The sequence below is a fragment of the Ptychodera flava genome, unplaced genomic scaffold (assembly GCF_041260155.1).
Source record: "Ptychodera flava strain L36383 unplaced genomic scaffold, AS_Pfla_20210202 Scaffold_29__1_contigs__length_4469600_pilon, whole genome shotgun sequence".
In the NCBI taxonomy this organism is placed as follows: Eukaryota; Metazoa; Hemichordata; class Enteropneusta; family Ptychoderidae; genus Ptychodera; species Ptychodera flava.
In genome coordinates, this window is record NW_027248351.1 from 1,662,350 (window position 1) to 2,239,065 (window position 576,716).

The 576,716-nt window shown below is 37.4% G+C and overlaps 16 protein-coding genes, 5 long non-coding RNA genes and 1 pseudogene across 34 annotated transcripts; 9 read left to right on the forward strand and 13 right to left on the reverse strand.

Annotated features, from left to right (window-relative positions):
• Nucleotides 1–20,922: 20,922 nt before the first annotated feature.
• On the reverse strand, nucleotides 20,923–23,098 carry LOC139127125 (zinc finger protein 862-like). Its single transcript, XM_070693045.1, has 3 exons — nucleotides 22,962–23,098; nucleotides 22,275–22,446; nucleotides 20,923–21,915 (listed from the first exon to the last, which is right to left on the reverse strand). The coding sequence occupies exons 1-3, from the start codon at nucleotides 23,096–23,098 to the stop codon at nucleotides 20,923–20,925; spliced, it is 1,302 nt and encodes a 433-aa protein (XP_070549146.1).
• A 1,832-nt stretch (nucleotides 23,099–24,930) lies between these two features.
• On the forward strand, nucleotides 24,931–30,789 carry LOC139127188 (uncharacterized). The gene is made up of 4 exons (XM_070693110.1): nucleotides 24,931–25,236; nucleotides 26,993–27,169; nucleotides 28,164–29,852; nucleotides 30,227–30,789. Exons 3-4 carry the CDS (start codon nucleotides 29,570–29,572, stop codon nucleotides 30,787–30,789), a joined length of 846 nt encoding a protein of 281 aa, XP_070549211.1. The 5' UTR covers nucleotides 24,931–25,236; nucleotides 26,993–27,169; nucleotides 28,164–29,569.
• Nucleotides 30,790–31,371: 582 nt separating this feature from the next.
• On the forward strand, nucleotides 31,372–42,104 carry LOC139127126 (calponin homology domain-containing protein DDB_G0272472-like). The gene is made up of 10 exons (XM_070693046.1): nucleotides 31,372–31,494; nucleotides 33,337–33,804; nucleotides 34,709–34,785; nucleotides 35,019–35,097; nucleotides 36,056–36,346; nucleotides 38,053–38,132; nucleotides 38,334–38,406; nucleotides 39,673–39,830; nucleotides 40,487–40,616; nucleotides 41,812–42,104. Exons 1-10 carry the CDS (start codon nucleotides 31,413–31,415, stop codon nucleotides 42,102–42,104), a joined length of 1,731 nt encoding a protein of 576 aa, XP_070549147.1. The 5' UTR covers nucleotides 31,372–31,412.
• A 415-nt stretch (nucleotides 42,105–42,519) lies between these two features.
• LOC139127180 (tripartite motif-containing protein 2-like) lies at nucleotides 42,520–187,399 on the forward strand. 2 transcript variants are annotated; one of them, XM_070693105.1, is made up of 4 exons: nucleotides 42,520–42,667; nucleotides 44,011–44,237; nucleotides 44,761–44,881; nucleotides 92,464–93,627. In XM_070693105.1, exons 1-4 carry the CDS (start codon nucleotides 42,568–42,570, stop codon nucleotides 93,348–93,350), a joined length of 1,335 nt encoding a protein of 444 aa, XP_070549206.1. In that variant the 5' UTR covers nucleotides 42,520–42,567; the 3' UTR covers nucleotides 93,351–93,627. The 2 variants fall into 2 exon arrangements, with proteins under 2 accessions (XP_070549206.1, XP_070549205.1); XM_070693104.1 differs by lacking the exon at nucleotides 92,464–93,627 and adding an exon at nucleotides 185,919–187,399 and having other exon boundaries at nucleotides 42,531–42,667.
• LOC139127168 (uncharacterized) lies at nucleotides 52,342–53,360 on the reverse strand. The gene is made up of 2 exons (XR_011550938.1): nucleotides 52,944–53,360; nucleotides 52,342–52,534 (listed from the first exon to the last, which is right to left on the reverse strand). It is a non-coding gene; the product is annotated as an uncharacterized lncRNA (long non-coding RNA).
• LOC139127198 (uncharacterized) lies at nucleotides 88,217–94,265 on the reverse strand. Its single transcript, XR_011550948.1, has 2 exons — nucleotides 93,974–94,265; nucleotides 88,217–88,844 (listed from the first exon to the last, which is right to left on the reverse strand). It is a non-coding gene; the product is annotated as an uncharacterized lncRNA (long non-coding RNA).
• On the forward strand, nucleotides 95,462–151,084 carry LOC139127183 (uncharacterized). The gene is made up of 7 exons (XM_070693108.1): nucleotides 95,462–96,213; nucleotides 102,576–102,709; nucleotides 107,961–108,160; nucleotides 111,873–112,040; nucleotides 144,792–144,917; nucleotides 147,156–148,842; nucleotides 150,977–151,084. The coding sequence occupies exon 6, from the start codon at nucleotides 147,160–147,162 to the stop codon at nucleotides 148,207–148,209; it is 1,050 nt and encodes a 349-aa protein (XP_070549209.1). The 5' UTR covers nucleotides 95,462–96,213; nucleotides 102,576–102,709; nucleotides 107,961–108,160; nucleotides 111,873–112,040; nucleotides 144,792–144,917; nucleotides 147,156–147,159; the 3' UTR covers nucleotides 148,210–148,842; nucleotides 150,977–151,084.
• LOC139127170 (uncharacterized) lies at nucleotides 104,708–105,762 on the reverse strand. The gene is made up of 2 exons (XR_011550940.1): nucleotides 105,449–105,762; nucleotides 104,708–104,887 (listed from the first exon to the last, which is right to left on the reverse strand). It is a non-coding gene; the product is annotated as an uncharacterized lncRNA (long non-coding RNA).
• On the reverse strand, nucleotides 181,196–187,732 carry LOC139127192 (uncharacterized). Of its 4 annotated transcripts, none has more exons than XR_011550943.1 (3): nucleotides 187,437–187,730; nucleotides 186,231–186,320; nucleotides 181,305–181,936 (listed from the first exon to the last, which is right to left on the reverse strand). XR_011550943.1 is itself a non-coding variant. In XM_070693116.1 (2 exons), the coding sequence occupies exons 1-2, from the start codon at nucleotides 187,440–187,442 to the stop codon at nucleotides 181,538–181,540; spliced, it is 405 nt and encodes a 134-aa protein (XP_070549217.1). In that variant the 5' UTR covers nucleotides 187,443–187,726; the 3' UTR covers nucleotides 181,312–181,537. The 4 variants fall into 4 exon arrangements, 1 of the variants encoding a protein (XP_070549217.1); XR_011550944.1 differs by having other exon boundaries at nucleotides 181,315–181,936; nucleotides 186,231–186,355; nucleotides 187,437–187,732; XR_011550942.1 differs by lacking the exon at nucleotides 187,437–187,730 and having other exon boundaries at nucleotides 181,196–181,936.
• Nucleotides 187,733–192,032: 4,300 nt separating this feature from the next.
• On the forward strand, nucleotides 192,033–222,266 carry LOC139127207 (bifunctional purine biosynthesis protein ATIC-like). Its single transcript, XM_070693120.1, is given in 19 exon segments — nucleotides 192,033–192,168; nucleotides 194,552–194,678; nucleotides 195,020–195,096; nucleotides 195,923–195,989; nucleotides 196,761–196,849; nucleotides 197,250–197,328; nucleotides 197,723–197,795; nucleotides 198,056–198,212; nucleotides 198,620–198,745; nucleotides 199,130–199,237; nucleotides 199,926–200,011; nucleotides 200,258–200,347; nucleotides 217,960–218,088; nucleotides 218,636–218,802; nucleotides 219,442–219,550; nucleotides 219,786–219,845; nucleotides 220,399–220,494; nucleotides 221,983–222,034; nucleotides 222,037–222,266. Coding segments are annotated over 19 exon segments (1,776 nt in total). The 5' UTR covers nucleotides 192,033–192,149; the 3' UTR covers nucleotides 222,102–222,266.
• Nucleotides 222,267–231,995: 9,729 nt separating this feature from the next.
• On the reverse strand, nucleotides 231,996–251,207 carry LOC139127223 (fas apoptotic inhibitory molecule 1-like). Its single transcript, XM_070693135.1, has 5 exons — nucleotides 251,091–251,207; nucleotides 237,253–237,509; nucleotides 235,451–235,679; nucleotides 234,372–234,421; nucleotides 231,996–233,643 (listed from the first exon to the last, which is right to left on the reverse strand). The coding sequence occupies exons 2-5, from the start codon at nucleotides 237,361–237,363 to the stop codon at nucleotides 233,485–233,487; spliced, it is 549 nt and encodes a 182-aa protein (XP_070549236.1). The 5' UTR covers nucleotides 237,364–237,509; nucleotides 251,091–251,207; the 3' UTR covers nucleotides 231,996–233,484.
• On the forward strand, nucleotides 240,352–241,389 carry LOC139127100 (uncharacterized). Its single transcript, XR_011550926.1, has 2 exons — nucleotides 240,352–240,500; nucleotides 241,227–241,389. It is a non-coding gene; the product is annotated as an uncharacterized lncRNA (long non-coding RNA).
• Nucleotides 251,208–251,260: 53 nt separating the features above from the next.
• LOC139127220 (centrosomal protein of 70 kDa-like) lies at nucleotides 251,261–346,902 on the forward strand. 7 transcript variants are annotated; one of them, XM_070693130.1, is made up of 21 exons: nucleotides 251,353–251,388; nucleotides 252,779–252,818; nucleotides 254,380–254,456; nucleotides 257,467–257,820; nucleotides 263,765–263,864; nucleotides 264,384–264,507; nucleotides 266,905–267,001; nucleotides 328,069–328,242; nucleotides 328,770–328,855; nucleotides 329,639–329,707; nucleotides 330,428–330,608; nucleotides 331,395–331,483; nucleotides 331,883–331,960; nucleotides 332,544–332,637; nucleotides 333,758–333,856; nucleotides 336,095–336,256; nucleotides 337,018–337,173; nucleotides 340,851–341,022; nucleotides 341,557–341,671; nucleotides 342,201–342,280; nucleotides 345,347–346,902. In XM_070693130.1, exons 4-21 carry the CDS (start codon nucleotides 257,770–257,772, stop codon nucleotides 345,406–345,408), a joined length of 1,989 nt encoding a protein of 662 aa, XP_070549231.1. In that variant the 5' UTR covers nucleotides 251,353–251,388; nucleotides 252,779–252,818; nucleotides 254,380–254,456; nucleotides 257,467–257,769; the 3' UTR covers nucleotides 345,409–346,902. The 7 variants fall into 7 exon arrangements, with proteins under 7 accessions (XP_070549228.1, XP_070549231.1, XP_070549232.1 ...); XM_070693127.1 differs by lacking the exon at nucleotides 257,467–257,820 and having other exon boundaries at nucleotides 251,261–251,388; nucleotides 345,347–345,478; XM_070693126.1 differs by lacking the exons at nucleotides 251,353–251,388; nucleotides 252,779–252,818; nucleotides 254,380–254,456; ... (2 more) ...; nucleotides 264,384–264,507; nucleotides 266,905–267,001 and adding exons at nucleotides 301,429–301,532; nucleotides 302,340–302,379; nucleotides 302,854–302,930; ... (1 more) ...; nucleotides 326,363–326,486; nucleotides 327,227–327,323 and having other exon boundaries at nucleotides 345,347–345,478.
• LOC139127222 (fas apoptotic inhibitory molecule 1-like) lies at nucleotides 283,495–289,015 on the reverse strand (annotated as a pseudogene).
• LOC139127221 (uncharacterized) lies at nucleotides 306,886–310,420 on the forward strand. Its single transcript, XM_070693134.1, has 4 exons — nucleotides 306,886–307,448; nucleotides 308,133–308,210; nucleotides 308,626–308,685; nucleotides 309,129–310,420. Exons 1-4 carry the CDS (start codon nucleotides 307,166–307,168, stop codon nucleotides 309,731–309,733), a joined length of 1,026 nt encoding a protein of 341 aa, XP_070549235.1. The 5' UTR covers nucleotides 306,886–307,165; the 3' UTR covers nucleotides 309,734–310,420.
• Nucleotides 346,903–381,606: 34,704 nt separating the features above from the next.
• Nucleotides 381,607–390,276, reverse strand: LOC139127162 (visual pigment-like receptor peropsin). Its single transcript, XM_070693081.1, has 4 exons — nucleotides 390,174–390,276; nucleotides 389,105–389,284; nucleotides 385,462–385,841; nucleotides 381,607–383,199 (listed from the first exon to the last, which is right to left on the reverse strand). Exons 1-4 carry the CDS (start codon nucleotides 390,271–390,273, stop codon nucleotides 382,888–382,890), a joined length of 972 nt encoding a protein of 323 aa, XP_070549182.1. The 5' UTR covers nucleotides 390,274–390,276; the 3' UTR covers nucleotides 381,607–382,887.
• A 77,165-nt stretch (nucleotides 390,277–467,441) lies between these two features.
• On the reverse strand, nucleotides 467,442–469,692 carry LOC139127206 (uncharacterized). Its single transcript, XM_070693119.1, has 2 exons — nucleotides 468,127–469,692; nucleotides 467,442–467,552 (listed from the first exon to the last, which is right to left on the reverse strand). The coding sequence occupies exon 1, from the start codon at nucleotides 469,174–469,176 to the stop codon at nucleotides 468,691–468,693; it is 486 nt and encodes a 161-aa protein (XP_070549220.1). The 5' UTR covers nucleotides 469,177–469,692; the 3' UTR covers nucleotides 467,442–467,552; nucleotides 468,127–468,690.
• Nucleotides 469,466–471,622, reverse strand: LOC139127128 (uncharacterized). The gene is made up of 2 exons (XM_070693047.1): nucleotides 471,618–471,622; nucleotides 469,466–471,317 (listed from the first exon to the last, which is right to left on the reverse strand). The coding sequence occupies exons 1-2, from the start codon at nucleotides 471,620–471,622 to the stop codon at nucleotides 469,466–469,468; spliced, it is 1,857 nt and encodes a 618-aa protein (XP_070549148.1).
• Nucleotides 471,623–474,880: 3,258 nt separating this feature from the next.
• Nucleotides 474,881–475,712, reverse strand: LOC139127169 (uncharacterized). Its single transcript, XR_011550939.1, has 2 exons — nucleotides 475,567–475,712; nucleotides 474,881–474,991 (listed from the first exon to the last, which is right to left on the reverse strand). It is a non-coding gene; the product is annotated as an uncharacterized lncRNA (long non-coding RNA).
• Nucleotides 475,713–479,223: 3,511 nt separating this feature from the next.
• Nucleotides 479,224–528,874, forward strand: LOC139127226 (transient receptor potential cation channel subfamily M member-like 2). 3 transcript variants are annotated; one of them, XM_070693136.1, is made up of 18 exons: nucleotides 479,224–479,410; nucleotides 479,758–479,994; nucleotides 481,122–481,260; nucleotides 511,326–511,386; nucleotides 512,853–512,968; nucleotides 513,715–513,852; nucleotides 514,183–514,247; nucleotides 514,333–514,535; nucleotides 520,073–520,172; nucleotides 520,306–520,537; nucleotides 520,882–521,034; nucleotides 522,092–522,235; nucleotides 522,535–522,789; nucleotides 524,161–524,335; nucleotides 524,603–524,756; nucleotides 525,370–525,521; nucleotides 527,874–528,051; nucleotides 528,478–528,874. In XM_070693136.1, the coding sequence occupies exons 2-18, from the start codon at nucleotides 479,873–479,875 to the stop codon at nucleotides 528,611–528,613; spliced, it is 2,523 nt and encodes an 840-aa protein (XP_070549237.1). In that variant the 5' UTR covers nucleotides 479,224–479,410; nucleotides 479,758–479,872; the 3' UTR covers nucleotides 528,614–528,874. The 3 variants fall into 3 exon arrangements, with proteins under 3 accessions (XP_070549237.1, XP_070549238.1, XP_070549239.1); XM_070693137.1 differs by lacking the exon at nucleotides 513,715–513,852; XM_070693138.1 differs by lacking the exons at nucleotides 479,224–479,410; nucleotides 479,758–479,994 and having other exon boundaries at nucleotides 481,196–481,260; nucleotides 511,551–512,968.
• Nucleotides 528,875–539,646: 10,772 nt separating this feature from the next.
• On the reverse strand, nucleotides 539,647–557,693 carry LOC139127129 (stomatin-like). The gene is made up of 8 exons (XM_070693048.1): nucleotides 557,638–557,693; nucleotides 556,926–556,993; nucleotides 556,175–556,254; nucleotides 555,054–555,257; nucleotides 549,606–549,661; nucleotides 542,543–542,621; nucleotides 541,715–541,883; nucleotides 539,647–541,559 (listed from the first exon to the last, which is right to left on the reverse strand). Exons 1-8 carry the CDS (start codon nucleotides 557,691–557,693, stop codon nucleotides 541,552–541,554), a joined length of 720 nt encoding a protein of 239 aa, XP_070549149.1. The 3' UTR covers nucleotides 539,647–541,551.
• Nucleotides 557,694–561,860: 4,167 nt separating this feature from the next.
• Nucleotides 561,861–568,592, reverse strand: LOC139127227 (uncharacterized). Of its 2 annotated transcripts, XM_070693141.1 has the most exons (4): nucleotides 567,929–568,592; nucleotides 563,693–567,177; nucleotides 563,070–563,157; nucleotides 561,861–562,863 (listed from the first exon to the last, which is right to left on the reverse strand). In XM_070693141.1, the coding sequence occupies exons 2-4, from the start codon at nucleotides 565,102–565,104 to the stop codon at nucleotides 562,627–562,629; spliced, it is 1,737 nt and encodes a 578-aa protein (XP_070549242.1). In that variant the 5' UTR covers nucleotides 565,105–567,177; nucleotides 567,929–568,592; the 3' UTR covers nucleotides 561,861–562,626. The 2 variants fall into 2 exon arrangements, with proteins under 2 accessions (XP_070549242.1, XP_070549241.1); XM_070693140.1 differs by having other exon boundaries at nucleotides 563,693–568,592.
• Nucleotides 568,593–576,716: the final 8,124 nt, after the last annotated feature.

The following is a 576,716-nucleotide window of genomic DNA, read 5'->3' on the forward strand; positions in this document are numbered from 1 at the left end:
CTGCTGCAACTTGTTGTATTGTTGCACAGTTCCTGCACAAAGCTACTGCACAGTTACTGTTTTCATTGCTTCTTGCACCTGTGCGGCAGCAACTAATTTGCATGAGAAAAAATCGCCTTACAGCAGAGCTGCCGCAACCTGCTGTATATTGCTGCACAGTTCCTGCACAAAGCTGCCGCACAGTTACTGTTTTTATCATTTCTTGCGCCTGTGCGGCAGCAGCTAATTTGCATGCGAAAAAGTCGCCTTACAGTTGAGTTACAGTAATTGTCTGTTGCACTAGTGCCGCACCTGTGCAGGAACACTGTGCAGCAGGCTAAAAATTTTCATAAGGGAAGCTAATAATAGCTTATCTATCATTTGACTGTTTTATTTTGCTAAAATTGATATCAGATTAGAGCAAATAAAATGTAAAATTTGAGGTTGTGGAATTGTACATATCGATGAATGCGACCCCTCGAACTTTAATCTCTCCAGTGAATATTATACCTGTATATTTATTGTGATTGCAAAACTATTGTAAGGACAGCATGTTGACAGTTTTCTAAATTAATTGTATTAAAGATCAAATTATTCTAATTATCCTTTCCTTTTTCCATATTGAAAACAAAACATTATGTTTCTGTTACGTGCAGAGAAAACGAACAAAAGGGTGAACTCAGCAGTTAACGTTTAAACAAAATTATTACGAAAATAAAACTAATTGTTAAGTTAGGGATAGAATACAAGCTTTAAAGTGTACAGACTACTTATCTCAGCTGGGACGGCAAAGCTCCAGTCTCAGAGTTGTAACAGTCAGTCGGATGAATGAACAGTCCTTTGGTTTGCAGGCTTGAAGCTACACAAAGTCCACAGTATAAATCCAGCGTTGACAGTGAAGGTCTTGAAAAGTCTTGAGAATGACTACTGCTGGAGTTTATAGTAACACACAAGAGACACGATCCCAAAAGTCTGACTGGAAGCTGAGCACGTCCCTTTTATAAAGGCATATAAGAACAATCTAGAACTTTTATTGACATGCTAATTACTGTTCTAAAATTATCTCCCTTACACAACTAATCAACTTTCCAGAACATTCCAAACATGACTAATTGAATTCAAGGTTGTGAGGTCATTGAGGGTAGTGACCTTGAGAATGTTCTAGACTAATTGAACTCAGGTCATGATGAGTGTGGGGGGAAATGACCTACATAACACACCCCTCTTCAAAAAAAGAAAATTTTTCAAAGAAAAATCTTTCTTTTACAATGTAATCTTGAAAAGGATTTAAGTACTCAAATTTGTTGTACTCTAAAGTAAAATTTCTTGAAAGTGAACAACAATAAACTCTAAATACGAGAGAGACAGTCTGCAATTAAATTGTCTCTGCCTTTGATATGTCTAATGTCAAGATTAAACTCCTGTAACATTAAACTCCATCTTAGCAATCTCTGATTTTTGCCTTTAAATTTCTGCAGAAAAACAAGAGGGTTGTGATCAATATAAACCACTATTGGCTGATTGAAGAAGTAACATAAACTTCAAAATGCTGTAAAGCTAATATCAAAAATAAACACTCTTTTCAATGTAGAGTAGTTTCTCTGAGATTTGTTAAATTTGTGTGAAAAGTAGCAAACAGGATGTCCCATGACTATCTTCTTGCAATTTGTTGTTGGAAAACTTGAAATGGCACTGAATTTGGCATAAAGTATGCACGGCAAAGTCCGGTTATTTTACTGAGTTCGATAAAGTCATTGTTCGGCAAATACTTGGCTTCCTCCTGGAGATATTCCGCTTTCGCAGGATTCAGTCCGTCTGGATGTTGTTCCACTGGATTACTGTCGCAGACATCTTCGTTGTGGTAGATGATGTTTGTCCTCGTTGGAACATCTTGGAACAAATGTTCATGGATTGGTTCTTTCAGCTGTGTTGGTGTTCTGGCTGGAGGTGTGCCAACTTTGTAGACTCCAGCTTCTCCAGGATTTCTGAGTTCTGAAGCTTGACCGAGCCCAGCTTTGAGTTTAGAGTATTTTCACTCAAGTCAGTTTCAGTATCACTATCTTCATAATGGCCAGAACTGACTGTACTGACAGGCTTTGTTTTAGTAGGATTATCCCTATCCAAATATGGCTTAAGCATATTTATGTGACATAGCTGTTTTGTTTTCGCCTGTCAGGTGTTATTATGATGTAATTTAAATCACTCAATTTCTTATCAATTAGGTATGGCCCAAAGTAACGAGCATGGAGTGGTTTGCCAGGAATTGGAAGTAGAACAAGAACCTTTTGACCTGGTTCAAACTTCCGTTTTGAGGTGCTTTTATCATATTTGATTTTCATTGACTGCTGAGATGACTCAAGATTTTCTCTGGCTAATTCACATGCTTTAGAGAGTTTTGTACGAAAATCTGACACATATTGCAAAATATTCAGACAATCATCGTCGTCAGACAGGAATTTCTCTTTAACGAGCTTAAGTGGGCCACGGACTGTATGTCCAAATACAAGCTCAAATGGGCTAAAACCAAGAGACTCCTGAATTGACTCTCTAACAGCAAAGAGCAGAAAATGAATTCCTTCATCCCACTGCTTCTCTGTGTCAAAACAGTAGGTCCTAATCATGTTTTTCAAAGTTTGATGAAATCGCTCAAGAGCACCCTGACTTTCTGGATGATAGGCGGATGACCTATACTGTTTAATGCCTAGCTGATCCATTACTTGTTGAAAAATTCCAGACATAAAGTTGGAGCCTTGATCGGACTGGACACATTTAGGGAGGCCAAATAAAGTGAAAAATTTGACTAAAGCTTTCACTATAGTCTTTGTCTTTATATTTCTCAGTGGTATGGCTTCTGGGAACCGAGTTGATGTACACATTATTGTCAGCATGTACTCATTTCCTGATCTTGTTTTTGGTAGGGGCCCAACACAGTCTATTAGTATCCTACTAAATGGTTCTTGAAATGCAGGAATTGGCTGTAAAGGGGCCTTTGGAATGGTCTGATTTGGCTTTCCTACCTTGACATGTGTGACAAGTTTACAGAAATGTGCTACATCCTGCCTGAGATTAGGCCAATAAAGTGACTGAGAATTTATGATAAGTTTTCCTGACTCCTAAGTGACCAGCCCAGGGGTTTCATGGGCCAGGCGCAATATTTCAGCATGGTAGGGCTTTGGAACCACAATTTGATGTTTTATAGCCCAATCGTCATCAACCAAAACATCTGGAGGTCTCCATTTACGCATGAGAATACCAGATTTTGTATAATAGGAAACAGAGCTATCTGAAGTTTTACCTTCATCATCTACCCTGTCAAACAAAGACAAAATATCTGGGTCTTTGTGTTGTTCTGCAATGAGATTTGATCTAGAAAATGTCTGACTTTGGTCAGCAGAAGTTTTACTGGAAGTTTCAAATCCACGAGGGATAACGGAATGATCAGTGTCAAACACCTGACTGAGAAAGGTGTCATTTAAGTCAACATCTGTGACATTATTTTTGAGAGTATTTTGATTCTCAGAAGTTTTCTTTGACATGGCTCGAGTAATTGCACACGAAGGGAAAAGGCCGGGAATGTCTTCCTCTATTGGCTCTGGATTTTGATCTAAACTAGGATTATCAGTCACAAGTGGATTAGTAATGACCTTGTCCCCAGCAAGGTCGTTTCCGAGAAGAAGGTGAATCCCTTCAAAAGGCAAAAAAGGCCTAATACCTAAAGTCACAGGTCCAGAAACAAAGTCCGAAGACAAATAGACATTATGGAGAGGAACAGGAATGTAGTCATTGCAATCTACCCCCTTAATAAGAACTTTAGAACCTGAAAATGACTTTTCAGAAAACGGCAGGGTATCTGCCAACAAAAGAGACTGGGAAGCCCGGTATCTCTTAAAATTTTGACAGGGGTAGCGGAAGACAAATCACTAGAAAGTGATATAAAACCATTGTGAATAAATGGCTCGAAAATACCCATAATGCTATCTTGAGAAGAATTGACCTTGACCTCATTAATTGGGGATAAGAGGGGTTTAACCTCAGAAAATGTGTTGCACACATTATTAGACTCTAATTGAGTTGATGAAGAAATAAAGCCGGTGGGCTTAGATCCACTTTGACCACTTTGACCTTCACGTTTTCTTTTCAATTGAAACACTCTGACATTAAATGGCCGTCTTTCTTACAATAATTACAAGAAAGTGTACCGAACTGTTTGTCAGAAGGAGATTGAGACTTGGGATCTGATGATGTGGGAGTGTTACTTGAACTCTGTGAACTGTTGTCATTTGATTTTCTACTGTCCTTTGAAAAATTCTTGGACGAAAAGGAGGAGTTAAATTTACCTGCATTGTTTCTGTAGGAAAAGGACTGGGATGGTTTGCTGAGAAATGAAGATTTGTGGGTCAATGAATAATCATCGGCCAAACGTGCAGCAACCTCTAATGTATCTGCCTTTGTTCATTGATAAACGTCTTGATGTCACTCCGGATGCACCTTTTAAATTCCTCAATCAAAACAAGTTGTCGTAATTTGTCATAATTCTGACTGACCTTTTCCGAAGAACACCAACGATCAAACAGTTGTTCTTTTGTTCGAGCAAATTCAACATAAGTTTGATCCTTCACCTTCTCACAATCCCTAAATTTCTGACGGTAAGCTTCAGGCACCAACTCATAGCCCTTGAGAATTAATTCCTTCACAGAATCATAATCTGAAGCCTGCTCTACTGACAACTGAATGTAAATTTCTCTGGCTTTACCCACCAAAGCACTCTGCAAAAGCATAGACCAGGACTCCTTAGGCCAATTCAGGCTCTGAGCAATTTTCTCAAAATGGAGGAAATATTTATCAACATCCTTTTCTTGGAAAGGGGGAACTAACCTGAAATGCTTAGTGATGTCAAACTTGTCTGAAGGGAAGAATTTTCCTGACTGTCCAAGCTCTAAACGTTTTATTTCTACCTGTAATCGCTGTTCTTCCAATAGCAATTCTTTTTCTTTCTGTCTTTCTTCCATTTCTAACTGCATTTGTATTTTTTCTTTTCTAATGCCTGTCTCTCTTTTTCCATTTGTAATTCTTTTTCTTTCATTTGTAATTCTTTTTCTTTCTGTCTTTCTTCCATTGCTAACTTTTCACGTGCCAAATCTGCCTGTATTTCTAACTCTAATTTTCTGAGTTCAAAGGAAGACTCAGGTTCATAATCTTTTAAGGCAGACTCCTCAAAATGGCCTGCATTAACTAAATGTTTTGCAATCTTGAACTGTATTTCTCGCTTGCGCATAGATCTTTTGACATCTACTTTAAGGAAATTTGCCAGTGCTATGAGGTTGTCTTTTCTGAGGGAATTAAATGTGTCCTGATCAAGGTCATCCATAAATTCGTCTGGTTTAAATTCCGCCATGATTGAATTTCGCTGAGTTCACAGTATACAGTAGTTTTGAAAAGGCTGTCAAAATGTTGTCGAACGGCTCAAAATATTCGTCTCCCGGACGAGCCCCCAATTTTGTTACGTGCAGAGAAAACGAACAAAAGGGTGAACTCAGCAGTTAACGTTTAAACAAAATTTATTACGAAAATAAAACTAATTGTTAAGTTAGGGATAGAATACAAGCTTTAAAGTGTACAGACTACTTATCTCAGCTGGGACGGCAAAGCTCCAGTCTCAGAGTTGTAACAGTCAGTCGGATGAATGAACAGTCCTTTGGTTTGCAGGCTTGAAGCTACACAAAGTCCACAGTATAAATCCAGCGTTGACAGTGAAGGTCTTGAAAAGTCTTGAGAATGACTACTGCTGGAGTTTATAGTAACACACAAGAGACACGATCCCAAAAGTCTGACTGGAAGCTGAGCACGTCCCTTTTATAAAGGCATATAAGAACAATCTAGAACTTTATTGACATGCTAATTACTGTTCTAAAATTATCTCCCTTACACAACTAATCAACTTTCCAGAACATTCCAAACATGACTAATTGAATTCAAGGTTGTGAGGTCATTGAGGGTAGTGACCTTGAGAATGTTCTAGACTAATTGAACTCAGGTCATGATGAGTGTGGGGGAAATGACCTACATAACACACCCCCTCTTCAAAAAAGAAAATTTTTCAAAGAAAAATCTTTCTTTTACAAATGTAATCTTGAAAAGGATTTAAGTACTCAAATTTTGTTGTACTCTAAAGTAAAATTTCTTGAAAGTGAACAACAATAAACTCTAAATACGAGAGAGACAGTCTGCAATTAAATTGTCTCTGCCTTTGATATGTCTAATGTCAAGATTAAACTCCTGTAACATTAAACTCCATCTTAGCAATCTCTGATTTTTGCCTTTAAATTTCTGCAGAAAACAAGAGGGTTGTGATCAATATAAACCACTATTGGCTGATTTGAAGAAGTAACATAAACTTCAAAATGCTGTAAAGCTAATATCAAAAATAAACACTCTTTTTCAATTGTAGAGTAGTTTCTCTGAGATTTGTTAAATTTGTGTGAAAAGTAGCAAACAGGATGTCCCATGACTATCTTCTTGCAATTTGTTGTTGGAAAACTTGAAATGGCACTGAATTTGGCATAAAGTATGCACGGCAAAGTCCGGTTATTTTTACTGAGTTCGATAAAGTCATTGTTCGGCAAATACTTGGCTTCTCCTGGAGATATTCCGCTTTCGCAGGATTCAGTCCGTCTGGATGTTGTTCCACTGGATTACTGTCGCAGACATCTTCGTTGTGGTAGATGATGTTTGTCCTCGTTGGAACATCTTGGAACAAATGTTCATGGATTGGTTCTTTCAGCTGTTGTTGGTGTTCTGGCTGGAGGTGTGCCAACTTTGTAGACTCCAGCTTCTCCAGGATTCTGAGTTCTGAAGCTTGACCGAGCCCAGCTTTGAGTTTAGAGTATTTTCACTCAAGTCAGTTTCAGTATCACTATCTTCATAATGGCCAGAACTGACTGTACTGACAGGCTTTGTTTTAGTAGGATTATCCCTATCCAAATATGGCTTAAGCATATTTATGTGACATAGCTGTTTTTGTTTTCGCCTGTCAGGTGTTATTATGATGTAATTTAAATCACTCAATTTCTTATCAATTAGGTATGGCCCAAAGTAACGAGCATGGAGTGGTTTGCCAGGAATTGGAAGTAGAACAAGAACCTTTTGACCTGGTTCAAACTTCCGTTTTGAGGTGCTTTTATCATATTTGATTTTCATTGACTGCTGAGATGACTCAAGATTTTCTCTGGCTAATTCACATGCTTTAGAGAGTTTTGTACGAAAATCTGACACATATTGCAAAATATTCAGACAATCATCGTCGTCAGACAGGAATTTCTCTTTAACGAGCTTAAGTGGGCCACGGACTGTATGTCCAAATACAAGCTCAAATGGGCTAAAACCAAGAGACTCCTGAATTGACTCTCTAACAGCAAAGAGCAGAAAATGAATTCCTTCATCCCACTGCTTCTCTGTGTCAAAACAGTAGGTCCTAATCATGTTTTTCAAAGTTTGATGAAATCGCTCAAGAGCACCCTGACTTTCTGGATGATAGGCGGATGACCTATACTGTTTAATGCCTAGCTGATCCATTACTTGTTGAAAAATTCCAGACATAAAGTTGGAGCCTTGATCGGACTGGACACATTTAGGGAGGCCAAATAAAGTGAAAAATTTGACTAAAGCTTTCACTATAGTCTTTGTCTTTATATTTCTCAGTGGTATGGCTTCTGGGAACCGAGTTGATGTACACATTATTGTCAGCATGTACTCATTTCCTGATCTTGTTTTTGGTAGGGGCCCAACACAGTCTATTAGTATCCTACTAAATGGTTCTTGAAATGCAGGAATTGGCTGTAAAGGGGCCTTGGAATGGTCTGATTTGGCTTTCCTACCATTTGACATGGTGACAAGTTTTACAGAAATGTGCTACATCCTGCCTGAGATTAGGCCAATAAAAGTGACTGAGAATTTTATGATAAGTTTTCCTGACTCCTAAGTGACCAGCCCAGGGGGTTTCATGGGCCAGGCGCAATATTTCAGCATGGTAGGGCTTTGGAACCACAATTTGATGTTTTATAGCCAATCGTCATCAACCAAAACATCTGGAGGTCTCCATTTACGCATGAGAATACCAGATTTTGTATAATAGGAAACAGAGCTATCTGAAGTTTTACCTTCATCATCTACCCTGTCAAACAAAGACAAAATATCTGGGTCTTTGTGTTGTTCTGCAATGAGATTTGATCTAGAAAATGTCTGACTTTGGTCAGCAGAAGTTTTACTGGAAGTTTCAAATCCACGAGGGATAACGGAATGATCAGTGTCAAACACCTGACTGAGAAAGGTGTCATTTAAGTCAACATCTGTGACATTATTTTTGAGAGTATTTTGATTCTCAGAAGTTTTCTTTGACATGGCTCGAGTAATTGCACAGGAAGGGAAAAGGCCGGGAATGTCTTCCTCTATTGGCTCTGGATTTTGATCTAAACTAGGATTATCAGTCACAAGTGGATTAGTAATGACCTTGTCCCAGCAAGGTCGTTTCCGAGAAGAAGGTGAATCCCTTCAAAAGGCAAAAAAGGCCTAATACCTAAAGTCACAGGTCCAGAAACAAAGTCCGAAGACAAATAGACATTATGGAGAGGAACAGGAATGTAGTCATTGCAATCTACCCCTTAATAAGAACTTTAGAACCTGAAAATGACTTTTCAGAAAACGGCAGGGTATCTGCCAACAAAAGAGACTGGGAAGCCCCGGTATCTCTTAAAATTTTGACAGGGGTAGCGGAAGAAAAATCACTAGAAAGTGATATAAAACCATTGTGAATAAATGGCTCGAAAATACCCATAATGCTATCTTGAGAAGAATTGACCTTGACCTCATAATTGGGGATAAGAGGGGTTTAACCTCAGAAAATGTGTTGCACACATTATTAGACTCTAATTGAGTTGATGAAGAAATAAAGCCGGTGGGCTTAGATCCACTTTGACCACTTTGACCTTCACGTTTCTTTTCAATTTGAAACACTCTGACATTAAATGGCCGTCTTTCTTACAATAATTACAAGAAAGTGTACCGAACTGTTTGTCAGAAGGAGATTGAGACTTGGGATCTGATGATGTGGGAGTGTTACTTGAACTCTGTGAACTGTTGTCATTTGATTTTCTACTGTCCTTTGAAAAATTCTTGGACGAAAAGGAGGAGTTAAATTTACCTGCATTGTTTCTGTAGGAAAAGGACTGGGATGGTTTGCTGAGAAATGAAGATTTGTGGGTCAATGAATAATCATCGGCCAAACGTGCAGCAACCTCTAATGTATCTGCCTTTTGTTCATTGATAAACGTCTTGATGTCACTCCGGATGCACCTTTTAAATTCCTCAATCAAAACAAGTTGTCGTAATTTGTCATAATTCTGACTGACCTTTTCCGAAGAACACCAACGATCAAACAGTTGTTCTTTTGTTCGAGCAAATTCAACATAAGTTTGATCCTTCACCTTCTCACAATCCCTAAATTTCTGACGGTAAGCTTCAGGCACCAACTCATAGCCTTGAGAATTAATTCCTTCACAGAATCATAATCTGAAGCCTGCTCTACTGACAACTGAATGTAAATTTCTCTGGCTTTACCCACCAAAGCACTCTGCAAAAGCATAGACCAGGACTCCTTAGGCCAATTCAGGCTCTGAGCAATTTTCTCAAAATGGAGGAAATATTTATCAACATCCTTTTCTTGGAAAGGGGGAACTAACCTGAAATGCTTAGTGATGTCAAACTTGTCTGAAGGGAAGAATTTTCCTGACTGTCCAAGCTCTAAACGTTTTATTTCTACCTGCAATCGCTGTTCTTCTAATCGCAATTCTTTTTCTTTCTGTCTTTCTTCCATTTCTAACTGCATTGTATTTTTTCCTTTCTAATGCCTGTCTCTCTTTTTCCATTTGTAATTCTTTTTCTTTCATTTGTAATTCTTTTTCTTTCTGTCTTTCTTCCATTGCTAACTTTTCACGTGCCAAATCTGCCTGTATTTCTAACTCTAATTTTCTGAGTTCAAAGGAAGACTCAGGTTCATAATCTTTAAGGCAGACTCCTCAAAATGGCCTGCATTAACTAAATGTTTTGCAATCTTGAACTGTATTTCTCGCTTGCGCATAGATCTTTTGACATCTACTTTAAGGAAATTTGCCAGTGCTATGAGGTTGTCTTTTCTGAGGGAATTGAATGTGTCCTGATCAAGGTCATCCATAAATTCGTCTGGTTTAATTCCGCCATGATTGAATTTCGCTGAGTTCAGAGTATACAGTAGTTTTGAAAAGGCTGTCAAAATGTTGTCGAACGGCTCAAAATATTCGTCTCCCGGACGAGCCCCCAATTTTGTTACGTGCAGAGAAAACGAACAAAAGGGTGAACTCAGCAGTTAACGTTTAAACACAAATTTATTACGAAAATAAAACTAATTGTTAAGTTAGGGATAGAATACAAGCTTTAAAGTGTACAGACTACTTATCTCAGCTGGGACGGCAAAGCTCCAGTCTCAGAGTTGTAACAGTCAGTCGGATGAATGAACAGTCCTTTGGTTTGCAGGCTTGAAGCTACACAAAGTCCACAGTATAAATCCAGCGTTGACAGTGAAGGTCTTGAAAAGTCTTGAGAATGACTACTGCTGGAGTTTATAGTAACACACAAGAGACACGATCCCAAAAGTCTGACTGGAAGCTGAGCACGTCCCTTTTATAAAGGCATATAAGAACAATCTAGAACTTTTATTGACATGCTAATTACTGTTCTAAAATTATCTCCCTTACACAACTAATCAACTTTCCAGAACATTCCAAACATGACTAATTGAATTCAAGGTTGTGAGGTCATTGAGGGTAGTGACCTTGAGAATGTTCTAGACTAATTGAACTCAGGTCATGATGAGTGTGGGGGGGAAATGACCTACATAACATTTCCAAGCACCAGAACACAATAGCTTCCCAAAGTCGAAGGCCTACATTTTCTAGCAGATTTTCTAATATCATGTAGTACCATACATTTATGATAAATAAGCCATATACACAACATTTATCTTTGCAACAATATCACTACCCACCCACACCCGCGAAGTTGGAAGCTAAGGAAGTTGAAAATAGCATGGTTTTGAACCAATGACCTTGGAATGGATTTACACAGAGAAATGTCTTTGAATGGTGTTTTTGACCTTTGCCCTGTACTCCCAGTCACTTTTTAATGAATTGATGACCTCTGTTTGCTTTTACTGTTCTGTCTTCCCATCAGCTGACAAACACTTTCCTAGAAAATATACTTCTCATTTATGACTTTATTGTGTAATGAATGATGCATGACATTCATGATACAATATTGAAATAATACCGGTATATACAAATCAAAATGAGGCAGAAATTATGTCCATTTTCAAATGTCTTTGATAGGTAAGTTTCATAAGAATTGTAAAAGTTCATTAATTACTCTGATTTCACTAACACAGATGAATTTCAACAAATAAAACAGATACCGGTAGTAACAGATGACAACTAGTAGTCTTTCTGTCACTCCTACTACATTCAATTACATGATGCAGTAGTCTTTCTGTCACTCCTACTACATTCAATTACATGATGTAGTAGTCTTTCAGTCACTCCTACTACATTCAATTACATGATGCAGTAGTCTTTCTGTCACTCCTACTACATTCAATTACATGATGCAGTAGTCTTTCAGTCACTCCTACTACATTCAATTACATGATGCAGTAGTCTTTCAGTCACTCCTACTGCATTCAAGTACATAATGCAGTAGTCTTTCAGTCACTCCTACTACATTCAATTACATGATGCAGTAGTCTTTCTGTCACTCCTACTACATTCAATTACATGATGCAGTAGTCTTTCTGTCACTCCTACTACATTCAATTACATGATGCAGTAGTCTTTCAGTCACTCTACTACATTCAATTACATGATGCAGTAGTCTTTCAGTCACTCCTACTGCATTCAAGTACATAATGCAGTAGTCTTTCAGTCACTCCTACTACATTCAATTACATGATGCAGTAGTCTTTCAGTCACTCCTACTACATTCAATTACATGATGCAGTAGTCTTTCTGTCACTCCTACTATACATTCAATTACATGATGCAGTAGTCTTTCAGTCACTCCTACTGCATTCAATTACATGATGCAGTAGTCTTTCAGTCACTCCTACTGCATTCAATTACATGATGCAGTAGTCTTTCAATCACTCCTACTACATTCAATTACATGATGTAGTAGTCTTTCTGTCACTCCTACTACATTCAATTACATGATGTAGTAGTCTTTCTGTCACTCCTACTACATTCAATTACATGATGCAGTAGTCTTTCAGTCACTCCTACTACATTCAATTACATGATGCAGTAGTCTTTCAGTCAGTCCTACTGCATTCAAGTACATAATGCAGTAGTCTTTCAGTCACTCCTACTACATTCAATTACATGATGCAGTAGTCTCTCAGTCACTCCTACTGCATTCAATTACATGATGCAGTAGTCTTTCAGTCACTCCTACTGCATTCAATTACATGATGCAGTAGTCTTTCCGTCACTCCTACTGCATTCAAGTACATAATGCAGTAGTCTTTCAGTCACTCCTACTACATTCAATTACATGATGCAGTAGTCTCTCAGTCACTCCTACTACATTCAATTACATGATGCAGTAGTCTTTCTGACACTCCTACTACATTCAATTACATAATGCAGTAGTCTTTCTGTCACTCCTACTACATTCAATTACATGTTGCAGTAGTCTTTCAGTCACTCCTACTACATTCAATTACATGATGTAGTAGTCTTTCTGTCACTCCTATACATTCAATTACATGATGCAGTAGTCTTTCAGTCACTCCTACTACATTCAATTACATGATGCAGTAGTCTTTCAGTCACTCTACTACATTCAATTACATGATGCAGTAGTCTCTCAGTCACTCCTACTGCATTCAATTACATGATGCAGTAGTCTTTCAGTCACTCCTACTGCATTCAATTACATGATGCAGTAGTCTTTCCGTCACTCCTACTGCATTCAAGTACATAATGCAGTAGTCTTTCAGTCACTCCTACTACATTCAATTACATAATGCAGTAGTCTTTCTGTCACTCCTACTACATTCAATTACATGATGCAGTAGTCTCTCAGTCACTCCTACTACATTCAATTACATGATGCAGTAGTCTTTCTGACACTCCTACTACATTCAATTACATAATGCAGTAGTCTTTCTGTCACTCCTACTACATTCAATTACATGTTGCAGTAGTCTTTCTGTCACTCCTACTAAATTCAATTACATGATGCAGTAGTCTCTCAGTCACTCCTACTACATTCACATACATGATGCAGTAGTCTTTCAGTCACTCCTACTACATTCAATTACATAATGCTGTAGTCTTTCTGTCACTCCTACTACATTCAATTACATGTTGCAGTAGTTTTTCTGTCACTCCTACTTAATTCAATTACATGATGCAGTAGTCTCTCAGTCACTCGTACTACATTCACATACATGATGCAGTAGTCTTTCTGTCACTCCTACTACATTCAATTACATGATTCAGTAGTTTTCTGTCGCTCCTACTACATTCAATTACATGATGCAGTAGTCTTTCTACCACTCCTACTACATTCAATTACATGATGCAGTAGTCTCTCAGTCACTCCTACTGCATTCAATTACATGATGCAGTAGTCTTTCAGTCACTCCTACTACATTCAATTACATGATTCAGTAGTCTTTCTGTCGCTCCTACTACATTCAATACATGATGCAGTAGTCTTTCTACCACTCCTACTACATTCAATTACATGATGCAGTAGTCTCTCAGTCACTCCTACTTCATTCAATTACATGATGCAGTAGTCTTTCTGACACTCCTACTACATTCAATTACATAATGCAGTAGTCTTTCTGTCACTCCTACTACATTCAATTACATAATGCAGTAGTCTTTCTGTCACTCCTACTACATTCAATTACATGTTGCAGTAGTCTTTCTGTCACTCCTACTAAATTCAATTACATGATGCAGTAGTCTCTCAGTCACTCCTACTACATTCACTACATGATGCAGTAGTCTTTCAGTCACTCCTACTACATTCAATTACATAATGCAGTAGTCTTTCTGTCACTCCTACTACATTCAATTACATGTTGCAGTAGTCTTTCTGTCACTCCTACTAAATTCAATTACATGATGCAGTAGTCTCTCAGTCACTCCTACTACATTCACATACATGATGCAGTAGTCTTTCTGTCACTCCTACTACATTCAATTACATGATTCAGTAGTCTTTCTGTCGCTCTTACTACATTCAATTACATGATGTAGTAGTCTTTCTACCACTCCTACTACATTCAATTACATGATGCAGTAGTCTTTCTGTCACTCCTACTACATTCAATTACATGATGCAGTAGTCTTTCTGCCACTCCTACTACATTCAATTACATAATGCAGTAGTCTTTCTGTCACTCCTACTACATTCAATTACATGATGCAGTAGTCTTTCTACCACTCCTACTACAGTCAATTACATGATGCAGTAGTCTCTCAGTCACTCCTACTACATTCAATTACATGATGCAGTAGTCTCTCAGTCACTCCTACTACATTCAATTACACGATGCAGTAGTCTTTCTGTCACTCCTACTACATTCAATTACATAATGCAGTAGTCTTTCAGTCACTCCTACTACATTCAATTACATGTTGCAGTAGTCTTTCTACCACTCCTACTACATTCATTTACATGATGCAGTAGTCTTTCTGTCACTCCTACTACATTCAATTACATAATGCAGTAGTCTTTCTGTCACTCCTACTACATTCAATTACATGATGCAGTAGTCTTTCTACCACTCCTACTACATTCATTTACATGATGCAGTAGTCTTTTTGTCACTCCTACTACATTCAATTACATGATGCAGTAGTCTTTCTGTCACTCCTACTACATTCAATAACATGATGCAGTAGTCTCTCAGTCACTCCTACTACATTCACATACATGATGCAGTAGTCTTTCAGTCACTCCTACTACATTCAATTACATGATGCAGTAGTCTTTCTGTCACTCCTACTACATTCAATTACATGATGCAGTAGTCTTTCAGTCACTCCTACTACATTCAATAACATGATGTAGTAGTCTTTCTGTCACTCCTACTACATTCAATTACATGATGCAGTAGTCTTTCAGTCACTCCTACTACATTCAATTACATGATGCAGTAGTCTTTCTGTCACTCCTACTACATTCAATTACATGATGCAGTAGTCTTTCTGTCACTCCTACTACATTCAATTACATGATGGTGTATTTCTCTGATGTGTAATTTATTTTGCTCTCTTACTTTATTATACCACTAGGGGCAAGTGATATCTGTTCAAGATGTGAACCAATTCTGGTTCAGGCAGCTGTGACATTCCATTCAATTAAACACCAATCATCAACTCTTAAGAAGCAGATAAAGTGTCATCCAGACCCCAACAAGTGAGAAATCAAGCAGTGGAGAAATGTCAGAAATGAGAAAACTTGGATTCAAGCAAATATGTTTGATCCTGCAGGTAACCTGTTGTTTTGTCAGTGGTGTATTCTCTCTGCTTTGGAAATACATTGGTATAGATTGCAGCATCAAAGAGAAATTCAGAGACAGGAGTTTTTGAATCCAAAAATGACTCTCACAAAGAACGAAGTAGAAATGTACGTCATGATGCTCCATGATGAGGATGATGACAATTTTTCAAGTTGGTGGTTAACAGTTGACGAGACTGATAAAGGTTATGTCTGACAGTTTGTTTCAAGACATTGTCTAATCAGTATTGATAGTAACACCTTCACTGGCCAATGATAGTCACTGAATTAAATTGTATTTTTACAGACATCAAACCCTGCAATATATCAGGGTTTGTTTCATGGTTGTGGCCCACCACCATACCAAGTCACTGCCTGAGTCCTGGTCTTTACATCCATAGCCTCATCAATGAAGAAAACACATATCTTTACAGTAGAAGAATTATCTGACTTTGCATCAGTCTTCAGTCAGTCCAATGTAAGTAGACATCCATTTCGAAGTCTCCTCAGTGGTTTCTAAGTTAAACAAAAAATGATGATAAAATAGTAAAGATAACTTGTGTATTTTAAGCACGTACAGCTGTCAACAGAATAATTGTTGTTTGTCTGTTCTCACTTTCCTCCACACAATATTGATATTTGATGACTTACTTTCAAATTGTTTCTGATACTCATTGATATGAAGTCAAAATTCTGTCTGAAACATTAGCTCATACCTGACCCTATTTTCGTAAGCAGCGCAGCCAACATTAGGAATTGGTCAGGGAACAAAATTAGACTTGGAACTTAGACATTGAGTTTTAAGTTTAGGTAGAAGTTTCACCTCAGAGTCCATACAAAATTTTGAACTAAGCCCCTTACCACTCTATACTTTCAAGTCTAATCCATATGCAAAATTTGACCCACATGTATGAAAAACAAGTCATGACTGTTTTCTTTCACATTTACCACACAGACAACTCATCATGACGTATCACAGAGAACTTACAGATTATCTTTAAATTAATTTCTTTATATATACTGGTATTCAAACTCTGGCACCAAAAGATAGAGAGGATGAAAACAGTTTTATGTGTGAATTCAGAACCTTGGTAAGTTTATTTGTCATAAAATACTTTACCACTTTGAAAACATAGCTTCATGACACTTGGCTCACATTTGGTTAGATATGATAGATTTGAGTGGGTGTACTTAACCAAGTTTACCCTGGGAACATGCATACTAAGTTTACAAGCAATCAGACAAGAATTTTAAGAGAAAATTGTTTGACCAAAATGTGGGAAAAATTGCCCTAAAATATCAAAATTTCATCCAAATTTTAACTCTTAACTAATGTTGTTTCTAGGTGTATATATATATACAAAGTTTTAAATCAATCTGAATACTTCATTCAGATAAATGATTTGTTGACCAAAAATTGCCCCCCCCAAAAAAAAAATATGAAAGTTTCACCGCAATTTGGACAAATTCAAAGGCCAACCTACAATCATGCATATCAAGTTAAAAGAAAATGGGAGGAGCGCTTTCAGAGAATATTTTTGACCAAAACAGAAAAATTTGCCCCCAAAATACAACTATCAAAATTTCACCACCATTTGAAAAAATTAAAATTACCATAAAAAACCTATGTACCAAGTTTCAATGAAATCTGTCCTGTGGTAGCAGAGTTTTAGCAGATTGCTAGAGTTCCCCTTTTTTAAACTCATTCGCATACTTTTGACACTGACATGTTCATGTGAACAAATTCACATCTCCACCCCTTGGTGCAACTATACATCAAATACTAAGATGGTAGCTGTTGCAGTATTCGGGTTGTGGAAGGGCATACATGCGCACATACTAACATACATACAAACATACAGGCATTATACCCGTTATGTCCACATACACATATACAGTGTTGGCGCTAGGATTTTTTTAGCTCCCATAGCCATATGTATATATGGCAATGGAAGCTATTCTTATAGGCTAGGGAAATGTCTGTATGTATGTATGTATGTCTGTATGTCTGTATGTCTGTATGTCTGTATGTCTGTCCGTCAACATCAAAAACTCCAAAACCGCTGTACATTTCATCTTGATATTTGGTGTGTATATGGATGATGGGCTGTAGATGAGATTTTGTTCAAATGAAGTTGTCATTGCCAAAAATATGCAAATTAAGTGAAAAAATGTAAAAACAGTCAAAATTGAAAAAACTCAATAACCACTGAGCAGATTACATGAAAAATTAGCATGTAAGTACTTTGGGCTGACATGAAATGATTGTGCACATCTTGGGTCAGTATCTTGGACTTGCTATTTTTCATGAATTTTTTTGTAATTTTCTCCCATTTTTGGTCAAAAAATCTCCTGCTCTGAAACCACAAGTCCGATTGATTTGAAACTTGGTATGGAAGTGCATAGGAGTGACCTTTCCCAAATTTGGGCAAATCGTGGTGAAATTTGCATATTTTAGTTTACACGTCCATAGACTCCCATGTATAAGGTAGATCGCCATACACGTCCATGTATAAGGCCACGAAAAATAAAATTTAGTTTCTCATCGTATTCATATTGCAAAAAGGATGCAGTGACACAATTTTAGTCCCCACGGATGAAGTCCAGTGAGCTTATAGATTGGGTCATGTCCGTCTGTTCGTCCATCCGTGAGTCCATCGTTCACGCAGATATCTCGGATATTTTGACAAAATGTCATGTGACCTTGATGACCTTTGACCTCAAATATACATATTTGTCCATAACTCAGTAACCACAAGTGCTACCATACTTCATATATGGTATGATGGGACAGCTTATGACGCCACATATTGTACCTCATTAATTATGCACATATCTAATTTTGAGCGAGCCAATAGAGCTAGAGGTCTGATTTTTGGTATATAGGGATAACTTAGCAAAACAATTTTTTTGACAAAATGTCACGTGACCTCGGTGACCTTTGACCTCAAATATACATATTTGTCCAAAACTCAGTAACCACAAGTGCTACAGCCTTCATGTATGGTATGATGGGACAGCTTATGACGCCACATATTGTACCTCATTAATTATGCGCATATCTAATTTTGAGCGAGCCAATAGAGCTAGAGGTCTGATTTTTGGTATATAGGGATAACTTAGCAAAACAATTTTTTGACAAAATCTCACATGACCTCGGTGACCTTTGACCTCAATATACGTATTTGTCCATAACTCAGTAACCACAAGTGCAACACCCTTCATGTATGGTATCATGGGACAGCTTATGACGCCACTTATTGTACCTCATTAATTATGCACATATCTAATTTTGAGCGAGCCAATAGAGCTAGAGGTCTGATTTTTGGTATATAGGGATAACTTAGCAAAACAATTTTTTTGACAAAATGTCACGTGACCTCGGTGACCTTTGACCTCAAATATACATATTTTTCCATAACTCGGTAACCACAAGTGCTACACCCTTCATGTTTGGTATGTTTGGACACCTTATGACGCCACATACTGTACCTCAATAATTATGCGCATATCTCATTCTGAGCGAGCCAATAGAGCTGGATGTCTGATTTTTGGTATATAGGGATAACTATAGGAGAGGAATTTTTGACCAAATTTCATGTGACCTCGATGACCTTTTACCTAAAATATATGTTTATGTCAATAAATAAGTAACCACAAGTGCTATGTCCTTTGTATTTAGTAGGATGGGAGACCTTATGACAACACACGCTTTACCTCATTAATTATGTACACATCTAATTCTGGGCAAGCGAATAGAGCTAGAGATCTGATTTTTTGGCATATAGGGATTAATTAGCAATATAATTTTTTTTTTCAAAATGTCATGTGACCTCGATGACCTTTGACCTTGATTATACATATATATGCATATTTCAGTAACCACAAGTTCTATACCCTCCAATTTTGATAGGATATTAGACCGTAAGATGTCACATCTTGTACCTCATTTATAATGCGCATATGTATTTCTTGGCTGGCCAATACTGCTAGAGGTCTGATCTTTTTTCCCGATTTAGGACCATAATTTAGACATGCCTCATGTGTCTCAAATTGGGAACAACGACATAGACCTATGTGCCCATAGATCTCAACATATACACTCCAGTGTACTTCTTAATGACCACATTTTCCTGCCCCATCAAGACTAATACTCCTATTACAAGTGGGGACTATGTCATTGTAAATGACTTGTTGAGTTAATGGTTGTATCACAGCATTCGATATATCTAATTCTGTATTTTTTCCATTTTATATTCTGAATAATTACATTAAACATATTTCACTGTCTCCAGTACATTTCATTTAAGTATTTTCACTTCATGCACTTATCCCTTTCACACATGTTCAAATATCTGACCAGAGAACAAACACTAAATAGTCCAGGATGGGAGCTACAGTGTCATTGACGCTATTTTTCATTGTAGCCACAGTCTGTTAGTGTGGCTAAAGTGATCTTTTTTTTTTTAGCCACAAGCAACTTTTATTAGCCACACCCAACAAACCAATTTCACATACAAATTGCACAAAACTTATTTTCAGTAACATTTGTATACTTTATTATGCACGTTTTTGGTCCAGAGCAATTGTACATACACTTTCATTCATCAGAATCACTGCTGGGCATATTTTCAGCCAGTTTTATAGCTGCAGATAATGAACTCATACCCTCTTTAAGTAATGACAACTCATCAGCAGCGGTAGATTCTATCTGCTTTCTTTCATTTACCAGCAACTTACTCAAATTTCTTCTATCCCTCTGAGCAGTCCACTTTTTGAATGATTCTGAGAAATTGAAATCATCCATGTTTGGCCCTTCAATGTTGATTTTCAACAGTCTGCTTACAGACTCTGTTCTTAACAAATTTCTGGCATCAGTTTTAACTAGGTTATACTGACTAAACCCTCTCTCACAATCTACTGATGTTGAAGGAGTTGTCAGACCCAGTGTGACTAATTTGAAAATGTTGGGGTAAATTTCAGAATCACTCAGTAAAACTTGCCTGTAAAATTCCTCTAGTGTCAACTTTCTATGTTCACTCATCAATGCTTTCACAATCAGCCACTCTAAATTAGTTGCACCTGGATCTATCAATGGATCATACACTGTGCCCTCATTATCCAACTTTGACATGCCAAAATGACTAGTTAACTTTGCCAATGCTGCAACTCCATAATCATCATACTCAGAGTTACCACTGTCTGGCAAATTTAGAGGCTCAAAGATCCCAAATGACACCATGATGTTAGAATCTGGAAATCTATCCATGATATTCTCTACAACTTTATCAATAAAGCTATTCCTCATGATTTCAAACTGATTTCTATCACTGTGTGTGTCTTTTATGTCATGAGAGAGAAATTTTGATTGGGTACTTTGGTCATGAACTCACTAAAGGCACTTCCATACCCTGACTTGAGTCCCTTCAGTGCTTCAATGTAGGCTGTCAGTTTACGATGAACAGTTGCATAGATCAGATTTGCTTTTTGGAGACTCTCACACAATTTACTAAGGATCTGTAGGGCATCTTTCAAGAAATATGTTGTGGCAAGAAATTTGTAACTGCCAATTTGTTTCAGAAATCCTGTAGCTCTGATATCATTTGGTTGACTGGCAAAACATGTAAGCAGGCTATCAATGCATGCAATCAATGCAGCTACACATCTGTAAAATGACAGCCACCTGGTATGAAAGGCCTGTTTTAGAGTTCTGGCAGACTCTTCCTCTAACACAACCTGAATACTCTTTAGATTTCTCAAGTTTTTTGGAGAAAAGTGAAAGTATTTGAAAATTGAATTTACAATTTCTTGGTATTTAACCAAGTACTTAACAGAGTCAGCTGCATTCCCACTGGCTAATGCAAGTCTATGAGCCAGACAATGGTTACTCAGCATGAATGGATTAACAGATTTCTTAAAACGAGTTGCGACACCAGACTTTGTGCCTGTCATTACAGTAGCCCCATCAGTAGCTAAAGCAACAAGATTGTTCAAATCAAGTCCCTTAGAGTTAACAGTGGAAACAACAGCGTCATAAATGGATTCAGCATCACAGCCTGATAGTTTTTCAACTGAAAGAAAATTGGATTTAATATGTCCAACTGAGTCCACGTATCTGATGTAAATCATTAAAGTCGAAGTTACAGACACATCTGTGCTTTCATCTATCATCAAGGAATACATTTTTAGAGGTGATGTCTTTATATTGCCTATAATGGCATCATCAATGACTGATTCAATAGCAGCCTGAAAGTTGTCAACACATTCATGGTGGGTGTACATTGCTCTGGATCCGGAATCCTCACTCCTCTTCAATTTCTTTAACGGTTCACAACCCTAGGCAAAGGAAAGGAAATGTTTATGTTAAATTAATAAATATTTTGAATTTAAAGGAAATGATTTTTTTCCAAAACAATATGACCACTCCTGTTTAGACAATCACTTCAAAAATTCAGAAGCATGTTATGATACGGGATGCACAACAATGATTTCATTACCAACGTTCTCAGCATGTGCTGGATAAAAAAGAAAAATCGCACGGCAAACCTTTTTGCAAACTTTTTGTATGGGAACGTTTGACGATTTTTTGTTTTCATATACTTTGTTCAAAGTGCCACTTAACCTGAACGTATCTTTGATAACGATAGTGAAGGGAACAACAGATAACATAATGTACTGGCGGCTAGCTTACCTACGTTCAGTATTTGAAGCTCAACAAGGCCATGCAGTTTTCTATTGGCAATGTTCTCCTTGGCCATATAGTACACACTCCGCATTTGGGCCACTACTGCGTCTTCAACACGCTCGTACGCCGTTGCTACAGCTGCTTTCATGTCGTTTTTGGACGATTCTGCTTGACTGGCAAATCTGGCAAGGAGATTGAACACAGTTATTTACTAATTCATTAGCGATGTACAAACATTAAATCTTTGAAAGTGATTTTGGTCGAGAATAATTTGCATAGCGCTACGTTTCACGACGTACGCAAGATTATTGCAAGGCGAAGAGAAATTACTTTTTGAACTCATGTGTACACAGAAATGTGTAATTACTGCTGACAAATTAACACGGCATCGTTCAGCTTCCACTACGATTGCCGAATACAATATTTATACTGAATTTGGTTTACGAAGTACACAATCAGAACTTCTGAAACTTTGATGATGCCGCCAAAATACTATCTGGCATGAAATCCGCTGATGCTTCATCGATGGGAAAGATTTGATTTCTTACCGGTGATCTCTCGATCTTTCGTGCTTAACAAAGTCATCCTTCTTTGGTCGCTCACAACTTTTTCCTTTCGTAAATGCGTTTTCTCGTTTGGTTTTTTGGCAAAGATGACAGTACACACATATTGACTGGCCATGAGGGCAACAGCATACGTGTGTACTCCAAGGGACTGTGAGTCACCCCCTAAAAACAGACTGTTTCCCGAGGCGGAAGGCTGCAGGAAACAGTCTGTTTTTTGGGGGTGACTCACAGGCCCGAGGGGTTTAAAGACGTATGCTGTTGCCCTCATGGCCAATCCATATGTGTTTTGTAACACATGTCATCTGTAGCCATGCATAAGAACGTACTATACACACAACTTGTGTCATGTAGGCTTATAATGTAATATGTTGGAGTGGTTCAGTATGAAAACGTTTTTCCCAACAGGATCACAATACTTCTGCAAAACGTTCAATGCACCTTTGATTATAGTTTTCGTCCGTTTCGAGTCCTTGTTGGAAACCAAAGCATTCAATTCTTCTTCAGAAAGTAGGATAAACCCAAAAATTCTCGACTATCGTTTCGATCGGCCGCAGACGACATCTTTGTTTACATTCCGGTCCGCGCATGCGTCAATGTCGTTTTTGACGTCAGCGGGCATCATTTTTCGGAACTGATGCCTGGCAGGCAACAGTTCCAACAAATGATGCCTGATGACGTCGTTTACGTGGATCAGCACAAAAAGAATGCATCCCACGTGACTATCAACTGGCGAATTAGAATACAGACTGCGGATGAGGTGTGTTACAATACAACTTGTCGTCACTTTGAACCAACCAGGGAAACAAACGCTTATGTTCATCTTTCAAAACACGATGTAGATCTCGGCAGTATTTTTTTCGCTTTCCATCTGAACCGTTTGATGATGTTGCCGGAGCTGCATCTCCACCAAAGTGGGCGTGTAGGGTTGTTTGCCGCTTTTCACCTCGTTTAACCCCGGCCATTGATAGGATTAGCTATGGAGTCACGCAGCTCCAAAGTTCCATGCATGACGTTTATTTGAAAAGCACATGGCACTATGCGTGGTCGATTGCAATGCTTATACCCCCCTATACGACGAATTGAGGTTAGTCACTGTTAAAGGTCACCTGACATTTCACAGACAATGCTGGTCGTGAATGTTCGAAGTCATCGTCTTGGGTCAATGATCCTTCGTCGGGATATGGCGAAGGTGTAGCAATTTTTTTTCGCCACATCGGATATTTATTCGCAATTTGCGACTGTGGCGAACGTTAGCGCGAACCCTGCATATATAGACAGACATACAGATTAAAAGATGCTGCAACTGGCCTACCATATAAGCTATCTTTGGTATGTATACATTACACCAAATGTGAGCTAAAAAGGATATAACCTGTAATTAAACTAAGCCTTGCTATGGAACACAGCCATGAATTTATTACCCTACTACAATCTATAAATTGTTATGTACCATTTTAGATGGCCTTCTCTTCTTGATCTGGGCAGTTTGACACTCTTGAAGACTATCCTATTATTTTCAAAGCGGATAATTCATACTTTAATATTTTAACAGCCACACACTTAAATTTAATATCTTGGTAAATTTGCACCACCTAAAAGTTTAGAAAGCCAGAATAAATTTTTCTGTATGGAAATTTACATAAAGTTGTTAAGTTGAGGTAATCTTACACCCCTAGCAAAAATTTGGAATGATCCATTGGAAAAGTGCCAGGCATTGTCTTGCTTAGAGGAAGAATCAAATGAGTTAACCATTGCATACAGTCTGCTGTGGTTAAATTTCATATTAAACTTGTATCATCATATAAAACTTGTGGTATGCACATACAGATAAGCACTGTTATTTTCAGAATGGGACCATAAGTATGCATGAGAATATAGTTCATCGCTCTCTGCTGTGAGTGTGGTGGTATGCCAATGTGCTTGTGTCAACCTACTTTGTGAAATTATTTTTTGTGTGATATCTACTGTTATATAAAGATAATCAATATAAGATTAAACTGTCACACTACTCTGCTGGTTGAAATTTATTATTCATCAGGACACTGTAGATAATGTCTCTGTCAATGATTTACCTGAGGTGTGTCTGTAAACAATCGCCATGTCATACACAGGTTGACCTAACCCAGTACTTTACCCTTTAAACATAGTAACACAATAATTTTGTTATAAATCATGTGACAGATAAGACTTCCCAGCTACATGTACAGAACAAATACACACCCTAAATTCCAGCCACCTCAGCAGTCAAACACTGCTAAACTCAAGGATATTTCAAAATAGTCAAACTCTACCAAACTCAGGAATATTTCAAAACTTTCTATTCACAATCTGGTACTCCAAGTTTCAACAGAGTGATCTGCATCTGTAACTTCTGTTTATAGAATCCATCAAGCCAAATTAAGCAAGGTATGTTATATTCTCTCTAACACAGCAACACAAGTATTTGGTTATAAATCATGTGACAGATAAGGACTTGGTAGCTACTTGTACTGAGTAAAGACAGAAAATTCCCTGACACCTTTGGAAGTAAACTATCAAACTCAGGAATACTTTAAAACTTTGCAGTCACATTGAATGCAAATTGAGTACCGGACTGGTACTGCCAATTTAACTCCTTCTGTTGATAGAATCCATCAAGCCATATCAACCAAGGTATGTTATATTATCTCTACCAATTGTCACATTGTATGTTGGTGTTTTTATCAAAATGGCAGCCTGGTCACAGATTTCTCAAGGTTTTCGTGTTGAATTTTAAAGAACATTAATGATCACAAATATCCGTCAATATTCGAAGTGTAAAATTATTTTTTCTACATAATGACATTTTCTCTAAATAGATGATTAACAAGGTACCGGTATATGAATTTGAAATATAAAGTCCTAGTCAAGTAAGCTTTTCTTAATCCACTACATAAAGTTAACTGTAACCTTTTGCAATCAATGGTGACAAGTTTTTTTACAGGAAATGGGGTGAACTGATTAAATTAAACACCAACTTCTGCTCTATAATATTTTGTGTCAACATAAATGTCATGTTTGTTAAAACACTGATTCTGAACTTTTAAATGGCTTGTTTACTACAGTTAGCTGATCAAATATGATGTTTTTCAATATTTTGAAATCATTGCTATAAATTTTGATTTGATTTCTATAGTGATAAAAGCAGTCAGAGGGGGGTAATAACAAATACATGAATAGGGATACATGTATTTGTGACATGAAAAGTGTACTTAGGAACTGATACTAAAAATGTGATCAACACAGCTGGGAAATTGCCAAGATCATGACTCAGAAAACTTTGCACATCAAATGTATTCATAGGGGCAGTAAGCATGCAGGCAGTAATAGCAAAGAATTGACAGCACAAAATTACATTTTATAAAAAGTGTATTTACATTTTTGGTGTTGAAATATTATTTGACTGTGCGTAAGCAGTGGTTTGTAAACATCAAAATGTAGACTTAGATTACTAGTCTCAAAATTCCAATGTGTAGGAATTTTTAAAAACATTTATAGAGCCGGAATTTTCTCTCAAGAAATAAACATATCATTCATTGTGTTGCATTGGTACCAGGGACTGTCATTTCTCTTGAAACCTGTTTTCAATGCAAACATACTGAATTGAAATTATGTGACAGTTAACTGCTATACATGACCTCAGATAACTTTTTGACTTTGACTTTGCCTGTCAATTAATGTCTTAACATTTTAATTTGATTTGACTTCTTGTCAGGCTGATTTCTGTCAAACTACCTATAAGATCTATGTTCAGGGAATATCATATTTTAGTATTTTGAATGCCATGATATATACTTCAATTGTAACCAGATTTTCTCTCGATTCAAATGAATGTAGGTGTATTTATTATTTACATACTTTCAATAAACATCCTATAAGACTGGATTTAAAGTATCCTAACTTGTTGGATATAGGAACTAAGATTATTGAAAATCAGATTAAGTAGTAAGGTAGCATTTACTGAATGTATCAGCGTAAAAGAAATTGAGATGACAAATTCCACTGACTACACTGTGACAACTTGGTGGAGTACAAGATTTCACAGAATTCATGTGAAATCGGATTGTTTTTGAATGAAGTTTTTCTCACTGTAAGAGACTTATCCAAAGCATAAGCTCATTGTCTCTTTTCTTTATTGTAGTAGCTCACCATATACCAGATTTGACAGCGACCAAACCTGCAGAGAATGGGTTCACCATCCATGTGCAAGTCAGGTCATCCAAACATGTATGATGGCAGACGACAACGAACAAGTTCAATTCAGATGATAGAGCTAAAGTGACTGAACATCTTCTATTCTATGATGTCATATAGAAACTTGGTGAGTTTAATCTTATTTTCAAAAGAGCTAATAATGACCAAAGCTGACATGAAACTTATGGCTATCCGATAGTATTCTGAAGATTAAACTGAAAAACATTTTAACTTGGACAATTTATATAGGATTTCAGAAGCTACACAGACAGAAAGTACTGAACTACATTCCAGATGTTAATAGTTTCACTTGACATACTAACAAGGCAGAAAAATTACTGACAAGGTAGAAACTAGATGAAAAGTTAACATTATTAAAGGAAAATCTGTTGCGTTTGATTTCTGACATGGTTCATATTTGACAACTTGGAAAAAAATTCACAGAAGTCATGTGAGATCAGGCTGATATTGTTGTGTAAAGATTTTCTCATAATAACCAGATTATCACAACTATCTTATCTAGTTTTTTTACATTATAATAAAGTCTTATTCTATGTAAACCTAATTATCTAATTATTATTTTTACAACTTTGACAAAAATGTCCATCTGGATTTTTTCAATAAACGTGATAATTGCTTCAGACAACTATTGTTAGCATTAATGAAGTAAAATGAACAATGCTGTTATAATTAATACTAAGTATGCCAATTGGCTAACCCAAAAATTAAAAAGCTAAAGTAATTTCATAATTATTTCTTTGTGTGTAAAGGATATTAAATGCACAGAAATTTCTAATAATTATGCTTGTATGCAACCTCAATCATAACACATACTACCCAGGATACATAAAATATATTGCCAATAAAAAAGTATGCGAATTAGCATATTTTTACTCTAATATTAATCAATTTGAGATTTACAAACAAACAAACTTATACCACCCAGACTCCCCTGGAAATGTGTTTTTGAAACATATTTAATACTCATTACAATAACTGTTAAACTAAATATGCACTTTGATTTGAAACATATATGAATTTAATCCTATCTTTCACTTCAAATCTGAAGCAAAGATCAAGTACTTCCTTTGATAGACCTTGATTACATTTTATTTCTCCAGACCAAATGGCAGACACACTCTCTGAAGCACTGCTTGTATTGACATCATGGAATACAGCATCAGATGACCTGACATCACAACCAACTAAAATACTGGTCAAAGATTTCTGTGAAACACACTGAAGTCTGATAAAGTTTCTACACTCTACTGTACTGTCCTTGATGTTGAAGTCAGTGAAGATAATATGAAAGATGCAGAGAGTGTTGGAGTTACTCTGATTCCAGCTACAAGATTTAAATGGTCAGATCTGAAGGAGACCACCTGCACCAACCTGGTTACTCAATCATCACACATACTACCCAGGGCTAAAGGAGTTGAAGCATATAAAACACGTTGTAAGTTTTTCACCCAAGACAAAGAATGCAGCAGCTTCTATCCATGAGAGTCTTTTCCCTCAAGCTAAGTTCCATCAACTGTCTCTCCCTGAGCCAAATGGTGTGTTGTTCACTTTTGATGTCTGGAGTAAAGATGCATGTGGACTGGCTGGATATCACAGATCTATAATCCATGATTTCTGTGTAAGAAAGGGGATAACTGGTGAACTACTTAAAGCATACTCCACTGTGCTTGATGTAAAGCTTACTGAAGACCAGAAGAAAGATGCTGAGAAATGTGGCGTTACCTTGATTCCTGCAAAGGAGAAGATCGGGACCAAGAAAAAAGATTTTCCAAATGTCGACTGGTTACTGAAACATGAAAGTCACTATCCAGACCTAGGAAAACTCCCAAACATCAAGTATGTGGTTGGCTATGCTCCGAAGACTGGATGGGCTGCCGCAGATATCAGAGAGACACTATTCCCTCATGCTAAGCTTGTCTTGATTAACCATGCTTGTCCAGAGAAAAACTGTCTCTTGGAAAATGGTGATGAGGACAATCCTGATTTTGAAGAGGAAATGTTGAAAATGGCCAGTGCATCTGATGTGTTGTTCTCCATTGGTACTAAATCCATGAGTATTTTCAAAATGCATACAGGGCAAATGTTGGTGGAAGACAACTTTCAGGTATCCTCATGAAGAGATTCTCCCAAAACTCGGACAAGTTTACTTTGATAGTAAACCTGTACTTGTCAAAGATATGCAAGCACATGGTATACTGACATATGGACAGCTTGACTTACTGGAAGCTGTGAAAGATGCACATCAATTGCAGCCGCTGTCGGAAATGTAGTTAACAAATGTGAAGAATTTGGTCGAAAAATCCCAGAATGGAAGATATGTGGGGTTTCTACAGAGGATAGCAAGGAGGCACAAACTATCCTCAATGAGAAACTGCAAAGTAACAAAGTCTTGCCAAAATTCTACACAGTACATTCAGCACCAACATTATTACGATCCATCCAACAGTCTCACCTCTGCCTTCCTCCATCATGCTACACTGACTACAGTTTTGAAGGCTTGGAAGCAATGGCAGCTGGTCTACCAACAACAGTCCAGGATGATTCACACATTGCTGCTATGATTGAAAGACACTTTGAAGATCACAAGGATTACTGTGTTGTTACAGGGTCATCCAAAAGTTTAGCAGCCAAGATCTTAAATAACCTGATCAATAACATTGAAGCTTTCCAGCAAGCAAAGAAACTGAAAGAAGACTTAACAGAAAGTGAAGCTGTGACAGAAAGTTTGGCAAAATTTGCTTCTATATTCAAAGAGGAAGGTGCTGAAACACAAGATTTTAACAAACAAGGTAGAAACAAAGAAACTTTATATAATTAGATGGTAAAGCGTTGACAAATTAACACATATGTCAGTAATGCAAAGAGCAACTAACACAGTTGATGCTTTTTTGTAATCATTTTGGTTGATACATTTGTCTACGTTTAAATCCTTATATCATCACTTTCAGTGTTAAACAACATAGTTTGGATGACATTGTAATTTACAATGACAGAGATGTGTGCCACAGTGTACAGTATTGAAATGTATGGAAATCAATCAAACTGTGCAGTACAAATAATTACAAACCATCACAATTTGTGAACTCAATTTGAAAGATAAAGGAAAACAAATTTAAATGTTTTAAAAACAAGCTGATCATTTCACTGTTGTGTGATTCCACAGGAGATGAAGTGAAGCCAGCTGCAGAGGACAAAGTTAGTGAAGAAAGGACAGTAATCCAGGTAAAGATGACGAATGCAGGAAATAAACAGACTTCACACACCACAGTCATGCAATCTGAGATACTGGATACTGATGACAGCCGGCACAGAGACAATGCATCACTGTCATCTGTGATACCAGTCACTGAAGGTATGGAGTTTGATGAATCTTTAACAATGCAATCTGAAGTGTTAGTTACAAAAGGTGTTGAATCTAAAGAAAGCACAGCAATGCACACTGGGATATCAATTACAGAAACTATGGACATAGCAACAACCACTGTGCCAGCAGTTAAACATAGGCTGTCAGTTACATCAGATATAGAGACTGAAGAAATCAAAGCAGTGCCTGCTGGGATCTCAGCCACAGAAGTTAAGAAGATTACAGGTACAACAGCAGAGACTAAAGACTCTAAAGAAAGCACAGCTGCAGTCATCCTGGGATGCCAAGTAAAGAAGATATGGAGACTACAGAAAGTACAGTGCAGTCTAGGATATCAGCCAAAGATGACAGGGGGACTATAAAAACTGCAGCAGTGCACTGTGGGATGTCAGTCACAGAAGTTTTGAAGACTACAGATACAACAGCAGAGACTAAAAGTGCAGTGCACCCTGAGATGTCAAGCATACAAGATATGGACACTACAGAAATCAAAGCAGGGCAGCGTGAGACATCAGTCAACAAAGGTACAGAGGCTAAAAACACCCCAGCAAGCTTGTCACATGAGATATCCATCACAGAGGGCATGAACATTATTCAAACACAGCAACACAACCTGGAATGTCGATCACCAATATTTTGGAGACTAATGGAGCACAAGCAATGCTTTCTGGGATGTCAATGACAGGAGATAGAGAGATACTAGATACGAATATTGTGCAGCTTGAGATTGATAAACAAGTAGAAACAATTTTCTCAAAGAACATTCAACAAGTTCAGACATTCGGAAAGAAAGAAACTGTCAAAGTGAAACAAATGCAAACAAAACATAGACCCCAACGGAAAAGAGAGATGCATGAAAGTGAGATTACAGAAATCCTAAGATGGCAAAGAAAGAAGAACTCAGCGTTAAAGATAGCACACAATCCAACATGGAAGGACTGAAGGAAATGAAAGTGCAGGTCTCACAAAACAGACAAAACAACAGATGGAGGGAATGAAGAGAATGATCAGTACAAATCCACACAATCCACCACCAGTTGATTCCATGACAGCTAGAGAAAACACATGTAAGCAATTAACTAATTAAAGATTTTGATGTTGAAAATATTCACATTGTGATTTAATAAATTTCCTCTAATGTATAAGGAATTGAACAGAAGTTGACCTAAGACACAATTTCAGTTTTAGACCAACCGGTGTGTTTTGTGTTGATAAATTTAAACTAACTGAGGGAAAAGGGTGAAAGGTCCATGTAGAGCCCTATGCTGTTTGACAGAGGTCAATGATACCCATATCAGGGCCTAGGTCAATGATACCCATATCTGGGCCCTAGGTCAATGATACCCATATCAGGGCCCTAGGTCAATGATACCCATATCAGGACCCTAGGTCAATGATACCCATATCAGGGCCCTAAATGTTTTATCATACACATCATTGGTTCTAAAGGTAGTGGAAAAATTATGACTTTTTTGATTCATTTAGAAAACTTAATGATCCAATGTGATGTCATTACAAATGGCAAAGCCAATTTACTGTGAGTGTGATGGTTCATACACGCATTATGACATTATTTGTTAAGCTCTTACTACACAAATTCTCTGTTTTAATTATTCACTGCTTCAAAATATGCATTGACATGCACATCTCAAAATGAAAAGGAGAGCATTGTACATCTGAACATTTGATAACTCACACCGGTTTGAAGTGACAGTGATGCACATATCATGAAACTCAGAAAATGGAATGTCAAATGATGGATGACGCCAAACTGACCAAAATGGGGCCAAATTGGTCCAAACTTGAATATTCATATCATCCCAACAGACCTAAACCACCCTTAGAAGTATATAATATGTGGGACCTATACAGACCCACCAAAACCCAACATAATAATTACAGAGCAAAACTGACTGCCCAGCCATCACAGATGTGCCGCCAGCACTTCTTTTTTTCAAAATCATTACTGATGTCAACAAACAACAGACAGTAATATATTATATCCAAAACATGGGACTATGTGTCCAAAGGGCAGGTAACCATTGCCAGATGTCAAGAGGGCAAATTGTCTCAGTGGCAATAAGGGTAAATTATTCCCTTGTTTTGTTAGTCAAAATGTTTGGATTGATTTTTGAGTGACACTTTATTTCCCTGACAGATGAAAATCAGTCAAAAGATCAAATGAGTTTCATCATCAAATGGCACAAATTGTTACATTTAAATTACTGTTATGTGGTCGACGGAATTTTTAGTGCATAATTTTCTAAAAATGTAATTTCCTAAATGTAAATTATGTAAATAGATCATTGTTAAGTCCTAAGGTTGTCAAGTTGAAAATAGTTTCGGATAACTGTAATTAAGAATTGACTATGCGGTTCATCATGTCATCAACAAGTTACCAATTCATCCTATGGGCACACTGTGTTCATTATATGAGGCCTGTAACCCTTAGAATCCCTGTAACAATTTCTGCAGACAGGTATTATTTCACCAGATTTGACTAGACTCATAAAATGGTGTTTTAATTTCCTACTGGTTATTTACAAGTTTAGATTATATCAATAGCAAATGCACAAAACAACCAGAATAATTGTAATGATTGAAATAGTAAATCATTACACAAATATAAGAGTGTACCCGGGTATATTCCCCCCAGTGTTACCCAGTAGGTTTGTTTAGGTTATTATAATGCATTGTACACGTCTTTAGGATTGGGGTCATGGACAAGTTGTTTTTGGCAAACCATGTCAAGATGCTAGCATGTCTTCAAAATGATTTGTAAACATAATTGTATGCATAATTAGAAGTAATAAAGTGTTTATATTATATGTCAACTGAATGTCTGAATTGAAATGGAAAGGTAATTCTTTTACCAAATTAAGTGTTTATGTCTGGTTTCTATACACCAGCGTCTAGTCCTTTCACAGTGAATGTTAGTTTAGATGAAGCATCCTACCAGCAACAAACGAGAGATCTTGACAGACAGGTCCAAACAAGGAGTGTCAGGGAGAAAAAGGAGCAATTGAAAGCAGCATGGGAGAAGATCAAAGCAGAAATGGACAAAACTGAACATGAGGCAATTGTGAATGAAACCTCTATCCAAGCAGTTGACCAACATTGTAGAAACAGTTTTGGTAAAGTTAGAGTTACCAGTAAGAAAAGACACTCGTTGGCAATCTCACTGCACCTACCAACATTGTATAATCTATACAGATTAAAACAAACATGTCTATCTGGTAGTTTTCCTGACTCATTTGAACCACTATTGATAACTGATAAGATGAGAGAGGAGGCTGACAAAGTTGGATTACAACTCAAGTTGAAAGCAACATATGACCAAGCCAGATTTGATGAACTGGAACTGTTCTTCATAAATAGTAAGTGTACCAAAGCTGAGCTGCACAATGCACCTTAAGTTAAAAAAGTTCCTTGGCAATCCCACTTGACCTACCCACTGTGTATAACCTGTACAGATTAGAACCACACGTCTATCTGGTAGTTTTCCTGACTCATTTGAACCACTATTGATAACAGATAAGATGAGAGAGGAGGCTGACAAAGCTGGATTACAACTCAAGCTGACAAAACCAGACTTGATGAACTGAAATCATTTTTCTCAAACAGTAAAATTGCAGTGTCCAATATTTGTTAATGTTAATCATAGTTGGTAAATCTGTCTGACTTGTTGGCACAGCTAGTGTTTCTTAAGTTTTAAACTATAACCATATTTTTAATTATAATTAATACATGTGATATTATTCTCAGCTAGTTTATTAACATTGTCAAGTATACCATGTATTTCTTGAATATTTTTATTTCGGATGACAGGAACCTATTGAATGCATGATTTGGATTCAAGCCTTTGATCTGTATGCCAAGTTGTGTGCATCTAATCTATTTCTCTTTTTCTTATAACATTTGATTTCTGAATTATTTGAGTGACCACAGGAATTTTGTGCAATTTATTAACACCAGTAGACCAAACATATCAAAAGAGAGCATCTTTTGAGTTGGTCATCTGACGATGTAGATCAGAGGATGTTGTATGTCTAACACATATCTTTGTTCCTGTCAGATATAGTACATGTATAATGGCATTTGGATACAAGTCAATGCATTTCAACACACCTCAATTTAAAATTGTGTAAAGATCACTTTTGCTTAGATTATCTACATTTCTCACCAACTGTCAGTGTTTCGATTGAAGAACACTTATAAAAACATCAACAACAGTAATTTTACTAAAGTTAGCTAGCTTACCAGTATGTTTTGTCCTTTCAGGAGATGGTGGTGGACTAAAACCAGTCAAAGTGTATGATGTCATTGAAGGAAAGGATGCTGAAGAGATACACATTGATGTAAGTTTACAATCATTGAATAGTAAAAAGAAAAGGTACATTCATTGTCACCTTGGCAATTACAGTAAAAAAGCAAACCTAAGGGAGACATTTTCCTTGCATCTGCAGGAAATTTGCAATATCGGAACATAATGTGAAATTTAACTATGTTATTGAAAGGCATGTAGGGTGATTAAGTTAATACCACCAAACATTTCACAAATGCTGATTAAAGTTGACATGATCAATTTCAGGATGAAGACACTGGTCAGAAATCTGACACAACAGTCACAGAAGGAGGTGCTGATAGAACTGCAACTGAACACAGACAGTGTAAGTACAGATTCATCTCAGTTTGTATTTCTCACTGAGAATACGATGGTTTCAACCGGGCTCGAACCCACAACGCACGGCACCCAATCACCTAGCGCAGAGGCCAACAGACAAAACCGCTCGGCTAAATCCCCAATCTCAAAAAGATTGGTTCAATAACCGAGCTAAGGATGTTACAATTCTGACTGCGCCCTCTCCACTCGCCGTAGAGTTCGTGAAGCACTCACGCTAGTACACACGCTATCATACATCTCACACAAACTTTATCGAAGCGAAGCAATGAATACAACGCTTAAACTGGGCGGAAGACAGCCTCGGGGACAATTCTGTCCACCAGCAGAACTATTACCAAGGATAGAGAATACGATGGTTTCAACCGAGCTTGAACCCACAACACACAGCACCCAATCACCTAGCGCAGAGGCCAGCAGACAAAATCGCTCGGCTAAATCCCCAATCTCAAAAAAGATTGGTTCAATAACCGAGCTAAGGATGTTACAATTCTGACTGCGCCCTCTCCACTCGCCGTAGAGTTCGTGAAGCACTCACGCTAGTACTCACGCTATCATACATCTCACACAAACTTTATTGAAGCGAAGCAATGAATACAACACTCACTGAGAACACTTGATATTCAAACTCAAAAATATTCCACACTTGGAGTCCCAATGGTATAAATAATCATCTACCAATGGCTTTTTTGTTAGTGGCACAACAGTCTGTTTGTATCCCACTATTATGATGAGAATCTTGTGTCATTGTTCATGGTTTTGTGCCATAATATTTGTGCAAGAATTTATTCAAGTCAATCATTATTGCATCCATTGACATGTCTAACTGCAATCATAGTACAAAGATGAGTGTGTATATAGACACTAGCCATCTCTTAGAGCATATACTGTGAAGTGTTATACACTATTATGGGATATTAAAATATGTCAGTTTTTGTTGATGTCAGCCCTAGAAGACATCCAAACTAAACTGGAGATGGAAAGGAAAACTCTTGATTCTCAACTGAAGGAGGCAAAGGAAGAGAAGGCTACTTTGGAAGAGAGATGTAAGGAACTGACACAGAAGTTAGAGAGCACTGAGCAGTCATTGGTCAGTCAACGTATGGACACCAGTGTAAAGCAGAAGACATTACAGTCTGAACTTGAAGAGAAGAAGAAGCTGATCACACAACTTGAGGATAAAGTAGAACAATCTGAACTAAAGAAAATCAGGAGAGAAAGGTACAGTGTATTTGGCTGTATGTCATACATTAATTAGGATATCTTTGAATGCATCACTTGCTGAAGTAAATTGTTGACTCAATGTGAGTCAATGTGTGTCTTGTAATTTGTTGGTCCTTATTTGTTGAGATTTAATTGGCATGGCAAAACTTTTAAAATGACAATCAGGCACCAATCATTGCTGGAATGTATAACTGCAAGTTTCCAATAATTTTACTTTCATTTTGCATCTGATCAATCAAACAACATCCTAAATAATTTTGCAAATCTGAAAATGCTAGTATTGTTGAATATCATTTCAATCTTTGATAATTTAAAATGGTCTATACTTGATATGTCTTTTGCTGGTAACACTAAAGATTGACCTACTGTGAAAGCAATAATTATTCATTTGGATTTTAATTTTACTACCGGTACTTTGGCTACAAAATGTCACCACTATTATATGATACCATTACATTGATGGCACAAATACAGTGATCTGAATGGTCAAGAGGTCAAAAAAACCATGGTATATTGCCAATATACCATGGTTGGCACACGCGTTAGCTCTCAGCGAGAGCAAAAATCCTGTTTTGATGTTCTATGCCAGAATTTCAATATACTGTATATAGTCACATAAATCATACACCCAGCAATGGTATACAAGTTGATTTTGACCAGTCCACTTCATGCACTCGCTATCACATGTTCATACCGTATATTGTCATGAACTTGTCAAAATGTGATGTATACCATTGCTGTGTGTACTTTATTGCTTAAACATATAATGGCTTAATGACAGTATAGAGAATTTAAATCCCGATGAAAATGTCTCCTACATCAAAACAGTGACATTAAATTACTGTGAAAATGAATGTTTTTACAACAATCTTGCTTATATCGGTATTTATAAATCCCTTGAACTCTGACCTCATTGTAACCGATTATATTATGTTTAGATTTACAGCCTTCGTGCAAAAGTGATACAGAATTAAATTCATCACATCAGGCAATCTATTTTCTGATTATATAAGAAAAAGTAATATGACAGGACTCCATGACTTTGCCTTGATGTTTGTGTGGTACGGAAGTTATTTTCATGAGTGATGCGGTGTATCCTGCGGCTTTTCACGAGCGAAGCGAGTGAAAATACAGCAAGGATACACCGCATCACGACCATGACATATGCACTTGTTATTGCCCTTGCATATATGTTGTGAATTGGTCAAAATCTCATGGTACACCATCACTGGTTGTGATTTATTGCAGCAGTTGTATCATAACAGTATTGAAATGCTGGCTTGAACATAAAAAAACTGATATTTGCTCTCATTGCCAAAGCTTGCATGTGTGCCAACCGTGATATGATGAAAGTACTACCATTCTGTCTATGTGACAACCAATCAGATCACTGCATTTGTGCCATCAACACACTGGTACGATATATTTCAAATTATAGCATAATGATTGAATGCAAATATTAGCACATAGTTAATTCAATGTGTTTCGATTTCATTGGCCATCTAGTCATGAACACTTTGGATACAGTTCACTTTATTTCTATCTCCTCAGCTTGTATTCCAATTATAACTGACAATCCTACTTTTATGTACCGGTATGTTTCATGTTTGTTTTCAATTAATCATAAATATACTGTTGTACCTCCCAAGTTAAAGTTATATAGTGGTAATATATTCAAACAGTGGGGTGTCTGAATAGCTTGTAATTTTTTGTCATTCAGGTGATGGTGGTGGACTTGAACCAGTCAAAGTCTTTGATGATGTCATTGAGGGAAAGGATGCTGAAGAGATACACATTTATGTAAGTTTCTTAGCATTCAATATGACCTTGGCAATGGCAGAAAAAGTGAACACAATTCAAAAAATGTTACCTTCATTGCAGCTGCAAAGAATTTTACATTATTGTACATTACATGTGTTGTAGAAAGGCATATGATATCATAAAACCAATGAATCAACAAACACATAAAATTTTGTTGTACTTTGACATTAACAATTTCAGGATGAAGACACGTCTGATCAGAAATCTGACTCAATGATCACAGAAGGAGTTGATAGTATTTCTCAAGGAGAAAGTAAGTAACTGGCATTTAGGAACACCTGATATTCAAATGTAAATGTACATAAAATTTTCATTCTGATTAGTGTTTATAATAATAATAGCGCCACCAACGGCAGAATTTTAGTCAAAACGTTTGGTTTTCGTCACGACTTTCCCGAAGCGACTACCTAGACCCTGGGTCAAAACTACTGCGTGCATAGTCATGGCACCTCTTTCACTGTCAAAACTACAATTTCTTAGGCACTCCTGATATTTGTATACAAGGTGTCTAGGGGTTATCTCAATGTGATATACTGAAATTATGATGAAATTTTGGGTAATTTTGCAATTTTGGTCAAAAATTAAGTCTCCCAAAAACTTCCTATGTGATAGCTTTAATATTATGTATATGTGTATGTATGGACCCAGGGTTGAGATGTGACATTGTTCAAATGCACATGTCAGTGTCAAAAATATGCAAATGAGGTAAGAAAAAGGGACAATCCTGCAAATGTGTGGGAGTGGTGGCATTAACTGACACAGACAACACATCTGAGTAGGAGATTCTGTAATCTCTCAACATATTTGTATGCAGTGTACCTATTATGTGTCGGAGTGGTGGCAGTGACTGAAACAGGCTACTCCACTGTCATTTCCTGTCATTGTTCATGAACTGATACATATTGGCAGACCTACTGAAACCATGAAGGACTGTGTTGAAACATTCTTCTGCAAAGCCTGTTCCTAAAGTTCGCCTCCAGTACCTAAAGTTTCAGACCTTATTCACTTTTGTCCTTGTTTTTCTGGTTTAAATATTTCTTGATGGACCAATTCAAACCAAATATGAGCACACTGTCCCTGACGGTATATTTGTTATAAAGATTTTGACCTTCTTTATCAACAAATGTGTTGCAAAAAGTTATTCTGTACATTACACAGTGGACCTCTATTGTCTACTTAGTCGCTTGTGCATGATTTATAATGAAAAAATAATCTGGCACACAAATACTTGACATGACGCTGACAGAATGATCACATTGTATCTGCATGACCTTTATTCTATTCATCAATACCCTGTATTGGCCATCTATGTGTACAAAAAACAAACAAAGACAGATTACATTGCAATCCTGGTTTATTTTCAATAGAAAAACTCAGGTTTTTTTTTGGTTTTAATGTGATAAATAGTTATTCTTGCTCTACATTACACAGCTGAGCTGCTTCAGCCGCTGGGTTGCATGCTTGTAGTTGGGAATCATTTGGTGTGAATTACAAACACTCCTTGGCTTGATTCTTGCAGCTCCCACTTTAATGCCTCAGCAACCACCACAACATCACCGTGAGATGTCTGCAGGTCACATGATGCAAGCGTCTGCAGCTACAGGTCCACCCACTTCACCTGTTGTGTACTCCAAGCTCAGCAGATGCCATACCAAACTGATCAGCCACATTCCCAGGGTACCATAACGGATCAGATGATACCACAGCATGTGCAGAATCAGTCCAAAATACAGAATACACAAAGGTCAGTAGCATTTGTTGTGTGCTGGATTGGACTTTCAACAATCCTATGTACAACCTTCACTGAGTATCTGCACTATTTACAAATCAAATTATTTGTCCCTTGATAAAAGCTATTCCGTGAGAGACAAATTAGCCAAGATCCTTCTGAGTGTAAAAGTCCAGTACTCAATAAGTCCTGGCTATTGAATGATTTGCAAGAAATGTATTCTGCCACATTTTGCTGCACTGATAACATCCCTGATATATGAAAATGTTGAGTTAGACCAACGAAAGAATTGCGATATTGATACGGAAATTTGACATTGATTCCCTTTGATTGGCTGCAAAGACACTCAGTTACTACTTTCTTCAATGTTCTCATTATGAGTAGCCAACTTCCAGTGTACCATGATATTTTAATGGTATTTTACTTCGTGTTCAATATCAAGCTATTGCAGAACATTCTATTTCTTTTAAAATCGGTATCCTATCACCAGCAGACAAATTTGCTGTCTCTGAAGCTGTCATTTTTCATTCATTTTGTAATCATAATTGTTCTTAAACAATGTCTGATTATAATCTTTATTTGTTTGTTGCCTGTGCATCTGCAGCCCCAAATGTACAGATCACCTCCACAAGGACATTTACCATCACCGTTACAAGAATATTTGACATCACCTCATCTCCAAGGGCAAATCCCTATCCCTCAAGAAATCCAGACCTCAACCACTCAAGTCTACGGTACGAAAGTTTTTAGCTGTCAGCAACAGCTTATCTAATGTGTGGATGTATGTGTCGTCTGGCATCCGTTAACTTTTTACATTAAACTTCTTTTTTCAAAATGGCCAGTCTACATTCCTTTAATGTTTGGCTTATTCAAATTGTGATGAAATATGCAAAGGTATGTTTTTGAGGCTAATTTTTTCTATTTTGTTGGGGAAAATATCTTCTACTAAATGGCTTTTCCAACAGGATTTATATTTTGTATGCATGTCCTTAGGGATGAGATTTTATTCAGATTTGTTGAAATTGTGATGACATATGCAAATTTTTATTTTAAGGCAATTTTTGATCATTTTTTTCCCACCAAGACGGCTTGACTGATAATTTTGGTACTTGATATACAGGTTTATAGGGAGGATCAAAATATGATATATTGAAATTATGATGAAATCTGCAGTTTGTAATTTTATAGCAGTTTTTACCATATTTGGTCAAAATCTGTTTCTCAAAACTACTTGTCTGACAGTTTTGATACTTGGTAGACATGTTCTAAGGGATGATTTTAATGTGTTTGTTCAAATTATGATGAAATCTACAATTCTTAATTTTTGCTGCTATTTTTGTCATATTTGGTCAGGCCATCCTGGAATTAGCTATCAAAGATTCCCACCTTCCTTAACATATGTGTCACAAATAGTTACTCTGTACACAGTGAAGCTCTTTTGGCCACTAGGTTGCCTTGACAAAATTTGTAATGAAAAATAGTCCAGTACATAAATACTTGAAGTGGTGCTCAGTATGAGCACAACTTTTTATCTGATCTTGAGGGTAAACATCAATGCCCTGTTCTGGTCATCTATGTGTACAGTATAAATGAAACAACAAACAGAGATTATGCCGCATCTCTGGTTTGTTTTCAATGGAAACTCACGTTTTTTATTTTAATGGAGTGGTTGCCGCATGAAGATTTCCATCTTCATTAACACATGTCACAAAGAGTTATTCTCTACATAACACAGCAGAACTGTATCTGAGCTGCTTGGTCGTTTGTTTGTAGTTGGGAATCATTTGGAATGAATTACAAAACTCCTTAGCTTAGTTCTTGCAGCGCCCACTTTAAAACTCAGCTGCATCACCTGTTAAGTCGCTTGTTAGTAGTTTGAAATCATTTTGTATGAATTACAAAAACTACTGAGCTTGGTGATTCTTGCAGATCCCACTATAATGCCTCAGCGACCTCCACAACATCACCATGAGATGTCTGCAGGTCACATGATGCAAGCGTCTGCAGGTACAGGTCCACCCACTTCACCTGTTGTGTACTCCAAAACTCAGCGTATGCCATACCCAACTGTTCAGCCACATACCCAGGAGACCATAATGGGTCAGATGAGACCTCAGCATGTACAATATCAGCCTGACATACAGTCTACACCAAGGTTTGTAGCAGTTGCTGTGTTGGATAGGACTAATAATCAATTAATAGCACTCAGTTCTGGCCATTGAATTATTTGTAGTGGACGTTTCCGCCACACGTTGCTGCACTGGTAACAGCCCTCATTATGAAAATATTGAGTTCGACCAACAAAAGAATTGTGATATTGTTCCTGTACAGGAAATTTGATATTGATGCCCTTTGATTGGCTGCAAAGATATTCAGATACTTACCACATTCATCAGTGTTCTCATTATAAACAACCAACTTCCAGTGCACCTCTGTGTTTCTCTTTGTTTTGATAAAAACAATCCATGATATTTTAATGGTGTTTTTACTCTGTATTCAGTGTCTAGCCATGACAGAACACTCTTGAAAAAAAGAAGAAATTGGTGTCAACACCTTATCACCAGCAGACACATTTGCTATATCTTGAGCTGTCATTTTTCATTTATTTGTATTTATTGTTCTTAAACAATGTCTGTTTATCTGCTCTGTTTGTTTGTTGTCTGTATATTTCATCTGCAGCCCCAAATGTACAGATCACCACAACAAGGACATTTGACTTCACCTCAACACCAATGGCAAAACCCTCTCCCTCAAGAAATCCAGACCTCAGCCACTCAAGTCTATGGTACGTAACTTTTTAGCTTGATTGTCAGCAACACAGAGCTTAATCTAGTAGTTGGATGTAGGGTGTTGTCTGGCATCCATCAACTTTTTACATTCAAAGCTTCTTCTTCCAAATGGCGTAATTCCTTGAATATTTCAATTACAGATCCCCAGAAATGACCTAAATCAGATTTTATCAAAATTATGTGATGAAATATGCAAATGTGTATATTTTGAGGCTATAAGTTTACTATTTTGTTGGTCATGTTTGTCTTAAATAGCTTCTCCTACAGCTTTAATGTATAGCATACACATCCTTAGGGATGAGATTTTAATATTCAGATTTGTTCAAATTGTGATGAAATATGCAAATTTGTACTCTTAAGGCAATTTTGGTCATTTTTGGCAAAAAAATGTTTGAAAATTTAATCTTCAAACTGCTGATCAAACAGCTTTTATATTGAGATATACCGTAGGTCAGTAGGGATAACGTATTTCTGATTTGTTCAAATTGTGGCAATTTTTGTAAATTTGAAACAAAAATTTCACCAAGACCGCGTGTCTGATACCTTTGATATTTGGTGTATAGGTTTATAGGGAGAATCAATAAGTGATATTCATATTGAAATTATGATGAAATCTTATTTTATGGGACAATTTTCGTCATTTGGTCAAAAAATGTGTTCCTTAAAAAGTACTTGTCTGATAGCTTTGATATGTTGTATACCGGCTCCTAGGGATAATCTCAGTGTGATATATTGAAATACTGATGAAATCTACAATGTTTTATTTTTGCAGCATTTTTTGCCATTTTTGGTCAAGGCATCCTGAATTGACCGATTAAAGATTTTGACCCTCTTTATCAACAAATCACAAATGGTTAATTCTATTCATGACACAGTGGAGCTCTTTCGGCCACTAGCATAGTGCACCTTCTTATAATTTGTAATGAAAAATAGTCCAGTACATAATTACTTGAAGTGGTGCTCAGTATGGGCACAACATTGTATCTGATCTTGAGTCTAAACAACAACACACCCACTGGCCATCTATGTGTAAAAAAAATAACAAACAGAGATTACGTTGCAACTTCTTTTTTATTTTCAATGATAGCTTTGAAATTTGGTATAGAGGTTCTATAGATGAACTAAATCATATTTATTGAATTATGATGAAATCTGCAATTTTGAATTTTTGGGTCAATTTTTTTGTTTTATTTGAGTGTTTGCCCCATGAAAATTTCCATCTTTATCTTCATGTCATAAATAGTTATTCTGTACATAACACAGCTGAGCTGTTGGGTCACTTATTAGACAGGCATCATTTGGTATAAACTACAAAAACTCCTTGGCTTGATACTTGCAGATCCCACTTTAATGCCTCAGCAACCTCCACAACATCGCCATGAGATGTCTACTGGTCACATAATGCAAGCGTCTGCAGCTACAGGTCCACCCACCACACCTGGTGGGTACTACCAAGCCCAGCAGATGCCATACCCAACTGCTCAGCCACGTTCCCAGGGGACCATAATGGGTCAGATGATACCTCATCATATGCAATATCAGCCTGACATACAGTATACACAAAAGGTTGGTAGCAGTTGTTGTGTGCTAGATTGGACTTTCAATAATCATATGTACAGGCTTCACTGACCAACTGCACTATTTGCAAATCAAAATGAGTGTTCTTTGATGAAAACTATTAAGAGCAGAGACAAATCAAGCCAATACAAGATGTTGCTAAGTGTAAAAATACAGCACTCAGTCATGGCTATAGGTTTATTCGTTGAATTATTTGTTGCAGACAATGTCCGCCATATTTTGCTGCACAAATAACAGCCCTCATAACAAAATTTTTTTTGAGAAATATTAATAATCGGATGTACAAGTGTTTTGAAAAATAAACATAAAGTCAAATGAATTGTTGCAGTCATCTGAGGAATAGCAGAGAGTATTTGAAATAAAAAAAACGCTGTCAACACATACCCTATCACTAACAGATGGAGTTGCTATCTGTACAGCTGTCATTTTTCATTTATTTTGTATTTATTGTTCTAAAACCATGTCTGTTTATTTTCTCTCTTTGTTTGTTGTCCGTGCATTTCATCTACAGCCTCCAATGTACAGACAGATTGCTCCCCCACAAGGACATTTGACATCACCTCAACACCAATGGCAAAACCCTTTCCCTCAAGAAATTGAGAAAACTGAGACCTCAGCCACTCAAGTCTATGGTACGTAAAGTTTTAGCTTTACTGTCAGTGACATAGACCTTATCTGATTGGTAGGATATATGTGTGGTGATGTCTGGCATCTGTCAACTCTTTCATTCAAAACTTTTTCGGCAAGAATGTGGAAGTGGTATAGCCACAAAGTGATGATGTCAAAATCACTTTACACAAAACACAGATCTCTTGTAATTATGGAACTAACTAACAAATAATGTTAAAATAAAAAGAATTTCAACTCTCTTCCAATTTTCTTGATAACTTAATTTCGATGCTGAGTTCTGCGTCAGGAGAAGCTCAGTGGGGACCAAGATTTGGGGTTAGCCGACCCATTGTCTGAACTTTGCTAGCTTATGCTTGCTCTGTTCAAACAATTAGGCACAAGACCACTAATTATTTCCCAATAGGCCACCACAGTAGCGTTGAGCTCATTTCTCTATTTTAAAACATTCAGCGGCACAAATCCTCTTACAGGTGGCAGGTCAATGTCAGTTTGACTATGATGAACTTTTCATGTGGGCAAGTTCATTGTTATGATTTCTATGGGCCTTATAACTCCTCATATTACCACAGAATGCTTCAGCCATTATTCACATTAGTATGCATTTTGATTCAGGCAGAAAAATGTCTTTACAGAGTTCAAACCAAACAGGCATCCATGTAGGTATCAAAACTTCAAGGTCCCACTATTTTTCACCTGAACAACTATTTTTGTGGGTAACAAACCCAGAAGTGAATAAGTGGTTTTGTGCCAATACAATGAACCTTAGGTGGAGCTGCATGTTGCCAACACAGTTTTTTCAAAGCAATATTTTTTATCAAAGATGACAAGGAAAACCCCTTATACTATATAAATTTCCAAAAAGCAGAGACTCTAACGTTTAGCATGGTAGTAGTAATTTACTCGAAAGATGAAGTCGGTGTATATTTGGGGTTAAAAACCTCAATTTTGGAATTAATGACAAAAAATAATTAAGGTCAAAACTTGAGAATATTTTCTGAAATGTTATATTTCACTTGAAAAACATGTATTATGTAGAAAAAACGACTATATCAGGGAAAGACACTTATTTTTTTATCCACTTGCCCTTTGGGCAAGTTGGGGGTTAAATTCACTTACCCGAATAGGAAAACCACTTGCTCAGTAAAATTATATGGTTTGAATAAAGCAAAAGCAGTGATTTTTTATTTCACACACTTTATTTCAAAAACTTTATCATGTTATTCATCAAACTTCATGATGTAGTGAAAAATGCATGTTTGCATATTTGTATTTGGGAGCATTTTTTTGCTGTTTTGTTGTAAAAAAATCTTCTCTGAATCTGCTTGTCCGATTGCTCTGAAATTCGATTTGCAGTTTACTTAGGATGACTTCAATTAGATTTATTCCAATTGTGGTGAAATTTGCATATTTGTATTTTTAAGGTAACTTTGTCGTTTTTGGTAAAAAAAAATTTAAAATCTTCTTCTTCAAAACTACCTGTCACATAGCTTTGACATTTGCTACATATGTCCCTAATTATGATCTATTTCAGAATTTTCTAATTGTGCAGAAATATGCAAATTTGCATTTTTAAGGCAATTTTTGCCATTTTTGGTGAAAAATGTATTTCTCAAAAAGAACTGGTCTGATAATTTTGAATTTGGTATACAGGTTTCTATTGATGAACTAAGTAATATATTGAATTTGTGATGAAATCTGTTATTTTGTATTTTGGGGCAATTTTTACCATTTTTGGTCAAAAATGTGTATTTCCAAAACTACTCATGATAGCTTTGAAATTTGGTATACGGGTTTTGTCGATGAACGAAATGATATTGATTGAAATTATGATGAAATCTGCAATTTTGAATTTTTGGACAATTTTTTCCATTTTTGGTCAAAAAATGTGTTTTCTCAAAAAGTACTGGTCTAACAGCTTTGAATTTTGTATACAGGTTTCTATAGATGAACTAACTTTTATCTTTGGAAATTATGATGAAATCTGCAATTTATGTTTTTGGGGGTAATTGTTGCCATTTTTGGTCAGAAAATTTTATTCTCTAACAAGTCATTGACAATGACATAGTCCCCACTTGTAATAGGAGTATTAGTCTTGAGGGGGCAGGGAAATGAGGTCATTAAGAAGTATCACTAAAGTGTATATGTTCAGATCTATGGACACATAGGTCTATGTCATTGTTCCCAATTTGAAACAAGAGGCATGTCTAAGTTATGGTTCTAAATCAGGAAAAAAGATCAAACCTCTAGCTGTATTGGCCAGCCAAGAAATACATATGTGCATAGTAAATGAGGTACAAGATGTGACATCTTAAGGTCTATTATCCTATCAAAATTGAAGCGTAAAGAACTTGTGGTTACTGAGTTATGCATATATATGCATATTCAAGGTCATAGGTCATCAAGGTCACGTGACATTTAAAAAAAAACATTGTATTGCTAATTAATCCATATATGTCAAAATTCAGACGTCTAGCTCTATTGGCTTGCCCACAATTATATATGGGCATAATTAACAAGGTAAAGCATGTGTTGTCATAAGGTCTCCCATCCTACTAAATATAAAGGACATAGCACTTGTGGTTACTTATTTATTGACATAATCATGTATTTTAGGTAAAGGTTATCGAGGTCACATGACATTTTGTCAAAAAATTTCTATCCTATAGTCTATCCCTATATACTAAAAATCATACATTTACCTCTATTGGCTTGCTCAAAATTAGATATGCACATAATTAATGAGGTACAATATGTGGCGTCATAAGGTGTCCAATCATGCCATATATGAAGGGTGTAGCACTTGTGGTTACTGAGTTATGGACAAATATGTATATTTGAGGTCAAAGGTCACCAAGGTCACGTGACATTTTGTCAAAAAATTGTATTGCTAAGTTATTCCTATATACCAAAATCAGACCTCTAGCTCTATTCGCTCACTCAAAATTAGATATGCACATAATTAATGAGGTACAATATGTGGCATCATAAGGTGTCCCATCATACCAAATATGAAGGGTGTAGCACTTGTAGTTACTGAGTTATGGACAAATATGTATATTTGAGGTCAAAGGTCATTGAGGTCACATTAAATTTTTTCAAAGTAATTGTATTGCTAAGTTATCCCTATATACCAAAAATCAGACCTCCAGCTCTATTGGCTCGCTCAAACTTAGATATGCGCATAATTAATTAGGTACAATATGTGGCGTCATAAGGTGTCCCATCATACCAAATATGAAGAGTGTAGCACTTGTGGTTACTGAGTTATGCACAAATATGTATATTTGAGGTCACAGGTCATTGAGATCACTTGACATTTTGTCAAAAAATTGTATTGCTAAGTTATCCCTACATACCAAAATCAGACCTCTGGCTCTGTTGGCTCGCTCAAAATTAGATATGCACATAATTAATGAGGTACAATATGTGGTGTCATAGGGTGTCCCATCATACCAAATATGAAGGGTGTAGCATTAGTGATTACTGAGTTATGGACAAATGTGTATATTTGAGGTTAAAGGTCACCAAGGTCACGTGACATTTTGTCAAAACAATTGTATTGTTAAGTTATTCCTATATACCAAAAATCAGCCTCCAGCTCTCTTGGCTCGCTCAAAATTAGATATGCACATAATTAATGAGGTACAATATATGGCGTCATAGGGTGTCCCATCATACCATATATGAAAGGTTTACCACTTGTGGTTACTGAGTTATGGACAAATATGTATATTCGAGGTCTAAGGTCACCGAGGTCACATGACATTTTTTCAAAGTGTCTGAGATATCTGCGTGAACGGATGGACTCACGTGGATTGACTCACGGACTGACATGACCCAATCTATGAGCCCCCTGGACTTTATCTGTGGGGACTAAAAACTGTGTCACTGCATCCTTTTTGCAATATGAATACGATGAGAAAGTAAATTTTTATTTTTCTTGGCCTTATACATGGGAGTCTATGTACTGCCTTATACATGGGAGTCTATGGACTTCCTTGGGAGTCTATGGACTGCCTTATACATGGGAGTCTATGGACTGCCTTATACATGGGAGTCTATGGTCTGCCTTATACATGGGAGTCTATGGTCTGCCTTATACATGGGAGTCTATGGTCTGCCTTATACATGGGAGTCTATGGAGGTGAAAACTAAAAAGTCCTCTACCACGGCCAAATTTGATCGCATTGTGAAACAAATCGACGTGCATCTGTATGAGGTATGGTACTATCCTTGTACCAAGTTTGAACGAAATCGCTCCAGGCGTCTCTGAGATATCTGCGTGAACGGACGGACGCACGGACGGACGCACGGACGCACGCACGCACGCACGCACGGACATGACCAAACCTATAAGTCCCCCCGGACGGTGTCCGTGGGGACTAAAACTACTCATCAGATAGCTTTGGTTGACATGTTCTTAGAGATGATCCGATGTGATATATTCAAAGTATGATGAAATCTTCAATTGTGTATTTTTAGTCCCCACGGACACCGTCCGGGGGGACTTATAGGTTTGGTCATGTCCGTGCGTCCGTCCGTGTGTGCGTGCGTGCGTGCGTCCGTTCACCCAGATATCTCAGAGACGCCTGGAGCGATTTTTTTCAAACTTGGTTCAAGGATAGTACCCTACCTCATACAGATGCACTTCGATTTGTTTTACAATGCGATCAAATTTGGCCGTGTTAGAGAACTTTTTAGTTTTCACCTCCATAGACCCCCATGTATAAGGCAGTCCATAGACTCCCATGTACCGTATAAGCACAGGCAACCCATAAAGTATTACTGAGATTTTCACACTGGCACAGGCAACCCATAAAGTATTACTGAGATTTTCACACTGTTTTCTCTATCATTTTTAGTCCCCACGGACACCGTCCGGGGGGACTTATAGGTTTGGTCATGTCCGTGCGTCCGTCCGTCCGTCCGTCCGTGCGTCCGTCCGTTCACGCAGATATCTCAGAGACGCCTAGAGCGATTTCGTTCAAACTTGGTACAAGGATAGTACCATACCTCATACAGATGCACGTCGATTTGTTTCACAATGCGATCAAATTTGGCCGTGGTAGAGGACTTTTTAGTTTTCACCTCCATAGACTCCCATGTATAAGGCAGACCATAGACTCCCATGTATAAGGCAGACCATAGACTCCCATGTATAAGGCAGACCATAGACTCCCATGTATAAGGCAGACCATAGACTCCCATGTATAAGGCAGTCCATAGACTCCCATGTATAAGGCAGTCCATAGACTCCCATGTATAAGGCAGTCCATAGACTCCCATGTATAAGGAAGTCCATAGACTCCCATGTATAAGGCAGTCCATAGACTCCCATGTATAAGGCAGTACATAGGCTCCCAAGATAAATAAAAATTTAGTTTCTCATCGTATTCATATTGCAAAAAGGATGCAGTGACACAGTTTTTAGTCCCCACAGATAAAGTCCAGGGGGCTCATAGATTGGGTCATGTCAGTCCGTGAGTCCATCCGTTCACGCAGATATCTCAGACACTTTGACAAAATGTCATGTGACCTTGGCGACCTTTGACCTCGAATATACATATTTGTCCATAACTCAGTAACCACAAGTGGTAAACCTTTCATATATGGTATGATGGGACACCCTATGACGCCACATATTGTACCTCATTAATTATGTGCATATCTAATTTTGAGCGAGCCAATAGAGCTAGAGGTCAGATTTTTGGTATATATGGATAACTTAGCAATACAATTTTTTTGACAAAATGTCACGTGACCTTGGTGACCTTTAACCTCAAATATACATATTTGTCCATAACTCAGTAATCACTAATGCTACACCCTTCATATTTGGTATGATGGGACACCTTATGACGCCACATATTGTACCTCATTAATTATGTGCATATCTAATTTTGAGCGAGCCAATAGAGCTAGAGGTCTGATTTTTGGTATATAGGGATAACTTAGCAATACAATTTTTTGACAAAATGTCAAGTGATGTCAATGACCTTTGACCTCAAATATACATATTTGTGCATAACTCAGGAACCACAAGTGCTACACCCTTCATATTCGGTATGATGGGACACCTTATGACGCCACCCTTGCCAAAGATATCATCTTGTAACAAACTTTAGACAAGTTATGTTTCAACTTTGTGACAAGTGTACAGACCATATGACTCTCCACCTTGTCACATCCGTGTTAACAAGCTTGTCAACACGCTTGACATGAAACTTACACAAGCGTGGGACAAGTTTGAATCTTACAAGCTTGTAACAATTCAAAAGGTTCAGGAAAGTGGAAGGTTGAGAATTACAAGCTTTTAACAAGGTTGTGGAACACTATGTGTGTCTGCTGTATATTCATCTATCAAAGGTTGTATCAAGGTTGTATATTACCCATAAGCCTTTGCTTCATTGCCAGCATTATTGCTGCCCGTTGCCATAGGCAACTATATTGAGCCCAGTTGGGGTCATCATGCCACAGGCACTCAGTGCCACATTTGCGGGATATTAACCAGATTTGACTGATTTGATAACACAGTGACTTGATTATTTATTAAAAGAACCAATATTGTATGTGTTACGAGTGTAGGTTGGCAATCAAGAATGAGACAACAACATGCTAGAGAGTATGTGTACACAAAGTATGTCCTCAATTATGGCTGGAATATGGCTCTCATCACCAAACCTCTATTTGAACTACCCTACCCAAAATCCAAAGTACATCGTTGGACTTAAAACTTACCTCTTACATCAACAGATCTCAATTTCAATTACCTTACCAAAATTTTAGGCCTCTCGCAAACTATTACTTCAAATTTGCCGCAAGCTTTGCAGTAAATTTGCAGCAAACTTTTTTCTGCAAATAAGCCGGCGATTCATTTTTCAGATGCAAATTAGGTTTCTTGTGAACTTGCTGCAAATATGCAGCAAACTCCCTGCTGCAATGTTGCTGCAAACTCTTTGCAGCAAATTTGCGGCACAATCCTTGCAGCAACTTCCGCCAAATTAATTTCAATGTTACTGAAAATTTCCCGCAAACTCCATACAGCACATTATTTTCCATGTTACTGCAAATTTGCTGCAAATTACACATGCAAAATTGCCTTCAAAAGTGGTATAATTCCACAACAGTCAGCTCTGGATCAGTAATAGTAAGAAAACTGAATACATATTGAAAACCAAAGAAGCGACACAATTAAGAGGCAGCAAAATTTCTTGTATTGTACCACAAGTTTCAAAATTTTTATCTTCTCCAAAAATATAATAAGTTCAGCTCAGATGTGTACACACAGTTGTAAAATCACTTGTAGACATGGCCAATGAAAACCTGACAAATCTTAAGACAGACTGTGGACAGCACAAGATGTGTTTTATCCAACTAAGCTCTGAAATACCAGTTTCACGAGAAACAATGGTCAGCGCAAATAGTTATTATTTAGTAAAAAGACAACAGAGAAATAAAAAGGTTAAATTCAAATTGTGGTACAATTTATTTTATATGCCATGTTCATTTCATGCCACATAAGTGTCTTCAAGATATTTTCTTTTGCTTGAGAAGTTTCATTATATTTACATTACTGTCAAAGGCTGCGATTTGGCTTTCTGTTTTCTGAATTTCTTGTCCCTTTTAGGCTTTAATTAGAGAACCAGCAATGCATTCTGAAAAATAAAAATCGTTCAGGGAAGAGTGTAAGTCTTTTACCGTTTGACCAAACATTGTAAATTTCATGAAAGAAATCAATAATTATTTGAAAATGAGACAGAGTCAAGTTGAAAAATTGATGCAGAAAAATGCATAAATATTCACGATCGTTTAATGATTTAATGTTGGACAACCGACAACTCGCCGTATGTTGTTTACATACACGACGGCGACAATCTGCAAAAATCTCAGCACTTAGTTACTGCATGGAGGTAGTACCACCTCCATGGTTACTGTAACTGTTGTGAAACGAAAGTGAATTCAGTATGAATCAGTTCTCAGCGAAATTTATCTGTAGGTAAACATAGGAATACAAGGATTACAGAACATAATAGCGATGTACAGACGGACGGTACATTGACTTACATTTGTGAATGGCTCGCAGACGCTGGAAGATTTTCGGTTGCAGGTCTCCCGTCTCCGTGCTGTACCACGGTCCCTCCACGACGACCGTGGCTGTACGTACATACAAATATAGTCAGCAACTTTACTGCTTTTCGCGTTCACAAAATTAGAACCCTGTCTGTCCCTGGTACTGTATACACGTTTTTCCAACACTGTGATGTCATTTGGCTGGCGATTCCATAGAAAGATCACGAAATTGTCCACTAGGTAACTCCCTAATCACAAGTACACAGCCGATGGTACCAAAATCTAACTTCGCGCCGATCAAGCCTGATGACGTTAACGGAAGTGATATCTATATATCATTACGCGATTGATAATGTAGTTCCGATTTTAAACGCTGGAATTGAATCTAAATCTGCACCAATCCGTTATATATCATACTTAAAATAGCATTTAATTTATTAGTTTAATGAAAATGGTTATTTTTACCACAGAAAGACTAAAAAGAGAGTACAAATTCTTTCAGCACGAAGAATCAATATCAATACGCGAACTGAACTTGATGAACCGTGACCTCAGAGTGTAAACATGTCGACTGGGCTCCTCGTCGCTGGATACACAGGACGTGTTTGACGTTGCGCGTTGCAAGTAGCGCATTTGATTTGCGTACAGCGGCTCGGGATGGAGTGTAATCCTAAACCTCAAATTTGTGCTCGGCAATATAATTCTAACGCTGAACACATGGACAAAAGCCTTTTACCTCAATTCATGTCATCAGAAGGCGAGATTTTGTTAGCGAAATCGATGGGACACACACTGTGGATAGAGCCTAAAGCCTAGAGGGACTGAATGTACGTACCATGGCATAGGCCTACTATGATGTGATATTTAGCTAGCTTCGAGCACAGCCACTACTCTGCTTGGAGGGAGTAGCGGGTCCTTGCTTATACCAAACATTGAATGCATTGACATTTACTTGTCTGTTTCTACAATGAAAAGTTCTCATCAGTCGATATTTTAAAGGTACAGATATGATGTGATATTTAGCTAGCTTCGAGCACAGCCACTACTCTGCTTGGAGGGAGTAGCGGCTCCTTGCTTATACCAAACATTGAATGCATTGACATTTACTTGTCTGTTTCTACAATGAAAAGTTCTCATCAGTCGATATTTTAAAGGTACAGATTTGCAGTATACAAAAGTTTTACGACGTGTCCGTACAGACCATAACAGACGCACATTTCGTTCGAAACTGCTTGCATTTTGGTATCATTCATAGAACATACAAGGTGTAACTTGCAAGACAGACAAGTCCCTGTTTTAAAAATTTGTTTTCCAAAAAATTCAGTTGTCGATCCAACCATGATTTACCCAATCGGATTGTCAAAGGTTACTATTATTAATGTCACTACGGTATACTATAGATGCGCTCTTATATCCATGCAATGTTGCCGAGTTATGCCAGCTTAACTGAAGTGTCAATTATATACCAGTTATTATTATTTTAACAAGAGGATTGTCTGTTACGAAAATAAATGAATATAAAATACAAATGAAAGATCAATTTTGTGTTGCTTGCATATGACAGGTCACGAAGTGCAATGGTACACACTATACTCCCTGGTAATGAAATAGTGGGCAATCTGTCAATCATGTGTTGCTGCATATTTGCAGCAATAACCTGGCTTGACTGAAGTGCTTGTGAAGTGCTTGTGACAAACTTGAAGTTACAAACCTTGCAATTTAATTATCACAAGCATGGTACAAGATTGTAAGTTTTCACTGTGATGTCTTACAACCTTGTCAAACCTTGAAACAAGTTAAGGTATTGCCTTTAAAACTTGTGTGAAGGTTGTCGCAAAGTTGTACAAGCATGGCACAAGATGATATCTTTGGCAAGGGTACATATTGTACTCATTAATTATGCACATATCTAATTTTGAGTGAGCGAATAGAGCTAGAGGTCTGATTTTTGGTATATAGGGATACCTTAGCAATACAATTTTTTGACAAAATGTCACGTGACCTTGGCTCGTTAATTATGCCCATATATAATTGTGGGCAAGCCATAGAGCTAGAGGTCTGAATTTTGGCATATATGGATTAATTAGCAATACAATGTTTTTTTTCAAAATGTCACGTGACCTTGATGACCTTTGACCTTGAATATGCATATATATGCATAACTCAGTAATCACAAGTTCTTTACGCTTCAATTTTGATAGGATAATAGACCTTAAGATGTCACATCTTGTACCTCATTTATTATGCACATATGTATTTCTTGGCTGGCCAATACAGCTAGAGGTTTGATCTTTTTTCCCGATTTAGAACCATAACTTAGACATGCCTCTTGTTTCAAATTGGGAACAATGACATAGACCTATGTGTCCATAGATCTGAACATATACACTTTAGTGATACTTCTTAATGACCTCATTTCCCTGCCCCCTCAAGACTAATACTCCTATTACAAGTGGGGACTATGTCATTGTCAATGACTTGTTGCAGCTATTTTTGCCACTTTTTTTCTGGCCACTGCATTAAGCTATCAAAGATTTCCACCTCCATCAACATGTGTCAAAAATAGTTATTCTCTGTAAAACACAGCGGAGCTATATCGGCCGTTAGGTCGCTTGTTAAGTTTTTTAACCGGCGTGATGCCATTGCAGTTATTCCTTTAAATAATCAACTTTTCATCCAGGTTCCACTATTATTTCTGATAAATGGATGCTTTATTTTTCGTTGGCCAAGTCACATCAGTTCTCTCATTTTACTATCATCATTTTCTTTATTCTGTTGATCCTCAAACTTTCGCCCACACCCAACACCATGGAACTCATGTTGATGCATGCCAAAGTAATCTTGGATTTATTGGCAAGTTATCTTTATATCTTTATGTGGCGGAAGCATTTTGACGATGTTATGTAGGTCATTTTCCATGACATTGAACTTAATAAGTGTACTTTAGAATGTTAAGGTCATGTTTACTGCAAGTGAAGGTATTTTAGAATAGTATTTATCATATCACTAGAAACTTTAGAACTTAGTTAAGAATCTATTCCCTGGATGATATTTTCAATATTAACACAGGATGGTACATATTTTTTGTCAGACTATTTGATCACATCAGTCTTTACCTCAAGACTTTTTTGATTTTTCAAGACTTTCACACCTACGCTGGATTTGCTCTTATTTCTTGAATTTCTTATCAGTCTTTAAGACAATAATACATACTTGTTTAAGTAAACGCAAAGCCACACCGCAAACTGCTAAGCTATTAGTTGTTGGGTAATTACATAATTTGGTGTACCAATTACACACATACGTAATTCATATCTATTTGATATCCTGATATCATGACTTTTTCTTCTTCTGTGTTTTATGGTAAATAAAACACTATGACACATACTTACTTGAAGTGAAACAGAAACTGCAAGTACTTCCATGTCGGGTAAGCCTAATTCAAGTGCCACGTGCCATGCATGATTCACGATTCACCAGCCACAATTCACGCTCTGTAGTTTAAGATAGAAACATGTATTTTCACTCAAATTAACTTTATCCAATTCATGTACACTGATAAATCACCATGAGGACTTCATCGGCGCCTTTTATATGCATGAAGTGGTCGCCCACAATATGTGTGTAGTACGAATTCTGCATCTAGGGACCGGGGTTACTACAGCAAGAAACGGGACAGAAATTATGGGGAGGGAGGGCCAGTGTTTTTCAAAATAGTGGCCCTTCAAAAACGTTTTCAAGGAAAAAGTGACCTCCCAATTTTCATGAGCAACAAACAGTGACCCTCCCACTATGTGTCACAATCCACATCTGTATTTAGATACTTTCTCTTGCAGCCATCCTGGATTTTAACTTTAAAATTGACGTCATTCACACCAAAATTGATCAATCAAATTTATTTACAAATTCTTTGTAGACCATAGAGCTATGTTCCTATCAAAGTCACAGGCGCTGTCAATTTTGAGAAGAAGATTTTTTATAGTACTATTTTTAAGAATTTTCTATGACCTTTGACCTGCCATACACCTCTGCAGCTATTGCTATGGCTTTATCTTATCCTACATAAGAGTCCAAGATGGCTAGTGTCTATTGACGAATGACAGGTATGAAACCAAATTCCACATCCACATTTTGGGTTCGTCCTCGACCTTGGATCCTTACATCATCCTGTACCTCATTAGTTATTCACATCTAATTCTAGGTTAGCCAATGGAGCTAGAAATCTGATTTTTGGTATTGAGGAAAAGTTTTTTGACAAGATGTCATGGGACCAGAGTGACCTTTGACCTCGAATTTACTACTGGGCCTATAAATCAGTAACCAGTTTCAGTTGCACATGAAAATTGGTGGTGATCATTTTTTTCTTGAAAACACTCTTGAAGGGCCACTATTTTACACACCGTGTATCGCAGGCCACCACTTCATGCACATAGAGGGCGCCATTGAAATGCTAATGGTGATTTATCAGTGTACATGAATCGATTTAGTAAATCTGAGTGAAAATGCATCTGTTTCTAGCTTAAACTGCAGAACGTGAATTGTGAATTAATTAGGGAATGTGAATCGTGGCACGTGGCCCTACGAAGAAAGGCTTAGGACATCAAGTAGGTATTGACATGAAGTTTGCATCAGATTGTTGACTACAGTTCACATTAAGGTCACTGATGTAATGTTATGCCTGCATTCATGCTAGGAACAGTAACTTATGAAGAAAGCAGCTTTGATGTGCTAGTGAACAACACAGGACATCTTCAGGACAAGACGATTTTGTGAATTGTGAGCAGTTATAACTACTTAAAAACTGAAATTGATGATAATATCTGTGAACTTAACAGAAATAGGTTCAGGGTTAATGCTGAGGGAATTGTCATATTTGTATCATGTGTTCTGTTACACTTCAAACACAAACTGCTGCAATTAACTCTGTTATAGACCTTGTCTTGAAGCATATGAACACTCAATTGCTGGCCCACTTCCCAAGCTGGACCCTGTGTTGAAGACAAACACTAGGGCGGTGTCTGTCACCCACTCACCTCTGAAGTTTGACCTCACTGCATGTACTGCCGTGATCACTCTTTGACATCTTGTAAACTTTCACCATTTCATTTAATTATTGCTGGTAGAATAAAAGAAAACAACATGTTAACATTTAAGAATCTATCATTATATACTGCAAAACTTAGATATGGCTTAACCTTTCCACATGATGTGAATCCATATTAATTTGTAAAATAATGAAAATAGGAAAATTCTACTGCTTTCACTGTCTGTACTCAATTCACAGGTGTAGGTAGAGAGTGGCTTGCGTTGTTTTGTTTACTTTCCGATTGCAAATGTAGCTCAGAAACACTCCAAAACTGATTACATTTATCATGCATATGGTAATCGACCTTTATCATAAAATATCATGATTATATTTATCATGCATGATGTCGATCGACTTTTACCATAAAATGTCATGGCTAATACCGGTATTTTATGGTAAATGTCACCGGGAGGGAGATATAGGCACTTGTATATGCACAGGTGGCCCAGACACTATTAATAAGCTTATTATTGAGTTTTCTCAGAGTTTTCTCTATCAGTTCATCTCCTTTTCTTCATCACAGTCCCTTTGTGGACAGAGAGACTGTGTCTTCATGCTAATCCACAGGGGCTCACAAGTGGCTATATAAGTCAATATTACAGCGTTTTTCTTTCTTTTTCAATGTTACAAATAAACTAGCTGAGCCTGAAGAGCACAACACTTGTGTAGCTGTCTTTTGTGTAGCTTGTATTGACATGTATAGTGCGCCCTCAATAGGGAGTGTGATCATATGTAAATGCGACCTTTAGTTCCGTGACCTCTAGCCATGCCTACTTCCCTGTCCATATGGCCATGCGTACAGACGTCGCTGTGTTTACTGACGTCGCTGTGTTTACTGTACTAATTTCCCAAGGGAGGCAGATCCGGCCATATCCGCAGTATGATTGTTATGGTGAATCTCCGAAAACATGAAATCTTGGTAATTTTTTTTGACAGACACGGCCATTGTTTTGGCACAAGGATCTGACAATGTCATTAAAGTCTAAAAATGAACCTCCGTGAATGTAGAATGTGAGAAATTGGACGCTGTCAGCACCATGTCCGAAGCGACCCATGTGCGCCGTAAAGTACATGTGTGGGCAACTTGATTATACTTTATAATGAGGATGTAATCTGGTGAGTGACGGCTCGTTCAAGAGTGGTGGGCGTGCCTTATGCAAGAAATAAACAGGAAATTAACATATTTACAAACACGATGTATTGCACATGGCCCGTACGCGACACAGCCGACAGATCACCTCAGTGGTACAGCAACAGGTATTAAAGTTTGTATGCCTATTTTGTTCCCATTTTATCGCTGGGAGGTTAAAAAGCCAGTCGAGATTGCGTTATCACCTAACACCATACCGATTGGGCACAGAGCAGAGTAGATCGAAACGCAAACGGGGTGTTATTATAGGAAAGGCGGGGACTTATTTTAAAGCTGAATAAAATGCTGTCTCTGGTTGTGTAAGTCTGTCGATCGAAATATATATTTTGTTCTCAGTTGATTAATCATGGGGGATGGCAGTCTCGATCTCCCCTTTATGGATTGATATTTACTGACTCGTTCCTTCTCATTTTTGTCAATCGATGAAAGCATTTTCGTCTTCCTTATTCATCTTACATTGACCAATGTTATATCCTGACCTATAGTGTCATTAGTTTTGACCAACGTATAAAGACGTGGCCCATGCGCCCGGTTGACGAGATATTTTGCAAAACGGTGAAGAAAATAATATTATTATTTATTAGCCGTGTTCACAATAATGACACTGGCTCAAAAAGAAAGAGAAGGACAAGAAAATGTATAACACTGAAATATTTAAACTCGTACGGCCATACTGTATGCATGGGGGCCCGGGAGACATCGATGTCAGTCTTTCCGGACTGTTTACATGTAAGTAGTATAGTAAACGTGGACAACTGGGATGAAGTAAGAATTTACACCCCATTTTATTCATTTATCTACATGAAGCGAAGGAAAAATTAACCATCCATGTAACTAAAGTATAACCATGACCTATATATGAACTCACCGCACGCGCAACAGTGCATTGTCCTGTACTAAGCGGGAAATTCCCTTCTGAGCATGTTTATACACGTTCCGAAGGTGGGAAGGTGGGAAATTCCGTGTGAGTCAACCGGGTCATCAAACTAGCCTATATAAAGGACCCCGTTGTCAGTCCGGCCGGCCGGTTGCGGAGTCTAGCTGATGTTGAACTCGGAGTTCCTATCGGTACGAACTAAATTTCATATCCATTTAATCCATAATGTCTTAGGTATCTTTCCAGAGGTGGACTAAATCCTTCTTGTTTTTGAATTTCTAGCGCCTGATGAAATATGTTCTGAATAAGTTCTGACCCCGGAGCCTCCTCGTTCCGAAGGGTTGCAGCTTTTTCTTGTATTTGTGTAAGCAGCTGTTTATATTGAACATAATAATGTTTATATTTCTCTCGTCTCTTTGCTACACCAGTTTTCCCTTGTATCACATCAATAACAACACCTGGTATAGGAGTTAAGGCTAACAGTACCGGAACTGTTGGAATTGCTGCTATTACAGCAGAACTTACAAGAATTCCCTTAGTAATATTAAGAGCCATATCAATTCGACCCATCAATTTGTAACTTCGTCGATATGCAGCACTTGTTCTTTCTATGTAATCGGCCAATTGTTCAACGCTTTCAACAACTGAGATGTGCATTTTTACTGTATATGTAAGGGGGGATAAAAAATAATTGTAGTAATATAGAAAGACAATATGGCAGAAGGAGGAGAAGATATACCACTCCAGGATTTCAATGATGCAAATTTGAATGATGATGATGATGCTGAAACATCTTTTATTGACAATAATACCCCTGCAGAAGACGATACTTTCCAGGCTAGCTTAAGCGACAGACCCGCAGGTGAGTTGTTGATTGGACAGAGAGGACAAATTACAAATATAATGGCTAACCAATACTTAGATAGTAATAGTATTACTGATGAGCATAAACGAGAATTAATGCAAACGAATGCTAGTATTAGGGATGGAGAGCTGTATTATCGAGACGCCAGGCTGACATATAATAAAGGCAAGAAGTATTTAATGTTCTCCTCAGTAAAAGGTAAGGGAGCTGCAGAATTTAAAAGAGATATATTAGAATATCCACCAGAATTAGTAACACAATTGACTGATAATGAAGCGAAAACGTTAATGAACAGGCAGGCTGATAGACTGAAACCCTACGACATTGGACGACTCAGAGATAGAATAACAGATTTACGAGTAAATTTTAGCGATAATGCCGATGAAATACATACTATAGAAAATAAAATCGATGAATGGAATAATCTAAACCCTGACTACAGAGCTTTTGTTGATGAATTAAAGATGGCAAATATGCGTCTTAATGAGCTTTACAATGAAAGAGATAAAATTACGTCAGAGCAGACAGAACTTACACCTGAACTCAGAACAAGACTAGCTAAAATTAATGATCGAATTGAAGTACAACATGATATGATCAGTGGGGCACGTGAAAGACTGGCGTCGACTAGGTCTCTTCGTGATGTAATTTCCGATCCAGAATTGTCACTCAGGCTGAAGCTAACAGAGTTATTTAAACGAAATGGTATTACAATAGCTGCAATACTGACTGCCCTTGGAATGACAATATCAACAATTGCCCTGGCTGTAACTAAAGTAGGAGGAGGAGCGGGAGCAGGAACTGGCGGTCTGGTTCAGGTCCACCCAAAGTATATACAAAAGCGAAAGAAATTGTAAAGCAATTTGGCGAATGGTTAAAAACATTGGCCGCAAAAAGTGCTGCTGCAATACCAGGTTTAATCGGCTCCCTCGTCAGTTTTCTATTAAAAACAGCAGGATCGGTTGTCGGATTTGTCGGAGAACAGCTATGGATATTTTTAACTGGTTTAACATTAGTCATTATAAATAAAATTATGTATTAATATGGCATCAACATGTTTGGTGAAAAGAATATTGCAAAGTTTCTTTCCAAAAATAAAGACCTGTTTGGTTTCTCTGTCGAATTGGAATGGTGCAAACTCCGGCGGGTAAATCGACATATCCTTCGAGCAAATCCAGGTGTCCGACTCAAAGATGATAATCTATATCATAACATTTTAGCTTTCGTGAAGGAATGTCAGAAGACTAACTTCTTTAAGCGACTAGAATTCATAGCTGTATTCCAGGATACTGAGGATGACCAAGAGGCTCATCATCTCCAAGAATATTGGGTTCTTCGATTGATTCGCGACACAGGTAATCGATTTATCTTTCAAGCAGACGGAAATATTTATGTAAAGATGTGATTTGAATTTTTTCTTCTAAGTCATTATATACACGAAGTGAAACTTAATTTTCTTTTTTTCTTCTACTATATACATTACACGAAAAATGGGGTACGATAGAACATTATCACCGAATTTCACCAACCGAATACCGAATGGAACGAAGTCAGAAAGAACTCATCATGTGATTGCTCATAATCCAAGTGAGGCAGATCCAGGCCAGACACTTATCATACGATGTCCAAAGTTAGAAAGCGGAGTACTCTTAGTTCCAGATACTTTCAACCTGGTTTTTGATCTTGAAGTAATGGGAGATGAAAATAACCGAGTAGTACAAAATGTTGCAAAAAATTTGGTGGAGCGTATGAAACTCACATTTGAGGGTCAGACACTTTTCGATTTGAATAAATATAACCTTATTGAATGTTATCGCGATCTCTTCAAACATAAAAAGGAGAGAACGAACATGACACTGTACGGAATTCAGAACGAAAATCTAAGAAAATTAAGAAGCGGTTCGACCGATGCAGATGCCACCGTCGTGGGCGATAAGTTACTTTTCGACACATATAAAACAAAATATGCTATTCGTCTCACTCACCCCCTCATAACAGGCCATGGAGTTGCATATCCATCAGCGTTAGGGAGTCATATTGAATGGGAAATTACGCTTGCACCATCTTACAATTACTTATCGCTTATAATAATATTTTTACAGCCAATTATAAATTAAAAAACATTCAAATGGAATACGAGACAATTTCTGACCTCGAATCTCGCGAGGTCACTGCTGGTTATTACAACGGTGGAAAAGTTACTTTACGAGCATATACATTATTTTAGAACAATCCCATTCAAAGAATCGGACACGGTTATCAATGAAAATATAAATGTACCACGACGTAGCATTAGAGGTATCGCAATACTCTTCACTAAAAATCAGTATCATGCAGAACTGAACAGTGAATTTTTCTTTAACCCCTACATTGAATCTGTGTCTGTATCAATCGAAGGCATTGCAAACAAAGTGTACGCTCAGAAGATGATACCAAGACAATTTTGGCGAGAGGTGCGACGGTATTTTGCTGAAGATAAAGATTGGTGTGAAATTGATATAGATGAGGTCGATTATTTGAAGAATAAATTTTGTCTGTTTATCGATCTGCGTAGTTTTAAAGATATTGAGTTTCATGGAAATGGTTTAAAAGTAATGAACACAAAGGACGGAATTCAACTTGAAATTCTGAAGAAAGACACCTCAATTAAGGTTGGCGATGACGCTCACGATGTCAATATATTTGCTCACATTTATGTTATCAGTGATGCCCTGGTCTCTATTGAAAATAGTACATTAAAGTCTTTACAATTTTAACCATGACCCGTCGTCAGTCCTATCGGCCATGTTTCTGCCAACCATTCGCCCGTGTCTGGATTATATAACTGCACACGTTTGATATCATTTGGCGCCATCATGATTTTACTGCGCTTTTCACTACGGATTTCTCCAGGTTTTTTCCGTACAAACTGTACAATTGTGCCGCTCGGGCTCCTTCCCAGTTTCAAATAGATCTTTATAATCTTCAAAGTTCAAATGTTTTCTAACACAAACATCTTTAACCCCTTTATTTTTTTTCGTCTCGGAAACGGGAGTTCGAAAAGCATACACTTTCGAGCGTATGCCGACAAAATCAAGAATAGGTTCACCATTCAACTCATCTTTAAATTTACCTATCACTTTTTTATTAATCTTCGGAAAGTTGGGGGCTATTGAGGAGCTCATCCCACTAGTATCATAATAGACTTCTCACCATTCTTTTCAACATCTTCTCGGACTATATCATTGAAAGTGCTGACGCGTGAGCCGTCCGGGTTCGGGATCGGCACACTGTAAACAAAACTGTCAGTATCCATGTAGGCTAATCGTATTCCAGGGAACTGTTTTCGAAAGTAATTGTAATGCGTCTCATACATAAGCAGCTTAGAAAGTTCCAGTACTGCGGCGCCGATGAAAACTGGTTTTACATATCTATGCTCATCCGTTTTCAGTTCCAGTAGGGCACTGTCGCAGGAATCGCCATCCTCTTCGGAAGTTATGAAAGTTATATGTTTCATCTTTGGATTATACTTCTGAATCTTTTTACGTCCACTATCCGTGCCGTTCCAGTCCGAAACAATTTAAAGTCTCTGTACTTTCGAACATCTTCTATTGTCTTACCGAACATTGCATTATTCATCAGCTTATAGAAATTCTTTTCAAAATCTGTCCTCCCCTTTGCCCTCATTTTAGTGTTAAAGTCAATATATTTCGCGAGACATGGAGCTTCATCGAAAGCAAGCACCCGATAAATCTTTTTCAATCTCATTCCCATCCGAAGATAGAATTCCAGCAACTTGTAGTGTAAGACATAGGACTCTCTATCCATCACACTTGTAATCAGTCGATCGCCCTGCCTCGGAAATTCATAGTGATGCGGTGCTAATGGCAAATCGCTGTGTTCTTCATGTAATTCGGCTGGGTATTCTAAGTCTACTTCTAGAAAACTTGGTGGAAAGGTGGAACCAGGTCCCCACGCTCCGGCTCCGCCCCCCGTTCCGCCCCCCGCTCCCCCCTCGGCTCGGCCCCCTTCTTCCCATTCCTCCCACTCTTCCATCGTCATCCAATGAAGTCCGCCCGTAGGCATTGCCTGACTCATTGCCCAGCCGTAGAGATTGTTTGCATCGAGATATTTTATTTCGGTCACCGGCTTCTCTGGATCGTAACTAACGTAAGTATTCCCGCCGGCGGGGCCAGCATAAGCGGATGATTTGTCTGTAAATAATGAATATTACACTGGCTGATACCGCCTCGAATCCCCGTTGTACGAAAGTCATCTGCTCAGCATCTTGAATGAGCCCAAACTTATTACCCGTGTAAAGTAACATAGCATCCCATGTCAAGCCGGGCGCTGACATATAGTGGGCTGGATCTAACTTATATGCTTCTAAACATGTGTCACGAAAATTTCAAATATATTTGCAAGAAGTAGAACGTCAGTCTCACAATAGAATTCCATATAATCACGAATCGTCTTACATCCAACTTCGTCCCATACTCTTAATGCATGTTCGTAATCAGACTCAGAAATCCCCTCTTCCGTCAATTCGCTATAAAATTCCCCCTCTCCGGAGCTGGTTCTCTCCCAGTCTGTCAACCGAGTCTAAATATTCGTAGGGGAAGAAACCTTTCGCCCTTTGAATGTCCGGGTACGTAAGTGGTACTGTCGTCCATCCGTGGTCCGGCACAGTCGTTGCCAACTTCGCCAATGACCCCATCATCAGCTGAGCACTGTCCATAAACTTTATAGAAAAGAAACGTCTCTTTATCTCCCTCTTCCCTCCGGCAACAACAATTGAGGCGTGAAAAATAAATGTTTTCGAGAGACCCATAATTCCTCCATTGCTCGTCTTAGCTATGATTTTAGGCTCTGGTCCCCCTCCGGCGTCGATTTCATGTAACTTTTTCAAAATAAAAGAACCATCGTATCCCTTGAGGTTGTGAAAGTAGATAGGAATGGTTCTTGACGGCCGGCATCCTTCGCAATAGAAGGTCGCCTCCTCCTTCACTACTCGGTATCCTGCCGGCTCTCCACATGCAATACAGACTGGATCACATCCGTCGCGCCGGTAATTAGAAGGATCCCTCATCGGTATTATTTTCCAATAATACGATTTAGAATAATACTCGGCCCGTTCTTTCATATCCTTTAGAAAGTCTGTAACACAGGAGAGACCTGTGAATGTTCTTTTACCATAAACAGTGGGTCGGCCTCGTCCGAAGGGGTCCGCGATCCTCCCCACCCCCGTTCCACCATAACATACGAAAGACAAATTGGAATGTGTCGGCCGGTCCCCTTCTCAATAATTGCCTCAGTATCTGCATAGACGACGTAGGGAGAAGGAACCTTCTTCCGATGTCCTTCAAATTGACACACTTCCTTAGGAAAATCTGGCTGGGCAGTGTCTGTTCCACAGTATACCTGATGTTTTTCTAATTCTTCTGTTGACTTAAAACCTCTTTTACAAACCATACAAATACACTTCCGTCTGCGCTCATTCTTTCGATTAGTACGAGAATTACGAAGGCGATTTTCCGCAGTAATTGGTACGAAGTGAGAACGGCCGCCGTCTTCGCCAACTATCAGTAAGATATTTGCTATTTGATTCCTATCACCTTCGGAACGGGCTTCACCTTCCCTATCGGAACGGTTCCGTCAGGGGCTCCGCCAGGGGCACTATATAACACAGTTATGTCGGACGGGGGAGCGGGATCATTTTCGTAGATCTGAAATACTTGAAGTTTGATGCCTGGATTTTGCTGCTCGAAGCGCTTGAATATAGTCAGATCGGCGGGCGTAGGAAAGGGAATACCTTCCCAACAGTAGTCAGCATAAATGGGGCGTACGTATTCCATTTTCTCCTTACCTGACCACATTTCTTTTCACGAAACTCGGGGTCGGCCAACTTTAAACTTGCTACGATGGCGTATTGAAAACAGTTCTCGCTGCCCGAAGGTAGCACCAGATCGCTCACACAATGCTTATTTTTTAACCATCTGGGAAGTTGGACTCGTTCCGTTCCCGTAGGAGCCCCAGCCCCGAGTAAAACTTCTACTAGAATTACTTCAAATTAAGTATCTCCTCGAGAACGAGACCAGAACCCTCAACTTTTCAATTGTATCAAGCATAAGGTCGTAGCGATCTATTAATTGTTGCCCCACATCCGATCCTGATCCTCTTACATCTTTTGTGTATGTATCATTTAATTTAACATACAATGAACGCGGTTGTGTATTACCAGTTTTCGGATCCGATAATTTGACTTCCATTTCGGTATAAACAGAGTACATCTTTCGTTCCGCCCCTTTGGCCCCTTTGACCATACCTTCAATATCCACCAGCTCCCCGATATCCTTGACTAGCTTGACTTCAGGAAATTTTTTTTGTAAAACTGCTCCCTTGAATGCTGTATGTAATCGACGGGCCATCTTTATGATATATACTATCCTAAAATTTTTAAAATGAAAAATAATTATTCTATGATAGGTCATCAAAATCCACTATAATATTTTTGTCAGCATTTATTTGTTTATATATCTCACCTAATCTTTCTAAGTCGACTAGTTCTTCCACATCTTGAATTTCTGGTTTATTAGGCGCAGCACAAAATATTAATCTCTCAACAGTGAAAGAAAGAGCACGCTTACTTAAGCGCGGTTTAAATGCTAAGAATTCTATCTTACTACCTTTTCGGATATTACGAGGTACAATAGCAGGATTTTCTCGGACTGGTAGTAACGGACTCACTGTTTTAAAACCGCAGTCAATTTCTTGAACCATATCAATACATGTAGCGCTTTTAAACTGAAATTTAAAATACGCAACTGGCTGCGCCCCGCTCCCTCGCTTCTGATACACTTTAGATGGATTGTAAATCCGCAGGAATTATTCTTGGAGTGAGCGGCCAGGCTTAGAGCATAACTTTTAGCATAGATGCATCGAAACTTTCACCTAGGGTACGGAATATTATTAAATCAGTAAACTTTTGAAGACTCAGTTGCCAACTGACACACACCCCATCACATGTAGCTGGATCACCTCCCGAACCATATTTAGGTCCGATGTTGAAAACTACTTCTAGCTCACTGTCTACGTATATGAAAGGATCTACATATTCACCAAATACTAATTTGCCTCCATCATCAATTTTGATGTTTTCTCCGGTTTCAAGTATTTTTATTGCATCTGAAATAGAAAGGATTGTCATTGTCTTATAGTATATATCTTAATAAAAAAAAATTTAAAAAAATTTCTATGATATAGTATCCAAAATGTCATACATATTCATAAATGGACCAACTGGAAGTGGTAAGAGTTACGATGCAGTAAATTTGGCGGAGGGACCGGAGGTGTATCACGTACCAGAATTTGACACTAGTTTTTCCAGCAACATTGCCGACTTTTATAATGGGCGTGTCACCCCCGTTTCGATTGCCGATTTTCAGAACCAGTTTATAGAACATACGCTTAGTTTACAATGTCAGGCTGGGAGGGCCTCTCCTTCGGAACGCTACATTATTTGTGACTCTTCCATAATTCAACATCTAACTTTTTCTAGAATCCGGGGTGTTTCCACGGAGTCGGAAGAAAAAAGATTGTTTCTAGAGCATTTGACCATTTACCCAGTTTCATTATCATATTCAAAGATATGCCTTGGGATTATTGCAGGCGGAATGTGTTGACTCGAGCCAGGTCGTACGAAATCACCGGTACCGCCTTAGAAGAACTAGAAGAGATTCACAATAAGTTCAAACAGACTTTCTTAGAAATTTGCCACGACTACAGACTTCCATGTTTGGTAATTCGGAACACTCTTACCCCCCTCGTTCTCAAGAATATACTTAATCCAACAATTGATACCGAGACAGTCGGACCAGTAGAATATCCATGAGCTTTTGACTTTGGAATTGCATGGGGCAGCCCTTCGGCACGCGATAGCGGCAGCCAGGGATTTTTAATAGACGGTTTTTCCGAAGGTGAACTTGAAAAAGCGTACTTCCCACCTGGTCAAGAACAACTAGAACAACCTCGAGTCTCACTAAAGAACCTACACAAACTTCTTAACGCTTGTGAATCTGTGTGTGCTTATAATGCTTCGTTTGACCTACGAGCACTTGATATGATGCCGAAGGAACCCTACGGTTCTGTAACACCGGACTTTGAAGTTACTTGTCTATGGCTTATGTCAGTTGTGTACATTATACTTCAACCAGAACTTATAGATAAAGCTGAAAAAGGGGACTCGAAAGAACGGACTGTGGTAACATGAGAAGTCGTTTTGAAGATCTTGCAAACTTAATATGTGCCTCCGGAGGAACTGAGGGGCCCCCACCTCATCCACATACTGCCGAAAAAGATGCAATAAGTGAACATTACTTACGACAGTACATGATAAATACTTGGCCAGGTGGGGGGTGGAAGCGGGGTGGTAAACTGACACTTTCGGCTTTCAAGAAATTAAGACTTTTTCCATGGTACTTATTGAATAACTTTCGTAAATACTTACGTTAGTACTTACGTAGTACTTGACAAGTACCATGGACAGGAACTTACGAAGTTCTAATAACATTTTCCTCTGGCTCCCAACTATTGAAACTTTCTGGATAACCTTTCCATTTTATCAGATAATATTTCTTTCCTCTAATTTTTTTCGTCTTCAAATTCGTTCTACTCTGTACAGCTCGTCGCGTTCTGAAGGTGCGCTCTGAAGTTCATCGGAGTAGAAAGTGCCGAGTATTTCCTCTCCATTCAGATCTTTTATTTTGTAAACTGGTGGTGTTCCCAAGCCAGCTGCGTACACAACTTTTGAAACTACGAAAATCTCCTCTGTCCAATTTGGCAAATATCCTTTCTTAAAAGTGGTCTTGTATTTTGTAATTCGAACCCGTTCTCCCGGCTTGAATTCAGGGTTGGCTCCCCCGGCTGCCAACTCAGGACCGAATAGTGTATAAAATGCCTGCCAATCGTTCTCCTCTGTTACGTCCCTGGGTTTCATTTTGATACTTCCGTGTACGGTGTTATTGTAATTCTCAAGAAGGTGGGGTAGAATAGAAAGCCATTCACGTGTCTGTCTGTATGTAAAGTATTTCCACATCATCGTCTTGAGGGTCCGATTAAAACGTTCAACGACGCTAGCTTTTTTGTCACTGTAGGTGTGAAACCAATGAATGCCTGACTCCTCCAACCACCCCTGCATTTTCTGATTAGTAAATTCCCGCCCCTCATCTGTCTGAAGTTTGTCGGGCCTTCTCCCAGATTTCTTAATCACATCTTGTAGTGCCTTCAGAGTGTCATCGGCCGTTTTTGACTGTATTGGCCTAGCCCAGGCATATTTACTGAGTACATCGATTACTGTTAGCATGTATCGAATGTTATGATTCTCTTTTGCGAATGCTGCAGGGAATTCCACAAGGTCTGCTTGCCACTGTGAGTCTATCGATGTTACAAAAACGCGTCGGCCGCCCCGGAAGGCACCCCCATGAGAACGAGGTACCGGTTTATGTAGATTATAAGTTAGCTGAGTTTTTAACCAGTCCTTCACCTCTTTCTTAGTGACGTGGAGTCCGCTGGCCCGTGCTGCGTCATACAATTTTTGTACACCTCCAAAACCAGTTTTCGGGTTGTAATATAATTCTCTAAGAGTTCCTTCGGCTTCCATAATTGCTATATTATACGAAAAATTTTATGTCGTACGGATTCCGTAAACGAAATACTAGTTTACTGAATGGCCTACTTTTCAATTGCTTGATTAGGCCCACGGCTTCCCGTTCTGACACCTCCATTCCATATTCTTTTATAATACTTTTGTTGTCTATCTTGTTCGGTGTGTAAAATAGTACTAACATCTGTATGTTTTCCCTGAATGGTTTACTAATACTAGTATATTGTTGAGTCAGAACCCAGACAGATAATCCATCGTGTCTTGCGCTGAAACCAAGTTGGACTAAAACGTTACTGCGCTTCTTCATATCTTTGGACGAGGCGCAGTCATCGAGGATTATTAAAGTGTTCGTTCCAGCCCATTCTTTATGCACGTAGGTTAATGTATCATCCACTGCATCGAGTCCGACTGGAAATATAAACACATTATCATCGGTGAAAATGAATCTTCTATTATACGCTTTATTATTCATGAATGTTGGGCAAATGAATATCACATATTCGAATTTCCTTAAGTACGGACCGGTGAGGAGGTCCAACATAAATTCTGTTTTGCCAGAATATGTCGGTCCAGTTATAATCATGTTGAATGGTGGGGTTACGTATATTGACATTTCCTCTGGATCTATATACTGTAAATTAATGAATCTCTTCTAGTTCTTTTAAGTTACTGGTTCGAGTTAGATGAAACCCAGTCACATCGACAGCATCTGAATGAACTATATAGTTAGTGACTTTATTCCAGTACCTACAATAGTAATGAATATTGCTAAAGATAACAAACCAATTTTACCATATTCGTGAATAGGGTCTACGCTGGTCGTAGATGCTGCCCGTTCTGGGGAGGGGAGGGGAGGGGACCGAATCCGAGTCGTGTCATTGTGAGGTGACTCTCCGGGCTCGTCCTGCCACTTCACAGGATCCTCCCCCCCTTCCATCTCATGTATAGCACTTTCTCGAACTTCCGTGTTTATATCACCATTTACCCCGAAGACCATAGATTCTGTTGCGTATTGCAATTCATTATTATAACCCGAGATTGCTGGGCCTGAAAGAATAACCATCTTAGACGGTAAGAGAAGTAAATTGGGCGAAACTGCCATATCAAGTTTGACACCAGTATTCATTATTGTGTCTTGATATCGCCTATAACTAATTACTTTGTCGGTATTGCGAATTTCATCTTCGAGGAGAACACCGAATTCTTTTCGGACTTGCTGTGCACTGCCAGTATCACCCACTATGGTACTACGAATATTTGCTTGTGCGCCAAGTATGCAATATACGTAGGCTTCAAGGCTTTCATTGAGGCGGGCGAGACCGGCCTTTGTTAGTCCCGAGTCTCCTGTCAGAGGAATGAAACTATTATATTGTCCCTCCGATCCATCATTTCGGAAGAAATAGTAGTGCGGTCGGTCTTTGTCGGACAGTACGTGTTTTTTCTTTCCAAAAATTGTATGTGTATAGAAAACGCCTCCGTCGGAGGAGAGGAAAAAGTCATGACCGTTGTATATCGCTTTTGGCTGTCGAACGGGACCACGATTAGTGTAATATTCATAACCATAACCAAGACCTTTATTTTGACCTTTTCGATAACGAAAGTCGGACTTCGTTGGACTTATATTTCCAAATTCTGTACATAGAAGTTCATATTGGACGAGATTGTATGGATTGTCGCCCGCTTTGAAGGTGGGGGTATCGTCTGGAAGTGCAACGCCCATTTCGTGAAGGATCCGACGTATTGTAAAGTATACATGGAAACGGCAGAATGATCGTATTTGCGGAGGAAAATCCCCCCTTCGGAACCAAAGAGATGGGCGAATGATATACCGCAACCAGTAGTGCTGCACCATACGGCGAAATTTAATTGCTGGTCCCAGTATTTCATCTTTGGGCCGCCCAGCCAGACATTACTTTCTTTCGCTGATCGATGAGTGATTACATTATCTTTAAATATATCCCGAGGATGAAAAGTAAATTTATCTGTCGGCGTTACATATATTTCTAAGTCCATGAGAATAGGTTTTATTCCCCCGTCCGGTTTGGGAGGAATATCAGCATGCTGTACTGTCGGTACGCTCGTCTTATTCAATTGAAAAGCAACTGGGAATGCGTCTGTACTCATTATTCGTGTTTCTATATACAGATAGATTTAAATGGAGGAGAATTTTCCATACTTCGGAATCCCTGTCGGAATCATTCTAACATTCCAGACCATGTTAATATTATATTTCGGATTCAGGTTTAAACGAATTTTTTATTTTTTACTAAGAATAGATAACATACTGCAAACAATGGAGAATTTAATAAAGTCATCGGCAGCGGCAAATATGGCAGCGCCCTACCGGAACGGTTCCGAAGGGGCTTCGGCGCCTTCGGCGCCTTCGGACGCTCAATCCATAATAGAGACAAAACGTGAAAAAATACTCTGTGTCATCGCAAGTGGTCAAAGTAAGTTATTTTTTGGTAAGGAGATTTCAGTTGCTGACGTAGAAAAATGGAAAGATGAAACGGTGGTTAAAGCCTTCAAAATGTACGAAGCGAAATACAGTTCTCTTATAAGTGATACCATCACTCAAAGTTTCATAGATCTAGGAGCCCGCGCAATTAGTCAGGTAGTTCCAATCGATGATCGAGATAACTATGCCACTGATCTTAAAAAGGATTTTATTCTAAACAGTGAAATAAAACGATTATCAGGATGGATAGGGTACACATGGGGTCCCCTGATTGCTCTAATTTCCACCGGTTTAATTACGGGTAAACATTTAAATTTTAAAAAATCGGGTTTAATATAGTACCTGAAATAAATGGATTCAACTTCACAAACGGTTCCGACTCAGCAAACGGAAATGACCTCCACACCGCAAACGACTCCGTCAGGGACGACCTTCCCGACTCCGTCACAGCGCAACATAGAGAAAGTTACAATGCCGCCGAAGCATCCAGGGAGAGTTGCTGCGGGCAAGCGACTAGCGGAATGGAACAGGCAAAACAAGGAGAAGAAACGCCAAGCAATGAAGGGGGAGGGAGGGGAGGGGAGTGATGCGGTAGCGACAAACTGTATAAGCCTACCGCCTACAATGAAAGAACAGTGTGATAATAATTCACGCTGGTATAATAAATGTTATCTTGTTTTAGGAATTGTGGGAGTTTCATTGACTGCATTAGGGCTATATTGGGGGCGTGCTCGGCATACCCCCTGTCCTCCCCGGAAACCGCGGGAACCGCTTCAGAAAGCGAAAAAAACAGAGCCCGTAGCGGCTCCCTCCAGAACAGTTCCGACAGGGGTTCCGAGGGGAGGGGAGGGGGAGGGGGAGGGGGAGGGGGAGGGAGGACCCAGCTCCTCTACATTGTATGAGATGGATTAACTCCCCCATATTTTATTTTTATTTTTTATTTTATATACTAGTCAGCAATCATGGATACTAAAACAGTTGTAAACACAATGTACGATGGTATTGTAATCGCAGGACTTGCGATGGGATATCTTATGATCTCCAGCAAATTTCTGAAAATAGAGGTTGGCGATCCAAGTCGACCAAATTTAACTCGATTGGCAAAATTAGGCGGTGCGACTGCTGCCGCGGTTGCGACCAAAGATCTCCTTGAACAGAAAAATATTATTCCTGCAGAACCTTATACTTCGTAATGGGCACCTTCGGAATAATAATAATAATATTCATCGAACACTTATACTTAGTAATATATACAACGTACAACGATGATCATTTGGATTGAAAGCAAAACAGGTGAACCTGTTACTGTTAATTTTTACCCTTGTATTGACACGACACAGTTTACGAAGATAAGACTGCTAGAGTGCGGACTATATAATTCATGGCATAACATAACATCGACGAATAATGTAATAAAATATCAAGAAGGTGACCAACCGAAGAAGACTAAATCAATACGTCCAGGTAACTACAATATCGATACGTTAAACAAAGCAATCGGGTTGAAGCAAAAATTAATTTTGAAAAACATCTGCCGACAAACCACGTTCTTCTAACTTTGGCTAAAGATGTTAAAGTTTATTTCAATGCTACAGGTAGCTTTGCCAACGTAGTTGGTTTTTCAGATAAACCTGAGGACAACCCAGTTATAAAAAGTACTATTAGTCCGAAGAAAGTGGATTTCTTAACAGTCACTAAATATATAGTTCATTCAGATGTAGTCGATGTTACTGGAAATTATGTTTCATTTGGTTCGGGTGCCTCCGGAGGATACATACAGGGGAAAGTATCGAACTGTTTACAAATACTTCCCATCCGGGATACGAGAGAAATAAGTGAAAAGGTTACTTACGATTTTAAAAACGGAGCAATTTCTATGCCATTGAGAAAAGGGGGAGATTACATGAATTCAATGCGTATCTGGATAACAGATCAGGATGGGAACATGATCGATTTCAATAACTGGCCAATTAGCTTTTGTATTGAATTGCTGTAGTAGTTCCGAAGCGGGCCCCTACCGGTGTAACCCTATCGGAAGATAAACCATCCCACGACCAATCCTCCAGCAATATATATCATTTCATATTTCTTTTGCTCAGGACTGGGTTGATAATAATCTGAGAATTGCGCTAACGCTTGCGCTGGACTTGACGTAGAGTTGCTTTGCACCGCTTCTGCTTCTTCCAGGATTTCTGCATCTGTATCTCTTAATTCTGCCGCAGCATGTGCATCCTTTGCCTGATTTTCTCTTTCCCAGTCAGCCTGGAGTAATCTTTTTTCTGACCAGACGTTGCGATCATGTTCAAATTTTTCTAATGCTTTATCATGTCGAATTTTCTCTTCAATAAGAGCCTCACCATTCCCAGAAAGCTTTTGACCGATAATATTTCCTCCTGTGAATGCCGTTGCATTTAATACAGCACCGAGAACTGTCATTCCTATAGCTGAAGCCATGACTGTGTATTGTATATTACAAGGTATTATTTTAATTTTCACTGTATATAGGTCCCTACGGAGTATGTCTGATCCAAGTGGCTTCGGTCTAGGTACAATTCGTATGCAAAATCTTGAGCTTGAAGATCTGAGTGATGTTAAAGTTAACAATAATACTAAGATGGCTGCTAATCATAATAAGGATTACGTCCTTCGTTATAAAGACCGCGAAAAATATTTCGTTTTAGCCAATGCCGCGGCGCCACCCCACGAACATGCTGTAGAATTTTCCGAACTTAAAGACATTGATGAAACTGTAATTGACGCCACAAAGGCTTCGAATGATTCTACTCCTTTTGCTCTGACATGGGATTCGGCTAGTCAGAAATTCATGCCTTATAATGTGCCGCGTAACATCTTAGATATATTGGGTAGTGAAATTGCAGGAGGTGTTGCTGAACCACCGGGAACTCCAAATGTTATTTATTTCGATAGCAATGTTAACAAATATAAATTGTTAGATTTTCGTAGTTGGCTTACTCCTACGAATCCATACATTGCACTTCTTGGTATACCGATTCATCTTAAAATTAGTCCTCTTAATACAATAATGAAGGCAGATAATACACTAAGAAGGTGGATAAACGAGGGGGAGAATTATTGCTCGTATACAGCTAGCGGAGTTCCAGTTAGATTATTTTGGGACACAACTTTAAAGAAACTGGGTCTTAAAAGTGTCGGTGATGAGGCAGCTGAATTAACTTTACAGACTGTAATCAACAGATGACTGATAATATGAAAATACTTCAACATGGTACAGTTCTCATTAGATGTGTAAAGTTAGCTACTGGAGATGAATTTGACGATTTGGTTGGATATTATGCTATGAAAACAGATAACAGAACAACTTGTGATATTATCATAAGTATTGATAAAGATCGGGGAGGGGAAATGAGTATTGAATGTTTTGTTGGTGGGAATAGAATAGAGAACGACTTAGGAACTACATTTGTACGTAAAGATAAAAGAGTGAACACTTTAGATATCAGTACCATTCATCTGAAACGACTCATTTTGTTTGAAGTAATGGTCTTCCGTCACATTTTAAGTTCAGAGGAAATTACTAAAATTTTATCTATCAGGTGAACAAGTTCGCCCCGATAGGAACTCCGAGTTCAACATCAGCTAGACTCCGCAACCGGCCGGCCGGACTGACAACGGGGTCCTTTATATAGGCTAGTTTGATGACCCGGTTGACTCACACGGAATTTCCCACCTTCCCACCTTCGGAACGTGTATAAACATGCTCAGAAGGGAATTTCCCCGCTTAGTACAGGACAATGCACTGTTGCGCGTGCGTGAGTTCATATATAGGTCATGGTTATACTTTAGTTACATGGATGGTTAATTTTTCCTTCGCTTCATGTAGATAAATGAATAAAATGGGGTGTAAAATTCTTACTTCATCCCAGTTGTCACGTTTACTATACTACTCATGTAACTTAGGGGATATCAAAGGAGATGAATCAGTTGGTTGAATAAAACAAAAGTTTTCGGAGATGAATCAGTTGGTTGAATAAAACAAAAGTTTTCGGACATATTTTATGTCAGTGTTGTCAATGTCGGACTTTTGATTCATTTCGATTGAGAAACCAGAATCACCTACAGAGATGTCTGTATTAAACACGGACGCATAATTCGGAATAGTTTGTTGTGCCGCTACTGTCGGTCTCAGTCGTGGTGTGTCTCCCATAAAATTTCGAAGCTATAGGCCTACACTTTTACTTGTGATAGGTATACAATATCGGTTCGATGTGCGAAGATATACAGATTACAAGTTATTTTAGAAGTTCTCAAAACCAGTAAAAATAACGTAGACGTACATCGCATGCTTTCTTACACCGAACGAGCCGTCGTTTCCATAGCTATTACGTGAAATCCGGCCTCACCGATGTCCCTGTCCCGATTCGGAGAACAACTTTCAAGCTGCGAGTTGAGGTTCAGATGTCTGATTTTTTTCATATTCAAAAGACTTATTGATTCACAGAGAACGCCCGTCTTGTTTTTAGCACATGAGGGCAATTGAAAATCCAAGCCGAATAGCCAGTGGGAAAAAATTCGACCGGACGACTCGCTCTCACCAGCGATCGCAATGAAAATAAAATCGAAGTCTCTGAAGTCGGTATCATTGCTCGCCATGTTTACTGTTGGTTGTACGGCCAGTTTAAAGTCACAGATTTTCTTCACGGTAAAATTCATATAATTGCCATACCGCGAAGTTCCCTGTGCAATATGTCTTATGTCAATATGTCTATTTGGCAGAAAAAGCGTCACGGACATTCGATCGATGGTGATGAGCTTTCTCCAGGCCGCGACATGTCACCAGTTACGAACTTTACCGGTTTTCGATACGAAATATGCAATATATTATCAGCATTGTTCACGTTTTGTTTTGAGTCTGATATCGAATATAACATCAAACGCCATTAGACTATCTCATCTGCCTGTCAGGGAGTTACAATATATTTCCACTGCAGGGCTGGCACACGATGGCAACTTACGCGTCGTCCGTTGAGCGGCCGGTGGCAGTGTCACAGATCGCTCCGTCTGTAATCGCGGCCACTTTGATTTTGATGTGAAACCCAGGTGCGTTTGAGGTTTTTTGTTACCTAATTTGTCGACCTCACAAAATTTCACAGTTCATGCTTTGAAGCAGTCTCAACATGGCAAACATGTCTCGCGTAAATTTCATCCTTGTCGTTCCAATTAATTCGACCACTAAATTATTTCGGCAGCTTTAATTTCCTAATAAATCGACGATTTTGAAATCGTAATTATTTTTTTCTGGTCGAATTGATGGGGTTTTTACGGTACTTCTCAAACTCTGCTTAAAACAGCAGCAACAGTCAAACACTAGGAAAAGTGCACGGGATTTGATTGAGTCGTGTTGCCCGTTGTGTATGCATAGTATATGCATGGAGGTAGTCCGCTACTGCCTCCATGGTACATTATAATCTTTACGGCCCTGATACGGGTTTTGCGGACCGAGGTTGTACGGCGGAAGGGCCCGAGCGTGCGAGGGCCCGTACGCCGTACGACCGAGGTCCGCAAAACCCGTATCTGGGCCGTAAAGGTTTTATCATATACCTTATTGAACGGTTGTGATATGTTTCAGTATTTATCAATAAAATTTTGTTAAAGTTATGGGCGTAAATTAAAAAAAAAAAAACATGAGCCACGCAACTTTGCGGATTAATATGTACGATTTTGTCATTTGTTCTGTTGTGGAACGCGTCACGAGCTTGTTCTATGCGAACGCTAATGTCACTACAGAATGAGCAAAGATGAGTAGTTGACCCTGCTCGTTAAATACACTTTCTCAGCAAAACATTGAGAGGAGACTATCAAGCACTTGTTTTAAACCAATTTTGATCGGAATAAGATTCGAACTGTCTACAATTTGCTTCAAAACTACGAGCGAAGCGCATAGAAACGGGTTCGAATCTCGCGCTGACGTGCTTTCGAATGGAATGTACGTGGATAGCAACGCGCGTAGCGACGACAATGAAAAAGTTCGAAAAAGCGCGCACACTACCTTATTTGGGCAAAGTGTGCCTGGGCCTGATACGGCAACTTATTACACACCTGTAAGAGCGCCTTTTCCCATAGGTTTACATGGGTACGTGAATCTAGGTATATGATAATTAACTGAACGGTTTACCCAGTGACAGTCCTTCCACATACTGTGACCCATTCAACCTCTTATCCAATAATGCATATATATGCAGGGCTCAAAGTTAATATTTTCAGCTAGGAGCAATTTGCTCCCAAGTCCAAAATTTTAGGAGCAAACCCAAAAAAACTAGGAGCATTTTTGAAACTGTTCAAACAATGTGGTACATATCAAATAAAGGTGAACAGTTGCCATTCATTATTCATCTCGTAGTACTTTTTTCTAAATCTGCGTTTATACATACAATTTGGTAACAGTAACAGTAGTTCAAGTCCGTTTCTTTGTCGTGCCGAAACCAATCTCAAAATTCTCGACTTGTCACGTATTTTGCAAGGGATTTTTTTACTTTTTCATCCCATACTTTTGTTTGGCATGTTTTTCCTGTATTTTGTGGCTGCTATCGACTTTCCGACTCGGTTTCTTGCTGTGCTGCGGATCCATTTGTCATGTGTACACGTCACAGACGGAACATCGTCATCGAATGATTGACCTGGTACACTGTCCGTGAACGGTATGATCGCTGGTGCTATCAATATCCCTAGTGTTCTGCTGGGATTTCGTTTTTTGTTGTTGCGTCTCCTTCACTGGCAGACCCAGTTCCAACATGATCGACCTTGAGTTTCCCTTGCTTTCCAAAATAACGATCTAGTGGGCCCGACATCTTGGACTGAAATAGGCCTATAGGTAGTGTGCACGTGGGGAAAGTCTTTGCTTGTGATTTATTTCGTTAGTTACTGCTAATTCCTGTGATGGTTATTGGTCCAATTAAATTGATTATGACAGCATTGACATGATACTGATATTTGATTGGGTCGTGATTTAATTTGTGATTAAATTCATCGCATGTCTTGACAGCTGTTTGGCAACATGTAACCTCTCATATCAAAACAAAGTAGCGGTAGAGACGCGCTCGCCTCTGTGTGGCTGGGCGACGTCAAATGTTTATTAAAATCTATTTTTGGCACGTCTGATTTCAGGGTCACGACCCTTGCAAACTCTGTGAAATACGGTGGGAATTATTCCTTGCGTAGAATTAGTCGCAAAATGCGAGTAACTTACTCTGTGAAATACGGTGGGAATTATTCCTTGCGTAGAATTAGTCGCAAAATGCGAGTAACCTACATTTTTTAGGCCCAACTTTTTCAATTTGGTCGCAGCGACTAAAATGGTCGCAACTTTGAGCCCTGATATGTTGTTCAGATTAAGTTGCATACTAAATAAAAGTACTTGTAACTGTTATGGTTTTATACATAGAGTGGTTACAATGTAGTGTTGCGTTCACAAATGGTCGGTGCTGGTATCGTTGGGTGGAGATCTGACCGGGCCATCCCCTTTTCATGTAGCTGTGATATCGCAGCGGCACTTGTGGCGTGTATCGAACGCGCTCAGGTCATTGAGGTCATCGCCATAGTCCCGCTGCGAGCCAACGCATAGGCTTCGTTGGCAGTTAACTACGAGACCGACCGGTATCGTAGATTTAGCTTGCAAAATAATGAACTACTTTGACTATCTGAGACCATGTCTCTGCATGGATGTAAAAATAGAAGGATACAGGACAGCCCTATAATCCCTTTCACACCTATTGTTATTTCTTTGTCTACGCTGGTCTTTGAAGTTGTGGCATGGTTGCCGCGATCAGGACGGCTCGGACACACCCACTTCACTCACAATATCGTGTACATCAAATTATTGTTGCCAAATTCATAAAAAAACTTTCAAACTTGTGAAATTGCTTGTGTTAAATGTCCAGACTGAACAGAGCTCAAACAAACCAAAGACTGAGAAAATCGACGCATATTTGACCAAGTTATGACTATTCTTTGGAACCGACTTGGATAAAGTCCCCTGATCGTAAAATTACTCTAACTTACAAAGTATCTAACCGCGGAGTCTGATTTTTTCTTAATTAGAAGGTTCAAGGTATGAACGCTTAGAAAATGTTTGTCCTAAGTGCTAGTTCGCCTGGCCGTTGAAGTTATCGTATTCTAAAGTTGGGCTATATTTGCGGTACGCCGATAGTTCGTCCCCATAGGATTGCGTGCAAATGCGTTCGTCGTTCAGGCCATGGTTCACCCGTTTGAAGTCACGTTTCCAGACGTTCAAAGACACTGCTGAAAGAACTGTTACGCCAAAACTAAAGTCATATATATAGACTTTCCGGTCTGGTCATGTTTATCGATCAGAGTACCTGGCCGAAAATTCCCTGGTGATTTTTTTTGACGAAGTTCATTGCGTCGCGTCACCATTCTGCACGGGTTGACGCATTGTTCAAGAAGGGGAAAGGTTATTACACATGCGCAGTTCTTGTTATACCGTGTTACAGGAGACAGAAAGTGAGCCAGGAGCTATGTAGTCGATTGTTTTCCTCCTCGATGAGCTGCATATCATCGTAGATGCATATCATCGTTAAGATAGAAAAGGTCGTAGTATTGCTACAACAACATTACTGGCACAAAAGACGCTATTTTTACGCTGTCTGTTGCAATGCACGGAAAGACTCGACGTTTACCGATGACAACCCGAAGGCACGCTATGAATAAAATAACACGCTAATCCCGTTACGGGATTACGAGATAACGAATCGGCGGCAACTATCCCTTGAACAAAGGATCAAAGGAGTGTCCTGTATCCTTCTATTTTTTACATCCATGTTCTCTGCTACCTCCATGCTGAGACTCATTCTGTTCTGTACGCTAACTTTCTTGAAGATAAGAAGAACACGTATTTTCGACCATTTTCCCGTGAGCCGTCGACGGCTTCTACGATGTTTGCTCGATCGCGCGTACAACGCACTGAATACTTTGCCGGACTTTCTTTGCTCTGCGTTTTTGCCAAAAACAACAGTCGCCAGAGCTGCAGAGCCGTAACAAACATGTTGCTCCATGCTTGAGGTTGCCGGTAGCCCTGCCCGGTGCTTTTTGACGCTCATTAATGCAGACTCGCCCACATAAATATATGAATATTTATGATGCATTTTAAATAACCAGGTACTTAGCGGCGCTGATGGTCTTGGCTTGGCGAAGAGCTGCTCCCCTTGGGAAATTACAGTGGAATTTGATTGAGTGTCCGGTTTGCCTTGCAGAGCTCGACGAGTCTACATGTTGCTTATCATTAGAAAAGTAAACATTTGCAACAAATTGAGTCTTCGTCTTTGGTTGGTGTTAGATTACAGCGCGCGGCAAACGTTTCCCATACACTGTCTCGTCACGATCACTGCAGTCGTTTCAGCATGTCACTGACAACAAGCATAACACTGCACTACATGCACACCATCAGTTTTCTTTTAGGTGTTTACTTTAAATTGGGAACTTTATGAAGAAACAAGTAAATTCTTTAAAAAAACCTTTCTTCTCCTCTCGATGTCAGCAATCACGACAACAGTTCCTTCAGCATGCAGTCTGTAGCATTGCGAGTGCAATCTACTCTATCAACAAGTTTGACACGATACAACACTGAAAATTGTCAACCAGAAAATGCTAAACACTCCTAAATGAAACTTTAATCCCGCTTTCTCTTTTGTCTCAGCTAAATGAAACTTTCTCAATTGACACTTCTCTCTGAATTGACACTTCTCTGAGCTACAAAATAGACTTGAAGAAAAGTGTTGATTTTGCACAGGCAAGTGCAATTCAATCAACACGGTACATATTGTGCCATTGAATAACACACCAAGTGTTTCTGAAATAATTCACCGTATTTTGGCACTTAATTTCCCGGACGGCATCATACACGGCAACGGGTTAGCATGGAGGGGACGATGATATCTCTCTGCCTTCAAAATATTCTTTACCTTGCTGAAAAAATACAATGTTTCACTGTAATAAAACGCCGAGAGTCAGTCCGGTTGATGTTGAGGACTTTCCTCGAGATAAGATCCGACACTCGAAAAATATGCCAGTGAGTTTTGTCTGAGTTATATTTCCCAAATCAAAGTACACAAAGCTGTAGCTGAAAGAAAACTTTGATGATGTGCCATAGCTATAGTGCGGTGTCAAGCTTGTTGTGCATGAGTGGTATGCTGAAACGACTGTCATTATTGTAGACGAGACAGTGTCTGGGAAACGTTCGCCGCGTGCGCTGTAATCTAACACCAAATACTCAATTTGTTGCAAATGTTTACTTTTCTAATGATAAGCAACATGTAGACTTGTCGAGCTCTGCAAGGCAAAACGGACACTCGATCAAATTCCACTGTAGTACAGTAAGCATAGCGAGGACAGGAAGTAGGAATAGCTAGAGGTCACGGAACTAAAGGTCACATTTACATATGCTCACACTCCCTATTGAGGGCGCACTATACATGCCAATACAAGCTACACAAAAGACAGCTACACAAGTGTTGTGCTCTTCAGGCTCAGCTAGTTTATTTGTAACATTGAAAAAGAAAGAAAAACGCTGTAATATTGACTTATATAGCCACTTATGAGCCCCTGTGGCTAATCCATGGAATTATCAAGTGTTGGTCAACACTGCAAAGATAGAGATGTAATTTAAAAAGGTTTGAGTAACTTTCCTATCTTTCGCAACGTTGACCAACCCATAAAATCCCTGATAAGTCCAAGGATTAGCATCATTATTTGTGCTGACTAATTAATTACAAGATGTGTGTATATGAGAGATTAACGTCCTTGTAATGGGGTGTAAAATAAACAAAGAGTCAAGAGGCTAGGTTAGGCTATATAGTCATTTATTAGTCCCCACGGACACCGTCCGGGGGGACTTATAGGTTTGGTCATGTCCGTCCGTCCGTCCGTCCGTCCGTTCACGCAGATATCTCAGAGATGCCTGGAGCGATTTCATTCAAACTTGGTACAAGGATTACTTCATATGTCATACAGATGCACGTCAATTTGTTTTTTGATACGATCCAATATGGCTGCCAGGCGGCCATTTTATTATGATTTTTTCATGTACAGAGCCATAACTCAGACATGTTTCAACCGATTTTATTCAAAGCTGGTACAAGGACATTGACCAATGTCATAGATATGCACATCAATTTGTTTTGTGATACGATCCAATATGGCCGCCAGGCGGCCATTTTGTTACGATTTTTTCATGTACAGAGCCATAATTCAGGCATATCTCAACGGATTTTATTCAAACTTTGTACAAGGACATTGACCTATGTCATACATATTCACGTTGATTTATATTGTGATACGATTCAATATGGCTGCCAGGCGGCCATTTTATTACGATTTTTCATGTACAAAGCCATTACTCAGGCATGTTTCAACTGATTTTATTCAAAGTTGGTACAAGGACATTGACCAATGTCATATATGTGCACGTCAATTTTTCATGTGATACGATCTAATATGGCCGCTGTGCGGCCATTTTGTTACGATTTTTTCATGTACAATGCCATAACTCAGGCATATCTCAACCGATTTTATTCAAACTTAGTACAAGGACATTGACCTATGTCATACATATGCACATCGATTTGTTTTGTGATACGATTCAATATGGCCGCTAGGCGGCCATTTTATGACGATTTTTTCATGTACAGAGCCATTACTCAGGCATGTTTCAACTGATTTTATTCAAAGTTGGTACAAGGACATTGACCAATGTCATAGATATGCACGTCAATTTTTCATGTGATACGATCCAATATGGCTGCCGTGCGGCCATTTTGTTACGATTTTTTCATGTACAGAGCCATAACTCAGGCATATCTCAACGGATTTTATTCAAACTTGGTACAAGGACATTGACCTATGTCATACATATGCACATCGATTTGTTTTGTGATACGATCCAATATGGCCGACATGTGGCCATTTTATTACGATTTTTTCATGTCCTGAACTACAACTCAGACATGTATCAAACGAATTTATTCAAAAGTATTTTTATCACAGACCTAATGAAGAGGACTCTATCCTCTCTGAGGACCTGTAATCAAAGTACCCATTAACAAGTGGGGACTGTGTCATCAACGATGACTTGTTTTATTTACTACAGTCAGTCAGAGAATGAAGACAAGGAGAGAAACTGATAGAGAAAACTGAGAAAAACTCAATAATAAACTTATTAATAGTGTCTGGGCCGCCTGTGCTATATGGTAAAAGGTGTTAATATTGAAAGACCTGACAAGTGGTTAATGTTAGATGTGACATTGCAGTGGTGCTGTGGTGTATCAATTGTGTTCAGGTCAAGGGTCATCACCACAGAACCGCCGCAAGCCACCCAATAATTACTTTTTTGCTAGTTTACTATGACACCGCTTAGTGTCAGTGATTTAACTCACAAAATAATGAAATGTAATACTCTTTGAATAAATCAACTTGTATCTGCTTTATCATTGACTATTTATGACTCATTCTATACTCCTACTAGCTTAGTACCTCGAAAATATGACCATGTATTTTCAACCATTTTCCAGTGAGCCATCAACAGACTCTGCGATGTTTGCCCTCTCGTGTAAAACGTACAGTGAATATGATGGAGGTCAAAAGTTCAAAATCAAGCAGAAACTGATGACAGCAATAAGTTGTTGAAAATACATGTCGTCACTGTGGGCTAGCAGGAGTAGGAGATGAGTTGTAGATAGTCAGTGATAATAGGTACAGGTTGATCTATTCAAAGATTAACCTATATCATTATTTTGCGAGCTAAATCAGCAACACCGTGCTATTGCAATCAGTGTTGTCATAAATTACCAAAAAAGTCTATGGGGTGGTTTGCAGTGGTTTGGTGGCAATGACCTTTGACCTGAGCACAGTCTATACACCACAACACTGCTTTCATATCACAGCTAGGCTAGGTTAAATATTGCAAATCAGCAATGGACTTTTTAGAGAAACAGTTACTTATCAAGAGACTGTCTTCACAACATACTTAAACGGTATCTAAAAGTGTGACACCATGCCAGACAGATATCCTGGAAAATTTCACAGTTGAAATCTGTATAACTAAAATGGACAAAAACCACATTATCACATGCACAAGCCAAGTTGGTCGTCTTCGAACAAAAAATACCCGGATTTATTCTCTGGTCGTTCTACGTCACGACAACCTGCGTCTATGTCATCAATTTGGTGCGTCGAACCTTTTTTTTGTTGATCTTCGGTGTGCTCGTAAATATGTAAACAAACAACATGGCGGCCGATGTTTCTCCAACGATCAAAAGTCATGTAATGAAATCGATATTTTCACAGACTACGACATTAATAATCCGAACAATGTAAACACAAGAGTGTACCGCCTGAATATTCCGGGTTTGGCCTATTACTTGAATAATTTGCGGAGACAACGAACTCGAAGCTGGTCGCGTATACCGTGGGTTCCGTACGCATTGCAAACAGGGTCAGGCGCGACGTTTACAGTGTTCGCGCCGTCGAGATTCAGTCGATGTTTGTTCCCGAAAAATAGCGTATCTTCGTCTGTGATAAATTTCTAGGACTATGCTATCTTTGAAATGCAGTATAACTTTGTGGAAAGTAGCCTACGTGTAGATCGAGAGCTGTCACTTGCTCCACACACTAACGAACGTGAGCGCTAACGCACACGACGGACGACTGGAAATGATTGACAACTTGTGCGCGGCGTACTGATATTATTCCTAAATTAGTTCAAAAGTATAAACGCGAATCGTCATGGAAAACTTATTTTATTTTGCAAAAAATAACGAATTCTTGGCTTGTGCATGTGATAAGTATATTATTCCCTAATATTCGTTCAGCTCGGAAATACTCGTGTCACCACTCGTCTTCGACTCGTGGTGACACGGTCATTACGTCACTCGTATTTTCCTTGGCTGAACGAAGAAAAATATTAGGGAATAATATCTAATTATGGAACAGAGTCAATGCAATATTTCATGTTTATACAAAGGGAGTGTTTGGTTATTACAGGGATTGGCTGGCAAAATCCATGGGGGGGGGGAATCATGTATTGTGCATTGCACAGAGTGGGGTGGAGTCAAGTAATTTTCAAACAGCACAGAGTTTGGGGTCGCTTGATTTTCATAAGTAGCCATCAAATCAAAAGTTCAAAAATATTTTTGGAAATAAAAATGACTCTCTGCATGATTTCATTCTCACATTCCTGGCCACCAGGAGTGTGGGATCGATGGTGGGGGAAAAATCAAATCCCCACTCTCAGAAATCATCCCACACTCTGTAGTATATATTACACGAGCCCTGATTTGATTATAAACAGCCTTTTGTTCCACTCGCAAAATATACACGGACCGGAACTACAATGTAAGCAGGTCAGAGTATGGGGGCAGACGACAGCATTGTCATGATTTTGGAAAACGTTGTACGTTGTTGGTGACCCAGGGTTGGTGCAAGACTAAAAAACTGCCAAATCTTCCAAATAACTGGTGAACATAGACCACTTTTTTCTGTTAGACATCTCATCTATATCAGACGTTGAAGTACCGGCAGAGGAACTCATCATAGAGTTTGCGTTAGTGATACAGGATACTAGACGGCCATAAAGTAGGATAGTCATACAGTTAAACCTATTTAACTGTACTGTAGCCTGAACAGTTAAACATTCAATGTTTGTGGTGTAAATTTAACGCATTTTGTGGTCATGTGAGAAAAAGAATCTCACACACCAAGGACCTGGAAAGATTTCTCACACTCGTTGGGGATATTTGTCTTACACTCGCCTGCGACTCGTGTGAGACAAAATATACCAACTTGTGTGAGAAATCAGATCCCAGGTCCTTGTAGGTGTGAGAATCTATAATTCTCTAAAGTCGTTTCACTGTTAATCTGAATTACTTCAGTATATATACATGTACTATCTGTCGCATGAATATCTTTCCAAGACAACTCTATACAGACTTGTCTTCTTGTAAATTGAGCTTGATGAGAACAATGAACAATTCCTATCAGCCTTTGGCTGAGGTATTAAAAGCAATTGTCCCACTGACCAATAAAAAAGTGGGACAACATACAATTTTTATGAGACACTATACATATGTTAAAAAAAGTCAAACTGCAAATGTGAACCTAATTCTACCGGTATGCATGTGAAAAATAAAGGACACAACAAATCATCCATCTTAACAACTGTTTTATTAACACTCAGAACACATACACTCAGTACACATCTACTGATAGAGCATATCAGTGTCTTTTAGTGAAAATTTTATGAGAATTTTTTCTTTCCAGTGTGAAAGTGCACTGTTAAAGTTGAACTTTTTCATTTCAGGGCGCTCTACCGTAATAGTTGCTAGTGTGTCCTGCCATTCAGCACCAAGTCTGTTTCTGTCATATGTTATTATGTTGTTTTGCACACTGAATCCCCGTTCACAGTCAGCAGAATGGACTGGCAAAGTCAGTGCTAGGGTGGCTATCTCAGTCAGGCTAGGAATTATCTCTATGATGTGTGTAAATAAGAGACCACAATTTGTCAAAACTGTCCCTGGTATACTGCTGACACAACACAAGCTGCTTAATCTGGTTCCATTCTGATCTAGTGTTCCTTGCATCCACAATGTTGACACTCTCCTTGCACTGGTCTCCACAGTCACCACCACCAGGGTCATTGTGTTTGGTGCATCCATAGTGGTCCACTAGCTGATCAATCTGCTCATTGCCCCAACAGTGAAGTTCCTCTGAGTTGAGAAAAGACAGTGGCCTCATGCCAAGTACACTGAAAGCAGACACCAGGTCTTTACTTTCCTGCAATGTATAAGGATAAGGATAAATTACACAGATAGTGACAGTGACATATTGGACTCAGAGTTTTTTTGCCGAGGAAGAGGGTGATGATGTTGTAATCCATGACATTAACAGAACCATAAGTGATGAAGAACTTTTTGAACCTTCCGAGACACAGAATACAGTGTATACAAGTTTTGGAAGAAGAGCAGAATGTTGGAAAAAGTCTCTTTTCCACTGATGTTACATTGTATCTTGGCACCAGTAATGGCCAGTGTTACAATTTAAAATTGGGTCTACTTACTCTAAAGCAATTCAGGGGGTGGGGTGGTTGCTGGGTGGTGTCATGAATTTTTTGTCATCTCAAAAAGGAAGGGTTCATCAAGTTTTTATTTGGAGGGGGGGGGGGGCAAATTGAAAGGGGCCGGGGGTTCACTTATTATTTTGACTGATGCACAGGAAGGATTTGCCGGCCCAACCCGGCAGTAATAAATTAAGGCTCCCTAAGGTTATAGAAATATGTATGTAATCTAGGAACTTAATCTAGGAATGGATGTCTAGTTGTCAAACTATTTTAATTCACGGTCAACATGACCAGAAAATTCCAAGAACATTAACTTCAAAATCACAGCATCTATTGGAACAGCAAAAGTTATGACAAGAAAATAGAAATTTTTGAGTTACAATAATGAAACTGTTGGCATGGAAACAGTCAGACATTGCATGACTGTATCATTCATTAAATTATCATTTGAACTTTGACAACGGTATGAGGACTATTGATACCAGAGAATTTTCAGTTTATTTTAAATGAGACAAAATGCTATGCGGAAATTTTAAAAGTAAAGATCTGTGATGATACAGATCTAGTTTGTGGGTTCAAAGAGCCAGCACCCCCTCCCCCCCCCCCATGATGCAGCAGTCCTTGTGCCACATACTCAGGGTCTGAAAAATATGACTTTTATCCACTTTTCCCAGGACAATTAGCCACTATTTTCCTACTTGTCTGCAGCAGAAACTCACTTGCCCTGAAAATTTTATTTAAAAAAATAATTAAAAAATGCATTACCATAATGAAATTAATATGCTTTTGTGTTTTATGGGGATTCTTGCAAATGAGCACATTACATGTGTTTAACAGAAATAAATACGATATTTCATGACATGTATGACTCCTTAATTAGAAGTGATTGAAGACAATTGTCTAATGCACACATGTAACAGGGTTTTTTTTTATTTCTGTACTGCTGTAAAGTTCAGTTTAATATTATATTGCCCCAATGATTGATACTTTTCCATTAAATTTGCAAAAAAAGAATAGGTTGAAAACATTATATCTTAGAGGAACTCCTTTCTCTTCATAATAGTAACTTGCCATACCACTGTTTTGACAAGCTGGTTGCTTTTGTTTAAGATCAGTTACAACCAAGATAGGGGGTCTTGACCATATAAGGAATTCAGCATGGCGACTCTTTCAAGCTAGCTGTGGATGATCAAAGAGTTCATGAGACTCCTTCTGGAGAAATTTACGGCAAAATACTACTTTGAAAGACACAGATATAGCACTTCAACAAAATTTTGAGCTTCCAGCACACCAAATATAAGTGCAATGTTGTTTGATGCTCTGTGCAGTGTGGCTCGAGATTTGATTCTCCGTACTACACTAGCAGATTTCATTTTGAAGTGTGCTTTTAAGTTTCACTGTCCATATTGTTTGGTGAAAAGTTAGTTGTTCTTTTAATATGATCAATGCTTTCACTCCAATCATTATTGTGTATTTATTACATCTCATTACATTAAAATTACATGAAAAATGAGTGGGTAAGTTATTATATGTGGCCCGGCATTTGATTTTTGTCCCAGGGCCCAGTATGATGGTTGACACGTTGCCTTGCTCATACCATTAATTGCTCACTGTAACAGAGAACCTGATTTTCCTTTAGTGTTTGGTTGTGAAAAAAATATAAATTTTAGATGTTTGACTGTCTCACAAAGATGTAATAACCTGTACGTGCTACCGAGTGTGTAATTTTGTAGTTAAAAAATGTTGTCTGTCTGAGGTCCCTCTGGCCTTGATTTTAGTGACCCATGTACAGCACTTTTGGGGGACATTGTTTCTTATTATTTACGTCAAACGACACAAGAACGCAATATGGGCAAAGCACTGAGTTGGCTCTGAACTTCCTGACTGTGGGCTGGTTTTGTGCTTGTCTGCATTAGAAATCAGTCTGTCCAGGGCATCGGACAAACGTATTTTTCAGGCCCTGATACTAAATGCTGACATAGATGTCTTGCTATGTGATATGTAGTTACCCCTTTAATTATTGCACATGACACTTAACATCACCAAGCCTTTGATTCAGGTGCCGTGTTCAGTTTATTCATTGTAAGCCATGCTCTTGGACTCATTGTCTTACTAAGAATAAAAACTGTTACTATGGTTACCGGTAATGCTTTAAGTGTATTAATGTATTGATACATGATTACAAAGTTTACTTCAGTCTTTAAACTTTTGTAAAAGAATCTTTGTGATATTTTAACCCTTGAAGGAGTTATGAAGAAAAGCATATTTTGAATATTTATGTTGCCATGGTTACTTGTTTGCACTTCTGTAAAAATGTATTTATGTACAGAAGAAAATCTTGGTCGAAATGACAAGAACATTCAAAGAAAAATTTACTGAAACTTAACATTTAACATTTACCGTATATTAACACTCACAAATCTCCTGTGCAACAATACAGAATTTTCACTTTGTGATAAAATTTAAAAGTTTTTGACAAAATAAGGATTTTTTAACAATAATAATAACACATTGTCATGGATACCAGCCTTACAATTTATAGGTCTTTAAAGGATCATTAGAAAGTGAGCTACAGTGTGTCAATATTTTCTGAAGAATAGGTATTTCAACTGTAAAATGTCATAAGGAAAATGTTATATTCCAGTTTTAGCAATCCGTTGCTATGGTTACCAATAATACTACAAAGGTAGTAATGCATTGCTATACAATGACCGAGCTAACTTCAGTCTCACAACTTTTGTGAAAGAATTTCCATTCTACTTCAACAAGAAAAGAGCTCTGTGAAAATAGCAATTTTTTAATATTTGTGTTGCCATAGTTACTTATTATTTATTACCGTACTCATGCATTAATACATAATAAACAAGCTAATGTCCAATTGTTATCTTTTGCAAAAAAAATTTTGGATTTACTGCATAAAATAGAAAAGTTAGAGAAAAATAAATATTTTGAGCCATTGTCATCAAAAAATGTTGCCATGGTTACGGTAATAAGTGAATGAATTCATGTTATTGTAACTATTAGGTATATTGCTAAAATTGTAGAAATATGCTAAAGTGGAAGAATTTGAAATTTAGTTTCAGAAATTAAAAATATATGACAAAAATACTTATTTTGCCTATTTCTGCTAAAAATGTTGCTATGGCAACTTTGCGAAATGACCAATAATTGAGAGAGAATTTGCTAAAAAAACAATCTTAAAATTATTTGAGTTTTCAAAAAAATGAGGCAATGAAAACATGAATAAAAATATGTTTCTTTTCACTGCAGAACAAGAAATAAGCTGTGCAACAATGAGTTCAATAATTTTGACAGATTTAACCTTTGACCTTTCAGATGACTGGTCAGTGACATTGGTCAATGGTCAACATCAAGGCCGAGGACAAAAGTTCAAGTTGCCAAGAGGTTTAGCCTTCCACCGTGATAAACTTGTGGTGTGTGACAGTGGTAACAATATTGTACAGATATTGAACAAAGATTATACCTGTGACAAAGTCATAGGAAGCTTTGATGGTCAGTTTGCAAAGCCATTCCGGCCAAAGAGTGTAGCCATCTCACGTTTCAACCACTATTTCATACTTGATTATGAAAATAAACAAATTGTTGTTTGTGATGAAAATGGTAAAATTATCCAAATAATTACTCTACGTAAAAAAATCAAATATGTCTTGGACATAGCTCTGATGGATGACTTTGTTTTGGTCACTTTGAGTTTGACCTCTACGGACATCACAAGCCGTGAGGACAGAGATGATAGACTGGTCAAGTACACTCAAAGTGGAGAGTATGTCACAGATGTCGGTGGTCAAACTAGTGTCCAAACAAAATTCTTCTGGCCAGTGTCTGTGGCTGTAAACAGCAAAAATGTCATCATGGTTTATGACTATGGCAATGAGTGCATCAAGTGTTTTGACAGTGACCTGAATTTTTTACATCAATTCGGACAAAGTCAGCTACAGATACCAAGGATAGGATTACAGAGGATTGGAAGTGGATGCATTGCTGTGGATGAAGATGATAATGTTTATGTTTGTAGTTTCGTCAGAGTTAAGTCTACTGGTGACGTCATCAGAGAATGGATCGTAAAATATGGATGTGATGGAAAGTGGATCTGTAATCTTTTCAAAGGTCATGTGAGTTTACCCTTGCGCATTGCAGTCATGGGTGATAAAATTGGTGTTAAAGAGTATCTCAGAGACCAAATCAAAGTATTTTCCAAGTAGATAAAATACACCAACATGAAGTGTATGTCTACATGACATCAAAATGTCAGAATTTGGAGGAATTTTTTGAAAGGAATAATTTTGTGAGCGTTGAAGTTTGAACGCATTGCATTGACTTGACTGCATTGTTGACAAGGATGTCATGGCAACAAGTTGATTGCAAGGTTATTTTTACAAATTTAGAAATATGGTTGTTGACAAAAATTGTGATTTTTGTCAGTCGATCCATCTCAGGGATGTTAGAAATCCAAAACGGAGATGTTTTGTGGATTTATTATCAACAATTTTGACCAATTTTGTCATGGAGGTATTTGACTGCCGTTGTACACGGCATACCCCAATGACAACATTGGTCAAAAATGTTTGTTGATATTTAAATATTGGCGTTATTTTTCATTTTAAAATTGAAATTTTGGACCGGACAATCTTAGAGATGTAGTCGCTCACTTCTTTGTATGCCGATGGAACAATCTTTCAAATTTTGTGAAATTTTCTCTGATAATTTGGTCAACTTCTACAAGGGGTTGTCTTCAGGCAACAGAACAGATACACCTTCCATCACATCGCCATAAATATCGGGCGGAATATCAATTGTGTGTGCAAAATAAGATGAGATAAAATACCTGCATATCTGATGATGTTAATTTTGTTGAAATCTGTCGATATTTCCATCCGATGGAGGAAGATTACTCCGATTTATGGTTTATAAACAACGACTTCAACCTTGGCGATCAACGCCATTCTAAGTTCTAAGTTCAAGAATTACGTTGAGGGCGTTGTATCCAGGTCGATCTCACTATGTCGAGAGAGGGGTCGACTCAGGGCATTTCTTCGTGTACTGTACAGACTTTTATAGGGTAGTTTTGATACATTCACAGTGCTTTCTTCACAAGTGTGTCGCTTTTTACTTGTATTTTTAATAGTTTCTAGACAGTTTAATAGTGTTCTTTAGGGAGAGAATAATCGGTCTCCTTCCTGAGAAAAGTGGTTGCTGCCGTATGAAATTACAATAGTGTCGAGAAACATTGTATCAAAGTTAGAGCAGTAACTAAGGACGCTTACATCCCAGACGTGTGTAAGATGTAAACAAACATGAAATGTGACACCAGCGTAGATCACGATTTATAACGTTGTCGTTTATTTCTTGTGAAGTTCATGATACCAAATCTTTATGTTTTAGATTTCAACCCAACTTTTACCAACATGTACAGGAATAGGTGAGCGTCACCTCGTGATTTTGATATCTACAACAGCCATGTGATGATATTGTACTTTTATCTATACTGACTGTAGCATCAAGTTTTGATCCATCCAATCCAACTTCACCATCCAATTATTCCAATTAGTTCCAATCGTGTTAAGCCTTTCTTTTCGAACCAGGATGGCTGTACTACGCGAAATGCCCGACCTACATTAATCATGATAAAGGACAAAAATAATTACAGCGTTTGTTCATTAATTTATTTGATGTGCTGCCGCTAGTGTTTGTTTAGTTTAAGAAAGGAAAAGGTTAATTTGATCACTATTACTGGACTCATAGTCTACCAGTCTGCGATTTTATATCGGCGGAGGGATTATTCATAAGTCATTCATGGCTACAGGCTACATGCTACAGCTTGGCAATAAGACGTACAACAACGTACCCTGTATTTTCGGGAGAAAGGATGTTTTTCCTCAATTTTTTTCGATACAAACACGGCCAGATTCTCCCCCTGTAACTAAATTTGCCAGAAAACAATAGGTCGGAGTGGGGAGCGAGTGTCGCCTGACGAACAGAATTATGCATTATGCTCCCATTGCAGACACAGCTATCGTGGAGGTCAAAGAGGGAGTGTAAAAGGGCGCCCTCGAGAGTCATAAAATTCAAAATGCTTTCGTTTTACATTGAACTTTCACGACGCGCCGGGGCAATCCCCGATATTGTTTTTATTAGAAACGGTACATCCCGTTTTACATCAAATCTGACCAAATTTCTTATTTTACATTCAGAAAGGAAATTAATTAGTCTTATATAACAAACGACATTTATGAGAAGTTGAGATCAATATTGCCTCAAATTGATTTGTGACGCAAATCTAGAAACAACATAGACTCCAAAAATGTCAGAGTAGGCACTAATTTAATTGTTCTCGGATTGACAATGTTTTAAAGTTACCTGTTCGGATTGCTGATTGTTGATTTCAATGATTTACCTGAACTAGTTACCGTCGTATCATCTTTTTTATCGATTCAGTGGTAAAATTTTCATTGTCGCAGTAACATGCTAGTATAAACATTTCAAAGTGACCATCTCGTCGTAGATAAAACACCTGTTCATGGCAATGCATATACGCGTTACGGCAATGTCTTCATCGAAATCAAATATTGAGGGAAGAGAAAGCTATCTTGTTCTTTGTCTTTACATTTGCTGATTCGTTCAGAGGCGACAGAATGCGTAGAGGTAGGCCTATAGAGACGGAGTCAAACTTTAAAGTTGATTGTAATAAGATGGCATCGAGAAAACCATCACGGACGAACTGCAAGCAAGGTTCTGTGACTGGCGGGAATGTCGATGTAGTTTTCAAGTGGTCCATATAAGCCAGGATTGTTAGGTGTTGAAGAATTCGAAGGACAGTGACAAGTTTTCAATTCACAGGAAACTTGGTGAGTGAAAAGCTTGTAATTAATTTCCGAATCGAGAACCGAAGTCATTCGGAACACTTCGGGTGTAAACAAGACATACCAAGATGGCGGCCTCCGTGTGTGTCCACGCTGCATGGATATTCTCGCCGAGCACCAGTTTTTATTGGCGGTTGCAGCTGAAGACCAACACTTACGTTCATACAGGACTTGTAGCAGACTCGTTAGAAGTGATCCGTGAAAGGTTAGTACAATCCGTCTACTTTTATCGACACAATGCAGCGTATACTCTACACAGTAAAAATACAACAGTATTTTTATGGAAAACAAGGGTAATACCAATGTAATTTGGAAAACTATCAAGCAAGTCCTCGGAAGTCATGAGGAAAAGTAGCAATGCCAACCAATTATTATGCTAATGAGATACCTGAAAAAAGTCAGTTAAATTTGGGTCACTTACACCTGAAAAGTGAAATATGACAGCTATCAAACATTGATTATGCACGACTTATTTTTTCACTGTATTTTGGGTCCACATGCAATGTTTACAAATTGCACCATTACACCCAAAAATGACATATTTGTTTTTCATGTGTAAAAGAAGCTATTTCATTGCATTTGTAGCATTTCTATGTCTAATCCCATTTTGAGTATGAATCCACTTGGATTATACGCAAATTACGCTATAAAAATATGATAAAGGTCAAAGGTCAAAATTAGCCAATCACATCCTGTTTTTAAAAAGTCCTTTCATTGAATTTCACAATTAATTATGCATGCCGCTGTGCATAACTTTCACAACTAATTATAATTTGTTAGTACAACAGACGCAACCATAGAGGATGTATGTCGCAATGGCACCACTATGACAGGTTTGCACCCACATGACATGCTCCGTGTGCGCGCGTACTTGCAATGTTATTTTCCAGGCTATGTATATGTTGTACACGGTACTTTCTACGCGGCAACTATAAGTTATTCAATAATTCATACAAATTTATCACTTATTGAATGTTTCACTGCAACTTTGGCAGGTAGCCTTTTTTCATGAATTTTACGGAATGACACGGTGGAATTTGGGATCGGAAATTAGGTTCAGCCTGTTCGAGTAATGGTGATGCCACGTGTAATTTCAAAACACGCGTACTCATGGCGTGTGAACTATAATAACATTATGAACATTTCAACTGCTAATCTCATTGGAAGAACTTTCCTTACCTAGTCAATATACAATTGGTACATGAAATTGATAATCAAAGCTAGCACTTGAGTCGCCAACGATGGCAGTACACCTTCTCAGTTTCGCACTAACAGCCGTTCTGGTAATCTGATAAGAGAGGTCAGTTTTATGTCAGCTTTAATACCTCAACCCTGCAGCGCCCCCAACGTCAGTTAGCATTACTAGGAAAAGGCTAAAAATACCTTGCCAGACAGCCTACGAGTACTGACAAATGGAGTGCATAATACATTGTCAGCAAAACCTGACATAGTAAATGCATTCAATAATTATTTCGTCAACGTTGGACCTGACCTTGCCAACAACATCAATTCTCCTCATAAAAACTTTAATAGTTACCTCACTGAACCCACAACACATTCCTTTTTTATGTCCTCCACTACACAATCTGAAGTTCATAACATCATTTGCACCCTGAATCCAAAAAAGGCATGTGGCCATGACAAAATGCCAGCCAGACTTATAATTGATGGGGCAGCTATAATATCAAACCCTTGGCATATATATTCAATCTTTCATTTCAGACTGGAATTTTCCCCCAATCTCTAAAAATAGCCAAAGTCACACCAATCTTTAAAAAGGCACAAAAGATGATCCAGGAAATTATAGACCTATATCAGTATTGCCCCTGTTAAGTAAGATTCTAGGAAAAATTGTCAATGCACGCTTAATTCAGTACATAGAAAAAAACAATATTTTATGTGAGCATCAATATGGATTTCGTCATAAATACAGCACAAAACTTTCAATTGTAAATGTAATCAATTATCTTATCAAACAACTTGATAATTGCAAAGTAACACTTGGTATTTTCCTTGACTTCTCTAAAGCTTTTGATACAATCAATCATGAAATTCTTCTTTCTAAACTTTCTCACTATGGTATTCGAGGTCTTCCTTTACTTTGGTTCAGAAATTACTTACACAATAGATCCCAACTAGTCTCTGTCAATAATAATGCCTCATCATTCCTTAATGTTACATGTGGAGTACCACAAGGATCTGTCCTTGGACCTACCCTATTCTTACTATTTATCAATGACATTGCCCGTTCCTCCACATACTTCAATTTTAGATTGTTTGCTGACGATACCAATCTATTTCATACGTTCCCTGCTAACCAAGTAATATAAATTTAAATACTGTCGACATTCACCTCAATACTGTAGTGGACTGGTGCAGGGCTAACAAACTTACTGTAAACTACCTCAAAACAAATTACATTGTCTTCAGAAATCATAACAAACATATTTTCTTGAATGGTACTCTACACATCAATAATACAGTTATCAATGAGGTTGAAGTGACATCATTTGTAGCATTCACATGGACAGACATCTTAAATGGTCAAAGCACATTAAAATGATTAATTCTACTATCAGAAAAAAGGTTGGCATCCTTTTCAAATTGAGACAGTTTTTACCACGCAATATCCTTATTCTTTTATACAAAACTTTCATCCTACCACACATCACTTATGGTCTTGAAGTTTGGGGTTCAACATATCCCTCACATCTCAATAGTATCTTTCTTTCGCAAAAAATGGCAGTCAGAGCTATAACTTTCAGTGACTTCACAGCAAACTCAGCTACTCTGTTCAAACAACTTAATATTCTCGATATATACAAATTACATAAATTACATATCAGTACATTCATGTATGATCTTATAAATAATAACTTGCCACACAGTCTTACAACATACTGTCAGTTGCCTTCTCATTGCTACAGTACACGTCATAAAATTAATGGTAACCTTTATGTCCCAAGTGTCAACACTTCCTAGGGTAAATTCTCGATATCATATACAGGCTGCATCTATTGGAATACATTACCTAAACAAATTAAAACAAAAACCACTAGAAGTTCGTTCAGACACTCCCTTTCAAGTCTCCTCATACACGGTTAGTGTTTTACATGACGAAGAGTTATATTCAACTTTACAAATATGTATATCATAGATATATAAATATATATATTTCACTATACATTTTGTTTTTTTTTTTATTTTATTTTATTTTACATATTTTCTACTTACTCGTAATGTATTTATTTAGTTATATATTTATTTATTTATTTATGTAGTTGTTCTTATTCACTTAGTTACTTAGCACTTTCAAGTCTACTTTTACACAATTGGTTTTTTTTTAAGTGATTAAGAGTTATATTCAACTTTACATATATGTATATCATATTTAAATATATATATATTTTATATACGTTTTTTTTTTTTCTCTTATCGTTTTCTTTTTTACGCATTTCTACTTACTCGTAATGTATCTATTTAGTTATATATTTATTTATGTAGTTGTTCTTTTATTCACTTAGTTACTTTGTTACAATTAGGTTACTTTGCAATCCCACTACTTTCATGTACACTACCCTTGATATACTTCAGTTTTCTTTTTCTTCTTCTTTTTCTTGCTTTAACATCAAATGGCTTTGGGAACGGACTAGACTAGCATTTGCTATTTTCCGTTTCCGTTTACCCTTTATCACAGCACAACTCAGATGTACATTCATTACTGAATTGTAATATTAATATGATTAAGGGTAATAAAGATTATTATTATTATTATTATTATTATTATTACAGTGGCAATGTATTACATGCAGCTGAGAGCTTAGCTGCAGTACAGTTCAGTAGCTCGAGGTTTTGCCTGGGTATTTGGGTCGGACGGCACGGCAAAACCTTGAGCTACTGTACTGCAGCTACTAAGAGCTTTGTTTGAGGGTTTGCCTGCAAATTGAGGTCAAACGGCAAACGGTTGTGCCGTCCGACCCAAATACCCAGGCAAAACCTCGAGCTACTGAACTGCAGCTACAGTACTCATGGAGGTAGGAAGGGAGGTTTTGCCTGGGTATTGGCAGATTGGGTCTGACGGCAAAACTGGTTTTGCCGTCCTTGAGTTACTATACTGCAGGCGGCAGTTAAGGTCACACATACATGTAGTCCAGCAGCATCGTACGTAGGGCTAAGGTAACACAACATAAGTCAAGGAGGCCATATAACGCGGGTAACACACAGCCCTGCCATGCAGAACTAAGGTGCAATAGACAACATGAATAATTGGTACATTAATGTACCACTACAATTACATTTTAAATAAATATGATCAGAGGGGACTTCTTGCTCTCTTTGTAAACTATTATATATTAAATTATTATTTTAATTAAGAGAGAGAGAGAGAGAGCTAACGAGAAGAAAGAGGACGACAATGGCCAATAGCAATTCATACATTACACCAGTAATGACCATGTTAACAAAAACCTATTGTTTCTCAACTTCAGCTGTATATTTTGTGTGATGTCACACCACACTTTTCGAATAATATTTCTCTGTCTTCATCAAATTTCTTACATAGAGATTGTAAAGGCTTGTGTACAATACTACAACAATGGTTTCCAATGCTACATTGGGTTGCTTTACGTCTCCATTCCAAAGAAGATCTGTTGTCGAGGATCCTGAGCAGATAAGATCATTGACCTTGCATTCAAAGGCTGATCTCAGTCAGTCAGTTTTTACTCCACAAGGTATTCCCTGTTTTTATTGTCTGTATATCATCATTTTCACATTCTTACACTTTCCTCAATGTTTATTTCTGTTCTCAAGAATTGGAGTCATGAACCCTTAGGTATTAAATTGTGAACTGTGTAAGATATTTGTAGATATTTTGTATGTTGTTTTTCCATGTATAATGGGCTGTCCCAGAATGGGAATCATATGTTTTCATCTAGCTTATCTATTCTCAATGTGACAGTGAGTTGTCATAGTAACAACATATTAGACTATATAAAGAAAGTATATTTCAATATATAATATATTATAGCCCAAACATGGGACTATGTGCCCGAGGGTAGGTGACCATTTGCCCGACATCAGGGGGGCAAATGGTCTCCTGCCCCGAGGGTACATAGTCCCATGTTTGGGCTATAATGTTTATATTACATGCCTCTCTTACACAATTTTCACTCAAAATATTTAGGTTTATTGGCAAATAATAATCAAATACTTTATTTCCACCTTTGACAAAAATCTATTACAAATGGATGATTTTCATCATCGAATGGCGCAATGATAATTTAAACTACTGTTATGCGGTTTTCAATTTTTTTCTGCAAAATTTTCTGAGAACAGGATTTCCTTTGGAAAACTTGAAATTTCAACATTTTTACATCAAAAAGTTGTCAAGTTGAAAATAGTTCTAGTTCACTTTCAGTCCAATGATGACTATGCGGCCCGCGACGTCATCAACGAGTTACCATTGAATCCTATGGAGCGTGTGACGTTTGATATACGAGGTATGTAATAAATGATAAATTTACTCATAGCCTTATTCCTAAATCTTGACACACAAATCAAGGAGAATTGTACACACCCCAATATATCATAGTTGTTCATAAAAAATTATCAAGATACTGCCAAGTCATAACAATGTTGCATTTTTCATAGCCATCAAAAAGTTGTAACTTTAGAAACCCTCTTTTTATTTTTGTGTGGTGTGGCCCATCAAAAGGAGAAAAATCTTGCAAAATCAAATATGGTTTTCGAAAATGAGCAAAACATTTTGGAGTCATAGAGTAGCTTCAAATTCAATGAGTTACCACAAACTAATGCTACTGATATTGTGTCCATGTATTATAGTGTCACTGTAGTTAGGAATAATTCATGTCATAAAATCTGTAATGTAGGGATAGATGTTAGAGTAGGTTTTGTGAGTAAGTGTTGTAATGTTGTGATGTAATTAATTTATTCAGTTTATTCTGTTCCTATTCACAGGGTCTCAGCTATTGCAAGAATGGTTGGAAACAATGAAAATTGTGTTGACATGTGAGTATAGGAAGAAACCAGTGAATGGGAAATATTGACAGAAATCATAAACATGGTATGAAAATGTCAAATATCTACCAGTGTTCAAGATGACACAGAATGTGGTAAGTGTTGTAATGTTGTGATGTAATTAATTGAGTGAACACCTCTGTTGTTTGTGTTATCCAAGTACTTCATGTGTCTGTACAAACAAGGTGAGTGTATCAGACAGTGAAATGGTGAACTCAAGTGAAAGGACTCTACCACAACTTTAGCAGCCATAGCTTTCTGCTGAAATCAGTTTTATCCATGGTGAGATTTATTCTGATGATGTCAGTCATGACATCTTTTTATCTGCTATAAAACTGATCATTTAGGTTTTTAAGTCTATAGTTACAACATGTATACAACATAGCAGGTTGGTTATTTATCCAAGATAAAAACAGAAAGGGACTAGATTAATCAGATCTTCATCCCTGATATTTCATAGTTAATCTGCTTTGAATATTTTTGTTTTGTATACTGAGTAAAGTTGTGTATTTACAATTTTCTACTTTTTAGGAGATTTCATCAAAATGGTAGCACTCCAGCAGTAAACTAAGGTGCACATTGGTGTTAGAGGACGCTGTTGACTACACTCACCAAAGGCATACAGAGGACTTGTCCACTCTTGTTTCTGTGAAACAACAATACAGGTACAGCTACACTCTGTGAAAGTATCTCTAGAGAATATAAATTGCTTGTTATAATATTTCAGTTGTATGGACATTTGTTGTAATATTCAGTTACAAAACTCAGAACAAAATTATTTCACCAATGAATAAATGCTGTGTTGTAAAGAATCTGACCTTTTAGAATTGTATCAAGTCAGAATATTCCAAGTTACATCACTTTGAAATCTGAATATGCCCTTCATTTGAATCAGAGTTCAACAAGTTCTTACTATTAATCTGTCTGATATTTTTATTTCAAGAAAGGATAGCGTACAGTGTGTCCTGTTTATAACAAACATGTATTTCAGGAAACTTTGCGTCATTTTGAGGAATTGTGGAATTCATTTGTATCAGCCCTGTATCTTTAAATGTAAAACATTTGCTTCTGTCACCAGCAATTTGTTTGCATCAGTGCGTGTCATAGTCTTAGAAAACACACTGATAGCTTATCAATGAAATCAGTTTGCCCTGAAATAAATATCTGGCTAAGCATGCATTTCAATGTTTTTCAAACCAGTTTATAATTTTGAATTGAATCAAACTAGGCCTTTGATCTATCCGTGTAATTTACTGCCAGCCCTAATCCTAATGACTGCCAAGGCCCATCAGCTATGTATTTTACTTCCTGTACCTTTACTTCAGTCTTGCTAATAAATGTTTTGTAGGAACTCAGAATGAGCTGTAGAAATGTGCCATCCCTTACCAAATCTGCTGACCGGAAAGTGCCCGGTATGTGGCCGGTATCTGCCCGGTTTGTGCCTGGTATTATTGCCCGGTTTGCGGCCGGTTATGGCCAAAAACGGTCTAAACCGGGCGCCCGTTCAGTGCCCGTGTAAAAAAATAAAGTTTATAATGGTGACTGGAAGATGACCGGTTGTGGCAAAAAAAACGGTCATAAAACGGTCATCCATTTGTTTCTGTGACCAGAAAGTGCCCGGTTATGGCCAAAAACGGTCAGAAAACAGGCGCACGGCTTATGCCCGGTTTTGCGTTGGTGACCGGAAAGTGCCTGGTATTGGAAAACAAAAATGGCGCCCGTTTTATGCCCGTTTTTTTTTTTATATGACCGGAAAGTGCCCGGTTATGGCCAAAAACGGTCAGAAAACGGGCGCACGGCTTATGTCCGGTTTTGCGTTGGTGACCGGAAAGTGCCTGGTATTGAAAAACAAAAATGGCGCCTGTTTTATGCCCGTTTTTATGACCGGAAAGTGCCTGGTTATGGCCAAAAACGGTCAGAAAACGGGCGCACGGCTTATGCCCGGTTTTGCGTTGGTGACCGGAAAGTGCCTGGTATTGGAAAACGAAAATGGCGCCCGTTTTATGCCCGTTTTTATGACTGGAAAGTGCCTGGTTATGGCCAAAAACGGTCATAAAACGGGTGCACGGCTTATGCCCGTTTTTTTGTTGGTGACCGGAAAGTGCCTGGTAATGGAAAAGAAAACTGGTGCCCGTTTTATGCCCGTTTTTTTCCTATGACTGGAAAGTGCCCGGCAAATTATTTTGCATGTTACTGCACCTTTGCTGAAACTACACACGCAAAATTTCCTTCATAAGATTAAGTTGGCATGATTCCACAGTAGTCAGCTCCGGAATAAACTTTTACTAATTTCAGCAACAGAAAGAAAACTAAATACATTATTAAATAGATGAGAGATACTGAAAACAAAAGAAGCAACAAAATTAAGCGACAGCAAAATTTCTTGTATTGTACAAGTTTCATCATTTTTATCTTCTGCAACAATATAATAAGTTCAGATCAGTGACAGATATGTACACAGATGTTGTAAAATCACATGTGTAGACATGGCTAATGTCAGTGACACAGTTAAGAATGAAAACCTGACAAATCTTAAGGCCGATTGTGGACAGCACAAGATGTGTTTTATCCAACTAAGCTCTGAAATACCAGCTTCACAAGAAACAATGGTCAGCGCAAATAAAGTTATTGTTTCATATAAAAAAGACAACAGAGAAAAAAAGTTTAAATTTAAATTGTGGTATGATTTATTTTATATGCCACGTTCATTTCATGCCACATAAGTGTCTTCAAGAGATTTTCTTTTGACCCAAGAAGTTTCATGTAACATTTACATTACTGTCAAAGGCTGCAATTTGGCTTTCTGTTCTCTGAATTTCTTGTCCCAGCACCGGCAATGCATTCTGAAAAATACAAATCGTTCAGGGAAGAGTGTAAGTCTTTACCATTTGACCAAACATTGTAAACATCGCAATTTGATGAAATAAATCAATTGTTATTTGAAAATGAGACAAAAAATGTTGAAAAATTGAAGTAGAAAAATGCAAAATATAAATGATTGTTATTAAATTAATAATGATCAAAATGTCCAACAGCTGACTGCTCTCGTATGTTGTTTATTGCATACACGATGGTGACAATCTGCAAAAATCTCAGCACTATACTGTAATAGCTGTGGAAACGAAGCTTACTGTTGGTGGGATGGGGTAGCGTGCGTCGCTATGCGGGTCATCAAAGGTCAACACCCCCCCCCCCGCCGGGTTGACGTTTTGATTACCCGCATAGCGACACATGCTACCCACCAACAGATAGCTGCATTTCCACAGCTATCACTGTAAGTCTATCAGTTGTGAAACGAAAGTGAATTCAGCATGAATCAATACTCAACGAAAATTTATCTGTAGGTAAACATAGCAATACAAGGATAATAGCGACGTATATAGACGGACGGTACATTGACTTACATTTGTGAACGGCTCGCAGACGATTCCCGGTAATTGCAGGTCTCTCCGGGCCGTGTGTACATAGAAAATATAGTCGGCATCTTTACTGCTGTTCGCGTTCACAAATTTACAACTTTGTCTGTCCCTGGTACTGTATACACGTTTTTGCAACAATATGACATCATTTGACTGGCGATTCCATAGAAAGATCACGAAATTGTCCACTAGATAACTCCCTGATCACAAGTACACAGCCGACGGTACTAAAATCTAACTTCGCGCCGATCAAGCCTCATGACGTTCACGCAAGTGCGATCTATAAATTATTACGCGATTGATAATGTAGTCCCGTTTTGAAACGCTGGAGTTGACTCTACATCTGCACCAATCCGTTATGTTTCATACTTGATATAGAATTTAATTTTTAAGTTTAATGAAAATGGATACTTTAACCATAGAAAGACTCAAAAGAGAGTAAAATTTCTGTCAGCACAAAGAATCAATATCAATGCGCGAACTGATCTTGATGAACCGTGACCTCCACGCATGCGTGACCTCGTGTGTAAACATGTCGGGAGCTGCTCACGCTCGCTGCTCATAGCTGGCTTTATTTATAGGACGCGTTGAAAGTTAGCGAGGTAGCATATTGGATTTTCGTACAGCGGCTCGGGATGGAGTGTAATCCTAAACCTCAAATTTGTGCTCGGCAATCTAACTCTATCGCTGAAAACATGGACAAAAGCCTTCACATCAATGTCATCAGAAGGCGAGATTTTGTTCACGATGACAGGACACAGACTGTACATAGGGCACTGTATGCACGTCGGGACGCACGTACCGTATTCTGCTTGAAGCACGGCCCTGCTCTGAGGTAGTAGTAGCCCTGCGTACAGGTCTGTGTGTTCCCGGCGTTACAGGCCGTGTAACGCCGGGAACACACAGACCTGTACGCAGGGCTAAGGTAGTATCGGGTCCTTGCTTAGCTATACCATGGAGGTATGCTATACCAACATTGACATTTACTTGGGGCATGTTTCTACATTGAAAAGTTCTCCTCTCTCGTTACTTTTATGGTACAGATTTGCAGTAACAAAAGTCTACGCGTCCTTACAGATCATCAGCATGATCAGATGCACATTTCGTTCGAAACTGCTTGCATTTTGGTATCATTCACAGAAAATACAGGGTTTAACTTGCAAGACAGACAAGTCCCTGATTTAAAAATGTGTTTTCCTAAAAGTTCAGTTGTCGATCCAACCATAATTTACCCGACCAGATTGTTGCTTTCACCAGCTGAACTGTGCTTTAAAAGCTGTACATTATCTACCAGTTATTATAATTTATATGTGCATTGTCTGTTATAAAAATACATAAATATAAAATATAAATGAAACGTCAGTTTTGTTTTCTTGAGTATGAACTGTCACAAACTGCAATGGTTCACTGTACTCCCTTGGAATGCAATAGTTGGCAATATGTCCAGCATGTGTTGCTGCATATTTGCAGCAATAATCTTGTTTGCAGCAAATTTGCAGCAACTTAGCCGTTTACTGCAAATTGGCTGCAAATTGATCTAAGGGTTTGCGGGAGGGTCATAGCTAGCTGTAAACTTCTGCAACTCCTTCTTGCAAGCTATGCTTGCTGCGTATTTGCTGCAAACTTGCTGTAGAAATAATCTTCAGTAAGGGAAAATATTCAAATTTTATTTTATTTGAAAACCAGGTGCAAAGCAGTCACCTATTAAAAGTCAAATTCCATTTCATTTGCACCAGCCATTCCCAGGCACCCCGAAATGATCAAATTCTATTTCATTCACAAACCAGGCACAAACTGGTCATAAAAAATACTCAAATTCTGTTTCATTTGCAATCCAGGCATAAACCGGGCATTCCCAAACGGTCAAAATCAATTTCATTCACAAACCAGGCACAAACCGGTCACTTAAAGAGTAAAATTCTGTTTCATTTGCAATCCGGGCATAAATCGGGCATTCCCAAATGGTCAAATTCAATTTCATTCACAAACCAGGCACAAACCGGTCACTTAAAGAGTAAAATTCTGTTTCATTTGCAATCCGGGCATAAATCGGGCATTCCCAAATGGTCAAATTCAATTTCATTTACAAACCAGGCGCAAACCGGTCATAAAAAATAAAGAAATTCTATTTCATTTGCAATCCAGGCATAAACCGGGCATAAATGTTGGTTAAAAATAACTAAGTCATAATGCCGGTCGCTTTCCAGTCATAAAAGTTGGTTAAAAAAAAACTAAGTCCTAATGCCGGTCGCATTCCGGTCAAAAACGTTCAGTTTACGGTCACTTGTGTTTGCTAAAAATCAAAGTAAACACTAAAACGGGCACTTCCAGGCAGTGAAAAGGGGCACCAGGCACAAACCGGGCACATACCAGGCACAAACCGGGCACATACCGGGCACTTTCCGGTCAACAGATTTGGTAAGGGATGTTTGTCTGACTCTGTTATAAATATCTGTCAATGATATTCTTACCTTTGTATCTACCTTTTGCATTTTAGGGAAGAAGCTGAGAAGTGTTGAAGTGTTGCTGGGATTTTAGGAGTTTCTTGTGTGAAAACAAAACAAGACAACCAGACTGATCTCATCAAGTGGAAGAAATTCAGACACCACTGTGTTCATCTCAGCTGAAGAAACACAACCAAGACAGAAATAGGAAATCTAGAGGAACTCTGTATGTTGAATAAAGGATTCACATGATGTAAGTTTAACAACAAACATATGGGTCACCCTAGTAGAAATTGTGAATAATTGCAACAATATAGAATGAAGAAAATGAAGGAAATATGAAACAATGTTGCAGCTTGAACAATGTGAATTCACATTGAAGTACATGTTGTCAGCAAGGCACTCATGATTGTGATCACAATAATCATATACATCAGCCTATTTGATTGTCTGTGACCAAATTTTCTGTCAAGTTGTTCTTTGACTTGAGAAGAAACTAATAAATAGCATATCCACCATTTGACTGTTTTATTTTGCTAAAATTGATATCAGGTTAGAACAAATAAAATGTAAAATTTGAGGTTGTGGAATTGCACACATCGATGAATGCGACCCCTTGAACTTTAATCTCTCTAGTGAAAATTATACCGGTATATATATTGTGATTGCAAAACTATTGTAAGGACAGCATGTTGACAGTTTTCTAAATTAATTGTATTAAAGATCAAATTATTCTAATTATCCTTTCCTTTTGCCATATTGAAAAGAAAACATTATGTTTCCAAGCACCAGAACACAATACCTTCCCAAAGTCAAAGGCCTACATTTTCTAGCAGATTTTCTAATATCATGTAGTACCATACATTTATGATAAATAAGCCATATACACAACATTTATCTTTGTAACAATATCACTACCCACCCACACCCGCGAAGTTGGAAGCTAAGGAAGTTGAAAATAGCATGGTTTTGAACCAATGACCTTGGAATGTATTTACACAGAGAAATGTTTTTGAATGCTGTTTTTGACATTTGCCCTGTACTCCCAGTCACTTTTTAATGAATTGATGACCTCTGTTTTCACTGTTCTGTCTTCCCATCAGCTGACAAACACTTTCCTAGAAAATATACTTCTCATTTATGACTTTATTGTGTATTATATCATACCAGTATATTGATGGTGCAAATACAGCGATCTGATTGGTCGAGACGCAAAAAGAACACTGGTATATTTGGGCGATATACCACGGTGGGCATGCGCGCTAGTTCTTGGCTTGAGGAAAAATTCCTTTTATGACATTCCCCGCCAGAATTTCAATATGCTGTGTATGAATAATAGCAATAAATCACTCTATTTTGACCATTTCACTTCATATATGCACTCGCTATCGCTCGTGCATATATGTCGTGAACTGGTCAAAATCTCGTGGTATACCATCGCTGGGTGTACTTTATTGCTTAAATGAATGATGCATGACATTCATGATACAATATTGAAATAATACCGGTATATACAAATCAAAATGAATGATGCATGACATTCATGTGGAGAATATTGAAATAATACTTTGGAGAAATGTCAGAAATGGATTGTTTGATCCTGCAGGTAACCTGTTGTTTTGTCAGTGGTGTATTCTCTCTACTTTGGAAATACATTGGTGATAGATTGCAGCATCAAAGAGAAATTAAGAGACAGGAGTTTCTTAATCCAATCATGACTCTCACAAAGAAAGAAGTAGAAAAGATGTCATGATGCTCCATGAAGATGATGACAGTTTTTAAGTTGGTGGTCAGAAAGTTGATGAGAGTGATGAAGTTGACGTCAGAGAGACAATACAATGTTTCCCCATCATGGTCTTGAGGGCAAATCTTCAAACCACAACTGCAGAAGTAGTTTCTTTCGGCTTTGGTGACCCAGATAAACACCAATCTAGTTTCTCAATGTTTGAACATTTTACTGGCTACTTTCAGCATTTCTCCATGAAACCCAGTATACTGTACATCATTCATCTAATCAGTATTGGCTACTTTCAGCATTTCTCCATGAAACCAGTATGCTGTACATCATTCATCTAATCAGTACTGGCTACTTTCAGCATTTCTCCATGAAACCCAGTATGCTGTACATCATTCATCTAATCAGTACTGGCTACTTTCAGCATTTCTCCATGAACCCAGTATGCTGTACATCATTCATCTAATCAGTACTGGCTACTTTCAGCATTTCTCCATGAAACCCAGTATGCTGTACATCATTCATCTAATCAGTACTGGCTACTTTCAGCATTTCTCCATCAAACCCAGTATGCTGTACATCATTCATCTAATCAGTACTGGCTACTTTCAGCATTTCTCCATGAAACCCAGTATGCTGTACATCATTCATCTAATCAGTACTGGCTACTTTCAGCATTTCTCCATGAAACCCAGTATGCTGTACATCATTCATCTAATCAGTACTGGCTACTTTCAGCATTTCTCCATCAAACCCAGTATGCTGTACATCATTCATCTAATCAGTACTGGCTACTTTCAGCATTTCTCCATCAAACCCAGTATGCTGTACATCATTCATCTAATCAGTACTGGCTACTTTCAGCATTTCTCCATCAAACCCAGTATGCTGTTCATCATTCATCTAATCAGTACTGCTACTTTCAGCATTTCTCCATCAAACCCAGTATGCTGTACATCATTCATCTAATCAGTACTGGCTACTTTCAGCATTTCTCCATCAAACCCAGTATGCTGTACATCATTCATCTAATCAGTACTGGCTACTTTCAGCATTTCTCCATGAAACCCAGTATGCTGTACATCATTCATCTAATCAGTACTGGCTACTTTCAGCATTTCTCCATCAAACCCAGTATGCTGTAATCATTCATCTAATCAGTACTGGCTACTTTCAGCATTTCTCCATCGAAACCCAGTATGCTGTACACCATTCATCTAATCAGTACTGGCTACTTTCAGCATTTCTCCATGAAACCAAGTATGCTGTACATCATTCATCTAATCAGTACTGGCTACTTTCAGCATTTCTCCATGAAACCCAGTATGCTGTACATCATTCATCTAATCAGTACTGGCTACTTTCAGCATTTCTCCATGAAACCCAGTATGCTGTACATCATTCATCTAATCAGTACTGGCTACTTTCAGCATTTCTCCATGAAACCCAGTATGCTGTACATCATTCATCTAATCAGTACTGGCTACTTTCAGCATTTCTCCATCAAACCCAGTATGCTGTACATCATTCATCTAATCAGTACTGGCTACTTTCAGCATTTCTCCATCAAACCCAGTATGATGTACATCATTCATCTAATCAGTACTGGCTACTTTCAGCATTTCTCCATCAAACCCAGTATGCTGTACATCATTCATCTAATCAGTACTGGCTACTTTCAGCATTTCTCCATCAAACCCAGTATGCTGTACATCATTCATCTTATCAGTACTGGCTACTTTCAGCATTTTTCCATCAAACCCAGTATGCTGTACATCATTCATCTAATCAGTACTGGCTACTTTCAGCATTTCTCCATCAAACCCAGTATGCTGTACATCATTCATCTAATCAGTACTGGCTACTTTCAGCATTTCTCCATCAAACCCAGTATGCTGTACATCATTCATCTAATCAGTACTGGCTACTTTCAGCATTTCTCCATGAAACCCAGTATGCTGTACATCATTCATCTAATCAGTACTGGCTACTTTCAGCATTTCTCCATCAAACCCAGTATGCTGTACATCATTCATCTAATCAGTACTGGCTACTTTCAGCATTTCTCCATGAAACCCAGTATGCTGTACATCATTCATCTAATCAGTACTGGCTACTTTCAGCATTTCTCCATGAAACCCAGTATGCTGTACATCATTCATCTAATCAGTATTGATAGTAACACCTTATTGGCCAATGATAATCACTGGATTAAATTATATTTTTACAGACATCAAACCCTGCAATATATCAGGGTTTGTTTCATGGTTGTGGCCCACCATACCAAGTCACTGCCTGAGTCTTGGTCTTTACATCCATAGCTTCATCAATGAAGAAAACACATGTCTTTACAGTGGAAGAACTATCTGACTTTGCATCAGTCTTCAGTCAGTCCAATGTAAGTAGACATCTGCTTTGAAGTCTTCACAGTGGTTTCTAAGTTAAACAAAAATGATGATAAAAAGTAAAGATAACTTGTGTATTTTAAACACGTACAGCTGTCAACAGAATAAATGTTGTTTGTCTGTTCCCACTTTCCTCCACACAATATTGATATTTTGATGACTTACTTTCAGTTTATTTCTGATACTCATTGATATGAAGTCAAAATTCTGACTTGAAACATTAGCCCATACCTGATCCTATTTTTGTAAGCAGCGCAGCCAGCGGTAGAAATGGTCAGGGAACCAGACTAGACTTGTTTTTCAAACACCCTGGTCAAATTTTGCATATGAATTAGAATTGAAAGTAGAGAGTGGAAAGGGAAAGGGGCTTGGTCAGGCCTGGCAACATTGTGTATGGACTCTGAGGTGAAAATTCTATCTAAACTTCAAACCTAAAACCTAAAATGTCTTTCCATAGTTTTACTTCCAACTGGATAATACTATGCCTCAACTTGGTGGCTTTTCAAATGATTAACATTTGAAAAGATGTTGTGATACAGTAGTGTTTGACACTTGAATAGCCACCAAGTAAAACCTAGGCACAGTGCCAACAAAATGACCTCAAATGAACTTTGTATACACACCTACAGACCCACAGTACTTCTTAACAAGGTTAGATGAATCAAAGACAATGACTTTTATGTCTACAAAGGCATTGTATTTTGAGAAGCAGTCCACTTTATATCAGCACAATAAGTCTGTGTTTCAGTTCATAACATATTCTTATAGTTCTCACAGACTCATTTTACTCAGATATACTACCTTGTTCTCACATGACTCCCCCAGAATGAAATGGTTGCCACTCGTTTGACCTTTGACCTTGCCTGATAACAAGTTACTACTGTTGGTCTAGACTTCCTTTTGACGACTTGTAATTTTTTTAAGAAATTCACAGCTACACGGATATGGACTACATGGATGTCTGTCGACGCATATTGACTAAACACTGTCATCTATCGACATGATCAGCCTACTCAGGGAAATATAAATTAAGTATGTTGAATTACTTTTCATTTTCTACGATATAATTTTGTTTTGGTTTTGCAACACTGAATGTAACTTCCCTAAGCAAATCACAATATGGCTTTAAAACTCAGATATCTGGACAAAAACCATCAAAAATGCAATTTAATGGCAATTTTATTCTAAGCCCATTGAATGTTCATCAAATGTGAAACACTTACAGTCAACCATAATATATACAAAGAGTTTCTGACGCTGTAGTAAGAAATGACTTCCTTATTTGACCTTTTATACAACCTGAGATCCGTATAAAAGTGTATCTGGTGGTCATGCATGAAAAGATCACCAATTTTCTCATATTATCCATCAGTTTCACTTTTGGTGGTCCATCGTGACCAACCAAGTTTTTAGCAGTCAGGTGGTACACTAAGTGCTGTAAATATAGGACATTGTCTGAAAGATTTCAACATTTGACAACCAAAGTATGTTACAGCTGTCTCTATCTGTATATCATGAGTTTTGTAATTTGTCCATGTCTTAGACAAAAGGCAGTGAGTTCACAGAGACATTCCTGAGGGATTCCTTGTTGATTGTTATACGTCTGGGTCTAAGCTTACCACATCCGTTGCCTGATATGTTCATGGGTCCCACAAGGAGACACAAAATCCCACAAAGGGTTGTTGAGCTCCTCTAGGGTGCTGAAATGGCTTGTGAACCAACTTTGGCAGCCGTGTCCTTACACTGCCCTGTGTTTGAGGTTATTCAAATCTGTGAGTGTCATGGTAAAGGCCATGGTGGCCATGGTGATGCATTTATATGCCCTCACCCCAAGATATTGGCCAAACCCCTTGTTCTTAAATTTTTTAGCTCATATTTGGTTTTATATATAAATACCAAAAAGAGCTTATATGATGAGTCTGAGTGGCATCTGTATGTCTTTATATTTATGGGTATGTATGTGCGGATGTATGTCCGTCACACACAAAGGCTCCCATACCGCCAAAGCTACCGTCTCAGTATTTGTGTACCGGTACAGGTAGATGTAGGGATTGAGATGTGAATTTGTTCAAATGAACACATCAGTGTCAAAAATGTGCAAATGAGGTAAGAAAAAGGGAAATACTGCAAGTGTGCAGGAGTGGTGGCAGTGAACTGGATCAGCCCACACATCTGAATAAGAGGATTTTGACCTTTAACCTATTTGGTATGCAGGGTACCTATTATGTTTGGGAGTGGTAGCAGTAACTGAAACAGCTAATTGATCATTTCCTGTCATTGTTTATGAACTATGACATATTAATAGATCTGCTGAAACCATGGATGTCTATTTTTGTACATCCATGGTTGAAAGATTCTCTGCTATGCATGTTGCTAAAGTTGACCTTCAGTACCTAAAGTTTCAGACCTTATTTACTTTTGTCATTCTTAATTTTCTGGTTTAATTAAATATTTCTGTTGTTTTTCTGGTTGTGCTGTGCGGAAATTGTCATGACATCAACGTATAATTTTCCTGCACTGAACAGATAGAAATAACACTTTGTTGATCTTTGGTATGTACAAATTCTGATCAAATTTTAGCGACACCGTATTGTTTTCCATTTTGACTTAAATGGTGCACCTGTATCTAATTCAAATACCACACACACAACAAATGTCGTTAATAGTAAATCACATACTAAAGATCGATGTACCTGTATTAAAATATATCATTAAACATTCTCATATAAGGCAGTTCCTCAGTGATTTCAAAGTATTGGCTCACAGCACCACTCCAGCTCCAGAGATGCCTTAAACACAATCTACCATTCTAGTTGATTAATGCATTCCAACATTTTTCTGATAGCATTGTTGATGAAGTAAGTAAGAAAAGTAGTTTTTCGTCTTTTAATTTGAATACTTGTATTCAAATTATGGCAGCCGCACCCAAACTGTGTACCTATCAAGTTAGCATGCTCTTCTAGAACTGTGCAGTTTGGTACTCTTGAAGATTATCCTATTATTTTCAAAGGAGAATAATTTAATATTCAATATTTTAACTCTGTAAATCAACAAGTGATTGTCAATGACCCAGTCCCCACTTGCTAATGAGTACTTTGACGTCCTTGAAGAGAGCAGAGTCCTGTTCATTAATTGCAATGTAGACGGGACTTAATGGCTGAGAATGAGTTTGTAGTACAGTTATGGTTCAACTGTTGAATTGAACAAGTCATACCGTGTGTATAGACAGTATTGATGGCAAATAGCAAGTAATGGCAGTGATAGCCATACAAAACTAAATTTGGTGGTTCAACGTGCCATATGCAATCATGTATGAAAGTCGTTTTTAAAATAATGACCACAGTACAAGCAGCATCCAATCATTGCTGTTAATACACACAGAAAACGTTGCCACCTATAAGCTTGGCGTCACTGACAGAGGAGCCAAACAAAAAGTAGCCATGGATTTAATATGGGACAATAAATTTGCATGAAGTTTTGTGCAAGGAACCTATGTACCAAATATCAAGGCTATCTCTGGTTTGAGTTGTAGCATTTTGACCGAGTTGGCCTGTACTTCATTTGAATGTTTTTGATACAAATATGTTTGTTTGAGCAAGTTCTCATATCCGGCCTGTGATGCATCAACACATCAAATATTGACACGTAGCAAGCATGAGGGGTTACTCTGAGTGAAAACAGGTACATCTTTGATGGTCATTGGTGGACATATTGGATCACAGCATGAAACAAATTAATGTCGACATTAATGTTCTTGTATCAACTTTGTCGATACATGTCTGAAGTTATGCCTCAGGACATGAAAAAATCATTTACAAAATGGCCGTCATGGCGGCATATTGATCGTATCGTGAAACGAATCAAATGTGTATGCATAACATAGGTCGATGCCCTTGTAGCAATTTTGAATAGTGGTGAAAACATGTCTAATAAGTTATGTCCAGACATGAAAAAAATTGTAACAAAATGGCCGTCATGGCGCCTTATTGGCCTGTATCATGAAACAAACGACATGCATATGATGACATAGGTCAATGTTCTTGTAACAACTTCACAGTAAATCAGTTCACACATGTCTGAGAAATGCTTGGTGATGGACTTATGCTGGTATGAACGGACGTACGGACATGACCAAAACCACTAGTCCCCCAGGACTACTAATAACCATATACGAAGCCAAACTATTCATAATATATCTCATCGGGTCTAGATAAGTTAAATGTTCAATAAACAAGAAGACATTATTTTAACATTAAATTTTAAGTTGTTAAGATGTATTTATTTTATTACACCCTTAAACAAAATTTGGAATGGTCCCTTGGAAGATTGTCAAGTATTGTCTTACTAACAGTTAAAATCAAATGAGTTTATTGTTGTACACAGTCTACTTTTGCATTCTTAAATGATTAGATTTCTAAATTTTGTAATATAAAACTAATGTACCATATGCAAAGATGATCATAATTATTTTCACAACAGATCATAAATTATGCATTCAGAATGTAGCATATTTCTCTCTGTTGTTAGTGGAAACATTGTGGCAATGTCTTTGTGCATACCTCTTTGTAAAGTTTTTTGTGATTTCTACTAATTATATACAACAAAGACAAAAAATATCAGATTAATCCTGTCACTGCAGTAGTGTTGACATTATATCATTCATCAGGACACTGTAGATAATGTCTCTATCAATGATTTACCAGATGTGTGTCTGTAAACATTTACCATGTCATGCACAGTTTGACCTACACTGAACTTTAAACCCATTCACTACCATTACTGCTTAAAACACAGCAACACAAGTATTTGATTATAAATCTTGATGACAGATGAGGACTTGGTAGCTATAGTATACATGTAGTGAGCAAAGACAGAAAATTCCCTGACACCTTTAGAGTTAAAGTATCAAACTCAGGAATATTTCAAAACTTTGTCAGTGACATTTAATGCAAATTTAGTACAGACCGGGACTGCCTGCTTTTATTAAGTGATCTGCTTTAGTAACTCCTTCTGTTGATATGAATCTATCAAGCCATATCAACAAAGGATATTATATTCTCTCTACCAAGTGCCAAGTGAGTTGTAGAATGAAGTGATTTATTGCAAACACTCTAGATTTGCATTCAAAATTGTTTGACATTTTAAAACCACACAGTACCATTTAATATGGATTAAGATAATTTTTTGCTTGAGTTGAATGGTATGCCATCTGTTCTTGCATTCCTCCTTTGGAAATGTTTAATTTTGATATTTACTGACTATGTATCATCAAAGACAAACAATGTCAGGCTAAACTGTCACACTACCGTTCTTGTTTCATAGGATGTTCTATCAGTAATGATTTACATGCTTGTCAGCAAACAACCGCCATGATATACCATTTGATGCGTGCGACTGACTTTTAAACCCACTGTACTATTTCAGCAGAGTAACATAACAATTTTATCGTAAATCATGTGACAGGTAATGACGACATAGCTATGTGGAAGTAGCAAACACAGCAACTTTCTGGACACCCTTGGAGTCTAATTCTATCAAACTCAAGAAAATCTCAAAACATCTTTGTTGAATTCTGTTACTCCAAGCTTCTCCAGAGTCATCTGCATTAGAAGTGAAACATCTGTAGCAGTCTCTACTTCATGGTGATAGAATCCACAACCATGGTATGTTGATGATCTCAATCTAGTTTCGTACATGTCACACTTTTTCCAAATTTTCATGAAAAGACAAGGTACTAAGAGACATTTCTCTGGCCTTCCTTGTTGAATATTACGTGATGTGTGGAATATTCCTCATATTTTGAGCCTAGTCTGCAGGCCCTTTTGAAATAATTTTTTTTTAAACTCATATTTGAAATCATTCTTAAAGCAAAACTTTAGCTCAGAATCGATCGTAGCAGCACAATATCTTCAGCGTGATTAAAACCCACTACAGATTGTCAGGAAGGGAACTTTTGTACAAAAACTGTAGCATTACAGATTGCTGATAATCAAAGTGTCTCTGAAATTCTGAATCTGGTTCACGTTTCACACAATATGAGAATATTTGAAGTGATCAGAACAATAGAAGTACATTCAAATTAGCTAATGTGATATGAAGTGAAAGCTGGCATTAAGGAGAGTAAATTTATCTGACAGCATAAAACAGTTAGTGTGATATTTACAATTTCACAATTGTAATACCAACTTAATTATATACACATGAGTACATTACTATATTTTCTCATACATAATGAACATAATCATGTTATGTATTTTAATTCTCCTGTTTTGATTTAACCAAACTGGACTGAAATATTATATAAGCAGCACAACATAACAACCATTACACCAGTAATGGTTTTGGTTGTACCGGTACAACACTACCTCAGATAAACCTTTCACTGTAATATTGAGTGCAGATTTACCTGATGATTTGTCCCTATAACTTTCTCCTTTTTTGCACATGTTACTTGGACACTTCATCAAGCAAATAGAATAAATTTAAGACCATATCATACCTGAGTTGTTACTTGGCTGATTGAATCAGCCAAGTAACAACTAAGGTATGATACAGTCTTGGTATTCTTTTTGCTTGAATCTAATTGAACTATGTATTGTCTTCTTTTCACCACAAAAGAGGAAAAAAAATTGATCACAAAGTTGTTATAATAAACAAGTTAGTTCAAGTTTTTAGCTCCGCTGTCAGCGACGTGGATCTTATCAAATAGGTTGATTTTCCGTCGTCCATCATCATTCTGTAGTTGCCGTCAACAATTGCCTTCTCCTCTGAAACGCAAGTAACTTACTTAGGGTGACCTCACCTAAGATTGTTTAAATCATGGTGAAATTTGCATGTTTGTATTTTCGGGCATTTTTGCTGTTTTCAGTAAAAAAATCTTCCTCTCTGAAACCACTTGTCCGATTGCTTTGAAATTTGATATGCAGTTTACTTAGGGTGACTTCAGTCAGATTTGTTTAAATTGAGGTGAAATTTGCATATTTGTATTTTTAAGGCAATTCTTGTCAATTTTGGTCAAAATATCTTTAAAAGTCTTCTTCTTCGAAACTACTGGTCAGATAGCTTTGATATTTGGTACGTAGGTCACTAGAGATGATCTATTTCAGATTTGTTCAAATTTTGCAGATATATGCAAATTTGTATTGTTAGTTAATTTTGTCATTTTTGGTCAAAACATTTGTTTTCATGAAAATCGCTTGTCTGACGGCTTTGATATTTGGGTAACAGATTTAAAAGGATGAGCAAAATGATATATATGGAAATTATGATGAAATCTGAAATTTTGTATTTTTTAAGCAATTTTTGCCATTTTTGTCAAAAAGTTTGTTTTTCCAAAACTACTCATCTGATAGCTTTGAAATTTGGTATACGGTTGCTACAGATGAACCAATGATATATAGTGAAATTATGATAAAATCTGCAATTTTTAGCTCCGCTGTCAGCGACGCGGAGCTTATCAAATAGGTTGATTTTCCGTTGTCATCCGCGTCGTCCGTCGTCATCCATCATTGTCCGTCGTCCGTCAACAATTGCCTTCTCCTCTAAAACAGTAAGTCCATTGCTTTGAAATTTTATATGCAGTTCACTAGGGGTGACCTCACTTAAGTTTGTTCAAATCGTGGTGAAATTTGCATATTTGTATTTTTGGGGCATTTTTTTGTGTTTTTGGTAAAAAAATCTTCTTCTCTGAAACCACTTGTTCGATTGCTTTGAAATTTGATATGCAGTTTAATTAGGGTGACTTCAGTCAGATTTGGTCAATTATGTGGTGAAATTTGCATATTTGTATTTTAACCCTTAAAACGCCATGCCAGTATATATCCGTACACGCCCAACTCACGCTCAGCGCCATGCACGGATATATCCGTACACGGCCTGAGGTTCGCTCAGGCAAAGTTTGGAACTTGATTTCCCGTGTTTAACAGGTCACCTGACAAATAAATCCATTCCTTACCCTTTGAACCCACTTCAGGTCGATATAAGGACTAAAATAATGACATCATCGGTTGTAGCTACTGGCAATTTCCAGTAATTTGAGCGACCTTTCGAGGAAATCGGGTCGACTATTTTTACCGTGAATATCTAATCAGATTCTGGTCGCTGACTTCGCCGAAGTGAGAGACATTCTGAACACTTTTTCCTGCTGTACATCCTAAAGACGATCGTTTTGTTACAAGTTATTGGCCATTTCTTTATAGAAATGACATATTTTGGTATTTTTTGAGGATAATCTCTGAGAAAATGAAGACTTTTTTTGATCTGGCCGAATGTGATTTTGAAGTGGAACAGCGGCTTGAATGGCGTCACCACGGAACATCGCATTGACTCTGAAAGCTCAAGCTTGAGTATGTCAGTTCGGTTTTCTAGGCCGAAAACACTAATGATGAAGAAATTTGAAAGGATTTTCACGAAATCTTAATTTAATATGTGATTTTGGAGCGATCAGGTCTGTTTATGTCAAGTAAACTTTGGTATCGCGGCATTCTTCACCGTGTATCGAGACGGCCAAGATGGCCGTTGATCACGGGTTTGTGTGTACAAAACGTACAACACGGCACGTTCCTAACTGTTGATCTCGCGTCATATTCCTACGTCTATAACATATTCTTTTGTCGAAATATACCCGATATGTAATTATTTATATCATATCTATTGGTTTCTGTTCATTTACTGGCGAATTATGTTGCGTGCTCGTCAAAATACGTGATCAAACTTTCGTATGTGTTCACATTGACTGTCATGATTTACGGAGACGTCGCGATCAAACGTCAGGGCCAGTACGGTTATCGAAAGCGTTCAGAGGCGAATGTCGTTCTTATTGTACCTCAAACTTATTTTATTTAGTTCTTGAATCGAATTTATTTCTCAGAAGTTCAGGTAGTGCGTTTTTGTGGTGAAATTTTTCGTCGTTTGCCAATCACAGGGTAGCTAATAAAGTAGCTGAATACAGGCTCTGATTTGAATTGCCTTGTAAGATGGCAGCTTGTTCATGATATCAATCAAATTAGTTGTTTGTGTTTACTTGCAATGCCAAAATCTTTCAAACATATCCTCTCTAACTTTAATGGCAACATTCATTCCAAAACAACAACAATTGAATTATATCTGATAGCAATCAGAATCCAAATAAAAAAATAAAAAAGATTTTTCCTGGTTACATGGTTTCACCTTTCGATGCAGAAAGAAATACACAAACAAACAAACAAACAAACAAACAAATAAATAAACGACAATGAATAAAAGATGTTGTTTACGAAATTCAATCATGTTGCTGATTAAAATTGTGTCTTGAGCTATATTTCACTTGTGTTATATGCTTTTGTGTAGCTGTGTTGAAGGGTATGTGGTATTTGTATTATTGACAAATATCAACAATTGTTTGTTTGTTTATTATTTACATTTGATAAGTTCCGCTGCTGAAAATTTTCACCAAAATATGTGTCTTTTCATGACATTTAAAATGTGTAAAAGTTTGCAGGTTTTTGGACTATAAGATCTATTTTTAGAGTCTTTTATTCATTTTCAATACATTTTGAACCAAAAATGTGCATTTTAAGCCCATTTTCCCACCCCCCATTTGATAAACCAAACATGGAAGGACTTCTCGAAGCTTCTCCATTTCCTGATCTTTGAAATTCATAGTGGTTTGGCTGGGCTTCCAATCACAGGAAACACACTGTACCTTTCTAAAAGAAGTGTAACATGTCAAGTTTATTGGTTCAAAAAGTTCTTGGCATGGGAGGCTATATTGCATGAAAGTCTATGGCATCTTAAGGGTTAAAGGCAATTTTTGCCATTTTTAGTCAAAAAATGTATTTCTCAAAAAGTACTGATCTGATAGCTTTGAAATTTGGTATACAGATTTACTAGGAATGAATATATTTAGATTTGTTAAATTGTGAGAAATCTGCAAATTTGTATTTTTGAGGCAATTCTTGCCAATTTTTGGTCAAAAAATGTATTTCTCTAAAAGTACTCGGTCTGATAGTTTGATATTTAGTATACAGGTTTCTATAGATCACCTAAGTAATATATATTGAAATTTCTGATGAAATCTGTAATTTTGTATTTTTGGGGCAATTTTTGCCATTTTGGGTCAAAAAATGTGTTTCTCCAAAAATACTGATCTGATAGCTTTGAAATTTGGTATACAGGTTCCTACAGATGAACTAAAAAATATTTATTGAATTCTGATGAAATCTGCATTTTTTTATTATTTGGGCTATGTTTGCCAATTTTGGTCAAAGATTTCTCTCCAAAACTACTTGTCTGATAGCTTTGAAATTTTGTATAGAGGTTCCTTCAGTTGAACTTAATGATAGTCATTGAAATTATGATGAAATATGCAATTTTGTAATTTTGGGGCAATTTTTGCCATTTTTGGTCAAAAAATGTTTTTCTCAAAAGTACTAGTCTATAGCTTTGAAATTTGGTATACAGGTTTCTACAGATGACTAATAATATGTATTGAATTTTGATGAAATCTGCAATTTTGTATTTTGGGGGCAATTTTTTCCATTTTGGTCAAAAACTGTGTTTTCCAAAACTACTCATCTGATAGCTTTGAAATTTGGTATGCAAGGTTTTATATAGGTGAACTAAATAATATTATTGAAATTATGATGAATCTGCATGAAATTTTTGGTAATTTTTAGCTCACATTTGGTATACCAATGTGAGGTTATCGTATAAGCTGAATCAGTTCATTTGCATACCATTTGCATGTCTGTATGTATGTATGTATGTACGTATGTATCATGTATGTATGTATGTATGTATGTATGTATGTATGTATGTATGTCCGTCCACATCAAAAACTCCTAAACCGCAGCACCTACTGTCTTAGTATTTGGTGTACAGGTGCACCTATGGGTGGAGATATGAATTTGTTCAAATGAACTTGTCAGTGTCAAAAATATGCAAATGAGGGGGAAAAAAGGAAAAACCCTGAATTGCTAAAACTCTGTACCATTGGTCAGATAGGGTTGAAACTTGGTGTGCAGGTTTCCTTTAGGTATTTTAAAGCAGGTGTGTAAAATTTAGGATGAAATTTGCATGTTCCTATTTTTCAGGTAATTTTTTCAGTTTTTAGTAAAAAAATGTTTAACTCTGAAACCATTCATCTGATTGCTCTGAAAGTTGGTATACATGTTCCTCAGGATGACATCAGTCAAGTGTATACAAATTGAATTGAAATTTTTATATTTGTAATTTTGGGGCAATTTTCCGAATTTTTGGTCAAAATTTTTTTATTCAAGAATAACTAATCTGATAGCTTTGATATTTGGTATACAGGTTACTAAGGTTGATCCAAATCAGTTTGATGAATATCGTGAAGATATCTTGAATTTTATATTTTTGCTGAATTTTTTGGTTATTTTTCTCATTTTAAGTAAAATTTCTTCTTCTCTGAAACCGCTTGCCCAATTGCTCTCAAATTTGGATTGGATGTTTGCAAGGGTGTTACCCTTCTAATTGTTGAAATTACGACAAAATTGGAAATATAACTGTTTTGGGGCAATTTTGTTATTTTTGGTCAAAAAATCGTAAAAAATATTTTCATTTTAAAGCCCCTGGACAGACGGCTTTTACATCTGGTGTACAGATGTCCAGGGATGACAATAGTTAGATATGTGGAAATTGTCGTGAAATATACAAATTTGTATTTTTAAGACAATTTGTCATATGGTCAAGAAAACTTGTTCTCAAAATTACTTGTCTGATAGCTTTGTAATTTGGTACAAAAGTCCCGAGGGATGTTATTAGATAAATTTTCTGCTCAAAGTGTTGTGAAACCCCCAAATATTTATATTTTAGGTAATTTTCTTTTGTGACCTTAAATGACCTACACCAACCAAGGATTTGTTGTGAGACAGTTTCGAAGGCTGTGAACATAATTTTGTCTTGTTTAATATCAATTTGTAGTAAAATTTGATCCTGAAAACAGAGCTGAGGTAATTTTTTCATTGCGAATCAATTTTTGCAACTTTCGCATGTAAGACACACAAGAACTGATGAGAAATTTGGATCCAGGATAATTCCAGATGTCATAATTCCCCCCACAGTGGAAGGAATTTCACTATCTGTAACTGATTTAAGTGCTGTTTACATTGAATGATAGCAATCATAGTATTAATTAAAACATCTGCAAAGTTGTAAATATACTGCCAGCTGGTCTTATGTAAACATGATCAAGGGGTGGAACATTTGATATTCAGGAGGGGGTAGGGGATAGAAGATTGATGAGGAAGCATTCCTTTTTAGCTACTATAGACTATAGTCTATAGAAGCTATTGGGATGGGTATCCGTCCGGCGTCCGTCGTCAGTCTGTATGTATGTATGTATGTATGTATGTATGTATGTCCGTTTGTGAGGCGTCCGTCCACTCAAATATCTTGAGAACCGCAGTACTTACTGATTTGATATTTGTTGTGTAGATGAAATATATGATTTTGAGAAACTGTTTTTTTTAATTTTTTGATATTGTTGAAAATATGCAAATTAATGCCAAAAAAGGCGTTTTTGGTAAAAAATCTTCTTCTTCATAACCGCTGGTCAGACAGCTTTGTTATTTGGTATACAGGTCCCTAGGGATAACCCAACTTAGATTTGTTCAAATTGTGATGAAATATGCAAATGTGTATTTTTATGGAATTTTTGTCATTTTTGGTCAAAATTTGACTTACATTGTATGTAATTCTTGTACTGTATAAACCCTATCAATTCACCCAGAAAAAATAATTAATATGATTTTAAATAATTGAATTAATTAGGAAATCATCAATGCCAAAATAATTTTAGTGTGGAATTATCAGAAAGTTCAACTTTTTTTGACAGTTCATAGTGAAATGCTTACCATCTTGGAGGATTAAAATATGTAAAGGCAACTTTCCTGAATCCCAACTTGATATATTCTGAACGCATTTATTTCATGTTATCTAAAAGAAATTGCTCGAAATAGTTGTCATGATAGGGTGGTCAAATAAATAGAGATAGAGAAAGTTCTAATTTCCATTTATGGTTGACTTGGTAAGGATAAATAAAATTACTTTTGAGGAAAAAAATAGAGTGGTCAATTAAAAGAGTGGTCAAAGTGATAGGGTTTTTATGGTAAAGCTGGGCTGTAAGATTCCTCAGTGCTATTTATAGCAATTATGCAATTAAACAGGCAATGAAAGTGTAACATGATTCCTTATAATGCTTTTGATGACCTTGAACTTCTTAAGTTTCAAACATTGTTGTCTCTTCAGTGTGCTTTCTCTGAGTACGTACAGTCTCAACTTATTCAACAGAACTTACTTACAATGTTAATTTGAAAGTTAAAATGTGCTTGGTTAATAGGATGAAAATACTGATATAAAAGATAACCAGCTCAGATTCTTTATAACCTGACAGATATGCTGTTTTTTATGACGTAAATCTTGATTTAAGCAAGTCTTGTTTACTAATAGAATGTAATTAACTCTCGTTTTTTATTTGCTATTATAGACTAATATAGTCTGATGAAATATGCAGATCTGTATTTTTACGGAATTTTTTTCCATTTTTGGTCAGGCCATCCTGAAATGAGCTATCAAAGATATCAACTTTCTTCATCAGAGTAATTCTAGGACGCGCCATTGCGCAATTGTGCAAAAAAATCTCGAAATGCCCTCATTTCTACCTTTGATGCGCCACTAAGGGCGCAACATTTTATGAATGGGTCGGTCGATCACGCAGAGTTCACTTAGTTCACAGATTTACGTAGCTCCCCGAAGGTCATTACCTCAGTCATAGTGTGCCATGTAAAACGATTCAGTTACCCTTCGACCTTTGCCCACTATGGCACATATGGTGGTGCATAGGAAGCTGGGTAGAAAGGACTGATGTAAAGGGTAATGGTGTATTGGAGCCGTGCGCATGTGGTACGATCGATGAATGTAAACAATGGCTCCGGCCGCCGCGTTATCGTGAAAAGCTAGTCGCTGCTCAGATTTTTAACGCCAGTACTACGGTATATAATGGTTGATGAACCCAGGATGATCGGGCAGTCCCTTAAATTGAAGCGTTTGCACGTCTATCGTCCATACCAGCGAAACGTTGAACACTGCAAGGAAAGCATTCATGCTTGGCCGGCCAGATGATCGTTTTGAAGAGCAACACAGTTTAGGTCGGACATACCTCGTTTTCCAGAGTAGCCAGGTCTATGCATAGAACAACACCGCTGTGTAAAACCCTTTGGTCAGAACCAATGATCGTAAATTTGCTAATACATACAAGTTATGTTTAAAAGTTGATGTATCGATCACTTTATGTAGGTCGTACGGGTTACACTCTCGTGTTGTATCAGTGTGATAATTGTCGACCAGTGCAAATCGGGGGCCACTCGGAGAAATCCTACCGGTGCGCTAAGCTTTGATCATGATCGTTTCCACAGTCAAAATCACAGTCCGTAGTAATTTGTACAGTTGTTAAAGTCCGACATCAATAATTCATCACATAAGTTACGTAAACAATTGAATCAAACCAAACGGTTAGTTTGCTGCTGCCATTGTTGGGCCTGTTGCGTACGTACGGGGCACAACTTTGCTGTAGGCTTCGTTGGTTACGGGTGGCCCGATCTCTAGTATTCTCCTTTTCTTGACTTGATAGACTATAGTATTTTCAGCAGAAAATTCAAGGGTTTTACATGTGTGATCATGACGGCCCCCGATTTTCTAAAATGGCCCCCTTGGGACAGGAGTAGGGGCCCACAGTGGCCCCTTGCTTTTACGTCCTAGAATGAACACTGCTTCATCAATACATGTGTCACAAAAGGTTATTCTCTACATAACACAGCAGAGCTCTGTCAACTGTTGAATCGCTTGTTTTTTCAAAACCGCTGGTCGCACAGCTTTAATATTTGGTTTACAAGACCCCAGGATGACCTTAGTGAGATAATTTCATACAGTAGAAAATACTTAATTTTGTATCCATGTCTATTGTAGCTTCAGGAACTTTGGCCCTATGTTTAAAAGATCTCTTTTATATTTTTTTTCTACATGTACTCTTTTTTCCCCACTCTCCCACCTTTTCTTTTGTCGTCAAGCTTCTCTGGCTATTTTTGTGTTGACATTTGCTTATGTATGTAGGATCTGCTTGTCCCATTGCTATAGAAGTTGATATGCATGTTCCTAAAGATGACCTCCAGTACCTAAGTTGCAGACCTTATTGCTTTTGTCATTCTTGTTTTTCTGGTTGATCTTTGGTACCCATACTGGTATATGTACCAGTTCTGATAAAATGTTAGCAACACCATATAATTGCGTATTTTTATTTTGCTCCACGTCAGCGACGCGAGCTTATCAAATAGGTTGATTGTCCGTCGTCGTCCGTCCGTCCGTCCGTCCATCACAATGGCTTCTCCTCTAAAACCGCAAGTCAGATTGCTTTGAAATGTGGTATGGAGGTTTATAGGAGTGACCTCACTCAAGTTTGTTCAAATCGTGGTGAAATTTGCGTATTTGAATTTTTGGGGCATTTTTTGGTGTTTTTGGTAAAAAAATCTTCTTCATCTCTGAAACCGCTTATCCAATTGCTTTGAAATTTGATATGCAGTTTACTTTTGGTGACTTCAGTCGGATTTGTTCAAATTGTGGTGATATTTGCATATTTGTATTTTTAAGGCAATTTTTGCCATTTTTGGTAAAAAAATCTTAAAAAATCTTCTTCTTCAAAACTACCAGTCAGATAGCTTTGATATTTAGTACATATGTCCCTAGGGATGATCTATTTGAGATTTGTTCAAATTGTGCAGATATATGTAAATTTGCATTTTTAAGGCAATTTTTGCCATTTTTGGTCAAAAAATGTATTTCTCAGAAAGTGTCTGATAGTTTTGAAATTTGGTATACAGGTTTCTATAGATGAACTAAGTAATATATATTGAATTTCTGATGAAATCTGTAATTTTGTATTTTTTGGGGCAATTTTTGCCATTTTGGGTCAAAAAATGTGTATTTTCAAATTACTCATCTGAAAGCTTTGAAATTTGGTATACAGGTTCCTACAGATGAACTTTCTAATACTTATTGAAATATGATGAAATCCGCAATTTTGTATTTTTGGGGCAATTTTTGCCATTTTTGGTCAAAAAATGTGTATTTCCAAAACTACTTATCTGATAGCTTTGAAATTTAGTATACTGGTTCCTACAGATCACCTTAATGATATTTATTGAAATTATGATGAAATCTGCAGTTTTGTAGTTTTGGGGCAATTTTTGCCATTTTTGGTCAAAAAATGTGTTTCTCAAAAAGTACTGGTCTAACAGCTTTGAAATTTGGTATACAGGTTTCTATTGATGAACTAAATTCGATCTTCTGAAATTATGATGAAATCTGCAATTTTGTTTTTGGGGGCAATTGTTGCCATTTTTGGTCAGGAATTTTATTCTCAAAAACTACTCATCAGATAGCTTTGGTTGACATGGTCTTAGGGATGATCCGATGTGATATATTCAAAGTATGATGACATCTGCAATTGTGTATTTTTGCAGCTATTTTAGCCACTTTTTTCTGGCCACTGCATTGAGCTATCAAAATTTCCACCTTCTTCATCAACATGTGTCAAAAATAGTTATTCTCTACATAAACACAGCAGAACTATATCGGCGCCGCTAGGTCGCTTGTTGTTAAAAATTGTGTTTCTCAAAATGTACTGGTCTAACAGCTTTGAATTTGGTATACAGGTTTCTATAGATGAACTAAATTTGATCTTTTGAAATTATGATGAAATCTGCAAATTTTATTTTTTGGGGCAATTGTTGCCATTTTTGGTCAGAAAATTTTATTCTCCAAAAAACTACTCATCAGATAGCTTTGGTTGACATGTTCTTAGGGATGATCCGATGTGATATATTCAAAGTATGATGAAATCTTCGATTGTGTATTTTTGCAGCTATTTTAGCTACTTTTTTCTGGCCACTGCATTGAGCTATCAAAGATTTCAACCTTCTTCATCAACATGTGTCAAAAATAGTTATTGTCTACATAAACACAGCGGAGCTATATCGGCCGCTAGGTCGCTTGTGTAATTTTGGGGCAATTTTTACCATTTTTGGTCAAACATGTGTTTCTCCAAACTAATTGTTTGATAGCTTTGAAATTTGGTATGCAGGTTCCTACAGATGAACTAAATGATATATTGAAATTATGATGAATTTTACAATTTGGTATTTTGAGGGCAATTTTTGCCATCTTTGGTCAAAACATTTTTCTCGAACACTGCATGTCTGATAGCTTTGATATTTGGTGTACAGGTGTCAAGGGATTAATTTAATATGATATATTGAAATTATGATGAAACCTGTAATTTTTATTTTTGGGTAATTTTTGCCATTATTGGTCAGAAAATTTGATTCTCAAAAACTGCTCGTCAGATAGCTTTGGTTGACATGTTCTTAGGGAATTTCCAATGTGATATTTTCTAATTGTGATGTATTTTTGCAGCTATTTTTGCTACTATTTTCTGGCCACTGAAATGAGCTATCAAAGATTTCTACTTTCTTCATCAATAGTGTCACAAATAGCTATACTCTACATAAACACAGCGGAGCTACCGGTATATCGGCCATTCGGTCGCTTGTTTGGATATTCAGAGCTACATCTCTGGATCTGAATCCAAAATTACCCTTTCGTTTATGGCATTCAGATTCTACTGTCTGAATCCGAATCTGAATTCGTGCCATGCATGCATCTGTCACCAGCGATTTCTCAGTCATTTGTAAAGTAACTTTTAAAAACTTGGCATAAGTATAATAACCTATGGTGTCTTAATGTGTGCCTTTCAATTTCACAAAAAATCAAATTTGGCCCCAAGGATTCACTTTTTAGTCCCCACGGACACCGTCCGGGGGGACTTATAGGTTTGGTCATGTCCGTGCGTGCGTGCGTGCGTCTGCGTGCGTGCGTGCGTCCGTCCGTCCGTTCACGCAGATATCTCAGACATGTCCAGGTCAATTTCTTTCAAACTTTGCACAAGGATAGTACCCTACCCCATACAGATGCACGTCGATTTGTTTCACAATGCGATCAAATTTGGCTGTGTTAGAGGACTTTTTAGTTTTCACCTCCATAGACTCCCATGTATAAGGCAGTCTCCATAGACTCCCATGTATAAGGCAGTCCATAGACTCCCATGTATAAGGCAGTCCATAGACTCCCATGTATAAGGCCAAGAAAAATAAAAATTTAGTTTCTCATCGTATTCATATTGCAAAAAGGATGCAGTGACACAGTTTTTTGTCCCCACGGATGAAGTCCAGGGGGCTTATAGATTGGGTCATGTCCGTCCATGAGTCCATCCGTGAGTCCATCCGTTCACGCAGATATCTCAGATATTTTGACAAAATGTCACGTGACCTTGGTGACCTTTGACCTCAAATATATATATATGTCCATAACTCGGTAACCACAAGTGCTACACCCTTCATATATGGTATGATGGGACAGCTTATGACGCCACATATTGTACCTCATTAATTATGCGCATATCTAATTTTGAGCGAGCCAATAGAGCTAGAGGTCTGATTTTTGGTATATAGGGATAACTTAGCAATACAATTTTTTTGACAAAATGTTATGTGACCTCGGTGACCTTTGACCTCAAATATACATATTTGTCCATAGCTCAGTAACCACAAGTGGTACACCCTTCATATATGGTATGATGGGAGACCTTATGATGCTTCATACTGTACCTCATTAATTATGCATATATCTAATTCTGAGCAAATCCATAGAGCTGGATGTCTGTCATACATATGCACATAGATTTGTTCTGTGATACGATCCAATAAGGCCGCCATGTGGCCATTTTATTACGATTTTTTCATGTCCTGAACTAACAGCTCAGACATGTATCAAGCGAATTTATTCAAAAGTATTTTTATCACAGACCTAATGAAGAGGACTCTATCCTCTCTGAGGACCTGTAATCAAAGTACCCATTAACAAGTGGGGACTGTGTCATCAACGATGACTTTTTTTGGATGTTCATCATCTGAATCCAAAATTGCCTTTGGTGTCTGGTATTCAGACTCCTATTCTCTGATTTTTATCCTAAATTACCTTTGTATTTTCCCCTGGTGTGAATGTGTAAAGACACTAGAATCATTCTTGATATCTCAAGAAATCCTGACTTAAATCTCATGAAACTTGGTACAGATGCTGATATATCAGAGCTGTAATAATGTGCAAGATGCCCTGTCAAACAATTGCTTATTTGCACATTTGATGAAATTTGATGGTACATATGTTGAACTCTCAGTACAGTAACAGTGTACAAGACATTGAGCAATATCATGTCAACTAATGCTAATTTGAATATTTGATAACCTTTTCAAATTAGTATGATATGTCTAGAAATACTCCATCAAATTTGAAAAAACTTTGTACAGACGTAGAGCTTACAGTGTTGTAATGGCATACAAGACATTTAACCATTTCATGTCAATTATTGGTGATTTGCATATTTAATGAGTTTTCATAATCAAGGCCACCAATGGCCATAAAGAAGCAGTGTTCTCCCTGAACAAGGTAACAGGGGCGTGGCGCCCTCTTGTAAATTCCGAGCGCCCCCTTGCCAGAAATGAAAAAGATTTATTTTTTTTGAAAAATAAAACAATAAAATGTACGGGAAAAAAGTTGACAGTGATTTACAAGCAAAATGCAAGTGTGATCGTCGATCCTGCAGGCTGCAAACGTAATTCTCATCGATCTTGCAAATCTCGCGAGTTTGTGATGTCATCCGAGATCATAAGCCCATGTGCAACTCATATCGATGGCAGCCATGTTTGCATGGCTCAGGCCGTAACGTATCGTTAGCCACGGTCCCTCCATAGGGACCGTGCATTAGGTAACTGACTTAGCTGAGTAAACATGCCAAGGAGCTTGAGCCGAACCAAGGACAGCAGAGTACACTGAAGTATTTATAGGAGGTTAGAATTTCGCTTGTGTATTCCTTCCCAAAGCAAAACGACCTTTTTTAGGCTCCGCCGGAGGTTGAGAACACGTGAGTGCTATGGTGCACGGTGATAATTTTGACATCGATGAATAAATGTATGTCTGTCGCTAACCTTATGTTTTCATTTTCAAAAAATGTAATCTTCATTGAAATCACTGAACTGGAATAAAAGTTGTGGAACACCGTCTCAGATTTCTTTTCCTTTGAGTGTTTTATACGAAAAAAATCTGAAAAAAGTACTCCCCAAGTGCCACCAAATAACACCATTTAATCTCTGTTTTTCATAAGCTCCACGGCAGGAGGGGGGACATCCCCCTCCTGACCTCCCCCCCCGCGACCGCTTACGCGGTCGCTTGTTGTGCTTCGCACCACGTCTTCGCCCTCTTGTAAAAAAATCCTGGGGAGAACACTGAAGAAGCACATATTTTCCACCCATTCACCCCACAGGAGTTTGCTAGGTTTCAATATTTGACTTGTTGATGCATTTCTTATTCAAATAAACATTTGTATCAAAAACATTTAAACATTCAAAAGGCCAACTCTATCAAAATACTACAACTCAAACCTCAAATCAGATTGCATTGATATTTGGTACACAAGAACCTTGCACAAACTCTATGCAAATTCATTGTCCAACAAATGCATTGTTACTTTTTTGTTTAGCTCCACTGTCAGCCTATGGGTGGCTTATGGGTGGCAATGTTTTCTTTGTATATTGATGTCAAGTTAATGAGACGCTGCTTGTACTGTGGTCATAATTTTAAAACAACTTTCATACATGATTGCATATTGCAGGTTGAACCACCAAATTCCACTGAGGTATTAGTTCTGTATGGCAGTCACTGCCATTATTATTGCATGATTTGCCATCAATACTGTCTTCACATATACTACTACACACTCATTTTTGGTCATTAAATCCAATCTGTATAACAATTACGAAAATGACTCTGTCTTCTTTGATAACCAGTGGTCAAAGTACCCATAAACAAATGGGAACTGTGTCATCGACAATAAATATCTTCTACACAATCAACAACATCAGTAATAACAGAATACTACCCGATGAAAGAGGGTTTGTTTCACTCTGGGTTGATATTGTAACCGGTGAGTAGATATGAAATTCAAATACTCATCTGTATGCATAGGTTTGCTGTAGATTTTAAGATTTATGGAGCTGTCTTCTTGGACGACCGGTATCCAAGGAAGTGAGCTATCCATTCCCTTCACCTCACCTTCAGTTGTGAATGTGGATGATTATAGCTCTGCTATAATCATGGTTAACGCTGAGTAAGGGCACGGAGACCTTGACCACATCTTCTAATCTGTGCAAGCTAATTAAGTCACAGTGGACTCATATCACCTTTGTACTAAAGTAACACGTCAACACTTCACTGATAAAAGCCAGATCCATCTCATACTCGTTATCATAATCTCATAAGCATGCCATGCATACTTGCATGACACCCAATCTTGTACCTAATTGGATCATTCCCCATCAGACACCAGTGCTAACATCCGCCTGCTCATTGCCACATTGCAGCCATTTCAACTTACTCCACACTGACGTTCAAATCACAAATTGTGTAAATTTTATGAATAACCAAAAGTCCATGACCCAATTTTGATGTCATATGTCCGAAAGGTCACAACATTGAGATCGGGTTGTTCAGCTGGAAGATTGTAGTGCTGCAACCGAAAATTTCAGATGATTATGGCTTGCTATAATCATGGTTACTGCTGGGAAGGGCACGGAGACGCAGGCCATTCTATCTTTACCTCACAACCACGCCTCGCACTTCGCTGAACACACAATAAACCCTTGCCTCTTGAATCACAGCTGCTTCTTGTCCACTCTCACTATCAAATATGAATGCCATGCATGCCTTGCATGACATCCAACCCGTTATCTGCTCGCATCACTGACCATCAGCTATCCATACCCCTATTGGCCAAAGCCATTTGCCGCCACTTCAGCTCCTGCAACGATAACATACACATCACAAATCCTTCACGCATTCCCACCATGGGTAAAACAAAGAAAAAGACCGGGCAAGCTGCCCGTCAGTCTTCATCGCGGCCGAAGAGGACTCCGAAGCACCTTGATCCCTACTTGCTACGGAGACAACAGGCTCAACCCGATGACCCGTGCCATGCCACTTCGAACCCCGATACAGTGTCAATGCAAGGAGCGACAGACCACATCTCCGAACTCATTGAGGCCGGAATCGCCACAGCCGTCGAATCGATCTGACGTGACCTGCAAGTCCAAACGACCGGTGCTGTTGGCCTGACAGCACATCACCCACCAAGCCACCCTATCACTTCCGCTCACACAGATACTGGACCTCTATCGCCTGTTTCGATCATCGAGACCAGTGTGGAGCGGGCAGCCCGACCGGCCCACTCGCAGACTCACCAACAGCACGCGTACTCTGTAACACAACAACAACCATCCATTACAGCGACCCACACACCTGACCTGGTCACCGCTGATGGCGTACATCACTTCCTGGATCAACCCAATGTAGGAGGCGCGCCTCATAACTACACAACAGCCAACATGGTTGCGTCCATGTTGCAGCGGACCCAGCTTCCCGTTTCCACAGAAACAACGTGGCGTCCACCCCCTCGTTCGGGAACACTGGCTAACGCACCAGCAGCTACGCCGCCAGCCATCCTCCTTCTACCATACGTTGAGCTAAGACTCTGAAGAATCTGGCGAACATTGATAAGTTCATCGACCTCAGTGAGCTACACCCGATTCCCTTGCCCCAAGGCATCAAGGGCCACAAAAACACAAATAGCCTTTGATCCCGACAACCCGGGTATAGCTACGTTCACCACCGAAGTCAAACGAAAGAACATTGACAACTTTGAGATCTGGTCTCAGTGTTACAGTACCTTCTTGATGTATAGATCATTCTACCATCCGCACCTAGCTATCCCCCTGGCTAACTACCACCGTTTCATAGCAGCACAGGCAGCTGCCTATAAACCTGAGGCCTGGCTAAACTACGACAAAGCCTTCCGTCTGAATGCGGCACGCTACCCTGACCAGGTGAACTGGGCAAGCCGGATCCAGAGCTGCACTTCTTCCACTTCCAACAACACCCACACCTACTGATCCCCACATGCTTCGAATGTGGGCAACGAGGTCACGTCAAGACCGAGGCAACAGATGTCCGAACAGCACCACGAACCCTTACTACTGGGAAAATACCAATGCCAAGAAACAGCCTGAATCCACTCAACAACAACAGCAACAGGTATGTCTTTCTTCAACCGTGGGATTTGCAAGACCCCCTGTCCCTATGGGAGAATACACAAATGCACAGTGTGCGCCTCACCTGACCACAACGCTCAACAACACCACCTGGTCACAGGTCAGCAGCCACCCCAGCCCTTTCGAGGGAATGATCGCCAGTCCGGCGATACTCGAAACGTTACAGCCAACTACACCAATCAACCTCGCTAAACTAGCCACAGCCCTTGAAGGCCACCCGAACTCTGCCACCCTACTCCATGACCTCACCTATGGCGCCAACATTGGCTTCACAGGGACCAATGGACCCCGCTACACCCGCAACGCGAACTCGCATATGAGAGATCCTGATGTTGTTACCAAAGCCATACGAAAGGAAATTCAATCAGGCCACACAATTGGCCCATTCCGCACACCACCACTACTGAACTTTGTCATCAACTCACTCGGGTTGCGCCCAACAAAGTCTGGGGGCCATCGAATCATCATGGACCTATCACGGCCGAGAAATGACTCTGTCAACCACAGCATAAACAAGGATGACTACACCCTCACCTACTCCTGTGTCAACGACGCAGTCCCCATGGTGCACAGACATGGCAAGGGCACTTTGCTTACCAAGGTGGACATTAAAAATGCATTCCGCCTATGCCCCGTTCGAAAGGTAGACTGGCACCTCCTTGGTTTCAAATGGCTAGGACTAGGACTATACTTCTTTGATCGCGTGTTACGTACCTTCGACTTACGCTCTGCTCCATTCCTCTTCAACCGCTTTGCCGAAGCCCTGCTTTGGATCATCCAATCTAGGGCAGGGACGAAGGACTTAAATTGTTGACTACCTTGATGACTACCTTTGGGCCGGCCCACCACACTTCGGACAATGTCAGCATCTACTGGACACAATGCTCAATACCTGTGATGACCTAGCCATCCCCATCGCACCAGAGAAGATTGAAGGGCCATCCCCGGTAATAACGTTCCTCGGTATCATCATTGACACCATCCCCATGACATTGCTGCTTCCTGATGACAAATTACAAGACCTACTCGATATTCTCCCTGCCTGGCTACTGCGGCAAACATGCACAAAACAAGAACTACTCTCCCTCATTGGCACCCTCAGCTTCGTGTGCAAATGCATTCCAGCTGGCCGCATATTCCTCCGTCGTATGTTTAGACCTCAGTGTGACAGTTCAAGCACTCAATTCCACCATCACCCTGTCCAGTGAATTCCGTCTCGACGCGAAGTGAGTGGTGGTGCGACTTCTTGCCAACGTGGAATGGTACTGCCTCATTCCTGGAGCCAAACTGGACCTTATCCCGCGACCTGGATCTATTCACGACGCCTCCGGTACCATTGGCATGTGGTGGCTACCATAAGGGCCACTGGTTTACCGTCACCTGGCCCGCCTCACTCACTGCCTCAATCGCCTGGAAAGAGATGTACCCAATACTAATGGCCTGTTCAATTTGGGGCATTCGTGGCACGGCCGCCGTATCCTCTTTCACTGTGACAACCAAACGGTAGTGCATATCTGGAAAAAAGGCTCAGCCAGATGCCCGAAAATCATGCACCTGGTCAGAGGCATCTTTTATTAGGCGGCCAAAGGTAATTTCCATGTCTTGATAGCCCACATTAACGGAACTGATAACTCAATTGCTGACTCACTTTCTCGTTCACAGATGCCGAGATTCAGAACGCTGGCACCCGAGGCACAAGCACAACCCACGCCAGTACCGCAGCACCTGCGACCATCGCACCTGATATGCGGCAACTGATGACGCTGGCCATAGCCTACATTCAAAGTGTTGCTGAAAACACGCGCGCACATACCAGGTAGGCCAGACATGCTACGCCAACTTCTGCTCATCATACGACTAGGCGGCAATCCTATTTCGTCCCAATCTTGCAGTTAGGGCTCGCATATAAGACTATCAAGGTGTACCTTGCGGGGGCAATGCACAAGCACGTCGAGCTAGGCTATGAAGATGATGTCACCACCCATGCATTGCTGCAACGCACGCTACAAGGGATTCGGAGGAGTATCGGTGATGTGCGCCGGCCACGTCTGCCAATCACAATCAACGTACTTCGCCACCTAAAGGAGAGTCTACGATTGTGGGAAGGCCTGTGTGATCACGACAAGGTCATGATATGGGCAAGCTTCACCCTCGCCTTCTTCGGATTCTTGAGAGAGAGTGAATTCACTGCGGCTGGGACACTGCAGTTCGACCCAGCCACAACGCTGCTTGTGCAAGACATAGTGTCGAGCAGTGTGCTAGAAGTGAGACTGAAATCCTCTAAGACTGACCTGTATCGACTTGGGTACATACTCCGCATTGCACCAACCGGGACATCTGTTTGTGCGGTCAACGCCATTGCAAAATATCGCTGGCACATTGCCTTATGAATACAGCAGTGCCGGTCTTCCAATTTGCTGATGGCACGTGACTCACGCGTCAAAGGCTGACGTACTACCTGAGAAAGCTGCTCGTGCCTTCAGGGATTAAAGTGCGGAGCTATATACCACACATAGCTTTACAAGTGGTGCTGCCACAACCGCCGCCGAGGCTGGCCTACCAGATTGGCTAATAAAGACCCTAGGACATGGCGGAGTGACGCGTACCAGGTCTACATAAAGACAGCGAAAGAGACTCTGGACTCTGTGCCTCACATGCTTGCTACAAGGAAGTAGTCTCTAGGTGTTAGAAACACCTACTAGTTATTGGGACTTAAACGACGCTTGATCTACAGTACAAAATCTGCATGACTGTACGCGTGACTTGATTAAACATCGAACTGTGGACTATGAACTATGAACTATTCACAATTAAACGGTGGTTTATTCTGTGGTACTTGTAGTGGCAGTCGCCTAAGGATGTTCCTTAATCAGTTGTACAACTGCCAGGTCTGAGGGCTGGCACGGATCCGGAGGGAACACAGTACCATGTTGCCCGATGCATGGCATGATCCCGCGAGGGGTCCGTGTCATCTTCCAGGCCGCCACGACGCCATGCATCCCTGCCGTGGCAGTAGGTGCATCCTGGGTAACACGTTGCCCTCTCTTGAGGTCATTCAAATCTGCGACTGGCTTCACGGGAAAGGTCGCCATGACGCCCGGATGTTCCATCGCCCCTGGATTTCGGCCAAGCCCTGTCTCCGTGTCGTTTCTTTGCATTAATGGATGATAATGGCTTGCTATAATCATGATTACCGCTGGGAAGGGCACGGAGACGCAGGCCATTCTACCTTTGCCTCACAACCACGCCTCGCACTTCGCTGAACACACAATAAACCTTGCCTCTCGAATCACAGCTGCTTCTTGTCCACCCTCACTATCAAATATGAATACCATGCATGCCTTGCATGACGTCCAACCCGTTATCTGCTCGCATCACTGACCATCAGCTATCCATGCATACCCCCCTTGGCCAAAGCCATTTGCCGCCACTTCAGCTCCTGCAACGATAACGTACACATTACAAATCCCCTCCCACCCATCACAAAAAAAATAAAAGCAAGCTGCGGCATTAGCAACCCACATACAGACATACTATAGTTTGTCACATTTCTATCTTGATGTTATTTGGATGATTAAATTTCAATAAAGTTCCATGGGGCTGCTGTCGCGGATCCGGAGGGACCATGGTACCTGTTGCCCGATGCATGGCATGATCCCGCAAGGGTCCGTGTCATCTTCCAGGCCACCACGACACCATGCATCCCCGCCGTGGCAGTAGGTGCATCCTGGGTAACACGTTGCCCTCCCTTGAGATCATTCAAATCTGCGACTGGTTCATGGGAAAGGCTGCCACGACGCCTGGATGTTCCATAGCCTTCGGCCAAGCCCTGTCTCCGTGTCGTTTCTTTGCGTTAACAGTGACTAAAATCTAATGTTTTGATATCAAAGTTTAATTGACAGTAATCAGCTATCAACACATAGATTTCCATGAGTTGTTTGAACGTCAATCTACCCTGCCTAAATAAGATAACAAAAGTTAAAATAATGTGACATTAACGTAATTTAAGGTAGCTTTCCGCCTTTGCGACGACCTCTTTTCGAACGTGAATTTTGCCATCAAGTTGTGTATTTCTACCCAAGTATTATATATCACCTGAAAGCTCTTTCTATGAATTTTTTCGTTTGATCAAGAAAATTAATGAGCGATTAATTTTAATGAAGATTTTAGTGAAAGTGTAAAGAAATTGGGTAAACTGACGTAAAGAAGTTTAAGTCAGAGTGGAAGGGGGCCATTGTCTAGGTGTCAACGAGTAATTGCACTTCAGAATACTGGCTACAAAACCGTTGTCTCAGATTTTTGGAAAAGGCCTTATATTTTAAACAGTGTTGAATCAAACAATATCAACTGATTAGTCTCACAATGCCGTCTAATTAAGCAGCGATAACTCGACTCTAAAGACCTACATTAAAAAACTGAGACACGATTTTAGAGACAACCTATTCGACAAACATCTGTGAAAATCTGGTGGACTTCCGTTCACGCGTTCTCGAGTTAAACTCTTTTGAGCGTGCTGCAAAGTGACAAAATGCCAAACTGAGAAAAGGGCGATTTAGTAAATTGCTTCGGTTTTTCCTTTATGAATGGCCATAAACAATTTACTCGGCAAATAAAACACCAAAACACGATAGTGCTATCAACTTGTTAGCCAGAACAGTATTTTCACTCATTGAAATCAGTGTTAGCGGTTGAAATGAGGCTAAAAAGGGCAATTTTTGGGAGCGATGTTTCCTCTCAGAGCACAATGTACACAGTGGAAGATGACTAAATAAACTTGAGGAGTGCCCAGGAAGGGATTATGCATAATTATGACGGATTAGCTGTAAGATGTAGACAGAGTATTAACTGTTCGACCTAACTGTCGGGACTGCTACGGCATCTCGATGCCGTCGACACAAGCGTAAATGTAATGTAATTTTATGTCAGCATTCGATCTCGAAAAGGTTTCATAGCCGCGGAAGGTTCTGATTGAGCGATCCCGATTAAGGTAAAGTATGACGAATTCGGACACGCACGCGCTTTAGAACGTTTCTGTGCAGATTTCACTCCAGCCTGCTGCAAATAGGTTATTTTGTAGCGAATGTATTTAACATCACCTGTCATTGTTGAAATTGTGCTTATACCTAATTTTTTGACTCAGTCTCTTAGAAATACATGTGACCTATAACCTTGTCATATTTTGACCCTTAGGAAGCTGGTTTTTATTATTCAATATGAGCGACAAATTAACATTTCTCTCCCATTTACATGGTGCATATTACCCATTCACCTGGAGATATTGTAAAAAGTAGCATGGTGAAACCCTTTTATTAAAAGTGTAAACTAAATGGTATTATGTCAGGTTTTTATTCACCAAGTTTGGTCAAAATGACACCATTCAAAGCGACAGGAAGAAAGTTCGAAAATTATGTTGTGATATAATTTCGATATCGTCATTTTGTAATCGATACTTATGTTAAAATTTCTTGACAAACTCATGAAAACTATACATTCGATAGATATGGATCTTAAGTCTTGGTATTTATTCAAAATTAACTCATTTGCTAAGCGTTTTATAATTGCTTTCTTTAGTTTAAGTGAATTATATCATTTTTAGCTCACATTTGGTTATACCAATGTGAGTTTATCGTATAGGCTGAAGTCGATGGCGTCTGTATGTATGTGTGTATGTATGTATGTATGTATGTATGTATGTATGTATGTATGTACAGTATGTCCGTCAACATCAAAAACACGCAAACCGCTGCACATTTCAGCTTGGTATTTGGTGTGTTGATGCATCCTGGGCTATAGATGGGATTTTGTTCAAATGAAGTCTGCATTGCTAAAATTATGCAAATGAGCTTACAAAATGTGAAAATGGTTAAGAATTAATAACTTAAGAACCGCTTTTTTCGATTGCTTTGAAAATTTGTGTGCAAGTACCTTAGGTGAACCTTATACAGTTTTATGAATATTGTGAAGATATCCTTAATTTGTATTTTTGCTGAATTTTTTGGTGATTTTTCTCATTTTCAGTAAAAATTCTTCTTCTCTGAAAACACCAGCCCAATCGCTCTCAAAGTTTGGTTGTCTTTTTGCAAGGATGTTACTCTTCTAATTTGTTGAAATTATGACAAAATTGGGAAAATTACTATTTTGAGCAATTTTGTCATTTTTGGTCAAAAAATCTTAAGCAGTATTTCCTTTTTAAAACCCCTGGACAGACAGCTTTCATATTTGGTACACAGACGTACAGAGATGACAATAGTTAAATATGTTGAAATTGTCCTGAAATATAAAAATTGTATTTTTAAGACAATATTGTCATTTTTGGTCAAGAAAACTTTATCTCAAAATTACTTGTTTGATAGCTTTGTAATTTGGTATAAAGTCCGAAAGATGTTATTATAATAAATTTTCTGCTCAAAGTGTTGGTAACCCCAAAATTTGTATATTTTAGGTAATTTTCTCAGTTTGTGACCGTAAATGACCTACACCAACCAAGGATATATTGTGAGACAATTTTGAAGGCTGTGAACATAATTATGTCATGTTTGGTATCGTTTAGTAGGAAAATTTGATCCAGAAAACAAAGCTAAGGTGATTTTTTCATTTTGGACCAATTTTTGCAACTTTTCTACGTAAGACATACAAGAACTGATGAGAAATTTGGATCCAGGATAATTCCAGATGTTGTAATCACCGCCCACAGTGGAAGGCATTTCACTATCTGTTACTACCTTTAGTGCTTAAGTTTACACTAGAATGATAACACTCATGGCATAATTAAAAAATCTCCAAGGTTGTAAATGTACTTCCTGTCATTTGGTCTTATGTAATACCAAGGGGTGGAACATTTGATATTCAGGAGGGGGTAGGGTCTAGAAGATTGATGATGTAGCATTACTTTTTTACCAGATCCCTTGTGCATTTTTTGCCCACTCCCACCTTTTCTTTTTATCAAGCCTTCTCTGTTTTTTGTTGTTGACATTTGCTTATGTATTTAGGATCTGCTTCTCCATTGCTATAGAAGTTGATATGCATGTTCCTAAAGATGACCTCCAGTACCTAAGTTGGAGACCTTATTTGCTTTTGTCATTCTTGTTTTTCCTGGTTTAAATATTTCTCGAATGGACCAATTCAAACCGAATGTGAGCACATAGTGTCCTTGACGGTATTTTTATTTATTTCTAACGACGCCATTTTAACGTCCGTTTCCATGGAAACGAGCATGGTGACCCCCATTTTTTATTTCATTTTTGCACTTGCACAACTTCCAAGAATATTTGTGCAAAGTTTCAAGAAAATGACACCACAACTTAATTTTGACGTAATTCGTAGTACTTCACCTTAATGAGTGACATAGCGAATGGAATATCGGTTGACACCACAACTAATTCACCTGCATTTATATGTAGATATAGATTGGCAATGTCTGTGATCATGAGGGTAAAAAAGACCTCCATGCTGTGATTCAGTCAGCTGCTATTTTTTCGAACTTCACGCACCTTGAAAACAGATTAACACTACTCAACTCCGAGCCTTTCTAAGACAATAGCTTGCCTTCGCTCTGTACGACATTTCTGAAGTGAAGACCGTTTCTCGAGTCATTTTGGCTGACATAGCCAAATGCCAGTCAGCGGCAACAAAGTCAAGGGAGAGAGTTCGAGAAAACCTGAAGATTAAGACAAGAACGTCAATCTGAGCCGCTGTTCCCGTCGAGGGCTGTCCAAAAACCGTGTCATCGGTATCGTTACAGATGCTCTTATCGTACGACAAACTATCGGCCATCGGCGTTAAAGTTTGGCTGTAGTTAATCCTTTGTCTGACATTCTCGGGCTATCTTTTACACTCGCGGACATCGGTGTGGTTGTTTTGGACTTTCGATAACCCCTTTTTCGTTTTCTTCCTTTCACGATGCTGTTTTTGTCTCTGCCTTGCATGCAGAACGTGAACGTGTACGTCACGGTATTCCATGTATTCGCCATCGTTATGCGGCCTCCAGTGGAACGTACCATTTAGGTATACGGGACGGCCGGAGCTTCTCCAAGAAATGTTGAACGTTGAGAAATGTATCCACTGCTCCGGCTGCTTTTTCAAACGCGAAAAAGTGTCTCAAATAAAACATTCAGTATGTGGCAAAGTAACTACAAATACACGGCTCGCCGACACGAGTCGTCTGACTCGGATTACGCTGCCAAATGTAGTCTTAGGACTCTGATCGATCAAAACTACTGTCTGCCCCGATGATCATTGAAACACGGTCCCTCCACAAAAACGTCAATACGCGGGCGATCTCTGACAAGTGAACTTGACCGTGACTTTTTTATCAATTTTATTTAATAATGACTTCAGGTCCTGCCATTACTCATGCTGTAGATTGTAACACTCGATATATGCTGCTATTTGTGATCCGTACTAACCTGAAATTTAATCGTCAAAAATTTCACGTCTGGCCTCGTTGTGTCGCTAATACTCAGAAGTTGCCAGCTTTTGGGAGCGGCCACCCCTATGAGAAAAACGTACGATCCACCGTTCTGCGCCTGATAGCTACGCATACACACGATGGTCTTAGATACACGCAGTTACGGTAGGTGTCGAGGGGATTTTCACAGCGGATGTTGTCCAAGTGCATGCGACAATACAGTGGCGCTGCCGCTTAGCTTAATCCCTTGCCAATCAAGACTTAGTGGTAGTCTCAAAAAGCAAAAACATGCATCTGTTCCTCTTGTAAATTTTTATCGCAAAATTTCAGCCAGAAACAGAAGCTTTCAGACCAAGATACTCTTCACACATGAAGATCAATATTTTAGGAATACTTTTCAGGGATAAAAAAATCTTGTTTTGACATAAAATACCAAAACAAAGGCGGAAAGCTACCTTAATGTACAATTTCTATGAGCCTCTTAAGACCATCCTAATGCTATTATTTTAACCGTCCTCAAGTCTGATGCTCTATTGCATTCTAAAATATATCTGATGTATAGGCAACTTATGTATTTTTAATAGTTTTAGCTCCATTTCTACTACAGTGTAACACCTCTTATTGTGTGTTGTGTATTTTTTAATGTCTATTGGATAGTGTACACTGTACTTTTTGTTATGATATCCTGAAATGAAGTTAATTATTATTAGTAATACAGAATATAGTTATAATTCTCAACCATATTAAAGCTTTGTCTCTTAATCATTGTGTTGTTGAACTCTTGTACTTTCAGCCTCAATAGTGCAACCGAGATGTGTACTTTATGAATGATTTGATGTCACATCTTAAATCAGCCAGGCTGCTATCAATGTCAGATAGAATTTATACATGTATTTATGTACAAATAGCCATAGGCAATTGCTCAAGTAAAAGTCAGTTAATTCACTTTATTATTAGAGCCCATCAGATCTTATTAAATGACTATAGATTTTACACCCAAGAGGTGTAAACTATTTTTCTGGTAAGTTGTTTTCAATAAATAACTTGCCTTCTCAACTTTATTACAGTTAACCCAACACTGGTGAGTAGATCTGCAGCTCACATCATCTGTTGACTTAAAAAACAAGAAATGACTGAGAACTCAAGATTACAAATCTTCATCGCGAGGAAATATGTAATGAAAGTTTAATCAGGTAATCAGACTATTGAATGCAAAAGTACATTCAACATAATATTGAAACGGTTGATCATTAGATACAGTAGCTGTTAAACATATCAAATAATTTATAAATGGAAACTAAAATTTGATTGAATTATAACAAGTGGAATCATAGGATTACTGATCAAGCCGTGCAGTACCCTACATACCAGCATGTTCAGAAACAGTGTAAATGTGATAGAGAGTGACTGGCCTAAGGGAAGGAAATATTAAATTTTCACTACGGCCCAAAAGTATGCCTCAGTGTACGGTATTCCGCGAAGCATAATTTCTATCGAACAGCGCTCTCAGCCGGTCGCTATTGACAACGGCGAACATTGTATCAATTTATTTTCAATAGATTATCGATAAAAAATCTGTTTGGGCGCCGTTTGTGCCGGGCGCTCGTGTGTTGAGGTCACGTCATAAACATTTCCACAATAACCCATATATTGACTTATACACTTTAACATCAAGGTATCCGTTGGTTTCCTGTACTGAAATTAAATCGACGACAATTTTTTCAGTTTTGGTGATACTTTTACGTACGTTTCAGCACATTTTGGCGCACCTCGGCGTAGTTGGCGCCATTGTGAATGGGGGACTACACGCGAGTGAGCGAGACAACAATGTATCAATTTCGGACAAAAGGATATCGATCGATAACGTTCACTGCACGATTACAGTGGAGACTCTACGCCCGTTCACCTCTGTTCTGTGTTATTTTTGCAGTTTACTGGAATTTTCATAGTTGATATTCGCCAAAATTTGGTATAAATTACAACAACCTGACTGGTATTTGGTCTGTTCAATTTAAGAGACGCTAACCGATTAAAATGGGTCAATATTAGACCCTGATTCTGCATATGCAAACGCCGTAAGATCGCCATTTTATTGAGGGCAAGAGCAAAAATTCAGCGATCGGAAAAATAAAATGCAACTAAAACAAGTTTCGTCGAGAAATTCAAAAAACTAAAACGACAGCAATTTTGTATATATATCAAGGAAACACCGTACCACTTTTCACTATAATTGGTTCAGAATTGAGAAATTTGAACGAGCGATAGTTGTACGGCCTGTTCAGTACATGAAACACCATTGTTTTCTATGGGAAATCGAGCAGATTAGAGACATCGTAAAATGAAAAATACTCTGAAAAAAACCGTTGGTTTAACTTTTCATTTCGCTGTTATTTTTTATAATATTTGGTATGACACATATCATGAAGGGTAACTAAAACTCTATGGTTTGATTTTTTTAGTTTCCCTCTTATTTTTATGAAATGACGAGTTGAAGATCGTTTTGCTGTTGACTGTGTTTTTACTTGATTTTGCATATGTCTCTTATCGCTTACGTATTTTTGGAATTCCCTTGTGAAATTCTTCCCAAAATATTATAATTGTAAGGGCAGCATATACGGGAAATAGGACATGTTGCTCTTTCATTAATATTTAGATGTGCAGCAAGGAAATACGGCGAAATTTTCAACATGACGCGGGAGGCGAAATTGACTCTCTGAACGCGCACTCCACGTATGTGTGGCGAAAGATCGAAACGCTATTACCGTACAAATGGGGCGCCTTTGGGCCGTAGTGTTTACAGACAAGAAAGTTATTATAATTCACATTCCAATTCTATTCCACCATTCATTTGTATACTCCTACAGCATACATTCCAGCGTATTCAGAGAGATATGTCACATTCATTATTTAAATGCTTGTTTGAAAATTTGTACATGTGGATACTATAGAACGCAGCAACAGGTTTTTTCAAATATACACACCAAATGATGACTAAGTGAAACATTAAACGATGGCTAGCCAAAGGCCTGTGGATTTATGTGAATTAATTCTGATGATTAATTATGGAAGTAAAAGATATTCATGTACACTGCACTGTACAGGTTGAAGTTTTGTCTGTCAATTTAACAGGATTGTACTGAACAAGCAATCATGTGACACAGTGTATGGCGATAAACATTCTGAAAAACACTACTGTATGCTTTGGACTGTTCTTGTAAAATTTGGCCAAATAAGTAAAAATGAGGTTAAAATCTTGGGAGTTATATTCTTGTACATCTTACACTTTGGTATGGGCTGCAGAGCCTTCATGTTTCCCAGTATCCCTAGTGTTTTGTAAATACACTTATATTGCTATTATTCAAACCCACCATCATGATACAAAATTCAACTATTGTTGCTTGTGTACTTCAGTATACTTTTTATTCATGCAGCAAAATGGCAAACCCATCTTCTGAAGCACTGCTTGTATCGACATCATGGAATACAGCATCAGATGACCTGACATCACAACCAACTACAACACTGATCAAACATATCCGTGATGAAACACTAAAATCTGATCAAGTGTCTAAACTCTACTGTACTATCCTTGACGTTGAAGTCAGTGAAGATCAGAAGACAGATGCAGAGAGTGTTGGAGTTACTCTGATTCCAGCTACAAGATTTAAATGGTCAGATTCTGAAGGAGACCCACCTGCACCAAACTGGTTACTCCACCATGACACATACTACCCAGGGCTGAAGGAGTTGAAGCATATTAAACATGTAGTCAGCTTTTCTCCCAAGACAAAGAATGCAGCAGCTGCAATCCATGAAAGTCTTTTCCCTCAAGCTCAGCTCCACCAACTCTCTCTACCAGCTCCTTGTGGGGTATTATTTACATTTGATACTTGGGACAAACAAGCCTGTGGTCTGACTGGATGTCACAGATCTACAATTAAGAATTTCCTGACAAGGAAGGCAGAATCAGGAGAATATCTCAAAGCATATTCCACTGTGGTTGATGTAGATCTCACTACAGATCAGATACAAGATGCTGAGAAGTGTGGTGTTACCTTGATAAAAGCAGAAAGACAGACAGGTGTTGATGAGATGCCAAACATTAGTTGGTTGAGGCACCATTACAGCCACTTTCCTGACCTACAAAAATTAGAAAATGTCAAGTATGTGGTTGGTTATGCTCCAAAGACTGGATGGGCTGCTGTAGACATACGGGAAAAACTGTTCCCTGCTGCAAAGCTTGTTTTGATCAACCATGTTAGTCAGGAACAAAACTGTGTCTTGGTGAAGGATGAATTTTCAGATTTGGAAGGGTCGATGGTACAGATGGCAAGTCATGCTAATATACTGTTTTCAATTGGTCCTCATATATATGACAACTTCCAAACTGCATACAGCGCTGAAATCAATGGGAAGAAGCTGTCTGATATCCCTCACAGAGAAATCCTTCCTAAACCAAAAAGGCATATTTTCAAAATAAATTAACACATGCAAATAAAGTAACTACTGGCCACCGTAACATAGTATCATATGGTCAACTCAATACAGAGAAAGCCTTGAAAATATGTGACTCAATTGCAGCTTGCATTGGATCTGCCGCAAACAAACATAAGGATCTTAACAAAAAACCTCCTAAATGGAAGGTACACGGAGTTTCTGAACAGGCATACAAAGCAACAAAGAACTCCCTTGACAAATATTTCCGAAGTAACCATGATATACTAAAACTTTACAAACAATATTCAGCAGATACATTATTACAATCTCTCCAACAGTCTGACCTTTGCCTTCCTCCATCATGCTACACTGACTACAGTTTTGAAGGCTTGGAAGCAATGGCAGCTGGTCTACCAACAACAGTCAAGGATGATTCACACATTGCTGCTATGATTGAAAGCCACTTCGAACAACACAAGGATTACTGTGTCGTCAGGAATGAAACAGATGAGCTGACTTCTAAGATAATTACAAATCTGACAAAAAACAATGTAGCTGTCAAGCAAGCAAAGATGCTCAAAGAAGACTTAGCTAAGAGTGAGGCTGTGACAGAAAGCTTGGCTAACTTTGCAGCTTTATTTGCTGAGGAAGGTGTAAAAACAGAAAACGTGAATAAACATGGTAGGTGTTCCCTTAAAGAATTTGAACTCCACTGACTAGTGCAGCATTTTGACAAAGAAGATATGATAGTTAAAACAAAAGGAAAAGAAAACAAGAGTAATGTCATTAATAATTTGCTAATCATTCTTATGTAAAGAGAGTTGCAACCTTTCCTACCAGTTAGGAAAAAATAATTGTAATGTCACTGATGGTTTTAAAGGTATACAGGCACCTGTAATCTAAATATACCCATATATGGTCAAAGGGGCGTTCCTTGTATTCAAAATGCCCATGTGAGGCGCTGTTTTTAAAAAGCGGCCACCCGTTTAAAATCTGTGATTGGTTAGATTTTCTCTTTCCATAGTAACTGTGGCAAAATTGGAACAGGTGACAGTATATCTTTAATCAGTCCACAGTGTGATGATCGAGAATTGGACTTTTCTCTGAATCACAAATGGGATCAAACATACAGGTGTACCTATCCAGCTAAACATAAATTTATACAATTATTCCTAATTTTGACATTACTTTGACTCAAATGTCTTCTCATAGTCAATCGATCCAACAACTTTCCTATTTGACTACAACTTAATGGGATAAGACTTTATTCAGTACATTCTATTAGGTTCCTAATTTGTGTAATTGAATATACTCACAGTGTCATCAAACAAAACCCTTTATAATTACTGTCAAACTTTGTGAAAATTCTCAATAGCTCAATTGATTCAAACTTGTTCATGTCTCAGTAAGCTAATCAGAAGTGTGGCTAAAAAAGTTCCTAAGACAAATATTCTATACTTGGATTGCAACCAAGATGTTCTGGGTGTGCATGACAAACTCATACCCAAGCAATGTTCTGGTGCACAATACATGTGCCTGTTCAGCTTTACACATACAGTAACATTTCCAGCCTTAATTGCCTAGATTCGTACACTCTAATTGTTGCTAGGATATACCCTATAAATCACTTAGATTCCATTTTTTATTGAAATAGATAATTGTCCTAGCAATATGGTAGAAGTATTCTGGCTTAGATGCAAATTCAAATGCTGATTCCAGGTACTGATAAAGTGAATAATGAAAGAACTTGTAAATCCATGCATTTTTGAACAAGTTTTTTTAACTTTCCAAAAACAACATAAGTAGATCACTTTTCTGTAATGTTCTATGGCCAATACTGATCTACTGTGGATAGTCTGCATATCAGAAAGTCAGAACATAGTATAACTCTACAATAAAACTACCCAGCAGTTCACATAATGCCTGTGCACTAGTTCCTGTCTAGACATGATCGCAAATGAAAAACATATGCCGGTAATTTTAGATCTATGTGACCTCTGATCTTTTAAAGTTCAAAGTGGTGGGCTTGGATGTGTCACAATGTTTGCTCTGTTCATGCTTATGCTGTTTATGCATGGGCTAATATGACTGCCACTGACGACTTTAGCCATCCAAAAAGTCTTCAGTATTTATTTACTGATCATATGGGCCAGAATCAGATACACTGATCGTGAAAAAATAATAAGTTCTTGGCATTTAATGATGTTGTCAAAATATGTGCATCGATCTCTCATTTGCACTATGAATTGGGTGAATGTTTTTATTTGCAGAGCTAAACTTGGTGGGAAAATGTTGTACTGATTGTACATGGATGATAATTAAGTGTGGATTGTAAACTTTCAGCTAATGTAAACCTGATGATCAAACCATAGGCTTAGACCCTAGAAGGGTATTCCGGTATGTATATGACAATATGCAAACTAATCAATCATCTGAGACCAGGCCTGTTAATGTGTCACTAGACTAAATTTCATGGGGCCAACTCTGATTTTAACTTTGCTCTCAGTATATCAGATTCCTTCCCGATCAGGATAAAATTGGACTAATGCTGGGCCAATGCCAAGTGTTCAGACTGCTTCTCAAACACAGACATACAACTTATGTCAGTGTAGGGCTGCATAATATTGTTCGTCTTAACAAAGTAAATCTAGGTATGATAATGGAATCTGTAAAATTAAAAAGGAACACGTAAATGTTAAAATACAGATCCAAAGGTTTCAAAAGCTGCAGTGAATTAAAGATCACGAGAATAAAAAGACACAGCTGAAACTACACCGACAAAAGCTAATATTACAATCTTGGTTGTCTGTTACAGAAGCTGTAGACAGTACAAAAACCACCCATGTGTACCCTTTGATCTATGACACTGAAAGTATGGAAACATCACAAACCCCAAGCGTGCAACATGGTACCTCAGTCAAAGCAGAGCTCAGAGACATTAGAAAGCAGAGCAGAGCAATCTGGGATGTCCGTCAAATATCTAGAAACTAAAGAAACCACAACAGTGCATCCTGGGACATCAGTTACACAAATTACAGAGGTAACAGATAACGGAGCAAGGCAGAAAAAGACAAGCAAATGGTCTTTTTTCCAATGCCTTCAACAGACATGTTCTTTTCGGACAAAGAAGAATAATGGAAGCAAAAAGAAATCCAATGCCAAAAATTTGAAAAAAGCAGAAATCGGGAGTGAAAAAGGAAAATCATCACAACATGGAAAGGTTGTTAGAACAGACTCCGATGAAACTGGTCTGGTCAAAGATACAGTTAGAAGAACAGAAACACTGTGTACCAATTCAGATAAACCACCACTACCACCATCTGATGTAGCCATAGGTGATTTCAATGGTATGTTATACTGCCACATCTAATATTTGCATACACACAGAGGGAGTTTACCTTTTAGTTGTTTGTTCAAATAGTGGCTAACCAAGACTTGATATTTTACATACCGGTTCATGTGGTCATAGTATTTCCACATTTTCCTAACACAAACAGCAAAGAACCAACTAGTTGAGTATGAGTGACCTGCTCCTCATGATTCCACAATAGGACCATCATATACAAGTCTGAATGTGAAGATCTACCCACCCTATTTCCTTGTAATCAGTATTTTCTGTGTGTAAATCAATTGTTTTCTTTACTGTGACGCTATCCATGCTTTTTATTCATTACACTATTTCCTAAACAAGAAACTGGTAATTATGACGTGCGTGTTGAAGTGGATGAGGAATTCTGTGAACGGAAAAAGAAATATCTCTGCAAAGACAACCAAACGGAAATTGTCAAGGAGGAAAAGGAGATATTGGAAGCTGCATTGAAAAGGTGCAATAAAAATGAGGTGATTGTTAATAACAAGATCTACGGTAATGTCAAAGTAAATTATACAAAAAAGTTCATTGGCAATCAACCTTAACATACGTAAATCCATGATATAAGTCAAACTCAAACATTTCTTTTCATTTGTTTTAGATTTCACTGGTCTTGTGGTCAATGTTGAATTAAATGAAGAACCCTTTCAACAAAAGATGAGAGATCTTGATAAACAGGAGCAATCAAGTAGAGTCAGGGCGGCAAAAGAGACACTCAACGCCAAATGGAAGGAGTGCAAAGGAGACTTTGAGTCAAATGCAAATGAGGTGATCAACGATGAAGAAAGCAAACAGATAGTAGACAACAATTGTAAGACGCACTTAGGTAACGTCAAAGTAAATGACGCCCAAAATGGTTCATTAGCAATCCAGTTGGACCTACCCACTCTGTATAACCTGTACAGATTAAAACACACATGTCTATCTGGTAGTTTTCCGGACTCATTTGAACCACTATTGATAACTGATAAGATGAGAGAGAAGGCTGACAAAGTTGGATTACAACTCAAGTTGAAAGCAACATATGACCAAGTCAGATATGATGAACGTAAACTGTTCTTCATAGACAGTAAGTTTGTTGAGTTTATTTTATTAGTTCCAGAGACCAGCTCTGGAACTGTTATTTTTTGCTTACCTTCTTTCTTTCTTTCTTTCTTTTTTTTTTCTTTCTTTCTTTCTCTATTTCTCGTATTACTACCACAGAACATGCTATATACAATTTTACCTCCATTACCAGAATGTATTGTGGTACGCTTATGATGTCATCGCTCAGCTCGATGGGTTTCACGGGCATTTCTTGTTCACGGGCATTTCTTGTTTGTTTATTTTTTAGCTACTATAGACTATAGTCTATAGAAGCTATTGGGATGGGTATCCGTCCGGCGTCAGTCTGTATGTATGTATGTATGTATGTATGTATGTATGTATGTCCGTTTGTGAGGCGTCCGTCCACTATAGACTATAGTCTATAGAAGCTATTGGGATGGGTATCCGTCCGGCGTCAGTCTGTATGTATGTATGTATGTATGTATGTATGTATGTATGTATGTATGTCCGTTTGTGAGGCGTCCGTCCACTCAAATATCTTGAGAACCGCAGTACTTACTGATTTGATATTTGTTGTGTGGATGAAAAATATGATTTTGAGAAACTATTTTTTTTAATTTTTGATATTGTTGAAAATAGGCAAATTAATGCCAAAAAAGGTGTTTTTGGTAAAAAATCTTCTCCTTCATAACCGCTGGTCATACAGCTTTGTTATTTGGTATACAGGTCCCTAGGGGTAACCCAACTTAGATTTGTTCAAATTGTGATGAAATATGCAAATGTGTATTTTTAAGGAATTTTTTGTCATTTTTGGTCAAAATTTGACTTACATTGTATGTAATTCTTGTACTGTATAAACCCTATCAATTCACCCAGAAAAAAATAATTAATATGATTTTAAATAATTGAATTAATTAGGAAATCATCAAAGCCAAAATAATTTTAGTGTAGAATTATCAGAAAGTTCAACTTTTTTGACAGTTCATAGTGAAATGCCTACCATCTTGGAGGATTAAAACATGTAAAGGCAACTTTCCTGAATCCCAACTTTGACATATTCTGAACCGTCATTTATTGTGCCCTGTATGTTATCTAAAAGAAATTGCTCAAAATAGTCAATAGAGATAGAGATAGAGAAAGTTCTAATTTCCATTTATGGTTGACTTGGTAAGGATAAAATAAAATTGCTTTTTGAGGAAAAAAATAGAGTGGTCAATTAAAAGAGTTGTAAAAGTGATAGGGTTTTTATGGTAAAGCTGGCTGTAAGATTCCTCATGTGCTATTTATAGCAATTATGCAATCTGTGTAAACAGTGCACTGAAAGTTACATGATTCCTTATAATGCTTTTGATGACCTTGAACTTCTTAAGTTTCAAACATTTGTCTCTTCAGTGTGCTTTTTCTGAGTATGTAGAGTCTCAACTTATTCAGCACAACTCACTTACAATGTTAATCAAAGATATCCACCTTCTTCATCAATACATGTGTCACAAAAGGTTATTCTCTACATAACACAGCAGAGCTCTGTCAACTTTTGAGTTGCTTGTTCTTTCAAAACCGCTTGTCAGACAGCTTTACTATTTGGTTTACAAGTCCCTAGGATGACCTAAGTGAGATAATTTCATACAGTCAGGAAATACTTAATTTTGTATCCATGTCTATAGTAGCTTCAGGGACTGTGGCCCTATGTTTTCTTTGCATTGCACAAATATCAAATTGCGTTCAGCTATTAATAATTCTAGCTTCTTTCGCTTTGTTTTTTGTTGCTTTTTGATTTTTATTTTTCTCTAAATACCCGCCGTATATAGCTATACATCATACACCTCTGATTTAGACTGGTTGAATTTTTATTTTGCAATGATCAGTGTTGGCTTTTTTTCATTGTAGCCACAGTCTGTCAGTGTGGCTAAAATGATCAAATTTTTTAGCCACAAACAATTTTTATTAGCCACACCCAACAAATCAATTTCACAAACAAATTGCACTAACCCTATTTTCAATAATGTTTGTACTTTATTATCAAAATGCTGGGCCAGGGCCAGGCCAGGGCTGTTGTACATAAACTTTAATTCCTCGACAGATAAACTGCTTAGCACATTTTCTGCCAATTTTATAGCTGCAGATAATAATGACCAGGAGTACAGTAAAACTCCAGGTCCTTTGTGAAAGTTGTCTGTCCTTCAATTAAAAAAATATGTATTAAACAAAAATTGGTCTTAACTTCTTTCAGATCTATATTTTATGAATACTGGTGAATAAATTGACCCTTCTCTTTGTAGACAGGGACAAACAAACTTTTGTTTATTCTTAACTTTTGTTATGACACAAACAACAAATAGGTCTACTAGCGTTCTTGGAACAAAACTTGCACGATATGTCATGAAAATTTTTTTATATGATTGAAAAACTGCTGTATATACCGTTATCTTGTGATCTGCATAAAATTACAGTGATTGCCTGACTATGCAAAGCATTGTCCTTAAAGTATCAAAGAAAACTATTGGTATGAAAAATTGCTTAGGTTTAAGACTTAAGGTTTTGAAAATTAATGAAATTCGCAAACTCAGTGAAAAATCAAAAGAGCAGTTTGACAATATGACAAATCTATGATCAATCGACTCATCTGTGTAGTAGTCACACATTTATACTTCCATGCACATGCAAAAACCTTGTTGTAATTTGTTCGACCATGGTCTGTCTGTCTTTGTTCTATTCTCGGTGGTTTTCTTATTTCCTTATTATTTGTAAATTAGAAGCTATTTTAAACCTAGTTTCTTTCCCAGCTGAGAACAATCAATAAACTCTTTGTAGTTTGCAATCTTAGCTGCGCGCAAGCCGCATCGCATCGTACCGTGCATTCGTAAAACATTTGCATTGTTTGGGTGTCTCGAAACTACCCAAACCGTACACGGACGGAGTATACAAACTGGGGATCTTGAAACTTTTTCGCGCATGCTCATTTTCGCCCTGGGCAAAGTCCAACACTATCACTTCAGTCTCATGCTCGGGAACTCTGCCGTCCGTCATTAGTCGACGTACAACAGAGCAACGAATTATTTTGTTCAAAGGCTAGATATTTGAATGACTAAATATTTCGATAATCTGACTGATCTAAGTAAAATATCGCAATCATACCAATTATAAGTGTTATTTTGATTCGTTAAAAGTGACAGAACCGGCGTGATTAACGATGGTGCACGCTGTTTGGAATACACGTTGTGCTGCTATGCTGGCGTGAACTCAAATTACCGTTCATGCTTGCACCCTAACACGACGTACGTAGTCAAATGTTTCGTACGATGCTTGCAGCGTTTATGCTGAAAATTTGGATAGCGGAAAATAACGTACACTTATTTGTAAAAACGACTAGTTTTTAGTATAGTAGGCTACATAAATAATCCAGTACATATTTTGGATCGATCACAATGAACGCCGCACGTCGAAATTCTTGGTCCTTCGGAAAACAGTCGGTCTGGGATCGCAGGACTGACGTGACTTTCGAAGGCACGTCTTGGATCAATGATCCCAACACGGCCACCGTTCATGAGCTTTCGCCACGCGTGGCGAAGGCGTAGCAATTTTTTTTCGCCACAACAGACATTTATTCGCAATTTGCGACTGTGGCGAACGTTAGCGCGAACCCTGATGATTCAAGCATAGTGACCTGCGTGATCGTTCAAGAGCTTAGATATTGTGACAAGAGTGATCGCATTTTGAAGATGGATTTTATAACTTTATTGTAAGTTTTGCCGAAGATATTTGTATACATATACGAGGCTTTCTTTGTTGATTGTGCGGAGCTGAGTGGGTAGCCATGTGGCCTCAATTTTCAAGTTCTACGGCCTAGGTCCGATGTCTCCCCTTGTCGATATACATTTCCATGTGGTGTCGCCCCTGCAGTATCTGTTGTGTTTTTACCGTACATGTAGGCATTTGTAATCTGTGTTCTGTAATTCCCTTGACTGCCTTGCTTTTAGTTGTATTTTGTTGTTACCGCTATGTATCATTGTGTACTTAGCTGCAATTATTGTAGCGAGAGGTCGCTCGCTGAATTTTCGTTGAACGCAAACCCTACAAAAGTTACAGACGATCGCACTGTTGATCCCTGGTTTGTGGCGAAACAAAATGGTTTCGGGAAAATTGATTGACAAATCGCCCATGACATAAGGCCTTGTAGCAGCGTAGGGTTTGCGTTCAACGTAAAATTCAGCGAGCGACCTCTCGCTACACAATCATTGCAGTTATGTTGTACTGTATTGAGAATTGAGACGCTAGATTGCCTAATTTCTTACAGGCCTTTAGAATGGCTTATGATGAACAACGAAATAGACACTTTGCGAAATCGCGAAATCACGAAATGACAACATTGCCACAAGCCCCCAAATTTTTTTTCAATAAAATCTAATATTTAATAATGTCCGTGACCACAGCAGTTGGTTTACTGGGTTTAATGAACGGATTAGGTACGTAACGGAATATTTTGAAGTGACTTCAATCACGTCGAACTACAAAGTGATACATGGTGAAATCGTGGGCCGGATGAAAATATCAGTATGAACACGTACTCCCACAGTCACTACAGTACCTGTTTAGTTAAGGGAGGTCGTGAAGCTTCACAAATCTCTCTTGAAATAAAGCCATAACATTTCAGAATTGAGGTTACTCTTCAAACACTAGCTGTGGAAACGCAGCTATCTGTTGGCGGGGCAGCGTGCTTACTTAGCTATGCGGATCAAAGGTCAACCCCGCCACCGCATAGCTATGCACGCTATCCCGCCAACAGATAGCTGTGTTTTCGCAGCTAGTGTTTGAAGATTAAAAATCTCAATTCCAAAATGTTATGGCTTATTTCGAGAGAGATTTGTGAAGCTTCACAACTCCCTGACTAAACAGGTACTGTTGTGACTGTGGGAGTACGTGTTCATACTGATATTTTCATGGCGGCCCATGATTTTGCGGCTGACTTGCAGCGTGTTTGCAAGGTTATATCTGATTGGTCGATTGTCATTATTCACAGCAACTTAGGGAATTTATTTTCATTATTCAATTATAATGGTGAGATTCTGCCAACCAATTGGATAAAAGCTTTCAAATCACTGCAAGTCGCCCCTGATTTTGCCATGTATCACTTTGTAGTTCGACCGTGATTGAAGTCACTTCAAAATATTCTGTTACATACCTAATCCGTTCATTAAACCCAGTAATCCAACTGCTGTGGTCACGGACATTATTTTAAAAAATTGGGGTTGTGGAAATGTTGTCATTTCGTGATTTCGCGATTACGCAAAGTATCTATTTCGTTGTTCATCATAAGCCCTTTAGAACTGTTCATATTATCGCTGTTTAACATGTTGTCGTCTCGTATCAGTTCCGCGACTGATGCAAGCATTGCTTATTTTTTCCCCTGCTAACATGCTGTCGCTGTGTCGAAGTGTCAGTACCGCGACTTGGGTATATTGTCTCGCTCTCATAGGCAATTGTAACTTTGGTTTAGGGAAATTAAATTTATAAATTTATTTGAGTCTCACACTGTATCCATCTTTGACTTCAGCCCTCACTATAGGTACGTGCTTGCATATTAAAATCCCAAGCACTCTTTCATTCTGCACCAATCTTCATTACACATTCTCTTTTCTTCCGCTGCTCTGGTCTCTGGAACTTCGCTTTTGCTTGCAAATGCTTTCTAGTGCAAGATATTTAATATCTTTATCATACAAAAGTGGCCAGTTTAGTCTCTAATGTTTGAGGTATCTTAATGTTAATCATGTAGTTATGGATAGACATAATTCTCCGTTTGCTTCCCTACTCTTTGGAAATCATTGCAGCCTGAAATTATGTTGCCAGTTCTAATAGATACCATTTTCATTTAGAATAAATGTATAATTGTGTTGGAAGGTATCTGTTGGTTTGGAACTCTTGCTGCATAATTCTTACTTTGGCTCTTTTTTTTTTACATGTAAATATATTTTTTAAAGTATTTTACATCTCATCAATTTTGCATTTAGTCTGAGATATACAAATATGTCCAACAAATAATATATATATATATGTTCACCAGATTTCATCATGCAGCATAAACTTCTGTCATCTCAAATTATATCAAAGTGATAAAATGCAAATATCAATTTAGAGTTTAATCACTATAATACTAGTACAATTCACTTTTAATATTACTATACTTTTACATTATATGTTAAATTCCATTCCAATAACTGCCAATCTTACCAGTGTGTATGTTTCATGTAAGGTTTAAATTAATTATAAAACTTAAATGTTACTGCCTAGTAAATTTACCCAGATGCTAATACGTATATCCAAAGTGAAAGATGTCTGAATAGCTTGTTAAATTTTATCCATTCAGGAGATGGTGGTGGACTTAAACCAGTGAAAGTCTTTGATGATGTCATTGTTGGAAAGGATGCTGAAGAGATATACATTGATGTAAGTATTGTACAATTCAGTATGACCTTGACAATGACAGAAAAGTAAATAGTCACACAAGTCAAAAAAGATACTTTCATTGTAACTGCAGAGAATTTTGCAATGTTCTACAATTACATGTTTTATAGAAAGGCATATATGATGTCATAAACCAATGAACACAAACACATTTATCTTGTTATACCGACAATTCATGATTTCAGGATGAAGACACTGATCAGAAATCTGACAATGATCACAGAAGAGGTGATGGCAGTTCTAGATGCAAGGACAGGTAAGTAACTGACATTTAGGTTTGTGCATTTCTCACAGAGAACATCTGATATTCAAATGTAAATTTACATAGACTATACATTCTGATTAGTGTTAATACTTGTCTACTGAGAAGTGTATTGTGAATGGCATATGAATCCTTAGATATCCCACAATGCCCATCGTGATATTTTGCCACTCTGCCACACACCTAGAGGCATCCACAGCATTATTTTGGATAACAATGAATGCATCAATGACATTGATCACAGCAAAACACTGATATTGTAGTATATCTTAGTCACTGAATTACCATTTCTATACATTCAAATGAAACACAGAGATGCCATGGAAATTTAACATTTATTATTGGTAATAAACTTGTACTGTTTTGATGCTGTCAGCCTCCGAAGATATCACATCTAAATATGAGATGGAAAGGCAACTCTGGAATCTCAACTGAAGGAGGCAAAGGAAGAGAAGGCTACTTTGGAAGAGAGATGTGAGGAACTGACACAGAAGTTAGAGAGTACTGAGCAGTCATTGGTCAGTCAACGTATGGAGAAGAGAGTGGAGAGAGAGAAATTACAGTCTGAACTTGAACTGAAGGACAAGCTGGTCAAGGAACTTCAGGATAAAGTAGATGAATTACAACAAAGCAAGGAACAGTCTTACACGCACAAACAGGGAGAGAAAGGTACAGTGTCTTAGACTGTGTGTGTTAGATTATTTTAAAATTACAATCACTCAACCATCATTGAAATAACTTCAATTTTCGAATTATTTTTCTCTCATTTTGCACTACTTGAGCAAACACCAACATACTGTGTTGTTTTAAAATCCAAACTTGCACATTATTGATGTATGCCAAACATCAGGTGGGATTTAATTCAAATGAAGCTATCGTTACCTAAAATATCTAAATATACAGGTTGACAGGATGATCACAAGTAATATATCAAAATTATAACGAAATCTTCAATTTTGTAATTTTAGGGCAATTTTTGCTATTTTTTGTCTACAAATTTGCTTCTCCATAATTATACTTGATAGCTTTGATATTTTGTATACATGTATAGACTAGACGATATCTGAATGTGATATAATGAAATGATGAATTCTAGCGCAATGTTTGCCATTTTTGGTCGAAAGTTTATCTATTGATATGTTTGATATTTGTATCCTAATATATGAAAATTATGATGAAATCTTCATTTTTTATTTTTTCAGCAATTTTTGCTATTTTTGATCAAACGTTTTGTTTCTTAAAAGTACTCCTCTGATAGCTTTTATATTTGGTATACAGGCTCTGTAGGGGTTATCTAAATGTGATATATTGAAATTATGATTAAAATCTACAATTCTTTATTTTTTCAGCTATTTTAATTTTGCCATTGTTGGTAAGGCCATCCTGAAATGATCTATTAAAGATTTCCATCATCTTCATCAACACATGTGTCACAATTAGTTATTCTCTACATAAAACAGTAGAGCTGTATCAGCTGCTTAGTTGCATGTTTGTTGTTGGAATCATTTTGTGTGAATTATAAAACTATCCTTATCTTGGTTATTCTTACAGCTCCCACTTTCATGCCTCAGCGACCACCACGGCATCACCATGAGATGTCTACTGGTCACATGACGCAAGCGTCTGCAGCTACAGGTCCACCTACCACACCTGTTGGGTACTCCAAAGCTCAGCAGATGTCATACCCAACTGCTCAGTCACATACCAAGGGGACCATAACGAGTCAGATGATATCTCAGAAAGTAGAGAATCAGTCCAAAATACAGTCTGCACAAAAGGTTGGTAATAGTTGTTGAGTGCTGATTGGAACTTTCCACATATTTACAGGGTATCCTCCATATATGTAAATGTCTGCACTAATCAATAGGAATATCTGGACTACTATTACAATCAAATTAGTGTCCCTTGATGAAAGCTATTCTATGAGCAGAGAGCCAAGATCTTGCCAAGTGTACAAGTACAGCACTCTGCCCCCCTGGCTATTGAATTATTTGTAGCACACATATTTGGCCACATTTTGCTGCACTGGTAACAGCCCTCACATTATGAAAATATTGAGTTAGACCAACAAAAGAATTGCAATATTGTTCCTCTACAGGAAATTTGATATTGATGCCCTTTGATTGGCTGCAAAGATATTCAGATACTTACCACTTTCTTCAATGTTCTCATTATGAGCAACCAACTTCCAGTGCACCTCTGTGTTCCTGATTTGTTTTGATAAAAACAATCCATGATATTTTAATGCTGTTTTACTCTGTGTTCAATGTCTAGTCATGACAGAACACTCTATTTGAAAAATAAGAAAAAAAATCAGTGTCAACACCCTATCACCAGCAGACACTTTTGCTGTCTCTGGAGCTGTCATTTTTCATTTATTTTGTATTTATTGTTCTTAAACAATGTCTTTTTATCTGCTCTGTTTTTTTGTTTGTTGTCTGTGCATTTCACCTGCAGCCCAAAAAGTACAGATCATCCCCACAAGGACATTTGACTTCACCTCATCATCAAGGGAAAAACCCTATCCCTCAAGAAATCCAGACCTAAGCCACTCAAATCTCTGGTATGTAAATTTTTAGCTCAGCTGTCAGCAACACAGAGCTTATCTAATAGGTAGATGTGTGGTGATGTCCAGCGTCTGTCAACTCTATCATTCAAACTTTATTAGAGACAAAGTGATGACGTCAAAATCACTTTACGCAAAACACAGACGCCTTGTAATTAAGGCACTGACTAATCAATAACATTAAAATGAAAAGAATTTCAACTTTCTTCCAACTTATTTGACAATTTTTGATTGCTGAGTCTTTTGTCAGGTGAAGCACAGCGGGGGGCCAGGAATTGGAGTTAGCTGACCAAATGTTTTAAATTTTGCTCACTTATGCTTGCTCTGTTCTGACCGTTTGGTCAACAAACCCAAATTTTTGGTGACACAGTGCTTCACCTGATACAAAATCAAGCAAATGAATACCAACACAAATTTTAGGTTATAGGGTTAGTTCAATATTTACAGCAATTATTCCTTTTTATTCCAGGTACAATATCATATATCTCACATTTTATTCACTTAATTTGTTGTCATGTACCGGTACAAACTAACCCAACAGCAATGGCCATATTTACCCCTTTTCAATATAGCCGTTGCCAAAGACTGCACACTGTTTTACCTAAAATGTTGTTGTTCAAAACGATCATCACGGATGCTTTCCTTTCAGTGTTCAACAGTTGCGTGGATGGTAGATGTCACAGACGCTTCAGTTTAAGTGTCTGCTCCATCATCTTTGTCTGAACCAGGTTCACAACTTCTGGCGTTAATGATCCGAGCAGCATCTCTAAGCCCTTCGCCATTACGCAGTGACTGCTGCCATTGTTTACATTCATCAGCCGTACCACATGCACATGGCTCTAATGCACCTTTGCCCCTACATCAGTCCAGCTGCCTATGCACCACCCTATATGCTGTACTGGGTATTGAAATTAGGCTGCATTCACAAAAAAAAAACAGCTAGGGGGAGGGGATGGAGGAATTCAGGGGGAATTCAACAATTTGGGGGTTAGTAGCAGGGGGACTTGAAAGTTTTGCTCTGCCTAGGGGGACCTGAAAATTTTTTGTTCCCCCTTTTTTACAATTCCATGGTTTCATGGGTAATTCAATTAAAATTTAATAATAACAATTTTTTATGTCATTCAATTGTTCTAATGTTAGTAATAATTAAACCAGATCTAGAATCATTTCATCGTATTTCATTACTTTTGACTCGAAAAAATCTAAAAATGTATGAATTTTCGTAGGCCTAGTTTTTCAACATTTCTGTGCAGTACATCACATAGAGTTTCTTGCAGTCTCATGACACATGCTACAGCATGCTGAAATACACAATATTCATTTTGTCGACTAAAGGCTGCATATATGAATATTGGGTGATAATTGAATTAGAGTGCAAACTGAAAGTCATTTGTCAATGATATAAATGCGTGGTACATATTCACAAACTGTGTTGGCAAGCTGAATACTGAACAGTTCAACACACTGTAGGAAGTAAAAGAAGAATGCAGTTGTATAAACTGAACAAAAATGTTGTCAAACTTATCTAAGTTGATAGAGCTACTGCCCTAGCTGCCTATGGGCAGTGTCACTGTCACTGCATACCGGCAGTGACAGTGTGATAGCTCTGACTATGAAGTACTGAGCCGAAGAAGAGTTCATGACAGCAAAGCATACTTGCATACAAGATCAGGCCAGAACACAACACATGGAAGACAAGGAGACTTGAAAGTTATCAAGAATTTTTGAATTCTGACATATGAGAATAATCAAATATTAAAGAAAAAGATGGGGTCACCATGCTTGATTTTCTAAATTTTCACATTCTCATCATAAAGTAATAACACAAAAGTTAAACTTTGAACAGTAAAAGCTCTAATTTAAATTTTAAAAAATGTTTGACTAAATTATTATTTTAATTTCACCAAATTTACCGTTATTACATAAAAAATTTCATACTATGTTTATTTGATGGAATATTCGTACTTCCAGTATAATTTTGTAAAACTTATGCGTACCATCCACTGTAGCCAGGAATTCACAATTTACATACTCTCTCATGATTGTCATTTTGTGTGCTCTTCAGCAGGTGCCATAGACCAATTCAGAGTTGATTAACTCAAGTCGGCTTTGACTGACAAATGAATAAGTCCACCAATGTGTATAAAAATGAGTCAATTTTAAATTTGCCTTAGGAATATGGCTCCACAAATGCTAATAACAGGTAGTGTTGAACATCTGTGAGCAGAACTGCCCAATACATGTTTATTTTTTCTTTGGAGGGGGATTTGAAAATTTTATGATCATATACGGTAGACCGGGGGCACTTACAAATTTTTGAGGGTATTGAGGGAGCAGGGTTCTGAAAAAATATTTCAATCGCGATTCCTTCAGGTCCCCCCCCACCGCCCCAAACCCCCCTCCCCCATTGTTATTTGTGAATTCAGCCTTACAAAGGTTGAAGGGTAACTGAATCATTTTATATGTCAAACTATGACTGAAGTGATGACCTTCAGGGAGCCCAACTTCACTGCGTGAATGTATTGTATAAACTACATGAATGCTGCATGACTGACCATTCAGAGAATGTTGCACCCTCAGTGGTGCATCAAACTGTGAAATGAGGGCCATTTGAGATTTTATTACATGAATTGTGCAATGGCACCATGGAATTAACACTGCTTTCAGGTAGGTTTGTTACGTCATCAATTACAGAGCTGATTGTACCCTTAATCTGCCTCCACGAACATTACTTGCCATGAAGACCTTTGGGGCGCATCAGCGTATGGTGGTAGAAGATACAAATAGTGAAACAGGGCTGTGAGAGAGTAGTTTATGTTATAGCAAATTGTCAATTAAGTTTGGAAGCTTATTGTCACATACATTACTGATATTGCTAAAATCGTCTCCTTGATCCAGTAAATATGATACAAGTGCATACTGGGAGCAACGTAAATTCCTACAATTTCGTCCTTGGACCAGTTCAACTTTGTTATAATGAGACTCTAGGAAAGTCACCCTCTCTACAATGTCCAGAGTTTTAGCTCACATTTGGTATACAATGTGAGGTTATCATATAAGCTGAATAAGTTCATTTGCATCCGATTTACATGTCTGTATGTATGTATGTATGTATGTATGTATGTATGTATGTATGTATGTATGTATGTATGTATGTATGTATGTATGTATGTATGTCCGTCCACGTCAAAAACACCTAAACCGCAGCACCTACTGTCTTAGTATTTAGTGTACAGTTGCACCTAGGGGTGGAGATGTGAATTTGTTCAAATGAACTTGTCAGTGCCAAAAATATGCAAATGAGGGGAAAAAAGAAAAACCATGCAAATTGCTAAAACTCTGCAATCGTTGGTCAGATTGGGTTGAAACTTGGTGTGCAGGTTCCTTTAGGTTTTCTAAATTAGGTGTTTAAAATTTGGGATGAAATTTGCATGTTTCTATTTTTTGGGTAATTTTTTTCAGTTTTTAGTCAAAAAATGTTTTTCTCTGAAACCACTCATCTGATTGCTTTGAAAGTTGGTATACATGTTCCTCAGGATGACCTCAGTCAAGTTTATACAAATTGAATTGAAATTTTCATATTTGTAATTTTGGGGCAATTTTCCGAATTTTTGGTCAAAATTTTTTTATTCAAAAACTACTAATCTGATAGCTTTGATATTTGGTATACAGGTTTCTCAGGTTGATCAAAATCAGTTTTATGAATATCATGAAGATATCTCGAATTTTGTATTTTTGCTGAATTTTTGGTTATTTTTCTCATTTTAAGTAAAATTTCTTCTTCTCTGAAATTGCTAGCCCAATTGCTCTCAAATTTGGATTGGATGTTTGCAAGGGTGTTACCTTTCTAATTGTTGAAATTACAGCAAAATTGGAAATATTAATGTTTTGGGACAATTTTGTCATTTTTGGTCAAAAACTCTTAAAAAAATATTTTCTTTTTTAAGCCCCTGGACAGACAGCTTTTATATTTGTTACACAGATGTCAAGGGATGACAATAGTTAGATATGTGGAAATTGTCCTGAAATATACCGTACAATTTTGTATTTTTAAGACAATTTTGTCATTTTTGGTCAAGAAAAGTTGTTCTCAAAATTAGTTGTCTGATAGCTTTGTAATTTGGTACAAAAGTCCCGAGGGATGTTGTTAGATAAATTTTCTGCTCAAAGTGTTGGGAAACCCCAAATTTTTATATTTTAGTAATCTTCTCAGTTTGTGACCTTAAAGTGGCACTCACACTTGTAACATTTTTGAAAGCACATTTTTTTAATGCCAACGGTCGATGTTTGACTGGCGACTGCGAGCGGATCGCGAGATATCGATAAAAACATGTCATTTCCCGAGCGTATTTTTCACATCCCGAAGTTTACGATCGTTCTAATTTTGACTCGAAATCCCCCGAAGGTTTGTTGTTGTGCTGATTGGCGATATTCTAGGGAGTCTACAATAAGTTCGAACGACGCAATTAATTTACTTCCCACTGCAAAGACTTTATATACAGCATTATGCCTTTACCTCAGGTAAGTTTTTAAAAACTTCTCGTTAGTTTTTGTCGTTTTCATTATTCTAAATCGGTTGTATTATATTTTTAACCAATACCACATAAACATCAGTTTTTACATGTCAAATATTAGCCGCCTCCGATGACTACATTTTGTCGTCTGCCACACAGTACGCCGCGCGCGTGGTATGCGCGCGTGGCATGCGTCTATGCATATCACGCGGCGGCCGCTATGTATCAACCGCACGTATCTGTGCTAGTCACCTTTGCCAATTCTGGTGGAATCAGAAAAATTGTTTTTCGTTTATACGCCAAGTCAGTAAGACTCAGCTTTCTCCCACAGGGCATGAACCTATCACCGACGCCAGTGGTACTGTGGCGTACAGCAGCGTCATCGTAGACTCGTACTCCATAGCTTAGTTGACAATGGCCCCAGTGCCGAACGTTCGATGTTCGGAAGCTGAATTTAGGTGGGCCACCGGAATTCAAACTTTAACTCTTTTGAGGACATGTTTTTTATCAATATCTCGCGATCCGCGCGCAGTTGCTTCGTCAAATATCGACCGTTGGCATTAAAAAAATGTGCTTTAAAAATGTTACCAAGTGTGAGTGCCACTTTAATGACCTACACCAACCCAGGATATTGTTGTGAGAGAGTTTTGAAGGCTGTGAACATATTTTGTCATATTTGGTATCAATTTGTTGTAAAATTTGAACCAGAAAACAAAGCTGAGATAAATTTTTTCATTGCGAACCAATTTTTGGAACTTTTGCATGTAAGAATCACAAGAACTGATGAGAAATTTGGATCCAGGATAAATCCAGATGTCGTAATCCCCCCTACAGTGGAAGGCATTTCACTATCTGTAACTGATTTATATGCTGTTTACATATGAATGATAGCACTCATAGCATTAATTAAAACATCCCCAAGGTTGTAATATATTTCCTGCCAGCTGGTCTTATGTAAGGGATGGAACATTGATATTCAAGAGGGGGTAGGGGCTAGAAGATTGATGAGGTAGCATTACTTTTTACCAGATCCCTTGTACCGGTACTTTTTCCCACTCTTGATTTTTTTTCCTACTCTCTTGGAACCTTTTTTTTTTGTCAAGCTTCTCTGGCTAATTTTTTTGTTGACATTTGCTTATGTATGTAGTATCTGCTTGTCCCATTGCTATAGAAGTTGATATGCATGTTCCTAAAGATGACCTCCAGTACCTAAGTTGGAGACCCTATTTGCTTTTGTCATTCTTGTTTTTCTGGTTTAAATATTTCCTGAATGGACCAATTCAAACCGAATGTGAGCACACTGTCCTTGACGGTGTTTTTAAAATTCCTACCAGTCCTTGTTTCACATTGCCACCATTTAACTTTCAAATTTATCACAGAATGTTAAATTTAAATCTTTCAACCAGTTTAAAATTATTGCATCCTGCAACAATACCAGGATATATTCTTACAATTCCACCCTGAACCGTTTTAGTGATAGGACAAAATGTCTCAGATAATGGACTCAAATTTGCTGTCATAGATTGCTTTTCATGTTGTACCTTACAAATGTATTCCATATTCCATGTTGCACGTGAAAAACTAAGTCCATATTTTTACAAGCTGATATGCAAATTAGCCAAAAACAAAATTAATTCCTGTGTCTTTATAAACACATGCAGGTCATCTCTGTCATTTGTTTCCCAATTAATGATATTGCTAAAATTGTCTTCATCGCCCTGTAAGATCTGTTCAAAGTGCATGCCAGGACCACTTAAAATTCCTACAATTTCATCCTTGGTTTGGGTCAACTTTGCTAAAATTTGACTCTGGTTTCAAATTACTTAAAGTCCCAATATCTACAATTTGTAGATTTTCAAAATTCTACCCTGGGACTTGTTTCACATTGCCATCTATTAACTTTCAAATAGTCCTGTTTCATTAAGTCAGGTCCATGACATATATGTACCAACATCAGTGATTGGTTCATCTGGTAATTTAAGGTCCATTTGCGTTACGCTGATTGGTGGGACCTAGCTTCTTCTAGTAATGTATGGCAAGAAAAAGTCAAATAACAGGAAAAATAGACAAAGTGAGTGTGTTTTTGAGGCATTTGGCGGGAAAATCTCATGGCTACGCATAGGGACATACTGGGAGATCCTGTGAACAGTCATGGCAGAGATCCAATATGGCTTAATGTATAGGCCTACGGGTGGTGCTACGCAAACTTCGTTGTTGTACCTCCTGATTGCCGGCAAGGTGTGAGTTCAAATGAGATAATCCCACAAAAAGACCTATGAAAGGTCCTTCGCTTGACTTGATACCTGTATTTGGAATATTGGTTCACAACACCAAGGGGCAAGCTTGTAGTGGAGTCGGATTATCCAAAGCCAAACAGAGTGCTATATACCCGGTTCTCTCGACACCAATACGTTCATACAGACCACGGAACAGATTCTCCTTGTTCAGCTGCTGCAGCGGGCATTGCTTTGCGAGCTCTATAGATTTCTGTGGCTTGATTTCTTGCCGATTGGACTCCTGTTGGGCCTCTTGAAATGAAGCTCGTCGATTCCAGTGATGTCTTCGTAGACCCGGTCATTTCATAGTGTGTTGGGGTTAATGTAACACACGTACAGGTATTAAAGTGTTCTCAAGTACGTTTGAGCGATAACAATAGCCAAACGCAATTCAGGAAAATGATAATCAAATGTGATCTCGATACAGCGTGTAATTCCTGTTAAATATTCAGCAGTTATTTAACTCAGATTAACTGACCTGTTATTGCATGTGAACTTTGGTAAGTGGGAATGTTTGTGACAGACCAGCGGCACATTTTAACAAGTGGCAATATCGCAACTATTGTAATCAACCCGTTACTTAGTGTGGCGGCCTTGGATATGTTTACAACAGGGGGAACCCTCACAAGCATACGCAGCACGACAACCACTGCCCTTTAAGCTGCAGAACATAAATCATGAATCGTGGCACGTGAATTGTGGCACATGCATGGCGCTTGAATTTTACCCTCTCTTGTCCTAAAACAAAGGCAAGAACATCAAGTAGGTATACAAGAATTTTGCCTCAGATTGTTGACTACAGTTCACATTAAGGTCACTGATGTCATGCCATGCCTGCTTTCGTGCTAGGAACAGTAACTTATGAAGAAAGCAGATTTGATGTGCTCACAACAACACAGGACATCTTCAGGACAAGAGGAATGTGTGAATTCTGGGCCTATAAATCAGTAACCAGTGTCAGTATAGTGACTCACCATTTAAAAAAACAACTTAAATTCATGATGATATCTGTGAATTTAACAGAGATAGGTCAAGAGTTGAATCTGAGGGAATTACATGTTTGTATCATGTGTTCTGTTGTCACTTCAAAACACAAGCTGCCAGAATTTACTCTGCTATCAACCCTGTGTTGAAGCATATGAACACTTAATGACTGTCCCACTTGCAACTTGATCTTGTGTCGAAGACAAACACTTTATTGGGAAAAGTGACCAAAAGTGAACAGTGTTCAATTGTCACCCACTCACCTCTGAACTTTGACCTCATTGCATGTACTGCAGTGATCACTCTTGTAAAATTTCACCATTTCATTCAATTGCTGGTAGAATAACAGAAAACAACATGTTAAAATTCTACTGCTTACACTGTCCTTACTCAATTCACAGATCTGCAGGCAGAGAGTGGCTCGCATTGTGTTTTGTTTACTTTCGATTTGCAAATGTAGTTCAGAAACACTCCAAAACTGATTATATTTATCATGCATGATGTCGATCGACCTTTATCATAAAATATCATGGCTGATACTTTATGGTAAATGTCACCAGGATGGACAGATATAGGCATTAGTATATGGTAAAGGTGTTAATATTGAAAGACCTGACAAATGGTACGCTAGCTCCGGGCTTAGCTTTGACATCACAGTGGTGCTGTGGTGTATCAATTGCACTTGGGTCAAGGGTCATCACCACAGAAACGCTGCAAGCCACCCCATAGACTTTTTTGCTACTTAACTGTGACATCGATTAGTGTTGCTGAGTTAATAGCTCTAAATAATGAAATATATTTGTCTTTGAATAAATCAACTTTTACGCACTTTGTAATAGACTATTTATAACTCTTTCTCTACTCCTACTAACTCTACCTGGACAATAAAAACATGTATTTTCAACCATTTTCCTGTAAGCCGTCAACGATTTATGCGATGTTTGCCCTCTCATGTAAAACGTACGGAATACGTATTGGAGGTCACAAGTTCAAATTCAAGCTGAAACTGATGACAGCTCACCAATAAAATTGTTGAAAATACATGTCATCACAGTCAGTAAGGAGTAGGAGAACATAAAGTGATAAAGTAGGTACAGGTTGATCTATTGAAAGATTAACCTATTTGATTATTTTGTGAGCTAAACAGTGCTATTGCAATCAGTGTTGAAGTAACTACCAAACAAATCTACGGGATGGCTCGCAGCAGTTCTGTAGCAATGACCCTTGACCTGAAAACAGTCTATACACCACAGCACAGCTGCCATATCACAGCTAGGCTAAGGCTAATTATTGCAAATCACCAATGGACTTTTCAAAGAAACAGTTACCAACAGACTGTCTTCACAACATACTTAAGGGGTGTCTGCACCAAACACAGCATATTTTGCTCAAAAATAACGTTTTTGCAAATATTTATTCAATTTTAATTAATTTGTTAAAGGAAGATTAAATATTGGTTTGGTTCACCTTGTAGCTTGTTAAGCAATCTGAAGGTTGCGTGATAAAGAAGTGTTAATTTATGTAAATGTATGCCATCACCCGATTTCCTAGCTTCTTTTTTTCCTCCCAATTTTGAAATTTCCAAGAATTTAACTCCACTCTGGCTAGATCAAATTGGTCTGAAATTTTTACATTATGTCTCTTTAAATGCTATTTAACCCCTTTTCCTGCCAAGTCCATATTTCACACCAGGTCAAGATGGTTTAAAATTAATGAAACAACATATTCAATATGATGTATTTTAACATAATACTGTACATTTGAAGGCTGTTGAAACATAATACTGTAAAGTGGATTTTTTTTGGACAAAAGATGCTATAACATACCAAGCCAATGGGTGATAATACGTCATGTTTTGGCTCAATACCGCTTTTTACTGACTTGGCTGATGGGGAAGTGATACAGTTATTACTGTCTGGCAGGAAAAGGTTAACAAAATGACTATATCGTTTGGCAATAAAGTACTTACATTTGAATAAGAGGCATTTTAATTTTGCTTATCATGAGTTTTAATCATTTTTTTGAGTGTTAGTCTTGAAACCCCTGCTATTTTAGAAAGGAAAGATAATGCCAAAAAAATATTTTTTTTTCCTACATATACTCTCCTTAAATTGCAATATTACATTGCAGAAAATAATGTCGTTTTTGACTTAAATTAATATTTATCATTAATACCAAAATTAAGGTTTTTACCCCAAATATACACCCACTTCCTCCTTTGAGTTAACTATTGCTACCATACTAAAATTTAGATCTGCTTTTTGAAAATATATAGTATGAGGGGGTTTTCTTGTCATCTTTGATGAGAAATATTGCTTTTGAAAAAATCTGTGTTGGCAACATGCAGCTCTACCTTTATTGATCTCTAAAGTGTGACACCATGCCAGACTGATATCTTGAAAAATTTCAGTTGAAATCTGTATGACTAAAATGGACGAAAATCACATTATGGAATAGAGTCAATGCAATAATTGTGTGTTTTCTACTAAGGGAGTGTTCACTTATTACAGGGGTGGGCTGGCGAAATTCATGGGATGTAATCTTAAATTTGAAAATTGCAGAGGGTAGGGGGTCATGTATTTTCAAACAGCACAGGGGGGGGGGGGGGGTTGCTTGATTTTCATAAGTATCCATCGGTCAAAAGTATTCAAAACTATTTGGGGAAATGAAAATGATTCTCTGCATGATTTCATTCTCTGTCACTCTAAATGTGAGTAACTTATGTATTATCTGTCACATGAATATCTTGCCAAGGCAACTCTATACAGGCTTGTCTTCTTGTAAATTTAGCTTGATGAGGAAATGAACAATTCCTACCAGCCTTTGGCTGAGGTATTAAAAGCAATGATAAGGTGGAAACTGTATGTTAAACTGAAACCTGGCATACATTGAAATTTTCCCTTGTGCTGTTGCATGGCACTACTGTCAATATCTGACCAGTTTTCAGGAAAGAGAAGTACAAAAACTTATCTGGATAATAAACACAAGGGCTGCAATATAAATGACAAGTTTCATGACTTTGGTTTTTATGTCAACTAGCAATGAGGAAGAAATACATACTTTTTACCTTCTCGTGTCTATTTATAGACAGAGAAGGTATTAGAGTTGAAAACCAATATGCTGCTGTCAAGAACTTCCGTCTGTCAAGACTTCCGTCTGTCAAGATCCGTTGACGTCATGCCATTGTGATGGTCATATCATAAACTGATGGGGGTGTTCATGGCTCAGGTTGAGGTGTGGGAGAACGATTTTGAGCTATGACAAAAATCAAAAGGGACTTAGCGGCATAGCCACAGTGTTAAGCCTTTCTCCAAGGTTTCTTAGTTGACTACAATCTATTACAGACTACTGAGCTGACGTTAGGGGTACTCACTTTGTGTTTGCTCACTCTGTGAGCGCTAGTGTTTGGTACTGAGTTGCGTGGATATCCCTCATGGCCTCACGTGATCTGGGCGTGTTGCATAATCTGCAGATGATCAAATGCCTCCGAGTCTGAAAACTGTCATTGTGTAAGCCTGTCGGCATTTTCCTTGCATTTTTTCTCATTTAATTTTGCAAAATATCGGCGAGTACCTCAATATTTCAAGATAACCCTTTCTTCCCAATCGTTTCCTGGAGTTCAGAGTCATATGAACGAAAATGAGTGAAAGTTTTAGACAGGAAAATCGGACGTCGGTCATGTTCAATGTTTACAGTACAATCAGAAGTTTACGTGGAGGAATTAACCAACAAACACAGGAGTGTTCATGATGCCCGCCCTCTAGAGGCAGACCCTCCTATATGAAGTACCACATTTGATGCTTGTGGAAAGCTTGACGACCACACAATGGAGCATTTAAACTTTTAGAAAATGACAAACTGAATAAGAAGGTATTCAGAAAATGTCAAATACTGAGGAAAAATGCGCAAATATTCAAAATAAACAGGTTAACTGATTGGTCAGCTATAAAAAACAATGAAAATGTTTATGATCAAAAGTTTTTGAGATGCGCACATTTTAACAAATACAGAAATTATTAACATTATAAATATAAGACCAAACTATTTTTTCAGGGATGGGACAGGTGGAAATGAGGGGTGAGAGACAAAGGCACTCCTATTGCTGCATGTGGATGCAGCCACACCATTTCATTTACAGCATACTTATTCACTGTGTTGTGTTCAAGTTCCATATTGTACTGACTGTCATACAAGGATAACATAAGCAAATCAAATCAAATTAGAAAAGGATCATGCTGTTGTGTGGATTTTGCTGAACATGGCTGATATTTCGCCCTATATATTTGGTATCCAGCAAAGGCATATTTTGATGTAAAGTCAAAATAACACTACATTGCTGACAATATATTTTACCGTTTCTGCATGAATTTTTCTTTTTTAAATTATAGTATATTAGTACTTCAAACAGATTAACAGTTATCGTGATGTCAACCCATAATTTTACATCACAAAGACTGCTGTAATTCTGCCAATTTTTTTTTGTTTTTCAGTCATTTTATAAATTTTGCACTGCACAAGATGATTGAACAAATTGCAATGTTTGAATTTGTAAACTCAAAGAATAAAAATCCTTTGGTCACAAATTAAATTATTTTTTGAAAAGAAATTTCCTTTAACCCCTTGACTACCTATGGCGCCGGATATTTCCGGCGCCATATTGAATTACCATATACCTTGAGTGCCGGAAATATCCGGCACAGTTAAATAGGCGTATTTGCTTCGTTTTTGTCGCTAAAAATCCCGTAATTTCGGCGCCTGCACGCAGCGCAACTAAGATTGATGTATCCCGATCTGGCCTGAATGTGATTGCGCCCCCGTACGTCCGAATATGGCCAAAATCCGGAAGCAAATGTCGTGACCCATGACCTCGACCCTGAAAGGTCAGGCTGATCACTGAAGCGTCGCGCTGATTGTGTACAGTTTTCAGAAGTACGGACGATCGCGAAGATGTTTATGGGTTTTTATTTTAATGAAATGAAATGTTTATTTATTGAAAACAAATGATTTATATGTAAATATGTTCTATTAACAGCAATATTCGTGAATGAAACTAGGGGAAATACAGTGTTTTACTATAAGCCAGTGAAATTTTATAGCAGCCATATTATCAATATGATAGGTCACATGACTGGTCATGTGTTTCGTCATGTGATATGTTGTTCCCTAAAATGTATTTTTAAATATTGTGAAATATTTTTTGATAAATCATAACCATTTTAGATGCATGTTTCTGCAAGGAAGACTTAAAGCAGGTGTGTACAAATATAAAATGTGTTGATTTTCAAATACAGAATCATGTCAGATGCTGATGTTTATGGTTCATTTACTCTGCCTTTTATGAGAAAAATCTTAAATAGGTACATCTATAAATAAAGTAAAGGGTAGTTATTATTACATATATGTAAAGACAATGCCATGAAAATTGCAACTGTATTCAAATTTGCATCATTTTATGGATTCAAAACACGTCCAGATGATTCAAATATTCATATTCTTTGCCTACTCTGGTCACATGACGTGTCATGTGATCAGTCACGTGACCTGGAAATACAAAATTTATGTATGAAAAAGTGGGAAATTTCATGCTGATTCAGAAAATATAAGTTTATTGGTACTTACTTATTTTTAGCTCCCATAGCCATATGTATATATGGCAATGGAAGCTATTCTTATAGGCTAGGGAAATGTCTGTATGTCTGTATGTCTGTATGTCTGTATGTCTGTATGTCTGTCCGTCAACATCAAAAACTCCAAAACCGCTGTACATTTCATCTTGATATTTGGTGTGTACATGGATGATGGGCTGTAGATGAGATTTTGTTCAAATGAAGTTGTCATTGCCAAAAATATGCAAATTAAGTGAAAAAATGTAAAAACAGTCAAAATTGAAAAAACTCAATAACCACTGAGCAGATTACATGAAAAATTAGCATGTAAGTACTTTGGGCTGACATGAAATGATTGTGCACATCTTGGGTCAGTATCTTGGACTTGCTATTTTTCATGAATTTTTTTGTAATTTTCTCCCATTTTTGGTCAAAAATCTCCTGCTCTGAAACCACAAGTCCGATTGATTTGAAACTTGGTATGGAAGTGCATAGGAGTGACCTTTCCCAAATTTGGGCAAATCGTGGTGAAATTTGCATATTTTTAGTTTACACGTCCATAGACTCCCATGTATAAGGCAGATCTCCATAGACTCCCATGTATAAGGCACGAAAAATAAAAAATTTAGTTTCTCATCGTATTCATATTGCAAAAAGGATGCAGTGACACAATTTTTAGTCCCCACGGATGAAGTCCAGTGAGCTTATAGATTGGGTCATGTCCGTCTGTTCGTCCATCCGTGAGTCCATCCGTTCACGCATATATCTCGGATTTGTACCTCATTAATTATGCACATATCTAATTTTGAGCGAGCCAATAGAGCTAGAGGTCTGATTTTTGGTATATAGGGATAACTTAGCAAAACAATTTTTTTGACAAAATGTCACGTGACCTCGGTGACCTTTGACCTCAAATATACATATTTGTCCATAACTCAGTAACCACAAGTGCTACAGCCTTCATGTATGGTATGATGGGACAGCTTATGACGCCACATATTGTACTCATTAATTATGCGCATATCTAATTTTGAGCGAGCCAATAGAGCTAGAGGTCTGATTTTGGTATATAGGGATAACTTAGCAAAACAATTTTTTTGACAAAATGTCACGTGACCTCGGTGACCTTTGACCTCAAATATACATATTTGTCCATAACTCAGTAACCACAAGTGCTACAGCCTTCATGTATGGTACGATGGGACACCTTATGACGCCACATATTGTACCTCATTAATTATGCGCATATCTAATTTTGAGCGAGCCAATAGAGCTAGAGGTCTGATTTTTGGTATATAGGGATAACTTAGCAAAACAATTTTTTTGACAAAATGTCACGTGACCTCGGTGACCTTTGACCTCAAATATACATATTTGTCCATAACTCAGTAACCACAAGTGCTACAGCCTTCATGTATGGTATGATGGGACACCTTATGACGCCACATATTGTACCTCATTAATTATGCGCATATCTAATTTTGAGCGAGCCAATAGAGCTAGAGGTCTGATTTTTGGTATATAGGGATAACTTAGCAAAACATTTTTTTGACAAAATGTCACGTGACCTCGGTGACCTTTGACCTCAAATATACATATTTGTCCATAACTCAGTAACCACAAGTGCTACAGCCTTCATGTATGGTATGATGGGACACCTTATGACGCCACATATTGTACCTCATTAATTATGCGCATATCTAATTTTGAGCGAGCCAATAGAGCTAGAGGTCTGATTTTTGGTATATAGGGATAACTTAGCAAAACAATTTTTTTGACAAAATGTCACGCGACCTCGGTGACCTTTGACCTCAAATATACATATTTGTCCATAACTCAGTAACCACAAGTGCTACAGCCTTCATGTATGGTATGATGGGACACCTTATGAAGCCACATATTGTACCTCATTAATTATGCACATATCTAATTTTGAGCGAGCCAATAGAGCTAGAGGTCTGATTTTTGGTATATAGGGATAACTTAGCAAAACAATTTTTTTGACAAAATGTCACGTGACCTCGGTGACCTTTGACCTCAAATATACATATTTTTCCATAACTCTGTAACCACAAGTGCTACACCCTTCATGTTTCTTATGATTGGACACCTTATGACGCCACATACTGTACCTCAATAATTATGCGCATATCTCATTCTGAGAGAGCCAATAGAGCTGGATGTCTGATTTTTGGTATATAGGGATAACTATAGAGAGAGATTTTTTGACCAAATGTCATGTGACCTCGATGACCTTTTACCTAAAAATATGCTTATGTCAATAAATAAGTAACCACAAGTGCTATGTCCTTTGTATTTAGTAGGATGGGAGACCTTATGACAACACACGCTTTACCTCATTAATTATGTACACATCTAATTCTGGGCAAGCGAATAGAGCTAGAGATCTGATTTTTTTGGCATATAGGGATTAATTAGCAATATAATTTTTTTTTTCAAAATGTCATGTGACCTCGATGACCTTTGACTTTGATTATACATATATATGCATATTTCAGTAACCACAAGTTCTATACCCTCCAATTTTGATAGGATATTAGACCTTAAGATGTCACATCTTGTACCTCATTTATAATGCGCATATGTATTTCTTGGCTGGCCGATACTGCTAGAGGTCTGATCTTTTTTCCCGATTTAGAACCATAACTTAGACATGCCTCATGTGTTTCAAATTGGGAACAACGACATAGACGTATGTGCCCATAGATCCCAACATATACACTCCAGTGATACTTCTTAATGACCACATTTTCCTGCCCCATCAAGACTAATACTCCTATTACAAGTGGGGACTATGTCATTGTAAATGACTTGTTGAGTTAATGGTTGTATCACAGTATTCGATATATCTAATTCTGTATCTTTTCCATTTTACATTCTGAATAATTACATTAAACATATTTCACTGTCTCCAGCACATTTCATTTAAGTATTTTCACTTCATGCACTTTATCCTTTCACACATGTTCAAATATCTGACCAGAGAACAAACACTAAATAGTCCAGGATGGGAGCTACAGTGTCATTGACGCTATTTTTAATGTAAGCAGTGTTCATGCAATGACCACACCCCAGATTTTATCAATATTTACATAAGGGCCTGGTATATAGGAATACATTTGCCTTGGTAGTCAGGGGTTAAACACTTTTAGCATATATCCTTTTCACGGTCATGTATTTCAAGGAAAATATGCCTATTAAACAGTAATTTCTTCACTTTCAATTTTTTTCAATACTATGACAATTATCAGCCATGAGGTTATACAAACACAAGACCAGATAGGCGTTTTTCATCATTTCCACAGGACTCTTTGGAAATCCATTAAAAACAGTTAAAAGTGACTGGAAATGATCACTTGGTATACATTAATTTACAGATGCCAGGTTGTGTATTTCACATGCACTCAGGTCAGTAAGGAAGTGCGTCATTACTATTTTGGACTGTTAATTCTTATTTCTGAATTGTTTAACTTTTTTTCCACATTGAACTATCTTTAGGCAGTTTATACTGTAGCTTAGAATTTTTTTGATTGATGTATTTAATCATCTTTTGGGTTCTTTGGGTCCATATCCCACCTCATGCCCCTACATCATCAACTACTGTATTTACCAACAACTCCATGCCAACAACCAATTCCTGACCTGGCCACACATTAGAGAAGGTACAGCGTCATTGACGGTATTTTTTTATATACCTTTGAAAGGGGAAGTTCACTTCAGCTGCTTTTTACATTTTAAAGCCATAGTTTTGAAACACACGGCCAGAAGTTGGCTGTTTTGTCACTGCAGACTATTAAATATTGAATGCAGAATACTGAATGCAGACTATTGAATATTGAATGCAGAATACTGAATGTAGACTATTGAATATTGAATACAGAATACTGAATGTAGACTATTGAATATTGAATACAGAATACTGAATGTAGACTATTGAATATTGAATGCAGAATACTGAATGCAGACTATTGAATATTGAATGCAGAATACTGAATGCAGACTATTGAATATTGAATGCAGAATACTGAATGCAGACTATTGAATATTGAATACAGAATACTGAATGCAGACTATTGAATATTGAATGCAGAATACTGAATGCAGACTATTGAATATTGAATGCAGAATACTGAATGCAGACTATTGAATATTGAATGCAGAATACTGAATGCAGACTATTGAATATTGAATGCAGAATACTGAATGCAGACTATTGAATATTGAATGCAGAATACTGAATGCAGACTATTGAATATTGAATGCAGAATACTGAATGCAGACTATTGAATATTGAATGCAGAATACTGAATGCAGACTATTGAATATTGAATGCAGAATACTGAATGCAGACTATTGAATATTGAATACAGAATACTGAATGCAGACTATTGAATATTGAATGCAGAATACTGAATGCAGACTATTGAATATTGAATGCAGAATACTGAATGCAGACTATTGAATATTGAATGCAGAATACTGAATGCAGACTATTGAATATTGAATGCAGAATACTGAATGCAGACTATTGAATATTGAATGCAGAATACTGAATGCAGACTATTGAATATTGAATGCAGAATACTGAATGCAGACTATTGAATATTGAATGCAGAATACTGAATGCAGACTATTGAATATTGAATGCAGAATACTGAATGCAGACTATTGAATATTGAATGCAGAATACTGAATGCAGACTATTGAATATTGAATGCAGAATACTGAATGCAGACTATTGAATATTGAATGCAGAATACTGAATGCAGACTATTGAATATTGAATGCAGAATACTGAATGCAGACTATTGAATATTGAATGCAGAATACTGAATGCAGACTATTGAATATTGAATGCAGAATACTGAATGCAGACTATTGAATATTGAATGCAGAATAATGAATGCAGACTATTGAATATTGAATGCAGAATACTGAATGCAGACTATTGAATATTGAATGCAGAATACTGAATGCAGACTATTGAATATTGATGCAGAATACTGAATGCAGACTATTGAATATTGAATGCAGAATACTGAATGCAGACTATTGAATATTGAATGCAGAATACTGAATGCAGACTATTGAATATTGAATGCAGAATACTGAATGCAGACTATTGAATATTGAATGCAGAATACTGAATGCAGACTATTGAATATTGAATGCAGAATACTGAATGCAGACTATTGAATTTATTGCAGAATACTGAATGCAGACTATTGAATATTGATGAAGTAGTAAACTCAGTTTATTTGGCGAAGACTAATCCTAATCCTAATACTCCAAAGAAATCCCTCGAGTTCAACAAAACTGTGCTTTTTACGGAGCCTCTTTCATGTTGTTTGACCTCTGCCATTCAATTTATATATGCACCCCGTGAAGGATCCCTTAATATCTCGGCCAGCCTTTAAAGGGGAAGTTCACTACGGCTGGTTTTTTACATATATACACGCTTTGGGTCGCTTATTCTGGAAAAGCTATTTTTATCATATATAACTTGCACAATTGTTTGCAAAAACAGACAAAAATGGTGGCGGAAGTTGCTGTTTGAGACAAAATATTTTGAATCATGGGAAAAAGTGTCAAGCTTGGTCCTTTCATCACGTGATATGGCACAGACCATCTTCCGACAGGTATAGCATTGTCATTCATGTTCACACCAGGCTGTGCGTATTTGCAAACCTATTGTTTATGTTATGTAGATACGCACAGCCTGATGTGAGTGTGAGTGAGTGGACAATGCCATACCCAGTGAGTGGACAATGCCATACCCAGTGAGTGGACAATGCCATACCCATCAGAAGATGGTCACTGCAATATCACACAGTGTTCTTACCAGAAAAAATGTTGTGGGACAGATTGTCCTTCTGGACCCCCCCCCCCCCCCCCCCCCCCCCCAAAAAAAAAAAAAAAAAAAAAAAAGCGGGACAAGAGACAATTTTTGTGAGACAAGATAAATATGTTAAAAGTCAAACTTCAAATGTGAACCTAATTCTATGCATGTAAAAAATAAAGGACTCAAATCATCCATCTCAACTGTTTTATTAACACTCAGAACACATACACTCAGTACACATCTACTGATAGAGCATATCAGTGCCTTTTAGTGAAAATTTTATGAGATTTTTTCTTTCCAGTGTGAAAGTGCACTGTTAAAGTTGAACTTTTTCATTTCAGTGCCCTCTACCATAATAGCGGTAGTTGCTAGTAGTGTGTCCTGCCGTTCAGTACCAAGTCTGTTTCTGTCATAAGTTATTATGTTGTTTCACACACTGAATCCCCTTTCACAGTCAGCAGAATGGACTGGCAAAGTCAGTGCTATGGTGGCTATCTTAATCAGGTTACTAGGAAACATATCCCTATGATGTGTGTAAATAAGAGACCACAATTTGTCAAAACTATCCCTGGTATACTGCTGACACAACACAAGCTGCTTAATCTGGTTCCATTCTGATCTAGTGTTCCTTGCATCCACAATGTTGACACTCTCCTTGCACTGGTCTCCACAGTCACCACCACCAGGGTCATTGTGTTTGGTGCATCCATAGTGGTCCACTAGCTGATCAATCTGCTCATTGCCCCAACAGTGAAGTTCCTCTGAGTTGAGAAAAGACAGTGGCCTCATGCCAAGTACACTGAAAGCAGACACCAGGTCTTTACTTTCCTGCAATGTATAAGGATAAGGATAAATTACACAGATAGTGACTGTGACATATTGGACTCAGAGCTTTTTTTGCCGAGGAAGAGGATGATGATGTTGTAATCCATGAAATTGGCAGCACCACAAGTGATGAAGAACTTTTTGAACCTTCCACGACACAGTATACAGTGTTTACAAGTTTTGGAAGAAGAGCAGAATGTTGGAAAAAGTCTCTTTTCCACTGATGTTACATTGTATCTAAACACCAGTAATGGCCAGTGTTACAATTTAAAATTGGGTCTACTTACTCTAAAGCAATGGAGGTGGTATCATGAATTTTTTGTCATCTTAAAAAGGAAAGGTTAATCAAGTTTTTATTTGGAGGAGGAGGGGGGGGGGGGGGGGCAAATGGAAAGGGGCCGGGGTTCACTTATTATTTTGACTGATGCACAGGAAGGACTTGCCGGCCCAACCCCGGCAATAATAAATTAAGGCTCCCTAAGGTTATAGAAAAATGTATGTAATCTAGGAACTTTGATTATATTACGGATGTCTACTTGTCAAACTATTTTAATTCACAGTCAACATGACCAGAAAATTCCAAGAACATTGACTTCAAAATCACAGCATCTATTGGAACAGCAAAAGTTATGACAAGAAAATAGAAATTTTTGAGTTACAATAATGAAACTGTTGCCATGGAAAACAGTCAGACATTGCATGACTGTATCAATTCATTAAATTATCATTTGAAATTTGACAACGGTATGAGGACTATTGATACCAGAGAATTTTCAGTTTATTTTAAATGAGACAAAATGCTATGCGGAAATTTTAAAAGTAAAGATCTGTGATGATACAGATCTAGTTTGTGAGTTCAAAGAGCCAGCACCCCCCCCCCCCCCCCCCCGTGATGCAGCAGTCCTTAAGCCACATACTCAGGGTCTGAAAAATATGACTTTTATCCACCTTTTCCCAGACAATTAGCCACAGTGACTATTTTCCTACTTGTCTGCAGCAGAAACTCACTTGCCCTGAAAATTTTATTGTAAAAAATAATTAAAAAATGCATTACCATGATGAAATTAATCTGCTTTTGTGTTTTATGGGGATTCTTGCAAATGAGCACATTACATGTGTTTAAGAGAAATAAATACGATATTTCATGACATGTATGACTCCTTGATTAGAAGTGATTGAAGACAATTGTCTAATGTACACATGTAACAGGGTTTTTTTTATTTCTCTACTGCTGTAAAGTTCAGTTTAATTTTATATTGCCCCAACGATTGATACTTTTCCATTAAATTTGCAAAAAAAGAATAGGTTGAAAACATATCTTTTGAGGAACTCCTTTCTCTTCATAATAGTAACTTGCCATACCACTGTTTTGACAAGCTGGTTGCTTTTGTTTAAGATCAGTTACAACCAAGATAGGGGGTCTTGACCATATAAGGAATTCAGCATGGCGACTCTTTCAAGCTTGCTGCGGATGATCAAAGGGTTTCATGAGACTCCTTCTGGAGAAATTTACGGCAAAATACTACTTTGAAAGACAGGGACATTGTGCTTCAACAAATTTTGAGCTTCCAGCACAACAAATATGGGTGCAGTCAATTCTGTTTGATGCTCTGTGCAGTGTGGCTCGAGATTTGATTCTCCGTACTACACTAGCAGATTTCATTTTGAAGTGTGCTTTTAAGTTTCACTGTCCATATTGTTTGGTGAAAAGTTAGTTGTTCTTTTAATATGATCAATGCTTTCACTCCAATCATTATTGTGTAGTTATTACATCTCATTACACTTTAAAATTACATGCAAAATGAGTGGGGAAGTTATTATATGTGGCCTGGCATTTGATTTTTGTCCCAGGGCCCAGTATGATGGTTGACACACGTTGCCTTGCTCATACCATTAATTGCTCACTGTAACAGAGAACCTGATTTTCCTTTAGTGTTTGGTTGTGAAAAAAATATAAATTTTAGATGTTGCCTGTCTCACAAAGATGTAATAACCTGTACGTGCTACCGAGTGTGTAATTTTGTAGTTAAAAAATGTTGTCTGTCTGAGGTCCCTCTGGCCTTGATTTTAGTGACCCATGTACAGCACTTTTGGGGGACATTGTTTCTTATTATTTACGTCAAACGACACAAGAACGCAATATGGGCAAAGCACTGAGTTGGCTCTGAACTTCCTGACTGTGGGCTGGTTTTGTGCTTGTCTGCATTAGAAATCAGTCTGTCCAGGGCATCGGACAAACGTATTTTTCAGGCCCTGATACTAAATGCTGACATAGATGTCTTGCTATGTGATATGTAGTTACCCCTTTAATTATTTCACATGACACTCAGCATCACCAAGCCTTTGATTCAGGCGCCTTGTCCAGTTTCATTCATTGTAAGCCATTCTCTCGGACTCATTGTCTTACTAAGAATAAAAACTGTTACTATGGTTACCGGTAATGCTTTAAGGTAGAACGCACCTCGGGGACAGACATTCGGACTCTCAAACTTTTACAATTCTCTTTCTGATATACCACATGTGGGGGTTTATTGTAAAGCTCTTGGTGAAAGAAAACTTTTCACCGGCTTAGTTTTTCGAAATTCGAAAATTTTTATTTTTTCTCCATAGAGTTAACACAGGGATGGCGGCCATTTTGAATTTCCGAAATCGGTAAATCTTGGGTAATTTGTTTCTCTAGTACCTATATTTGCATGGTGACCCCCTATTTTTATTCTTGATTTTGAAAGAGAATGATTGAAAGATTCTTTGAGGAAAGTTAGAGCAAAAGTTTAAGTCTTTCACTTTCGAGGTGCATATTACCTTAAATGTATTAATGTATTGATATATGATTACAAAGTTTACTTCAGTCTTTAAACTTTTGTAAAAGAATCTTTGTGATATTTTAACCCTTGAAGGGGAGTTATGAAGAAAAGCATATTTTGAATATTTATGTTGCCATGGTTACTTGTTTGCACTTCAGTAAAAATGTATTTATGTACAGAAGAAAATTTTGGTCGAAATGACAAGAACATTCAAAGAAAAATTTACTGAAACTTAACATTTAACATTTACCGTATATTAACACTCACAAATCTCCTGTGCAACAATACAGAATTTTCACTTTGTGATAAAATTTAAAAGTTTTTGACAAAATAAGGATTTTTTAACAATAATAATAATAACACATTGCCATGGATACCAGCCTTATAATTTATAGGTCTTTAAAGGATCATTAGAAAGTGAGCTACAGTGTGTCAATATTTTCTGAAGAATAGTTATTTCAACTGTAAAATGTCATAAGGAAAATGTTATATTCCAGTTTTAGCAAATAGAATAAAATCCGTTGCTATGGTTACTAATAATACTACAAAGGTAGTAATGCATTGCTAAACAATGACCGAGCTAACTTCAGTCTTACAACTTTTGTGAAAGAATTTCCATTCTACTTCAATAAGAAAAGAGCTCTGTGAAAATAGCAATTTTTTAATATTTGTGTTGCCATGGTTACTTATTATTTATTACCGTACTCATGCATTAATACATAATAAACAAGCTAATGTCCAATTGTTATCTTTTGCAAAAAAATTTTGGATTTACTGCATAAAATAGAAAAGTTAGAGAAAAATAAATATTTTGAGCCATTGTCATCAAAAATGTTGCCATGGTTACGGTAATAAGTGAATGAATTCATGTTATTGTAACTATTAGGTATATTGCTAAAATTGTAGAGAATTTGAAATTTAGTTTCAGAAATTAAAAATATCTGACAAAAATACTTATTTTGCCTATTTCTGCTAAAAATGTTGCTATGGCAACTTTGCGAAATGACCAATAATTGAGAGGGAATTTGCTAAAAAAACAATCTTAAAATTATTTGAGTTTTCAAAAAAATGAGGCAATGAAAACATGAATAAAAAGATGTTTCTTTTCACTGCAGAACAAGAAATAAGCTGTGCAACAATGAGTTCAATAATCTTGACAGATTTAACCTTTGACCTTTCAGGTGACTGGTCAGTGACATTGGTCAGTGGTCAACATCAAGGCCGAGGACAAAAGTTCAAGGTGCCATGTGGTTTAGCCTTCCACCGTGATAAACTTGTGGTGTGTGACACTGGTAACAATATTGTACAGATATTGAACAAAGATTATACCTGTGACAAAGTCATAGGAAGCTTTGATGGTCAGTTTGCAAAGCCATTCCGGCCACTGAGTGTAGCCATCTCACGTTTCAACCATTATTTCATACTTGATGATGAAAATAAACAAATTGTTGTTTGTGATGAAAATGGTAAAATTATCCAAATAATTACTCTACCTGAAAACATCAAAGTAGTCTGGGACATAGCTCTGATGGATGACTTTGTTTTGGTCACTTTGAGTTTGACCTCTATGGACATCACAAGACCTGAGGACAGAGATGATAGACTGGTCAAGTACACTCTAAGTGGAGAGTATGTCAAAGATGTCGGTGGTCAAACTAGTGTCCAAACAAAATTCTTCTGTCCATACTCTGTGGCTGTAAACAGCAAAAATGTCATCATGGTTTATGACTTTGGCAATGAGTGCATCAAGTGTTTTGACAGCGACCTGAATTTTTTACATCAATTCGGACAAAGTCAGCTACAGACACCAAGGACAGGATCAGTGATTGATGGATGCGGATGCATTGCTGTGGATGAAGATGATAATGTTTATGTTTGTGGTTCCGTCAGAGTTAAGTCTACTGGTGACGTCATCAGAGAATTCATCGTAAAATATGGATGTGATGGAAAGTTTATCTGTGATCTTTTCAAAGGTCGTGTGAGTTTACCCTTGCGCATTGCAGTCATGGGTGATAAAATTGGTGTTGTAGAGTTACGCAGTGACCAAATCAAAGTATTTTCCAAGTAGATAAAATACACCAACATGAAGTGTATGTCTACATGACATCAAAATGTCAGAATTTGGAGGAATATTTTGAAAGGAATAATTTTGTGAGCGTTGAAGTTTGAACGCATTGCATTGACTTGACTGCATTGTTGACAAGGATGTCATGGCAACAAGTTGATTGCAAGGTTATTTTTACAAATTTAGAAATATGGTTGTTGACAAAAACTGTGATTTTTGTCAGTCGATCCATCTCAGGGATGTTAGAAATCCAAAACGGAGATGTTTTGTGGATTTATCATCAACAATTTTGACCAATTTTGTCATGGAGGTATTTGACTGCCGTTGTACACGGCATACCCCAATGACAACATTGGTCAAAAATGTTTGTTGATATTTAAATATTGGCGTTATTTTTCATTTTGAAATTGAAATTTTGGATCGGACAAGTTTATAGATATAGTCACTCACTTTTTCTGTATGCCAATGGAACAATCTTTCAAATTTTGTGAAATTTTCGCCGAAAATTTGGTCAACTTCTACAAGGGGTTGTCCACAGGCAGTAGTACAGATACACCTTCCATCACATCGCCATATTAAAATATCGGCGGAATATTCATTGTGTGTGCAAAATAAATAAGATGAGATAAAATACCTCCATATCTGATGATGTTAATTTTGTTGAAATCTGTCGATATTTCCATCCGATGGAGGAAGATTACTCCGATTTATGGTTTATAAACAACGACTTCAACCTTAGCGATCAACGCCATTCTAAGTTCTAAGTTCAAGAACTACGTTGAGGGCGTTGTATCCAGGTCGATCTCACTATGTCGAGAGAGGGGTCGACTCAGGGCACTTCTTCGTGTACTGTACAGACTTTTATAGGGTAGTTTTGATACATTCACAGTGCTTTTTTCACATATGTGTGGCATTTTACTTGTGTTTTCAATAGTTTTTAGACAGTTTAATAGTGTTCTTTAGGGAAAGAATAATCGGTCTCCTTCCTGAGAAAAGTGGTTGCTGCCGTATGAAATTACAATAGTATCGAGAAACATTGTATCAAAGTTAGAGCAGTAACTAAGGACGCTTACATCCCAGACGTGTGTAAGATGTAAACAAACATGAAATGTGACACCAGCGTAGATCACGATTTATAACGTTGTCGTTTATTTCTTGTGAAGTTCATGATACCAATTTTTTTTTTTTTTAGATTTCAACCCAACTTTTGCCAACATGTACAGGAATAGGTGAGCGTCACCTCGTGATTTTGATATCTACAACAGCTATGTGATGATATTGTTCTTTTATCTATACTGACTGTAGCATCAACTTTTGATCCGAAAATTAAATATTTTGTACTCTCCTACGTAAGAATTTTGTTCCGAGAAACATCGCTGCTGTGTCAAGTAATGACGAATTTCACAATATATATATTTTTATGACGAAATGTGTTCCTGCAATTTTATTTCATATATTTTGTTCGTGAGTTACGAAAACATTACAAATTTATTTTCAATACGTTGTTGTGTTGCTTATCGATGGAAATCAAGATATCAAAGTTCAATCTAAAGACGCAAGTCGTTTGAAAATCATTGCACAGATCGACTGTTCAGAAGATTCATTTGTCAGCCAGTACAATTTGAAATAAAAATAAAAAAGTTTTATTCCATCGTTAATTTTGAGAATCGGCATGTTTTATTGATCTATTTTTTTTTCTGAAAAGAATAACCCAATATTGCTATGTTTGCCATGGTGAAAAACGCAGTTCCTTGTGATTAGTGATAATGATGCGATCACTGTTTGAACAGGGGTCATCTCAGGTCACGTCTGTTTTCCACAAACTGCACACACTTGACATTATCTGCCGCATTCTTGCAGCAAAACGTTTATCATTGGCATCAAGTTGATTAAACACTGGATGATGTGTTGTTGATATACAGGGACAGGTAGGTTTTATTCAATTCCCAGAATTCTCTGCAATTTGTTTTATCTCCTGACAGACGACACGGATCGGTGTCATACTCATGGATCTGTTGAAAATTAGAACGAGGCTTTCTTGCATTTTGTGGCCACTGGCACATGTTATATGCTTACATCCATAGACAGTAGAAGCGAGATCGAGTGTATATAGATATGTTGTAGGATGTGGCTAGATTTGAACTGTAAGATTTATTATGACTTTATAGATAATTTAGATACTGCACATGATACAGACACTGGTACGTTGGCTGCAGAGTACACACCGTGGTAATAGGTTGGTAATGGCAGTGTCATTGTTCGCGTGTACACAGCTGAACTCTTGCCGATATCGCCTGCAATACGAACGTACATGTAACTCTGACTTTTTATTTAACACCAATTTGTCAATGTATCAGAGACAATCAGCATTTTTCACATTATTTAGAAATATTGCAAATCAAATCTACCTCTCCTGGTGCAAATCAAGCATAAACACAGGTTTGAGGTTTGCACATTTACACAGCGTTGATCTGGTCGATCATACTATATTTTGACTGTTAACACTAACTTGTCACTGAATCAGACACAGTTATCTTCATTTGATAAAGAAATCTTACAGTTCCAATCTGATTACCATCCTAGAAATGTAAAATGTGTGGTGACTGTGGCAGACATGACCAGACGTAACACTCTAACAGATCGCACTGTTCACCGCTGTAGGAGTGTGGTGTATGTCGAGTGTTCGGTGCCGTAGTTATGTTGTGTTGTTGGCTGTCGCACGGTCCGTGGGCTACAATCAGCTAGTCGAGTGTCAATCAAATACTGAATGCTTTTTACGTGACACGTCGTTCTACAAAGATAGTTGGTGTTGTATTGTCATGAAATTCTCCTGAAATACATTAAACTGAAACTAAAAGCGTTACTTTCGAACCAGAAGGATGGCTATATTACGCGAAATGTCCAACCAACCTTAGGGACCGTCTCAGATTGTCGCAGAAGTTCAAAAAGCGAAATTTATTCGTTTAGGGGGGGGGGGGGGGTTTGACCTCCATTCAATTAGTGAACTTCACTTTCGCACTTTTATTTTGTGATCACAAGTTTTCGTGTGTTTATTTTAAATTAAAGATACACTGCACACTCGTGCCAACAAATTTGTAACTGTTTCCATCTCGTTTGTGCCCCAAACACAATTTACCGATAGGAACGTTGTATCCTAAACATTTCATTCAGCAAATTATACAAAGACAAAAAGTATCTTTTTTTTTTTAAATGTGCTATTTATAAGCGTCTGCTCTAACCACTAGATGTCTTTATTCTCACTTGTTTTGCACCTGGTCATAGTCGTTTTAATATGATTGAACATGCCTGGGCCCCCTTGTCAAAGTTTCTCGCTTATTTACCACCCCTACCAAATACAAATTGCGTGTTCACAAAGACAAAGAACAGTACAAGAGATGCAAAAAGGGAAAGTAAAATAAAATGAAACTTTTATGCGGTAAAATGCCCTGTTAGTACTCAAATCTGATCGATTACTTTAATTGTAATGTGGCAAGGGGAATACGTCTTTAGTAGCTATAGCAAAATGCAACATTGTACTCTCAGGCAGACATGAACATTTTCGCACTTTTGAAGTTTCGTTTAGGGGGAGGGGGGAGGGGGTTTTGATCTAAACGAAGAAATTTCGTTTCTTGAACTTCTGCGACAATCTGAGACGGTCCCTTATCATGATCATTTTACGTTTTGCTGTATTGATTGAAGCAATGATTGACAGATGTAAACTTAAAATGTATCAAAATTAAACAGTCCACGTGACTGAGTCTGTTGTAATGACTTGGGGGCGATGTCAAAAGTTCAATGTAGGATTAAAACTTTAATCCCTAAGTTTCCTGCAACCCCCATCCCCATAGAAACTTAATTGTCTAATATTGAACGAATTGCGGGGCTCTTTCTGTGTAAAGCGAAGCAAAGGAGCTTTCGATTTAGCGGGTGAAATGTGATTAAATATAATCATCGTCAACACTTGGGAACACACTTAAATTTGTGTATTATCCAATGATATGCGCATACAGGGATAGGCTTTGATATAGCTGAAGAAAATACTTATATTTTTAACACCAAATAAATCAAATAAATCCAACAAACAGATAAAACATCCTCGGACTTGGATTGTTGGTGACTGGAAGTATTTATTTTTGAAAAACTACGGGTGACGTCATCGCTATTTTGTCACCACGTAACTTTAATCTGTTATAGGTTACGGTTTAGAAATACGGTATTACTAGAATAAAGGAATTGTCCTTTCAGCACTGATAAAACGTACTGGTTCTGGTAAATCTATGTTTGCGCGGGCCCTTTCTACTTTGTTGATTGTTGATTGTTGTTGTTGTGGTTGTTGTTGTTGTTGTTGTTGTTTGTTGTTGTTGTTTCTGTTTTTGCATTTTGAAATACTGTGACGTGACTTTCCTTCCAAATGATTTAATTGTATCAGCATTAGAGAGCAAAGCGATAAAATATAAAATGTCCCTGGAGAGAATACGTAACGATACTGAACAGGTAAGTCAGTAACATAGGAACGCACACTCCTTTTTAACAGAAGGGGTATCGTTCTAAATTCCTTTTTACAATTCCCCCTCCCCCCCCCCCCACACACGAATTTCTTTTTCGCGCATAGATTGACAAAAACGATAGCTGGGAGTAGTGGTGCGTCTCTCTACGGAATGTATAATCATGGATGAGCTATGAGTTTAGAAGGGCGCCCTCAAAATCTAATAGTTTCTACTACTTTTGTTTTACACGGAATCTTGCACAGCTATCTGGCGCCATATAATTTACGAAGCTATTTTTTATTAGAAACTGTACGTCTCCCTTAAAAACAACTCTAACAAACATGTTATGGTCGAGTCGAAAAGGGAACTGTATGATTTTACATTCAAATATCATGTTAATTGGATATTGACTTCAATGTTGCCTCAAAATGAAAATAAAAATGTTCATCGTAGACAATGAACATAGCTAAGAGATGATGGTTTGCTTGGAAAAAAATGATTGTGAAGCGATTAAATATGGTCATTCCCTCCTCCCTCGAAATAGACAAAGGAGAAAGAAAATGATTCGCTGAGAACAGCCATAACTTTAAATATCCGAGTCAAACAGTATGAAGACATACATGTTGTCACCGTCCAGGTCAGTGCTCACTACAGTCTCGGTTACCCAGACTGCACTTCGGGGTTGTCATCCGATCGACCGTCCCTTTGTATATATACATCTTTTCATTGATTTGGTCATTTTATTTCATGATGGAACAACAGAAAGAGAGCTTGGGCAAGCCAAGTCACATCACGCTCGAAACTCCCGCGGAAATACTTTCCAATGAAAACACGTGTCAAAGGTCATAACTTAAACAACAATGGCGGCAAATCAGCTAGGTAAGTCACGTCTGTGTCGGTGGCGAAATTTCTCAGGTCAGTCGCTGACTTTTGTCGTGTCCTGTCAGAATTTTAGTGCATTTAAGTTCGAGAATGCTAATGTTGGCAATTTAGCTCATTTTTAATGTTCTCAAGCGAGATATTAGTTGTTTCATGGACGCTATGCATTGGCCCGCTAGTGTACGAGGCATGACTCCGTATTTCCCAAGCGTGTTACCCACGTGGTGAGTTCGCTGAATGAAGCTGTCACCGACTATCCAAATGCCAAGGATACCGTCGATGATCACCCGTAAATTTGCCGATCTTGTACTTATGTAGAATTAGATTTCCTATCTGAAATGTGAAAAAAATCAGTCAAGCTTTTTGTCGTTCTGTTCGCCATTTGTGAAACAAAAGCCACTTCATTCATTCATGGTCAAATCGATTCACAATCCTTCATACATATCCGGTGTGTTTCCAACATGTATGGACAAAATATTTTCCGTCCATTGATTTTGTCGATCAGGAAAACAAAAACTACTTATATAATTCACATATAGACTCATTCATTGAGCGAGCCTTATCACAAAATGTGTCCAAATAATTACCCAAAAATTTTAACTTGTTTTCAATTCAAGGACGATCTGAGTTCACTGCAGTCCAGGACTGCAGACCTCTGATGTACACGATATTGAATATTGTCTTTCCAGAGAACTACCCAACTGTCTTTGTAAATTTTATCGGAAGTATATGAATGATTATTTTGGAAATGAGCCTTCTTGACAGCAATTTAATTACAATTCACTTTCATCTAAAATTCTAACCTCTTCCCAAAACGATTTCAGTAATGTGATTACCAAGAATAGAATAGCATAGAAAAGCATAGAATAGAACTAATTTCTTTTACAATTTGATTTATAGCTAGTTATGTTAAGTTATATTCATATAAATGAAACAAAATTTTATTTGTTTTAATAATATTGAGACATACAGCAAAACAAAATATCAAGAAGAATGAATCATTTGTTGAATTTTAATACGTTGTGTCACTTTACAATAACAGCGTTACACCATAATTTCAATACACTGGTATTACAGTGTTGCAGCCAGGATGCACCTTTGTGAAAATGTCCCAAAACGGCGGGCACCTATTGTCCACATTCTCTGCTACCGCCTGTCAACTTGGGTACATTCATGAGTCAACTGTGTTGGGTGTAGTCTGCAAGTAATATCTGTTACTGACAATGACCTTTGTTTTTCATTATTATTTTGAGGCTGATACTTATATACTTTCAGAGATATGATTAAAAGCAATCAGTACGCTGCACTTGATATCATAACTTGCTTGTTGTCCGACCGAGTTCTGATTGGTGGCAGACCCAAATTCAAGCATAGTGACCAAGTTCCAGTAGCATGAATTTTGTTCTGTTAAACTAATTTGTTACAAAATAACTATACAAAACTTGATTGACAACTGATGTTTGTTGTCCCCAAAATTTACAAAATGTCTCCAAAAAGAAATGGTACGTGTCCAGGTTTAAAATTCCTGGCTGGTATTGAATGGATGACAAAACTTACAAGTTTATTGAATATTTGGCAAACTTTATTCATTCAATAAAAATCAACATAACCATTGTGAAATGCATTTCATGGGATATATAGTGAGAAAGTTCATTGTAAAATAGGAAAGTTTTCAGTTTTTTAAGTTTATTTTTTTATGTTGTATAAGGTTTTACTTAGCACTTGATTCAAATACAAGAGCTGACTCCATGAATACATGTAAAAAACCTGACCTCATTGGTTATACTGCTGTATGTTACATAACAAGAAGTCCATTCAGGAATATAGTATTTAGAAGAATGAATCAAATTGTTCTTTCACACTCTTGTTTCAACATGTCCTGTTAGAACTTTGCTCAAATTCATTATAACAGCTGAAATAATTTTAGTTGTGTATATTTTAGTGTAACTTCAAGTGTCATTTATGTCAAGACTGAAGAGTGACTCATTTATACATTATTTTTTAAAATATGTTGGATAAACGTAAAGCACACTAGCAGGCCAGAAATGGAGATTGAAGGTGTGACATTAAATATTTTCAGTACAGATTAAATGACATCCTAAAACACAATAATGACATTGGCACATATTAACTTTAGTCTTGAAATAAATGACTTTGAACAAACAAAAAAGAGTGACATTAGATATTGTATTTTTGTCTCATACTCCATGACACAAGGATATAATGTTTGTTGTCACCTATCACAAAGTTTGGACAAATATAATTATTTTAATTAAATCTAATATCTCTACAGGAAATCTGATTTAATACAAAGGATGTATTGCTTGGTACAATGAAATCTGGTTTTTATTCAACAAAAGATTATTATTTTCTTACATTACAGCATTATTGAGTGTCTCAGACAAACAAGGCTTGGTACCGTTTGCTGAAAAACTTCATAAACTTGGATTAAAACTGATTGCATCTGGTGGTACTGCTAAGGCAATACGGGATGCAGGGATTCCTGTCAGGTTGGTTTTATTCCAATACAATCTCATTTCTTTCTGTCAATCTAGGAAGAAAACCTCAAAATTTAACAATTTAAAACTTGTGTTCAAACTGTTACTTTCATTCAAATCTTAAAAAAATCACAGACTGCACAAAATTTTTATGTGAGAGAAACAAAGCCAATACTGATGCTTGAAATTCAAGATGGCTGCCATTGTGCTAACTATAATAAAATATAAAAAAATTCAACTGACAGAAAAATAAGCTGGTGAAAATATTTTATCCACTCAATGAACTTAAAAAGTAACCTCAAATGCAGTAATGTCAGATGTCAGTAAATTATTGTGTATTTTTATGATTTCAGTGATGTATCAGATGTGACTGGTGCCCCAGAGATGTTGGGAGGTCGTGTCAAAACACTGCATCCAGCTGTTCATGGAGGTAACAATTATCAATTTCAGAAAATTCACTTGAATCCCACAATATGTCATCAACATCTCTGTTTATTTTATTATTATCTTCATTTAGATGTGGTAGTTTATTTAAAATATTGGAACTGTGTGTAAAGGAAGATTTTCTAAATTTGTCACAATCTTTTTGCTATAGCTTCATTATGACTTTAAAAAAAGATACATCTTAAAAGGGAAGTTACAGGACCGTGGGCACACAATAGGGGTATTACTGATGATGCATCCATTTGCATACACTGGGCGGGAGGTTTTGAATTCTGATGGCATCAAATTGACGATATGATGAATTTGAATAATCATGATGGACACTTTCACAACATATGCAAGGAGGGGTCAAATGGTCGTACAGGGAACACGTTTTGAAACATATGCGTTCTCTTACAATAAATGGAACATTTTTTCAGTTTATTTTTTTACTCAAGTTTTATATATTTACAGACATATGCAAGATTCAATGTCAATGAATGCCTGAAACATGGCAAATTTATGGGATTATGGGACCAAACACGGCACATCCAATCATCAGTGTGGCTTATTTACATTTGCATAGATTTACGATAATCCGGCTTTTACTAGGGGAAGTTCCTGTTTAAGTAAAGTAAGCCTTTAGGAAATCGTATTCCTTAATGATCTTGATGTATAAGTACAAAAATGGTTTAACAACTGCGACAAAACAAACTGACACCAGCAAAAAATTAAATGTGAGAATTTGCACAACTTATTTGATTATTTGATAGTGAGAGCTGAACTGGGATTTCATTTCTACATTTTCACTCTGTGATTGTGTCTGTCTGCAGGTATCTTGGCAAGAGACATGGAATCTGACCGTGGAGATATGGATAAACAAGGATTCCAATATGTCAAGTAGGTTTCTGTCATTTTTTACTACAAAAACACCAGGAAACCTGTCAGTGAGGGTATTTCTCTGATTTGGACACCTATCAGTGACTTGTTAGACAAATGTAGAAATATTTTTACTTACAAGTTGAATGCATATTTATATGGCTTCTGAGAACATCTCTCAACTGAAAGCATCAACATTTTTTGCATTTTCAATGGTGCCCTTGTTGAAAGGTTTGACTGTATAGTGAAATCCATGTAGTTTGGAATAAGAAAAGAACCAGTTTTAAGGAGATGTCTTTAACCCTTTTCCTGCCAGACAGTATCACTTCCCCATCAGCCAAGTCAGTAAAAAGCGGTATTGAGCCAAAACATGACGTATTTTCACCCACTTGGCTTGGTCTGTTATAGCATGTTTAGTCCAAAAAAATCAAGTTTACAGTATTTATGTTTTCAACAGCTTTCAAATGTACAGTATTATGTTAAAATACACCATATGGAATATGTTGTGTTTCATTAATTTTAACCATCTTGAGCTGATGGTGAAATATGGACTTGGCAGGAAAAGGTTAATGCAGAAAATTCTATTCTACTTGTAAACAAGCTTTTAGAATGTATTGTCAATATGGACAAAGGTGTCTTGATTACAAAGATGTTTTTAAAAATATTTATCAATATTTTTGCTTTTATGTCCTGAAAGAAGTCAAATGAAGAATTAAAGCCCTTTTGCAGTATATGGTTAATTTTTGTCATGCAAAAATAAGTCAATTTTAACAAACTGTCCTTTGTTGACAGGTTGGTAGCTTGTAATTTGTATCCATTTGTAAAGACCATATCCAAGGAAAGTGTAACTGTCTCTGATGCAGTGGAACAGATTGATATCGGTATGTCATCATTATCTGTCATATTTCACATTACTCTAATACCGTGATTTGTGTAGCTAACTTATGTTACCAATGACATCAATCAATGCTAATGTGTGTGTGTGTCATTTGTGCTGATGACCTTACATGACCTCTACATGACCTGTACATCGTGGTATTTTCATTGTTGTAAACGGGACATTTAACTCAATATCAGCAAGCAAAATACTCTAAATTGCCATATTTTTTTTCTTTTTAGCAAAATAATTGTAGTGTTTCAAAATGTGATGTTGAATACCATTTCGCACTGAGAGTCCATCCATTTAGCTGAAAAAACAGCGATATTAAGGATTGGATCATACCAACATGGCACTTTAAAGGGGTGTTGGACTTATTTGATGTGTTGCTATTCACTTGACAGGTGGTGTTACTCTACTTAGAGCTGCAGCTAAGAATCACGCCAGGGTCACTGTTGTATGTGATCCCAGTGATTATGACAAGTAAGTTGACCAGTCATAATGGTAGTTTGCCTAGTAAGCTAAGGGGCCCCATTGAGAACACTTTTCTTTGGTCAGAATCACTGTACCGGGGTAGTGTGTGATATCCAAGTGATTATGACAAGTAAGTTGAGCAGTCATAATGATAATAATATCTGAGGAGCTAAGCAGTCCAATTCAGGGTGCTCTTCTATGGCCAGGATTATTGCGGTATATTATCCTAGTGAAATGACAACTAAGTTAAAGGCTCCTCATGATAATATTATCCAAGGAGCTATATGACAGTCGTCTGACCAGTAGCCATGTAAATCCAGCAATAAGACAGTCCTGTACTACCCTGGATGTGTATTCTGTGATGAAATCAGCAGATATAGTCTTGTCATTTGATCTGTTTCAGGATTGCTGATGAAATGTCCAAATCAGAAAACAATGATACAACTCTGGATATGCGTAAAACATTGGCTGTCAAGGTCAGTATTGCAATCAAAATTAGGACACTACATTTCACAGATGGCATGTACTTTAAGATTTCAGAAAAGTGGCAGAATTCCTGTTGAATTTTGACATATTTCAATTTTCTTTAGGTTTTACAGCTTTTTACTATTTGACATATTCAGTGCATGTTATTAAAGGCCTGTTTTTCAATCCCTGAGATGGATTTCAAGGTTTAGATAGATCACAAAGTTCTTGGTCTTCTTATAGCCTTTCATCGTTATGTTTTGTGTTGCAGGCATTCAACCACACAGCTGAGTATGATGCTGCTATCTCTAATTACTTCAGAAAAGAGTACAGCCAGGGTGTATCACAACTACCACTGAGATACGGTATGAACCCACACCAAGCCCCTGCACAGCTGTATACAACACTGCCTGAACTGCCAGTCAAAGGTGAGACGTGAAATCTAGTACTGATGAGATCTGAACTTTCATCAATAATCTTTCTGTAATTTGTGAAAGTACATTTCCTGTGATCTTGCGATAACAAAATTTGTTTAGAAGACGGGTAGCTAATAAATTGGAGTATTATGTTATGTTTATTAATCAAACAGTTATCTATTCATTTCAATTGTGATTATTATGATGTTCAACAATGTGTGAACAAATCCCAAAAATCGAAAATTTGATACAATTTAGTAAGATTTAGATTAACCTCCGTGGAGTGAGTAAGTACGATTCTGAAAAAGTGTCTTTGTAATACGAATGCTTGCATTGATGTTGTGTCAGTTGAGTACCAACTATCAATATGATGGACCATGGTTTTCTGACCATTGTTGTTATTTTCTCTCCCATGACAGTTTTAAATGGAGCACCTGGATTTATCAATCTCTGTGATGCATTCAATTCATGGCAGCTAGTGAAAGAGTTGAAGGCTGCCCTCAATCTGCCGGCTGCTGCATCATTCAAACATGTCAGTCCTGCCGGTAAGCTATTCAGTACAGCTTAAAGTTTACTTGCTGTTGAAACAGTCATATCACATCAGAAGCAGTTGTATCTCATAGTTTTCCATAAGAACAGTACGACCTAACCATTCAGTCAATCAATTAATATTTGTTATTATATTTACCAAAGTTCTCTAAAGTGAGGTTTGAATAAAATAGATTTGTAATGCTCAAAGTAAACTTTGATTTTATTGACATAAGTAGAAAATGTGGGTTATCAAATTGATAGTTCTGTGGATAGGAAGTTGGAAAATTTAAGTGTTACAGATTGTGTGAGAGGGAATATGGGTGAAAGGGCCATTGAATCATTTTGTACAATATGTTGTATCTGATATTCTTGATGTATTGTGTAATTTAATTTGACAGGAGCTGGAGTTGGTACAGAGTTGTCTGCAGAGCAAGCTAAGTTGTGTATGGTTGATGATATGATGTCATCATTGACACCGCTTGCTACGGCCTATGCTAGAGCCAGAGGTAACAATAGTGGTTTTGAAGTCTGCCCTCACAGCATTGTCCAGCCAATTACTTTGTTTGTGGCACACTGGAAAAATTTCATGTCAGTCTGTCTATCATGAAATGTTACAAACCAATCAGTTAATATAATTTTCTCCCAGAAAATTGTACACTAAGAGATTTCCATTAATTTGTAAATTGGATCAAAGATTTTAAATATCTTTGAACATCAAGAGATGCATGTTGAATTTCTGTAAAATACTGATTAAACTCGTACAGAAAGGCAATGGAAAGAATGTGTGTGCGAGAGAGAGAGAGAGAGAGAGAGAGAGAGAGAGAGAGGGGACAGCAAGAGTGTTGTCTTGTTAAAGAGATACAGTGGTCAGAACTACACTCAAAGGTCATATGGGACCCATGCCACCAATGTAAACACTGTATCTAAGGTACGATGGTGATTGATGAAAGTTAAAACATGTCTGTCAGTGTCATAATCTACATCGTATAATTTAAACGTTGCAGCTATGATGATGAGATGCATCTAGATATTGTGCACAAAATACATTGTTTGTGAACAAGAAACTCGCACATGCACAGTTCTGATAACTGTTTCCCTTTAATAACACAAGCCATAAATACCCGGTATTGTAATTTGATCATTTTTAATCATATCTGTAACGTTGGATATGTTGCTTTGATTTAACATTGACAGGTGCAGACCGTATGTCATCGTTTGGTGATTTCATAGCATTGTCTGATATCTGTGATGTACCCACTGCCAAGATCATCTCAAGGGAGGTAAGAAGGTCAAAGGTCAATTTTTCTTATGTTAGATCATTTATAAATGCAAATGGTTAGCGTGCCGCCCTTCTTCTCTCTACTATAACCACATCATTTGTTTCTTATTCTAAAAACACAATACAATATCACAGCATTCTACAGAAGAAATTTGCATGTTTGTTCGTCAGTCTGTATGAGACTTCTAAAACTCTTTGTTAAAGATACTCTGTTGTCAGTTATCTTCTGTGTTTTTACCCTGTGAAGGTGTCAGACGGAATCATTGCTCCAGGATATGAAGATGAAGCCTTACAGATCTTATCCAAGAAGAAAGGAGGAAAATATTGTGTTCTTAAGGTGTGGTTTGGATTTGATTGAAAATAGTGTGTGATTTGGTTACAGATTAGAGGGTGTAGGGCCATATTTACTAGTGTTGGGCTATATCCACTGGTATAAAACTATATCTACAGGTTTATGGCAATATCCACTTGTGTAGGGCCCATTGGTTTATGGCTATATCTACTGGTTTATGGCTATATCCACTGGTGTAGGGTTATATCTAATGGTTTATGGCAATATCCACTGGTGTAGGGCTATATCCACTGGTGTAGGGCTGTATCTAATGGTGTAGGGCTATATCCACTGGTGTAGGGCTATATCCACTGGCGTAGGGCTATATCCACTGGTGTGGGCTATATCCACTGGTATAAAACTATATCTACAGGTTTATGGCAATATCCACTTGTGTAGGGCCCATTGGTTTATGGCTATATCTACTGGTTTATGGCTATATCCACTGGTGTAGGGTTATATCTAATGGTTTATGGCAATATCCACTGGTGTAGGGCTACCCTACCGGACAGATGTAAGTTGACCACTTCCGCAGTATTTCGACGGTATTTTATCGTAATTAATTCAGGTAAACATCGTTATCGGACATTATGTACCGCGGGTGGGTTATAATCTTCACGCGAACAATGAACGTGTACTTCGAGCAAACACGACATTGCGTGTACTTCAACACAGTGCGTTGCTTGTGAACAGTAAGTGTGAGCGCCACCTACGGTTCATCATCGTAGACGAGAATTTCTCAGAACCACCTTGCACCTCCCCGATCAAACGATGGCCGTGTGTTGAATAGTGCAGGTTTGAAACGCCAGTGCCTTTGTTGTATTGCAAAGTGTCTTGATTGGCCGATGTAGAACTTAAAAAATACTAGCCCTGCGTACGATGCTGTGTGTTCCGCTACAGCTAATCGCCCCACTCACCCCTCGGTGAGCGGGGCGATTAGCTGTAGCGGAACACACAGCACCGTACGCAGGGCTAAAAAAACATGAACTTTTCATACAGGCCTACGTACGTAACATAGACTAATTATTTTGTTTTGTCTATAGTGCATGTCATGCAATGTCCATTGTCATGTTTTATTGTATTTCTAACAATAGTAACATTGTTTATTTCTTTCAAATAAACTTCAGACTTTTCAAGAAAATCAACCTCGTTTAGTTCTATTGGACGGGTAACAGATTTTCGTTCCATCGGCAACTGATGACGCCGACTGTAGCATGTAGACAGTATAGGCTGTGTGTGTGAGGTTATTCGTTTCTGAAACGGTATATTGCGTGATATAAATTGCCGAGAAATTCACTCTTTAGACCACCCTTCCTTATAAAAAGCCTCTCATCATAATGATGGAGGAAACGAGGCAAGTTCAAGAAAACGCAACACAGGAAACAACCTATTATTTTCATGGGCCCTGTTTTCCAACCTCATCGTCACGTTACGTAGATAGCCCTGGGTACGATGCTGTGTTTTCCTACCACACAGCATCGTACGCAGGGCTAGCGAGAGAGTTGCCGACATCGACGGTTATTAAGAGAAGTAAATAAAAGACTGGCATTTTTGGAAGCGATCGAGTAGCTGAGGTAGGCAGGGATACGACTTGGGCCCAAGAACGCTGAATTTCGGCAGTAATTTGGCTTTTTACGTCAAGTCCCAAAATGGATTTGAAGTCACCGACCCTACGTATGGGTCTTTGCAGGGCTGTGGTGAGCGGGGCGATTAGCTGTAGCGGAACAAACAGCATCGTACGCAGGGCTAGTTACGTAGATTGACCAAGGTTTCTAACCATGTGTAGACAACCAACGCACATCGGAAATATCGTCGATAAGATTGTTAACATTCCCCGTGTGCCGTCTTTGTTTGCCTGGGCTAAACTGGTAACGCACCCAACGTAAATTCAGTGTTTTGCCGCATGCCCATAATCCATGATAGCTGAGGGCTATAGAATCAATTGACGGATGTTACGTTTCCTCCGACGTCCGCATTGCATGACCTTTCAACTCTCTATTGACGTACTCATTAACATTTCAGGGTCAGTCACTCCACATAGAACAGTGCCGAGATGTTTTGAAAGTAGAATTTTATCAACCTACAAACGCGCCCGATTTTATGTTTCCTGGCTGTAAAAACATAGGCACAATAAGAAATTTGAACTTCAAATTGTATCTCTATCGACAAACTATGTAAAATAGTTTTATGAACGGACCCGATTTTAAGTTTTTCGGCCGTAAAAGAAGTGTCGAAACGAAGAAACGATATCAAATTTGAACTTCAGATTACCTACAAACAATGCGAATGGTCTCAGCATGGACCCAATTTAACCACGGTCCCTTAGTTATCGGTTGTAGGCCTAATATCGCCGGAACATGAACAGTTTTGAACATCGGATTTTACTACTGTAGGGTCATTGTACATTTCTGTCAGTAACGGATCCAATTTTCATTTTAACACGATCGTCCTTGAAACGTCTGAACAGGAACAGTTTTGAAAATCGAAACCTGGGATTTTATCTGAACCGACAATCATAAATAGTGTCAGGAACGAACCGAATTGTAACTTGTTTTGAGCCATTAAAACGTAAGAACGGGAAGAAAAGTTTTCAACATCCATAGCTGGGGGCCGAAGGGGGTAATTTCCTAATAATCGCTGGATGTTAGTACGTTTTCTCCGACATCCGCATTACGTAATCTTTAAACTCTAGTGACCTACTTAAATTATTGTTCACGGTCAGTCACTCCACACAGAACAGTTACGAGATGATCTGAAAGTACAATGTAGGACTTTATTGATGACCTACAACGCGTCCGATTGATATTTTTTATTTCTGTCGTAAAAACATAGGAACAGTATGAAATTTGAACTTCCCAATTTTATCTGTACCGACAAACTATGTAAAATAGTTTTATAAACGGACCCGATTTTAAGTTTTCTAGCCTTAAAATAAACGTCGGAACGATATCAAATTTGAACTTCAGATTAACTGCAAACAATATCAATGGTGTCAGATACGGACCCAATTTAACTTAGTTTTTCGGTTGTAATAACGAATAGTTTTGAACATCGGATTTTATCTTTACCGATAAACATTGTGAAATAGCATCGGGAACGAAACGAATTTTAAGGTTTATTTTAGCCATAGCGTGAAGGGAAATGTTTTCAACATCGGATTTTATCTGAATCGGTAGACGTAGACAAACATTTGTGTCAGAAATGGGCCGTGATTTAGGGAACAGTAGACAACCTCCCTGAGGTCGACGAATGTCCTGAAGGGTAAATAGCTCAAACACAGCGATGAAACTTGCTTGATTGACCCCGCGATGTGACAGTCTTCTGATGATTGTTACTAGGCTACGGATTGCTGCAGATAAACAAGCTTGCGTAAATAAATTAATAAATTAATGCTTGCTTTCCCCAGGGACAACACAAAACGCGTTGGAAATCACATGTATATATTTGGTATCATCAGTGAGGCTATTTTATTTTGAATTTCTTTAATTGCAACAATGTTACACAATAAAGGTTTAAATCACTTGTCCCCTTTACGATACGTGTGTTTTATACCTTTTCACTATCGAGTCTATACCATTTGAAAGTGATCCTTTTTGGTACGCTGCGTACGGGTTTCGTTTCACGTAATTACGTCCAATCATTAAGTTGCTTGTAGGCTTACAAGTTCGCCTGAGACCTGTTAAGATACAGTGCTGCAATAAAACTCCCGGCCGAATATTGGTAACATTTCTGAAATCCTACCAAGCTGCAATATTAGAAGTTCATGATTCAAGGCCATAATGTCGAAAAAAGGTCGAAGTCATCAGTGGGTAGGTGGGCGGAATTTCAAGCAGACGTCGGGTTTTATTTGCTTTTAATACCGCGGTAAACACATGACTCTTCCCGAGAGTAAAGAACTACTGTATTTTTAATGTAGCTTGAGACTTGATTTTCATTTTAATGAACCCCCGTATACGGTAACTTTGAGGTTCAGTCAGTAACAACACGGGTAAACAACGTGAGAGAGTGGTACACAATTGCACACCGGGTAAAAAGGGGTCTTACCAATATTTAGCACAAGAAGGCAAACAGCAAACATACCCATCTTGCATATAAGTCGTACAGAAAACAAAAAATCTTCGTAAAAAACCTCAACACTGAACGAAAAAAGACATGTTTACCGGTAGGCCTATGCGTGACATAAGTAAAAACCTCTTTTCATTACATTCCCGCGTAACCCCGCGCACTTTCATTTCAAGTGCACGGTGAGAAACATTTTAAGATCGGAGCAATTTAAAGTGTGGTTTGGGTTAACATATTTTTATGTAGGCGTAAACAAGATTGACTCTCATGAATTTAAAAGTATTGATCCATCTCCGTATAAGACTTACTGGATATATTTCACAAACGGCCCATGGCCCATACGGATGTGACCCGGACCTAAAACTGATTACCGCGGAAGTTCACGTTTAGAGAACCATTGAATCTCCCGTCGCCTATGGACATTTTTCACTATTGAACAACATAATACGTCTTCAACATAGTCTAAACTTGTTTTTCATTATATCATTTATTGAAACCTATTGGAATAAAAGCAAGTCAGGGGATAACAATATGCAGAAACTGCCACAACAAGTTAAAAGGTCAATGCACTTTCTCGCCGCATTTACAGTAACACGCTCGAGAGAAGATTTACTCTTACGTTACTAATAAATGACGCTGGACGTGCCCTCGGTATAAGCCAACTCTTTAATAGCTGTATTATTTCCACTAATTTTAGGGGGGTATATAAGGCCCCACGTAAATATGGCAGCTATTGAACAAATCTTCCGCGGAAATTCACATCAGTAAGCACTACCGTATAGGTGGGTGCCAGTTTATCTCCCGATAAGCTTTAACCCACTCGACGATTTTTTATGAATCTCTACTGTCTTTCATGGATACTAACGATTTATCCCCTTTTCAATAAAATCATATGAAATTGATGACTGCATAGCCCACGTGTCATTTTCTCAGACAACATCAATTAGGCTAACATACCAAAGTGTCACGGTGTTTTGTGATCACACAGAAATGAGGTACTGTATTAGGTCGGTCGGACATGTGTGACAGTAGTCATCACAGTCGCGCCGGACTGCTCCTATGACATAGCGAAGTGGCCTTTTCTACCATGTCATAGGCAGTCCTGTGTGCCGTGAAACAACCCTCAAGTCAATATAGCAATCATTTATAGTAACATGGGATTGCGTGACACAATTGAAATCATCCTAAGTTACATTACTTCCGCTTTCAGCAGAGAAAACAAAGTTTAGTGCCGGGAGATTGAATTACCGTACATTGAGGCATATTTTCATTTTCTAAGGTTTACTCACGGGTATGATTTATCACCGTCTGACCGGTACCAGTGTAATCTGAAACTGATTACCGCGGTACACGCGTTCGGGGCAGCATTTACATTTTTCTAATCTCCCGGCATCTATCAACATTTTGCACTTTTGGACAACATAACGTCTTTCAATCTAGTCTAAAGTGTTTGGCTTGGTATCACTCGTTACTTGAACTGCTCCCCCCTTCGGTTGACATATTTTTATGTAGGCGTAAACAAGATTGACTATCATGACTTTAAAAAGTATGATCCATCTCGGTATAGGACTTACTATATTTCACAAACAGCCAAGGCCCATAACGGGTGTGACTCTGACCTAAAACTGATTACCGCGGAAGTTCACTTTTAAAGAACCAATGAATCTCCCATCGCCCATGGACATTTTTCACTATTGAACAACATAATACGTCTTCAACGTAGTCTAAACTTGTCTCTCATTATGTCGTTTATTGAAAACCTTATGGAATAAATAAAAGCAAGTCGGCAGATACCATGCTGAAATTACCGCAGCAAGTTAAAAGTTCAATGCACTTTCTCTCTCGCCACACTTACAGTAACACGCTCGAGAGAAGGTTTACTATTACGTTAAGAAATACAGCTGGACGTTCCTCGGTATCGGTATGAGCCATCTCTCTATTATAGCCGTATAATTTCCACTAAAATTTGTTTTTGGTATATAAGGCCCGGCGTAAATATGGCAGCTATTGAACATCTTCCGCTGAAATTCACTTCACACTACCGTAGCTGGGTGCCAGTTTATTTCCGGATGCCGTAAGCTTTAACCACCTATTTTTTTGAATCTTTACTGTCTTCCATTTATACAAACGATTTTCGCCCTATTGCAATACAATCATAATTATGAATCGACATCTACATAGCGCAAGTGCCATTTTCTAAGACAACATAAATTAAGCGAATATAACAAAGTCTGTTTTGTGATCACACAGAAATGAGGTACTGTATTAGGTCGGTCGGACATGTGTGACAGTCGTCATCACAGTCGCGCCGGACTGCTCCTATGACATAGCGAAGTGGCCTTTTCTACCATGTCATAGGCAGTCCTGTATGCCGTGAAACAACCCTCAATTTAATCATAGTAACATCGCATTGCGTGACACAATTGAAATCACCCTCAGTTACATCATTACTGACGCTTTCAGCAGAGAAAACAAAGTTTAGTGCTGGGAGATTGAATTATTGGAATCGTATTTTCATTTCATTTCTAAGGTTTACTTACAGGTATGATTTATCACGGTCTGACCGGTACCAGTGTGATCTGAAACTAATTACCGCGGTACACGCGTTCGAGCAGCATTTACGGTACATTTCTAATCTCCTGGCGTGTATCAAAATTTTGCACGTTTGGACAAATAAAGTCTTTTCAATCTAATTCAAAGTGTTTGGCTTTGTATCACTCGTTGCTTCAACTGCTTCCCCCTTGGATTGACATATTTTATGTAGGCGTAAACAAGATTGACTCTCATGAATTTAAAAGTATTGATCTATCTCGGTATAAGACTTACTTGATATATTTTACAAACGGCCCATGGCCCATAACGGGTGTGACTCTGACCTAAAACTGATTACCGCGGAAGTTCACATTTAGAGAACCATTGAATCTCCCATCGCCCATGGACATTTTTCAATATTGAACAACATATACACGTCTTCAACATAGTCTTAACTTGTTTCTCATTATATATCGTTTATTGAAAACCTATTGGAATGAAAGCAAGTCGGCAGATAACAATATGCAGAAATTACCGCAGCAAGTTAAAAGGTCAATGCACTAATTTCTCCCTGGCCGCATTTACAGTAACATGCTCGAAAGAAGGTTTACTCTTATGTTAGAAAAAACAGCTGGACGTGCCCTCGGTATGAGCCAACTCTCTAATAGCCGTATAATTTCCACTAATTTTGGGGGGTATATAAGGCCACAGCTATTGAACGAATCTTCCGCGGAAATTCACATCACACTACCGTGGCTGGGTGCCAGTTTATTTCCCGATACCGTAAGCTTTAACGCACTCGACGATTTTTATGAATCTTTACTGTCTTTCATTGATACAAACGATTTTCGCCCTATTGCAATACAAATCATATGAAATCGGTATCTGCAAAGCGCAAGTGCCGTTTTCTCAGACAACATCAATTAGGCGAATAACAAAGTGTGTTTTGTGATCACACAGAAATGAGGTACTGAATTAGGTAGGTCGGACATGTGTGACAGTCGTCATCACAGTCGCGCCGGACTGCTCCTATGACATAGCGAATGGGCCTTTTCTTTGTCACAGGCGGTCCTGTATGCCGTGAAACAACCCTCAGGAACACGATTGGAACTAATTTGGGATAATTGGACGGTGAACTAATGCCGATTTAAGCTACAAATGTAATCTAATCTGTCTTTCTTTTACATTACACACTTGTTTTTACGAGTAATTTGCAATATTGCAACATTCAGTTATACGGTACCTAACACTTTTGAGAAATTTGAAAAATATTAAAATCCAATTATCCCAAATTAGTTCCAATCGTGTTAATTGCGTGACACAATTGAAATCATCCTTAGTTACATTACTTCCGCTTTCAGCAGAGAAAACAAAGTTTAGTGCTGTGAGATTGAATTACGGTACATTGAGGCATAGTTATTGGAAAAAAATATTTTCATTTCATTTTCTAAGGTTTACTCACAGGTATGATTTATCACGGTCTGACCGGTACCAGTGTGATCTGAAACTGATTACCGCGGTACACGCGTTCGGGACAGCATTTATATTTTTCTAATCTCCCGGCATCTATCAACATTTTGCACTTTTGGACAACATAACGTCTTTTCAATCTAGTCTAAAGTGTTTGGCTTGGTATCACTCGTTACTTGAACACCTTCCCCCTTAGAAGTATAACTGAAGAAAAGTGTGGCAATAGCAGGTCAAGTCATACGACGAAACTTCTGTCGTTTCCGTATCACCTTCACACTGTAACGTCAGCTGTTGTTTTTGTAGTTGACTTTTTTCTTCACGCTGATGTGATATAACATGGCAAATGAAAGCAAAACGAAAAACCGATATCATGCTCTCAACACTGAAAGACATCCACTTTTACGTTCGGAACATTTTTTTGGTGTTTGTAACTACCGGTATTTCACAACCAACAAATGTTACAGAAAGCAGTATGATTATACTACTTTTATCATTATATCGTGTAAAAATGTGTTAAAACTTTATTTCTCTGTTTACTTTGCTGTTATGTTTCAATGAGAAATGATTCTTTTACGATTCACAGGCTCAAACCCCATTTATTATTGTCGCAGTTTGACCCATGCGTCATGTCAATGCGTGACGTAATGATCCTGATACGAGTCCGACCACATAACCTGACCGTTGCTGCAACCGTTAATACATTTCTGAAATAATATGAAGCTGCAACCTTAAAAGTTAAGGCCATGATTTCGAATAAAATAGGCCTTTAGGGTCTCTTGATTTTCATCGAGGCGTCGGGTTACCAGAGTTACGTTTTCATTTGTTTTACGCCGTTGACTAAAGTGACGGTATTTCTCCTGTAAAATTATGCGAGATGTCCCGGTCACCATCAAATTCTAACTTGATATGCCTTATGTCAAGACTTGAAGTACAGAATTACTGACGAGTTTTCAGTTACTTGTAGTTTCCAGCGTTGAAGATTGCCAATTTTCTTTTGACGTTGAACACATTGAAAATACGGCATGTGGGTTCAACGCACTTTCGCTTTGATATATTCACGTACACTGATTTAGTCATTGTTACTAAGCAACTATCAGACATGTGTAAGAGAAGTTCAGTTTTCTTTACACTTGGTTTCCAGGTTTTAACCACAAAACTAAAAGACAGTGAACGGATTGCTGGATGGCTAGTGTTGACGTCCAACATTGTATATTAACCTAACAGGCCTGCCATTCACCCAACTTATTTTTTCATAAGATAATTTATCGGATGTTTTGTTATAGGTCAAAAAGACGTGACCTGCTCACAATGTTGAGAATAAATTCTTTTGTACGGGACACCTTTCGTAAAGGTTTTCTGTACGACACAGATAAATGTTAAAAATGTTTTTACCTCACCAGGACTGAAAATAAACACGTGAAGGTCATTTTTTTCCAAACAGGAACAGTTTAGGACAAGTGAATATTTTGGAGACGTCAAAAGAATCTTATTCTAATTAGTCATTGTCAATGTCAGAAATCAGAAAGGAAAAAATCGCGAGTTACTTCTCTGGCACTTGTATTTTCCAATAACATTAACCATCCAGGACTATGTGCACTTGTATCATGTAAACCTCCCTGTGACAGAGATCGAAATCATCCGTTGAGATGGGTCCCGTGTACCGGTAACACTGTTTTAAAAATCATACAAAGCCAAACTGTTCGGCAAATCCCCGAAAGTGTGTGGTGATTTACTGTAAACCTTTAAAAACTGTCCGTAAGCTTTGAAAGTTGCTCATGACGTTTTGCAAAAAAAAGTTTATAATCAAGGCAGAGAAATTGCTCCCATGTCTCCGCTGATTATGGCGAGTACGGTAGAGTCATATTGTCCCCTTTTGAGCTTTACATATGTAAAATAACAAGAAATCATGATATAAAACAGCACAGGGCTTTAAATTACGCCGGCTCAAATACCACCAAATGTGGGCACGACCAAATGTATTCCCTAAAGAGGACTACTTTACACCGTCCCTGGTTTTAGTGGGATTTGGCAAGTATCAACAACACTTGATGCCCTTGATATGCTGGTGGTATGGCATTCTCAGCTGCATTCTGTTTGCTTTCTTTGGTAATCACAGTAATAACTTTCAGTACTGCAACTTGTAACATGATTTTCTTTAGAGTGAACCAACAGTCAAGTGAATGCCTTTGCCCCTTTGCCCGCATTCCCTGGAAGTTTATTGACCCCTTCTGACAACACTTCAACGCCGTTGGCATGACAACCGCCCTTGATCTTCATGGTTGGAGCATGGAGGTTCATGAGTGGTTGGGGTATTTCTGAACTTTCACCATCGCTGCCAAACTCCTCTGCGCGGTAATGCTTGTTATTAATTTTTTGATCTTCATTTTTAGAGACATTACAATTACTCCTCATTTAGAACTTGAGATTCCCTCAATGGAATTTCTTCCGAGGCAATTCACGGAACTTACGTCAGACCGCCACAAAGCAACTGTGTACAAAATGGCACAACGCACTGTGATCGTTTTGTAGGTTGAGAGGTGAAGTTGGAAATATAAACCAGACTTTAATCTGCAAACAAACTGTCAACTGCTGATTAACTACTTCAGAATTTGACAAACAGATTATACCTGGAAGTGTCTTTCAGTGTTTATTGAGCAAATATTACCGTCCCCACACTTTGTGACAGGCAGTGGCCGCTGTGATGTAATGATGTAAATTTCTCCAGAGACAAACTAGAAGTGTTACTAATCTGCCACTGAATAATTGTACGGCACAAGAAATTATCCTGAAGGCCTGAGAATTATTCCTTCTCTTAGCATTATGGGACGAAACAACTGGTCCTTCGCCACATGCATTTTTGTTGTTGGCATCAGTGATTGTTTTGACCGGTTTTATGATTTTAATACGACGAACCGAACGTAGAATCTGCTATACTGATTTTTGTATGCACGATCATTTGTACCCGTTTTCGTGACGTTCAAGAAATCTAAAAAGATGTTAACGGCATTATTTTATCAAGGTATGATTTCATCCGGGTCATTGCATTATTGCCGTACACCAAAATTCACAGTTTTGTGTTTCGTTAGTTTTTAAAAAATAATATTGCAGCCATAAAATTGAACACAAAATAGAAACTGGTCTAGACAATCACACAGACACACGCCATTCTGAACGAGTCTCGACTGTCCGCGATTCGTCCTTGAAAGAACGCAAAACTACCGTTGTTCAGGGATAGAGTTTACCAAAAGTTACAGGGGCGTTTCACGTACGCGTCCGTCCTTCCACTCAATCAGTCACATCGCTTCATTGCCAGCTCATAACAGGTCAAACAAAATGCTAATAGACGTGGTTTCGTACATATTTCCATGGTTTTACAGGAGTTATGTATTAAAGACAATATTTTATCAGACATAAGGCTTTAAAGTTGCAATATGAAACAAATTGTCATTTTTTTCTCGTAAAACTAAAGCAAATAACCCATACTACGTGGAAGTACTCTTTCTAGGAATTTAAGTAAGCCTCTCACCAATCCCGGCACACAAACACGTTCATTTTGATACTTTGCGGCTGCCTAGAAAAGCTGTTTGTAAACAAACTTTCAAAACAAAACATTGGCGTTTTCTGCTATGCACGTGACAAGTACGGTATTATCAAGACTGATGACGTCTCCATAGAGTGCACGTTGTAAGGGCGATGTCCACACAATAACAGACTTGACATATAGAATGAATAAATTAATAAAAAAATTGCGTTTGCCTAACTCTGGTAGCGTCACAATGTTTCGGAAATATACATATATCGATATGATAAAGTACAGCTCTACAAAAGATCGTGTGATTGGTTTTTATCACCCATCATCGCCGTATGCACCCACTGCATGTACTGTGTACGTTCGATCGAGCGTCCAGACCAAGTACATCGTTCTGGTTTTGTTCACTGCGTGCCTGACAGCGTTTCTGCAATCCTCCCCCCGTTTTATATTGTTACATTTTTCATATTGAAAGGCGAGGTATCTGCACGCTATATATTTTGACAGTTTTGCCCACTTCTGTATCATCCTCCACTGCAGAAGATCGGCAACTGACTGTCTTGCCCCTCAGTCTGGTCTTGCATGGCCATTCCATCGCGTCGACGCGTCGTAAATGAGACCATGACCATTAATGATGGAGACTGCAGTTTTTCTTTGTTTCCGAAAAATACCTATTTGACCTGAAGGATTCTAGATTATCAACGAATGCTAACGGATCTCAGTGATTTGTTACCTCCATTGAATAATGGAAGAACTACGGCCCGGTTCACATTACAAATCATTGGGTCCGCACGGTGTTGGTAGGTCAACGTTTCATTATATGGATGTTCCGAGGGACTTGCCCGGGTCCTTGCCCGAGGAAACACCGCTGGCTATAGCGAAGTTGATCATCACACGGAACTGCCGTTATATACGCCACTTTGAATTACACTAGTTCGTCTCCTATAAACTCCGATCAGAAATGGATTTAAACTTTTGATTGAGTAGTCATCAAAATCATATTTAACGCCCGAAATGCTTGCTCAGGATTTCAATAAGACTTCACTGAGACGAGGTGAAATGGCTGGGGTAGCAAACAAGCCATGCTTGCATAAGTGACACTGCACTGGCATATTCAACAGACCTTCGTTTTCTCGAGGGTCAATGATTCAACTTCATGCCAATACCACTCGATTAAAAACCTCGCTGGGACCTATATCGACGCAGACTGCCCGTAGCCGCTTCAGCTGTTTGTCAGTGCATCTAAAAATTTAACCCGTGCTTTCGCACTCGCCCTCGAGCATTTGGCCAGTGGGTGGCTCGGTGGGGGGAAGCATATTTACACAGTGGCGACCGTATCGACCGTACCGTGACGGTGGTTCGCGAGAAACTGTAGACACAGTCTGCCTCCTCGACGTGGTGCAGTAGTCACTTGTCACTCTTTTTATGGTTCCATCTTTCGATCTGACCAAACAATGTTTTACTTGGCTGAATCAGTCAGCAGAGACCCCGGGCGTGGGCCCCGGGCGTGGGCAGAGACCTTCCTGACCGCTTGTGGGAAAGCCAGGCTATGTCAACACGTACACGGTGATGTTGCAACCGGTATGAATCAAATACGCATGCGTATATCAAACAGTAGAAATGACGTTTCAAATTCTGTGCTTTACTCTCGCAAACAGTACGTACCGAAACAGCAATTAATTCGATAATTAAATCAGTTTACTCAAGTTACAGTCATCCCCGTTGTCGAATCTGCAAATGAAATCGTTAAGGATTTTTCTATAAAGTCAAATCTTCGAAATATGAAGGTCAATTCTGATCCATATTGCACAGACATGGGTGAAATCGAGAGAGCCAGAACTTGGACATCTCGGGAAAGCAGGAACTTTGAAGATGACCGTAGTAAGAAAAGCAAGCATTTTAATAAAAAAGTTCTACAAGACTGCATTCCTGATGGGATCATGAACTAATAAAGTGTTCTGATGCGTTCATGTACCATGTATCTTGTCCGGTCCGAGTCATCATCGGCCGGTTGGCTGAGCCTAACCTTTGTATGCGTTGACAATTACGTGTTGTTCAGTTTTGCAACCATTGGTCTGTTTGCATGTGAAAACTTGGTAATTTATCGTATATTATATCTAATATTATGTGCGAATTTTTATCAAATACCTCACGAAAAAAATTTATTCGATTATTAGTTCGGTTACCCATTACATGTCATCTCCATTATCCCTACGAAAGTAGATGAACTCTTGTACAGTTTCGTTAATTCCTCGAAATGTCAAGTCGGAAAAGATTTCAGGTTCAGAATAATATATGGCACGACATCGGAACATTCGTTTTGATACTGAAAATGTACAAAGCACCGTGTTTTTAGAAAGAAATGCAGTGATGGCAATGTCGGAAGGAAATTTCGACTCAGAAAAGTGATTACAATGTCGGTACATTTGTCCCGGCTGGATATCGGGAAAAGGCCTATGGATGTGTAAATAAAATACGTCAACAACAAAGTTGGATGCGATTTTTCTTCCAAAAAATTAATGCGACATAGGTTAATTGATACCAAAATTGCAAACATGAAGGCCCATGGGCTTGTAAATTAAATACATTGATAAAGTCAGAAGAGATAATTCGACATTTGAAAACGTGTCCCGATATCAAATGAAAAAGGCCCATAAAGCTGTAAATGAAATAAATCGATGTCAAAGTCGGCAGAGGCTTTTTTGGTTCAGAAAAGATAATGCGACACTATGATTGGTTAATTCACCCCACTTGAAAGTAAGTAAAGGCATGGGTTTGTACATTTACTACATTGATAACAATGTTGGAAGAGATTGTCTGTTGAAAAAATGACAAGCTTTTTGCGACGTAAGTAAATTTTTCCGAACTGTGCCACTTTAATAATATTCGATAACTAAGGTCGGAAAATCATCCATGTTAAAATAACACGTTACTTAACACTCAACCGTCAAAATCCAAAGACAGTCGTTCCCTCTGCGTGAAATAATACAGACAATAAGAAAACAAGCTTGTTACGTTCATGTATTTTATTTCTTTGATCACACGTACCCTGCCAAAACTGCTCAAGATGTGCACTCTTCGCAATTGATGACATGTCGTAAACTTTAGCTGCGATGATCGTAGAGGTAAATTCATCTGAACAAAGATATTATCGGAGACAGACGCAGATATACTTTGAGACAGTCGCTGATTGGGACTTGCGACAAAAGACTCGCGAGTTCAGACGTACCAGTCGAAGATAGAATTCTTAGGCACTCTTATCTGACATAAATGCAACACGCGTGCAACGTGATCAAGTGCGGTACATGGCCTACCGCACCACCACGTACGCAGGGTAAAAATGGTCCCACGTAGCCTAATGGGTGAAACTATCGCCCATGGCATGGACGGATCTTACATTTAAGAAGTACAGAATACCAACAAACTTCATAACATTAAAAACACTTCAATAACAAAATGAAAAGGAGCGAAATGTGTTCGTAAAAATGCAGGGCCATATCTTCCGGGTAGATTTAGAATGACAACGGTATGAACGTTGAGGGCGTGTTCCACCAAACCTATACACGATTTTATCACGCAGGTAATTGTTCCGCGGTATCTTGTAATCTCTCGTGTTTACATATTTGTTCACGCGGACGTTACCGCTAATTGATCTATATAAACATGGGGTATTTCCGCGTGAAGTGGTCAACTTACATCTGTCCGGTAGGGTATATCCACTGGTGTAGGGCTGTATCTAATGGTGTAGGGCTATATCCACTGGTGTAGGGCTATATCCACTGGCGTAGGGCTATATCCACTGGTGTAGGGCTATATCCACTGGTGTAGGGCTATATCCACTGGTGTAGTGCTATATCTAACGGTGTAGGGCTATATCCACTGGTGTAGGGCTATATCCACTGGCGTAGGGCTATATACACTGGCGTAGGGCTATACCCACTGGTGTATTGCTATATCCACTGGTTTAGGGCTATATCTAATGGTTTATGGCTATATCTACAGGTTTATGGCTATACCCACTGGTGTATTGCTATATCCACTGGTGTAGGGCTATATCTAATGGTTTATGGCTATATCTACAGGTTTATGGCTATACCCACTGGTGTATTGCTATATCCAACTGGTGTAGGGCTATATCTACAGGTTTATGGCTATTCACACTGATGTAGGACTACATCTACTGGCATAGGTTTTTATCTACTGGTGTAGGGCTATATCAATTGGTTATGGCTATATCTACTGGTTTATGGCTATATCAACTGGTGTAAGGTTATATCTACAGGGGTAGGTCTATATCTACTAGTGTAGGGCTAGATCTATTGGTGGAAGGCAATATCTTTTTTTGTTGGACTATATCTATTAGAGTAGGGCTATATCAACTTGTATTGGACCATATGAATACAGGGGTACCGGTATATCTACTGTTGTAGGGCTATATCTACTGTTTGAGGGTTATGTATTCACTGGTGAAGGGCTACATCTACTGGTTGAGGGCTACCAGTATATCTACTGGAGTTGTGCTATATCCACTATTGACGGCTATATCTACTTGTGTAGGACTATATCTACTTGTATGGCACTATATCTAGTGGTGTAGGGCTAGATCAATTGGAAGAGGGCTATACCTCCTGATGAAGAACTATATCTATGTACGGTATATATGGCTACATCTATTGGTACTGGGTTATATCTACATGTATAGGACCATAACTTTTGATGTAGGGCTAGATCCACATGTGTAGGGCTATATCTACTTATGGTAGGACTATATTGATATGTATAGGGCCATATCTATAGATGTAGGGCTGGTGTAGGGCTATATATATTGATGTTGGGCTAAATCTACTGGTGAAGGGCTATATCTTCTGGTGTAGGTCTATATCTACTGGTGGAGGGTTATAATCTACTGATGGAGGGCTTTATCTATGTATATAGGGCTATATCTACATGTATAGGGCCATATCTACTGATGTAGGATTATATCTATATGTAGGGTCATATTTACAGATATAGGGCTATCTCTACAATTGTAAGGCTATAGCTTCTGGTGTAGAACTATAGGACCAGATCTTCTGGTGTAGGGCTATATCTTCTGGTGTAGGACTACATCTACTTGTAGGGCTATATCTACTCTTACAGGGCTATATCAATTGTTGTAAGGTTATATCTACTGGTATAGAGTCCTATCTATTGATGAAGGGCTATGTCCTCTGCTATTGGACTACCGTATATCCACTGTTATAGGGTTACATCTACTGATATAGGGCCATATCTATTGATGTAGAGCTATATCCAGTGATGTACGGCTATATTCACTGGTATAGGGCTATATTTGCTTGTAAAGGGCTATCTCAAACATTGTCGTAGAGAACATGGTTGTACAGATTTATTTCAATACCCCACTTTGAATGCTACAACGACTTGGTATAATCATGAACCCTGTCAGTACAATGTGTTTAACCATCTTGAATATAAACACTGATATCAATAAGTACAGTGTGTGTGTATGCCAAGTACAGTATGTGTGTATGCCAAGTACAGTATGTGTGAGTGCCAAGTACAGTATGTGTGTATGCCGAGTACAGTATGTGTATGCCAAGTACAGTATGTGTGTATGCCAAGTACAGTATGTGTGTATGCCAAGTACAGTATGTGTGTATGCCGAGTACAGTATGTGTGTATGCCAAGTACAGTATGTGTGTATGCCAAGTACAGTATGTGTGTATGCCAAGTACAGTATGTGTGTATGCCAAGTACAGTATGTGTGTATGCCAGTACAGTATGTGTATGCCAAGTACAGTATGTGTGTATGCCAAGTACAGTATGTGTGTATGCCAAGTACAGTATGTGTGTATGCCAAGTACAGTATGTGTGAGTGCCAAGTACAGTATGTGTGTATGCGAAGTACAGTATGTGTATATGCAAATTTCCTTCCAGTTTATTTTCCCTTCATTGCTCTTTCCCATTTATCATCACCCACCTTCCTTCCGAATCTCATCAGTATATTTTCTCCCCCTCCTTGCAGATGGATCCAGATTATGAGCCTGTTACCATGGAAACAAGAACTCTGTTTGGTCTTCAGATGGAACAGAGACACAATGATGCAGTCATCAACAAAGAAATGTTTTCCAACATTGCAACAGACAAGAAAGATGTGAGTAAAATTTGCAAACTTATTGGTCATAATATCATAAATATGACAGGCACAATGTTCAACAAAAATGATAAACTGTGAAAATAGTCTCAAAATGGTATTTTCAATCTCAAAAGTCCTTGTAAATTGCTGATAAAGTCCGTAGATACCATACGTATTGATCAGCGAAACCTGGGTGATTACTTTAGACCAATCACCGCCGAGTTACTGGTCACATGACTCCTTATTACATGCCTCAATGTGATTGCAGAGCAGTGCATTGATAGGAACATCTGGGAAGTTAGCGGGCCTAGTGAATGATGTAGGGAAAGGTTTCCTGCATGTAAATAAATGTCATGTAGCATTAATTGTGAAGAAGCATGTAATAAAAATATTATTGCCTAAATACATGGGTTTATGTGCCCACGCAGCAGGAGACAATTTGCCCTCCCGGCATCAAGCAAATTGGCACCTATTCTGAGGCATATAAACCCATGTATTCAGGCAATAATATATAATGGTCACTTGAGACCGACTTGTCTGACACTTATCTGTGTTTCATCTCCAGTTACCAGAGTCTGCAATCAGGGATCTGATTGTAGCCACCATAGCATTGAAATACACACAGTCCAACTCTGTCTGCTATGCCAGAGATGGTCAGGTGATTGGAATAGGAGCTGGACAACAATCCAGGATACACTGCACCAGACTGGCTGGTGATAAGGCAAATAATTGGTAAGTGTGCAAAGAATTACTCAAAGCCAAGCAAACACCCTCAACAAAAACTGAGTGTTCTGAGGCAGGTGCTCCATTTATTTACACCTAAAAGGTAAAGGATGCATAACACTTCTATCAATTGGTTTCATTACTGATACGGCATTATCTTCTTAAAGCCGGAGTCTCCCTTTAAAAGAGCATGAAGCTATATGCGGCATTCATTGTGTAAGTGGACACCAAATAAGCAACACATGTGCACATGCTCCAGAAAATGCCACTTTTTAGGGTTTTTTCCGGCTGCAAAAACGCAGACAGACTGCCGAGCGGTTAGTGCGAAGCTGCTGCCGATTAAACTCTGTGGTTATATTCAAATTCTAACACAACTGGAAGATGATTTTTAGGAAATTCGAGCGTTGGTGGTGGGGAATCAATGACCGTTGGCGATTTGAACCGATCGTCAATCAAACGCTTGTATAAACTCTGTTTGCAGGATTAGCAAAATGTGCCAAAAGGTTGAGATCAGTTTGTGTAATTAATGTTATAGAAATCAAACATCGTACTGGCCAAGTGTTTGACTCGGAGGAGAACTCCACTAATGCCAGAACCTGGGATTGAAAATTGCAGCTTTAAGCATCATCAGTTTTCATTGCATTGTAGGTGGTTACGTCAGCATCCCAAGGTTCTAGAAGTTAAATTTAAACAAGGTGTGAAACGAGCTGAGAGATCTAACGCTATTGATATCTATGTCAATGGAACTGTGGGACAGGTGAGTGTATTGAATCGACCTTTGACCTGTATCAGATATTTGTGAGTGTAGTTACTGTCAGTTACCAGTGTAGTTTCCAACAGTCACCATTCAATCTTTCTGACTGTGTCGTTGTTGCAATTAATAAAATGTAACTCATTTTCCATATACTATGAAGATATGCCTAACAATAAAATCTGCTAAAAATTTGATGTTAATAACTGATTGATGTAATTTCTGATGGTTTTGATTACAGGATATGGACAAAGCATCATGGGAAGCCATGTTTGAAACACCACCTGAACAGCTGTCTAAGGTAAAAATCTGTTCTTATTCATTTCTTGTAGCATTGCTGTTCTTTCAATTGTAATTGCATCATTGTGGAAAGTGGCTTGATTTTGTATATAATCAGGTTGAATCAGGTTTATGAATTTAAAAGATTAACGTAATTTATGTACATGGCGTTATTCTGATCAGTAGGGTTTATTTCATGTAATTGTGTAGCTGTACGATCAATGGGCAAAAACAAGTTTTGTCTGAAATAGTAGCTATTTTACAATGCCCTTATAAGTATTGCAATGATCCTTTTTGTCATTAATGTTTTACGAAAAAAGAATGAAATCACTCATCAAGACTCAGAACAATTCTTATCTGCAACTCTAATCCAGTGGTGCTACAACAATGAAATTTGAATTTCTGTCGAAATTGACATCAGCAGTGTGTATATTTTTGTCTGAATTACAAGTTTTCATCTATTACAGTACATCAGAACTGTATGCATAGAGTCATTCCCAGTCTCACAATACACAGGGACATTCTCCATAAGACACTAATATCAGGGCACTAATTCACTTTTTGGATATTTATAGGCTGAACGTGAAGAATGGGCCGCTAAGTTGAAAGGCGTAGCGCTGAGTTCTGATGCATTCTTTCCATTCAGAGATAACATTGACAGGGCATATCAGGTAAGAATAATAGAACTATGTACTTAATGCATATTGTGATGATAAACTATGTACTCTGTACTCAATGTATATTGTGATGATAAACTATGTACTCTGTACTCAATGTATATTGTGATGATAAACTATGTACTCTGTACTCAATGTATATTGTGATGATAAACTGTGTACTCTGTATTCAATGTATATTGTGATGATAAACTATGTACTCTGTACTCAATGTATTATGATGATAAACTATGTACTCTGTACTCAATGTATATTGTGATGATAAACTATGTACTCTGTACTCAATGTATATTGTGATGATAAACTATGTACTCTGTACTCAATGTATATTGTGATGATAAACTGTGTATTCTGTATGCAATGTATATTGTGATGATAAACTATGTACTCTGTACTCAATGTATATTGTGATAATAAACTATGTACTCTGTACTCAATGTATATTGTGATGATAAACTATGTACTCTGTACTCAATGTATATTGTGATGATAAACTATGTACTCTGTACTCAATGTACCGGTATATTGTGATGATAAACTATGTACTCTGTACTCAATGTATATTGTGATGATAAACTATGTACTCTGTACTCAATGTATATTGTGATGATAAACTATGTACTCTGTACTCAATGTATATTGTGATGATAAACTATGTACTCTGTACTCAATGTATATTGTGATGATAAACTATGTACTCTGTACTGTGTATATTGTGATGATAAACTATGTACTCTGTACTCAATGAATATTGTGATGATAAACTATGTACTCTGTACTCAGTGTATATTGTGATGATAAACTATGTACCCTGTACTCAATGTATATTGTGATGATAAACTATGTACTCTGTACTCAATGTATATTGTGATGATAAACTATGTACTCTGTACTCAGTGTATATTGTGATGATAAACTATGTACTCTGTACTCAGTGTATATTGTGATGATAAACTATGTACTCTGTACTCAATGTATATTTGTGATGATAAACTATGTATTTCTGTACTCAATGTATATTGTGATGATAAACTATGTACTCTGTACTCAATGTATATTGTGATGATAAACTATGTACTCTGTACTCATGTATATTGTGATGATAAACTATGTACTCTGTACTCAATGTATATTGTGATGATAAACTATGTACTCTGTACTCAATGTATATTGTGATGATAAACTATGTACTCTGTACTCAATGTATATTGTGATGATAAACTATGTACTCTGTACTCAATGTATATTGTGATGATAAACTATGTACTCTGTACTCAATGTATATTGTGATGATAAACTGTGTTGTTTTTGTATCAATCTTTAAATTGAGATAATTGATGATAAAGCATTACATGAGAGTGATGACAGGAAAATGTTTAAGATTAGGTTTTTCAGTCTACTAACAAAAATTATTCACAGCATTTCATCATCTTCACGATTGAACGATGACTCCAATATCTCTTACCATGTCTTGTTTCACAGAGTGGTGTTGAGTTCATCGCATCGCCCTCTGGAGCTGCCCAGGACCAAATCATCAAGAAGCTTGTGATGAGCATGGTATTACATTGGTGTTCACCAAGACACGTCTGTTCCATCATTAAAAATCTCAAATCAGTGAAGCTGTGCTGGTTTCAAACATCATGGCATTGTGACACTCATAACCTGTGATCTTTGAAATGGCTTAAGCCTTGTCACCCCTTGCATTACAGTGGAACAGTCTCAGTGGTCTATATTGCAGCACTAGGCTGGATCAATTCATTGCTATATGTAGGGGGTTCTAGATGAGGTGAAAAGATGCATTATTTACAGATGGGCTGAATTGGTTAAAATCGTCACAATTCTCAATGCAAGTTAGATGTAGTGATACAATTGTTAGAAAGGGGAAACTGAAAACTGGCAGACACAACCGTTGTATTAGTACACACTCCAAACACAGAGCTTGTGTTCCGAGAAAGGCTTACATCACTCAAAGAACAATCAAAACATTTCTGCTGATGTGCATCTGGCTTCTGATTGGTCCAATTGTGACTGTTCACAGCAACTTAGGAAGTCAGATTGAGCCAACCAATTAGGTAACAGTTTCCAAGGTGCTGCACATTAGTCCAAAAATTTTGTTTTTAGATATATACTAGTATGCCATGTTCGGAAGACATTGTGAACTCAGAATGCCACCATGAGTGCATCTCATTGTGACATGAGTAGAAATATTGAGGCCAGTGTGTTATGCAGAGTGAGTTGTGAGTCGTGAGTGAAAGCCTCAAGTCAGGTGCCATCACTGTTTGGAGTGTGGTCTATTAGGATAACGGAAGTTGTTTGTGTGGCTGTTGGTGATAGGTTAGGGGATGATTTCATATATCATGTGCATACTAATAATTTTCATTAGTGACATTCAAAATTAAATTTTTCAAGCACGTGCTTAGATTCTTGTCATTTCAAAGAGTTTGAACTGCCATGTTTATTTTTTTTTATTCTTTATTTATGTTTGCTGCAGTAATATCGGTGTAGCATTTCATTCAGCAAATGTATGTAAAACTTTGTTCCACAATTGCTGTAGTGGATTGGAAGAACTGTGTTAAAGTTACTTGTTTGCCATGACGATTTCATTATGACATTTGTTGAGTGTAAAAGACGGTAACAATTATCTTTGTAAGCCCAAGTTATGGATTCTTGGACATCTTTTGTGCTTTTCACAACATCCATTTCACCCCAAAACTGAAAAAGTTTCTGTGTTTTCGCTGCCTCCAGATTTGTGAAGTAAAGCAGCATAGACTTCAACACTGGTCACAATAGCGTTTGTAGTTTTGTCACACGAGTCTCCAGTAAGACAAGTATACTGGTATTGTTCACAAAGCATACTTCACACCTTTTTAGCAGAGTGTTTGTATCTAGTGTAAAATAGATCATTGTTCATTTGCTACTAGAGATCTTCTAATCATGTGTGGCTGTATTCGCAGCAAGAATTTCCTTTTCAAGAAAATCAGAACTGGTAATTAGTTCTTATGGATTTCAGTCCTGATTTTGTTGTTTTCAGCTTTCTTGTTTTTTGTATGATAGAGGGCTTTCCAGTTTAAATGATGAAAGATTGGTGGTGTTAACAAACAATTTGAAGAGAATTACTGCACAGTTTGGTGCGATGTCACTGCCATTTAGTGAGTTATTTCCCTTCAAACATTGAATTATTTCACTCCAGATATTGAATTATTTTTGGAGTGCAGTAATTGCACTCTGAAATGAGAGTCATTCAGACTGGGAAATATCAAATGAAAGATGTTTTGTTTTATAGACTAAATGTTTCTTGCTGTCTAACAAGTCCTAAATACAGTTTTCAGTCAGTGTGTTCATGATACTTCTGAAGTCTGAGACAGTTTAACCCATTTCACCACAATGGTTTAGCTTATTGTAATCAATGTTGATTGTGTACATGTCAACAGGGAATAGGAGTGAACAGTTTTATGCAATATTTGAAAATTCCCTGCACCAGCCCTGTACCAAAGTGTCACATCAAGCATCGTATTATCACTGAGAATCAATGTGTATTAGATATGCATCATTGTGGCTATGCAGACACTCTGGTTGCTATGTGGTACAATGTGTTAAGGTTTGAATGCTTCATCTGGTACAAAGTGAACATTTTTGACAATGTATAATGTGATGAAAATTACGTAATTGAAATTGAATCTAATAAACGGTTGAAAGATTAACTTTTAGGAGTTGTAGTTTTCTGTCATTAGTAGAGACACTGAAAAACACAAAACACATATATGAATGGATTGATGGCAAAATAATGTTTTGAGGGAATCATGGAGAGTAAACACAACTAATTGTGCTTGGCCTCACCCCCCCCCCACCCCCCCCAACCAATCCCAACCACTAAACAAAAGTTCCGAAGTTGAAAAATCCAACACAGCGTCATTCTGTATCAGCATACCTACAATCTGTAATTATGTCCCAGGAAATCATGCATAAGCTCCCACCACCCCGGTATACCCATCTAGAATCAATCCTTGTTCAGTGCAACTGACAATGATGCAATCATCAGAATGAAATGAATTGTAAAAGTGTATCCAAAGTGATTGTTACGTTTTTTTACATGTGCACTGAACCACATGTATGTCAAAAGAATCATAGTGCCAATGCAACACTGGCCTGTTACACCCCAAACAATACAGTGCAATATTTTGCAATACATAAACATAGGGCCAAAGTCCCTGAAGCTACTATAGACATGGATACAAAATTAAGTATTTCCTGACTGTATGAAATTATCTCACTAAGGTCATCCTAGGGACATGTAAACCAAATATTAAAGCTGTCTGACCAGCGGTTTTGAAAAAACAAGCGACCCAACAGTCGACAGAGCTCTGCTGTGTTATGTAGAGAATAATTTTTTGTGACACATGTATTGATGAAGAAGGTGGATATCTTTGATAGCTCATTTCAGGATGGCCTGACCAAAAATGGCAAAATTAGCTGCAAAAATACAAAATTGAAGATTTCATCATAATTTCAATATTACATTAAGATAAAGCCTAGGAACCTGTATACCAAATATCAAAGCTATCAGATGAGTAACTTTTGAGAAACAAATATTTTGACCAAAAATGGCAAAAATTGATCCAAAAATACAAAATTGAAGATTTCATCAAATTTCAATATATCACACTAAGACAACCCATAGGAACCTGTATACCAAATATCAAAGGCATCAGACAAGTAGTTTTTGAGAAACCATTTTTTGACCAAAAACGGCAAAATTGCACCAAAAATACAAAATTGCAGATTTCATCATATATTCAATATTTCATATTTAGTTCATCTGTAGGAACCTGTATACCAAATATCAAAGCTGTCAGACAAGTGGTTTTGATGAAATAAAGTTTTGACCAAAAATGACAAAAAAATTCCTTAAAAATAAAGATTTGCATATTTCATCACAATTTGAACAAATCTAAGTTGGGTTATCCCTAGGGACCTGTATACCAAATAACAAAGCTGTCTGACCAGTGGTTATGAAGATTTTTTTACCAAAAACGCCTTTTTTTGGCGCTAATTTGCATATTTTCAACATCAAAAAATTAAAAAAAAAGGTTTCTCAAAATCATTTTTCATCTGCACAACAAATATCAAATCAGTAAGTATTGCAGTTCTCAAGATATTTGAGTGGATGGACGCCTCACAAACAGACATACATACATACATACAGACGGACGCCGGACGGATACCCATCCCAATAGCTTCTATAGACTATAGTCTATAGTAGCTAAAAATGTGTTGCGAAACGTTGGGATATAAAAACATGTAGTACGATTTTTGTGCACGGTAATCAAAATAGAGCAAAACACCCTCTCCCTTAAAAGTGGAAGTTGCGTTAGCGGTGCACGTGTTTTAATTATACGTGGCCCCTAAGGAGTCCATAAACCAATTTACTATTGGTAAGCGGATGAGTAGGAGGCGGTTTACGGAATTTAACGGTACAGTTTGCCGGTAAAACTCCAAGGCCCGCAGGGCCGAGGAGATGTGGAACATTACCAGAAATCACGTATTCCTGACAACACTGCCAAAATGAACCGTTGGGGGGGAAAGACATGGAACGAATGGATGGCTCAGAGAAATGTTTTCTCTGAAAATGAAGCTGGTCACACAGGTAAGCCTGCAGAATATGTACCACCCTTGACTGAAGGAATACAAGCACAGGAACTCAATTACTGGCTTTCTAAATTTGTAATTGAAGCAAGACGGCAGAATGGTAACCGCTACCCTCCAGATTCCCTGAAACAGCTATGTTGTTCGATAGCACGTCATCTTCGAGATAACTGCAACTGTTCTGACTTGAACTTTATGGACAAAACCAATGGCACATTTCTTGGTTTGAGAAACACTTTAGACGGCGTCATGAAAGAACTTTCACGCGAAGGTATTGGTACAGTGAAAAAACAAGCCCAGCGGTACACTATTGAACACGAAGAAGAACTGTGGCAGCATTCCTTTGATACTTCGACTGCACTTGGTTTAACCCTTTCATCACCATGGTTTGGTCCAAACCCATTGTTATCATTGGTAAGCGTGGACCTGTGTACTGGGAATCAGGGGTGAACAGGTTGAGTTATGCGGTGTACTTCTACATGTGCAAGATATTTGGGTTACGTGCGGCTGATGAACATTCAGGTTTAACTGTGGATCAATTATCTTTCCAGGGCGACCATATCGGTGAATATGTGGGCTTTCACTGTAAACCTACAAAAGCTGATTAGGGTGGTTTATATCGCAAACCTGGTCAGCAGTTCAAGACCATCAAACATTACATTCAACCAGAAAATCCTCGTTGTGTTGTGAAATTGTTTCAGACCTATTGGTCGTATATTCCAAAGAAAGGGCCATTTTATAGACGACCTCTTGCTAAAGCAACAGACGGGAAGGTGAAATTCTCTCAACAGAAGTTTGGAGTTCATACACTGCGAAAATACTGCCAAGAAACGACGACCAAAGCAGGAATTTTTGGCTACTTCACTGGACATTCTGGAAAGGCAAGTAATGTATGCGTTCTATTGAAATGTTTAACAGAAAAACAAACGTAAACTCCCTAGTCACTAACTGCGTAGTATTTGCTGACAAAATACTTTACAATTTCTAATATTTAAAATTTGTATGCTGACAGGTCACACAGGAGACGAGTCTTTATCGTCAAGAGTTTGACGAGCAGTTGATAACTGAACAAACTGGACACAGAAGTTCAGTGAAGAACAAGTGAAAGCTGTATCCGATGCTCTTCAACCACCCAAGCCAAAGATGGAAAAGAAAAATCATCCTGTCACTCCGGTGCCGACCGCCACAATCGGAAATCCAAGCTACACCGCCACGTCAGAGAAAGTCACTCCTGAAACTGAAATTGCAAGTACTAACAAAACAATGTCCAGACCACAATGACTGTGGTACTGTGTGTTTGCCTGTCAATGTAACTTTTACCAAAGAGGACAGAAAACTTTACATTCAGTTTTGACAAGTGACTTTGAAATCGTAATTTTCACCTTCGAATGATCATAATAACAGTAACCTTTCCGTACAACATAGTGATATTTGCAATCGATACCGTTATTTCACTCATGATGACTTGTAATTGGTTTTGAGACAATTTATTCAGTCTGATGCTTCTAGTTTGAAAGTTTCTTTGCTGTGTACTTGAAGATGAAATATATTTCTTCTGATCAATATGTCGCTTTTGGGGGTTGTTGACTCGTCACCACGTGACTTTCTTTTGTTTAAAAGTGTCTGATTTACTAGTAAACCGGACAGTTTTGAACAAACGAACTGTCCGATTTACTGGTAAATCGGACACTTTTAAACAAAGAAAGCCAGGTGGTAATTATAAAACATTCAGTTATGGAAATTAGAAAGCATGGATTGAACAATGGGCACGAAGCGGAGAGTGGTATAACCATGATAAGGTGTGGGTAAACCAGTCGATCATATACTGAGTCAAAATCTGTATTGAGACTGAGTGAGTGTACATATTATGAAGGGTCAGTCTACACTATGGTCGGCTACTTTGAGAATTGAGAACATACAATTGGTCCAAGAATGAAAAAAAAAATACTAACTTGAAGTGTAACTACCAATATTCATGGGTTACGGGGCATAAAATAAGTTTATCTCTAGGATTCTATCGTTCAGAACTTCAAAGATAATTTATATGGGAACAACTTCAGTCTACGATAGCAATTATCTTTTGTAGTACTGTTAATAACAGGTAATATTCAAAGGGGTGCTGCCACAGAAATGAACAGCCACATTTCCAAGACAACTCATTTATAGGAAACTTTAAATTTTGTGAAAGGTTGACTGGCTTGCATTGTGCAATTGGCAAAAATTGCAAGCTGAAAAAAACTTTCACATTTGAGATAACAAGCGACCTAGCGGCCGATATAGCTCCGCTGTGTTTATGTACAGAATAACTATTTTTGACACATGTTGATGAAGAATGATGATGATAACTCAATGCAGTGGCCAGAAAAAAGTGGCTAAAATAAGCTGCAAAAATACAAAATTGAAGATTTCATCATACTTTGAATATATCACATTCATCATCCCTAAGAACATGTCAACCAAAGCTATCTGATGAGTAGTTTTTTGAGAATAAAATATTCTGACCAAAAATGGCAACAATTGCCCCAAAAATAAAAATTGCAGATTTCATCATAATTTCAAAATATCACACTTAGTTCATATATAGAAACCTGTATACCAAATTTCAAAATAGTTAGACCAGTACTTTTTGAGAAACGCATTTTTTGACCAAAAATGAGAAAAATTGCCCTAAAATTCAAAATTGCAGATGTCATCATTATTTCAATAAATATCATTTTAGTTCATCTATGGAAACCTGTATATCAAATTTCAAAGCTATCAGATAAGTAGTTTTGGAAATACACATTTTTTTGACCAAAAATGGCAAAAATTGCCCAAAAAATACAAAATTACAGATTTCATCAGAAATTCAATATATATTACTAAGCTTATCTGTAGAAACCTGTATACCAATTTCAAAGCTATCAGACCAATACTTTATGAGAAACACATTTTTGGACCAAAAATGGCAAAAATTGCTCCAAAATTACAAAATTGCAGATTTCATCATTGTTTCCATAAATATCATTTAGTTCATCTGTAGGAACCTGTATACAGAATTTCAAAGCTATCAGGTGAGTAGTTTTGGAAATACACATTTTTTGACCAAAAATGGCAAAAATTGCCCCAAAAATACAAAATTACAGATTTCACCAGAAATTCAATATATATTACTTAGTTCATCTATAGAAACCTGTATACCAAATTTCAAAACTGTCAGACCAGTACTTTTTGAGAAATACATTTTTTGACCAAAATGGCAAAAATTGCCTTAAAAATGCAAATTTGCATATTTCTGCACAATTTGAACAAATCTGAAATAGATCATCCCTAGGGACATATGTACCAAATATAAAAGCTATCTGACTGGTAGTTTTGAAGAAGATTTTTAAATATTTTTTTACCAAAAATGACAAAAATTGCCTTAAAAATACAAATATGCAAATTTCACCACCATTTTAACAAATCTGATTTAAGTCACCCTAAGCAAACTGCATATCAAATTTCAAAGCAATCGGACGAGCGGTTTCAAAGTAGAAGATTTTTTTACCAAAAACACCAAAAATGCCCCAAAAATACAAATATGCAAATTTCACCATGATTTGAACAAACTGAAGTGAGGTCACCCCAAGTGAACTGCATATAAAATTTCAAAGCAATTGGACTTGTGGTTTCAGAGGAGAAGGCAATTGTTGACGGACGACGACGGACGACGGACGACGGACGACGGACAACGACGGATAATCAACCTATTTGATAAGCTCCGCGTCGCTGACAGCGGAGCTAAAAATCACACAAGCAATTCCTCTGTAAAACAGTTTATTTTACAAATGGTACCTTATCCACTCACACAGACTAAATGTACATTCCATACACCATGTCAAAAAATGATATGCATAAAAGTAGCTTGCCAATCATATACAAAAAGTCACAGATTGTGAAAGTAGGTCAGCATGTTGCCATGGAACTGCAAAATAAATTTAAATATTTTAAGTAACATTGACATAATTTCTAGCAAAACATGAAATGGTATCTCTCTTGGTTAAAGCTTGCGTATGAATAAAACATCTGAACAAGAAAAGGCTTGTATTTGTCATCAGAGAATAGGACAAACTAAATTTTATATCTTGATCAGATAAGCTGAGGACTGGTTTGGGCATGGAATTTTGAGTTCTGTTCTTGAAAAAGACTTTCCAGGCCTGTTCCTAGTACTTTACATTTAGCAGTATTTGATATAATGAAAATAATTGCAATTTTTGATATCTCAAATAACTACACTTCCATCTATTTTCCAAACAAAGACATACAGTCACCATATTAGGGCACAGAATTTGTGCCATATTTAAATATCATACCTTATATGGAAGGAACACAGAAATTTACATATTGCATCAATCACACATTGCCTTATTTGGTATAGAACAACAAAACTTGGGTAGGCATGGCATATGAATACATGATTTCAAGAAGCTTTTTAGACTTTAAAATGAATAGAAGACCCACACATACCAGCAGTGAAAATACTTCAATCTTGTTTTCACAAATGGACAGGCGACAAAATCTTGGACGGGAACAATATGTCAGTTTGTTAGAGGTGAGTGTTTCAGAGTAACATGGTATTATTATTATTATTATTATAAATACTGCAACAGACAAGGTATTTGACTTCACATTTTGGTTGGGATTTCTCTTGTTTAAAGAGATTCTGTTGTTCAAGGATAACATGATGCTCCATTGTATGTACAAAATTTCCGTTCAAGATTAAGTTCTCTCCGTCTGACTTTTCATCAGAATTCTAGGAATACATTGCAAGAGAAATCTCAATGCCAAATATGTGTCAAACTACAGTTTTAGTGGAGTACCAATCTCTACATCGGAAGTCATTTACACTGGATGGTTGCCCTCTACTATCTATAATCATCAAATCACTTGATGGGGCGCCCTCTGCCATCTATAATCATCAATCACTTGATGGGGCACCCTCTGCCATCTATAATCATCAATCACTTGATGGGGCGCCCTCTGCCATCTATAATCATCAAATCACTTGATGGGGCCCCTCTGCCATCTATAATCATCAAATCACTTGATGGGGCGCCCTCTGCCATCTATAATCATCAAATCACTTGATGGGGCACCCTCTGCCATCTATAATCATCAAATCACTTGATGGGGCGCCCTCTACCATCTATAATCATCAAATCACTTGATGGGCGCCCTCTACCATCTATAATCAATGTACTACACACCTTACAGCAGTGTTCTCCCCTAGGATCAAGGGCAAGCATGTCGGAAATTTGCATAAAATTTACATAATAATTTGCATACATTAACATATATTTAAATACATACATACATACAAACAAACATAAAAACAGTCACTGCAAATTGTAGTCATTTAATATGCCTTTTATTTACTTACACTGCTGCATGAACATACATATCAGGGGCACCATGAACTGAATAAATTCATACAGCAGTCCAACTTCAGTTGTAAAAATTCAACTCATACTCTCATTGCATGGAGAAACATTTGCGATGAAACATTGCGTCACTTGTTTACGAAATTATACAGAGCAACAAAGCCACACAATCAGGGCTGTGTACCCCAGCGAGTTTTTTAGCACATAAACACGTTACGAGGAATTACAGTCACGGTCCCAATGAATAGAGGAACTGTAACGGTTTGCCAGAACAGAAAATTCAGACATATTACACGGATGATCGTCACCAAAATTATGAAACACCTGTTGTTTTAGTAACTTGCCTCCTTAGTGAACCTGAAACGAGACCTGAACTTGAAAACAGCGCGAAACGCTCATAGCCCACACATCGACCGCCATCTTGGAAATCGCCCGGCCTGTTATCTTCACGTCACATGGCACTGTAGACATCATTTCGCGACCAAAAAGTTAATCCGAACTCATGTTTTTAAAAACTTTGCGCGAAATAAAAAAAAAAGATGACAAGAATGCAAAAGAACGATTGCGGAATTAGCAAAAAAAAAAAACTTGTAAAATGACTGTGACCCCAACATCGAGAAACTAGGTCAAGTCAGCGTAGTGTAATATGACGTACACGTAACGTTGCAGCCCACGAACTCTACCGTTTGTCTCAACAACAAGAACAGAAAAATAATTAAAATACAAATTTACATTTGCAATGCTGCCATGGAGATTTCATGTAGACTAACCGTCATCAGGTATAGACGCCTTATAAACCTTTTTGAGGGTCGCAATTTTGACCGATAGCTTTGACCACCAGCATTTTCACGGCGTGGACGTCACTGTAATTCCCCCACGTAACTTGATAAACGGCCATTCACACGGCGCTCGACCAACATGATCAAAGTCACGGCCACACCGATGTGCCGCTCGTCCGGTGTTTTTTCAACACCTATGTACGTGTCAATTGACTAATGTAAACTCGTCAATCGACATGAAAAAGTCTATTCAGGACTAAAAACGATGTTGATAAGGCTAGTTTTGGCAGATGTCCCATGCCAATGAATACACTGAGCTGTCAAGTGGGGCTGTCAATCAAGGGTGTCGGGAAAAATCTGAAGCGTCACGGCATTGTAGCAAGCGTCACGGCGATCAAGGCAAGCGTCACGGAGACGTGATGCTTGAAGGGCCTAGGGAGAACACTGTTACAGATAAAGCCAGGCTGTAATACAGGTACATTTAATGCATACATGATCATTGACTGAACAGTAAATACTGGGTAAGAAGCTGTGCGATTGTGCCACTGTAAAACAAGGTGGTCATTTAAGAATACCTAGGGAGACTTCAATGGCCTCTTAGTTTTGCACACCAACTTAGGGATGCACTATGCAAATCAAGCAACATATTCTACTGTACATTGTGGTACAGTACAGTGTTGACTGACATAGTACTGACTTGTAACAACTTAGGGGGCTTTATTCATAAGATACATGACTTCTTAATGATACACTAGGGAGTTCCCATGTAAATCTTTCTGTAAAGCATCCGCTGTTATCTGTCTGCCTCGGAATAGTTCTTGAAATAGTTTCTGATCTTCAACTACTGGTATACACTGTAAAATACTCTCCCAATCTAGCTTAGCAAAAAATTGTCATCGCTATGTTCCCAATTTTAAAACACGTGAAAATAACATCAAAATTTGTAAAATATTCACTTCATTTCCATGGACATAAAACAATGAATTTTTTACAATATATAAACATAATAAGATAACAAAGCGTATTCTAGCTGACTTCGTCATCCAAATTCTTGAAAAAAAGTATCACACAAGAATTTCCAAAGCTAAAAAAATTAAAACCCTTCTTCTGTATGTACAATTTGTAAAATCTACTTTGTAAGTATCTTAGATTCAACACTACTACCCTGATTCTTCATGCGTTTCAGGAATTTCGTTTCCATCGACAAAAAGCGCATGTACGATTCCATCGCGGCGTTTTCCACTACTGACAGCTTTTATAAAACAATCATGATCTCGGATTTCAAAGTGGGTCTCTGTTCCGTCATCTACAAATTCTCCCTGTAATAGACAGTCAATTCAGTTAAACATGGTGATTCTTAAAGACTTTTGAACATTGAAACTTTAATGTGTCAATGAGAGTCTTTTAAACTCCACAATACTCTAGTTTTTGTTCCATGTATGAACTAGATTTTCTACATGTGCTCCCTAAATATGTTGAAGTACATAGTAACTTGTCATGTCAATGTTTACCTGTACAGTACAAGTGGTGCATTGTTATTCTTGATGATTCAATATAAGTCTGTTACCGAAATTCACCCATCAACAAAATCCATAACACAAAGGTTTCGAAGAAAAATCGTGATTGTTACTATTTAGCAAAAATTTTTCCTTCATTGTTTATACCATTGGATTTGTCACAAGATCTACATGTGTACATCTTTACATCCAGGAGTCGCAGAGCATCATATGATTCCACAGATTGTATCACGGTGAATAGAAACACATTGCCATGCCATTGCAGTACTGATTTTTTATTGAAACTTTCTCAGAACACTTGATAATACAAGCTATTTTGAAATATGTACTAAATGCTATCACTGTGCTTGATATCCAGATAAAATAGGTAAGATTATTCTTTGGCCAAATTCATTTTTTCTATCATTTTTGATAACTGCATAAGTCTTAGGAATATTTAGACAAATTCTGCTGCCATGAAGATGTGTCTAAATTATACATAGACACATGAATTTGAAAACTCAATAGCTGAATCTTCAGAGTATACTTACAGCTGTTTGAAGGGTTTCACCATTGCACCACACATCCATCGTGTCTTTTTCTGATAAAAAAATCAGAAGAGATTTACTCCCATAATATAGAAATACTGTGATTGGGCATGGGCTGAGCTTACACATACGTAGCAAGGCGTTGTCAGTGATGTACACTGGCAGCATGTGTTAGACACTAGGCAGTTTGACACTTTTGGTGACCTTTTAACATCCTTTGCTATGGAACATGATGTTTTACAAACCACTTCCTCTCTATTTCTGTAGCCATGCATCAATGACATCTTACCTTCCACCAGTCACTGGCTCATTACATTTATCTGTGCCAAAATGATGCATATGATCACATGACCACAAATACAAGTCACAAGAGATATTCAAAATGACGCATACTTAGTGAATGTAAATGGACAAATCATGACAAAAATTTTGAATAAGCTGTGCAACAAAATGGAATGCAAACTGGTTCAACAGATGAATATAGAAATCATGATATTTTCACTCACATTCTGGAAGTACAATAGTGACAATAGATATAATTTCTCAAGTTACATCGTATAGGGAGAAATTATTGTTTTGGTGTATTGTGAGGGCGCTGTGATGGTGTATATCACGTGTGTTTGATTGATAGGAAAAGTGTGGTTATGTTCAGTCTACGCTCTGCCAGGGTCAGACACGACTGTGAATAAAGTTGACCTGGCTGGCAGTGTATGTGTGTGTTGGTATATAAAGCCCGGAGATGAAACAAAACCAATGAAATGCATTTCAGTAAATGAGGATCAGTGAATCCTAATTATTAACCCTTTGACTGCTGTAATTTTTTCCCACCAAAATTTTAATGAAATATTTTACCAATTTTTGTGAACATTTTTGTAAGTCTTTCATAATTTTTGACCAATTGGATATAACATTTCATCAGCAACAGTTTTTACCAAAATTTTGAAAATTGACTGTGGTATACTTTGTAAAGGTGACAAATATAGACTTTGTTGCTCAAAGGGTTAAGCACTGATAACCATTCACCAATCATAATTCTCAACCAATGATGATAAGCCAATAGTGAATTTTTTCATTTCACTTACCTAGAACAATCCTTGTGTCTACACCATCAATTACTAAAGACCAAACTTTGGCAGTTTTTGACCTTTGCTCTGTGAACTTCTTTAAACTTTTACCATTGACTTCCAGCGTGTATTCATATGCAAATCCACTGACAGCATCAATGTTTATTGCAGCTTTCACTTTGGCTTTGCCAATGTTGAACACTTCCCTGCCGACAAGTTTAAACATCCAGTTCTTCCTAATTATCTCCTGTCAATCAAATTGAAACAATGTTACAATAAATGGAATGCATGTAGTCTATGTTGCTAAGGGACCATTTGGTATCTTCTGTCAGTATATCAACTTGAAACAATGTTGCAATATCTATTTACTGTTGCCCAGCGACAGACTATTTTCATGTTAATGATTTGACATTCTTAAGATTACATAAACATATAGACATCATAATTATATAAAATCTGATATTCTACGTATTTGAACAACATTCAGAAAACTTCGTCAAAGTCATTCTGTGTGCTGAAAGCATACTGGTTTTTACCGGTACAAGCGCTGATTTGAAGAGTAAATTCATTAAATTTCACTAGACACACGTACACAGCTTTCAACATCTTACATGGAGCATGGATTGATATTCACAGACATGCACCATACTTGAATGATATTACTGATGAATCACAAAGGTAAATCATAACACAGATAATTACTAAGATGCATGTTTACATTGAAACAAATATGTTACCATGACAACCAGAGTGTCTTTAAAGGTCAGGGAGACAGTATGCATACTGCCAAATATAATGGTTGACGTCGACGACTCGGGAAACATTAGAACTATTAGCTGTAACATGGTAAATGTCTATTAGAGAATTTCATCAAGTTAATAGGTTTTCAACTCGGCGTACTACTTTGTTTCATGTGCCATTTGGTAGAGTTAATTGTGTTCGTGACTCTCTTTTTAGTAGAATTCCGAGACAATTTAATTTGCTTTTAAACGAATACAATGACATTGATCCTTTTTCTGTAAATTTAAATGGTTTTAAAAATGTTTTAAAACATTGTTTTCTCAGTATTTGTTAAAGTTTGTTCGTCTTGTCTTCATGCTTTAACTCTGTATCTGTATTTTTACTAACAGTCTTCCATAAATGGCCTCGGCTGTGGAAGTCATTATTAATCAAATAAAAATAAAATAAAATAGACACTGAATTTGTAGGTGCAGCTACTGTATCAACTTCAATCTGTATCCATGGCAACTGTCATGGTGGTGTTACCTACAATGTGAGGGCTACACTGGAATGAACAGTAGCCTCATGTACCATGGACATAAAACTTAAATTATTCATTCTTATTAATATTTCAACATCCGTTCAAAGAATTAGACACTATGAAACATATTGATATGTTAGTTGTTCACATTCTTCATTTCTTGTCACTGAAAACTCAATTCAAATACACCAAAATGCTACCTTCCCTATTCCAAGTATTAATAGAAATTGTCAGTTAAAATTCAATCTCCAGAATATTGGATGGATTTGCAATGAACTTGAAGTTCAAACTGAACCTGAGAAACAAGTATTCAAATGATTTGATGTGTCACTGTGATAATGGTATGTCAGACGTTTTGAATATTTGTGTCAATCACTTGAATTTACCTCTTTCACCACTATGGTTTGAACCGATTCCATTGTATTCCATGTTAAAGTTGGACCTCTAGACAGGGAAGTGGGGGTGAGAGGGTTGAGACAATTCAACTGTTTGCAACTCTTTTCACTCTTACATTGAATGATTTGACCTGACTTGCCCTGTAAAAAGGTATAGTCTTTACCTTGCCGTCAACTACAACAACACGTTTTCCTGATGTTGTACCGTGTTCAAATTCCACTTTGTGAACACCGTCGCTGAGAGCAACGTCCCACACTGCTACAATGTCATTCATAGCTGTTCTAGATCAAAGTCTTATCCAACACTGACAACTACCTCCACGGATTAAGTGCTCCTTCCTTGCTGCAAATGGAGAGTATGGTGACGCTAATAAATTCCAGATGCCGTCACTTTTCACTGATGCACGGAACACTCTGATGTCTGGAATAGATGAAAAATAAACACAGTGAGACTGAGATGATATATCATTCATGTACACTGCTCTGAGTTACCCACAATGCATTGCTGCATAACATCAATAATTAAACCCTGACAGGAAACCAGGCTACAATGATGTTGTGTGTGTAATCACTGTAATATCTTTACAGTAACTATGATGCTTAGTGTGCTAGCTGCAATTTGACCATTGCAACACAGCTTTCTAAAACCAATGCAGAGTTGAATCAAAACCCAACCTTGGAAGATTGCAGTTTTCGCTGTTGATGACAACCCTGATGTTTTTCACAAGATTTAAAGCGAGTTATGGTCACTATTAGTACTTCTAAATGCTTGGAAAACAATGAAAGTTCATTAATAAAACAATTAACATTACTGGTACCTATGTTGATGTGCAGACTGATTACAGAGAAGAGTGGTCGGTTATGATATGAACAGTTGTCAATGTTTTCTTTATCAATATACCAGTACACGTGCTATACACATATCACACATGTACACCTACTATTCATAAATGCAAGTACTGAGTATTGTCTAAAAACTTGATGAGTTTAAATTTACATTTTATAATTAGGGAGTACAACAACCATTTCACAATATCCCTCTCTAATCCACAACATGTCTCCCCAAAGTACCAGCTAGTTGAATTTTGTTGAAACAATTTACAAGATTTTGTACCTAAATTCATTGATTAAAGCCCCAGTGCTGCTAACTTTCGATGGTTTTTTTCATTATTTTTATTTTATAAATCAATTGCAACTTCTTATTCTACTCCCCAAAGAATGTTGAAACACCCACTATTTAGCTTGTCAACTTAGCGTCTATATGTGTAAAATGCATGGTTATTGTTTACATTTGAATTCTAGTCCGGACCAGAAGTCACTTTTCAACAATAACAATGCACTTTACAACCATAGGGGCTGAGTTGACAAGCTGGATACTGTGTATATCAACATTCTTTGGGGAGAAGAACAAGGAATTATGATTCACATTGAAAATAAAAGTTAGCAGCACTGGGGCTTTAAAGGGTCAAATTTTAGATTTGCATATATGTAGTAATTACATGAAGTGTTTTGGACAGCTGACATCTAATGAAGGATGGTAATGAATTTGATGAATGTGTACTAATGAGGACAAACATTACTTGTATGAAAACCTTTCAGCTTAATGAATTTATTCATTAATCTTCTAATGACACACAACTCCTACTTTACTGTAATCAGCAACTAACATTACAGCAGCCATGGTTAATTGTTGTCTTCATCAAGTTCCTGTGTTTCCTCTGCCACTCTAAAATTCGTAAAATTACTAATTTTTTAGATGATTTACTAATTTTTTTCATTGTTGATTCGTAAATATACGAATGCAAGGAAGCAGCTAGTTGATTGAGAGCTGAAGGCCCCCAAACCTCAAAATAGTTCTGTCTAAGCACATGTTGTACTTAATTTGAATTTGATTGAATGATATTCCGTATTGGAATGGTTACGTTTACTTATGAATTTCAAATTTACGAAAAGATTTACTAAAAAATTTCGTAGATTTACTAAAAAATTTCAGAAGCCAGAGGAAACACAGAGTTCATGTCTTCAATATTTCACAATTCTCTGACAGTCACTCAAGGTGACAGTGTCACTGTATCAAACCCTGGCAACAATACAGTACATGTACATTCCTAAGTGTCAATCAGATATTTGCCCAAAATTTCAAAGTTGTATTTTGTCATAGTTATTAACACGGACATGGTAGACTTTGGAAAATGTACCGTATTGAACACCAACTAACCACTAGAAAAGTCTTAAACATCATGTTTGTGAAATAAAAAATATTTTCAACCACTCAATGAACATGACAATTTTCTACAATCATAAAACTGATTTAGTTCTACTAAAATGTATGTCATATCACTGGTGTTGTGAAAATCTATTGAATTACAGTATGTTTCACAAAACCTTCTGTAGTACGGTAGTTGAGCAGATTTTGAGATTGAATTAAATGGGACACTCATTAGTGTTGTCATGATGAACTAAAGACAAACTGTGGAACACTAATAATAAAAGGAAGGTGAGAAAACAATGCAGGATGTAATGTAACTGGAGACAAAAGACATCGCAGTAATGAAGTGACTATATTTGTACTGTACAGGTGACTGGTCATCCAAATTTCTGTCTTTCCACCTGTCTGTTGTTTTAACATAAACATTGTAAATTGTAAATCTCATTAACTTGTGGCTGTGATCAATGATTCAGTAACTGCAGTAATTTTGCAATTCAGAGATTTACATAGCTTGGTACAAAACACTGATTTCTGGGAAAAATCTTGTAATACTTGTGATGTTGACACTAGATACCTGTTACCTTTTGGGTCTTGTCAGGTGATTTTGCAAACATATTTTAAGAATAGAACATGTTAGTAAAGTATAGGAATGTAAGGTGCATTGAGTTTATTGAAGACTTTGATCAGTGATGGATGGTTTGTAGAGACAGCTGACATGGGTTTCAATAAACCATTCACTATTGTGATAAGGTGACTACACAGTGTTTGATCTAGAGTGTGCCATTGCGCATTTTGCGCAAAAAAATCAGCTATGGCGCTATTTTCACAGGCCATGGCGCCATTTCGGGCGCAATATTTCAAGACCGGCGCCTGGTAGTTTGTTTCTGCCAGGCCACTATGTTTTACGCCCATGCTCTACAACAACACGAGGATTTACCGTAACGTGGTATATATTCAATCACGACATTTTGCGACAATGACGTAAGTTGGGTCTTTGACGGGACGTGTGCAGAAGGCCATGCGTAGCTCTGCCAGCGGTACGATGCCAGCGGTACGATGGTTACTATGCCGTGGCTATATTTGTAAAGCCGTCAGGTTGTCTCCTCACCCACGCCCGACGATGAAGGAGGTACAACGATGGAAGTGTCAGAAACTGACACGCAGACCGATGCTACCGGTTCGAAACACAACCGCACCCCGCAGGTGAATACAATTTTGGAATTTTACCGTTGACTTCGATATGGAAGGCTACCATATGTAAGCTTAGACTGTAGTACGTTATGAGTGGCCGGGACTGGTATTCAGTGCATGGTGTCGTGGACGCTAATTTCTGACATTTCTTGGGGTGATCAAAATATCCGAGTGGTAGGGAATGGTTATGTTTGTAAACTGGCAGCGAGTTTCCGAGGACAAGTCACTTGTTTATTTATTCGTTTGGCAGTGACTTGCAGACCAGCGTGGTAGCCACGTGGGGTTTCCAGTCGTACAAAAACGGTTTAGATATTTCATATTTCTGTCATCAAACAAATAGAGAAGAGAGTGAGTGTTTTTGTCTCAGTTTAATTTTTCTCTAGTGTATGTAAATCGAGTATTTTACAGGTTTGATAATTTATTTTGTTCAACTTATTTACGTGAACCCCCAAAGTTTATTTTAGTCCTTTACTCTAAACTTGAAATTTTGAAGAAATATAAGATAAAGGACACACTCTCAAATCTAAGTTTATTATTTCTCTTGATACCAAAATCTAGTATTTAACATTTTTAATAGTTTATTTTTTTAATTTATTTACCCCCTCTTTTTATTTTATTCCTTTACTCTTTACTTAAAATTGATTCAGAAATGGTACATGTTAAGGTGAAATTTTTATTAAATGAGATTTGGCATTTCAGTGTTTACAGCTCAATAAAAAAATCATATTTTCTTCTCAGGTGAAGTGGCTGTCACAATGGCACTGGCTGTACTATGGACATGATGAATGGTAGCTGATGGTACATGTCTGCAATAAAACATATGCATAATCATCAGTATTGAGTTGAGAAAATGGTCAAAATTTGAAAAAAAAAAACGAATAAAAGTGTGTTATTAAATGTTGACTCACCTGTACGTCTGTCTTTTTGAAGAGACCCTTCTTGCGGATGAACTGCCAGTCACTGCAGTAACTTCATATTGTTTGGTTCAAGGGACAGTAGCTGTCACTTTTAATAGGCTGCTTTCAGTTTTTTATTCTGAGTATCAAATGGTTTTTGTATTTCTTAAAAAATCAAGTTTGTCAACAAAGTCTGTATATCCACTCTATTTCTAGCAGTGGTATTGTTGACAATTGAATCTAAATTAAATTGTGAACAATAAGGGTTTACTTTACAACTAAAACGTGAATAACTAAAAACGTAGTTGACAAACTGAATGCTAGTGAAATTACTTCAAGCTCAATAGAAAACTGCCGTTGTTGGATGACACACAGAAAGAAAAATATCAACAGTTACAGCTACTGCACCTTTTTGTCAATTCCTTCAGCACACAGTGGAATCTGTCTTTGCAAATGTTGCCTGGCAACCCAATCTGTCCATTATAAGCCTTTTAAAAACAATTAATTGCAATTTTAATTTGATTAATAATTCTGGGGGACCACTTTTTATCCGCTGGTTGGGATCAACAAGGGCCCTCTTTAAAAATTGCAAGGGGCCCAGCATGGCCCCCTTTTTTTGCCAATGGCCCCTTTTTTTCAAGGGAGTGGGCCCACGATGGCCCCTATTTTTGAAGTCCTAGATCAAATACTGACTACACTGCCTGCAGCTAAACTACATTTACTGCCTGTCTTTATCAGTGACTGCATGAAAAGGTCATCTAAAGATATCTAAGCATTTTAAATTTTTGTCAAACTTACAAGCATAGGTTTGAAATTCATGATTGTGTGGTTTAACTCCTTGAAAAGTCTGTTTGCATGGCAGTGTCCTTTTAACCCTTTCACCCCCAGTTCCCTGTATACAGGTCCAACTTTACCATAGAAAACAATTGATTTGGGACAAACCATGGTGGTAAAGGGTAACATGGGCCCGGGGCACCGACGTCCTTTGTGCCTCCTTACTGTTTATTATTTGCCATAAATGTGAAATCTGGCAAAAAGTCAAATTGTTTGGACATAAATGAAAGTTAATGTGAAAGTGAATCAAGAATAAGAGATGGAACTCAATAGGATCAACAATATCTAAAACAGGAAACGGTGAACTTATATGATACAGAAGGGGAGAAAATTTAGCCACAAACTATTGTAATATAATGGACAATGGCTAATCTAAACCAAATTACTTAAACTGGATTGTTGGCATTGATTACACATGTATTTATTGTCCATCAAATAGAAAATAAATTTGGGCCATTGACTAAAAAACATTTGCTTGTTACACTCACCACACTTGTACTTAGTATTTGGAGTGTACACCTATCTACAATACAATGATAAAAAGTTTGGACTCTGAAGGTCAACAGTGCATCTTTAATGTATGAGACTAAATAAGCTTACCCCTCAAGTATGTATAGGCCAAAAACAATATTTAATTTTGAATTATGTAGTGCAGGGAAGGACATAGAATATGGTGAAAAGCAAACTAAATATAAAAACTGAATATACAATTATATGGAAATGTTGTTTTACAGTCATGAGTATCTAGTGTGGTGCCGAGAGACATATTAAAATTGGACAGTATCATCCTGACCAGAGTTTGTCTGAGTGGTTGTTTCCTTCTGATTTTCTGACACGGTGATAGGTACAAAATATTATGTTATTCACCATAGTTATGCAACATAGCTTGCATTTTGTTCACAGTAGAACTGAGTTTTACATGTAAGATAACTTTCTCATAAACTGTAAATTCTGGCTTGTGGCAGCTCAAACGTCGCAATACTACATTTTTTGATATGATATGGAGTGACTTGCACACATATGCAATATGCAGTGACAGTCGATATATTCATAGTAAGAGTCTACTACATTCAAGCATAGTGATGTTGACAACTACATGCATGCCAGTGCACGATTTCAAAGTAGCCAGGAGGAAATTCTAATAGTCTTTTAGTGGAAATAGGCCTATAGGTATTAAACCACAGTGAAACAAACAACATTAGTTATCGCATAGACCCTCGAGAAAAACGGGACAGGCAACTGCGATAGAGAACAAAGGGTCTATGGGATTAGCAGCTTGCGATCTATCTTTGAATAATTAAGAGGTGTTAATGGGTCGGGACTGCACAAGGTCCGGTTCATAGACACGTGCATGCGGGTATACGGTAATAATGTTTTCGGATTACAAGTTATTTCGGATTACCCGCAAGTCCATTTTTAGAAATAAAAGTGTTACAACTACTTTGAGAAGGATTCGTCAAAATGGTTTTAAAGTACTTTTTTACTATTGGTAGCGAGATTCGACGCAACTAGAAGTCTGCAGGGAGTCAGTATGTTGCTGTAAAGTGACAAAGTTTCGAATAGAAATCCGAAACACATACCGCTGCAGTTCCAGACTTGACAGCAGTTGACATCACAGAGTTGTTTACATTCCGCAATCGTCCGTGTATCTTCGAATTTTCCCTCGTTTTTGCTTTTTTTTAACCGTCGGAATATTTTCTGTGCGAGGAGTGCTCCATGAGGGTCTCGAGGGTCTATGGTTATCGTGACCTTGCTAAAGTGCAATCTCGGATCATGTATGATCTGATGATCATGCCAAATTACCATGTCGGATTATGCCGTGATTCTGAAGTGCGCGTAAATCGGTCAACATAAGCACACATAGACTCTCGCCGGCGCCAGTCGCTTGTACTGCTTGGTCTCGCGTAGCTTTCGGTATTTATACAAGCTCGTGCCTTCGGCACTCGACCTTGCGCCTTCGGCGCTCGATCGCCTACGTTGGATTACTACCGCAAGTGACTCCGGATCCGGTCAAAAGAAGGCACGAGGACTGTCGACAGTCTAAAGCACACACTGTCTTCAACAATGATGCTTCGGCGCTCGATCGCCTACGTTGGATTACTACCACGGAAGTGACTCCGGATCCGGTCAAAAGAAGGCACGAGGACTGTCGACAGTCTAAAGCACACTCTGTCTTCAACAATGATGTCAAAATCAATGCACAACTGTCGAAATTACCCAAAATAAGCAACAGAAAACTTAAGGTTATCGCTGTGTCGAAAGGACAGTACATCAACATAAAACGACGCTAGTTTGTTATGACATGGAGGTAGAAGGACAGAGCGAATTCTCTCGCTCTCACCTCTCGCTCTCACCTCCATGCTCTCACCCAGCTATTACTAACGGGCCGCCGGTGGGATTGCCTCGCTAAAGCAATGGATTCGCCGGTAACGAAGGAGCGTTTCGTGCCAAAAAAATACATGACAGCAACAAAAATACAATCACCGTGAACTTCATATTTACAAAATATCATCAAATAAATGCTAAAAGCTTCAAAACGTCAAAATTCGCACAAGACCGAGAAACAAGACAGCGTCGGTTTGATTTTTCAACCTTGCAATACAACGCTAACTTGTTATATGCGCATGCGCATATTAAGGAGAGACCCATTTGATTTCGGGGGGGGGTATGCAGGAAGTGGGTATGGGAACTTTTTTTGTCAGAGAGACAGCATTTTTTAATTTCAACTGTCACACCTGCATCAATTTTTTTATCAAATGGAGTAGCAGTGCAATTTTTCAAATTTAAGCCAGTGTTTCACATATCACAGGATGGTTTTATATATTCATTTTACATTCCAACGAATGAAAACAAAATGGAAAGTCTAGTATATATACAACTTTAAATTATAGAACACTTTTTTGGCAAATCAACAGTGATCAGTACTATACCTGCTTTTCTTTATAACAGTCAATTCCTTTTAAGTTCTCAGGGGAGATGTTATCTTTTGTGGTCAGAGAAACAAGGCTCACACATTGTATTTCATTATATTTGTTGTTCCTCAATTTTTCTTTGACAACTTGTAATCTTTCTAACATATTTATGTTGAGAGAATAATATATTGGTGTTTACACTAGTTCATTGACTCCTGTCTTGTGTTTTCAATTTTCACAATGTACAGAAGTCAAATAGTCCCATCTAGATATTGCCTGTACCATTGAGATATTGCAACAGAAATCCAGAAATATGATTTCTTGGGTCAGAAAAGGGAAGGAAAACATCGAGTGCACTGAGGTGTAAAGTAGTGAATGCTTATATCATAAGTGCTGGGGAAAAAAAACACATGAGAATTGCTTGTGGTAAAAACATTTGCGCTGCCTATGGCAGCATGCTAGCAAAGAACACATGAGAATGAATTTCCAAATTTTGCTCATTTCAACTGCATTATGACAATTCCATTTTTATTTATTTCTGTCTGTTATGAGAATTTTTTTTCTCAAGCCATTACAGGCTTATTTTTTTCTTTTATTTCACCTGGTGACAATTTTTTTTCTCAAAATCCTCCATACCCCCCCCCCCCACAAATCAAGTGGTTCTCCCCTAAGTGAGTCCCTGACCTATGCGGGCCAGTGGATTACTTCCTCAGTAGAACTGATATGCCTGCCGGTACCATCATTCTTCAGTCGATCAAAGGCGCCTTTCGTACCAAAAAATACACGACAGCCGCAAAAGTGCATCACTGTCAACGTCATAACTATAGAATATATTGAAATGCACAGTGAAACGTTCACAAAGTAAAACATGTGCCCACATCGAGAAACAAGATGGCGTCCGATTCGATTCTCAACTCACATTTTGTCCTAGAGTTGTGCGCATGCGCAGACGGTAGCTTTAACGAAAGCGAGTCAAAATCAAGTAAATATAAAATAAAAATGGATAAAAATATTGTTTAAAAATAATACAAGGCATGTATCACCAAATTTTGAACATTTCTGACGGCATTTCAACTATACGAACACCCATGCCAAATATCACAATAATCAAATCAGTGGTTTTGAGGAAAAATTGAAAATAGTGGTTTTCACAAAAAGCTAAAAAAGTGACTTTAAAATGATTCAATCAAAAAAAGAAAAAGACCGTTTGAGATACATGCCAAAATGACCACCAGACCAAATTTCAGAAAAAGTTACTGAAGCGTTTCCGAGATACCTGCGTCCACAGCATACGGCCCACTGTATGCAACAACAGAGGCCGCGTCATCACATTAGTACTTTTGGGCCAAAGGCCCAAAGGACTAAAAAAGCAAAGAAGATTATCATTATTTTCTGCAATGTTTAAGGTTTGAAGGGAAAGCTTATACAGTATATTTTCTGCAATGTTTAAGATTTGAAGGAAGAGCTTATACAGTATATATCTTTGACCATGGAAGAAATCACAATGCCGTCTGACCAAGGTTTGCAATGAATAGTTGTTGAATAGGGAAGTGTTTACTGACGTAGGATATATGATTGGAAAATCAATATCTGTATCTGTATAATTTTACGAGGAAAATCAAACATTGCAAGACTTGGCGTCGCTAAACAGTTTTACAAAACAGTACACAAACCCAATAAAAGGGCCCAAGTAGCAATAACTTTTGAACTTTTTTCACCAGTTTTGTTTTAAATATCAACCATAGTTTCTCATTGAGTTGTTTTACTGTATGTAGAGATATACAGTATTCAGCTTATCAACTCATCCTGTACATGTGTGGGTGCATTGTCAGTGTTGACAAGTGAATTCTGGTCTGGACTACAACTCACATGTAAACAAGAACAGTGCATTTTAAAGGCTTGTATGTCTGTAATGTCATCCAGACAGCAATTCATTTGTTAATAGTAACGTTCAGTGTTTTATGAATTTGTGTTTGCAAATATGTTCCACACACTGTTGGGAAGAGAAAAAAGAAAATGTGTTGGCTTACTGCTGTGAAATTATGTACTGTATAGACCAATTGTATTAACATTACTGCTTGGAAGTAAATGTACAGTAATTACCCATGTACATAAATCCCTAGACACACAGTATGTGATGCCTGTATGGTAAGTAAATTTGATTAACAATTTGAATATTGACACAAACTAGAAGATGAGTATTGTCATGATAAAACAAATTAGCAATCAATTAGTATCCAGGCTGTGGCTTTTATTCACCATTTTAATAATTTAGAAGTGGAGTAGATGCATGTATGGAGTGATAGATGTAGAAAGCATCGGTGTGGAATTCAGATCATTGTTTTCATTCAAGATCATCGGTACAGAGTTCCTGGTAAGGTCTTGTCCTGCCAAGTTCATATTGGTATTTCACCATCAGGTCAAGTTCATTAACACTAGAGAAGCATAATACATCCCATTTGGTGCATTGTGGCAAAAAAATGAACATTTGAAAGCCCCTGAAATCACAGATACTGTAAACATGATTTTTATGAACTAAAGCTGTTGGAACTGACCAAGACAAATAGGTGGAAATACAAATGGTTTTGGCTCAATACTGCTTTTCACTAAGTTGGCTGATGGGGACGTGATACTGTCTGCCAGGGAAAAGGTTCATACTAAAGTCGATGTAGATGGACATTATTTTTGTTCATTTTGTTTTATTATTATTAACTTTGAGTTGTCAGGTAGGGTATACTGTTTAGCATATTATTAAGTTCATGTTAGTAGTAATTTTGAGTTGCTTGAAGTGTCAAGTAGGGTGTAAGCTTACTGTTTAGCATTTCAAATACATGGACACATTAAAAAGTTCACATTTTGAGGAAACACAGCTCTGGCCTTATACATGTAAATGACACCAATAAGGCAGATATGGATGCAACGGTTTAGTATCTATCTTGAATACACATGTACACTGTGTCAGGGTCCTTCCACTGAACATGCACCATGATTGTGTCTAGCAATAGCGTACAACAAATAATTGTATTTTAGACAATTGCACTATGGGTATAGTGGTTGCTATGATTACTGAATATATTTAGTGTTAAAGGCATGGTTCAGGCCTCACATTGTCTTGCCAGGAAATTAACTTACTAGATTACAATTTCAATGGAAAACTCTTACAGACTAGAACTTACTTGATCCTAGGGATCAAGTCCCTGGCCTTTCAGTTTGTATTAACCCTCATTTAGATGACTATTACGAAAGGATGACCACAGTCCTTTTGTGGAGGGACCATGGGATGAAATTTCACATTCATTATACACAAAGTTCAAGGTTGATTTTTAAGGTTTTCATTGACATTCAAAAAGTCACACTGAGTAGCTTTGGCCTTTAAATTTGGCAATGACCTGACATGTCTATAATTTCAATGGAAAACTATCACTCAATCAATATTGGTCTACAAATACAGCATTCTCCATAAGGGGGATTTTGAGGGTTGCTTCACCCCTCTGATTTTCCAGAAACCTGTTCACACGTAAATACATGTATGCATCAAAACAACAAAAGAACATGCAAAGTATGGATAATGTTATGTAAATTGGTCGCCCCTCTGTGGTCTTTTTTTTCCAAGCTGTGGAAAACACCATGTACATAACTTGAAAAGGTTTAAACTTCGACAAAGTAGAACAAGATATTTTTCTTAAAAAGAAAGCTATTTGTCTGACAGTCAGGTTGATATCTCTGAGCTAACTGTGCACAAACTGCAACAAGTCACGTAAACAGTCAATGTCAACAACCATGATGTGAAAACCAGGGATTGAGGACAGATTCTTCATGCAGAAAGTAAAATCTTTAACATGGACAGTAGTCTCATTCCAACCATTGAGGTTCCTCCACTCTGCTGTCTATGATAATTGAGTTACAAAGTGTGAATTGGGGATGCCTGCAGGAAACAAGTGAACCACTTGTATCATTTTAAATTCTGCCAAAAAAGGTCTTCTTTAGGCAGATCGTCCATGTAGCCGACAGGAACACGAAGTGTCTGTTACCGGTACCAAAAACTATGAGAAATAGTAAAGAATGAGCTACAAAATCACTATCAATTTTAAGTTGCAGGTAGAATAAGTCTGTGCCTTTGTAAAAAACAATATAAAAATAGTAGAAAGTGAACAACCAGCTGAAAGTTAGTTGAGGAGACCTTGACCGCATATCATTTGCATCTCATTGTCGACTACATGGACTGTGTGCCCTTCTTTAACACTTGGTAGATACACCAATCTAATGATGTGCTAATTGAGCAATCCTTTGTATGTTATGACACAGTTACAGGTAGAACATTCACCCTACGCCTGTATAATTCCATTCAGACTTTTTAACTACATTACATTATACCATTCTGTTACATTATTTTCTATGGCAGTTTATTCCATCCAAGGGGAACGTTAATATGAACCGAGTTCCGAAGTCTTTTATTGTCAACTTTTAAAAATATAACACACACAATTTTTTTTTCAGATTAAGACAATTTTTTTTTAATTCTTCCAAAAATATTGATTAAATACTCTAGCCTATGAAGATTATGTCCATTTGGTCTAAAATTATGATAATAATTACAAAAAAATCATGAAAATTGGTAAAATGTCACATTAAATTTTTTAAGGAAAAAATTACAACACTAAAAGGGTTGAAGGTTAATTGGTAGAGTAGCTGTTAGTATGAGGGTAAAGCATACAGGAGATACTCACAGACTTTAATCAGATGTCTGTATGCAGATTAAGTTACATGCATCAAGTTCACTTACATATTTATCATAGCTAACATTGTAAGTTATGTTTATTTCTATTTTTGATGCGCTTTGCTTCACAACTTGCATGTCTGTACTGTTTAAACAAAACCATGAGTTCCTTTCACTGTATCAATTTAAGAAATAATACCAAATACTAATAAATATGTACAGATATGTTTGTGAGCAATTAAAAAAAATATGAGTCAATTTTACCCTTGATTCATTGTGTTTTTGTGAAATTGACACTTTAAAGTTCAATTGACATAGCATCATACTGTTTTTGTGATGTAAGCTATCATTGAGAAATGTCATAGTCGTAAATATTGAAGTTTTCATTGTGACAATCCCCTTGAATTCAATAAAGGTCATGTTTTGATGCACAAAATAATTAAACCATACAATTAATTTCCCTCTCTGTCACAGCTGTGCACACGGATTGTAGTCACATCTCAGCTCTCAGTCAAATATAGTTTATGCAGACAGAGAATTCAGCTGAATTGCAGTGTGACTCTTGGAACGCATAGACAACATTGTGTTTTGCATAAACAAGTTATATTATGGTTATATTAAAATGGCAATTGAAAAATGACGAAAACTATTGACCAGCACTGGTAACAGTGTGTTGATAGACTGTACGTTATCAACAAAACTTGAAGTAAAACACACACTAGGTCACAGAAATGTTGGCATTGAAGAGCATCTCTTCAGCTGGTAGGGGTTATGCGGATGAATTACCTCCCTGAACTGCAGTCAATAATCATAAATACCTTTCTTTTGAATCTTGAGAAAGAGTTGATCTTCAACAAACAGATTACCGGAATGGACGTGTAATACAGGTAGCCACAAATATTTTACAAAAGACATTGACAATCAATGCATTGTATCGAAGACGGTACTACTAATAAGCGATATTGTTACTTCACTTAGGAAGACTTAAAATATAAAATGTGATAGCGAGTGAAGCTGTCATGCTTGCTTATTCCTGTCTGCGAGAATTTCCCGCATGATCAACAGGTCGAAATACCTGCGCACCAGTACCGGTATCGTAACGGATCCGGAAGGACCCCAGCTCAGGCAAATAGCCTGTTGGTAAATTCTAAATTTGAGGTTCATTCAACGCAAATTTCGAGCGTCACTTGGTGTAACGAGAGAATCAATCTAACGACCATATATATTGCTGTGATATACTGACCTGGATAATCGTCAGGGCGAATATTGTAATGTTGATCGTCTAAAATACTTGCATCCACTTTCACCCACGAATACTCCAGCAGAAAATAAATAATATGACATATTACGCATGCGTCAAATTCACATCCGGGTATCTGCAGTATGCCGATGAGAACAAATACTTCATTGGTCAAAATATGTTTAGCTATGTAAATGTTTAAAATGATAACCAATGAGAAGAACGTTTCCATAGACGAGTATGTTAACGAATCAAAACAGTATTTGGTAAAATGGCGTCTTCCAGCGAGACATCACCCCAGGTAAGACGGTGGTCATCTAAATAATGTATGTTGTGTTTATTTTATTTGCGGAATGCCCGGAGTAAATATGTTCAGGTGGCAAATATTAGAAAATATTTGCGCTGCAAATTGCCCGGAGTTCTGTTCGTTGACTACTGTCGCTAACCAAACAACCTCGTTTCGAGTGTGGCGGTAGTTATGAATTTTTCAATTTCAAAGCAAGGTTTCCAGAACTTTAACGTTTTTGTTAAAATGCAGTGCCCACTTTTGTGTGTTACTTTTGATCCCAGAATAAAACAATGTAAATATCTGACACTGAATTAAATATGAGGATCTGAACTTTTTCTGACGAGATGTTCCTTTATCGTTTAGACAAATTATCTTGCAGATCCACGTAAAAGAAGACGTTTGGCTTCATTGTTCGACATGACAAACATGTCACACATTTTTAGTCCACAACAATACAACATCGCCGCCCTTCGGTTCCGGCTTCCAAAATTATTGAATCGAGAAGAATGAAATACATAAAAACGTTATATGACATTTCATATCGTTTGCCTGCAACAGAAGCGTAAAACGAAAATTGTCAAACACCCAAGTGAGATCCGGATGTGTTTGCTGCAGTCACTTTCAGACCTTTGTACAGAGCTCTCACTGTAACACGTCCCGGACCGCCTCATTAACATGTATATACCTGTCCACAGACATTGCATCCTGTTCAGTATATTTAGGCGATGTTTAAATTTATTAATTGTATACAATGGAAAGGGTAACGTTTGACGAACTCTGTCGTATTGTCGTTCAGAAACATGGTACAAAATGTACAGTATAAAGCATATCTGTTATGATTATATGCTGTATGGAAATATGATATGATATGCAGGTTGATGTGAGCATGGATGTAAAAATAGACATCCATGATGTGAGGTACTGTTGTTGCCTCTCATCATGATATAGCATTGATACCTCCTGATAAATGTCATTTGCAAACTAAAATGATGTGATTAGAAGCAATTCACTGTGCCCACCCAGGCCACTTGAAAAAAATAAAAAAACACAGCAGCAATATTTTGATTTTCATCCTTGTGTGATAAACATACAGGTAAATAGAACAATGGTGATACCATATTGGCACATTATTTTATTCCACAGGGAATTAATCACAGATGACAACATTGTCCAGGGTAATTTCTTACTATTCATAATAGTACAGTTCAATGATTTCACTTATTCTTTTAATGACCAATTTACCTGCATGGTACAGTCAATAACCAAATAGTTGAATTCATGGTATGAAAAGATATCAAAGCACACTGCAGTATTCTATTTCTTAATGTCAAAGCAACTCTTTACCAAGTGTTTTTGGTGTTCTGGTTTATAATTGATGATTTGAAATTTTCTCTTTTCACAGAAAGCAGATGATGAAATGCCAATACCTGCAGATTCACTTGGTAAGTCACTTTGTCATTAGGGCCATCGATAATGAAAGCTGACGCACGACAAACGTAATTCTTTCGTTTAGGGGGGAGGGGGTAAAAGCTCATTTCATTTTGTGTGCGTCAAAATTGCATAAGGATTTTCTATTGTTTTCTAAGTGCAGAACGCAAAACTACCTTCGCGTTCATCGAGAACAATGACCACAAAATACAGAGACAGAAAAGACAACGAAAAGACATAATGTGAAATAAAAACTTCTATGCTTTTTCAACGTGAAACATACATGCGTGGGAAATACATTAAAATGTTCTGTCTTAAAAAGTGAAATGCGTAAAGTGGAGGGTTATTAATTAATGTGCCCTTCCAGTGTTTTTTCATTGGCGTGCGGAACGGAGAGGTGCGTGTGGGTTTGTCAGAAACGGCATCATAATACGAAATTGATTTCGCATAAGAACTTTCGTTTTGAGGGGGGGGAGGGGTTTCAATTAAAACGAAGGAATTACGTTTCTTGTGCGTCAGCTTTATTATCAACGGCCCCTTACACTAAATCTATTATCCTCATTATTTTGCTGTTCTTCATTGACATCATTTGAAATTTATTTCCATCCATAGGTCATTTTATTTAGGGCCTTCAAGCCATATAGTAAATGCTTTCGTGTTAATTTATTCAACAATTTTGGAATAACAGTACAAAAGTGAAGTAGTTTTTGGTCTTTTACCATATATCTGAATATTTGTGACAGAAAAAGTTAAATTTAATATTGAGTCTTTACTGTCATGTAAATATAAACAACTTCATACAGCGGTAATGAAAAACAAGGAAAAGTAAAAATGCACATTTACAATTGCAAAATATATAATATCTGAGAAATAGTACTTTCTTATATTGTGTTTGAAGCTGATAATGGTACCTTTAAAAGCAATAATGAGATTATTCATTCATTCATTTTATTCAGTACTTTGGCCACCGGCCTACGGTATGGTACAAATATACACTGATTATGTAGAAAAATACACACGGACACAAGAGGGATATATACAGTATACAAATATTCCATATAAGGATAAAGTATACTTTAGAGCTTGAACTAAACATCAACCTGGTTAATCAACTCAAGGTTACGCCTTTCTCTGCATTTGAAAGCAAAAAATACAAACTTTGCAAAATAAATCACACTTTGGGAATCCAACTGCGTAAGCCTCAAAAATTTCTGATATGTATAATCTCTATAAAAGTAGGTTGGTAAATATTTCCGCCGTAAATCATTGTAAAGCGGGCAGACCAGACAAAAATGGAACTCATCTTCTACTGCTCGAATATCACAAAAAATAATGAGATTATGAAATTATTCACAACTATCTACATCACTGCCAAATGTAGACATACTGCAGGGAATGTCTACATTCAGCATGAGGGCAAGTCTGGTGGAATTATGTAAAATTTTAAAGTTATGATTAAATATGGTAATAATTTATTTGTGAGAAATGCATTGTTATTCAAATTTGCAACATACTAGTAGCACAATCACATTGACATGGTTATTTTTTAACATTTTACTCATAATTTTTTTTCAGATGATGATAATATAGAAACAGCTAGAAGTACAGAGATTGGAATCCAAGCTGACATACTCATCAACCAAATGACACAGGTAAGGTGCTTTGTCTGTATCTTATCACTAGTAATTATCAAGTGATATATGATAAGGGTGTTTTTAGGGGTGGAACACACCTCATCTTGGAGTAATCTATTCTAATTATTGTACAAAAGAATACATGTCACAATAGAATATGCATTGATGTGTGAATTGTTTGCTCTCTGTTGTGCAAAGCTATGGAGAATAAAAATCTCAAAATTTTCATTTTAGCAAGTTGAAGTATTTTTATCATGATAGGAAATTTTCACATTACTTTGTACAGTGCAGTAGATTATGACTGGATGGTTTCCACATCTGCCACATAAACATGTGTTGATTAGTTTTTTTCTATCTCAATATTTTGAGGGAGAAGTAGATACACAACAGTCTGTGGATAACCAGGATAGCAGTGTATAAGGGTTTTTGTTCTGTGGTCATAGTATCTTTAATAGATCTTTTTAATCATACTTGTATGACTTTTTAATGTTTTTAGTCCCCACGGACACCGTCCGGGGGGACTTATAGGTTTGGTCATGTCCGTGCGTGCGTGCGTGCGTGCGTCCGTCTGTGCGTCCGTCCGTCCGTTCACGCAGATATCTCAGATACGCCTCGAGCGATTTCATTCAAACTTGGTACATAGATTACTTCATATGTCATACATATGCACGTCGATTTGTTTTTTGATACGATCCAATATGGCCGCCAGGCGGCCATTTTATTACGATTTTTTCATGTACAGAGCCATTACTCAGGCATATCTAAACCGATTTTATTCAAATTTGGTACAAGGACATTGACCTATGTCATACATATGCACGTCGATTTGTTTTGTGATACGATCCAATATGGCCGCCAGGCGGCCATTTTATTACGATTTTTTCATGTACAGAGCCATAACTCAGGCATATCTCAACTGATTTTATTCAAAGTTGGTACAAGGACATTGACCTATGTCATACATGTGCACGTCGATTTGTTTTGTGATACGATCCAATATGGCCGCCAGGCGGCCATTTTATTACGATTTTTTCATGTACAGAGCCATAACTCAGGCATATCTCAACTGATTTTATTCAAAGTTGGTACAAGGACATTGACCTATGTAATACATATGCACGTTAATCTGTTTTGTGATACGATCCAATATGGCCGCCAGGCGGCCATTTTGTTATGATTTTTTCATGTACAGAGCCATAACTCAGACATGTTTCAACCGATTTTATTCAAAGTTGGTACAAGGACATTGACCAATGTCATAGTTATGCACGTCAATTTGGTTTGTGATACGATCCAATATGGCTGCCGTGTGGCCATTTTGTTATGATTTTTTCATGTACAGAGCCATAACTCGGGCATATCTCAACCGATTTTATTCAAAGTTGGTACAAGGACATTAACCTATGTCATACATATGTAAGTCAATTTGCTTCATGATATGATCCAATATGGCTGCATGGCAGCCATTTTGTTACAATTTTTTCATGTCCTTAGCCAAAACTAGGGCACGTCTCAACCGATTTTATTCACCGATTTTATTCAAACTTAGTAAAAGGACATCACAGACCAAATTCATGAAGAGGACTCTCTGAGGACCTGTAATCAAAGTACCCATTAACAAGTGGGGACTGTGTCATCTACGATGACTTGTTGTAATTAAATGGTACAAAATAATATACACATAATTTTGCTTTCATGATGCTGTCCAATTTGTGAATGCAGATTTCTGTTAATGGAAATTTCAGGAAAGAAATGCCCCTGGCAATTATTTAAATAATGAGTTTTAATATTTCACAAAGTCGTGTAAACAATATTTCTGTGGGTATGCTGCTTGAGATAAAAGCGTTATTATCAAGCTTTCAGTGAATCTGTTAGTTTATATGAATCTTTTTGCACAGTTCATCTGTGCATTGGTTCATTGCTTCAAATTTTGGTGTTACTTCTCCAGATAAAAGCGTTATTATCAAGCTTTCAGTGAATCTGTTAGTTTATATGAATCTTTTTGCACAGTTCATCTGTGCATTGGTTCATTGCTTCAAATTTTGGTGTTACTTCTCCAGCCGAAATCAAAGTCAAGTAACAAGGCAACTTTGACAGTCTTTCCCATCTACTGTGTCTAGTTTGATCCATGGGGCTATGCACTGGATTAGGTAGACCTTTCCTATGTCTGGAGCCAGTATACAGTTCATTTGATGACAATAAAGACTATGTAAATAACCATTGTTATGCAGATAAACTCATGGATAATACTGTACACCCTGGATGTGGTAGCATTGTTGATGTTGATTTGGTATTTGTTTTGAGAATGGTCAGGTAACCATAACAACATTGCTGGAGCATTTACTTACAATGATGAAGAAAGTTAGCAATATTCCATGTTGGGTATTTGGAAAGAATAGATTGGAACTAGGGAAGGCTATTTATAAGGCAATGGAATACTGATTGTGCAACCACAGAATGTTCCTGTTCTTCAAACAAAAGAACTTGGCACTTTGACAAAGAGGCAGTCATAAAAGACAATTTGCATGTTACATGAAGTCTTTTGTTGACATGTCGTTGTTGTTGAATGGCTGTGAATAGAGTTAGTGTATTGGTTGATTGAATAGCTTGGCGGTCAGTTTGAATTGAATGCTGTCGGACAAAACACCACGGAATACTTCTAGCACCACGGTTCAACAACTCAAGCACCAGTACTCCTGTCAAAGTTTCTAGCTCTGTTTGTGCCAAGTGACTGGTGTATTTGTGTTTATGGAGAGTAGAGAAGGCAGTTTACTTTCAAGTTTCACAGATGGATATACACTTTACGCTGAAGGGTGTTTAGTATAACCGTCGAACTGTTGATAAATATTTAAGGAAATACCTACACCGATACTATGTCATGGTAAACAGATCTCAAGTCTGTCCAAGAAAACCCTTGAAGACAAATTTTGTTTTTCAAGTGTTGGCAGTAACTTTGGATAGCCACAACTGTGGATGTATTGGTACTGTAGTGGCATGATAGACTGTCAAGTGTTTCATTCAAGTACAGGTCTGGTACAGCCATTAGGACAGCAGTGCTTGGAGGAGAATTTCAACTTTGCCAGTGTTAGCATACGACAATTAAGACCAGCAAGGAAGAGCTATACCGGTAGTCAGCTAAAGATAGCTAACTGCAGACCATTCAGCCAATGTGGAATTAGAGGAAAGTTGTAAAGTGAATGTGTTAGTGAAAGGAGATTAGGTGAATTACATTTCTAAGAAGTGACTTTGAGATTAGCTGTGATTGACAGATCAGAGAAGTCAAAGATTACTTACCAGACTAGAATAGCTTGGTGTTGACTAATAAGTTACCATGGCAAGCAGAAATTCATACGTCTTCGTGTGGACAAAAGAAAAATATGAGGTAGGCAAGTTTTGATTCAGTTATAAAGTTCATTAGTGTCCTGCATTTCAGTCAAGTTGTGTCTTGTCAATGATGTGTGTTTTAGCGTGTGTTTGTCAAGTGATTAAAATTCTCCCACTGACATGTAATTCACTCTATCAATAGAATGTCAGTTTATAATTTGAAAGTTTCACTGGGGTGTGTTTGTTTTGGACTTAAAATATTGTTATAGTCATGCCAATATGGCAGTGCTGTCGTAATATGTGTTTGTGTGTAGTGTTCCTATCTAAATTATGTCATTATTTGCACCGTTGTATTCACAGTGTATAGTAGAATGCCATACAAAGCATTTGAACACAGTTATATTTCTGGTCTGTACTTATCTATATGGAGTACCGGTATGTGTGTAAATGGACCGCAGTACTGGTACAATGTACAACGTTATCACATTTGTGTGTTCCATGGCTACATGTACATGTTGGTAAAACGGTGTCAGCAAATCCATGTCTCTGAGAATTCAGAGCTATCAAACACCATATTAATCCGAGGGTTTACATATTTCATTAGACTTTTATTCTCTCTGTCAAAATATCATGAATATTTTTTTTCTGAAAAAAAAGAAACATGACTTTGATTGATATTAACCTGTAGAGTTGAAGTTCTGTTAAATTATTTTGTATGAACTCCATCGAAAATTCAAATATTCTACAGGTGGGCTAATACTGAGAGTGACACTGCCAATTCCAATTTTCACACCACAGATATGGTAAATATAACACCTATTATGATACAAAAAGTCTGTAGGAAGAAGCTATTTAATGTAAAGTGTTTCTCCTTGAGTTAATTTGCTCACAAAATACTTTTCTCAGCCCACTGAAATGTGGTTTACTTCACTGCTGGTCCAAGTCTCTTTCTTTTTCTGCAAAATAGCCTTATTTCATGTCTACAAGTCTTTGTCAATACTTTGTGTCAAGAAAGAGCAGTGTTTGAAATAATCCATAGCAATGATGGTGATTACAATTTTATTGTATCAATCTGCCACCAATACTGCCAGCTGGTGGTAAATTTTTGCAACTGATTTCCACCATGGCTTTGAGGTTGCATAGATAAGAAGTTGAAATGATCAACAGTTTACCCTCCTTTCTACAAAGTTACAAGTCCTCTTGTGTTATAACAAAAGTTGTTGCAGTTCAGTACAGTACTCTGAGACTCTGTGTTGGCTCTGTGAGTCTAGTCCACCTTTGTCCTTGAGTCTGTCAAAAGTTTATCTGTTTTGCAAGAATCAAAATTTAGTCTGTAACTACTCTGTTGATCAGAAAAATCTTCATTTCAAAGGAAACGATCACCAACAGTGGAAATAGTGGAAAACTGAGCATTTCTGAAAGGTCAAGTTCAGGTCATCTCATCAAATGATGTCATGCATGAAGACCCTTTAGGTAGACAACTTATAGTTAAAAAGAACCAGCCGAGGGTTGTGTCTCATGAACAAGCTTACAGTGGCAAGTCAAATTCTCGTGTCCAATTTGCAAATATACCATGAAAGTTGACAGCCAGCGGTACATTAAATTTAATTTGGAGTAATAGCAAAGGGAAAATTGGGATATGATAAGTATATCCATTGTACAAAACCATGACATCTGAGTACTGCAGTGTCCTTTTTTAAACATAAGAGCAACTATTCCGAAGTAGAGGCACTGTTGAAGCCCAAGAAACAGAGATCAAAATGTTGGGTTTTTTTATTTCCAGTGGTAAAATTTTACCACAAGTACGGGCTGTTTCTTTTTCAAGGAGAGGGTGAGTGTTCTATTTCTGTTGCATTCACAGTCCGTATTCATGGCAGGATAGTTTTCTCTATGCTACAGTCTACTCATGCTGCAAACCATCGCCAATTTGTGAGCTGTGGAAATAAAATTTCCAACACCGAAAAAAGCAGTTTTAATCATGTTGCATAGCAACTGTATACACATGATTATTGTAGCATTTAAGATGTGTTTCATTTTGATCAAGTACGCATGATAGAATCTTGAGCATAAGTATTTTTCTTGTGACAAAATGTGGTGGGGCCAATACACATTCCTGTGAAACAAGATTCCTGGCTGTGAGTACCTGTACTTTGGCAAGTATTTCTTGTTAGTTTTAACCCTTTAAACCCGGCTCGGACAGAAATGTCCTATGATGTCATAGAGTACCAGGGGGTCAGGGTGCAAAGGGTTAATACAGCACATGTGTACCGGTATGTACCGGTATATGGCCTGATTTGTGATTTGCTGTGATGACACCTCAAAGGTATTGTGGAAATCTGACAGTCAAAAATTACAACTAAATAGTATAATTGGTGGCAGATTGGTATAATTTGGTTCCTATTCCCACCATTGCGATATGATGGATTGTTCTAACAGTCATTTTCATCATCACTTCAATGTATTCTCATACATTGACATGTAGTATGTCCCCCCTAACACACTAACTCTAAGTCGCCATGTGAATTTCTGAAAATCTCTCATCAGCAGGTAAGATATTGTAAAATATACACACATTAGTGTATACTGGCATTGAAAACATACACACATTAGTGTATACTGGCATTGAAAACATACACACATTAGTGTATACTGGCGTTAAAAACATACACACATTGAATTGTCTGCAGTCAGGATCTAGTCCATGACATGAACAGCACATTATGTGTATTGGCTCAGAGATTGCATAGCTACATGTATATACAAACACAAAGACAGTGTCAAGAACATACACCTTGTTTGTCAGAAATTTGTGCAAAGATTGATCAGAGAGAGTTTGTGATTTGAAGTTCAAGTCCAGACACATTTCACCAAGTCCTGTGTTTTGTCACTGTCATTTTATGACATAGAATTCTACATTTTATGACACAGCTGTGCTTTGACAAGACTCATGTCTCTACATGCCTTACACATCACACTGATCTATATAGTTCAGCATATGTACATCTAATCAGTTCATTTATTGCCGTAGTAGTCTTATTTTTCAACAAGGATTGTCAAGAATAGAAAGCCAAAAAATATTTTGAATTCTTAAAATGACAGAAAGTGAGAAAAGTAAACAAAAAACTCTGTTTATCCTTTCTCTTCAGGGTTGAATTTGGTGAAATATTACTTTTGTGCTAGTCACCAAACGACACATAAGTCATTTTGATGTTTCATGAAATTTAAATCAATGTTCAGATTGTTGATGAGCATTAAAAAATCCATTTATCAACTTAGAATAGATGGAATTCACAGAAGATAATAATACATTTGCATGTACCTGTGATTTAGTAGTTAGAAACCACACATTAATTCAGTTTCATCGACAATTAGCAATTTTCAACTGTTTGCTGTGGTGTGTAATTCCTTTGGAGCAAAAAGATTAATCATTTTTGAATTGAAATGTAATTGAAAGTTTCTTTAATAATTTTGCTGTCTCAATTGTATTGCACAAGTCTGATCTGTTTGATTGAATAAATCATCAACAGTATGAAATGGTTGTAAACTCTACTACAGTACACAGTTTAAACACCATCATTTCTACATTCATTGAAGTCTGAAAGCTTACATTCCATGGGTGACTGTTGTCAGAATATGCCAGTATGTGGTTTGTGACTCCTTTTCCTCACACATGTACTGTCACAGGTTTAACCCTTAAGACGCCATAGACTTTCATGCAATATAGCCTCCCATGCCAAGAACTTTTTGAACCAATAAACTTGACATGTTACACTTCTTTTAGACAGGTACAGTGTGTTTCCTGTGAATTTGGCCAGCACTCATCCATTTGAAAATCTAAGCAAGATAAATATAATATGAATTTGTATTCCATATAGAGAGTTCATGTAGGCAGCCATATCTAGACCTAAGTTACAGTATATATAAGTTACACACAGTGGCTTGTGGTTCAATACCTAGCAAAGGCCCTGTGAGCAATCTTTGTAATGCTTACAAGGGCATTCACTATGTATGTAACCACAAGTGACTGTGTATTAAACCATGTCAGGTTAAGTTAGTAAAATTCACCACATACAGGTAAATGTCTTTGTCAGACAAATCAGTGAAACTCATTTCAATAGAGGTCTGTCACGCATATACTGCCTAGTTCATATGTCACCATCATGTAAAGTTAATTGAAACCAGTTAGGTATGGTCAAGTCTTGTGTAATTACAGGACTTATTATGCCTAACTGGTTTTAACCAACTTGACTAAGGGGCCGTGAATAATTAAATGCGCACAGTAAATGAAACTAAGTGTGTTTGTCCTCAACCCCCCTCCCCTCCCCTAAACGAAAGTTTGGAAGTGCGAAAATCCAACCAAGCCTCATTCTGTATGTGCCAGCATACCCCCTCCAAAATCAATCTCTGTTCAGTGCCAACTCAACAATGACGCAACCAATAGAATGAATGAAACAGTGTATCCAAAATGATTATTACAATATTTTACACGTGCACTGATTCACATGTATGTCAAAAGAATGCTGGTGTAGCGGCTGGTGCCGTACTGGCCTGGTACACGCCAAACAATATAGCGCAATATTTTGTGATACAAAAAAACGTGTAGTGAGATGTTGCGATAGGAAAACTTGTAGTGCAATTTTTACGCACGGTAATCAAAATACAGCCAAACCCCCTCCCCCTAAACACAGAAGTTGCGTTTACCATGCGCGTGTTTTAATCATCCACGGCCCCTAACAGTGACTGATGAACTATATTGACAGGGAAAGAGTTCAATATAACCACAAATGACATTGATCATCAACACAATGAGACAAGGACTATGCCAGATAACATATATGTACTAAATGATATGCACTGTACACATCATTACCAGATATCATTTGGAAATGTCTTATTCTGTCTGCCACGTACACTACAATGATAACACTTGCATTGGACATGAACACTGCTACACTACCATAACCTAGATCAGGCATTGAATATTTTCCATGCACTTTTCTAAAGATCCATAACAACAAAGAAATTGGCATCATTTATTTCCAGATGCAGTGTATGTACCATAAATACAGGACTGCACTGCAGACATTTGGAGTCACATGCCTCAACACACTGTAAAATAGCCACTGGCAATTTTAACATCAAATTCCACCTTTATTGCTTAACTTTTCCACATGACTGAATTCCATGCATAAACATGCAGTGTTTTCTCTGCATGTTCATTTAAAGGGGCACTGTCTGCCCCATTTATCAAAATTAGGGGGTAGACTTGATATTTTAGGGGGAGTCACTTTTGATATTGAGTTACATGTATGTCCTCTTTGTCGTATGCAGCACATATGCATAAACTCGACATGATGACGTTTGTGAGCTTTTGATGTGCTCGGCTGCTGTCTATCTTCTGTCTAATTGTCACCTACAAGTTTCCCCGACTCAGGATTTGACAATGTGTTCCCTCGGGCACGATTCGGTCCGAATTCGGGGGGCTTAAATCCATGAAAATATGCACCGATCCCAATGCGCCGATCAAACGATGGTGTTGCATTGTTATACACGTGCTTACACAATGCTAAAGCTCGAATTTTCCCAACTTCCATCATTGATACACACAGTTCGCTGTACTATGCCCTTTGGTCCACCCTCATATGTCAGTATATGTGGACGTCTTTGCTTGTGTGTTGTGTGCGCGATTTCCGCCCAGTCAGTGACTTTTTCAGGGTAGACAATGACTCGGAATGCGCAATTTGCGCAATCGCGCAGTCGAGAGAAAACCCTGAAAAAGTATCGGTATTTGATTCATTTGATTACACAGCATAGAGACAGGTTCGTGATCCTTGTATACATGTTTTCACATGCTATCAGAGTAGAAATATACTCTATGTGAGCCAAATTTCAGAATCACTCCACTTCCTGCCCTAGATGGTAAATTTACCCTGTCAAAGTGTTTTTGGATTCTATGAATTTATTTGAATTCATGCATGATGTTGTTTTCTGATTGATTGTAGTTCGATACAGAGGAGTGGAAGGAAGCTAACAAACTGTTACGTCAACATGGACTTCCAACGGTTGAGATGTGTCATCCATCACAGATCACTGACATTGGAGGTAAGAAATTCTATTTGGTATCAGTATGCACCATACTGGTATGATGTGAGATCATTATTGAAACTTTCAACAGTAACTGTCATAGATGAAATCCAAGATTTTGTACTTTTCAATCTGGAAACCTACCATATCTCTCTCCCCTTCATTTCTCTCTCTCTCTCTGTCTCTCTCTCTCTCTCTCTCTCTCTCTCTCTCTCTCTCTCTCTCTCTCTCTCTCACACACACAAGTAATCAATCAATCAGTCAAAATCTAATCAAATCAATTAAATCAATCAATCAATTAAATCAATAGAGATAAAGGAGCAATATGATTGTCACAAGTGTCCTTAGCCTATGTTTCATTTTGCTGTAAGTTCTATATTTCAATTTTTTTCACGACAGGATTATGTGTTTTAGCAAAGAATACTGTCAGATGTAAGCTCACTCCGAAATACTGATTGAAAATCAGGATTTATGAATCTGAAACATGTAACTAGATTTACGTTTGACACCAAAGAATTCATACTGTGATTGTTCCAGATGTTGTTGTCCTGGAGTCAAGCATGGCAAGGATTGTCCGTGAAAACTTGATCAGTTTGGTGCATGACAGCGACAGACGTCAGGAAATCATCCAAGATTTGATAGTTTCTAATAATCAAATCAAGTAAGTACAAATAAACAAAGGCTGTATGGAGTGCACTGCCATGCTGTATGGAGTGCACTGCCATGCTGTATGGAGTGCACTGCCATGCTGTATGGAGTGCACTGCCATGCTGTATGGAGTGCACTGCCATGCTGTATGGAGTGCACTGCCATGATGTATGGAGTGCACTGCCATGATGTAACCAAATATGTCATGTCAGTGATACATACAAGGTTTTATGGTTACCGAGAGACAGGGCTCTGTATTTGATGCACAGTATTCGAATGCCTGTGTTAGCGCTGGGTTTTGAAAGCTGTTAGCCACTGTGGCGAATAGTTTCAAATTTTTATTAGCCACAGACAAATTTTATTAGCCACACATTTTTACGAAAACAAAGCTTTCTATAATGCTTCAATCTCCAATGTCGGTTGCATGCACATGAATAAACTATCAACACATCAACCTTGTATCCAATTGTCTTCATTTTAACACTGGAAATTGCTTGATTCTGGACTGCGATGCAAATCGACAGCAGCACGCAACGTTGAGACCACGATTAAAATGAACTGCAACACGGAAGGTTGGGACCGCGATGGAAATCAACAGCATGACAGCAACACTAAACGTTCGGACTGCGATTAAAATAGAAGTTTGGTTACACGTAATTACGTTCCATCAGTACACGTAGCGTCTTTGTCACGTCATACAAGACGTTGCGTACATGTGGCACAGACGTTCGGAACGTCATCAAACGACACTTCTATACGTGTAGTAATTTTTAGATTTTCTTGGTGATTTGCGGGAATTTAGACAGGAAATCATTGGAAACTAGCAAACATACTTGATATCAGAAAATTCCGCAGAGTTCACCTAGCCTGCACAAGACGTACACGTGCTATGATTTCCTGACATAAATGAAATGTTGTCGTCTAATTCAACTTTTTACCTGAAGCTGTCACAAAGATTTCCGTAAACCACATAAATAACTGTATTACAGAAAATCGGTAAATTTAATGCGAGGATACAACGAGCTTGAATAGTCCTCGCGTAGAGAAATTAATTGTTTCTTAAAACTTAGACGAATTTCGTATGTTTCTGAAAAAACAATACTGCAAAATCAACCAAAAAAATCACAACTGAGCATGGATACGCGTACGCCACTGTGTGCCTTCAGACGTACACGTAATTAGATTATAACCTCTCTAATGAACAACAACACGGAACGTCGAGACCGCGATGCAAATCGACAACAACACGGAATGCGTCGTTGGGATGGCGATTTTAATGAACATCAATACGGGACCATGAGGACCGCGATGCAAATCGACCACCATTAAAATAAGACCGGAACGTCTAGACCACGATGCAAATAAATTTCAACGCCGAACGTTGTGACCACGATTAAAATGCGTATGTCTGCTGTAGCTACTTTTAATTCTCGCGAGTGTTCGCTTTGCTTGCTGTACACTAGACAAAGTGACGTCAAATTTAACGCGAGACTAGGGCTCGATTGCGTCTGCCTGCATTTTCAATTCTCGCGATACGCGATAGTCATTTATGTGCATGCTGTACACTATACAAATTGACGTCAATTCTCTCGCGAGACTTGGCTCGATTGCAATTGCGTACGTCGGAGAGAACAATACGGAAGTAGATATAGTTTTTTCGCGAATCGCCGAGAGAGAAGCGCAGATCAACAAAAGACTAAAAAACCCAGGTTTTTGCTTATTTTGCGGAATTTTTTTCAACAAAAATCACTTTCGCCACTGTGGCGAATTAGGATCGATTTTTCTTCGCCACTGCTGATTTCAATTCGCATTTGCGAACGTGGCGAATGGGCAGCGCGAACACAGAATGCATATGAATTTCATGACATAACATATTTCCAGTATTCTAATTGACTTGCAGAGTTCAGGAAATTTGCTTTGTGCTAAGCACAATGGTCAAAACGTTCATTCAGTAATATGGTAATACCAATCACAGAGATTACCAGTGTGTCCCCATCATTGTGACCTTTGATAGAAGAATTCAAGCTGTAAATCTGCATACTCGTGCTCTAAACAGATCACGGTAGCTGTCAAAATGTACAGAGTAAGAGAAGCTAAATATTGAGTAAATGCAAATCATGCTTTTACCAGAACGATAACTTAATAAACCAGGATTGTTTAAAACTGGCATACATAAAGAGGAATCTGTGAGGGCGCTGTTTGGACACAAAAGTCATGTATTTCTGTTTTGATGAAACCTTTGAGAATAATTTGTCCCTTGACTGACTGCTAATTGAGATGCAGCATTCTCACACATACTGCTAATCAACATCTTTGCGTACACTGTATCAACCCGAACCACAAAGACACTTTTTCTCTGGAATCTGAAATCTGAAAGACAAGTGTGTGTGTGTGATTTATTTTTCTCCAGGAATGACATTGATAAATGTCAAAGCAATGCCAGGCGGATTGAAGAGGAAAAAAGAGACTTGGAAATTCTGTTAGACAATGCCAAAGATAAAATGCAGGTACTGGTATCTTATGGTTTCCTTTATAAAAAGAAATGTTCAATTTTGTCATAGAGGGCGCTCTTCAAGCAGATCTTGAAGAAATGAACAGTGTCTTTTGGGTGACAAAGATTAAGGGTGACAATAGGATAGAAAGCCAAGATGGATGGAGAACTAGAATAAAAGATAAATATATGGGAGTTGAGGGAAATAATGAAGAGAAGGGATAACATCATGAAATCAAGTTCTGTTTTGTCTAATTATGGTGTACCAACTTGTGAGAGTCTATGATGAGTAAAAGTGTTATTGAAATGTGTAGCATTATATGAAATGTTTAACCTTTTTCCTGCCAGACAGTATCACTTCCCCCATCAGCCAAGTCAGTAAAAAGCGGTATTGAGCCAAAACATGACGTATTTTCACCCACTTTGCTTGGTCTGTTATGGCATCATTAGTCCAATAAAATCAAGTTTACAGTATTTATGTTTTCATCCGCCTTCAAATGTACAGTATTATGTTAAAATACACCATATGGAATATGTTGTGTTTCATTAATTTTAACCATCTTGACCTGATATGAACTTTGCAGGAAAAGGGGTAAGTTTTCAAATGAGGTGTTTTAAATTACCAAATGACAATGCTACTTGAAAACTTCCAATTTGAACTTACGGAAGGACATAAAGTGACCCATAGATGAGTTATGATTCATGTGAACATTGCAGTATTTATGATTTTGACATTCAATTCCACTTTGAATCGCAGGAAATAGAAGATGCTCATTTGACGAGACTTCGTCAACATGACAACACAACAGAGATGTTACGGTTGTCAAGGGAAACCACAGACAGACGATGTCGACATCTTGAAGAGAAATGTAGCAAACAGGAAGATGAAATTAACAGACTTAAGAAAAAACTGAGAATGCTTGTTGAATCTGTAAGTTGGGCTCCCTACGACCAGTTAATTTAGAATTCTCACTTTTTTGTACCAAATAGTAATTTATTTTATTACACTGCCAGACAGCCACCACCCATTCAAAAGAAAATGTTTACAATATTTGTGTTGTAGTACAGCTGTTATGCAGGTTTTTTACTAGTAATACTCATATAAATGGAATAAGTATTCATACCCTGCAAAATTGGATTATGCAATATGGTAAAATAATGCTTTGTGTTTGTCTACTGGCACTGTAGAACAAGCTTTATGTAAAGCTTTTGAAAATCTTGTCAGAGCAGACCTTTTTGTCTGAATCTTCTGCAGTGATGATGACCTTCTCACCAACGACATTTATTTCAAATATTCATTTTTCATCATGAGTAGACTGGATTGCAGAGAAATCATTGCATGTTACACATATCTAAAGTAAACTGTGCGGTACTTGTATATGAATTAAAATTGAATTACCAATACTTGAAATACATGTACTTTGGTATTCAGGAAGAAGCAAGAATTGAACGTCAGACAGAAGTTTTTCAAAAATACCGCCATCGTTCGTCAAGACCACACAGCACATCAGATCAAAGGTATACATTCATACTTGTGTTATTGTGATCATCTGTTTGGTCTTCAAAGGAAAGCTTCAAACACTGACAACTGTCAGTAAATCTTGATGATTTGAAAACATTTTTCACTTGACTTACTCAGTGTAAATACTCAGTATTCAGCTTGCAAAGTTTGTACCGTACATCTGTGTGTAACATTGCAGCTGAGATTTAAATATCTGTCCAGAATTGATTTAAATTTTCATTGATAACAATTCATCTTGCACACACACATTGGTTGTGTCAGCAAACCAAATACTAGTGACTTGAACACGCTGTAATACTAAATGCTATTAAGAAGAAAATATATATAAGAAAATATATAGTTAGAAGTTACATTTGCTAGGCTTATGAGAGAGCTTTGAATCTCATTGAGTTTATTGTCTGATTGAGTTTATTGTCAGTTCATTCAAATTGATAATCCTATAAGGTAGAATGCGCCTTCGGGGACAGATATTCAGACTCAAATTTTTACCATTCTGATCTTAAGTAATAAAGATTTTCACTCTCTTACATTTTTGAAAATTCCACAGGGGACGATTCAGAATTTACTTCCAGGGGGGTAGGAGGATTTTAAGGGGGGGCCACCCATTTTTCCCAAGAAAATTTAGGGGGGGGGGGGCAGACAAAAATACCACAATCTTGTAGGGGGGGCCAAGGAAAAAAAAACATCAATTCAATATTTGCCTAGAATTTCTGATCTCTACAAAAGAGAACCATAGACGCTACCTGGGTGACAGATAAACTCAACGTGTTTAGTTAAACTCCTTTAGCTGCCAAATTCGGTAATATTCACAGTGGTTTGTTTTATGCATCTATAGCAGTATCTTGTTCTCCTCCCTGAAGCGTTATGAAATGTCCAGTATTTAGCGTGTCAATACAAACCATACAGTGAACAGTCAGGGTTGTTTTTGTTGAAAAGAGATCTCAGATCAAGTCCAGACTAGAATTCATTTATCAACAATAACAATGGTCATTTATGTTCACACTGGTATGTTGCTAAATACAGCATTGGGTGTTCTATGTAGTGATAGAATAACAAACAAATGCTGATACACAGAGATGAACATTGAACAAATGCTAAAAATTACAGCAAATGTCTTTTTAAGGTTGGGTTTACCTTGTAGCTTGTAAAGCAGTTGAAATGCTGCATGATAAAGAAGTGTTAATTTATGCAAATGTATGCAAATCACCTGATTTCTTGGCTTCTTTTGCCTCCCAATTTCAAAATTTCAAACGAATTTAACTCCACTCCGGCTGGGTCAAACTTTCTCAAAATTTCACATTATGTTTTTTAAATGCTATATAACACAACAACTATCAATTGGTTTTGTTTGGCAATAAAGCTCTTACATTTTTAATAAGAGGCATTTTGAATAAGAGGCATTTAATTTTGCTGATCATGATTTTAATCAATTATTAGAGTGTCAGTCTTTAAACCCCTACAATTTTAAAGTGAAGATGGATAATATAGAAATAACGGGCGACGCGCTGACCATTAACGTTTATTTGTGGGCAAGGGCGAGAGGAAAGCCAAAAATTAACGGGCGAGGCTTGCCGAGCCCGTTAATTTGGCTTTCCTCGAGCCTGCGCCCACAAATAAACGTTAATGGTCAGAGCGGAGTCTGTTATTTCCATTATATTATCAGCGAACCCAAGAAAACCGTCAAAATTTCCGAAAATTTCAGGAGCGAACGACAACTGGGCCCCAGAAACTGAGCAGTACGCGACGCACTGTCACACGCGCTGCAAAAAATTGGCAAATGCGGAGATGTTTTCAGAAAAAAAGTATCTCAGCTTGACCTGCAAGTGCTCCATTATATTGTGATCGATTATGATTTATGTTTGAGCTGTAAAGTTACGATACTTTGAGTTATTAATCTTATTATTCGTATTCACAAGCATGTAAACAAACAATTACTGTGTATTTGTGGTCAGTCACATGGTTCAGTTCGACCAATCAAAATGCGACGGGCAGGGCATGGTAATATAATGCCAAGTAAAAGAGTTGTTTTTTTCTACATGAATACTATCCTTTCAAGTGAAATATTACATTTCAGAAAATACTGTCTAGTTTTCGACTTAAATTAATTTTTATCATAAATACAAAAATTGAGGTTTTTACCCCAAATATACACCCACTTCATCCTTTGAGTAAACTACTGCTACTGCTACTCTTCTTTTCTGCTCCTTTTTTCTATGTTTCATTCTCATCAATTTTACCCTTTCTAAATTTTTTAAATGTTCTACATAACTTTTTACAGTGCTTACATCTACTATAAACTTTTTTGAAAATAAATTTATGGCCGTCTCATCTTCAAGGTGCTTTTCAACGAATAGGTTTTAATGTTGAAAATAAAAATATTATGTATTACTGTCAAAAATATATGGTGAAAAATTTACAAAAGGGTTGATTTCCAATAATCCTGTATGTGCATCCAGAAGATCATGTGGCACTGCACCAATGCTATGGTGTCGGATTGTTGAAATATTGTGTACACAAGAAATTTGCTGTAGTCCAAGAAGTGATCTCAGTGTGTATGAGGCTAGGAGAAATGTGGCTAGGCTTACACATTGTGTATTGATGCTAATACTTTTGTGTCCCATTCATTCTGATATGTATAATCAAAGATTTCACAGTGGCGGCTGGCAGAAAAGGCAAAAAAAACAAATTAACATGTATTGTTTCGTGTCATCTGAAAACATGCGCATCATGACTATTTTAAAATTAAAGTTTGTTAAAAAAATTTGAAATATGAATGCTCTGTCAATTTTGAAAAATACTGCTGACAAAATGTGAATTTTGACTTACACAGGGTTATCTGCATTTTAATATGAACATTGGATTGTGAATGGAATGAGCAGAATAACATGTGAATTCATGTTTTGGATAAGGTGTTTTGTTCAAGAAATGTTCTAAAATATTCCTCAGCATTGTTGCTTTCAGTGGCAGCAACTTGGTTTTATGACAACCAAATTAGAAAAAAAGAGAAAATTAAAAACAAGTTGGCTTTCACCAATTTTAATTCCTAATGTTTAAAACTTTCACCGTGAGTCATCAAATGAAAATGTATGCTGAACGTGTGCATGTACATGTACATCTCACTTTCCAGAAATATCTGGATATCTGCAAATGAGATGTACCATTAAACTTCAAGATATATATCACTTTGCCAATTATCTGCTCCTCTGATTTTCTGTTCACCATTTCTAACTGACATCTTTGCTTGTCTTTGTGTGCATCATATGTATCAGTGAGACATAACGAAAAAAGTATTCATATTTAGTAATTAACTTTTCTTCAGAAATTTACAACCAGATATGTTTATTGCTACCCTTTCCAAAAGTGTGCCACTTGCAGTCCCTGCAAATCATTCTTTTATAGTCACATAACCCTGAAATGATTTGTTATATCATCGATTAATGTCCACTAGGCCCTACAGTTCCTGCAACTTGTTAGACTAGATATGTCTATAATGTACCGTATAAGCATGCATGTATATATTAGGGGGGGCCATGGAAAAAAACAGGAAAGATGAGGGGGGGCCATAGATTTTTTCTATAATTTACTAGGGGGGCCATGGAAAAAAATCACCGAGAAAATAGAAAATCCTCCACCCTCCCCCTGGAAGTAAATTCTGAATCGTCCCTAATACTCCTATTACAAGTGGGGACTGTGTCATTGTAAATGACTTGTTGAGTTAATGGTTGTATCACAGTATTCGATATATCTAATTCTGTATTTTTTCCATTTTATATTCTGAATAATTACATTAAACATATTTCACTGTCTCCAGTACATTTCATTTAAGTATTTTCACTTCATGCACTTTATCCCTTTCACACATGTTCAAATATCTGACCAGAGAACAAACACTAAATAGTCAAGGATGGAGCTACAGTGTCATTGACGCTATTTTTTCTTTGGAATAATTACATACTAAATAAGTAGTAGGTAAATGTTAGATGTTTTGATCTATTACAAAATGTACTTAAGGCAAACTTGAATGCTTTGTTTGCAGACAGTGTGGACCCAGGTTAATCCAGTTATACAACTCCACACCAGTCCAGAGTCTTTTAAATAGTGACTGTACCATAAGTGTAAAAAACACCTGGTCAACTTGCAATAGTAAGTTTATTTCTGTTTCATTGAAATTCTTTTTTTCACATGAACTAACATTTTTACCCAATATTCCTTGGTGTACAATGATGAAAATGAAAATGAAAAGTTAGAAATATTATGCCGTTTAACACAAGTTTATAATCTGAAGTCTTAAAACAGAAAGATGCATTTGTTTTCATTGATCTTCACATACAGAAGTTATTAAGACAACTCAGTGGTAGATGATGCAAATTAACACCATCCGGAAAACAAAAGTGAATTCAAAACCTCACTTACTTTACATTGTTGAGAGAGTACACATTTTTGCTAATAATTACTATGGCTGGTATCTGAGCAATGTGACATAAATATTGTGTTATTTCCTTACTCTTTTTATTTGTAGAAGAATGCTGCGTCAGATGAGCTCAATGAAGAGGATATAATTACAATTAGAAGGTAATGTATCAATAAGTCATGGACAGACAAGTCCATTCACAGTCATATTCTTTCATTGAAAATGGCCACTTGAACTCAACAATTTCAAATTTGTTATGTATCTTTGTTCTGATATACATGTTTCAAAGTTCATCAACATAATGTGAAATCCAAGATCTAATAATTGTATAAAGTACATCATGGCTTTTATATTGTGGTCCCATGTATACCTTGTGTAATGATTATGATGAAATCAACCAGTCTTACAAGACGGCAATGCCGATAGCAAACAATACAAAAAATGTTTGGAAACTGTGAAGACCCTCTTCAGAATGGTGATTGCATGATAACTTTAATCAGTGTTTTCGCTGGGTTCAAAAATCTTGTAGCAAATTTGGCTAGTCTAATACATAGAAAATTATTCCATAAAATAAGATACTAGTATTCAGTTTGCCACCTCCAAGGTGATACCATTGGTCACAAATTATGTCATATCTCTTTCATTAATATGCAAAAATAAATATTTTTCCTGCATTTTCCGCAAGTATGATGGAAATAAGCCCTGCTAGTGCTACTATGAATCCTAAGAGTCACACTAATTTATGGTTCAGATTACAAGTGCCAACAACAGCCATGAATACAACATTATAATTTGACTGAATTTCAAGCAATACTGTCAAAAGTTGCGTGTGTTCAGCTATGTTTAGTAACAAACCTGAAATCGCAATCAGTGCTATACTGTATATCGCTATAGACCTTGGCAAGAAACCTTGTTCGGCATATTCGGAAACAAATCAGTTATCCATCAGAGCTTTCTAGACTTTCTATTTTGAAGTTGAATATGGTTGATTTCTTTTTCAAACGCTTACATTTGATTTACGCTTGAATTTAATAAATGATGCTAATACAACGTATCAATGGTGCTCATGTTTAAGGGTCATTGACAAAGATGTCAGTGGGTATTCAAAGCCAGCTAGAATCATGCTATGATTGCGGGGATCACAGATCATAAACCAAAATGTTCACGTCTATTATATTATATAGGGCTGAGCCCTTGGTGTCGCGCCAGGGGTTAAGATTGGCAATGTTATTTGTATTGATTCATGATAAACTGTAATTGTTACTTCATAAACGTTTATATGACAACTATGCCCAGTTTCCCTCTAATGAAAGCAGTTCACGTACTTACACGACGTCAAACCGCAGCAGGGCAGGTATAGATTTTCTGTAGCGTGTAAAAATTTTGGACAAAAATTGGCAATTTTTACAATGATAACAGCCTATGGCGTTAAACAAGGGACGTATTATGCAATAATTATCATTGCAATGGTAACTGCACTGCCCACTTGCAAGCTAAAAACTATAGCGTTCCGTCTAAAAACTTGCAATTTTTGAATCTAATTATTGACACAGGGGGCGCTCTTCTATAATTCAATCCCAGCATTCTTTGCGTATGCCCCCGTTCATATGCACGACAGTTTTCTCCGTTTATCTATATCACGATACTTTGTATCAGCGACAAAGTGTATAATAACATTTACTGGCTAATAAAAGAGGTATATTTTATAAAAGGCATGTTATATCATAGTAATTTGTTTCGTATTTGTTTATTTACGAGCACTCAAAAAAAAACATGGCGGCGCCCATCATGAGAAAGAAGGGTACACTTCCGGTAACTCGCATAGTATATTATGAATAAGCGCATGCGTAGTCAGTTAGCCGCTGGCACGTCTATTACATTAACAAAATTATAACATACCAATATATAACCTTTTGATATCAAGAAACAACTTTGTTTCACTCATGATAAATTTAAATGCTCCAAGATCGCGACAAGAGTTGCGTATTTACTCGATGTGAATGTAGAAGTACACCGACTCAGCTGGGCGAGCATGTGCATAATCTGAAAGTCCATCGACGATGTCACTTCGGAATACACTGAAAATTATCATGCATATAATAAGGAAGCCAATTCACACAAGTTTCTAATGTCAGTGAAGATGTTTTATTGGTGATAGCAAGCAATACATTACAAACAATTTGGCTGTTCATGAGTGTCTTAATTGATCTGACTACATTCCAAAAAAGCCATGTGTATGTTTTTGAATATGTCGATACCTTACCTCACAAATTCACTGTCAACTTTCCTACTCGGATCATAATCTTTATCCATTTCATAGCTTTACCTGCGCTTGGAACGTGCGGTTTGAGTGGTTTCTCCCCCCGTTTTAGGGGAGCAGCCAAAGTCAAAAATCAATTTTTGCCGCTCTTGCTTTGTTTCACCATGGAGGTCACTATATTCCTTCACTGTTGATGACATCATGGCTGTCACTGCACCAAGTATTCCACAGGGACATTGTGCATAGTCCTGCCTAAACTTTGCAACATTTTAGTCAACTAGTCATGTGCTACTTTTTGTTTGTGAGCAAATAAGTTACAATTTTACTTGTTACTGTTTGTGTTACACATAAGATCTCCGTATGCACAAGGCCTTTGAATGATGCATGGAGATGAATATTACGTCTCAAGTTGTATATAGGACAGTGTGCACACAGACAAGGTTATGACGTCAGAGTGCAAGTTTCGAACCGCAAGTTTGGGTATTTTTTTGCCAAAATCTTTATCAAATGCTACTTTTTTTGCATTGGCGATTTGGTGATTGGGCAGCGGAGACACTTAACTTAAAGGGACATTATTTGTATCTTTTGACTTTTTTTCATTTTTTCGATGACTGAAATCAACGGTCAAATCAATGGAAGACCTAAATTGTGACTATGGACGGCTTCAAGGATATTTAAAACCACTTTCTTGCTCTTTACGGCAAGGTTCAGTGTTGGTAAGGGTGTCCGTGCAATTTGAACCAACCGCCATGATTGAACCCCTGCATATGACCAATATTACTACGCACACGTCAACCATCAAAGTACAGCTGGAACGTGAAAGGCCTGTGACCTACACACCAACTTCAGCACAATGGATATCGAGGAGCACACGGCGCATAAATAAATGCACGTATCACAAACTACTGTCAAATAGTGAAACTAAGAAGGGCATTCGCTTGTAAGTTTGATTTTAGTATCGATGACACGGACTGTGAAACAAATAAAACCATAGACGCAATTGGGTCAATGGTAAAACTAAAACGATGTCAGATTGCTGTGGTGATAGTGAAACAGGTACAGAGAAATGCATTTCCTGTGCATTTGATCGTTAGCAAATCTTCGTCAACTTTTAAGATTTTTAGGGCATTTTCTTGCCATTACGTTGGTTCGTTTTATAAACACGACATGATCACTTGTCAGACTTGTTGAACCTGGAAACATCGCACTCGGACTGACTGCACGGTGTGTAGCATCGGTGACATCGTGACACCGTGCCGGGCGAGTACTGTCATTGATACTGCTCGCGATTGGAGTCACCTCTCGACACACAAGATCTGTTTTAATGTTGTTATTCTCTGTACATCGTGTAATTATTTGTATCAGTTGAATCGCATTTCGAACCAATAGTGAGTACATCGCAATGACAGGTGCCTAGACCCGTTCGCTTACGGCCTCTGTGCCTCTGACCCACTCCCAAAAGTGGGCTTTACGTAAGAAGCGCAGCTGAGCACATCGTGTACCTAAAGCCCTGCGTACGGCATCCACGCCGTATAACGCCGGTAACACACAGACCTGTACGCAGGGCTAATCGTGTACCCAGGCGAGGTGGGTGTGCTTGAAAATGAAACTCAATGCAAGTTTGGGATTAAAAATGGGTTGTTTTTGGTGGAGAAACTGCAAGCCGCAACAGAGGTGCTGCCAGCGGTTTGACAATACCCTTCCAAGCAGAGTTAGCTTTCACCCAACTATGTACATAATGTACGTGTAAGTCGCCAAAGTACATTGCTCAATTTCGCGATCACCTCGACAATAACGTGACTGTCTACTGAAGTTAAATATCCCTTCATTTTACTTTGTTTTCACATTTCTATGCCCAAAGGCTTTGGGCAAGTCTACATATGCATATGGAGGAACAAACGAGATGAAAAAGATCCGCAATTATAGGCCTTGTCGTCGTCAGCTGGTACTGGAAATGCCCATTCTAAAATGTGCTCTGTAGCAGCAAAGAATGGTGTATCTAAGAGCAAGTTTGGCCGTCAAGATCTCCATGAAAAACTGACCGTCAAAATGTAACTAGGCAAACAGTATCGGTAATAGGGAATCCCGAAACTGCTACACTGCGCTTTCGACTGTCACTTCGTGTGGTTTATTTTTTTACACGCGGATGCTTACAGCGGCCTAGATAGCAGTTAGCAGTGTGGTCTGATCGCAGGTCAACCTGCCAACTCTGAGGTTAACAGTACCCTCCATAAACCTCAGACCCAAGGTTTTTCTATACGGTGTACGCAAACGGGATGGAAGTTGTCTATGGTCGACCGTTTTTTTACACTTTCAGTAAGTCGAATATCAATTGCTTGTTTGCAACAATATGAGGTCAAAAGATACAAATAATGTCCCTTTAATAAGATTGTTTTGCATTCATTTCATTTCAGGCTTGTCGGGTATGATCTAGAAGTCAAAGACATCGTAAACTATGGTGGTATTGTACCATCTGAAAGAAGGCTGATACGACTTGGTCAAAAGATCAAGTACACTGATGACTCCGGAATTGTAAGTTATTCAATTGTTCCTACCTTATTGACTTTTAATATCATAATCCACATGCACTTTTTATTCAAAATTTGACAAATATCTAGTCACTACCATTTTAGACATCGGAAATTGAACTGACTCATGATGTGATGTGAAAAATGACATCTAGTAATCCTTTAGGATTCTATACAATGTTCAATACACTGGTATTTGATAGATGTTCTACTGAAGTGTTTAGATATTTAATGAGACAATGCACTCCGTTTTCTAGAAAATTTATATTCATAAAATGCTATCAATTTTGCCCATTGAAGGGTTTTTAGCTTTATTTTATAATTAAGCAATAAAGGAAACCCAGCGATGGTATACCACCCAATTTTTACCAGTTCACGACATATATGCATGAGCAATAGCGAGTGTATATATCAAGTTAACTGGTCAAAATCGAGTGGTATACCGTCACTGTATGTTTTTTATTGCTATTATACCATAACAGTATATTGAAATTCTGGCATGGAATGTCAAAAATGGATTTTTGCTAAAGCTGAGAGCTCACGCGTATTCTAGTCGTTGTATATTGCCAATATACCAATGTTCTTTTCGCGTCTCAAACAATGAGATCGTTTTATTTGCGCCGTCGATATACTGGTATGATATAATGGTTTTTAGAGGTTCTTGTGTTATATGTCAGTAGTTCTTGTTCGACAAAAAGATGTATGTTAAAAAACCTTCAAACAAACTTGTCAATGAAGTGCTTCACTTTTCTAAAGTGTACCATAATTGTTGACAATAGAATTCTAATACTAACATAAATTAATCTGTTGAACATTAAAAATGCAGATAATACATGCATAGAATGAGTTGATAAGTTAAATTCAGTGCATGCAAATATGCTTTCGGTGACATTTATATAAACCCCAAATGACACAACATGTGTGTAGTTGCATTTGTAACTATTATCCAGCGATACCACCTAATGTTGACCTGTAATGTAGGGCCATTTGCATATTTTTCATTTTGCATACTCACTGAAACTGATTAACATGTATCCTTATCATCTTTTATAGGTCTCATATGGCATCTTGAGGAAATGTGTAAATGTGAAGGGGAGAAATGTTGTAGGGATACAGACTTTTACTACCATAAATAGATATTGCATATACAACTGTTTAGTTTTGAAACTTAGTAATAATATTATTTACATAGATTCAGTGAAAGTTGTTGGGCACGCATGTGTGCAACACATTTGTGAACAAACCACCTGTAGGGTAATTAGTGTGTCAAAGAAAATAATTAACAAAATAATAAGAGAAAAAAAGTTTCAACACAATGAAAATTATTTATTTTACAGGGTTAATATATTCATTATTAGTTCATAAGATTGGGGCATGTGGGACGGGATGGGCTTAATATTTTCGAAATAACTGACATCATTTCGTTTTTTTTTTTTGGCCAAAGGTCCATATTTCTTTCTTTCTTTAATGAATTAGACTTTGTTGTGTGTACAAGTGCAGCACTGTCTGTTCTGTGCCATTTTGTGTCTATATTTATAACAATTAACTGAGTGTGACGAATTTTGACCTAGTGTTATCGGATTATGGATGGGTATGATTGTAATTATTAAGCCTTTGCATATCAGAGTACTCACAGGGAAACCACATCAATGGTGCAACTGTATACGCAATATCTATTTATGGTCCCCCATGTCGTCACTCAGTCAGTCTACATGTTTGCTGGTCTTTCTTTCCATTGGTCCAACTGTAGACCAAACTTGAGAATCTAATAAGAATGATTTTACTTTGACCTATGAAAATTGTTATTACATTTTCGAACATGCACATTTTTAGGAATGTTTGCACTTTCATTTATCAAAACATACTTTTTCCACAATATGCTCGTCCAAAAGAATTGAAATTTGTAAAATTTGTGGTGCAATGTTCCTCTAAATCCTTTATTTTAGATATTTTACACTCAGAGTGTTTAGAGATATGTATATGAACATGCACCTTTTACCAGACATCTTTTAAACTGTTCATTTTCAATGGGCACTGTTGCGGATGTTTGTAGAATGGCAGTTGCTCGACCTTTGATAAAAAATCCTACTCCATGATCTGTACTTCAGAATTATCGACCTGTTTCAAATTTATGCTTTTCATCCAAATATACCAAGAACCATGGGGAACCCCACACTGTAAACTAACAGTGTATTGTTGCAGATCGGTTGAAAAGCTATTTGACAGCAAAGCAATTATATGCAAAGGTGTCATGCAACATATTGCATGTATCACAGCACAGAGACTGCCCTCTTCTGTGTTCACAATGGTGTTATGATGGCTTTAGGTTCTCGTAAGGATGTAATTATAATAATACTTGACTTGTCAGCAGCCTTTGATACTATTGACTATGAGATTTTGCTTCATATATTAGAATATTATTTTGCTGTATCTGATCATATTTGACATGTCATTTATGTGTGTCTATTAATTCCACCACTTCAGAAGCTGTTATTTTACAGTGTTGGGTTCCCAAAGTTTCTGTACAAGGGCACATACTTTTTACGTTGTACACTTCCACTCTTGATGATATCATTTCTATCCATGGTTTAAAGTACATGTACATGTTATATTCTAACGATTCTCAAGTCTATATAATCTTGTAATAGTCTTGAAAATGTTACATTACACCATGAACAGTGTGTAATTGATATCCGTCAATGGATGACGTCAAAGATACCAACTAATTCTGAACAAAAACCAAGATGGTTCAGTTTTCGTCACGGTTTCGTAAAGATGGAACAAAGTTGAAATCCCTCTGAGTCGGCACATTTGTTATAATTCAATCAACGTCAGTAAGAAACCCAGGGATCACTATGAAGCTTAATTCCGATGGTTTGCATAAAATTGGAAAAATTTGTACCTTATTAATGCAAAAACTGCAGAGTAATTAGTACGTGGTTTTGTAACATCGAGACTGGATAATTGTAATAGCCTCCTTTATGGAATTCAAAATTACAAGATAGAAAAATTCAGTCTGTCCGAAATGCCGCAGCTCAACAAAATACCAGCACAAACAAACCTTAACATATTTCACCTGTTCTTGCTAAACTTCGTTGGTTACTGGTAAAGGAACAGATTAAGTTTAAAATAATCATCCTTACTTTCAAAATTCTAAGCGGCAATATCTTGTCCAGATTACTTGATGTCCTTGATCGATAAAAAACCCACTTCATTATACATACTCTTCTTTCACTGAATAATCTTTCAACTAGGTGTAATACAAGGTACACTACTTCAAATCCTGTTTTTTGTGCTTTTCCAGTTGCTGCCTCCATGTTGTGGAATGAATTCCTTTTTGATATAACTGTACGAGATTGTTTGTTTGTGACATTGTCTCTTTTAATCGACACTTAAAGGTATACTGTCACCTGTTCCAATTTTGCCACAGTTACCATGGAAAGAGAAAATCTAACCAATCACAGATTTTAAGCGGGTGGCCGCTTTTTAAAAATTGAGCCCTCACATGGGCATTTTGAATACCAGGTAACGCCCCTTTGACCATATATGGGCATATTTAGATAACAGGTGACTGTATACCTTTAAAACTTGTCTGTTTAGAGACTATTATGCTACCACTTTGTGATCTTTAAATTTTTAATTTTTGACCAGAGTACCGAGACGTAATGTGGAGCGCTTTTAAGATATAAATAGTAATAATAATTATAATAATAATAATAATAATAATAATTTAACTTACAGATTCATCATAAGAAAAGTATGTTTTCTGTTATGCGCACATAAAGATGAAGAAATTTCAACAATGTTCAAATGTATGTATTATAGAATATTCATGAAAGGGAAGTGTATACCTTCAGTGAAAGAAATTGGGAATAAATTGATGTATTTTCATGTGACAGCATTTTGTACATTACCAGTAGGGTACATTAAAGAATAAACTACTCTGTACAAAGATACTTAGAAATGTGTGGCTTTATTTATGTGTGTATCTGCATTCATAAAATACTTTGAAGTGTATACTTCAAGATGAAATTAGTTGAAAAAAAATAATTGATAAACATTTATAACATATTGACAATGCTTTTGTGTGATAAAATGAGTCCATAGATCCAATGGGCTGGTACATGGGTGTAAAATAAAATGGCTGGTACAGGACTGTAATAATGCATGGTACAGGACCTATAATTTCAGGGGTGCTTTATACACAGCCGTTACAGGGCTGTGCACATCACTATACCACTGATAATTGTGCACACATATGGCACATGGCTGTAGTTAAAAGACAGATTACATAGGTGGCAAGGCACATTTCTGTTTCAGTAGTGTTTTGCGCATTCATGTAACAGAGTCTAATTTTACACATCCATGGTACACAGATGTAAATTGCAGGCCTGTAACAGGACTATGTAAAAATTATCCATGCTACAGGACTGTGTACCACATAGCTGTTGCAGTGTTGTGCTCCTCTAGACTGTACTAGGATGCTGACACAGCCTGTTACAGGGGTGTGCCAGGTTCTCTGTGTACCCCATATCTAGAATCAATCTTTGTTCAGTGCAACTTGACAATGATGCAACCATCAGAATGAAATGAAGTGTAAAAGTGTATCCAAAGTGATTGTTACATTATTTTACATGTGCACTGAACCACATGTACCGTATGTCAAAAGAATCATAGTGCCAGTGCCACACTGGCCTATTACACCCCAAACAATATAGTGCTATATTTTGCAATACATAAAAATGTGTAGCGAGATGTTGGGATATAAAAACATGTAGTACGATTTTTGTGCACGGTAATCAAAATAGAGCAAAACACCCTCTCCCTTAAAAGTGGAAGTTGCGTTAGCGGTGCACGTGTTTTAATTATCCGTGGCCCCTAAGGAGTCCATAAACCAATTTACTATAGGTAAGCGGATGAGTAGGAGGCGGTTTACGGAATTTAACGGTACAGTTTGCCAGTAAAACTCCGAGGCACGCAGGGCCGAGGAGATGTGGAGCATTACCAGAAATCACGTATTCCTGACAACACTGCCAAAATGAACCGTTGGGGTGTAACGACATGGAACGAATGGATGGCTCAGAGAAATGTTTTCTCTGAAAATGAAGCTGGTCGCACAGGTAAGCCTGCAGAATATGTACCATCCTTGACTGAAGGAATACAAGCAAGGGAACTCAATTACTGACTTTGAGACATACTTGAGAAATTTATTCAGCCTGATGCTTCTAGTTTGAAATTTTCTTTGCTCTGTACTTGATGGTGAAATACATTTCTTCTGGTCAATATGTCGCTTTTGGGGGTTGTTGACTCGTCACCACATGACTTTCTTTTGTTTAAAAGTGTCCGATTTACTAGTAAATCAGACACTTTTTAAACCATAAAAAGCCAGGTGGTAATCAGTCTCCACTATGGTTGGCTACTTTGAGTATGGAAAACATACAATTGGTCAAGGAATGAAAAAAAACACTAACTTGAAGTTAACTACCAATATTCATGGGTTACGGGGCATAAAATAAGTTTATCTCTAGGATTCTATCGTTCAGAACTTCAAAGATAATTTATATGGGAACAACTTCAGTCTACGATAGCAATTATCTTTTGTAGTACTGTTAATAACAGGTAATATTCAAAGGGGTGCTGCCACAGAAATGAACAGCCACCTTTCCAAGACAACTCATTTATAGGAAACTTTCAATTTTGTGAAAGGTTGACTGGCTTGCATTGTGCAATTGGCAAAAATTGCAAGCTGAAAAAACTTTAACATTTGAGATAAAAATCACACAAGCGATTCCTCTGTAAAACAGATTTATTTTACAAATGGTAGCTTATCCACTCACACAGACTAATTCCATACACCATGTCAAAAAATGATATGCATAAAAGTAGCTTGCCAATCATATACAAAAAAGTCACAGATTGTGAAAGTAGGTCAGCATGTTGCCATGGAACTGCAAAGTAAATTTAAATATTTTAAGTAACATTGACATAATTTCTAGCAAAACATGAAATGGTATCTCTCTTGGTTAAAGCTTGCGTATGAATAAAACATCTGAACAAGAAAAGGCTTGTATTTGTCATCAGAGGGAAATACAAACTGGAATTTTATATCTTGATCAGATAAGCTGAGGACTGGTTTGGGCATGGAATTTTGAGTTCTGTTCTCGGAAAAAGACTTTCCAGGCCTGTTCCTAGTACTTTACATTTTAGCAGTATTTTGATATGATGAAAATAATTGCAAATTTTTGACATAATAACTACACTTCCATCTATTTTCCAAACAAAGACATACAGTCACCATATTAGGGCACAGAATTTGTGCCATATTTAAATATCATACCTTTTATGGAAGGAACACAGAAATTTACATATTGCATCAAGCACACATTGCCTAGAACAACAAAACTTACCGGCAGGTACGCATGGCATATGAATACATGATTTCAAGAAGCTTTTAGACTTTAAAATGAATAGAAGACCCACACATACCAGCAGTGAAAATACTTCAATCTTGTTTTCACAAATGGACAGGCGACAAAATCTTGGACGGAACAATATGTCAGGTTTGTTAGAGGTGAGTGTTTCAGAGTAACATGGTATTATTATTATTGTAAATACTGCAACAGACAAGGTATTTGACTTCATATTTTGGTTGGGATTTCTTGTTTAAAGAGATTCTTTTGTTCAAGGATAACATGATGCTCCATTGTATGTACAAAATTACTGTTCATGATTAAGTTCTCTCCGTCTGACTTTTCATCAGAATTCTAGGAATACACTGCAAGAGAAATCTCAATGCCAAATATGTGTCAAACTACAGTTTTAGTGGAGTACCAATCTCTACATCTGAAGTCATTTACACTGGATGGTTGCCCTCTACCATCTATAATCATCAAATCACTTGATGGGGCGCCCTCTACCATCTATAATCATCAAATCACTTGATGGGGCGCCCTCTGCCATCTATAATCATCAAATCACTTGATGGGGCGCCCTCTACCATCTATAATCATCAAATCACTTGATGGGGCGCCCTCTGCCATCTATAATCATCAAATCACTTGATGGGGCGCCTCTACCATCTATAATCATCAAATCACTTGATGGGGCGCCCTCTACCATCTATAATCAAATGTACTAAACACCTTACAGATAAAGCCAGGCTGTAATACAGGTACATGTAATGCATACATGATCATTGACTGAACGGTAATACTGGGTAAGCAGCTGTGCAATTGTGCCACTGTAAACAAGGTGTCATTTAAGAATACCTAGGGAGACTTCAATGGCCTCTTAGTTTTGCACACCAACTTAGGGATGCACTATGCAAATAAAGCAACATATTCTACCATACATTGTGGTACAGTAGAGTGTTGGCTGACATAGTACTGACTTTTAACAACTTAGGGGGCTTTATTCATGAGATACAAGACTTCTTAATGATACACTAGGGAGTTCTCATGCAAATCTTCCTGTAAAGCATCAACTGTTATCTGTCTGCCTTGGAATAGTTCTTGAAATAGTTTCTGATCTTCAACTACTGGTATACACTGTAAAATACTCTCCTAATCTAGCTTAGCGAAAAATTGTCATCGCTACATTCCCAATTTTAAAACACGTGAAAATAACATCAAAAATTTGTAAAATATTCACTTCATTTCCATGGACATAAAACAATGAATTTTTTACAATATATAAACATAATAAGATAACAAAGCGTATTCTAGCTGACTTCGTCATCTGAATTCTTGAAAAAAAAGTATCACACAAGAATTTCCAAAGCTAAAAAATTAAAAACCTTCTTCTGTATGTACAATTTGTAAAATCTAATTTATAAGTATATTTGAAATTAGATTCAACACTACTACCCTGATTCTTCATGCGTTTCAGGAATTTCGTTTCCATCGACAAAAAGCGCATGTACGATTCCATCGCGGCGTTTTCCACTACTGACAGCTTTTATAAAACAATCATGATCTCGGATTTCAAAGTGGGTCTCTGTTCCGTCGTCTACAAATTCTCCCTGTAATAGACAGTCAATTCATTTAAACATGGTGATGAACTTTTATGTGTTACTGAGTCTTTTAAACTCCACAATACTCTAGTTTTTGTTCCATGTATGGACTACATATTCTACATGTGCTCCCAAAGCTATGTTGAAGTACATACTGAGTAGCTTCACATGTCAATATTTACCTGTACAGTACATGTGCCATGATGAGGTGCATTGTTATTATTGATGATTAAATATTCAAATCTGTTACTGAAATTCACCCTCAACAAAATCCATAACACAAAGGTTTCGCAGAAAAATCGTCATTATTACCATTTAGCAAAAAATTTTTCCTTCATTGTTTATACCATTGGATTTGTCGCAAGTATATAACTTTACATCCAGGAGTTGCAGAGCATCAAATGATTCCATAGATTGTATCATGGTGAGAAGAAATACATGGACCATTTCAGTACTGATTTTTTATTGAAACTTTCTCAGAACACTTGATAATACAAGCTATTTTGAAATATGTACTAAATGCTATCACTGTGCTTGATATCCAGATAAAATAGGTAAGATTATTCTTTGGCCAAATTCATTTTTTCTATCATTTTTGATAACTGCATAAGTCTTAGGAATATTTAGACAAATTCTGCTGCCATGAAGATGTGTCTAAATTATACATAGACACATGAATTTGAAAACTCAATAGCTGAATCTTCAGAGTATACTTACAGCTGTTTGAAGGGTTTCACCATTGCACCACACATCCATCGTGTCTTTTTCTGATAAAAAAATCAGAAGAGATTTACTCCCATAATATAGAAATACTGTGATTTGGTTTTGGCTGAGCTTAAACATACTTGGCAAGGCGTTGTTATTGATGTAAATTGGCAGCATGTGTTAGACACTGGGTAGTTTGACGCTTTTGGTGACCTTTCCACCATCCTTTGCTATGTAAGATGATGTTTTACAAACCATCTCCTATTTATTTCTGTAGCCATGCATCAATGACATCTTACCTTCCACCAGTCACTGGCTCATTGCGTTTATCTGTGCCAAAATGATGCACATGATATGACCACAACGACAAGTCACAACAGATATTCACAATGACGCATACCAGGTGAACGTAGATGACAAATCATGACAAAGATTTTGTATAAGCTGTGCAACAAAATGGAATGCAAACTGGTTCAACAGATGAATATAGAAATGATGATATTTTCACTCACATTCTGGAATTCTGGATGTACAATAGTGACAATAGACCAATCATTGCACTTCAGTAAGTGAGGATCAGTGAATCAGTGAACTGCTGTAATCTTTTCCACCAAATTTTAATGAATATTTTACCAATTTTTGTGAACATTTTTGTAAGTCTTTCATAATTTTTGACCAATTGGATATAACATTTCATCAGCTACAGTTTTTTTACCAAAATTTTGAAATTGACTGTGGTATACTTTGTAAAGGTGACAAAAATAGACTTTAATGCTCAAAGGGCTTAGCACTGATAACCATTCCCCAATCATAATTCTCAACCAATGATGATAAGCAATAGTGAATTTTTTCATTTCACTTACCTAGAACAATCCTAGTGTCTACACCATCTATTACTAAAGACCAAACTTTGGCAGTTTTTGACCTTTGCTCTGTGAACTTCTTTAAACTTTTACCATTGACTTCCAGCGTGTATTCATATGCAAATCCACTGACAGCGTCAATGTTTATTGCAGCTTTCACTTTGGCTTTGCCAATGTTGAACACTTCCCTGCTGACAAGTTTAAACATCCAGTTCTTCCTAATTATCTCCTGTCAATCAAATTGAAACAATGTTACAATAAATGGAATGCATGTGATCTATGTTGCTAAGGAACCATTTGGTATCTTCTGTCAGTACATCAACTTGAAACAATGTTACAATATCTATTTACTGTTGCCAAGCAACAGACTATTCTCATGTTAATGATTTGACATTCTTAAGATTACATAAACATATAGACATCATAATTATATAAAATCTGATATTCTACGTATTTGAACAACATTCAGAAAACTTCGTCAAAGTCATTCTGTGTGCTGAAAGCATACTGGTTTTTACCGGTACAAGCGCTGATTTGAAGAGTAAATTCATTAAATTTCACTAGACACACGTACACAGCTTTCAACATCTTACATGGAGCATGGATTGATATTCACAGACATGCACCATACTTGAATGATATCACTGATGAATCACAAAGGTAAATCATAACACAGATAATTACTAAGATGCATGTTTACATTGAAACAAATATGTTACCATGACAACCAGAGTGTCTGTCAGGGAGACAGTATGGGTACTGCTTAACATAATGGTTGACGTCTAAGACTCAGAAAACATTAGAACTATTAGCTGTAACATGGTAAAGGCCTGTTAGAGAATTTCATCAAGTTAATAGACACTGAATTTGTAGGTGCAGCTACTGTATCAACTTCAATCTGTATCCATGGCAACAGTCATCCTTGTGTTATCAACAATGTCAGGACCACATTGAAATGAACAGTAGCCACATGTACCATCAAGATAAACTTACATTATTTATTCTTATTAATATTTCAACATCCTTTCACAGAATTAGACACTATGAAACATATTGATATGTTAGTTGTTCACATTCTTCATTTCTTGTCACTAATAGTCAATTAAAATACACAAATACAATCCTAGCTATTCCAGGTAGTAATAGAAATTGTACGTTAAATTCAATTTCAAGAATATTGGATGGATTTGCAATGAACTTGATCAAAATGAACCTGAAAAACAAGTATTCAAATGATTTCATGTGTCACTGTGATAATGGTATGTCAGACGTTTTGAATATTTGTGTCAATCACTTGAATTTAACCCTTTCACCACAATGAACCAATCCTATTGTTTTCTATGGTAAAGTTGGACCTCTAGACAGGGAAGTGGGGGTGACAAGGTTGAGACAATTCAACTGTTTGCAACTCTTTTCACTTTTACATTGAATGATTTGACTTGACTTGCCCTGTAAAAAGGTACACATAGTCTTTACCTTGCCATCAACTACAACAACACGTTTTCCTGATGTTGTACCGTGTTCAATTCCACTTTGTGAACACCGTCGCTGAGAGCAACGTCCACACTGCTACAATGTCATTCATAGCTGTTCTAGATCAAAGTCTTATCAAACAGTGCAACCACCTCCACGGATTAAGTGCTCCTTCCTTGCTGCAAATGGAGAGTATGATGACGCTAATAAATTCCCGATGCCGTCACTTTGCACTGATGCACGGAACACACTGATGTCTGGAATAGATGAAAATAAACACAGTGAGACTGAGATGATATATCATTCATGAACACTGCTCTGAGTTACCCACAATGCATTGCTGCATAACATCAATAATTAAAACCTGACAGGAAACCAGGCTGTAACAATGATGTTGTGTGTGTAATCACTGTAATATCTTTACAGTATAACTAACATGCTAGCTGAAAATTGACCATTGCAACACAGCTTTCTAAAACCAATGCAGAGTTGAATCAAAACCCAACCTTGGAAGATTGCAGTTTTCGCTGTTGATGACAACGCTGATGTTTTCCACAAGCTTTAGAACGAGTTATGGTCACTATCAGTACTTCTAAATGCTTGGAAAACAATGAAAGTTCATTAATAAAACAATTAACATTACTGGTACCTATGTTGATGTGCAGACTGATTACAGAGAAGAGTGGTCGGTTATGATATGAACAGTTGTCAATGTTTTCTTTCTCAAAATACCAGTACATGTGTTATACCGGTACACATATCACACATGTACACCTACTAGTACAATTCATAAATGCAAGTACTGAGTATTGCCTAAAAACGTGATGAGTTTAAATTTACATTTTATAATTAGGGAGTACAACAACCATTTCACAATATCCCTCTCTAATCCACAACATGTCTCCCCAAAGTACCCGCTAGTTGAATTTTGTTGAAACAATTTACAAGATTTTGTACCTAAATTCATTGATTAAAGCCCCAGTGCTGCTAACTTTCGATGGTTTTTTTCATTATTTTTATTTTATAAATCAATTGCAACTTCTTATTCTACTCCCCAAAGAATGTTGAAACACCCACTATTTAGCTTGTCAACTTAGCGTCTATATGTGTAAAATGCATGAATATTGTTTACATTTGAATTCTAGTCCGGACCAGAAGTCACTTTTCAACAATAACAATGCACTTTACAACCATAGGGGCTGAGTTGACAAGCTGGATACTGTGTATATCAACATTCTTTGGGGAGAAGAACAAGGAATTATGGTTCACATTCAAAATAAAAATGGTGAAATTATCATCAAAAGTTAGCAGCACTGGGACTTTAAAGGGTCAAATTTTAGATTTTGCAAGTTACATATATGTAGTAATTACATGAAGTGTTTTTGACAGCTGACATCAAATGAAGGATGGTAATGAATTTGATGAATGTGTACTAATGAGGACAAACATTCCTTGTATGAAAACCTTTCAGCTTAATGAATTTATTCATTAATCTTCTAATGACACACGACATCCTACTTTACTGTAATCAGCAACTAACATTACAGCAGCCATGGTTAATTATTGTCTTCATCAAGTTCCTGTGTTTCCTCTGCCACTCTCAAATTCGTAAAATTACTAATTTTTTAGATGATTTACTAATTTTTTTCATTGTTGATTCGTAATTATACAAATGCAAAGAAGCAGCTAGTTGATTGAGAGCTGAAGGCCCAAACCTCAAAATAGTTCTAAGCACATGTGGTACTTAATTTGAATTTGATTGAATGATATTCCGTATTGGAGCGGTTAAGTTTACTTATGAATTTCAAAATTTACGAAAAGTTTCAATACCCAATTCGTAAATTTACTAAAAAATTTCAGAAGCCAGAGGAAACAGAGAGTTCACGTCTTCAATACTTCACAATTCTCTGACAGTGTCACTGTATCAAACCCTGGCAACAATACAGTACATGTACATTCCTAAGTGTCAATCAGATATTTGCCCAAATTTCAAAGTTGTATTTTGTCATAGTTATTAACGCGGACATGGTAGACTTTGGAAAATGTATTGAACACCAACTAATCACTAGAAAAGTCTTAAACATCATGTTTGTGAAATAAAAAATATTTTCAACCACTCAATGAACATGTCAATTTTCTACAATCACAAAACTGATTTAGTTCTACTAAAATGTATGTCATATCACTGGTGTGTGTGAAAATCAATTGAATTACTGTATGTTTCACAAAACCTTCTGTAGTACCGTAGTTTAGCAGATTTTGAGATTGAATTAAATGGGACACTCATTAGTGTTGTCATGATGAACTAATGACAAACTGTGGAACACTAATAATAAAAGGAAGGTGAGAAAACAATGCAGGATGTAATGTAACTGGAGACAAAAGACATCGCAGTAATCAAGTGACGATATTTGTGTGGTACAGGTGACTGGTCATCAAAATTTCTGTCTTTCCACCTGTCTGTTGTTTTAACATAAACATTGTAAATCTCATTAACTTGTGGCTGTGATCAATGATTCAGTAACTGCAGTAATTTTGCAATTCAGAGATTTACATAGCTTGGTACAAAACACTGATTTCTGGGAAAAATCTTGTAATACTTTAATGATGTTGACACTAGATACCTGCACAGTCCCTCCACGACCGTGATACCTGTCACCTTTTGGGTCTTGTCAGGTGATTTTGCAAACATATTTTAAGAATAGAACATGTTAGTACAAGTATAGGAATGTAAGGTGCATTGATCAATGATGGAGGGTTTGTAGAGACAGCTGACATGGGTTTCAATAAACCATCCACTATTGTGATAAGGTGACTACACTGCCTGCAGCTAAACTACATTTACTGCCTGTCTTTATCAGTGACTGAATGAAAAGGTCAATTAAAGAGATCTAAGCATTTTAAATTTTTGTCAAACTTATAAGCATAGGTTTGAAATTCATGATTGTGTGGTTTAACTCCTTTAACCCTTTCACCCCCAGTTCCCTGTATACAGGTCCAACTTTACCATAGAAAACAATTGATTTGGGACAAACCATGGTGGTGAAAGGGTAAAAAAGCAAAGAAGATTATCATTATTTTCTGCAATGTTTAAGCTTTGAAGGAAGGAGCTTATACAGTATATTTCTGCAATGTTTAAGGTTTGAAGGGAAAGCTTATACAGTATATATCTTTCAACATGGAAGAAATCACAATGCCGTCTGACCAAGGTTTGCATTGAATGGCTGTTGAATAGGGAAGTGTTTACTGACGTAGGAAATATGATTGGAAAATCAATATCTGTATAATTTTACGAGGAAAATCAAACATTACAAGACTTGGTGTCGCTAAACAGTTTTACAAAACAGTACACAAACCCAATAAAAGGCCCAAGTAGTTATAACTTTTGAATTTTTTTCACCATTTCAGTTTTTAATATCAATCATAGTTTCTCATTGAGTTGTTCTACTGACTGTAAGTATGCTGAGATATACAGTATTCAGCTTGTCAACTCAGCCTGTACCGGTACATGTGTGGGTGCATTGTCAGTGTTGACAAGTGAATTCTGGTCTGGACTACAACTCAAATGTAAACAAGAACAGTGCATTTTAAAGGCTTGTATGTCTGTAATGTCATCCAGACAGCAATTCATTTGTTAATAGTAACGTTCAGTGTTTTATGAATTTGTGTTTGCAAATATGTTCCACACACTGTTGGGAAGAGAAAAAAGAAAATGTGTTGGCTTACTGCCGTGACATAATGTACTGTATAGACATTACTGCTTGGAAGTAAATGTACAGTAATTACCCATGTACATAAATCCCTAGACACACAGGATGTGATGCCTGTGTGGTTAGTAAATTTGATTAACAATTTGAATATTGACACAAACTGGAAGATGAGTATTGTCATGATAAACCAAATTAGCAATCAATTAGTATCCAAGCTGTGGCTTTTATTCACCATTTTAATAATTTAGAAGCTGAGTACATGCATGTACATGTGATAGTAGTGATGGATGTGCAAAGTATTGTGTGGAATTCAGATCATTGTTTTCATTCAAGATCATCAGTACAGAGTTCCTGGTAAGGCCTTGTCCTACCAAGTACATACCGGTATTTCACCATCAGGTCAAGTTCATTAAAACTAGAGAAGCATAATATGTCCCATTTTGTGCATTTTAACAAACAATTGAACAGACCAAGACAAATAGTACCAAGGCCCCTGAAATCACAGATACTGTAAACATGGTTTTTATGGACTAAAGCTGTTTGAACAGACCAAGACAAATAGGTGGAAATATGAATGGTTTTGGCTCAATACTGCTTTTCACTGAGTTGGCTGATGGGAAAGTGATACTGTCTGGCACGGAAAAGGTTCATAGTAAAGTAGATGTAGATGGACATTATTTTTGTTCATTTTGTTTTATTATTATTAACTTTGAGTTGTCAGGTTAGGTATACTGTTTAGCATATTAAGTTCGTGTTATTAGTAATTTTGAGTTGTCCTAAATTGTCAAGGAGGGTATACTGTTTAGCATTTTAAATACATGAGCACATTAAAAAGTTTAGATTTTGAGGAAACACAGCTCTAGCTTTATAAATGACACCAATAAGGTAGATATGAATGCAATGGTTGGTGTCTATCTTGAATACACATGTACACTGTGTCAGGGTCCCTCCACTAAGTATGTACCATGATTGTGTCTAGCAATAGAGTACAACAAATGAATTTTTATTTCAGACAATTGCACCATGGGTATACTGGTTGCTATGATTACTGAATATATTTAGTGCAAGCCTTAAAGGCCTGTGTCAGGCCTCAGATTGACTTGCCAGGAAATTTACACTAGATTACAAATTCAATGGAAAACAAAAGGCTATCACACATTCATAATCCACTTACAGACTAGAACTTACTTGATCCTGGGGATCAAGTCCCTAGCCTTTCAGTTTGTATTAACGCTCATTCAGACCACTATTACAAAAGTAGGGAGGCCAACTGAAATTTGAAATGTTCAATCTGCATTTTAATTAATGTAGTTTTTTAGATTTCAATGAGAGAAGCTAAACATTTTTTTAATTTTCGAAATTGGATGAACGGTTACAATTTTATAGCTTTTTAAAACATTCACTTTTACTCTTTCTGTGGAAAGACAATACATATAATAACAATGGGAACAATGGGACAAAAATGAAGGAGTTGTAGCTGAAATTTACAGTAAATTTGCTGTAACTTTGTTAATAAAACATCTTTTTGTACCAAATTTGGCATGGAGATAGATTTCAATGGCACACACAAATGTATCCTAAAATTACGCGATTACGATGGTGGCCATATTGGATTTATCCATGGCAACGGATGAACGACACTTAACGAGAAATGACAATATTAAGCTCAAATGGCATAAGTGATATATCAAATTGAAGGTCTTTTTGAGCTGATGACACTTTTGAATAGCTCTACTGCATTAAAACTACCTACAAAAAGTATTTTATTCCAAATAAAGGCTTTCAAAACATCACCACTGGGGCCATGTGGAGTTTTGACATTATTTGGTAAAGGCTTCTTCAATTTTATCAGTTTCTGAACAATTTGAAACTTAGAATTTAATTTAAGGATTATTGGTTAAAACTATGTTCCAAAATTATTGATCATCTTTAAAATTCAGGAGTAAATTGAATGAGAAGTCGATGTTTGGAGGTGCTAAAAATTGCATACTTGTCATGGTAAAGTTATCAGCAACTAAGATGGTCTCATCATACCACCTGTCAGACATGCAAATTTCCTTTGTTACAAACATTTAAAAAAATCAATACCCTTTCTTTTGCCAACACAGATGCAACTTATTCCCTTAGTTTCCTTGAAAATATTGTGTACGGCTGTCAAAAATCTATGTCGACAAAAATCACAAAATTGCTATCTCCTCTGCGCAAAAGGGATTGATCTTCTCATTATTCACCGTGAGAAATTAGAGAATTATGATTATCAAAACTATGGTCCCAGAATTTTGATATATGGACCGAGCTGTTCTGTGTACAGAAGAAATTTGCTCCAGTTCAATGAGTGATCTCCGTGTGTACGGATCATGGAGAATTGTGGGTAGCCTCACTTACTGTGAAGCGTGGTCAATATCTCCGTCAATAAATACGTGAGCTGTTCAAAATTTCTCATTTTTCTAGCAAAAATTCAAAAGAAATAATGATAAACTGTGTACTAGAGGACGTTTCACTGAGAGTTGGTCGGGTTAGGTCTCGGAAAAATCGCTCTCAATTTTTTGTCTCGGATTTGGTCATATACACTGCCCTATGTTGGTGAAGAACCTTATATCGCGAGAAAGAGCGAGATCTGGGCTTTCAAATGAGTATTCGATGTAAGGGATGTTTTGATTGGCTCACCTTCAAAAATGTGTTTCAAAATCAGCGATGGTGCTGCCATGTTTCAGATCGCCGTTCCCGGTACCGTTTCTAGCTCAATTTTGCAGTTTATTCAAAAAGTAAGTAGTTCATATAAAGAAAATAAAAACATATGAGAGAATAGCTGCAATTTTTAATTTTTAGCCTCATGTATTTTTTTCCACAATTTTCTTTCCCGTTATCGATGTTTTTCAATTTTGAACATGACTAAGTCACTGGTGATTGAGTGTCAATTCAGCACGTCGTGGGCGACCTGTTGGCCTCCCTAACAAAAGGATGACATTTCACATTCATTCTACACAAGTTCAGGTTGATTTTTCAGGGTTTTCATTGACATTCAAAGAGTCACACTGAATAGCTTTGACCCTTGAATTTGACAATGAACTGATATGTTTATAGTTTCAATGGAAAACTGAAAGTAATCACTCCATCAATATTGGTCTGCAAACAAAGGATTCACCACAAGGGGATTTTGAGGGGTACTTCATCCCACTGACTGTGATCCCACTGATTTTCCAGCAATCTATTCACATGTAAATAACTTAATATGCATCAAACAACAAAAGAACATGCAAAGTTCTTAACTAAGAAAGCAATGTTGACGTTTTATAATTGTTTCATTCTACCTCATTTTGATTATTGTTCGAACATATGGGGTCATTGTTCAACCACTCTTTTTATCTCGTATAGAAAGACAACAGAAATCTCTTCAGTGATCGAAATAATCGGTGGCAATGGTGGCATTTGCCACCAAAAACTGTCAATCTGCCACCAAAATTTTTTTCTGGTGGTATTTTTCTGCCACTAAATTTTGGGTCATCATGTCATCGATCCTACAGCTTGAATGAAGGAACACTAGTCTGAAGGAACACGCGTTGTCTGACGGCTGAAAAACTCATTAGCCCAAAAAAAACCCAAACTAATTGCGACATTTTGGCATGAATGAAAACACAGCGTGAATCAAAACTTGTGATTGGCTAATCTCCATATCGATGACAGCAGCTTTTGTACACTGGACATGTTGTTGCCCTCTATGATAGCCGCATATGCAGTCATACGGCACAAGATAAAAGCATGTTGTGACATTTTGAAAACAAAGCCAAACTGCAGCCTGCGTGAATTAAATAACAATAAATACTTGCAATTCATTAGCCAGTACAGGGCTCAAAAATTCCTATCGCCCAACGCCCGTGGCTAGTGAATTTTGCGTTCGGGCAAGTAAAATCAATATGCTTCCCGTCCGACGGGCAAGTGCACCAGCGGTTGAATTAACTAATTACTAAGCTCTGGACAATTCAAGCTTGAAAACGTATTTCATTAGGTCTGTACACGCCTACAATCATTGTAAGTCCTTCAACTCTTAAAAGTTTTTTCTGAAAACCCTTGAAAATATGCCAGACATCGCAAAATAATCGTTCTTGCTGTTGTAAAACACAAAAAGTCGTAAAAAATACAGTTTTGCGACATGTTCTCTCCGACGACACGGAGTGAACTCACTGTTTTGTATGTGTGCCGTAAAGTGGTATGCTCTTGACGGTGGTTGCCATTCTCTTTGTGCAAGTGCGGCATGAGTCATATGACAGTCGATCGGCTTCACGCGATAGTGTAATTGCACCCTGTGCTTGGTAAATGGATGTAAACTTATTCGAAACCATGGATCTCGGCAATGCTTACTGTTCAACGTAAATCAACACCCAGGTGAAAAAGTACAAGTTTACATCGTAGTCGAAACGGGCTCAGTCATCCCACAGGTTATCGTAATGTTGCTTGGATAGTCGTTCGAGGCGGGCGGCCGCAGGTCGCCGTTTACTTGGAAAAAATAGAAAGGTCAGACACCGATTTCAGACAAGCAGCCTAAAAGAAACAAAAGAAACAATCTGGCGTCAAATAAATGATCCCCGACTATCACAAATACCTTCAAATGTTTATTGCTCCAGTATGGCCGGCCTAGAAACGTTACATGTGCCGAAATTTGGCAATATTCACTTCCTGGGGATTCCGCACACTTGCCCTGTATCCGCCATACTGACTTAATTGGACTTCGCATTGAATTGTGGGTAAGGTAGTTCGAATTCAGTATGGCGGATACAGGGCAAGTGTGCGGAATCCCCAGGAAGTGAATATTGCCAAATTTCGGCACATGTAACGTTTCTAGGCCGGCCATACTGGAGCAATAAACATTTGAAGGTATTTGTGATAGTCGGGGATCATTTATTTGACGCCAGATTGTTTCTTTTGTTTCTTTTAGGCTGCTTGTCTGAAATCGGTGTCTGACCTTTCTATTTTTTCCAAGTAAACGGCGACCTGCGGCCGCCCGCCTCAAACGCTATCCAGCAACATTACGATAACCTGTGAGTCAACCAAGGAGGCCACATATTGCAGCTACGTAGTGCGTGCGATGCAGACAGTTTCAAATACGTGACCTTGGTTGTTAGGAATCGGCTCTCACTTACAGAAAACAAATCTGCACTGAAGAGTAACGAAAACGAAACTTGAATCTGCTCTCTTGACGAATACATTTATCAAAATAAAACTTTGAAAGACGGCTGTGCTCAGTGAGTAAACATGTAAACAAAAAGGGTTGCAGATGTACATGTGCGTATGCATTGGCAGATAAACACTAGCAGAGCAGTTGTTTGTGATCTCAGCTTGATAATAAAGAGCAGCAGCCAGCTATGCACATTGTAAATCACACAATCTTGTTACTCTTATGCAAAGATTTTAATTTGGATTAGGTTGTGGAAAAATTCCAAATTCAAAGATGTTTTCTAGATGGCCAAATCTACAGGAAAAAACTAAAGTATTTTCACATTTCTTCTGTGACATTTCAGATTTGGTAATAGTCCTTCATTTTAACAAGAATGTAGTTCATGTTTGAATCTGTTTTTTCCCTCTTTGAATTCACTTCATATGGCCAAACTCTTGCTTTCTGTTCAAATTACTAGTACAGTTATTAGAAATTTAGGCAAGTAATTTTTCCTGTCGGGCAAGTAAAAATGAAATTCACGTGTCCCACGGTTGGTAAGTTTGAAATTTTTTTTCGAGGCCTGCAGTATGGGTTGATTTTTTGTGACGTGTACTCACCATATTTTCAAGAATTTATAAATTAGAATGATATGTGGCAATGACAAAATGTTGTATTATACCGATCACAAACTGCCACCAGATTTTTCATAATTGCCACCTGATTTTAAATCCGGTGGCAAACTTTTGCCACAAGAAATAAAAAAATATTTCTATCCCTGTGTTGCTAGAGTGATTTTAGATCAAGATTTTAATACTCCAAGTTATGTTTTATTTAAATCCTTAAGGTGGTTGCCAATTCGTGAAAGAGTTTCATACAATGAATCAGTTTTAATGTACAAAGTTCTGAATAACCTTGCTCCTGATTATCTTAACGTTTTTAGAGGTGTAAAGCAGATCCACGGACGTAACACAAGGTCTGCAAACAGAGGAGATCTGTATATTCCAGGGCATAGAACCCAATTTTTCAAAAGAAGTTTTATGTACAACGGGGTTAAAATATGGAATACTTTGCCTGGAGAGATCAAATCTAGCTCTTCACTTCTATCATTCAAAAGAAATTGCAAGTGCCATTTTTTTTAAATAGATGGGTTAATCTTACTGTTATGTAATTTTTAAATTTGTTTTTAGATTGTTTTACTTGTAGCGTTTTTACATTTTTTTCAGTATAAAGTTTTCTTCCTGAATTATTTTTTTAATGTAAATATTGTAAATGTTGTTATACTCGACTCTGTGTGAGAAGAGCCTCTGGCTCAACAGTTTATCGAGTTTAAATAAAGTCTAATAATAATAATAATAATACCAAAGGGTGGACAATGTTATGTAAATTGGTCGCCCCTCTGGGTCTTTTTTTTTCAAGCTGTGGAAAACACCATGTACATAACTTGAAAAGGTTTAAACTTTGACAAAGTAGAACAAGACATTTTTTCTTACAAAAAGACAGCTCTTTGTCAGCTTGATATCTCTGAGCTAACTGTACACAAACTGCAACAGAGAACAAAGGATTAAAGTCACGTAAACAGTCAATGTCAACAATCACTGATGTGAAACCAGGGACTGGGGACAGCTTGTTCATGCAAAAGCAAAGTCTTTAACATAGACAGTAGTCACATTTCAACCATTGATGTTCCTCCACTCTTCTGCTGTCTATGATAATAAAGTTACAAAGTGTGAATTGGGAATTCCTGCAGGAACCAGTGAACCACTTGTATCATTTTTTAATTCTGCCAAAACAAGGTCTCCTTTAACACCTGGTAGAGACACAAATCTAATGATGTGCTAATTGAGCAATCCTTTGTATTTTATGATACAGTTACAGGTAGAACATTCACCCTACGCCTGTATAATTCCATTCAGACTTTTTGAATTACATTATACCATTCTGTTACATTGTTTTCTATGGCAGTTTATTCCCATCCAAGGGATGAACATTGCTTACTTTATAAATTGATGTTGTATACTCTAAGCACATTTAAAACTTTCAAATTTTATGATAATTAATATGTACCGTTCGAGTTCCAAAGTCTTTTATTGTCAACTTTTAAAAATATAACACAGGCAATTTTTTTTTCAGATTAAGACAATTTTTTTTTAATTCTTCCAAAAATATTGATTAAATACTCTAGCCTATGAAGATTATGTCCATTTGGTCTAAAATTATGATAATAATTACAAAAAAATCATGAAAATTGGTAAAATGTCACATTAAATTTTTTAAGGAAAAAATTACAACACTAAAAGGGTTGAAGGTTAATTGGTAGAGTAGCTGTTAGTATGAGGGTAAAGCATACAGGAGATACTCACAGACTTTAATCAGATGTCTGTATGCAGATTAAGTTACATGCATTAAGTTCACTTACATATTTATCATAGCTAACATTGTAATATTGTAAGTTATGTTTATTTCTATATTTGATGCGCTTTGCTTCACAACTTGCATGTCTGTACTGTTTAAACAAAACCATGAGTTCCTTTCACTGTATCAATTTATTAAATAATACCAATACTAATAAATATGTACAGATATGTTTGTGAGCAATGAAAAAAATATGAGTCAATTTTACCCTTGATTCATTGTGTTTTTGTGAATTTGACACTTTAAAGTTCAATACAGCCTTGTCAAAGTTCAATTGACATAGCATCATACTGTTTTTGTGATGTAAGCTATCATTGAGAAATGTCATAGTCGTAAATATTGAGGTATTCATTGTGACAATCCCCTTGAATTCATTAAAGGTCAGTTTTTGATGAACAAAATAATTAAACTACACAATTAATTTCCCTCTCTGTCACAGCTGTGCACACAGATTGTAGTCACATCTCAGCTCTCATTCAAATAGTTTATGCAGACAGATAATTCAGCTAAATTGCAGTGTGGCTATTGGAACACACTTAGACAACATTGTGTTTTGCATAAACAAGTTATTTCTATGGTTATATTAAAATGGCAATTGAAAAATGACGAAAACTATTGACCAGCACTGGTAACAGTGTGTTGATAGACTGTACGTTATCAACAAAACTTGAAGTAAAACACACACTAGGTCACAGAAATGTTGGCATTGAAGAGCATCTCTTCAGCTGGTAGGGGTTATGCGGATGAATTACCTCCCTGAACTGCAGTCAATAATCATAAATACCTTTCTTTTGAATCTTGAGAAAGAGTTGATCTTCAACAAACAGATTACCGGAATGGACGTGTAATACAGGTAGCCACAAATATTTTACAAATGACAATGACAATCTATGCATTGTATCGAAGACGGTATAATAAGCGATATTGTTACTTTACTTGCATGACTTAAAATAAAATGTGATAGCGAGTGAAGCTGTCATTCTTGCTTATTCCCGTCTGCGAGAATTTCCCGCAGGATCAACAGGTCGAAATACCTGCGCACCAGTACCGGTATCGTAACGGATCCGGAAGGACCCCAGCTCAGGCAAATAGCCTGTTGGTAAATTCTAAATTTGAGGTTCATTCAACGCAAATTTCGAGCGTCACTTGGTGTAACGAGAGAATCAATGTACAGAACTGATATATTGCTGTGATATACTGACCTTGATAATCGTCAGGGCAAATATTGTAATGTTGATCGTCTAAAATACTTGCATCCACTTTCACCCACGAATACTCCAGCAGAAAATAAATAATATGACATATTACGCATGCGTCAAATACACATCCGGGTAACTGCAGTATGCCGATGAGAACAAATACTTCATTGGTCAAAATATGTTTAGCTATGTAAATGTTTAAAATGATAACCAATGAGAAGAACGTTTCCATAGATGAGTATGTTAACGAATCAAAACAGTATCTGGTAAAATGGCGTCTTCCAGCGAGACATCACCCCAGGTAAGACGGTGGTCATCTAAATAATGTATGTTGTGTTTATTTTATTTGCGGAATGCCCGGAGTAAATATGTTCAGGTGGCAAATATTGGAAAATATTTGCGTTGGAAATTGCCAGGAGTTCAGTTCGTTGACTACTGTCGCTAACCAAACAACCTCGTTTCGAGTGTGGCGGTAGTTATGAATTTTTCAATTTCAAAGCAAGGTTTCCAGAACTTTAACGTTTTTGTTAAAATGCAGTGCCCACTTTTGTGTGTTACTTTTGATCCCAGAATAAAACAATGTAAATATCTGACACTGAATTAAATATGAGGATCTGAACTTTTTCTGACGAGATGTTCCTTTATCGTTTAGACAAATTATCTTGCAGATCCACGTAAAAGAAGACGTTTGGCTTCATTGTTCGACATGACAAAACATGTCACATATTTTTAGTCCACAACAATACAACATCGCCGCCCTTCGGTTCCGGCCTCCAAAATTATTGAATAAAGAAGAATGAAATAAATAAAAACGTTATACGACATTTCATATCGTTTGCCTGCAACAGAAGCGTAAAACGAAAATTGTCCAACACCCAAGTGAGATCAGGATGTGTCTGCTGCAGTCACTTTCAGAGCTTTGTACAGAGCTCTAGTCTCACGGTAACACGACCCGGACCGCCTCATTAACATGTATATACCTGTCCACAGACATTGGCATCCAGTTTAGAATTTCGGCGATGTTTAAATTTTATAATTGTACAATACAAGTGTTTTGGTGTTCTGGTTTATAATATAACTGATGATTTGAAATTTTCTATTTTCACAGAAAGCAGATGATGAAATGCCAATACCTGCAGATTCACTCGGTAAGTCACTCTGTCACTACACTCAATCTGTTATCCTCATTTTGACATCACTTGAACTTTATTTCCATCTATAGGTCTGTTTATTCTAGGGCTCCAAGCCATATAGGTCATGTTTTCCAGTCATTTTACTGCAACAATTTGAAATAACAGTACAAAAGTGTAGTAGTTGGTCTTTTACGTTATATCTAAATGTTTGTGACAGAAACAGTTCAATTTAATATTGAGCAATAATAAGATTATGAAACTGTATTCACAACTATCTACATCACTGGCAAATGTTGACGTACCCTGAAATTCGGCATGGTGGCCATTCATGAGAAATTATGTAAAATTTTAAAGTTATAATTAAATATGGTAATAATTTATTTGTGTGACATATTGAATTGAAAATGCACTGTTATTCAAATTTGCAACATAGCACAATCACATTGACATAGTTTTTTCTTATCATTCTAAATGGTTGTTTTTTTTCAGATGATGATAATATAGAAACAGCTAGAAGTACAGAGATTGGAGTCCAAGCTGACATACTCATCAACCAAATGACACAGGTATGGTGCTTTGTCTGTATCTAATCACTCACTAGTAATTATCAATTGACATGCCAGGGTTCTCCATAAGGGAATTTTTAGGGGTTGGAACACCCCTCTGTTTTGGAGTAATCTATTCATATTTTAATTATTGTACAAAAGAATACATTTCACAATAGAAAATGCAAATTATGCATTGAGAATAAAAATCTGAAAATTTTCATTTTGGCAAGTTGAAGTATTGTTCTCATGATAGGGTATTTCTCATATCACTTTGTACAGTTCAGTAGATTATGAGTGGATGGTTTCCACATCTGCCACACAAACATTTGTTGATAAGTTTTTTAACTCTCTCCAAATTTTGGAGTGGTTTAAAGAGACAGTAGAGAGACATATCTCTATGGATAACCATTAACCAGGATAGCAGTGTATAAGGTTTTTATTCTGTGGTCATAGTATCTTTAATGGATCTTTTTTAATCTTACTTGTATGACTTTTTCAATGTTCTTGTAATTAAAATGGTACAAAATAATATGCACATATTCTTGCTTTCATGATATTATCCAGTTTGTGAATGCAGATTTCAGTAAATGGAAATTTTAGGAAAGAAATGCCACTAGCAATTATTTAAATAATGAGTTTGTGTGAACATTCTGTGGGTATGGTGCTTGAGAGAAAAACGTTGTTACCAAGCTTTCAGTCAATCTGTTAAAGGCATTTCTGGCGATCCCTGGGATTGCCTTTGTTCTAGACTGTAAGAGGATTATGGAGGTGTGATAGCCTTTTGTTTTCCATTGAAAATGTAATCTGGTGGGTAAATTTTCTGATGAGACAGTCTGGCACCAAAGAATGCCTTTAATGTGTACATAGACCCTCGAGAAAAGATGGTCTTTGGCTATGGTTTGTATGAATCTTTTTGTACAGTTCATCAATGCATCAGTTCATTGCTTCAAATTTTGGTGTTACCAGCTGAAATCAAAGTCAAGTAACAAGGCAGCTTTGAAAATCTTCCCCCCTACTGTGTATACCGGTAGTTTGACCCACAAGGGGTATGGACTAGGTTTGGAAGACCCATCTCGGGAGACCTTTCCTCTGTTTGCAGCCAGTACCATCTACCGGTACAGTTCATTTGATGAAAACAAAGACTGTGTAAATAATCCATTGTTATGTTGATAAGCTCATGGATAATACTGTACACACTGGATGTAGTACCGCCATGTGTACACCAACATGGTTGTATTTGAACGTGTTGATTTGGTATTTGTTTTGAGAATGGTCAGGTAACCATAACAACATTGCTGGAGCATTTACTTACAATGATGAAGAAAGTTAGCAATATTCCACGTTAGGTATTTGGAAAGAATAGATTGGAACTAGGGAAGGCTATAAGGCAATGGAATAGTGATTGTGCAACCACAGAATGTTGCTATTCTTCAAACAAAAGAAACTTGGCACTTTGACAAAGAGGGCAGTCATAAAAGGTAATTTGCATGTTACATGAAGTCTTTTGTTGACATGTCGTTGTTGTTGAATGGCTGTGAATAGAGTTAGTGTATTGGTTGATTGAATAGCTTGGCGGTCAGTTTGAATTGAATGCTGTCGGACAAAACACCACGGAATACTTCCAGCACCACGGTTTCAACAACTCAAGCACCACTACTGTCAACGTTTCTAGCTCTGTTTTGCCAAGTGACTGGTGTAGTTGTGTTTATGGAGAGTAGAGAAGGCTGTTTACTTTCAAGTTTCACAGATGAATAAACACTTTACACTGAAGGGTGTTTAGTATAACCGTCAAACTGTTGATAAATAGTTAAGGAAATACCTACACCGATACTATTGTTACGTGCAGAAGAAAACGAACAAAAGGGTGAACTCAGCAGTTTCCGTTTAAACAAAATTTATTACGAAAACAAAACTAATTGCTAAGTTAGGGACAGAGTACAAGCTTTAAAAGTGTACAGACTACTTATCTCAGCTGGACGGCAAAGCTCCAGTCTCAGAGTTGTAACAGTCAGTTGGATGAATGAACAGTCCTTTGGCTTGCAGGCTTGAAGCTGCACAAAGACCACAGTATAAATCCAGCGTTGACAGTGAAGGTCTTGAAAGTCTTGAGAATGACTACTGCTGGAGTTTAGTAACACACAAGAGACACGATCCCAAAAGTCTGACTGGAAGCTGTGCACGTCCCTTTTATAAAGGCATGTAAGAACAATCTAGAACCTTTTATTGACATGCTAATTACTGTTCTAAAATTATCTCCCTTACACAACTAATCAACTTTCCAGAACATTCCAAACATGACTAATTGAATTCAAGGTTGTGAGGTCATCAAGGGCAGTGACCTTGGAATGTTCTAGACTGATTGAACTCAGGTCATGATGAGTGTGGGGGAAATGACCTACATAACACACCCCCTCTTCAAAAAAGAAAATTTTTCAAAGAAAAATCTTTCTTTTGGAAATGTTATCTTTTAAAAGATTTAAGTACTCGAATTTTTTTTTTTTTTTCTAAAGTAAAACTTCTTGAAAGTGAACAACAATAAACTCTAAATACGAGAAAGACAGTCTGCAATTAAATTGTCTCTGCCTTTTGATATGTCTAATGTCAAGATTAAACTCCTGTAACATTAAACTCCATCTTAGCAATCTCTGATTTTTGCCTTTAAATTTCTGCAGAAAAACAAGAGGGTTGTGATCAATATAAACCACTATTGGCTGATTTGAAGAAGTAACATAAACTTCAAAATGCTGTAAAGCTAATATCAAAGATAAACACTCTTTTTCAATTGTAGAGTAGTTTCTCTGGGATTTGTTAAATTTGCGTGAAAATAGCAAACAGGATGATCTACACCATGACTATCCTCTTGCAATAAAACAGCACCAGCAGCCGTATCACTAGCATCTACAGCTAATTTGAATGGCAAAGTGAAATCTGGTGCAGACAACACTGGGGCACTTTGCAGTATGGCTTTAAGTGTATCAAATGCCTGTTGGCATTGCTCTGACCAAACGAACTTTACTTTCTTTTTAAGTAAGTTAGTCAAAGGCTCAGTAATTGTGGAGAAATTTGGACAGAATTTTCTGTAGTAACCAGCCATACCGAGAAAGCGCATCAGTTGTCGTTTGCAGTTTGGTATGGGAAAACTTGAAATGGCACTGATTTTGGCATCAACAGGTTTTACCTCACCCTGTCCTACAGTAATGTCCGAGGTAAGTTACCCTTGCCCAACCAAACTCAGATTTGGCAAGGTTGACAGTCAACATTGCTTTGCTCAGTCTCTCAAAGAACTTTCGCATGAGCTTGATGTGTTCCTCCCAGGTGTCACTATACAGGACTACGTCGTCAACGTAAGCTGCACACCCGTCTAGCCCGGATATGACGTCGTTGATCATCCGTTGGAACGTTGCCGGAGAGTTCTTCATTCCGAATGGCATCACCTTGTACTGGAACAATCCGTCTGGTGTAACAAAGGCGGATATTTCACGAGCACGATCCGTCAGAGGGACTTGCCAAAATCCCTTCAGTAGGTCAAATTTTGTCACATACTTGGCTTTTCCCACTCGGTCGATGCAGTCATCAATCCTCGGGATTGGGAAAGTGTCTGTCTTTGTTAAAGTGTTGACCTTCCTAAAGTCCGTGCACATACGATAACTGTGGTCTGATTTGGGAACAAGTATGCACGGCGAACTCCAGTTACTTTTACTGGGTTCAATAAAGTCATTGTCCAGCAGGTATTTGACTTCTTCCTGGAGATATTTCGCTTTTGTTGGATTCAGTCTGTATGGATGTTGTTTTACAGGCTTACTGTCCCCAACATCAACGTCGTGATAGATGACGTTTGTCCTCGTTGGAACATCTTGAAATAGGTGTTTATATTCGTGGAGCAGTTCTTTCACCTGTTGTTGTTGTTCTGGCTGGAGGTGTGCCAACTTTGTAGACTCCAGCTTCTCCAGGATTTCTGAGTTTTGAAGCTTGACCGAGCCACCGTCCCTCCACCCACCGGTCTGGAAACGCTGAGTTTCCTTTGTTCCGATGCGCGTTACGGATAAACATATCGTTTACACATGATCCGATAATCCCTGACACAAGTACGTTTGCGTAACTGTGAGTGACTATGAATATTCATTACAAACATGCTAATTTTAACCCTGTCGACCAAGATGCAACACGGTATTTCTTACTGCGCACGCGCAAACTAAACTTTACGTCAGCTTTCCCCAGAATCAAAACAAACCATTTCCACCGCACGCGTAAAGATGTCGTCTAATGACTTCGCTGAGTTAGATGAAAAGATAGATTGGGGATTTGTTTTGGAAGAGGTCGAGGTTATAGCTGACCCTGATGTCGAAGTGGATGAAACTCGTGATTTTGCCGAGAGTACATGTGACAGTGTACAAGAAAACTGTAATCTAGCACGGCCACGGTCCCGCCACACAGATCCAGCCGTCTCGTACCGATGTCCGACATGTGCAAGGCAGTTCAAAAGTTCAAGCGGTTTTCGAGGACACACGAAAAAGGTGCATGGCGAAAATTTCAAAGGTACCATATTACGTTTTTCTCCTATTTCCATGAGATTGCACTTGAAGCCAAGCGGTTGGGATGTCTGACTTACCGTCCGGTGTCCCTCACATACGTGACAGAGTCACTGCACTGCGAACCCGTCCCGTTCCCGTAATCATTTCCTTAACCCGCAAAAATGGTGTCATTGTGATCGTCATATGTAGTTATTTGTTCATTGTTTTTCAGTAAGAGCGTAATTATAAAGCTTTTTTCAGAACTTTGCTTTCGTTGTGAAAGACATATCAACATGGAAATGCCTTAGCGTCCCAACGACATACAAATGGTCAACATCCTGTACGTTTGGCATGGTGTTAATTGCTTGTCAGGCTTGTCATGTACACGCGTACGCCCACCTCCACATCGCATGAGTGTGAAGGAGTGACAGTTTCTGATTAAAATCCACAGTCTCCCCAGCAAGTCTTGTGAAGGGCTTGTACATTATATCGAATTGTAAATGCATAGACCCTATTAGCTCTGCTAGTAAGTCTGTGACAGTTCCAAAAAATAGGGAATTGCCAAGGCAATACATGTTTACACAAATAATGGAGGGACTATGCCAAAATAAATGTATATGAAATGAAAAAATGATTGCTTTCATAATCATGCTCTTGAACTTGCGATTTTATTATTAATCATTGCTTTTCATTTTCCTTTCTGAACTAGCTTCTCTGTATAAAGTCATCAGTGACACTGGTGTTGGTGTAGATGAGGGATCAAAGATTCAGAGTACACCCACTCAAGGTAAGTTTCCACATGCAAACTATACATTCATTCACAATCCGGTGGAGGGACGGTGATTCATTCTTACATTTGCTCATTGACTGTGGTTATTCATGATTCTCATTGATTGATTGATTGATATCAAGAATTGAATATGAACTGCAGGTAATGAGTGGCGATTATGATATTTCTATCGCAAAGTGCATTATATTATATTTTGCCAAAACATAATTTCTGAAGGGAAATTTTATTGTCAAAATAATTGTTGTAGTTAGAGTAGGGGCACCTGTGACCATGGTAAGGGCAATTTAGGGAATCTACCTTCTCAGCATTCCTGGTGTCTGCGTATTGACCAACTCTACCGTCCCTCCCGGGTGGAGGGACGGTGCCGACTCAAAGAGCTCATGGTAATTTTCTTTTTTCTTTTCACTTACAGATACTAATGACAACATAGTCAGAAATAAATTTCCAGGTACACAGCACAAACTAAGTACAGGTAATGTTTTTGCTAGTTGTATCAATCAAGCAGAATTTTTAGTTTACATGTACTTGTTTTTATTCCTGGCAACCACAAAGACGCACGAAGGGATTGTGTGACAATTAAACAGATAACCTCTTCGTCATACCAAAATACCCACTCGTAATTTTTAAATGTGCATCACATGGTCCCTCTACATGTGTGTGAAGGTACATGGCTGCATTGAGTAGCACGGCACATCCAAAGGTAGAGGGACTGTGGCAGTAGCAATGATTTTCCATTTATAGTAAACTAAGGATGAGATTGACCTTTCTTTAATGATACTTATTTTAAATCCAGTATTTCTCGGTATTTCTCACTGAAGATGATGTTTTGGACCCAATAAAGACTATGAGATTTTTTACCAAGTCATCTTCATAATAGCATTTGATCTCTAATCACAGACTGGTATTCCTTTCCAGGTTTTACTCGTCCCAATGCCAGATACTCGAAGAACCAAATGGAATCTGAACTACCAGAGATGATGGTGAAGGCACTTGAAAATATTGCAGATGATCCCAATTTGAATGTCAATGGTTCCATTCATGGTGGTGCAGTGTCATCAATCGCTTGTCAACTAGTTAACAAGGCAAAATGCGGAGAAATGGCCTTGCCAGACAACATCAACAGCAGCCTCTCAACAAAATTATGGCAGACGTTGACTGCTGGGGACAATTCAAAAACGTACTCGTCTCACAATGAAGAAGTATGGACTTCTTTTTATGGATTATGGATCGACAAAGACATTACCAATACACTTATTCAGTTTTTCCAGAATGTACTTTCTCACACTGTAAGCCATGCAAACTTATTTCGTACAATCAGAATGTTTCTATTTAAGCTTGTAGTAGAAGCACGCAGACAGAGAGACAGCATAGATTTTGCTTCTGAAAGAGCAGAGGACATTAATACAGTAACTTTATGTAAAGAAGAGGAGGAGGCCCTTCTGTACTTTGTTGGGTATATTCCTTACAAACTGAGGCGAAAGCACATATCTCAAAGAATGCCAAGTCCCGTGCCTTTGTGAACATTCTGAATGGCATGAGGGATACCTCAGAGGTGGAAAGCGCAGATACATGGGTAAATAAACAAGACAGGGGTGGGTTGTTTCATGTGACTGATGCTACTTACTGTTTTTTTAAGCGGGTTGAAATTGTTTGTCGGCAGCATTTGAAGAGTGAGAGAATTGGGGGGTACAGCAATGAAAATATACAACGGCCATTAGTGAATGAAATTATGAAGAATAGTGCAGTCCACAGGCTATGGTCTGTTCTTGCTAGAGATGCAGTCAGTGACGATGTATCAAATGCCTTGCTGTCATCAGTTGTTAGGTTGTATGTAAATATAAGATGTTTCTCCTTTGCCCGAAGTATTGTAGAATTGTATAAAAGGCGGAATAGAAAACATTTGAAAGGGTCAAAAGGTTTGCGGAAGACACTGGTTTGAGGGATGGTGACCACAATGTAGTTAAGCAGTAATTAATTATTTACATTAAAGGGACAGGGTTCCTCATTTTGGACATTATTTTGGTTATTTTAGTTTTTGAAATATTAGTGATGTTTTTCTGCTGAAATATGCATGAAATATGCATAATCAACAGCTTCAACGATTCAACTCTCACCCCAAGAATGGTTATAATGCTTTGATTCTTAAGCAAAAAAAATGTTCAATTTCAATGTCATAACATTGTCAAAAATGAACGATTTTGTCCCTTTAAGTGCCCATACTGTGATTTCTTGTCAGTTCAAAAGTGAATTTTTATTTAAATAAAAGGGGTTCATCTAACACGCAGCACAATGTATCTTTTCTTCTTTTATTAATTAATAATTATTTATATTTTACTTGAAATGAGTTTAGTACACTTTAAATAACCACAGGTGCAATTTCCTTTTTCATTCAAAAAGTGCCATTGTTTAAAATTACAACTCCAGTACAATCACTTTCTATTGTCTTTCTGGTCATATACATACTTAATTTTCAAGGGTTGTTAAAACAGATTTCTGTATAAGACACAGTATTTGCTGTACATATTGCATTAAATCCTTGAATGTGTATTGAAGCATGGCTACTGTACTTTTACAGATAAACATCAAGTGAAACATTTATTAGTACCCGTAGAGGGGAACTTATAGTTTAGGCTCTGTTCGTCATTCTGTCATTCGGAGTGACTTTTCGGAAGTAAAGGTAGAAAAACAAGAGAAGGCAGCTACTACACAGAATATTCAGAAAATTAAACAGTACAGCTAGTGTCCCTTTAATCATAGTCTCCCTGCACTGCTATCCTAAACCTTGACTAACATCGAGGACGCTTTGGTAATGGCGTTGCATCAATCTCTTCATCTACATGCTGTCTTCTTCGTGTCCCTGTGTTGCCAGTGATACACTGCAGGTGATGGGACTTTTGCAGACGGATGCTGTTCTCCTGGTACCCGAAGGCCTGCACAGTGGGTCGTTGTTATCTCCTCCTCTGTTCCTGTGCTTGCTGAAATGTGCTTCAAGTGAATCCTGGCAGAATCTCTCGCTAAGAATAAAATGAACGCCTTGACCAAGTAGATATCTTGAGACGTCAACAAAAGAATTCACTGCAAAAGAGAATTTGAGAAGGAAATATGTCAAAGAAGACATTGTCTCATTGACTGCAGTATACATAGTTAGTATGAAATGAATAGATAAACAATCACCCCAAGGTCTCATATTTCAGTGAATATAAAATATTTGTAAATATGTTCCTTCAAAATAATTTAGTCTGCATGTGTATGTCCATAGATTGTTACCAAATAGAATGAGAAAGCACCAACAAAATTTTGACTCATTGCATTGGCGTGTAAGCACTTACCAGTCATCTTTAGCCCGTCAATGGTTTGCTTGCTGATTAACATGGCATTTCTGGCACTCTTAGGAAAGTTTCCCTCTCTCTGCATGACTGACTGCTCCCAGGCATTGAAGTATTGTAGGAAATCGTTACGTAGCCACTGCAAGGAGACATGAATATTTTTCAAAATATTACAGGATGACAAGATTGACAATTTTTGTTACAGGTTTCATTTTCTGAAAGGAGTATTAGAATGTCTGTGTGGTATGTGCACAAAGGAAAAGAGGAAAAGAGGAAAGAGCGTAAATTTGAACAACCTTTAGGCCACAGAAAAAAATATTGATCATCAGATATATTTTTAGTCAAGCTTCATAAGCGTCGAATGAAAATGATGGATACAAGCAATAGTTACATGGGTCTGCCTGAGGGCGGGTTTCAAAAGCCCCTTTAGCAAGCCAATTTAAAAAAATATCCAAATCTGCAAAAGTAGAGATGGCGATTCTCATGAACAATGTATTAAGGGGGTACAATTGTACATACCTCAAACCGTACATCGTCTGGATCAGTATATGGCTTCAGATTTGGTTTCTTCTTGCGATGGTGTTCTTCAAAATTTCTTACATTGAGGCAGTCGAAGAAGCTGTCCATGTATCTGATAAATTTCACGGTCTCACTTGCCTCAGGAGGTCCAAACCATTCAATGGCATTAGCCACAGTCTCACTGAGAACCTGAAATTGGAGAATTGAATGTTATTATTTCGCCCATAGAAGATGCATTAGTGAAAAAATGCTGACTCACCATTTTTTTTAAAAATGTTAAAATTCATGGTTGTCTATCTCATCAACAAGCACAGTGACGCCCATATTTTATTATACATTTTGATTATCCTTACATAGAAGAATTCAAAAATTAGCCAACAAATTAAAAATTTCATTAAAAACTCTGCAACTATTCAGCTTTCGTTCTGTGACCTACAGACCTTTTCTAGTAACCCATTGCTATGTCAACTTTACAAATTGCATGAACACCTCATATATAATGAGCAAAAAGTCCTCTATAACTAGGGTCAGTGATTTAAACTAGGGTGGGTTGGATTACCAACAAGAACAGCATTTAGTAAACCTTTTCATAAGAAACATCAAATACAGATGAAAAAAGCCAATTCAAACTGTATGTCTTTCTACAGATCATGGACATTTTTACTTACTTGAGCTGCAAGGTTAACTCTCATGATTGAGAATGATGTTAATTCAATGTGTTCATATCCAATCTTGTTGAGTATATGGATATCCCTTGTCTGGTCTTCGGTTACTACCTGAGTCAGGTGGCGCCACAATATGGGATTACCATTGTTCTGCAAGTAACAATAGATTAATAGATCACTTTCACCAATATTTAATTACTACATCACAGTACCTCCACAGTGATGTGTGTGTGGAGGGACTGTGACAACATGTTTCATTTAACTTTTTTAATTGAACTAAACATGCACGGATCTGAGACAATGAGAGCAAAATTGTACACAATAACAGTGCTGTCTCAAAGAAGTTATCAAACTATCACATTCACCACTATTTAGTGTATTAATACATGTATTATTTAACTTCTTTTAATTTAACTGCATATGCACTGATCTTAGACAATGACAGCAAAATTGTACACAATACAGTGCTGTCTCAAAGAAGTCTTCAAACAGCATCTAAAAGAGTGAACACTTCTGGCCAAAATTGCATTAGGAATGATAACTAGAGAAATTTCAGTCAAGTCAGTGGTTGAAGGATGAAATAAAAAAGGTCTTTGATGTCAATGATGACTGAGCATGACTTTACATTGGCCCACCCTTAAGTCCCTCTACCCAAAATAATATGATATACACAGCAGAATTAATTTACATACCCATAGACTTCGTGATTTCCGATGAGCTTCTGAATTAGCGAAGCTATTTCTTGCTGTCTTTATGAGATGTGGAACATCGGAGAAAAAATACACCATTCTTTCTTCGAGACAGTAGACATTAGGAGCCTTGTAGACCAGCATGTCTTTTGGTGTACCAGGAATTCTGTTCATTTTGTAAAACTTCCGGTTCCACGTTGCCCCGTCACTAGTTGATGCTATCACCTTGAGTCCACACGTTATTTCAAGATAGCCAATGACTTCCCATATGAGAGGGAAGATGTTGTCGGCTGTGCAACCTACTGTTGGATAGTAAGCAACACTTGCAGAAAACCTGGTTGAAATTCCGCGAACCATAAATACAAGTACATGAGTAGCTAGAGCAGGCAGACAACCTTCTTCACTACATCTTGCCAGATTTGATAGTTCTTCATTCACTCTACCCAAGTTGACAAAACCTATCAACTGTCCAGTGTTCTTGTCAAATACTAAGTCTGACTTTATTTTCATTTCATCGTGAAGTAAAACAACATACTTCTGGTGTTCTTCAAGTTGATCTGCTTTACTCTCAGCCAGTATTTCTTCAAGTACTTTAGGGTTAACACCAACTTCTGGTCTGATATAGTTTGAGTAGTCATTTAAGGTTCGACTACTTGGCAGTTTGACAAAACCAGAGTTCCTGAGTGTTTCATATGCTGCAGATGAAGAAAACTTCAGGGAAAGACACCACCTAATAATTGTTGGGTGCCAACGCATCTGTCGAGGATCTGTACACCGTGCGCGTTTTAATTGTTCTTCCCAAAACAAATGTTGAAAAGAGTTTTCTTTGAATTCTGTACTGACTTCCTTTGACTTCTCCTCCAGGATGGCAGTGAAATCACGTGAAAGGTCCTTGTCCAAAGTTACACCTTGATTAATCAGTTGGTTGATGAGGCGTTGGTGGGATTTCTTGAACAAAGTTCTCTCCTTTTGCAAGCCATTCGCTCGCTCCTTCAATTCTTTGCTATCGAGATATCTCATATTGGTTCGACTGGATGGACAACACCGGTCTTGGTCATGGGTCTTCCTATGCCATATCGATCTGAGATTACTGCGGTATGCTTTGCAGCCATGGCATCTGTTACTGGGTGTGAGAATATTACACGTCTTACTTCTGATGGTTTCAAAATACTGGGTACCTTCTAGTGATTTCCCACAAAAGTTCCCTTCAATGAACGCCGTCACATCAGAGTCCCCTTGAATGGATATACGGGCCACATCTGTTTTGCTGCGTACCATTTCAAGGAATTTTTCATCGAAATTACCGCAGCAAACATTACTTCCTGCTACCAAATCCAACAAGCTGTTTAACATAGAAACATTAGGTAATACAGGGCAAATACCTGGAAATGCATTCATGTCGGTGACAGTGTTGTCGTGTACAGTAACAGTCCACTGTAAATCTTTGAAAACGGTGACTGTGCGTGCAAACTTGTATACAGGATGCAAAGATACTCTATCAGGAATTTGGACAACATTTCCAAATGCAATAGAAGATTCCTTGTACATCGATGTCCACCCATCTGGAACTTTTACTGCCTGTCGGTTCTGACAGAGATATTCAAATGTGAAGGGCGAATTTGCACCACATACGGTGGAGGCTCCCTTTGATTCGCCATGTTCCTAAGGCATAAAAAAGTACGAAAGAAAGAAATGAGAAAATGTGTTTGAAACATACAGTGACCTTAAACCCTGTTTTTTTTCAAGAGGACTTAACTGCTACGGCTGTTTTGCTCCATTCCCTCCCTGTTTTCCTCTGCAGAGGTCAAACTTTAACATATAAAACAATGGGTGTTCACCAAACATTACTTACTGGAGAAAGTATCAATTTAATAAAAAGAAAATGCAATGAAAAATAATTGTTTTTATTTATAAACTACAAAAACTAGTTAGTTTTATTTTCATCTGTAGAGGAAAATTTAATAAGAAGTGCTGCCACAGAAATAGGAGAATCCACAGAGAATTTAAAATATAGACCTGTTAAAGATTTGGTCTGACATTTTATTTTCTAATGAAATGAATCAAATGCTCACCTTTGCGATTGATCTCCCCTGTTTCAAAGCCGTTGCATACCCCTTTGGCCTCCAAAACAGGTTTTCCTTGCGAGGCATGATGTTTGACTACAGCACTGGGACGATGACTACAGTGAGCAGTTGTCGGGCTTCAAACGCTGCGTACGTGCTACCCTGAAGACGTAAACAAATCATACAAACAAAATAACTCTCTCGAAAATCACTGCTTTACATGGAGAAAAAGCAATTGAAATAGCTAACCTTTTAGAAGATATCACATATTTGCTAATTAAGGAATTTTCAGTATGCTGAGATGAATTCATGTTCGAAACACGGAGGGAAAAATTCTGCGACTGGAGTATCAGACTGATCAGTAGAAATTTCAAAATGGCGTCACAGCTTACTTACGACTGTATAAATGAGTGCCGAAAACAACATTTCAGGCGAAAAATATAAACAGTAAAAGCCAATGGAGTAAAATTATAGAAAAATATGAACTCTGTCAGTCAATTATCACGGTCCATAACAATTGGTTGAAACCATTTCCGTTGTTTGAAAACCGTATCGGCGCATTTCTGGTAGCCGCCATCTTTATTGTTTACAACAAATGCTTTGCCGAAAACTCTGGTGTTTTCTGACACAAGTTTGTTAATAAGTCGCAAGTATGGCTACTACCAATCGTAAATAGACCTAATTTTTTTAACTATGAAAAGTTCACTACATTTTTCCCATTTTTTTCTGCCAATATCGGGGGGAAAACGGCTAGGTGCCACAAACTGCGAGTTCCGTTTACGAGGTCAAATTTGGTAAACAAAGTGCAACGGAAAATAAGTGAAAATCGGCATCAAAAATCGTAAAGTGCAAATACTCACCTTATCACAGTTACTTCGTCGTACAAGTGGAGCTAGATTCGATCACAAAATGTGATGATTTACGGAGAAAATGAGCGATAAATAGTGTAAACAACTGTGGCAAGATGTCTTCCAACGCGTAAAATGACGCTACCCAAGCTGCGCAACAGCCGTAACGCGCATCAGACTTACGGTGGAGGTCGTTCACACCTTAAACAAAAGCACACGTGTCGCGTTTCCAGACCGGTGGGTGGAGGGACGGTGACCGAGCCCAGCTTTGAGTTTAGAGTATTTTCACTCAAGTCAGTTTCAGTATCACTATCTTCATAATGGTTTGAACTGACTGCACTGACAGGCTGAGTTATAGTAGGATTATCCCTATCCAAATATGGCTTAAGCATATTTATGTGACATAGCTGTTTTTGTTTTCGCCTGTCAGGTTTTATTATGATGTAATTTAAATCGCTCAATTTCTTATCAATTAGGTATGGCCCAAAGTAACGAGCATGGAGTGGTTTGCCAGGAATTGGAAGTAGAACAAGAACTTTTTGACCTGGTTCAAACTTCCGTTTTGAGGTGCTTTTATCATATTTGGTTTTCATTGACTGCTGAGATGACTCAAGATTTTCTCTGGCTAATTCACATGCTTTAGAGAGTTTTGTACGAAAATCTGACACATATTGCAAAATATTCAGACAATCATCATCGTCTGATAGGAATTTCTCTTTAACGAGCTTAAGTGGGCCACGGACTGTATGTCCAAATACAAGCTCAAATGGGCTAAAACCAAGAGACTCTTGAATTGACTCTCTAACAGCAAAGAGCAGAAAATGAATTCCTTCATCCCACTGCTTCTCTGTGTCAAAACAGTAGGTCCTAATCATGTTTTTCAAAGTTTGATGAAATCGCTCAAGAGCACCCTGACTTTCTGGATGATAGGCGGATGACCTATACTGTTTAATGCCTAGCTGATCCATTACTTGTTGAAAAATACCAGACATAAAGTTGGAGCCTTGATCGGACTGGACACATTTAGGGAGGCCAAATAAAGTGAAAAATTTGACTAAAGCTCTCACTATAGTCTTTGTCTTTATGTTTCTCAGTGGTATGGCTTCTGGGAACCGGGTTGATGTACACATAATTGTCAACATATACTCATTTCCTGATCTTGTTTTTGGTAGGGGCCCAACACAGTCTATTAGTATCCTACTAAATGGTTCTTGAAATGCAGGAATTGGCTGTAAAGGGGCCTTTGGAATGGTCTGATTCGGCTTTCCTACCATTTGACATGTGTGACAAGTTTTACAGAAATGTGTTACATCCTGCCTGAGATTAGGCCAATAAAAGTGACTGAGAATTTTATGATAATTTTCCTTACTCCTAAGTGACCAGCCCAGGGGGTTTCATGGGCAGGCGCAATATTTCAGCACGGTAGGGCTTTGGAACCACAATTTGATGTTTTATAGCCCAATCGTCATCAACCAAAACATCTGGAGGTCTCCATTTACGCATGAGAATACCAGATTTTGTATAATAGGAAACAGAGCTATCTGAAGTTTTACCTTCATCATCTACCCTGTCAAACAAAGACAAAATATCTGGGTCTTTGTGTTGTTCTGCAATGAGATTTGATCTAGAAAATGTCTGACTTTGGTCAGCAGAAGTTTTACTGGAAGTTCAAATCCACGAGGGATAACGGAATGATCCGTGTCAAACACCTGACTGAGAAAGGTGTCATTTAAGTCAACATCTGTGACATTATTTTTGAGAGTATTTTGATTCTCGGAAGTTTTCTTTGACATGGCTCGAGTAATGGCACATGATGGGAAAAGGCCGGGAATGTCTTCCTCTATTGGCTCTGGATTTTGATCTAAACTAGGATTATCAGTCACAAGTGGATTAGTAATGACCTTGTCCCCAGCAAGGTCGTTTCCAAGAAGAAGGTGAATCCCTTCAAAAGGCAAAAAAGGCTAATACCTAAAGTCACAGGTCCAGAAACAAAGTCCGAAGACAAATAGACATTATGGAGAGGAACAGGAATGTAGTCATTACAATCTACCCCCTTAATAAGAACTTTAGAACCTGAAAAATGACTTTTCAGAAAACGGCAGGGTATCTGCCAACAAAAGAGACTGGGAAGCCCCGGTATCTCTTAAAATTTTGACAGGGGTAGCGGAAGAAAAATCACTAGAAAGTGATATAAAACCATCATGAATAAATGGTTCGAAAATACCCATAATGCTATCTTGAGAAGAATTGACCTTGACCTCATTAATTGGGGATAGAGGGGTTTAACCTCAGAAAATGTGTTGCACACATTATTAGACTCTAATTGAGTTGATGAAGAAATAAAGCCGGTGGGCTTAGATCCACTTTGACTACTTGACCTTCACGTTTTCTTTTCAATTTGAAACAATCTGACATTAAATGGCCGTCTTTCTTACAATAATTACAAGAAAGTGTACCAACTGTTTGTCAGAAGGAGATTGAGACTTGGGATCTGATGATGTGGGAGTGTTACTTGAACTCTGTGAACTGTTGTCATTTGATTTCTACTGTCCTTTGAGAAATTCTTGGATGAAAAGGACGAGTTAAATTTACCTGCATTGTTTCTGTAGGAAAAGGACTGGGATGGTTTGCTGAGAAATGAGATTTGTGGGTCAATGAATAATCATCGGCCAAACGTGCAGCAACCTCTAATGTATCTGCCTTTTGTTCATTGATAAACGTCTTGATGTCACTCCGGATGCACCTTTTAAATTCCTCAATCAAAACAAGTTGTCGTAATTTGTCATAATTCTGACTAACCTTTTCAGAAGAACACCAACGATCAAACAGTTGTTCTTTTGTTCGAGCAAATTCAACATAAGTTTGATCTTTTACCTTCTCACAATCCCTAAATTTCTGACGGTAAGCTTCAGGCACCAATTCATAGCCCTTGAGAATTAATTCCTTCACAGAATCATAATCTGAAGCCTGCTCTACTATGACAATTGAATGTAAATTTCTCTGGCTTTACCCACCAAAGCACTCTGCAAAAGCATAGACCAGGACTCCTTAGGCCAACTCAGACTCTGAGCAATTTTCTCAAAATGAAGGAAATATTTATCAACATCCTTTTCTTGGAAAGGGGGAACTAACCTGAAATGCTTAGTGATGTCAAACTTGTCTGAAGGGAAGAATTTTCCTGATTGTCCAAGCTCCAAACGTTTCATTTCTAATCTTTCCTGCCTATCTTTCTCTCTCTGTCTTTCTTCCATTTCTAATTGCATTTGTATTTTTTCTTTTTCTAATGCCTGTCTCTCTTTTTCCATTTGTAATTCTAGTTTCTTGATCTCCAAATTTGTCTGCATTTCTAATTCTAATTTTCTGAGTTCAGAGGTAGACTCGGGCTCATAATCTTTCAGGGTGGATTCCTCAAATTGGCCTAAATCAACTAGATGTTTGGCAATACGGTACTGTATTTCCCTCTTGCGCATAGATCTTTTGACATCTACTTTAAGGAAATTGGCCAGTGCAATGAGGTCGTCTTTTCTGAGGGAATCAAATGTGTCCTGATCAAGGTCATCCATAATTCGTCTGGTTTAAATTCCGCCATGATTAAATTTCGCTGAGTTCACAGTATACAGTAGTTTTGAAAAGCTGTCAAAATGTTGTCAAACGGCTCAAAATATTCGTATCCCGGACAAGCCCCCAATTTGTTACGTGCAGAGAAAACGAACAAAAGGGTGAACTCAGCAGTTTCCGTTTAAACAAAATTTATTACGAAAACAAAACTAATTGCTAAGTTAGGGACAGAGTACAAGCTTTTAAAGTGTACAGACTACTTATCTCAGCTGGGACGGCAAAGCTCCAGTCTCAGAGTTGTAACAGTCAGTTGGATGAATGAACAGTCCTTTGCTTGCAGGCTTGAAGCTGCACAAAGACCACAGTATAAATCCAGCGTTGACAGTGAAGGTCTTGAAAAGTCTTGAGAATGACTACTGCTGGAGTTTAGTAACACACAAGAGACACGATCCCAAAAGTCTGACTGGAAGCTGTGCACGTCCCTTTTATAAAGGCATGTAAGAACAATCTAGAACCTTTTATTGACATGCTAATTACTGTTCTAAAATTATCTCCCTTACACAACTAATCAACTTTCCAGAACATTCCAAACATGACTAATTGAATTCAAGGTTGTGAGGTCATCAAGGGCAGTGACCTTGGGAATGTTCTAGACTGATTGAACTCAGGTCATGATGAGTGTGGGGGAAATGACCTACATAACACTATGTCATGGTAAACAGATCTCAAGTCTGTCCAAGAAAACCCTTGAAGACAAATTTTGTTTTTCAAGTGTTGGCAGTAACTTTGGATAGCCACAACTGTGGATGTATTGGTACCGTAGTGGCATGATAGACTGTCAAGTGTTTCATTCAAGTACAGGTCTGGTACAGCCATTAGGACAGCAGTGCTTGGAAGAGAATTTCAACTTTGCCTGTGTTAGCATACGGCAAGACCAGCAAGAAGAGCTAAAGAGAGCTAACTACAGACCATTCAGCTAATGTGAAATTAGAGGAAAGTTATAAAGTGAATGTGTTAGTGAAAGGAGATTAGGTGAATTACATTTCTAAGAAGTGACTTGAGATTAGCTGTGATTGACAGATCAGAGAAGTCAAAGATTACTTACCAGACTAGAATAGCTTGGTGTTGACTAATAAGTTACCATGGCAAGCAGAAATTCTTATGTCTTCGTGTGGACAAAAGAAAAATATGAGGTAGGCAAGTTTTGATTCAGTTATAAAGTTCATTAGTGTCCTGCATTTCAGTCAAGTTGTGTCTTGTCAATGGTGTGTGTTTTAGCGTGTGTTTGTCAAGTGATTAAAATTCTCCCAGTGACATGTAATTCACTCTATCAATAGAATGTCAGTTTATAGTTTGTAAAGTTTCACTGGGGTGTGTTTGTTTTGGACTTAAAATATTGTTATAGTCATGCCAATATGGCAGTGTTGTCGTAATATATGTTTGTGTGTGTAGTGTTCCTATCTAAATTATGTCATTATTTGCACCCTTGTATTCACAGTGTATAGTAGAATGCCATACAAAGCATTTAAACACAGTTATATTTCTGGTCTGTACTTATCTCCCGGGACTTATCTATATATAGAGTACCGGTATGTGTGTAAATGGACCGCAGTACTGGTACAATGTACAACGTTATCACATTTGTGTGTTCCATGGCTACATGTACATGTTGGTAAAAGGTGTCAGCAAATCCATGTCTCTGAGAATTCAGAGCTATCAAACACCATATTAATCCGAGGGTCAACATATTTTCATTAGACTTTTATTCTCTCTGTCAAAATATCATGAATATTTTTTTTCTGAAAAAAAAGAAACATGACTTTGATTGATATTAACTTGTAGGATTTGAAGTTCTTTTAAGTTATTTTGTATGAACTCCATGGAAAATTCAAATATTCTACTGGTGGGCTAATGTTGACATACCATACTGAAAGTGAGACTGCCAATTCCAATTTTCACAACACAGATATTGTAAATATAACACGTATTATGATACAAAGTCTGTAGGGAGAACCTATTTAATGTAAAATGTTTCTCCTTGAGTTTATATGCTCACAAAATACCACTGAAATGTGGTTTACTTCACTGCTGGTCCAAGTCTTTTTCTTTTTTCTGCAAAATAGCCTTATTTCATGTCTACAAGTCTTTGTCAATACTTTGTGTCAAGAAAGAGCAGTGTTTGAAATAATCCATAGCAATGGTGGTGATTACAACTTCATTGTATCAATCTGCCACCAATACTTCTAGCTGGTGGTAAATTTTTGCCACTGATTTCCACCATGGCTTTGAGGTTGCATAGATAAGAAGTTGAAATGATCAACAGTTTACCCTCCTTTCTACAAAGTTACAAGTCCTCTTGTGTTATAACAAAAGTTGTTGCAGTTCAGTACAGTACTCTGAGACTCTGTGTTGGCTCTGTGAGTCTAGTCCCTTGTCCTTGAGTCCGTCAAAAGTTTATCTGTTTTACAAGAATCAAAATTTAGTCTGTAACTACTCTGTTGATCAGAAAAATCTTCATTTCAAAGGAAACGATCACCAACAGTGGAAATAGTGGAAAACTGAGCATTTCTGAAAGGTCAAGTTCAGGTCATCTCATCAAATGATGTCATGCATGAAGACTCTTTAGGTAGACAACTTATAGTTAAAAAGAACCACCTACAGTAGGGTTGTCCCTCATGTACAAGGCTGAATCTTACAGTGGCAAGTCAATTCTGGTGCCTTCCAATTTACAAATATACCATGAAAGTTGACAGCCAGCTGTACCGGTACATTAAATTTAATTTGGAGTCACGGCAAAGGGAAAATTGGGATATGATAAGCATATCCACGTACAAACCATGATGTCTGAGTACTGCAGAGTAGCTTTTAAACATCAGAGCAACTATACCGAAGTAGAGGCACTGTTGAAGCACAAGAAACAGAGATCAAATGTTTTTCTTTTTATTCCCAGTGGTAAAATTTTACCACGAGAAATAAATTAGATGGCGATTTTGAAAATTCAGGGAGCAATGTAAAGTGTACATTACCCTTAGTACAGGCTGTTTCTTTTCCAAGGAGGGGGGTGCGTGTTCTATTTTTGTTGCATTCATAGTCAGTATTCATGGTAGGATAGTTTTCTCTATGCTACAGTCTACTCATGCTGCAAACCATCGCCAAATTTGTGAGCTGTGGAAATAAAATTTCCAACACCGAAGAAAGCAGTTTTAATCATTTTGGATAACGACAGTATACACATGATTATTGCAGCATTTAAGATGTGTTTCATGTTTTTGATCAAGTACGCATAATAGAATCTTGAGCATAAGTATTTTTCTTATGACAAAAATTTGGTGGGTCCAACACATTCCTGTGAAACAAGATTTCTGGCTGTGAGTACCGGTACTTTGGCAATTATTTCGTGTTAGTTTTAATACAGCACATGTGTATGTACCGGTATATGGCCTAATTTGTGATTTGCTGTGATGACACCTCAAAGGTATTGTGGAAATCTGGCAGTCAAAAATTACAACTAAATGGTATAATTGGTGGCAGATTGGTATAATTTGGTTCCTATTCCCACCATTGCGATATGATGGATTATTTCAAACAGTCATTTTCATCATCACTTCAATGTATTCTCATACACCGACATGTAGTGTGTCCCCCTAACATGCAAACTTTAAGTCGCCATGTGAATTTCTTGAAAATCTCTTCATCAGCAGGTAAGATATTGTAAAATATACACACATTTGTGTATACTGGCATTGAAACATACACACATTTGTGTATTCTGGCATTGAAAACATACACACATTGAATTGTCTCCAGTCAGGATCTAGTCCATGACATGAACAGCACATTATGTGTATTGGTTCAGAGATTGCATAGCTGTGTACAAACACAAACACAGTGTCCCTTGTTTGTCAGAAATGTGTGCAAAGATTGATCAGAGAGAGTCTGTTATTTTGAAGTTCAAGTCCAGACACATTTCACCAAGTCCTGTGCTTTGTCACTGTCATTTTATGACATACCGTAGAATTCTACATTTTATGACTCAGCTATGCTTTGACAAGACTCATGTCTCTACATGCCTTACACATCACATCTATATTGCCGTAGTAGTGTTATTTTCAACAAGGATAGAGAGCCAACAAAGATTTTCTTAAAATGACAAAAAGTGAGAAAAGTAAACAAAAACTGTGTTTATCCTTTGAATTTGGTGAAATATTTCTTTTATGCTAGTCACCAAACAACACAATAGAAAGTCATTTTGATGTTTCATGAAATATAAATCCATGTTCAGATTGTTGATGAGCATTAAACAAACCATTTATCAACATGCATGGAATTCCCTGAAGATAATAATACATTTGCATGTACCTGTGAATAGTAGTTAGAAACCAGACATTATTAAGTTTCATCACAACAATTAGCAATTTTCAACTGTTTGCTGTGGTGTGTAATCCCTTCGGAGCAAAAGATTAATCATTTTTGAATTGAAATGTAATTGAAAGTTTCTTTAATAATTTTGCTCTCTTAATTGTATGTATTGCACAAGGCTCATACATTTGATTGATAAAGTCATCAACAGTACAGACTGGTTGTTAACTCTACTACAGTACACAGTTTAAACACCATCATTTCTACATGCATTGAAGTCTGAAGGCTTACATTCCATGGTTGACTGTTGTCGAATATGCCAGTATGTGGTTTGTGAATCCTTTTCCTCACACATGTACAGTCACAGGTTTAAGTGACTTTGGCCAGCACTCATCCATTTGAAAATCTAAGCGAGATAAATATAATGTGAATTTGTATTCAATGTAGTGAGTTCATGTAGTCAGCCATATCTAGACCTAAGTTAGAGATTATATACTAGTATGTTACCCACAGTGGCTTGTGGTTCAATACACAGCAAAGGCCCTGTGAGCAATCTTCCTAATGCTTACAAGGGCATTCACTATGTATGTAACCACAAGTAACTGTGTGTTAACCCATGTCAGGTTAAGTTAGTAAATTCACCACTTACAGGTAAATGTCTTTGTCAGACAAATCAGTGAAACTCATTTCAATTGAGGTCTGTAAGCATATCTGCCAAGTTCATATGTCACCATCATGTAAAGTTAGTTGAAACAGTTAGGTATAGTCAAGTCTTGTGTAATTACAGGACTTGTTATGCCTAACTGGTTTTAACCAACTTGACTAACAGTGACTGATGAACTACATTGACAGGGAAAGAGTTCAATATAACAACAAATGACATTGATCATCAACACAACTGTGTCAGGTAACATATATGTACTACTACATGATGATGTATATGCACTGTACACATCATTACCAGATATCATTTGGAAATGTCTTATTCTGTCTGCCACATACACTACAATGATAACACTTGCATTGGACATGAACACTGCTACACTACCATAACCTAGATCAGGCATTGAATATTTTCCATGCACTTTTCTAAAGATCCATAACAACAAAGAAATTGGCATCATTTATTTCCAGATGCAGTGTATGTACCATAAATACAGGACTGCACTGCAGATATTTGGAGTCACATGCCTCAACACACTGTAATGTAGCCACTGGCAATTTTAACATCAAATTCCACCTGAGTGCTTAACTTTTCCACATGACTGAATTCCATGCATAAACATGTACCGGTATTTGATTCATTTGATTACACAGCATAGAGACAGGGTGCATGATCATTTCTACTCTCATAGCATGTTTTCACATGCTATCAGAGTAGAAATATTATACTCTATGTTAGTCAAATTTCAGAATCGCTCCACTTCCTGCCCTAGATGGTAAATTTACCCTGTCAAAGTGTTTTTGGATTCTATGAATTTATTTGAATTCATGCATGATGTTGTGTTCTGATTGATTGTAGTTTGATACAGAGGAGTGGAAGGAAGCTAACAAACTGTTACGTCAACATGGACTTCCAACGGTTGAGATGTGTCATCCATCACAGATCACTGACATTGGAGGTAAGAAATTCTATTTGGTATCAGCATGCACCATACTGGTATGATATGAGATCATTATTGAAATTTTCAACAGTAACTGTCATAGATGAAATCCAAGATTTTGTACTTTTCAATCTGGAAACCTACCATATCTCTCTCCCCTTCATTTCTCTCTCTCTCTCTCTCTCTCTCTCTCTCTCTCTCTCTCTCTCTCTCTCTCTCTCACAAGTAATCAATCAATCAAAATCTAATCAAATCAAATCAAATCAATCAATCAATTAAATCAATAGAGAGAAAGGAACAATATGATTGTCACAAGTGTCCTTAGCCCATGTTTCATTTTGCTGTAAGTTCTATATTTCAATTTTTTCACGACAGGATTATGTGTTTCAGCAAAGAATACTGTCAGATGTAAGCTCACTCATATCAAAATACTGATTGCAAATCAGGATTTATGAATCTGAAACATGTAACCAAAATTTACATTTGATGCCAATGATGTCATACTTTGATTGTTTCAGATGTTGTTGTCCTGGAGTCCAGCATGGCCAGGATTGTCCGTGAAAACTTGATCAGTTTGGTGCATGACAGTGACAGACGCCAGGAAATCATCCAAGATTTGATAGTTTCTAATAATCAAATCAAGTAGGTACAAATAAACCAAGGCTGTATGGAGTGCACTGCCATGCTGTAACCAAATATGTCATGTCAGTGATACATACAAGGTTTTATGGTTACCGAGAGACAGGGCTCTGTATTTGATGCACAGTATTGGAATGCATATGAATTTCATTACGTAACATATTTCCAGTATTCTAATTGACTTGCAGAGTTCAGGAAATTGGCTTTGTGCTAAGCACAATGGTCAAAAGGTTCATTCAGTAATATGGTCATACCAATCACAGAGATTGCCAGTGTGTCCCCACCAATGGGACCTTTGATAGAAGAATTCAAGCTGTAAATCTACATACTCGTGCTCTAAACAGATCACAGTAGCTGTCAGAAAGTACAGACTAAGAGAAGCTAAATATTGAATAAATGCAAATCATGCTTTTACCAGAACGATAACTTAAATAACCAAGATTGTTTAAAACTGGCATACATGTACATAAAGAGGAATCTGTGTGGACCCAAAAGTCATGTGTTTCTGTTTTGATGAAACCTTTGAGAATAATCTGTCCCTGTACTGACTGCTAATGGAGTTGCAGCGTTATCACACATAATGCTAATGGAGATGCAGCATTCTCACACATACTGCTAGTCTAAATCTAATTCAGCGGCAACATCTTTACTTACACTGTATCAACCTGAACCACAACCACACTTTTCCTCTGGAATCTGAAATCTGAAAGACAAATGTGTGTGTGTGATTTATTTTTCTCCAGGAATGACATTGATAAATGTCAGAGTAATGCCAGGCGGATTGAAGAGGAAAAAAGAGACTTAGAAATTCTCTTAGACAATGCCAAAGATAAAATGCAGGTACTAGTATCTTATGATTTCCTTGATAAAAAGAAATGTTCAATTTTGTCATAGAGGGCGCTCTTCAAGCAGATCTTGAAGAAATGAAGTGTCTTTTGGGTAACAAAGATTAAGGGTGACAATAGGATAGAAAGCCAAGATGGATGGAGAACTAGAAATAAAAGATAAATATAGGGGAGTGGAGGGAAATAATGAAAAGAAGGGATAAAATCATGAAATCAAGTTCTGTTTTGTCAAATTATGGTGTACCAACTTGTGAGAGTCTATGATGAGTAAAACTTATTGAAATGTGTAGCATTATATGAAATATTTAACCCTTTTCTTGCCAGACAGTATCACTTTCCGTAAGCCAGTCAGTAAAAAGCGGTATTGGGCCAAAACATGATGTATTTTCACCCACTTGGCTTGGTCTGTTATAGCATCTTTAGTCCAAAAAAATCAAGTTTACAGTACTTATGTTTTCAACAGCTTTCAAATGTACAGTATTATGTTAAAAATACACCATATGGAATATGTTGTGTTTCATTAATTTTAACCATCTTGACCTGATGGTGAAATATGGACTTGGCAGGAAAAGGGGTAAGTTTTCAAATGAGATGTTTTAAATTACCAAATGACAATGCTACTTGAAAACTTCCATTTTGAACAAGCCGGAAGGACATAAAGTGACCCATAGATGAGTTATGATTCATGTGAACATTGCAGTATTTGTGACTTTGCCCTTCATTTCCACTTTGAATCGCAGGAAATAGAAGATGCTCATTTGGCGAGACTTCGTCAACATGACAACACAACAGAGATGTTACGGTTGTCAAGGGAAACCACAGACAGACGATGTAGACATCTTGAAGAGAAATGTAGCAAACAGGAAGATGAAATTAACAGACTTAAGAAAAAACTGAGAATGCTTGTTGAATCTGTAAGTTGTGCTCCCTATGACCAGAAAATGCTCTTAGTTAATTTAGAATTTTCACTTAGCCATTAACTCATTTCTGTACCAAATGGTAATTTATTTTATTACACTGCCAAGCTACCAGCCCACGTTCAAAAGAAAATGTTTACAATATTTGTGTTGTAGTACAGCTGTTATGCAGGTTTTTTACTAGTAATACTCATATAAATGGAATAAGTATTCATACCCTGCAAAATTGGAATATGCAATATGGTAAAATAATGCTTTGTGTTTGTCTACTGGCACTGTAGAACAAGCTTTATGTAAAGCTTTTGAAAATCTTGTCAGAGCAGACCTTTTTACCTGAATCTGCTGCAGTGATGATGACCTTCGCATCAACGACATTTGTTTCAAATATTCATTTTTCATCATGTGTAGACTGGATTGCAGAGAAATCATTGCATGTTACACATATCTAAAGTAAAATGTGCAGTACTTGTATATGAATTAAAATTGATTCACCAGTACTTGAAATACATGTACTTGTTATTCAGGAAGAAGCAAGAATTGAACGTCAGACAGAAGTTTTTCAAAAATACCGTCATCGTTCGTCAAGACCACACAGCACATCAGATCAAAGGTATACATTCACACTTGTATTATGGTGATCATCTGTTTGGTCTTCAAAGGAAACCTTAAAACACTGACAACTGTCAGTAACTCTTGATGATTTGAAAACATTTTTCACTCTACTTACTCAGTGTAAATACTCAGTATTCAGCTTGTCAACAAAGTTTGTACATCTGCTGTGTAACATTGCAGCTTAGAGTTAAATATCTGTCCAGAATTGATTTCAATTATCATTAATAACAATTCATCTTGCACACAGACATTGTTTGTGTCAGCAAACCAAATACTAGTGACTTGAACACGCTGTAATACTAAATGCTATGAGAAGCTGTGCTTGATACATGGAACAAACGACCCATTAAAATATATAGTTAGAAGTTACATTTGCAGGGCCCATGCGAGAGCTTTGAATCTAATTGAGTTTATTGTCAGTTCAAGGGCAGTGTGTCTAATTTGGAGACACACCCAAACTCTATGCAGGTACATTCAAATTGATAATCCTATAACTATAAGGTAGAATTCACCCCAGGGACAGATATGCAGACTTTCAAATTTTTACCATTCTGATCTTAAGTAATAAAGAGTTTCACTCTCTTACATTTTTGAAAATTCCACATTTTATTTTTAACATGGAGATGCAGAAGTTTTGAATTTGTGTTTTAAAGACAGAGTTTGACATGAAATGATCGAGTGCAGAATTGGAGAGACAGAATTTTTTAACATTGCATAGCTTTGTTGATTTGTGTGCATTGCTATCTCATTTGAAGTTCAAGTTTGTGTTTGACCATTTCAGATTGCTAGACATCATTGATGCTTATGAAGGTCAGATTGCCAAGTTGAAGGATGATCTGAGATTCTACAGGTAGGAATGAATTTACTGTGTTGTGATAGCATTGTAGAGATAGAACCTTTTAATACAATCCTGGTATTAACATGATACTTGTCCATGTAGACATATCTCTGTGTGAAGATATAGCATTGTAGAGATAGAACCTTTTAAAACAATCCTGGTATTACCATGACACTTAACATATCCACGGAGACACATCTCTCTGTGAAGGCATTTTTAAGCTATTTATCAAATTTCATCAATTTGTTCAGGTTGTAAGTTTGTTTTGAGAAAGCTACCATATATAACATTGCATTGATAGACTGTTTTGGTGAAATCACAGTTTGTCAGGAAATGGCTGCAAATTGCTAGCTACATCATGATATCGGTACATGGACTGAAATGTAAAGAAGGACAGTACTGTAAGTGTAGTACCATAATAAAACATCCATTGAGTGGCAGTTTTACACTCAGATTATTGTTACTATTTCAAAATTTAGCTTTCTAGTACACCTGTGAAAGACAGATATGAACAGTTAATTGTACTTTCCATTGATGTGATGATGGAATGATATGTTAAACAAAGAATTGCTGAACAGAAGTCAAAGTCAGTCGAAAAATGTTATCTGGCAGAACTTTGAGAAAGAAATTCATTTTTGACACAATGTACAATATGAATTAGAATATAAATACATGTATGCAGAACTCTGATGAACCAAAGCAGTGATTATAGATTTCTGTTTTGGGTTTTAGACGTGAAGCAGAGATATGTAGAGACGCTAGCATTGGTAAACGAACTGAAAGACTTGATGGTAAGGCTTTGCTATCCGACGACTCTCTCAGCAGTGACAATAGAGGGCTCTCTCTGGCAGGGAATGCTGGGAGATGGAATCTAGATCTTGATCCGAGTCCTAATTACAAAGCATTGGTAAAAGTGAGTTGTTATCAAACCTTATCAATATTATACAGTGCCAAGGGTTGCAATCTGTTTGCATGGCTAGAATGGACTAACAGATTATGACATGGGGGTGAAAGCATATGGTGGAGACTTAATTCATCTTCTTCATTCCAAGGTTTCAAAGAAAGTATTTGGACAGATTTGTTGACTCTAGATCTTCCTGTAGTAGATTTTTAAGTTGCAAATATGATTGACCTCTGTTACTGAACCACTCATATTACACTTTTTGAATTACATGTAGTTTCAGTGACTTTCACAATGATATCTCCGTAAAGCATTACAATTTTGAAGTACTGTATCAAAACAAATATAAAGTCTACACCAATGCTTGAAATATTAAAGATGACTTCATCCAGCAGACATATTTGTTGTTATTCTGCCTCAGTTCATCAGATTGTATCGCCATATATCTCACCATTTCTCTAAAGCTGCAATCATATCTAAGCGATTACAGTCAATAGAGTGTTTCCTCTTCTGATAGAATCATGAAATCTCAAAGCTGTAGATGTATCAATACCAATACCCGTATTCCTAGTCATCAAGTTTAGTCATTGATATTTTACTAACACTCATGCTGAGATTTATCCTGGTAGACTGTAGAATTTTCAATGCAGTTCTCAACAATACATACCGTAGTAGCTTTATTGCCAGACCGTTCTTTAAAACAACACATCAAGTAATCTTTCAAACATAAATGAATAAGTCAGCATATGTTACAGCCAAACTTTTACTAAAACACTTCACTGTGTATTTTACCCCTAGTCTTACCAGGGACAGCTGTCAGAAAGCAGAGCGACAGTCAAAGATCTGGAAAATCAAGTTGAAACTTTGAAACTTGAAATGGAAGCAAGGTAAGTGTATGAAATACCAATGTTGAAATTGCAGTACCAATCCCAGAATGCATCTGATCATCATCATTGTCACAGAATTCATGAATATTAATCATGTAATAAATAATAATTAGGTGATGAATATTAATTACAAGCTTGAAGATTTGTGAAAAGACTGGTATTACATCAAAATGATTCGCAAGCAAACAATATGCAAATATTCAACCCGACCATTCTTAGTTTGCAAGTTACATATTACATGTAAAACTTTCGTGTTTGTAGTCATATATTACATGTCAAACTTCCGTGTTTGTTTGAAGATTTCAAGATGACAGACATCCTGTTACTGTAGCTTCCTAAAGCATTCTTTGATGAGATATTCTTTGATGGTCACTTATTGTTGAATTTGTTTTTTTCCAGACCACAACTGAAAGATCTGAGAAAATTACAACACAAGATAAAGAAACTGGAAAGATTACTGGCAGCTAATAACATAAGGTAAGTGATTTCAGATTTCAGGTGAAATCAGCTTGTACCGTGAAAGGTTTGATAATGTAAGCATGGTGTGAACAAATAATGTTAGACTGAAAAAGACCACTACATTGTTGTTTTGATGACAGAGTTTTCTCATTCAAAGCTACCATGAATCTTATACTCGTTAAAACTCCGCAAAAGAATTTTCGGTAGCCAGTGTTAAAAATTCCAACCTTCACCCACACAAATACTAGCACTATTTGAACAAACTTGTCTGTAGTAACTTAAGTAAGACATCTCATCAATGCATAGATGTGACACAATGATAACTTCTTCCGCAACCCAGTCAGTGTTATTCCATATCACTCCACATAGTTTCTTACTCTATCACAGGCAAATAATGGCGCTGTAGCAATGTGCTCTTAATTTTCTTTACATCTGCTATACCAGTACATGTATTGGGAACAATTTTCTGACATCAAAGAGAATGTTCTTGATTCTATTGTGTGTCTGTTCAGCAAGATTTGTAAAACTGTTATGGATTGAAAAGTGAAGTGAGACTCATTATTTTGTTCAACTTGTTTTAATGTGTGTTCACCATTGACAGTGTAAATGAGGACAGTAACAAGAAGACATCACACGGCAGTCACATACAGGATATCAAACACATGCCAATCAATGTATGCAGGCAGTATTTGAAGGTAAGATTTTAAGGTAGAACGCACCTCGGGGACAGACATTCGGACTCTCAAACTTTTACAATTCTCCTCTTATATAGCACATGTGGGGGTTCATTTTAAAGCTCTCGGTGAAAGAAAACTTTTCACCGGCTTAGTTTGTCGAAATTCAAAAATTTTTATTTTTCTCCATAGAGCTAACACAGGGATGGCGGCCATTTTGAATTTCTAATATCGGTAAATCTTGGGTAATTTGTTTCTCTATAACCAAAATTTGCACGGTGACCCCCTATTTTTATTCTTGATTCTGAAAGAGAATTATTGAAAGATTCCCTGAGGAAAGTTAGAGCAAAAGTTTAAGTCTTTCACTTTCGATGTGCATACTACCTTAACCCTTTCACCCCCAGTTCCCTGTATACAGGTCCAACTTTACCATAGAAAACAATGGATTTGGGACAAACCATGGTGGTGAAAGGGTTGAAAGCATTGTTCCCTGAATTTGTGTTAACATCAGCTATACCGTCATTACATGTATTCAAACAAAGTTTGAAGCATCAAAAGAGAATTGACTTCATTTTGGAATAAAATCTTGATAAATGTCTTTGAATTGACTTTCTCTAGACTGAGGTATATTAAAAACTGATTGATAATACTTACACTGTAGTAACAGTGGTGGACAGTCCAGCAATATTGACTGCAGGGGACAATTGGACCATACATTTATTTAATTGACACTACTTTACACTGTCACTGTACCTGATGGTGGAACTATTTTTAGCCAGCAGTTGCAGAGAATTCAGTGAGTGATGGCAATTTGTACACAAGTCACTGTGTGTATCTGCAGTGTGTCTAGACAGACAGTTCCATGGGTGCAGTATTCACCATATTTGACATTGGAGAAGAAAAAAGATGAAAGCAAAAGTCTAGCTGGTCTCATTTAACTCAAAGATGTCTACCACACAATGATTTGCACCAAGCCCAGTTATGCGTTCAATGAACAATACATACAGTATCCATGTATAGTATTGAGGTGTAAAGACTCGTAGAGCACATTCATGAAGTGAGCCTCAGGATGAATTGCCTTCATGAAGTGAAAATAAATCACAAATTTCTGAAATTATAATTTCATTTTCCACTGTTACAGGAGATCTGTGTGGAGTTGAATGTATCAGATGTTGATGACATTGTTTATCAACTCAGACAGCCTTCCAAGGAGACGGAGGCTTTGCTGCATCTTGAAAAGGTAACTTTTATTGCAATTTGCCTTGCATAGCTCACGGTTTAAAATACTGTTTGCCAATTTTTGATAAAATGTCTGTTTTCAGACCATGAAATCCACAGTTTACAAATTCATAACAGGAAGGGATAGTAATGGTATTTCAAAAACAAAGATGTCACTTTTAGAAGATAGGTTTGAGATGCATGTTTTAAAAACTTGGCTTACTGCCAACTGAATGCAACCTGGTCATTGTGAACTGTGATAACCTTGCCCTTGGGAATGGAGCAAGGAGTTCTGTATTTTGATTAATAGTAATCAGATGTATTTGTCAGGAAGGAAAGTTTCAGTTCAATTGATATTGTACTTTGAATAAGATTGGTTATTTTGGAATTATTTCAGTTGAAAATTTTGCTGCATTACATTGTGAACTCATTTCTGTACTGTGTTTAACTCAGCTACTGTTTTCACATCAACAATGTCTTTCATGTGATCTTCTTTGATTTTGGAAAACAAATGTTTTGCCAAATTTATGGCTTCACGATAATGTAGATCGGATATAATCTTCCCAAGTAAAATTTCTGTAACTTTTCTGTGAACACTGCGTCATTCACAGTTTAAATTTCCTTGTACCTGTATGTTCAATGTCATATTTTATTCAGAGCTGTGATAAAAAAGATAACAATTTGCCAGCATTTATCAGTTGCTGCTAGTCAATTTAAAGTATTTGCTCTTCTTTTTCAAAATGAATCATGCAGAAAGATAAAGTAATCAGACAGTTTGAATAGTGGTGGCACATACTGACATTTGTACAGCTTCACTAATTATTGATCAGTGACTGTTTGATAAAATCTACAGTGTATTCACAGACTGTTCACCACAGTGATGTGTTTTCAATGTGTAACAATACTGCTAGCCCACACCAACAGATGTCATCCATTATTGAGAAGTGATGTACGATGTATTCTTCACAGTCCATGTGTTAAACTTAAAATCCAAGGTTTTGTTCATTGGAATGCAACAAGGCAGCAGTAACAACCATTTGAACAGCTCTGTGATTTGTATATACTAGAAATACTTTTGACAAGATCATTTTGGCAGAAAATTTTTCATATATCTGGATCGTAAATATTCATCATTGATTGCAACTTATCAGACTACTAATAACGGATTAGCAGTGTCTTGAATCAAGAGATTAGATTAGGTACAGTCTCTATAATTGATCTAATCATAATTCCAACTCTGTGTCTTACTCTGACAGTTTTGTTGTCTGCAAACCAGTAACTATTAAGGTAATTTTTCGGCAATACTCACAAGTCTGTCAAGATACAGTGTATTTTTGTCTTTGATAATTTGTTGTTTTGCTTTCCAAGATACTACAGAAGTTATTTTACACTCTCATAGCATACCAATGAACTGGGAAATTGTCAGCACAGTTTTATTTCTACCTGATGTTTGGATCAGTCACAACTACAAAATTCAAATTGCTTTGTTATCCTTATGTACGCCCTGTGCAATTGCAGCTGTCTTGTGACAATAAAACACTGTATAGATTAATCTAGATATTGTCATGTGTGACGATATCCATAACATGGTGATGACCCAATACACAGTATGTGTGACTGTATCATAGCGTGGTGATGACCCAATACACAGTATGTGTGACAATATCACAGAACACAGTACACAGTACAACAGAAAGACACCAATGATGCTGTGTGTAATTCCCCATTCTAACTGAACTGATAGTCAACACTCAGGGAATATTATGAGGTTATTACGAAAATACTACAAAGGATGCACAAGGACATTGGCACAGTGTATCGCCTGATGCAAAGCGGAGGGCGATGCGGGGCGCTAATGTCCGAGTGCATCCTTTGCGGTATTTTCGTAATAACCTTATTATTATACATCTTACATTCGTGACTGGGGCATCAAATTGTTAGAGTAATGACCGTTTTTGTGTCAACAGTTTTTCTTCCAATTTATAGCGCAATTGTAGAATGCTATCTCAGACACGTTTGTGCAAGTCCTGAATTGTGTGTGTGCACTACACACGTATGTACAGAGTATGTGTGAGACATGTTCTGGCACTCATCCAATGGATCCCTTGAAACAGTTCAACAGTGAACATGCAGATACAGCCGCAGGGGATGGGCCGCCTTGAAACCGTATGTATTACGGAACGGGAGTTCAGTATGGCATTTTTAGCGCATGCAAAATTCTATTATTCTTGATGGTAGATAAATGTATTTTATTTGCTAGATTTTAAGAGAAGTGTTGGCAATTGTTGATGATCCTGATGCTCCAAAGTTACCTTTGACCCCAAAGAGAGTTGGAAAGAGACACGCTGTGTGGTGTGACAAATCAACGCATCATATCGTACCGACGTTACAATACTGGTTACAACAAATGATTGAGATACAGGTAACATATTGTCTTCTTGTATTAGCTCCAGTGATAACAACTTGACAAATGCTTTAAATCAACTCACCCAACAAAAGCTGACAAAAATGACACCATTCCTCTCAAAATACAGTGTGCAATTCAAAATGTATGACAGTTCTCATTTCAACTAGCATGTGCATGACATGAAATTTTTTTCACCGTAAACACATGTAGAAAACATGTTAGTCATGTACCGTATTACATTATTTTGGCCAAATTGCAAGCAGTTAGGGTAGAATGTACATCTTGGACAGAAACTCAAACTCTAAAACATGTACAGGATATTTTTGGTGGAACTTGTGTGTGGGCTGATTTGGAAACTGATGGAGTAACTAAACTAACATGTACCGTACACAGGGTGGGCGACAATTTTACAAGTCAGTCAATATCAGGGAATTTGTCTCTCCAGAATAACATTTGCAGTATGACCCCTGATTTTATTCTTTATTTCAAAAAGGAATTATTTAAGTTATTCCTAGGGAAACAGAACTTTAAGTCTTTCAATTTCAACGCAGGATTTACATTATTAAAAGGATTATTTCAGTTTGTAGCATTGAAAAATGTGAAAATGGCCTTGGATTCACAAGTTTTTTATCAGCAAGGAAGTTACAGACTTGTTTATTTGATATAAACTCGTCAAGCTTGATTGACTTAGAGAATAAAATCATAATTTATTTGCTGTACATAGAGATTATTATCCAGAGATACAACTTTATTGATGATTAACTCTTTCAATGCAGTATCTGAAGAGTTCACTGAATGGTCTAGCAACCAGCCTTGTTCCATGGTCACCACCAGTCTTCCCAGCATCCTCTCTGGATAAGCCCACCTCAGTCAGTGAAATCAGGGCAGCAGTGGACTCCCTAGCTGTGCAGACAGCCAGAGTAGAGAAAACAGTGAGTTGTTGAAATAGATCCCCTTAGCAATGCAATGGTTCTACTCCAGAATTACCAGGACATGTACTGTTCTAAAGACTCAGTACACCCCAAAAATTCATGTGATGGCTTACAAAGTGACCCATGTGTAAGAACATGAAGGGAAAATCACACATACCGGTATTTCTATATGCGTTTGCACACACGGCCTTTTTTGTACAGTGGCCTGTTTGAATTCTCGGTTTAACCTGTTGACAATGCTCAAAATTTTGCAGAATTCTATTCAACAAACTGCCATCACTATTCAGAGACAGTTGTTTTCTGTGAATTTTTATTTCTGTTACAGCGTTATATTGTGAAATGTGTCCTTTTTTGGACACCGTGGTGCGAAGCACCAAAGGTGTCCTATGTCGCCACAATGTCTGTGTGTGTGTCCGTCTGTCCGTCCGTCCGTCCGTCTGTCCGTCCGTCTGTCCGTCCGTCCGTAGACAGATTTTGTTCCACTCATAACTTAAGAACCCTTAGGTCCAATGTCATGCAATTTGGTATTTGGTATTATCATGATGAGACTTAGATCTGATTAGATTTTGGTGGGTGTGGCTTATTAATTAATTGCTCATTTGCATATTTATGACTTTTTTCGTTCACGCAGATATCTCAGAGACGCCTGGAGCGATTTCGTTCAAACTTGGTAAAAGGATAGTACTCTACCTCATACAGATGCACGTTGATTTGTTTCACAATGCGATCAAATTTGGCCGTGTTAGAGGACTTTTAGTTTTCGCCTCCATAGATTCCCCTGTATAAGGCAATCCATAGACTCCCATGTATAAGGCAATCCATAGACTCCCATGTATAAGGCAATCCATAGACTCCCATGTATAAGGCAATCCATAGACTCCCATGTTTAAGGCAGTCCATAGACTCCCATGTATAAGGCAGTCCATAGACTCCCATGTATAAGGAAGTCCATAGACTCCCATGTATAAGGCAATCCATAGACTCCCATGTATAAGGCAGTCCATAGACTCCCATGTATAAGGCAGTCCATAGACTCCCATGTATAAGGCAGTCCATAGACTCCCATGTATAAGACAGTCCATAGACTCCCATGTATAAGGCAGTCCATAGACTCCCATGTATAAGGCCAAGAAAAATAAAAATTTAGTTTCTCATCGTATTCATATTGCAAAAAGGATGCAGTGACACAGTTTTTAGTCCCCACAGATAAAGTCCAGGGGGCTCATAGATTGGGTCATGTCAGTCCGTCAGTCCATCCATGTGAGTCCATCCGTTCACGCAGATATCTCAGACGCTTTCACAAAATGTCACGTGACCTTTGACCTCAAATATACTATTTGTCCATAACTCGGTAACCACAAGTGCTAAACCTTTCATATATTGTATGATGGGACACCCTATGATGCCACATATTGTACCTCATTAATTATGTGCATATCTAATTTTGAGCAAGCCAATAGAGCTAGAGGTCTGATTTTTGGTATGTATGGATAACTTAGCAATACAATTTTTTTGACAAAATGTCATGTGACCTTGGTGACCTTTGACCTCAAATATACATATTTGTCCATAACTCAGTAATCACTAATGCTACACCCTTCATATTTGGTATGATGGGACACCTTATGACGCCACATATTGTTCCTCATTAATTATGTGCATATCTAATTTTGAGCGAGCCAATAGAGCCAGAGGTCTGATTTTTGGTATATAGGGATAACTTAGCAATACAATTATTCTGACAAAATGTCACGTGATCTCTGTGACCTTTGACCTCAAATATACATATTTGTCCTAAACTCAGTAACCACAAGTGCTACACCCTTCATATTTGGTATGATGGGACACCTTATGATGCCACATATTGTACCTCATTAATATGCACATATCTAATTTTGAGCGAGCCAATAGAGCTAGAGGTCTGGTTTTGGTATATAGGGATAACTTAGCAATACAATTATTTTGACAAAATGTCACGTGACCTCAGTGACCTTTGACCTTAAATATACATATTTGTTCAAAACTCAGTAACCACAAGTGCTACACCCTTCATATTTGGTATGATGGGACACCTTATGACGCCACATATTGTACCTCATTAATTATGCACATATCTAATTTTGAGCGAGCCAATAGAGCTAGAGGTCTGATTTTTGGTATATAGGGATAACTTAGCAATACAATTTTTTTGACAAAATGTCATGTGACCTCGGTGACCTTTGACCTCAAATATACATATTTGTCCATAACTCAGTAACCACAAGTGCTACACCCTTCATATTTGGTATGATGGGACACCTTATAACGCCACATATTGTACCTCATTAATTATGCACATATCTAATTTTGAGCGAGCCAATAGAGCTAGAGGTCTGATTTTTGGTATATAGGGATAACTTAGCAATACAATTATTATGACAAAATGTCACGTGACCTCGGTGACCTTTGACCTCAAATATACATATTTGTCCATAACTCAGTAACCACAAGTGCTACACCCTTCATATTTGGTATGATGGGACACCTTATGACGCCACATATTGTACCTCATTAATTATGTGCATATCTAATTTTGAGCGAGCTAATAGAGCAAGAGGTCTGATTTTTGGTATGTAGGGATAACTTAGCAATACAATTTTTTTGAAAAAATGTCACGTGACCTCAATGACCTTTGACCTCAAATATACATATTTGTCCATAACTCAGGAACCACAAGTGCTACACCCTTCATATTTGGTATGATGGGACACCTTATGACGCCACATATTGTACCTCATTAATTATGTGCATATCTAATTTTGAGCAAGCCAATAGAGGTAAATGTATGATTTTTAGTATATAGGGACAGACTATAGGATAGAAATTTTTTGACAAAATGTCATGTGACCTCGATAACCTTTTATGTAAAATACACGACTATGTCAATAAATAAGTAACCACAAGTGCTATGTCCTTTATATTTAGTAGGATGGGAGCACAACACATGCTTTACCTCGTTAATTATGCCCATATATAATTGTGGGCAAGCCAATAGAGCTAGAGGTCTGAATTTTGGCATATATGGATTAATTAGCAATACAATGGTTTTTTTTTCAAAATGTCACGTGACCTTGATGACCTTTGACCTTGAATATGCATATATATGCATAACTTCATAGATCTGAACATATACACTCCAGTGATACTTCTTAATGACCTCATTTCCCTGCCCCATCAAGACTAATACTCCTATTACAAGTGGGGACTATGTCAATGTCAATGACTTGTTACTTCTATACAGAATATTATCTCACATAGTGAGTGTCTGAATATTATTCTGAATTGTATTCCAAAGCACATTCTGAAAGGACTCTTCTGGAATATACAGAATATTATCTCACATAGTGAGTGTCTGAACGTTATTCTGAATTGTATTCCAAAGCACATTCTGAAAGTAACTCTTCTGAAAATTTCACATTCTTTGCCACTGCACCATCTCCCTAATACATACTGGTGACCCACGGTGTCCACTCAAGTCTCACTTTGATTTTACATGTACATGGTCTAGGCTAAGACAGCTATCTCACGTACGGTGATTAAGGACCGACTGCAGCTGAAATTAACAATGAAGTTATTTATCCTGTAAAAGGCGTATATTTCCTGAAATTTGTAACCATGACAGAGTTATTTCATTGCAGAAATCATCCAAAGAGGCACCAATGCATCAACTGCAGAGTGTGGTTTCACACTTCCAAAACCTGTTTGATGTTCCAACTCTAGAGGGCGTGTATCCCAGGATGAATGAGATTTATACCAAACTTGGTGAAACACACAATGTGTTGCACACACTGAGAGAGTTACTTGGACTAGGTATGGACAAATAAAAAACCTGCAATGATAAATGTCAAGTTTACATACTGTTATTTCATTGTATAATGTTACCTAAACCATACATAAGCTCTAAGTCAACCTATTATTTTCTGAGCTGTCGTACATGTAATTTTGAGTGACTGAAGTATTTCATAAAACTGTCTACAGGGGTTAATATAAAAAGTTTGTTGACCCTACCCTTATGGCGGAATCCGGCTCGCCTTCCAAAATCTTTTAATGTGATGTGCAGTGTCATGAATAAATAAAAGCTTTACAAATTGCTCAATTCTAGGCCTGTGAATATTCTCCACAGATGATAAGTCATAATAAGTTGTTTTGCATTTTAAGGCAATGCTAATCAATATGCTTTGCATAAATGAATATTTTTATTTTGGGAAGTTAAACAGAAGAAATAAAGCTTGGTGTATAACACTCATCAATAACTTGATTGAAGACTTTCAGATCGTGTACTTTTGTAACTCAATGTTACATCCTGATTGATGCATTATCATACTGTGTGTTTGTGTCTTTCAGAAGAGAATGCTAAATCCACGGCCATAGTGAATGCAGTGGGTGAGATCTGCAGTATTCATAACAGCACTACAACACAGCAACTTAAACAGTTACTCCAAGTGGAAGATTTAGAAAGGTCAGTGCAAGATGTATATGTGTGAGTTCCAGGACTTTTAACACTGCCACCCCTGTTTCCCTGTGTAGAGGTCCAACATTGTCATGAAGACAATGAGATTGGGCCTCACCATGGTGGCACAAGGGTTAAAAACCTTCAACAGAAAATACTGGTATCACAAAAGACAGAAAACAAATAGCTCACCGCGTTAGAGTAAGAACAAACTCTAATTTTGATTCTGTGTTTTGAAATGTTTATTTTGATAGCTGTTCTATGTCAGTAACTGTGTCACATATATCGCCAGTGTTTTTTTTGTATTTCCATGACACAGATTGGGTTTTATATTGTGTAGACTTTTACAATGTATACCAACCATTCTTAGCATGTTGGTGCTTTTATAAACACAGTTGATAAACAGAGAAAATAGAACAGTGTTCTCCCTTAAAGCCACAGTACTGTAAATGGAAAATTCCTAGTATTTTGCTAAAGGTAGAATGTAGATGGGCTTTTTCTGTATTGTGAAATAAGCTGTTAATATTGATTGTTTCAGTGCCATTGGTAGACTGCAGCAGTATGAAGATTTTTTCCCAGCATTCCAAGGGGTGATTGACCAGCTAATGGAAGTCCTTGGTAAGAATATTCTGTTATTGTATCTGTCATCATTCAAATCTTCATTTGAATATATTCCTATTTCCAAAATGCTAACAGAGATCTTATCAAGTATTGTGTCAAGGACAAATACATGCAAGGATAATCCCATCACTGTATAAACAGCCTGTCATTAGTATGTCACTCAAATGTCAATACATTCCTGGAGAAGTCCTGGAAAAGTCTTGGAAATGAAACCGAGTCTGGAAAGTTCAGGAAAACTGATAATTGGCCCACAATTTTCCAGAGTAATATGATTTTAGTAATGATATTGTAAAAATGATGTATTGAAAATAGTAATTTGAACTCAAAAATCCTTGAATATTGCTCAAAAAGTCCTTAAGGCTCCAAGACAAGAAATTGATATTTTTAATCTAACAGTTCTCTGGTGGTTAATAAGCTTAGAACCCCAGTAATTTATACATTTTCTGAAAGCCTAGATATAGGGGGAACATTTTGGTAACCACATTGTTGCCATTGTTTACATAACTATCAGATGACAGGTAATTTGCATAACCTTTCAAAAATCGGTTTTCCTCTATGTTTTGTCTCAATACTTCAAATATCTGACTCAAACTTGCTGGAATACAAGCTGTCATAACGCTCTTTCAAGTGTGTCTCAGATTTTTTATATCTTGCGTAGTTTTTTTGGAGCACAACTGTAAAGAAATCAAGTAGGGTTTAAATTTACCACTCTGGAAGTTTTTCTGGCATAAAATTTGTTTGAGAAGGTTTAGAAACAATTTGAGACACTTTGGAAGATCCTTAGGACAGCTTGCATTGATACAAATTTCAGCCACATATTTCAAAGCATATAAGCAAAACATACTATAAGTCAGGGCCTGAAAATATCCCTTTTTTCCCACTGGTCCCAGGACCAGTGACCTGTTTTTTTTCACTGGTCCCAAAGTAAAATCCACTGGTCCTCAAAAATTTGCATAACAATACAAGAATGATTCATTTCTTGTACTCATGTTTAATATATGCATTTCTATCAGATTTGCTTGGAATTTCACTTCTTGGTCTTCTGGCCAGAGGTCCAAGTATCTTTCTTTTATGAATATGACTTTGTTTGTGTACCGTCTATTTACTGTCTGTTCTGTGCTGTTTTGTGTCTATGTTTACAACTATTGTCTTACAAATTCTGACCTCCTGTCATTGGATTATGGATTGGTATGATTGCGATTATTTTATATACAGCAAAAACTGTCAATCTTTGTAATACTGAGACACACTGCATAAACATTTACTTGCTAGATTCTCAAGTTCTTGTACAAACACTTAACATTTTTGTTTTTACTATCGCCATAAAGTTCACTTCATTTTATAATTCCCCAGCGGTTGATCTTTTCCATTTAAATTGCAAAAAATAGGTTGAAAGCACAAAATATCTGAGAACTTCTTTTTCCTTTGATAGCAATAGCAAATTGCCATAACGCTGTTTTGACAAGCTAGGCGGTTCTTGTTAAGGTCAGCTACAATGGAGCTAGGGGGTCTTGACTATATAAGGAATTCAGCATGGTGACCTTCTAAATTCTGAAGTTTGCTTGCTACGGACGATCAGAAAGTTATAATGAGACTCTTTCCAGAGAAATTTACTGCAAAATACTACTTTGATAGACAGAAATACAATATTTTCACACAATTTTGGGGTTGCTGATATTTTTAGGTGATGCTCTGGTCTGGTTTTTACCACGTTACATTTTACATGTAAGATGAGTACGTGGCCCAGCATTTGTCCAGTCCAGGGCCCAGTGCAGTGGCTGGTGGACGTACATCGCCTTGCTCATCATGAATCGCAGACTTTAACAGAGTAACTGATTTTCCTTAATAGACACTGTTTAGAGTTTACGTTGTGATGAAAGAAATAGACTAAATTTTAAATGTTTGATTGACTGAAAAGAAGCAATAATTATTGTAATTTTGTAGCTAGAAGACGTAGTCTCACAATGGACTCTTGGGTTTCAGTGAAATTCTAGGCCTGATTTTAGTGCGTCCCCGTAAACTCCCGTATTTTGGGGGAACGTAGTTTCTAATTTTGTGTCAAAAGACACTATAACACAATCTGGGAAAAACACTGGAAATTCCCTTGCAAAATAAATTGGCTCCCGTTTGTACTGGTCCGCGGACTTTTTAGGGGTAATTTTATACTGGTCCGGGATAAAAAATCACTGGTCCGGGACCTCGGACCAGCGTAATTTTCAGGCCCTGTGAGTGCAAGATGCGAGGTATAATGATATTCAAATATGCAGATTACATTAATGAGCATTGTTTCGGTATTAAAATTCTATGCTAATGACCTTAATCAATGTGGAATATTCATGTACCTCGAATTTTGCATTGTATAAAAACATAGGGAAAACCGATTTTTGAAAGGTTATGCAAATAATTTGTCACGTGATAGTTATGTAAACAATGGTGACACTATGGTGACAAAAATGATGTTTCCCTATATCTAGGCTTTCCGAAAATATATAATTTACAGGGGTTCTGAGCCTGTTAACCACTTGAGAATTGTTCACTTAAAAAGGTCAATTTCTTGTCTTGGAACCTTAAATCTCAAGTAACTTTGAGTGCATGGACCCTTATTTGTTTTTCATTGCCATGACAACCTGATAATCAATTTTATGTAAAGGCCCATATCTATCACTGCTTCAATCCAATTTAATCATTCATTGCCATAGCAACACAATCATCAATAACATGCAAGAATTTAGATGTTTCATTGAAAGGCCAGACTTCAAACATAATTGGCATGCCTTGCTTCATATAGACTACCTACAAATACATCACTTAGTGTGACAGCACACTTTTGGACAGCGTTAGCTCAAAATCAGAAGAGAAGATTTCATATTTTTCGGTCACTTCATAAACCTTTCCTTATTTACTGTTCAGACAATTTCTAAATAATTTTTGGTCAAATGTGTATCATGGCCAATAAAAATAATGAAGTTACATTTGGAACAAAGTGTATAGAATGAGTTACATGTGCACCAATTTTTAGTGAAAGATGTACTTACAATTGCTATGTTATTCATTTTGTGACAGGAATTGATAGAATGGAGAGAATAGTACCAGCTGTGAGAACTTTGAAACTACTGGCAGGATAAAATGTCACCTGTGTGTTACCCATACACACCTGTGTCAACGGTAATAGATCAAACCATTGTAGTGAGAACAGAAGGGATGCACCAATATGACGTCTACAGAGGGAGTCCACTTTTGGATCTGATGGTGAACACTTAGATCATTTATAAACACTAGTGTAGAAAGGACTGTAATGGTGCTATCATTGCTCTTGTCACTATCAGTCACAGGTTTCGTCAGAAAATATGTCAGGAAGAAGTGTTTCCATTTATAATGAAATGTATCAACGCATATGATCATAGAAAATTAATTCACACCACATAAGGTAGTCAACAATTTTACTTGTCTTCAAAAATATTAGTTTTTCAAAGACGGCATTGCAAATGTTGCTGAGAAAGTTAAAACAAGTATACCAGTCAGGGATACTGTTTTCATCTGGAAAATGACACACTTTATGCCATGTGTGTGTTGTGTTGATGTGTGTGAGTATACAATGACAAGATCAAGTTATTTTTAATTACTCACTACATTACACTTTATTCAACTTTTTCAAATGCTCTGTTTTTCAATATTACATCTGTACTACAGTCAGTTTGGCAGTGTTATGGGAAAACAATGAGTGACTCAGTAATATTGAAATCCAAGGGAAAGGCTTAATGTGTTTGGCTCTGCTTCACTCATTTTACCCTGTTTCATTCATTTTATGTAAATTTTAGATCCAAGTAGGCTGTACCCGGTGGCAAATGTAGTGAAATAAAAGGAATACCAAATAAAATAGCCTCAGCCAAACATGAACTCACCCACTGTAACGTACTTGTCACATGTACAGCGTAGTCTGGAGTTGACAAGGAACAGGGGTATTAAGATCTTACTGATATAATTTATTCAATCCTGTATACCCACAATATTTGAGTTAACCTCTCTTGGATGAAACAATGCATCACTCAGAATGCTGGAAAAAAATTGTTTGAAATTCTGTCCTGTCCTTGTCAACATCAATTGTTCATGCTAATCAGACATGTGGAGCCTAGTGAATTTTAGTAACTTTAATTGATGTCAGTGTGTTTTCATATCAATTTCACTTGTTTTCTAAATATGTAGATAATATTGTTTGATCATCAAATTACAACTCTGTATTTCAAATAATTTATTTTTATTAATTCCAGCCAAGTTCGTGTAAATTTCAAAGTCAACTTTTTAAAATGAAGATATATTTTTCCAGAGCGAGTTTGATCATTTCCTAATCCGAATAAGTACTGAAAGTTTTTGTTATTTGTAAATATCACAACAATAGTAAATTTTCCAGGAAACTTTATATGGCTTTCTCTACTGAACTTTGTAGTCAAAAGTTTATCATTGTAAATTAATTTTTTATGAGTTAATTTCTCATCAATTGGAAAAGTTTATTATCACATGTTGAATCACAAATCCTTTTGAAAAATACATTTTTGTAAAAGCCTCACAACACAGTACAACAGCTGATTATATCAATAAAATTGGACAAAATCAAATTATAACTGTGGTGTTCAGTCTACTTCTTTTTATTTTCTAACCATGCAATACTTAAACAGTTTAGTTGACATTTGGTGAAAGTACATCACAATCCATTCAAAGGAGATATAAAAATGTGTATTATCATCTTGTATCCTGAAGTGGCCATATTAATTACCAGTAGCCTAAGGAGTTGTTACGGTTAGAGTACACAGCTGGAGGCCAAGCCCTAGAAAACTGTTTTTGTTCAAAGGTTTGTATGGCACTAATCTTAACTTATGCCAAGCCTGACAAACTGATTGTATCTGAGGTTTTCCATCCACGCTGAATAAGAAACATTTACACAGAGGGATGCATGTTAGTGTGCAACTTCTGTGTTATAAGTGTTTACTCAAGGTGCTCAGACATTTCATTAGAATCAAGAAAAAACATGTTCAAACAAAGATGAAAATAGAAAAAACATTATTAATTTGAAAATAAAATGGCTTAAATTATTAGATTTGATCTCAAGGGAAAAATGAAATACGGCTGACTGAAAGGAATTGCAATATTTATAAATGAGAGTATTGAAATTACTGAAATGATAAAATTTACCCCGACCACGATTAGCTTCCCTAAACATGCTACAACTAGCATTGGATGAATCTCAAATGCCAATTGATTTCCTTGTGTTTCCAATAGTTGAGCTCCAAACCCAAATTTAAATGAGGTTTTTAGCTTTTTAGCTCTCATAGCCATGTATATATGGCAATGAAGCTATTCTTATAGGCTAGGGAAATATCTGTATGTATGTATGTATGTCTGTATGTCTGTCCGTCAACATCAAAACTCCAAAACTGCTGTACATTTCATCTTGATATTTGGTGTGTACACGGATGATGGGCTGTAGATGAGATTTTGTTCAAATGAAGTTGTCATTGCCAAAAATATGCAAATTTAGTGAAAAAATGTAAAAACAGTCAAAATTGAATCAATAACCACTGAGCAGATTACATGAAAAATTAGCATGTAAGTACTTTGGGCTGACATGAAATGATTGTGCACATCTTGGGTCAGTATCTTGGACTTGCTATTTTTCATGAATTTTTTGTAATTTTCTCCCATTTTTGGTCAAAAAATCTCCTGCTCTGAAACCACAAGTCCGATTGATTTGAAACTTGGTATGGAAGTGCATAGGAGTGACCTTTCCCAAATTTGGGCAAATCGTGGTGAAATTTGCATATTTTTAGTTTACACGTCCATAGACTCCCATGTATAAGGCAGATCTCCATAGACTCCCATGTATAAGGCCACGAAAATAAAAATTTAGTTTCTCATCGTATTCATATTGCAAAAAGGATGCAGTGACACAATTTTTAGTCCCCACGGATGAAGTCCAGTGAGCTTATAGATTGGGTCATGTCCGTCTGTTCGTCCATCCGTGAGTCCATCCGTTCGGATATTTTGACAAAATGTCATGTGACCTTGATGACCTTTGATCTCAAATATACATATTTGTCCATAACTCAGTAACCACAAGTGTTACAGCCTTCATGTATGGTATGATGGGACACCTTATGACGCCACGTATTGTACCTCATTAATTATGTGCATATCTAATTTTGAGCGAGCCAATAGAGCTAGAGGTCTGATTTTTGGTATATAGGAATACAATTTTTTTGACAAAATGACACGTGACCTTGGTGACCTTTGACCTCAAATATAAATATTTGTCCATTACTCAGTAACCCACAAGTGTATGGTATGATGGGACACCTCATTAATTATGCGCATATCTAATTTTGAGCGAGCGAATAGAGCTAGAGGTCTGATTTTTGGTATATAGGGAAAACTTAGCAATACAATTTTTTTGACAAAATGTCACGTGACCTCGGTGACCTTTAACCTCAAATATACATATTTGTCCATAACTCAGTAACCACAAGTGCTACAGCCTTCATGTATGGTATGATGGGACACCTTATGACGCCACATATTGCACCTCATTAATTATGCGCATATCTAATTTTGAGCGAGCAAATAGAGCTAGAGGTCTGATTTTTGGTATATAGGGAAAGCTTAGCAATACATTTTTTTGACAAAATGTCACGTGACCTCAGTGACCTGTGACCTCAAATATACATATTTGTCCATAACTCAGTAACCACAAGTGCTACAGCCTTCATGTATGGTATGATGGGACACCTTATGACGCCACATATTGTACCTCATTAATTATGCGCATATCTAATTTTGAGCGAGCCAATAGAGCTAGAGGTCTGATTTTGGTATATAGGGATAACTTAGCAAAACAATTTTTTTGACAAAATGTCACGTGACCTCGGTGACCTTTGACCTCAAATGTACATATTTTTCCATAACTCGGTAACCACAAGTGCTACACCCTTCATGTTTGGTTTGATTGGACACCTTATGACGCCACATACTGTACCTCAATAATTATGCGCATATCTCATTCTGAGCGAGCCAATAGAGCTGGATGTCTGATTTTTGGTATATAGGGATAACTATAGGAGAGAAATTTTTTGACCAAATGTCATGTGACCTCGATGACCTTTTACCTAAAATATATGTTTATGTCAATAAATAAGTAACCACAAGTGCTATGTCCTTTGTATTTAGTAGGATTGGAGACCTTATGACAACACACGCTTTACCTCATTAATTATGTACACATCTAATTCTGGGCAAGCGAATAGAGCTAGAGATCTGATTTTTTGGCATATAGGGATTAATTAGCAATATAATTTTTTTTTCAAAATGTCATGTGACCTCGATGACCTTTGACCTTTATTATACATATATATGCATATTTCAGTAACCACAAGTTCTATACCCTCCAATTTTGATAGGATATTAGACCTTAAGATGTCACATCTTGTACCTCATTTATAATGCGCATATGTATTTCTTGGCTGGCCAATACTGCTAGAGGTCTGATCTTTTTTCCCGATTTAGAACCATAACTTAGACATGCCTCATGTGTTTCAAATTGGGAACAACGACATAGACCTATGTGCCCATAGATCTCAACATATACACTCCAGTGATACTTCTTAATGACCACATTTTCCTGCCCCATCAAGACTAATACTCCTATTACAAGTGGGGACTATGTCATTGTAAATGACTTGTTGAGTTAATGGTTGTATCACAGTATTCGATATATCTAATTCTGTATTTTTCCATTTTATATTCTGAATAATTACATTAAACATATTTCACTGTCTCCAGTACATTTCATTTAAGTATTTTCACTTCATGCACTTTATCCCTTTCACACATGTTCAAATATCTGACCAGAGAACTAACACTAAATAGTCCAGGATGGGAGCTACAGTGTCATTGACGCTATTGTTTTTAGGTTCTTATGATATTAGGTTTCTGAGAGCTGCAATGTTGCTGGCCAGCCAATTTTGACATTGAATAATTAATTAGTTGTTGGAAAGCAAATACTTGTACTTGAAACACGTATTTTTGAAAGCTTGGGAACATTTATGGCATCTGTGGGTAAGTTCAAGAAACGAAATTCCTTCGTTTACATCAAAACCCCTTCCACTAAACGAAAGTTCAAAAATGCGAAATGTTGATGCCTGAGAGTACAATGTAGCATTTTGCTATAGCTAGTAAAGAATATGTTCCCCTGGCCACTTACATCGTCAAGTAATCGATCAACCTTGAGTACTAACCAAGGTCAGCATGACACCAACAAGTAGGAAATAGATACAGAAATAATTGACAGTATGAGTGCCCAGTTTGTATTTATTTTTACACACAATATAAAGAAAACTTATTATCACAAAATAAAATTGTGAAAGTGAAGTCACTAAAAGAATGGAGGTTAACCCCCTCCCACCCCGTAAATGAATTAATTTTCCTTTTTAACTCATGCGACACTCTGAAACTGTCCCTGAACTGCTTCGTGACTTCGAGTTATGCTGAGTTATGCAAAACGTGAAATTAGGAAACACTACTTTTCATGTAGGGTTGTGAATGAATGGAACAGTCTACCAGAAAATGTGGTTATATCTACATCGGTTAATGCCTTCAAAAATGCCATTGATTTACACTACCAAACCAGAGATGGATAGGGGGGTGATCAGAATCCATAAATGGATAAATGGATATTCTAGTCCCGTTAACTGAGCTGAACTGAACTGAACTGACATAGTCGTAAACAAAACAATCATCCACTCACAAACGGAATAATTGAAAAAAATGACATGATTTCTGTCATCTGACTTTGTCCAATTCTCTCCCATTTTGCCTGTGAAGAGGTCCCCAATCACTATTGATTGGGTCAAAACATATTGGCAAGAGGGGTTGATACACTGCAAATTTTTCTGGTTTGCCGGCCAGCTAAATTCAAGCCAAAAATAAACCGGCTTGTTTGTCAGTAAACGGATTGTTTCGAGTTGTGAATTTTGGCTTATATTTGGCTTTCTGGCACGCCAAGTCTGGTTTCTGTGCATGCCAGTTTGGGTTTTGATACGGCATATATACATGCCAAGTACAGATCACTTCAGCTTGCCAGTAAGCCAGTTAGTACTAAAGAATGGTTTACAGGCAATCCACTATTATATGAACTAGGCTTGCTAGCAAGCCATGTTTAAGATACTGTGGCTTGCCCATATACCAGATAATGCTGAACAGTAGCTTATTTTTAAACCAATACCACACTTCCATGGATCAATAGTAAGCCAATTCTGGTTCCATCTGGTTTGAAGATAAGCCAATATTACTGCAATGTGGCTTACAAACAAACCAATTTCTGACTAATTCTGGTTTACAGGCAAACCACTGTAAGGATTCCTCTGGTTTACCAACAAGCCATTACAAGCTGGCTTGCAGGCATGCCAATCTATGGCTTTTTGTAGGGCTTGCTGACAAACCAGTTCAATATTAGCCATATTTCCGGGGGGAGGGGAGGGGGGAGGGATAATTATTTCTGACCATCCTTCAAATTTAAATTGGATGTCTTCAAATTTTGTAGACACAGAGGAGGATTATCATCCCACGGAATGGCCTATTGGGTCCTCTATGTGATGGAGCTACACAAAGCAGGACTGTAAAATATCTGAAACAAAACAACAGCTGAAATAGTTAGAAATCCTGCATGCTACATTAAAAAAAACAACAACAATCATCAAAATGAATTTCAGACTAACATTTATTGCAATTTACAAGAAATGAAACAGTCTTTGTTGCAACATAATTGAATCTAATACTTACAAGGGAATACTAAAAATGACATTTTTATGAATGCTACTTGTAAAATCATACTGATAACATAATTTAATGCATCTGATGCAAAATTGCTAGCTGTTTCACTGGAAATCCCCTGTACACTGCAGACCACTCATAATTGTCAGCCCATTTACTTCTCATCCCAGCTTTGTCAAGCCAGAAGTACTCTATAAATTGAAATGTTCCTTTCACACATCTGATGTAATCAAAGTTTGAAACCCTACATAACAAGCAAACCTAGCACAACATTGTCTCTTTCCATGCTGCAGAATATAACACCTTCAAGAAACAACACAAACTGTTTCCTCCTTTATAGACGAGCACACCTAAACAGGGCTGCTGCTTTGCATCTCGTCCACAGAATGTGAGTTTCCAGCATCCTGCAATATAAAAGATGCAAACATTCAAACTCTGCGGTCCAAGATGAGCTCCTGGTAAAACACTCAGTGCCCAGCTACTTGTACAATGAGGGCAAGGCCTAGAAACTGGTATGTTTAGGGAATTTGCACAAGTATATAACAGTCATGTTCTTAAACACATATTTGACTGCAGGAACACAATTTTCAAGTCTTTCTTGGTGCATCAATAATTTGACATGACTGCTCAGGGCAAGTCTCTCAGTATGACAAAGATAGCTCTTACAAGTTACTGTCAATGTCATAGGCTTGCTGCAACAGTGCACTGGCAAAAAGTGTGTGAAACTATGGAGTGACGGAGTGAATTTCACGATAATGAATTTCAATTCAAGAATATCAAAATGATTATTACAAGACAAGATATATCAGAGTCACAGTGCAATGTCGACTTGCAAAGAAGTTAGTAGACCTTTGAGAAAGCATTTTATCACTCTGGCTATGCAACCCTCATCATTGATGATATACTTCACATGTATATAGTTTGAAATAAGTAAATGAGGCTCCATTAACTGTAACTTTTGTCTACTTCTTCAGTATTTCAGTACTGTTTATCAACTACAATTTCTTGGTCTACTTTCCACAGCATACTAAAATGCCCAGTTTTATAGCCTGTATATTTGATCATTTTGTCTACTTCTTCAGTATTTCAGTACTGTTTATCAACTACAATTTCTTGGTCTACTTTCCACAGCATACTAAAATGCCAAGTTTTATAGCCTGTATATTTGATCATTTTTATAATTGACTAATGAAGTCTTGTACGGCCCTAAATGAAATTTTCAACAATAACAATGCTACATGTACATACTGTATTGAGTAGCTAAACATTGGGGATTTCATCATGCTTCAATGACTTGAATGGGAAACTGCAGTTGATAAGCAGAACAATTGTACTGGACTGTTCACACACTAGGTACATGGATGTAAATGCAGCTGTGCTAGTTATTTTTCTGACTATGCTATACTGGGGATATTATTTAATAGCTGGTAGTCTCTGTTGCTTCTCAGGGCTGGTACAGCTGTGTGTACATCCCTGAACCAGCCCTCTGAAGGTAACAGGGTTGTATGAATTTTCAAGTGTAGTGTTACACAATGTCCATGCACTGAATCTGACAGTAATCAAATCCAGCATGTTGAAAGCTCAATCAGCTGTAACTTTTAGCAATTTCCAAGTAATTTTATTTTGTGCAAAAAAACTGCAGTTTCTTGTTCTACTTCTTAAGGCATGATGAGTGTCAAACATACATTATCAACCAGTTCATATGTGCATATTTAGCATTGTTACTGTTGAAAATCAAATTTCAGTCTGGAATACACCCTTTGTGCCAGTCCTGAGGGGACATGGAACTATGGGAAAATACTAACCGGACGTGCGGTAAAACATACGACCTATACTTTAACATGGAAAGGTGCAATTTTCGAGTGAAAAAAAGTGAAATACGAAGTGAATATTTATGCTACAACAAGAAAACACCTAGTGGTGCATTGGACTAGCTTAGGTAAGTGCTTGTGTGCATTGTTTAGTTAAGTAATGTTTTATAACTGTAGATATCGGTGATTTTTGGCACGCGAAGCAGGCAAGTTGTAAGTAATGTTTTATAACTGTAGATATCGGTGATTTTTGGCACGCGAAGCAGGCAAGTTGTAGACTTTCATTTCACTATGTACAATGTATGACGGCGTTACATGGCCAGTATGTCAAAATCTTCAGAATTATGGGTAAAAATTCAAAATTTAACGAATTCATACTTTGTTGACTTATGTTTTCATTGCTGTGTTTTTATTTTTGAAATATTTGAAAAAATTGAACATTCACGTAAATTTGTTTCCGCTGAGCTACTACGGGTCCCTTAGATTCGGGAAGCGCACAGTCATCATACCGGCGCTACTGTCAGCAGGGCCATGTGACACAGTTTGCGTCACCCACTCTCGTATTGAGTCTACACTTGGCCGCATCGCAGGCTGAAAATCGCCGTTATCTACAGTCATAAAATAATACGGAGCTAAACAATGCACATGAACACTTACCAGAGCTAGTCCCATGCACCATTAGGTGTTTTCTTGTTGTAGCATAAATATGCATTTCATATTTCACTCACTTTTTCCGCTCGAAAATTGCACTGTTCTGTGTTAAAGTATAGAAGTCGTCATATGTTTTACCACACTTCCGTTTAGTATTTTCCTATAGTTCCATGCCCCCTGGCGACAGGCGCAAAGGCTATATAGAACTCATTTGTCAACAACAACAATGGTTGTTAAACATGTACACAGTACACTGTCAAGCAGAATATTGGTATTCATGAGACTGTTATATAGCTATCAAAACTGCAGTTTGTACACACGACAATGAAGATTCAAAATTGCTAAAATTTACAGCCAATGTGCCTTTACTAATTTGCACAGAATTATGGTAACAAATTTTTTCAACAAGCAATACTTACGTCAAAACCATAACCATTTGTCCAACTGCAGTTTTTCCACAAAAGACACTCTTGAGAACCGAGAAGTTTGATGCCTGTTTAACAATCAGGAAAATGGTAAATTATGTCAATTCTATTCTACTTCTATACATCAGACTAAGATTCAATATCATAAACTAGGTGCATGCAAGTGCCCCCCCCCCCCCTCGTGTGATTGATTATTATACACCTGCTTCTGTAACCTATTGAGTTTCGTTGCACAGTAAGTTTCAGTATCAGAGGATGCAGAGTCAAATAACTTTGTGGCGCAGTACAATAACATTTGGTGTCATTGGACGCTATTTGACATTTGCCCTCAAAAAACCTTTACGTCAGTGCAGGGAAAAAGGAGAGATGATTTTAAATTTTTAACAAAAAGTATACTTCTAAACATTCAGTACTTCACAACGTTACTAGTGGTGAATCAAAACCCTGTGAATTAGAGTTAAATTATGCTGCTGACCTACAATTTCTATCATGTACACTGTGCTGCGCAGGTTTGAGTTTAGTTGACACGCTGAATGTGTTCTCAGTTTGCTTGCAATCGCCTGGTGAAGTATGTGACGGGTATCCAAAAACACTTTGACTTTTTTGCGGAAAAATTGGACCAAAAAAGGTGTATAATAATAATGCTATTCACAAAATACCGAGATTTATGTCCTTGTACATCGTACGCTTAAGCATTGTCCGAGAGGCGTAGCATCGAGGACAATACCTCCGCTGCACTATGTACTCGGACATAAATCCCATAATTTTGTGAACAACTTAAATTACAATAATAAGTGTAATGCTTATCATGTATGTTGTGTGACTATGACAAAGATATGTCACAGATATGTAATAACAGCTGAAATTTGAACAAAACCCACATTGTTAGAGTAATATGTGGAAATATGAGGAACATTCACGCCTAACATGATTATTATCGCTGCACACAACGATATTTGATCACCTTTTTAGCCACTTTCTGAGTTCCACCATATCTGAGGGCAGAGTCTTCATTCTGTTTCCACATTGTGCTCAGAGAATCCATTGTTAATTTGTGGAGCTGAAGGCATTTTCTGTATCAAGTATATCATGCCCTGGACCATCTGTTGAAAAAGAAACAAATAAGTATCTATTACCAGTAAGTGGAAGTCAATGGTCAACATTTGTACGTGAAGTTATTTGCTGGAAATGAATCACTTTAGTATGTACCTGTCTTGAATGACAAGATGGCTCACAGGATTTGTGTAAACAATGACGTTGAAGGACCCAAGTTAAAATCAAGCTGTGAAAACATAAAGTTGCCTTGAATAACAGAATCAACCATTACGTCATTTCGGACAAATGATTTGTGAGGTATGTTTGTCTGTATTAAATCATCTAAGTTGCCAGGTCGAGGTTATTATCAACATAACCAAGAAATATCATTCATGAAACAGTCTAGTTTTGTTATTGAAAGAATGGTATGAGGATACCTGCATCTACACCATGGCAAGTCAGTTTGCCGTCATGAGAGCCATACAAACACCGTATAAAAGGGACACACACACATCAGGCCCATTTGTTACATCCTTGGCAATCATCATTGATATGAATATATGCACTAGCTGCAAAATTTGAAGCGCTACGGTGAGGCGGTTGGGGAGTTTTAGTTTTTGCGACCTCACTCACCAGTAGCACTACAATGCTGACGCCGTGTAGAGTTCCACCACATACATGAAATAAGCACATCCCACTGGACGAGGCGTGTTGATGTGAAATGCTACATATTTGCTGAATTTGGTCGTACCGATTTATCACTACTGAAGACAAACACTACACAACACTAACCTTGTCGTTTATGGGGTTTGGAATTTGTTCAAACATGTCGATCGCGTTCCATAAACCATGGATGTAATTTTTTTTACATCCATGCATAAACATTGACTGAGCGTAGGGCATCCGTGTTTCACTGAGCCGCCTGTACCGGAAGTTGAATGGCGGCTCCCAGAAATGTTTTCGGAACGCGATCGAAGTGTTTGAACAAATTCAAGCCCGGTATAAATCTGAATCTGAATCTGAATAAATACGTTGAAGGCACCAATACTGGTATATGATCAACGGGGAAGAGGCAGGTGCTTAATCGCACTGGACAGCTGCCTTAAAGATGTTTACCGATGCTGATGTTACAACCGAGTCACTTAAATTGTTCCAGTCTATGATTGTTCGTGGAAAGAATGAGTTCCTGTAAATGTCTGTGTTTGATCGTGGTATTTGGAATGGTTTTGAATTATTACATGCATATTTAGTTACTGGGTTGCTGTGATGATAATCTGTGAATTTCCGAGGTTTAACTGCGCGTTTTGGTTTTTGTGGAATGAGGTATGTATCCTGATGAATGGCTGGTATGAGATCTTGAGTGATTTTAAACAGAAATGTCAAGCGGAGTTGTTGTCTTCTTTCTTGTAGAGGTTGAAGTTGATTTTCTGCTAACATTTTGCTGATGCTGCCTGGCTGTCTTGATGTGTAATTTCTAGTAATGAATCTGATGGCTTGTCTTTGAATGCGTTCTAGTTTATCTATGTTGGTTTGTGTGAAAGGATCCCATATGATTGCACCGTACTCCATGGTTGATCTGACAAGTGAAATGTATGCTGTTTTCCTACATGATTTGCTACGGTGTTTTAAATTTCTCGTCAGGAAGCCGACAATAGATGCTGCTTTTTTTGACAGATTGTTGATGTGTATATTCCATTTGAGATCTTCAGATAATATGAGTCCGAGGTATGGGTTGTGTGGTACTTGTTTGAGGATATGACTGTTTAAGCTGTAGAAATGTGAACTTTTGTTTTTAATACTAAGGATGTAACATTTCTTAGCATTAAAACGCATCCCCATGTTGTTGCCCATCTCTCTAGCTCTTCAAGATCATTCTGTAGGATGTTATGGTCATTCTGTGTTCTAATTGGTCTGTACAGTAAACAGTCATCAGCAAATAGTCGGACTTGAGATTTAACACAGCCTGGGAGGTCATTTATATGGCAGAGAAATAAAAGTGGACCGAGTACAGTGCCTTGAGGAACCCCGGAACCGACTGGTACTTGTCTAGATGTTTCTCCCTCGATGACGACTTGCATTTGACGTTTGGACAGGAAAGAAATTAACCAGTTATGAAGTGAGCCTCTGATGCCATAGTGATTGAGTTTATGTAATAGTTTCTTGTGTGGGACAGTGTCAAATGCTTTGGAGAAGTCCAGGATGGCTATATCTGTCTGTACATTCTTGTCATAGGATTTCATTAGATCGTCTATGGTGACAAGAAGTTGTGTATCACATGAGTAGCCAGAGCGAAATCCATGATTTAATGATGTGAGTATATTGTGATATTCTAGATGGCTTAAGATGTGTCGGCAAATGATGTGTTCCAAAAGTTTACTTGTGACTGATGTAAGAGAGACTGGTCTGTAATTTTCTGGTACATGCTGGTCACCCTTCTTGAACACTGGCGTGATGTTTGCATTTCTCCAGTCACTGGGGAGTTCACCTGTATCGATGGAGCTTTGGAAGATGTATGCCAAAGCTAGTGACAGCTCAGCAGCACAGTTTTTCAAGACCATATTAGGGATGTTATCAGGTCCTGTAGCTTTACTCGGATTTATGTTCTTAAGCAGTTTCTCCACCCCTTCCTTGGTGATTTTGAGGTGGCCTATGTCTGGTGCTCTCTCAGATGTTAGTTGAGGCATATCTTCACTGGTCTCTTTGGTGAAGACCGAGCTGAATTGGTTGATAAGTATGTCCGCTTTGGTTTTGCTGTCACTCACTAGCTGTCCTTTCCTCTTTAGTGGTGCAGTGCCAATGTTTTCTTGCTTTTTAGATTTTACAAACTTCCAGAAGGGTTTGCTGTTGTTGTTTTTCAGGCCATCATCGATGATATTATTGACAAATGACCATTCTGCTCGTCTGAATTCTCTCTTACATACCTTTTGTATGTGTCGGTAGTTTGACCATTTTCCTGTCTTCTTTGCTTGTTTGTATATCCTGTACTTTTGTCGGCTGAGTCGTTTCAGTTTGTGGTTAAACCAAGGTAGTGAATGTCTGAAGTGCTTCATTTTAGATGGAATGTGCAAATTGATTGATGTCGTGAGTTCTTGTTTGAAGGTTGACCACAACGATTGTACACTGGCACCTTCCTGATATTTACGGCTGATATTATCAGAGATCTTACTTGCATCATGGTGGAGTTCAGCCCAATTTGCCTTTGAATATTGATAGCACTTCTTTGGTTTCTGTTTGATGTAATGAGGCTTTGTCATTGAATCTGTTATGACAATGTCATGATCAGATATGCCGGGTATACTGATAGAACTTTTAATGAATGAAGGGTTTGTAGTAAATACCAAGTCCAGTAAGTTGTTTTCTCTTGTAGGTGCCTCAATTACTTGTGTAAGGTTGAATGTGACTGAGGTGTCTATCAAGGCCTGTTGTACTGCCTTGTCTGGTGCAGCCTGGTTCACAGTGCATGTCTGCCAGTCAATGTCTGGGCAATTGAAGTCACCACACAGGATAATATGATGGTCTTTTTTTCCTGTTATTAATTCTAATGATCTTTGGAGCTCACCAATATCCTTGATGTTACGTTGAGCCATATAGTAGGAACCAATGTAGAGATCTTTCTTTCCTTTTAACTTGATTTTGACCCAGTCGACTTCACATTCAGTAACATATTCTGGTTGCTCTACTGATATTATGTCATTGTGAACCATTACAAACACACCTCCTCCAAGTGTTCCTCTGTCGTTTCTGTAGACTTTGTAATTATCTGGGAAGATTTCACTTGACTTAACTGCATCATTTGTTGGGGTTTTACCAGGTTTGATTCCCTTTAACCAGGATTCAGTTCCACAAACTATATCTGGCTTAGTGTAATTTATCATAGCAGCTAGTTCTGATTGCTTGTTGATTACACTTCTGCAGTTGACTGTTAAGATTCTCATGTTAGCTTTCTGGACAGATTGCCATGGTTGATCTATTGTAGATTTGGGTGATGAGATATTTTGATGTCCTGGTGATTTGAAGTCAGATTCGGTTGATGAACTCTTAGATGATAGTGTACGTGATTTGGGACTGCTTGTCTTGAGTGGACTAAAAGTGAAGTTTGAGTTGATGGAATCTGGGGTAAGTTCAATACCTGATAGTGGTGCATAATAGTTGGAGTCCAGTTCATAGCTGTGAAAAGTGAAACTGTTGACGTTGATACTGTCGCACTTGCAGCATTAATGACTTTGCACATCTTACACGGAATATAAGTAGTAAAGTAAACGTGGACAACTGGGACAAAATAGAATTTTACACCCATTTATTCATTTATCTACATGAAGCGAAGGAAAAATTAACCATCCATGTAACTAAAGTATGACCCTGACCTATATACGAACTCACGCACGCGCAGCAGTGCATTGACCTGAACTAAGAGGGGAAATTCCCTGCTGAGCATGTTTATACATGTACGGGAAATTCCGTGTGAGTCATCACCATCAAAGGAGCCCCGTTGTCAGTCCGGCCGGCGGTCGCGGAGTCTAGCTGATGTTGAACACGAAGTTCCTATCGGTACGAACTAAATTTCATATCCATTTAATCCATAATGTCTTAGTATCTTTCCAGAGGTGGACTAAATCCTTCTTGTTTTGAATTTCTAGCGCCTGATGAAATATGTCCTGAATAAGTTCTGACCCCGGAGCCTCCTCGTTCCGAAGGGTTGCACCTTTTTCTTGTATTTGTGTAAGCAGCTGTTTATATTGAACATAATAATGTTTATATTTCTCTCGTCTCTTTGCTACACCAGTTTTCCCTTGTATCACATCAATAACAACACCTGGTATAGGAGTTAAGGCTAACAGTACCGGAACTGTTGGAATTGCTGCTATGACAGCAGAGCTTACAAGAATTCCCTTAGTAATATTGAGAGCCATATCAATTCGACCCATTAATTTATAACTTCGTCGATATGCAGCACTTGTTCTTTCTATGTAATCAGCCAATTGTTCAACGCTTTCAACAACTGAGATGTGCATTTTTTTACTGTATATGTAAGGGATGATAAAAAATAATTGTAGTAATATAGAAATACAATATGGCAGAAGGAGGAGAAGATATACCACTCCAGGATTTCGATGATGCAAATTTAAATGATGATGATGACGCTACTGCTGAAACATTCTTTATAGACGATAATGCTCTTGCAGAAGCCGATCCTTCCCAGGTTAGCTCAAGCGACAGACCCGCAGGTGGGTCGTTGATTAGACAGAGAGTAGAAATTACAAAGCAAATGGCTGACAAATACTTAGATATTAATATGATTACTGATGAGCATAAACGAATATTAATGCATAATAATGCTAGTATTAGGGATGGAGAGCTGTATTATCGAGACGCCAGGCTGACATATAATAAAGGCAAGAAGTATTTAATGTTCTCCTCAGTAAAAGGTAAGGGAGCTGCAGAATTTAAAAGAGATATATTAGAATATCCACCAGAATTAGTAACACAATTGACTGATAATGAAGCGAAAACGTTAATGAACAGGCAGGCTGATAGACTGAAACCCTACGACATTGGACGACTCAGAGATAGAATAACAGATTTACGAGTAAATTTTAGCGATAATGCCGATGAAATACATACTATAGAAAATAAAATCGATGAATGGAATAATCTAAACCCTGACTACAGAGCTTTTGTTGATGAATTAAAGATGGCAAATATGCGTCTTGATGAGCTTTACAGTGAAAGAGAAATCTGTTAGAGCAGACAGAACTTACACCCGAACTCAGAACAAGACTAGCTAAAATTGATGATCGAATTGAAGTACAACTTGATATGATCAGTGGAGCACATGAAAGACTGGCTACGACTAGGTCTCTTCGTGATGTAATTTCTGATCCAGATTTGTCACTCAGGCTGAAGCTGACAGAGTTATTTAAACGAAATGGTATTACAATAGCTGCAATACTGACTGCCCTTGGAATGACAATATCAACAATTGCCCTGGCTGTGACTAGAGGAGGAGGGGGAGGAGGGGGAGCAGGGGGAGCAGGAACTGGTGGGTCTGGTTCAGGTCCGCCCAAAGTATATACAAAAGCGAAAGAAATTGTAAAGCAATTTGGCGAATGGTTAAAAACCTTGGCCACAAAAAGTGCTGCTGCAATACCAGGTTTAATCGGTTCCCTCGTCAGTTTTCTATTAAAAACAGCAGGATCGGTTGTCGGATTTGTTGGAGAACAGCTATGGATATTTTTAACCGGATTAACATTAGTCATTATAAATAAAATTATGTATTAATATATGACACCCTACGACATCAACATGTTTGGTGAAAAGAATATTGCAAAGTTTCTTTCTAAAAATAAAGACCTGTTTGGTTTCTCTGTCGAATTGGAATGGTGCAAACTCCGGCGGGTAAATCGACATATCCTTCGAGCAAATCCAGGTGTCCGACTCAAAGATGATAATCTATATCATAACATTTTAGCTTTCGTGAAGGAATGTCAGAAGACTAACTTCTTTAAGCGACTAGAATTCATAGCTGTATTCCAGGATACAGAGGATGACCAAGAGGCTCATCATCTCCAAGAATATTGGGTTTTCGATTGATTCGCGACACAGGCAATCGATTTATCTTTCAGTCAGACGGAAATATTTACGTAAAGATGTGATTTTTTTTCTTCTAAGTTATTATATACACGAAGTGAAATGTAAGATGTGATTTATTTTCTTTTTTTCTTCTACTATATACATTACACGAAAATGGGGTACGATAGAACATTATCACCGACTTTCACCAACCGAATACCGAATGGAACGAAGTCAGAAAGAACTCATCACGTGATTGCTCATAATCCAAGTGAGGCAGATCCAGGCCAGACACTTATCATACGATGTCCGAAGTTAGAAAGCGGAGTACTCTTAGTTCCAGATACTTTCAACCTGGTTTTTGATCTTGAAGTAATGGGAGATGAAAATAACCGAGTAGTACAAAATGTTGCAAAAAATTTGGTGGAGCGTATGAAACTCACATTTGAGGGTCAGACACTTTTCGATTTGAATAAATATAACCTTATTGAATGCTATCGTGATCTCTTCAAACATAAAAAGGAGAGAACTAACATGACACTGTACGGAATTCAGAACGAAAATCTAAGAAAATTAAGAAGCGGTTCTACCGATGCAGATGCCACCGTCGTGGGCGATAAGTTACTTTTCGACACATATAAAACAAAATATGCTATTCGTCTCACTCACCCCCTCATAACGGCCATGGAGTTGCATATCCATCAGCGTTAGGGAGTCATATTGAATGGGAAATTACGCTTGCACCCATCTTACAATTACTTATCGCTTATAATAATATTTTTACAGCCAATTATAAATTAAAAAACATTCAAATGGAATACGAAACAATTTCTGACCCCGAACTCGCGAGGTCAACTGCTGGTTATTACAACGGTGGAAAAATTACCTTTACGAGCATATACATTATTTTAGAACAATCCCATTCAAAGAATCGGACACAGTTATCAATGAAAATATAAATGTACCACGACGTAGCATTAGAGGTATCGCAATACTCTTCACTAAAAATCAGTATCATGCAGAACTGAACAGTGAATTTTTCTTTAACCCCTACATTGAATCTGTGTCTGTATCAATCGAAGGCATTGCAAACAAAGTGTACGCTCAGAAGATGATACCAAGACAATTTTGGCGAGAGGTGCGACGGTATTTTGCTGAAGATAAAGATTGGTGTGAAATTGATATAGATGAGGTCGATTATTTGAAGAATAAATTTTGTCTGTTTATCGATCTGCGTAGCTTTAAAGATATTGAGTTTCATGGAAATGGTTTAAAAGTAATGAACACAAAGGACGGAATTCAACTTGAAATTCTGAAGAAAGACACCTCAATTAAGGTTGGCGATGACGCTCACGATGTCAATATATTTGCTCACATTTATGTTATCAGTGATGCCCTAGTCTCTATTGAAAATAGTAGATTAAAGTCTTTACAATTTTAAACCATGACCCGTCGTCAGTCCTATCGGCCATGTTTCTGCCAGCCATTCGCCCGTGTCTGGATTGTATAACTGCACACGTTTGATATCATTTGGTGCCATCATGATTTTACTACGCTTTTCACTACGGATTTCTCCAGCCTTTTTCCGTACAAACTGTACAAATTGTGCCTGCTCGGGCTCCTTCCCAGTTTCAAATAGATCTTTATAATCTTCAAAGTTAAATGTTTTCTAACACAAACATCTTTCACCCCTTTATTTTTTTTCGTCTCGGAATTGGAGTTCGAAAAGCATACACTTTCGAGCGTATGCCGACAAAATCAAGAATAGGTTCACCATTCAACTCATCTTTAAATTTACCTATCACTTTTTTATTAATCTTCGGAAAGTTGGGGGCCACCATGGCCCCACTCATCCCACTAGTATCATATATAGACTTCTCACCATTCTTTTCCACATCTTCTCGACTATATCATTGAAAGTGCTGACGCGTGAGCCGTCCGGGTCCGGGGAGGCGTTCGGGATCGGCACACTGTAAACAAAACTGTCAGTATCCATGTAGGCTAATCGTATTCCAGGGAACTGGGCCCGAAAGTAATTGTAATGCGTCTCATACATAAGCAGCTTAGAAAGTTCCAGTACTGCGGCGCCGATGAAAACTGGTTTTACATATCTATGCTCATCCGTTTTCAGTTCCAGTAGGGCACTGTCGCAGGAATCGCCATCCTCTTCGGAAGTTATGAAAGTTATATGTTTCATCTTTGGATTATACTTCTGAATCTTTTTACGTCCCACTATCCGTGCCGTTCCAGTCCGAAACAAATTTAAAGTCTCTGTACTTTCGAACGTCTTCTATTGTCTTACCGAACATTGCATTATTCATCAGCTTATAGAAATTCTTTTCGAAATCTGTCCCCCCCTTTGTCCTCATTTTAGTGTTAAAGTCAATATATTTCGCGAGACATGGAGCTTCATCGAAAGCAAGCACCCGATAAATCTTTTTCAATCTCATTCCCATCCGAAGATAGAATTCCAGCAACTTGTAGTGTAAGACGTATCTCTCTCTATCCATCACACTTGTAATCAGTCGACCGCCCTGCCTCGGAAATTCATAGTGATGCGGCGCTAATGGCAAATCGCTGTGTTCTTCATGTAATTCGACCGGATATTCTAAGTCTACTTCTAGAAAACTTGGTGGAAAGGTGGCGCCAGGTCCCCACCCTCCGGAACCGGCCCCGCCAGCTCCACCGTCTCGGGCCCCCGCTCCACCGGCGGCCCATTCCTCCCACTCTTCCATCGTCATCCAATGAAGTCCGCCCGTAGGCATTGCCTGACTCATTGCCCAGCCGTAGAGATTGTTTGCATCGAGATATTTTATTTCGGTCACCGGCTTCTCTGGATCGTAATTCCCGCCAGCTCCGCCGGCGACGGCCGGATGATTTGTCTGTAAATAATGAATATTACACTGGCTGATACCGCCTCGAATCCCCCTCTGTACGAAATTCATCTGCTCAGCATCTTGAATGAGCCCAAATTTATTGCCCGTGTAAAGTAACATAGCATCCCATGTTAGACCGGGCGCTGACATGTAATGGGCCGGATCTAACTTATATGCTTCTAAACATGTGTCACGGAAATTTTCGAATATATTTGCAAGAAGTAGAACGTCAGTCTCACAATAGAATTCCATATAATCACGAATCGTCTTACATCCAACTTCGTCCCATACTCTTAATGCATGTTCGTAATCAGACTCAGAAATCCCCTCTTCCGTCAATTCGCTATAAAATTCCTCCCTCTCCGGGAGCTGGTTCTCTCCCAGTCTGTCAACCGAGTCTAAATATTCGTAGGGGAAGAAACCTTTCGCCCTTTGAATGTCCGGGTATGAAAGTGGTACCGTCGTCCATCCGTGGTCCGGCACAGTTTTTGCCAACTTCGCCAATGACCCCATCATCAGCTGAGCACTGTCCATAAACTTTATAGAAAATAACGTCTCTTTATCTCCCTCTTCCCATCAACAACAATTGAGGCACTAAAATAAATGTTTTCGAGAGGCCCATAATTCCACCGTTGCTCGTCTTAGCTATTATATTTGGCTCTTGTCCGGGACCATCATCTATTTCATGTAACTTTTTCAAATAAAAGAACCATCGTATCCCTTGAGGTTGTGAAAGTAGATAGGAATGGTTCTCGACGGGCGACAACCCTCGCAATAAAAAGTCGCCTCCTCCTTCACTACTCGGTATACTGCCGGCTCTCCACATGCAATACAGACTGGATCACATCCGTCGCGCCGGTAATTAGAAGGATCCCTCATCGGTATTATTTTCCAATAATACGATTTAGAATAATACTCGGCCCGTTCTTTCATATCCTTTAGAAAGTCTGTAACACAGGAGAGACCTGTGAATGTTCTTTTACCATAAACAGTGGGTCGGCCCGGGCCTCGTTCCGAAGGTCCCCGCGATCCTCCCCACCCCCGTTCCACCATAACATACGAAAGACAAATTGGAATGTGTCGACCGGTCCCCTTCTCAATATTGCCTCAGTATCTGCGTAGACGACGTAGGGGGCGGGGACCTTCTTCCGATGTCCTTCGAATTGACACACTTCCTTAGGAAAAACTGGCTGGGCGTCGTCTGTTCCACAGTACACCTGATGTATTTCTAATTCTTCTGTTGACTTAAAACCTCTTTTACAAACCAGGCAAATACACTTCCTTCTGCGCTCATTCTTTCGATTAGTACGAGAATTACGAAGGCGATTTAACGCAGTAATTGGTATGAAGTGGCACCTTCGGGCTTCGCCAACTATCAGTAAGATATTTGCTATTTGATTCCTATCACCTTCGGAACGGGCTCCGCCTTCCGTTCCGTCAGGGGCTCCGCTACAGCTACTATATAACACATTTATGCCGGACGGATCGGGATCATTCTCGTAGATCTGAAATACTTGAAGTTTGACGCTCGGATTTTGCTGCTCGAAGCGCCTGAATACAGTCATATCGGCGGGCGTGGGCGTGGGTATTCCCTCCCAACAGTAGTCAGCCATAAATGGGGCGTACGTATTCCATTTTTCTCCTTACCTGACCACATTTCTTTTCACGAAACTCGGGGTCGGTCAACTTTAAACTTGCTACGATGGCGTATTGAAAACAGTTTCCAGCCCCCACCGGTAGAATAAGATCGCTAACACAATGCTTATTTTTTAACCATCCGGGAAGTTGAATCCCAGCCCCCGGGCCAGCCCCGAGTAAAACTTCTACTAGAATTACTTCAAAATTAAGTATCTCCTCGAGAATGAGACCAGAACCCTCAACATTTTCAATTGTATCAAGCATACGATCGTAGCGATCTATTAATTGTTGCCCACATCCGATCCCGATCCTCTTACATCTTTTGTGTATGTATCTTTTAATTTAACAGGCAATATACGAATTTGTGTATTACCAGTTTTCGGATCCGATAATTTGACTTCCATTTCGGTATAAACAGAGTACATCTTTCGTTCTTTAACCATACCTTCAATATCCACCAGCTCCCCGATATCCTTGACTCGCTTGACTTCAGGAAATTCTTTTCGTAAAACTGCTCCCTTGAATGCTGTATGTAATCGACGGGCCATAATAATCTTTATGATATATACTATCCTAAAAATTTTTTAAAATGAAAAAAAAAATAATTATTCTATGATAGGTCATCAAAATCCACTATAATATTTTTGGCAGCATTTATTTGTTTATATATCTCGCCTAATCTTTCTAAGTCGACTAGTTCTTCCACATCTTGAATTTCTGGTTTATTAGGCGCAGCACAAAATAACCTCTCAACAGTGAAAGAAAGAGCACGCTTACTTAAGCGCGGTTTAAATGCTAAGAATTCTATCTTACTACCTTTTCGGATATTACGAGGTACAATAGCAGGATTTTCTCGGACTGGTAGTAACGGACTCACTGTTTAAAACCGCAGTCAATTTCTTGAACCATATCAATACATGTAGCGAAATCGTGAGCCCCTCTCCCTCTCCCTCTTTTAAACTGAAATTTAAAATACGCCACTGGCTGCGCCCCGCTCCCTCGCTTCTGATACACTTTAGATGGATTGTAAAATCTGCAGGTCGTTCCGATAGGATTCCCTTCGGTTCCGATAGTATTCTTGGAGTGAGCGGCCAGGCTTAGAGCATAACTTTTAGCAGTAGATGCATCGAAACTTTCACCTAGGGTACGGAATACTATTAAATCGGTAAACTTTTGAAGACTCGGTTGCCAACGGACACACACCCCATCGCATGTAGCAGGATCTCTAGAACCGTACTTAGGTCCGATGGGGAAAACCACTTCTAGCTCACTGTCTACGTATATGAAAGGATCTACCAATGATTCACCAAATATGAGTTTCCCTTCGTCACTGATTTGAATATTCTCTTCTCCGGTTTCAAGTATTTTTATTGCAGTTGAAATAGAAAGGATTGTCATTGTCTTATCGTATATATCTTAATAAAAAAATAATTTAAAAAATTTTTTCTATGATATAGTATCCTAAAATGTCATACATATTCATAAATGGACCAACTGGAAGTGGTAAGAGTTACGATGCAATAAATTTGGATCCGTATCACGTACCAGAATTTGACACTAGTTTTTCCAGCAACATTGCCGACTTTTATAATGGGCGTGTCACCCACGTTTCGATTGCCGATTTTCAGAACCAGTTTATAGAACATACGCTTAGTTTACAATGTCAGGCTGGGAGGAGGAGGGAGTGGGAGGGCCTCCCTTCAGAACAATACATTATTTGTGACTCTTCCATAATTCAACATCTGACTTTTTCTCGAATCCGGGGCGTTTCCACGGAGTGGGAAGAAAAAAAGATTGTTTCTAGAGCATTTGACCATTTACCCAGTTTCATTATCATATTCAAAGATATGCCTTGGGATTATTGCAGGCGGAATATTCTGACTCGAGCCAGGTCGTACGAAATAGCCGCCTTAGAAGAACTAGAAGAGATTCACAATAAGTTCAAACAGACTTTCTTAGAAATTTGCCACGACTACAGACTTCCATGTTTGGTAATTCGGAACGCTCTTACCCCCCTCGTTCTCAAGAATATACTTAATCCAACAATTGATACCGAGACAGTCGGACCAGTAGAATATCCACGAGCTTTGACTTTGGAATTGCATGGAGCGGCGGCAGCCAGGGATTTTTAATAGACGGTTTCAAGGAGGAGGAACTTGAAAAAGCGTACTTCCCACCTGGTCAAGAACAACTAGAACAACCTCGAGTCTCACTAAAGAACCTACACAAACTTCTTAACGCTTGTGAATCTGTGTGTGCTTAAAATGCTTCGTTTGACCTACGAGCACTTGACATTATGAAAGGGGGGACTTTGAAGTTACTTGTCTATGGCTTATGTCAGTTGTGTACATTATACTTCAACCAGAACTTATCGATAAAGCTGAAAAAGGGGACTCGAAAGAACGGACTGTGGTAACATGAGAAGTCGTTTTGAAGATCTTGCAAACTTAATATGTTCAGGAACCGAGGGGCCCCCACCTCATCCACATACGGCCGAAAAAGATGCAGTAAGTGAACATTACTTACGACAGTACATGATAAATACTTGGCCAGGTGGGGGGTGGAAGTGGGGTGGTAAACTGACACTTTCGGCTTTCAAGAAATTAAGACTTTTTCCATGGTTCTTATTGAATAACTTTCGTAAATACTTACGTAGTACTTGACAAGTACCATGGACAGGAACTTACGTAGTACTTGACAAGTACCATGGACAGGAACTTACGTAGTACTTGACAAGTACCATGGACAGGAACTTACGAAGTTCTAATAACATTTTCCTCCGGCTCCCAACTATTGAAACTTTCTGGATAACCTTTCCATTTTATCAGATAATATTTCTTTCCTCTAATTTTTTTCGTCTTCAAAATTCGTTCTACTCTGTACAGCTCTTCAGCACCACGTTCTGAAGGTGCGCTCTGAAGTTCATCAGAATAGAAAGTGCCGAGTATTTCCTCTCCATTCAGATCTTTTATTTTGTAAACTGGTGGTGTTCCAAGCCAGCTGCGTACACAACTTTTGAAACTACGAAAATCTCCTCTGTCCAATTTGGCAAATATCCTTTCTTAAAAGTGGTCTTGTATTTTGTAATTCGGACACGTTTCTCCCGGCTTGAATTCAGGGTTGGCTCCCCCGGCTGCCAACTCAGGACCGAATAGTGTATAAAATGCCTGCCAATCGTTCTCCTCTGTTACGTCCCTGGTTTCATTTTGATACTTCCGTGTACGGTGTTATTGTAATTCTCAAGAAGTTCTGGTAGAATGGGGAGCCAGGAACGTGTCTGCCTGTATGTAAAGTATTCCACATCATCGTCTTGAGGGTCCGATTAAAACGTTCAACAACGCTAGCTTTTTTGTCACTGTAGGTGTGAAACCAATGAATACTGACTCCTGGAGCCACCCCTGCATTTTTCGATTAGTAAATTCCCGCCCCTCATCTGTCTGAAGTTTGTCGGGCCTTCTCCCGGATTTCTTAATCACGTCTTGTAGCGCCTGTAACGTATCATCTGCCGTTTTTGACTGTATCGGCCTGGCCCATGCATATTTACTGAGCACATCGATTACTGTTAGCATGTATCGAATGTTACGATTCTCTTTTGCGAACGGGGGAGGGAATTCCACGAGATCCGCTTGCCATTGAGAGTCTATCGATGTTACAAAAACGCGCCGGCCGCCCCGGAAGGCACCCCCACGAGTACGAGGTACCGGTTTATGTAGATTATAGGTTAGCTGAGTTTTTAACCAGTCCTGCACCTCTTTCTTAGTAATTTTTAACCCGCTGGAGCGTGCTGCGTCATACAATTTTTGTACCCTCCAAAACCAGTTTTCGGGTTGTAATATAATTCTCTAAGAGTACCTTCGGTGTTGTCACCTTCGGCTTCAGCTTCCATAATTGCTATATTATACGAAAAATTTTATGTCGTACGGATTCCGTAAACGAAATACTAGTTTACTGAATGGCCTACTTTTCAATTGCTTGATTAGGCCCACGGCTTCCCGTTCTGACACCTCCATTCCATATTCTTTTATAATAGTTTTGTTGTCTATCTTGTTCGGTGTGTAAAATAGTACTAACATCTGTATGTTTTCCCTAAATGGTTTACTAATACTAGTATATTGTTGAGTCAGAACCCAGACAGATAATCCGTCATGTCTTGCGCTGAAACCAAGTTGGACTAAAACGTTACTGCGCTTCTTCATATCTTTGGACGAGGCGCAGTCATCGAGGATTATTAAAGTGTTCGTTCCAGCCCATTCTTTATGCACGTAGGTTAATGTATCATCCACTGCATCGAGTCTGACTGGAAATATAAACACATTATCATCGGTGAAAATGAATCTTCTATTATACGCTTTATTATTCATGAATGTTGGGCAAATGAATATCACATATTCGAATTTCCTTAAGTACGGACCGGTGAGGAGGTCCAACATAAATTCTGTTTTGCCAGAATATGTCGGTCCAGTTATAATCATGTTGAATGGTGGGGTTACGTATATTGACATTTCCTCTGGATCTATATACTGTAAATTAATGAATCTCTTCTAGTTCTTTTAAGTTACTGGTTCGAGTTAGATGAACCCAGTCACATCGACAGCATCTGAATGAACTATATAGTTAGTGACTTTATTCCAGTACCTACAATAGTAATGAATATTGCTAAAGATAACAACCAATTTTACCATATTCGTGAATAGGGTCTGCAGATGCTGCCCGTTCCGGGGAGGGGAGGGGAGGCCCCCGAGTCGTGTCATTGTGAGGTGACTCTCCGGGCTCGTCCTGCCACTTCACAGGATCTCCCCCCTCCCCCTCCCCTCCTTCCATCTCATGTACAGCACTTTCTCGAACTTCCGTGTTTATATCACCATTCACCCCGAAGGTCATGGATTCTGTTGCGTATTGCAATTCATTATTATAACCGAGATTGCCGGGCCCGAAAGGATGACCATCTCAGACGGTAAGAGAAGTAAATTGGGTGAGACTGCCATATCAAGTTTGACACCAGTATTCATTATTGTGTCTTGATATCGCCGATAACTGATTACTTTGTCGGTATTGCGAATTTCATCTTCGAGGAGAACGACCGAATTCTTTTCGGACTTGCTGTGCACTGCCAGTATCACCCACAATGGTACTGCGAATATTTGCTTGTGCACCGAGTATGCAATATACGTAGGCTTCAAGACTTTCGTTGAGGCGAGCGAGACCGGCCTTTGTTAGTCCCGAGTCTCCTGTCAGAGGAATGAAACTATTGTATTGTCCCTCCGATCCATCATTTCGGAAGAAATAGTAGTGCGGTCGGTCTTTGTCGGACAGTACGTGTTTTTCTTTCCAAAAATGTATGTGTATAGAAAACGCCTCCGTCGGCGGAGAGGAAAAAGTCCCGACCGTTGTATATCGCTTTTGGCTGTCGAACGGGACCACGATTAGTGTAATATTCATAACCATAACCAAGACCTTTATTTTGACCTTTTCGATAACGAAAGTCGGACTTCGTTGGACTTATATTTCCAAATTCTGTACATAGAAGTTCATATTGGACGAGATTGTATGGATTGTCGCCCGCTTTGAAGGTGGGGGTATCGTCTGGAAGTGCAACGCCCATTTCATGAAGGATCCGACGTATTGTAAAATATACATGAAACGGCAGAATGATCGTATTTGTGGTGGAAATTTCCCTTCGGAACCGAAGAGATGGGCGAATGATATACCACAACCAGTAGTGCTACACCATACAGCGAAATTCAGTTGCTGGTCCCAGTATTTCATCTTTGGGCTGCCCAGCCAGACATTACTTTCTTTAGCTGATCGATGAGTGATTACGTTATCTTTGAACACATCCCGTGGATGAAAAGTAAATTTATCTGTCGGCGTTACATATATTTCTAAGTCCATGAGAATAGGTTTTATTCCCCCGTCCGGTTTGGAAGGGGGGGTATCAGCATGCTGTACTGTCGGTACGCTCGTCTTATTCAATTGAAAAGCAACTGGGAATAGGTCTGTACTCATTATTCGTGTTTCTATATACAGATAGATTTAAATGGAGGAGAATTTTCTCGGAATCCCTGTCGGAATCCCTGTCGGTACGGTTCTGTTAGGGGTACTAACATTCCAGACTATGTTAATACTTTATTTCGGATTCAGGTTTAAACGAATTTTTTATTTTTTACTAAGAATAGATAACATACTGCAAACAATGGAGAATTTAATAAAGTCATCGGCAGCGGCAAATATGGCAGCGCCCTACCGGAACGGTTCCGAAGGGGCTTCGGCACCTTCGGCGCCTTCGGACAATAATCAATCCATAATAGAGACAAAACGTGAAAAAATACTCTGTGTCATCGCAAGTGGTCAAAGTAAGTTATTTTTTGGTAAGGAGTTTACAGTTAGAGAAGTGGAAACGTGGAAAGATGAATTCATAACACGAGCCTTTAAAGTCTATGAAGCGAAATACAGTTCTCTTATAAGTGATACCATCACTCAAAGTTTCATAGATCTAGGAGCCCGCGCAATTAGTCAGGTAGTTCCAATCGATGATCGAGATAACTATGCCACTGATCTTAAAAAGGATTTTATTCTAAACAGTGAAATAAAACGATTATCAGGGCGGATAGCGTACACGTGGGGGCCTGTGATTGCTCTAATTTCCACCGGTTTAATTACGGGTAAACATTTAAATTTTAAAAAAATCGGGTTTAATATAGTACCTGAAATAAATGGATTCAACTTCGCCGACTCAGCAAACGCTTCCGCCAGGGACTCCGTCAGAAGCCCCGCCGACGACCCCCACACCGCAAACGGCTCCGCCGACTCCGACACAGCGCAACATAGAGAAAGTGACGTTACCGCCGAAGCATCCAGGGAGAGTTGCTTCAGGGAAGCGACTAGCGGAATGGAACAGGCAAAACAGGGAGAAGAAACTAAAAGCAATGGAGGGGGAGGGGGGGGGAGGGGATCGATGCGGTAGCGACAAACTGTATAAGCCTACCGCCTACAATGAAAGAACAGTGTGATAATAATTCACGCTGGTATAATAATGTTATCTTGTTTTAGGAATTGTGGGAGTTTCATTGACTGCATTAGGGCTATATTGGGGGCGTGCTCGGCATACCCCCTGTTCCGTCCGGAAAGATCCTCCACAGAAAGCGAAAAAAACAGAGCACGTAGCAGCTCCATCTGGAACAGTTCCGACAGGGGTTCCGAGGGAGGGGAGGGGGAGGGGGTGTTCCCAGCTCCTCTACATTGTATGAGATGGATTAACCCCCATATTTTATTTTTATTTTTTATTTTATATACTAGTCAGCAATCATGGATATTAAAACAGTTGTAAACACAATGTACGATGGTATTGTAATTGCAGGACTTGCGATGGGATATCTTATGATCTCCAGCAAATTTCTGAAAATAGAGGTTGGCGATCCAAGTCGTCCAAATTTGACTCGATTGGCAAATTAGGCGGTGCGACTGCTGCCGCGGTAGCAACCAAAGATCTCCTTGAACAGAAAAATATTATTCCTGCAGAACCTTATACTTCGTAATGGGCACCTTCGGAATAATAATAATATTCATCGAACACTTATACTTAGTAATATATACAGCGTACAACAATGATAATTTGGATTGAAAGCAAACAGGTGAACCTGTTACTGTTAATTTTTACCCTTGTATTGACACGACACAGTTTACGAAGATAAGACTGCTAGAGTGCGGACTATATAATTCATGGCATAACATAACATCGACGAATAATGTAATAAAATATCAAGAAGGTGACCAACCGAAGAAGACTAAATCAATGTCCAGGTAACTACAATATCGATACGTTAAACAAAGCAATCGGGTTGAAGCAAAAATTAATTTTGAAAAACATCTGCCGACAAACCATGTTTATCTAACTTTGGCTAAAGATATTAAAGTCTATTTCAATGCCACAGGTAGCTTCGCCAACGTAGTTGGTTTTTCAGATAAACCTGAGGACAACCCAGTTATAAAAAGTACTATGAGTCCGAAGAAAGTGGATTTCTTAACAGTCACTAAATATATAGTTCATTCAGATGTAGTCGATGTTACTGGAAATTATGTTTCATTTGGTTCGGGTGCCTCCGGAGGATACATACAGGGGAAAGTATCGAACTGTTTACAAATACTTCCCATCCGGGATACGAGAGAAATAAGTGAAAAGGTTACTTACGATTTTAAAAACGGAGCAATTTCTATGCCATTGAGAAAAGGGGGAGATTACATGAATTCAATGCGTATCTGGATAACAGATCAGGATGGGAACATGATCGATTTCAATAACTGGCCAATTAGCTTTTGTATTGAATTATTGTAGTCCCGAAGCGGGGCCGGTGTAACCCTATCGGAAGATAAACCATCCCACGACCAATCCTCCAGCAATATAATCATTTCATATTTCTTTTGCTCAGGACTGGGCTGATAATAATCTGAGAATTGAACTTCTTTGCCTACGTAGACGTTGCTTTGCACCGCTTCTGCTTCTTCCAGGATTTCTGCATCTGTATCTCTTAATTCTGCCGCATTGCCGCAGCATGCGCATCCTTTGCTTGATTTTCTCTTTCCCAGTCAGCCTGTAGTAATCTTTTTTCTGACCAGACGTTGCGATCATGTTCAAATTTTTCTAATGCTTTATCATGTCGGACTTTCTCTTCAATAAGAGCATCACCATTACCAGAAAGCTTTTGTCCGATAATATTTCCTCCTGTGAATGCCGTTGCATTTAATACAGCAGAGAACTGTCATTCCTATAGCTGAAGCCATGACTGTGTATTGTATATTACAAGGTATTATTTTAATTTTCACTGTATATAGGTCCCTACGGAGTATGTCTGATCCAAGTGGCTTCGGTCTAGGTACAATTCGTATGCAAAATCTTGAGCTCGAAGATCTGAGTGATGTTAAAGTTAACAATAATACTAAGATGGCTGCTAATCATAATAAGGATTACGTCCTTCGTTATAAAGACCGCGAAAAATATTTCGTTTTAGCCAATGCCGCGGTGCCACCCTCCCACGAGCATGCTGTAGAATTTTCCGAACTTAAAGACATTGATGAAAACTGTAATTGACGCCACAAAGGCTTCGAATGATTCTACTCCTTTTGCTCTGACATGGGATTCGGCTAGTCAGAAATTCATGCCTTATAATGTGCCGCGTAACATCTTAGATATATTGGATAGTGAAATTGCAGGAGGTGTTGCTGAACCACCAGGAACTCCGAATGTGATTTATTTTGATAGCAATGTAAACAAATATAAATTGTTAGATTTTCGTAGTTGGCTTACTCCTACAAATCCATACATTGCACTTCTTGGTATACCAATTCATCTTAAAATTAGTCCTCTTAATACAATAATGAAGGCAGATAATACACTAAGAAGGTGGATAAACGAGGGGGAGAATTATTGCTCGTATACAGCTAGCGGAGTTCCAGTTAGATTATTTTGGGACACAACTTTAAAGAAACTTGGTCTTAAAAGTGTCAGTGATGAGGCAGCTGAATTAACTTTACAGACTGTAAATCAACAGATGACTGATAATATGAAAATACTTCAACATGGTACAGTTCTCATTAGATGTGTAAAGTTAGCTACTGGAGATGAATTTGACGATTTGGTTGGATATTATGCTATGAAAACAGATACAGAACAACTTGTGATATTATCATAAGTATTGATAAAGATCGGGGAGGGGAAATGAGTATTGAATGTTTTGTTGGTGGGAATAGAATAGAGAACGACTTAGGACTACATTTGTACGTAGAGATAAAAGAGTGAACACTTTAGATATCAGTACCATTCATCTGAAACGTCTCATATTATTTGAAGTAATGGTCTTCCGTCACATTTTAAGTTCAGAGGAAATTACTAAAATTTTATCTATCAGGTGAACAAGTTAACTAGAGTCGTTCAGAAAATTTTTCTGAAAACTGTAGAATGACAGACATTGAACATGACATCACAAGTTGCTAAGCAACATTCGAAGCCCGGTATTGCGAAAGCGGTATTGCGAAATTCCCTACTGGAAAGTTCCTGCCTGAAAACGTACCGATAGGGGTATTGCACAACAGTTTTCTGATAGGGGTATTGCGCAACATCCCTATGGTTCCGCTCGTTCCGACGACTCCAACATAGTGAAAATGGACCAGCCAGCAGATAAAATTCACATCCAGAAACGAGACCCGCACCTTAGGAACTGTTCCGATACGGGTCTTTGTAAGAGCTCCGGTACGGCTCAGTCAGAATCTATCTAACAAATGAGAGAGAGAATAGAATGTCGTTCTGTTTTGCTCAGTGGGGGTGAGTCATAGCTACTGTATTGCGCAAGTTCCATTTGGAATGTGAATGACTCAGCAGGAATTTCCCCGCTTAGTTCAGGACAATGCACTGCTGCGCGTGCGTGAGTTCGTATATAGGTCAGGGTTATACTTTAGTTACATGGATGGTTAATTTTTCCTTCGCTTCATGTAGATAAATGAATAAAATGGGTGTAAAATTCTTATTTTGTCCCAGTTGTCCACGTTTACTTTACTACTAATATAACACGGAATAAAGCTTACTTGCCTCAAATTCCAAAGACGTCGGTTCTTTCTTTCTACCTCCATGCACAGATCTAGCGGGACTGTGCTCCATCGAGTGACTCGATGCATGGTTGAACCATGGAGGTAGAACCGTGGTTGAACGAATGAACACAAATACATGTAGTTTCGCTGTACATAACATGTTCTTCCAAAGTCATATTTCGTCGGTGATGGAAGCCATTGCTGTCGACTGTTATATGGGAAATTTTGGAGGTAAACTGACGGGGACTGCCGTAGTTCGGAAAGGACTTCGGAAAGGTTGGACGATCGTAGACTGCGTAGAGTACTGTCTCGGCTGCACTGCATCTCGGCTGTGGCTTGGCGCGCAGACAGAGGAATTCACATGCCACTCCCTTTGAAGTGAAGGGGTGAGGATTCCACTAGCCAGCGGTCACTTTAAGAGTACGATCAATCAGCAAGTACAATAATTCTTACATATGTCACGGTGATATAATATCTATAACGAAGTTCACACTGACTCGGGGAATCATTGTGTAAAATTGAACTATGTTAAAGCGTAATGTTACAAAGGGTGAACCGTGGGTCAAAGGTTACGTAATGACCGTGACCGTTGACTTTATTGAAACACGTCACGCGTGGACACATGTATACGCTCTAAATTATCATCAGCGGTGATCTGGCCACGGGTACACAGGCTTGTTGTTTATTTGTGTTTGTTTGTTTGTTTGTTTGTGTGTATGTATGTTTGTGTTTGTTTATTTGTTATTTTTAATAAAATAACAGCGAAAAGCTGTTTTGTTAATATTTGTCAATAAAGAGCAGTTTATTTGTTTATTTGTTTGTTTATTTATTTATTTGTTTGTTTGTTGATACGTATTTCCGATGGTTAGGGTTAGGGTTAGGCTTAAGTTAGGGTTAGGGTTAGGGTTAGGGTTAGGCTTAAGTTAGGGTTAGAGTTAGGGTTAGGCTTATTCACTCCCACTATATATGGAGACAAGGGGAGCAAGTGGGATTCCAACATCTGTATTTTCAAGTCAAGAAAAACACACCAAATAAATGCCGGACAATTGAAATATTGGGTTTGTGGCAGCATCATGTCCTGTACTTACCACACCTATCCTTTAATTCGATGGAAAGGGCAAAAATCGGCGATATTTAGCATCTTTCTCCTTTGATTCGTACAGTTTGTACGGCAAAACGTAGGTGTCACACTTTGGCGGGTTAGTACGTCAGTGAAATTCAAATCGGACCAATCAGATAGCTTGTTAGCCCTGCCTTGGCCCGAACTGGAGACGTTACCGTTATGGGGCTCGAACCAGGATGATTTTACTTTGGCGCATTTTGCCATGTTCGTTTTCCCTTTACGAATCGTCGACAACTTTGTATGCCGCAACATTCACTTTGGTCTTATGAGAAGAAGGTTCCACTAGAGTACTTCAACTATACATCTGTGCGAAACGCACTCATTTCCAATCAGTTCGTGAGATATACGAGCCTAGATGGACAAAAACACGAGCGTAAACCCGGAAGTAAACAAATACAGAGAGACCGACCGTCGCCACGCCACGGTTGAATTTCCGCGGCTGGTAAAGCTGTTCTTGGTATTGGTTCAATTCTAATAGTTTTCTAGCTATCGAAAGTAAACTACGGGCAGTAACCTTCCAACTATGAACAATACTGTACTCGTCCGAGTATACTATAAGCCCCCGGTTCGGCAACACACTGAACAGTGAACGGTGGTAAAAAATGGAGGGGCTCGAGTATCCCATTTTTTCTGCCACGCCACCACGGTCGCTTAACTTTAATATGCAAATTTTATGCACGATTTTTTCAACTCCTCTGGATGTGTCTATCGCTTTCCAAATCAACTTTATCCAAAGGTATTGATTACACAATCTCTGAATACAGAAGTGACATTTTGGTAAAATTTCAGCGTCGAAAAAAACCCAAACTTGAAACAAAGACGTCATGTACATGTATGCTGCTGATCTGAGTGTATGTGAACTGGCATGGCATGCATATTGCCTACACGGAAAGGCAACTCAATATTCCTGTATCAAACCGTATACATCTTGTGAAAACAACAACATAGCAGTGATTGTAATAGTCACCAGGAAAAAAAGCTTCACAAATGAAAGGATAATTAATTGCTTCAAACAAAAGCAACTGCATGTTCACATAAAAACAGACATCGTGGCCGTCAATGAAAATAAACCATGGCAGACGTGTGTGAGACTATTCTATTTAGGCGACGGGGTGAGCAGGGTCAAAGAATCAAGAAAGTACTGGAAAAACGTGTCATTTTCCTTACGTTGCTGTCAAGGGAACTCGAGTTTCCCATTGTTTTTACATCTTTTAATGGTTAAAGTATGATCCGTTGTCATGAACAGTGAATCAACGACTTTTTTGTTGCATTCTCGATATCTGCGAACACGTATTAGTCACAGGCACGACTGCATCTTGCTGTGGTATAGTCGCCTGAGAACTGGCGTTCGCGTATACTGCTGTGAGTCTAACAAGCTATCTGATTGGTCAGATTTGAATTTCTCTGACGTACTAACCCGCCAAAGTGTGACACTTACGTTTTGCCGTACAAACTGTACGAATCAAAGGAGAAAGATGCTAAATATCGCCGATTTTTGCCCTTTCCATCGAATTAAAGGATAGGTGTGGTAAGTACAGGACATGATGCTGCCACAAACCCAATATTTCAATTGTCCGGCATTTATTTGGTGTGTTTTTCTTGACTTGAAAATACAGATGTTGGAATCCCACTTGCTCCCCTTGTCTCCATATATAGAGGGAGTGAATAAGCCTAACCCTAACCCTAACCCTAACCCTAACTTAAGCCTAACCCTAACCCTAACCATCGGAAATACGTATCAACAAACAAGCAAACAAATAAATAAATAAATAAACAAACAAATAAACAAATAAACTGCTCTTTATTGACAAATATTAACAAAACAGCTTTTCGCTGTTATTTTATTAAAAATAACAAATAAACAAACAAACACACACACACACAAACAAACAAACACAAACAAACAACAAGCCCGTGTACCCTGTGATCTGGCTTGCATATTTTTGGCACGTCATGAGCCATAAATTATTGTGGTTTTTACTTTCGTTGTTCTCGCGGGAAATGCAGACAATCCGACCTATAGGCCCAACATTTATTTTTGCATGTTATGAAAGAAAAATGACGTCATTTGCGATCAACACTATTTCAGTATTGTCAATTAATTCCTTCAAATTATTGTTTTGATATTTATGTACCCGCATACTTGAAGCAAGTTCATATCTTATGTTCAATTGAAAACATCCCAAAATTGTACAGTACGACAAAATTAAAGCTAATCAATCTGTCGCACTGAATGCAGGCATTGATGCGCACTGTCCTCGCTGTTATCAATGTAGTGACGTGATGTACGATTCTGGTTTAGATATTAACCAGTGACTGTCGTGACAATGGCTTGAAAACAGGCCGATTAATTTCAAGTGCATGGAGTGGTTTAAACTTAACCATGCTCACAAAGTTGCCACTTGTGGTAGGTTTAAAGATGAGCCAATGACTTCGTCGGTATATAAGCAAACCAACGATGCCAGTGGATCAAATTTAAACCAATGAGATTAGACTATGAAAGGCTTAAAAAGAAGCCATTCGGCTTAAATTTATGCCATGACGGGCTTGATAATAAGCCACCCATGTATTGGTATGAATACATGCCATTCATACTCTTTGTGGTGGCGTGACTGCAAACCAAAAAATCTTAGTGCATTGCGGGCAAACCGAAATATTTAACTGGTTCACCCGCAAGCCACATACAAACCAAGTGGTTATATTTCAAGCCAGAAGATTTGCAGTGTATTTACTGAGTCAATGGCTAATGTATTTCACTTTGCAAACCACTATACAGCTATAACCAAGTTGTTGTGCTACCCATGCAACACAAATGGTATAGTCCAGCTTCGTTATTTTAAATTGTGAGAGTAGACCTGTTTACTCATAAATGGGTATGAAAGGGTTAACACTGGTGTCTAATCAAATTATGAAAATTCATGCATGGTTCTGTCTTTTAATATGACGAAAAATATGTAATGATAATGTACAGCCACAGATGCCTTTACTCTGACGTTATTAACAACATTCTATAAATTGAAAACAAAATACGATATAAGCTGATGGTCACATTTCATGAACTCTATTAACCCATGTCCATCAGGATTGCCATTTTTTCAGCCTCTACGCAGTGTCGATGTATTCCAGGAAATTAAAATATATTTATATACATTGAAATTAAATACACAAATACTTTTGAAGAAAGAGTGACCTGCCGTTCACTATCAAAGTGTACAAAAGAATTCAAGGAATAAAAGTACTGCATTTTACAAAAGAAACAATATTTCAAATGCACTAACACCAATCTTTTTAGTTTTCGCATGAAAATGCTGAGAACAATGTCAGTTTCACAGTAATTTCTAAATACTAAATTGTGTACACATATATTAAAAGTTGAGTTAGGTTGGTGCAGTGTTGAGTTGGCTCACGCTTAACCTAGCAAACTCATATTTTTGAAACAAGGATTTTATCTGAAATATTAGGGCCAATATGGCATCAAAGATTAACACAGAATAAACAAGACTGTAAATTGGGACGAGCAAGCCTATAGAATTCTACTAAGCTAGCTGGACTTGCCAACTTTTTGTTTCTTATATACATGGTGCCGTGTCGTGCTGATATAAAAACTCTTGAAGCGTGGATTCGTACATCTTACAATTCATAGGAATCACAACTTCCAAGTCTGTTTAGAATTCAATTTTTGATATGTGCATTCCATTCTTTTATGGATAATTAAACCATATAGATATTCTGTTGCCTTACGAATATAACCGTTCATCTGCATGAAATATTTAGATTCTTAGATTGTAGTAGAATGTAAACATTTTCAAACGTTTGAAGTGTTTTCAAGTCTCATCTTATACGGCTTTTTCCCCATTCTAGTGACAATCGATAGAGTTCATATCTCTACAGATCTTTGCATACAACTGGCTATACAACAAATAAACCAATGTTGAAATTGATGGTTTTATATTAACTTGTTTCAATGTGACATTCTTCTTATAATCAGTCTCCTTTTATTGCAGAGTGTAGAAATTTTGGATTTCAGGGCTCCTATGTAGTATGCTTCCGTAAAGGAGACCCGATGTTTTCTTTTGTCATATCAGACTTCCAGAGTTTGTTGCTTGTTCGAAAATAACTCGACTCGTCTTCGAACGCGATCGCTATTCAGGCTGGCAGATGTTTGTTGGTTCGTTGTTTTACATCCCAGCATCTTCTTGATGTAGCCATGGTAACGGGGGTTCATGATGACGTAGACGGCAGGGTTGAGAAACGCCGACGCCTTGGAGAATGCTTCAGCGACGCCGTTTAGTTTGATTGGAACGTTGGTTGGATCGCCAAACGCCGCCCAGAGAAATATGGTAGCGTATGGAGACCAGGATATGAAGAAAATTATGACCAACGCTATGCACATCTGCAATAAACAAATAAAATCAAAATATCGTTATGCAACAGTGGGCTGATAAGACAGCACTAGTCCTGAAAAGTTTGTACCAGGCTCCAAGGAGTAATCAATCATAACACTGACGCAATAGATACATAATTCTTTTGTACATTTGTCAATAAACCCCAGCTCCCCTCAAAACGAAACTCCGTGACGTGAGTCGGTTTCATCTTAATGAAATCGTATTGTTTATTATAAACGGAGAATGCCGGTACTAACCTGTCTTAAACGCATGCATTATGCAAACTCTTAAAGGGATACAGTCGTCGGAACTGCGCTCAAAGGTCGTATGGGACCCATACGACCCATGGCAACAATGTATCCAAGGCACAATGGTGATTGATGACAGTTAAAACATGTCTGCCATAATCTATCATCGTATAATTTAAATGTTGCACCTATGATGATCAGGTGCATCTTGATATCGTGCACGAAATACATTGTTTGTAAACAAGAAACTCGCACAGACGCAGTTCCGACGACTATATCCCTTTAAATGAATATCGACAACAAACTTTACGTTTATAATTTTTCAACGTTCCAAGAAGTCTATATTTTTCTATCGCAGTTCAAATTTTCCTTTCTTGTTTTTCAGGTTGCCAAATTTTGTCTCCCATTTTTTATGAACTCGGAGATACGATCTCTGTATAGTCGGCAGCTGGACGTTGGTGCAAACGTTCCAAAATAAGTGATTTGAGCAAAACCAGGTTTGATTTCTTACGTTGCAGGACTTAACACGTGTGAACTGTCGAAAGATATTTTAGAAAGTGTGAATCTATCATAATTTTTTTATATAAATCAAAAAGTGTCAATAAAAAAGTGCCAAAACGACACTTTTCAGAATTGTTCGATAGACATGTCATTAGTTCGGGTCAAGACTTGTCGCGATTCATTTCTTGCAATTTAAATATTGTATTCAATATTTTATGGTCTGAATTTTTAAATTTATTTTTGTTACACCAGAATGAATTCTGTATCAAATCGGAAGAAATAACAATTGAAGTAACTCTTTGACTCAATGTAATACTTGTACATTCTTTGAATTATTGCCACAGGACATTCAAACCATTGAGCTGAATACATTAGCAATTTCACAACATTTTATGTGTTAAAAATTGATTTACAGCATAGCTAGGTGGCTTAATGGATTAGATGAAGGTACTTGGGCAGCTGCTCCAATTAATTATCACTAATCGTCACTAATCGCTTCTTAATTTCAAACTATCTGACAGTGAATCCAGAATTTAATCAATTTACTGACTATTAAATGCCGAAACAAGTAATAGGTTTAGTTCACATTCCAGGTCTCTTCCAAAAAATAATGCGGACTGAATGCGATTTTTTCATGGTTTGTAATGCGACTTTGTACCTCACAAGATCAAGCTACCGACATGATGTAAAACAAAACAAATCAGAAATGCTTGCAAGCAATGGTACTTAGTAATTCTGACATCAACCATTATCATGACCATGATTCTGACATCAACCATGATGTCGGTGATAACACAACTCTTCAGAACCTTACATTGTGTACATGGGATTCTACAGATGATACATTTTACATTTTCTGTCGTGTGTTACACATTGTCCATTTTTTTTTACTTTAAGTTTTTGTTTGTCTTTTTTTTTGGGGGGGGGTTGTTTTTCAAGTGAACATGAGAGGTTGCAGTGGCTTATCTGCACACACCGGGTTGAGAAAAAAATAATTTTCATTATAAAATTAGTAAATTCAATAGTTAGACTTTATTCGATTTTGCCAAGCATAGTACATGGCTATAATGATGATTATTATAGTAGCGATGGTCAATATCCAAATCTCAACACCAATGTGTACAAAATAATCTGGGGTAGAAAGCACCATGGGGAAAGTTATTCGAACTCTCAAAATCGGGTATTTCAATTTCCCTATACGGATAACACAGGTATGACGACCATTTTGTATTTCAAATATCGGTAAATGATGAGTACTTTGTTTCTCTAGTACCAAAATTTGCACAGTGAACCCCAATTTTTATTCTTGATTTTTAAAGAGAATAGCTTAAAAATTTAAAATTGCTTGAGGAAAGCTTGAACAAAAGTTTAAGTCTTTCATGATGAGGCGCATACTACTTCAATGTCATAATTCTACAACTGTTTTGTTTAGGTTCAGTGCACATGTCGAAAGTGATTTAGTACCAAACACCTTGTGAAATGTGTTGAAGTCCCATCAGAGTCCAACATTTTTTCACTCACCCTTGTGACGTATTTTGCTTCTGACCAATCAAATACAGGGTAAGCATTGCCATCTTTCAAGTCTCCCGCGTCATCCTCGTTCGCAGCAGCAATATTTGAAATCCCAGAGGTGTTGTGTGAGTAGCCAGCTTTCCTCATCTTCCTGTAGACAGCGTAGTAATCAAAACACATCACGCCGATTGGCACGACAAAACACACTACAAAAACACAACACACGAATGATATATATCCGCCATCATTGTCCATCCAGTTAATTGTACACGCTGTGCCGTTCGGGTCGAGAGAATACGAACTCCAGCCGAATATGGGAACGAGGGCCCAAAAGAGAGCGTTGAACCACGCGACAGCTATCAGTCCGCCATATTGACGATACGACCATACTGTAAACAAAGTACAAAGAAGAAAACATTTTTTACATCTATGGTCGTTAAGTCTTTAAAAGATACTCTTGTAGCGTGCGTGTGAGTGCATATTTGACTCATTCCCTGAAATTATACTGGAGTTTATGTTTGTGAGAAGAAAAAAGTAACCGTATAAAAGTCGAACGTATCGTTCTTTCTTGCAAATCTGAAAAGTTCGCATGGGATTAGAGATGTGTTAAAACAATATCATTCCTTCTCATTTTCCTAGGGCAGATTTAACGAAACGTTAAATAGGATTGAGCGGAAATTATAAACGCATCATCAGGATGCTTGATCTTCCATTAACACTCATCGATCACATTCATCCATGGGGAACTCCGTGGCGATATGATATACTGGCCGGCGTATACATTTCACAACAATAAATGCATACTGGTAGTTACACTATAGAGCTATTACCCTATGGTTCAACATACATTTAAAAAACAAGATATCGTTCTTGACGAATGTCATTCGCAAGATATAGGGCCTACATTCACAAAATATTCACATTATGTTTGTGGCGGGACAATTACAGCTATAGAGTTTGAGTTAAAGGAGCGAGAGTATATTTGTAGACTTATTCAAAATACCTTATTGGGGCACTGCCATGGGAGGATATACACATATCTACCGCGGTTTTAACACCTTCTTTTATCTTCGTTGAATTTTTGACCGATAAACTTTCGACAGAAGTATGTTTTAATTCAAACATGACTTCTGAACCCTACTTTTGACCCATCACTGTGTAGAGCATTCAGTTATAGCATCGATATTTAGCTAAACAATTTAGACTGTTGATCCCATTTCTAAGTTGAAAATGTAGAATTTGTGCTTTCAGTTCGAACAGCCAAGGGCACACAGACACAGAATTCTGAGTCGAGTGACGTCACTGGGATAGAAATTGGTTTACAACTATGCCTGTTCGACTTGCAGTTCATAACGTTTATTTCTGCGTAAACATTGAAGAAAATGTGACGAAATGATTCGTCGCAGAGATAAAGGTAAAATACAGAGATAGGCAAAAGCAGCAGCAATATTGTAAAAGTGAACTACTCAGAGATTCATATTAAACGACGGCTGAAAATAGTCGGCGTGTTTGATAGAAATGTTTCACGTATATTGAATCATCTGTGTGCTACCTTCATGATTGAACGGACTTTAGAGATCACTGATCGATTGCGTTTCTCGTCTAATGACAGAAGATCTTACTTAAGTCGGAGAATGCACAGCTTAATTAAGAATAACAATGGAAAGATAACACCAACGCAGTCTATTTCCAACAATTACACGCACTACTGAGTATAATGGTTTCAACGTCAATGTGAAGGGTAGGATGAAATGATTGACTTTGAAGTAGCAGTAATTTATAGTCTTCGATAAGTTACCGATAAAAGTAGTTATTAAATAACACTCAAACTAACTCACTATCTCACACCTTACAGCCTTGGTATCAGCGTCTCTAGCCATCTTTCTTTCAGAACATTTCACCCAATATCACACTTCAGTGGTTTTAGATTCGGTACGGCTATTCAGTAATGAAAGCTATGTGCTAGTCAGTGATAATATTTTCACACTCCGCGGTGACATGGGAGTCACATTAAAACATGCATCTGACAACAACAAAGTTTAAGTGCCGTTTTTACATACAGCAATCTACTCGGTCTTTAATACATAATAGCTTCCTACATGACAAATTTTATTGCAGTGTTGATCAGTACATAAAGAGTGTCAGTTGCCTTTCGATCAATACATAGAGAAGGGTCAGTTGATTATAAAGGTCTTGTTGAATTTCGCTGAATTGTTCATATTTTAAATAAAGCCGTACATTGACAGCCATATTCTGGTGTTACACAGCACGGCATTATTTGCGAATTAACACTTGGCCATACATTATTTTCAGAAGTTTAATACTAATCAGAAAAGCATTTTAATAAGTACAACTGTGTGACATGATGCATGTTTGGAAAAAAGACCAATGATGAATTCCTGAGAGAACAATTAAGCATATAAATCAACTTTTGCTACGGTAGTTTCAGTTGGTTGGCATGTTACCGTTGCTGTAAAACTACAGATCGTATCCTAAAGTAGTGACATTGTTTCATTCCTGAAGATTTCTATTATTCTACAATTAGTGTTTTTAGAATAAAACTGATTTTTTTCGTCTTTTGGATTAAAAAGTAACGTTCTGCTCGGAAAGGACAAGTAAACATCTTCTATATCTATTTTATTTATTTAACCCTGCACAAACCCTGTGCAAGTGTGTCACGTCTTCGAACCTCAAGCAAATTCCAAACATGCCAATCATACGCTGAACAAACACATCACTTGTCACTGTCTGTTATTACTGTAAAATGGTTTGACGAATCCCCCATAGGAAAAGGTTCTGCTCTATTGACCCAATAAATGAGTCGTTGAGATATGCTGTCCTAGACAACACTCAATGACATGCACGTTCGTTCGATGTGAATTCCTTATAAGGAGATTACCAAGCTACAATTCAATTTCAGTCTCTGCGATTAAAACCAATGTCCTAATCCCTTCTCTCTTTTCAAATATACCAAGTCTCTTGAAATAAGATTATTTTTAACTTCAGTAAGTATTCTGTAAAAGTACCGTCTCTCAAAGCGTTATCTGATTCCCCTGAGCAACGGCGCCGTGTTTCTCAGGGACCGGTAACTCGATCCCTAACAACCCATGTCAGTTGTACCGTTGTCCAATGTTCATTTCATTGCCTGCATGGCTAATCCTCTTAGCTCAATATTTCAGCTAATATGTATCGGTACAGTAATCCCTGACACAGTGGTCGAGCAGATATTGTGATTCTGATTTTCATTTATCTGCACGAAAAATATGCTTGTTTGCTTTTGGGGGGGGGGCCTACTCCTTATTAATTCTCTGTTTTCTGGCAGTTGGTTATTTCATCATCAATCAAAAGTCAAGCAGTTTTACATATCCTAAGCAACATATCGTGAGCCGTTTGATGGTAACGACTTAACCGGAGATGCCGGCTTTCGCGCGCTTTCTTTGTCATGACAAGTATCCTTTGAAAACCATGGTTTCTGCACGTTTAAGATTTTAGAAGTAACCATACAAGAGTGTTCAGCTCATCAATGACGTCATACTTAGACTCTTTCAACAGCCTTGTCAGCTATGTAAGGGTCACGTGATACCATTGACAACGCTTCTTTTGAGCTCTGCGGTAAAAGATAAAACGCAATTGACAGAAAGTGGCCACTTACGAAGATCTCGTCTGCAGATAACGAGGTAACGATCGACGCTGATGACAGCCAGATTTCCAATACTTGCCAAGCCAAAGAATATCCCGACAAATCCATGGAACTGACAACCGGCATCTTCGAACAACCACCCATCGGCGAAACTGGATAAACTTGGAAAGGGCATGGCAAAGACAGCCATTCCTGAAGGGAAAAGTGAATAAAAAGACTTACTTCCAGAAGATCCATTAGCAGCTGTATTCAGTATTGGTTAAACTGTCAATTTAATCCAGTTAGTTTCAGTTTACAGGAAAATCTCCTCATAAAAGTGAACATTCAATTTTATTTATCGAAATTAAACAAAATCAATTAGCATGAAACGCAATTTAACGTATAAATGTCAATCGTGTGTTTCAGATGAGATTTAGTTGCCAGGGAAACCAGAACAAGCATAACTTCAGATTATCGTTTCAGGAATAAAATTGATTCGGTTTAAAAGTTTCTTTTCTGCAATTTATAGGATCTGAAGAGGGTTTTACTGATGTCACAAGTAAATTGGATTTTAGTGTAAGTATCCCCAGCGGCTAGAATGAGTTCAAACATGTAGTTATTTTATGTCTCGCTTTATTTCCGTGACAAATTTTCACCCTCTTTAAATTCCCAGAGTTGTCAAGATTTTATATCAGAATTCGGACCTTTCACTTGATACATGTATTAAATGTTACTTGTTCCATCACTTTCTTTCAAGCTTTATTTTGTCTCCCATACAGATATATGTGAATGCTTACAGATAATTTCTGACTCAGACAATGATAGACAGGTTTATGGATAAACTCAGATAAACTCACAGACAGACATCTAGCTTGGCGGTAAGACAAAGGCAAGCAAAAGATTATACTTTGAACTCGTTGTCAACGTAATTGTGTGTTCTATCACTAGTTGCCTAGCAACTGAGTCGAATTTTATCGACAATAACCACGGAGATATTTATACGAGGTTATTTGAAGTAAAGAGTCGTAAAGGAAAGTCTCTTTACAACGACTTCCGAGGTTATGTGAGATGAAGGAATAGTTGATTTATGGTATGATCTTACCGAGGTCTGCCACGGCAAGGCTGATTAGCAGTGTTGTTGTAGGTGACAGTAGTTCTCGGTGTCTTCGGAACATTTCGATTACAAAGCTGTTACCGAGCATTGCTAGTATGGCTGAAAGAGATTAATAGAAATTGGAAGTAAAATAATTGACAGAAAGTCATATCGGTATTCTTCCTATTGTAGCGGATTAAGTTGAGCAATTCTACCCAGGACTCCTACAGTCTATGAAGGCAATGAGTTTATGAGGGCGATGATGATGACGATGATGATGAGGAGGAGGAGGAGGAGGAGGAGGAGTGGGAGGAGGAGGAGTATAGTGATGATAGTTGTAGTTGTGTTGATGGTACTGATCATTAGTGATGTGCTGATGGTACTGATCATTAGTGATGTGTTGATGGTACTAATCATTAGTGATGTGCTGATGGTACTGATCATTAGTGATGTGTTGATGGTACTGATCATTAGTGATGTGTTGATGGTACTGATCATTAGTGATGTGCTGATGGTGGCGGTGTTGATCTCGGTTTCATCATTAGTACCACTGTTCACAAAAAGCTGGTTTCTGGCGTTCTTGTTCAATTCTTAAAACAGTGTCACGTGACATGACAAATGGCAAGCAGGTAAAGTACGTTATAATCCATTAACTGATTTGTATAAAAACAATATCTATCCTGCAATACAAACGGTATGATACCGATGATATATCAGGAGTTAACGCCACTGGAAATGGTTTTCAAAAGGTAAACTTTGAGTTGATCAGTCACTTATTCACTTATTCTTTAATCATCGATATTGCGAATTCATTGCATAAATTTGCTCATGACTGAAAAAAGGAAACATTATTGAATTTATATTGACAGGAATGTAGAATTTGACATAATACAATTAGAGTTGATGTATGTACTATTTAATGGGATCGACCAAGCCATGTGGCGTCTAATATTAGATAGACGATTTGACCTTTGACCCATTTAGAGAATGTCGATCGTATTTAGCGAGCAGAGATATTAGATTTGGTTGGAACAAAACTAATAGGCTTTGAGAAAGTAATCAATTTGAAAGACGCAATTCATCGTGAAGTAATTCAGCACTCATCTTCTGTATATTGTATCGGATGTGATGACTTGGTAGCGTTCCAATCAGCCAGCTTTATCCGCTCTGAAAGGAACTCTATAGAATTGATAGTACGTCCTGACTTAACATACATGATTAATGTCACCAGGTATTAATTAATTTCATAACTTGTAAGCCACTGAAATCGTTTAAATTTCGGAGGATATTATTTTTCAGTTAAATCATTTGAACACGACTTGCAAGAAAATTAATTCGGCACGTGGCAAAGCTTGTGATAGAAAAGGATACATGACCTTTTTTTAATCAGAGGAATAATTGACTCTATGTTAATCTGAGTAGACGCGGCTTGGCACTTTCCTGGTGGATATTTTTCTATTTTTAACATTTAAAAGAAACTTTAATTTTAGGAATAATGGAGTCTTCATTTATTATAAGACTTTTTTTAAACTCGATAGACTGTTGAACCAAACGCTCTTCTCACACGGTGTCGAGATAAATCAATCTGAGAAGATAGGCCTTTGTATTTTCCCATTGATGTTTTCAATTTTTTTTACATCTTTAACAAATTCATTTAATGCACACTCATTATTTGAGCCTGCAATTGCGTCAGTAACGGCGAAATCGCACAAGTAATGGGTGCGACCCTTAGACCCGACATTTCAAGAAATGCGAAGGGTTTTATCTTTTTGACTGACACTTTTCTAAGTTTTTCAAGGAGTACATTCGAAGATAGGTGGAAACGCGGGACCCTTCTCGTATACACTTCAGTATATGCTTACAAAGTTTAACCCTTCACGCATACACTTCAGTATATGCTAACAAAGTTTAACCCTTCGAGCGCCAAAGTCAATTTTTGTCCCCTTTAAAAATATACCGAAGTCAGTTTTTTCCCAGATTGTTGCCAACATTTTGATGAAAACTGTAGCCAATGAAACATGATGTCCATTTGGTCCAAAATTATCAAAAAGTTACTGAAAAATGTGTAAAAATTGGTAAAACGTTGCACTAGAATTTTGGCGGGAAAATTAGAGCGCTCAAAGGGTTAAAACAAGGCAATCATCCATAACACTGACTACGTAAATAACGCAACGGATGTTTCGAAAAGTACAGTGATACGAAAAGTTCGGGTTTCCCTTTCTTGATTTCGCAAAATTTAAAAGTCAACATTACCGGTTGTGATGAAAGAATGCTTTCAAGCTATCAACGCAACACTGCTGTAATACTGATGCTCCATTAGTTTCTACCTTTTTAATGCATTTCTAACATTTTTGCTCTTCCTATACATGTACTCGGACTAAATTAATAGTGAAAACATGCCATCCTGGCCTGTATATGTGTAACGTTCATTGTTATTGTTGACAGCAATTTTAGTCCGGACTGGAATTCCTATGCCGTCAACAACATCATTTGCGTAATGTACTCAATGTGTCGTGTTTGCAAGATTTATGCTGTGTATTTGAACATACTTTAGGAAGAAAAATAAATTGTATTTATTTCCTTGGAAGAAAACCCAATCAAGTATCATTAAAAGATACAGCTACTGAAATTTGAAGGACTTACATGAGAACCAATTCATGGCTCTGTATGTCTCTTTTCTGAGTTCGTTCACCTTAGTTCGCTGTTATTGAATGTTCAAAGATATCAGCGACTTTATCCTTTTCTATCTCATCGATCATTAGCGACCAAAAATCCAGCACAAGGAGGTTATACCGTGTCGTGTGGATCTCTTCTTTGTAATCATCAGTACTGATTGCATTCAATGACATTCTCAACGCTACAATGAGTCATCTGCCATAATTTCATATCATTCACAATGCATAGCCGTCTTAACCATGTATTTCAATTCACTGTGTAATAACCAAGTGGCTTCATCCTCACCGTCTATTATTACTACTTTCAGAATGTTGAACCCAGTGTCAAGGGACTTTGAATGAGTGAACAAGACAAGTATATAAAAGTATGAATTGTGACAATTTCACAGGTTAATCGATCATTATCTTGTTCCTGTCTCTGCAAATTACTGTGTGACTTTGCGTGAACGTATGTATATGACAATAACCAATAAGGGGAATATTTCCACTCGGCTCTACGTCAGTGCAACGCTTAGCCTGGCAATAATTTCGTTATCATAACACATGACTGCCGTCGCACATCACGATAAAATCCCACTTTTCAGCGTGTGTTGATTAAAAGCATTAAAATCTTACAAACATTACGAGCGACGTATCGCAAAACGCGTTGAACACCTGCGTCCAAATGTAAGTACAAATGATAGCGGAATGGCTCTGAAAAAAACGTCCTTTCAACGCATGAGTATTACTAAAGCAAGCTTTCCTGTCCGATTTCACAGTTGCCACGAATTTATCAAAATATCCGATGCATAGAACAGAAAGCAAGTTATATGAAACCATTGCAAAAGTCTGTATTTGAATAACTACTGGGAAATTGCATTTCAATTAAAATACATGAAATACATGTACAAAAGTACAGGATATTTTTCCACGCCGAGAAAACTATTTCTGGTTTTTATCATTTTGAAAACTATCCAACGGATATCCTGAAAAGTTTAATAATTGCACGCCGTTGGGTGATATAACAAAAAACCAGGATTGGGATCAGATCAAAAATTAATCTCTCTCTCTCTCTCTCTCTCTCTCTCTCTCTCTCTCTCTCTCTCTGACATTTATCAAGGCAGCTCTGACCATTTGTTTTGTGATAAGACTAGTGAAAGCATTTGCGAAAAGAACCATACTTCTGAGAACATCAAGTAACTTACCCGCTACCAGAAGATATGTACCCATGGCAACATTGCTTGCATCCGAAAATTTAGAGCGTTTCTCAGCCATCGCCTCCTTCAAGTCCAGACTCATCTTTTCAATTTATTTCTTCCCGACCGTTATCAAATACGACGTGATGGTCAATGTTGTCTGTTCCCGGCACTGAGTCAATATCAATGACAGTGTTCTAAAGTGATGTAATCAGCTACCGCTGAAGATTAGTCAAACTGAACCATCATGCAGTTCAGCACAAGTTAACATGAACTGACGTCATTTAATGAAATAAAGGGTCAAAGGTCAAATTGACGACTCCCATTTCTTATTGCCTATTAACATCTGCCACCTGCCTGCCTTGCAATTTGTTTTCTTCGTATTACATTTTCTTTCTGTACAACCGATTTCTTGTTATTTTCTAAAGTTACAGTCCATTTTATATTTTGTCAATCAATATAAGTTTCTACTGTGTACGACTTTTGCAGCGTCTCACGCTACAAAGCTTTCAAGTTGTAATTGCGACACAGTGTAGCTGTATTTTTAACACATCAAGTCACACACACACGGAAACACATGTGAATGTATAAAACATATATGCAAATATACGAGTATGTGTTTAAATGAACTCATTATTTATTTATTTATTTATTTATTTATTTATTTATTTATTTATTTGTTTATTTATTTATCGAAGATCGTTACGTTTCCAAAATAATTCCTCTAGTGGTATCTTTATATCTTTATATGAATTGTATCACACTATTTATTTCTGTTACACACTCTATTCCGTTGAAACTGAAGAACAATCCACTCATTTCATATGCTGTAAGAAAGCGAATCAAATACTTCGAAAGGACAGCTTGAGTCCATGTTTCCAGTTTTACCAATTCTAAATGCAACAGTCATACGGGCATAAGTTGAATGGTTTTGATTGTGTGAAGCCACAGTTATCAACGTCATGAAAAAGATAGAGTGTATTGAGGCAATGAACGTGTTCACACGCTGTGAAGTATTGTAAACGCAGGCAGATGGAATATTGCCTCAATTTGCACAGAAATTGGTGTGCACATAAAAGACGTTTGATCTTAGAAAAACATCAAAAGAGTATGAAATCACGCGTTTATTTTCAAATAACGGCTATTTCCTCAATGGCAATCAAGAGCATGTTAGCATCTTGAAATTTATCGACCCGGTCTTATTTACATGGCATTGATAAACTAATCCAAAAACAGACGCACAGACACACATACATGTACATGTAAATACATATAAACGCATACATACACGCTTGCCATCGTACACCTATATATCATATACATTACCAAACAACTTGAAAGTTAATGGATCTAAAGAACTGAAACAAATCACCCAAAGGATTCAACGATTATGAACCAACAGCAACTGATATGGTACAAATCTTCACACTGACAGCGTTTTTTCTTTATTTGTTTTCGTCCACATTTTCTTGTCTATTTTGTCACATTGTAGTCATTGTCATTATCACAAGTCAAGTCTATCGTGCTGCACTGCAGTCACATAGGCTTCATAAAGGTAGGCTATTTGTTATATATATATATATATATATATATATATATATATATATATATATATATATATATATATGAGATTGTTTGGGCAGCCTCTTGCGTAATATAAGGGGCGTTCACTGTTGGCACTATGCTTCGCTCATGGTATGTATTGCCGTTGGAGCACTCTGGTGAGTCCATATTTTCAATCCTCAACAATGTGTAACCGTACACTCTGTGCCCAAGTTCAGAGGTTGCCATAAAGCCATTATGGTGATAACCGGGAGGGCACATTGTATACATTTTGTATATATATATATATATATATATATATATATATATATATATATATATATATATATATATATATATATATATATATATATATATATATATATATACATACAATCTGATGACTTATAGAACTGGGTTGTTCAAAGTCCATCTTGCTTCGAATCCCGAGTAGCAATAAAATAGCGACGTTTCGGTGCGACTAGCGGACCTTAATCAAGTTATACAACAACACAAATACAAACGAAACTGGAGTTACCACTGAATGGAAAAAATACTCGTGCACATTGGTACACAAAGGGCGAGAACATTACAACAGAGGGGTGAGAATTACATACGGAGGGCAGAAAGTTGCTTAATCTGATATATAATATATATATATATATATATTATATATATTATATATATATCTGATGTTATATAATATACATACATACATATATATTATATATATATATATATATATATATATATATATATATATATATATATATATATATATATATATATATATATATATATATGCATATGTGAGTTAAGATATATATGTATTTGAGTGGTCTTGTATGAGTATTTATCTTTCTGTTTTGTTAGGTAGATATATATGTAAAATATACCTGTGACTTGCAAGTCGATTCGGATGTATATATATATATATATATATATATATATATATATATATATATATATATATATATATATATATATATATATATATATATATATATATATATATATATATATATATATATATATATATATATATATATATATATATGCATATGTGAGTTAAGATATATATGTATTTGCGTGGTCTTGTATGAGTATCTATCTTTCTGTTTTGTTAGGTAGATATATATGTAAAATATACCTGTGACTTGCAAGTCGATTCCCTTTCAACACCAGAAAATCCAGATATCCAAACCATTGTTTCCCGATGACTAATCATGAATGTTCCGAGTGGATCATTAATCTAAGTTACCGAGTGGTGGCGTCCTGATATCTGCCAAAGTCTGATACACGGAAGTCAATTTATTGAGTAGGCATTGTGATATCTTTGCACAACACCATCTCTGATGTATTTTATGTCAACCAAGATGGTGTGACTGCTTACAGCTCAATAAACCAAGCTGATAGAGATATAATTATATTCAACAAGAAACTGAAAAAGTTGTTCAAAATTTATTCTAGCAGGATTGAAGTGAAACTTGTGGCTGGCAAAAAGTCTTTGCTCGAATTTTTGCTCTAAGTAATATGGTTAGGTTTATGAGAAAAATGGAAAACAACTAGGAAAAATTAATTAACACCTTAAAAAATCTGTCCACATGTACTACCCAAATAATTGTGAATGGTTTTCCTCTTCAAGGAGTATTTCAACGCCGCTCAAAACTAAGAATGGGTTACAAAAGGTATCATTGAAACACATGTTGGTCAGTCCCAACTGCTTAATCAAAGTGTTGAAAATTGCTGTTTCATTGAGTTTACATGAAGTGTTCACTTTTTGCACTATTTGGCGAATAATTACCGCCTTTCATTAATTGTTATTTGACAGTAAGGTATGCCATGAAATGCACCGTAATATTACAGTATACTGTTGTTGAGAACGTGAGAGTGTGAAAAGTTATGATATATTGCGACACGATGTTACTTTATTGATGGTACTTCAAATGTTAATGCGGCACTAATTTATGTATTGCCATACGTTTGACATGTTTGGACTATTGAAAGTTAGACGAAATATTATCAGATAAAGTTGTACTTTAAAATGTCAATGCAATGATATTTTATGAAATGCTAAAACGTTTAACACTTTTATGATAATGTGAGAATTAAACGACATCAGAAAAATCTAGAATACATTTAAAATGTGACAGCTGTTATGCGTTGTATTTACTAAAATCATAGGGTCGTATTAACTGAGCATGACTAGATAGGGTCATCTGATCAGTGCATCATTGTTGAAGGAAACATTCCGTTGTAAGGATACCGTACGGAGGTTGGCATTGCGGTTGGCCTGAAACGGAAATAGGTGAGAACAAATGCCTTTGATGAACTTTAAACAAATTTGGGAAGAAATAGTTGCCATACTGGAAACAGATAGAACTAAACTGACTCCTCTAGTGGACTATGCTCTCGGTCTTTGCAACACCACATTTATGAGCAAAGAGATATATTATTATAGAAATAACGGGCGACGCGCTGACCATTAACGTTTATTTATGGGAAAGGGCGAGAGGAAAGCCAAAAATTACCAAGCCTCGCCCGTTAATTTGGCTTTCCTCGAGCCCGTGCCCATAAAAAATGTAAATGGTCAGAGCGGAGTCTGTTATTTCCATTATATTATCAACGAACCAGAGAAAACCGTCAAAATTTGCGAAAATTTTCTGAGCGAACGACAACTGAGCCCAAGAACTGAGCAATACGAGACGCACTGTCACGCGTGCTGTAAAATATTGACAAATCTAGAAATATTTTTCAGAAAAAAGTATCTCAACCTGGCCCATAAATGCTCCATTTTATTTTGTGATTAATTATGATTTACGTTTGACCTGTAAAGTTACGATACTTTGAGTTGTTAATCTTATTATTTATATTCACGGGCATATAAACATACCGTTACTGTGTATTTGTGGTCAGTCACGTGGTTCAGCTCGACCAATCAAAATGCGACAGGCAGGGCATGGTAATATAATGGGGGATATTTGCAAGGTAATATTGAAATTCACTGGAGAACATTGTTCCATAGAACCCCTAAAAACAAAGAGAATCATCAAAACAATGAAGCGACAAAGTATTTCGTAAATTATATTCTATGTAATGTCATTTGTGTCAGCACATTTCAAGGATAACTCAATATTAAACATTAAAAACCCTCTGTGATACTTGTACATCTGGAAAACGCACAAACTGAACTATATTGAACATGAAAAAACGGACACAACGTTTAATTGATGACAATTTTTTGGCGAACATCATAGGGAAAATCTGAAAAATTATCTTGAATTTGAAAAAAAAATGTGTGTATCATATTTTACAAAGGTGACAAAAATTGACTTCGACACTGAAAGGGTTAAATTTATTGTTGTGTTCCTAGGGCGTGCTACAAGGGCGCCGACATAAGTACTGGCTTAGATAAATGATGGACAAAATGCATTGGAAAAGTAACAAACTCATTTGCACCCAATAATTCAGAAAATTCGAATTTCTTATAATATTTGCGCTCATTATTAAAACAAGAGTGACATTAACACGACTTTAACTAATTTGGGAAAATTGGATGGTCTGTTTCCTTTTAAAATGTAAGCTTATGTGCTTTTCATTTTTAGTTTCACTCTTTTTTATGAGTAATTTGTATTATTGCAACATTCAGATATATGGCACTTAACTTTTTTGAGAAATTAGAAAAATATGAATATTCAATTATCCCAAATTAGTTCCATTCGTGTTAATTCAAAAATACTTCCACACATGATTCGACATTCTCCGTAGTTATTTTGAATACAGTAAAATACAAACTGAAATCCATACTAAACATTCCATTCATTTATTTTCGACAGAAATGTACATCTTTGGAAGAGTTCAACGCTTACCATTGGTTTTCACATTGGTATCTCTCTTCGTATTGTTTGTAATTCTCCTTGATAGAGCAAAGTATTTGAGAACTATCGATGGGTCAAGATCAGACGAACAACTGAGCGATCACATGTCAACATCCGGGACACAACCTTCCAGAAAGTTCTACATCGACGTTGGCGCAAACAGAGGTGATACTATTCGCGGGTTTTACGCCAAAGCTGTCGTTGACGACACAAATAACAAGAAAGTAAAACTACCATACGATTATAATCCAAACGACTGGAAAGTTGTTGCTTTTGAGGCAGATCCAATACAAACTGAAACACTGAAGAAACTGCAGAGTCAGTTGAACTTTGAACTTCATGCAGAAACAGCAGTTTGGATAAACGACGGAGGGATTACCCTGTACCCGGACAGACACTCTAAAACTGGTTTTGTCGGGTCTTCAATCTCGCAAGTAAAAAGTGGTGTTAGAAGTGATAAACCGATACAAGTGGCCAGTATCAACTTCAGTCGATGGCTACAAAAACACGTCATTGACAGTGATTTTGTCGTTCTGAAGATGAATATAGAAGGTGCAGAAGTCGAAGTGTTGAATAAACTATTGCATGATGGGACATTTTGTTTAATTGATCAGCTCTTTGTGTTCTATCATGCCAAGTTAGCTTTCCACGGTGAGAATAAACTTGCAAACAAAATTCCAGAGATGGTATTCGATAGATCAGTGCAACCAGATTGCTTTGTTCAAATTCTTTACAGTGCTGAAACTTTCGAAAAAAATAGTTGTGAAAGAAAATGTTATGCCCTATAGTCTACATGAATGACCTGATGATGAACTTGTTCAGATCTTGGTATATCAGCAGTGAATATTTCTAAACAGAGACTGGTATTTATTGACTTGCAGCTATGTAACAGAATGTAATGTTTGAGTCGCTCCTCATTTAAAAGCATACAAACTAGATACCATTGGAGCCATATTTACGGATTAATTATTACGCTTATTAGTGTTAATATGATGACTGTTTTGATATGGTGCAAACACTGACTTTCTTGGATTTGCGTTTTTACGCTGAAAATCACACACAGTATATGCATTACTAATTCCAGCTTGTTTACTGTAGTTTATGAGTCCGATAGGGCCCGTTCGTCTTACCATAATAAATGTCTACTGTGCTTAAAGTTTAAATGTTAAATAAAGTATGAGGAATAAATTAGAGAAGATGGATTGCATATACACACAGAAACGCTAAAGATTAGCATGTGAAACTTAGATTACTACAAGTCAACCGGCGCATGCTGAAATGAACATAAAATATGCTGAAATCATGATTTTTGCTCTCCACGACAATGTTTAATGGCTACTTGTATTTCAACAATGGAATTTTTAATGTCGGCTTATAAATCAGTAGTTGTCATATGTTCTTGACTTATTATCGTATTATGAGCAGCATACGATAAAAAGGTTCGCAGCAAGCAAATACGAAGGGATAAAAACTGGATTTATATTCAAAATTGAAACTGTCTGACTATTTATGTATGTATGTATGTATGTATGTATGTATGTATGTATGTATGTATGTATGTATGTACGTATGTATGTATGTATGTATGTATATATGTATGTATGTATGTATCCACGTACGTACTTATGTATATATTATCTATCTATCTATCTATATCTATCTATCTATCTATCTATCTATCTATCTATCTATGATAGTAGTAGTCATACCCATATGCAATCTATGATTTATTGGTCATATTCACATCATACAGATATCGTGTACGACAAACATAACACAGCACAGCAAAGAGTACTGACAAAGTAACGGTACAAATGACACCGTGAAAGTTGTGAAAAAGATGTATTTATTTATGCATGCATGCAATATGTTTGTGATTGTAAAAAATGTAAATTTACACACCATAAAAGATTACTCGAATGTGCTAAAGAGCTTCTGTTCTGTCTGGTTGTTACGATGCGACAGATTTTATTCACTTAATTTAACAGTTATTGGAAAATGTAGGGGCGTAGTATTATGTGAGGATACTTAAAAGGCGTCATCCGATATTTTTACCATTGCAGAAGGAAAAAGTCTGACGCAAAGATATCGTGGAGCACACACGTAGTACAATGTACAGTTGAAAATATTTTCCATGAAATATAAAAAAGAAGTATTTGGAAGAAAGTAATTGTAATTCTCAATAAAGACTAAACTCAGTTACAATCGGCGTTGTATTGCTAGACCAAAGTATATGTTGTAGTCTTACACAATCGAAATTACTCTAATTCACGAGTGTGTGTGGTCCAACAAAGAGAACTGTAAGGTGAATATTTGTCTGGCAATACAGAACTTCAATATAGAAGAGTGTTTCTGTCAATATCAAGAATCCCAACAGGTAAACAACACGATTAAGTAAGTAATTATTTCGTTATTTGTTATCGTCATGTACATTAAGTATGGGACCGCTTCTTCAATTGAAGTCTATGTAATACTGTTTAATTTTATCGTCGTCCACTGATTAAAGTGCGGCTGTCGTCGTGCTGCGCATGCACGACTTTTGTTGATTACGATGTTTTTGATAAACATTAGTCGCCTTCTAAACTGCAATGGGAGTGAGATGGAAGTGATCCCTCACGTTGTAAACGCCTCTGTAAGACTCAAGATCATGCAACAGTAAAATATTAAGATCGGAAACGAACTTCAGTGGTGTATTTCTATTTATAAACTCATTTCGACAATACACTCGGCACATTATGTCGTTTATGTTTATGAGTTTATGAGTTTACTTCACGTAGTAATGGTGAAAATGGGATTTGATCGCTTGCGGTCATGTTGGTTGTACACAGTGCTATGTACAGTACTTGTGCAACAATAAAACATCACTGAAATGATGAACACTATATTAATTTATTTATTTATTTACACTTTATTTAAGGAGGGTGGTCTGATTTACAAACTGATTGTACTTTACATCAGAGCCCTCAAAAGTATACATCATCACCAGAGAATAATCTGTCTTGTGTTAAATACATATGACATAATGGGGACAGATGGAGAAAGAAATTAATCTAAGAAGAACCTTCATACATAAACTTAGTAAACAAAAACTCAAGCATTCGTTTTTTAGCTCACGTGTGTAAGCACGTGGGCTATTGTCATAGCGATGTCTGTCTGTCTGTCTGTCCGTGTGTGTGTGTGTGTTTGTTAGTATGTGTGTGTGTGTGTGTGTGTGTCTGTCTGTCTGTTTACACAATAACTCAAAAACGCCTGAACGGATTCAAGTCAGATTTGGTACACAGGTACCATATGCTACTTGCAAGAACTGATTAGATTTTGGTTAGTGTGGCTTGCATATTAATGAAGTTATGCAATATCGTTTTTTTCCGTACAATGGTTTCCCTATGGATACGGTAATGACAGTGTAGACATATATCAAGAAATACTGCACAAAATTTCATGAAACTTTTCACAGATGACAATCTCAAAACATTATGATGATACTGTGAGTGTCATGTCAATTGCCTTCTCATTTGCATATTTAATGAACTTTTGTTATTAGTGAGATAACTCTGAAATTCCTGCACCAAACTTGATGATACTTGCAACAAATATTGATCTGATATATATCTAATTATACTTAGAAGCATTGGACAGTGTCAAGTTAATAAATAGGTCATTTGCATATTTTATGAAGTTTTGTAATTAGTCATATAACTTCGATATAACTTCACCAAATGTGATGAAATCTGCTACAGATACCGATCCGACTGATATCTAACTGTAGTGTAAAGCATTCAGTAGTGTAAAATTAATTAAGGGTTCATTTGCATATTTAATGAACTTTGTAATTAGGTATATAACTCTGAAATTACGGCACCCAAGCCTTTGAAATTGGGTACAGATATTGTTTTGATAAATATCTAATTGTACTGAGAAGCATTTGGCAGTGTCAAGTTAACAAATAGGTCATTTGCATATTTTATGAAGTTTTGTAATTAGTGATATAACTCCAAAATAACTGCACCAAATGTTATGAAATCTGCTGCAGATACTGATCCGACAGATATCTAATTGTGGTGTAGAGCATTTACTTGTGTGAAGTTAATTAAGGGTTTATTTGCATATTTAATGAACTTTGTAATTAGTAATATTACTCCAAAATTACAGCGTTAAATTTGATGAAACGTGCTACAGATGTTGATCTGATAAATATCCAATTGTACTGAGAAGCATTGAACAGTGTCAAGTTAATAATTAGCTCATTTGCATATTTCATGAAGTTTATAAGTAGTCATATAACTCCGAAATAACTGCATCAAATGTGATGAAAACTGCTGCATATACTGATCTGACAGATATCTAACTGTGTTGTAAAGCATTTAGTAGTGTAAAGTTAATTAAGGGTTCATTTGCATATTTAATAAACTTTGTAATTAGGTATATAACTCTGAAATTACGGCACAAAATTTTGTGAAACGTGCTACAGATATTGATTTGATAAATATTTAATTGTGCTATGAATCATTGAACAGTGTCAAGTTAATATAGGGATTATTTGCATATTTAATGAACTTTGTAATTAGTGACATTACTCTAAAATTACTGCATTAAATTAAATAAAACGTGCTACAAATGTTGATCTGATGGTTATCTAATTGTCCCATGAAGCATTGAGCAGTGTCAAGTTAATTAACAGCTCATTTGCATATTAAATAAAGTTTTGTAATTAGTGATTAAAATCTGAGAGTACTGTGCGATGTTGAAAAAAACCTGCTTCATTTAGTGATAACATATATCTTATTGTTCTGTGAAGCGTACTACTATTAATGAACCTGTTGTGAAACACGTGAGCATATTCAGTTCATATCTGGTTTTTTAATAGTGACACATCTTTAACATTTTTTATATAAGGGGGAATATCGTTCCATAGTATAGTAGCACGGTAAATGAAAGTTCTTTGTCCACCAGATGACTTAAGGTTCCAAGACATGAAATTGACCTCTCTAATCTAACAATATGTGGTGGTTAATAAGCTCAGAACCCCCGCACATTAACATTTTCTGAGAGCCTAGATATAGGGGACATTTTGGTAACTACAGCGTCACTATTGTTTAGATAACTATCACGTGACAGGTAATTTGCATAACCTTTAAAAACCGTTTTCCCTGTGTTTTGTCTCAATACTTCAAAATATCTGACTGAAACTTGCTGAATAGCAAGTGTTATAACGCTCAGATTTTTTATATCTTGCTTAGTATTTATTTGAGCACAATTTGAAAGAAATCACCAAGGATTAAATTTACCCCTCTGGAAGTTTTTCTTGCATAAAAATTGTTTGAGAAAATTTTAAAAAAAATTTGAGACTTACTTTGGAAGATCCTTAAAACAGCTTGCACTCACAAAAATTTCAGCCACATATATCAAAGCATTGAAACAAAACATGCGGAAAACCGATTTTTGAAAGGTTATGCAAATTACCTGTCACGTGATAGTTATGTAAACAATGGTGACACTATTGTAACAAAAATGTTCCTCTATATCTAGGCTTTCCGAAAATATATCATTTACAGGGTTTTGAGCTTATTAAACACTAGAGAATTGTTAGTTTAAAAAGGTCAATTTCTTGTATTGGAACCTTAAAGAAGGTGCATATAAAGTATTGTTACTTGAGCTGCGTGTGTTGAAATTGCTCATGTCTGCGATATAGCGGAACTGGTCTAAATAACAGGTGCAAGACCATTGAGAATTTTAAATGTCATTACAGCGACAAAGTAATCTATACGAAAGTCAATTGTTCACCAATTTAGACGTATAAAGAGAACTCGGGAAGACACAGATAAATCAACACCTAGAATGACCCTAGCAGCTCTTTTTTGAAGCTTATAAATTCTTAGAAGATTGGTCTTTGTTGTGTTGCCCCATACAGTACAACAATAATCAAATACAGACAGAAAGGTGGCTTTATAAACCATAAGAAGAACGTGAAGTGGAGTCAAAGCACGCAGCTTTCGCAAGACGCCAATTCTAGATGACAATTTCTTACATAAGGTGTCAATATGAGTGTCCCACTTAGTGTACTGTCAATCTCTACACCAAGAAGTGTATGCGATAAAACATTACAAATGTCAGAATCATTAATACGCACATTTAAAATAACGTTAGAATTCTTCAAACAATAAATCTTTGGACGTGAAGCGACAATCATGCATTTGGTTTTAGTTGTGTTGAGGGACATTGATGAGAGCACAACATACTCTCTTTCAACCTTATCTGAAGAGGAAATATTGCAGAACCATTCAATAGTTTTGAGTGAATTTGGCATCAAGTTAGCGCAAGATGACAAGGTATTACGTAATCTATATTGGATTCCTAAGATTCAAAAGAATCCCTATTAACAACGTTTCATAGCTGGTTCCAGTAAGTGTACAACAAAACGCTTGTCACAACTTTTAACCATCATTTTATCAACCATTAAATCTGGTTTAGTACGGTATTGTGACAAAGTTTATGAAACTAGTGGGGTAAATTAAATGTGGATATTAAAGAACTCCAAAGAATTGTTACATATTTTACAAAATAACAAAGACATGTACAATTCAATCCACTCATTTGATTTTTCAACGTTGTACACAACCATCCCACATAACAAACTTAAAGACAGACTATCATCTCTCGTGAAGAAAGCCTTCTTTTACAAGAATGGTAGTCGTACGTACGAATACATTGCCACCAAGCGCAACTTGGGCTATTTCACCAACAACAGCGATGCCAAACTCAAATACAGTGATGTTGAGGTGATTCAAATGCATATATTTCCTAATTGACAACATATTTATCAAGTTTGCTGGCATGACATTCAGGCAAACCATAGGCATTCACATGTGCATAAACTACTCCCCACTTCTTGCAGACTTATTTTTGTATTCGTATGAAGCAGAGTTCATACAATCACTTCAGAAATCTGGGTGTAAAAGGATTGCCAAGCGATTTAACAACACCCACAGATATATCGATGGTCTCATCAGTTTAAACAATCCTTGTATATCCAATTATCTACACCAAATCTACCCAGATGATTTAAAAATAAAAGAAACAACTGAAAGTGTGGACTCGGCTTCATACCTAGACGTATTGTTTGAAATTAGACAAAATACACTATATATACTAAGCTGTATGACAAAAGAGACGATTTCAATTTTGAAATCATAATCTTTCCCTCTTTGTAGAGCAATATACCATAATCTCCAGCTTATGGTGTGTACATTTCACAACTCCTTAGATACAGTAGAGCATGCAATTCATATGAAGACTTTCGAGTTAGACACAGCCTATTAGCTCAAAAGTTAGTGAGGCAAGGATTCTCAGAAAGTAGATGAGTGAAATCATTTAAGAAGTTCTACGGTAGATACGGGGATGTTGTATCAAAATATGACCTGTCTGTTACTCAAATGATGAGTGACAGCATACCAAATTTGACTCACAAAGTAATTTGGTGAATCACCAAATAACAATGAATTTGTCGCTTTGGGCAATCTTGACGGGTGCGGCTAGCTGGCAGGGTACGCTTACCCATTCCGGACAACTGGTACCACCACTATTTTGGTGGTTCAAGATGACCCCATTGCCTTTGTCATTTTCAATATGTTCCTTGGACCTGGTAAATTTCTTAGTAACCTTGAATGATAACGATTACTGGACCTGATTTGATGTATTTGTGACCCAAGAAGAAATGGGCATGACCTCATTTTGAATTTTCTTATCAACATCATCCGTATTAGCCCCAGAAACACATAATTTTTGATCATCAGCAAACATATCTAAGTTACCAATATTGATACATTAGGGAAGGTCATTGATGAAAACTAGAAATAAAAGAGGGCATAAGATCATCCCTGTTAAACATCACATACAATTGGTAAAATCTGTGAATTCACCCCAAGATAACTCGTAAATTGGCATCTATTTGATAACTATGAACGGAACCATGAGCTATATTGGGCCAAGATACAGAGTTTAAGCCCATTGCATTGTTTCTTTCAGAAACACAATTACGGAAATTTCTACTTTTGACATAAATATGCTCGCCAGTCCCGACATCTTTTCCATGATAACGCCTAACTATACATACTGGCTAGTGATCAGACAAGCCAATGTTGAAACATTACAAGAATGATTGACATAAATGTGATCCAAAAGTGTATCAGAAGAAGAACGGGTCGGAGTGGTGACAAGCTGCTTCAAACTCAGACAACTCATACATTTACATACGTAATGATTTTCACCACTCTCATATGAAAAGTATATTTAAGCACACAAAACAAACCCAATGCGTCACACAGAAATAACACACAAATCCATGATCTGTAATCCAGGGCAGGACGCGGGAAATGCTGTTGCATCGATAAGGAAGAATGGTCACTGCATTGACGAACAGCGCTCTAAAAGAGAATCCGGTCCAACAAATTACCGGCACCGCGACAAACTTGACCCCATGCCGAAGTCAGTCCCATTGTAGATCACCATTCTTAACTTCTTCCTGTGATACGTGGCAAGAAATAGTCAAATAACAGGAAAACAGACAGCGGGTCTTAGGGGCATTTTACGGGAAAATTGTACGGTTTCGCATAGGGGCGCGATGGAGAAAAAAAAATTAAATTTTTAATCTAAAAAGTTGGTTCACTATGATGAAACTATGAATAGTTTTTTCCAATACAAAAATAGGTAAATCTTTGCATTTGTGTACTCTTGATTATTGATATTAATGTTCTTGATAAGACTAGAGTGTTTACAAGTCTATGGTTGTGTAAGAAATTTGATTTTAGAATTTCACCAAAATGTCGATTCACTATGCATGGGGGTCTATGATGAAAATAGGAATAATTTTTTTTCAGTACAAAATTAGATAAATCTGTGCATTTATGTATGCTGGATTATTTACATTATTGTTCTTGATTAGACTAGAGTGGTTACAAGTCCATGGTTGTGCAAGAAATTTAATTTGGAATTTCACCGAAATTTTGATTCACTATGCATTGCGGTCTATGATGAAACTATGAATAATTTTTTTCCAATACAAAATAGGTAAATCTGTGCATGTATGTGCGTTGATTACTTATATCAATGTTTTTGATTAAACTAGAGTGGTTATAAGTCCATGGTTGTGCAAGAAATTTGATTTTGGAATTTCACTGAAAAGTTGATTTACTGTACATGGTAGTCTATGAGAGAACTATGCACAATTTTTTCCAATATAAAACTGACAATATCTTTGCATTTATGTACATTTGATAATTGATATACACTTTTCTACCTGTTGCATATGTTTTTGTCGCTTGTCTTTTATCAGTTTTAACTGTTCAAGGTGTTTAATGTAGGATACCACTGCATCTTCTTTGCTTGTGAAACTTGTGGATAATGTGTACGTATTTGTTGGTGATTTCCTATTCAGGAAATATCACACGGACAATCAAAGTTTTGGCCATAAAATCAGCTTCTGTCAAAAGTGACCCTCCCCCAAGATAGGTTTATAAAAAGTGACCCTCCCCTTTGAACTGTTTTCTAAAAAACGACCCCCCCCCCCCATGCCCCGGCCCACCCCCCTGTAATTACTAAAGGCTCCCTAAATTAACTTGCCAAAATGTCCTGTGTGATGGCCTTCTATCCAAGCCATCTCGCACATTTGCTTCACGTAAAGACGCCTACTTTCTGGGAGGAGAACTTGATTACCCCTTGGCAAGGGTCGTCGATAGTTAACGGTCCTGTCGGCGGTATCAATCGCCAAGTTCTCTTTATAAGTTGAACTACACATCATGGATTTGATGCACTCCGTAGTAGCGGCTGCTCTTATAGGGCAGTTTGCCCATGTAAAATCCACTTTAGTTGTTTTTACATGGCCGTCCATTGACCTCTAGGAAGTCTCTAGGGTCATCAGATCAGACAAGTTGACAATATCCATCTTGACCAGTCGAAAACACGAAAATGGCATTGAAAGCCTGATGCATCCACGAGGCAATCACATGCATCTACAGATTGAATTCCTTCTCGGTAGCCAATAGCCAATACGACAGAGTAAAGCAACCATTTTATTTGACCAATCAGACTAAAACAGTTCCCTTCTACACAGGTGCATTATACCACTCTGTAGCCCTTATTCAATGCAGATTTGCAGTTTACCAGAGCCTTGTCCTACTTGTCTGGGATAGGTCATTCCCCAACTCGCATGTCAGGTGCATAATGACCTCTGTGAACCTTTCGACATACAATGGGTCGCCCCATTCCATTGTGGGTGTTCAAATCAAAAGTCGACGATTTATGACAGTATTGTCAAATTGCATAGAAGATTGGCCTGTTTTTCGTGGTATAAGTCGTTAATCGCACCTGGTAGGTGAGTTGTTACAGTTGTAAACACCATACTGATGGTCAGGAACTTGTAAACATCACTCGGCCTTCGGCCTCGTGATGTTTACAAGTTCCTGACCATCAGTGTGGTGTTTACAACTGTAACAGCTCACCTACCAGGTGCGATTAACTATACATACAGAAGTGAAGTAGAATTGCACTTTGTAATTACCTAGTAATGGTGTTGCTCCAAGAAAAAGAATCATTAAAACGCCATTTAAACAGCACAGAGAATATAAATCAGGGGTCCGAGCTAGGGAGGGGTTGTTGATCCTACAGTGTCATTACAATTAATAATTTGTTTTGTGTGAAAATACCGACTTTCTTTGATTTGCATTTTCACGCTGTAAACCATACACAATACAATATTACACTAATTCCGCCTGTGTACTGTTCCTTATGTTGCCGCTATGGACCGTTCGATCAGCCTATTGAATGCTTCTGTGCTAAAAATGTTGAATGTTAAATTAAGTGTAAGGAATATATTAAGAAAAACATGGATTGTATACAGGCATTGAAACGCTAAATATTAGCGTATGTTCACCCAGTCAACCGTCCATATGTTGGAACGAATAAAAATTCTAAAATATTTTTATTGCTGTCTGATGTTTTACAGCTACTTTTATTTCAACAATCGAATTTATAATGTCAGCATATTTTCGAGTGTGAATTAAAACACAAGCGGCGGTTGTTGCAAAGGCACAATACCGTCAAAAGCTTCCTGTGTGTATGTGCGTGCACGGGTGCCTGCTTCCCTGTCTGTCTGTCTGTCTGTCTGTCTGTCTGTCTTTCTGTCTGTCTCCCGATCCAATATATCTATCCATCCTTTTATCCGTTCATCCATCCGTCCATCCATGCATCAATCGATCCATCCATCCATCCATCCATCCATCCGTCCGTCCATCCATGTATCTCTTTATCTCTGATAGCAGTACTCAGCAGTGTGTGTGTATGAGAGAGAGAGAGAGAGAGAGAGAGAGAGAGAGAGAGAGAGAGAGAGAGAGAGAGAGAGAGAGAGGAGAGAGAGAGAGAGAGAGAGAGAGATGGTGAAATGTATCGTACACTCCATAAAAATCATCGAATTTGCGTAAAGGCTTTATTTTGTTTTGTTGTTAAGATGTAACAGATGTTAATTACTTTTTTTAGTAACCACGGGAAAATATAGGAGCGTATTATTATATGAGAATACTTGTATGGCATTATCCGATGTGTGCACCATTGCAGAAGGAAACAGTCTTTCGCAGCGATATTGTGGAGCACGAGGCACAATGTACAGGTGGAAATATTTGCCATAAAATATAGAAGAGAGGTTAGGAAACATAATTGTAATCCTAAAAAAAAGCTAAACGCAGCTGACATCTACATTTTATTGGTAGACAAAAGTAGATATTTTCGTATTTCACAATCGACAACGATGTAATTCACGAGTGTGTATGGTCCAACAAGAGAACTCTAAGATGGATATTTGTCTGGCAATACAGAACTTTATAATTGGAGAGTGTTCCTTTAAATTGGAAGAATCTCACAAGGTAAACAACACATTGAAGTGCGTAATTAGTTCGTTATTTGTTATTGCATAGACCGTAATGGTGGTTATTGTCATGTACATGAAGTATGGAACAGTTACATCAATGAAGTGTACCTTAAAATATTCAATTTCATCGTCGTTCATAGGTAAAATGAGAAGAATTGTCAACAATGTATACTTATGTGATTATTGTATTCTTGGGATCACAAAAACCTTCATCGAATATTGCAAAAATAGCTCCTCTGCGTAGAAGATAATGATGAATGTACATTTGAACAACCATTCAGCTATCAATAGAGAACTTTTAATTCATTTCTTTCCGACAATAATATACCTCTTCGGAAGATATCCTTGCCTACTGCTGGCTCTCTCTCTCTCTCTCTCTCTCTCTCTCTCTCTCTCTCTCTCTCTCTCTCTCTCTCTCTCTCTCTCGCGCGCGCGCTCTCTCTCTCTCGTAACCGCTTACTGCACTTGCATTTACTGGCCACGAAGACGGAACCATCTGAGAACCGTATGTGCGTGCCTTTTCTGTGGATACAGAAGTGAAGTGGTATATGCACTTTCTAATTGCTAAGTAATGGTGTTTCTCCAATTTAGAGAATCATTAAAACGCCATTTTAAACCGCACAGAGAATATAAATCTGGGGCCCGAGCTAGGCAGGGGTTGTTGATCCTACAGTGTCATTACAAAATAATTTGTTTTGTTGTGAAAATACCGACTTTCTCTGATTAATGTTTTCACGTTGTAGGGCCTACACCATACATAATACACTATCTCCAGCTTGTGTACTGTTCTTTATGTAGCCGCTATGGACCGTTCGACCAGCCTATTGAATGCTTCTGTGCTACAAATGTTGAATGTTAAATTAAGTATAAGGAATATATTAAGAAAAACATTGATTGTATAAGCTTATAAGGCATTGAAACGCTAAATATTAACGTATATTCACCAAGTCAACCGTACATATGTTGAAACGAATAAGACTGCTAAAACTATTTTTATTGCTGTCTGATGTTTTACAGCTACTTTTATTTCAACAATCGAATTTATAATGTCAGCTTAATTTTGAGTGTGAATTAAAACATAAGCGGCGGCTGGTGCAAAGGCACAATACCGTCAAAAGCTTCCTGTGTGTATGTGCGTGCACGGGTACCTGCTTCCATGTCTGTCTGTCTGCTGTTTGTCTGTCTGCCTGTCTGTCTGTCTGTCTGTCTGTCTGTTTGTCTGTCCATACAATCCATCCATCCATCCATCTATCCATCCATCCATGCGTCCGTCCGTCCGTCCGTCCATCCATCTATCAATTTGTTTATCTCTGATAGCAGTAAGAGCAGTGTGTGTGTGTGTATATGTGTGTGATGGTTAAAATGTAACCCTACACTCCATAAAAATCATTCGAATTTGCGTAAAGACTTCATTTTGTCTTGGTTGTAAAGATGTAATATAGGCGCGTTTATTAAGTGAGAATGCTTGAATGGCGTCATCCAATGTGTGCACCATGGCAGAAGGAAACGGTCTGTCGCAACGATATTGTGGAGCGCGTGGCACATAGTAGGCTTACAGGTGAAAATATTTGCCATGAAATGTAGAAGAGAAGTATTCGGAAGAAAACTTAACAATTGTATTGCTAAATAAAGGTTAAACGCAAATGACATCTACGTTATATTGGTAGACCAAAGTAAATATCATCGACATCAATCTAGAGCTAATTCACGAGTGTGTGTGGTTCAGCAAAGAGAACTCTAAGGTGAATATTTGTCTGACAATACAGAACTTCATTATAGAAGAGTTTCCTGTCACTATCAAGAGTCCCAGGAGGTAAACAACACGATTGAGTGCGTAATTATTCCGTTATTAGTTATAGTCATGTACATGAAATAGGGAACGGATACTTCAATTAAAGTCTATTTAATAATAAAGCTTAATTTCATCGTTGTACAAACATAAATCAGCAGAATTGTCAACAATGTATACTTATGTGATTATTGTACTCTTGAGGGGATGGTATTTGATATATCAGTATAACCAGATTGCTTTGTGAAAATTCTTTACAGTGCTGAAACTTTCGAAAAAAATACTTGTGATAGAAAAAGCCATGTCCAATAGTCTACTCGAATGACCTGATGATGAACTTGATATATCAGAAGTAAATATTTCAAAACAGAGACTGGTATTTACGGAGTAAGCGGGAACAGTATATTTGACTCGCTTTTAAGTCAAATCCATACCCTTCAAGTTACATTAATTGGGGTTTTTTTGCTTAGTGTTGCCAAGTGTTGTGATGTGGTGCAAACAATGGCGTAGTTACATCTGTGTTTTCACGCTGTAAAGCGCTCATAGTATAGGCTACCATTAATTGTAATTTATGAACTCTACTTATGAGACGGCGTTATCGACAGTTTGCCTCGTGAAAATAAATGCCTTCTGTGCTTCAAAATGCTTTCATCCAATTTTTCTATCCGTATCATATTCTTCAAATTTTACTATCTTCTTTGACAATCAAAGCACACGGCAAGACAGTGAAAAAATCTCCAGAAAAGTCAAGACCGTCTAGCTATTGGAAAATGGTAAATTTTCCGACAGTCATTCGTCACCTCACCTACACTTCCGTTGGCGCAGACAATTATTCACAAAAATCTTTCACATGTTAAGCTTTGGCTAAACAATCATGGCTGTATATCAGAAAAATTTGATTTAAATAGCAATTTTCTTTCGACCATCTTCTTTCTTCTTGCATTTAAAAGTACTCCCGTGACAGTGTACAATTCTTTCAAAAAGGTTTAACCAACATTGGAAACGTACCAAATGGCAAACAAATGTCTTTACGTTCAAGTTTGGTTGACATGGGGTCAGCCCATGTCATCAACCTTACAAGTTCGTATATAATGACCTGCAGTTTTTTGTCTTCACTGGCTCAGATAAAAGATACATAAGGATTTGAGCATGCCGTATTTTGCTGTTTCACGTCCCGATTAACTTGGTGAAAATATTGAGCCAGTGCGCGATTGTAAAAATGTCTTCTAGAAAGAATGTAACACTTTTTGTATTTTTATTGGATAGAAATGACTAACATGTGCAGGCTTTTTTATCCAACAACTGAACTGCTAGGTGGATGTATGTTGAGAAAAGGTGAATTACATGCTTGAATATAAGCTTAATATTCAAAGTAATTTGATTTATGAATTTCAAGAGAAAAAGGATAATATTCGGCAACTTTTCCAACTTTGTGCGCTCCGGCGGCATTTGTTTTGGTTTGGAACCAAAGAGCGCCCAACACAACCGAGTCTTCGTCTCTGCTGTCGGAAAAGGACAAACTTTTTGTGACGCTAATTCCTCATCCCACCTAACACATTGTTACGTGCAGAGAAAACGAACAAAAGGGTGAACTCAGCAGTTGACGTTTAAACAAAATTTATTACGAAAATAAAACTAATTGCTAAGTCAGGGATAGAGACAAGCTTTAAAAGTGTACAGACTACTTATCTCAGCTGGGACGGCAAAGCTCCAGTCTCAGAGTTGTAACAGTCTGTCGGATGAATGAACAGTCCTTTGGCTTGCAGGCTTGAAGCTGCACAAAGTCCACAGTATAAATCCAGCGTTGACAGTGAAGGTCTTGAAAAGTCTTGAGAATGACTACTGCTGGAGTTTAGTAACACACAAGAGACACGATCCCAAAAGTCTGACTGCAAGCCTGCTGTCCCAGTATTTATACTCATGTGCTTACATAAGCATATAAGAACAATCTAGAACTTTTATTGACATGCTAATTACTGTTCTAAAATTATCTCTCTTACACAACTAACTAAATTTCTAGAACATTCCAAACATGACTAATTGAATTCAAGGTTGTGAGGTCATTAAAGGTGACCTTAATGTTCTAGACTAATTGAACTCAGGTCATGATGAGTGTGGGGGAAATGACCTACATAACACACCCCCTCTTCAAAAAAAAGAAATTTTTCAAAGAAAAATCTTTCTTTTACAAATGTAATCTTAAAGTGTGAACAACAATAAGCTCTAAATACGAGAGAGACAGTCTGCAATTAAATTGTCTCTGCCTTTGATATGTCTAATGTCAAGATTAAACTCCTGTAACATTAAAATCCATCTTAGCAATCTCTGATTTTTGCCTTTTAATTTCTGCAGAAAAACAAGAGGGTTGTGATCAATATAAACCACTGTTGGCTGATTTGAAGAATTAACATAAACTTCAAAGTGCTGTAAAGCTAATATCAAAGATATACACTCGTTTTCAATAGGACATTTTTCTCGGATTTGTTAAAGTTCCGTGAAAAATGGCAAACAGGATGATCAATCCCATGACTATCCTCTTGTAATAAAACACAAGCAGCCGCATCACTAGCATCTACAGCTAATTGAATGGCAAAGTGAAATCGGGTGCAGACAACACTGGAGCACATTGCAGTATGGCTTTAAGTGTATCAAATGCCTGTTGGCATTGCTCTGACCAAACAAACTTTACTTTCTTTTTAAGTAAGTTAGTCAAAGGCTCAGTAATTGTGGAGAAATTTGGACAGAATTTTCTGTAGTAACCAGCCATACCAAGAAAGCGCATCAGTTGTCGTTTGCAGTTTGGTATGGGAAAACTTGAAATGGCACTGATTTTGGCATCAACAGGTTTTACCTCACCCTGTCCTACAGTATGTCCGAGGTAAGTCACCCTCGCCCAACCAAACTCAGATTTGGCAAGGTTGACAGTCAACATTGCTTTACTCAGTCTCTCAAAGAACTTCCGCATGAGCTTGATGTGTTCCTCCCAGGTGTCACTATACAGGACGACGTCGTCAACGTAAGCTGCACATCCGTCTAGCCCGGATATGACGTCGTTGATCATCCGTTGGAACGTTGCCGGAGAGTTCTTCATTCTGAATGGCATCACCTTGTACTGGAACAATCCGTCTGGTGTAACAAAGGCGGATATTTCACGAGCACGATCCGTCAGAGGGACTTGCCAAAATCCCTTCAGTAGGTCAAATTTCGTCACATACTTGGCTTTTCCCACTCAGTCGATGCAGTCATCAATCCTCGGGATTGGGAAAGTGTCTGTCTTTGTTAAAGTGTTGACCTTCCTAAAGTCCGTGCACATACGATAACTGTGATCTGATTTGGGAACAAGTATGCACGGCGAACTCCAGTTACTTTTACTGGGTTCAATAAAGTCATTGTCCAGCAGGTATTTGACTTCTTCCTGGAGATATTTCGCTTTTGATGGATTCAGTCTGTATGGATGTTGTTTTACAGGCTTACTGTCCCCAACATCAACGTCGTGGTAGATGTCGTTTGTCCTCGTTGGAACATCTTTAAACAGGTGTTTATATTCGTGGAGCAGTTCTTTCACCTGTTGTTGTTGTTCTGACTGGAGGTGTGCCAACTTTGTAGACTCCAGCTTCTCCAGGATTTCTGAGTTCTGAAGCTTGACCGAGCCCAGTTTTGAGTTTAGAGTATTTTCACTCAAGTCCGTTTCAGTATCACTATCTTCATAATGGTTTGAACTGACTGCACTGACAGGCTTTGTTTTAGTAGGATTATCCCTATCCAAATATGGCTTAAGCATATTTATGTGACATAGCTGTTTTTTGTTTTCGCCTGTCAGGTGTTCTTATGATGTAATTTAAATCACTCAATTTCTTATCAATTAGATATGGCCCAAAGTAACGAGCATGGAGTGGTTTGCCAGGAACCGGAAGTAGAACAAGAACTTTTTGACCTGGTTCAAACTTCCGTTTTGAGGTGCTTTTATCATATTTGATTTTCATTGACTGCTGAGATGACACAAGATTTTCTCTGGCTAATTCACATGCTTTAGAGAGTTTTGTACGAAAATCTGACACATATTGCAAAATATTCAGACAATCATCGTCGTCTGATAGGAATTTCTCTTTAACGAGCTTAAGTGGGCCACGGACTGTATGTCCAAATACAAGCTCAAATGGGCTAAAACCAAGAGACTCTGAATTGACTCTCTAACAGCAAAGAGCAGAAAATGAATTCCTTCATCCACTGCTTCTCTGTGTCAAAACAGTAGGTCCTAATCATGTTTTCAAAGTTTGATGAAATCGCTCAAGAGCACCCTGATTTTCTGGATGATAGGCGGATGGCCTATACTGTTTAATGCCTAGCTGATCCATTACTTGTTGAAAAATACCAGACATAAAGTTGGAGCCTTGATCGGACTGGACACATTTAGGGAGGTCAAATAAAGTGAAAAACTTGACTAAAGCTCTCACTATAGTCTTTGTCTTTGCACTGCGGGGCCAAAGGCCCCCCATTTTGTTTCATATTAGCGTGTCACTTTTTCGCCGCACATACGTCGTGTACGCGTACAGTGAGTCAAATCCGCCTTTGACGCTATGTATTAAATTTCGCAAAATTTCCACGCTGCACAGCTTAATATTGATGGAAGAGTTACAGATTCAATTTCCTCATATGTTGACCTTTCTATTATGATATTTTGGCAATAATTTCATGAAGGAATTATGAAAATACATATGTGATAATTATTCATCTGCAAAAATAGGTGAAAACACAGTCAACAGCCAAACGATAGTTAACTCGTCATTTCATAAAAATAAGAGGGAAAATCAAAAAAGTAAAACGATAGAGTTTTAGTTAACCTTCATGAGATGTGCTATTTCAAATATCGTATGAAATTATAGCGAAATGAAAAAGTTAAACCAATGGGTTTTTTCAGATATATTTTTCATTTTACGACGCGGCGAATAAGCTTGATTTCCCGTAGAAAACAATGGCGTGTAATATACTGAACAGATTGCACACTTCTCGTTGGTTCAAATTCCTCAATTTTGAACGAATAATGATGAAAATTGACTTGGTGATCCTTTGATTAATATACAAAATTCCTATCGTTTTAGATTTTTGAATTTCTTCACGAAAATTGTTTTATTTGAATTTTATTTATTCCGATCACTGAAATATACTGTTGCCGTCAATGATTTGGCGAGCTGACGGCGTGTACATATGCAGAACACGGGCCTTAAATTGACGCATTTTTATCAGTATGCGTCTCGTAAGATGTACAGACCAAATACATGTCATGTTGTTGTAATTTATACCAAATTTTGGCGAAAATCAACGATGAAAATTCCAGTAAATTTGAAAAATAACACAGAACGGAGGCGAACGGGCGCAGACTCTCCACTGTAATCGTGCAGTGAACGTTATCGATCGATATCCTTTTATCGGAAATTGATACATTGTTGTCGTGCTCACTCGCAGGTCATATTCAGCTCACAATGGCGCCAAACTTGCAAAGAGCGCCAAAATGTGAACGCATCGCCAAAACTGTTAAAAAAGTGTCGAAGATTCAATCTAAGTACAAGAAACCAACGGATACGTTGATTTTATGCTATCTAAGTCAATATATACAGGTTATGTGGACATATTAATGATTTGACCTCGACACATGAGCCCGTACGCCAGCAGATGTCGATCGATATTCTATTGAAAATAAATTGATACAATGTTCGCTGTCGTCACTAGCAACCGGCCGAAAGCGCTCTCAGGTAGAATATATGCTTCGCGGAATACGAAACATTCAGGCATACGTTCGTCCCGCAGTGTATGTTTCTCAGTGGTATGGCTTCTGGGAATGAGTTGATGTACACATAATTGTCAACATGTACTCATTTCCTGATCTTGTTTTTGGTAGGGGCCCAACACAGTCTATTAGTCTATTAGTATCCTACTAAATGGTTCTTGAAATGCAGGAATTGGCTGTAAAGGGGCCTTTGGAATGGTCTGATTTGGCTTTCCTACCATTTGACATGTGTGCAAGTTTTACAGAAATGTGCTACATCCTGCCTGAGATTAGGCCAATAAAAGTGACTGAGAATTTTATGATAAGTTTTCCTGACTCCTAAGTGACCAGCCCAGGGCGTTTCAGGGCCAGGCGCAATATTTCAGCACGATAGGGCTTTGGAACCACAATTTGATGTTTTATAGCCCAATCGTCATCAACCAAAACATCTGGAGGTCTCCATTTACGCATGAGAATACCAGATTTTGTATAATAGGAAACAGAGCTATCTGAAGTTTTACCTTATCATCTACCCTGTCAAACAAAGACAAAATATCTGGGTCTTTGTGTTGTTCTGCAATGAGATTTGATCTAGAAAATGTCTGACTTTGGTCAGCAGAAGTTTTACTGGAAGTTTCAAATCCACGAGGGATAACGGAATGATCCGTGTCAAACACCTGACTGAGAAAGGTGTCATTTAAGTCAACATCTGTGACATTATTTTTGAGAGTATTTTGATTCTCAGAAGTTTTCTTTGACATGGCTCGAGTAATAGCACATGAAGGAAATAAATCGGGTATCTCTTGTTCAATTGGCTCTGGATCCTGATCTAAACTAGGATTATCAGTCACAAGTGGATTAGTAATGACCTTGTCCCCAGCAAGGTCGTTTCCAAGAAGAAGGTGAATCCCTTCAAAAGGCAAAAAAGGCCTAATACCTAAAGTCACAGGTCCAGAAACAAAGTCCGAAGACAATAGACATTATGGAGAGGAACAGGAATGTAGTCATTGCAATCTACCCCCTTAATAAGAACTTTAGAACCTGAAAATGACTTTTCAGAAAACGGCAGGGTATCTGCCAACAAAAGAGACTGGGAAGCCCCGTATCTCTTAAAATTTTGACAGGGTAGCGGAAGAGAAATCACTAGAAAGTGATATAAAACCATCATGAATAAATGGTTCGAAAATACCCATAATGCTATCTTGAGAAGAATTGACCTTGACCTCATTAATTGGGGATAAGAGGGATTTAACCTCAGAAAATGTGTTGCACACATTATTAGACTCTGATTGAGTTGATGAAGAAATAAAGCCGGTGGGCTTAGATCCACTTTGACCACTTTGACCTTCACGTTTTCTTTTCAATTTGAAACAATCTGACATTAAATGGCCGTCTTTCTTACAATAATTACAAGAAAGTGTACCGAACTGTTTGTCAGAAGGAGATTGAGACTTGGGATCTGATGATGTGGGAGTGTTACTTGAACTCTGTGAACTGTTGTTATTTGATTTCCTACTGTCCTTTGAAAAATTCTTGGAGGAAAAGAGGAGTTAAATTTGCCTGCATTGTTTCTGTATGTAAAGGACTGGATGGTTTGCTGAGAAATGAAGATTTGTGGGTCAATGAATAATCATCGGCCAAACGTGCAGCAACCTCCAATGTATCTGCCTTTTGTTCATTGATAAATGTCTTGATGTCACTCCGGATGCACCTTTTAAATCCTCAATCAAAACAAGCTGTCGTAATTTGTCATAATTCTGACTGACCTTTTCAGAAGAGCACCAACGATCAAACAGTTGTTCTTTTGTTCGAGCAAATTCAACATAAGTTTGATCTTTCACCTTCTCACAATCCCTAAATTTCTGACGGTAAGCTTCAGGCACCAACTCATAGCCCTTGAGAATTAATTCCTTCACAGAATCATAATCTGAAGCCTGCTCTACTGACAACTGAATGTAAATTTCTCTGGCTTTACCCACCAAAGCACTCTGCAAAAGCATAGACCAGGACTCCTTAGGCCAATTCAGACTCTGAGCAATTTTCTCAAAATGAAGGAAATATTTATCAACATCCTTTTCTTGGAAAGGGGGAACTAACCTGAAATGCTTAGTGATGTCAAACTTGTCTGAAGGGAAGAATTTTCCTGACTGTCCAAGCTCTAAACGTTTTATTTCTACCTGTAATCGCTGTTCTTCTAATCGCAATTCCTTTTCTCTCTGTCTTTCTTCCATTTCTAATCTTTCCTGCCTATCTTTCTCTCTCTGTCTTTCTTCCATTTGCAACTTTTCACGTGCCAAATCTGCCTGTATTTCTAATTCTAATTTTCTGAGTTCAAAGGAAGACTCAGGCTCATAATCTTTTAAGGCGGATTCCTCAAAATGGCCTGAATTAACTAAATGTTTTGCAATCTTGAACTGTATTTCTCGCTTGCGCATAGATCGTTTAACTTCTACTTTAAGGAAATCGGCCAGTGTGATGAGGTTGTCTTTTTTGAGGGAATCAAATGCGTCCTGATCAAGGTCATCCATAAATTCGTCTGGTTTAAATTCCGCCATGATTAAATTTCGCTGAGTTCACAGTATACAATAGTTTTGAAAAGGCTAGCAAAATGTTGTCAAACGGCTCAAAATATTCGTATCCCGGACGAGCCCCCAATTTTGTTACGTGCAGAGAAAACGAACAAAAGGGTGAACTCAGCAGTTAACGTTTAAACAAAATTTATTACGAAAATAAAACTAATTGCTAAGTCAGGGATAGAGTACAAGCTTTAAAAGTGTACAGACTACTTATCTCAGCTGGGACGGCAAAGCTCCAGTCTCAGAGTTGTAACAGTCAGTCGGATGAATGAACAGTCCTTTGGCTTGCAGGCTTGAAGCTGCACAAAGTCCACAGTATAAATCCAGCGTTGACAGTGAAGGTCTTGAAAAGTCTTGAGAATGACTACTGCTGGAGTTTAGTAACACACAAGAGACACGATCCCAAAAGTCTGACTGCAAGCCTGCTGTCCCAGTATTTATACTCATGTGCTTACATAAGCATATAAGAACAATCTAGAACTTTTATTGACATGCTAATTACTGTTCTAAAATTATCTCTCTTACACAACTAACTAAATTTCTAGAACATTCCAAACATGACTAATTGAATTCAAGGTTGTGAGGTCATTAAGGGCAGTGACCTTGAGAATGTTCTAGACTAATTGAACTCAGGTCATGATGAGTGTGGGGGAAATGACCTACATAACAACATCCGTAGGACTCTCAAAATATTTTTATCTCTTACCTTTCACATCTTATTCTCAAGTTCAAAAAGATTGTCTGCATGACGGAAACTTAAAATCCTGTTCTACTCTCCTTAAGGACTGTCTTTACGTGTAATACAAGAACTGTGCGTGACAGTAAACTAATCTACATAATGGCTCAACTGATAGTGGAAAGAGCTTTAACAGGCACAAAAACAAAAGAAGAAAACAGACAATTTCTCCTTCAACGTTGTCCGTGAAGAAAACAAACAATCGTCTGCACTTCAGATTGACAATTGTCAACTATATGCTTTGATATAGGCTAAATTGAATTTCAAGAGGGAAAACAGCAACAATTTGACAAATTTTCCAACTTATTGCGCCCGGTGGCATATCTTTAGTTATTTTGCCCCAGGGCGTCCGTACACGGCCGAGTCTTTGACTTTGCTTTCTTGAGAGGGACAACTTTTTCTGACTCATCTCCTCACACCAGTTTACACATTCATTGGACTCTAAAAAAACTTTCATAATGTATCCTAATTTTGGGAAAATTATAAGCGGATGCCCGACGTTCCGTAGCTGAATATCTTCTACAAAGAACGTTCAGAAAAGGTCCATTATATGCTTGATTATAAGCTAAATTGCAAAACAAGTTGATTTATATGAATTTCAATAGAAAATTGGAAAAATACGCCCAAAATGGCAACTTTGTGAGCTCAGAAGGCTTTTCGTTTGTTTGGTGTAAACAAGAATGCCCGCACACGGTAGAGTACTCAACTCTGCTTTCTTGAGAGGGACTACATTTTTCTGAAGCTAACTTCTCACACTTTCACATCTGTAGGAGTATAAAACGACTTTTATCTCGTATCTTTCACATCTTTATCTCGAGTGACACAAAAATGTCTGAAAACTTAAACTCAGGTACTGCTTTCTTTGTGTGTAATCAAAGCACAACGTATGACAGCAAATTGATCTCCACAAAGGTTCAACTGATATTGAAAAAAAGTCTAGATATTGAAAAACCACTGTTCAAACATTTGTCAGCACTTTGGTTTGACATGGGGTCACTCGAGATCATTGACCTTACAAGTTCACTGGACTATTTTACGCATGCCATCTTTGCAGTTTCTGATCCCAATGAATCTGGGGAAAATACTAAGCCGATGCCAGATCGTTATGTATCTAAATGTCTACTAGAAAGAATATTACAATCTTAGTTTATGATTTGATTAAAGTTATAGACGTGTAGACGCTTTTCTTCCATAAATTTAGGGACAACATCAAAAGTTCAATATTATAAATCTAACTTAATTGCTTAAGTTTGGCCTCAGACCCCCCCCCTCTTCTAACTTAACTGACCTAAAATTGAAAAACATTGCGGACTCATACCCTGTACTAATTCTTTCAAACGACGTACCAATGTACCATTTAATTTAATAAAAATTGAAAGACATTATAAAGTAACAAAATACGGGTGACTGGATCGGTTTTAGCGTACACAAAACAGCCTTGAAATCGTAAAATTTGCCAAAAGACGTTAAATCGTTGTTGACTGCACAGAAATTAATTTTGCCAACCCAACCCCCCACCCCAAACTTAAGCAATTAATATTGTTTTTTCAAACATCGATCTTTTGACGTCACCCCTTAGCTGCTAGGCAGCTGTATGTTGATAAAAGGTCAATTATATACTTGAATATAGGCTAAATCTTTAAAACAATGACATTTATTGGAGAAAATTCGACAACTTTGACAACTTTGTGCGCTCCGGCGGCATATATTTCGTTGGGGTGCGTTAGAACGCCCGCACACAAACGAGTCCTCAACTCTGTTTCCTGAAGAGGGACAATTTTTTCTGACTCTTACTCCTCACCCCAACTCACATATCCGTAATACTATACAAATTTTTATCACATATCTTTCACATCTTAATCTCAAGTTAAACAAGATTGTTTGCAATTTTTCTTTTATAGCGGGGACATTTTTTCGCTTGGGTGCCGAAGAGCGTCCGCACACGGCCGAGTCTTTGACTCTTTTGACTTTTTCAGACGCTACTTTTTCACTTTACTTTACAAATCTGAGGATTATATATCGGTACCTTGATAATGTTTCTCTTCACCAAAATCCTACCTTTAGGGAGAAATTTCGTTCCTTTTAGGGCGATCCCATCGTTATCAACGGTATATCTACTTTAGACTCTTACCTGTTCAAGACGACGAAGAAAACATAAACACAAGCATTGTCTGATTACGAAGCTCTATAGCTCAGCAGAGTTCTTTGGAAGCGAGCATAACAGTTTTCTGCGTGGCAGAACTAAATTGAAACACATGGAGACTGTAATTAACTATAAAACGATGATGCTTATGTAATAATCGCGGTTGAGGGGGTATTCCAACGACAAAGATCTCTACCTGTGGGTGATTGTTACTGAACCATTTCACCTTAGAGGTCGCGCTTCAGTATCAGTAACTCTTTGGGTGACAGTGAAGACAAGTGTACTCGCTGTATGAGGTGGGAATGTAGGCAGAGGCAGAACAATCAAAAGAATAGTTGACAATGAAAAAAGAGTATATGACACGGTAAAGCGTGTTATACAATAAGTCAAGGAGTGGTTGGGTTGAAAATTAAGCAGCAGCAGCTGTTGAGCTGACGTCACGGATAAATGGTTATCAGAACTAAGAAACTTTTTTGGCCGAATGATCTCGGAGGGAATCGTGACGTCCTGTGATCAATGTTGGCAACCTGCCATAAACCAATCTGAAAATCAAAATAGGAGAGTTAGTGCAAGTGACTCAATTCTAGAGACACATATGTCATATCAGGTGTAAAAGCCAGTGACACCTTCCAAACACATTTCTATGCAAGCCGCGATTTTATTTATTGCATTGCTTACAAAGAAACTTGTTTCCGGAGCAATTGTTCCTACCACCTAACCCTTGACCTGTATGGCCATAGCTTATAACAATTCAAAGGTAGGCCGATTATTGGAAGCAGTGAAACGTTCAAAAAGCTCAATTTAGCGTGCTTGCTGAGCGACACATTCCATCGCCGGGTGCGCTAAAGTCCCCGGGAAAAAATTGTACCTAGTAGACTGTAACACCCCTTACCCTTCAGAAGAGTTGCGTCCCATCCGTTTGCAAACAAAATACATGTTTACTGATTTCAGCAGTAAGACAAGATGAGCAGTCCTTCAAAAAATCTCAAAGTAGTTGGTATCCTGTTTATGATGTGATATATTTTCTCCGATTTTATTGATGTCCCCAATCTTCAAGCCATCCCCTTTTCATAATGGTCGTTTCTTTTATGTAGACGGTTTCTCTGCCGTGCAGATTTGCGTAGGAGTATCGCAACTCTTCCTCTTATAAGGTCTTACATACACAAAAGAGACACATTCTTTGTCACTACACCAAGAAACTGTACATCTTGACGGACAGCGTTCCCTTGAGATTGCATTCCTTGCGAACTGACCCTGTTTCCTCAGTTGGCAGCCCGGTCAGGTAAATTTCTATTTGATGTTTGATTTTCTATGAAAATAGTCATCTTTAGAATGGTGTAAAGCTCTATAATCGTCCTGTGGATTTTAGATTTGAAGCTTACTGTAAGCCGATCTGACTCTCTTAATATTGACTGATCTTTGCAGATGAGTTAATAATATGCTTGATTTGATGTATCTCAATTTTGTACCACCTTTTCCTTAATTCAAAGATATGAAGTGCAATACTGAATGCCCTGGTCGATTTCGACATTAAACGAAAAAGTGGCATTAACTATGTCAAAGATACTATGACAACATTTGCATGTATGCAAACGTCCGACGTGAAGTCGTATGTTGCAAATACATTTAAACTATCTAAGATTGCGTGCGACAAATACTGATAAAATGAGGCTGGGAAAGTGTTGAGGCCACGAAACTGATGTCTCAGACGACTAACTGCACTTATTCCTCTCTAGATGGAAGTGTATTCTGTCGGAGAAAAGTCATTTTACATTCTTAGTTAATTTTGTTTTTGTAAATTCACACCATAAACTAAATCTCTCACTATAGTAATTTTCAGAGCACAAATACTTCGATTTTTTTTCTTTTAAGAAACTATTATACTTTACATGATTCACTAAATTGACTAAATCTTTTTAGTGGCGTAATCAACTAATTTTAAATTGCCTCTTAATATCATCCACTGTGGTATAAAGACTACTAATATAAAAGGAAGTTTAATATTAAATGAGCAAAATGATAAAAAAATACTTTCAGTAGAGTCATCGGGCATGTTCTGTGACACAGATTTTTTCTCATTTTATGAATCGAAATCTTGAAATTTTGAAATTGATATAAAGTTGCTACTTTTTTACAGTTGCTTGTGTGCATTGATTAAGAGAAAGTATACAAAAATCCACTTGAAAAGAAAACGCTTTCCGGCTTGAATTTCAAATGAGCAATAGTTAAATTCCTAATACAATCCTCATAACAGTTATCACACATCCTTTCCCTGCCTTAAAGAGTACTACTTACAACAAGGCGTGCGCATTGTTGTCGTCATATGGCAGAACGAATAGTACCAAAGTCATTCTAACACGTCATGTCTACTTCAGAAACAGCCATATTCTCTGTTTTAAATTAGCCCTTGAACTTAGGGACAAGCACATTGACAAATAAGACGTTTTATAGGTGGTTCCGTCATGATACACTGTCGACTGCCAAGGCAATCTTCGCAGCGTAGACGACATTAACAGACCATGACACGTGTTGATCGCAATAGAATGAACTTTTCAATGTTTGTTTGTTTGTTTGTTTGTTTGTTTGTTGGTTGTTTGTTTGGTTGGTAAGCGATTTTCCTACAACAAGGTCCTCCGTTTTAACCATGAAACCATTTCACATTTTTTTGTGAGACAGTTTCTGAGCGGGAAATGTACACATGACCATCGCACTAAAATATCGTGGCTGTTCAAGCTTGCATAGAACTTTGTCAATGAAGCAATTGTTCCTATTAACTAACCCTTGACGAGTGTAACACTGGCTTGTAAAGAAACCGAACGTAATCGAATGATTTGAAGCAGTTGGTCGTTCAAAAAGGTAAATTTAGCGTGCTAGCTTAGCAACGAGTTTCATCGATGGACGTATAAAGTGCCTGAGGGCCAAAGTTATACCTACTATAATATATATTATATATATTATACCTACTACTATACCACCCTCCCCCTTCAGAGGACATATGTCCCGTTCGATTAAAAAAAAAAAATGCATAGTTAACTGGTATTAATATCAGGAAATGTGGTAGTCGGAACTTGAAGTATTGACATCGTAAATTTGACAAGGAAATATGTTCGAATCCTGCGCGACGCCCACTTTTAGAGTACCTTAAGTGCGCGGATAAGACTTAAGAAAAGTACACATAGTGGAAGATTTTACAACTTAATTGCTCAAAAACTTCTCTGTAGGTCTGAATGATATTAAAACACACATCAACTACTTGCTTGCTTTTAGATTTTTCGTGTGTTTAGTTTCTCGTTGATTGTTTAGGCCTGTATTGTTTCCTGTGTCGTTTATTTATGTTGTCTGTATTCTGTTTTTTTTGTGTTTCATTATATATCATGTTTTGGGGAATTGGTGTTTGGAGTGTGCCATGGCGAGACCATGGAGCTCCGTTTCTAGCTACCTGGCGAGACGAAGCCGGATAGGTTATGTCTGAGACAACGTAATCCTTTGACGCTTTCGTTTCTGAACCCTGAAATGTTCCTTCATCTGTCGCTTGAGTTAACGTGTTTTTGGTTCGTTTTTGATTGCTGTACATTTCTAACAGTATTGTTGGAGTGTCTTTGTTTCACTTAGCTTTTGCTTGTGTTGAAGACGCTGTCATTGCGTCCTTGTGGTCGTTTCTTTGATTCGGAAGTCGTTGTTTTTTCTCATTGATTGAGTTTTGCAATCTTAGAATTCGTATTTTTTGTTCAAGATTTGTTGACCATCAGTCGCCTGACTTTTATGGTTCTAGATTCATGTTAGATTGCTGTGCTCTTCTTACGTTGTTGTTAGAATGTTTAAAATGTGTTGAAGAGGCTGTTACTGAGTCATTCGTGTTGTATGAGGTTCAACCTTTGTGGAAGACGCTGGTAAGGCGTCAGTTATGTTCGGTTGTTTGTCAAGTCTTGCCTTCACTAATGTGTTTGTTTGTTGGGTTCTATTCTAGTTGGGTGGGAACCATATAACTAGAATTTTTGAAATGTTATGCAAATTGCCTATCACGTGATAGTTATGTAAACAATGGTGACACTATGGTGACGAAAAATGTTCCCCTATATCTAGGCCTTTGTAAAATATATAATTTACGTGGGTTCTGAGCTTAATAACCAATAGAGAATCGTTTCTTGTCTTGAAACCTTAAGCTTGATTTTCTGACTTCGCAATTCGTTTTTAGTCTAACACTTGAAGTGGATTTTAGAATTAAAGCTTAAAGAAAGACGATCTGAATCTCTGAAAATGACAGGTCGTTACAAATGAACTAAACGGTAAGCAGGTTACTCATTTGAAGTTAATGTTTTGTCAAATGTCATACCATCTTAAGGTTTCCATTATTCAAGAAGAGAAGGGGCGAAACTTATGCCAAGGTTGATCTCAATTTAAAAAGAATAGAACTGCCTTAATTATGTCAAAACTTCGTTTACCGTGTTTGTATGCTTCCGACATGGAGCAGCAGGGTTCTAAGTATATTTGAAGTTTCAGGGCTTGGAATTTTTTACTAATATAAATTTGTGCGAAGAATGGTGATAAATGAGGTAAGGAGACTGGTGTAACGGAAGAATAACTCAGAATTTTTTTCTTAAATTTTGCAACATCAATAAAATTTTTATGATCATTCATGTTCAAAAATGAAGATAATGCTAATTTTGACCTTTGAACATGAAGACGATCTGACGATCTGACGATTCGCCATAGAGTGCTCTACGATTTGCATACTGACATTGATAAGAAAAATAATAAAGTATTTCCCTATTTCCAAAATCCGTCAGATCGTCAGATTGTCTTCATGTTCAAAGGTCAAAATTAGCATTTGCTTCATTTCTTATGCAAACATGCCTGCCGATGACGTCTTGACGAACGCCCATGTCCCAGATGAAACTACTCTATAATCTATAAGTTATACAAAGTTATCATTTCAAGAAACTACAAATTGATTAAGCTTCAATCAATGGTTTTTGTAGCGAAAACATGGCAAGATAGCTCCATGCATGCAGAGACCGTGCATGATGATACTATAATCTAAAAATACATGGCGACACTTCATTGAATTAAATTATATTCTCCACTTTCCACTCTTCTTTTAATATACTCCAGATTAAAGTTGAATTGCGGCTACTTAGAAATGGGTACCGTGGAAATATGTGTCGTTATATTAGTTGTCTTATCAATGTCAGTATGCAAATCGTAGAGCATTTTATGGCAACTTTAACGATTCTAAACCGTATTTTCCTTTTTTAATCCAAAGTTACTGATGTTTGTAAACCCCTATGTTCGTAAATTAAGAAAATTTACGAGCCAATAAATGTATTTCAATCTTTTACAAAAGATCTTGACTATTTTAAGAATTATCAGCTTAAATCAAGATCATACTCCATAGTTACTCTGTTTTTTACTTCTTTTGTTCTCTTGCCTGCAAAACGTCTAAGGCTTCGTCACTTCTAAACACTAAAATTTATGGTGCATTGAGTCCACTTTGCACTCGTAATTGTTCATTTCTTTTATACCCAGGTCTATTTACGTCTGACAAAAGCGCATTATGTATCTTGAAATCGTCTCTGATGAAGCCTTACATACCCTAGAGAGCCACATTATTTTTTTTCAGAAAAAGAAACAATACGCCTTCACACTGAATAGTTGAAAGTCGGGAAAATGTATTGATTGGTTCAAGAGAGTTGTGATAGCTTGATGTGTAACACGCCACATATTTATTCCGTGTAGCGATTGCCAGAAAACGCCATGTGACGGGAAAATAGATACGTGTACGGTCGCCACAGAATTGACGAACATGACGTCAGATGGAAATTTTGAAAATAAAGTATTTCCCTACGGAAATAGCTTTTGACCAAATTTAGAAAAGTGCCCGTCACATGACCGTAGTGTCGTCTGCAGCTTTTAAACAATGGCGGTTGATGAACGTCCAGTGCCGACGGGATGAGCGACGACACTCTTTACATACAGCAAGATTTTCCATTTCAATAGCGTAGGAACTTGAACACCTCGTCGACGAAAAAGATACAAGTTGAATCAAGGATCTTGCTGGATATGCTTTGAAGTGTTTTTGGAAGAAAGTGGTACTACTGTTACGCTGTTGAGAAATCACCATGTAAACTTGTGACAATGGATTGTTGTATAATATTCAAACACATTAAAAATCGTAACATAAAACAGCATTAGCGTCTGGTTTGTTATAAAACACTTATAACCTGGTCTTTACCCCCGGGCTAATAAACGGGCGCTAAAGCCCACATGATAGGGTAAAAGGTGTTTACTAATTACTCAAATTTACTGTATTCCCAGCGAAAGACAAATATTTGGCAATTGTATTTGCCGCATGTGTTGGGAATGCAGGCAGGGGCAGAAAATTCGACAAAAAAGTTGCCAACAAAATGAGAGAATATGACACGGCAAAGCGCATCATAAACAGTGGCCTGGCTGCAAATTCAATAGCAGCTGTCGCACTGACGCTGTGGGCATACAGCTATCGGAAAATGAAAGTTTTATGGTCGCATTTTACCGAATGGTCTCACTTGGAATCTTGACGTCCATTAACACATCGTTGGTAGGCTGCCATTAACCAATCTGAAAATTTAAAGGGCCATTATTTGTAACTTTTGACCACTTTTTACCTCGGAAAATCCATGTTGGAGGCTCATATTTGTTGCAAAATGTTGTTTTACGAAGAAACAAACATGATTAGTGATGTTATTACCACATAAAACTGCCAATTCTTGTTCAAATGTGTTGCCCTTCCGAGCTCGTTTGTTGATGTCTGGCATGCTCAGCGTGCTGGGGAGAACGCAGATATGATGACGCCGCGATCACGCCAGATGTACAAGTTCACGTTTAATGCGGGATCAAACAACATTGCGTCGTGGATTGCCAGACATCTGGCTACGAACGTGCTCGGACAATGGACTACGACGTAAGTACCGGGCATAAGTACTGAATATTTATTTTGAAATTTCTGTCAATGGCTCGCGCAGGTGCAGAAGAATGCCTACGTTGCAATCCGCGTGTCAACAGAGTTTGTATTTCTGTCCGGACAAAAATTTAAATTGTCGTTGTAAAATCACATGTTATTTAGTTGTAGGGCACGTAATGTTTCCGAATAATAGTGATCATTTCAATCCAAAACTAACGGAAAAAACCGCCAGAAGATACAGCTAATGGAACTTTAAATACGTGGGTGCTTATATTGTACAGATATATATCACTGGTGTGAGAGCCAGTGACACCTTCCGAAATGATTTCTATGTAGAGCGAGATTCTGTTTATTGTGCGTTTGATTCACAAGTGTACTACAAAGGGCTACGTCCCTCTACAAAATCACAATATATAGCACATGATGTTGTGTAAGCAATAAGAAATAAGTTTACGAAATAGGCTTATTAGAATGAAATTTTGCTGTCCAAGTGTCTGAAATTGATTTAGGCCCGAAACCATATACCGTGTCGAAACATGACTCATCAGTGGTTCTTGAGCATGCAGCCAGACAGATTTTGATGCGCGAAGCCAAGTGACACCGGTTTCAAACGGTATTCAATGAGTTATGCCAGATAGTGCCCTTTAGGGTTTTTTCGATGTTTATTAAGGTGCTGCATGAAGTTAGATCCATTGTTTTAGCAGAGGTGATCTTCAAAATAAATGAATGACAATAGCGACGCTACGAAGCTATGTACTGAAATAAACTTTTTATAGAGAATAGTTTGCCACGGGTGGATAATAGTGGTAAGAAAACATAGTCTGGCATTTCAGTGAGTTGCTAAGATAAAGATAGTTCTCATTGAAACCTCATAAAACGTAGAAGTTGCGTTAGGCAGGCTGATAATAGATAACATGCGTCACTACTGGCGAATCCACAGATTTATATAAAAGGCACTTAGAACTTGTGACAAGGTTCATATGGCCCGAGAAAAAACATTCAAAACTTGTGATCAACGTCCTTGAGTATTGGCTTTGCCGTTATTTTTAGGTCCTCCAAATTATTATAGACAAAGTATAAACCTCGCTTGTGTGATTTTTACTACAGAAAGCTACTTTCATCATTCCTTTATATGACTCAGGGCTAATCAATTTTGATTTGATGCGATTTTAATTCGGTATTTCGAACATATCTGTTTTATAACGTTTTTGGTAGAAACATGAAAAATGAATTAGAACCTGAAGAAAGATTGGTTGTCAAGAAGTTTGACTTGTAAAGGATATTGTACCTCTGTTGGCAGAAATAATTACGTACTTTAAAAGAAAAGAAATGAAAAGAGCTGTATTTAAAGAGATTCTTCAAAAGTATTACCCGATACCCGAAGAATAAATTACTATCAAATCTGTAGATGGTGGGGAGAGAGAGAGAGAGAGAGAGAGAGAGAGAGAGAGAGAGAGAGAGAGAGAGAGAGGAGATTTAGTTGATTTTGATTTTTCTGTATTTTGACATTGCATCAAAGCTGAACGCATTTACTTTATTAGATTTGGACAAATATTTTTCATATTTGCTTTAACTTATAACAACTCATATCACCTGTTTACGGCATTAAACCCTTTCCTCTCTTTCTTAACACCGTCAAATCTTCATTTCGCTTGCTGTACTGTCTTTGTAAATGTACTGCTCCACAGTCACAGAGAGCATATGTTTAAACTAGCACAAGCCAGGAGTAACTTTTGTCCGTAACTACATAATGACATAGCCATTCTCACATCTAACATCGATAAATTAAATACGTAGCTATGCATTGTCTAGAGACAGAAATTCAGAAGTCTCCCATGAAAAAAAACAAACAGAGCCTCCAAAACAAACAAAAAATGAGAAGCGCAACAATGCAAGTCACGAGACTTAATGTCGTCCCGTTTATCGTCTGACAGTACATTCATTAAACTGTCACACATTTCTTGTGGACTTCCTAAGGCCTGGAATACACTAATACACAAAAGAGAATATTCCGAAAAGGATATCGGGTAAAGTTGCATCACTCAATTACGTCCAATAAAAGAAAAGCTATATACCCATGTTTTTTTTGCATTTACTTTTGACAGAACTGTATTTAAAGAGATTCTTCAAAAGTATTACCCGATACCCGAAGAACAAATTACTATCAAATCTGTAGATGGTGACGGAAGAGAGAGAGAGAGAGAGAGAGAGAGAGAGAGAGAGAGAGAGAGAGAGAGAGAGAGAGAGAGAGAGAGATTTAATTGATTTTGATTTTTTCGGTATTTTGACATTGCATCAAAGCTGAACGCATTTACTTTATTAGATTTGACAAATATTTTTCATATTTGCTTTAACTTATAACAACTCATATCACCTGTTTACGGCTTAAACCCTTTCCTCTCTTTCTTAACACCGTCAAATCTTCATTTCGCTTGCTGTACTGTCTTTGTAAATGTACTGCTCCACAGTCACAGAGAGCATATGTTTAAACTAGCACAAGCCAGGAGTAACTTTTGTCCGTAACTACATAATGACATAGCCATTCTCACATCTAACATCGATAAATTAAATACGTAGCTATGCATTGTCTAGAGACAGAAATTCAGAAGTCTCCCATGAAAAAAAACAAACAGAGCCTCCAAAACAAACAAAAATGAGAAGCGCAACAATGCAAGCTGCGAGACTTAATGTCGTCCCGTTTATCGTCTGACAGTACATTCATTAAACTGTCACACATTTCTTGTGGACTTCCTAAGGCCTGGAATACACTAATACACAAAAGAGAATATTCCGAAAAGGATATCAGATAAAGTTGCATCACTCAATTACGTCCAATAAAAGAAAAGCTATATACACATGTTATTTTTGCATTTACTTTTGACAGAACTGTATTTAAAGAGATTCTTCAAAGTATTACCCGATACCCGAAGAACAAATTACTATCAAATCTGTAGATGGTGACGGAAGAGAGAGAGAGAGAGAGAGAGAGAGAGAGAGAGAGAGAGAGAGAGAGAGAGTTAATTGATTTTGATTTTTCGGTATTTTGACATTGCATCAAAGCTGAACGCATTTACTTTATTAGATTTGGACAAATATTTTTCATATTTACTTAACTTATAACCACTCATATGACCTGTTTACGGCATTAAACCCTTTCCATGAAAAAAACAAACAGAGCCTCCAAATCAAACAAAAAAATGAGAAGTGCAACAATGCAAGCTGCGAGACTTAATGTCGTTCCGTTTATCGTCTGAAAGTACATTCATTAAACTGTCACATATTTCTTGTGGACTTCCTCAGGATGTGTGCCGGCTTAAAATGGCACTCCCTTTCGGTAAATTTTTAAAACACATTTTTTCAATGCCAACGGTCGATATTTGACGTGGCGACTGCGCGCGGATCACGAGATTTTGATAAAGATATGTCTTCAAAAAGTAACAGTTTGAATTCCGGTGGCCCACCTAAATTAAGCTTCCGAACATCGAACGTTCGACACTTGGGCCATTGTCAACTAAGCTTTGTAGTTCGAGTCTACGCTAACGCTGCTGTAGGCCACAGTACCACTTGTGTCGGTGACCGGTCATGCCTCGTTGGTGAAAGCCGAGTTTTACTGATTCGGAAAAAAAAACCGGAAGACAAAGTCTGCTGATTCCACCAGAATTCGCATAGGTGACTAGCACAGATACATGCAGTTGATACATAGCAGCCGCCGCGTGGTATGCACGCATACCAAGGTGTAGTATTTGGGCAATTATCTGTGCTGGAGACCTCAACGGTGGAAGCCGTCCAGGATGTCATCTGTGGATTGGTTGGTATTTGTCACCTGACCTGGCTAGGAGTATAAAAGACATACCAGCAGTTGGCGGGTGTGCACAACTACGGATCCTGACTGGAAGCTACGACTTACGTCTTACTACAACCAAGCCTTTTGTTGGTGAGACTTCTCGGTGTTTCCAGGGTCCGAATACAGCTCTGCGACGCTTTGGAGCCACATTAGCAGGCAATATACCGTTTGCTACAGCTCTGCAGCGTGGAGCATCGATATATCGACTTGAGCCGACTAATACTGTTATTGGTAAGCACAAGCTTGGTATTTATATTGTGTGTGTGCCATGTGTGTTTGAGTGCGTCACAGTTGAGTCAACATTGTACCGGGAAATACAATACTGACGCTGCGGCCGCTATGTATCGAACCACGCATAACTGTGTTGCAGACGACGAAAGGTAGTCATCAGAGGCGGCTAATATTTTACAGGTACAAACTGATATCTATGTGGTATTGGTTAAAAATATAATAGAACTGACTGAGAATAATGAAAACGACAAAAACTAAGGAGAAGTTTAAAAAAAAAACTTATCTGAAGTGAAGGCACAATGCTGTTTATCATATACCTAGATTCACGTACCCATGTAAACCTATGGGAAAGGCGCTCTTACAGGTAATAAGTTGCCGTATCACGCCCAGGCACACTTTGCCCAAATGAGGTAGTGTTGCGCTTTTTCGAACTTTTTCGTTGTCGTTGCTACGCGCGTTGCTATCCACGTACATTCCTTTCGAAAGCACGTCAGCGCGAGATTCTAACCCGTTTCTATGCGCTTCGCTCGTAGTTTTGAAGCCAATTGTAGACAGTTCGAATCTTATTCCGATCAAAATTGGTTTAAAACAAGTGCTTGATAGTCTCCTCTCAATGTTTTGCTGAGAAAGTGTATTTTAACGAGCAGGATAAACTACTCATCTGTGCTCGTTCTGTAGTGACATTGGCGTTCGCATAGAACAAGCTCGTGACGCGTTCCACAAAAGAACAAATGACAACATCGTACATATGAATCCGCAAAGTTGCGTGGCTCATGTTTTTTTACGCCCATAACTTTAACAAAATTTTATTGATTATTACTGAAACATATCACAACCGAACCCATGTTTTTTTGCGATATCTCGCGATCCGCGCTCAGTCGCCACGTCAAATATCGACCGTTGGCATTAAAAAAATGTGTTTTAAAATTGTTACCAAGTGGGAGTGCCTCTTTTAAATAATCACAATCATAAAAACACAACAGAGAGGCAGAATTTTGAGCAATGCTCAAGCAACATGGTCCAAAGTAAGGGATATCTTTCACCGTTGTAATTATTTGGCTCCATGAATGTGTAAATGTTACCAAAATAGGCAGAAATATTCTTAAATTCTATTAAGATTAATGAATAGACAATAACCCCAGACATCTAGAACGTTATAAGGTTTCAGTCAGCTTTTATTTGGCCTCACTATAACTGTGAAATACATCCCAGTAACATGTTTTCGTTTTCTAAAAGGGCAAATAGCATTTTCTTTTGATATTTTGTCACTTTTTGTTATTAATATCCACTAATTTAGATTCATTTTGAACTCCCCAAACAATTCTGTTGCAAAATAGAGACCTTCTCAGCTAAACCTGTAGAGCATTATTATTCCGAATGTCACCAATGATCTCACTCTAAGAAAAGACATGCAGATATCACAATGTGACATATATTACATTTCACAACTAAATAGGCTATCAGAAATTAATCATCATAAGTCATAGAAGGTCAATATCTATGTTGTTCAAACCATTAGAGTCTCCCTGCATCAGTTTGTTTCAACCTTCCAGTTATTTTTACTACTTTGCAATTTGAAATTTAATTCCATCTAATGCCACCCGGGCATAAGAAGAATTTCGTAATGCATTATGCACTGTGAGATGTTATGATGTTGATAAAATGGATCAATTAACAAATCTTATTAACAATAATGCTTACTGCAATCAAGGTCATGTGTTACAAAAAGAATCAGAGTCCACTTGTACATGGAAATAGACTATCAGTATGATAGCTATCAATATGCGTAATTCAAATCACTGAAAGGTATACAAAAATATCATCGCATTAGATCTGATAAACACAATCCAGGTTGTCTACCTATGAGAGGTTCATGATTAAACTGAAATCAGAACATTAATGTGTGAGAGTCTGTGGTGAAATTGAATGTAAGAGAAATAGTACGACTAAGCTCAACGTAAGAAACGTTTCTGAAAAACTGAAATGTAGATTTGCGTCAGATACCAACCGTAAACAAGTACATGACACCATTTAACAGCATATTACCTTTAAAGATGAGTTTTGTAATCGTTTTGTATTTCCATTGGAATGAAAAAAGAGCTGTCCCGGTATCGATATTGCCTTAGCACTCAGGTGTCTAGAAACTGAAGTCATTAACTAAAACAATTTGCAGACAAACTCAAGAAATTAGGCCACTGAAAAATCAGTTACAGACAATCGAGGAATAACATAAGAGTCTTATTTATCTGCTAATTAATGAATCCTCGGTGAATATGAAAGGCAAAAAAATTATGTTGTGCCCTGGCTGGGAAAGACAAGTCGATTAAGATTCAATTCATAGAAGAAAAGTGTCAGATAATATCAATGTCGTCTATAGGGCATGGAGTTAAAAAACCAACATCTTAAAAACATATAGAGAACAACGAAGTCACGGCGATCTTCAGATCTGTCATCATGTTTCAATCTGAACGGTCAACACTTGATGCACAGTCCCTCCATCCACCGGAAGGTGGAGGGAGTGTTCTTGTTGCTAATCTATGGCAAGACTAAGTGTCTCTATTTGGACAACTCCGACAGAGATGAACAAATCGCGATCGAGTTTCATCGCCCCGACCCAACCAGAAATAATGCATGCGGCTCATGGGCACCCATTTAAATCGTCGCTTGAACGTATCCAATGCCGGCCACTGCATTGGCCCTTTAGCATGCATCGCCGCCAAATAATGGTTTGGGACGTCACAACAGATTTTTCCGCATTATGTGAGCGGTTGAGTGAGTTGGGCAGGTAAAGATCGGCATTGAGTTGATTTCAGCCGAAAGAAGTTAGAAAAGTAGTTTTTCATGCATGGTCCAAATTGATACCGTAGCATGTCGCCGGTTTTGTCCATGGCATAAGATAAGACTAGTATGCGGTCTACTGCCAGAGTAACTATCTCTGACAAGGATTTATTGTATTATGTTTTTCAACATTACTGTCAATAAATTCAATTCATACCAATATAATCGACACCCATGCGAGGCGTGTAACTAGAACAATCAGATATCTGTTATATCATTATATGTAGTAGGTTTCATCAACTTTCGCACAGTACTCTCAGAGTTAAATCACTAATCACGACACTTTATTTAATATGTAAATGAGCTAATTTTTAACTTGACACGCCAAATGCTTCTCAGTAAGATTAGATATCTATGAGATCAGTATCTGTAGCACGTTTTCTCAACTATAATGCTGTAATTTTGGAGTAATATCATTAATTATAAAGTTCAATAAATATGCAAATGAACCCTTATTCACTTGACACTGTGCAATGTTTCATACCACAATTAGATATTTATCAGATCAATATCTGCAGCAGGTTTCACAAACTTTTGTGCGGTAATTTTAGAGTTATATACCTAATTACAGAAATCATTTAATATGCAAATGAACCCTTAACTAACTTCACACTAATAAATGCTTTACATGACAGTTAGCTATCTATCGGATCAGTATCTGTAGCAGATTTCGACAAATTTGGTGCATTTATATCGGAGTTACATGACTAATTATAAAACTTTATAAAATATTCAAATGAGCTACTGATTAACTTGACACTGCCGAATGCTTCGAAGTTCAATTAAATATAGATGAGATCAATATCTGTTGCATAAATAATCAAAAAAAGTGCAGGAATTTCAGATTTATGTCACTTATTAAAAAGTTTATTAAATATGCAAATGAGCTGGCAATTGACATTAAACTCACAGTGTCATCATAATGTTCTGAGATTGTCATCTATGAAAAGTTTCATGAAATTTCGTGCAGTATTTCTTGATATATGTCGACACTGTCATTACTGTCTCTATAGGGAAACCATTATATGAAAAAATGATATCACATAACTTCATTAATATGCAAGCCACACTAACCAAAATCTAATCAGTTCTTGCAATTAGCATATGGTACCTGTCTACTAAATCTGACTTGAATCTGTTCAGGCGTTTTTGAGTTTTCGTGTAAACAGACAGACAGACACACAGACACACACACACTGACAGACAGACAGACATCGCTATGACATTAGCTCACGTGTTCACACACATTGTTTAATCCAACAAGTTGGAGCTCAAACTTTTGGTTTCCTGCAGCTGTCTCTACTAGACAATGCAGAAAAAGTTGTGAATGGGTTATTCCATAAATCCTAATTGTTGTGGATAGGAAAAGCGGTGCACTGTAATGTTTGCACTGCTCTAAACATGATATTTTGTTGACACATTAAACGTAGAGGCTTGAGCATTTCCAAGTGACCTTGCTTTATGCCTGTCGTTGTGAGAAAATACCTTTATGCTTGTGTATGTATTGTGTATGTTCCGAAGAATAAATAGACAAAGAATATGTTTTTGAAATTTCGATAAACGGACAGCACAGTAGTATATTTCATATCAATCTGAGACCACTTAGTTTCGATTTCCCCTTTTAGTTCCAAAATGACGTCAAAAGTCCCCAACATACCCTTGATATTTTATATTAAAACACATCGTTTAATCTCCCATCCTCCTCTAGAGTTGCAGTCTAGCCTGACTGGACAATCAATCCTAATAAGGGACCGTTTAGTTTTTATGGCCTGGTGGGGGGGGGGGGCGGCAAAATCTTGTCGCCGGTTTTCAAAACAATATAGACCCCCCTGCATTTTTTGTGAAAAAAGATGACCCTCCCCCCCCGCCTTTGTCAGACGAAAAAAATTGATGACCCCCCCCCCCCCATGGCTGAAAATAACCAAAACCCATATGTCAAATTTACCCGCATGGTTTGGATTTGAACTCCGGTACGCGGCGCACTTTATCCGTGTAGCAGAGATGCCAGTGCACAAACTTCTCAGCCACATCCATGCAAACGTCTGTTAATTAGGACAACTGTAAGGCAATTTTTAACTTCATTTCCATAGACAACTTATGTCCATCACACTGTTATGCAAATTCCCCTTTTTTGTCTCAGTGTTACCATTCAGGGTCGCGAGCATGTAAATGGTCTTCCAGAGATGAGTTAGGCACTTAACCAGATACTACTGTAATATGAGTTGGCCACCGAAGGCAGCCCGCTGCTTATTGTAGTGGGTTGGCAAAGTCCGGGCCTGCCGGTAAAGAGGGTCATGGGCCAAACGTCGATCATGGCCATTGCATGAAGTAAACCTATTTATTGTAGTGGGCGGCCAAAGGCGGCCCGCCAGTAAAGAGGGTCGATCATGGCCATTGCATGAATTAAACCTAATTGGAGTGGGGCATCAAAGGCATCTGCCCGTTCAGAGGGTCATGGGCCATTACATGAAGTCAATTTATTGTAGTGGGCCGCCGAAGGCTGCCGCCGTAAAGAGGGTCGATCATGGCCATGGCATAAAGTGAACTTTATTGTAGGTATTATGTTTTTGAAAATGTGGTGACCCCCCCCCTTTCCTACCAGTGAAAAAGCGATGACCCCCCCCTTCACGGATTCCAAAATTACGATGACAGCCCCCCCCGGATTTTGCCGCCCCCACCGGCCGTGAAAACTGAACGGTCCCTAAAGGGTGTGTCTCGCGACTTTGAAGGGTGTCGATAGCTCTTAAGTAGTGTTTAATTTTGTGCAAGCGCAATAATAAGTCCTCGTCGTTATCATTAGTTTTGACGTATCCAGTAGTGATGTGAAAGTTAGAGATTGCCGACAACCAAAACAGTTCGCGTAGCTACTCCTCGACTGTTGTATTACGTGACGTGACAGAGTTTATTATATCCATGGTAGCGGTATTGTCCGTGTATACCACTATGTGGCATTCGTCCAAGAAACGATGCCACTGCCTGCACGGTCTGAGGTCGAAGCCAATTCTGATTAACTATTAGGTAGCCTCGTCCAGAGACCGTCCCACTCACAGCCTGGTACCCGGCCCATTTAAACTACAATAAAACAAGCATTATTGTTCTCGAAATAAAAATGTGAAGTTACGTACTTGCCTGACACAATATATGTAACCACTGTCTTAAAATAGAAACCGGACGCCATAGCAAAACACCCTTGAATGAAAGAATTTGTGACATTTGTCAAACTAAAGAAATTGAAGATGATCGACCTTACATGTTCATTGACGTAAGAAGGACATTTATGCATGGCATTTTTTGTCGTTTTCGGTCAAGATTAGTTTGGGTAAATATAAGCCGATGCCCGATCCTTCCGTAGCTAAATGTCTTCTAGAAAGGATGTAATACGCTTAATTAGGGGCCCAAGCCTACCGGCTGGGCCCCTATTGGTTTTACTGGAGTTCGATATTTAGGGGCCCAAGCCTACCGGCTGGGCCCCTATTGGTTTTACTGGAGTTCAATATTCTTCTTCTTCCTCATCTTCTTCTTCTACTGTCCCTTTTTTGGTCACTCTTGATCTCAGAAACCGCATGACATAAACTTCTCAAACTTGCAGTGCTAATAGCTACTTATGGGTTCTCGTGCATATTATCCTTAAAATTTTGATTGGTCATGTGACCTGGCGGCCATATTGGATTTTCCGAAAAACTAAAAATGGCTTTTCCTGCTGACCTAGGGGTCAAGTCAGTTTGAAATTTTTTATATAGCAAGCATGACCTAAGGTCTTAAGAATTGGCAAATAAAATCGCGTGCGGTCACGTGACCTTGGCCGCCATATTGGATTTTCGAAAAATACCAATTTAATCTTTAAAAATCTTCTTCTCCAGAACCAACACACCGATTGAGCTGAAATTTTGCTCATGTCATCCTTAGAGTGATCTCTTTCAAGTTTGCGAAAGACGTTTGGATCGGTCACGTGATTTGGCCGCCATATTGGATTTTCGAAAAATACCAATTTAATCTTCAAAAATCCTCTTCTCCAGAACTAACACACTGATTGAGCTGAAATGTTACTCATGTCATCCTTAGAGTGGTCTCTTTCAAGGTTGCAAAAGACATTTGGATCAGTCACATGATTTGGCCGCCATATTGGATTTTCGAAAAATACCAATTTAATCTTTAAAAATCTTCTTCTCAAAAACTAAAACACCGATTGAGCTGAAACTTTGCTCATGTCATCCTTAGAGTGATCACTTTAAGTTTGCGAAAGACATTTGGATCAGTCACGTGATTTGGCCGCCATATTGGATTTTCGAAAAATACCAATTTAATCATTAAAAATCTTCTTCTCAAAAACTAAAACACCGATTGAGCTGAAACTTTGCTCATGTCATCCTTAGAGTGATCTCTTTCAAGTTTGCGAAAGACGTTTGGATCGGTCATGTGATTTGGCCACCATATTGGATTTTCGAAAAATACCAATTTAATCTTCAAAAATCTTCTTCTCCAGAACTAAAACACTGATTGAGCTGAAATTTTACTCATGTCATCCTTAGGCTGATGTCTTTCAAGTTTGTAAAAGACATTTGGATCGGTCACATAATTAACCGCTTGGGCCCCGCCAATGCTGCTTGCAGCTTTAATCTTCTTCTTCTTCCTCATCTTCTTCTTCTACTGTCCCTTTTTTGGTCACTCTTGATCTCAGAAACCGCATGACAGAAACTTCTCAAACTTGCAGTGCTAATAGCTACTTATGGGTTCTCGTGCATATTATCCTTAAAATTTTGATTGGTCATGTGACCTGGCGGCCATATTGGATTTTCCGAAAAACTAAAAATGGCTTTTCTTGCTGACCTAGGGGTCAAGTCAGTTTGAAATTTTTTATATAGCAAGCATGACCTAAGGTCTTAAGAATTGGCAAATAAAATTGCGTGCGGTCACGTGACCTTGGCCGCCTTATTGGATTTTCGAAAAATACCAATTTAATCTTAAAAATCTTCTTCTCCAGAACCAACACACCGATTGAGCTGAAATTTTGCTCATGTCATCCTTATAGTCATCTCTTTCAAGTTTGCGAACGGCGTTTTGATCGGTCACGTGGTTTGGCCGCCATATTGGATTTTGAGAAAATCGTGATTTAATCTTTAAAAATCTTCTTCTCCAGAACCAACGCACCAATTCGACTGAAATTTGACATGTAACATCTTAAGTGTAATCTCTTTCAAGTTTGTGAAAGGCGTTTTGATCGGTCACATGGTTTGGCCGCCATATTGGATTTTGAGAAAATCGTGATTTAATCTTTAAAAATCTTCTTCTCCAGAACCAACGCACCGATTCGACTGAAATTTGACATGTAACATCTTAAGTGTGATCTCTTTCACATATGCGAAAGATATTTGGATCGGTCACGTGATTTGGCCGCCATATTAGATTTTCAAAAACTACCAATTCAATCTTCAAAAATCCTCTTCTCCAGAACTAACACACCGATTGAGCTGAAATTTTACTCATGTCATCCTTAGGCTGATTCTTTTAAGTTTGTAAAAGGCATTATGATCGGTTATGTGGTTTGGCCGCCATCTTGTATTTTGTGAAAATTGAACTTTAATCTTAAAAAATCTTCTCCTCCAGAACCAACGCTCCGATATAGATGAAATTTTACTGACATCATCCTTAGTGTGATCTCTTTCACGTTTGCGAAACCATATGGATTGGTCACATGGTTTGGCCGCCATCTTGGATATTTAAAAATCTTCTCCAGAACAAACACACCAATTGAACTAAAATTTAATTCCTGTCATCTTAAGTATAATCTCTTTCAAGTTCACGAAAGCCATCCTGATCGGTCACATGGTTTAGCCGCCATCTTGGATTTTATGGGAATCACACCTTTGAACTGAATTTTAATCGTATCATCTAAGTATGACCTCTTTAAAGATTGCAAAAGGCAGTTCAATCGGTCTGTGGTTTGGCTGCCATCTTGGATGTTGCGAAAATCGCAATATACTATTTAAAGCTCTTTTTCCCAAGAACCAACACACCGATTCAATGACATTTTACTCCTATCTGAGCACTTTACTATTTCTGATAGGCAATTGGATTGGTGAAGAACTTTGGCAGCCATATTTGATTTTGCATAAAACATGCAATTACCAGTGAAACATACCGGTACAGTAACCATGAGATGATGCTCAAAATCCTACTTTTCGAGACTTCAATTTTGCATATAACATTATAAGTGCAAGAACTTAAACCATATTAGCAGCTTGGGCCCGCCAACGCTGCTTGCAGCTTTAGTTTTTTATTGTATTCAAGTTGCCATACGTGTGGTAGATTTTCCTCCAAAATTTGACCAGTTAGGCGACTGTTTGTTTAGAAAAGTCAATGATATGCTTGAATATAGGCTAAATTGAATTTCAAGAGGAAACACAGCAAAAATTTGACCAATTTCAAAAGTTATTGCGCTCCTGCAGCATATCTTTAGTTGTTTTGCCCTAGGGCATCCGCACATGGCCGAGTCTTTGACTTTGCTTTCAGAGAGGGACCAGTTTTTCTGACTCAATCTTCTCAGCCCACTTTACACATCCATAGGACCCGAAAACAACTTTCATCACGTATCCTAATTTTTGTGAAAATTATAAGCGGATGCCCGACCGTTCCATAGCTGAATGTCTTCTACAAAGAATGTTCAGAAAAAGGTCCATTATATGATTTGATATAAGCTAAATGCAAAACAAGTTGATTTACTTGAATTACAATAGAAAAATTGGAAAAATTCGCCCAAATTGGCAACTTGGTGTGCTCAGAAGGTATTTCGTTTGGTTAGTGTGAACAAAATTGACCTCACACTGCTGAGTACTTGATTTTGCTTTCTTGAGTGGGACAACATTTTTCCGAAGCTAACTTCTCACACTTTACACATCTGTAGGACTATAAAACGACTTTTTATCTCGTATCTTTCACATCTTTATCTCGAGTAACACAAAAAGGGTCTGCATGTCGGAAATCTTAAACTCGGGTGTTACTTTCTTTGTGTGTATCAAAGCACTACGCATGACTGTAAACTAATCTCCACAAAGGTTCAACTGATATTGAAAAAAGTCTAGATATTGAAAAAACACTGTTCAAACATTTGTCAGCACTTCGGTTTGACATGGGGTCACTCGAGATCATTGACCTTACAAGTCCACTGGAATAAAAATGTTTTTACGCATGCCATGTTTTGCAGTTTCTGACCCCCATAATTTTTTTCGAAATACTAAGTTGATGCCTAATCGTTTGGTATCTAAATGTCTTCTAGAAAGAATATTACACTCTTAGTTTATGAGGCACCGTTGTCCAATGGTTAGGGCAACGGACTAACTAGGATGGCGAGTTCAAACCCGGTTCAAGACCCAGTAGGGTTCAGAGTAATTGACTCACTGTCGGAGGACAATGAGTTCGAGACTCTAGCTCTATGCACTTTACTCCTCAGTGCTCCATCGGGGGTCAGTGGGTTATGCATACCTCATCCTTTAATTGGGCTTACGCCTGTTGGATGATGGACTGATAAAAAAAATTGACTAAAGTTAAAGATGTGTAGAGGCTTTTCATCCATAAATTTAGCTGCTAGGTCAATTATATACTTGAATATAGGCTAAATCTTTAAAACAATGGCATTTGTTGGAGAAAATTCGACAACTTTGACAATTTGTGCGCTCCGGCGGCATATATTTCGTTTGGGTGCCAAGAGCACCCTCACACAAACGAGTCCTCGACTCTGTTTCCTGGAGAGGGACAACTTTTTCTGACTCTAACTCCTCACCCCACCTAACATATCCGTAGGACTCTAAAACTATTTTATCACGTATCTACATATCTTAATCTCGAGTTAAGGTAGAACGCACCTCGGGGACAGACATTCGGACTCTCAAACTTTTACAGTTCTCTTCTGAGTATACCACATGTGGGGGTTCATTTTAAAGCTCTTGGTGAAAGAAAACTTTTCACCGGCTTATTTTTTTTTGAAATTCGAAAATTTTTATTTTTCGCCATAGAGTTAACACAGGGATGGCGGCCATTTTGAATTTCTAATATCAGTAAATCTTAGGTTATTTTTTTCTCTAGTACCAAAATTTGCACGGTGACCCCCTATTTTTATTCTTGATTTTGAAAGAGAATGATTGAAAGATTCCTTGAGGAAAGTTAGAGCAAAAGTTTAAGTCTTTTACTTTCGAGGTGCATATTACCTTAAACAAGATTGTTTGCAACTTTTCTTTTTACTGCGGAGCCATTATTTGCTTGGGTGCCGAAGAGCGTCCGTACATGGCTGAGTCTTTGACTCTTTTTTTTCCCGGAGAGGGACAACTTTTTAGACGCTATTCCCTCACCGTACTTTATAAATCTGAGGACTATTCAAGTTTACATACGAGTGGAGACTTTTCATCAGAACTTGACTGGCTAGGCTGCTGTATATTGACATATTGTCAATTATATGCTTATATATAAACTATATCTGCAAAACACGTTGATTTATTTGTATTTCAAAAGATAGACCAGGAAAAAATTCCGCCAATTTAAAAACTATAACGGGCGGCATTTTTCGATGTGATAGCGTCGGATGCAGACAGAATGGTTACAAATGCAATTACTTTCACGTTTACTGAATCAAACATATTTTCCAAGGCAACCCTTGAACGAGTTTTGACTGAAAGTAGCAGATCTAGTGTAACAGTTTCCTCAACAAATCTCCATGAAACAAATACAGTCTGGCTGTAGCTGTGTTTCCTCGACATTTTAATGCATTGGAGTATTAGGACATCTATGAAGAGATTTGTTATTTAACCGTAGAGGTCGCGCTTTGGTATCAGTAACTCTTAGGATGACATTGGAGACATCTCTACTCGCTGTATGTGGTGGAATTTAGGCAGAGGCAGAACAATCGAAAGGATAGTTGACAATGAAAAAGCGTACATGACTACGGTAATTTGTGTCATAAAAATTTCGAGGAGTGGTTGGGTTGAAAATTAAGCAAAATTAAGCACCAGCTGTTGATTTGACGTCACGGATAAATGGTTATCAGAACTATAAACCTTTTTGGGTCGAATGGTCTCAGAGAAAATCATGACATCGCTTTATCTACTTTGGCAGGCTGCCATAAAAAACAATCTGAAAATCAAAATAGGAGAGTTAGTCTACGTGATTACATTCTACAAACACATATCTCATATCAGGCGTTAAAGCTAGTGACACCTTCCAAACACATTCTATGTAAGCCGTGATGTTATTTATTGCATTGCTTGCAAAGATACTTGTCTGTGGAGCAATTGTTCCTACCATCTAACCCTTGACCTGTATGGCAATAGCTTATAACAAATCAAACGTAGGCCAATTGTTGGAAGCAGTGAGTCGTTCAAAAAGCCCAATTTCGCGTGCTAACCGAGCGACACATTCCATCGACAGGAGCGCTAAAGTGCATGGGGACAAATTTGTACCCAGTAGACTGTAACACCCCTCCCCTTAAGAAGAGTTGCGTTCCACAAGATTGCAAACAAAATACATGTTTACCGATTTCAGCATTAAGACAAGTGGAGCAGTTTATAAAAAAAATCTCAAAGTTGTTGGTATCCTGTTTATGATGTGATATATTTTCTCCCAATTTTATTGATTTCCCCCATCTTCAAGCCACCCTTTTTCATTATGGTCGTTTCTTTTATGTAAACGGTTTCTATGCCGTACAAACTTGCGTAGGAGTATCGTAAATCTTCCTCGTGTAAGGTTTTAATTACACAAAAGAGACACATTCTTTGTCACACAACACCGTGAAACTGTACGTTTTGACAAATAACGTTCCCGTGAGCTAGTAGTCCCTGTGAACTGACCTCGTTTCCTTAGCTTCAACCCGGTAGGTTAAATTTCTTTTTGAAGCTTGATTTTCTCTGTCACTTCGAAAGTCCTCTTTAGAAGAGTAAGAATTTCTTTACACTTCCTGTTGAATTAAGATTTCAAGCTTACAGTGCATATCGTTGCATATAGTGCTTAGAGTTGCATATACTTTAAAATTGTTTAAAATTGTGTGAGACACTCTAATACAAAGAGGCCGGTCAAGTTTACGCTTATCGGTTTATATGTAAGTATATTCTGTTGGGGAAAAATTACATTAGTTCAAAGGAGGAAGTTTATTATTAAGGTCTCTTATTTTTGTAATATTACGAGCAAATATAATCCTAAGTTTGTTCAAAAACAAACACACATTTTACATGATTCACTAAATTGGCTGGATGTTTTAATGGATTAACTAACTATGAATTTAAAATTGCCTCTCAATATCATCGACTGTGTTATAAAGACTATTGCCTCGAAACGAAATTTAACGTTTAATGAGCAAAATAATAATTAAAGACGTTCTTGTTTAACTCAGTAGATATATCGGCCATGGTCATAGGCTCAAATATTATTCTCAAAGACGACAAAATTGAAGTCGATAAAAAAATTATTCGAGACGGGCTGAGTGGCACGGCCACTATATTCACTTTGTATTCGTAGATGCAACAGCAATGGTCAATATTGGGAGCCACTCGCGCGCTGTCTCGCATGCTGAAAGAAGCGCCAGTTCCATTTTGAACCAAATTTCGCCGGGCCGCATAACGCTTCGTGAATGGCTAGGGTTATTTTTTACAATTCGAAAAACACCCATTTTACACTCCGGCCAATATAGAACGTCAAGGAACACTGAACTTAATGAAAACGTCCTTTTACCATCTTAATGTTAAAATTGTTTGCTCAGCAAAGTCTACCATAACCCCTCCTATGTTGTGGAATAGTCCAACAGGGGAATAATATCAATAAGTGATGCCGTCACATTTTAGCAACCAACCATCTTAGAATACATCAAGAAGCAAGCAACGTCGACTTGATTCGAGGTCGCCGCTAATTTCAGGACGTCCCTGTGTAAAACTCTTATAATCACAATTCAAGTATTTGATGTATGATAAAGGGATTATTGCACATAGTGTGGTCGATATCGCGTAGTATATTCTCGTGATCTGTCTGCGTGTGACTCGTTGCTGAACAACTCGTCTGAATACAGACGCGTCACTCTAGTACCGAGTATTGCATCCCAAGGCGTAGTATCTTATTGTAGTTAATTGAACACGCTCATTAAGCATTTTTATCCTGTACGTTAACGCGTATAGCACGATGGCGTTGCAAGAGATAAGCTTGTAGTATTGTCAAATCGCTGTGTTTTCGAGAAAGATTGATTTCATCAGAATATTTAAAGCTAAAAACCGTCCTCCGTTGTAACCTACTGACGAAGTTGAAAATGTTTCGGTTGGGCAGTTTCTGGGCGAGAGATGTAACAGGAGATCCGAAAACATCATATACCTATATGATCATCAGACTAAAATATCGTGGGCGTTCAAGCTTGTGTAGAAGTTTGTTTATGAAGCAATTGTTCCCATCAACTAATCCTTGACGAGTGTAACAACAACTTGTAAAGAAATCAAACGTAGGCGATTGGTTTGAAGCAGCGGGTCTTTCTGAAGGCCACTTAACTTGCAAGCTGAGGCAGCGCCTTGCATCAGTGGACGTATAAAGTGCCCAGGGGCCAACGTTGTACCTAGTAGACTGTAACAATGCCCAGCCCAAATCCAAATAGTAATAAAAATGCATAGTTTAGACAGGTGGAGAAGTTCTACAAAGACAAAAATAAGCGTATTTTGTGAGGAATAGGAAAACTTTGCCCGACATAAATGTTTTAACAAACAGCTGTGTACTTAATTGTGTAAAGTTATAGCTGCAGGGAAGAGCTGAAAACATCAAATACCTACATGACCAACACATTATAATATCGTGGGCGTTCAAGCTTGCATAAAACTTTGTCAATGAAGCAATTGTTCCTATCAACTAACCCTTGACGAGTGTAACACTGGCTTGTAAAGAAGTCAAACGTAGGCGAATTATTTTAAGCAGTAGGTCTTTCAAAAAGCGAAATTTAGCTTGCTAGCTGAGCAACGCGTTCCATCGATGGATGAATAAAGTGCCTAGGGGCTGAAGTTGTACCTACGAGACTATGACAATCCGCCCCCCTCCCTTCAGAGGACTTACATCCAATCCGATTCAAAATAAAAATGCATAGATTTATTGATTTCAATGTTAACACAAGTTGAGAAGTCCAACAAAGACAAACTGTCAGCGTGTTTGTGCGAGAAATAGGAACATTTGCCCGACACTGCGTCATTACTGTTTCAAAACAACAATTAAATTCTTAATAGTGTAAAGTTATAGCTCTAACACTTGGCAATTGAACAGCTCATCGACGAAAAAGATTCAAGTTCAACCAAGGATGTTGCTGGGTATGCTTTAAATTGTTTTTTCGGAAGAAAGCGGTACCACTGTAACGCTGTGGAGAAATGGCCATGTAAATTTGTTACAATAAATTGTTGCGGTGCATAATATTAAAACACATTAAAAAATCATAACATAAAATCGCATCATCGTGGGGGTGTTATAAAACACCTATAACCTTGTCTTTATTAGGGCTGTAGCGCGTTAATTACCCCAGGGACTCTGCTTTACGCAAGGCCCCTCGACGTAATAAACATGAACAGGTAAAATACTGACTTCCCAGCGAAAGACGACTTTTCGGCAACTGTACTCGCCGTATGTGTGGTTCATCGTAGTCACGTGACATTTTGTCAAAAAACTTGTCCCTGTGTACCAAAAATCATACCAAAAGCAAGCCCAGAATGAAATATGTGTATAACTAATGATGCAGACTGTGGCACCATGAGGTCCTCATCCTCCCAAATTCGAGGGTGTAGCACGTATGGCTACTGATTTAGAGGAATACATGTAAGATCGAGGTCAAAGGTCATCCATTTGTCAAAAATATTTGTTCCCGTATTTAACCCTATGGACAAGAATTCAGAACCACAGCCATATCGGATAGTTAGAATTACATAGTGCATAAGTAATGGGTCCAATATGTGGCACTATCAGCTCCCCATCCCAACAAATTTTTAGCACTTATTGTCACTGATTTATAAGCATATTTGCTTATTTGAGGTCACTGGGTAGGCAGTCGCTCTTCTGGAAGGGCTCTTGTGTTGAGAGATTTGGCGTTGCTGGACACTGTGGTCAGTTGCAAACAGAACATTCGTGTAGTCTCCCAATTGGGCATGAAGTCATGCACTGGCCACGGTTGAAGGATCGGCATTCCTGTGGTTAGTCGGACTGCTGCTTGAGTGCAGGTTAGGGTCACGGTGTTAGATTTAGAGTAGGCATGGATTGTGTTGCGTTCAGGGTAAATATAATGTGTTGTGGTCTGCACGGATCAGTCGTCTTGGCCTTGGTCTTCCCGCCTCTTTCCAGTATTAACCACATTTATAGCAAAGCAGTAATCACCCAGTAGTGTGTGATGTACTCAATTCATCTGGCGACGACATCAGTCCGCTTGAGAAGAAGTGTTTCGATTTAAAATTTATCCCAGAAAGTCAACATTTTGAATTTTTAGTTGTCTACCATGGCATAGCAAGTAAATGAAGATATATGTAATATTATGTGTTTTCTTTTAAGTTGACGATGTGGGTTAAATCACTGTGTGTCGGTGGATATATTTGAAAAGAAATATTTGTACCCTTACGGAAAACTTATGTCCACAGTAGATGAGAGTAGATCTACGGACCGTCTGCAGTAGACTTTATGTAGATCTACATTAGGGTTTTGTAGATGAACAGCCACAGCAGTTTGTCTACATGAAGCTTTGTCTACAGATATTGTCCACACCAGACATGACTATGTCTACATTTCTCACTAACTTCGTCTACGCTTGATCTACACTGATCTGCCATCCAATCTAAGGGAGTTTCATCTACAAAATTCACTTAGGCAAACAAAGACTCATCTACTTCTACTTCAAAAATCAGCATCTTGTCTACATTTAATCTAATGTACTGTTTCTTGCTGTATACTATGTCCAACAATCCAATCCCTTCAAATTCTATGATTGGCAAACTGCAGGATCCATGCGAGAAGGCATCAGTAAAAGACAAGACATTTTACCTTACATTTGAGTATGGTATACTGTACAACAATAGAGAGAAGAAATTAGTGAATTAATTTTCTTTTCATCCTAATGCACTCCTGTTTAACTCCAGGAACACAATGCAAAATATCACAGGAATCGCAAACCACAATTTTGTGGTAAAGTTAAAAATGTAAAGATTATCCAGTAATTAATTTTTGAAAAAGTGACTTTAAAGTGAATCACAATAAAAAGAATAAAAAAATCAATGTTTTCATTGATACTTTCTTCAGATGGGTCAATACAATAGCATCTAACCACGGGCCGGACCCTGATCTAATTCGTAATTTTTTTTGAGTTATGTGACTAATTACAAAACTTCATAAATATGCAAGTGAGCTATTTGTTAACTGATAACTTTATTTCCTTGACTTCATATCCAACAAACAATCAAACGAACCTGTTTGATATCCCAGCTGCTTTTAATTGTAAAAAATAAATCAAAACTATCCTCGTATAAAACTTTCTGAGTATCATTGAGTCACTTCTGAATCGTGTGAAAATCAGCAGCCACAGCCCTATCTCTCAGTCAACTTACAAATAATTGTATTGACATTGTTATCATTGCCACGTAACAGATAAGACTACATTACAGTGTTATTTTGGCAATGGCATTTCAGTACACATGCATAAAACGAGTCAGCTTTAAAAATTACCAGTACTACTTTAAGTAATTTCTTCACCTGAGCGACGTATTTTCTTACATTTTTATGGAGAGTTCGCGCATGGACTGATCTCCCCACCACCTTTCAGCCTCCACCTCTTGCTCTTTTAGAGCAAATGACCTTGTAACTGGCTTCGATTTCCGGGTCAACTGTGAGAGTTGACCTTATGCGCATGCGCAATCAGAAGGCGCCATGTTTTCAACCGTTAAGCATATCAATGCATATCGGGGAGAGAAGCCAGCCTGCTCATCATTCGTACTTCAACAAATCTTATTTTTCAAGCACATTTTCGTCATCTGTACACCTTGGAAACAATGTGACATCAATTCTGATATACATAGAAAGTGTTCCGATCGAGAATTACATCGGGTTGAGACATAGGCTGGCATCGATAACTTGACGGTGGCAGTGCCTCTACACTGCCAGTATACAGCTGTACTGGTACTGCGGTAATTGTAATGCAACTTGTAAGGTAGGCCCGTGAGGTAGGCAAGGTTTGTTGATCGCCTGTTTTAATACCACGACCATATGAATTTTGATTGTGTAACATGTAGAATATTTCAGTTCTAAATTTTTTTAATAAAGCGTCGTTGAATGTACTGAAATGCTTTGTATGCAGTTTGTTCTGTTAATCATGTAATGATGTATGTACAGTTGAGAAAAAGATTGTGAAAAATTTTAGTAGGCCTAAGCATGCACAATGTTCTACTCTCTATTTCGACCTGAATACCACTCATGATCGGTCATTGACTGATTGATTTTTCCAGCGTGAGATATCTCATGTTAAGCAAAGGTCCATTGATAGCATGGTGCTCAGTGAAGTTGCCACCAAATTACATCAAGAGGATGTTGTTGTGATATGCAATATTGTGATACTCATCATGAACTGCAGCCCTAGCCTGTGCTACACCATGGCCAAAGGTCAATTTTTCAAGTCTAAAAATTGATTGACATGTTAACATACTACATTTTCATTTTCAACACTTTGCAAGATCTCCATGCCTCACTTATTTCTTGTTCTTTGTCTAAGCTACATCTTATACGTAATTTATTCCATCTACATCTTGTCTGCCTTTCATCTACATTTTATCTACTCTCTAAACTATGACCTGATGATTAATATGCACAAAAGTAGACAAAGCAATAGATCTACATCTTATCTACATTTAATCTACCTTAGATCTAAATTTCGTCTAATTTTTCATCCACATTTTGTCTACATTTCATCTACTCTCTGAACTATGACCTCATTAGTATGCACAAAAGTAGATGAAGCAGTTCATCTACTGCCCAATTAAAATAAAGTCTACTGTAGATCTAATGTGGACTAGATGTAGATCTCAATTTTCCGTAAGGGTAAGCTTCTATGAACGCACTCTGACAAATCGCCTCTATCTTATTTTATTGCTCTGTTTTCAATTCCTTTGCTGGTGACAATCAACTGTGAGTATATTCTCTGCACGACGTCTAGGGGAACCTATCTCATTTATGCAAGAGGGAAGTTTCACTGAACGACACAGTTACTTACTATTCATAACCAAAATGATAGTTTCTTTTATGTCAAGGTTTGTTTACTTATGACAAAAGTTTAATTGTGTATATTTAAATCGTCACAGATGAGGTCTTACATGCCATAGAGAGCCACTTTATTGTTCGTTAGACTAGGAAACACTACGCCTTGACACTGAAAGGTTTAAAGCTAAAAATTGTAATACATTTGAATGAACAGTGTGGAAAGTATGTCTCTTGTAATTTGCAGATATTGAAAATTTAGTATAGTAGTAGTTGTAGTAGTATTTATTATTGTGACCTGCAACTCTCAGTTTGCCCAGCCCTATGGACTTATAAGTCACCATTTACATCTTATCAAGTACAATAACAGAAAGTGGGGAATTGATATAGTTGATCTATATAAGTGAATCGTATCAAAATTAAACATACAAAATCTCCTTCCTTCTATCCTTCTAACACGCCTAGTGTAATTTACTAAATATTGATGCTTCTGTTCAAACTCTCAAACTGTGCTTACAATGTTTACCTAGGCTGGTGTATTTACTAGAGTGACAACAGAAAGTTGACAATGAGGACACTTAGGCATATGAATAAGGTTAAATGATTCCCGCATTCCTTACCATTTAAGGAAAATAGTCTTGGCCCATACCGATAAACATCAGCTATATTTAGTAACAGCATTATAAAAGAGTAACTAAAAGAGACACCGCAGCTACATCTTTTATAAAGTCAAGGAGTTGAACGCATTGATACAATAAGAGAATATTCAAAGAAACAAATGTTCAGGTAAGATTTTATCACTCAATTACGTTCTGCGAAAAGAAAAAGTTTATTAACTCATTTCACTTTGTTCATTTACTTCGGACAAACCTTAATTGTAAGAAATTTATGAAAAGTATTCCCCGAATTACTCTCAATGTATGTTGAGAGAGAGAGAGAGAGGAGAGAGAGAGAGAGAGAGAGAGAGAGAGAAAGAGAGAGAGAGAGAGAGAATGTGTGTGTGTGTTAGTGTGTGAGTGAGGTTTGATTTTAATAATGTAGGCTCATACGTATTTTGTTGAGATTGAAGGACGGAATTTAAATGATTTTGAAATACCTCCGCATTTGGACATTGCTTTAAAGCTGAATGCACTAATATTTAATTGGATTTAGACACTTTTCATTTTTAATTCGAGTCATATCAACTCATATGAACTGTATCTATCATTAAACTTATTCTTCTCTTTCTGAACACAATCAAGTCTTGGTTTTGTTCGCTGTACCGTCTTTGTATATGTAATGCTATAAGTTTGTTCTACCGGTAGTGTCACAGAGCGCATAAGTTGTATGGAAGGTACTTTCTAAGATACCTAATACATCTAATTTCTTTAAACATGTACAAACCAACTGCATCCTCTTGATCTGAATTGATATTCCATATCGAGTATTGATGATTCTGTCTAAAAAAGGTTTTTCTGATCAACATCAGCTTGAAAATAAACTATATAATAATGCGAACTCAGATAAAAAAACTATATAACAAAACTGTTAACTATATGCCGTACAGGGTGAAATACCAAAAGGAGATGACGACAAAACCTCTCTGCTGTGTCCGCTGTCGCTTACAAACGTTTACTGAATAAGTTACTTGAGCGTCACCAGCGGCCTTATCCGCCGAATTCTTTATTTACAAATGAGGAGCCTGAGGAGCGTATATGTACACGTACGTAGGCGCGCGCTCGCGTAACCTTTATTGTCTCTCGAGCTGTCAGCGCGTTAATGTACGCGATAGCATAGCTCCATGGCGACAGTCACAATAGTCGGGGACGAACAGAAGAATATTTTGTCATGTACGTCTGAGCAACATAATTGTTGACTATCGAAAACAACAGTATTAATTCCTTTCAGTGCTAAATTTATGGTGTTACCATAGTTAAACAAACAGCTTGAATTGTAAAATGCAAGTCTTTTAACCCCGAACAGTGTTGTAAAACTAAATCCCTGCTATCTATCAACCCGTCCCCTCGTCAAAAATGAAAGTTTTCTAAATTGGAATCACGTGGTGTATATTTCTAATTTCTAATTTCGATTTGCTTTTAACATTGCACAAAAAGAGGTTTCGTGTGTAAAGCCGCTATTCGTACTCGAGAAAACCAACCGTTATTTAGCATTTTACCCCATCGTAATTATTTCTATTTGCATTTATTGGTTAAAAAATAAGGTTTGCCAAAAAGATACCGCGCCGAACGTATCATTCTGAATTCAGAAATACAGCGGTAAGAAAACACATCCAAGATCGAAATTTGGTCAAATTTGTATATAAATAGTCGTGTGAACCGATGAAATCATGAAATTTGCCCACATTTCGACTTTCATTTCTTGATGTCAGGGTGAAAAATTGGTCGGCCGAATGATGTCACGGATTATTGTTGATTTTGATCTGCAGAAGTTGATGTTTGTTTTTTCTGTGGATCGAGCTGTGTATTGCCTGATCCTAATACGCTTGTATGTATACGACGCTGGATACCTAAAAAGGTATTCTCGTGTATGTAAGCTTTAGTTAGTAAAGGGAAAGCAGCTCCTCACATCGTTCATATAATAGTGGTTTTGCGTTTAATGTATAGTAGTGTGTCTAATCTGTTTCACTGTCTTGTGTATAGAGCCGAATAGGCACGGTGACACACAACTAATTTTGCACATTTCATTACTACTGTGAGCCCAATCATGTTCGCTAAAGGCTTTTAGATCGGTCAGATGGTTTTGCCGCCTATTGGATTTTTCGTAAAATCAAATTTAATCTACAAACATCTTATACTCCATAACCAACTCACCATTTGAGCTGAATTTTACTCATATCATCACTAGTGGGAGTACTGTCAAGTGTGCAAAAGGTGATTTATGGCTTGATCACGTGGTTTGGCAGCCCACAATATTGCTTTTTTGCGAAAAAGCTATGATAACCCCCGAATAATGATCAAAATCTTCTTCTCCAAAACCAATGCATCATTTTAACTGAATCTTTGCTTATATATTCCTTAGCATGAGCACTTTCCAGGTTGTTAAAGGCGTATGGATGGGTCACATGGTTTGGCGGCTATATTGGTTTTCATAAAAATCAACAGTAACCACGAGAGATATTACAACATTCTTCTTTACGAGAATAAAAGGGCCGTTTAAGCTCGAATTTTGCCCTTAGTAACATCGATCCAATTACTGTCAACCATGGCAATAGCTTGGGCCTCGGTGACGCTGCTTGCAGCTTGACTTTTTCTACTGCCTTTTCTTCTGTCCATTCTATGCAAGCTTAGATCTTGAAAGTCTCTGCATATACACTTCTCAAACTGGGCACAGTGATCAGGGCCATAAAAAAGGTGGTGCATTTTTTACTTTTGAAGGTACTCTTTCTTGAACTTCCTCAGGTACTCTGTTATTCGAAACTTCTCACAACAATGTTTGATAATTATTTAATGTGTATCGACAAGAAGATAGCACAAAGTGAAAAGTGCAGTCATTCTCGATTTAATGTAGCTTTGATGGGATCAAAATAAAGGCATTAAAGTTCCAATAGCAGCGAACTGTAATAAACCGAGATCAAAATATCGTTACTTTTCCAAGAATTCCCTTAAATAAGACCCTTTAAAACTGAAAAGTGCGTAACTCTCTTAGAAGTGTCGACAGCGAATTGCAAATTCGAACATGTTCACATCGTTTTAGATTTCTCACCATTTTCAAAAGCTACAAGGTACAGAAAAAAATATTACAACATCAAATATTGGCCATTTTGTGTTGTGCATTCACGTAAATGGTATCATGCTTGTTTCTTTTATGATCACGATGTGCATGTGCAGGTAATACTGCAATTTTGTACTTTCCCTGGGGTGCCATTTCATGAGTACGGCACAAGTTTATAATTTAACGTGTTATGGTCCAAATCAGAGAGCATTGATACTTCTGCACATGTCCTTCATATACCAAATATACATACTTTGGTTTTAAAATGAAATTCAGAGCTCATGGGCCTTTAAATTTAACTTCCAACTGAAAAGAGGCAGAATATACTAAACGTCGATAATCGAGAGAGATGAAGATGTCAGTTTTAAAATTGTCGAAAAAAGTTATACAATCGTAACTATTTATGTTTCAGATTGCTATAAAAGGGGAAAATATCAACCCTAAGAAACTGAGGAACGAAATTTTATTTTCAAATGCCAGTGTTGAATAAATAATACTGAAATGTAGTGAAAAAGAATGCACAAAATAGAATGTATGCAATGTAAGCAAATTTATATACAGACATAGCACCTTGTCTTGTTTTAAAGTTAAAATGAAACTGGTATTAGTATCTTTAAGTAATGGCACCAGCCATACAAAATTTAAATCAAAATGATTGCCAGGTGGTATATTGCATTATATCACGGAAACATTTAAAATCCCTGAAATGACACATTTTCTCACATTCCTCACAAGCCTAACGAATGACTGAGCTGTCGAGGCATACAAAGGCACAAGCTTAACGCCCATGATATTGGAAACAAAATTGCCACCGATCGCGACACTATACACATTTGCTGTGAAACAAAATGACACATGTCTTAATACTGTATCCTGTATTTTTCCGATATAAATACTACGGCCCTCAGTGAACGACTCGCTCTTAAGTTATGCGTCTCGTGGCAACCCTTTGGCGCCTCTCTGCCTCTATGCATATCGACTGAATTACTTTGAGATACTAAACAAAACCGACGTTGGTCACCGATGCACTACGTTGCCAGTTGTAAATGATTTCAAACAGCATGGAGGAATAAAAAACCAACATCAAATTTTAAATTTATTTAGGAGAGAATGATTCTTTAGGCAATGTCAAGAGGGGATAATGTGTGAATTTTGAATAATTATGTGAAAGTCACAAAAAATGCATTGCTTGGTTCAGGGCGAATGGTAGCGCAAACTCTTAGAGTCATGCGAAGAAGCGTACTGTGGCGCAAATGAGTTGATGCAGTCGAGTGGCACTGTAAAATGGACTTCTTTAAATTTAATGTGTCAGTTTAAATGTTCCTTACAATGATATGTGATAATATGATACAATGCAGTCAGAGGCCGTAGTTTAAAATGTATTGAAAAGTTCAATCAGCCGTCGCGCTATGGGTAAAAAATATGTCATTGGAAAAATAACGTCAGAGGCCCCTGCATCGTTTAAACTCTTTCGCGACACAAAAATCTTTCAATAGTTTCGCTAACAATGAAAAATTTAATTGGATAGATCAACATGCAATTAATTGTAAAAAAAACTGTGCACTTTGGTTCGCCCAACACACCGGCTATAAACTCATTTTCTTCACACCAGTTTTGTGAGTTCGGCGTTCGTGATAAGCCATTCTAAGATACACAACATTATGGCTGTACTAAGCCAACGCGTTCTTTTGATTGGAACATGTGGCGTCACAAAGGAAATATCTATTCTCACGTCCCCAGTGCGCTGGGAGTGTGAGAACACAGTGTGAGAACAATTTGTTCTCACACTCTGTATTGTTGCGCGACCGAACACCTCGTATGTGAAACGTATGTTGATTGGTCAATTCTGCTCAGCGCCTAGTTCTCTGTACGAATTATTTGACGAATAGAACATCGCGTAATGTACAACTGGCACTATAGGGGACAGACGACTGAACCGCAGAGTGAACAGGTTGTTCTAGATTTGAGTACGGTCAGCGCGGCGTCGGCAACAAATACACGGAGGATGACCGCTTTTATGTTGTAACGGGAGAATTCAGGCCATTACAAACCTATCGGCTATTTACGCTCGTCGACATATTTTCTGGAGAAGAACTGACTTGACAGCGATACAGTTAGCGAAAGACTTTGATGAGCGAGCCATTTGCACACGAGGCTGTAGCAGACGACAGCTTTCACGCAATGTCATCAACAGATGGCCACCAGAGCTGTTTCACAACATTTTCTTCAGATGACCTGGAGAATTTTGTGGCTGACCAACAAAACAAAATTGCCATATCGGTAATATACATGTTAACGTGTTTGATATGCTCATCAATGAACGGAACTTCATTTTTCTTTGCGGAATGATACAAATGAAACAAGTGCAATCGTGTGCTGGGTTTTGATAGTATAAACCTACCACAAAAAAATGCAATTTTCCAAAGATATTGGAGGGACGTGAGAAAAATAATCCCACACCCCAACGGGTTGGGATGGAATGTCTCACACTCGTTGGGGAATTCTGTCTCACACTCGCCTTTGGCTCGTGTGAGACAGAATTCCCCAACTCGTGTGAGACATTCCATCCCAACCCGTTGGGGTGTGGGATTCTATTAATCTTATCACAAAAAAAAACATGTATCTATTTCTGAAGAATCAAATCAACCGAAACAAAACTGTGTCCTGGCTTTTAACATGAAAATTTGCAACAGCAAAATTGGACAATTTACAGCCATACTTGGAAAAAAATTACAACAAAAAATAATTGTGCAAATATAAGAAATAATTAAATGTTGTTGTATGAAGCTGAAAAATGGTCCCGCAGTGACTTTGTAAATGCAAACGATCAAAGACGGTTATGTCCTTAAAGGCACTTTCAGAGCATTATGTACACCTACATCTGAATTTCTAGTCTTTTGCTTAGACACTTAAGCGAAATGGAATTGCGTCATATATTTCTATCTATGCCCAAATAAAATCTCCTTTGTCATATTTTAGCTTCAGTGCAGAAGATAATGTTTTGAATTTACTGCTAGGCTTTTGAGACATTTTCGAGTAGAAATGTGATGTGACAATTTCACAATTTGCGTTTCAGGAAGCCAGAAGCCTTAAAAACGTTTAGCAGAAATCCGAGAAACCTATTGTAACAACCATGGCCAGTCACGATAATGGATTGAATGGCGATGGAGAAGAACTAACACCACTAAATCCACGTGAAGACAAAGATGAATCACCACTGACAGTGTGGAAAGTCTCACAAACGAAGAGAAGGTGAGGATGATATACTTAGTGAGAGTCTTGAAAAATTTTTAGTCCAGGTATCTTCTGTTACGGTACGATCATCAAATATAAATCAACAGTAGTAAGTTTGTCACTAATTATTGCAAATCCCATCAGTATCAATAAAACATTGCGATACAACGCAGGGCAAAACTGTACATGCTAATGGCTGCAACATATATGTGGGTGTTACAAAAATCCATTGAAAAGTTTTTTTACGTTGTAAAACGCACATCTGATACTCGGAGCAACATATTTTGACCATAACTTTATATCTCAAACCATTCACTGTTGCCTGTTTTATTGTCGATGGGAAAGCATGAAGAGGTCAAAAACTTTATCAAGTCTAAGAAAATCAAACAAAGGAAAAATGCTAGTAAACAGGAAGATGCGGACTCGTTTGGAGAGATTGAATTTGTCGGCTTTGGCCAGATTACAAACAAAACTGCTCCGGTAAGTTATTTCAGTCAAATTTTTCAAGTCAAGTTGAAAAATTTCAATATGTTCACTCAGAGACACCAACAGATCTTCGAGAATCTTGGTGGTTGGGTGGTAAATTAAAATATTTGAAAATCAAACTCAGGTAATTTTCTATAAAACGTCATTGTATTATCAATTTCAATTTTTGTGAAAAGAAGTGAATAGAAACCAGAGTAATAATTTTCAAATACTGTCTTCTGTACTTTTCTTGATACAATTTTGAAGTTGTTAACAAATGCAATCACTTTTGTGAAAACCTTTGTAGGGATGAATTGCTGTCGTGCAGGTTGTCATTCCCATGAAAACTATTTAATTGTTTATTTATTGGCATTTCTACAATTGCAAATCAAATGTTTTGCTTATCATTTTGTTACAAGTTTATGTAGCTATGCATTGTCATTGATCGATTTGCATGTTCAGTGAAACTGTCAAAAGTGAAATCTATGAGTGGTAATCTTGCCACATTTTTAAGGTGAGAAAATTGACGACGTCTGACATTTTACAGCAATGTAACGAATAAAACTGCTGTTTTAGATCGCGTATAATTGCAGTGATAGACAGGTTTGGCTACACGCTCTACGTGAACGTGAACGCGTGACGTCACGAATTTCTGCGTTGATGTCATCGACTTATGCGTAAGCTTATGTTTTCAAGTACACGGAGCCGACGCCGCGTATGGACGTGAAGACAGCTGTTTTCACATAATTTGTAAACATGTAAACTTATTGTCATCTTTAGGTATCAAAATGTGATATAAACTGTAAATCATTCATGCACGTTGTTAGTTGAATATATGATAGTGACATCCTCAAAGATATTTAAGTATTTTTGTTATTTTTTATGTGAAATTTCGTTGTCGATTCCCGGCATACCGGATAACCATTGAGCCATCCCTCTGATACGGAAGTAGACTATACGCGGACCCAAGCCGAGCCGAATCGTTTCTTTGCATGTGCCTCATGAACGGGTGACGTAACGCGTAGCCAAACAGATTTTTGAACGTGAACGTGTACGCCTATGCCAACGTGAATTCTACGCGTTCACGTTCACGTCAAACGTGAAGCCAAACCTGTCTATTGTTGTTTGTTACCGGTGTCAATGAATAAAAACTAAAAAGAGTATGGCACAACACCAATATACTTTGTTCGTCTTGGGTCTTACAGTACGTCCGCCTGGACGAACACACAGACATTAAAATCGTTTGGGAATTGCTCGTGGATCTTTGGAGAATCCCAAGACCTAAGACTGTAATTTGTGTCATCGGTGGACACCAGGACCTCTTTATAGAAGAGAGATTAAAGAAACTGCTTAGTGAAGGGTTATATAAAGCAGCTAATAAGCCAGGTAACTTGCTATTATAACATATCTTCACAGTCAATGCCGCCGAAGATTTCGAAACACCTGACATCACTTCTTGGTCTTCTGGCCAGAGGTCCATATATCTTTCTTTCATAAATATGACTTTGTTTGTGTACCGTCTATTTACTGTCTGTTCTGTGCTGTTTTGTGTCTATGTTTACAACTATAACGTTGTCTTGCGAATTCTGACCTACTGTCACTGGATTATGGATTGGTATGATTGCGATTATTTAGTGATTGTAAACTGAGTGAAGAAAATTCACGATAAAAACGTTTTATTTCATATGATACAGAAACGTAGGTCAATAAAAAAATCCTTCATTTTTGACAAAAATCCCCCGGTATTCGAGTATACGTATTTACTCTGGATTTAATAAGTCTCATAAGATCAGTGTTGAGGCAGTATCACATGACGTGGAGCTAATCCTGACATATGATCATGTTTTTACGATTTTATTTTCTATTTCAAATGCCAGTTCTTCCAACGCACCTCGAAACATTCATTATTTGGCTTTTAAACATGGAATCTCTTTAGTACAATGCACTACGTATAACAAAATTAAATTAACACGATTGGAACTAATTGGGATAATTCGATTCTCATCATCACCATCATTGTTTTGCCGATGTTCTCTAGGTACATGGATTGTAACAGAAGGAACATCATCGGGTGTCACGAAATTTGTCGGGGACGTAATCAGAGAAAGAAGCCAAGGAACAAAAGATAATGAAGTTGTTATTTTGGGCGTCACTACCTGGAATGTCTTACTCAATAACGAAGCGTTAAAAAACTCTACCGTAAGTCTATGACTAATTAAAGTAAAAGAATGCAAATATATCTGGTTGTAAAAAGCTCCATTAGATTGCTGGTAAAATGTCTCCGTATTATATGACAGAAATAGTACAATGAGCGAAAATATGTAAGTGATTTCAGAGCAAATCAAGTAATCGAAATACCCAATGAATCCATATGATAAAGTGTTGCCGGCGTAATCAAGACACTCATCAAGACAGCCAAGGTCAGAACGTTACTTACAAAATATATGTGCAATTATGTTATTCCGCAAGTAGTATAACATAGATATGTATCACTATCATTTTTGTCCATAGCGTTTTGTGGAGGCCCTTGCATACCCTTAAAAGTTAAAGGACATGGCAGGGTACTCAGCTTACCTAAAATGTTATTTGTTCCTATGTAACGTGGCGTGTTGTATCTTAGCTTACCCACAAAAGGATAAATTATTTCTGATCTAAAATGTCACAGTTGATTTCTGGTCGGTGGCTTGTGGCGTGTGTGGTGCAGGCTCTCAGACTTGCCAAAAAGTCATGGAACATTCCTAGCGATTCATATGCTTATCTTAATACTTTTGAGACGTCTTACCACCAGATTATTACTGATAGTGTGTCCAATTCTCGAAACGTTTGGCAAAAGATGTTTTCCATATTAACAATTTCACTGGCATCTCAAAACCTTAAATAATAGCAATAATGTATCCCCCGTCCCGAACCTTACAATAATGTACTCGACTTCGTCTCGTACATTATGTTGTTCACAGATTACTTTCGTCCATTATTGGCTGGGAAGGGTACATTGTTACTAAATTATATCGTAGCTTTTTGTCAATAAAGTTCATTTTGTGACGTCATACCCCCTGATTATTATCCGATTATCCAGTCTTGTGGCCCCATAGCGAGCATATGACCGGGCATTTGAAAGGGAAATAATGGGGTAAACCATAAGCGATAAATCTTGATACTGGTGTACTTTATTGATAAAGTCTTACTGCACGATTTAACAAATATTTTGAGTCCTCTCGCGTGCACTGATCGTCTGCTCTGTCTGACTCGCGCTTAACTGTCTGCGTCAGATACACTGCAGTGTGTACAGTACTCAAGACGCTTACAAACTCCTAGATAACACAGGGAATATTATATGTCAGTGGCCTTGTAAATGAGGTAAGCGTGAAAAGCTACTCGAACCAGTCATCAACGGCTGTCAAGCAGCTGTCATTAACCTTGACCGGTGGCGGTGGCATCTTCGGAAATGACTCCGGAGTCATTCAAAGTCTCGTTTCAAGGTCAGTTATGACCAACAATCATGACGACCGTTGGCTCTCCGTGGATCTTACATATCGGTTACCTAGTTCTGATGCACCGGCTATAATCGCCTACAACCTTCATCATAGGTTTAGACCAGCTCCTGACGACGACCTTCCAGTATATATATTTGTCAACCGTATCGTTCAAGCATCCGTTTACATCGAGTTTTCCCGTTCTCAAAAATACGCCGGCCCTTATCAAGAAGCCGTCGAAAATTTAAAATTAAATTTATAGACACATTTTTAATAAAATTTAATTATTTGAATAAAATTGCTGAACTCTGTTGATATTTTTTTTGAATTGAATACTGTACTACTAGGCGAGCGGCAGGCTCACCTATTTTTCATACTTAAAGGGCCATTATTTGTAACTTTTGACCATTTTTACCTCGGAAAATTCCATGTTGGAGGCTCGTATTTGTTGCAAAATGTTGTTTTACGAAGAAACAAACATGATTAGTGATGTTATAGCCACATAAAACTGCTAATTTTTGTTCAAACGTGTTGCCCTTCCGAGCTCGTTTGTTGACGTCTGGCATGCTCAGCGTGCTGGGGAGAACGCAGATATGGTGACGCTGCGATCACGCGAAATGTACAATTTCACGTTTATTGCGGGATCAAAACAACATCGCGTCGTGGATTGCCAGACATCTGGCTACGCAACGTGCTCGGACAATGGACTACGACGTAAGTACCGGGCATAAGTAATAAATATTTATTTTAAAATTGCTGTAAATGGCTCGCGCAGGTGCAGAGGAATGCCTACGTTGCAATCCGCGTGTCGACAGAGTTTGTATTTCTGTCCGGACAAAAATTGAAATTTTCGTTGTAAAATCACATGTTATTTAGTCGTAGGGCACGTAATGTTTCCGAATATATGCGATTCTCTGTTATTTGACAGGCTATTCAACATTAGCCAGTGATCATTTCAATCAAAACTAACGGAAATATCGCCAGAAGATACAGCTAATGGAACTTTAATGTACCCACCTTACATACAGCCACATCATAAATCATTTGAAAGCGTAAGCTTATTATCTCTACTGCAAGAAAAATGACGATGTGGAGCCGCAAAGTAAGGCTATAATCCCCTAATTTCCATAATTCACATGGGTACCCAATTTGCATAAATGTGATATAAAATTAGGAAATTTATTGTTAACTACTCTAAACATACTTTTAAACTATCGAGTGATATATCAAATGAAAGGTATTTGCATGTAGAATAGAAAATTTATATTCAAAAGGATATTTAAAATGGTTTTACTGAATATTTACCCTTATGAATAACAATATTTTAAAATTTGAACACATACAGCCACATTATACAGCCATATTATACATCTTTTGAAAGCTTACTGTCTCTACTTGAAGAAAACAGACAACATTTAGCTGACAAGTCCGGCCGTAGCCCCTAATTTGCATAAATCCCACGGGTACTCAATTTGCATAAATGCGATATATATTAGATATTTATTATTCACTACTCGAAACATACTTTTAAACTATTGAGTGATATATCCAATGAAAGGAAGGTATTTGCATGTAGAATACTAAACAGACATCCAAAAAGATATTTAAATTCATTTCACTGAAATATTGTCATATTTATATTGAAGAAATATTTTGCCCATTTTAATAACAATATTTAAAAAAAACAATACAAAAAGCCAAATCGTACAGCATCATCATACGTCATTTGAAAGCTTACTATCTCTTCTTCAAGAAAATTGACAATGTGGAGCTGTCAAGTACGGATATGGCCCTTAATTTGCATAATTTACATGGGTACCCCATTTGCATTAATGCGGTGTAAAATTAGAAATTTATTAACTACGTTTTAATATTCAAATATTTGTGTAGTAAATGCTCACGTTATGGGGTTAAATATCTGAATTTGTTTTGCAATTGATTTTTTGTTTATTAAGGATACGCAGACTGGAACCTTTTCCTGTCTAATTCCCATATAGCTGAACAACAAGTGTAGCGCGCAAACAAATTCCTTAAGACTCAAAATTATTTGTCTGCAACTACTATGCAATAGTCGTCTACAACTGATATTCCGTAATGCGTTCCCTCTTAAATAAGACGAAGCAAATATCCGATCTAAGTTTCACGTGGTTTATTCGAATATAGGCATGTCTTCCAGACTGAGAACAACAAATTCTCTGAGTAGAATGTTGTACTACAAACGTTGAGAACGTTTGGGAACGATTAACTGAAAACAAATCAAAACAAAAGGATACAGGAAGTGAGAACTAAACTACGTTCACACTATGACACAGGAAGTAAATACTCTCTTTGACCAGGAAGTAAATACACTCTATGACACAGGAAATTAGAAACAGGAAGTAACTAACAGGAAGTAATACTCCCTCTAAGATGACTCAGGGGTCAAAGGTCATAATAGGTGGGGTGGTCACGTGACCCACCTCAGTAAACGCCCTCTAACGGTGACTGAACGTTTACTTTCGTTGAGAGATCTCATTTGCATAAAAGCAGCCCTGACTTAAACAATTAGCTGCTTTGAAACAATCACTAACTCAAAGATGCATAAGAATACAATCACTAAAACTACTTTATGTAAAAGGTCTCAAAAAGGTTGTACTATAAATGTAATCAGAGTCCAACTTGAATGTGTCCATTATGGCATTCATTGTTCGCATACTTCAATGTCCTTGGCCCTTTGTTAGGCACACGTGCTCTCAGAGTCTCACAATGGAATAAGGCTATTCAATGTTCCTTCAAGAATGTCTGCTTTAAAGTCACAAAGAATCAACTGAATTGCTTACCAATTTTGTGTAGGGTTGTATAAGACTATCGCATCAACAGGTTCAAAGCTGTTTCATCAAAATGGTCTTTACAAGCAATCTTGGCGAGAACTATAGCCGGTCACTTTCAGAGACATGTCCACTCTCTGAAGGTCTAACTTAAAGTGTCTAAAAGCACGCTTGGAATGGCTGCATGTGCGCAGTGCGTAATACAAAAGATAAACATTTAAAGACGGAAGTTGATGGTGACTCATGACTTTGAATTTGAACTATGGCCAAATAAGGGGATGTTGATTTTGACCGTAACATTCCGGTCCCCTAATTGTGTAGATGTGACTCGGAACAATTATAAATCCAATATTCTAAACTGGTCAAAATTCAATCTAACTAAACAAACATGAATAATATACTGTTCATATATCACTATTAAAAAAGATTAAAGTTCTTAGCTGTTCTTGTGTCCTTCAGACGAATCTTCAATGGCGTCGGCCTCCAGGAGCACACACAACTTATCCACTGGACGTCGTAGAGTAGTCGCTCTGGTCTTGACTTCTGCAAACCTGACGAGTCCCTTCTTGTCTTTCATCACTTCGGTGATTCTGCCATGGACCAGGAGTTCCTCGGCGCTGTGTTGTCGACGATCAACACCACGTCTCCAACGTTGAGGTTTCTTCTGATCTCGAGCCACTTCTGTCTCTCTTGTAGCAACGGGAGATATTCTTTCATCCATCTCTTCCAGAATATATCTGCCAGGTACTGCACTTGTCTCCATCGACGGCGTACGTAGTTGTCATTCTTCTGAAACAAGCCGGGTGGCAGGGCCTGTTTTGGTTTCAGCATTAACAGGTGGTTGGGTGTTAATGCCTCTAGATCGTTCGGATCTTCTGACAGCCTGGTGATTGGTCGGCTGTTAATTATGGCTTCCACTTCACAGAACAGCGTTCGGAGTGCTTCATCTGACATGCGAAGTGGTTGTTCTTTGAGCAAGGAAAAGATGATTTTCCTTATGGTTCTGATGTGACGCTCCCATACTCCTCCAAAGTGGGAACCTGCTGGGGGTTGAATTCCCATTTGATGTCTTGTTGGTGGAGCATCTCAGCTATCTTCTCTTGGTTCCATCTCCTGATACTTTCCTTCAGCTCTTTGTCGGCTGCGACGAAGTTAGTCCCGTTGTCTGATCTTATGGACCTAACGTGGCCTCTTCGTGCTATAAATCTTCTGATAGCGTTGATGCACGAATCTGTATCTAATGAGCAGGCTACTTCTAAGTGTACCGCACGAGTCGCCATACATGTGAAGATCGCTCCATACCTCTTCTCAGTGACACGGCCACGTTTGACCTCCAGTGGTCCGAAGTAATCTACACCTGTGCGAGTGAATGGTGGCTCTTCGGGGTGATGCGGTCCTTAGGTAGGTCTGACATCTTCTGCTCACAAACTTTTGCTCTATATTTTCTACAGATGACACATTTGGTTACGAGGTTGCGGATTGCTGTAGGCGCCCGTAGAATCCAATATTTCTCTCTTAGCTTCGCCAGCATCGAGTTCCTTCCAAGATGTCCGACTTCTTTGTGGGTTTCTTGGAGTATGATTGTAGACACTCGTGAGTCTTTAGGCAGCAGTATCCGGTGCTTGCTTTCTGGTGACACTGAGGCACGCTCCAGGCGTCGGCTTACTCGTATTATTCCTTTATCAAAAATTGGGTCCAGCTTATATAATGGGCTGTATCTCCTGACTTGCTTCTTTCGTTGAAGGAGTGCCATTTCATCTGGAAAGTGCTTTCGCTGCACATACTTCATGATTGCATCTTCTGCCCTTTGCAGATTCTCTAATGAAACAGGTGGGATTGTTGTTTCACAACTCTTCTGGCTAGTATCTGCGTTGGTGTCTTCATCGCCTTCCTTTCTTTTGCGGCATTTATCTTGGAGGTTTTTCTTCGCTAACAGGAACCATCCGACTATTTTCTTTAGTTTCATCATGCTGGAGTAGCGTAGTAAGATCTTCTCTACCCCAAACTCTTGCTCTACTAGTACGGTGCTGTACACGAATACTTTCCGCTTGACTTCTGGGTCTTTATTACATAGTGCTCTGGAGATGTCCTGTTGTGTAGGCCATTCACTTTCTCGTTTCCACAGGAAATCTGGTCCTCGCAGCCATCTTTTGTTTTGCAGGAACTTGTCTACCGTTACTCCCCTAGATGCGTTGTCTGCTGGGTTGGATTTTGTGTCGACGTACTTCCACTGTTTACTATCCGAACCTTCACGTATAATGTTGATCCGGTTGGCTACGAAGGTGTGGAATCGGGATGTTTCATTGGCGCAGTACTTAATCACTGATGTGCTGTCTGTCCAGAAGTATACCTTGTCGTTCTTAATGTCGAGTTCTTCCTCCAACATTCTGTTCATTCTCACGGCCACTGTAGCTGCTGTCAGCTCCAGGCGTGGGATGGTAATTTTCTTCAGTGGTGCAACCCTTGCCTTTCCCATAAGGAAGGCACAGTGAATTCTTCCGTTTTCATTTATGAGTCTAATATACGATGCGACACCGTATCCATATTCACTGGCGTCAGAAAAGTGATGTATTTCACGTACCTTGACTTCGCCAAAGTCTGCTGGTTTGTAGCACCTCTGAGTTGATACGTTTTCTAGTTTTGGAAGGTCTGATAGCCATCTTAGCCATTTCTTCCGATCGTCTTCTTTGATCTTTGCATCCCAGCCAATACCTCTACGACACAAGTCTTGAAGTAGTATTCTTGCAGGTAGGATGAACGGAGCTGCGAGTCCAATGGGATCGTATACTGAGCTGATAATTGATAGTATGCCTCTTCTCGTTGGAGGCCGGCTTTCAATGTTGATCTGGAATCCTATGGTGTCTGACTCGACCGACCATGAAGTACCTAGGGCACGCTCTACTGGTAGGCAGTCGTATTCCAGCTTCAGGTCTTTGATTTCCTTAGCTCTTTCTTCTTTTGGTATAGTCTCCAATACTTCACGGCTGTTGCTCACCCACTTTGTTAGACGGAAACCGCCCTTCTTGCAAGCTGCAGTCAGATCTTGCGTCAACTCGATTGCCTTCTTCGCACTTTCTACCGACTTGAGGCAATCATCTACGTAGAAGTCTCTCTTTATTGTTTTGACAACTTCCTGTTGAATAGGTGGCTGTTGTCGTCGGCCATCTTGTGTAGTGCTGTGTTCGCGCAGCTCGGGGATGATACTGCACCGAACAGGTGAACCATCATTTATAGACTCTTGGAGGGCTTTCTATGTTTCCATCTGGCCACCAATAGAAGCGTAGACAGTCACTGTCCTCTTCTCTAACCTTTACCTGGTGGAACATAGCCTCTATGTCTGCCATTAAAGCGACTGGTTCCTGTCGAAATCGTAATAACACTCCTAGTAGATTATTCGTCAGATCCGGCCCTTGTAGTAATAGGTTGTTCAACGACACTCCTTGGAACTTTGCTGAACAGTCAAAGACAACGCGGATCTTCTCTGGTTTCTTCGGATGATATACTCCATGGTGGGGTATATACCATACCTTTCCGTCGTCTCGATCTAACTCGTCGTTAGGGACTTGTATTGCGTATCCTTCTCAATTATGTCTGCCATGAACTTCTGGTAGTCGGCATGGAACTTTGGGTTGTTTCTCAACTTTCTTTCAAGGCCTTTAAAACGTTGTAAGGCATAGTGCTGATTGTCGGGTAGTCGAACTCTTTCATTTTTGAATGGAAGTCCCATTTTGTAGTGTTCATCTACTAGCTCAATGGTTTCCTTTACTTTCTGCATGAACTTCTTGTCTTCTTGGGAGTGCTCCCTTTTGTCATCTATCATGCGCTCAGGAAAATCAAGGTCAATGGAATGTCGCACTAACCTGTCTAGTTTATCCAATTCTTCCATATCCTCTACGGCCACAACTTCTGTTCTGTAGCTGGGAGGATGTTGCCCTTGTTCGTTCAATCTGACTACGTGCCAGGGGATCCATCCTACGCGTGTTCTGCATGGTGAGGGGTTGAGTCCGGACCACGTATTGTTTCCAGAGGGGTAAATACTGCTGTTTCTCGGTACCTATCATCAGTCCTATTTCGGCATCTATTCTTGGAAGCCTTATATTCTTCAAATGCGGCCATCTCATGAGATCCTCTTGACGGGGAATGTAGTCTTCAGAGACGCCTATCTCTGGTTTAGTGTATACTGTTTTCAGCTCTACTTGTGGCTCTGAACAGTCTAGGTTGTAAACTTCTATGCCCGTGACTTTGTCGCAGGTGTGGCTGCCTAAGCCGTTCACTGTATTTACCGTCAGCTTTGTCTTTCTGCCTGTGGCTCCAAGTTTTCTCTGTAACGCTTCTGTGCAGAATGATATGACACTACCTGTGTCCAGAAAGGCATAAGTCTGTACCATTCTATTTGAGCCTTTCAACTTCACCTTGACAGGGATAATAGTCAGCAGGACCTTGCAGTTATCATCATCACCACCGGTGTCATCGTCTTGACCACCGGTCCCCATAAAGGACTGTACTTGGTCCACCTCTGCCGTGGTGCAGTGTACTGCGACACTCTCCGTCTGTACTGGTCTCTTTGAATCCTCATCTTTATCAGTTGTCGGTCGACGATCCTGATGTAGTACTGTTGGGTGTTTTCCTTGGCATTTGGAGCATTTAGCTTTCTGCTTGCATTGCCTACTCCGGTGACCAGGTTTCAGACAGCCAAAACATACACCTTGGTTTCTCAGAAAGTTAACAGTATCTTCTTGACTGGCTGCAATCAATTGTTCGCAACTGTCGAAAGAATGATTGTTATCTTGGCAGTGCAGGCATGGTTTCTGTTGAGCCTTGTTTGGTTTGGAGGTTGAAGTGTTGCTCTTCTTGCTCCCTTGGTTCGTCTTCTTGTCTGCGCTTGTAACGCTAGTGGCGAAAGATTGTTCCACTTTGTCTGTAACTCTCTTCTTTTTCACTGGATTGTCGAGACTAGCCATTGCTTGTCTACTGTAGTCCGGGCATGACAGTCTGCGTGCTTCGGACTTCACCAGATCGACGAGGTCTTCAAATCTTACTCTTTTCTTGGCTTTGCGTATCTTCGCTGTGCGTTTACTCCAAGAATCTTGAATAAAGTAAGGAAGCTTCTTGACGATCCGTTTCATATTTTCTGAATGTTCTAGTATTTCTAGGCCATCAACGCATCGGGTTGCTGTCTTACATCGATTCAAGAAGATGGCGAACTTGTCTAACGAGGCAACGTTGTCTGGCTTGATTGGAGGCCAGTCCAAAACCTTCCTCAGGTAGGCGTTGGCTATCTTGTGTGGATCACCATAGCGCTCTTCCAGCTCCTCCATGGCACCCTGATATGCTTCACTTGCGTCTATACCTGCATACCCTTGAACTATTTCATGGGCTGTGCCTTCCGTGAACTGTCTCAGTAGAGTGAGTTTATCTTTATCATCTTCGGCAGTCGGTACTAGTTTGGTCTCAAACTCATCTATGAATGATCTGTACTCCATGATGTTACCGTCAAACTTCTTTATCACTGTGGACATTTTCTTTATTGCTCTGATCATGGCCCACTGTGCAGAGTCACGTGTCGTCTTACTCATGTTACTGCCACTGCTTCTGGTGGAAATTCTGGAAGCTGCTACACTGACTTCTTCTTCTAAATCATCCGCCTCACTGTCATTCTCCCTTTCTATTGTAGGAGTTTCCTTCTTATACACTCGTACTGGTGTTGTGGTCTTTCGTGGTTTTGTTCTGGACACAATGGATTTGTCCTCCAGTGGTTCAGTCTTAATATTGATGGCGATATCGTCCTCGAATTCGTCACCAAAAAACTTATTCAGAGATCTAGCTCTAGCATCAGCTACGGCAATCTTCGTGTCAAGTTCATGTTGCTCCTCCTTGAGTTGAAGCTCATGTCTTGCCATGGCCCGCTCCATTTCTTGCCTCTCCCGGTGTTCTTGGAGTTGAAGCTTATACTTAGCACGCTCAATCTCTTGCTTCTTCTTGAGCTTAGCTGACCTTGCCAACAGTTCAGCCTTTTCCCTTTCATCTGCTAGTTTGGTGGCTGAGAGTGCACTGTGGCTCGTATGATGGCTGACCCCACTCTGGCTGCCAACTACGGACGGCTTCGGTGTGCCGACTTGAGAGACACTATCTTCTGGTCCTACATCCTCTTGTGGATGAATTGGTGTGGGGTTCACTATTGGTGTTGGGTCACTTCCTGTTTGCTCACCCATGCAGTGGTGTCTTTAAAGAAGGTCCCAAAAACGTCTTCGACATCGGCCAGCCAACGAAGGCGTTCGTCTGGCACCTGATCCTTTGGGAGTAAACTTTCGTATTCATAGCACGTGTCTGCAAAGACTTGATGCAGCTCCTTCCACACTTCAAACTTCAGTTTGATTGTGAATAGGTCTGCCTTATCAGCGATGAGGTCTTGTATTTTCTTGGACTTTTGGGTTAGTGAACTCGCTGTTTTCTCTAAGAAGCCACCTTTAGTAGATAACTCATATTTAAGTCCTTTTTCGGACAGTGTTCTGTCACGGCCGCTACGCCTGGGTTCTTGCAATTCCTTTTCCGGTGACGAAGTTCTTGATTTCTTTCTTTCGTCTTCCATGGTCTGACTTAGGTGAATATCACAAGTCCGACGCAAAATCGTTAATGAGAAATGAAGCGCGCAAACAAATTCCTTAAGACTCAAAATTATTTGTCTGCAACTACTATGCAATAGTCGTCTACAACTGATATTCCGTAATGCGTTCCCTCTTAAATAAGACGAAGCAAATATCCGATCTAAGTTTCACGTGGTTTATTCGAATATAGGCATGTCTTCCAGACTGAGAACAACAAATTCTCTGAGTAGAATGTTGTACTACAAACGTTGAGAACGTTTGGGAACGATTAACTGAAAACAAATCAAAACAAAAGGATACAGGAAGTGAGAACTAAACTACGTTCACACTATGACACAGGAAGTAAATACTCTCTTTGACCAGGAAGTAAATACACTCTATGACACAGGAAATTAGAAACAGGAAGTAACTAACAGGAAGTAATACTCCCTCTAAGATGACTCAGGGGTCAAAGGTCATAATAGGTGGGGGTGGTCACGTGACCAACCTCAGTAAACGCCCTCTAAAGGTGACTGAACGTTTACTTTCGTTGAGAGATCTCATTGCATAAAAGCAGCCCTGACTTAAACAATTAGCTGCTTTGAAACAATCACTAACTCAAAGATGCATAAGAATACAATCACTAAAACTACTTTACGTAAAAGGTCTCAAAAAGGTTGTACTATAAATGTAATCAGAGTCCAACTTGAATGTGTCCATTATGGCATTCATTGTTCGCATACTTCAATGTCCTTGGCCCTTTGTTAGGCACACGTGCTCTCAGAGTCTCACAATGGAATAAGGCTATTCAATGTTCCTTCAAGAATGTCTGCTTTAAAGTCACAAAAGAATCAACTGAATTGCTTACCGATTTTGTGTAGGGTTGTATAAGACTATCGCATCAACAGGTTCAAAGCTGTTTCATCAAAATGGTCTTTACAAGCAATCTTGGCGAGAACTATAGCCGGTCACTTTCAGAGACATGTCCACTCTCTGAAGGTCTAACTTAAAGTGTCTAAAGCACGCTTGGAATGGCTGCATGTGCGCAGTGCGTAATACAAAAGATAAACATTTAAAGACGGAAGTTGATGGTGACTCATGACTTTGAATTTGAACTATGGCCAAATAAGGGGATGTTGATTTTGACCGTAACAACAAGAATACATAAAACCAATTGGAACTAATGTAAATAAAACGTGTTTTGTGCTCTAAAGTTGAGAGTTGAAATATTACAAATCACTCTTAAAAACAAGTAAAAGAAAAGCAGATGAGCTTAAATTTGCAAATTAAACCGACATTACTTCACCATCCAATTATCCCAAATTAGTTTCAATCTTGTCATAAATAGCTGTGTGTTGAATGGCCCTTTTGTATTATTGATGTCATTTTTGTTTTATTTCTCTAGAAATCTTGTTTTGATGGAGACATCATTGGTTACTACATTTGTGTTACATCTGTATTTTCAGTTCAGTATGTGGAATATTTAGAAGGAAAGCATTATATTTCATATATCGTATTAAGTTGTATAATGAAGGAAAGGCAACTCAACACACCGAACATATCTTCGTTGTTTGCATTTTGTGTATGATATTGTGTATATTGTCAGTGTATATTATGTTTGGCTGTTTTATATAAAATATTAATTAGCCATAGCGATTTTTCCAGTTAACAGTAAAATACTAGCACCACTTACAAGACAAAATGAGAATAATTCAGCGACACACAGAACAAATATCGCTCAGACTGAGATTCAGAGACGATGTATGATTCTCATTGGAACTCAACACGAGCTTATTAATTCATATCAAACATAAACAAATGCATCATACTTTCAAATTTTCGTAAGCTCTTCTCAAGAAATCATATCATTAGACCTCATTATCTATAAAAGTCATCGTTGCAACAAAGAGAACATTCTCGGCTGCAAAACACACACATAACCAACAGATACATTGCGGTTCATGAAACAAAACGGCGACATTCAAGGGCCTTGTTAAACGCGAAACATTACGATACATTATCATGCAACAACAAGACAATACAAAATACAAGATATTTTCGAGATAAAAGTAATGAAATGCGACAAAACGATTCTAAATCTTGTTTAGTTATTACTAACTTTGGACAATCGGATGACATTTAAATGTTATTAAATTTTCATTAAATTACTTTCAAGACCTTTGAATCGTAAAAAGTAAAAGGGAACCAAAACATTTTCAGGTCCCCTGTATGCAGATCACAAACTCCATGTACCCTCTACAATCTCCCAAAATTTTCGAATCCAACCCGAATTCCTCCGTCCCTCACCGTTATTTGTGAGCGTAGCCTAATCACATACATAAGAAACGAAAATAGGATGATGCAAAACTTCACAAAACCTACAACAGTCCGATCTCCGATTCAAATGAGCATACACAAATACAGCCTGAACGAACAGTAGACATTCTAGCTTCCGTACTTGAACAAACTGAACTTCAGTGGAACAACTCGATTGGTAACATCTACAATCATTCAATCAGTGCACATGTTTCACCAAAAGAAAATGAAGAAAAGATGAAAACAACTCGATTCTTGAAAGGTAGCATCAAAGGATCGCAGAGTCACATTAGTCTTGCTATCCCATAGGGCAGGACATGTAGGTTAGGGCTACGTCTCGCCATGGCAAATCGACACTGTACATAAAACGGCCAAACATAACATAATATACACTTACAATATACACAATATCATAAACAAAATTCAAACAACTAAGATATGAACGATGTGTGGAGCTGCTTTCTCTTATTACATGTCACCAATTGTGTCTGCTGTCAAATTAATCTTCCCTGCACAGACCTTTGTTCCTGCCAAGGCAGCGATAACTGTGGTAACCCTTTTACTCATGACAATGCTGGTGAAGAAGAGGATGATGAATTCCTACAATTACTAGATTTACTGGAAATGACATGAATGATTTGGATCATGAACATGCCATTACTTTGACTGCAGCTTACTCTGACACATTGTTTCAGCTACAGAGCTATATTTCAACAACTACAATAGTGTCGTTCATGTGGACCTTTTTATGTTTGCCCTTAATAGTAATTGGTGATATTTTCCCAACACATCTTTACGAAATAATTTTGGCGTTCAAATCATTTACCATATATGTTGAAATCAAAATGTTATATATATCCTGTTTTCATGGTTACAACATTACAAGAAAATGTTGGTATTCTTGAGTAACATTAAAAAGTTTCCTTATGCTGTGAATGGCTATATTATACTCCAAACAAAAGGCATATTCGAAGAATCAGCCTCTGACCTATAAAAGCTAGACATCGGTATTGGATAATATTGTAAACAAGAAGAGGTGTTCATATGTTTTAAAACATACATTCAACAAAAAGTAATAATTTTCAGAACTAATTTCAACTGTTTGTTCTCCATGTTCTACGCACTTTTTTTCACATCATAATGCTTGTGGTTGCATTGATACTTAAGTTATTTTTTTTAAATACCATTATTCAAAAGCGGAAGTATTTCTTTCAACAGAAATATAAAATATTTCAGTACAATCACTTTAAATATCACTTTTTATATCAATTTTGTGTTTTACATGCAAATACCATTACCAAATACCATATATCACTCAATAGTGTAAAAGTATGTTTAGAATAGTTAACAATGAAATTTCTAATTTTATATCTCATATCATTGTCAATTTTCTTCAAGAAGATATAATAAGCTTTCAAATGACGTACGATGTGGCTGTATCATAGGGCTGTATGCGTTAATTTTTTAAAATATTGTTACTCTAAAGGTGAAAATGTTTTTTCCATATACATATGAAAATATTTCAGTGAAATCAATTTCAATATCTCTGCGGATACGAGCCTATACGAGCGACATAATCCTGATAGTAACGATCAGCTGATACCATGCAGCTCGCTGATGTCCATGCATGAACATTCCGTTTTCTTCATGCCTGGCATTTCATTTTGTTTCAGCTTTTTCAGCTTTTTGAATGGCATTCTAAACGTTGATTTTTCAAGTTCCTTAATGACTGTAGGGATGCAATCCCTTTCCATTTCATTCGAAAATACATTGCTTTTTATTTCCAAATCGAACCGTGGACGTACGGCTCATTTTAATTTTGCGTTGAACGTGCGTGTGCAGTGCAGTGCAGTGCGGAAAGTGTCGAAATGTATAACGTATACAGATTCAAGTCCGATCATGCCGAACGATGCTCAGTGTGACCATTTGCGGAGTAATCATCAATTTTAGGGGTAGACTAGGGACACCCCGCTACGTACAGTAAACTTTTGGGATAAGGAAGGAAGCCTTCGCCACACATCACGAACCAAAATGAGAGTGATATAGCCCAATCTTACAGTACTTCCATACATTTATGAGATATTTTGTAGAGTGTAAAAGATTATCAAATGCTTTGCGATGTTTGAAAGAAATTTTTAACAATATTTTGTTCGATAACGTTTTTCTAAGTTTTTTTCCAATTGTTTCCTCTAATTGTTAAAAGTCAAATGAAGGTTTTTGGCCTGCGAAATACGACGAAAGAGATCTCCAACCGGAAAAATTCAGGTATAAATTCAAGCCCACGATACTCGATTGCAATCACAGCCACTTCATACTTGTTGACTATGGCAAACCGTTCTTCGGACTTGACATTGCTTTTCGGACGGACCTTTTACGATATATAGCTAAACACGGAGGTAAGAAGCTTTATCATTATTTATATGCTGATAACCTTCAGACACTTGAGACAGAGAGTTTGACGATGTTTCAGGCGGAAAAGTGGTGTGAATGAGTGCCACGAAAGCTGTAAAAATATACCAAAGTTGGCAATAGGGTATACGACAGAGGACAGTCGTGCGGAGAGGCCCTGTTAACATAAATTGATCGTGTAGGTCTGTAACAAGGTTTGAGCTTCTCAAACAGTCATTGCAAGGAAATTTTCATGTTTTAATCTAAGAAGTCGACACCATTGAGTACTTTATTCATTGCATATAATTCAAGCAACTTGATATTAACCCTCTAAAATGACGAAAATTTCTCACAGGCACAAATAATTCAACAGATGGAAACACTGATGCACAAGTACCAGCTGTGTTGGTAGTTATGAAGGTAGTTATAATACAATTAAAAGCGTGTACCAAACTCTTGTGCAAAACAGTATGGACAAAGGTGCCAAAGGTGATGCTGCTGGCATTCCCGTGGTTATCATAAAGGGAAGCGGCAGAGCTGCTGATATTATCGCTGAGGCTTATCTACGGTCAAGAAATACAGAAATGTCTGAGTAAGTAATCACAAGAGTTAAAACAGATGTCTCTAATATTTCACATCAGTCTTTATACCTTATTACTGTAACATTTCCATCATAATTAAACAAGTGTGCCGTAATTTTATTGGAATCTTCAAAGCGAGCGTACATATTGAATACGACTGTTTGGCAACAAGATGGGACATAAACAACGTCAAACAATATGTTACAACATTGCTTATGGCAATGTTGGAGCTTTGTCAACCGTCAGAGATCGCATAGAAACCAAAAATGACTGTGTGCACACAGTTATTTTTTTCTAACGGAGTTACAGTTACTCATATTCAAAAGAAGCAATTCGTAGTAATAGTATTTAGAATGGTAATCGAAGACATCTGCACGCAAAACGTTTATCTAAATCCCTTAAAGAAAATTTGTTCAGTTTCAACTTATGTCGATTTCAATGAAATGTTTCAGCTCAAAAGCGCAGTATGAATGGTTGCCTGGGAATAACATTCCACGTGCACTCAAGTCTTGTTCCTGTAAGGAGTCAAGTGGCTATCTTTTACACATATCAAACCTGTTGATTATTTTTTATATGGAAACGGGCTGAAATATCAATCATTATTGCTCAACTCATACGCTCAATACATTATATAATATGTTGATCGTAAACTTTATTGTTTATACATTATGTCAGCGAAGCATCACGTTATGTCTACAAGCATGAACGGGGTAAAGATAGCGCCTTTGTCTCTGTATGGTAGGCGAGCGCATAATAGTATCCATACTGAAAATGGTTTTGAATATTTTGATTATGATATCACAGTAGAGCTGAACCGAAAAGCTCGTGCAACTATGGAATTTCGATACATTGACAGTTTGTTATTCATATTATTTGATGGGTTTTTAATAAAGCTATTTTCAGATGCGCCTCGTTGTCAAATGTGTTCGTGGCAAGGCAGCTCCTTGCAATAGTTCATTAAGCTTGACTACTCATTGTGCTGTAGCAAACGTTTACTTTTTGCCGCAGAGGTGTCCCTTGACACTCGCCACAAGGTGTCATGACACCTGCCAAACGACATCAAATATTTCTGTTGGATAATCACGATCTATTTAAAAGAATATAGTGTTAACTTTGAAAAATGTTGTTTCCATTGCAGCGACAGGATTGTCGCTGATCAGGAAAAAAACGTACGCGATTTGATAGCCCATGTGAAGAATGGACGATGGAGAAACACACTGATGGAAGAATGTCTAAACCATTTGAAACAGATCATCGCTCCTCAGAACAGAAGACTGGTATGTAATGCAAAGTTGACATTCTAAGGAAAAAAGTGTCAATCCTAGATATTTCATTGAGGCTACAAAATGCTAAGAGTTAAAAAATTGTTAACATGATTGAGATAGCTTCCAGGGTCATTGTTACCAATATAAGATTGGCGATAATTTCTTGATAATTGTCAGAAAAAGGAAGCGATGATACCTGTGTTTTCTGCTCTTAACCACATGGATACGCCTTATTTCCTAGGTTGCGAGTTCTAGCAATAGTGCTGATATCAAACTATATCCTTGTCTTTATTGTACAAGACAAGGAAAGACTAACCATGATTTTACCTCTTCTAAGTTTTATCGATATCTCTGAGGTCACTGAGGACTAAGTTATGTGTTATTTGTGTACCTATATTTCTAATCAGAATATTTGTTTTCGATACTGATTTCTGTCCAAATGATACGCTTTATGTAATCATAAAAGAATTCAATATTTCGCCTCACTTGTGCAAGATTGATAGATAGATCGCCGCTTCCACTTCTGCCGTGAACAGGAAAGTCAATATCCAGCAACCTGATTGGCTGGAGCCGTGGTTTATATCCTCAACAAAAAGACCTGTGCGCTGCGCAACATTTTTGAGCTCGCTGTCCATACGAAATAAATGTAAGTTAAGGTTAAAAATATAAGGATTTACTATATCTACGAAATCTTTAAAGAAGTGAATCTAAAGTGAATCATAAATTGGAAAAGAATAAAAATCAGCATGTCTTCATTGATACTTTTTTCATTTAAGTCAATAAGTTGCTTCTAATTCTTAATTTAATAACTGATTAACTTATTAATGTTCTCGGTTTGATAACCAACAAATCAGCTGTTTTAATGACCATTTTTGTTTTAAAAATATATCATCAAAACAATACCACTTTCAAGTTTAATTTTAATTTAGTTACTTCTCACAGTCACTGCAATCAACGTTATAACTATACACTCCAGTATTATGTAGAGTTATGTTAGCAATAGCATTGCAGTACATGTATAACACGAGTCAGCTTTCAAAATTACCAGTACTGTTTAGGAGCAATTTCTTCACCTGGAAATGTATTCCGTTCGATTTTTGTGTGGGGTTCACGTATTGGACATCTCCTGAAGTCTCTAGCACTTGTCGTGAGTATATAATCTTAACCTAGCTTCGAATTTATGGGTCAACTTGGCATTGTCCTTGTGCACATGCGCAGTCACAAGGCGTCATGTTTTCCATCTTTTGACTCGGACAGAGATAATGACACCCCGTTACTCATCTTCCTCAAACCAACCTTACCCAAGCATATCAATGTAGTGCAACCAAGTGAAATTTTACTCTCTTTGCCGGAAATATACAAGGCGATAATGGAAATCATTGATCCTGATGGAATTACTGGTATCCAGAGAAATAAAGATTTTAGAGGTTATAGGTACAGGACAATGCCAAGAGGATTATTCTACTAACAGGTTGCATTAATCTACGTAGCAAGTGTATAACAGTCTTTGACGAAAGCGTTAATCTCAATGCAAAGAGAGCATAACGACAAGATAATAGTGAGAAACATACGTTTATCTGTCGATGATGACGTGATTTAACAGAAATAGTCCAGTCAATTTAGGGTTTAACCTAGGACTAATTGCAACAGAAATTATTTCTTCAGCATGACCTTTGGTAAGGTCTCACTAATGACATATTAAAAGTATAGGAAAATCTAAGGGGTGCAAATGGGTTAAATTTGCATATATTCAAATTAGCTATATATCGCCTTTAAAATGACTGCTATACTCACATTTTGGGCATGTAAACTGAATTCAAGTGACTTTTTCATTGCAACACAATTCAGTAAGGTTCAACAAGTTATTTTCTAAATGTCTTGAACAATAAATATCATGCAAATTAACTAATTTGCATATATTCGCCGTTTTTCCATTATTTCAGACAAAATAAATATTTAAGGTCGTATATAAACAAATTTTTCTCTATGAAATTGTTAAGTTTTTGCAAGAATTATCAATTCCATACCTAAAAAAATATGAGTCTGACCTAATTTGCATGCTAATTATTTGATACAAAAGACCTAATTTGCATAATTGACCAAAACGGTCTTCTGAATACAATAAGACTACAATAGCTTCCATTTACATTTTCTTGTTATTCAGAAATGCAATGAATAAAGAGAAGAGTTTCAGAGCATTACTGTTTAAATAAAGGGAGTCAGAATACTTTCTTGGATATTCTTCTTTCTTTTACGACGTTAAGGTTATTCATGGAAAATAATTGGACATGTTCAATTTTTTGACATCCATTGTGAATTGTTAAGTCATTTCTCCTACAACATGTTCGATAGCAGTAAAAATTTTGAAGGAATTTTTTATGCTTTGGTCACTTTTTTCAATGACGATGGAAATATTCAGTTACTAATAAACGGTTCACCACACTTAACAATTGTGCCTGTGAATCATCTTTCTCATCATCGAACTATTGATTAGTATAAATACCAACATCATTTGAATCACAATGATAGTGGTGGTGATGAAAATGATTATGATGATCATTACCATATCATAAATTTCTTCCTCTTCCTCCCTGTTCACATCTTCCTGTAGGTTGTTCATTTGTTTACAGCCTGAATCCTTTCGTTGACAACAGAAAGTCTAGATTTTGTTTTCTGTCGGGGTTATTGAGGCTGCTGCAGTTCATTGTAGAACCCATAAGAATAGGGAAGGGCAACTCAATGAAAGTTGTGAAGCAAGGGATGATATAATTGTACCGCGTATCATATCAGATCTTAGATGTGCAAGTATCACTCATGGGGCTGTTTATGTAATGGACTTTCCATTTACAGATTATTAGACTTTTGTATCATTACCAATAAGATCGATCATTCAAGGAATTGACAGTCTGGCCAATCTGAGGTGAGACTTCTATAAGGTTCAAAATACAGGATGACCAATTATATGATAATTTGATGTCAAAATTTGATATCTTAATTGATAAACTTGTTAACGGCAGCTTCTGTGAAGCAAATCCCTTCACATTTTGGTTTTCTTGTTTCACGGTCATAAAAATTAGAAAAAGCAGCTAGACCATGTAACATTATGAAAAGTATCTAGATTTGCTTTTACCAGTGATTTAGATTATCATGATTCAGTCAACATATTTTTTTTCAGTTTTTCCTCAAATGCTATGGCTGTGTACTGTACGACTAATTAGGAAATCTCTCTCTTCAATCCATTATATTACTTTATATTAGTTTTCATTTGTTGTCTTCAAGAAATTTCAAAATTTTGAGAAATGCAGTGTCCTTTGATTATCGTAATGTATTTCAGCTGTTTAAGGAACATCTTTGCTTATCACATATTTCATAATAATTGGCAGTGTAGTATAATAATTGTACCTCTTCATCTTCATGATCATTATAATTGTATTTCTATATCATTATTATCATAAATTTCTGTATGTTGCATTAACAGGCAAGTTACACACAGTCAAAAGTATATCTGATTTACCAGTGACCACATAACCTGGTCTTTAATTACATTTTACCAACACTTAATCTATATAAGTAATACCGGTAAGGGTGAAAATAGAGGAAAATAGAGCTGAAACACAAATTTCCTCAGCCTCCCTTAGTACAAAGCGTTGGTTATTTGGCCAAGCATTTTGGTATGCATTAAGATAATCCAAATCTGCCAGTAAGTTCCAAATATTATTGACATTATGCAAATTCTCTAGATAATTGAAACGAACTATACGAATCAATCATTGTTTATTTTTACAGGGCTTTTCATTCTGTATGCCCAATTAGTATATAATCATTACAATGAGTTAAAATACACAGAAAATAAATAATCATGTCAATTTCTTTGTACTGAGCAAAATGTTCATTCAAGTTATAAAATGATCATCTTTCGATAGGAAGTACTTAAAGTAATAAATAACTTAACAAGTAGTGTCTCTTAATGTAACTTCTCATTTTACTGATAATAAAATTAATTAAAATAACTTTACGTCAATTTGAAAAATTAAAGAAAATTATTTTTATGATTATCATATAGGATTTATGCACATGAGGAATCGTTTAAAATTAGGTAACATATATTTAGCAATGTTAGTAAAAAATTCCAATCTCTCTTTACGATATTGTATAACATTTCAAGTTTCAAGTATTATATTTAATAGAGTGTAGGTATTTCCTATAAAATCTTTTACAATTAGCCCTGTTGCACAATGTAGATTGTATTAGACTTTGAATATACAGTTTCTTGGACCTTTCAGCATTTAAGGTGAGAAATAATTAATGTTCCAATTAGAAACAGGAAGTGACATGATTGACTTATTGGACTAATGCAAATAAGAACTTCTTTATTGCTGTAAGATACATTTGAAAACTGCCTAAACTAAAAACAAAAAAATGATCTTACATAGTCATTACAATGTCAGCTTATCTCTTAAATCACTTTCGTATGTAGATTATCAGCACCAGGTTTTAGCATTTGGGTAAATTAGCTGTCTTATGCACAACTTCATTAAAGGCACTTTTCGCGATCCCTGGGATCGCCTTTGTTCTATAGTCTGTAAGAGGATTATGGAGGTGTGATAGCCTTTTGTTTTCCATTGAAATTGTAATCTGGTGTGTAAATTTTCTGATGAGACAATGTGGTGCCAACAAAGGCCTTTAAACTTGCGGTATGTAATTTCCATGACCCTACTAAAATTTACAATGAAGAAATAGTTCTAATGATCTCGGTTGTTTTTTAACATAATATATATAGTCATTTATAGGTCAAAGAAAGGGAAAAGTAAAGTGGTAGGAGGGGCACATTGCAGTTATGTAAAATGAGGAATCTTAAATGATATGATGCATTGCCTACACACAAAAAATACATTAAATAATCAAATTGCTTGAATAAAATGTCAATTTGCTCAATATATTTTTAAGAAATCTATTAACAGCAACGATATTGTTCCATTACTAAGTTTTATATTTATTCAAATTATGCAATGTCTCACCTCTTCCTCTTAGAGTTTACTAGTCATTTTTTGTCATTATATAGAGTGGAAACAAAAACTACTTGTTGTGTAGATTAAATATAATTTTTAAGTGAAATGCAGTGAAAAGTGAAACATTGGCAGCCATACTTGATTTACGCAAATTAGGAATATTTCTCGGGTGATAAAATGTATTCAAAAATATTGCCTGGTCAAAAAATTAAGATTAATGCATACATTACTTGAACAAAATGTTGCATTTTTCTCAATTAAATATGCATATTTCTTTTATCAGTGAATGTATTGCACCCATTATCCGTTTATATCTATGCAAACTAGGTAATGTTATACCTCTTAGTCTGTATTGGACTTTACGTATGTATTATATTGCTGTCAGAAGTAGCTTAAAATAGTTATTAATTACGGATATACAAAGAAAAGCGAAGTGTTGTGACGGCCATATTGGATTTATGCAAATGAGGAATATTTCTATGACGACAAAATATTTCCATTAACATTGCCTAAACTAAAAATGGGGCAAATAAGCACATAATCTGCGTTAAATATGTTTAGCCAAATATTGTTAGTAGAAACATTCTATTAGCACCTAGTTTATAACCATAATCTTTTTACATTCATGCAAATTAGGCATTGTTCACATTTTTAGATTGTACGAGGCTTTTAGTATGTGATTGTAGGACTTCTCTGAAATACACAGTGAACAAATAATTCTGTTGCTGTCAGAAGTAGCTTAAAAAGAGTTATTAATTGGGAAAAATACAAAGAAAAGTGAAGGTTGTGGCGGCCATATTGGATTTATGCAAATGAGGAATATTTCTATGACGACTAAATATTTCCATCAACATTACCTAAACTAAAAACAAGGCAAATAAGCCAAAAACCTGCATAACATATCATGCTTAGCCAATTATTTTTAGCAGAAACATTCTATCAGCACTAAGTTTTTAACCATAATCTTTTAACATCTATGCAAATTAGGCACTATTTACAATTCTAGATTGTACTAGACTTTTAGTATGTTATTCTAGGACTTCTCTAAAATACAATGTGAAAAAATTATTCTATTGCTGTTAGTAGTAGCTTAAAAATAGTTATTAATTAGAAAAAAAACAATGAAAAGTGAAGTGTTGTGGCGGCCATATTGGATTTATGCAAATGAGGAATATTTCTATGACGACAAAATATTTTCAACAACCTAGCCTAGACGTAAAACGAGGCATATAAGCCAAAAAACTTGTATTCAAATCATGTTTAGCCACATATTTAAGTAAAAATCATTTATCAGCGACAATTTTATACCCATGAGCCCCCTTTACATTTATGCAAATTAGGCACTGTTGCACCCCGTAGATTTTATTATACTTTTAGTATGTTATTTCTAGGACCTTTCCAAAATGCATGGTGAAGAAACAATTTCTGTTGCAATTAGTCCTAGGTTGACCCCTTTTTTGGCGTAGATTGACTGGACTAAATTGCATCTAGCTAGGCATGAATGTAAGGAAAATAATCCTAGCTATATGGAGAATTGGTGGTAAGCTGACAAACATTGCATGGTTATAGATATATGTATGGGGAAAAATGAAGAAACGAATACCTCCAGAATAGCAGATTCAAATGAAGAATTGTCTGGTGTTAATTCTGTTCAGAGAACGGACAAATAAAAGCAACAAAGAGAAGCAGGCATATTACTCCGGTGCTGTTTAAATTGTCTCATGCCTGGCCATTTGAGAAGACTGTGTAGAAACGAACTAATGTGTCGCGGTGTGAAAAAGTCGGACATGTGCAGTGAATTTCCACGAAAAGGTTCAAGTTCATTTGAGAAACAAAAGTAAGGCGACAACTGCTGGTCTGGGGGAGTCAGAAAAAGGGAGATTAGGTTGAAAAATGCGTTACCATACTGTCGAATAAAACTAAGAGAGTGAGGGAGGCATGAGTGATATAGCAAAATCTGTCGGCATTATAGAAGATCACCAATTTCAACACCTGACAACGACAGCAACATATTGACGAAAGTAAGGCAGATCCGAAAAGAAATAAAATGTTAACACATCTATCGAATTATCAGCCCATGCACAAATATCAGGCGAGGAGCATTATGTTGAGGGAGAAGACGTAGCATTGGGATTGAGAGCAAGTTTGATACAATGTGCGAGGGAAAGCAAGCGAAGGAAGGGCAAGAGTAAAGAGATAAGCTGTTATATGAAAGCATAGGTTATGTAGACTGTATTTGAATTATTTTGTTTGTTTTGTTTTATTATTAGATGTATTTTTTGTCATTAAACAGTAGAGATTTGAGAGGAAAGGATAAGCGACAGTAAAATACATGCAAGTGTCGATATGAAAAAAGCGCAAGTAATTTTCCCACAGGAGTCTTCTGGGATGAAAATTTGGCTAACTTTTTTGAGAAAGAGTGGTAAGGGCAAGCTTTTCACTCGTTTGGTAATAATCATAGTAGAGGAGTATCAATTTTATTTGGTAAAAATTTCGAATGTGTAATTAAGAAGGTCTAATATGGTGATGGTGGGAGGTAAATACTTGCTAATGCTAATGTTGATTTGAATGGCCGGCGCACATTATTAAGAATTAGTAACATAATTGAACGAACGAAATACAAATCACAATCAAACCTCTTGTAAGGCTTTTTTCAGGTCATAGACAATGCGCGAGGCACATCAAACTTTCTATTAATATATTATTGAAAATATACAATTTACCATTTTATGGCATCAGAAATATGTCCTCTTGTGTAACAGACAGTATACATCGTACTAATGCACTTTTTAAAATTCTTTGCCGACAACGGAAAATTTGTTAGCGTACGACAATCTGGCTGGCTAACCGGCACATTGTGTCACCTCTGTCCTTGAACCGGCTACACGTAACCGTAGTCAGTGAGGTGGAAACATTTATTCGTAGACTTTACAGTGATCCTTTAAATTGATTTCACCATACTCACTCCATTCACAAAAAAAATCACTTAAATGATAGCTCGTTCATTTTTCCTAAAATTGTATTCAGTTTATATAAAGATCTAAGTCGGATTGAGTGAACGGGCGTTGGGCAGCTCGCATTGGGGCGGCATACAGTGTGCTGTGTATGATCAATGACGCAATCGTAAATTGTTCAAAATCGTAATTTACTACTACAAATTGAACAAGCGTGTTAGATTGTAAGGATGTTGTAAGCATTAGTTTTTGACATTCTCATCTCAAATATTATGTTTCATGATCATGGCATGACATAGAATTTGCCCTTGCTGTCTGTTTTGTTAGCCGCCTAATTTCAAAGATGGCGCCCATGGGTGACACATGGCTACAGATATATTCCCCACGATCATAATTTCTTACAAATTCAGATGATCTCACCTGAAAAAAGTTAGAGTTCGACTTTCTGATGAAATATTCATTAGATTTTATGTCTTTTCTTTCGATTCACTTTTGTACATCCACGCTGCAACAAAGATTTTACCGATGTTTGCTAGTTTAGGGGGCTATTCACTGTCCTCGAATTTAAAATACGGCCCGGTAATCCTAAATAACTTTCAAATACAGTTTGTTTACAAAATTTAAACAACAGAGTAAGAAATTGCTGGTTTTATTTTCATTAATTTTTGACATTATCCTAGTCTTCGGTTTTGCTTCACACTTCAGTGCTTCTCTGTAGAATTTGCCGGCATTCACCGTGACTTGACTCAAATGATCAACAAAGCAACTGTTGCCGCGATTGTAAATGTGTAGAAAGTACGGTTTGATATCACAATCTTAACAACAGAATTCGACTTTACGGATGTAATTTTTCAAGAACATTTGACATCTTAAACTTAAGTTTGGTTGTGTAGTTGAGGTTTTGTACAACTACACATTGACGTCGATTTTGCCAATGCCAATGTCGATTGCGGACACAACTTCAAATATGGGGCCGATTGTTGTCTCAGAATAATACACCGTTTGCTCTAAATTGAGTGCGCCGAAAATCAAGAGGATGCCCCAGTACGAACAACTATCATACGTAAGCGAAGTTCATTCACGTACGTTTCCAATCATCGCTCATTGTTCGAAAACCGTGAAATTCACCACAAAACGGCGGCCTCAAAATATTGCCGAATAAATGCGGAAGTGACGACGAAACCTATTGAATTATGGTTCGTATTAGAATACGGATGTTTCAACAGAAAGATGGCGCAGGGAATGTTCTGATCGCTGGATTTATGAGGCTTCATGAGACTTAAATTGCCAATACACGTGTTTGTTCGTTGTTTGTCGGCTCCAACTATTTTATCAATTATCGCCGAATAAAACACATATGGGCGAAAATTTAATTAAATTTAATATTAAATTTAAAATTAATTAAAATTTAATTTAACTTTGGTGAACGTTTTCGCACCAAATCCGAAAGTTACTCGAGATATTTTTTTTATTGAAACATTGGATTCACAAACGTGTAGATGATGAGAACAATAGATTCATTGGAGGTGATTTCAATTGTGTGTTAGACTTCAGAGTACCTTCCAGAAAGACAGCCTTTAGCTTGATAACATTTTTTAGCCTTTGTAACATTTTGAGGGAGTTAAACCCCTCAAAACAGCAGTTCACATGGCGACAAGTCTCGATGGGTCTTGCAAGTCCCTTAGACTTTTGGTTTATGTCTGTTCACCTTTGTCGGGAGTTAAATTGGCAGATATCCGCACGGTAGTAACAACTGATCACTATGCCATCTCACTTGTCTTTGATTTCATCCAACATTGTGAGGGAGATGGATATCGGAAGTTGAACACCAGTCTTCTAAGGATGAAAACTATCAAACCATCGTGAAAAAAGAGATACGTAGCACACTACGGGAATATGGGTCAGCTAATGATCAAAGATATGTGCTAGAGATTTGCTTAAAATAAAGGTTAAGGAAAGGCAATAAGGCTTGCACAGGATTAAGGAAGAGATATAAAGAGCAAAAGGGATTTACAGCAAGATCCGACAAGAGATTTGGAGAGAGACTTGAATGAACTCAAGCTCAGGGATCTAGAGCTAGAGGAAAGGTATTTGAAGAAGAAGAGGGAGCTTGATAAGCTGTATTTTAGTAATTTACGTGGGGCACAAGTAAGATCGAGGGTGAAATGTTATGACAAGGGGAGAGGAACACCAAATATTTCTTGATTTTGAGATAAAGTCGTTTACATCAAAGCAAATAAATAAACACTTGGTTGAAGGCAGTATTGTTACAGATCAAGAACAAATTCTCTTTTCTGCCGTTTAATTTAACAAGGCGTCATACACATCGAATTGAGCAGATAATTGTTGTTGCCAGAATTACATAAAGAGTACTGGTATCTATGTCAGTTTGAATCAGGGGGCAAGTAGATTATGTGAAGGGTTAGTTTACAATTTTGAGTGTAAGAAAGCTATAATTGCAAATGAAAACAGGAAAATCCATAGAGTTAGGCGGATTACCTTTTGAATATCATAGCTTTTTCTTGGATGAGCTTGGAGAACGTGTTGTTAATTCGATTAATGGAGGATATAGTAAGGGATGCCTGGCAAGGTCACTGTGTGTTGGTCTTATTACCTCGATCTATTAGAAAGACACAGGGAGGAACTTACCAGACTTTAGACCAAACTCGCTGCCAAACCACGACTGTAAAATCTTGTCGTGTCTAATGCAACAAGGCATGTTCGTCTCATAAAAGATGTCATTGATTTCGAAGAAAAGAAGAATAAATGTGGAGCTGTTTTGTTTGTGGTTTTATAAGACCTTTGATTCTATAAAAGATGTCATGCTATTGGCCCCGGAGAAATTTGGTTTCGGAGAGTTTTCTATAAGATGGATTGAAACAATTAACAACGACTGTAGCAGCGCTTTAATAATATATGGATGTATTTCAAAAACGTTTAGAGTGTAGAGGGCATCCAGAAGGGTTGTCCACTGTCGGCTCTGCTTTTCGATGTTGTTGTTGAAGTTTTAGGGCATGCAATTATTATAAGTGATCCAGCATTGGAAGTTTTCATAATTAAAATGGGGAAGACAATAAGTTTTTAAAATTTCACAGCTTGCAGACGACACACAAATATAGAGTAGTAAGGTAAAGTCCCTTGCAAGGCCCTAATTTAATTGATGAATATGGTAATATGCAGGTTTGAAAGTATGAGGTTTGATAACTGGAAAAGTAGAAAAGATTCAGGGATGATTTCATGGCCAAACAATCCGATCAAAGTCTAGGCATTTATTTAGGATGTGATAAAGATGAGCTAAAAAATTGGATTGGAAAAAAGGTAGACAATATTGCATTAATGCTGGATTCATGGAAAAAAAAGATATCTCTCAGTATTTGCGGAAAATTTTATACTAAAATATTTGGCTTTGACTAACATTTGATACTGTACATCGATGATATTCATGCCGAAAGATGTGTTACACAAAATTAGTTAGTTTTTGTATGAGTTTTTATGGAAGGGGAAAAGGGAAAAAATTAATAGAACCATTTTGATTAACAGACTACAAGAGGGGAGATTTATAATGATTGATGTTGAATCTATGGTTACAGGCCTAACGTGCAGAACGGTATCAAGAATCATTAATAGTCGGGATGAAATTTGGAATACCGTTCTTGAGTCTCACCTGAGTAAATTTGGAGGTAGCACTCTCGTTTCGTCATGTGATGTGGACAAAATGCTATGGGCAAGAATTCATTTACTTTGTGTAAAGACATTTTGAGCGACTGGTTGGAGGCAAGAAACAAATGAACGGTTTATATGAAGTTAACACCAAACAGCATTGGGTAGCAGATCATATTGGGAAATAAGTTTATTAAATTTGATAACAAGGCTCTGATTTTCAAAGAACTTATAGATTCTGGACTAATTCACATAGCTGATGTTTTAGAAATGGAAACATTATATCGCGTATAGCTTTATTTGAGGTTTTGGAATGTTAAAAACGATAGTTTTCACAACTAAAAGTGTGGAGAATGGTTTGATGTGATGGAAAAAGTGAATTCGAGACTCTAGCACGGTGTTGTGCCCTTGAACAAGGGACTTTACTCCTCAGTGCTCCATTGGGGTAGTGGGTTATTTTTAATTTTAATTAATCTTTATTTTTCAGGCCATGAATGCCCATAATATAAAATAGATAGATGCAAAAAAATATACAGAAGTTAAAAAAGGGCAAAAAACTTAATAAAGAACCTTTCTATAATGTTTCCAAAAAGCTGAATGAAAATACGAATCAGACTCTACACAGGTACGGATAACTGGGTTTTCACTCACGGACAGACGCTTGCAAAATGCGAACAGCAGTCTTCGGTGAAGGGAAGCAAAATTAAAGATGTTCTTGGTCACAAAATTGTGACTGATACTGACGTCACACTTCAGACCAAAAATCAACCTCGAGGCATTATTATAAGCTATCCTCAGTTTTGACATTAGTTTAGCACTAAAATTACACCACACGTTCAAACAATAAACACTATACAAAAAGCTTTTAAAAAGGACACTTTTTACTTTCTGAGAGCACTGGCCAAAGTTACGAACAATAAAATTGGCGGTCGCATAAAAACTACGAAGCTGTCTTTGCATATCTGCATCGTCCATCCCAGTGGAGGACATAATGTAGCCAAGATATTTCTTCGAACTTACAAATTTAAGAGAATTACCATACAAATATACATGAGGAATCCTATCCTGCTTCCAAGATTTCGGATAAATAGCCATACACTCAGTTTTCTCAGTATGAAAGAGAATATCATGCTCGTTACCATAGTGTTCACAAATGTTGATCAATTTTCGTAAAGCTTTCACAGATGGACAAATCAAGGCCAGATCGTCAGCATAAAATAAGTGATTAATAATATGATTCGCTAAATAACATCCTACGCCAGCAGACTGTAGCTTACTACTTAACTGGTCTACATAAATAGCAAAAAGTTTTGGTGAGAGAATACTTCCTTGTCGTACGCCATTAGAAACTTGAAAAGGATTGGAATCAGCTGATGCCCAGTGGACGAAAAACAGCTGATTACTATACCAGTACTGCAAAATACGAATAATAAACAATGGAATGTTGCGACTGATCAATTTTCTAAACAAAGTCCAGTGGTTGACCCTGTCAAATGTTTTCGTGGCATCCATGAAACATAGAAAAACTGGCGAATTTTGCCTTTTATAAAAATCAACAATTTCCTTAAGCACAAAGATACACATGTCAGTAGAATGTTTGCTTTTAAAGCCGAATTGAAGAACACTAGTATCTATAAATGAATCAATCCTGTGTAAGATACATAATTCCAAAGTCTTCGAGATAGCTGTTACAATTGCAATGGGCCTGTAGTTGTCAACGGATGTAAGATCTTTTGACTTATCTTTCACAATAGGGCATATCGTAGCACACATAAATGTGTCGGGTAAATAAAAATGTATAAAGAAACTGGTAAAACACAAACTCAATAGAATGTATAAAATTGAGCTAGCATAAATCAAATGCTCTGCGGCAATGCCGTCTTTACCACTTGCTTTTCCCTTTTCAAGAATTTTAACACAACGGGTAATTTCGTCTACAGTAACCACCATATCTTTGTGAAAATCAATTTCTTTCAATGACGACAACAAAAAATGCTTGTCATTGCAGTTTGAAACTGAGTTAAGCAGCTTCTCATAGTGATTTTTCCACATGTCAGCAATGTTGTCGTGCCCACAGCAACCACCTACGTTAGTTGGAAGGGGACAGCTCCTAGTGGCGGTAACAGATTTCGAAAATTTGCGCGAACCTCCCTGCGTCAAATTGTTAGCCAATGCATCTGCCTTAGCTCGACCTTCATCCCTTTTACATGCCCTGAGTACAGACTTAAACTTAGCACGAGTTTTACGCATGAGATCAAACAGCGGACCAGTTCTTGGCCTACCATTAGCGGTACATAATTTAAACGAATCGCGAGCAGCATTATGAAAGTTACGCACATGCTCATTCCACCCTGGAACTATGTTGAAACCTGTTTCAGCAGACGTAGTAGGAATACTATTGTGAGCTGCTGTAGTGAGACTTGTAACAATATTTGAGTACAGAGAGTGCAGACCGTCAATATGGTCGATATTCTTACAATTACAGTCACGACACTTTAAAGCATCTACTGGCAAATCTATAACACGAAGTAACCGATCTTAAATGTGCTTGTAAGTGGACAAATTCTGTGGAGTCGCTTTGCTCCAATTAAAATTCTTCTTAATATTATTGTTATCAAGACCAAGAGGATCAGTATGAACAAGATCTACAATGTCAATATTAACGGAAAGCGAAAAATGGTCCGAGGAAACATAGTCGTACAGAATGCGAATACTAGAAATAGCCTTGTGCACTGCATGGGTACTCAAGATATGGTCTACCAACAAGTGCTACCATTAGCTTCACTAATGAAAGTAAAATTATCACTGCTTCTACCCGGCTTTTCGACATCAGAAACATGCAAATTATTATCAATACAGAAGTCAAAAAGCTCATTTGCAAATAAAGTGCCTGGGTTTGCATTAAAATCGCCTAAAATAATCACATTTGCAGTATCAATCTCACGGACAATGTCATTGATTTTCGCCAGATAATGCATATAACTGTCAAAATTGTCATTCGAACAAGTGGGAAGATAAGTACATAAGACAAAAAGTTTCCCTGATGAAGTTAATATCTCAGCGCCTAAGAGCCTTGTGTCATTTACAAATTTGATATTGACGAATTGACCAATGGACTTACGCCACATGATAGCAACCCCACCAAATGGACGCCCAATACGAATTCCACATGTCTCATTGATGGCAGTAACACCGACGGCATCGAAGTCCTCACGAATATTTGAAAGCATTGGAAGCTCTGCTTTGGTCAGTCAATGTTCTTGAACAAGAATAATATCATGATTACAACACAGAGAATTTACAGTGTCAATGGATGATTTTAAACCGCGACAGTTATAAGAGATAAGACGTAAAGTCATGGACTAAAAAGTTAATAGAATCTGCGGATGAGTATACCATCGGGCCAAATCGCAGGGTTACGAACTTTGACAGCTGACTCGCGCATGGTTTCAACAAGGAATGACGAGTAGGTATCAAACTTCGTCTTTAGCTGTTCACATTTAATGTCGACTTGGCAACGGCCGTTGATTTAGCGGGTGACGTCATTCGGGGTCGTATTTGGAGCAAACCTTGTAACGAAAAACTTGAAAGGTGGGTTTGGGTGAACGGATTTGATGGCAGTACCCTCATCAAGTTTCGCTGTCCCAATAACGGGCTGAGGGCGACGTCTAGGTCGGCGAGAAATCAACGTAAATTCTCCCTCACGATTATTTGGTTGTATCTCGGGATGCTGTTCAGGTTGGCGGGTTTGCGGAATATTAACGCCAGACACATGCGATTGGACCACACCGGCATATGAAATTCTATGCATCTGAAGATCTTTGTCTGAGGAACAATGAGAATTCGGCGGTTTTTCCACAGCTGCAATTGGGGCTTCGGGTACCTCATCCTGTAAATGGGCTAGCGCCCGTTGGATGATGGACTAAATGAAAAAAAAAGTATAAAGAAAGATACATGGAAAGAGACAATATATAGACATGTTGATGAGCTGTAATGATGGCAAATCAAGAAAGAAATTGCATTGCTCTAGTAAAGATTCCTATTATAAGTTTTCCCAAGGCAAAATCGGAAATATTATATGCTTGTAGAATTTGGGAAAGATCTTGTGGAGAGATGTAAATGTAGGGAAAGGTACGATGGTTTAAGCTGAAGATGATGTATATAAAGAAAATTGCCCAGTGCTATTATTATTTGTCTCATGATAAGTTACCACATAGGTATAACTTACAGAAATAGAAAATAGAAAACCACTTTGAGTTTAAGGCATGTCATAAGAAAGACGATTGTGAACATTTCCTGTTTGAGTGTATCGCTACAATGCGTTTCAGGCAAAGAGTGAATGAGATTATTAATACGGATAAATGTTAGATATTGGTATGTTTAAGGAGATGTACATAGTTATAGATATAGCTACCTTTGCAGTATACAAGACAAAGATATTGGATGAAAAATGTAATGAACATTTTCTAAAGGAGAAATTTAGTATTGAAACATTACAAAGAAGAGTGAATACATAGAACAAAGGATAAAGTATTTATAGTGAAACTGTTTGTGAATGTAGCCTTTGCATGGTGTTCTTTGGTTCATTGCTGTTGTTGTTGTTTTTTTCGTTCTTTCTTTTCCAAACGGACTTGTTTTGGGGAAGTTATGGAGAGTTTAAACATATTGAGAGACGAATAAAAGTGTTTATTTTATGTAAAAAATTTAAAAAATGAAAAAAGGCGCCATGTTTTTTTTAAACATACAACGGTTCAGTTGGAACGTCGGCGAGAAAAGCAAGCTCATACCGTTTCTATTACTTCGATAAAACTTACTTTTTGAGCACATTTTCGTCATCAATACATCTTGGAAACATCTTTTTAGCAACATCAATTCTGATATGCATAGAAAGTATTCCGACCGAGATTTACATCGGGTTGTGCCATGACTGGTAATGTAAATTAATTTTTTAAAGGGACAAAGTCGGCCATTTTCTACACATTTTTCGAGAGCAAAATTCCTCAGTCAAATCAATATTCGACCCAAATAGTGACCATAGATTGCTTAATGGATATATAAAAGCGCCTTCTTACTCTTTTCAGCAATGTTCAATGTTTACTTAGGTGTCCAGGCGATTTGAATTAACCACCATGGTTGAAGCCCATCACATAATAAATTAATGCGCACACTACTTCAGATCATCGTTTGAAAGAGTGCGTGAGCGGCCTAAGGGTCATCAGAATAGGGGGAGGATGTGTTTGAGGATAATCCAAATGAGACATTAGTGGAAGAAACTGCTTTTGGGAAAGGGCGTAGTATCAATGTTGCTACTCATAAAATAGACAGAGTGATTGCACATGGTGTAGATTTTGCACCAAGGGCAGTTGACGATAATGCAAAGAAAACGGGCATCAGCCTAGCAGGTGTTGAAGGCTTGTTGCTCAATGCAAGAGTTATAGGTAGAGAGCTGTACTACAAGGACTTGGATTGACATTCAGAGGAAGGAGACAATACAAAGATTCGAAATTGAGAAGAGAAAAGAATGGGAGAGAATATTTAAGCAGTGTCCAGGGACAGGTCACAGCGATCAAGAGAGAGGCCCCAGCTGGACATAACGATGGATTAGTTGAGTTCCATGGCAATGCCCTCAACGAAAGATAACCCCACAATCTGGAAATAGAAGCCAATAGACTCACCCCTGAGGTCAAATGATGAGTGACAGCATAACAAAATTTGACTCACAAAAGTAATTTGGTGAATTCACCAAATAACAATGAATTTGTCGCTTTGGGTCAATCTTGACGGGTGCGGCTAGCTGGCAGGGTACGCTTACCCATTTCGGACACCTGGTACCACCACTATTTCGTGGTTCAAGATTGCCCCATTGCCTTTGTCATCATCTATATGTTCCTTGGACCTGGTAAATTTCACAGTTTACCTTGAATGATAACGATTATTGGACCTGATTTGATGTCTATTGCAATGCAGAAATGATACAGACAATTGAGGACAGAATTGTCGAATAGAATGATCTCAACCCCGAATATATACCGTACAAAGGCGAGCTAACCCTTGCAAACAATAAATCTGACTGAGCTGTATGCCTAGATAGACACATTACTAAGCATTGGCCCTGATGGTTAACACCCTAAGCTGTCACCTGAGCTCAAAGTCCGACTAGCGAAAATCAACGATCGCATCGAGGCATTTCATGAAGAGACTCAGAAAGTTCATGAAAGAAGTGCTCCAACAGGCCCACTGAAAGAAGGTCACAAGGATCAAGATCTGGGGCTGTAAACGAAGTTGACAGAACTGTTAAAACAGAAAGAGCTCACTGTCGGAGCACTGCTAACTGCTGTCGGAATAGGAATCATAGCATTAATTGCTCTCAGTCTATGAAAAGTCGGCGATCTGGGGCATGCAAAAGGCTGTTACCTAGGCAGTGGCCCCAATGGGAAAGCAGACAACGTAACTGGGCCAATAGCTAAGGGGATGGGCTGCTTAAAGTGCTGCAACTCTTCCCAGATTGATCGGAACTATTGTCAGCTCCGTCCTGAAAACCGCTTCCGAGGAGGTGGACTAAATGGGCAAACAACTGTGGATTTTCATGACGAAACTTTATTCTACATAGTGAATAGGCTGAGAGCGTAGATCTTTGGCGAAAAGAATACCAAACGTTTCTTAAGTAACACAAAGAACTATTGTGCTTCGCAATAGATCTACAATTTTGCAGCCAGAGGAGACCCAATAGACATATCCTCTGAGCAAACCCCGGCAAATGGCCAATGAGCTAGCTCTTATACTAAAACATTCTCGGTTTTGTGCTATACTACCAAATGCCAACTTTTCCAAGATAGTGAACTTCATAGATGTGTTCCAATATCCAGAAGACAGTGAATAGCAACGTTATCTGAACGAATATTGGATACAAAAGCTGATCCATGACACAAAGAATACATACATATTTCAATCTTATATGGGATTTACTTTTGAAGTTATAGGAACATGGTGCATGTATCAGTCTTCACATACGCCACCAAGCTGACTGATTATGTTGCAAAAAAAAACCAGTTGCTGCTTACTGGCGCAGTTACAAGTTAATGGGCCGAATCAATGTGGGCCTTAACATTGCAAAATGTGTGCTTATCAGCAGCACACTGGCTGCTCTCATTCCCGCCCTACTGGTGACCTTGGGGCAAGTCTCCTTTTCTGAAGTTATCATTGAGGTCATCAAGAAGAGCAGTTTGGTGGCAAAGAAAAGAGAAAGAAAAAAATACAATACATTTGATACAAGCAGTTGCTCACATGAATAAGGTAGAGAGTGGTGAGCCCAGTCAGCAAGCTGCCTGACAACCTTGACTCAGCTGTTATCAAGGATATCTTTGCTAAGGCACTGAAGATCCAGAAATGAGAGTGGTTCACCCGCCTCCAGAAAGGTATAAGCAGAAGTACAGGCTCAAAGACTTTACTTAGGATGAGTAGCCGGCGTTACCCCAGTGAAATTTACGCTAACAAATATACATGCAGACTGGCAGGCTACCCCGACAGTGTCAAGCTCAACAAGGATCTGTGTCAAGGAGTTGCCAGCCATGGAAGAGGCACAGACACCATGTGTAGGTAGTCTCAAGGCGCTGCTCACAGAGCTTGAAATCTACATGACAAGGGCAAAAAAATTCAACACCGACCAAAGAGATATGTTCCAGAGCAATATTCTTAGCCACAGGAATGCAAAGGAGGCAAATCCTTGATTAGCGAGCCCTCACATCCCTGTTTGGTGCATCAAGGCTGGTTGAGGCATAATTTTCCAAGACAATATGTTGGCCTCCACCCTGCCTCCTTAGATAAGATTCTTTTTTCTTTTCCATATGTATTTCATGACCAGGCGCATTCTCCATGAGATGAAGGTTGCACTGCCTGATGATTGCACTTTTAAGGCTTGGAACAACCCCTATGAGAAGGTCAGTTACAAAAGTGAGGGGCTCACTATTTCTTCAGAAACAAAGGGGGCAGATGGGCTGTTCAAGTGCTTTGTCCTTGTGTGTGGTGGAAGGGATGCTGGCAGTTGATTGAGACAGGCAGGCACGGCCAGACTGAACTACAGAAATAGGGCTATGTTTACTACATTCCAGAGGCCAAAGTCACCATAAGAAGCACCCTTGTTGGCGGGACAGGATGCAGAGAACAGGCGCTGGAAGAGTTGGGCGAGCTTCTTGAAGATGAGATCACCAACCCAGATAAAATCGCTGGCTACATAACACACCCCCTCTTCCAAAAAAGAATTTTTTTAAACAAAAATCTTTGTTTTGTAAATGTGATATTACAAATGTGAACAACAATAAACTCTAAATAAATATTAAACTCTAAATACGAGAGAGACAGTCCGCAATGAAATTGTCTCTGTCTTTTATATGCCTAATATCAAGGTTAAACTCCTGTAACATTAAAATCTATGTTAGCAATCTCTAATTTTTGCCTTTTAATTCCTGCAGAAAAACAAGAGGGTTGTGATCAATATAAACCATAACTGGCTGATATGAAGAAGTATCATAAACTTCAAAATGCTGTAAAGCTAATATCAAAGATAAACACTCTTTTTCAATTGTAGAGTAGTTTCTCTCGGATTTGTTAAATTTGCGTGAAAAGTAGCAAACAGGATGATCGATCCCATGACTATCCTCTTGCAATAAAACTGCACCAGCAGCCCTATCACTAGCATCTACAGCTAATTTGAATAGCATACTGAAATCTGGTGCAGAAAAGACTGGAGCACTTTGCAATATGGCTTTAAATGTATCAAATGCTTGTTGGCATTGTTCTGACCAAAAAAACTTTACTTTCTTTTTAAAGGGACATTATTTGTATCTTTTGACTGTTTTAAACATTTTTTCGATGACTGAAATCCCCGGTCAAATCAATAGGAGACCTAAATTGTGACTATGGGCGGCTTCAAGGATATGTAAAACCACCTCCTTGCTCTTAACGGCAAGGTTCAATGTTGGTAAGGGCGTCCGCGTGATTTGAACCAACCGCCATGATTGAACCCCAGCACATGACCAATATTACTACGCACTCGTCAACTATCAAAGTACACAGCTAGAACGCTGAGCGGCCGTCACCTACACAGTAACTTCAGCACAATGCATATCGATGAGCTCACGGTGCATGAACAAATGCACGTCTCACAAGCTACTGTCAAATAGTGAAATAAACAGGGCATTTACTTGTAAGTTTGATTTTAGTATCGATGACACGGACTGTGAAACAAATAAAACCATAAACGCAAATGGGTCAATGGTAAAACTAAAACGATGTCAGATTGCTGTGGTGATAGTGAAACAGGTACAGAGTAGTGCATTTTCTGTGCATTTGATCGTTGGCAAATCTTCGTCAACTTTTAAGAATTTTAGGACATTTTCTTGCCATTACGTTGGTTCGTTTTACAAACACGACATGATCACTTGTTGAACTTTGAAACATCGCACTCGGACTGAACAGTGCACGGTGTAGCATCCGTGACATCATGACACCGCGCCGAGCGGGTACTGTACTGTCGATTGATACTGTCGCGATTGGAGTCACCTCTCAATACACAACTGTTCGAATATTGTTATTCTCTATGCATCGTGTAATTATTTGTATCAGTTGCATCGCATTTCGAACCAAAAGTGAGTACATCGCAATGACAGTTGCCTAGACCCTATAAGTCGCTTACGGCCTCCGTGCCTCCGACCCACTCCAAAAAGTGGGTTTTGCGTAAGTTTAGAAGCGCAGCTGAGCACATTGTGTACCTGGCCCTGCATACAGGTCTGTGTGTTCCCGGCGTCATACGGCCTTCTCGCCGTATAACGCCGGGAACACAAAGACCTGTACGCAGGGCTAATCGTGTACCCAGGCGAGGCGGGTGTGCTCGAAAACGAAACTCAGTGCGAGTTTGGGATTAAAAATGGGTTGTTTTGGTGGAGAAACTGCACGCCGCAACCGAGGTGCTGCCAGCGATTTGGCACAACCCTACCACGCAGAGCCGGCTTTCACCCAACAATGTACATGATGTACGTGTCAGTCGCCAAAGCAGCTTCAATCATAGACAGTAGAGGCCCCTCTGTTGTATACGCTTCAATTTCGCGATCACCTCGACAATAACGTGACTGTCTACTGAAGTTTTTCCCTTCATTGCACTCTGCTTTGACGTTTCTATGCCCAGAGGCTTTGGGCAAGTCTACATAGGGAGGTACAAACGAGACGAAACAATAGGCCTTGTCCGAGACGTCGGCTTCTTGCAGCTTGTAGGCATTTGAAATGCCTATTACAAAAATGTGCTCTGTAGCAGCAAAGAATGGTGTATCTCAGAGCAGGATTGGCCGTCAAGATCTCCATGAAAAACTGACCGTCAAAATGTAACTGAGCAAACGGCATCGGTAATTGGGAATCCCTAAACTGCTACACTGCGCTCTCGACTTTCACTTCGTGTGGTTTATTTTTTTACATGCGGATGCTTAAAGCGGCCTAGATGGCATTTAGCAGTGTGGTCTTATCGCAGGTCAACGGTAGCCCACCATTAACCTCTGACCCAAGGTTTTTCTATACAGTGTACGCAAACGGGATGGAAGTTGTCTATGGTTGACCGTTCTTTAGACATCTCTCAGTAAGTCGAACAACATTATCAACTCTCGTTTGCAACAATATAAGGTCAAAAGATACAAATAATGTCCCTTTAAGTAAGTTAATCAAACGCACAGTAATTCTAGAGAAATTGACAGAATTTTCTGTAGTAACCAGCCATACTGAGAAAGCGCATCAGTTGTCATTGCTATTTGGTACGGGAAAACTTGAAATGGCACTGATTTTGGCATCATCAGGTTTTACCTCACCCTGTCCTACAGTATGTCCGAGGTAAGTCACCCTCGCCCAACCAAACTCAGTCAACATAGCTTGCTCAGTCTCTCATAGAACTTCCGCATGAGTTTGATGTGTTCCTCCCAGGTGTTGCTATACAGGACAACATTGTCAACGTAAGCTTCACATCCTTCCAATCCGGATATGACGTCGTTAATCATCCATTGGAATGTTGCCGTAGAGTTCTTCATTCCGAATGGCATCAGCTTGTTCTGAAATAATCTGTCTGATGTAACAGAGGTGGATATTTTACAAGCACGATCCATCAGGGGGATTTGACAAAATCCCTTTAGTAGATCAAATTTTGTCACATACTTGGCTTTTCCCACTCGATCGATGCAATCATCAATCCTCGAGATGGGGAAAGTGTCTGTCTTTGTTAGATTGTTTACTTTCCTGTAGTCCGTGCACATACGATAATTATGATCTCATTTTGGCACAAGTATGCAAGGCAAACTCTAATCACTTTTACCGGGTTCAATAAAGTCATTATCAAGCAGGTATTTGACTTCTTCCTGGAGATTTTTTCGCTTTTGCGGGATTTCAGTCTGTATGGATGTTGTTTCGCGGGCTTACTGTTGCCAACATCAACATCATGATAGATGATGTTTGCCTTTGTTGGAATATCTCGGAACAGGTGTTTGTTTTTGTGGACCAGTTCTTTCACCTATTGTTATTGTGATGGCTCGAGGTGCGCCAACTTTGTACATTCAAAAATCTCCAGGATTTCTGAATTCTGGAGTTTGACCAAACTTAGCTTTGAAATTAGAGTATTTTCACTCAAGTCAGTTTCACTATCACTACACTGATAATGGTTTGAACTGACTACACTGCCTGATTGTGTTACAGTAGAATTATTCCTGTCCAAATATGGCTTAAGCATAACTGTTTTTGTTTTCGCCTGTCAGGTGTTGTTATTGTGTAAGTTATATCACTTAATTTCTTATCAATTAGATATTGACCAAAGTAATGAGCATGGAGTGGTTTGCCAGGAACCGGAAGAAGAACGAGAACTTTTTGACCTGGTTCAATTTACAGTTTTGAGGTGTTTTTATCGTCTTTTACTTTCATTGACTGCTGAGATGACTCAAGGTTTTCTCTGACTAATTCACATGCCCTAGAGAGTTTTGCATGAAAATCAGACACATATTGTAAATTATTCCGTCAATCATGCTCGTCTGATAGGAATTTCCACTTAAAGAACTTAAGTGGGCAATGGACTGTGTGTCCAAATACAAGCTCAAATGGGCTAAAACCAAGAGACTCTTGAATTGACTCTCTAACAGCAAAGAGCAGAAAATGAATTCCTTCATCCCACTGCTTCTCTGTGTCAAAACAGTAGTTCTTAATCATATTTTTCAAAGTTTGATGAAATCGCTCGAGAGCACCAGTCATCCTGACTTTCTGGGCGGTAGGCAGATGACCTATACTGTTTAATGCCTAGCTGATCCATTACTTGTTTGAATCAGTATATGTGTGTATATTGTTGTATATCAAGCATTTTGCCCAGTGTTTTACAGAAATATGCTACATCCTGCCTGAGATTAGGCCAATAAAAATGACTGAGAATTTTATGATAAGTTTTTCTGACTCCTAAATGACCAGCCCAGGGACTTTCATGGGCCAGGCGCAATATTTCAGCACAATAGGATTTTGGAACCATAATTTGATGTTTTCTAGCCCAATTGTCATCAACCAAGACATCTGGAGGTCTTCATTTACTCAGGGAATACCAGATTTTTATGATAAGAAACAAGACTATTTGGAATTTCACCTTCGTCATCAACCCTGTTGAACAAAATATCTTGATCTTTGTGTTGTTCCACAATGAGATTTGATCTAGAAAATATCTGACCTTGGTCAGCAGAAGTTTCACTGGAAGTTTAAAATCCATGAGGGATAACTGAATGATCTGTGTCAAACACCTGACTAAGAAAGGTGTCATTTAAGTCAACATCTGTGACATCATTTTTGAGACTATTTGTTTCTCAGAAGTTTTCTTTGACATGGCTAGCGTAACGGCACATGAAGGAAATAACCAGGAATCTCTTCCTCAATTGGCTCTGGATCCTGATCTTAACTTAGTTTATCAGTCACAAGTGGATTAGTATTGACCCTGTCCCTAACAAGGTCGTTTCAAAGGAGAAGGTGAATCCCTTCAAAATGCAAAAATGCCTAATACCTAAAGTCACAGGTCTTGAAATAAAGTCCGAAGACAAAAAGACATTATGGAGAGGAACGGGAATGAAGACATTATGATCTACCCCCTTAATAACAACTTTAGAACTTGTAAATGACTTTTCAGGAAATGGAAGGGTATCTGCCAACAAAAGACACTGGGCCGCCCCGGTATGTCTTGAAATTTTGACAACAGTAGCGAGAGACAAATCACTAGAAAGTGATATAAAACCATCATGAATTAACCCCTTGACTACTAAGGTCAATGTATTCCTATATACCAGGCCCCTTATGTTAATAGTGATAAAATCTTGGGTGTGGTCATTGCATGAACACTGCTTAGAGTAAAAATTAAGTAAGTACCAATAAACCATATATTTTCTGAATCGGCATGAAATTTCCCACTTTTTCATACATAAGTTTTGTATTTCCAGGTCACGTGACTGATCACATGACACATCATGTGACCAGAGTTGGCAAAGAATATGAATATTTGAAGCATCAGGACGTATTTTGAATAAAAAAATGACGCAAATTTGAATACAGTTGCAATTTTCATGGCATTGTCTTTACATATATGTAATAATAACTACCCTTTACTTTATTTATAGATGTACCTATTTAAGATTTTTCTCACAAAAGGCAGAGTAAATGAACCACAAACATCAGCATCTGACATGATTCCGTATTTGAAAATCAACACATTTTATATTTGTAAACACCTGCTTTATGTCTTCCTTGCAGAAAGATGCATCTAAAATAGTTATGATTTATCAAAAAATAATTCACAATATTTAAAAATACATTTTAGGGAACAACGTATCACATGACCAAACACATGACCAGTCATGTGACCAGTCATATTGACAATATGGCTGCTATAAAATTTCACTGGCTTATAGTAAAACTTGTATTTCCTCTAGTTTCATTTACGAATATTGCTGTTAATAGAACATATTTACATATAAATCATTTGTTTTCAATAAATAAACATTTCATTTCATTAAAAAAACAAACCATAAACATCTTCGCGATCGTCCGTACTTCTGAAAACTGTAATCAATCAGCGTGACGTTTCTGTGATCAGCCTGACCTTTCAGGGTCGAGGTCATGGGTCACGACATTTGCTTCTGGATTTTGGCCATACTCGGACGTAAGGGGGTTCAATCACATCAGATCAGAATCCAGATCAGAATACATAAATCTTAGTCGCGCTGCGTGCCGACGCCGAAATTACAGGATTTTTAGCGACAAAAACGAAGCAAAAACGCCTATTCAACTGTGTCGGATATTTCCGGCACTCAAGGTATATGGTAATTCAATATGGCGCCGGTTATATCCGGCGCCATAGGTAGTCAAAGGGTTAATGGTTCGAAAATACCCATAATGCTATCTTGAGTAGAATTGACCTTGACCTCATTAATTGCAAATAAGAGGGGCTGAACCTCAGAAAATGTGTTCCACACATTATTAGACTCTAATTGAGATGATGAAGAAATAAAGCCAGTGGGCTTAGATCCGCTTTCACCACTTTGACCTTCACATTTTCTTTTCAATCTGAAACAATCTGACATTTAATGGCTGTCTTTCTTACAATAATTACAAGAAAGAGTACCAAATTGTTTGCCAGAAGGGGATTAAGACTTATGATCTAATGATGGAGGAGTGTTACTTGAACTTTGCAAACTGATGTCATTTGATTTTATACTCTCCTTTTTTCTACTCTCCTTTGAATAATTCTTGGATGAAAAGGAGGAGTTAAATTTTCCTGCATTGTTTCGGTATGAAGGGACTGGAATGGTTTGCTGACAAATGAAGTTTTATTGGTCAATGAATAGTCAGCAGCCAAACGTGCAGCAACCTCTAATGCCTTTTGTTCATTGATAGATGTCTTGATGTCGCTTCGAACAGACTTTTTAAATTCCTCAATCAATATATGTTGACGTAATTTTTCGTAACTTTGACTGACCTTTTCAGAAGAACACTAACGATCAAACAGTTGTTCTTTTGTTCGAGCAAATTCGACAGAAGTTTGCTCCTTGGTTTCTCAAAATTCCTAAATTTTTTATGGTAAGCTTCTGGCACAAACTCGTAACCTTTGAGTATTGATTTCTTCACAGAATCATAATTTGAAGCCTGCTCCACTGACAACTTAATGTAAATTTATCAGGCTTTACCCACCAAAGCACTCTGCAAAAGCATAGGCCAGGACTTCTTAGGCCAATTCAGACTCTGAGCAATTTTCTCAAAATGGAGAAAATATTTGTCAACATCCTTTTCCTGGAAAGGGGAACTAACCTGAAATGTTTCGTGATGTCAAAATTGTCGGAAGGGAAGAATTTTCCGGAGTGTCCAAGATCAAAACGTTTCATTTCTGAGTTTTTTTGCCTATCTTTCTCTCTCTATCTTTCTTGCATTTGTAATTCTCTTTCTTTCTGTCTTTCCTCCATTTGTAATTCCATTCTCTTAAGTTCCAAAGTCGCATGTGTTTCTAATTCAAATTTTCTGAGTTCAAAGGTAGACTCGGGCTCATAATCTTTCAAGATGGATTCCTCAAATTGGCCTGAATGAACTAAATGTTTTGCAATATTGTACTTTTTTCCATCTTGCGCATAGATCTTTTAACTTCTACTTTAAGGAAATCGGCCAGTGCAATGAGGTTGTCTTTTCTGAGGGATTCAAATGTATCCTGATCAAGGTCCTCCATAAATTTGTCTGGTTTGAATTCCGCCATGATTGATTTTAGTTGAATTCACAATATACAGTAGTTTGGAAAAGGCTAGCACAATGTTGTCAAACGATTCAAAATATTCGTATCCCATACGAGCCCCAGTTTGTTACGTGGAAGAAAACGAACAAAAGGGTGAACTCAGCAATTTCAGTAAAAAACGAAATTTATTACGAAAATAAAACTAATTGCTAAGTCAGGGATAGAATACAAACTGTAAAGTGTACAGGCTAATTAACTCAGCTGGGACGGCAACGCTCCTGTCTCAGAATTGTAACAGTCAGTCGGATGAATGAACAGTCCTTTGGCTTGCAGGCTTGAAGTTGTGCAATGTCCACAGTATAAATCAAGCGTGGCAATGAAGGTCTTGAAAAGTCTTGAAATTAATACTGCTGGAGTTTCCAAAGACTTGGAGTAACACGCAAGAGACATGATCCCTAAATATCTGACTGCAAGCTGTGCCGGTCCCCTATTTATGCTCATGCGGTTATATAAGAGCATATAAGAACAATCTAGAACTTTTATTGACATGCTAATTACCGCTCTAAAATTATCTCTCTTACACCACTAATTAGATTTCCAGAACATTCCAAACACGACTAATTGAATCCAAGGTCATAAGATCGTGAAGAACAGTGACCTTGAGAATGTTCTAGACTAATTACTCTCAGGTCATAAGCGTGGGCGAAAATGACCTAAATAACAGTAGGAAGACACGATTGACACTCCTTAGTGAAGCTGGACATGACTGTTTCTGACTGGATCTGCAGCTGACGTGAAGCAAGACGCTGATAATCACTTGTAGCATCGGTACAACGAGGAGCTGCTGTACGCCACTGCCAAATGAGTTTTGGCTGCAATTAATGATGGCGTCAATGACGAAGCAAGGCTTAATGTCCCTTAACTCCCTGGCCTGTAAGCAGAGGGGCAGGTGGGAGTGGTGCAAGAGAGGGGCTTTCCCCTGCAGGGGACTCATCATCCGTGAGCCCGTCTCTTTTGGTAGGGGCCCCTCCAACTCACAGTCCATATTTTTCCAAAGCAGACCTGAAAGCCAAATATGAAGCAAAAATGATGGGAGATACGTCACTGTGGCTTTTGGAGGGCTGTTTATTTATTACAGGTTAGTTGCACCCTCGGATGACAGACTGTTGGAGTATGAGAAATCGTACAAGTTGGCTCAAAAGCGGCATATACTCAGGCCAGGGAATGTTAGCCACCAGTCTTCTCCTTATCTATGTCTCCGCTGTGGCAATTGCACCAGCAGCCTTTGTAGGGCTAGTGGGCGAGCCGATTGTGGCCCGCCAAACTTTTACTTCCCACTGTTATAGATGTCATCACCGGCAATGTCTCTCAGAATGATTGCCCTCTTAAGGACATTTTCTAGTTTGGCCACATCATTGACCAATTTCATGAACTCTCTCCTCCAATTTCTATTTTTTCTGGTGGCATGTGGGTGTAAGACACTGGCCTCTCAGAACGCCTTCAAAATGCTCCACGACTCACGGGCCACACAGTTGAGTTAACCATCAATTAGTTGGGCCAAGTTGGTTGGGTCTGGATCACACAGGGGGGGGGGGGGGTGTTAGAGCCAATGAACGGGTTGGTGTTCCATAGTACACACTATCGATCCCTGTCAGCACACCAGGGTTTGTGTGCTTAGAGACTCCAATGACATCCTGACTCCATTTAATCTTTGCCCGGACCAGTTCAAACTTGTCTTCGACCACCCAGTCACAATGGTAGTGCTCATGCAGGAACTTTAGTTTCGAATGAACTCACCCTCAGAAAGGGAGGCATGTAGCCATGCTGCCCTTTTGTCTGACATGTGAGCATTGACGGCCAGTCCACCAGCCCTGATGCATGCCGTCAGTGATTTCTTTTACAAAGAAGTCAAGCGGGTCCTCTTTTTCTACCCCCTCCCCCCATGTGGCACCATCGAGCTCAAACTTGCCTTTGACGTCGTCAAGGACGTCAAGCCACTCATCTCGAGTACTATCAAGGACCTTAACCCTCCACTCTTCCGCTACAAGCCTTGCTGGCTTTGGAACCTGGCTATGAAGGTAGATGAATTACTGACGCTCTGGAACTGGGTCAGGCATTTACGCAAGAATCTCTTTGGTAAGGTCATCCATGATGGCCATGCTGTGGGTCGGAGGAATATCAGATTGCAAATATTTCTCTTACTTAGTGTTCGGACTACAGGGGAAGCTACGGATTTCTCTAAATGGGTGTTCACATCATATTGCAGCACATGTACATGAGGTATACTGCAGGCGATGGTTCTATCTAAATGAAGAGCCCTGGCCAGCGAGGATGGTGGGCCTTCCTAGAGGCTCTCCATCTGTCTGCACGGACCATTTTCCGAAAGCAGTGTAGAGAAAAACGCCCTCTTGACCCACTTGCAATGACAAATGAAGAAAGGTTTGGGAGGCTCGGTTTAGTAATTCTCAAGTAGGGGTGGTGCATTCGCCCCTCTCCCCGCTGCTCTTTGACAGCTATCAAAAGCAATACGATAGTAATAAATTACTTATAATGTTATTTCTCCAAGATAAATTCATAACCTGCTGAATTTTTTCAAAAAGTGTTGCATCTTTTGACAGGTATACGTGTTAATTTATATCCCATAGCTTGAAAAACGCATTTGCAAATATTTTTAAGGCATATGTTTACTTTCAGATAACCATATTTCAAAAGGATGATTCGAATTTTGTTGAGATCGTAAATGCATTATGGCAAGGTAAGTGGCTTATTGTTCGAAAAATCAATACCACTAATGCTCAGTAATTTTTGACAATTGTTAAAATAATTTTGTACTGGTGTCTGTATAAATAACTTGTGTATTCTCTCGGAAATATGAATCTACCTACATTTGACTTTCTTATACTTTGCATGTACTTTGAGTCGTATCGTTACATGTGGGAGTTGCATGCAAGACGGGATGACAAGGAAGCAGCCAAGAGGATTTAACAAATGATAAGTTAAATTTTATGCCTAAATTTTATGGGGAGGTGGCAAGTGGATTTTTTTGTGGGGATGGGGGTGTTAGGGAAGGAGTTGGAGTATTACAAAAGTGTTACGAGAATTTTAACATCTAAAAGTTTACGTTTACAATAGACAATTTGATGGGAGTTATTTACGAAATATTTGTCTGGAACAATTGTATTACGAAAGTAGAACCAAAGATTCAAAATAGTAGAAAGTACACTACAAATAATCATGCTACTATGAAGATTAGACCTAATAACGGACAATCAATATGCTACAATATACGCTTAGTGTCTCAGGTGACAAAGAGATTACACAATCAGCTTAATGCTCCTGTATCTTACAAACAGTAGGATGAAATGCCAACTGTTTAGCTTCTCAACAAAGGCAACATGTGTGCAAGTAGTATTGTTATTGTCCAAAATTGCATTCAAGTCTTGACTGAAATTAACTTTTCATTGATAAAAGTAGTCATGCCACACATTGAGGCTATCTTTACCGACAATAGATTAAATATTTTAGGAGAAACTCGAATTTAGGAACACAAAACCAAATTTTTACAAATATCCCAAAGTTATAGTGTTCATAGAGCAAAGTTATGTGGCTGTGCCATGAAATTCCACGTACCTCGACATCTTGATGGCACACCATAGCAACATTATTTAATCAATCGAATCAGGTTTTAATGTGTTGATCATATTTTACTATTCGTTGAATTTAGGGATGACCATATTTTACAATGAAGACTTTAAGGAGATGAACTTTTCTTAAGTTACTTAAATTGCACCTGCCCCCCTCTCAGTAAAAAGTGAAGGCTAGCCTAGGTGTACTGATAAATTCCTCCCCGTAAAGCAATGGGATACATGAGAATTGTTTCCTCTATTAATAGCTTTCCAAGGTATACATCCTGTCGCTTGTTGAATATTGTCTCAGACGGGTGCTAGTTGATACAGTCAATTGTTGTGTATGAAAGTTTTCTGTCAGCGTGGAAGTTTCCAAGAAATTCCAGGATAATAACTTTATAAACCTTATTTATCTGCTGATAAAAAAACTGAACCACAAGTCAAGTTGGTTCAAGAGAGGTATCCAAGAGGACATGAATCTATACGAGTGCAACCAAATAAGTGTTAAATGACAACTTTCGATGTTATCATATGACGCTTGTATATCATCAAACACTATATATATTATGACATAACAATTTTATTGTTTTTGCAGAAAGTAAAAATGACATCCTTGATACTACTGAAAAACTGAAGTTGGCTACTGTGTTGAATAGGTATGACACTATCGAAGATTTCATCAAAAAGGAGGACAGAATACAGGAACCAGAGGTATAAATAACCTTAAAGTTAACGAAAAAATTCGTGATAACGCCTGGTTTTATATCTATCTAAATAGTGTTTCGCTTTCTAAACTTTTTTCACCAGACTGTTCTATCAACTTTAGTGAGTCCCGCTTAGTTTAAATGAATATTTGTGCATTTATATAATTAAGAGTTGATTTTTCAGTTTCTCTCGAAACAAGCTGCGATCAGTTTGAGCCATTGATTTCGACGACCTTTTTCAAATTAATCAAATATATCTACGTACTAAAGAGAGCATTTGTATGTAAATACAGAATAATTTTTGCTTGAGTTTAGGTAAAAAGAGCTATGCTTCTAAATTTTCCGCATAATAGCATTCAAATTTGCTTTTCAGTTCCGTAAATCAACCTCACATAAATGTATACAAACAACACTGGCATTCACTTTTTAGCATCAATTCATAATTTCGGGCAAACTTTACCTCCTCTGAAATATATCATCTCATGACTTTGTAATTTGAATGATTAATTATAGTAAATTGTTCCTGTATCTTTACGTTTGAAGACTACCTAGAATACATGTAATTGTTTCCGATGCATTTATATTTATTTCCAGTTGTAATGCTGATTTGATTTATTTCCAAAACTCATTTACTGTTAAAATCACTGGTTAAAACTGAACTTTACAGATTTTGATATACTAGATATAATAACATACTATAACACATTGCTTCGTTTGTTGAAGCATAAAAAATATTTCATGATTACTTTACAGAAGTCCAACAAAATGGATGGCATTTTTTCGGAGTTGCTGATCAACAATAAGGCAGATTTCGTGGATCTTTTCCTCGTCAATATCGTGAATATTAACGAATATTTGACCTATGAAAGGCTGAGCAAATTATACCGAAAGGTATTTAGTGCCCTTTATCTTTACAGTCGCACATTTCAAAAATGAAATTATCGTACCTTTGATTTGTCTTTTGAAAATCGCACAATGTTTCAAAATGTTTGAATTCCCAGAATAATTGCTAAATTTCTTCAACATTTTGAATACGCCTTTTGGGTATCGTAGGCTGTATTGTAAAAAAAAATGTTGTGGTATACAGTCACTAAAGGATAAAGACCTTTAACAAGTATCGAATGAAGTATTGGTAATTTCAAGAACGAACGGCTAAATATGGCTATGAATGAAAAAAATGAACCCTATATTAAATAATAATTTTACCACTCTTGTATACAGGTTCATCAGATGGACGTCGAGGACCCGTTACATATGTTCAAGAAAGAGTTAAAAAGGGAAAAATCGGGAAGTATCTTTTTCTTCTGCATGTTCATTGCTATGCTCCGAAACACTTCACTCTGGTGTCACTCTCATTTTTAATCTCTTTCAGGAGAAATGGCTGGACGGAATCGGATCGTTACTTCGGAAGCTGACAGGCGATGAATACAATGCGCTCTACAAAGAGTTTAAAGGGAGACCAGAGGAAGCCAATGTATCAGACCCTAACAAACACTTATTCCTGTGGGCAGTTTTGCTGAATAGAAGAAAGCTGGCCATTTTGTTCTTGAAAAGACTGACCACTGGCAGTATCGGTTTGTGTCTTTTGTCTTCGATAATTGGAAAAATATAAGCAACGTCATTTTAACTGTTCACATTTACCTACATTGTAACAGAGGTGTACTAGGACTTCTTCCTAAGCGAGGACTTTTTCAGTGTCAAATGGCAAAGGGAATGCACCGAAACGAGCATGGACTCGGAGATAAAACAAACAAACAAAAAAAACAAACAAACAACAAAACAGAACAAACACAATACTGCTATTTTAAAGTTCAGTATATCATGTCTGAGCTTTAAAGGGACAAAGTCAGCCAGTTTTTATGAATTTGTTTGATGCGAGATACTACTTATAATGTTTGACATGTTGAAAGATACTGAATGAATGGGTGACCATACATATATTCAACCCCGGTTTTAGAAATGATACATGAAACCATTGCGAAAATGAATTAATGGTCATGACCATTAATTCATGTTTGCGACGGTTTTATTTATTTGGCCCATTTAAAATACTTAAAAATGGCCCCCTTTGTCCCTTAAAAGAAACAATCAAAATTTCACTCCAGCTGAATTTTGCTACAAGGAGTTGATAGTATAACCTTCTACCTGAAGTAAGGAAGACCTCTGAGGAGGGAGCGTTCAGTTATTATGGCCGGGGTAGGGCCGGCAAATTCTTCCTGCGCATCAGTCAAAATAAGTCAACCCCTACCCATTGCACCAAAACATTGATGACTCCCTTTTAAGATAACAGCACCCCCCCCCCCCCCATTGCTTTAGTGAAGCTGCATACACATTACAAGCACCCGTGGCAATAAAACCCATAAAAAGATTCCCAGATTTTTCAAATGATCCGCCTAACAAACTCACAAGGTGTTTATGTTCAAATTTCCTCTTCTTATACGCTATGATTTCAAAATTCCCTCACAAAGGGATTGGGCAGAGATTACAACTGGATCGCAATTTTTTTGGCGCAAGCGTGAGTGTACAAAATTTGACATTTGGATTTAATTGATAATCATCTGTTGATAATGTTGATTCACTTTACATGGTAGTCTGTGACAAAACTATGTAATACTTGTAAATACTTTTTCAATACAAATTATCAATATCTATGCATTTATCGACATTTAATAATTGACATAATTACAACTTGTATGTGTACAAAAAATTTGACTTCGGAATTTTACCAAGAATGTTCATCCACTAGACATGGGAGTCTATGATAAAAACTTTGGATATTTTTTTTTTCCAATAAAAACTTGTTATACTTGTATATATACAGACATTGGATAATTAATAACATAATTGTACTTGATTAGAATATGATGGTTACAGGTGCATATAATGTGTACAAGAAATGTGATTTTGGAATTTCACTGAAAACGTCTATACATGTGAGTCTATGAGGAAACTATGAATAATTTTTCAACACAAAACAAGCTAAATCTGTGTATTTATAGCCATTTGATAATTCATTTCAAAGTACTTTATTAGACTAAGACAGTTAAAAGTTGATATGAATGGGTTTATCTCTTTTCTAGGCCTCCAGCCCATATGCAAAAGGGATACACGACTAGTAGTGAAATAATAATTATAGGTGATGCGCAAGTAATTACATAACACAAACACATTATGCTGACGTAACAGGTGAAGATCTCAACTCCAAGGATTTGAATACATATTTGCAAAGGTCGATGGTTGTCTTATTAACTGATAGAGGCATTAGTGCTGGAAATTTGTTATTGTTTGGTTCAACAAATGTAAATCGCGGTAAAACTTGGTTCTGAGGAGATTATACATTGGACAAATTTATAAAAAAGTGGTACTCATCTTCGATGTCACCTGTGTTACAAATCTTACATATTCTGAGGTATGGGTCTATACCTTCACGTCTACCAACTTCGATTGCTAAATCAGAGGATGAACAACGAAAACGTGCAAAAGCTTTGATAAATTTACAATTACAATTCAGGAAAATGTACTTCTCTGGTTCCAGTAAGCTCTTGAAAACTCTATACGAGCGCATCTTTGGCTTTTCTACAAGTTTTTCAGGCCAGCTTTGTATGCAGTTATCTGACACTATGGTATATAGTAAACACATATTGCCTGGTCATGAGGGCTATAGCGCCCGTCTATTACCCCGAGGGGCCGTGTGTTACCAGAAACACATCGCTATTTCCCGAGGCCGTAGGCCGAGGGGTATAGCGATGTGTTTCTGGTAACACACGGCCCCTCGGGGTAATAGACGGGCGCTATAGCCCGAATAAAGACCAGGCTATAGGTGTTTTATAACACACCACATGCTCATGTTGTATTGTTATATAGTTTTTAATGTGTTTTGATATTTTGTACCGCAACAATCCATTGTGACAAGTTCACTGGGCGATGTTCCTACAGCGTTTTCATGTTGTACGTGGTACCACTTTCTTTCAAAAAATATTCTAAGCATACCTAGCGACATCCTTAGTTGCACTTTAATCTTTTCCCTCGATGAGCTGTTCAACTTCAAGTTCCTACGCGTTGGAATGTTGGAAAAAGTTGGAAAATCTGTTTTAGAGAATGTGTCGTCACCTATCCCGGACGCACATCACGTTCTAGTCGCCCGCCATTGTTGCAAAGCTGCAGACGACACTATGGTCACTAGGGAAATAGCTTTTCAAAAGATACCCTCTGACGTCACTTTTGTCGATCCGGAGGGGACTAGACGTATCTATTTTCTCGTCACGTGACGTATTCTGGCCAATTGCGACACGGAATGAGCATGTGGCGTGTTATAACAAGTTTTAAAAAGTGGTTTCATCTCCGACTTCCTGTGCTACCCATGCATTTCCAAGACCATGTGAAAATAAAAAATGTTTGACTGATGTTGCCCAAGTATGTCTCCCTAATAAATCAAGGTTAAATAACATGATATATGTCTGACGAGGCAGTCTGTCAGAAGACATTTGCAGCAACTTTAATCAATAACTAATACAACGTTTGACTGTAAAAACGAAAATAGGAAGCAGTCCACATTCTCCGAGCACTGCCTCGTTTGAGGTAGTCTTATTGACTGATAGTAAACGTCGATACCACTTCTTGAACTGTTTCAATTACATCATAATATTGCAATCCCCTTATCTCAGATCTATAACATAAAATTGGTATAATAAAAGAATCTAAAATTTTAAAATGACACTTAAATGGGAACTGTCCAATTCTATGACTTGCACTAGGAAACTGGTTAAGGGATTTGTTAGCTTGTCCTGCCAACGTTGAAACAGTTTTAGACCAGATGTTAAGAGAGGACAAAACAAGGCCCAAATATTTATAGTGAGAAACAACTTCAATTTTGGAATTGTTAAAAAGCCAATTTTCTTGAGCCGTTTGGTGCCCCCTTTGCGGAAAATGACAAACTTAGATTTTTCAAGGTTGACAGACATACACCATTTTTGGCAGAATAGGGACAGCAGGTCTATAAGAGCTTGTAAAATACGGACAGAATCGGCAAAAATTACCATGTCATCAGCATAGAGCAAGCAAAAAAGGTCAATAATGTCTTGTGTGAGTTGTATGCCCATTCTGCCAGTATTTGAAATCATGGAATTAAGCTCCTCAATAAAGAAACGAAAACAGTATTGGGCTTAGTGTGCACCCTTGTCTAACACCTGGTGGACATTTTAAATAATGTGAAGTAACATTTCTGGATCTGACACAGCCTTTCAAATCACTATACATGGAGTGTAAAATTCAGTACATCTTTCCATTTACACTGAAGCATTTCAATTTATACAGTAAGAGAGAATGATTTACCAAATCAAATGCCCTTGAGAAATCCATAAAACTGCAGTAAAGTTTTCCATGTCTGAAACTAAGATATAATTGCATATAGTACAAAAATATTATCTAAAGTGCTATGGCCTTAGGAAAATCCGGCCTGACAGTCAAAGAGTACATTTGTAACCTTAGACCAATTGCAAAGCCGACGGTTTAGAATTGCGGTTAAATTTTTCGAATTGTTTAAAAGTATATTCCTCTGTAGTTGTTAACATCAGATTTGCCACCTTTTTTAAACAAAGGGATGATAATAGCTGTGGTCCACTCTGAAAGGAAAACACAAGAATCCGTAATAAAATTGAACAGTTGAACTAACTCAGCAAGACTAAATAGAACTTCTTCCTCTGTGATTCTAGAGTAAACAAAATCTCTGAAGTCAACATTGCCATCATCAAAGTCATTATCCAGGTCACCTTGGTTACTTAGTATGTTGTTATTCAATTCTTCTTCAACACTATTCAGAAAAATGTTATCATTCTCAGAACCATATATATATTGTTAAACAAATTATGAAAATGCTTATACCATGATTGGATGTCCATATCAACGGATGAATCATCCCCTCGTTTGACAACTTCTTTCAAAATCGACCAAAAATCTTTTGAACTAGTTGGTTTCTGATAGCTTAATATGTGTGCAAAAAATAGGATTTTGGAATTTCACCAAAACGTTGATTCACTTTACATTGGAGTCTATGAGAAAACTATGATTATTTTCACAATGCTAAACTAACTTAATCTGTGCTTTTATAGGTTTTTGACAATTGATACAAAAGTACTGGATTCAAATATGGTCTTTGAACGTTCAGATGTGGACAACAATTATGATATTGGAATTTCACCAAAAAGTATAATTTTACTTTTCATGGTGCTAGTAGTCTACAGGCATCTGTTAAATATTTTCCCTGACAAAATTTGCTATATCTTTAATATGTAAGTAATTGCTTTCGGTCATTGCCTTCACTTAACTCGAATTAAGAGACGAAAAGCCTCAGAGTTGCCAAGGCAAGATGTTCATGTGACAGATAATTACACTTTTGCTCAGATTTACAGTTAAATGACTTCAGAAAATGAAATCATGCAGCGAATCATTTTTATCTCCGAAGAATATTTCTGAATACTGAAATAGCTTTTTGACAGGACGGATACTTATGGAAATTAAGTGACACCCTTCTGTGCTGTTTGAGAAATATATGACACCCCCCCCCCTTTGCAGTTTTCAAATTTAAGGTACCCCTGGACTTTGATGGCCCATCCCCGGCTGTAATAACTGAACGCTCCCTTAGACCTGCATGCAATCGTAACGGTTCAGCCAAATAAACTTTACAACATTACTACAACATTTCTGAAACAAACCAAACTAAGTAATCAAAATTGAGAATGTATATCATATGAAAATGAACACTTGTATAATCCATCAGCTGAGTACCTGTCCAACAAGGTAACAATATTTAAGCCACGAAATAAACCATTACAAGAATATCCCGTGTCAAAACAATCTAATTAAAATTCTGCAGTTTTTCTATCGATAAAGTTTTCCATATGCAGTCTCCCACAATGCATTGTATAGCTATGCACAGAGCCACTTTTTAAAACGTCTGTGTTTTATGACAGTGGTGCCGTGTCGCCTCTTCAGTAAGTCATGGAATAAAATTACATAAAAGCTAGTCACCGATCATCTGAAGTATACCTTTGTGGTAAAAACACTATATATAATTGAATTTCATTGAATTTCAAGTTATTTCCTTTCGTCACAGGTACAGCTCTAATCGCCAGTAGAATCCTTCGAGAATTGTCTGTGTATGCGAAGAGGAAAAACAAACTTACCTTACACTCTGACGTTTTACAACTTTCAGGGTAAGTTACCATTGAACCGTACTTGATAGCAATTATTGAATCGATCACGATGGCGTCTATGTAAACATGATTATATCGCATGACAAATAACTCACATTGCATACTACTGCAAATCTGCTCTTACCTCCTTCAGAGAGTTTAAGGATGTTGCTCTCGGCACGTTGGAGAGGTTGTACGAGGCTGACAGCAAAAACTGTGAGCTGGCAGTAGTGCGCACTCTACCTGCGTTTGGAAACACAACATGCTTATCCACTGCATATTCGAGCAACAATAGGAAGTTTATAGGACACGATTGTTGCCAGAGCAAACTTCAGAGTGTTTGGAACGGAAACTTGTGTATCTCTTCAAGAACGCAATGGATTGCTGTACGTATACCTAAATGATTGACGTTCTAAGATACATTTTTGGTAGTATTATCAACGGAAATCATCTTCCAACTTCGCCTTTGCAATAAAAATCTAGCGATGAACGTCCCTCTATCATGTCTATTGTACCGTATTACGTTTTCTTAAAGACAAAATTGACTGTTTGTTGATCCTGAAAATAAATCATCACAATGTATCTCGCCAGTTATTAAAATAATCATCATGTGCAAAACTAAGTCCCTTCCAGTTATTGAAGCTGAATGTCAATTATGATAAGTAACCATTTTGTGTGGAAATCCTCGCTTATTTTGTATCCCAACCCTTTCTCGGTCTTTAATTTACAGTTTTTCGTTGGGATTATTTTACCAATCTTTCCAGTCATGATGCTTCTTAACGATTATCCTGAAGAGAGCTCTGGGAGTGGCAAGATTGAACGCTTCTTCATATCTGTGAGAAATTATTACACAGCACCGATCACCAAATTCGTGTATAATTTTGTAAGCATCCAGTTCTTCCTCTTTGTTTACGAGTAGCAAACAAGGAATTGTGCGATAAAATGTTTAAATTTAAACCATACTTCAACAAAACTTATATGAAATAATTGAATAATTATATTATCTTTTGATGATACCTAATCTTGAATTCATTTTGAAAGATCCATAAAAGAGAGAATGTCCCCAGGGAAAGATATTGGGACATCCATACGTTTACAATTCTCTTTTGATATACTACTTGTGAGGGCTCATTTTAAAGCTCTTGGTGTAAAAATCTTTTCATCGTCTTATTTTTTTTCGAAAACTGAACATTTTTGTTCTTCCATTGGGGTAACACTGGGATGGCGGTCATTTTGATTTTAAGGTATCGGTAAATGATGAGCAATTTGTTATCCAGTACCAAAATTTGCACGGTAACCCAAGATTACAATTTTGATTTAACAGAGAATGGTTAAAATACTATTGGAGGAAAGATTAAGCAAAACTTTAAGTCTTTCACTTTTCAGGCGCTATTACCGAAACTGTAACCTTTATTGCAATTTAGGTATTGTCATCTACTTTGCAAAAATGTTTTCCGTATTGAACTTTCAACTGCATATTGTAGTATCTCGTGACGTGATTTTATTGCATAATTCTTGTTTGGGCAACTCTTGACGAGGCTGTGACAAACGAAAGGATTTTAAAAAATTACATGATTGTAGGGGATCCGTGTGCTTCCAAAAGCTATAGAGGCTTTTTGCTTCATGATTGAAATAACGCAAAGTGTTCTTAAGGCTCCCTGATTTAGTCCTTAAACAATTTAGGGTGAAAGTAGCATTGGATATTGTACGTATAGTGTATTGTATACATTTGCTTTCTAGAGAAAAACTATATATAACAGAAGGAAGAATTTGCTCAGCCATTGATATCCATGCTAAAATGTTAAAGAAATCGTCAGGTTATTTGAAAATGACATGTACGCTCAAGCTCGGTTAAAACATATGCATTGGCTTTACATGAAAAAGTGAAACAAGAGAGATTGAAATCTAATTCCTGACATTTTATTCAATGTTTGGCTCAGGTCTCGTACATAGTACTGTTGTTGTTGTTTGCCTTCTTTCTATTGACCGATTTGAGACCGTACGGAGAAGCAAACTCACCCGGTACCATCGAATGGATTGTTGTCGTATGGGTCACTACGATGGTAGTGGAAGAAGTCAGACAGGTCAGGGTACAGCTTCTGCTTATCATTCAGAGTTTATGCTTCATACCCCGCACTTAGTAGAAGTTTGTTATAAATGAAGTGTAACCACGTTCTTGATGAAACATGTCGTGTTTATAAAATTGGATTATTAAAACAATTAAAACTTGTTTTATGAAATTTAATTGACAAACCTTCTTTCGTGATTAAATACCTACAAAAACCTTGCAAAATAAGACATGTTGCTAAATATTCCAAATACTTTACACAATACTTCTAAGAATAACGTCCTCCATAATTGTACCTTACGTTCTCTTGAACAGTTGATCGCACGTGCGCCAAAATCGATGAAATACAAAGCAATCAGCTGGATTTCTGACGTATGGAATATGTTGGATTTCGCCATGTATTTGCTGTTTGCAGTGTCTTTTCTATTACACCTTATCCTTCCACCAAATGTATTCGTCGCCGCCAGAGTGATGTATTGCATGACGTACATCATATTCTGTCTCCGCCCTCTTCAGTTCGGTTTTGTTTTAAAAGAAGTTGGACCTAAGACAATCATGATATTTAAAATGGTAAGAGACGATTTACAAAAAATGCAATCTTGTTTACACATTCTATTTTTGAAGGAATTGGTTTTTTAGGTTAGGGATGTTTGTGTAAAGATTTTGTGTGCGAAGTGTGATAGCGAGTGTACGAGCGTGAGTGCGAACTTTACAGCATGTTATGGGTCCCAGGCCAGAAAATCGCGTCGCAATATCGGTAACATGAGCACCGATAACGTGCAAGACGAAATCGCTCGGTTCTGGGCCCGAATTTTTTTTTTTACTTTGTGCACAGCATTACTCGAAGATATAATCAAATGATGTATGCGTATGATCTACACATATTTATGTTGGTTGTAGTAGACCATATGAAATTCGAGTTTCTCTCGAGATTTGCGCCAACGGAATCCGCAGCCAGCTGAAATCCAATATGCTAATTCTCAGTGATGAGAAGACGGAGGTTGTTAAGTTTTCGTCTCGTCCAATGATCGATGCAGTGAAACTCTACAGTCTAAGAATTGGCGAGTAGGATATTGCCCCGTCCTCTACAGTTCGCAATGTCGGTGTGAAAATTACTCACATCGGCCCGATGTCAGACCATATCGGTCGCATGTGTAAGAACGGGTTTTATGCACTGCATAGAATTGGCAAGATCCGTCAAGACAGACCCATCACAGGAAAGATGTTCCATTCATTTGCTACTTCTCAGTTGGGTTACTGCAATAGTCTTTTGTATGGTGTTGGGAAATTTCAGCTCGGAAGCCTTCAATCACTTCCAAATGCTGCAGTTTACCTTGTTTCGCGGACTCGAGAATTCGATGATATCACAGCAGCTGTACTCATTGATCGACACTTGCTTCCCGTTGAAGCTCGAATGGAATTCAAACGTTGTAAACACCGTATTTTCTACCCAGAATTGTGCCCGAGGCTGTCTTTCGCTCAGTTTAAGCGATGTATATCCATTGTGTGCGACGTGTGATAGAGAGCGTGCGAGCGTGAGTGGTTCTGAAATCTGCAACGTGTGGAGGGGTCTCAGTCAGAAAAAATGTAACAACTGAGCCGGTTGTTGCAACATTTTTTTGAGAGTGGGGATTTGGATTTGGTTCAGCTCGTTGCTTCTTCGCAAGGTGACCGATACTCTAGTTTGTGGGCTCGAACTCGAGCGAAATCACCTTATTTTCTACCCTGGGTTGATAGCTCTGCTGGTTGACAGAATTGTGGGGATTTGACAGAGCGGTTCTGTGTGGAGCTTTTCCGCTAGGTAACTGACTGCCGTATGTCACGATTTATTACTTGATTGAAAGCCACCGTATTGTAATGGCCCACAGAGACACCTGCAATATTAGTTATGGAGGGACTCGCTTGATATCCCAATTTAGATCAGTTATTTCTCTGTTGCAGATGAAAGATCTCGCCTACTTTCTGTTCATATTGATACTATTCCTCGTTGGATTTGGTGTTGCTGTTGAGGCTATCTTGTATCCAAACATGGACCCACACTTTAATTTGATCGCTCGAGCTCTGTACAAACCCTTTTGGTATCTTTATGGCGAACTATTTTTGGAAGAAATCGAAGGTATGTATTTATGACGATTCCATGTTTCTTTAATTATTTGAAATCACGGTCCTGCTATCCCCTTATGCATTTTGCAATGAAGAAAAAGTGTTATATAGTATGATTAGTTTAATGTGATGGAAAAATTACTGAACTTAAGAAAAGTGACTATTTATACACTCAAAATCCTCTCATGCATTAAAGATACAACAGCAAGCGTAATCATTTGTTTCGATGCCTTGCATAAATTAATCAATTATAGCTTGTAATATTTGTTTTTCTTCTCAGGTCGCATTGACAATGTGACTTGTTATGAAGATCCAAGATTCATGAATGTCTGTCCCCAGGTTGGCGAATATCAGTGGGTGGTGCATGGTCTAACGGCAATCTACTTACTTATTTCCAACATTTTACTCATAAATCTCCTTATTGCCATGTTCAGGTAAGATCACTTGTCATAATTTTTATTGATTTGCCAGCCACATAACAACATTTGTTAAAATAAGTGATTCTTAATATTGACGTAACATACTAGTACATTATAAACAGAGTCGTGATATCGATTGGGCAATCCTCTTATATCCACAAAGTAGATTTCATTCTCCTAACATTGTAATTTGATGTCTGGGAATATCTCATTGAAGTATCTATCCTTGCGTGACACCAATTTGCTTTCCAGCATACAAAAATTATAATTATTGTCAAAATTTGATTGAAGACATGAATGTTTAGTAACAATAGAATGTACCTGAAAACTAAAAGAGGTGATCATTATTTCTTTTTCGCATGTACACTTTGATCAGTTCTCTTCTGATACGAAAGAAACGCTTTACCTAAATATAAAGATATTGAAAATGTTCGCTGCATTATCCTATGTTATCACTGTGTGGAAAATCAGTTACGATTCTTCAAACAAGACGATGAAAATTTTAGTTACTCAACACACGTAGTAAGTTATTGTGAAAATTTAAGTGTGAATATCGATACCGATGGCGCACTAACAATAAGTTATATTTCTAAGTGCGATAGATTCAGGTTTTTTGTCATTCTCACAGTTTTACGTTTGGAAAAGTGCAAGAAAACGCAGAGTTAATCTGGAAGTTTCATCGATATGCACTGATATTTGAATATGTAGATAGACCGACATTAGCACCACCACTCATCATCATCGAACACGTGTTTAGGTTAATTAAAGACCTAAAAATGCGTAAGTAATATATGTCTCTATAAAGTTTCGTAGCTAATTTTATAACACCCACTCATATATTTTGCGTTTCGCTTATTTAGATTTTGGTGAGTCATTTAACATTGAAGTTCAATTAAAACGAAAAATACAGTAGGGCCTAAAGTAACGTCTTAACGGTGTATTTGCTTAACTTATAGGTAGCTTTATCCGTGCTGCAAGATACCTTTATTCTTTCCTTTAATAAAATAATCAAATTTGACTGTTCGCATTGAAATGACAAAATGTGCAATTAATATAAGGTCATTCATGACCATGACACGAACTAGCTGGTCAAAGAAGCTACAACGACGTCAATAGACAGGCAAAAACAATAGCAAACCCCTTAACATCGATGAAAGAATAGACAAAATGGCATAAAACAAGCATCATTCACTATGAAGGATCATTAGGAGGATTTGTAAGGTTTATGAGGATTTGCACAATGTCAGTGCGGACCCGATATCACATGCATGAGTACTTAACCCATTTTTGGTGTTATAGTAACATTGAATGGCACTTGTACAGTACTGAGTTTTTTACTAATATCTTGATGCCACCCTGTCATCGAAATCAGCAGGTCAATTTCTGTGGTTTGGTGAGTTTAAGGTTTTCTGATTTTCGAGGTGGTGGTGTCCGACAAAGAACCGCAACTCTTTGTTAAGCACCAATTTGCATATTCACGCCAATGGAATGCAACGACTGCAAGTAAGGTGTCGCAGCTCTGTCAGGGACATCTTATGCTCTGTCAGAGGTGCAAGAAGAAACGCTTCGGTCTTACGGACTGTGCGACAATGAATGGCTATGTGACAGTTTCCAGAGAGAATGAGTTTAGCCGTCATAAAGATGACGCCAATAATCGTTTGGATATTCATAATGATATCGTTATCGACGAGTTGCTGTGCTTTATTGCCTGTAAAATGCACCTTATGTTACCGAGTCGCTACTGAAGGTGTATGCTGATTGCTATTGCGACACTAATGTTGAGGATGCCAAGAAGTTTTTTTTTTTTTGACTTGTCCGTCGGGTTCCTCCTCGCAAATTACCCATGCTCAGGGCCTCGAAGTCAGCGAAGATCACAAAGAGGGCAAAGAGCTACTGGTGGTGGTTCTGGAAGGCGAGCTTGGGCTTAAAGACGGGGGATGCTCTCACTATAATCCCTGAACCACCAGTCTAATACAACTCGCATGATTTTGCGAGAGCTGCGTATTTAGGCGAGTTGCATGGTTGCTTGTTGTGAGCCTCCTGAGTGAAATGGAGGCTTAGAGAGGGGGTACGCCAGAACCGGCAGTTTCATTTTAGTTCTTTACTGACATAAAGATCATTTGACGAAAAAGAGTACAAGTTGGACTGCCTCCTTTATAAAATTATCTATGCCATGATCCTGGTGTGTTCCCGCAATATGATCTATGGTTGTAGTTGGACTGACTCTTTTTGAAGACTCTCATATAATATATGTTATTAGTCAGGCCAGTCTTTACGCTCTTGTTAATCTACACATCTCCGATTAAACTTAGCACCGCCTTCAAACTTACCAAAATTCAAAATAGCTTGCCATGTTTAAAGTCGGTAGAAAACATTTTTCGAGCGTAAGCCATGGTCGTCGGTGCAATCATCTTAAGGAGTTTGGCCCGACTCTGTACGATGCCTATTCATTTGTTTACCTGTGGTTTCAAATGTGATTGTTTGTAGAATAATTACCGGAAACGATACTTCTATACCAATATTAATATATCAAATGCAAGTTAATTGTTTTCACTTTTGCTAATTCATGTTATTATGTAGTAAACTAAGGCCTTATAACCAAAGGCGAAGGGTTAATAGCGAGGATGTCTTGAAATCCTTTTAACCGGGCTTATGGACCTTTTTTCACTTAATACTATTAATGATGTGAATAGCGGATGAATTAATTGAACACATCTACTGATCTGGTTGTGTATTCTCTGTTTATTCTGTTGGTAATTTTGATACAACGTTTCGTCCTTAAAGTAGGACTTCATCTGTACATCTCAAGTATACTTAATGATATGAATATATGTAAATATAAAAAAAAGAAAAGTGAATACCATTTGACGATTGCCCCAATGAATTAAACTCGAGTGATGGACATTCTGGTCAACTGTTATGCTTTTATGTGTACATATACAATAAAGATAATAAGCTACAACGATCAGTTTTGTTACAGGACATTTTTCAAAGTTATATGAATCTAACTTGAAGTCACTGAAAAGCTCGATAATTAGCTAAACCCAGAAATCTACTGTACACGAAGTGATTGCAACTAGTACATAAAGTTCAGTGAGCTTAGTGTTTTTTTCGAATGGTATTTGTCCTCAGGTCTTACAGAAAAGTGCTTGAAAGAAGAAGAAGAAGAAGAACAACAACAACAACAACAACAACAACAACAACAATATCTGAACCAATTAGAGAAAAGACACTTAAATGATTATTTAATAGAGAAAGACCAACAACAGATTAAGTCTACTGAAAGAAGAGTTAAATCCATCGATGAAAGGTACCATATTGTTTTAAACTAAGTGTATTTGCAGATCACCAGGGCACGTTGTCATTTATCCATCCATTAACCCAATCATCTAATCATCAATTTATATATAAAACACAAAGAATTGGTTCATTCATCCATAAATCGATACATTCGACCAGCTATCAGTCAGTCCTTTATACTGTCATCAAACCATCCATTTACTTTTCACTCAATCCATTATCTGTTACCTGTCATTGAATGGTATTTCTAGACTCAACCTAACCGACACTGAAACTGTTCATTCACATACACACCTATCTATCCATTGTGTTGTCAGTCATTCCCCAAACCACCGCCTTGTAATGCAGCTGATCTTAGAACACTTCTGACATATATTTCATAGTTATCTAGTCCTAAGTTTTAACACTTGCGTATTTTGAATTTTGTTTATGCCAGAGTGGACAAAGCTGTTCTTGAAGTTTGTGAAATCAAATCTAGTATAAGTAAACTGCGATTGGAGCTGAAAGACGAAATTGACATCATGAAGAAAGACATCCTCTATGAGATTTCGAAAATCAAAACGAAAGAATAGGAAATCACACCATATATCTAACTGTAGTGTATCTTCTTTTTTTATTATTTCGAGCGAAAATCACATTCAGCAAAATTAAGGTACGGAAGCTATATGCTTGTTTCACATGAAGTCGTTTAAAACATGATTCATTGAACAGATCACGAAAATATCGCATTTTCCATTAGCATTACTTCATTAAAATGCAATTGATAAATTTGGCAACAGTAGATATACCAAATAGTTTTTGTCATAAATCAATAAAAGTAATGATTCTCTAAATTTTATGACCTTGTTATGGATTGTCAAAATCGTCTCCCGGATAGCTAATTTGTGTTTTAAATACTATCATGTGAACACGATAGGATATTATGTGTAATAATTTGATCTTGATATTTTTTCAAATTTCTCAAAATGTTAGGTGTCCTGTACCTGATTGTAATAATTTTACAAATAACTCATAAAAACAAGTGTATGACCACAGGGTAGACAGGAAGAACAACAAAAAAATAAACAAACAAACAAATAAATAAATAAATAAACAAAAACGATACAAACATACAAAGAGGCATACAAATACATAAATAACAAACAAACATACACACAAACATAAACAACGAACAATATCATGAATAAATAAACATACAAACATATAGTTTTCAGAAAGACAAAGTGTCGATGATTGAGACATGTAATAATAATGCTGACTTTAAAAGTGTTCTATTGAGAAAGGACAGAAATACCATGGGGTACAAAAAAGGTAGTCAATCAGAAAGCAAAATAATAAGCCTGACAGACGTAGTTTCCAAATGAATTTTGTTTAACATAGTTTACCCAAAAGATTTTAATGTATAACACACAGATAAGTTTCTCATGAAATTTTGTTTATCATATTTGTTGCACGCCGACGACATTCAATAACATTATATTAGTGGATTAAATAAACCTCAGTTGTCAAACATATACAAATGCACTTACAGAAACAAAGTGTTCATAGTTTGCATGATAGACAACCAAGTTAAGTAGAATGACACTTAGGGGTGAAATTTCATCAAATGTCTACTACAAAAACCCTTCCTAATCGGAATATTCTAGTGAAGTAAATCCATGTTAATTGCAAACGTAAATAAATGCACATATACAGCCACTTTGCACTGAAATTCCATTATGAAATTTCTTGTACACAATGCACTTTCAATCACCCTACTCTAGTGAAGTACATTTGAGTTTAAGATACATATTGAAACGGCTGTCATTTTCATGCTTAGATTTTATAAGCATCTCTTTTTGATATATTTACCATTACATGTTATTGTCAACTGGACTGTTTTTGTAAGCTTCCGACTAAGATTCCATTATTTACAACATTCTGATCACGATTTGAATTTGCACGTATGTATACGTTTTTATTCATAAGGTTAGGAGCTGATTTTTCAATGGTTTAGAATATTACTTTTTGAAAAGAGAGATGATGAAGAGATGCCACCACGTTTTTAGATTAATTGCATGTTTCTTTCTTGAAAAAGTTGACAATGACACATATGAGTTTGCCATGCCTTTTTGGTATTTAATATAAACTTCTGTTCAATTGGATTTTGAATATAATTGGTTTTCTTCTATGGTATTTATAATCAGATATTTCTAACAAAAGTTGATTCGATATCATGACATGTCTCAATCATAGACAATTGTATCATCGCGATACGATGCTTCGAGGGTTTACTCAGTCGTAATTTTTGTTTATATGTCATTTCTCACCGCATCTCTCTGCTACGTTTCACGCACCCCATTGCCTTCCTCTTTTTTTCAATAAATTTGCAGGATACCAATATATATGCCAAGAGCTTCAAGTTTTGATCGCTTTCATGAACATAGAGTCTGTGACACTTATTTGCGATCCTTTGGATGGTCATACTTTTGTAATAGCAAGTCACACTGTTGCACATTTCTTCACTACGTTGTCAGTTTTATGATTACACAGAACAGTTCTACAGCATATTTCTTTTTTTAATCAGAACAACTAATTGTGGAGAATTTAGTTGAATTAAAGGTTGATATCAAATCATATAATCACGACCAATTTTATTCCCCTTTATATTGTTTTTATATATTTGACGTTTTTACCTTGTATATATATGAAGAAGGTGCAATAGGAATGGCCCCTGCCCTGTAGTTTTAGTCATCTATTGTCCTTGCATCGCTGCCTTTTCGTAGTGTTGTATGATATAAGACACGATTCTTGTAGTGAAAGTTCTGATAGGTCTGCATAATGAAATCGTAAGTGAGGAGTTATGCATTTCCTCAGAAGTTTACGGCTAATTCATATACTGTGATCGTTCACAGTCACTTAAACTAAGGCTATTGTCAAACCGTTTACATATTTTGCAATGATCAGCAAATATATTTGATACTCAGACCATTGAAAAAAAGTTTTTGAGGCGTTGAACATTGTTGTAATACACTAGTGTAGTGTGACACAATCATAGGAAATACTGAGCTGATGCCAGATATTTTCAAGGATAAGTGTTTCCTACAAGGAATGCAGCCCATTTTGTTTTTTTGTTAACGTGTGCAGATTTTCCGTACGTAAATTTAGTCCACAAAGCAATTTTACTTATTTTAATTTTCCTGTAGAAGACGTAATCATTCGTTTAGGGTCATTCTAGCGCTTCGGTCACGGTGGCAATGTGAAGTCGCAGGATAAAGAGCGCCCGCTCGTGGCTTGATCTTTGAGTCTAATCCCTGGAAAAGGGCATAATCTCTCGACGCTCACTCATCACCTAACGATATAAGTCCATTGGATCATGCAATGGTTTTCTCATAAAGCTTTCGTATATAAAGCTTAAAGGTATGGAAATCGATCCCAGGGCCTAGGAGTGGCACATGTAAAACAGTCTGTATCTTTGCGTCAGAGGCGGAATAAACTATGAGTGCATATATTATCCAGGAAATCTTAATCCTGACAGCTATGTGTGTACGCAAATAGAGCCAGTCGACGTTAGGGACACAAAAAACAACAGGAGGAACAAACAGGCAGTGGTTTTGAACAAAATCAATGTACCCGGTACTTCACCGATGTCTGTAACTCCATACATGAAAATATTCGTACCTTGACGCACTTTGAACATAGCTGGTAACAAATGACAATGGAAAGCCCATGAACTACGTGTACAACTATAACAGCCACTCATGTAGTTGGTGCACAGTGAAGATTTTTCAGATCAACTACTTTGACGGATGGTGGACTGACCTTTCCTAACGCAAGCCAATTGTTACCTTACTCGATTCAGCACAAAATTTTCGTGTGGACTGTTGACGCGGTGTTTTACAGTTGTTAGGTGGTGGCAAATCCTAGTCGAGTCGACGACTGCTGCGTAAACAATCACTGAATAAACTGTGTCTGGAAACTAGAACTGAAATACTACATTCCTCAGGAACTATACTTTGGTAATAACAGCAACCCACGTGACAGAGAACGAAGTTAGAGAACGGTTCAAGGTGCCCTGAAAACAGTACCCAGAGGTCGATAAATACTCCTTTTCCAGGGGAAGGACAGATCCTTCTAACGCTCACTTTTTCCTCACTGAGAAAAGAACTGCTTTATTACGTGTCTTTCACATCTTGAACAGATTATTGTTTACCTACGTATGGAGATTTTTCATGACAAAGTTGATCCGTTATTCAGCTGTATTTACGAAAAGGGCAGTAATATTAATGAATATCAGCTATATTAGCGAAACAAGTTATTTTCTTTGATTTCAAAGGAAAAAAGGTAAGTTCATTTACCTTGAAAAGTTCAGGCGCACCGGCGGCAGTTTTAGTTTTGCGGCCTAAGAGCGCCCGCACGCAACTGGGTCCTTGACTCTACTCCCGAGGAATCGATAACATTTCCTGACGCTCACTCTCCATCACATTCTACACTTCCGGGAGCGTCAAACTGATTTCTCACATATAGTTTACATCAGTTAATATTAAGTTCAACAAACATGGCTGCAGGTTGGAAGCCTCAAACTCTGGACTGTTTTACCACCGGACTATATTCCTAGAAGTAAGTAAAACACCCCGCATGACAAAGAACAAATCCACCGACATTTGAAAGGTTAAGAAGTACAGAAAAAAAATGAAAGGAAACGAAACACCAAACAAATTTTTGCACTTTGGGTCAACATTTAGTCACTCTAAGTCATTTACTATAGAAGTTCACCTGACTGGAACACTTTCAGACATGCGATGACTTGTTGTTTTTGTCGCAATAATTTTGGGAAAATATTGACATGATATCTGATTGTTTCTTGTTTATATGTTATCTTTAAAAAATGTAGCACCGTTACTTCTTTGATTGGACAAACGTCTACCATACGTTTGGAGGCTTTTCATCAAAAAATTACCTGCTTGGCCGCTGTATGTTAAAAAGGGTCAATTATGAGCTTAAATGTTAGCTAAATCTGCAAAAGGCAATCTTATTCATTTCAATTTAAGGTGAAAACCGGCTAAAGTCGGCCAATTTAGAAACTTTTGCGCTTCGGCGGACATTCTTTGTCTGGCTACCCAAGAGCGCCCGCAAAAGCCAGTACTCGACTCTGCTTCCTTGAGAGGGACTACTTTTTTTACGGACAATCTTTATGTGTTATCTAAACACTCAGCATGGCAGTGAACGGATCTCCACAAAGGTCTAACAGATATTAAGAAAAAAGGTTAGCTAGGGCACAAAAACAAAACAACAAAACAAACAATTGTCGACAGCTAGTGGAGTGATTTGTTAGGAAGATTGCCCGCACTTTAGTTTAATGATTATTCCAACCTTCAGGAATGGTTGTCTCATTTAGGAGTAAGATACGTCCGAAATCGATTTTATGCTCCCATTGAAGTGTAGCTTGCAATGAAAAAATAGAGTCCGAAAAACTAGGCCTCTTTTCGGAGAAGAATCAAGGAACTGGTCTTTTGCGGGTGCTCTTTGGCCCCGAAAATAAAATTACCGCCGAAGCGCATGAATTTCCAAAAGTGGCTGAATCCCACTATTTTCCACCTTAAAATTCAAATAACATAAAAATCCCTCACAGATTTAGCTGATATCAAATCACATTAAGGTGACGGTAAAGGCTAGAGTGTCAGTTATAAACTTCAATAAAACTATTAAAATATAAAAGTAGTCGACATTCTCTGTGGAATAAAAAAAACTAGACATTGGGTCAAAGGCATTGCAGAGTTATAGCCTGTTGAAACTTCTGAAAAACTGACCAAATAAGATGAAGTTAGGGAGTCCTTAGTGTATTAGCTATGTTGAATGTCCCCTAGCTTTTTAAAATGTTTGAAAAGGGAAAGTCATTTTTTGCTGTTTTTCAGGAAAGTTTGACAAGGCAGTGCTTGCATTCAGAATGCGTGACTGCAATTGTAAATCCATTTGTAGATTCTTTGAGTGTCAAAGAAGTATCAAAAGTGAGATTAACCAAAAGACTGCTCTGTGACTTCCAAAGAGGGGTGCAAATATGGCCTGTTTTCAACATTTTTGACAGAATAACAGTTTTCCTACATAATTTTATGCCAATTTAATCCAACCTTTGAAGTGAGATATGGACATGGAATTTTTACAGCCTATTAACAAGGTTACAGAAAAGATGACCATGGCACAATTTTCCTGTATTTGAAGTACTTTTTGAAAATCGCATTTTGAATTTTGAAAGAATGTTTTAATAATTGTTTGATATGTAAACCAATGTAAAATCATAAAAACTTATTTTATTTACAAATCCTGCCGTACACGTCTTACAATTAATAGTGTCAATATATTTATAACTAATTTGGTAGTATTAAGGTCTATCCAATTATTAAATTCAAATATGTAAAACAATATGAAAAACTAAATTTTAATATTTACTGGTGTCATATTTCAAAACCATGGCTGCAAATATACAATTTTTATATTCTGTGGAGAAAGTATCAAGTAAGGGAGTTATCCTGCAAATTTGAACTTAATATCTTATTCTAACACTTTACCGCTACCTTAAAGGGAGAAGTCGGCCGTTTCGAATGAATTTAGTTTGATACGAGACACTAGTTATACTGTTGACATGTTGAAAGATAATGAATGAATGGGTGACCATGCATATATTCCATCCTGGTTTAGACACGATAGATAAGTTCATCATGAGAAAGAATAAATGGTCATGACCATTAACTCGGCTGTTGAGCGCTCTGAGTAGCATCCGAGTGTGAAAAAATAGTGTCAATGACACTGTCCTCCCATTTTGCAGCGATACTAACTACTAGTACACACATGACATTGCATTCTTACAGATTGACTAAGAAAAATCCATTGCAAGTTCAAATTAATCTTATACCCAGCAATATGAATGCTCTATCTCATAATGACTTTTACACGTCGGACAGAAACAACCCTAGGATCAAGACTATCATGTTTTACAACAATCCAACAAATACTTTGGGAGAAATGATTTTGACAAAAAAATGGGAAAAATTGCCCCTAAAATACAAATATCAAAATTTCACCACAATTTGAACAAATCTGACAAAGTTCAACCCTAGGATCATACATACAAGTTTTCAAGGCAATGGATGAGCGCTTTCAGAAAAGATTTTTTGACAAAAAACGGGAAAATTGCCCAAAAAATACAACTTTCAAAATTTCACTACAATTTGAAGAAATGTAACTTAAGTCACTATAAAGAGCCTGCATACCAAGTTTCAACCAAATCTGGCCAGTGGTTACAAAGTTTTAGCAATTTGCAGGATTTTTCCTTTTTCCCCTTCATTTGCATATTTTTGACTTTGACATGTTTATTTCAACAAATTCACATCTCCACCCCTCGATGCACCTGCCCATTAAATACTAAGCTGGTAGGTGCTGCATTTAGGAGTTTTTAATGTTGACAGATATACATCCGCACATAATAACTAACATACATACATACATACATACATACATACATACATACATACATACATACATACATACATACATACATAAATACATACATACATACAGACAGACCATAGACCCTCCAAAAAACGCGGGTCTATGGACAGACAGACAAACAGATAGACATGCATACATGCATACATTTATTTTTACAGCTTTTAACCTCCAACAGCCGACCAACTTGTCAATATTAGCTTGATACTACTGCTTATAATAATATGAGACTTAATTACATTCTAATTAAAGTAAACAAAACTTGCTTATCAACATTTACGTCATAAAAAACAGCATATCTGTCAGGTTATAAAGAATCTTCAGCTGGTTATCTTTATCAGTATTTCATCCTATTAACCAAGCACATTTTAACTTTCAAATTAACATTGCAAGTAAATTCTGTTGAATAAGTTGAGCCTGTAGGTACTCAGAGAAAGCACACAGAAGAGACAAATGTTTGCAACTTAAGAAGTTCAAGGTCATCAAAAGCATTATAAGGAATCATGTAACACTTTCATTGCACTGTTTACACAGATTGCATAATTGCTATAAATAGCACATGAGGAATCTTACAGTCCAGCTTTACCATAAAAACCCTATCACTTTGACCACTCTTTTAATGGATCACTCTATTTTTTTCCTCAAAAAGTAATTTTATTTTATCCTTATTAAGTCAACCATAATTGGAAATTGGAACTTTCCCTATCTCTATTTATTTGACCAACCTATCATGACAAACTATTATGAGCAATTTCTTTTAGATAACATACAGAGCACAATATATGACGGTTCAGAATATGTCAAAGTTGAGATTCAGGAAAGTTGCCTTTACATGTTTTAATCCTCTAAGATGGTAAGCATTTCACCATGAACTGTCAAAAAGTTGAACTTTCTAATAATTGTACACTAAAATTATTTTGGCTTTGTTGATATCCTCATTAATTCAATTATTTAAATCATATTAATTATTTTTTCTGGGTGAATTGATAGGGTTTATACAGTACAAGAATTACATACAATGAAAGTCAATTTTGACAAAAGGTTATTCTCTACATAACACAGCAGAGCTCTGTCAACTGTCGAGTCGCTTGTTTTTTCAAAACGCTGGTCAGACAGCTTTGATATTTGGTTACATGTCCCTAGGATGACCTTAGTGAAGATAATTTTGTATCCATGTCTATAGTGGCTTCAGGGACTTTGGCCCTATGTTTGAGTTTTTGCGTTGGACGGACATCCATCCATCCATCCATACATACATACATACATACATACATACATACATACATGCATGCATGCATACATACATACATACATACATACATACAGACAGACAGACAGACAGACAGACAGACAGACAGACAGACATCTCACATACAGACTTTTTTCCACCATATAACCTTCCAATTGCCATATATGTATGGCAAATGGGAGGTAAAACACACCGACAGTGACACGTCCCGCTTATAATTATATGGCTCCATGTCAAGAACGCAGTGTTCTGGATTCACCTAAGCTTACTATCAATGCCGTTTGCTGATGTTACATTTTGACGGTCATCTTGGCATGCAGACCTTGACGACCAATCTTGTTCTTCGATATACTGTTCTTTGCTGCAAAAGAGCACATTTTCGAAATGGCATTTCAAATGCCCACAAGCTTGGTCCTGTTCTTTTCAGTCTATACACGACACCCCTTCAGGACATTATACAAGACATGGTTTAGAAACAATGTTCTACGCTGATGACTCCCAGCTTTATATTACTTGTTCTCATGCTTCTGTCTCCATTTCACAAATTGAAAATTGCATCGAGGAGATACGTCAGTGGATGTGTAACAACATGTGGCTCTGAATGACAGTAAGACAGGGGTTATTAGATTTTCCTCAAAGTTTAGCAATCTGGGACGATCACGAACTTGTAATATACAGGTTGGTGAAATCAGCATCAATTCCTCTCCTGTAGTTCGTAACCTTGGTGTAATTCTAGATGCATCAGCATCCATGTCAGCCCATGTAACAATATTTGTAAATCCGCTGCATTTGCGCTATGGAAAATTGGTAAAATACGCAAACTTCTAGATAGTAATTCCACTGAAAAATAGTTCATGCATTCATAACATCCAGGCTTGATTATTGTAACAGTTTGCTTTTTGGCTTACCACATTATCAACTCAAGAAATTACGATTGGTTCAAAATTCTGCTGCACGTTTGGTCACACTGACTAAGAAAGCAGATCATATTCAACCTGTTCTGTATAGTTTACACTGGCTTCCGGTTCATAAGCGTATCGAGTTTAAACTTTTATGTTTAACTTACAAAGTTTTACATGACATTGCTCCTCTGTATTTGAAAGAACTTTTAAATATCCGTGTACCTGGTTGCACTCTTCGGTCGACTGCTGAGGGTGCACTAAGTTTGCATCAGCCAATTGGTAAAACCACTTTTTATGGTGATAGGTCATTTGCTATTTCAGCTTCACAGCTGTGGAATAAGCTTCCATCTGAGTTCCGCTGTTTTAACGACTATGATGTTTTTAAATCTCATGTCAAAACTTACCTTTTAAAGATTGTTTTTATTAGTATTTTAAATCTGTAAGTTTTTAAACTTTAGCTTGGTATGTTCTGCGCCTTGAGGTGTTGTTTTTACACGGAAGGCGTTTTTAAAGAAATAAATATTATTATTATTATTATTATTATTATCAAGCTGCAAAGATCACGGGATTACTGTCGTCGCCAAACGGCCATTTCGAAAAATGTGCTCTCTTGCAGGCAATCTTCCTAAACAAATCACTCCACTAGCTGTTTTGGCCCAACCTAGTTTGGGGGAAAAATATGATTTGATTCCTGATTGTTTTGTGGCTAAATGTCTTCTTAAAAGAATGTTAAACAGTAAGTATTTTACGAGATTTACATCTACCTACGACTTGACATTTTTCAGCTGACCAGCTGGGCGGCTATATGTTCAGAAAATGTAAGTAATACGATTGAGTATAAGCCAAATCTGCTAAGCGAGTACATCTTATTGAATTACAAGGGTAAAACGAAAAGATTAGCTTCTTTGGGAAATTGCGTGCTCTCCGACAGCAGTTCATTTTGCAATCCAAGAGCGCCCGTAATCCTAGGTGAGACAAGTATGCTTGTAGGTCGGAAAATTCAAACACAAATACAGACGACGTTCTAAGGTAAACTTGACAATGAACAATCTCTTTAAACGTTCCATTGACACTGGAAAAGTTTACAAAGGCAGAAAACATAAAAGGAAATGAAACAAGAAATAACTGTCTGCACTTTGAGTTTACATGACGTCACTAACGGTTTCACATATGTAGAGCAGTTTCACGCATGCTATTATTGGCTGTTCTTGTCCAATCTAACTTTTTGAAAAAATATTGAGCGGATTCAAGGTTGATTAATTTTTTGAACATCTTCTTAAAAGAATGCAGCATAGTTAGTTTTTTTACAGTATAGCCCCCAACAATGTCCAATGCAGCCTTCACGAGTTGAAAAATGCAAAAACAGTACCCCTACAGTACATTCGCTGAATTTTTTCGTTTTTGGGGGTTTTTTTCTGCACGCCACTGGACTCTATCTGCTTGTAAAACATACACAATCAACAATAAAGTTATGTATACGTATTCGTTTTTGTCACACAAATAATGTCAGTTTGTTGTATTTGCTGCTTGCCAATAAGGCAGTGACTTTAATTCCAATTCAGCTTCATTTTGCTTTCATCAAGTTGAGGTACAATGCAGATCAGAGAGAGATATTTGGATTAATATTATTCTAGATCTCCCAATCAGATGAAATATATTTGATTCGTGAACACCAGGGAAACTGTACAAGACACTGTTACTGGATAAGTCAATTCATATTTGTACAAAGCATATAGTGTATTACAAACTACACATGGTGACTAGAAAGACATAAATAAGCCTTCAATGACACCATGTTCTCATCAGATTTATCTTACAGGAAATTCTCTTATAGTTGATAGCAATTTTCATTGGAAAATGAAAGATTGATAAAGTGTTAACGAGCGTGTCACATATCTAATGTGATAACCAGTGATTGTGAAGAGCATGTTTCTGCAAGTCATTGGAAGATATAACAATACTGACACACATATAGATTTTATTGGATTTTATTTTGTCAGTTTTTTGAAGATTACACAGTGAAGACATTGAGTAGAAATGATTTATACATCTGTAATACAAATCCATGACTTAGTTCAATTCAGAACGATATACTTATGAGTATCAGCCTAAAATATCAGCAATAAGTTCTACAAAATAGTGGATTCATTTACAGTCGTATCTCCATAATGTCTGTGTATGTATATGCTCCACTGTAGGACTGAGTGAGTATCTACGTATGGAACGGTATGTGTAAGTATGGGTTTGGATTGGGTAACATTCTAATGATCTTATAGTGGAATCTATGCTGTCTTCTAAGACACACCTATAAGCAAGAGTTTTGTTTATGTGTCAGGGCGTATGTGTGGGTATGTATGTGGTGATTTCTGTGTAGCTGCCCGTGAGTGACTGGGGTTGAATAAGTCTGGATATGCCAGAGTAAATTTATGTGTACCTGTCAGGTTGTAAGCTGTTGTACATGTTGTATTTTTGAAGTAGAAAATCCTACAATAAACAGCCATGAGAGTAATTCAGCCAAATTTTTCTGATAGAATACATTCAATGACAAAACTCACACTATTCAACATCTATAGTATATTGTTTTCTGGTGATAGAAAATAACGTACACAATGTACAAAGATTTGTAATTTGCTTTGAAATATTACTACTCTACCACATACACTACAAAATTTAGGTTTTTAAATATATTGACTTTTTCAAATTTCTGTCTATAATAATTAAATTGTTTCTACAACCCAGATGTAATCCATTATTGAGATGAGATAAGCAAAAAGTCAAAAACGAAGATATTTGTCCAGGAAATATAATCAGTAGAGTAAATATTGTAAAACTCAAGTGAAAAGAGTTTGTGAACATCCAATAAATGAAAACCTGTCAAAAGTCAGCGAAAATGTAGTAAGCCTCAATAAAAATGGTTTGTAATGTGTTACATTGTGTTACATTGTTTCAAAATGATGTCAAAGTTGATGACATTGTAACAATCTCATTCAAATGAAAAGTGAAACTATAACATTGTAACAATTCAACATATCAGGTGATGCACAATTTGCATATATTTGCATATAGTGAATACCATTCAAATTTACTTTTGACAGATGGTTCAACATTTTGAGTAAACTGTCACATGAAATGATATTTATAAATATGAAAGCCAGTTTTAAAAAGTTGCATCTTTGTCATATTAATTTCTCTTAAAAATCATGCAGCTACTATTTGTACTGAACAAACCTGATATGCTAATTGTTGTGTTTGCTGCAACCAACCCTTCAACCTTTCACTGTCATGGTTTGGTACAGCCCTGTTGCTGTTGATACCTGGGCCACTATACATGGAAAATGGGGGTGGTAGGGTACAACTTTGTAATGTCTGTTTTTTATCGTCCCCTTTTGTAATTAAATAAACTCGGACCACTTAATTGGAACATGTGAGTGAAAGGTTGAAAGATAGAAATAGTTTATGAATATCATCATTTTGAATATTTAAAAATACTCTGTAACATACCACTATACATTGTGTCCACTTTTGTTCATATTATATTTTTCGTAAGATACAAATTGTTTATGACAAATACCTTGACAAGATGCTAATTTTACGAGTTTCTAAATAACAAGCCTCAATGTCTAACCTAAAAATTCTGTGATATTATAAAATAGTTGTTTGTTCACTGAATGTTCCTAAAAAGTGCATCTTGTCATACAGGGGTTGATGTTTTAAGGATATTTAACAGTGTTATCAAAATTCATCAATTTATTCATCTCAAGAAGAGATAATAAAGAAGAGTGTGGACAATGAAATTACATCTGATTAACCTCATTTTGCTCCAACGACCTTTGACCCTGCAGCCATAGATGTGTTGTACAGAGCCATTACTTCTTCATCATCCCCCTGAAAACAATAATTGACAAATTTAAATAATTACACCTTACATTCTTAATCATGTGATCAATTAAGTGACATCACTGCAATAAGAAAACTTGAAATTCATACGGCAAGAAAGAGAGAGAGAGAGCTAAAGAGAGAGACGGAAAGAGATCACTTACTGCAAGAGTTCAATGGGCAATGGGAATATAATGGTGGAGTTCTTCTCAGCGGAGATTGCATCTCGGTTTGCAAATAACACAATTGTAACGCAGATGGTGATTCGTTGATCACATCAGCAGCCTCCTTCAATGCACGTGATGCATTCTGTTCTCCTTCAGCCGCAATCACCTAGAATGAAATTGATTGGATGATTGTAGAGTTGAAAGCCAATCAAATATGGCTTTTGATGTTGTAAGCCAATCAAATATGGTGTTAGACACAATCACAAATTAAATGCAGAGACACTGCATTCCCATAAGACCTACACAGGCCAGAGTGATGCCAATGAACATTTTTGATGGAAACTGTAGCTATACTTGGTAAAACGATAATGTTAGTCTACAGGGAAATCATTTGATTTTATGTTTTTGTCATTTTGTTGTATGGAACTACAAAATTTCATAAAAATTCACTGATATACCGGTATGTTTGAGATATGACTGGTTTTTATGTGGAAATGACACTTACGTGTCTCATGATTTGCAATTAATGCAACTATTTACATCATGGCTGTGAAAGAGACAGATTCAGTACTAATTGCCACACTGCAAAATGCACAAACTAAACAATATTGCTTGCTGTCCTTTGCTAAACTTGAGAGTAATCACTCAAAGACCTAAGAATAGATGAATACCAGATAGACAGTTTCCTTTGCCAGGCTTCCTGTAGCAAGGACTGAAAAAACCCTGTGTATATTACAACTTTTTCAGCATTTATATAACACCCCTTCTGCCATACAATCCCTTTCATCACTGTGTATGTTTTCTGATATAACCAGACAGGCTTACCTTAGCTCTGGCTTCTCTTGAAGCTTCAGCCTCAGCCGCCATGGCACGTTGCAATTGAACTGGCAGACGTACATCCTTACTGCAAAGTTTAAACAGAAACAAAAAGACATGACTTTTCTCTTCATTTAACAGAGTAAGGAAACATTCCCTTCAACGAGTTTCCATCTTACTAAACCACTTTGATCCACATTTTGTATTTTCCAGTTAAAATGGCTGGGGAATTATGGATTATTCAAATCTGGGAATGGCTAGGGAAGCATAGAAACTTATATACTGGTACATGAACTACTTTAGTGGTACATTTATACATATAACTCAGAGTATTTAATAGAATGTGTTTACATTTTGCTCCTCACTGATCTTCTTTGATTGAAAGTAAAATTTATTTTCATTCAACTATTATAAGGAAACTGCTTTGCAATTCCAAACTTTGTTAATATCCTTGTTCAGTTTTCTCACACTGCCTGCTTACTTACTCTTTTGAAGATAACAAGATTGAACCAGAGTCTAACTGTGAAAAGGTTAGCTTTCTCTATTTGTGAACATTATCTGAAAACACACAGTCCAGTAAATGATTAATGACATGGACGACAGCAAATAAGAACTGTTTGTGACAATGAAATGTAACACGTGGTATTTATGAAGAGTAAAGGATTTGTGTATATTTTACTTATGATTTGTAATATTTGAATCAAAAGTACAATAAATTATTACAGCAGATAATGTCTGACAACTAAATAATTTCACTAGGTCTGTTTTAACCCCTAAGTAAAATCTTTGGCAACGAGATTTTTTATTAAAATTTGAATTCTTTCAACCATGATTGTGTCCTTTGTCTTCATATTATTTTGTACTATGAAAACATAGTCTTTAAATATACATGTTGTTATGTAGGTCATTTCCCCCACACTCATCATGACCTGAGTTCAATTAGTCTAGAACATTCCCAAGGTCACTGCCTTGATGACCTCACAACCTTGAATTCAATTAGTCATGTTTGGAATGTTCTGGAAAGTTGATTAGTTGTGTAAGGGAGATAATTTTAGAACAGTAATTAGCATGTCAATAAAAGTTCTAGATTGTTCTTATATGCCTTTATAAAGGGACGTGCACAGCTTCCAGTCAGACTTTTGGGATCGTGTCTCTTGTGTGTTACTAAACTCCAGCAGTAGTCATTCTCAAGACTTTTCAAGACCTTCACTGCCAACGCTGGATTTATACTGTGGACTTTGTGCAGCTTCAAGCCTGCAAGCCAAAGGACTGTTCATTCATCCGACTGACTGTTACAACTCTGAGACTGGAGCTTTGCCGTCCCAGCTGAGATAAGTAGTCTGTACACTTTTAAAGCTTGTACTCTGTCCCTGACTTAGCAATTAGTTTTGTTTTCGTAATAAATTTTGTTTTAAACGTAAACTGCTGAGTTCACCCTTTGTTCGTTTTCTCTGCACGTAACAAAATTGGGGGCTTGTCCGGGATACGAATATTTTGAGCCGTTTGACAACATTTTGACAGCCTTTTCAAAACTACTGTATACTGTGAACTCAGCGAAATTTAATCATGGCGGAATTTAAACCAGAGGAAATGGATGACCTTGATCGGGACACATTTGATTCCCTCAGAAAAGACGACCTCATTGCACTGGCCAATTTCCTTAAAGTAGATGTCAAAAGATCTATGCGCAAGAGGGAAATACAGTACCGTATTGCCAAACATCTAGTTGATTTAGGCCAATTTGAGGAATCCACCTTGAAAGATTATGAGCCCGAGTCTACTTTTGAACTAAGAAAACTAGAAATACAGGCAGATTTGGAAATTAAGAAAATGGAATTACAAATGAAAGAAAAAGAAAGGCAGGAAAGATTAGAAATGGAAGAAAGACAGAGAGAAAAAGAATTGCGATTAGAAGAACAGCGATTGCAGGTAGAAATAAAACGTTTAGAGCTTGGACAGTCAGGAAAATTCTTCCCTTCGGACAAGTTTGACATCACTAAGCATTTCAGGTTAGTTCCCCCTTTCCAAGAAAAGGATGTTGACAAATATTTTCTCCATTTTGAGAAAATTGCTCAGAGTCTGAATTGGCCTAAGGAGTCCTGGTCTATGCTTTTGCAGAGTGCTTTGGTGGGTAAAGCCAGAGAAATTTACATTCAGTTGTCAGTAGAGCAGGCTTCAAATTATGATTCTGTGAAGGAATTAATTCTCAAGGGCTATGAGTTGGTGCCTGAAGCTTACCGTCAGAAATTTAGGGATTGTGAGAAGGTGAAGGATCAAACTTATGTTGAATTTGCTCGAACAAAAGAACAACTGTTTGATCGTTGGTGTTCTTCGGAAAAGGTCAGTCAGAATTATGACAAATTACGACAGCTTGTTTTGATTGAGGAATTTAAAAGGTGCATTCGGAGTGACATCAAGACATTTATCAATGAACAAAAGGCAGATACATTAGAGGTTGCTGCACGTTTGGCCGATGATTATTCATTGACCCACAATCTTCATTTCTCAGCAAACCATCCCAGTCCTTTTCCATACAGAAACAATGCAGGTAAATTAACTCCTCCTTTTCATCCAAGAATTTCTCAAAGGACAGTAGGAAATCAAATGACAACAGTTCACAGAAGTTCAAGTAACACTCCCACATCATCAGATCCCAAGTCTCAATCTCCTTCTGACAAACAGTTCGGTACACTTTCTTGTAATTATTGTAAGAAAGACGGCCATTTAATGTCAGATTGTTTCAAATTGAAAGAAAACGTGAAGGTCAAAGTAGTCAAAGTGGATCTAAGCCCACCGGCTTTATTTCTTCATCAACTCGATTAGAGTCTAATAATGTGTGCAACACATTTCTGAGGTTAAATCCCTCTCATCCCCAATTAATGAGGTCAAGGTCAATTCTTCTCAAGATAGCATTATGGGTATTTTCGAACCATTTATTCACGATGGTTTTATATCACTTTCTAGTGATTTTTCTTCCGCTACCCCTGTCAAAATTTTAAGAGATACCGGGCTTCCCAGTCTCTTTTGTTGGCAGATACCCTGCCGTTTTCTGAAAAGTCATTTTCAGGTTCTAAAGTTCTTATTAAGGGGTAGATTGCAATGACTTTATTCCTGTTCCTCTCCATAATGTCTATTTGTCTTCGGACTTTGTTTCTGGACCTGTGGCTTTAGGTATTAGGCCTTTTTTGCCTTTTGAAGGGATTCACCTTCTTCTGGAAACGACCTTGCTGGGGACAAGGTCATTACTAATCCACTTGTGACTGATAATCCTAGTTTAGATCAGGATCCAGAGCCAATTGAACAAGAGATACCCGATTTATTTCCTTCATGTGCTATTACTCGAGCCATGTCAAAGAAAACTTCCGAGAATCAAAATACTCTCAAAAATAATGTCACAGATGTTGACTTAAATGACACCTTTCTCAGTCAGGTGTTTGACACGGAGCATTCCGTTATCCCTCGTGGATTTGAAACTTCCAGTAAAACTTCTGCTGACCAAAGTCAGACATTTTCTAGATCAAATCTCATTGCAGAACAACACAAAGACCCAGATATTTTGTCTTTGTTTGACAGGGTAGATGATGAAGATAAAACTTCAGATAGCTCTGTTTCCTATTATACAAAATCTGGTATTCTCATGCGTAAATGGAGACCTCCAGATGTCTTGGTTGATGACGATGGGCTATAAAACATCAAATTGTGGTTCCAAAGCCCTATCGTGCTGAAATATTGCGCCTAGCCCATGAAACCCCTGGCTGGTCACTTAGGAGTCAGGAAAACTTATCATAAAATTCTCAGTCACTTTTATTGCCTAATCTCAGGCAGGATGTAGCACATTTCTGTAAAACTTGTCACACATGTCAAATGGTAGGAAAGCCAAATCAGACTATTCCAAAGGCCCCTTTACAGCCAATTCCTGCATTTCAAGAACCATTTAGTAGGATACTAATAGACTGTGTTGGGCCCCTACCAAAAACAAGATCAGGAAATGAGTACATGCTGACAATAATGTGTACATCAACTCGGTTCCCAGAAGCCATACCACTGAGAAATATAAAGACAAAGACTATAGTGAAAGCTTTAGTCAAATTTTCACTTTATTTGGCCTCCCTAAATGTGTCCAGTCCGATCAAGGCTCCAACTTTATGTCTGGAATTTTTCAACAAGTAATGGATCAGCTAGGCATTAAACAGTATAGGTCATCCGCCTATCATCCAGAAAGTCAGGGTGCTCTTGAGCGATTTCATCAAACTTTGAAAAACATGATTAGGACCTACTGTTTTGACACAGAGAAGCAGTGGGATGAAGGAATTCATTTTCTGCTCTTTGCTGTTAGAGAGTCAATTCAAGAGTCTCTTGGTTTTAGCCCATTTGAGCTTGTATTTGGACATACAGTCCGTGGCCCACTTAAGCTCGTTAAAGAGAAATTCCTATCAGACGATGATGATTGTCTGAATATTTTGCAATATGTGTCAGATTTTCGTACAAAACTCTCTAAAGCATGTGAATTAGCCAGAGAAAATCTTGAGTCATCTCAGCAGTCAATGAAAACCAGATATGATAAAAGCACCTCAAAACGGAAGTTTGAACCAGGTCAAAAAGTTCTTGTTCTACTTCCAATTCCTGGCAAACCACTCCATGCTCGTTACTTTGGGCCATACCTAATTGATAAGAAATTGAGTGATTTAAATTACATCATAATAACACCTGACAGGCGAAAACAAAAACAGCTATGTCACATAAATATGCTTAAGCCATATTTTGATAGGGATAATCCTACTATAACTCAGCCTGTCAGTGCAGTCAGTTCAAACATTATGAAGATAGTGATACTGAAACTGACTTGAGTGAAATACTCTAAACTCAAAGCTGGGCTCGGTCAAGCTTCAGAACTCAGAAATCCTGGAGAAGCTGGAGTCTACAAAGTTGGCACACCTCCAGCCAGAACACCAACAACAGCTGAAAGAACCAATCCATGAACATTTGTTCCAAGATGTTCCAACGAGGACAAACATCATCTACCACAACGAAGATGTCTGCGACAGTAATCCAGTGGAACAACATCCAGACGGACTGAATCCTGCGAAAGCGGAATATCTCCAGGAGGAAGCCAAGTATTTGCCGAACAATGACTTTATCGAACTCAGTAAAAATAACCGGACTTTGCCGTGCATACTTTATGCCAAATTCAGTGCCATTTCAAGTTTTCCAACAACAAATTGCAAGAAGATAGTCATGGGACATCCTGTTTGCTACTTTTCACACAAATTTAACAAATCTCAGAGAAACTACTCTACAATTGAAAAAGAGTGTTTATCTTTGATATTAGCTTTACAGCATTTTGAAGTTTATGTTACTTCTTCAAATCAGCCAATAGTGGTTTATATTGATCACAACCCTCTTGTTTTTCTACAGAAATTTAAAGGCAAAAATCAGAGATTGCTAAGATGGAGTTTAATGTTCAGGAGTTTAATCTTGACATTAGACATATCAAAGGCAGAGACAATTTAATTGCAGACTGTCTCTCTCGTATTTAGAGTTTATTGTTGTTAACTTTCAAGAAATTTTACTTTAGAGTAAAACAAAATTTGAGTACTTAAATCCTTTTCAAGATTGCATTTGTAAAAGAAAGATTTTTCTTTGAAAAATTTCTTTTTTGAAGAGGGGGTGTGTTATGTAGGTCATTTCCCCCACACTCATCATGACCTGAGTTCAATTAGTCTAGAACATTCCCAAGGTCACTGCCCTTGATGACCTCACAACCTTGAATTCAATTAGTCATGTTTGGAATGTTCTGGAAAGTTGATTAGTTGTGTAAGGGAGATAATTTTAGAACAGTAATTAGCATGTCAATAAAAGTTCTAGATTGTTCTTATATGCCTTTATAAAAGGGACGTGCACAGCTTCCAGTCAGACTTTTGGGATCGTGTCTCTTGTGTGTTACTAAACTCCAGCAGTAGTCATTCTCAAGACTTTTCAAGACCTTCACTGCCAACGCTGGATTTATACTGTGGACTTTGTGCAGCTTCAAGCCTGCAAGCCAAAGGACTGTTCATTCATCCGACTGACTGTTACAACTCTGAGACTGGAGCTTTGCCGTCCCAGCTGAGATAAGTAGTCTGTACACTTTTAAAGCTTGTACTCTGTCCCTGACTTAGCAATTAGTTTTGTTTTCGTAATAAATTTTGTTTAAACGTAAACTGCTGAGTTCACCCTTTTGTTCGTTTTCTCTGCACGTAACAATGTATAAATCATGGAAACTACCCGGTTCATAAACTTTACAGTAAAATTTTACCATACTATCTTGAACTGTTATACTGTTAATACTTAAACATTAATCTCCGTATTTTAATTTAGTCAAATAACAAATGTAACAATACTATCTTGCTAATAACTTATTGCAAAAAAGACATAAAGCTACATATTATAAAATAAAAGAGCTATCATGTAACTAGAACAAAATCATTGAAACCACAGTATCTATACATAGGGGTATGACAACAAGACCCATGAAAATGTTCTTTGATTTCAAAATTATTTCACAAGAAGGAGATCAGAGTATTTAAATTGATTTTCAACATCGGGTCAAAGGTGAACAATACTGCTAACTGCTGCATCATTGGGTTTCCTGTCTTGATTAATTCAATTATATCATATGTTAGAAAGTGCATAGATTACTTGAAGAAACTGTACGTTAATGACTACCTAAATCAAAGTCATATTACGTAAACAATTTTACTTTCATGTGAATTTACCCTCATATTTCTCCATACTTGCACATTTCTCTGACAGCCAAACTTACTTAAAAAATGTACATTATTTGGAAAAAAAAAGTTTAGAAGAGATAAGAAAGAAAAGAGAGTGAGTAACAACAAACAGAGATGATAGAGAACTGTGAGATCCTGCCATGATGAGCCTGTAGGATTACTCACATTTCAACACGTTCCACAAGGATACCCAAGGATCTGTCGCTTCATCAAGACCATGCTAGAATGTCAAGACGGTTGGCAAATTAGACATGATAAGGAATGGTTAGCTTTGTGATAATGCCGTGTTTACATTTTTTACTCACATTTCAACACGTTCAACAAGGATGCCCCATGGATCGGTGGCCTCATCCAAGATGCTCTAAATGAAAATGAAAATAACACAGGACAAAGCAATGTGATTGACTTTGTCTAACAATCAGATGTAAACATGGAAAGTATTCTAAATAGAAGACGATATCTGACAATCACGAACCATGCCACTAGTAGAAAAAGTAATTTTTTCTTGCAATCCAGAAAACAGGTGCAAAAAAAGGAACTATCTGTGAGCTACAACAGAAACACTGACACTGGGTAATCAACTTCACAACACAACCTACAACAAATATAATTGTATTGTCTACAACATATTGACCGACCATTCATGGATTCTGCTTTGAGCGATACAGAATAATGCTAATATCCTGTTCCTATGACAACATCAATTCCACAAAACATTCACCACAAAAAATGTGTTTGTCATGCAGGATATGGTATAGTATTTTCATTTACAATGTCTCACAAATATTTCTCTGTGAGTAAATAAATGGCCCAATGCAAGAGGGGCACATCTCCTATGCTTTACCACAGGGGATACGCCCTTCTTGCACTGGGCCATCAATTTTTTTCTATTTTCTGTTTGCACTGAAAATCACTGGCAGACTGCAAACCCAATCGTTTTCCAAAGTGCATTACAACAAACTAATAAACAGACAACTCAAAACCAAAAGTGACAATTTTAACTGCCCATAAAGTTTGAATTTTGCTGCATATCATCCTCTAAAACTGTCTGGAAAAAGTCAGCAAGATAAACTGTGTTCATCGATAGGGTAGACAGTTTAAGTTGCTCTGGAAGGAATTCAAAACAACATCAACACCAACAAATGACCTCCAAAATGTCTTGAACATGAATAAAATTACAACCACGGAAACATTATAAAGCAGAGTGGCATCTAGAGACATTTGCTAGGTTTCAAAATGAATTCAATACAATCACTGCTTCCTTGATGCGACTCTCATCACATCTCGATCATTTTCATGCATTTGTCAATTTTCAGAATAATTCTTTTCACAAGCACAAACACAAGTACTTTCCAAACTGGTCCCAAAGAATGCTGCAATCATACCATCCATTGACAACACCGAAGCAGATGAAAAAGCTACAGGCATGTGACATCAGTCAGCATTTTGAAAAATTTTCAGGAGGTTCAGATATATTCAATTAATTGTGATACAAGTGAGTTCTCTAAGGTGTATGATGAAGTAATAAAATTGTCTTTCAATTGGACAAAAATAGCGCCAATGGCACTTGATCACAACTGTCGCATTGTGAAACTACTCTATCTCTGGGTACACCTGTACATGAAATACTGAATGGGTAGGTGCTGCGGGTTTGGAGTTTGTCAGTAAATGCACACAGAAAACAAAGTCCCAAAGTAGCGAATTCCAGCCATTTTCAAACCACACTGTTTGTCAGTGGGGTAAGCAATATTCGCAAAATCACATTTCCAGGCTAATAGACTATGTTTTACGAAATCACACGTCCTTATTACAAAATAAAACGATCTTTGTCTTTAAATCAATGCGCCAGTAAACAGGTCCAGCAGCTAGTTATGTCATCAAGTCTGTAATGTTAAGGGTCATAACAATTGTGAGAAATCTAAAACATTAAATATGTTGTTTTTTATCAATTTTATAACCAAAAGCGCATGAAAATCTCTGATACTTTGAATCAGCCATCCTGCATATTTGTAACATTCATCAAAACCTCATTTCTGTTCCACAACTCATTAAATAGTCCACAATGCAGAATTGATGTACATTCCAAAACTACATATATGAAAGACCCCTAAAATCAATTAGTTAAAGGGGGTTAGAAATTTCCCAAAACTATCTATCCGCTGCTCCGTTTGGCTCCATTTTTCAGAATCGGAAACTTGGAATTAGTCTGAATATCTCTACCAAATATCAATGCAGTCTGTTCAGCGGTTTTTGACTTTTTGTCGTTTACGGAAAATGGACACTGTCCACCACCGGTTGAACCTAACCCTATATCACAACTTCCAGATGTGATAATGACCTATGGTCATTATGTTAAAAAATACCGCCAATGGCGCTTGGACATAATGACCGCCTAGTATTATCGGCATTTATCAACAACCACACTCACTGTGAATTAGACAGACCACGAAGTCAATGAGCAACATATAGCTGAAAGACTATTTTTCACATTGCGATTTTAAGCTCATTTTTATGAGAAAAGAGACATGTATATGTATATGGAGAAAAAGCAGAAGACATATTTGTAAATTGTTTGTTAAGTGACAATCATATATGCATCTCTTGAAATTTTGTGGTTATAAGGTATAACAGTAGTGTAAGAATAATGAGGTATGAATAAGTTAGTAAAGCTAAGTTGACAGTAATTAAGATTACAAAATTATACACTAAGCTGGGGAAATCTGATTGAAATAAATGTTGAAAAGTAGCAAAGTCATGGTCATCTTTTGTCTAATACCTTGTGTAAGTTCATGAACTTTACATAAATCGTGCTATAGATTTGTTGCTAATGGGCAATAACTGTGTTTCAGATCATTTGAGAGCAATCTATCCATGACAGGTTTAAATTGTAATATACTTCTATTTAAAGGAGAGAAACTTCTCAAATAATTTTTTTCCCTGTAATTTGCTGTGAGAACACATGGACAGATGCTCAGGACTCTATGCTGGTGCTACCTTGATAACTAACCTACAACATGTAACGTCATGGTCTAACCTGTTCACCCCAATTTCCTGTAGACAGGTCCACACTCTCCATTGATAACAATGGGTTTGGGCCATACCATTGTAGTGAAAGACTGTAACATGTGAGGTTGTGGATACTTAATCTCTGGAATTTCAAAGTCTGTATATTGACTCAAGGATGTTTACTTCACAATTGCCTAGGGTCATCTCAAAAGTGAGAATCTAAACTATGAAATATGCTTTTTTTTAATGCTTTTGATGCCCAAAAGACCATAGAAATCTCTTATACTTTGAATCAGCCATCCTGCATATTTGTAACATTCATCAAAACCTCATTTCTGTTCAACAACTCATAAAACAGTCCACAATGCAGGATTGGTGTACATTCCAAAACTACATATATGAAAGACCCCTAAAATCAATTAGATAAAAAGGGGGGTTAGAAATTTCCCAAAACTATCTAACCGGCGCTCTGTTTGGCTCCATTTTTCGGAATCGGAACCTTGGAACCAGTCTATGTATCGGTATCAAATATCAACGCAGTCTGTTCAGCAGTTTTTGACTTTTTGTCGTTTACGGAAATGGACGACATCAAACACCGGTTGAAACCACCTCTATATCACAACTTCCAGTTGTGATAAAAATAGCAGTTTCAAATTCTGACATTCAAATGGACAAAACAAGCAATTTCAAATTATTCAATTGGACAAAACTAGCAATTTCAAATTCTGACATTCAATGGGACAAAACTAGCAATTTCCAATTTTGACATTCAATGGGACAAAACCAACAACTTCAAATTCTGACATTCAATGGGACAAAACTAACAATTTCCAATTTTGACATTCAATGGGACAAAACTAATTTCCAATTCTGACATTCAATGGGACAAAACTAGCAATTTCCAATTTTGACATACAATGGGACAAAACTAACAATTTCCAATTCTGACATTCAATTGGACAAAACTAGCAATTTCCAATTCTGACATTCAATGGGATAAAACTAACAATTTCCAATTTTGACATTCAATGGGACAAAACTAACAATTTCCAATTCTGACATTCAATGGGACAAAACTAGCAATTTCCAATTCTGACATTCAATGGGACAAAACTAGCAATTTCCAATTTTGACATTCAATGGGACAAAACTAACAATTTCCAATTCTGACATTCAATGGGACAAAACTAACAATTTCCAATTCTGACATTCGATGGGACAAAACTAACATTTCCAATTCTGACATTCAATTGGACAAAACTAACAATTTCCAATTCTGACATTCAATGGGACAAAAATAGCAATTTCCAATTCTGACATTCAATGGGATAGAACTAACAATTTCCAATTCTGACGAAAACTAACAATTTCCAATTTTGACATTCAATGGGACAAAACTAACAATTTCCAATTCTGACATTCAATGGGACAAAACTAGCAATTTCCAATTTTGACATACAATGGGACAAAACTAACAATTTCCAATTCTGACATTCAATGGGACAAAACTAACAATTTCATATTCTGACATTCGATGGGACAAAACTAACAATTTCCAATTCTGACATTCAATTGGATAAAACTAACAATTTCCAATTCTGACATTCAATGGGACAAAAATAGCAATTTCCAATTCTGACATTGAATGGGACAAAACTAGCAATTTCCAATTCTGACATTGAATGGGACAAACTAGCAATTTCCAATTTTGACATTCAATGGGACAAAACTAACAATTTCCAATTCTGACATTCAATGGGTCAAAACTAACAATTTCCAATTCTGATATTCAATGGGACAAAACTAGCAATTTCCAATTCTGACATTCAATGGGACAAAACTAGCAGTTTCAAATTCTGACATTCAATGGGACAAAACTAACAATTTCAAATTCTGACATTCAATTGGACAAAACTAACAATTTCCAATTCTGACACTCGATGGGACAAAACTAACAATTTCCAATTCTGACATTCAATTGGATAAAACTAACAATTTCCAATTCTGACATTCAATGGGACAAAAATAGCAATTTCCAATTCTGACATTCAATTGGATAGAACTAACAATTTCCAATTCTGACGAAAAGTAACAATTTCCAATTTTGACATTCAATGGGATAAAACTTACAATTTCCAATTCTGACATTCAATGGGGTAAAAATAGCAGTTTCAAATTCTGACATTCAATGGGACAAAACCAACAATTTCAAATTCTAACATTCAATTGGATAAAAATAGCAATTTTAAATGCTGGCTGATCATCCAAACAATGTTCATTCCATCAAAAATCTGTTAGAAGTTTAACACTGAGGTCATACTTCATATCTTAAAGATTGCTCAACAAACTCTTAGAATTTTTTTCACACAAGGAACTTGTTTACTTGGGTTTTTGCAATGTATGTGAATGTCTGTGAGACCAAAGACCCCTAAACAAAGAACAGAAAATCTGCCATTTCCTTGCTTTAACTGATAGACATGTATGACGTGATATGGACATTTAGGATGAACAATGTACACTGTATGTACATAAGTAGTCAACTACACTGAAATAAATATATATTTTGAAAAACTCTTCAAGAATTTCAATGTTGTGTAGCTGACTATGGTTACCATTTTGTCTCCAATAAAGGAACAACATCAACAAGAAAACTACTGTCTGTGTGCTTCATTTCTGACAGAAAATGCAACAAAAAGACACTCCATGGGTTGGATGACATGATGTTGATATACAATTCATCGACAAACCTGCATTTGGTGGCTGATGTTCTCTCTATCAGCGAGGATCTCAGCTAGGTTTTTGGTTCCCAGCACGTTTCTCAGAGTTGTCTGCGCCAAGAGACGAGTGGAGTGATTTGCATTCTCCACATTGGCAACTGAGATGATGGCATTGTTGACACGGTAGTAGACAACAGCATCCACAGATACAGTAACACTGTCTTTGGTCAGAATCTGAAAGAAAACAATCCCCACACTTGTGATACTAAAGATGTTTTCTCACCATGGTGAAAGAAAAATATTTACGTACATTATAAGGCAGGGGTTAAGCACACTATTGGTAATATCCTAAATTATTCAGTTGCTATGCTTTCTTGCTGTATTTTTCAAGGTCACAGCAATTGAATTAGTAGTTATGATTTCATGACAGTTTGTGCTATATTGTGTCAAATGAAAGCCATGGCATGTCATTGTGTGTACCTTCTCTGTGACATTAATACTAATGACTAGGTGTACAACCAATGGCTGGTCTAATCAGACAACAATTTTGGAAACGACACCATGTGTTTTTGCATCATTTTGATGATTTCCATGAGTCCGTACTGACACTGAACTACAACAGTCATATTTCATAAATGTAAAATGCACTTAGGGAACAGATGGGTCTCAAACCTTTAAAATATTCATTTAGTCCACCACTTGTGGCGGCTCCTTTTGATCCTCACAGAGTTGATAAAGTTTTCACCAGCTTAGTTTTGTGAAAATCAGGAATATCATTTCCATCAATAGAAATAACACAGGGGTGGCGGCCATTTAGAATTTTAAATATCAGTAAATATTGGATAATGTTTTTCACTTATGGCAAAATTTGCTAAAGTTTTGGCACATTGGTTAATGATTTGGGAACTCCTGAATTTTTATTATTGATTTTAAAGAGAATTATTGAAAGTTTGCTTGTGGTAAAGTCTGTCTTTCTGAGGCATGAGGCAAAACTGAGTGGGAGTGCAGCCTAACAACGCCAGATTATTCTCATCCAAAGATTGGGCAAAGAATTCTGCAAGGTGGCATTTCTACTTGCCCACAATATAATATCCCTGCCCCAAAGCAATGGATTGTAAAAGAACTGATAAAAGACTAAGATGTAACTATACCTCCTGTGGTGGGACATCAAATGAGACAGTTCTCAAATCAACCTTGGTGTAACTGTCAGTGCAGGGCAACACAAAGAAGATACCAGAAAAATTGCAAAACGTAAAATTGATAAGGCTGTTTTCTTTATTGATAAATTTTCCATGTCAGATAAGAAGTGATTCATTTTTGAGATAAAACACAACCGGTGGGAACAAAAACCCATCCTGAACATGTATTCTACAAACCCTGAAGAAAACTATTTTATCATCTTTTCTATGGTTCTAAGTGTGTCAACATAAATATCACATTCAAAGTCCTGTTTCCAATTCATTAAATGTTTCATTTCATCTAAACATGCTTGCCTCTCAGCTAAATGTATGTTTCAGAATTAGCTTCTTTATCTGACACAGTTGTGTACAAAGAAATGTACAGTGCACCCTCACATTACTGGTAATCCTCCACTTCAAAAACCATGGGGTTTTCTGAATCATTCGTCCCCAGAGGGCGCACTTCAAACTAACTCACTGAAGCTTACTTGAACTAAAATTATTCTTTATGACACAGAGTTAATTAATTTCAATTTATATGAGTGACTTCATATAACTAAGAAATGTTCACCTCTGGGTGCACACTTTAAGCAGGCACATGGTGGTTTAGGAGAGTTACTGTATTGCAGGGGCATGCTATATTTTTTGGCACACACTGTGTTTTTAGGGGCATTCTCTGTGTTTACAAATCATTTACTAGGCCATATAATCCATCACAGTTACTTACCAGGTCCCTTAGCACCACCCGGTAACAAACGACCAAGTCTGAAGATAACTGTACTCTTGCACAACCTGTAACATTTCATACAAATATCTTTGAAATAACATTTCATTGTATAACACAATTATAAACTCTATTCCATATTTTCACAGAACAAATTTAGACAGAATTAAGTATCAAATGAATTTAAAGCTTTGACTGTTCTTCAAATACACTGTTGGATTGATATTAGTGTAGCCGTCTAGGTAGCATCTTATAAACACACCTCAACATGACCATGGCCTAAGAATACAGTTACTGTAATTCTAAATGTAACAGATTATTAATTTAACAGTAAAATATGACACAATATTCCCCCCCCCTTAAAAAAATAACTGAGATATGTTTTGAAAGGAAACACCATATAGGACAGCATCAATGGATTGGTAAATATATACTGTAACTCTGTAGATCCAGAGCGTGTTATTTACTGTACTTGTTAGAGTACGACACTATGTTTGTTTACGTGCCAATCCTCTGCGCTTAGAGGATATTTGAAAATGCAATGTATACTTTGCACAAGCCTCTACCATACTTAAAGTCAAATATGCGAGGAAAAAATAGGAAAGTATTGTGAGTTGTTACAGTTGACAAAATTACTTTTGAAATAAAATGAAGTCAAACTTCTGGTGATCGTACCGCAAAGGCTACCGGCACATTGATGATTCTGTGATACTCTTTGCCCCTATCACCTAATAGAACAGTCCTACGATGACCTCTGACACCAGCCATTATTCATTTCTATTGACATCCCCTATGAAGATTGGTTTTATTGTTATAACATGCAATCTCATTAATTTTGTTTGAAGCAATCATCATAGACCCATGATATTATTGTAATTATCCATCTACAACAACCAAGTGAATAGTCAACAGTATCGTCCGCTGTAAGTGAAAAAAACAAACAAACAGAGAAACACTTACATTAATACTTATTCATCTAGTCAAGAACGCAGGGCCAATATTCAACAATGTTACAAATCTTCATAATCTTAGGGGGTTTGAACTTATTGTCATGGTTATGGGGAGGGCCCTCGAAGAAATCCTGAATGTACCGGTATTTAAAAGGATGACACGGAAATAATTGACAATAGATGTCGCTAAGTTCATTAATTATATGGGATAGACAGTGGAACAAGACTAAAGTCAGACTTGAATGCATCTACACATGCACACCACATTTATAACGTCCAATCTCATCAATTGCAAACGATAAACTTGAGGTACAGTACAATGCCAGGTAATCCTGTATTCGAAACCTTACAATATTACTGGTAGTTTGTGCATGTTATTTCACACTCTACCCACACACTGCACTCAATGATATTTTAGTCCATATATGCAATAAACCGGCACATGTGTGTGTACTATTCACAATTTCAATCCAACAGCTTTCTGAATTGGAGTCAAGTCCTAACTGACATTTCATCCATTTCTTTTACTATACTTGATTTTGCTGTCACTCTTTAACTCATAAATCTCCAAACAATATAGATATATCAAACTCCCTATATTAATTTTATTACTTCTACATTAAATATAAAAAATAAACTTGATTTGAATTATTAAACATCACTTTCACTGTTATGTACACTTTCTGGTTGGACAGATCTTGCCAATCTGATCTGCAAACTAACATTAGAAATTAACTCTACAATTTAGGTTAATGAAATTCAGAATGGCCATCACAAAAAGTACAACTGTCAACATGCCACACTGACTTGAAACATTTTAGCTCACTGAATTATTGAAAGTTGCAGAAAGAAAACTGCAATGTACACAATAAATCATACATGTATGTAATGACACGACTACTACATCCCCTGGGGCATAATGGCCTGATTATTGACAAACAAAATAGCCTAGTTTAATGTGGAACTACAGTCTACGATCATGTTACTGCACAGTCATGGAGACAGCTATTTCATTTCTATTTTAAATAATGAGAAAATATGGAAGTTATGTGTAAATGTACAGCACACACCGCCACAGGGAGAATTCCACTGTCTCTTACTATTTGTCTTTGCCTGACGGTACTTGCAAATTAACATTTATATTATTATATTTCTTGCAACTCACAGCTCAATGCTAACATGTACAGTACATGTACAGTAGAATATTTTCACTGAATCACTCAGCCTTCATCAGCTTTTGTGTTGTTGTAAAATATTTTACCGTCAGCATTTGGCTCTGACTTAGAGGAATTACGCAGACAGAATAGAATCTCAGAGCAAGGTAGCAATATTTTTAGTTGTATTGACATTATATTTATCACACAGAAAATGAAAAAAAAGACTTTTCCTCAGTTTTGGCACTTACTTTATTCACAAATGACCAAAGTAAATTCATGCACACCTGTTACTTTATCAGCTGTGGTTTTCCAATGTGTAACAACATCACTGCTTTAGACTGTTACACAGAAGTGCAGGGACGTTGCTGACTATGTGTGTGTGTGTGACATGTGATATGTGAGCTGTTGACAGATCTGCTGTACAGTCATGCAGTAACACATGTACATGTATATGTATGTATTTCAAAGCAACAGCAATGAAATGACACCAGCTTTTGCAAATTAGTGTTTAGACGAGTCAGCAAAAATAAAACTCCCATTTTTCAAACACGATTCAACATCATTCATCACTACAATTTTTATTAATTTTACCAACATGTATCCAGCAATTAGCAATACATTCTGACTGCATACTACTATACCCGACGTGCTAACATCATTTTTTGCTCACGTGTTTACACACATGAGCATATGTCGCAGCGATGTCTGTCTGTCTGTCTGTGTCCGTCTGTCTGTCTGTCTGTCTGTTGGTTGGTCCGATATCTCAAATACGGTCTGTCAAATCAGAATCAAATCTGGTACATATATATATAGTTAGCAAATGGCAAGAACTGATTAGTTTTTGGTGGGTGTGGCTTGCATACTTTTTACGCATTTGCATAATTAATGATTTTAGAAAAAACAGATATACATGAAATACGACTACATACAATTTGATGAGATTTGCTACAAATGTTGATCACACCAAGATATATCAGCAATGGGAACCATTAAGGGGTTACATGAAAGAGAGTTGCTAATTTGCATATTTAATGAACTTTCCTGATTAGGGATATATGTCTGATTTGACTGATCAAAATTGACCAAACTTGGTATGTATATTAAAGATACTATTAGTTAACATTATTGAAAGCGTTTTAACTTTAGCCAATTCCTAATTTGCACATTTCATGACCTTTGCTAATTAGGGATATATATTTGAATTGACTGGACCAAAATTGATGAAACTTGCTACATGTATTGGAGCTCCTATGATACAACATTTTTAAAGTCTTTAAGCATTTTTACTTCAGCCAATTCCGAATTTGCATATTTAATGAACATTCCCAATAAGGGATATATATCTGAATTAACTTGATTGTTGTTGTTGCAACTTGCTATATACATCAAAGATACAGTGATATAACATTATGGAAAGTCAAATGACATTTTTACATCAGCCAATTCCTATTTGCATATTAAATGAATTTTCATAATTAGGGATATTTATCTGAATTGACTTGATCAAAATTGATGAAACTTGCTATGTACATTGAAGGCACAATAATACAATATTATTGAAAATCATTAAGCATTTTGTCTTCAGCAAATTCCTAATTTGCATATTTAATGAACTTTCCTGAATATATATATATATAATATATATGAGATGGCATGACCAAAGTTGATAAACTTGCAACATGTGTTGCAGATACCATGATACAACATTATTGACAATCATTAAGCATTTTACATATTTAATAAATTTTGCTTATTAGGGATATATACTTGGATTTACTTGATCAAAGTTGGCAAACCATGCTATGTACGTTGATGATTATACCTGGTTAAAACAATATCGAAAGTCATTTCACATTTTCATGTCAGCTAATTTATAATTTGCATACCCAATGAGCTTTCACAGCTCGGCTTATATGGCTTGAAGGACTTGGCCCAACGGTAATTACACTTGCTATATAAAATGGTGATACAATGACAGCAGTCAAAGAACTTTAATATTTTTATTTCAGCTAATTACATATTTGAGTAAGAATATGCTAATGTGATACAAAAGTGGGACATTGATGGTCAAATTTCAAACTGAATACCAGAGAAGGTTACTGTCTCACAAATAAACTTCAGGGTACTGTGCTTCCTCTAAATACAGTGGCAAGATAAATTGCACCCTTTGTCATAATTAAAATCATAATTTCATATGTGTGTAACGGACGTTACCTGGACGGACTTTTCTTGAACAAAATCAATTTGAATTTCAAAAATGATTGGCAAGATTGAAAGAAGTTAGGCTAGAAAGGACAGTTTTGGTGTCTTGTACAATTACATGCAGGATTCTAAAAAATCTGATCATATCAGAATAGTCCAAACCCTGAATTTTTGTATTATCTCAGATCGTAACTTTGAAGATGTTATCCTGTTGGATATAAACACTCATACAGTAGCACTATTAATTTTTCCAAAAACAGTTTGGGTAATGCCCTGTGTAGTTATGCATCTTTAGCAGCCACACTTTTTATGAAAATAGTAAAATATAACCATTAACCAAACATATAGAGAGGTGTAACGGACGTTACCTGGACAGACAAAAACTTGCTGTAGATATGGATGCAATTTAAATTGGTAAAAATAAAGAGTATTGATAAGTATTTTTGTACTTAGTTTGGCTAGAAAAAAAAATTGACTGAACTGAAGGACAAAGTCTAAATACTATGTTTGCTGACACATTAAAGTGATTTATAAATGTGTATGAAAAATATACCACGCATTCAGTGTTTTAGACAATTTTTGGGGCAAGACATGCACTAGTGGAAAAAAGCACTCTAACCAATAACTTAAACATACATGCTTCAAAGATTTATTGCAAAATGCTCTTTCTAAGGCCATCAGGTAAGTCAAACTGTCAAAATTTACCAGTCAAATGACATCAGGTAAGTCAAACTGTCAAAATTTACCAGTCAAATGACATCAGGTAAGTCAAACTCTCAAAATGTACCAGTCAAGTGACATCAGGTAAGTCAAACTCTCAAAATTTACCAGTCAAGTGACATCAGGTAAGTCAAACTCTCAAAATTTACCAGTCAAGTGACATCAGGTAAGTCAAACTGTCAAAATTTACCAGTCAAATGACATCAGGTAAGTCAAACTCTCAAAATTTACCAGTCAAGTGACATCAGGTAAGTAAAACTCTCAAAATTTAAATTACCAGTGAAATGACATCAGGTAAGTCAAACTCTCAAAATTTACCAGTGAAATGACATCAGGTAAGTCAAACTGTCAAAATTTACCAGTCAAGTGACATCAGGTAAGTCAAACTCTCAAAATTTACCAGTCAAGTGACATCAGGTAAGTCAAACTCTCAAAATTTACCAGTGAAATGACATCAGGTAAGTCAAACTGTCAAAATTTACCAGTCAAGTGACATCAGGTAAGTCAAACTCTCAAAATTTAATTTACCAGTGAAATGACATCAGGTAAGTCAAACTGTCAAAACTTTCAGTGTTGTTGCTTTGAAGAGTGGGTTTATAGTGACTCTTTTTACCAAATTGTACTTTTACACCTAGCAGTAGCATAACACTGTACCACCATTGTCAGATACGATTAACAGAGTTTGTATTTTTGCTTTTCAGCTAGTAGGGTCAATGTCATTGAATCCTCTGGAGACAATGAAAACTGCAGCTGTCTTCCATGCCTTAGACTCATTGTTACAACAGATATAACTACTTGGATAGGTTCCCAAGATATATCTTCATTTTCAGGCCACACATAGACATCAGAGCCGGGTTTCTTTAATTTCAAGTACTTCAACTCCAGGTTGTTATCACTGACATTCTGCACCTACAGAGAAAGTTGAGGAAAAACAATAAAATTTACTGTATAGATATGATTTTGTGTTGGCAGATTCACTATACCTCTCTATCTTGTAGTTTTTCATAACAACTGAAAAAAAAACCAATTCATCATTAACTAAATTATACAGTTAAATACCATGTTATTATTTTTGAGCATCTAAAAGCATATGTCACAAAATCTACTGTACCTACCTGTGCTATGTAGACTGTATGCTTTCTATAAGATGTTACCAATTTTACAGCCACAAAAACACCTGGTCCTAATTGGTCCTGATTTACCCTGAAATTGATATCACATAAAATTTATGAGGAAACCACAAAATTAATTGATTTTTGGGGAAATGGGGTTACATATGATCATGCATCAATTGATTCACAGCAATTTGTGTACACTTGTGTTAACTTTGTATCCGCCCAAATATAACACTCTTGAAATTCAAAACTTTCAAAAATAGGAATTAAAGTGCAGCTCCTTATGGGGACATATTTTTAGCGAAAACATTACAATATACATAGGCTATCCATATAGGATACAAGTTCTTGAAGTCCTTCTGAGTGATAAAGGCTGACAGTCAACTTTGTTGGGGAGTGACAATATGTACAGGATAAATGAGCCTCGACTCTAGGGATGAAACAGTATGATAGAAAGAAAACAAAAATTCACCTTTGGGTCAAGGGTCAATGGTCTAATCTATGTTGTCATTCCTAGCCCAAGGTAACTGTCTGTCATTGAAAATATTGAGTGCTCAAAATAAAATTCTATACACTCAAAAGACTAAAGTGAAAATTGTATTGTGCAACAGAGTTTCAATTACCTTCTATGTCCTGGTAGGGTCTGTATATCTCCACTACACTGAATGTTGTCAGTTTTAGGGTCACTAACACCACTTTCAGTTACTCTCCCATCACAACAAGCGCTAACATCACAGTCAGTAGTTCCATTTTTACTCTGATGTTGATCCACGGCTTCAGAATCAGAATTATTCTCAGTACTATGGAGACAATGCGTCTCTGTATGAAGGGCTTCACAACTGTCATGACTGACACATACATCAGCATTAGGGATATCATTCACGTGCATCTGGACAGTCTTCCAACTATCAACATGAGCTGTATTTAGACAATTTGATCCGTCTTCTGTTGCGCAGCTAATACAAAAGCAAGAAAGCTTTCGGACATCTATCACACCTGGTCTCACACACCGCACTCCATGTAGTTGTTGAGTACCTTTAACGAATTTCTTGACTACTCTAGTTGGTCTGTTTCTCTCGATGCTTCCCCTAGGAATGAAGAAGAACCGACGCCTGTACTTAGTGCATTCACCATCATCCCTTGTTAGATACCTGTGGCAGTACTGGAACATCTCATTGGCATTTGTGACTACTGCTTGGCGGGAAACTACAGCTTGTCTCACTGCAGCTTTTACTGTTCCGGCAACGCCATCACAGGGTCCTTTGCCATGTTGAGACCCAAAGTAGTGCCTTTCTATCTTGAATCCAAAGTCTACTTCACTGTATGAAATATCACAGAAGGGCATCCTGGATTTATACTGTGACGAACAGCCATCGCTGAACTGTATTTGTTTTCCCATAGTTATCTTCCTCTCTTTGAGAAGGTGCTGATTTGCTATTTTCACGAACATGGCAACGGCATGACAGTCATGTGTCAAATCATCTGAGAGAAATACCATGGCTTCTTGGACAGGGTGAGTGTTTGTGCAGTCAGGACAGTTGTAAAAGCTGACAATGGGATGAACTGTTACCTGGTTGTTGGTCCAGTGAGCTGACTGTATTTCGTCTTGGTTTATGCAGGTGTAATTTTGTGCAAAGTCAAGAACCACTACAGTTGTGTTATCAGGAATGGATTTTGTAAGCTGCGAATAAGCTTGCTGTTGCCAAGACGCCACAAACAGGTGTTTTGCTAGTTTCTGGGTGTCTTCAGTGAGTTCACGTACAAACGAACCAAGTGTCCCATTTTTCCTGACATTCGCTTTTCTAGTGCAGAGTTTTGATACACCATTAACCATTATGGTTGACTTGGTAGTTTCCCATACCATCCACGTCATATCTACAGCACCATGTTCTTGTGTGAGCACATCCAATTTGCTAGCTAGCTGATGCACACCACATTTCTCACACTGGCGATCTATACACTGAAGGGAGTGAAATTTGTCGATTTTCTCACATAGAGTAAGATTCACAAGATCATACTTGTTGGCGATTTTCATATCAGTACAGTTTATTTTACCAGCTACTATATTAAATGCTCGTAGTTTAAGGTTGATGTTTGTGCACGTTTCACACAAACACTGGTTCAATCTGTTCTTTGTATTGGTTTAACATGTTTTGGTCTCAGTTTTCTGAAGAGAGATTTGCTCATTTTCACATTCCCATTTTCTTCTTTCCATATTTCATATGCTTTTTCAGTGGTCACTTCCATCACTCTCTTCTGTTTGCCTTCTTTCTTTGATACTGTTCTCATAGTTGGAAGCTCTCTGGAGATGTCAGGCCGCTCATAGAAGTCTTTAACTTTATCTGAAATCACATCTGTAGTCTTGTCCGACCTTGATTTCCGTAGTTGTTCATACTTGATGTTATCCATTCTTGTAATTGATTTCTCACACTTCCCAAATAGTTAGGACTAACTCCAACTACTGCGGCTTGAGCTCGCATTTTTCTATACTTTCTTGAAACTAATACGGATCGGACAAGCAGTTTCCTTAAGTGTCTGTCCTTATCTGTTCGCTTTGACTTCAGTAGAGCTATAGATGTCTTCAGGCTTCTAACTGTTTCATGCAGTAAACCTTCATTGTTTACATTTATTCCTCTATCACGCAGGGCCCTTGTCTTTCTTGGTGACACTTTCGTAATCAAACTTTGTACAACTTTTGCAAACTTGTCAGGGTTAGTGGGAAGTCTTTTTTTCACTCTATACACTGCCTTCCTTTCAGCTTCAGGTGATTTGTATTCATCCTGACTACCATCTGTTGTCACATGTACCGGTACTTCAGTAGGAATCTGTTTCTTTTTCTTCAGCTCACTTCTTTGCCTCCTCTTTCTCTCCCTATCTCGTTCTCTTTCTCTTCTCTTCTTCTGAGGATGCATACGCTCACGCTGTTTCTTCTTTAACTCTCTCCATTTTTTCTGCAACTCTTCTTTCTTGTGTCTGGTCAAGATGGGTCTTTGCTTATTCATCTTACCACTATCATTTTCACTAGATGCAACTTCTCTGGCTCTTTTTCTCTCCTTGTATTTTCTTTGTCTTATTCTTGCTGTTTCTCTGTCTCTCTGTCTTTGTTTGTCAGTTCTTTTTTGTCTTGCCTCGTATTTTCTTAGTGCTTCGAACTCTTTGTGTTTTTTCCACTTCTCTGTGTTACTTTTTAATCTTGATCTGTATAATCGCATTCTTCTTGCTGCAGCGGATACGGATATATCTTGTTGACAGGAATCACTTTGTGGACAAAGTAGTTCCTGTGAACAAGATGAATCCCGTTCAGTGCTCCTCAGTCTCAATCGTATCATCTTAGGAAAGGGTCTACACTTCTGTTGAGATTAGGGTATTCAAGTTCATAACACTCAGGGTCTGTTCGTGTTCCTTCTGCGACATTTATCCCAAATGAAGTGTTTATGTTACTTTTGAGAAACAGATGCCACATGTGTTGATGATTCCATTTCTTGGGATGAAAGTTTATATATGTTATGTTATGTTTTACTATTTCTTCTGCTTCCTCCAGTGTTACCTGTACAGTATAACTAGCATCAACTTGAGATAGGTTTGGTGTATTTATAACAACTGCTAGCAAATCCTCAGAATCAATGTAATAGCACTCAGAGATATTAAGGACGGTGAGTCGTCTAAGTCTTGGAATAAACCTGGAGAATTCGTGTTTTGGTACGTTCAGACATTTGCTAAGATCAAGTTTTTTAAGCAAAGGCAAGTTCTCAAGAAAGGACAAGGTATTAATTGTGTAGCTTCTTTTTAGACTCAATATTTCCAAATATGAACATTTGTTCAGGTAAGTATGTTCAATTTTTAATGGTGATAGATCGTTCCGTAAAGGTCTCTGATCGAGGTTGAAGTAGAGAGCTTTTATATCCGTACAATGACTGAATGTTTCATCTGCATACAACTTTGTGACCTCCTCACCCTTAAAGTCAACTGTGTCCCAGACATCAAGCTGGCTTATGACATCACGTAAGTAGCCACTGGTTAGGCATAAGGATGCAATATCTAAGGTATCCAGGTAAGATGTTATGATTTTCAGTATCACCGGTGGAACCCTATCCAACATCACCCAACCCTGTAAGTTTGAATGAAACAAATTCTCAGTACCTGCAAATACAATTCTAATTCAAATATAAAGCAGGTAATAACAATTACATGATTATTCTTCATATGGGTGTATCATTTATACAACATAATGTATTTTCTGTGCAGCTTTTGCCAACACAATCAGAAAAAAAAACCGGAAATGGTTCAAACCGAATTTAACGATCTAAAAAGAGGATTGTTATGGCGTCTTTCGTTTTTATTAATTCCAGGGGAATCCCCATTGAAAGCGCCCCCAACGGCAAATATATCATCACACTCTATCTTGCGAGCGATTTGAGCAGAACGGAAAAAATCGTTCATTTTTCACCAAATCCAAACCCGAACAACGTATCCTAGATCATTGATGTATGTTTTTATGCTGTAATATTTTTTAGCATCGATCGAAAAATAATCTCTCTCATTAAAAGAAGAAAACGTAATGTGATTGTTTACAAATTTAGACAGGGCATCGCGTCGACGTCGCCATCTTGGAATCTCTCTCAATGAATATCGACGCGTCCGTCTTTTCATTACGGCCGTTACAACGGCTTCTGTCCAAATATTGAGAAAACAAAATCGCTCTTGAAACCAACTTCACATACTTTGATGATTTCTACATTTGTTCATTGGCAAAGTGCAAGAGTCCATTCCACACGATTTTTTTCCTCCGACGGTTTTGTAATACGTTATAATCTACACAAAAATGTTACGGTCGTGACATTATTTCGCCCGTTACTTACCTGGACAGACGACAAAAACCTCCATCTAGTCGTCGTTCCTTCTAGAAAATGGCGCTGGCAATCACTTGTATTCATCACGTGGTTTCATACCAGAACTTTTTCATGCATATTCATGTTCACATTCAACGATCTTGATATTCATCCGCTGTCACGTAACGGACGTGAGATTTATGACGGACAAATTCGACGTACTTTATTTTGGAAGATATTTCGGAAAATCGTCCCTCAAATAACATGTCATTGGGATGAGCACTTTTTCCATGTATAACGAATGTAACAAAATAATGTTTAAATGATTACATAAAGGAAAGTGGTTACTATCTTCCTTTGAACTTTTTTCTCACGGTGGACGGACACACTAACGGGCGTTACGTGAAAATATAATTAGATGTAACTCTACATGCATTGAACGGAAGGAAACGATATTTTGCATAGCACAATGTTGAATATGTCCTCATTACAAGAAACAAACTACAACATTTTAATTGCTTGTTTCAATTAAGATATTTATTGTTTGAAATGAGGCCCTGTAATTTGTCCCAAATTATAGCTCGAAAAACAGTTGCTTCTAAAAAAATAAAGTCAAGAGAAAAAGAAAGTAGGTACCAAATCAACATATATTAAAACTGTTGTATCTTTACAACAATATGAATCATTAGACATGATGACAAATGATTTACTGTGAAAAAAATTAAAACTACACAGTTGTTTTGTCACAATGTAAAATATCACATTAGCATATTCTGACTCATTTGTATACTTCATGACCTTTTAGAATTAATCGGCGGTGGTTATTGTTCATTATGTTGATCATAATACTTTAAATGAAGTTGCAGACATGTGGCATTGGTTCTAATTACACATAATTGCAATATATAATGAAACACGTGAGCATTTTCTGTTCGTATCTGATTGAAGAAATAGGTTTGATAGGATATAACCCACAAATTCCATTGATACAAGCTAACACACGAATTTAAACACACATCAAACTGACATAGCACATGGAAATATCACACTTATCAAATTACAAAAGCAACACCTCTATAAATTAATCAGAGATGTATCCTTGGACACTTCTATGGCAAAATGAGTGACACTATAAACAGAAGAAATCATATATATATATATATATATATATATATATATATATATATATATATATATATATATATAATATATTATATATATATATATGTGTGTGTGTGTGTGTGTGTGTGTGTGTGTGTGTGTGAATACCCAAGCTGTGCTGTTGTGTATCAATGGTACTGGGGTTAAGGGTCATCACTACAGAACCGTTGCCGAGCCAACCATTATGCAAGGATCAAGGTCACTGATTTAGCTTACATAACTGTAAAATATATCAGTCTTTGAATAAATCAACTTGTACCCTGTATCACTGACTACCTGTTCTCTAATCCTGCTAGCTTCGCTTCCCCAAAAATAAGAACATGTATTTTCAACCATTTTGCCATCAGCAGTCTACATTTTCACTAATCTATTCATAGCTTTGAACTTGATTAATTAATTAACCATTTGATCAATATGCAATGATGGCAAGCAAATAGAAGGAGGTATGTGATGACATTTTAAATGTGATTTTAATAGATCTGCAAATTATTCATATGCAGGTCTATTTATAGAACAGTCCATACATGGTTACAAGAGTCTGTTGACATATCAATGTAGCAGCTACAAGACGATAATGAATCACATTTCAGTCAGACTGGCCCTGGTCACTTGTCCTAAATTCTCTGACATGTCCAGCAGTTAAAGTTCAGGCATGATTATATTCTACCGACAGTCTGCCCAGTAGTGTGCTGGGGTGCATGTATATTGCTTTAATTTACATTTTCATATTGATACTATGCCTAGAGACTTGGAGCAAATCTACTTTCAGGTTTCTTCAAGGATATATATATATATATATATATATATATATATATATTATATATATATATATATATATATATATTATATATATATATATATATATATATATATATATATATATTACGATTACGAAGCTGTTACCAAGCATTGCTAGTATGGCTGAAACAGATGGATAGAAATTGAAGGTAAAATAATTGACAAAAAGTCATATAGGTATTCTTCACATTGTAGCGGATTAAGTTGAGCTAATGTACCATGGACTCCCACAGTCTATGAAGGTAATGAGTTTATGGGGGCGATGATGATGATGATGAAAATGATGACGATGATAATGGTGGTGGTGATGATGATGATGATGGGTGGGGGGAGGAGGGGGAGGAGGAGGAGGAAGAGGGGATAGTGATGGTAGTTGCATCTATGTTGATGGTACTGATCATTAGTGATGTGCTGATGGTGCTAATCATTAGTGGTGTGCTGATGGTGGTGGTGTTGATCTCGGTTTCATCATTAGTACTACCGTTCACAAAAGCTGGTTTCTGGCTTTCTTGTTCAATTCTTAAAACAGTGTCACGTGACATGACAAATGGCAAGCAGGTGTGTGTGTGTGTGTGAATACCCAAGCTGTGCTGTTGTGTATCAATGGTACTGGGGTTAAGGGTCATCACTACAGAACCGTTGCCGAGCCAACCATTATGCAAGGATCAAGGTCACTGATTTAGCTTACATAACTGTAAAATATATCAGTCTTTGAATAAATCAACTTGTACCCTGTATCACTGACTACCTGTTCTCTAATCCTGCTAGCTTCGCTTCCCCAAAAATAAGAACATGTATTTTCAACCAATTTTGCCATCAGCAGTCTACATTTTCACTAATCTATTCATAGCTTTGAACTTGATTAATTAATTAACCATTTGATCAATATGCAATGATGGCAAGCAAATAGAAGGAGGTATGTGATGACATTTTAAATGTGATTTTAATAGATCTGCAAATTATTCATATGCAGGTCTATTTATAGAACAGTCCATACATGGTTACAAAAGTCTGTTGACATATCAATGTAGCAGCTACAAGACGATAATGAATCACATTTCAGTCAGACTGGCCCTGGTCACTTGTCCTAAATTCTCTGACATGTCCAGCAGTTAAAGTTCAGGCATGATTATATTCTACCGACAGTCTGCCCAGTAGTGTGCTGGGGTGCATGTATATTGCTTTAATTTACATTTTCATATTGATACTATGCCTAGAGACTTGGAGCAAATCTACTTTCAGGTTTCTTCAAGGATATATATATATATATATATATATATATATATATATATATATATATATATATATATTATATATAATATATATATATATATATATATATATAAGGGAATCGACCTGCAAGTCACAGGTATATTTTACATATATATCTACCTAACAAAACAGAAAGATAAATACTCATACAAGACCACGCAAATACATATATATATCTTAACTCACATATGCATATATATATATATATATATATATATATATATATATATATATATATATATATATATATATATATATATATATATATATAATATATATATATATATATAAAGTCAATGTTGTTGCCAGGCAATAAGATACAGGCCCAAACACTGGCCCCCTCAGTGTGATAGAACAAATCAACTGCACCAGCCCGCACAAACCCAATACTAGGCCCCCATTCAAGATGTTGTCAACACACATCAAAGGTCTCTGGTCTTTCAATACCAAACTCTGCTTGAAGGTCACTCCGGATTGTTGAGTGCATGAGTGCAACTAAAAGACGTGCACCAATTTAATGCACAACACACTGACCTCTAATTTACAATTTTGATAGTTTCTAGGATGAAGAAAAAACTTCTCAATGTGACAATAACCATTCTACAATCTAGATATTTAATTAATGGGTTTAATTCTCTGAGAAAAACACTCGATATTCATAAGCTTCACTTCACTATCACCAAACGGTCTTTGAAATTTAAATATTGTTTCCTCAAGACAGGCCATATGTCATCACTTGAACATAGCCATGTATAATCACGAAATACTGACAGGCCGTCACCCATGCACCACGTGTATCAGCAAGTGACTCCCAAAATTTATTTTTCAAAATATTTTCATGTTTATTTTATGTTCACATGATTGTACAGTTGAGTATCATTGCAGTTTATCATGGATCGACATTTCTACGGAATTGCGTCACAAACCAAGGAGAATGGACAATAGGACTTCACTCCACTTATATTGACATTACAAACAATACTTGTCAAAAACAGTCACAAAAATACCTGGTAACTTATCTAAACATGAATATTTCAACTGTGGACTCTTTGAATATACAGAGGCGGTCAAATTATGGGGTTGCCAAATGGTGAAAACTACTCAAAAAGTTAACTCTCTTTAAATAAAATTATTGAAAAGTGACCAAATAATCCAAAAGCAAAGCAAATTTCAAACAAGTTGAATAACTGACATATGTGGTTGACTGATTATGATGAAGGACTGTCCTGAGCAAAATTGACATCCATACTAATACATGGTACAGCCTGCAGGGTTTGATGAAGTATTTGCCAGTCTTTGTAATGTGATTCAGCATTTGACAGCCTTGCTATCAATATCAACATTGCCCATTTTACAGACAACAAATGGATGAAATCTGTATGTACAGGCAATGTACTATAACACATTGCAGGTAGAGTGAATCATTAATAAGATAAATATCTCCATAGTGTCATTTTGCACACAGTTTCTCTGGAGAAACGTTTGAGAACAGGACCAACCAAAGACCTCAAATGTTCAGTTTTGGAAAGTCTGTTTTTCTTGGTCTGTTTTTCTAAAAAATTCATCTTTTGCCATGAAACTTATTACATCAGTCACTCAGCTCAGTAATAGTCTTGGTCTAGTTAACTGAACACAATGATTAATTTTCACTGAGGTGAATTGGCCAACCATGATGGTGATGACCTTGACTGTATGACAGTGGCAGCTTTGACAGACTGATCTGACTCCTTACATGTAGAAATTTTGACAAATTGATCCAGGCTCCATATTATACCGGCGTACAATCTACACCCATGATATTGGACTGATGATAACAGTGTACAACCCAAGGTAATGGATGGAGATCAACATCAACAAGCATGTCTTGTCAGCGTCGCTCTTATTGCCTTCTTCACATTGCAATTGAGGTTTACAAATTTGCTACACAATCTACAACCCGTCATGTCATTGTACACACAGTATTGCCTGGCTAGTTGCAGTTCATCTACTTAATTCAAATCACTACTTATTCAAGTACCTATACTCTTTGACTCAACCCCTATTACATCCAACATTGTACTTATATCTTCTATGCAGCTCACTCAAGGAGATAGGCAGCAATTCTGAATTTAATTCAAATAGGTCACAAATCTTATCTTTTATCTCACTGGTATGACAATATATACCACACAATGATTTCAAGTAAGTAGCCTTAGTAGGTAACGTTAACATGCACACACCCATACACGACTGAGATACATAAACCAACATATCTTCAGCCGTTTGATGATAACGACTTAACCCCAGATGCCGGCTTTCGAGCACTTTCTTTGTCATGACAAGTGTACTTTGAAAGCCATAGTTTCTGCACGTTTAGGATTTTATAAATAACCCTACTACAGTGTTCAGCTCGTCAATGACGTTATACTTAGACTCTTTCAACCGCCTTGTCAGCCCTGTAAGAGTCACGTAATACCACTGACAGTGCTTCTTTTGAGCTCTGCGGTAAAAGATAAAACGCAATGGACAGAAAGTGGCCACTTACGAAGATCTCGTCTGCATGCAGATAATAAGGTAACGAACGACACTGTTGACAGCCAGGTTTCCAATACCTGCCAACCCAAAGAATATCCGACAAATCTATTGCACTGACAACCAGCATCTTCGAACAACCACCAATCGGCGAAACTGGATAAACTTGGAAAGGGCATGGCAAAGAGTGCCATTTCTGAAGGGAAAAGCGAATAAAAAGACTTGTTTCAAGAAGATCAATTAGCAGCTGTATTCAGTATTGGTTAAACAGTCAATTTAATCCAGTTAGTTTCAGTTTACAGGAAAATCTCCTCATAAAAGGGAACATTCAATTTCATTTATCGAAATTTAACAAAATCTTTTAGGATGAAATGCAATTTAACGTATAAATGTCAATCGTGTGTTTCAGATGAGATTTAGTTGCCAGGGAAACCAGAACAAGCCTAACTTCAGATTATCATTTTAGGAATAAAATTGATTCGGTTTAAAAGTTTCTTTTCTGCAATTTATAGGATCTGAAGAGGGTTTTACTGATGTCACAAGTAAATTGGATTTTAGTGTAAGTGTCCCCAGCGGCTAGAATGAGTTCAAACATGTAGTTATTTCATGTCTCGCTTTATTTCCGTGACAAATTTTCACCCTCTTTAAATTTCCAGAGTTGACAAGAGTTAATGTCAGAATTCGAACCTTTCACTTGATACATGTGTTCAATATTACTCGTTCCATCACTTTATTCCAAGCTTTATTTTGTCTCCCATACAGATATACGTGAACGTTTACAGATAATTTCTATGGGACTCAGACAATGACAGACAGGTTTATGGATAAACTCAGATAAACTCACAGACAGACATCTAGCTCATTGGCGGTAAGACAAAGGCAAGCAAAAGATTATACTTGAACTCGTTGTCAACGTAATTGTGTGTTCTATCACTAGTTGCCTAGCAACTGAGTCGAATTTTATCGACAATAACCACGGAGATATTTATACGAGGTTATTTGAAGTAAAGAGTCGTAAAGGAAAGTCTCTTTACAACGACTTCCGAGGTTATGTGAGATGAAGGAATAGTTGATTTATGGTATGATCTTACCGAGGTCTGCCACGGCAAGGCTGATTAGCAGTGTTGTTGTAGGTGACAGTAGTTCTCGGTGTCTTCGGAACATTTCAATTACGAAGCTGTTACCAAGCATTGCTAGTATGGCTGAAAGAGATGGATAGAAATTGAAGATAAAATAATTGACAGAAAGTCATATAGGTATTCTTCACATTGTAGCGGATTAAGTTGAGCTAATGTACCATGGACTCCCACAGTCTATGAAGTAATGAGTTTATGGGGGCGATGATGATGATGATGAAAATGATGACGATGATAATGGTGGTGGTGATGATGATGATGATGGGTGGGGGGAGGAGGGGGAGGAGGAGGAGGAGAGGAGGATAGTGATGGTAGTTGCATCTATGTTGATGGTACTGATCATTAGTGATGTGCTGATGGTGCTAATCATTAGTGGTGTGCTGATGGTGGCGGTGTTGATCTCGGTTTCATCATTAGTACTACCGTTCACAAAAAGCTGGTTTCTGGCTTTCTTGTTCAATTCTTAAAACAGTGTCACGTGACATGACAAATGGCAAGCAGGTAAAGTACGTTATTATCCATTAACTGATTTGTATAAAAACAATATCCAGCCTGCAATACAAACAGTATGATACCGATGATATTTAGGAGTTAATGTCACTGGAAATAGTTTTCAAAAGGTAAACTTTGAGTTTATCAGTCACTTATTTACTAATTCTTTTAATCATGGATATTGCGAATTCATTGCATAAATTTGCTCATTACTGAAAAAAGGAAACATTATTTAACTAATATTTGACAGGAATGTAGAATTTGACATAAAACTATTAGAGTTGATGTATGTACTATTTAATGGGATTGACCAAGCTATGTGGCGTCTTATATTAGATAGACGATTTGAACTTTGACCCATTGAGAGAATGTCGATCGTATTTAGCGAGCAGAGATATTAGATTTGGTTGGAACAAAACTAATAGGCTTTGAGAAAGTAATCAATTTGAAAGACGCAATTCATCGTGAAGTAATTCAGCACTCATCTTCTGTATATTGTATCGGATGTGATGACTTAGTAGCGTTCCAATCACCCAGCTTTATCCGCTCTGAAAGGAACTCTATAGAATTGATAGTACGTCCTGACTTAACATACATGATTAATGTCACCAGGTATTAATTAATTTCATAACTTGCAAGCCACTGAAATCGTTTAAATTTTGGAGGATATATAAGGTGCGACCCTTAGACCCAACATTTCAAGAAATGTGAAGGGTTTTATCTTTTTGACTGACACTTTTCGAAGTTTTTCAAGGAGTACATTCGAAGATAGGTGGAAACGCAGGACCCTGCACGCATACACTTCAGTATATGCTTACAAAGTTTAACCTTCGAGCGCCAAAGTCAATTTTTGTCCCCTTTAAAAATATACCGAAGTCAGTTTTTCCCAGATTTTTGCCAAACTTTTGATAGAAATTGTAGCCAATGAAATGTGATGTCCATTTGGTCCAAAATTATCAAAAAGTTACTGAAAAATTTATAAAAATTGGTAAAATGTTGCACTAAAATTTAGACGGGAAAAATTAGAGCGCTCAAAGAGTTAAAACAAGGCATTCATCCATAACACTGACTACGAGAGTGTAAATAACGCAACGGATGTTTCGAAAGTACAGTGATACGAAAAGTTCGTGTTTTCCTTTCTTGATTTCGCAAAATTTAAAAGTCAGCATTACCGCTTGTGATGAAAGAATGCTTTCAAGATATCAACGCAACACTGCTGTAATAATGAAGCTCCATTCGTTTCTACCTTTTTAATGCATTTCTAACATTTTTGCTCTTCTTATAAAATACATTTTCTTGTCTGACTAAATTTATAGTGTAAACATGCCACTCTGGACCGTATATGTGTAACTTTTATTGTTATCGTTGACAGCAATTTTAGTCCAGACCAGAACTTCTCTGCCAACAACATCATTTTGCATAATGTAGACAATGTGTTGTTATTGCAA

Bases quoted from the DNA above. Each gene is read 5' to 3' on its own strand.
- LOC139127125 (XM_070693045.1), bottom strand. From the start codon at position 23,098: ATGAGGGCAACAGCATACGTCTTTAAACCCCTCGGGCCTGTGAGTCAC. The intron at 22,447-22,961 runs GTATGCTGTTGC...TCTCCTTGCCAG, and splicing joins CAGTCCCTTGGAGTACACAC to ATTTGCCAGTCAAGCAGAAT. The intron at 21,916-22,274 runs GTAGGTAAGCTA...TCCTTTGCCTAG, and splicing joins TTGAGCTTCAAATACTGAAC to GGTTGTGAACCGTTAAAGAA.
- LOC139127188 (XM_070693110.1), top strand. From the start codon at position 29,570: ATGGCAGCTGGTCTACCAACAACAGTCCAGGATGATTCACACATTGCT. The intron at 29,853-30,226 runs GTAGAAACAAAG...GTGATTCCACAG, and splicing joins ACAAGATTTTAACAAACAAG to GAGATGAAGTGAAGCCAGCT.
- LOC139127126 (XM_070693046.1), top strand. From the start codon at position 31,413: ATGGAGGGAATGAAGAGAATGATCAGTACAAATCCACACAATCCACCA. The intron at 35,098-36,055 runs GTAAGTACAGAT...TGTTGATGTCAG, and splicing joins TGCAACTGAACACAGACAGT to CCCTAGAAGACATCCAAACT. The intron at 39,831-40,486 runs GTACCATAACGG...GTGCATCTGCAG, and splicing joins TGATCAGCCACATTCCCAGG to CCCCAAATGTACAGATCACC.
- LOC139127180 (XM_070693105.1), top strand. From the start codon at position 42,568: ATGTACAGATCACCACAACAAGGACATTTGACTTCACCTCAACACCAA. The intron at 42,668-44,010 runs GTACGTAACTTT...TGATACTTGCAG, and splicing joins CTCAGCCACTCAAGTCTATG to ATCCCACTTTAATGCCTCAG. The intron at 44,238-44,760 runs GTTGGTAGCAGT...TTTCATCTACAG, and splicing joins ACATACAGTATACACAAAAG to CCTCCAATGTACAGACAGAT.
- LOC139127183 (XM_070693108.1), top strand. From the start codon at position 147,160: ATGGCAAACCCATCTTCTGAAGCACTGCTTGTATCGACATCATGGAAT.
- LOC139127223 (XM_070693135.1), bottom strand. From the start codon at position 237,363: ATGAATGACATTGTAGCAGTGTGGGACGTTGCTCTCAGCGACGGTGTT. The intron at 235,680-237,252 runs GTAAAGACTATA...TTTGATTGACAG, and splicing joins TTGTTGTAGTTGACGGCAAG to GAGATAATTAGGAAGAACTG. The intron at 233,644-234,371 runs GTAAGTATACTC...TGTCTATTACAG, and splicing joins GTGAAACCCTTCAAACAGCT to GGAGAATTTGTAGATGACGG.
- LOC139127220 (XM_070693127.1), top strand. From the start codon at position 251,359: ATGGCGTCTTCCAGCGAGACATCACCCCAG. The intron at 263,865-264,383 runs GTAAGAAATTCT...TGATTGTTCCAG, and splicing joins ACAGATCACTGACATTGGAG to ATGTTGTTGTCCTGGAGTCA. The intron at 331,961-332,543 runs GTAAGTGATTTC...CACCATTGACAG, and splicing joins CTGGCAGCTAATAACATAAG to TGTAAATGAGGACAGTAACA.
- LOC139127221 (XM_070693134.1), top strand. From the start codon at position 307,166: ATGTCGTCTAATGACTTCGCTGAGTTAGATGAAAAGATAGATTGGGGA. The intron at 307,449-308,132 runs GTACCATATTAC...TTTCTGAACTAG, and splicing joins GCATGGCGAAAATTTCAAAG to CTTCTCTGTATAAAGTCATC. The intron at 308,211-308,625 runs GTAAGTTTCCAC...TTTCACTTACAG, and splicing joins TCAGAGTACACCCACTCAAG to ATACTAATGACAACATAGTC.
- LOC139127162 (XM_070693081.1), bottom strand. From the start codon at position 390,273: ATGCTCGGTAACAGCTTTGTAATCGAAATGTTCCGAAGACACCGAGAA. The intron at 389,285-390,173 runs GTAAGATCATAC...TTTTCCCTTCAG, and splicing joins CCTTGCCGTGGCAGACCTCG to GAATGGCTGTCTTTGCCATG. The intron at 385,842-389,104 runs GTAAGTGGCCAC...CTTTGTTTACAG, and splicing joins TATCTGCAGACGAGATCTTC to TATGGTCGTATCGTCAATAT.
- LOC139127206 (XM_070693119.1), bottom strand. From the start codon at position 469,176: ATGGGAATTCAACCCCCAGCAGGTTCCCACTTTGGAGGAGTATGGGAG.
- LOC139127226 (XM_070693136.1), top strand. From the start codon at position 479,873: ATGGACAAAGGTGCCAAAGGTGATGCTGCTGGCATTCCCGTGGTTATC. The intron at 481,261-511,325 runs GTATGTAATGCA...GTTTACTTTCAG, and splicing joins CTCCTCAGAACAGAAGACTG to ATAACCATATTTCAAAAGGA. The intron at 525,522-527,873 runs GTAAGTAATATA...ATTTGTCCTCAG, and splicing joins AATTAAAGACCTAAAAATGC to GTCTTACAGAAAAGTGCTTG.
- LOC139127129 (XM_070693048.1), bottom strand. From the start codon at position 557,693: ATGGCTGGTGTCAGAGGTCATCGTAGGACTGTTCTATTAGGTGATAGG. The intron at 556,994-557,637 runs GTATCACAGAAT...GAAATGTTACAG, and splicing joins TTAGGTGATAGGGGCAAAGA to GTTGTGCAAGAGTACAGTTA. The intron at 556,255-556,925 runs AGTAACTGTGAT...ATTTTTCTGGTA, and splicing joins TGGTGCTAAGGGACCTGGTA to TCTTCTTTGTGTTGCCCTGC.
- LOC139127227 (XM_070693141.1), bottom strand. From the start codon at position 565,104: ATGAAAATCGCCAACAAGTATGATCTTGTGAATCTTACTCTATGTGAG. The intron at 563,158-563,692 runs GTAATTGAAACT...TATCAATTTCAG, and splicing joins ACCCTACCAGGACATAGAAG to GGTAAATCAGGACCAATTAG. The intron at 562,864-563,069 runs GTAGGTACAGTA...CTTTCTCTGTAG, and splicing joins ATACAGTCTACATAGCACAG to GTGCAGAATGTCAGTGATAA.